Here is a 516,197-nt window from a genome sequence, read left to right as displayed (position 1 = left end):
TGAGGGGGAAGATGAAGAGGAAGGAGATGTAGTGAAGACCAGCTGGGCTAATGGTACAGCATAAACAAAGGCATGGACATATATCCATGCATATTTCCCCAGAGAAACAGAACCAACAGGATATGTAGAGATAATATATTTATTATGGAGATTGGCTCACACGCAATTAAGGAGACTGAGAAATCCCATGATAGGCCATCTGCAAGCTAGAGAACTTGGAAGACCAGTGGTATCAGTCCGTCCAAACCCAAAGGGCTGAGAACCAGGAGCTCTGGTGTGGGAGGCCAGGAGAGATGGATGTCCCAAGTCAAGGTGAAAGGGGGAAATTACCCTTCCTCCACCTCTTTGTTCTATTTGGGCCCTCAGCAGATTGGATTGAATGGCACCCGCCTACATTGGTGAGGGCAGATCTTTACTGGGTCTACTGACTTAATGCTGATCTCTTCCAGAAACACTCTCATGGACACACCCAGAAATACTGTTTTACCAGCTATCTGGGCATCCCTTAGTCTAGTCAAGTTGATACATCAAATTTACCATCACAATAATGATAATGTAATGTGTGTGTGTGTGTGTGTAATTTTATTATTGTTTTTACTGTTTTCTTTTTTTTTTATTAATTTTTTTTTCAACATTTATTTATTTTTGGGACAGAGAGAGACAGAGCATGAACGGGGGAGGAGCAGAGAGAGAGGGAGACACAGAATCGGAAACAGGCTCCAGGCTCTGAGCCATCAGCCCAGAGCCTGACGCGGGGCTCGAACTCACGGACTGCGAGATCGTGACCTGGCTGAAGTCGGACGCTCAACCGACTGCGCCACCCAGGCGCCCCATACTGTTTTCTATTATCTTACAGAGACAAAAGAGAGAAGCCATGCCTTAAAATTTTTGATCAGGATATGTAAGACAAAAATTAAGTTAAAGGCTTCTTCCTGGTTTTGTATTTGATTTGATTTTGTTTTAAAGTCCAGAATCAACATGTGTGGCCCTCTTCCCTTTAGCAGAGTCATTTAATACAGTTTTTGGATACGCAGTAGTCAGCCTGGAGCCTGCTTCCTACTTAAGAGTAAAGGCATTGATTGCTCGGCAGAACTTACGAGAAAATTTTCAGCGTGCAAAGGAAGCTGGGGAAGAGGGAGGAAAGAAGCAAGCAGCCCAATAATATGGCAGAAGGCCAGGCCTGAGCCCAAAAGAGATCTAGGAGAGCTTCACTGTGGTGGGTTGACCCAGGGTTTTTAAAACAGTAATGATCCAATGTTTGGTTTTAAATTGTTTTATTGTTGCTACCTTGAGCTGTGCTGAAGGCTGCTTCTCTTAATCCCACACTGTCAGTAACAAGGGAACAATGTGGGCTGTGGTTAGTCTAGGAGGTCAGTCACCTGGTGAGGAATTAAAGTATGGGTCAGTAAAAGGACAGCCACCTTGCTCATATTATCTTTCTGAGGTCATCATGGTTGGCAGCATTAAATCAAAGGAAGCTAGGGGCACCTGGGTGGCTCAGTCAGTTAAGCGTCCGACTTCAGCTCAGGTCATGATCTCACGGACTGTGAGTTCGAGCCCCGCGTTGGGCTCTGTGCTGACAGCTCAGAGCCTGGAGCCTGCTTGGGATTCTGTGTCTCCCTCTTTCTCTCTCCTCCCCTGCTCATGCTCTGTCTCTCTCTTTTCAAAAATAAATAAACATTAAAAAAACTTTTTTTAAAAATCAAAGGAGGCTATTAGTGGGGGCTTACAGGTGGTGACACATGGGAAAGGGAACAGATCAGGGCCACCCTGAAATGGGGAGGGTGCATATTGGAGTGAAACAAGTTGCAGCATGAACTGACCCAGGGGCAGACAAGAGACAAACTTCCTATTCCCCGAATATCTTAGTGGAAGGTGATACTTGAAAGGGGAGAAACACAGGGTGTATTTCTCTGTATGGGGGGAATGTGATCAGACTGGCTTTGAAAGCAAGTCAAATGACAGGTCTTGGTGTGACAGTTAACGGGGATGCAACACATTCTTTTACAGATTCTGATCAAAAACAGGTGCATGTAGCCAAGTCATGAAAGGGCAACGAAAAATGCAATGGGACAGTAACTGCAAGGGTCCTGCACCTGGATTTCCTCTGCATTTTCTAGATCTTCACTCTTCTGTACCCATCACTTCCTTTCTTTGTGGGATCACGCCCATCCGCAGAGGTAGGCAGCCTCCAAAATGACCTCCAATCCTCCTCCTCCTGGTAGTCACACCCTTGTTTAATCATTGCCCCCCACACTGCCTATAGGGTTAGCTGGATTTAGTGACATGTTTCTAGCATATAGAAAGTGGCAGAGGTAATGGGCCATCCTTTCCAAGATTAGGTTATAGAAAGATTGTGACTTGCTCTTTTAAAGAAAAAATTGGGGGGCGCCTGGGTGGCTCAGTCAGTTAAGCCACCGACTTCGGCTCAGGTCATGATCTCGCGGTCTGTGAGTTCGAGCCCCGCGTTGGGCTCTGTGCTGGCGGCTCAGAGCCTGGAGCCTGTTTCAGATTCTGTGTCTCCCTCTCTCTGTGCCCCGCCCCAACTTGTGCTTTGTTTCTCTCTCTCTCTCTCTCTCAAAAATAAACAAACATTAAAAAATTAAAAAAAAAAAAGAATATCTTTGTCTGGTTTTGGGTTTAGGGTAACTCATGAAATGAGTTAGGAATTATTTCTTCTGTTTATACCTTCTGAGAGATTGTGGAGAATCAGTTTAATTTAGTTACTATAATTATAATTCCTTAAGTGTTTGGTAGAATTCACCAGTGAACCCATTCAGGTATACTGTTCTCTATTTTTTTTAATTTATTTAAAAAAATTTTTTAATGTTTAGTTTTGAGACAAAGAGCGCACGAGTGGGGGAGGGGTCAGAGAGAGGCGGGGGGAGGGGTCAGACTCTGAAGCAGGCTCCAGGCCCCAAGCTGTCAGCACAGAGGCCGACACGGGGCTCAAACTCAAGAACAGTGGGATCATGACCTGAGCTGAAGTTGGTCGCTTAACTGACTGAGCTACCCAGGCGACCCTATTTTTTTAAGTTCATTTATTTATTTTGAGAGAGGCAGTGCAAGTAGGGGAGGGGCAGAGAGAGAGGGAGAGGGAGAGAATCCCAAGCAGGCTCTGCACTGCCAGCATGGAGCCTGATGCGGGGCCAAATCCATGAACTGCAAGATCATGACCTGAGCCAAAGACAGATGCTCAACCGACTGAGCCACTCAGGTGTCCCAGTCCTTTCTATTTTGGAAGGTTATTCATTATTGATTAAATTTCCGTAATAAATAGAGGCCTAATTCAGATTGACTGTTTTTCCTTGCATGCGTTTCGTCAGATTGCGCCTTAAGGAATTGGTCCACTTCATCCAGGTTATCAAGTTTGTTGGCACAGAGTTGTTCAGAGTATTCCTTTCTTCTTTCTTTTAATGTCGAGGAGTTCAATAATGATGTCCCCTCTTCCCATTTTAATAATAATTTATGTGTTTCTTTTTTTCTTAACCTGTTTAGAGTCTTCTCAATTTTATTGATCTTTTAAGAGAACCAGCTTTGGTTTCATTGATTTTCTCCACTGATTTCCTGTTTTCAATTTCACAGATTCTAATTTTTATTTTTTTCATCTGCTTGCTTATAACTGAATCCAACAATGTCTCTGTTTTGTCCTTTTTTTGTGACTTGCTTAGGATGTACTTTATATGACTTAAGAAATCCCTCCCTAAGTTGAGGTTTTAAAGGTATTCCTTACATTGTCTTCTCAAGGTTTCATAGTTTTTGTCTCCTGTATTTAAGTTTTCCATCCACTTGGAATTGATTTTTGTGCATGGTGTGAGGTATGCATCCGATTTCCATTTTCCTATGTGAATAACCAGTACTTCTAGCATCACTTACTGACTTTTTTAAACTTTTTGTATGGAAAAATCATACATGTATATATGCAAAAATATTATAAACCCGAAAATTATAATTTCATGGCCAATCTTGCTACCTTTATATCCCTATCTACTTTCCCCCACCACCAAAATTATCTTGAAGTAAATTCCAAAAATTATGTACTTTTATATATAAACATTTTTTATTCAAAAATACAAGGAATTTTAAAACATAATTGCAACACCAATATCACACTTAAAATAAGAATTCCTTAATAGCAACCCATTAAATAAATCCAGCATTACCCTGATACCCCAAAACAGACAAAGACATTTTAAGAACATAATACTGCAGACCAATATCCCTCATGAATGAAAATCTTCAATAAAACATTAGTAGATCGAGTCCAGAATTAATAAAATGATTATACATCATGACCAAGTGATAGTTCTCCGGGGAATGCAAGACTGGTTCAATATTAGGAAATCAATTAATAAAATCTATCATCTAAACAAACTAATAAAGAAAAGCCACATGGGGTGCCTGGGTGGTTCAGTCGGATAAGCAACTGACTCTTGATTTCCGCTCAGGTCACGATCTCACAGTTCGTGAGTTTGAGCCCCACGTGGGACTCCACACTGATAGTGCCGAGCCTGCTTGGGATTCTCTCCCTCTCTCTCTGTCCCTCCTTGCTCACTTGCGCTCTCTCTCAAAATAAATAAATAAACATTTTTTAAAAAGCCACATGATGAGGGGCACCAGGGTGGCTCAGTCGGTTGAGCGTCCGACTTCGGCTCAGGTCATGATCTTGCGGTCTGGGAGTTCGAGCCCCAAGTCAGGCTCTGTGCTGACAGCTCGGAGCCTGGAGCCTGCTTCGGATTCTGTGTCTCCCTCTCTCTGCCCCTTCCCTGCTTGTGCTTTCTCAAAAATAAACATAAAACATAAATTAAAGAAAAAGCCACAGGATGATATCAATGGATGTAGAAAAAGCATTTGATGAAATTCAACATCTGTCCTTGATAGAAAAAATCTCCTGGATTAGAAACAGAAGGAAACTCTCCTAACATGAGAAGTGGCTTCTATAAACAAAACAAAACAAAACTCCTACAGCTAATATTATACTTAATGTTAAAAGACCGAGTGGTTTCCCCCTTAAGACTGGGAGAAATTAGGAATGAAAGAGGTCCACTTTTACCAATCCTATTTAACACTGTACTAGAAATCCTAGGCAATAAAATAAAGCAAGATAAGTTAAAGGCATATTGGTTTTAAAGATATAAAACTGTCTCTGTGCACAGATGACATTATCTACATTGAGCCCACTCCTTCTGTCCCCAGGGCCCCAGCAATCTACAAAACAAACAAACAAACAAACAAACCCTCCTAGAATAAGTGAATGTAGCAAGGTAAGGGGACACAAGGCCTCTTCCTATATCCTAGCCAGGAACAATTGGAAACTGAAGTTTAAACATTTTACATCGCTATAAGAAAAAAAGAAAAAGAAGTAGTAATTAGGTATAAATCTCACAAAATACATGCAGAGTCTCTATGCCAGAAGAACAAAAACAAAAGGGAAGGGAAGGGAAAGAAGGAAGAAAAAGAGAAAGAAAATCTGAGAAAATCTAAGGAAGAAAATTGAAACAGGTTTAAATCAATGGAGATATATTGTGCTTATGCACTAGAAGCCTCAGTATTGTTAAGGTGTCAGTTCTTCCCCAATCGATCTATATATAGGTTAAATACAACCCAATCAAAACCCAGCAGGATTTTTTTTTATAGATATAGGCAAGTTGATTCTAGAATTTATATAGAAAGGCAAAGGGACCAGAATAGCCAAAGCAATTTTAATGGGGAAAAAAGGAAAAACAAAAACTAAAACTCGAAGAATTCATACTGATTTCAAGACTGACAATAAAGCTATAGTAACCAAGGCAGCGTGGTTTTGGTGAAAGGATAGACACATAGATCAATGGAACATAGTCGTCTGAAACGAATCCTTTGAAAAAATTTTGGACTTATTTTAGTGCCTAATATATGGTTCTCTTTTTATAAACACTCTTATGTGTTTGAAAAGAACTACTTTTAGCTTTGTATTCTACACCAAATTTCGATTAGAAGATGCACATTTTTCACGTTTAAACATCTCTGAAATCAGAATGATCTGGCTCTCAAGGGCATCTCATACTTTCACTGGCGGTGGTTTTTCTTCCTTATGGGTACTTGAGATAATAGGGTGTCTTACTATCAATGGTGGTTTATAATTGATGAAATTCAGTATATTAGGTCAAGCTTTTTAATTGTTCAAGTCAATGTCTTTACTGATTGTTTTCATGTTTGGTTTTTTTGTTTTTTTTGGTATCACTTATGAGAGGGATGTTAAAAACTTACTAAGATTGTGTATTTTTCTTTCTCATTATCTTTCTACATTTTAACATCCTGATCCTGTATTAGTATGTGCCTACAAATTCAGATGTATTTTATCTTCCAGGTGAAGTGAATCTTTTATCATTTCATAGTGACCGTCTTTGTCCCAAGTAATATTTTTTTCTTTAAAGTCTATTTTGTCCAATATAAATGTAGCTGTATCAGTACTTTCCTTTGGCTAGTATTTGACTGGTATAACTTTTTCCATATTTTTCCTTTAAACCTTCTGTATCCTCATATTTTTATTTTTTATTTTAATTTAAAAAATTTTTATTGTTTATTTTGGGGGGGGGGTGTTGTGGAGGGGAAGAAAGAGAAGGAGACACAGAATCTGAAGCAGGCTCCAGGTTCTGAGCTGTCAACACAGAGCCCGACAAGGGGCTCAAACTCACAAACTGTGAGATCATGACCTGAGTGAAGTCGGACACTTAACCGACTGAGCCATCCAGGTGCCCCTATTGTAATTTTTTTAATGTTTGTTTATTTTTGAGGGAGACTGCACGCAAGTGGGGTAAGGGCAGAGGGAGAGGAAGACACAGAATCCGAAGCAGGCTCCAGGCTCTGAGCTGTCAGCACAGCTGTTATTTTGTAAATAACATATAGCTGGATTTTGTTTTCTAATTCAACATGGCAATCTTTAGTATTTAACTAAAACACCCAGTGCATTTACATTTATCGTGATTACTGATGCATAAAGATTTCTACCGTTTTACTTTGTGCAATTTGTCCTGCCTGTTTCTTTTCCCTCCTTTCCTGTTTTCTTTTGGATTGACGAGTGTTTTCCAGTAAGTATAGAATTCTAGATTTTTTTTTTAATGTTTATTATTTTTGAGAGAAAGCACGCACAGAGAGAGGGAGACAGAGACTCTGTGATGATGGCAGACAGCCCAATGCGGGGCTTGAACCCACTAACTGTGAGATCATGACCTGAAGTTGGACAGTCAACTGAGTCACCCAGGCGTCCCTAGATATTGTACTATTATGTACAGTGACATAGAGAAAACCAGAGGGCTCTTTTGTCATTTCCCCAAGTAGTTTGAGCTTGTGAAAGACCATGTTTCTTTTTTTTTTTTTTTTTTTTGGTATCTTCATCAAGCACAATGTTTTGTACAGTTAATTCATAAAAATTGCATTTGATTACTTATGATGGTAAAGAGTAGTGGGCAAAAAAGGAATGTGGCCTTTTTCCTTTTTGAAATTCTGTCTACATCCATTTTTGTTTAGCATTTTGTAAACTTAACCCGAGTGTTACTTGCACAATGTTTCCTTAATTAAAAAAAATTTGGGGGCAGGGGCAAGCATTTTTTTCCCAGATGTGATATTAAATATCTGTTGCCAGTGGAAAAAAATCTTTGATGTTGCTTCTTCCCCCCAAAACAACATATTAAATTACGATAGATAAAGTCCCAAGTTTTCTTTGGTGTTCTTGACCTTTCATTTAGAGAATGGTACATCAGAAAGGTAACATTTATGAACTTCTTTTTTTTTTTTTTCAACGTTTATTTATTTTCGGGACAGAGAGAGACAGAGCATGAACGGGGGAGGGTCAGAGAGAGAGGGAAGCACAGAATCGGAAACAGGCTCCAGGCTCTGAGCCATCAGCCCAGAGCCTGACGCGGGGCTCGAACTCACGGACCGCGAGATTGTGACCTGGCTGAAGTCGGATGCTTAACCGACTGCGCCACCCAGGCGCCCCAATGAACTTCTAAAAGAGACACTATCTTCTAACGTGTTATTTATGGATTCATGTAATAAACATAAAAACGTGAACTAGGGGCGCCTGGCTGGCTCGGTCAGTAGAATCTATGACTCCTAATCTCAGGGTTGTAAGTTTGAGCCCTATGTTGGGTTTAGGGATTACTTTAAAAAATAAAATCTTAAAAAATAAAAAACATGGACTCGAGGGGGGGAAATTGGATTAGGCTTCAGAAAATGATCTGAAGTAAAGATAACTAAAACATTAATATTTATTATGAATAGTAGGTGTATAAGGATTTTGTGTTAAACTTGTGTAGTTTTTTATATAGTTTTAAGTTTGTAAAACTGTGATTTTAAAATGGAGGTTGCCATCTAGTGGACACGTTTAAGTAGAACTTGAAAAATTTTTGTAAAGATACAATGGAACAAAGCTTTTTACATTTCTTCAACAACACAGATACGAAAGAAGGTCCATTCTGGTGGTTAAGACCACAAACTTTGGAGTTGAGCCACACCTAGGTATGAATCCTAGATTTGTTGTACAAGTAGAGACTACTGGGAGTTTTGGTAAATGAGATTAGTGCCCTTTTACTTTTAAAAATTTTTAAGTAAACTCTACACACCCAACACGAAGCTTGAACTCACAACCTTGAGATCAAGAGCTGCATGCTCCTTCTACTGAGCCAGCCAAGCACCCCAAGACTATTTTTTTTCTTCTTTAAAGAAAGTTTTTAATGTTTATTTTTCAGAGACAAAGAACATGAGCAGAGGAAGGGCAGAGAAGAGAGGGAGACACAGAATCTAAAGCAGCCTCCAGGCTCTGAGCTGTCAGCACAGAGCCCGACAAGGGGCTCAAACTCACAAACTGTGAGATCATGACCTGAGTGAAGTCGGACACTTAACCGACTGAGCCACCCAGGAGCCCTTCTTTTTTTTAATGTTTATTTTTGAGAGAGAGACAGAGTGTGAGTGGGGGAGGGGCAGAGAGAGAGGGAGACACAGAATCTGAAGCAGCCTCCAGGTTCTGAGCTGTCAGCACAGAGCCCGATGCGGGGCTCGAACTCCTGAGCTATGAGATCATGATCTGAGCCGAAGTTAGACGCTCAAACAACTGAGCCACCCAAGTGCCCCAAGACTACTATTTTCGACTGAATGGTCAGATATTATTAGGTTTAAGTCTCAGATCCCTAATTATTAATACTCCTATAATCTTAGGCAAGTTAACAAGCTCACAGGATGACACAGATATCTACATTCCACAAGAGTTGTAACACTGCCTCCTTCATCACTTTCCCTAGTAAAGCTTGACATATGAGGCCTTTAATAAATATCTGAATGAATGAATGAATGAATGAATGGCTTTACTTTAATACAGCTTCTGGGTACATTTACTAAGCTTGCTGCACTCAATAGTAGATATTAAAGAAATGGTACTACTGTGTATATTATGTATATAGGAAACTCTGAATTTGTAACAATTTAAGCTTATACATATTTACATAAGTTACCAGTTAAAAACTGTTATATATACTTATGGAAGGCAGCAAACTATATCTGTCAGTTTTAAGGAAAAGGATTCCAATCATGAAATGATAAAGACTTGATCTCTAACACCTGTTTGCTACAAAGAAACTTACACTGACACAAGGGGACAGAGTTATCAGAATGGGTCTTTTAAAAAAAATGTTAGGGACACCTGGGTGGCTCAGTGGATTAAGTGTCGGACTCTTGGTATTGGCTCAGGTCATGATCTCACAGTTCACGGGTCCCATCCTAGCTGACAGTGCGGAGCCTGCTTGGGATTCTCTCTCTCTCCCTCTCTGCCCCTCCCCAACTCATGTGCGGGTACTCTCTCAAATAAACTTGAAAAAAAAAAAAGTTAAATGGCCTAGGCCTCCTCTAAATGACTATCCCTCAAGACTCTTGCCAGGGGTGGCTGGGTGGTGCAGTCGGTTGGTTAAATGACCGACTTTTGATCTTGGCTTAGGTCACGATCTCACAGTTTGTGGGTTGGAGTCTCGCTTTGGGCTGTGAGCTGGCATAGAGCCTGCTTGGGATTCCTGGTCTCCTCAGCCCCTCCCCTGCTCATGTGCATGCACGCTCACTCTCAAAATAAATAAACAAACAATAAATTCTTGCTGAACTCTGCCTAGGATAGGCTTCTGAATTCCACAACCTTGAGGTAAGCGTTCCTTTGTTTTATAGTAAAAACCAGCAGTAGTTATTAAAAATAAAAACCTGGGGCGCCTGGGTGGCTGTCTGTTAAGCATCCAACTTCGGCCCAAGTCATGATCTCACGGTTCATGAGTTTGAGCCCTGCATCGGGCTCTGTGCTGACAGCTTTCTCAGGGCCTGGAGCCTGCTTCGGCTTCTCTTTCTCTCTCTGCCCCTCCCCCATTTGCACTCTGTCTCTCAAAAATAAATAAATGTAAAAAAAATAAAAACCTACTTTGTATAACAAATGTAATTAGAGCTTCATATACTTTGACATTGTTTCACTATAACCTGTGACTTTTCCTTTAAATCAAGCCCTTGGTCAAATTTCACTCACTTTATATAATTTTTACAGCATCTTTTCTGGGAATTTGAACTGCCATTAAAACTATGTAGTTACAAGCCATAAACATTTATTCTTATATCATTTCTATGTCCATGTTTTTTAACTGGAGAAAAACACAGATTTAAACAGTAACTTCAATGTAATAATTGCTAAATGAACCAAAACACGGTTGATCCTTGACCAACACAGGTGTCAAATGCATGGGTCCACATATACATGGATTTTTTTCAGTAACAGTACTGGAAATGTATTTTCTCTTGTGATTTTAGTATTTTCTTGAGCTTTATTCTAAGAATGCAATATATGACACATGGAACATACAAAGTATATGTTGACTGTTAGTGGTAAGGCTGCTTCTGGTCAACAGTAGGTTCGTATTAGTTCTTAGGGAATCAAAAGTTGTACATTGATTTTTTTTTTTTAATTTTTTTTTTCAACGTTTATTTATTTTTGGGACAGAGAGAGACAGAGCATGAACGGGGGGGGGGGGGGGTTGCAGAGAGAGAGGGAGACACAGAATCGGAAACAGGCTCCAGGCTCTGAGCCATCAGCCCAGAGCCTGACGCGGGGCTCGAACTCACGGACCGCGAGATCGTGACCTGGCTGAAGTCGGACGCTTAACCGACTGCGCCACCCAGGCGCCCCTGTACATTGATTTTTGACTGCAACAGAAGTCTATGCCCCTGACCCCTGCATTGCTTAAGGGTCAACTGTAGTTAAGATTTGCAAAGCTCCAACAGATGCCATTCATAGTACAGTAAAATTAAAGGGGTATCTTAATTTATATACTCAAGACTGTTGATGGGCAATAATTATTTCCATAATAAACTGATAATATATGTAAAATAGAAAACTAAGCCAATGAAATAATTTCACTGGCCTATTGAACTTTTAGAGTGTAATTTCAGGTTTGGACTATAATCACTTTTAAAATTTCATAAGCCCCTTCTTGGATTCAAGTTAGAAAAACCTCTTGAGGGACGCCTGGGTGGCTCGATGGGTTAAGTGTTCCACTTCAGCACAGATTGTGATCTCAGTTCATGGGTTCACGTCCCACGTTGGGCTCTGTGCTGACAGCTCAGGGCCTGGAGCCTGCTTCGGATTCTGGCTCCCTCTCTCTCTGCCCCTGTCCCAATTGTGCTCTGTATCTCTCTCTCTCTCTCTCTCTCAAGAATAAATAAACATTGGGGCGCCCGGGTGGCTCAGTTGGTTAAGTACCCAACTTCAGCTCAGATCATGATCTCGCGGTTTGTGAGTCTGAGCCCCACATCAGGTCCTGTGCTGACAGCTCAGAGCCTGGAGCCTGCTTCAGATTCTGTGTCTTTCTCTGCCCCTCCCCTGCTTGCTCTCTCTCTCTTGAAAATAAAAAATAAACCATTAAAAAAAAAAAATTAAAAAACCAACCTCTTGAAAGATAATCTGGTATGCATTTATGGATTCAGCAGTAGCTTGCTCATGCCTGTTACATATTGCTAGCCTAACTTGATTTAGTTGAAAGCAAGGCCCTACACCAGAAGTCTGCAGGTAGTGTTAAGTTTATAAATGTTTGTGGATGTCCACCTGTTAAGGCATTAAAAGCTAAAGGATCTCTATGGCAGCCAAACATTAACAAATACTCTCCTAAAATCTTGTAAAATACCCTATATATAATGTAACCTTTTAAAATACTCTTGGTATAACACACTGACCCCATACCTCCTCATGTTCTTCGGGCCTAATGGGCCTGAGACTCTTGGCTTCATATCAAATAATAAGTGATATAAGTAATCCTACTGGTGATCAAACTTTTTTTTTTCTTTTCATAAACTGCCAAATCAACAGAGTCTCATTTAAAAAATACTGTTAATGGAGTTTACACAAATTTGTCAATTGTGTTGAGATTTCCACATTACAGGTTCCTTAACCATAAACAATTGCAGAACAAAAAAATTAGCTACTTTATTATAATTGGTTCTGACTGAATCAAACACCTAAAGATATCCTGTCTTAAAACAGGCTGTGTAGGGGCACCCAGGTGGCTCAGTCGGTTGAGCATCTGACTCCGGCTCAGGTCAGGATCTTGCAGTTCGTGAGTTTGAGCCCCGCGTCAGGCTCTGTGCTGACAGCTCAGAGCCTGGAGCCTGTTTCAGATTCTGTGTCTCTCTGCCCCTTCCCCACTCATGCTCTCTCAAAAATTAATAAACGTTAAAAAAAAATTTTTTTTTAAACAAGCTGTGTAGACCAGAATTTTAAATTTATCCTCTATTTTAAAACTAGAAAGGTCCTGTAGTTAGTATAATTAACAGAATGGCCATCAGGAAGCTTGCTGTTCACATAACAATATATTTTACATTCAGCAAACTTAATTTTATCAAATATCCTTTAATTTCACAGACAACAATATGACACATATTGTATAAGAAGCGCACAATAGTTCTGCAGTACAATTTCAGAGTGTATACAAACTGGAATACAGAGGTTAAACACTGGGGTACGGATGGCATTCTTGAGCTTTGGATAAACTGCATACAAAACTTGCAATTCAAATATTAGCCAATCTGGAAACTTTACTTCTCATAATATAAAAATGATACTTTTGAGATGCAAAATATTTTTTTTTTTACTAAACTATATAAACATTTAAAATAATTAAAAACTCAACTTTAGAATTTATAAAGATTAGCTATAAAAATATATCGGCAGTCACTTTTCTTAGAAATGTACCATTCACTACATTACAAAATAGTCTCTAACATAAAATTGCCTTAATAACCATACGATTTTAGAATCTGATAAACCTTACATTAAATTGATTATAAAATCCTCTTGGAAAACTTTGGTATGTATCTTCAGAAGATTTTTAAAAAATACTCTAATAAGGGCCTGTAAACATTCCATTCTATTAAAGCACAACAGAATAGGTAATGTATATTCAACTGCATACAGAATATAGAATCAAAAACAATTATATATTTGTAGAAAATCTCCATTCCCAGAGTAACCAAAAAACAAACTATTTAAAAGTATCAAACTTTTAAACAGAAGTTCTCTTTCCATCCTGATAAAAAATGTTACAAAATCACCATACTCCATTCATGTACCTTAAATGCGTTTGAGGACAAAGCCTCAAAAACAGTTAAACCCAAGTCTCAAAACCCCTCTCAAGTCCAAGAAACAAACTTTAAAAAACCCATTTCAATGATCTGACGATAGAACAAGTATACGTAATCAGAACACATAATTTATATATTTAGTTATGTATTAGCTTTTCTATTTGTAATTTAAAATTTATTGGCAGAAATAAAACACTCGCGCGCGCACACACACACACAAGTGAAAAAGGTAAATTTTAGGAAACAGTAAGAAATGCAAACCTACAGGGTAAACTGATTTTAAAAATAATTTACCAAGTTTCATCTTCTCTGGCATTTTTGGGTTATTGTCATTTAGGAAATTCAAATTGGTGTGAGAGCTCACTTCCCTCTTCTTGAGTGGGTTTCATTTTTCCAGGGCTTCCACCTGTGCTAGTGACTTCCTTGAGGTCATTTTCCTCTTTATCTTCTGTCACCAGATCTCTTGCATAAGGTTATCTTTGAGTTGCAAAAGCCTAAATAAAAAGCTTCATTTTTGACCTTTTAATTTATAAAACTCCACTAAAAAGAAAAGAAATCCATCTAATTTTTAGGCAAGTCTGCAAAAATATTTTCTTTCTTAATCAAACACTTTTATGAGAATAAAGATCCTTCAAAGTTTTTAACTCTTCTATTAGAGTTTTATTTTGATTTTCCAAGACTGCAACTCGATTTTCCAGGCATTTCACATATTCTTTCTTCTTTCTGCGACATTCTCGAGCAGCTTCTCTAAATATAGGCATTAAAAACCAATGTTAGAAAAAAAGCTCACATTCTTTAAATGGTAAATGCACCTCAGTAATCCTCCCTGGTCATCTCAACATCTCTACAGAACCAAAATACATAGATCTTAAGTGCAGAATTCAATCTGTTTTGGCAAATGCACATACCTATATAACCCCCACACTTATCAAGACAGAGAACTTCTTTGTTGTCCCAGAAAGTTGCCTCGTGCCCATTCCTGGTCAGTCCTCTCCCCAAACAACTAATGTTCAGATTTTTACCACCACAGATGAAGATTTTCCTATTCTAGAACCTCAAATAACAGAGTCATACAGTGTGCGCCCTTGTGTCTGGTCTCCTTTCACTCAGTATACTTTTGAGGCTCATCGATGTTGCTTCGAGGTGGTTTGTTCCTTACTGTTGCTGACTGTATTCCATTGTGTGACCATCACCATAGTGTATTGATCTATTCCTTGGGGCGGTTTCTCATTTCAGCTGCTATGCATGTTCTTAACACCAGTTTCTTTGTGAGCATATGTCCCAAAACCAAGGAGTGAAATTTATGGGTCCTCTGGCTTTTGACACTGTTTCTTCAATTTTTATTTAAGTTTTAATTACAAACAGTGCTTGATACTCAGTTTTGTAAATGTCCTCTTAGATTATTTCTGTGAAGTCACATACATGTATCACATATGTAGAGAAATATTATTTTGAGTATTTTTTATATTATGTACTGTAGGTATTATCTACAACTTGTTTTTACACTGTTTTATTTTAATAGTGTTTCCAAGTAGGTATAGATCCTTGTCATGTATACTTTATTGTTAATTCATTTTCATCCCTAACTACTAGTGAGATTGAACATCTTTTCAAAAGCCTATTGGTCTTTTGGATCTTTTTTTTTTTTTTTTTAATTTTTTTAATGTACGTTTATTTTTGCGACAGAGACAGAACATGAACGGGGGAGGGTCAGAGAGAGAGGGAGACACAGAATCCGAAGCAGGCTCCAGGCTCTAAGCTATCAGCACAGAGCTCGACAGGGGGCTTGAACTCACGGACCGTGAGATCATGACCTGAGCCGAAGTCGGACGCTTAACCAACTGAGCCACCCAGGTGCCCTGGTCTTTTGGATCTCTTATGTAAACTGCCTATTCATACCCTTTTTCCATTCATACCTTTTCCTGTTTTACGATGAGAAATTATAAAGACAACCTAAGAACTCTGTGTACATTATACATATTAATCCTTTATCTGTTTTTATATTATTTCCTTTTTAAAAGTTTATTTATTTTGAGAGAGGAAGAGAGAGAGAGAGTACGAGCAGGGGAGGGGCAGAGAGAGAGAGGGAGAGAGAGAGGGAGAGAGAGAACCCCAAGCAGGCTCTGAGCTGTCAGCATGGAGCCTGACACGGGACTCAAACCCACAAACCATGAGATCATGACCTGAGCTGAGCTGAAGAGTCAGATGCTTAACCAACCAAGCCACCCAAGCGCTCTGTTTTTATATGTTATTTTCTATCATTTGACTTCTCATATTTTTATATCTTATACCATAAATGCTTCTTTTTTAGTCTTTTTCTTGGCTTAGGTTAAAATTCCATGCACTGTATATTTCTCTCTTAATTTTAAAGATAATTTTATTGCTTAATTTTTCACAATTAAGTCTTTAATCCATTTGGAATTACTTTCGTATGTTATATAAAATAGAGGAGTCTAATTTTCTTACAGATGCGGTGTTAACATTTATTAAATATGACATCCTTTAAAAATTTTTTTTTTTCAACGTTTATTTATTTTTGGGACAGAGAGAGACAGAGCGTGAACGGGGGAGGGGCAGAGAGAGAGGGAGACACAGAATTGGAAACAGGCTCCAGGCTCTGAGCCATCAGCCCAGAGCCTGACGTGGAGCTCGAACTCACGGACCGCGAGATTGTGACCTGGCTGAAGTCGGACGCTTAACCGACTGCGCCACCCAGGCGCCCCTAAATATGCCATCCTTTAGAAGTACTGTACTTAACTAGCATAAAAAGCTATTTCTGGGCTCTATCTTGTTTGCTAATGTTATTGTCTGCTCCTGTGCTGATACCAAAGTTTTGATTACAGTGGCTTTAGAGAGTATGTTTTAATGCCTAATGGAACAAGTAAAGTCTTCCTGTTCTTGACCATTCTAGAACACTTTTTTCTTTCACGTAAATTCTCATCTTATGTTGTCCAATTCCATGGAGATCTAAAGAGGTTCTAGTTTGAATCACATTAAATTTATATGTGTATTTTAGGGGCACCTGGGTGACTCAACTGGTTAAGCATCTGACTCTTGGTTTTGGCTCAGGTCATGATCTCATGGTTTGTGAGTTTGAGCCCCACATTGGGCTCTGTGCTGACAGCGTGCAGCCTGCTTGGGATTCTCTGTCTCCCTCTCTCTCTGCCTCTCCCCTGCTCATTTTCTAGTTTTCTCTCAAAATAAATAAACAACCTTAAATGTGATCTTCCTATTGAGTTTACTAAGGGTTTTATGATTTTTTGCCACCAATGTGAATATTACTTCCCATTATTTTCAAGATGGTAATTCATAGAAAAACTTACTAAATTTCCTTATAAATCACTGTAATTAAAAAAATTTATTATGATATACTATACACACAAAAGACTGTATGTGGTATAATGTTATGAAGCATAATAATAAATAAAATGAACACATGTAAACCCAACACCTGATTTAATAAGAGAACATATGATCTATACTGTTGAAGAAATTTCTGTGCTATTTCCTGATTCCGTACCCCTGCCTCTTGCCCGGAAGCAATTACTAGCTTCAATCTTTTACTTATTTTCATGGTTTCAGTAATATTTATACGTCTCTAGGGGCGCCTGGGTGGCGCAGTCAGTTAAGCGTCCGACTTCAGCCAGGTCACGATCTCGCGGCCCGTGAGTTCGAGCCCCGCGTCAGGCTCTGGGCTGATGGCTCAGAGCCTGGAGCCTGTTTCCGATTCTGTGTCTCTCTCTCTCTCTGCCCCTCCCCCGTTCATGCTCTGTCTCTCTCTGTCCCAAAAATAAATAAACGTTGAAAAAAAAAATTTTTTTTAAAAATAAAAAAATATTTATACGTCTCTAAATTATATATAATTTAGTTTACTTATATTCTAAAACTTATTTTAACGTTTATTTATTTTTGAGACAGAGAGAGACAGAGCATGAACGGGGGAGGGTCAGAGAGAGGGAGACACAGAATCCGAAACAGGCTCCAGGCTCTGAGCTGTCAGCACAGAACCCGACGCAGGGCTCGAACTCATGGCTGTGAGATCATGACCTGAGCCGAAGTCAGCTTGCTTAACCGACTGAGCCACTTTAAAATATGACACTTTATGTATTCTGTTACAACTTGTTTTCACTTAACTTTATTTTCCTAATACTTATTCATGTTACAGTGATCAATCAGTACACATGAACACTATCAGATTGAATAAAGACAACCAAAATTTATGTGTCCATTCTGTTACTATTTAGGTTGTTTCCTGATTTTTGTTGTTGTGAACATTTTTATGCATACTTCCTGCAAAAGTCTCAGTCACATACACAGAGTGAAACAGCTCATAGAGCATATCCAGGTCAACTGTACAAGATAAGGCCAATTAATCCAAAGTGACTGTACCAACTTTCACTGCCATAGGCAGTCTCTGAGTTTCACTGTTTCAAATCCTTGCCACTTCCTGGTTAGACTTTGAAGATTTTTGCCAATTGGGTGGGGATAAATGGTAACTAAATGTGTGGTATTAATTTGCATTTCTTTGATTACTGACTGATAAGGGTAAATAATCTTTCATACGATTATTAACCTCTTGTGTTTTCTGAGAAATGCCTATTCATATATTTTGCCAATTTTTCTTCCATTAGGTTGTACTTAATAACTTAGAAGATATTTTTGTTTTTTTCACACAAATCTTTTTGTTGTTGTTAGATATGTTTCAAATATCTTCTATAGGGTTGGAGCTTGTATTTTCACTCTATAGATGAACAGAAATTATTAATTTTAATGAAGATTCATTAATCTTTTGTGTTAATGTTTGTGGGAGGGGTGTGCATTGTTTTAAGTTATCTTTCCCTAATCCTGAAACCATAAGATTATATATTTTCACTTAAAAGTTTCAAAATTTCATCTTTCACATTTGTGTCTTTAATCTCTCTGCAATGATTTTGTGTATGGTGTGAGGAAGAAATCCAGTATTTTTTCATTTATCAATAATTATCCTAATACCATTTATTGAAGAGTCCCTCCTTCCCCCAATAATCTGTCCTGTGTCCATGGATCAGTTTCTGAGCTATTTCATCGGTCAATTTTTTTTTTTTTCCTCAATGCCACTATCACATTATTTCAATTACCACAGCTTTAAATAAAACTTGATATCTCCTCACCTTATTCTTGTCTGGAATATTTTGGCTGTTCTTGGCCCTTTACTCTTCTATAAATTTTAGTATCAACTTGTCAAGTTCTTCAAACAACCTGTTTAGGTTTTGATTGGAACTGCATTGAATCTATGGATCAATTGGGGGAAAAATAGTCATCTTTATAATACTGAGTTTCCATATCTATGGACATAGTATTTATTTCTCCATTTTATTTAGATCTTCCTTAAGGTCTTTCAAAGACATTGTACAGGGGCGCCTGGGTGGCGCAGTCGGTTAAGCGTCCGACTTCAGCCAGGTCACGATCTCACGGTCCGTGAGTTCGAGCCCTGCGTCCGGCTCTGGGCTGATGGCTCAGAGCCTGGAGCCTGTTTCCGATTCTGTGTCTCCCTCTCTCTCTGCCCCTCCCCCGTTCATGCTCTGTCTCTCTCTGTCCCCAAAATAAATAAACGTTGAAAAAAAAAAAAAAAAGACATTGTACAATATTTTTCATAACTGTCCTGGACATCTTTTGTTGTTAGATTTCTTCTCTGATATTTTGTTGATAACATAAATGGTGTCTTTTAAATAATTATTTACCAAACCATTACTGATGTAAAGAAATATGATTTTTGAATACTGGTGTTATATTTAGCAATGTTATAAATTCATTACTTCTAATAATTTTTCTGTAAGTCCATTTTAAAAAATAGGCAATTATATAAAAAATAGTAGGTAAGGATTTCCTTTCATTTAAATCCTAATACCCTCTGTTCTTGTTTTACTACTAAATGGTTAAAGGTTTCCAGTACAATGCTGGTTATTTTTCAAGCTTTCTAATACTTTGTACATGATTCTCCTGGATATTCTAAGCAGATGAATATTTGCTACGGAGAGCGATTTTATTTTTTCTTTTCCAATTTTTATCATTTTTATAGTCTCTTGATCTTTGATGATTTTCAAGGACACCCTTTTTTTTCTTTAAATCTAGTAGACAGATAACTGAAGGCTTTACAAAAGTTGTTCTGTTGTGTGCTCTTTCTGATGACTCTTGCTCCTGAAAGGTAGTGCAGTATTATCGAATATCTAAGTCTTTGGACTCTGAAACCTGGACCCGTGTGTTTAAATCCTACCTCTACCACTTACTGAGTTTAACCTTGGGCAAAGAAATTAACCTAAGCCTCAGTTTCCTCATCTCAGAAAAACTGGAAATAATATTATATACACCTCAAAGATTTTTGTGAAAATAACATAAAGGCTTGGTACATATGATGATGGAGGCCTAATTCCTTGGACAGTCTGTGACTTTTCAACTTGTATTTGTTAGAACTCAATGTATGGGAGTTTGTTAAAGGCTGTGTTAAGACTGCTTTCTTCCAAAAAGTTGGGGAACTATGGACCCAGACCATTTTTAAATTTCAGCTGACTCTTGAACAACACGGGTCTGAACTGTGTGAGTCTACTTATATGCAGATTTTTTTTTAATATGGTACCATAAATGTATTTTCTCTTCCTTATGATTTTCTTAGTATTTTTTCTCTAGCTTACTTTGTTGTAAGAATACAGTATATATAACTACATATAACATAAAAAGTATGTGTTAATTGGCTGTTTATGTTATCAGTAAGGATTCTAGTCAACTCAGTTTTTGGGGAGTCAAAAATTATAGATTTTCAATTGTAGGGGGGGGTGGGGGTCAGCGCCCCAACGCCTCCATTGTTCAAGGGTCAACTTTGCTTGGGTCTTGACTTCATGAAGAATAACAATCTCTGATCCAGCTCCCCCAGGCTGCACAGACCCCAGGTTTTGCCCCTAGTCCCCTCTGCATACCAAAGCTATACCAATCACAAAGATATGAATTTATTTACAGATTATACAGGGGTTGCTTCAGTGCTTATGAACTTCATGGTCTTGTGCTTCTGATTGATTCCTAACCTCAATAGATATCTCTTACTTCCCTGGAGGCTCATCCAATCATTTAAAAGGGTGGTTTTTATATTTCATCAAGCTTTTAATAATATTACATAGCAAGGTCGTATTATCAGAAAGAGAAGCCTCATTCTAGTAATTCTTAACAAATCTTTTGGGTATCCTAGGTACACAACCATATCATCAACAAAAAAACACGGCTCTTGGGGCGCCTGGGTGGCGCAGTCGGTTAAGCGTCCGACTTCAGCCAGGTCACGATCTCGCGGTCCGTGAGTTCGAGCCCCGCGTCGGGCTCTGGGCTGATGGCTCAGAGCCTGGAGCCTGTTTCCGATTCTGTGTCTCCCTCTCTCTCTGCCCCTCCCCCGTTCATACTCTGTCTCTCTCTGTCCCAAAAATAAATAAATGTTGAAAAAAAAAAATTTTTTTAAAAAAATAAAAAAATTAAAAAAAAAAAAAAAACACGGCTCTTCTTTTCTAGTATTTACATAACTTACTTCAGATCCTTGTCTTATTGCATTTGTTGGAACCTCCAAGACAACAGACAATCCCTGCCATGTCATTAAGTTCATTACAATGATGCTCACTCTTAGTTTTTAGTAAAGAAACATTTTATCTTGAAGTAATTAAATGCATCCTTCTGGTCCTTGTATGATAATTTTTATTGCTCTAGAAAATCATCCTTTTATTCTAATTTTCTAACTTAGAGGAGTTAAAAACAGAATCCTGTAATTTTTTAAATATTTGTTTTATATGTGGGTATCTACCCTTTTTGATTCCTAACATAGTTTTTATTAGTGTCCTTTCTCTTTTTTTTTTCCCCTTAAACTCACTACAGAAGGGTACCCATTATATTCTTTTTCTCAAAGAACTGGTGGTTTTCATGGCTGATGTACATATAGCTGATACAACTATGTTTAAAATACATTAAAAATGAAAGTAAATGTTTCTGGAGGTTAAATCACTGATATATATTCATGGGTAAAATTCATTTTTAGCATTTCTGTGTCCATCAGTTTTTTAGGAATTCTTTCCTCTTCTGTCAATGGCAAGCAGCAAATTATTATTTTCATTTAACTTTTGTCAGCCCAGCAAGAACAAAATATATTGTTTGAAAAGCTCTGCTTAATAGTACTATTCAAAAGACAAAATAAAAATGAAAGAACTCTAGGTCATATATTAAGTAAAGAGATTGAGCAATGGGATCCTTTGGAGATGAACTAGATACAACATAACACTCAGTAAAATAAAGCTCTCTTTTTTTTAAGTAAGCTCTATCTACGGTCAGTGTGGGGCTCAAACTCACAAGCCCAAGATAAAGTTGTGCTCCACCAACTGAGCTAGCCAGGCACCCCAAAACGCTCTCATTTTTAATTCACAATACCAGTTAACACCTGGTTACGTTTTGAGATTTACAGAAATGTTACCCATTCTGGCAGCACAATTTTACCACCTACCTGTTTTTCATCAACCTTATTTCTCTCTTCAGTTGGGGGTCATCTGTCTTAGATGTCTGAGATGTAAGAGTCACAGGAGATGTCATCACCACAGTCTGTGGCAGCGAAGTAGCTGAAGGTGTGGTACGGATCTGATACGTCTGCATATCTCCTGATGCAGCTGTGTGGTCAGAAGAGTGAGTTAATTCGTAAGTGTCTTTGAAAGTACATTGGGATGTTTTCCACAGACACTTAAACGTACTTACTTTGTACAACCACCTGGTTGCTGGGCACAAGTATTTGCTGTCCATCAGAGGTCTGTGCATATTGGAGAATTGTTGTCCCTTGCTGAGTACTGCCTGAATTTGTCATGGTTAATGTCTGAAGTCCCTGTACTCCATCTGTGCCTGGGCTGGCCAGTTGTAAGGCTCCATTTGGGGCAATGGCAACTTTAACCAAAGAGAGAACATAGCTATTGTAAGGCTATACAATACACTAATTGCAAAGGATTGGTGAAAAAAAACCCAGCCACTACTTATTAAAACAGGTCTGACTGCAGTTCCACTTGGTAACTGTTAACTACTTTGGGTGAACTATATGTAAAAGAAATAAAATAAATAAAATGGCATTTCTTTATAAAATTTTATAGTTCAGGTGCACTAATCTTAAATTTAGTCTCAAACTGTAGATTAGTCAAAACACATTATGGGCTCAATGGAGCACTGCATGCTAATTGCTAATGTTGTCACAGCAGTTCTGGAACATTAGGAGAGGGTACCAATGGCTAACTTTTAAAGGAAAAATCAGTAGAAGGAAACATTAACACACTGTGTATTTTTATTCAAAAGAAGCATTAAAAAGATTATAAGCTTAAAAATATTTTTGAATAGATTAAATGGGCCTATGCCTATGGGAAAATTTTTAAGAGGATAAAAGGTTACATAATGAAAATATATATATCTTCATACTTTGTTTCTGAGCTCTGCTGTCTAGGGGTAACCACTATTAAATTGTAACTAAATGTTATTTACTTAAGTGATATTTTAAAAATGTAATCTATTTAAGTTACTTCCTAGTGAAAATCACCAATAAGGTTGTCATGAGAAAGAGGTCACATTACTATGTGCCCCACAGCATTTTTCAATGAGTTATATATATATATATATATATATATTTTAATGTTTATTTATTTTGAGAGTGAGTGAGCAGGGGAGGGGCAGAGGGAGAGAGAGAATCCCATGCAGGCTCCACGCTGTCAGTGCAGAGCAGAAGCCCAGCGCGGGGCTCGATCTCACAAACTGTGAGATCATGACCTGAGCCAGATGCTTAACCAACTGGGCCACCCAGGCGCCCCTCAATGAATTATACTTATGTTAATGCTTTCCTCTCAAACCTTACACGAAACACCCATAAGATATGATCAAATGGAAAACATTTTACCATTATGCAATCCCACGTAGTAAATCCCCTTCAGAATCTAATGCCTCATCTCTGTGCCCTCTTATCAGATTATAATTATGCAACTTTTTTTCTCCTTTTATACTCTGGGTACCAGGAAGCCAAAACACACTTATCTGAATGTATGTTTTAATTGAAAATATTTTTTTTCAGGAGTATATAATTATCTCTCATCCACCACCACACAACAAATATTCTACATACTTTAATTTATATGACTTTAGAAGTAATGACAGTTTAAGATTTTTTAGATGCAGAGATTTGTTTTAAACTTATATTAGCAATTGTTTTCAATCGCCTTCTCTCCAACACACATTATATATATACATATATATAAATGTAAATATATAAGTAAAATAAAAAGTCCTATTCTCTATCCCAATTTACTCTACTGGCCACCCCACACCCTTATTCTGGGGTAACCATTTTCGATGTACAGCCTCTTCCTAATCATTTCCTATGTTCATATAGACTGATACATTAACACACATCAAAATGTGTATCCATACACACATATGTATACATTTTTTAAAATGTTTATTATTTATTTTTGAGAGAGAGACAGAGCGTGAGCACTCAGGCACCCCTAAAAAATTCTTTAAGTAGCATATCAGCACGTTAAAAATTATGACATATTGGGGCGCCTGGGTGGCGCAGTCGGTTAAGCGTCCGACTTCAGCCAGGTCACGATCTCGCGGTCCGTGAGTTCGAGCCCCGCGTCAGGCTCTGGGCTGATGGCTCGGAGCCTGGAGCCTGTTTCCGATTCTGTGTCTCCCTCTCTCTCTGCCCCTCCCCCATTCATGCTCTGTCTCTCTCTGTCCCAAAAATAAATAAACGTTGAAAAAAAAAAATTATGACATATTAATATGGCTTATTATTCTAAAACAATTAAAATTAGGAATTATGAAAACTACATAGAAACTTAGGGAGATATTTCATATGTTATAATTGAAATAAGTACAATTCTTTTTTTTTTTTTTAATGTTTATTTATTCTTGAGAGAGACAGAGACAGAACATGAGCAGAGGAGGGGCAGAGCGAGAGAGGGAGGCAGAATCCCAAGAAGGCTCCAGGCTCTGAGCTGTCAGCACAGAGCCCAATGCGGAGCTCAAACTCGCGTACTGCAAGATCATGACCTGAGCTGAAGTCAGACGCTTATTGACTGAGCCACCCAAGCACCCCGAGAGATACATCTTTTGATGTTAAACATATGTAATAATACAGAATTGTTTTCATTTTTATAACCTATCTTCCTATTTTTAACATGTATATTTATCTGGTTGAATCTGCTCTAAATCTACACTGATACGGTAGCCACTAGTCACATAGGACTATTAAATTAACTGAAAGCAAGATAAGAAATTCAGTTCCTCAGTCTCACGAGCCACATTTCAAGTGCTCAACAGTCACACATGGCTTAGTGGCTACTATACTAGACAATGCAAATATAAAACATTTTCAGCAAGGAAGTTCTATTGGATCATGCTGTCTTAAACACCAGTTTGAATTGTATTTATTTTGGGGTGTCAGTTAAGTGTCCAACTTCAGCTCAGGTCATGACCTCATGGTTCGTGGCTTCAAGCCCCACATCGGGCTCTGTGCTGACAGCTTGGAGCCTGGAGTCTGCCTCAGATTCTGTGTTTCCCTCTCTTTCTGCCCCTCCCCTGCTTGTGCTCTCTCTCTCTCAAAAATAAATAAAAACATTAAAAAAATTTAAAACAAAGAAAAAGAATTTTGAAAACAGTAATGGATGTGTATGGAAAGAAAAATGTTTTGTTTAAAATGAAAGTGAACTTCTCAACTGCCTCTGATCTTTGTTCCCAGGTCTCCTTCCTTGCAACCACTGTTCTCAGTTTCTTATGTGTCCTCATTGAGGTGTTTTTTACATATTCTTTAAATAACTTATTCATGACAAATTTCACCGAAAGCTTACTATGCGCCAGGGCCTCCAGGCCAAGAATACAGCTGTGAACAAGACAAAGTTCTCTCTCTCAGGGAACTTATCTTTGAGATCATAAATAAACTGATCTATAATTATGTATAATCTATAATTAAATATGTACTTTTTAATAATTACATATAAATGCTATGAAAAATGTAAGAAAGCTAACTAAAGAGCACATTTTAATGAAGAGTGGTCTCTTTGAGAAGTGACACTCGAGCAGAAGTAAGGATGTAAAAGCCATCCATATGAGACTCTGGGAGAAGAATGTGCCAGGCAGTGGGGTGACAAGCCCAAATATCCTGAGGCAGAAACAAGCTTCATGTTGGAGAAATTCCAAGAAAGTCAGTGTGGCTAGAATGCCAGCCAGTGGCAGATGAGATTGGAGTTTGGTAAGTGAGGCCAGATCTTGAATGGAACTTAGCCTTATAGGACTTATTCTAGGGGTGATGGAGAGTCACTGGAGCAAAAGTGGTGTGATCTAATGGACATTTGAAATAAACTGCTTTGGCTGCAGTATGGAAAACGAGAGCAAGAATGGAAGCAAAATGACCAAGTGGACGTGCACTGCAGTAATTCAGGCAGGAGTATAAGCCAGGGTAATGGTGGTGATTGGAGGTGTGAGATGTGAGGGGACGGGACACAGATTTTGTGGCAAGAGTCAATTAGACTTGAACGGGAGTTAGGAATGGGAGGGAAAATCCTCTACAAATGGACAGCACAAAGAATTCCATGGGGTGATGAAATTATATCTTGATTGTGGTGGTTAGACAACTCCATGCATCTGTCAAAACTCCAAAGTAAGCATCACTTACAAGCTGTGTGGTAACTTGAGGGACATTATCTTACCTCTCTAAGGCTCAGTTTCCTCATAAATTGATAACTGCCTACCTCACAAAGTTGCTGTAAGGAGTAAATGAGATAATGCTGAAAAGGTATTCTGCATTATTTTGGGCTCAAAATGCTAACCTTCAACTAATTATCGTCACTATTAAAGCATGACAGTCTTTCTATACACCACTTCTTTAGCGTTTGTGTATCCATCATGGAAAAACGTATTCCTATACGTACTGTACTGTCCACTGCTAGTTTGATAGATGGGAGTTGGAACAGACATAGAAGTGACAGCAGAAACTCCAGGGTTTTCTCCGTCTCCTTTTCTGCCCCGTGTATCTTCAGAGGATAGATCTTTCAAAATTTTTCTGTGAAAAATAAAACTCAATTAATGCTGGTAATGAGGACAGCTTTATAAAAACAAACTGCCAAACCTTTTTCAATCTCAGGTTAAAAGTACAATAATCTACTAGACATTTTAACTGTTTTGTCAAGGAGCCACTCAGTTCAGCACAGACTACTGTAATGATGTACTGCAGGCGAGTTATGCTCTAAAGTTTATGGCTCCTGGAAAAGAGACAATGAACAAATACACAGGTACAAGGCCCTTACAGAGGTATGAAATGTCTCTTTCCCTACAAGAGAGATGACTCCATTGTAAGGTATTTTATTAATTAACAAGAACAGCATTCATTTTCTAAATAGTGACCTTTATTTAAAAAGACCCAATCTGGGGCACCTGGGTGGCTCAGTTGGTTGAGTGTCCAACTCTGGCTCAGGTCATGATCTCAAGGTTCATGAATTTGAGCCCTGTGTCGGCCTTGCACTGACAGCTCAGAGCCTGGAGCTTGCTTTGGATTCTGTGTCCTATCTCTGCCCCTCACCCACTCATGCTCGCTTTCTTTCTCAAAAATAAACAAACATTGGGGCGCCTTGGGTGGCTCAGTCGGTTAAGCGGCCAACTTCGGCTCAGGTCATGATCTCACTGTTCGTGAGTTCAAGCCCCTCATCAGGCTCTATGCTGACAGCTCAGAGCCTGAGACCTGCTTCGGACTCTGTGTCTCCTTCTCTCTCTGCCCCTCCCCTGCTCGTACTCTCTCTCTCTCAAAAAAATGAATAAACATAAAAAAAATTAAAAATAAACAAACATTAAAAATAAATAAAAAGACCAAATTTATCTTTCCATCCTTCAACTCTATAGTGAGAAGCCCACAGTTTTAAGAAACCAATAAGAAATAAGAATACTACTATAAAAAGCACACAATACTAGTGATAAGTAAAACTGTTTATTTATGGTTTTAATATTTTTAGGTATCTCTACGCCCAAAGTGAGGCTCGAACTCACAACGCCAAGATCAAGAGTTGCATGCTTCACCGACTGAGCCAGCCAGGCGCCTCAATAAAATTGTTTTAACAGGAAGTAAATATAATCCCACAGGTATCCCTCAGACTTGGTAAAATGGGACTTATGACAGGAATATGGAGATAGAAAAAGATTCCTTTGCTGAAAAGAAAGAACTTCCAAAACACAACTGGGGGCAGAGGGACAATTAAGCATTATTTCTTTCTAGAAGAAAAAGAAAAAAAGAAATCTTAATATTTCTATATTCATTGTAAAAAAAAACCAAAAAACAAAAAATAGTCACAAAGGGGGAAAAAAACCTTATCATTGAAAAGGATCTTTTATGTTATTTATGCCAACCTTCCAGCCTATGCAGGAATGCCCTAGCATTCCTAACAGCCTCTATTTCCGGGAATAAGTCATCTACAACTTCAAAATAGCAAACCATTCAATTATTAAGCCCTTACTTATTTAGACCAAAAGCTGGTTCCACCCAGTGAAGCTAAAGAAATTTAAGCTTAGCCAAAATTCTATATCCATGCCCTACTTTGTAACATTTGACAATTGCTACAGTTCTTTATTTGAGGCCAGATAACTTTAGTTCCTTCAGCTCTTCTTCTATAACACACTGAAAAATGTTTTCCACACTGAAAAAGACTGTCTCCTTACTCTGGACAATCTTCCCACCAAAAGCTAATAAAATTGTAGACTGTATCAACAGATGTTCCACATTGAGAATAAGGCAGGGGCAGTCCTATAGGACTCCATGTTAGGCATTTGGAGAATGGTCACACTGGTTCCTAAACCTGCTTGTATCAGAATTGCCTGGAGAGGTTTACTGAATCCACATTCCCATCTGATACCCCGAACAGCTGAGTGAGTAGGTCAGGACAGAGCTCCAGAATCCCTTTAACAAGATGTCTGTGTGGTCTTATGCAGCCAGCCTAGCATGAGACTGCGGAATGCTGCGCCCAGTTCTTTTTCACTTTTAAGTTATAGAACATTTGGAGTATAAAGAAAAGTACAGAAGGGGCACCTGGGTGGCTCAGTCAGTTAAGCATCCAACTTCGACTCAGGTCATGACCTCATGGCTCGTGGGTTCGAGCCCTGCGTTGGGCTCTGTGCTGACAGCTCAGAGACTGGAGCCTGCTTTGGATTCTGTCTCTCTCTCTCTGTTCCTCCCCCACTCTCTCAAAAGTAAACAAAAAAAATTTTTTTTAAAGTACAGAAATTAAGACACTTATGTGCCAAAGAATCAATAGATGGTAAGGTTTCCTGCTACCTTGCTGAACTCGTTACTTTATTTCAGTGGGTACTTTAAGATTTTCTGTATATGAGATCATGTCGTCTACAAATTGTTTCCTTTCCAATCTGAACGCCTTTTATTTCATTTTCTTGCCTAAATGCCTGAATACAATGTTAGGTAGAAGTCGTGAGAGCAGACATCCACAGCCTTGTTGTGTTCATGATCTTAGGGAGAGAACATTCACTCTTACATCACTAAATATGCTTAGCTATGGGCTTTTATAGATGTACTTTATTAGGCTGAAGAGCACCCCCCTCTTTATTTATTTGAGAGAGTGCATGTGCGCATGAGCAAGTGAGGGTCAGAGAGGAAAAGAGAAAATCCCAAGCAGGCTCTATGCTCAGCACGGAACCTGATGCGGGGCTCGATCCCACTAACTGTGAGATCGTGACCTGAGCTGAAATCAAGAGTCAAACACCCAGGTGCCCCTGAAAAGCTCCCTTCTATTTGTTTGATGAGCATGTTATCAAATGGACTTGTTAAATGCTTTTTCTTGTGTCCGTTGAGATGATCATACATTTTTTTGTTCTTATTCTATAAATATGATGTATTACGTTGATTGATTTTCAGATGTTAAGCCAATTTTGCGTCCCTGGTACGAATCCTACTTTTTCAACATGTGTAACACCTTTTATGTGTCATTGGATTTAGTTTGCTAAAGCTCTTATTTTGCTGTGTGTATATTCATGAGTAATACTGGCTTATAGTTTTATAATCTCAATTAATGAATTGAAGCCATGTCTTCTAAATATTAATTTTTGCTATCATTTGACCTACCAATTATTTGTTTTTTTTTAATGTTTTTTTAAATTCATTTTTGAGAGAGAGAAAGAAGTGAGCAGGAGAGGGGAAGAGAGGGGGGAATCCAAGAATCTGAAGCACACACTGCGCTGACAGCAGACAGCCTGATGCAAGGCTCAAACTCACGAATCGTGAGATCATGACCTGAGCCATAGTCAGATGCTTAACCAACTGAGCCATCCCAGGATCCCTGCTTTCTGTTTTTAAAAAAGTCTTCTGGGGGTGCCTGGGTGGCTCAATCGGTTAGGCGTCTGACTTCGGCTCAGGTCATGATCTCATGGTTCATGAGTTCCGAGGCCCATGTCGGGCTCTGTGCTGACAGCTCAGAGCCTGGAGCCTGCTTCTGATCCTGTGTCTCCCTCTTTCTCTGCCCCTCCCCTACTCGTGCTCTCTATCTCTCAAAAATGAATAAATGTTTAAAAAAATTTTTTTTAAAAGTCTTCTGGGGGTGCCTTGCTGGCTCAATTGGTAGATAGAGCATGCAAAAAAATTTTTTTTAAACGTTTATTTATTGAAAGACAGAGACAGAATGCAAGCAGGGGAGGGCAGAGAGAAAGGGAGACACAGAATCTGAAGCAGGCTCCAGGCTCTGAGCTGTCAAAACAAAGCCTGATGCAGGCTTGAATCCATGAACTGTGAGATCATGACCTGAGCTGAAGTCAGATACTTAACCAACTGAGCCACCCAGGTGCCCCAGAGCATGCAACTCTTGATCCTCAGTCATGAGTTCAAGCCCCATACTGAGAATAGAGCTTACTTAAAAAAATAAATAAAGAAAAAGTCTTCTGTATTCTTTTGGATTTGAAGAGTTTTCAGAACTCCACTTTATCATGTTTGACAAAATCTCTTCATATAATTTAGTAATTGCTCTAAGGAGTTCTAATAGACCTCATCTACTTAGAATCACTGTTTTACCATGTCAAGTGAACCTTAGAAACCTTACCTCCAGAATGAGTCTCTTTATCTCCCCCCTTATGTTATAGTTGTCTTACACATTACATCTGCATTACATCTACATACATTAAAAGCCCCATCAGACAATGCCATATTTTCTTGTCAACCAAACATATTTTAAAGAATTCAACTGGAGAATAGTTCATCATACTTGCCCAGATCTTGCTGTTGCTGTTTCTTCATTCTTAACCTTCCAGATTTCTATGTTAAGAGCTTTCTTAGCAGTTACTTTTTTTTTTATTCTTGAGAGAGAGCACGAGGGAGAGCGAGCGAGCACAAGCAGGGGAGGTGCAGAATGAGAGAGGGACACAGAATCTGAAGCAGGCTCCAGGCTCTGAGCTGTCAGCCCAGAGCCCAACGTGGGGCTCGAACTCACAAGCCATGAGATCATGACCTGAGCCAAAGTCAGACACTTTACCGACTGAGCCACACAGGTGCCCCTCTTAGCAGTTACTTTAGAGCAGGTATGCTGTCAATGACTGCTCTTAGTTTTCCTTCATCTGAAAATATTTATTTCACCTCCCATTTCTGAGGGATATTTTCACTAGATAAAAAATTCTGGATTGACAATTCTTTTCTTTCAGCACTTTAAAATTCTGTGCTTCAGTGCAGAGCCTGCTTGGGATTCCCTCTCTCCCTCTCTCTCTCTGTTCTTCCCCTAATTGTGCATGCACACATGTGCTCTCTCTCTCAAAATAAACCAACTTAAAAAATTTTAAAAGAGGGGCGCCTGGGTGGCACAGTCGGTTAAGCGTCCAACTTCAGCCAGGTCACGATCTCGCGGTCCGTGAGTTCGAACCCCGCGTCGGGCTCTGGGCTGATGGCTCAGAGCCTGGAGCCTGTTTCCGATTCTGTGTCTCCCTCTCTCTCTGCCCCTCCCCCGTTCATGCTCTGTCTCTCTCTGTCCCAAAAATGAATAAACGTTGAAAAAAAAAAATTAAAAAAAAAAAAAAAAAGAAAGAAGAAAAATTTTAAAAGAATGTATTTCATTTCCTTCTAGCCTCGTTTTCGATCAGAAATCTATAGTGATTTACACTGTTCCCTTTAAAATAATGTCATTTTTCTCTGTGCACAAGATTTTTGTCTTTAGTCTTCATCAGTTTGATTATGACTTGTCTGGGGAGAGGGGTTTGTGTTTATCTATGGCTTAGTGTTTGCTGAGCTTTTTGAATCTGTGGGTTTCACCAAATTTGGAAACATTCCAGCTATTATTTCTTTAAATATTTTTTTCTGCAACATACTTCTTCCTCTCCTATGACTCGAATGACACAAATATTAAAACTTTTGGTATTGTCTCACAAGTCTCTGGAAATTAGTGAATTTTTCTAATCTTTAGTTCAGACTGGATAATCTCCAATGAACTATCTTTGAAGCTATCTCATCTTTATTTTCCTATTCAACCCATCCAGTGAGGTTTTATTTGTTACTGTATTTCTCAGCTCTAAAATTTCTACTTAGTTCTCTTTATAGCTTCTACTTTTTGCTAGGAGTTCTTAACTTTCTATTCATTTCAAGAGAATTCACACTTGTTAGGACATTTTAATAGCTCCTTTAAGTTTTTGTCCCATAACTCCAACATCTGTGTCATCTAGGAGATGGCATCTGCTGACAGTCTTCCCATGCCAAGTTAAGATTCTTCTGGGTTCTTTGTATGCCAAGTAATTTGGGACATGGGACATTTTCAATATTATGATACCAGACTCTGGGATCTTGTTTAAATCCTATGGAGAAACTTTGATATTCTTGTTTTAGCAGGCTATCAACCTAGTTGTGTCCAGGCCATTGATTTTGACCAGCATTCAGTGGACTGTGGTTCCAATGTCATCTCAGTTTTCAAAGCTTTTGCAGTGTTACTCAGATCTGGTCCATATGTGCACCAGGTAATTACTGTTCAGTCTGGGACTTGAGCCACTGAATGTCGTATGTGTAGTTCATTCAATTCCCTAGGTCTATATATGCTAGGGAAGCCCATTTTTATTATTTATTTGCTAAAAATTTATAAATGGGTCAATTTTATCAAATACTTTTCCTGCATTTCTGAGTTGATTATATATTGTTTGTATGGATTCTCACTTATCATGGTTTATTTCCTTGTATGTTTGATGATTTTTCACTCTGAATTCATATTTGGTTGATCCTAATTTGGTATAATGCAGAAAGCTTACTTTGGGGGGAGAAGCTTCCTTTCAGATGTTCTAGCCTCCTGCAGGAATCCCAGCTTAATACAAAACTCTCAGGTTCAGAGTCCTTTCCTGCAGTAGACCTAAAGCAATGTGTGCACTTTGGTTTTCAGGCTTGCTTCTGCTTCTCACTCTGGTTTCAGCTCATGTATTTGTATTGTTAAAAAGAAAACCACAGGCCCAAAATGGCATCACTTAGGCCAAATCCCCAACCCAGAGCTTAATACCTAATCTATAAACCTCTTCCAGAAATGTAGTCTTTACTAGTCAGTCAGAGCTTTTCAGATCAGTACCAGTGAGGGCCACACAGGCCCTCTCCTTCTCCCAGAGGAGGACAAGGTCATCTGCATCAAAAGAACCACTGCTCTTCCCACTAAGAGAAAGATACCCTGCTGGAACAATCACTTTTGCTAAAACTTTCTTGCCCCACCCTCCTTCCTTTAAAAACCTTCTGTTTTGGGGGTGCCTGAGTGGCTCAGTTGGTTGAGTGTCTGACTTCAGCTCGGGTCATGATCTCACAGCTTGTGAGTTCGAGCCCCGCGTCGGGCTCTGTACTGACAGCTCGAAGCCTGGAGCCTGCTTCGGATTCTGTGTCTCCCTCTCTCTGCCCCTAACCCACTCGCATTCTGTCTCTGTCTCTCTCAAAAATCAATAAACATTAAAAAAACAAAAACTTCCGTTCTGTATAGCTCCTTGGCTCCCCTCTACTTGCTAGATAGGATCTGCCCAATTCAGGAATTATTTAATAAAGCTACTTAGACCTTCAAATTTACGTGGCTGAATTCTGTTTAACAGATATGGTGGCTTCAGGATCAGAAACGAACTTCTGGCACTATCTGGGGACAATGAAAAACACAGGCACGAGCCCTGCAAACCCTTCAGAGTTCACCATCTTTCTCCCTGTTTCCAAGGGCCATTGGTAAGTCCCTCTCAGTTTTAGCTCTGCTCTTTTTGCATTCAAGCTGCAGATCTGACTTTCCAATAAAGTATTAATGGATCAGGCTAGCCTAATAGGAGGTTCTAAGGAAGCACCAGCCCTTAGCCCTTGGTTCAGACCACACTTCCACCTTGGAATCCTTTCCTAGTTCCAGTCTCCAGTCCCCATTTACTGGAGTATGCTGGTTTAGTCTTATTCATTTCCAGTCCACAGTCTCCCTGAATGGAGTCTGCTGGTTTAGCTCACGTTGGGAATTGCTGGTAGTGCACAAAGACTTCTCTTAACCACTCCGCAGTGACATGTTTTGGTTACTGGTGGTGTGCTGAGGGGCACATGTTTGTCTTGTTTTATGTAAATAAAGGTAATTGCTAGTGGGGATTTCAGAAACCAAAAAGCCACAAAAATTGGTGGGTCCAGGTCAAATCACTTAAAAGCTGTTACAGCACTTACCACCTAACTCAAAGACTTTCAACGTAGTAGAAGCTAGTCAGCGAACAGGTTAGATTGACACTAGGTCACCCACTGATCTCCAGAAAACTTCCGTGCAGTGAAGCACACTGTAAAACAACCCATAAATTCCAACCCCAAAGCAAGTCCCTCTTAGGGATTAGTTTGGCTCTGAGAAACCCAAAAGCCTAGTTAAAACAAGAGATCCTTTAGATCTAGAGTTAGTGTGCCACCTTCTGGCAAACCTGCTTATTTTATGTTTAAGAACTATAGTCCCAGAAGTTAGATACCTAGCAAATTTTTTTTTTTTAACCAAAACAACATGGAATTACGATGGCTGTTATGAGGAATGCTGAATTAGACAAGATCATTCATTTAAGAAGTACACTTGAAAGCAAGGGCTGATTACCTGTTTTAATTGGCAAGAAGAGGCCTCCAAAAGATTTCAAAATCCCAAAATAGTTTCATTAAAAGACTCATGGCAAACAGCTAATGAAAAACAGAAAAATTATCTAAAACAAGACTACACAGAAGACTGATATAATTCCTGCCACTCTCTTCTGTCCTTTGAGTCCTCATCCTAGTGAGCTTCTGTCTGAACTGCCTTTCCACTCTGAAAAGACAATGACCTTTTGAAAGAAGACCACTTGGGGCTACTGGTGATCCTCTTCAGGTATCTCTCATTCCTTACTCTAAGGCTGAACCGAGGGCTGTAGTTAAAGAATTTCTTAAACTAGGGAGGACCCTCAAGAGTTTTTATAAACAGATGATCTCCTGGGCCGAGTTGAGAGAAGGGAAATGAAAATTCATGTCCCTTCCTTTCCAAATCCAAACCCAGTGGATAATGATCCTTTCTCTCCCGGAAATAACTATTTTCTTTTTGCTTCTTGTTACCTCCTAAGAACACGACTTGGCTTTCTGCCTGCCTGGGACAGGAGGCCGTCTCTTCTTTCTTTGGCTGTGTTTGGGAGTAACTCCAGATCTTCTTCTTCTGTTTTTAAAGTAGGCTTCATGCCCAGTGAGGAGCCCAATGCAGGCCTGAATCCACAACCCTGAGATCGAGACCTGAGCTGAGATAGAGTCAGATGCTTAACCAACTGAGGCACCTAGGCACCCCACCTCTAGATATTCTTAAGATAGTACCTTTCACTCCCTCTTTGAGGAGGCATCTTGGGTCCATAAGGTTGCCAGAAATATTTACTGTTTGTCCTGCTGAAACCTAACAAGATATTTGAAAGGACTTAATAACTCTATAATCAGAAATTTGACCAAACTGGATGCTGATATTGAGAGCCTGATAGTTTTTCTTTAAAAAAAAAAAAAAAAGATTTTTTTAATGTTTATTTATTTTTGACAGACACAGCATGAGCGGGGGAGGGGCAGAGTGAGAGGGAGACACAGAATCCAAAGCAGGCTCCAGGCTCTGAGCTGTCAGCACGGAGCCCAACGAGGGGCTGTGAGGTCATGACCTGAGCCGAAGTTGGACGCTCAACCGACTGAGCCACCCAGGCGCCCCATAAACCTGATAGTTTTTCTTAAAAGCCTTCTCCCCTAAGCTAAATGTACCCAGAGAGAAAGAAAACATTCTCCTAGGGGGATGGGTGTCAGTACTTTGGTATCCTTTTGTCAACAACCCAATTCTTTGAGGAATTAAAAAGAGCTGTCCTTGTTTTAAGAATCTAGTATTTATAGGACAAGAGGTATGGTTCCAAGAACAATTCAAAGATCACCAATGTCCAAACCTCCCCTATTTATCTCAAAAGGCTTATAATTGGGGTGCCTGGGTGGCTCAGGCAGCTCTTGATTTCGGCTCCAGTCATGGCCTCATGTTTCAGATCAAACCCCGCGTAGGATTCTGCACTGACAGCACAGAGCCTGCTTGAGATTCTCTCTCAAAATAAACAAACAAAAAAGAAATGTAAAATGTTCAGGGCACCTGACTGGCTCAGTCGGTAAAGCATGTAAGTTTTGATCTTGGTGTTGTGAGTTCAAGCCCTATGTGGGGTATAGAGATTACTTTAAAAAAAAAAAAAAGTATAAATGTTCAATGTTCTATCTGGTCTTCTCTAGGAACTCTTATCTAGTCCATCTCTTTAAAATGCAAATTTAGGGGTGCCTGAGTGGCTCAGTTGGTTGGGTGTCCAACTCTTGGTTTTGGCTCAGGTCATGATCTCATGATTTGTGGGTCTGAGCCCCTGCACTGGGCTCAGTGCTACTGGTGCGGAGCCTGCTTGGGATTCTCTCTCAAAATAAATTTAGAAAAAATAAAATAAAATGCAAATTCAATGGAGGTAATTTTTATCAAGGAAAAAACCAAAGGGGGGAAGGCAGTTTAGAACCTGACTTGCCAAGGGGCGCCTGGCTGGCTCAGTCGGAAGAGCATGTTATTCTTGATCTCATGGTCGTGAGTGGAGCCTCATGTGGTATAGAGAGTACTTAAAAAAATAAATAGAAACTTAAAAAAAAGAATTTGCCTTGCCAAGGTCAAATCCAAATCTGAAGTGTCTTCTCCACAAATATTTGAAAAAGCTTTAGCCATTCAAACAGATAACCTTAACTTATTCCATCTACCAAAAAACAAAAAAAAGAACCCAAACTCAGATCCAACTTTTATAACTAGTTATTTTTTGCACCCATTTCATGGTAATAATTTTAAAACCGCTTCCTCTCTCTCTGCCCCTCCCCCGTTCATGCTGTGTCTCTCTCTGTCCCAAAAATAAATAAATGTTGAAAAAAAAAAAATTAAAAAAAAAAAAAAAAAGGGGCGCCTGGGTGGCGCAGTTGGTTAAGCGTCCGACTTCAGCCAGGTCACGATCTCACGGTCCGTGAGTTCGAGCCCCGCGTCGGGCTCTGGGCTGATGGCTCAGAGCCTGGAGCCTGTTTCCGATTCTGTGTCTCCCTCTCTCTCTGCCCCTCCCCCGTTCATGCTCTGTCTCTCTCTGTCCCAAAAATAAATAAACGTTGAAAAAAAAAAATTTTTAAAACCGAAGCTATAAGGTCTCTACAGTCTGTATGTTCACATGTGTCTATACAGAGGTGTTGTAGTTATTTGGTATTGCTTAAATTAATTTGTAAAAGAGCTCCATTTAGTTGGTTTAAAGGCAAGCATTTGTAAGGACTGGGCATTCTGAAACTCTCAGAAAGAAACTAACAAAATTTTTTTCAAATTCATATATCTGAAAAAATATTTGACATGAAATCTAGTTTAAGACTGATGGTTTAATTAAAACAGACATGGCTTTAGAGTTATCTACATTAAATAGAAAACTTTTATTCTACATAAGTTCATGTTATCTCTTACTCTGTCAACCAAAAAATAATAGCTTAGGATAATGGCTGACTTTGTTAAATGTTGAATGAAGTATTTGTACATAATCTACACATAATTATTAGAGACAAATATATGTATGCAAGATAAAAGTTTATCAATGAACTTTTCAGTGATATTAGGTCTACTTAAACCGTTTTCCCCAATTTGGGGGTGGCAGAATCTAAAACCTTAGTTTTACTGAGATAGATTAAATGATTTAACTAACACTAAACTCATCAAATACCAAAATCATTTCCAAATAAGATAAAATACTGCAACATTAATAACATTTATCACGGAGAATCTAAAAGATATTTAGATATGTTAATGCTATATTGGACAATTTTAAAGGACATGTTTTTGGAAATTCTGATTTGCAAATTTTAAGAACGCTTTAATTTTCAGTAGAAATTAAGGTTTCTAAGGGTTAAGAAGTCTAATTGCTATATGTAATTAAAGCTAGTAAGAATAAAACATCTCCATGTGCCAGGAAAGATGTGTTAAAAAAGGGCATGAGAAATATATATACTTTTTGTTCTAAAATGAGGATGGTTGTCTAAAGAGGAAAAACATAGGACAAATCAGAATGTAGAAAAAACTGTTGTAGTAGGTTTGTGGCAGAGCAATCTCTGAAAAGCAACTATATCATGTGTGATCCAGCTAGTTAAGATTAAAATAATTTTATTTTAAAAAATGAGTTTAAAAAAATTTTTAATGTTTTTATTTATTTTTGAGATAGAGACAGAGACACAGAATCTGGAGCAGCCTCCAGGCTCTGAGCTGTCAGCACAGAGCCCGATGCAGGGCTCAAATTCACAGATGAGATCATGACCTGAGCTGAAGTCGGACGCTTAACCGACTGAGCCACCCGGGCACCCCTAAAAATGAGTTTTAAAATCAAAAGTAAGCTGGTGTAAAATTAGAATTTGTTGTTTTAATAGAGGGAAAAACCAAAGTTCTCTTGGACTTTGGTCTGATTTTGGTAATATTGTGAAAACTCCTTTAAGTTTCAGAATGATCTGTGATCCTGTTTAGGCAAGTGCCTTAGAACCTATATTTGATATTTTTGATGAATGCCCCAAAATTTAGTTCTATTTTTTTAAGGTTTTATTTTTAAGGAATCTCTATATCCAATATGGGGCTCAAAATTATGACCCTGGGATCGAGTCACATGCTCTACCTATGGAGCCAGCCACACCCAAAATTAAGTTCTAAAGTCTTTTTGATTTGGAATATCCCAAAGGATTTGTTACACTTATTTGATATTTGACAATGCTTCCCATGTAGTTTACATAAGTAATTCTAAGCCTTCTTTATATTGTATTTTTAAGACTGTGGCCATGTGTGGGTAAGTTGATTTTGCTTCTGCAAAAATGGCCCCTAAATGCCAGGCTTCTGCTGTCACGATGTCCTTACAACATGGCAAAAGCCTGCTCCAAGACGGGCCTCTAGGTTCTTTCTCACTTTCTGGCAAATCTCATTTTTTGGTTTTAACATTTCTTCACCCATCATGGTATAAGAGGACTCCAATTATAAATAAACATTGGTGTGGAGACTTCTAGAAGATTGCAAAAAGAACTTACCATCAATGTCTAACCTGTCAAATCCATAATCCTGGAAATACTTTTTGTTCCCAGAGGCCTCAAACCTCCTCCCTCTGAACACCCGCAGCTGGACTTCATTCATTTGCCACCTCGTATGGGCTATTAATATTTTCTTGTTAGTGTATGTATGTTTTCTGGATAGACTGAAGTTTGCCAGTGTGAGGGCATTAGTATTGCAGCAGGGGAAAACAAACAAAACCCTTAGAAAACGTGTTTCCCATATTTGGGCTGTACTTTCCACTGAGGCACGCACTTCACTGGGCAAATCATTCAAGCCTTGATAAAGACCTTACAAATATCTCGGAATTATCACTGCCCCATCACCCTTAATCATCAGGCAAGGTGGAGAGAACTAATGAAGTTCTCAACATCTCTAAGCTTGCTGAATTCGGCAAGGTGTTGGCCTAAAGTGCTGCCACTGGCTCTGCTCACTATTTGCAATACATTCCACAGGAGACCGTCACAGGCAGACCACTCACTGTCTACTGGTGTACAACTTTCTGCTGATTCCTTGTTGTCTGTCTCATGCTAGTATAACCAGTTACTAGAAGTCTTTAATGTCTTATTCTAAAGCCTATCATCAACAGGTTAAAGAAGCTTTCCCAGACGGTATCAAAGGATCCTGTTGGTCACAGTCTGGAGACTGGTGACTGGTATTTTGGAAAGGTCATAAAAAAAAAAAAAAAAAAAAAAAAAAAAACCCAGAAACAAACACCCAGCTCTCAAGTCCTGTTAGAAAGTACCTTACCAAGTGCTCCTGACTACTGACACTGCTGCAAAACTAAAAGGTATTAAGCCCTGGGTAAACACCACATGGCTAAAGAAGGCTCCATCTGGTCTTGTACAGACGCTGGAGATCTCTAAATCAAATTGACAAGAGAGAGAAGTAGCTTACAACAAGGTAGACTGTTTCTATCCAAGACGATGGATCATACTTTTACTGCATTATCTGCTAGGATCCTTAGATCCTCTAGCCAAAGTGGTCCTTGATAAGAGACAGACTGTCTTGATTCATCTGTTAGCTGAGAAGGAGTTGTCTGTGCTGTGGCCAACACCACCTACTGCTGTACCAGGATTAATTAACACTTTTGAAAAGTTAAAATTACAAAAGATCACAGAACAATACATTTGGCTTTAAAAAGTTGACTCCTTCCACGAGGTTCTTTCTTTGACTTACTTGATTTTGACTGGCTTAGGCCTTGGAGACCAAGGCTCTAGAGTGCACTTCAAATATTGAGAATTATTTTTATAGGAATCATAATAATCTGTGTGCGTTGTATTCTCTCAAAAGCTTTAAATGCATGTTCATAGCCACTAACCACCAAACAAATGATCTAAGACTGAAACACGAAGAGAATATGAACCTGAAGCTGTGACCTGTGAATATCACAGACATTAAGCACGTGTACATACACGTCTGAGATCACACAAAAGGAACAACAAAAACTGCGAGAACTTTTGAATGGTAACGGAGAGTGGCACTAATGCCTTAAAATTTGATCACATCTCTAAGCTGAACGTCTGATTAAAAGGAAGGAAGTGTTAAAGAGAAAACCACAGCCCTAAATGGCATCACTTAGGTTGAGTCCCCAAACTGGGGGGGTTAGTACTTAATCTAATTGCAGTTTCAACCTTCCCCCAAAAATGTAGTCTTAACTAGTCAGAAAGTTTCAGATCAGCACCAATGAGGTAATTTGTCACATGGGCTTTCTCCATCCCACCAAAGGAAGATGAGAATCTGCAATGATAAGACCTCCTGGCACTCAGGCCTAAGGGAAAGATAACCTTGCCTAGAAAAATTCTTTTACCAATAACTTGTTTGCCCCTCCTTCTTTCCTATATACAAATCTTCCATTTTGTACTTCTCAGAGGGGATGGTGCCCTTTAATAGTCAATTAGACCTTCAAATTTACTCACTTAAATTTTGTTTAACAGTATATATATGGTTTTTATGATTATTGGGGGAATATTTCCTATAAATGCACAATACATTAACAAGTACTTTATCCAGGAACTTTTGTGCTGGTAGAGCCCCCTTGTTCGGAACTTAAACTTTAAAAAAAAAATTTTTTTTTTTTTAACATTTATTCATTTTTGAGAGAGTGCGAGTGAGGGAGGGGCAGAGAGAGAGGGAGACACAGAATCCGAAGCAGGCTCCAGGCTCTCACGACCTGGGAGATTATGACCTGAGCAGAAGTCGGATGCTTAACTGAGCCACCCAGGCACCCTGGAAATTAAACTTTTATTTGCATTCTTTTGGTGACTGCCTCCAATAATCTAAGGTCGTCTAATCAATAACAATATAAGTAATCAATACAGGGATCTAATAAGCCATTCCTTATCTCACATATTTCTGTCTGCTATAATTCTTTGCATTTTGTTTTTAAACTACACAAATTAATCATTACTGTTCTAAAAATCAAAGGTTCTAAAAACTAAAAAATCAATGAATGTCTTAGTTCACCATTCTTTCTTATATTCACATTCTTTCTATTTGGACTCATTTTTCTTCTTCCTGAGGTGTAACCTTTAGTAAATTCTTAAATCAGTTTGAAATGAATTTTATTTCACCATTATTTTGGAGTGATTGTTCCATCGGGTATAAAATTCCAGAGCAATAGTTACTTTCTCTTGTTAAAGATTTTATAGTCCATTGTCTTCTAATATTACCTTCAAAAACCTATTAGCCTAATGGTCATTCTTTTCAAGGTAATTTACCTTTTTTCGTTAGAAGATTTTAAGATCTTACTGTTATCTTTGGTGTTTTCCAGTTATTTATTTAATAAGTTAATCTACAAGTTATTAATTTATTTAATAATTAATCTAGGGGCACCTGGGTGACTCACTTGGCTGAGCATCTGACTTCTGATTTCAGCTCAGGTCATGATCTCAGGTCATGATCTCACAGTTTGTGGGTTAAAGGTCTGCGTTGGGCTCTGCGCTGACAGCATGAAGCCTGCTTGGGATTCTCTCTCTTCTCTTCCCTGCTCACACTCTTTCCTTTCCTTTATCCTTTTCTCCCTCCCTTTCCTCCTACCTTCTAGTTTTGTTCAACAATTATTGAGCATCTACTCTTGTATGATTGCTTTACAGTGCAAAAACTTATTTAAGAGCACAGCCCATGGGCGCCTGGGTGGCTCAGTTAGGTGTGCGACTTCAGCCCACATCATGATCTTGCGGTTTATGAGTTCAAGCCCTGCACTGGGCTCTATGTTGACAGTGCAGAGCCTGAAGCCGGCTTCAGATTCTGTGTCTCTCTCTCTCTCTTCCCCTCCCCTGCTCATGCTCTCTCTCAAAAATAATAAGCATTAAAAAATTTTTAAAAAACACCACAACCTAGGGGCGTCTGGGTGGCTCAGTCAGTTGAGCATCTGACTTCAGCTTAGGTGATGATCTTGCAGTTTGTGAGTTCGAGCCCCGCGTCAGGCTCTGTGCTGACAGCTCAGAGCCTGAAGCCTGCTTCAGATTCTGTGTCTCCTTCTCTCTCTGCCCCTCTCCCACTTGTGCTCTGTTTCTGTCTCTCAAAAATAAATAAATGTAAAAAGAAAAATTAAAAAAAAAACCAGCACAGTCTGTGTATTATTATTTTTTTAGTTATCTCTACAGGCAACATGGGGCTTAAACTCACAACCCTAAGATCAAGAGTTGCATTTTCTTTTGACTGAGCTAACTAGGTACCCCTGGCCCATGTATTATTAATTGGAATCCCAACAGGATGAGATAAATACTGTAACAAGGGTCAGTATAAAGAATGCCACAGAAGAAAGACATAACTTGGTCTTGGGAGTTGGAATAAAGGTAATCAGAAGACTTCTAGGAGAAAATAAGGCTTAAAGTATGTGCAGGAATTATGCAGAATGCAGAAAAATGTGTTTCAGCAAAGGGACAAGACAAAGGCCCAGAGTTAGGAAGCTAAGAAAGGGAACACAAAGCAGTTCAATTCCTAAAATCTATAGTCATGTTGCTTTTAAAGTTAACTATCTAAAAGTAAATATGGAAATCTAGTGCTTTGCCAGAAGGTAAGATTAAATTCCTCTTCAGCACAGCAATTTAGGCCCTTCATAGTCTGGCTCATCTCTCTCTCTTAACATTTCCCATCCTATACGGACACATGCTCCCTCTTTATATAGTTTGCTTTGCACAGCACCATTCCAACTTATTGGTTATAGAACACACACGGGATCCAAAATGCCGAGTACTCACCTGTAAGATGGGCGCCGTGCTAGGATCCCGTGGGCTTTCTGTGAAGAGCCTATACTGTCTGATGAGTCCTGAGACTCCTCACTTTCTGATAAAGATGACACCTGAAAAACAGAACTGGTTTTATGGTGATAAACAATGCAGGTGGAAAACAATTTAATCTTACTTTCAGAAAATATGATCTGTCTCCTGCCAACCAAATTCATTTGTAATTAAATCTAAGGTCTAAAATAAAGGAGCAAATGAAAAAACAAAATTTATTTCAAGAGCCCAAACTAATTACAGGAATGTACAATACAGCATGCTCAGAACAAAGAAGAAAGTCTATCCCTAAATAAAGCAATACTATTTAACTAGAGTTATAAAGGCCAGTCTCTGATTTCCACCCTATTTCTATACTGATAAAAAACTGTGTTTTTTAAATCATTAATCTGATTTGGACTCCAGACATGCTCATTTTGAAGTGCTACTAGATATCCAACTATTATCAAATTATTAGATAATAACATTGCAGAGACTGCTAAATATACAAGCCTTTAAGTCAGGCATGAGGTCTTGGGCTAGACATATAAACTTGGGAGTCACAGCTCTCTAGGTAGTCCATAAAGCCCTAAGACTGGATGGGCTCAATACACAGAGAAGATGACCAAGAAGAAAACCCAGGAACATTCTAACATTAACAGGTTGGGAAGAAGGGGATGAACCAGAAAATAAGACCAAGAATAAGCCACCACTGAGGCAGGAAAAATACCAGGTAAGTGACGTGTCCTAGACAGCTAACAAAAGCAGTGTATCAAAGAGAATGATCAACCATGTTAAGTACTGCTAACAGATGAAATAAAACAAGGACTGAGAACAGACCATTATGTATAGCAAGATGGAGTTCACTGGCAAGGGCAGGTATAAGCACATGCAACTTAGAAAACTGTACTAATTAGGCTTCATCTCACTTCACAAATACCTGTAAAGCACTGAGTGCACAGCATAGAGCAAGGACATATTAAATGGTAACTGTTAATAATAAGTCCTATAAAATTATGTCAACACGATAATAACCACACGCAAGTTTTAAACTATAACAGTATCTTTTTTTTTTAATGTCATTCATTTTTGAGATACAGAGACAGGGCGTGAGTGGGGGAGGGGGGGAGAGAGAGAGGGAGACACAGAATCCGAAGCAGGCTCCAGGCTCTGAGCTGTCAGCACAGAGCCCGACGCAAGGCTAGAACCTACGCACGGTGAACCATAACCTGAGCAAAAGTCGGATTCACCAACTAAACCACCCAGGTGCCCCTACAGTATAATTAAGAAAACAAGTTATTTTCGATTTTTAAAATGTATTAAATTTCCCAATATTTGTCCAAAGTTGCACTATGGATAGATTTTTTTACTTCATCTTTATTTTAATGTTTATTATTTACTTTTGAGAATCAGACAGAGCCTGAGTGGGGGAGGGTTAGAGAGACAAGGAAATACTTCATCTTTATTTTAAAAAATAAAATAACCCAATCAGGTTTCTAGAAAGGACCTAACAAATCAGTGCTTTACATTACTATCTACAGAAAGCCTTCCCCTAATCAGATGTAGATCTTAAATTTCTATAAATCTGTTTTACATTCTATAATCTCCCTCAAAAACAAGTTCTAATGTACAGCTATTTACATTTTATATTAAAATCTGTATCTTTTGGCAGAAAAGAATGATCACAACCCAAAGTAATTAAGAGATATGTCCCTTCCATATTTCCTCAAGCATCATGGATTTCCATTTCTAACCTAAACCCTTAACTGTTTTCACTGTCCCTAAATTTACTCCAAAGTGTCCCACTGAACTCAAGAAATAATTTCTGGAACTAAGAGTTTACTTATATAATTAAGATCAAGTATTTCTATTTAACGACTAGCAACTAAGAGTAAAAACTCACAAATCCATGCAGTTGTCACCTTTCAAATAGAAAAATCACATAAACATGCAGCTCTAGAGCTGACAGCACCACCAGATACTAAATAGTCAGGAGGAAGAAATGAGGGATGACCAGAGGCATTCGGAGACTCACAAGAGCCAGAAGATAAAATGGGGAGAAAGAGTAGAAGGAAAAAGAACCCAGGATCACCTTTTCCTTCCTGCTCCTGTCAGCTGGTAATATGAAGGTACACAGATATAAATAAGAACTTGCCTCTACTATGAGAACGCTCTTATTTGACTTCCACAAAGCATAAAGTAGGTACTTTTTTTTTTTTTTTTTTTTTTTTACTTTGTTGACACTAACACCATCACCCTTGCTTCAGAATTCTCTTTCTCATGAAAGATACCACTGGGACAAAAAGATTCTGTCTCTTAAAGTCCTTCATTTCCAAGCAATAAATTCCCCCCAAATTGCTTTCCTTTTTCACTGGGTAGTCCATACATGAAATTAGAAATTCACAAACTTTTCTATTTGCCTTATTTGTTCTATAGCCTAATTTCTAAGACAACTTTACTATCTTGGTTTATAATATTGTAACTATAGCAACTTCAATTGTGTCCAAAGACTTAGTGTATAAAAGTCCCTCCTCACAACCACTAAGTCTTTGAATTTCTGTACCGTTTGCACGTGTGGTGGGTGAATTACAGAAGACTGAGCTGTCTGGATGACCCCCTGAACCTGTACTTGCTCTCCAGGAAGAGGTATAATTGTCACTGGCGCAGATCCTCTTAATGCCATCTAAGAACAAATAAAAATTCAATTAACATATTATACCTATGCATATAAGATCACTGAGTTCTTAACACTGGAAAACATAGTTCAGAGCTTATTATATTTAACCACATCTAGTAGTATCTTCTATGGGCCAGAGACTGTACTAGGGGGTTGACGTTACAAACTATAACAAACACAATAAGAACTGTAATAGAAGAGGAAAAGCAGAAAATACCGTTGGAGCAAAGAAAGGGTGCTACTTCATCTGGGTCTTGAAGGATAAACAATTCGCTGAAGTTGTATATGGGGGTTGGGGGGGGGTGGTTGGGAGGTATCTGGGGCAGAGAACTGATTGTGCAAAAATGTGGAGGCTGTTTAGAACATGTTATTCTGGGGCGACTGGGTGACTCCACTGGTTAAGCATCCAACTTCGGCTCAGGTCACTATCCCACAGTTTGTGAGTTCGAGCCCTGGGTCGGGCTCTGTGCTGACAGTTCAGAGCCTGGAACCTACTTCAGATTCTGTGTCTCCCTCTTTCTCTGCCCCTCGCTCCCTTGCTTGTGCTCTGTCTCTCAAAAATAAATAAACATTAAAAAAAAAAAATTTAGATGGGTGCCAGGCTGGCTCAGTCAGTTAAGCATCCAACTTTGGCTCTGGGTGGCTCAGTCGGTTAAGCATCTGACTTCAGCTCAGGTCATGATCTCACAGTCCAGGAGCTCGAGCCCTGCACTGGGCTTTGTGCTGAGAGCTCAGAGCCTAGATTCTGCTTCAGATTCTGTGTCTCCCTCTCTTCTCTCTGCCCCTCCCCCGCTTGTGCTTTGTGTCTGTCTGTCTGTCTCTCTCTCTCTAAGTAATAAAGAAACATTTTAAAAAATTGTAACGTTATTCTGAAAAGATCTGGCTGAAAACCAATCCAGAGATCAAGAGTCAAAAAGAGAAATATCAACTTTGTGTGGTGTTTTTAAAGAAAAATCCAAAAAAAAAAAAAAGAAAGAAAAATCAAATATTTAAAAATAAATAATTCAATTATGAGATTATAATTTATTTCTATGGAAATCCGATGGGATGTCATGGAAATACCACAATAAAATGCTAAGCCAAGAAAGGCCCACCCATCAACCTTCAAGGCTCAGCTCAGGTTCTCTCTCTTCCAAGAAGCTATCTAATATTTTCAGTTAACAGTGATCTCTCACCTTCCTGTGGACTACTCTGGTCCATACCATCCATCTTAGAGTTAAATAACAAAATCCAAGGCTGCTTCTCAGGTCTTATAAATCAACTTCCTGACTGCTCCCTTCTTTTTTTGTTTGCATAAAGCCCCAAAACAATGCCTTATTCCCTTTCATTGAAGGTTCTTTTCCCCTTCCCAAGATGGGATTAAATTCCAGCCTCATCATCCCCCAAAATGCGCAGGTCATGAAATTTTGTATATAAAATTTTATCCGGGTACTGAGAACTGCAAACTGCCACACAAATGATTTCCATCAACCTCTCTCATCACACACTGAAAGACATAAACCAAATTCTAGAACTGCTTTTATCAGTTTACGGCCATGTCCCTAGGATGACTCCAGCCCCCTTAAAATGCCTGCCCGAGAAAGCTCAATGCTGCCAAAAAATGTACTGTTTGTTCCAGTTAAAACCTAAGGCCCCTGACCGCACTTTGCTTACAGTGCTTACTTTAGGAAACTTAGAGTTATAAATCCTTTCTCTGATTCTTGAGATATAAATCTTCCATAACCCAGAAATGTCTCCTCTCAAGACCTGGGAGCCATCCCTTTGAAATGTAATCAGCAAGATTAGAGCCCTTGTCTTCCAGTCTCTGTGGGAAAGTAGGAGGGTAACTTTGATAAGCATCAATTAGCAAACACAGACGTCCTAATCACACCGACCAACCTCCCATCCTAACATCTTCGGTACTTGTCCTTTAGCACACCCTGGCATTTAAAAAGTACCTTTTGTTTCAGCAGATTTGAGCTCAATTTTTGCGGCACTCTCTCTTCTCTACTGCCTTCATCTGAATGAAGCATGTCTTGCTACCTTTAACATATGTCTGGCTCTTTCTCTTTGACAGCACCCCATTAGGGGGACACAAAAATTAAAGAGTTAAAATAGGATTCACAAATCTTAAGAGTCCAGCTCTAGAGTTACCATTACACTCAGAGAAAATAAATGAAGGTCGTCTTACGTTTCAGATGCCAACTGAAGCCAACCATTCAACTAATGGGGAAAGCTTGTGGTGCAATTAATTTACATTTCTACAAGATAAAAGCAATCATTCATTCAGGGTTTCTGGCAATCCTTGTGATTTTGTGCAGATTGTGGGTCTGGCAGGTGGAAAAAAGGCACCAGATTTTGTTTCAGGTATTAGTAATCCCTCACCCTTGTTATCACAGTTCTAACCTCACAAAATACTCATTATTCAGGGTCCCAAAGACCAGTGTTTTCCTACTCCCACTCTCAAACTTCATAATCTAAATCCTGAGATCACTCTGAAAAGAGAAAAAGAAGGAGCTGGTCCCCCAATTTTAACATGAGGTTGAAACACAGATGGGGCGCCTGGGTGGCTCAGTCAGTAAGTGTCTGACTCTGGCTCAGGTCACGATTTTGCGGTCTGTGAGTTCAAGCCCCGCATCGGGCTCTGTGCTGACAGCTTAAAGCCTGGAGCCTGTTTCAGATTCTGTGTCTCCCTCTCTCTGACCCTCCCCCATTCATGCTCTGTCTCTCTCTGTCTCAAGAATAAATAAACGTTAAAGTCTTTTAACTCTGAAAGGCACAGAGGCTTTAGAGACAGATAGCCTTGGGCTGATTTTCAGCTAAAGGCACTCACTAACTCTGCAAATTACTTTACCTTTCAGGACCTTAGCTTCCTCCTTTGAAAATGGAACTAATATTATCTTTTTCACAGTTATAATGAAGATTAAATGAGTAATAAGGTAAAAACAAAGGGTGGAGGGAAACAGTGAAGAGAAAGAGCCTACATATATTGTCTCTTATTTGGATCCTGGCTCAATAAACTGTTGACAAATATATATGTGCGGATTGTGAGAAAGATGGCAGAGTGGAAGGCTCCTGAGCTCATGTCACTCCACAGACACATGAAGATAATAGCTCCATCTGCGCAACTAACTGAACATGGCCTAAAGACTGGCAGAATAGACCTTCCGCAGTTAAATCATAGAGAGGAGGCCACCTTGAAAAGGGTAAGAGGAGCAGAGAGGGGGTTGAGAACCAACCCCACTGGGGAGACTAATCACAAATGGGAGAGACCCCACAAGCACTGAGAAGCAAGAGGATCACACCCCAGACCAGGTACCCCATGTGCTGGGGACCACGATGGGAAGAGAAGCCTCTCTAACATCTGGCTTTGAAAACCAGTGGGGCTTAACTTTGGGAGCTTTAAAAATCAGTGTGACTTAACTTAAAGGTACTTTAAAAATCTGGGCTTAACTCCGGGAGAGCTGGAGGGAGATAGGAAACTGTAAAGAGCCAGCATAATAAATAACCCTGCCTGAGACACAGCGTAGAAGCAGCAGTTTGAAAAATGCCTGGGGTACACGTGAAGGAGATAGACTTACTTACTAAAGGGGCAAGACTCTTCCAGAGATTTCTCCAAGAACAAAAGTGAAGGCGAATGACGTGAGCTGGACACTTGCAGGAACCAGTGCTAACTTTACTAGCACCATGTGCCCCACCCCTGTGTTCTCCAGCAAATAGGCCCCATCCACCCACATGCCTCAGGGGGCGTCCCTCAGAAGTAGCTCCCGCCCCACCACACCTTGCAAGCAGCCCCAGCAGAGACTGATGCTACTCCAAAGTGACTCCTGCAGGAGAGAGGGGAAGATGGCTACACATCCAAGTGTGCACGCCGTTTGGGCTGCAAGCCTTTTAGCTGGCCACAGAGGGAGAAAAATCCTGCCCATCAGTGTGCCCCCAACTGTGACAGACTGATGGGAGACATCTACCCTGAATGTTGACCCACCCACCAACCAAAACCCCTCAAGTGGCTGAGCACAGAGAAAGCCCTTTGGTGGGCCCGCAGCTGTGGCAGAGAGACTAACCGCAACCAGCTAGCAGGACTGCTGGCCATGCGCACCTCCTGCCTGTGGAGGCATCAGACCCCTCAACGCTGCAGGGACCAAACCCTGCCCCGTGAGCCCACAACAGGAAAGATGGGTCACTGCAATCAACTGGGTTGAAGGCAAACAGGACTCAGCCACAAAAAAAAGGGTGCACACGGCCCACATACATAGGAGACACCCTTGGAGCACCTGGTTCTAGAGACAAGGGAACATTTTACTACAGGGCACCACAGGATCTCTTCTACACAAGGCCACTACTTTTAAGACCAGGAGACAGAGCAGACCTCTCTAATACATACAAATAATAAACACTGAAGAGTTAGACAAATGAGGAGACAAAGGAATATGTCCCAAAGGACAAAATCAGAGCAAAAGAGCTAAAAGAAACAGGAATAAACAATATGCCAGATAAAGAATTTGAAGTAATCATAAAGACACTCACTGGACTTCACAAAAGAGTTATTTTATTTCATCAGAATAAAGAGAAAGGAATCCCAGCCTAACACTAAAGAAAGCCATCTAACCACAAGGGAAGAGATCAAGAGAAGAAAGTAAAAGAGAAGGACTACAAAAACAACTGGAAAACAAGTAACAAAATACCAATAAATACATACCCATCAATAATTACTTTAATGTAAATGAACTTAATGCCCCAAACCAAAGACACAGTGTGACTGAATGGATTTTAAAAAAGACCCACCTGGGGCACCTGGCTGGCTCAGTGGGTTAAGTATCCGGTTAAGCATCGACTTTGGCTCAGGTCATGATTTCACAGTTCGTGAGTTCAAGCCCCATGTTGGGCTCTGTGCTGACAGCTTGGAGCCTAGAGCCTGCTTTGGAATCTGTGTCTCCCTCTCTCTGCCCATCCCCCACTCACGCTCTGTCTCTCAAAAATAAACATTAAAAAAAATTCAAAATAGGAAGAAAAAAAAAGACCCACCTATTTGGTGCCTACAAGACACTCATTTCAGACCAAAAGACACATGTAGACTGAAAGTGAAGGGCTAGAAAAACATGTACCATGCAAAAGGAAGTGAAAAGAAAAAGGCCAGGATAGCAATACTTATATCACACAAAATAGACTTTAGAACAAAGACTGTAGCAAAAGACAAAGGACACTACATAATGATAAAGGGGAAAAAACCCAACAAGAGGATATAACAACTGTAAATATCTATACACTCAACATAAAAGCAACTAAATACATAAAGCAATTAACAGACATAAACAGAGAAAAAGGACAGTAATATAATTAGTAAGGGACTTCAACACCCCACTTAAATCAATGGATAGATCATCCAGACAGAACAGAAAATCAACAGGGACACTGGTTTTGAATGACACAATAGACCAGATGGACCCAACAGATATATACACAACATTCCATCCAAAACAAGCAGAATACACATTTTTTTTAGTGCACATGCAACATTCTCCAGGACACATCACATTTTAGGACAAAATGAAACTCAATAAATTCGAGAAGACTGAAATCATATCAAGCATCTTTTCAAACACAACTGTATGAAGCTAGAAACCAATTACAAGAAAAAAACACAAAATGAACACAAATTATGTGAAGGCTAAATAACATGCTACCAAACAATAGGTCAACCAAGAAATCAAAGAAGAAAAAAAAAATACAGAGACAAATGAAAATGAAAACACAACAGTCCAAATTCTCTGAGATGCAGCAGAAGTAGTTCTAAGAGGGAAGTACATAGCAAAACAGGCCTACCTCAAGAAAAACAAAAAAAATCTCAAATAAACAACCTAAACTTACACCAGAAAACTAGAAAAAGAACAGAGCCCAAAGCTAGAAAAAGGAAGGAAATACAAAGATTATATCAGAAATAAATGAAATAGAAACTTGAAAAAAAAAAAAATAGAAAAGATCAATGAAACCAGGAACTGATTCTTTGAAAAGATAAAACAAAATTGATAAACCTTTAGCCAGATTCATCAGGAGAAAAAAATACAGGACTCAAAATCAGAGATGAAGAGAAATAACGGACACCACAGAGATTATAAGAGAATTATTAGAAGAGATTATAAGGATTATAAGAGAATATTATGAAAATGTATGTGCCAACAAATCAGACAACCTAGAAAGTGGATAAATTCCTAGAAACATATAATCTTCCAAAATAAAGAGTAACAAATAGAAAATTTGAACAGACTGATTACTAATGATACTGAGTCAGTAATTAAAAAAAACTCCCAACAAACAAAAGTCAAGGACCAACTGTCTTCACAGGTGAATTCTACCCAACATTTAAAGAGTTAACAACTATTCTCCTCAAACTATTCCAAAAAAATAGAAGAGGAAAAGAAGCTTCCAAATTCACTCTATGAGGCCAGCATTATCCTGATACCAAAACCAGACAAACTCTACAAAAAAAGAAAACTACAAGCCAATATCTCTGATGAACATAGATGCAAAAGCCCTCAACAAAACAAAACATTGGCAAACTGAATTCAACGATACATTAAAAGCAATCATTTACCAAAATCAAGCAGGATTTATTCCAGGGATGCAAGGGTGTTCACAATTTGCAAATCAATCAGCATGATACATCACATAATAAGATAAAGGATAAAAGCCATATTATCATCTCAACAGATGCCAAAGAGTATTTGACAAAATACAATAACCATTCATGCTAAAAACTCTTGACAAAGATTTAGAGAGAACATACCTCAACATAATAAAGGCCATGTATGACAAACCTACAGCTAACATCATATTCAATACTGAAAAATAGAGCTTTTCCTCTAAAGACTGGGAACAAGACAAAGATGTCCACTCTCACCACTTTTATTCAATATAGTACTGGGAGTCCTACCCACAGCAATCAGACAAGAAAAATTAATAAAAGGCATTCAAATTGATAAAGAAGAAGTAAAAACAGCACTATTTGCAGATGACATGATACTACATATAGAAAACCCTAAAGACTCCACCAAAAAACTATTAGAACTGATAAAATTCAGTAAAGCTGTAGGATGGAAAATTAATATACAGAAATCTGCTGCATTTCTATACAATAATGATGAAATAGCAGAAAAAGAAAACAATTCCATTTACAATTCTATCAAAAATAATAAAATATTGGGGCACCTGGCTGGCTCAGTCAGTACAGCATGTGACACTTGATCTCAGGGTTGTGGGTGCGAGCCCCATGATGAATGTAGAGATTACTTGAAAACAAAAAAAATCTTTACAACAACAATGGGGCTCCTAGGGTGGCTAAGTCAGTTGAGCGTCTGACTCTTGAGTTCAGCTCAGGTCATGATACCAGGGTCATGGGATCGAGCTCCACATCAGGCTCCTTGCTGAGTGTGGAGCCTGCTTGAGATTCTTTCTCTCTCTCTCTCTGTTCCTCTCCCCAACTCTCTCTCTAAAATAAAAAACAACAACTCTGTACCCATTAAACAATAATTTCCTATCCCTCTCCTCCTAACTCTTTGGCAAGCCCTTGGCAACCACCATTAAAACCACCACCACCTAGGGATAAACTTAACCAAGGAGGTGAAAAACTTGGACTCTGAAAACTATAAAACACTGATAAAAAGAAATTGAAATGACACAAACAAATGGAAAAATATGACATGTTTATTGACTGGAAGAATATTGTTAAAATATTCATACTACCCAAAGCAATTTATAAATTCAATGCAATCCCTATCAAAATACCCACAGCATTTTTCACAGAACTAGAATAAACAATCCTAAAATCTGTATGGAACCACAAAAGACTCCAAACACCCAAAGAGATCCTGAGAAAGAATAACAAAGCTGAAGGAACCCAGATTTCAAAATATATTACAAAGCTATCGTAATCATATATCAACAGAACAAAGAGTCCAAAAATAAACCCACACTTATATGGTCAATTAACCTACTACAAAGGAAGACTATGTAACGGAGAAAAGATAGCCTCTTCAACAAATAGTGCTGAGAAAACTGTATAGCTACGTGCAACAAATTGAAACTGGACCACTTTCTTTTACCACACATAAAAATAAACTCACAATGAATTAAATACCTAAATGTGACATGAAACTAACTATAAAACTCTGGCAATAACATTGGCTTTAGCAACATTTTTCTAGATATGTCTCCTCAGGTAAGGGAAACAAAAGCGAAAATAAACTATTGGAAACATACCAAAATTAAAAACTTTTGCACAGCAAAGGAAATCATTAACACTAATTGATTAGTGGGTTGAAAAGGCAACCCACTGAAATGGAGAAGATATTTGAAAATGATCCCTGATAAGGGATTAATATCCAAAATAAATAAAGAAGTTCTACAATTCAAAACCAAAACCACAAATAACCGGAGTAAAAAAACTGTACATCTGAATAAACATTTTTTTCAAAGATATACAGGTGTCCAACAGACACATTAAAAAATTATCAATATCACTAATAATCAGAGAAATGCAAATCAAAACCACAATGAGATATCATCTTATGCCTGTCAGATGTAGAATCAAGAAGACAAGATATCACAAGTGTTGGTGAGGATGTGAAGAAAAACGAACGTCATGCACTGCTGGCGGGAACATAAATTGGTACAGGAACTATGGGAAACAGTATGGAAGTTCCTTAAAAAATGAAAAGTAAAATACTGTATGATCCAGTAATTCCACTACTGGGTATTTACCCAAAGAAAACAAAGACACTAATTCAAAAAGATATATGTACCTCTATGTTTTTGCAGCATTATTTACAATAGTGAAGGTATGGCAGCAACCCAAGTGTCCACAGACAGATAAAATGGAAAGAAAAGATGTGATATATACACACAATGGAATGGTACTCAGCCATAAAAAAGAATGAGATCTTGACATGTGTGACAGCATGGATGGACCCAGAGGATATTATGCTAAATATAGTAAGTAAAACAGAAAAAGACAGAGATTGTATGATTTCACCTTTATGTAGAATAGAAAAAACAAACAGACTCTAAAATACAGAGAACTGATGGTTGCCAGAGGGGAGGTTGGAGGAGGATGGATTGAAATAGATAAAGGGGATTAAGAGGTAAAAACTTTCAGTTATAAAATAAATAAGTCAAGGGCATGTAAAGTAAGCATAGGTAATATAGTCATTAATATTGTAGTAACATTGTTTGGTGACAAATGGTGACTACACATCACGATAAGCAGTGAGTAATGTATAGTACTACTGAATCAGGAGCACTTGTGGGATCGAGCCTTGTGTCAGCCTCCTTGATGAGCATGCAGCCTGCTTGGGATTCTTGCTCTCTCTCCCTCTGCCCCTCTCCCTGTCTGGTGTACTCTTTTGTTTTCTCTAAAATAAAAATTAAAAAAAAAAAAGAACTACTGAATCAATATGTTGTACATCTGAAACTAATATGACATTGTATGTTAATTTTACTTCAATTAAAAAAAATTTTTTTGGAGAAAGCAAGAGAGTGCACGAGTGGGTGAGAGGGGTGGGGGGGGGAGGGGAGCAGAGAGAGAGAGAGAGAGAGAGAGAGAGAGAGAGAGAAAGAGACCAGAAAGAGAGAGAGGGGGGAGAATCCCAGATGCAGGGCTCAATCCTATGACCCTGGGATCGTGACCTGAGCAGAAATCAAGAGTTGGGACACTCAACCAACTGAGCTACCTAGGCACCCTTAAATTTTTTTAAGTATGTGTGTGCACATACAATAAATAACAATCAGGTAATAAATAACAATCAGGAAAATCTTAAACACTGAATGGATATTTGGCAATATTAAGTAATAATTCCTTTAGGTGTGATGATAGTATTGTGGTTTTGGTTTTTTTAAAGGAGTCCTCATAATTCAGAGAAATGTATTGAACTACTGAAGAAATGATGATATTTAGGATCTGTTTCAATATAATCCATTTGGTTGGTGGGGTAGGTAGGGGGAGGACAAGAAGCCCTGAGTTAATAAATGCTCAAAGTGGGTCATAAGAGCCATGAGAGTTCAACCTAATAACGTCTTATTCTGGGGGCACCTGGGTGGTTCTGTAGGTTAAGTCTCCGACTCAGCTCAGGTCACGATCTTATAGTTCGTGAGTACAAGCCCCACACTGGGCTCGCTGTTGTCAGCACAGAGCCTGTGCTGACAGCTCAGAGCCTGGAGCCTGCTTCAGACTCTGACTCCCTTTCTCTATGCCCCTCCCCTGCTTGTGTTCTGTCTTTTAATATACATACATACATATATACATAAATATCTTATTCTGAATATGTTTTAAATTGTCCATTGTAAGTTTTTTGAAAAGTACCCAGCACAATAGTGACCACAACAGTGGTTGGTCCTATCTAGCTGCAGAGCCCAGTGCTCTTTTCCAAGACACCCTGTGCCTCCTGATGCCAAGCAAAGAGTTTACAACCTCTCACTCTATGTTCTCAGTTTGCTTCCAACATATCAAGTATATTTGTTTTGCTTTTTCATTTCAAGGAAAAAGAAGAAACAAGACTGTTTTGACATTTGAAATTATGATTTGTTAATTACTACAGCATCAACGGTGGCATCTCCTTAAGTCCAGGGTATCTGCTCAGTTCTTAATGGACTGGAGCCATTAATTCAAAATACAAATGAAAAATAAAATGAACCAGATAATTACATCTAAGTTTGTTATTTAATGTAAAGATAATTTAGCCATAACTTTGTGGTTTTAAATTTTTTTCTGTAATTAAGTGTATGCTGTACTTGCTCCAAAATGTCACTCTTCCTAAGTCTCAAAAGATTCAAATGATCTTTGGAAAGTTAGGATTTACACATGGTAAACAGAAGTGACTGGATAAGAATTCACATTCAACTACATGCTTTCAGAATGCCAAATCCATGTATCTCCTATACACCTACCTACTTAATAGTTTTCTTTAAAGTATCTCTTTTGTAGACTCAAATGCACTTAAAAAAAAAAAAACAAAATTTTTTTCACTATAAGTAAAAACTAGTACCATTTGCCATAACTCTATGGGAAATATAAAAATAAATAAAATCAAAACAATGTTGTTACTAAATATTGCATTTTTTAATGTTTATTTTTGACAAAGAGTGCAAGCAGGGGAGGGGCAGAGAGAGGGGAACAGAGGATCTGAAGCAGGCTCTGTGCTGACAGCAGCAAGCCCAATGTGGGGCTTGAACTCAGGAACCACATGATTGTGACCTGAGCTGAAGTTGGATGTTCAACCGACTGGCTCTTGGTTTCGGCTCAGGTCACAATCTCACAGTTTATGAGCTCAAGCCCCAGGTCAGGCTCTGTGCTGACAGCGTGGAGCCTGCTTGGGATTCATTCATTCATTCATTCATTCATTCATTCATTCTCATTCTCTCTCTCTCTGTCTCTCTCTCTCTGTCTCTCTCTCTCTCTTTCTCTCTGCCCCTCCCCTGCTCGTGCTGTCTCTGTTTCTCTCAAAATAAACTTTAAAAAAATGTATATTGTATTTTTAATTTAAAAACCACACAAAACATGGGATCCCAATAGTTCTCCAGTGGAAAAAAATAAATAAAAATAAAAAATAAAATAAAATAAAATAAAAACCACACAAAACAATTCTTAAACACCTACTAAAAAACTCATCATGGTCTACAAAGCCCTGCACAGACTGTCTCCTTCCTCCCTCTCCTGCTTCATCTTAAACATGTTCCCCTAGTTCTGCCCACAGCGGAGCCTGACAGTTCCTTTTACTTCTGCTCCCTCCCAAGGCCTTGGCATAGACATTCCCTCACATGCCTAGAAAGGTCTTCCCTTCATTCCTGTAAGTTAACACCTACTCATCCTTCAGTTTTCAACTCTAGCATCATTTCCTTAGAAAAGCTGTCCTATTCCCCACAAGGTCAAATCCCCTATCATATAGACTCTCATATTATCCTATGTCTTTATGCATGATCTTTTAGGCTTCTCAGTGTTAGTTTTATCTGGGTGAGTATCTGGTCCGTGTGTTGTCTCCTCCACCAGACAGCAAGTGCTCTGAAGATGAGGAACTTGCCTCTTTTTGCTCCATACTGTATTCTCAAGCTAGGGTCTTAACCCAACTGGCACATGTGATGCTGAACAAATTAAGTTTTGCAAATTAATGAAATATTTTCTGATTTTGGACACTATAACTTAGTGAAGTTATTACTATGCTTTCTTCTGGATGTATCTTTGACTTTTCTAACTCGAATTCTACATTTCCTCACTTCAGGGCATTTGACCAATATTTTTATTTCCAGCCAAGAAATGTAAGGGGTGGAACACAGGAGATGATGCTAACCTTCCCATCTTCTTCATGTCAATATGGCCAGAGAGAAATGTTTTCTGTTCTAAGTTTGAATAGGTCATTCTCATTGCTGACAATCCATCTTGTTCCATCCAATGCCCTAACTTTCAAATAAGCAATCTGGTATCTTTGAATTCAACACATTAAAACAAAAATGTGGGTGCCTGGGTGACTCAGTTAAGCGTCTGACCCTTGATTTCAGCTCAGGACATGATCTCACAATTTTTGAGTTTGAGCTCCACATCAGGTTCTGCACATGTGTTCCCCTGCTCATGTGTTCTCTCTCTCAAAATAAATAAATTAAAAAAAAAATAACATAATAAAAATGTTCATCTATGCACCACTTGAAGAGATGTGGAGTCCCACCAGTGGTGGAATGTATACTGTATTTTGAGAAACACTACACTAGAGAATAGGGGTGGGGGTGGTCAGGTAAGCAAACCCAGGCAACACTGTTTTGAATATCAGGACTAAGAGTTTAGATTAAATAGATAACAAGACCCAGTAAGTGTCACCTCTCTGCCAGGCGCTGTGCTACACCTTCAAAATAAAGAAGACAATAGACAGTCACTGCCTTCAGAGCCAATCACAAAGAAACCAATTAAAAAGTTTTAAACATACTGTTTCAGTACACGTATGCCTCAACATATAGCATTTATTTGTTCTCAAAAGCCTGGCTAAAAAGTAAATTTCACACCAAAAAAAAAAAAAAAAAGTATGAGAATGGGGTTGGGTGGAAAGATATATGTGACAAAAGTAAAAGAATAAAATCGTCTAGTTTTCTGTCATCTAGGAAAAAAATGCTGGGAAGACAGAAACAAGGAGAAAGCAGGACAAAAAGGATATATTCTTATATCCTTCTGGTTGAAGGATATAACCTAATTCTCTATGGGTCTCTTGTATTTCTGTATGTCTTCCAAGCAGAGGCAACTTTTGTTCTGGACTCTTTTCAAGGATGTTTGTATGGTGAACATCTTTGAAAGATAAGTTAGCATCTGGACAAGAGAAAGACAAATCTGGACAGATCTGTTTGCTGTCCAGAATAATAAAAGTAATGTCTCCTCTAGGGCAAAGTTTGGACAGGTATGCTAGCAGCTTTCTTTAAAAGTTTGGGGTTTCCTTTTTATTTGAGAGAGAGAGAGAGAGAGAGAGAGAGGGAGGGAGGGAGGGGGGGGAGAGAGAGAGAGAGAGGGAGGGAGGGAGGGAGGGGGGGAGAGAGAGAGAGAGAGAGAGAGAGAGAGAGAGAGAGAGAGAATATATATCTTAAGCAGGCTCCACACACAGCACAGAGCCCAACACAGGGCTTGATTCCCACGACCATGAGATCATGACCTGAACCGAAATCAAGAGCTGGCTGCTTAACTGACTGAGCCACCCAGGTGCTTCAAAAGTCTGGGATTTCTTAAGCCTGAAGTCTCCCCTGAGCAATGATGCAAACTCTACAGTATTCCATGCAACTTGGAGGGCAAGGGGAACTGAGCAAACATGAGACTCATGCTATTTGCTATGCCACGAGTTATAAAAGCCCTTTTATCTGAACCAGAATTCTCATGTCTTCTGCCAGCATCCATGAAACTGAGGCAACCTAGCTTATCAGCTTGCACACAGTGTAAAATGTCAGACCTTTCATATTTCTTGACATTTCTCTGTCCTCTGCTTCACTTATGTTCTGAAGACTATAGATTCTAAATCACCAGGGCAAAATTTTAGGACAAGAACAAATAAAGAGTAAACAGAATTGCTTATTCAAGTCAGAGATGAACTGACTGCTCTCAAAGGAGAAGGGGACATGAAAGGCCAGGGTTTTTTCTATGTAAAGATAGGAGACCCCCTATTAACCTGGGACTTCCAAAGGGCCACACCCTCAAGGTAAGGTAAAAGGAGGAAAGTTGCATGGATATGGGGAACGGAAGGGCTGAAGATGTAACTAGCTCTCCAGCAGACTTATGGCCCATAATAACATTACTTAGGGGAAAAAAGAGCCTCGAGGCACCTGGATGGCTCAGCTGGTTGAGCATCTTGAATTGGACTCATGCCATGATTCCAGGGTTGTGGGATTGAGCCTCACATGCTGTGTGTGGAGACTGCTTAAGATTCTCTCTCTCCCCCTCTGTTCTCTCCTACTCATACACTCTCTCTCTATAAATTAAAATAAAATAAAGGGGGGAAAAAAAGAGCTTCAAATGCTAAAAATGGTTCCCCAGGTACCTGGTAACAGTAAATTCTCTCTGAGAAATTGACTCTCATCCTTGGCCACAAATAATTCTCATAAACAATTTTTTCAAGTTCAACAGATACTAAAGAATAAAAAATAACTAATCATACAAAGTAGCATGAACAAAAAGCAAAAACAAGGGAGAATAGAATCGGACCCAAGTGATTTTGGATACTGACATAATCAGGCACATCTTATAAAATAATTATGCTAACTATGTTTAAAGAAGCAGACTGTTTCAAAATAAGCTTGAAAATATCTTCAGAAAAGAGAAAACTACAGTATATTGGAAAATGAATCAGATATACCACATTAGAATTAAAAGGAGAATTAATGAACTGGATGACAGAAAAGAAGAAATTATATGAACTGCAACAGAGACAGATGCAAAACACATAAAAAGTTAAGAGACATGGAAGATAGAGTGAGAAGGACAAAGAGATGTTCAAAGGCATAAGGTGAAGAGATAACAGCTGAAAATGTTATATAACTAATGACAGACACCAATCCATGGATTCAAGAAGCTTAGTAACTCCCATGTGGAATAAACAAAAAGAGTTCTATACATAAACACAGCACAGTGGAAGCTGCAGAACACCTGAAGATAAAGAGAAGACTATAAAAGCCACCGAAGGGAAAAAAAAAGATTATATTTAAAATAGCAATCGGGGTGCTGGGGTGGCTCAGTCAGTTAAGCGTCCGACTTTGGCTCAGGTCACGATCTTGCAGTTCTTGAGTTTGAGCCCCGTGTTGGGCTCTGTGCTGACAGCTCGGAGCCTGGAGCCTGCTTCAGATTCTGTGTCTCCCTCTCATATGCCCTCTCTCTCTCTCTCAAAAATAAACATTAAAAAAAATTTTTTTAAGAATGATGAAATAGGTATTTTTAACAAAGAAGTCACCACATCAGCAGACTTATATCAAAAGAAATTCTAAAGCAGTAGTTCTCAATAAGGAATAATTCTGACCCCTACGAACATTTGGCAACATCTGGGGACTTTTTGGGTTGTCAAAATGTGGAGTGCTGCTGACATCTAGTGGGCAGAGGCTAGAAATGCTGCTAACAATCACACAATGCACAGTCCCCCACAACAAAGAACTACCCAGCCCCAAACATCTATAGTGCTGAGGTTTTCTAAAGCATATACTTAAGGTTTATTAAAAAAAAAAAAAAAAGGAATTCTCAAATGAAATCTTAAGACATGTATGGTGGAATGAAGAGCAAAGAAAGTGATATGTGGGAAAAAACATACTTTGCATGAAATAATTATGATGTTTTATGGAATTAAAAGACAAAAAAATAAAATTAACTCCTAATAATGGTAATAAGTTAGAAAGAGGATAAATGAAAATAAATGTTCTAAAGTTACTGGATCATCTAAGAAAGAGAAAAGGTATTAACTTTAAACTTTACTAAGTAGGTGTGCTGTAATTAGGACAATCACTAAAAAAATAAAATAAAAAAGTAATAAGTTTATGTGCAGTCCAAATTGATACAAGAATGAGCAAACAAAATGAGAAGAAATGATTCAAAAGACAAGAAGGGGAAGAAAAAGAAACATGGAACATGTGGATCAAAAGCATAAGGTAAGATAGTAGGTCTAAACCTGTATGTTATCAGTAATCATGTTCAATGTACATGGACCAAAAGTTCTCTGTTAAAAGTCTAGAAGACTAACACCCAAAAAACAAATAATCCAGTGAAGAAATGGGCAGAAGACATGAACACTTTTCCAAAGAAGACATCCAGATGGCTAAAAGACACATGAAAGGAGGTGCAACATCACTCACCATCAGAGAAATACAAAACAAAACCACAATGAGACCACCTCACACCAGTCAAAATGGCTAAAATTAAAAACTCAGGAAACAACAGATGTTGGTGAAGATGCAGAGAAAGGAGATCCCTTTTGCACTGCTGGTGGGAATGCAAACTGGTGCTGCCACTTTGGAAAACATTATGGAGGGCCCTCAAAAAATTAGAAAAAGAACTACCCTATGACCCAGCAATTGCACTACTAGGTATTTATCCAAAGGATACAAAAATGCTGATTCGAAGGGGCACATGCACCCCAATGTTTATAACAGCGCTATCGACAATAGCAAAGTATGGAAAGAGCCCAAATGTCCATCAATGGATGAATGAAGAAGATGTGGTATGTGTGTATACGTATATGTATATACACACACACACACACACACACATATATATACATCACACACACGCACACACACTGGAGTATTACTCGGCAATCAAAAAGAATGAAATCTTGTCATCTGCAACTACATGGATGGAACTGGAGAGTATTATGCTAAGCAAAATTAGAGAAAGACAAATATCATATGACTTCATTCATATGAGGAATTTAAGATACAAAACAAATGAACATACGAGAAGGGAAACAAAAATAATATAAAAACAGGGAGGGGGTCAAAACATAAAAGACTCTTAAATATAGAGAACAAACAGGGTTTCTGGAGGGGTTGTGGGAGGGGGGATAGTCTAAATGGGTAAGGGCATTAAGGAATCTACTTCTTAAATCATTGTTGCACCATATGCTAACTTGGATGTAAATTAAACAATAAATAAATTAAAAAATAAAATTAAATAAAAATTAAAATAATATAGAAGCTGTGGTGTATATATATAATAGAATATTACTCAGCAACCAAAGAGAATGAAATCTAGCCATTTCCAACAACATGAATGGAATTAGAATGTATTATGCTAAGTAAAATAAGTCAGAGAAAGACAAATATAGGATTTCACTCATGTGGAATTTAAGAAACAAAACAGATGAACACAGAGGAAGGGAAGGAAAAATAATATAAAAGAGGGAGGCAAACCATAAGACACTCTTAAATACAGAAAACAAACTGAGGGTTGCTGGAGGGGAGGTGCATGGGGGGGATGGGCTAAAAGGATGATAAGCATTAAGGAGGGCACTTATTGGGATGAGTTATACGTAAGTGATGAATCACTGGGTTTTACTCCTAAAACCAGTATTATACTGTATGTTAACTAACTTGAATTAAAAAAAAAAAATCTAAGAGACTACAATGGCATAACTATTCAGCCATAAAAAAAGAATGCAACCTTGCCATCTGCAACAACATGGATAGACCTTCAGGGCATTATACTAAGTAAAATTAAGTCAGAGAAAAACAAATAACCTATGATCTCAGGTATATGTGAAATCTAAAGCAAACAAACAAAAACCTGAACTCAGAGAACAAATTTGTAAGTGCCAGAGTTGGGGGGTGGGAGTAAGTGAAATGGTGAATGTAGTCAAAAGGTACAAACTTCCAGTTATAAAATAAATAAGTCAGGGGCACCTGGGTGGCTTGGTTGGTTAGGCAACCAACTTCGGCTCAGGTCATGATCTCACAGTTTGTGGTTGGAGCCCCGCGTTGGGCTCTGTGCTGACAGCTCAGAGCCTGGAGCCTGCTTCAGATTCTGTGTCTCCCCCTCTCTCTACCCCTCCGCTGCTCATGCTCTGTGTCTGTCTCTCAATATTAAATAAACATTAAAAAAAAATTTTTTTAATAATAAATAAATAAGTCAAAAGGATGTAATGTACAGCATAATGACTACACTTAATAATACCATTTTGCATATTTGAAAGTTGCTAAGAGCACAAATCTTAAAAGTACTCATCACGAGAAAAAAATTGTAACTATTATGGTGATGAATGTTAAGTAGATTTATTGTGACGATCATTTTGCTGAATCATTATGTTGTATACCTAAAACTAACATAACGTTGTATATCAATTATATCTCAAAAACAAAAAACAAAACACCAAACCAAACCAAACCCACAATGAGATACTGCTACATCTCATCCACCAGAAGGTTTCGACTTAAAGAAACAAGAAACTCATGATTCCAATTTGGGCACTTAAGTGGATCAACAGTTCTCATACACTTCTGATGGTGTTATAAACTGCCACAAGATTGTAAAACCATTGGCGACATCTTCTATAACTAAACGTTCACATGCCCTGTGATGAAGCAATTATGTGTAGCATAGACATGTACAAGAACATTCATTAAGGGGAGCCTGGCTGGCTCAGTTGGTTAAGCGTCCGACTTCAGCTCAGGTCATGATCTTGTGGCTCGTGAGTTCAAGTCCTACGTCGGGTTCTGTGTTGACAGCTCAGAGCCTGGACCCTGCTTTGGATTCTGTGTCTCCTTCTCTCTCTGTCCCTCCCCTCTGATGCTCTGTCTCTCTTGCTCTCAAAAATAAATACACATTTAAAAAAAATGTTTAAAACGTTCATGAAGCACAATTCACAATATCTAAAACCGGGGGGTGGGGAGGAGAAGGAGGGGGGAATCCAGGAGACTAGATTAAAAAAAAAAAAAAATCTGGGCGCCTGGGTGGCTCAATCCATTAAGCGTTTGACTTCAGCTCAGGTCATGATCTCACGTTTCGGGAGTTCAAGCCCCATATTAGGCTCTGTGCTGACAGCCTGGAGCCTGCTTCAATTTCTGTGTCTCCCTCTCTCTCTCTGCCCCTTCCCCACTCAAGCACTCTCTCAAAAAAAAAAAAAAAAAAAAAAAACCACTAAAAAGTTTTTTTTTTTAAATCTAGCTATATACCGTTAGCAAGAGATACATTTAAAATATAAAGACACAGGGGCACCTGGGTGGCTCAGTCAGTTAAGTGTCCAACTTCTGCTCAGGTCATGATCTCACAGTTCATGGGTTTGAGCCCTCCATTGGGCTTGTGTGCTGATAGCTCAAAGCCTGGAGCCTGCTTTGGATTCTGTGTCTCCCTCTCTCTTTGCCCCTCCCCCCCTTGTGTGCTCACGCTCTCTCTCAAAATTAAATAAACTTAAAAAACATAAATAAAATATAAGGACAGAGAAAACTGGAAAGTGAAAGCACAGGAAAAAAAGATGCCATTCAAGAAACTACCAAATTAAAGCCAAATACTATGAAATTAGACTTTAAGATAAAAAGCATTTCTAGAAATAAAGAGACAGATAAAAGAGACAATTCTCCTGGAATATAAAATAACTGAAAAACCCACAATCATATAACAACTCCTTATAACACACAATCACAAGAAAATTGAAGGACCACTGGATCAGTCCATAATTATATTGGAGGATTAACACATTTCTCAGTCATAGAACAAGCAGAGTGATAAAGATATAAAAGATTTAAACAATGAAATCAACAACCGGGACGTAATCTATAGACCTCTGCATCCAACAACCACAGAATACACCTTCTTTTTAAGCACACACTAAGCATTTAAAAAAATTTACCATTGATTCTATGAGAGCAAAGTTGTATTGCAGATTAGCTCTTGGTTTATTAATTTGGGGACCAAAATCCTACACTTCTACTACTTCATGGAAAGAGACATTAAAGAATCACAAAATTGCTTCTCAAGTAAAATACTCAAAATTATGGGGCGCCTGGGTGGCTCAGTCGGTTAAATGTCGGACGTCAGCTCAGGTCATGATCTCACGGCTCGTGGGTTCAAGTGCCATGCCAGGCTCTGTGCTGGCAGCTCAGAGCCTGGAGCTGCTTCGGATTCTGCCTCTCTGTCTCTGTCCCTCCCAAGCTCATGCTCTTTCTCTCTCTTCAAAAATAAGTAAACATTAAAAAAACTTTTTTAAATACTCAAAATTATGTCATTATTTAGAAAAATGCACTAAATATGAAAAATTTGAGATCCAAACTCATTATTTTTTTAATAAACTCAGAAAAGTTGGGAGTCTTACCTTAGGACAAAAACTTCCTGCTCACTGTGCCTCTGAATGGTTGCAGGTGATACAATGTACTAAACTTCCTTCTGAAGCACATTGTCCTTAGTCTTATTACCACAAAGCCTCTTTTATCAACAGAACTCTGTGTGTAATCCTGTTTCCTTTGGAAAATCTCATATATAATCTCATACATAATCAAGACCTCTTGGGTTTCCAACATCCAGACATTTTCAGTAAACTCACCAACTCAATCTGAACACATTGCCGTACTGTTTTGCTACTACCACTCTTCAGTTGTAGATTAGAACACTCACTCTGTATTTGGGGGACTATTCATCTATCGTACATGAAGATGAGACCTCTTGTGTTAAATTCCTCCACATATACTGCTTAACTTAAATTATGAACCCGTCTGCTCTATTAGTTCAGACATATTACTGCATGGAATTTGGGGCTGTTATCTAACATTTTTATAGGCCGACTCCAGAATATTATAACCCTACACTGATGTATCTAAATTATCTTAAAATGTCTAATATGGGAAAAATTTTTATTACAGTATATTTACAAATTGTATCTATTCTCACATCCCACTGAAGAAATTAGATATTCCTTATAAATATATTTTCTCATAGTTTCCCAAGCTAAGAATCATTCCATTCAGTAAAATAACTCATTTCACGCTGTCTACAAAACAGATGATTAGAACATCTGAGCTCTCTGTAATTCTTAATCTGTTTTCAAAATGAAAAAATTTTTTCAAGCACCTGTGGAATATTCACCAAGATACCACATCCTAGATAATAAAAAAAAACTTTAACAAATTTAGAAGAATTATAATCACACAGGGTATGTTTTCTGACTATACGGAATCAAACTAGAAATCAGTAACAGAAATAAAACAGAAACATCATTAAACACATGGAAACTAAACAACACACTCCTAACTAAGCAACTGGTCAAAGAGGAAGCCTGAAAAGAAATTTAAAATATACACAGAAGTGAATAAAATTAAAATACAACATACTACAATTGTGGGAAGCATCTACAACAATGCCTAGAGGGAAACAGATAGTATTAAATATTTTCATTAACAAAGAGAAAAGATCTCAAATCAATAATTAAGTTCCAGGGCACCTGACTGGCTTAGTCAGAAGAATGTGAGACTCTTGATCTCACAGTCAGGAGTTCAAGCCCCATGCTGGGTAAAGAGATTATTAAAAAATAACAACAAAACAAATTAAAAAAAAAAAAAAGAATGTAAGTTCCTCACTCAAGAAACTAGGAAAAAAAAAAAAGAAACTAGAAAAAGATAAACTCAAAGGGGGCAGAAGGAAGGGAATAATATAGGAGCAGAAATCAAATTGAAAACAGGAAAATAAAGCAAAATCAATAAAACAAAAAGCTAGTTCTTTAGGCAGAGGATGGGAAGGATAGTCAATAAAATCTATAAACCCCTGGGAAGACTGACAAAGATAAAAAAAGAGAAACACAAATTACCAACACAAGTAAGGAAATAGGGGGACATCATTATAGACCTGTGAAAATTAAAGGAAACCTCACTAAACTGGGGTTGGGTGGCCAAAAGGGAAGCTGTACTCACTCGATGTCAATCACAGGCTGGGACACGGAAAGATGTACACTGCATCATCTCCTACAAGAAACTATCTTTGCATCTCAGCTAATGAGAAACTATCATCACCCTGAACTCATGCTTTTCTCCAATGAACTTTCTTTCGAAAGTTGTTCTTTCGAAACAACCCCCTCCCAACCTCCTTCCCTCTCCATGAAACAACGTTCCTCTCCTGTGTGTTTGTGGGATGTGTCTATAGTTTTGCCATAGCTTGCATGCCCCAAACTGCAATTCTCTGTTATTCCCAAATAAACCCACTTTTGCAGGTAAAATATTGATTTAATTTTTTTTATTTTATTTATTTTTTTATTTTTTTAATGTTTATTTTTGAGACAGAGAGAGACAGAGCATGAACGGGGGAGGGTCAGAGAGAGGGAGACACAGAATCCGAAACAGGCTCCAGGCTCTGAGCTGTCAGCACAGAGCCCGATGCGGGGCTCGAACTCAAGGACTGCGAGATCATGACCTGAGCCGAAGTCGGCCGCCCAACCGACTGAGCCACCCAGGCGCCCCTTGATTTAATTTTTAAGGTTAATTTTTAACCTCATTTGGTGAAGAGAAGTGAAGTCAAAGGAAGAACCCTAGTATCTCTGACGTTTGTAAGCAAACAGGTGCCAGAGAGCTAATAACTGAGCTCACTACTTTCCTGCCCATTCTGGAGTTTGAAGTTTCCCCCTACATTCCAACTCTGCTCTCTACGTTTGGGCTCTCTGGGCTTTATCAAGGACGTACTTTAAGGATCTGCCTTTTCTGAGAATACTTGTTAGGCTTTCACAGTCTGACTCCTTTTTAGCACCAGACTGTTCCTACTGAAGTATGCTAACCCTCAGTCCCTTTCCTTTGAACTGGGCTGTTTATACTGGAATGTGCTGGCCTTTGGTCTGATTTCTTCTGGAATCAGGCTGTTCCTGATGAAAGTGTGCTGTTTAGGAATTTTTGGTTTTTGCTCTAGAAAACAAAACAAAACAAAACAAAAACCCCAAAAAACTAAAAAATGGGATCCTAGTCATCAAAATGCTTTGAGGGCATCCCTACTGGGACCCCGGCCCAATTTTATGCTTATTGTACTTAAAAAAATTTTTTTTAAGTTTTATTTACTTAAGTAATCTCTACACCCAATATGGGGCTAGAACTTACATTCCTGAGATCAAGAGTTGCACACCCTTCCAGATGAGCCAGGCAGGTTCCCCTGATTTTATATTTAAATACTATAATCCTTCCTCATGTACATTTCTAGTAAACATACCAATTTACAAGTAACTTAGAACCTCAAATGGCCATTATGGGGAACTTTCAATCTTTCCAAACTTACTTTTCTCAAATCTGAATTGAACAGCTATGGCTCTAAAATTGTGAAAACTGAGGGGCACCTCGGTGGCTCAGTGGGTTGTGTCCAACTCTTGATTTCAGCTCAGATCATGATCTTGCGGTTTCCTGAGTTGGAGTCCCGTGTCAGGCTCTGAGCTCATGCAGAGCCTGCTTGGGATTCTCCCCTCTCTCCCTTGCTCCCTGCCCCTGCTCCACTCATACTCTCTCTCTCTCTCTCTCTCTCCAAATAAAATTTTAAAATGTTAATAGATAAACAAATAAAACTGTTGAAACTGAAGGGAATGTTTTGATTTATATGTTGAAGCTTCCAACTGTTAACAGGAATCTAAAATTGCCTCTCTACAAATCAGAATTTCTAACTGAGACGAACCATTAAAGACAAAAAGGCCTCTGAGGCCTCTTTTCCCCCTCCCTTGTTTGTGCCTCAGAACTGCAGTAGCTAAAGCTCAGGCCCCACCTCCAGCACCATCCTGACCTCCTCCCCATGACCCCTACTCCTTCATGCTAATCCTTTCACCAAACTTCCTTTTCCCCTTGAATCTCCCTCCACTCCCTCTTCCTTGAAGCCTATCAGAACCTGTCCCTGTTAAAGTTATCTTTTGAGGATCCAAGTAAACCCTAAATTTCTTAGGTTCCCTAGACTAAGGCTGAATTGTGAGTCCCAGTTAAAGAGATTCCTAAAGAGACAAAGGACTACCCCTATAGTTTTGCTAAAGAATTTAACAAAGATATTCAAATTCACAGTTTCTCAGATTTATATCAATTAGTCCACATGCTTGTTGGTGAGGGCCAGGCCAAACACTGGATGAAGCCAGCCTGATGGCAATATCCGGAAGGGGATTTAGAGAAAGAAACTCCTAACTTTGGCAAGACGCTAGAACACATGCTAGAAGTTTCCACTGAGCAACTATAGTAGCTTTTCCTAAGCCTGCTGATTGGAACAAAATTCAGGCTTGTACATAAAAGCCTGATGAACCTATTTATCAGCATTGCAATCAACTCCAAATTGTCTTTAAATTTTTTTTTTTACTTTCCTGAGGTGTCTGGGTGGTGCAGTCAGTTAAGCATCCGACTTCGGCTCAGGTCGTGATCTCGCAGTTGAATTCAAGCCCTGCATTGGGCTCTGTGCTGACAGCTCAGAGCCTGGAGTCTGCTTTGGATCCCTCTCTCTATCTGCCCCTCCCCTGCTCATGCTCTGTCTCTCAAAAATAATAAATAAACATTAGACACATTTTTTTTGACCTTCCTTTAAATGTTGAATCTACCTAGATAGCATTTAACTATGTTTATTAATGGGCTGAACCAGATCTTCCACGATGGGAAAATATATCCACTCCAGATTTAGTTAATTTAGCAAACCAGCTTGCTCATACCCCAGATGAGTCACCTTAAAATAAAGACTGCTAAACTCCTCAAGTTTCAACTCTGGCAAATGAAGGACCCTAACCAAAACCCACCAGTTTCTGCTATTATTGCAAAGGGCCAGCACAATGGAAAAAAGTGTTAAGTGCTTCAGGAGCTTCAGCCCTCCAGCCAGCTTTTCCAATGCCCTCCTAATTCCCAATGACAGAGCTCCAAGAAACTCCCGATCCTCCCACTTAATTGAGTTAGAGAAACCATTCTCCAGATTGAAGAATTCTCTCTGCCCTTACAGACAAGGGAGCTATACTCTTGGTGTTCAACTCCATTGCTATAAAGCAGCTCTGTCTCAGAGTACTACAACAGTTCAAATAGTGGAGTCGCTAATGAACCTCAACAGGTTCCTGTCTTTGAACCTATTCCCTTTTGTTTAGGCCCTTTGAGAGATACCCATCTTTTTTTCTCCCTTTGTTCCTCCACCCCTATTTATCAGGCTGAGATTTCTTAAAAAATATTATGCCAAAATTTCTTTCTCCCAGAGGAGGGAAATAATTCTAGAATTTGACAGCAGTAATCAAGATAGCTAACCAGGGGAATTAAATGACCCTTGACACCTTTTATTTGTTCTGTCTCTGATGGCACTATATTGAGTCTAGGGACACTAGTCATTTGTTCCCACTGCTTTCCTTTTCGTGAGCAGAATCTTCAACTGATATTGGCAGCATCCACAGTGCACCTCCTGTAAATATTCAGATTCCTCAAAACCTCTCCCCAGAATGAATCAATATCCTATAAATAAAGACACCCTTCAAGGCATCAGGCCCGTAACAGAATACAAAGCTCAGGACATCAATATCCTCTGCACTAGTGCCTGTAATACCTCTATTTTTCCTGTGAGAAAACCCAATGGCTAAGGATAGAGGTTTGTCCAGGACCTGTGCGAAATAATCATCATCATCATCATCCCTTGACGCCCTGTTGTTCCTAACTCCCATATGCTACTGACATCCATTCCCACCAAAAGTAAATTGTTCACTGTAATTGATCTAGGTGATGATTTTTTAGTATTCCAGTTGATAAAGAAGTTTGTTTTGTTTTGTTTTTTGCTTTCACTTGGGAAGAACAGGAATACACTGGGACAGCAATGCCCCCAGGGTTATAAAGACAGTCCTTTGACTTTTCACAATCCTTAAAAGCTGATTTGGATGATATGAAGCTCTCTGCAGGCTCTACTTTGTTACAACATGTAGATGATTAGCTTCTCTGCCGCTCTTCTCCAACCACTTCACAGGAGACAGCATCCACTTTTAAAACACCTGGCCATAAAGGGACATAAAGTCTCAAAAAAAATTTTTTTTTTTAAATACAGTTTGCCTAAATTCAGGTTTAGTACATAGGGCACCTGATCTTAGAACAAGAACTACATTTGGATCCAAGGAGGCTCCATGGCATCCTGAACTTTCCAATACCTAAAACTACACACCAATTACAAGGTTTTCTTGGACTGTCTGGCTACTGTTGAAACTGGATTCCAAACTTCTTTTGTATGGCTCAACCTCTACATGCTTTACTAAAAAATTACAAGCCTGATGCTATTATTCAGAAAGATCAGAAGAACATAGTTTCCGAGACTTTAAAGAAAAGCCTAATAAAGCCCCCTGCCCTCAGACATCCTAATTATCAACTTTCCTTTCTCCTCTTGGCATGAGAGAAGGAACTGTCCTTTGAGTAGTCATCCAAAAACATGGGGGCCATCATCAACCCATAGGGTATTATAACCAATAACTGGACCCTGTGGTGGAAGATGTCCTTGTTGCCTCAGAGCCAAGCCATTCCTACCACTTCCTTTTTAGTTAAAGTCACTGAAGAAATAACCCTGGGATACCCTTTAACCATCCTTATGCCCCACAAAGTAGAGGCCCTCCTGAATTCTCTCCTCACTCTCAGCACTTCTCAGTCATCTCACCTCCTGTGACATCCTGCTGCCAATGGCTCCTCATAGAACTCTTTCTGGCTGCAATAACCTTAACCCTGCTGGTCTTCTCCCTTCCTTCCCTGAAGAAATCCCTCATGACTGCTTAACGCTGACAGATCACCTTTCAACTCCCTGTGACAATTTACAGGAAACTCCTCTAACCACTGCAGATTTTTAATGGTTTACTCATGGTTCTTATTTAAAGGGTGAAAATGGTAAATATCATGCCAGATATGCTATTGCAACTCCTTTTGAGACTCAGAGGCAGCACCTTTACCTCTGGTTACTCCATAGGCTGAATTTTACACCCTTACGCAAGGCTGTACCTTAGCCAAAGGTAAAACTGCAAACATTTATACCCATAGTCCATATGCCTTTGGGGTAGCTCATGACTTTGGAATGTTACGGATATGGTGAAGCTTCCTTACCTCCAATGGGGATAAAACTAAAAATGGTTCCTATGTCCACAATTTACCAGATGCCATACTTTTGCCCGCTGCTCTATTATTAAGGTTCCTGGACATTCCAGACTCAACTCTCTGGGTGCCAAAATAAACCACCTTGCTGATATTGCCATGAAAAACACTGCTCTCAAGGAAACCAAAGCCAAACTTTTGTCATGGTCCAAAGGGATGTTCTCCCAAAATATCATTTGGGAAAACTAACAAGAGATACCCAACAATTAGTCCCAGGGAAGGAAAAACAGTATTAGAAATCTAGTAATTGTTGTTTTGATAAAAAGATGCTAGTTTGGACCAAATTAACAATCTGGTCCTACCAAAAATTCTAAATTCCTACTACTGTGCATGCATTAAACTATTGGTCTGCTGGCAAAATGTTATCATTCACAAACCAGTACTGGTGGAGAAATACTAATAAGGCTACAAAAAGTGCCTACCCTCATCTGTCCCGCCTGTCCAAAGTCTAATCGAGAAAAACTCATTCACACAAGTGGATTTCATGTAGCTTCCCCGTCTCATGGATAAATCTCATGATCCAGTTATGGTCTGCATACGTTTTAGCAGACTGAAGCTTTTCCTTGTAGACAGACCAATGCTTTTTCTGTGTCTAAAATTCTGATAGAAAAGATTATCCCTACCTGGAGACCTCTTCTCAAACTTCATAGTCATTGGGAAACCCATTTTTCCAGTCAGGTGCTTCAACAAGTCTGTGCTGTTTGGCCAGTTTTACAACACTTCCATTGTGCATACCAAGGTTAGTCAAATATGTAAGTGGCGCTATTAAGACTCAAAATTTGTAGACTCTCCAAATACCCTGGCCAAAGGTACTGATGTTAGTCTTTCAAATTTCAGATCCGTCCTCTTTGACTCATAGATACTTACTCTGAGATAGTCACAGGATGCTGATACATTTGGCCCCCACCTCCTCTGACCCATGGTTGATAAAAGGAGATATACTCCAATACTGTAAATCCTAATTGCTTCTATTAAAAATAACCATGCTTTGGTAGAGCAATTTTTTCACCATGCACTCCTGGTGACCTTAAGCATCACACCTTGCAACCTGGAGATTTCGTCTACTGAAAAAGACACTTCCAGAAACACTCTCAACCTTGCTAGAAATGGCCTTACCAGTTACTACTAACTACCCTTGTGCCGCCAAACTCTAAGAAACAGACTCCTGGATTCATGTGACACCTCTAAAGAAAGCACCAAACCGTGACTGGACCTGCAAGCCATCTGGTGACCTGAAAAATAAAGATTTCCCTGGAATTGAAGCAGACAACATTGGATGACGAGTCAGCTTTCCCAAGACGTCTGCACGAGGCCTGTATACCTTTTTCTCACTGTTGCTTCTTCTCTTTTGTGGAAAGACAATGAATGCCCTTGTCTGCATTTCCCAAAACCTTGTGAAGGAGGGCAACAACTTCTTTTGATTATGGCCCTTCAGAAACAGCCTCACTGTGATCCCATGACAAACTAATTTTTCACTTCTTCTAAAGAATTAGAAGATTCAGAATCCACAAAAGTCTTTCTTTCACCTGAACTAATAACTGACTCTGGATTCTTACCCAAATTCAAGGTCTCTGAGTTTGCAACCATAACAAACCGTAACATATTTGGTTCCAAACAGTCCTTTCAAGATAACAATGCTGTTTTAAAATGGCTTTGAGGTTTCATTCATCAGCTATTGCTTCATGTTTATACCTGCACTGTATCTTCCCAAATCCACTTGGTTAATTCTTTTAGTGTGTACATTCATAAATTTGACAACTCAGAAGAAATTATCAATTTTTTGAAAACCACAAACTACCAAAATTCAGCCATGAAAAAAACAGTCTGAATAGTCCTGTTAAAAAAAAAGAAAGAAAGAAAAGAAATTCCAGGCCCCGGTTTCACTGGAGAGTTTTATCAAACATTTCAGGAAGGAATGCCAATTTTATATAATCTCTTCCAGAAAAGAGGATGGAATTATTTCCCAACTTGTTTTATGAGGCCCAAGACATTACAAAAAAAGCAAACCACAGACCAGTATCTCATGAATTTAGATGCAAAAACCTCAACAAAGTGTTAGCAAATTGAATCTAGCAATATATAAAAAGAACATAACACCATGCTCCGGGGTGCTCAGTCAGTTAAGAGTCTGACTTTGGCTCAGGTCATGATCAGTTCATGAATTCCAGCCCTGCATAAGGCTCTCTGCTGTCAGCACAGAGCCTGCTTCAGATACTGTCCTCTCTCTCTGCCCCTCCCCTGTTCATTCTCTCTCTCTCCTAACTAAACTACAAAAACAAAAACAAAAAACAAAGCACCATGGCCCAAGTGCTATTTACTTCAGGTATGCAAGGCTGGTTCGACATTTAAAAATCAATCAATGTAATCCACCACATCAACAGGCAAAAGGAGAAAAAAATCATGACTGCATTCCAATCGATGCAGAAAAATCTCATTTCATGAAATTTAATCTCATTTCATGGGGAAAAAAAAAACTCTCAAAAACTAGGAATAGAGCTAACTTCCTCAAACTCACAAAGAGCATTTATAAAAAACCTACAGCTAATATCAGCCTTGATGAAAGAATGAATGCTTTTCCTCTAACACTGGGTACAAAGAAAGGATGTCCATTCTCACTACTCTATTCAACATAGTTCTGGGAGTTCTAAATGGTGCAATAAGGCAAGAAAAAAAGAAGTAAAATGTATGATAATTGGAATAAACTGGAATAACTGGAAAAAAAAGAAATAAAACCATCTCTATTTGCAGATGACTGTGTACATAGAGTATCACAAGGAATATTAAAAACATAACAAGAATAAAAAATCATCACTCCTAAAACTAATGTTACAAGGTATAAAGATCAATAAACCAAAGTCAGTTGCATTTCTATATCCTAACAAGAAACAAGTAAAAATCAACACAATGTAATTTATAATAGCTCCAATGAAAATACGCAATATTATTTACAATTGTTCTAAAAAATACCTAAACACTTAGGTATAAATCTAACAAAACATGTACAGGATCTGTACACTGAAAAAGACAAAATACTATGGAAAAAAGCAAAGGAAATTAAATAATTGGAGAGATTTACTATATTCAAGGATTGGAAGATTCAACCAGATGTCAATTCTCCCCAACTGACATAGACAAGGTTATTGTAAAATTTATACAGAAAGGGAAAGGCCCTAAAACAATTTTGAAAAAGAAGAATAAAATGGAAGTAATCTTTCTTCTTGATGTTAAGGCTTTCTATACAGAGTAATTAAGACAGCATGGTACTGACAGGGGGAGAGCACATAGATCAATGGAACACAACAGAGAACCAGAAACAGACAAATATGCCCAAATAATTTCTGACAGAGGTACAAAAGTAATGCAGTGGTGCTGTAATTGTACATCTGTAAGCAAAAGCAAAAACAACCCTCTCAAATCTACACAAAAATTAACTTAAAATGGATCATGGGTTTAAATGTAAAACATAAATAAAACTAAAAACTTTTAGAAGAAACAAAAAATCTTTGAATTTGGGACTAGAAAGAATTCTTAGACATCAAAAGCACAAACCATAAAAGGAAAACTTGATAAAATGGACCTGGTCAAAATGTAAAACTTTTGGCTCTGTGAAAGACCCTGTTAAATGAATGAAAAAGAAAAATCATTCTTCTACTCTCCCATACGATCCAAGCTGGAAAAATCCAAATAAAACTCACCTAGGTTTCTAAGTTACCCTATTGGAGAATCTTTATTTACCAAAAAGAAAGGAGAATCTTTCTTTAACAAAGAATGTCCAAGATGTTAGATAGAGTATCTCCAAGGTAAGAAAGAATTATCAAAGGCACCGATGCATTTACACACACACACATTCTTAGCTTATCCCTGGATGAACCTTGAGTTAAGTTTTCATGTCAAAAAATATGAATGGTATGGGGGCGCCTGTCTGGCTCAGTCAATAGAGCATGTGACTGACTCTTGGTCTCAGGGTTGTTAAGTTCAAACCCCTCACTGCAGTGTAGAGATAATTTAAAAAATTGAATTTAAAAAATATATGAATGGCATGAAGATCAAGCTGTTTTAAAAAGGTATTTTGTAGCCAAGCCTATTTGTAATTTCTTCCATATCCTCATTCATCCTCATCCTATGCCTGGAGACAACAGACTCTGGAGTTTTAGTGGATATTATGATGCAACTCACAGATCCCTTTTCATTAGTAAAAGACTTATTCCCCAGCTGCTGGAGTACAGCTGCTAGCAGACAGTGTTCAGTTGTCGGCCCTCTTAGGAACTAGCTTGGCTGATGAGTCACCTTGCCTGAGGTCACACACACCCCTTCTCAGGTCGGTCAAGATCCAATGACTGGTGCATGCTGGGATATAAAGGCCTGGCTGCTCCCTTCCCCTAATTCTGAAGAGCTATCTCAGCTTCAAAGCTCTCTCTAGGGGGTCAGTTGAGGCCTTCCGGGAGACTGAATCCCAGTCCCACTTCTCCTCCCGCCCAATCCTGCTTCTTTCTCTTCCTTTACTTTCCACAGGTTGTAATCCCAGGAAGACTCCCTAATAAACCTCCTACACGCTAATCTCCATCGCAGGGTCTGCTTCCCAGGAAACCCAAACCGTGACAGAAGTCAAACTGCTAGAAATGAAATCATGTCTCTAGCCTTACTAGCTGTGTAGAGGTTATAAAGGACAGTAGGTTAACATGAGGTTTAAAGATATTAAAACATGTAAAATGCTTAGAAATGCACCTGGCACACAGTGGACACAATAAATGTTAGCTGTCACTATCATCATTGTTTTCCCCATTCACACCCAGTTAAAATATACAAATTTCTCTACATCATGAGAATTACTGATATTTATGAGCTGGAAAAGACTTTAGAGATCACCAAGTCTGACACTCTTAATTTCCAGATGATGAACATCAAATCTAAATAAGTAACTTAGTGACAAAACCAGAGTTCAGACCAGGTCTTCTGAACGCTTCCATCATTCTTGTTATCAGGCAAGACTGCCTCTCAATCTACATATACTTTGTAATTAAATGAAATTCACCAATTACTAAGTCCCTCCCCTTCACTTTCCTGCCAAAATTGAACCTCAGCTCTCTTCTGAAGAACACTACCTCTCCTATAGCTCTCTCCTTCACTCATACCATAAGCCTACAGATAGGGTGTGTGTTCCCTTTGCTTTTCAGCCACTGTCCCTTCAAAGTCCTCCCCTAAAAGCGTCCAACTTCAAGGCTCATAGCAACAGACCGTCCTTATGGCAGTCACGTCCCCTCATTTCTTTAAGACGTTAGCCTGCAGACCAACCTATTCTTTCTAATACTATTCCTGATATAATCTGTGGTATTCTCAATATGCAACATCCAGTAACCTTCCACACCCAGACCTCTTTTATTCTTCTCCAAAACCCTGTCTTCCACCCTCTTCAGCTACCTGCTCCTGTGGTCATACCCTACAAGGTTTCTAAACAGGCATTTTGGGCAGGACAATTCTTCCATGTGCAGGAATATCCTGTTCTCAAACTCAAGTATCTATCTGAGATATCACCTACTTCCAATTCATTACCTCTACTATTTGGACGCTCAACAATTCTTGGGACTCCACACGAACCTATAATCCATGAGCCTACTACTATTTTTTCCCCTGCTCTTCACCCTATCAAGTACCTACTTCCTTCCTTATACAGCTTAAATTTCATGGCCCAGCATTATAATCACTGTATCACGCACACCATCAATGCCCTTGTCTTTTCCTTCTTCATTGTAGTCCTTAACTAAATATCAACCCTGTTAACTCCCCTACTCTACGTGTGTAACCTGGATGCAAACCATACCTGAACTGGACTGGAGAAAAAATACACAACTGAATTTAACAGTCTCACTTTAAATTCATGATCAAACTTCAAGTGGACTGATGGAATGCCTTGGCTGGTTAGGCGTCTGACTTCAGCTCAGGTCACGATCTCACAGTTTGTGGGTTCAAGCCCTTCATCAGGCTCTGTGCTGACAGCTCAGAGCCTGGAGCCTGCTTCAGATTCTGTGTCTCCCTCTCTCTCTGCCCCTCCCCTACTCGTGCTCTGTCTCTCTCTCTCTCTCTCTCTCTCAAAAATAAACATTAAAAAAAAAAAAAAACAACAACTTAATGATCTCCAGCAATTCTGCTACATATCCGTAGTCCATTTACATTTCTCACTGTCCCAACAGACTACTTCACATGTTCTCCTTGTTTCCTATCTTCTCAAAGCATTTTATTTCACTGAAAAACAAAGAAGTTATCAAAAGAAAACTTTCAGAGTATCTCATCCTCAATCTACCCACCTACTCTATATTTACTTTCTTTCTTACTATGAATGACGTACCTGTGCTCGTATAAAATAAATTTTTCCATCTGTAGACTAAATCTCGTTCCCTCTCCTTAAGGACTTCATCCCAAAATTGACTTCTCTTTCCTGTATCATCAAATTTTCCCCTTCTATTGTATCATTCACATCAGTGTACCAACAGACTGTTGGTATTCCTCCCATCTCAAAAAGTAATAATAAAAGCAAAGCTCCCATGACCTACAAACCTCTCCAGCAACTTTATTTCTTAGCCCTCTTTGCAACAAAACTCCTCAAAGGAGTTGTCTATTCATTTTGTTGTCAATGAGTGTCCAATTCTTTTCTTCTTCTCTTTTTTTTTTAATTTTTTTTTTCAACGTTTATTTATTTTTGGGACAGAGAGACAGAGCATGAACAGGGGAGGGGCAGAGAGAGAGGGAGACACAGAATCGGAAACAGGCTCCAGGCTCTGAGCCATCAGCCCAGAGCCTGACGCGGGGCTCGAACTCACGGACCGTGAGATCGTGACCTGGCTGAAGTTGGACGCTTAACCGACTGCGCCACCCAGGCGCCCCTCTTCTTCTCTTTTTCCATGTTCTCTTGGATCTAATTAGATTTTTACCCCCCCCCCCCCACTGAAATAGTTCTTAAGGCTGTCAATAAATTTCATGTTGCTAAATACAGTCAATTCTTACTATTTGTGGTAGTTACATTCTATAAAGTTGCATGTGCACAGAATTAGCAAATACTGAACCACTGCTCCAGAGGGAGTATGGAGGTAGGTTCCTGCAAGCTCCTGGGCACCTTATTTGCATCAACTGGTCAACATATAACCAGTGTTCCTCTTTAAAGATACCTTTTTAGTATATATAATGTTAATCCATTAACACTGAACCCAAGAACAGCAAAACTACAACTCGTGCTTGAATGAAACTTATTTAACACATATATTTTCTCCATAAGGTATATCACAGCCTCCTTGCACTTAGACGACACCCAGTACAACTCTGGGAGGCCATTTCAAACAGCACAATCACCAACAAAAAGCAAAAAAATGCAAAAAATATGGCACTAACTAGACTACAAAAAGAACTGTTTATAGTATGAGAGCTAAAATAAGACAAAGCACTGGCATCTTGTTCGATGTCAGCTGGAATGGTGTGCATTAAATGACTCCATTTTTTCACCACTCTGGGCATGTATACTAATGACCACAGAAGTCCTGGATTGATTCCAGGGTTACAAATAAATTTTATCAAGTAGGCAAATCTGCAAATACAGAATCCTTGAATAATGAAGACTGACTGTGTAAGGGTTGCTTTTTATTCCTTATTCGACATGCTAGCAGAATTTTACATTAGACCATCGCCTTATTCTTAATTTCCAAGATTCTAATTTCTCTTGATTTTCCTCTTAACCTCACTGGCCAACCTACCCCAGTCAAATCCACTGACCTCATCTATGAGTATACAAGACCCCCAGTAATCTCATCTAGTCTCATGACTTTAATTACACTTATGTTACAAAGATATTGTCCCACAGCTCTTGGATGCTCTGGTCTGTTTTCCCCCTATTTGTTTTCAGTGTGTTTAATTTCTGCTGATCTATCTTTAAGTCCACTGATTCTTTCCTTGGCTATGTTAAATCTGCTAACAAGTAGTCCTAAAATATACTTCATCTATATCAAAATTTAATTTTAGCATTTTCATTTGACCTTCATATACTTTTCATTCCTATGCTGAAATTTACCATTATACATGTTGTCCACCTTTTTTCCACTAGAGCCTTTACTATGTTATTCACTGGTATTTTTTTTTTTTAAGTCTTTTTTTTTTTTTTTTTTTTTTTGAGAGAGCAGGTACACGTGCATGAGCGAGCAGGGGAGTGGTAGAGAGAGGGAGAGAGAGAATCCCAAGCAGCCCCGATTCAGGGCTCAATCCCATGAGCTGAGAGATCATGACCTGAGCCGAAATCAAGAGCCAGATGCTTTAACCAACTAAGCCACCCAGGCGCCCCTATTCATTGGTATTTTTAAATTCACTGTCTGACAGTTCTGGTAACTATGTCATCCTCAGTCTATTGATTATTTTGATTCTTGAACAGTGGATTATTTTTTCTTATTTTTTTGCATGTTTCATAATTTTTGCCTGAATGATGGACATCATGTATAAAACAACACAGACTGAGGAAACAGTATAAAAATGGGTATGGCTAAGTGCGCCCGGGTGGCTCTGTCGGTTAAACAACCAACTTCGGCTCAGGTTATAATCTCACAGTTCTTGAGATGGAGCCCCACACTGGGCTCTGTGCTCTCAGTGCAGACCCTCTGTCTCCCTCTCTCTCTGCCCCCCTCCCTTGCTCACTCGCTCCCTCAAAAATAAACAAACATTTAAAAAATGGGTATGGCTCTTCTTCTCCAACCTGTTAGTTGGGGGGCTGAGGGGAAGGGTTGAGTCATCTATTCAGGAATTGGGCTGGGCTTGGGTTTTGTTGTTAGGATTACCTTAAGTGTACTATCTGCTTCAAATTCCTCTAGTGCCACCTTCTGCTTAGAGTGGGAGCTGGTTTGCCCAGAGTGTTTTCTCAATGTTCTTGCTCCACCCTCAGCTTTAGGTTTTCTCTCCCCAGAGACTCTCTTCCCCAGAGACTCTCTCCACAGTCTTGCCCCTCCCCTGGGCAACTGCTGTTGCTTTTACTTGCTAGCAGGGAACAGGGAAGTTCTCCATTATCCTGGCTCGGTCTCAGGCAAGCCCTGTATCTCTGGGTCTCAGGGGTTGGGCTTTCTCCCAGTAGTAGGAAAACTAAAGGTCTTAAACCCAGAACAGTTTCCTCCCCTTCTCTCAAGGTTTATGGGTTTTTTTTTTTTTTTCCTTTCATTCCTCCTAGCCACAATGGAAAATGGAGTTTATCCCCTTCCCCCAGTGGCTTAAAGCTGTTTTCCACAGGGAGAAAAGGGTCCAGGCAGGCCCGTACCACCTAATAAGCCTTTCTGTGGCCTCCCTTGCTTTCCCCAATTTTTCTCAAGAGAAACCGTTGGGAGGACCTTGGAGAAACACCAACAGCTGGGGGTTATCTACCATGTATCTGCAGCTCTCAAAGATTCTATACTCTCATGCAGCCCACATTTAGGCTTTAGCAATTCATTAAAAACTTAGCTGAATTCTCCTTTCCCCTTGTATGACAGCCCTGTCTTCTTCCTGTGCTCCGTTACAGATTAGCCAGGCCTACACCCCACCTCTGATGGATCAAGAGAGATTATGACTTTGTACATTACAGCTCATTCTTATTTTAAGATGGGAGCAATACTCTTTTCAGCTTTCTGTATCCTAAGTGGAAGCCAGAAATCACTTTGTGAATTTAAATACAATCTATATACCCACAACTCCTAAATTTACATTTCTAGTCTGGACTTCTTCCCTAGACTCTGGACCATATATATCCAACTGCCTACTGGACAAATCTACACAAACTCTAAGGTAACCCCCATGATCCCCACCTCTTAGTATTCATGCCTTTGAATAATCCTTTCCCCTTGAGTGTGGGAGGGACCTGCAACTTGCTTCTAATCAACAGAATAAGGCAATGGGGTATCATTCCCGCGATTACGTTACATTTTATGGCAAAGGAATGGGATATCGTTCCATTGATTATATTATATGGTATCATAAAAGACTCTGTCTTGCTAGCTGACTCATTCTCACCCTCTGACACAGGTAAGGGAAGCAGGCTGCCATGCTGTGAACTGCATGGGGAGGGCCACCTGGCAGCAAATTGCAGATGACCTCTAAGATCTGAGCGTGGCTTCCAGCCAACAAAAAACTGAAGCTCTCAGTCCTACAGCTGCAACAAAATGAATTCTGCCAACAACCCGAGTGAACTTGGAAGTGATTCCTCTCCAGTCTAACCCACAGGTAAGAACCCAGCCCCAGCCAATACCAGAGTATGTAGCTAAGAAGTTTCTGACCTCACAGAAACTGTGAGATAATAAATGCTGTGTTCTTGTGAGCCATTAAACTTGTGATAATTTGTGGGGCGCCTGGGTGGCTCAGTCGGTTGGGTGTCCGACTTCGGCTCAGGTCATGATCTCGCAGTCCGTGAGTTCAAGCCCCGCGTCGGGCTCTGTGCTGACAGCTCAGAGCCTGGAGCCTGTTTCAGATTCTGTGTCTCCCTCTCTCTCTGACCCTCCCCCATTCATGCTCTGTCTCTCTCTCTCAAAAATAAATAAACGTTAAAAAAAATTAAAAAAAAAACAAAACAACTTGTGGTAATTTGTTTTGCAGCACAGAAAACTAATATAGATAGTATCACCAACTTAACATGCCTAAAAGCCAAATTCCTGATTGCCAATATTACCTCCAAAAGAAAAAACATGCTCTAGTGTTGTCCATCTTAATTAAGTGGCAACTCCATTCCTCCAGTTATTCAAGCCCAAAACTACAGGGTCTATCTCAATTTCTTTTTTTTTTTCCTCCAAAATCCACACGTAATCCAAAAGTAAACACTGTTGGTTTCACAAGCAAATTATATCCACAATCTAACTTTATCTCACTACCACCACTGCTACCACTTTGGTTCAAGTCACTATCACCTCTCATGCACATTATTGCAACGGCCTCCTAAGCAGTTTTCCCGCTTCCACTCGACCGAGCAGCCAAAATGGTCCTACTAAAATATCAGTTAGATAACGTTTTTACTCAAAACACTCCAAAGGGTCCTCATCCTACCCAGATTAAAAGCCAAAAGACTTCCAGTGGCATACAAGGCCTACCTTATCTGACACTCCCCTTCCCACTCCAAACCTCTCTGCCTCATCTTGTGTCATTCTCCCCTCGTTCATCTGCCACCACACCAGCCTCCGTGATGTTCCTTAACCGTGCCAAGCACATATCAGTCTCAGCATTTTACAACTGTTAGTCCATGTAACTGAAGAGTTATTTCTACTACTCTTCTCTGACCACTTTATATAAAAAGGCAAATCCACTTGTCCCCACCAGCTCCCTATCCCTCCTACCCTGTTTTATCAGTCTCCACAATACATACTATGAACTGATATCTGTTTTATTGCCTGTCTCCTCAAAATTAGAATGTAATTTCCATAAGAGCAGAGACTTCTGTTCACTGTGATACTACTGTATTAGATACTGTTTCCTTACAATATTCAGAGTCTAATCAAGTAGTCAAGCCACAAGAATTTGAACATAAAGTCAGTCACGTTATTTTTCAAAATCACTACAAAATTACTTAATCACTTGGAAATGTACTTATTCTACAACACTATAAATATGCTTCTAAGGAAACTTGAAAAACATTCACATCTCACCAAAATAACTGAAATACACACGTAAGCCAAGTGAATTTAAACATCTCTGTGGAGGGCGCTATTAACAGAAAGATAACTGAAAGACTCCATAACTGTTTTTCCAGCACCTTCTGGAGTAGATATAATTATTCCACACAGATACAGCCAAATAATATAGAAGGATACATCAAGCTGGAAGGATTAATAACCCTTTAGGGCCCTGGCTCTCAAAGGTTTTGGTCTACAGACCCTTTAACACTCTTAAAAACTGAGGACCTCACAAAATTCTTATTTTATGGGCTTTTAATCTACTAACACTTACACTTAAATTAAAACAAGGGACACCTACAAGACTCAGTCGGTTAAGCATTCAACTCTTGATTTTGGCTCAGGTCATGATCTCACGGTTCATGAGATCGAGCCCACGTTGGGTTCCATGCTGACAGCACAGAGTCTGCTTGGGACTCTCTCTCCCCCTCTCTCTGTCCCTCCCTTGCTGTCTCTCGAAATAAATAAGTAAACAACAGCAAAAAAAAAAAATCAAAAAATTTAAAAATATTTACCAGTTTATTTTAAAATAATATAAATCTATTACACGTTAATATAATGTTTTCATTTCTATAACTAAACTCCACCCCCCTAAATTAGTGAGAGAATGGTATTGTTTTATATTTCTGCAAATTACCTTCATGTTTGAGTTAATAGAAAACGGCTGAACTCTCTTAGCTGCTTCTACCTTAAATATGTTGCCATATGTTGTTTTGGATGAGATACATGAACAAAGTCTGGCCTCACACATACATGTAGTTGGAAAAAGGAAGTCTGTTTTAATAGTCTTTTCAGATAATTGTGGATATTCTTCGATACCACATTAAAACTCAACAGGCTGTTTGCAATGTACACTCTGAACGTTGCACTGCATATTCTGTTAACATTAAAATCCATTAGTCTACCTTGTACTTTGACCAAATCTTATACTCATGCATGATTTTGTACACAAGTTTGCAACTAAAAAGTCTATAACTACTGGAAAACTGTCAAGCTCACAATTGTGAATACAAGTTTTCCAAAATTCTAATTTTTGCTTGAAAATTCAAATCTTATCGCTGACAACAAATAGTTGTTTCCTTGAAATGGATCAGATGCATGGATCAGACAATTTGAAATTTGTAAAATGTCAATTCTATAATATGCATGCCTATCAATTGAAGTTCTCTTACGTATACACGCCTATTTTCCAGTTAAGCAGAAATATTTCCTATCTATCCATAATAAATCTATTGAATTAAAGATGGTTTGCCTCTTAAAACTATTCATCTGTTTCTTTTTTAATTTTTTTTTTTTTCAACGTTTATTTATTTTCGGGACAGAGAGAGACAGAGCATGAACGGGGGAGGGGCAGAGAGAGAGGGAAACACAGAATCGGAAACAGGCTCCAGGCTCTGAGCCATCAGCCCAGAGCCTGACGCGGGGCTCGAACTCACGGACCGCGAGATCGTGACCTGGCTGAAGTCGGACGCTTAACCGACTGCGCCACCCAGGCGCCCCTATTCGTCTGTTTCAAGTTAGCTCAAAGAGCCAGTTAATTTTTCATTTTTCTCACATAGCAACAAAATCAGTCTGAAAAAAATCTAAACAATCATGCCCCACATAAAATGAAATCTACTTCTTCAAGTTTTGAGAAGTATATACACATTAAAACAACACTAAATATACTTCACATGAAAGAAAATAAAACTGAGTGATCTTGACAGGATTTTTAAATCCAATCTACCTTCCTTCCATACATTTCAACGTTTTACAGTTCTTTCTGCTTGGTTCTTTTTATGAAATATTCCTAATTAGCTCAGTATTTTGGTTGGGAAAGGCCTTACCTGTTGAGCAATATGAGAAATATGAGCTCCCTGAACTGCAGAACCAGGTTGCAGTGCTGTCTCTGAAGTGTTACTCTTGTGGGAATCTTCCATAATCAACTATAAGAGGAAAAAAGTCAGTTAAAAGATGCTTCCTAACTTCATTTTCAAGAAATCCTAAGACATTTCTTTCCTAAACATGTACTTTTTCAGAGGAACAGATGAAGCTTTTCTATGCTATGGGCTGAGCTCAATTTATCCAGACTCAATATGTTCTGACGCTCTGTTCTGTGTAGAAATCTAACTATAAGATCTCAAGAAATGGCAAATAAAAAGTGCTATAGAATACGTATAACATACTGCATAGTTGTATAAAAACTGGCAACATGGATGTCTCCATAGAAGAGAATTGGTAGCTATGGAACAGTGATAGTAAAGACTTTACCCTGCATACACTTTTTCATTTTTAAAATTTTGACCCACGTGAACATGTTAAAATTTAATAAATGGCACATATACATGTAAATCATTGTGACTACATTTTCAAATGTTATCCCACTCAAGAAGTATGATAGTCTTCTGGGGTGCCTGGGTGACTCAGTCAAGTGTCTGACTTCAGCTCAAGTCATGATCTCATGGTTCATGGGTTTGAGCCCTGAATCAGGCTCTGTGCTGGCAGCTCAGAGCCTGGAGCCTGCTTTGGATCCTATGTTTTCCTCTCTCTGCCTGCTCACACTCTGTCTCTCTCTCAAAAATTAAATAAACTTTAAAAAAAAAAAAAAAAAAGAAGTATGATAGTCTTCCTATTCACGGACACAAGCATCCTTCTCCAGTCTAGGGAACAGTTTTCTCATTGCACATACACTTCTTTACAGAGAATTCACTGAGTAAAAGCTGAACTAAGTAAGTAACACCATACCTAAGTAGGTTCTAAAGATCTAGATAATCAACTACAGGATATGCAGGCTTGGTAAGAATGAGAATGAATGGGTTATGAGAGATGGGATATGTCAAATGGGAAGAGAACCACTTAGAAAAAGACTGCTGGGGTGCCTGGGTGGCTCAGTTGGTTAAGCATCCAACTCTCGGTTTCAGCTCAGGTTCAGGAGTTTGAGTGCCGCGTCCGGCCCTGTGCTGACAGTGCGGAGTCCACTTGGGATTCTCTCTCACCCTCTCTCTCTCTGCCACTTCCCCACTGTGCTGTCTCTAAGTAAATGAAAACAAAAGTTGTAAACTTCCCCTACGTATAATTTTGTATCTTGTTCCCACTTATCACTAGTATTTTCTAGATTTTAAACTGAAACATATTTAGGGGCGCCTGGGTGGTTCAGTCAGTTGGGCACCTGACTTTGGCTCAGGTCATGATCTCACCATTCGTGGGTTCAAGCCCTGCATCGGCTCTGTGCTGACAGCTCAGAGCCTGGAGCCTGCTTCAGATTTTGTGTCTGCCTCTCTCTCAGCCCCTCCCTTGTTTGCACTCTGTGCCCCTTTCTCTAAAAAATAAAAATATTAATAAAAATTGAAAAGAAAACTGAAACAAATTAAAGGCTACACAATATTCCATCCAGTGAATAGATATGATTCATAATTTTTTACCAAACAAGACAATATTGTGATTGATATCTTTGGTACATAAAGCTTTTCCACAATTAAAATTATTTCTATAGGATACATTCCAAAAAAGAGAACTGCCTGATCAAAGGGTTTGAATATTTAAAGTTTTCTGAAGGAATTACACTCTATCAGAACTACATGAAAAAGCAGATAGGTGAAAAACAATATATTGTTTTACATTTCTTTTAATTCTCTATTAGTTGTGTGAGATATCTGTTCATATTATCTGTCCATCCATCTACCAGATTTTAGTTTTTCTTTTTAGCCTATATTTCTTAATATAAATTTCATTCTATCACGTGGATATAAATATTTTTCCAATGTGATTTAACTACGATTACCTTAAAACTTTTAATTTTGGCAAATTCATCCAATCCTTCCTATGTTGTTTCTTCAACTGCTTTTAAGGTCACATACAGTCCCTTCTTTAGGAAGAGCATAGTGGTTTTTAATCTCCACTGATACAAGCGTATCTCCGCGGACTAAATATACAGACAGCATCAAAAATGGAATGATCTATTTTCTACATACTGCCTCTATTTTTTTAAGCATTTTATTTTTAAGTCATCTCTACACCCAACATGTGGCTCAAATTTACATCCCAAGATCAAAAGTGGTATGCTCTACTGACTGAGCCAGCCAGGCAGCCCTAAAATGCCTTTTTTAACACTCCGTTTCAGAAGACGTAAGTTAGAATGCAGAAAAAAAATGTATAGTGCTAAAGCACTGAAAGAAACTATAAAAGATGTTTAAAAACCTTAAATTACTGGAAATGATACTTTTCTGTTTCACTGTGACTCACTGATTTTTCCTCCATAACAGTATCATTAAGAAACCCTATCTCTAATGGAAACTAACACAATCAACAAAACACACATTTCCTAGTAAAAACCACTACAGTCAGCAAATAAGATTTTGGACAATTATTACAACCACATTTCCTATGGAAAATAAGATAGCCTATTTTCTATAATTTTTTAAAGAGTAATCAACTAAGGGCACCTGGGTGGTTCAGTCAGTTGAGCATCCAACTCTTGGTTTTGGCTCTGGTCATGATCTCATGGTCTCCTGAGTTCAAGCCCCAGGTGGGCTGGGCGCTGGCAGTGAGGAGCCTGTTTGAGATTCTCTCACCCTCACTCTCTGCCCCTCCCCCCACTCACAAGGTCTCTGTCTCTCTCAAAATAAACTTTAAAAAAATTGGGGCGCCTGGGTGGCTCAGTCGGTTAAGCAACCGACCTCGGCTCAGGTCATGATCTCACGGCTTGTGAGTTCGAGCCCCGCATCGGGCTCTTGCTGACAGCTCGGAGCCTGGAGCCTGCTTCGGATTCTGTGTCTCCCCCAGTCTCTACCCCTCCCCTGCTCATGCTCTGTCTCTCTCTCTCAATAATAAATGTTAAAAAAATAAAGATAAAAAAATAAAGAGGAGAGGCGCCTCGGTGGCTCAGTCGCTTGGGTGTCTGACTTCGGCTCAGGTCATGCATGATCTCACAGCTTGTGAATTCGAGCCCCGCATCGGGCTTTGCGCTGACAGCCCAGAGCCTGGAGCCTGCTTCGGATTCTGTGTCTCCCCTCTCTCTGTGCTCCTCCCCCACTCATGCTCGGTCTCTCTCTCCTTCAAAAATAAACATTAAAAAAAAAAACCTTTATTTTTAATAAAAAAAAATAAAGAGGAATCAACTAATCTTTTTTTCCAAAATGAAAACAGCTTTATAGTTCCTCTTATTGTAAACAATATACTATATATGTTTAATGTTAAGAGTATAATCTTTACTCACTTTTGAACTATTATTCCTAAAATTAAGGTTAAGATTAACCATCCGTTAAAAACTGGTTCCTGGGGCGCCTGGGTGGCGCAGTCGGTTAAGTGTCCGACTTCAGCCAGGTCATGATCTCGCGGTCCGTGAGTTCGAGCCCCGCATCGGGCTCTGGGCTGATGGCTCAGAGCCTGGAGCCTGTTTCCGATTCTGTGTCTCCCTTTCTCTGCCCCTCCCCCGTTCATGCTCTGTCTCTCTCTGTCCCAAAAATAAATAAATGTTGAAAAAAAAAATTAAAAAAAAAAACAAACTGGTTCCTCAACACAGAATAAACTGTATGTGTACAAAGGCATTTTCCATGAAAGTAGCCCCCAGCAGCAGATGGATGCTTAACATTAGACAAGGGTAAGTAGGGCAGAATCACAGGGGGGCAGTGAAACACAGTTTCAAAAGTGCCATCAATGGGAATGAATTTGGGGAACTGAAAAGGCAGCAGGCTGTGATCTTGCTGACATATAAAGAACGTAAGAGGGGCACCTGGGTGGCTCAGTCGGTTAAGCGCCCGACTTCAGCTTGGGTCATGATCTCGCAGTTTGTGAGTTCGAGCCCGCGTCGGGCTCTGTGCTGACAGCTCGGAGCCCGGAGCCTGCTTTGGATTCCGTGTCTCCCCTTCTCTCTGGCCCTCCCATGCTCATGCTCTGTCTCTCTCTCTCAATAATAAACGTTTAAAAAAAATGTAAGTAAAAAGCAGGGTACTTTTAAGAAAATTTGCAAAGAAAGGAATATTATACACTAGGCACTAAACTAACAGCTTTTTAAAGTATCATTTCCTGAATGCCCTATTTGAGAGATAAGTAAATTGAGGCTCAAGGAAACTATCATTTACTATGGATCTCATGGTAAGATGTGAATATAAGACCTGAAACCGTAACTATTTAATCCAAAACCCATGGGGTTTTTTTTTTGTTTTTTTTATTCCACACTGCCCCTCTTCCTCTCACATTGTCAATCTGTCCATCTGGCAAACACCTACTCTTTTCAAGTTTCATCTCAAACATTATGTTCCCAACTGCTCCAGGTCCTTTCTTCCTACTTCACTGTGCCCTACGGTTATTTCTAACGAGGTTACTTAACACTGGGAATTCTGTTTATTGGCATGTCTGATTCCCCCAGTCTTAAGGTGCCTAAGGACAGGGCCTGTATCCTGTGAATGCGTGCTCTACCCAGCAGAGACCCTCATGTATGCAGTAAACAATAAACATCAACAAATACAGTTAGTAATCTCATTTGATGAATGAAGAGGGTCTTAGCTTCCTCACCTATAGAGAATATTGAACTATGATAAGCTTGAGGGCAAAAAGGCTCTTGCTCGACATCTCCACAAGTGAATTCATGATCTCCCCTCAAAACTGTTCCTATTAGTCATACTGCATTTCTTTCAGATCTTCAAATGTGTCTGCCTTGCTTTCTCTCACCTTCAGGCTTTCCCACATGCCATTCTCTCTGCCAGAAGACACTCCTTTTCTTCTCTTCATGTGGCCTACTCCTTTGAGTTATTTATTCTTCCAAGCAAACTTTCATTACTCCCTCAGACAAGTCTAGAAGCTCTGGCTACCTCCCCATAGAACATGTTACCCCCTCTGCTCATGGCACTTATCCCAGTACTGTAACGGCCTGTTTCCTGAACAGCACCAGAATGCAAGCTCTAGGGAGCTAAGGACCATATCCTGTCCCAACACAGCACTAATACCTTGCATATTTATTAAAGGTGAATAAATCAATGTCTTTAGTTGGGGTTTATCTAGCTATAGATGAAAATAATGGTTAAAGAAATATATTTAGGGATGCCTGGGTGCCTCAGTAGGCTAAGCATCGGACTCCTGATTTCGGCTCTGCACTGACAGCATGGAGCCAGCTTGGGATCCTCTGTCTCCCTCCCTGTCTCTGCTCCTCCCCTGCTCGCTCGCTCTCTCAAAAATGAATAAACATTAAAAAAAATACATATTCAGACAATTACTTCAACTCAGCTTTAGACTCAGGACAATTCAGACACAAGAAAACATCCTACTTTAGAGTTAAAAATTCATTATAATTAAGTAGGATGATATGGGAAGGAAAAGCATGTTGAGACGGGACTACCACCTACTGGTGACCTAACAGTACTGTGCAGATGTATACATCTGTATACATCGCAGACCAAACAGAACCTCAAAGGATTAACTACAAATCATAGAACAAACACATTCAGCGTTAGGACAACAGTACTGATTCCAGCTGGGACACCGAGGTAACTGCACATTATAAACTCCATCGGAAAAGGAGCATTTTAATGAAACTGCTTATTTCTGCCGGTAATGAAATTCTCAAGACAAAATACATTTTGCAACCTAAACCTAACATACAGACTCTTATCACAGCCCAGGTCAGTCTGACAAAGATGCTTACCAAAACTATGCTGAAAAAGCCTCAGAAGGGTATTCTCAAGGAGTATTACAGCTATCCCCCTGCTTACTGAAAATGTGTGTTCCATCACTTCACTTTTACAAAAAACCCACACTAATACCTGATTTCGCTAACCCAAAGAAATCCGAAGAAAGAGGATTTTCACTTTCAGGGAAAAAGGAGAAAAGCGAAAACACCATTCAGTGTGTGTTTCGCAGCCTTCCCCCAGAACTACACCCAGCATCTCATGTCCGTGGCTTTGAACTCTTGTCTGTGAGCATCCAGACTTCACCTCGATTTACTTTGTTAGTAAGACGTGTCCTAAGGGAGCAGAAAAGCCTGAGAGATTCTTTTCCGGGTCTGGAACCACTAAAAAAAATTTCCGCATACATTCATGGTAATTGCTTCTTCGCTTTAGGACACTTCTCCCTGAAGGACAGGTTTCACAGGAATGCTCTGATAGCTGAGGGAACCGGTACTAGCCCACTGCTCCTCAACAGCTAACCAAATAACCATCATTTAACACGGACAATATAACTTTAGAGCAGATTACGCTGCACGCTCCACCGTGTAGCTGATGCCGGGAGATCTCATGCTTTGTTTTTTGCGATAAAGGAGAAAATCAAAAGGACCGTTTCCTCGCTTTGATCCTGCCTAAAGATAAAAAGAGGAGCTTCTATCACCCCACACCCTCCTTCTCGCTCATCAGCTCCACCTTTCCGCTACCGTTCCGTCTGTGTCATTACTGTACCCCACTCAACTGTAAGCTCCCCGAAGGCAAGGGCGGTTTCTGGAACCCTCCACCGCCAGCGGCTGGGCCTGGCACGCCGAGGGCGCCCGGAGCGCTCTGGGGGATCCCTGGCGGACCTAAACCGGTCCCGGGCAGCTGGGCGGAAAACGCTCGGAGGCCAAGGCCACGCTGCCCTCCGCGCCCCAGTCCTAGACCTGCGACGGAGGGCGCTCGCCTACGGCCGCAGAAGGGCCGCTTCAGAAGCGAAAGCCACCCCCGGCGGGAGGTCTCCGGTTTTATTTTGGTTGAGGGGTGGGGGCCAAAGGGAGACTGACGACTGAAGGGGAAACAGCCGGGCGAGCACGAGAACCGGAAGCGCGCTCGGCGAGGGGACAGCGGGCAGCCCCTCCCCCTTCCGCCGCGCGCCCTCCGCGCCCCTCCCCCACCGCGGCCGCCGCGCGCGACCCCCACCCGGCGCGACACCCGACGCGGCGTCCCCTCCGACGCCTAGTCCCCGCGCCCTGCCGCTGCCCAGGGACACGGGAACGCGTCGCACCCCCGCCCCCTGCTTACCTGTGGCTGCCGCCTCGCCGCTGTCCGGGGCGGGAACTTCCACTCCCCCCTCCCAGGTGGATCCGAAATTCTCTACCCACTTCTCCACGCCCTCACGCGGCGGGGTATGTGCCTCTCCCAGGGATTAGGCGGAGCGGGGAGAATCTGTGTCACTTAACAGCCAACTGTCCTAGGCTACCGTTTCCTCGGCAGTCAGAGCCGCCACTGGCGGCATGATCTACACCAGGCCGGGGGCGGGGTAGGAGAGGGGGGCAAAACTGAGTAATTGAGCGTGGGGGGTGAAGTTAAGGCGGAGTTAAGGCGGTCCCTCCGCGCGGGCCGCCGTCCTACGTCACCGCGTTGCTCACGTGATGCGCCGCCATCTTGTGCCGGGTTTCTTCCGAAAGCCTGGCGCACTTCCGGAAAGTGCTACTCCGGCGATAGTTGCCAAAGGTTTCCCGGAGTCGTTTTTCGCTTCAGGAAGTCTGCCCTCACTCCTCCCTCACCTCTGTTTTCGGAGACCCGCGACAGCTTGCTGGTGTCGGAAGGCCGCTCGGTGCGGGGCCGCTCTCATCGATTCGAAGCGTCGTTCTGAGCTCAGCTGCTGCTTGGTCTGGGTTGGGTGATCGGGTCCCGAACGGTTGTCCTTGGCCTTGATCCACACCTCACCTGTCCGGGTCTTGTAGAGAGAAGTGACTTGACGCGTGGAGGTTTGCCCTCCTCATCTTCTCGTAGTTTACCCGGACTCTTTTTCTTTTCTTTTTTTTTTTTTTTTTAACGTCTATTTTTGAGACAGAGAGAGACAGAACATGAACGGGGGAGGGGCAGAGAGAGAGGGAGACACAGAATCGGAAGCAGGCTCCAGGCTCTGAGCCATCAGCCCAGAGCCCGACGCGGGGCTCGAACTCGCGAACCGCGAGATCGTGACCTGAGCTGAAGTCGGACGCTTAACGGACTGAGCCACCCAGGCGCCCCTCCCCGGACTCTTTTTAACCCCAATTGCGTTGAGCTGCATCCTTTATCCCATACGAAAGAATTTTCTCCAAAGACTGGTTGCACGCGCACACACACGCACCCACGATGCCGGCAGGGTGTTTTGAGCGCCACTTCGCGTGGCACCTGAAACGGATTTACCCCAGCTGTTAGAAGGGAGCGTTGTAAAATGTTACGCCGTCGTTTTAATGCATTACAAAAACCTAAAAATATTCTCAAATGTGTCTCTACCTTTCTGGAGAAGGGATTATGTATTGTTCTGATTTGTCTCTTTATCCGTTTCCTAGCAAAATACTACTTCATGGCTTTATTGTGATAACAGACAACAAATGATACATCTTTTAGTGTGTGCTTGACAAAAGTCCCGGGATGTTCTGGAGTTTTACTAGTTTGAGATCTCCACGACGTAGGAAACTGATTTAGTGGATAGAGCCCGTCCTGGTTTTGACCTTCAAGACTAGCTAATGTGACTTAAAACTCGAGAGTTACTCTGCCAGACACTTCAAAGAGTTCACTAACGTTTCGCTAATGCCTTTCATTCAGCAAACATTGTTGACTACCCATTATAACTTAAAAACAGGTGTCTGCCCTTATTTTAGATTTTTGATTAAGCAAATTACCCAAATCTCTCTAAGCTTATCTTCCTGTTATCAAAATTGGGGAAAATATAATATTCAAGCCTTGTTCCAGAATTGTTCAAAGAATCAAAAGGTCATCTACCATAGAAAAGCAAAGTGTCCTGTAAAAGTAAGGAACCATGAAGAGGTTCTCAGACATCAGCCTTTCCTGATTAACAAAACCCAGCGCCCGTCATTCTTGAATCCAGAATATTAAAGTCTAGAAAGCTGGCTGCAAGTTTACTGTTCTTTTTGTGTTGGCTGTTTCTTCCTTTGAACTCAGAATGCCTAACAAATGCTGATTGGCAAAAGGGTGGATGGACTGAAAAAATGTTACCATAAAAACAAACTAAATTGTACACAAACCTTCAAACTGTGCATGGATGGACTGATCCACTTCAGCTCCTCTTCCACTTGTAAAGCATCTTAAGCTTAGATACTATGTTGTGCAACGTGCCGCTCACAAGTATTTCCACCACACTTGTTTCTCACGGAAGTGCCACCTGCTGTACCTACCACTGCTCTGAACTTTGAGAAATAACTGCAGACGAAAAAAAAAAAAAAAAAGGCTTGGTTACGCCATACACGGTACTGAGTAGTAAGAATTTATAAACCAGATGGACAGGTCTTTGACTTTAGAAGTCAGGAAGTAAAGTGAAATAAAATAACCTAACATTCAAGAGCCAAAGGCAATTGTCCAAAATAAACTGGTCCGGGGCGCCTGGGTGCCTCAGTCAGTTACGCGTCCCACTTCAGCTCAGGTTCATGATCTCACAGTTTGTGAGTTCGAGCCCCACATCCGGCTCTGTGCTGACAGCTCAGAGCCTGGAGCCTGCTTCACATTCTGTGTCTCCTCCCTCTGCCCCTCCCCGGCTTACACTCTGTCTCTCTCTCAAAAAGGAAAATGTTAAAAATTTTTTTTGAATGTTGGGTTGCAGTTTAATTTTTTTTTTTTTTTTTTTTTTTTTTTTTAGTGTTTTTATTTATTTTTGAGACAGAGAGAGACAAGGCATGAGCAGGGGAGGGGCAGAGAGGGAGATACAGAATCCAAAGCAGGCTCTAGGCCCCGAGCTGTCAGCACAGAGCCTGACGCGGGGCTCAAACTCACAGACCATGAGATCGTGACCTGAGCTGAAGTCGCTCGCTCAACCGACTGAGCCACCCAGGCGCCCCATAAAATGTTAAAAATTTTTACATAAACTGGTCAAGCCAGTGGTGGCACCTCTTCGGCTCTTCTGGTGCACTGTTTTCTATTAAGAGGGAGAGATATTATATTATAAGGAGACGGGTTTAGTAATACTACCTGTCCCGTAAAGTTTTGTGGATTAAATGAGTTTAATACATGTAAAATTGGAGCCACTCCGGGCACACAGGAAACACTAAATAAATGTTGGGTATTAATATGGAAAATGCTGCAGTGTAACTATGGAAATTTAGTTAAAAACCATTAAGGGGACACACACCTTGAGAAGCTTCATTGGTTAGCAAAAGGATGGAGCTGGAGTAGAGGACTTGAGAGCCATGAAACAGCGTTTGGAACAATCCACCTCTCAAAAGGCGGAAATTACAAAAGCTAGTAGATGTAGGCTTTATGGTCTAAGCAATGGGCTTGTTTTTGTCTTCTTTTGTGTTTTGTCCTTTTTCAATACTCAAGGCTAAACACACAGGAAAACCTAACCCCCTGTAGGGGGTTGTAGTTCCTACAACCATACTATTTCAGATAAATCAGCCCTGAAACTGTTTGCTGCTTCATGTTAACTGTGCTTGAACTGAACATCTAGAACTAGTCTATGAGCCCTGAGAGTGGTGGACAACTATCCCTCTTACTTTTTATGGAAACTTCTCACAGTCAAATCTATCTTGCCAATAATGGGCACCTGGCCCAAGCTGGCCATCAGAGTCTCCCCTGTGGAATTTGTCTTTGGCCAAAAATTCATTTTTCTCTAGGTAAATGGACCTAACGCTTGGGAGCTCTGTAATGAGCCTCTTCCATCTGTGAACAATGCAGAGCTAAGAGAGCGAACCAGTGGCTTTCTAGGCCCCAGTTCTAGAACTTGCCTGAGATACAGCTGCCTGCCACAGCCCTTAGGTTCCACAAGCCGTCCTTTGTCCTTGAAATGAATAGCACTTTTCTATTTAAGCTAGTTTACTTTGGTTGCTGTTCTTTCTAGAGTCCTATCTAATACACCTGGGTGCAAGAGAAATAATTTCCTTGTGACTTCGTCCCCTTCTCTGCACACCATCACCTTAGTCCACGCTGTCATTACGTCTTGCATTATGTATTGTGATGGCCTCCTGGCTGGTGCCACTAGTAAAAGCTTATAACGGCTAAGAATTGGTTATTGTTGTGTAGTTGGATTGTATAAACAAACTATTCACCTTCAAGATTATTACTAACCAGTTGCAGCAAGTCAGCTTGGAACTGAAGTTCAGCTTATTGGAGGAACCTTCTTTATGTCGGTCACAGCAGCCTGCGTCATGAGCCTTTGTAAGCCCCTTGGTAGTGACACCGAGTGGTGCTATGAGTCATATCTTAACCCCCCCCCCCCTCAGAAAAATGTGTTCACTTGAGAACAAATCCCTGGCCCTTCTAGGATGGAAGAAGCCTAGTGTTATCAACTCCTGAAGAAATAGTGTCCTATTATTTCAGTATTGGTTCGTGTCAACGTTTAGTTGAAGATTCAGAGACAGCAGTAGCTAAATAGGCCTTGGTAAGTGGGAGCCCATACCACTGGGCCCCAATATAGTCTCCACCTCTGCCACTGTGGCTACTCCATACATGTGCCCATTGTGCCGATTCTGACATGCTCAGTGGCTGGCTGACATCAACCGGCCAGGTCACGTATTTGGACGTTCAGTGTCTTGCCCACGTTGGATGCTTTTTAGTGGGCGTTGACATGTGATGCAGAGACCTCTACCCCAGACCTTATTGTATCCAATCTTCCAGTCTTTTTCCTTTCGAGACACCGACCGACTGGCCAGGCCATTTGCCACTGCCCATGAGTCCATTTATATTCTTACATAGTACACAGAATGGGTGATCATTTTAAAATCTGCCCATTAGAGCGCCTGGGTGGCGCAGTCGGTTAAGCGTCCGACTTCAGCCAGGTCACGATCTCGCGGTCCGTGAGTTCGAGCCCCGCGTCAGGCTCTGGGCTGATGGCTCAGAGCCTGGAGCCTGTTTCCGATTCTGTGTCTCCCTCTCTCTCTCTCTGTCCCTCCCCCGTTCATGCTCTGTCTCTCTCTGTCCCAAAAATAAATAAACGTTGAAAAAAAAAAATTAAAAAAAAAAAATCTGCCCATTAGATACATTTCCCTTGCAACAGAATGGCCATCACCCACCCATAGATCAAATTTGTACTCTTCCCCCCAGGCTCCATTACAGCCATAGGTAGGTGCAACTGTAGTGTGAAACGTGGGTTTCTGGGGCGCCTGCTCCTGCAGATGGCTTGTGTCCTCTGATCCTGCTTAGGCTTGATGTCACGTGTGACATTTCCTTCTTATGATGGATTGGTGCTGGGCCCATCTGACTTTATGACTTGCTGTGTCTGACAGAATCCAGTCAGTGATGGACAGTTCCAGACGCGTGGTCACCTGGTGTCCCCTGGGCAAGTTTTCCGTCTCTTATCATGGCCCAGTAGCACACTCCGCTACAACTGGCGTGTTCTTGCTCCAGAGTTTCCACTGGATCTTGCCATCAACTACGCACCATTTCTTTTTCCATGACTGTCGCCTTCACCACCATTGGTCTGCCGTATCATCAGCTCCAAAGCTATATACTTAAAGCTGTCACCTGATATATTGTGCACAGCAGTATTACCAGGGATGGCATGCATGTCTCCACCACCTGAAGAGGCCTAGCCAGGGCCGTGTTTCCTTCTTCGAGAAAGGGCACATAAGATCCATTCATTTGCTGCTGCTGCTACTGCTGTTGTTGTTGTTTTAAGTAAGCTATGCCCAACATGGGACTTGAACTCATGCCCCTGAGATCAAGAAGCGTGTGCTCTATTGACTGAACGAGCCAGGTGCCTCAGTAATTTGTTTCTATGTCAGGAGATACGTCAGCGTGCCCCTGATTGCTAGACCTCTGACTCTTCATAGTTTAATTTCCCATCCTCAGGATCTCCTGCAGTTTACCAAGACCTTCAGTGTACTAATTACATCTTGTTCCATCTGTTTCAGAGTAATGTCATGTAACATAACCCTGGGATAAAACTATACATGTATATTCTTATCCCTTCTAAATGAATGTGAACTCCTTCTGATTCCCCTTTCTAAAAACTTTTAGAACACCAAGGGGCGCCTGGGTGGCTCAGTCGGTTGGGCGTCCGACTTCAGCTCAGCTCATGATCTCACGGTTTGTGAGTTCGAGCCCCGCGTCAGGCTCTGTGTTGACAGCTCGGAGCCTGGATCCTGCTTCCCATTCTGTGTCTCCCTCTCTCTCTGCCCCTCCCCTGCTCATGCTCTGTCTCTCTCTTATCTTTCAATAATGAACAAACGTTAAAAAGGTTTTTTTAACTTTTAAAACACCGAGATATAATTGCCATATAAAATTATATTAGTTTCAGATGTACAACATCATGATGTACAACATCATGATTTGATATGTATGCATTGCAAAACATACATATCACCACAGTAAGTCACAATAGTTAGCATCCATCCTCACGCATAGTTACAATTTTTTTTCCTAGTGAGGAGACTGGACTGGAATAGAAAAGGACATATTGTCAGTCAATGGCTACATACCATGTACCTGAGACCGTATTAATCTGATCTAGCAAAGGTATCAGACTGGGTACAACGGCTACAGTTGAGGCTACTATTTGGTTAAGCTTGCCCTGGTAAACTGCCATCCTCCAGGAATCTGTAGAACCAGACTGGTATACACCAGACCAGGGACCATTACCTCTGAATCCTGACACACTTACAGGTGGCACTCATCTCCCCACTCCCCCCTGAGATGCAACATTAATACCATTATTGATTTATTATCTGGCTGGGTTAGGTCCAGAGGCTTCTCCGTTTCTGGACTTTTGGTTCGATTCCATTGATTGATAGGTCTATCCTTTGGCCGGTACCCTAGCTTCGTAGTAGGTTTTGAGATATGGAAGTGTGAGTACTCCAACTTTGCTCTTTTTCAAAATTGTTTTGACTTTTCTGAATCCCTTGCACTTCCATATGAATTTTAGGATCACCGTATCCCCTTCTGCAAAACAGGCATCTGGGGTTTGGATAGAGATCGTGTTGAATCTCTAGATCAATCTGCGGAGAATTGCCATCCTAACAATTTAAAAATTTCCAATCCATGAACATGGGGATGACTTTCCATTTTAGATCTTCTCTAGTTTCTTTCAATGATTTTGTAGTTTTCAGTATGCAAGTTGATACTTTGATTAAGTTATGATGTATTTTATTCCTTTTGATGTTATGTTAAATAGAATTGGTTTTAAAGTTTTTTAATTTTTTACAGTTGATTTACTTACTTTGAGAAACACAGCACGAGTGGGGGAGGGACACAGAGAGAGGGAGAGACAGAGAATCCCAAGCAGGCTCCACACTGTTAGCATAGAGCCCAACGTGGGGCTGAAACTCACTTACCGTAAGATCATGACCCAAGCCAAAATCAAGAATCCAATGTTTAACCAACTGAGCCACCTGGGCACCCCAAATAGAATTGATTTGTATTTATCTATCTATTTATTTATTTATTTGTTTATTTATGGTTTATTTATTTAGTTTGAGAAAGACAGAGGCAGTGCGAGCAGGGGAGGGGCAGAGAGAGGGGGAAAGACGGAGAATCCCAAGCAGGCTCCAGGCCCTGGGCTGTTAGCACAGAGTCCGACAGGGGGCTTGAACTCACAAAACGGCTGGATCATGACCTGAGACAAAACCAAGAGTCCGATGCTTAACCAACTGAGCCAACTGGGTGCCCCAAATAGAATTGGTATGTGTGTATGTATTTAAAGTTTATTTAGTTTGAGAGAGGCAGAGACAGTGTGAGCAGGGGAGGGGCAGAGAGAGAGGGAGACACAGAATCTGAAGCAGGCTCCAGGCTCTGAGCCGTCAGCACAGAGCCTGATGAGGGGCTCGAACTGACAAAACTGGGAGGTCATGTCCTGGGCCAAAACCAAGATGCCAACACTTAACTGACTGAGCCCCTAGAATTGATTTTTAAATTTCCTTTTTTAGAATGTTCATTACTAGGAAATGGAAATTAAATAGGTATTTTTTTTTATTGATCTCGAATTCTGCAACCTTGCTGAACTCATTTTACAATTTGTACGTGTGTAGGATTTTTTAATGTACAAGTCATTTCATTTGTGACTAGAGATAGCTTTAATTCTTCCTATCCAGTCTGTATGTCTTTTTTTTCTTTTCTTTCTTTCTTTTTTTTTTTTTTTTTTTAGTTTCTGTTTCTCTGCTAGATTCCTTATGTAGGAATTCCTTACCCATTCATTGTGTATACATTTTCCTTTTTTTTTTTTTTTTGCTCAAGATTTTATTTTTAAGTAATGTCTACACCCAGCCTGGGGCTCAAACTTGCAACCCCGAGGTCAAGAGTTGCACGCGCTACCCACTGAGCCTGCCAGGTGACCCTACGTTTCCCTTTAAGTCTTGATATATATGTAATAGCTGATTTAAGCCTTTTGACTGCTAATTACGGTTGGTATCTATTGACTGATTTTCTTAAGTATAGGGCATCCTTTTCGGTTTATTCACCTTTTTAGTAGTTTTATTACTGGAATGAATTATATTGCTTTACAGAGTGATTTTTATTTCAGAAGTCAGTTAATTTGAGAGGACTTAATTTCCAATCTTTTTCCTCTGTCATGGACAACGGCCGAAATTCCTGCCTCTTTCCATTTCTAGCTGCTTTTTTGTTTTCCTCCCCCCACAGCCCCCCCCCCCCCCCCCCCCACCGAACTCTGGATTTTTCTCCATATAATTTAGTTTAGTCATCAGCCAAAGATTTTGACACATCTTATATGCAGATTTGAGGACTCCTACCTTCTGGGGCTCTCTCCCTTCAGATTTCCCACCTAACTACTCTGACTTCCCTGACAACATGGAACTCTATCCTTTTACACCTTAAGCCAGTAGGCAGTGGCTATCAGTCAAGTTCCTTGGAATTATGGCAATGTCCTCAGACAGAAAAATCACAAACACACAAATGTCACCTATTGCATTTCATCTTTCAGAAGTACTCTCCCATTTCTGTCTCCTTGTGGTCATTTCCCAGTGCCTTCTATACATATATGTATAGGTTTTTTTCAAATTTCAAAAATTCCATCTATGGGAGGATTACTCTGACTAAATTATTCCACTATTATGGAGACTCATGCTATTGATTTTTATGTTTACCGTGTATTCAGCAATCTTATAAACTTTGTTTAGGGGCGCCTGGGTGGCTCAGTCGGTTAAGCATCCGACTTCAGCTCAGGTCACGATCTCGCGGTCCGTGAGTTCGAGCCCCGCGTCGGGCTCTGGGCTGATGGCTCAGAGTCTGGAGCCTGCTTCCGATTCTGTGTCTCCCTCTCTCTCTGCCCCTCCCCCATTCATGCTCTCTCTCTCTCTCTCTCTCAAAAAAAAAAAAAAACCAAAACCAAAAAACTCCTCTGTTTATAAATGCGTAGATCCTCTTATATTTTCTACATAGACTAGCGTATCATCTCCAAATGTTTTTTTTTTTTTCCTTTATATCCCATTCATATAGCTCATTTCTTTCTCCCTAATTACGGTAGCCATAATCTCAAGTGCAACGGCTGAGTGGAAAGTGAGCATCCTCATCACAATTTTGCCTTTCATAGTAGTGCTTCTGAAGTGCCATCGGTAAGTATTCTTTTTAACTATAGGTTTCTGATAGATGTTCTATCACTTCAAGAAGTCTCCTATTCCTTGCTTGTTGGATTTTTTTTTCATTAGTCAACGTTGACGTTTATCGTGTTTCCCCTCAATCTATTGAGAGAGATGGTCATAGAGTTTTCACCTTTAAGCTGTTGCTAAGATTTCTTCTATAAATAGGATTTTTCTAATATTGAACTATCCCTGTTCTGACCCTCTTTAAAACCCATCTGTTATTTCTTACGCACTACTGGGTTTCGCTTGCTGGGGTGGAATATTGTTTTTCCAATGCAATTGTCTTCACACGCGTCCACCGAAGTCCCTCCTAACCCACGTGCTTTTTTTGCAGTGTGACTTTGCCTCTCAAGACGTAGAGCCCTCTCCCTTGAATCTGGGCTGGGCAGTGGAATGCAGCCAAAGTGGTGTATGACCTCCAAGAGTGGATGAGAAGTTTACAGCCTAACCTGCTCTTGCCCCTGATGTCTCCTTTGAGAATCCAGCTGCTTGCTCCGAGAATCCCAAGCTAGGAGGAGAGGCTACACTGAAGTAAGTGCTTTGGGCAACAGTCCAGCTGAGCCTAGTCTTCGTTATCAGAGCCTGGGCTTCAGATGTGAGTAAAGATGCCTGGATGATTCCAGTCACCTCCAGACATTGGAGCTTTTGCAGCCAAGCCCAGACATTTTGGAGTTGAGATGTCATTCCTGCTATACTTTGCCCAGTTCCTGATGCATAGAATATATAGGTATGACTGTTTTAGGCCACTAAATTGGACTGGTGTATTACACAGCGACCGAAACAGATTTTATTTATAATTTTCATCTTTTCATGGGTGAGACTGATTTATTTGAAAACTGCCTTAGTCTGGTTTTGGTATCAAGAGGAGTCAGGAAGGCTTTTTCTATGTGAAACAGGAATTCTCTGCCTTGTGAATTTGTTAAAATTCAGATTCTCTTATTCTTGAATGAATTTTCTATAGTTTATAGAAAATTATCCATTTCTTTTTTTTTTTTTCCAAAAGCACTATTTTTTTTTTTTTTTTTTTAATTCATACAGAGTCCTAACCACTTCAGTGGCAGGAGGAGTGGGAGAGGTTCCTTTTTCAATCCAGGGGCCTCCATAATGTTGGTCTGTTGTTACCAAACACACAGGCAAGTGGCGTCATGGATTTGGTAAACTAACTACATACAATGTTTAGTCTCTCTCTGCTAGAGCAACAAGGTGAGTATCAATCTCTGCTTCTGTAAGAATCCTGAATTTAGGATTTTCAACTGTCACCACTCCGACTTCTATTTCTGAAGGTTTGAAATCAATTGATAGAACAGTAGACAGGCGTGTAATTGCAGTTTCCACAGTCTGCTCAAATGTCCAAATTTCTTCTTGACTTTTTTTTCAAGGAAGCTGGTTGATTCAGTTTGTTTAACTCCTGCTGCAGTGGCTTTAAACCCACAGTAGTAACCCGCAGGATCACACTTGTACACCTGAGGGTCTTGTTCTTCATCTATACCAATTAAAATCATACAACAACCAAGAGGCCTCATTTCAGCATTCTGTGTGTAGACCTGAGAAATATCAGCAATTCTTTGGCACAGCGTGTCCACAGGCATCTCATAGCCATACCTGTACTTCCAGTTAGCTGCCTCATAGCGTGCCCTCTGTACCTGGGACCTGCTGTCCGCTGTCATTCCTGTCATCACACAGCCAATGTTTTCAGTGATCTTGAAGAAGTGAGTCACTGTGCTAGGATCCAATAATTTGTCAGGTACTTTCTTCTGTGTGGCAATTACTGCCCGGTCTTTCCCTCTGACAGCTACTGATGTAAGGCCACCCTGGTTAGTAGCCTTAAAAGCATATTCTACTTGGTAGAGCCGGCCCTCGGGTGAAAAAATGGTAATGTGGCGATCAAACCCAGCGCTGGAACCACGGGATATGTTGGCGCACCCGCCATTTCAAGCACTGTCTCTGAGCCCCCCGAAAACGAGCCATTTCATTTAAAATTCAAGTTTACGGCAAAATTATAATAATCCCTTAAGATTAAAAAAAATACGAGTTGTAGTTATATTTTTTGTTTCCTACTAGTTGTGTGTGTGTGTGTGTGTGCGAATATTATCGACATTTTATTAGGTTACTTTTAAGAAATCAAATTCTTGAACCCTATTTCCCTTGTTTTCTATTTATTAATTTGTTTTCCTCCTTATTTCCTTCCATCTTAGAGGGTCTTTTCCTTTGTTTAGTTGAATACAACTTAGTGTTTGTTTCTTAATAAATGGAGTTAATATAAATTTCCCTTAGATCTGCTTCTTAGGAATTCCCATTATTTGCAGATTCCATGTTGTGTTGTCAGCTGTGTCATACTTATTCATAGAAATGATCTCAGAAAGGAGCGTTCACCTTCATAGGTTGAGAACGGAGATTCAGAGAAGTGAATGAGGTCATTAGACCTCTATCAACTTCCTACTATCAGAATCTTGCCTCTACCCTTGTAGTGGGGTGGGAAATGCTTCCTCCCCTCAAAGGCTAATCCTTCTACCCATACTCTGAATCCCTGCCCCTCCTGCTTCCTCAATGGCCTTGCTTTGTCTTATCCCTCATTGCAGTATTTGGAACTTTTCCCTTTCTACTGACTCTTTTTCCCTGATGCAGGAATATTTTATTTCCTCCATCTTTTAAAAAAAAAAAATTTTTTTTTTAACATTTATTTATTTTTGAGACAGAGCATGAACGGGGGAGGGGCAGAGAGAGAGGGAGACACAGAATCGGAAACAGGCTCCAGGCTCTGAGCCATCAGCCCAGAGCCCGACGCGGGGCTCAAACTCACGGACCGCGAGATCGTGACCTGAGCTGAAGTCGGACGCTCAACCGACTGAGCCACCCAGGTGCCTCTCCTCCATCTTTTTTAAAACAGCCTCCCGTGATTCCTACACACCTCTTTGAACTACTGTTCCCTCTTTCCTTCCTGTGGGCAGAAACTTCTGGGGAGAGTAGCCTCCGTTCAGTCACACTTCCCTCCTCTCCTGAACCAGTTTTCTGGCTTCTGCCCCCCACGGCGGCAAGTGAAACTGCGAAGACCAAGGTCACCAGTGACTGCTCCGTTGCCAGACAGAGCACATGCTAGTCAATTCACGTTTTACTCAGCTTCGTTGTAGCTTTTGACATTGCTGACCACTCCCTCTTTAAAACTCTTCCCTACGACTTCTTTGCCCATGTTCTTTCTTGGTTTTGCTATCTCTCCAGAGATTGGCTCTCCCTTCTTCCTCCGCCCGTCTTCGTAGTTGTTGTTTCCCATAGCTGCATTACCGACCCTTTTCTCCCTCCACATGATCTTTCTTGGCAATACCATCCACTTCCCCGGCTTCAACTACCACTTTTAAACGGATGTCTCCCAAATATCTAGTTCATGGTCACAGCTCTCCTGAGGCAGAGACCTCATGTTCAGCTGCCTGTTGGACCTCTCCGCTTGCATGTGCCACAGCACCCTCAAACGAATATGAACAAAATGGAGCACCGTCTTTTTCCCGACATCTATTCCTTCCCTTTTGTTCCCTACCTTGGTAAATGGCCCCACATCTACCTGACTCCCCAAGTCGGAAACCCAGGAGTGGTTTTGGATTCCTCCTTCCTTACCTGAAATACCCAGCAGTTGAAATCTTACCGTCTCCCAAGTTTGCATGTGTTGCCTCTTGTCTCTGTCCCATCACCGCCTTCGTTGAAGTCCTCTGGCTCGATCACCGCAGTTCCCGCAAAGGCCTCCTGACTGGTCTCCCCGCCTTGGGTCTTACCTGGCTTTCCCTACGCACATGAATCCATTTTCTACATGACCACCCACCAGCATAATTTTCTAGGTTGCAAATCTGAGCATGTTATCCCCTTGCTATCAATCCCTCACTGGCGCTCTTTAACTCCCTGGATAAAAGTCCAAAGTTCCTAGCATGATACCCAAGGCCCTTGGTGATCTAGCCTTGGATCAAGCCCCCATGGATAACGATCTGTAACTTTTCCCCCTTCAAACCCTCCATCCTAATAACGAATTGTAGCTCCCAGAGAATGCAATTCTGCCTTTCTGCTTTGTTGTCTTTATCTGGCTGGCTCATCCTTCAAAACTCAGTTCAGGGGTTACCTCCGTCAGCATGTATATTCCTCATTATTCTCCCTCATCATTGGGTTGGGTGCCTGTCCTACCTGTTCCCACTGTCCACCTCTACTCATAACCCTTAATATATTGTACTGTTTTCCTGTATCCCCTCCAAAGCGGGGACTTAATTTTCTCTAACTTTGGTTCTTTTTTTTTTTTTTTTTAATTTTTTTTTTTCAACGTTTATTTATTATTTTTGGGAGAGAGACAGAGCATGAACGGGGGAGGGGCAGAGAGAGAGGGAGACACAGAATCGGAAGCAGGCTCCAGGCTCTGAGCCATCAGCCCAGAGCCCGACGCGGGGCTCGAACTCGCGGACCACGAGATCGTGACCTGGCTGAAGTCGGACGCTTAACCGACTGCGCCACCCAGGCGCCCCCTCTAACTTTGGTTCTTATTGCAGTGCCTTGGGCCTAATGGGTAGGCATTCAATAAATGTATGTTAGGTGAAAGAATGTTCCCAGCTGCCTAAATAGCTTGGATAATCGTTCAAGGACCAGTTTTAGTGTTGGAGAACATGCACAATTTGATGGACTCCTATCAAGTTTCTTGAAACCAAGAAATGAAGAGCAAATGACTTATTGCTTTAGTAAAGGCTGAAATCCAGCCCAATCACACATGAGGAAAAAAAAATACAATTTATGATCCATAGTTTAAAACTAACCAAATGCCACATGGGTAGGAGGAAAACTAAACTTTAATTTTTCCTGAAAAAGGCTTCTTAGTTTTCAAAATGACTCTCTTTTGTTCCTTGATCTGTCTTCCGGTAACAGCAGTGATTTGCAATAACTTTGGATCTCTGTGTTCATTTTCCTTAGACCACTCCAGCTCTCTGTAGGTTTTGCTACCTGAAGTTAAATTTAAGATGTATCAATTCCAATTTATCCATCCTCCCAATGTGTGAAGCATTAAACACAATCAGGCATCAATATTTATTAACACAAGACAAAGGAAACACATTCAATGAGTTAATAGAACACTGTCCAGCCAGATGTTAAATTTAAAAATGTATATCTAGTCTAATTTCAAATAAATAAAAAAACTTTATACATAATTACACAGTACTATAGTTTGAATTTGACACTGGTAAATACCTTGACAGAAAGTAAACAAAACATCATTTAGGACTAAAAAATTATTCTCATATCTTTACACTCTCTTCCTGTGGACAAATAACATGGCCCATCTACATATACCTAAACCGGAAATGTTATTATGAATGATAAAGAAAAGGCCTATTGTGTATCTGGAGTAGTGCAGCTTCTTGCTCCAAATACTCTTGCTTTTACATCAGAGCAGACAACGAAAACAACAACACTAAGGCATAGGTCATGTTGGAGTTTGAGGGTGAGGTGATAACTCCTCATTGCTTTAGTCTAAAAGATTGCTGCGTATTCAAGGAAAGTAATTTATTTGGCCAAGATATTGAGCACCATGCCTGGGGCAGAGACCTTAACAAAAAACCTAAGGCCTCAGGCCCTTTGTTGATTCAACAAAAGCATTAAGCAAGCACTGCTCAGGGACTAAAGACAGGAGAAACACTCGGATTACCAACAGACAGGCAATGGTCCCTAAACAGCCCGAGGCAGCACAACTTCAGGAGGAAAGGACTTGGTGGTTGTGGCGGTCTAGACCGGGGCCCTTTGTGAGGCAGGAAGTAAATAAAGGCTGTGGATTCACACTGATGCCCGCTGGCATGCCGGTCATTCCCAGGGTCTCACTGATGCAGGAGATGACATTTGTGCAGCTCTAAGAATCCCTTGGGCTTAGGAATTTTCCTGAGGCAGCCCCTTCCTGATCTACCTCAATTACTTCTGCTGAGAGGCAGAAAGAGGTTCAAAGGCTTTAAGATGAATGGATTTCTCTTAACTGGAATGGGGCCTTGCTATTAATCTAGTTTTCTTTTTCACAGGCGTAAACACCCAGACAGAATGTGTTCCAGAGTTTTGGCTAGGCTGTTTCTATCAATAATGGCCTTTTGGGTCTGTCCTAAGACCTTCTACCACAAAGGTTCTACTTAATGTGGAAAGAGCACAAGCATTGCGTCTTCAAGAGGGAGTTTTCTTATTCAAGTCTGTAACAGACCAGGCATTAAATCTGCAGATGACCCCACAAACACCTCTAGGCTAATGACTGGACTCTCTTCCCCTTCCAGAGGACACTTCACCACAATTACTAATGAAGTTCCCAAAGACACAGCTCAGCTTTCTTTCTTCCACTAGCATACTCTGGCTTTGAGGGATAGGCAAAAGATCAATAAAGCAGCCACTAGGCAGAGAGCAAAAACCAGAGATAAAGCAGAGGTCTGAGGAAGTACAAATCCAGATAATCAGATCCTAAGTAACTGGGAGTTGACCATACTCTGAGAGGAATGGAGTATCTTATTTGAAAGAATGAGTACAGATCACTTCTGTCCAATATCGTAGCCACTGGCCGCATGTGGCTACTGAGAAAACTGGAAGTATGGGTAGTCCGAATTGAAATGTGCTTAATACACACTGGGTTTCAAAGACTTAATAGGAAACAAAGAAAATAAAATATCTCACTTTTCATACTGATTCCACATGGAGATTATACTATTTTTGATATACCGGGTTACAAAAATAGATTAAAATCAATTTCGCTGGTTTCTTTTACTTTTTAAAACGTGATTACTAGAACATTTAAAATGACAGATGTGGCTCCCATTATAATTCTAGCAGACACCCACAGTTGTATAGTGACAATTTTCACAGCAACCCAAAGGATAATACTCTGCCTATTTTTCTCTTAGAACTTGTGGATTATGGAGATAGAACTCTTTAATCTTCAGAAATCCCCTGCTTTGTTTAGTGAGTTACTGAAAACTACTTTAGGTGAAAATTACTTTCCAAATAAGCGAGCTGTTTTTTTCCGCAAACCGAACCGTAGCTAGTCACTGGGCTTTCTTGTCCCAGCGTAAGTGCTTTTTTTTTGTACATCTTAGAACCTCTTCCGTCATGTGTAAACTAATTTCATCCAAAATGTCAAAAAAGAGATCTGGAACTGGAACATGCCTTGGGGTCTGCCCTCAGTGGAGAAAGAACTGGGAGGAAAAGAGGCTTGTGTAAAAGGGAGGCAAGAAAGTGGCTTTAAGCCACGAGACTGAGGGCAGGCCCTGGGAGTGCCACCATGGTGAAGGGTCTGGGCTTTGCATTATAAACCTTATTTTCAGGGTAATTACAAGTCTTAAAAATTGTTTAAAAACATATTTAGTTTACATGATGTTACAGTGGGGTAAATAATATGTATTATTAAAATAGTCTAAATAAATATTTACACAATAGACCAGAGTGGGTCAAAGAGAACCATTCTGATTTAACAAGTTAACTCTGTTCACTTGGAGCTTCTTTTTTTTTTTTTTTTAAATTCTTAAAAATATTTCTGTAAGAAAAAAATAATAAAATTCAACTATATTCAAATACATGAAGTATCAGACCAAAGAAAGGAAACCGAGCCAGAGGCCGAATTCAGTCCCATGCTCAGTCCACTTGGCCTGGGCACCACAGTTATTTCAAAAGAGTTTCTTGCACACATCAGACTTCCCCTATTTCAGCGTAAGCCTAGCTATCTTGGCAACCCGAATCAGTCAGTTTTGAGATGCGGAGTTATGTCGCCTTTTCGGTTTCACGTGACTGTCGATCCCAGTGCCTTCCCAGCCTGTCATTCTTGTTCCTAAAATCCCTGCCCTCATGAACTGGAAGAACAGAGGACACTTTTCAGTTTTCAGAAAAGAGAAGCTATATGTATAAACTGTAGACGCAGTTGACAATGGGCCTGGAAAAAGAGGAAATCCTAAATTCTTACATCGCCACTCGAAATTTGAAACACAGTTTCAACACTGGGGGCCACAGTGAGTTATTGTGGTTCCTTAGCATAGGGTGGGATCTAATGAAGCTTAGCCTTTTCATTAACATTTTGATTTTTAAACTGAGATTTTCAGCTTGTAGGAACAGGTTGAGTTCTTAAAAGCTTAAGCCGATTCTGGGAACGCAAGCTTTGAAAACAAACAGAGGCAGCTTTAGTTTATAAAACACATCAGCCGACAGAGACATAGTACAATGTGCAGCAAAACCTGTGATCGATTTGCACTTTTTAGTTACCTATTCAATTACACTGCATTAAGAGAACACTGAGATGCTCTCCAAGGAGAAATGTTTCTACTTCAGTTGTTAGGACTATACAAGCCAATGTGTCAGTTTTTTAGCTGAATTGTGTGTGTCTTCTTATTTACATGTTTAAAACACTGGTCAAAATGTTTTCCTGTCAAGAAGTATATATATATATAGAGCAACTCTCATATTCAGTGGGTTATATCTGATTTGCTTATGGGTCAGCGGAAAGTAAGCTGAGTATCCGTGTTAACAAAACCCGCAGAACGTCCAGCTACGGTAAAACAGCAGAATACAGTACAGAGCGGGGAGCTGTGGAACTCCGACTACCCCCTTCGTGTGAATTCATTAAACTCCCTTACAAAATTCTAAAACAGCATTAGATAAAAATACAAGTATTTACAACAGATGAAAAAAATGCAACATGCATGTAATTGCTTTAGTAACGTGCTGCTCACGCTATGTCAAAGCTCATGACTAATGGGCTGTTAACATTTTTTTCATTTGCTACCACACAACTGCCCTTGCCTGTGTGTCCTCTGACTGCGGAATCCCACAGGATGAGATGAAGGGTATAATGTAACCATCTCAGCTTATTTCACATCATTTGAAAGCTTGCTCCTAGCCGCCGGTCTTTGGTCCTTGTGGTTTTTCAGGACGGCCCCCTGCAAGCCCCACAAGGCGGGTTACATGTTATAAGCCACGTAGATGGGGTCTAACTGGTCAGCCAGGAAGCTGTCCCGGAGGTGCATCCTCTGCTTCTCTCCTCTGGAGTTGATGGGGATAACACCTGGGTCCACCACAACCACGACGCCAACGATGAGGTAATGCTCTTCCAGGACCACATTTGTCACTAAAGGAACCAGATCTAGGGCTTCCTGTTCAGAGCCACACAGTTCTACGACCACCACGAGCAAGTTGGTCCACGTGAACACGGCACTGAAATTCCAACGACATTCAGTTAACCTGTCAGTCCACTTACCAGTCATCTTTTATAGTACCTGCCCAAAACCTGTCCCCGTTTCCCTGAGGATTGCCTTCTCTCTTGGATCCAACCAGAAGGCTGGCAGCCATGTCTGTAATATATGGCCTTGCCCCTGTGATCACAGTAGATCAGCTGAGCCATCCACAATCTCTTGGGGGTTTGGAAATGAGATTGGAAGTTGGTCAGCTGGTCACGTGAACTGGCCACACGTGAAAGGTCTGCAGTAGCCAGGTGTCCAAAGAAGCATAGGGAATGGCTCTTCAGGGGGGAGAGAAAGAATGAAGTGGATGCCCACATGGCTCTAGAAAGCAAGAGGACAGTGATTCCTGATGGCCTTCCCTTCCTTTGTTTCTACCTTTCTTGAGACCCAGAGAGACTTTGAGGAACCTCTGAGGTAGCTAGGTATTCTTTCCATTAACTCTCTCTTTTGCTTAAGTTTTTGTCTTTTTGTTTTCTTTTTGCAGAGTTTCTGTTATTTACAACAGAAGAGTTTTGACTAAGATAATATTCTTAGGGCCAACAGGAAGGGAGTGGACCTGTCCTTATCTGAGTTTAAAGTGCCCCATACAGGTGTCTCTTCCATCATGCCATAAAAGTGCCATAAGGTAGAAAGTTGCCTTACATTGAGTGGGACAACTGGGTTAGGCTTGTGATATGCAGTGTTAAATGGCTTTAAAAAACAGATTCCATCATTAAAAAAAGGTACACAGCCTTTGGTTTCATTAAAAGTCAAAGGTCTAAAATTAGAGGTTAATCATGGCACCTCACTTCTCTGTATTATTCTTATAACTCACGGGCATTGTTCAGGTCTGGGGACAGACTCTGAGCAAAGTGAATGAAAATACTGACAAAGAAACATCTAGAAAGCATGAGCAACCATGAAAAGAACTGTGGCAATTTAGCATAGGTAAAAAACAAAAAACAAAAAACAACCAAGGAACGACATACTACATTAAAAATGTGGAAAAGGGCGCCTGGGTGGCTGTCTGTTAAGTGTCTGACTTTGGCTCAGGTTATGATCTCGCTGTGTGGGTTCGAGCCCCACATCGGGCTCTGTGCTGACAGCTCAGAGCTTGGAGCCTGCTTGGGATTCTGTGTCTCCCTCTCTCTCTCTCTCTCTGCCCCTCTCCCGCTCATGCTCTCATGCTCTGCCTCTCTCTCTCTCTCAAAAATAAACACTAAGAAAAAACTAAAAAACCTGAAAAAGAAACTGTAAAGATTCTGTATTATCAAGAATCCAGAATGAAAGCCAGGTAACAACTAAAGAGTTTTAATTTTAAGGAATTTCTAGTTAGTATGAGGCGGGATGATCCTTTATCAGGGAAAATGTGGGGGAAATTCCTACACTGAGAAGGAAGTTGGATGAAATAATAATGATGCTTTTCATCTGCTTATCATTTGACAATTTGTGAGGCACATTCTCATTTGATCTTCACCATAATTAGGAAACAGCAGAGAAAGTATTTTACATGAGAAAAGCTGCCTGGTGGGAGAGCTGGGCCTTCAAGCTGGGTCTTTTGAACTTGCAGTCATGGTTCTTTCCACCTTATCACACCCACTTTCTAGAGGCAGATGACCAGTTCGATCGCTTCCAAAGGTAAGAGTCTATCCGTAGAAAGGACTCAACCCCACGATGGTTCTATGGAGCCTGTCTCAGTGTCTCCACGGCCTCCTCTGCCACAGCAGATGGCACACCAAGACAGGAAAAGAATCGGTCCATTTATTTTCTTACTCCCTTAGGAGTTCTACGTCTGTAGGTGCTATTGGGTACAAAAGGCTGACTACTTAGATCAATTTAATGGACGCTACCGCTGAGGTGGGGAACCTATTCCGTGCAGGGGAATTTACCATTCGGCAATGCTCCTGTGGATCCGGGACACTGAGGTCTCAATATCGATCGGGTGGTATCGTAATCCTCTCAGCTCCAGCGTTTCGTCCAGAGCTCCCACCACATATAATGCATCATGACGCTCTGACAGAAAGAAAAAGAGAAATTTGGTTCATCAGACATAAGGAGTACGATGCAATGGTGGAGTTCAGGGCACAAGGTCAGACGGCCTGCCATGTCCCCTGACTCCACCGCTCACCAGCTGGGTTAACTTTGAGCAAATTACTGGAGTCTCCGGTCCTGTTTCCCCCTCTGTGAGACAGGGAGAACTCTAAATGGCTGCTGCGAGTATTAAATGAGATAGTCCATGTAAGGGAGTTCCCATGATGGCTGGTACATTGTAAGTGCTAAAAAAAAAAATTAGCCATTATTACTATTACTGCTGCTGCTGCTGCTGTTGCTGCTGCTGTTACCACTACTACGTCCCAGGAATTGTGCCCAGTGCTGGGAAGCAAAGTTGACAAAACACAATTCCTGCCCTGAAGACACTTACTGTCTAGTGGGGAAACAGACACACAACAAGTACTCCATTGTGATGTGGTGGGCCCGGTGCGGGCATAAGGTTTGAGGTGAGCAGAGGACACCCCCGCCGGAGCTCAGCTCAAGGCTTCCGAGAAAGAAAAGCCGAAACCAGGCTGAGCTTTTACGGATAAATAGGAATTAGCCAGTGACAGCTGGGAGAGCGGTGGGGTGGGGGTGGAGAAGATTTGAGAGGGTGAAGAAATGAGCACATGTTGTGATCCCCAGACATCTTCAAGGAGTCCAGGTAGAAGGAGCAGGATCACAGAATATGGAGAGACTAGTCCTGGTTATTAATAGGCTTGTAATCCAGCTGGAACTTGGAAGAAATCTTTTTTTTTAAAATTTTATGCACACACTGTAAGGCTACATGGTTTATGTCTATAGAAATTGCATTTTGAAGCAAGAGATGATTTTGCTAAGTCTACTGAATATAATATTTTCAGGAAAAGGTAACATTTCTGAAAAATTGAGCAAAACAAAGTGCTAGAAGCTGTTGGGGAGAGAAGGATGAGGAGGTCCAGCAGGGTTCCCATCATATGAGAAGAGCTCATAAAGACTTTGACTGCTCAAGGTCACAAAGCAAATGGCAGACAGAGGTAGGCTTCAAAGCCAAGGGACCTGGGGAGGGATAACTTCCTCTTGTCCACGAAACTTGGAAGAAACTGTGGCTGCTGGTCTCTATGGACCAGGCACAAGGAGCTTAGGAGAAAGGACTTGGCTCTAATTCAGGCCTGTAAAGTCCAGTGAGTTATTTGTATCAGTTCTTGAAATGCACGACACAGTTAGCGCTGGGCATTTCAACATGGCCATTAATGGCATCAGGAAAAAGAGCTGAAGGCAGGCAGCAGGGACGCCAAGACAATCAACTAAGGAGAGGGTAATGGGGGCTGCCTACACCAGAGCCTTGCCAAGCAGTCTGGTATCTAACGTGAGGTGCCGAAGGGACAGAGCGCTTCAGCAAGACGGCTCCTCCACATCAGGGATCAGGCTCGACTCGTCTGCTCCCAAAATGGGATGTGGGAGTAGAAGAGCTACAAGATGAAACACCTGTCCTAGGAGCTTGTGCAGGGGTAGGATCGGCTCCATAGGGGCCGAGGGTGCACGGTCTGCCAGGGGCACTCGGTCATCATCAGGCATATCTCCACGGCCGTCGGCCATGCTACCCCGTAGTTCAGAGATGCTGACGTGGTACCCTGGCGCCTGCATCCCAGGGACTCTTCAAATGAATATAAATTCATGTATGGGTTTAAGAATGGCAGAAGGGAATAATGAAACACACACACTCCACAACGGAAAGGCAGGCTGAGGAAGGCCAGCGGGAGACACTGGCTGAAACACAAAGCAGGCTGAAGGGCGAAGCGTTGCTGAGGAAGCTACCTCCAGTGGCTGCTGTGAGCTCGGTCCGGCGGACAAAACCAAGGTATCCTGTCCGAGCCCAGAGTGTCTGCGCAGCATCCCCAAAACTGAGGCGAGTGTTGAAATGATCGGCTTGAAGAGTCTCACTATCATAGATGGTGTAATAGCCACTGGCTGTGTGGGGACTGTTCACCCAAATCTACAACAAGAAAAAGGCATAGGTCACATTTCACCAGGAACATAGAACTGTCTCAATTCAATTCTCTTGGGACAGTTTTGTTTTTTTTTTTTTTCAATTCTCACTTTTATGTTAACAACAATAACACCACAACAAGAAAGGCAGCTGACACTTACCAAGTGTTTCCACTGTGCTAAACAGAGAGGTAAGTACTTTATATGCCTCATCCCCATCAATCATGACACACGTGACAATACAGTTACATACTATTATTATTCCTATTTTACAGATGAAAAAATGAGCTAAGGAACTCGCAGAGGATGCAGAAACTACGAGACTCCCATCCAAGCCTGTACACAGGCTGCAGCTACAGCTGCACAGGCCGTGCTCTTAACCACGATGCTACGCTGCCTCCCTGGCTGGCTCGTTTCTCAACCACGTCCAGAGCTCCACAAACGCAGTGGGGATCGTTTCTGCGCTTCTGAAACTCAGGTATAACACCCTCAGGAAAACACTACAGGGTATTTGAATTTACAATGTAAATATAGCAAGAGCTAAAAATGATAACACTAGTATTTCCTGAGAACCCGTTATGTGACAGGCACTGTTCCATGTGCATAACAGATGTAGGTATTCATGTATTTAACTGTCACACAATTTCATTAGGTAAGTGAGATAGGTGCAATTATTATTTATGGATGAGAGAACTGAGGCTCAGAGAGATTAAGTAGCTTGCTCAGTAGTTAGAAGCTGGTAACCGGCAAGCCCAGGCCATCTGGCTCCTGCACCTCCGACACTCCTCCCAGTAAACTACGGGATGCAACATCAGTGCCCCTCAGATATTTGAGGGAAGAAAAATTAAGTCTTTTACAAAATCTTTACAAAAAAGAGTCTTTATACTAATACAAAGATACATTTTAGAACAGAATATAAAATTTTAATGAATTTTAGGGGCACCTAGGTGGCTCAGTTGGTGAAGCATCTGACTTTGGTTTTGGCTCAGGTTATGATCTCACGGTTTGTGAGATGGAGCTCTGCACAAATAGCATGGAGTCTGCTGGGGATTCTCTCCTTCCCTCCCTCTCTCTGCCCCTCCTCCGCTCATGCTCCCTCACTCTCTCTCAAAATAAATAAACTTAAAAAAATTTCCATGAATTAAAAAAATTTAGTATTTGTGGCTCCTTTCAGTTCTACTACTTAATAGGTGAGAACAGATAGGATTTGTTCTATTTGGCAAATAGGATTTGCCATTTTCCTTTTCAGCTAAGGGAATGTCAGTGGAGAAATCTGGGAGTTGTTCTAATCTGGGTGCCTAAATCTTCTCTGCATCCTGGTCTCAACCTCCCTCTTTTTAGTCTCGAGCCTTATGGAGAAAGATGGAAACTCTTTAAAAGACGAAAATTCACAGTGGAGGAAAAGCTAAATTCACAGTTTCACTGACTTCTCGAATATGAACCCTAAAGTCTTTACTGCTGACTTTTCAGAGTAAAGATAAAAATGACACATACCTCTCCAAGGTGAGAGTCTCCTACAGGCCCTTTGGTCTCAGGATTAACAATAACCACTTTCACTCCAGGTAAAATCTGAGAATCAAAGGGAAAACACAAAGACTAAATCAAATCTAGTGATCCCTAGGAAATGCAGTCACCCCCCCACCCCTCTTCTAGTGAGGTGAGGGAGTGCACAAAGACAGGGGCTAATTGATGTGATGCTCCCTGGACTGTCCTCAGTGGAGACTAGAGATACAGTAAGATTCATCCTCAGAAATAAACCAGGGAACCAACCAGTCTACCTTCTCTTCAAAGGGTTGAGAAATTGCGGCCAGAACCATAAGACTAAGGATCTGTACTCATGTGACTGCTCCTTCTCATGATCTATTCTGTTCACTGGTGTGACTGCAGTAAAACCCCTGAAAGCAGAAAGGGCAGCAGGGAGGGACTGTCCAAGAGGCTTGGCTCTGATCTACAGTGAAAGCCAGTTAGAGGAACCTGAAGAATAAGAGAGGACGGTGGCAGCGTAGCAGGAGAATGGATCCTGACCCTGGGATCATGAGAGACATCACACGCTTGGGATCTCCCTCAGGAGAGAAAAGGAAGAACAGGTGTTGGCTGTGAGAATGGCTCACAGCTTCTCTGGTTACCCATATTCTGTCCCTTAAACCTCCTTTTTCATCGTGGGTTTCTAGAGTATGAGGTTAGTTGAGAAGTGCTACAGTGATTATCTGGTCTCATACACCTAAGACCTCAAGGAAGGAAGAGAACAGATAGTTTGCGCGGGTCTGGGCCAGGCACTGTGCAAAAGCTTCTGAGGCTCCCAACCACTAGCTGAGGCAGATGGAGATCTGACAAGATGGTAAGATCAACCCAACTCCACTCCAAAGAGGTTAAATGGAAGAGAGAAACTGGAGTGAGCACCTCATGGGCTTGATCCGCTGCTTGATAGGTTATGCAGGATTCCTTTCTTTCTTTATAATTTCCCCCTCTGCCTTTCAGAATTACTAGAAGGAATTCTGAGGCATCATCGCTATGTCTTCAAAAGGGTGAGAAACTTGATAGCTTAGGCTGATGTCTGATCACCCTTAGTAAACTGTTCAGAACTGCTCCAGACTTAATGCTGTGTCCCTTCAAAATTCCTATGTTGGGTTGCATGTAATCTACCCAGATCCTCAATGTGATGGTATTAGGAGCTGCAGCCTTCCATCATGTGTGATAATACAGCAACAAGACGGCCACCTATCAACCAAAAGTCCCTCACCAGAATTTGATGGTGCCTTGATCCTGGACTTCCCACTCCCCAGAACTGTGAGAAGTTTCTGTTATTTATATGCCACCCAGTCTATGGTATTCTGTGACAGTGGCCCAAATGGACTAAGACAATAACTGTGTCCCTCCTTGAACATTTTAAAGCATCATTCTAATCTAAGAAATCTTATCCCCATAGACACTCACTCTATATATCTGTAATCTCTTCGTCATTTTGATTTCTCTCTCAATTTTAAATACATGTATGTCTTCCCTGATCTTCAACCACACCTCACTACTCCCCCCTATTTTTCTCCTCGTAACATTGACAAAAATAGAGTTGCCTCTTGTTCATCTCTCCACCTTGAATATAACGAACAGTGAATTTCACTAATTTGTCAGGTAAGAATAACACGTCAGTTGGATTAAAAAAAATCCGTGGATGAACACAAGGGAAGGGAAGCAAAAATAATATAAAAACAGGGAGGGGGACAAAACATAGGAGACTCTTAAATATGGAGAACAAACAGAGGGTTGCTGGAGGGGTTGTGGGAGGGGGGATGGGCTAAATGGGTAAGGGGCACTAAGGAACCTACTCCTGAAATCATTGTTGCACTGTATGCTAACTAACTTGGATGTAAATTAAGAAACAAAAAAATCTGTGGAAATTAAGAAAGTTCGAACCTAGAATTCTTCGTATCTATGTACCCATACGAATTTCAAAGTCTTAGTGGAGTTAAAATTATTGAATCATCTCCAGATTTCAATTAAGTTTTTCCCCAAGTACTAATCTATTATATAGCTTCAGTGTTCTTTAAAATGAACCACTTCCCCGGGAGACCACTTTCCAGTGGTTAACAGAACAAATTACCTTTCCAGACTCTGAGAGGAGTAAACTCTGAGGGGCACCCCTTTCCACAAGACGAACCCTGTAGAAGAACAATATTTAATTTATAGATATGTATGTGTATATATATATCTATCTTTAAAAAAATGGCTGTCCTACGTCTACTACAGCTATATATTCTATATACTGCCCTCCTGAGACCTCTATTTTGTCTCTCCTTATGCTAGAACAGTTTCTCAAATTCAGTATTAACATTTTGGGTCAGAGAATGTTCGACTATAATTTTTTGTGAGGGGCTATCTATCTTGTGCATTACAGGATGGTTAGCAACATCCCAGGCCTCTACCCACTAGATGTCAGTAGCAACTCCCTTGTTGTGAACCCAAACCGTCTACATTGTCAAATGTCCTCTGGAGGGCAAAACCTCCCCAGGCTGAGGAACACTGCACTACAGAGATGATCTACCTGTGCAGGCTGGGTCAGGGTCACGGGGACATCAGTGAACACAGCCAAAGTCAGTGGGACCTGGGAAAAATGTCCCAGAGCCCTTTAGGACTCCGTGGGATAGAGCTAAAAGCCTATAAGCTGATGAGGAAGAAGGCTTTTATTCCCGGGGTTTGGATAAAGTGTTGTTTCAAAAACTCTACTCTGCCTCATTTATCTTGTCTGTTCCACCTTTTATTTTTAAACTCCCAGAGGAAAGAGTCTATCCATTTTGGTTCATATCAAATATTACAAAACATTTTTACACAGACAGGAACGAAGTGTTAACATTTAAATATTAACGAACAGCGCAACAACCGTGATAAAACTTTCTCCTTACAAATATACATCTTAATCAGGTATTAATAAAAACTAATTCCTTCCCTCTTCCCAACCCTCCCTGGAAGATACAAACAAAAGGAATGAGGGAAAAGTGCTGGCTTTCTTGAGGCTCAGAATTTTTTATGCCTAGGAGCTCCAATAGAGGGGCGCCTGGGTGGCTCAGTCAGTTGGGTGTCTGACTCTTGGTTTCAGCTCAGGTTATGATCTCACAGTGAGTTTGAGCCCCGCATTGGGTTCTGCGCTGACAGTGTGCAGCCCGCTTAGGATTCTCTCTCATTCTCTCTCTCTCTCTCTCTTGCTCCCCTCCTCTCTTTCCCCCTCTCCCACTTGAGCTGTCTCTGTCTCTCTCAAAATAGATAAGTAAATGAACTTAAAAAAAAAAAGCGCTCAAATAGGGAGTAAACATAATAAATATACTGTACCTGTCATGTCTCAATGATTTCAGATCTACATATACAGTAGTTGGATCAGGCCCTGAGGTTCCCTAAAGAAAAATAAACCAATGTATTGTTCACTTAAAATTTAAATGAATTGATTTCCATATTTCACATTCTCAAATCAAGAAACAGATCATTTAGCCATTTACATGAAAAATCCAAACTCTATTTTGAAAGCTCACCCTCTCTTCAACCAGATGAGGTGGGTTTGCAGTCAAAACCTGAAAGAGGCTCATGGCCTCGTGTTTCTCTCCCTCCCTCCCCTGAGAGAGTAAGCCAGGGGCCCGGTCACAAGGGCTAGAACAGCCCTGAAAGGTTAGCAGGCTGAGGAGGATCCTCATCCCTGGACTCCAGGCAGAGATGACACAGGCCAGCATCATGGGATTCTCAAAACTAACACTGGCCCAAGTGGACAGTGATGGGGCTCCATCATGATCAGGCTACTTGAAAGTCACTTGCCTGTGGTCACAGAAGCCCTGAAAGCACCCACCCCAGTATGCCATCTTCCTTTACTCTCACTCTTGTTCATGCCTATATTTACCATATTAGCCTCCAAGCTACATAAAATCAGACTTAGTTCTTTTGTGTTATTTACCCACCAAGAGTAACATGGCAAAGTTGCCATCTGGCTGGAGAAAAGAATACAGGTTTATTTGTGCTTCCTTTGTTTAAAAAAAAAAAAAAAAAAAAAGGAGGAGACAGAAAAACAGAAGGTAAGGTATTAATAAAACTCAAATAAGACTCAAAAATCTTCTTGATTCATCATCATGTACCATTAAACTACTAGAGTAAACATTTATATTGGTGCTCAATTGCTGGGCATGGCTCCAAGAGTGTGCACCTAGTAACTCATTGATTCATTGATTCTACAGAATGATCCCCGTGAAGAACAATACTATCATCTTCATCCTACAGGTAAGCAAATGAGGCAGAGTGCAATCCGAACGATAAGCTTGCAGTCCCAGAGCAGGTAAGTGTAACTGGGCTCACGCCAGGCTGTCTGGCTTTGAAGCCTCTGCTGTGGGGCACCACACACTTCTCCTCCATTTGTTATCAAGGAAGATTTCATGAAAGTCACCTGTAAACATATCGCTACATTGACTCTTGATCCAAAAGTGGTGCTGACAGCCCGAGGGGACAGACCAATGTCTTTGAAGAGCTTGGAGAAGGACTGCTGGAGGGCAATGCGGGGCCGCTCCTCGGCCACAACCACACACGTTCGGATGCAGGAGAGGTTGATTCCTCTGGTCTGTAAGATGCCAATGGCATAGGAACTCAAGTTAGTAGGATCAAGAAAATAACTGAATAGGTAGGGCCATTGCTCTATCTCTTTGGTCAGGAAAACTCAAGGAACTGTGTCTTCTCACCTCAAGACACCCAGAGAAAAGACAAAAATTTTTAGAAACGCCAAGGCATTCCACTAAAATCACTACCCACTGGTAAATCTGTTCATTCTCTAATTCTTTCTGCTTTTATCTAAGAATCTTAGGTTCTTCAGCAATTCATTTTTATACCTCCCCATTTCTGTGCTTTAGATGTCTATTTCAAAATGGAGAGGTGGTACTGAGAGAAAAAGAAATCTAGCACACTGGAGATCAAATCTTACCTCTCTCTCTCTTTTTTAATGTTTATTTTTGAGAGACAGAGTGTGAACGGGGGAGGGACAGAGAGAGAGGAGACATAGAATCCGAAGCAGGCTCCAGGCTGTCAGCATAGAGCCCGATGCAGGGCTCGAACTCATGAACCATGAAATCATGACTTGAGCCGAAGTCGGATGCTTAACCGCCTGAGCCACCCAGGCGCCCCAAATCTTATCTCTTTTTTTTCCTTCCTAGGGTCATAATTCTTTATTAAATAAAAGTCAGTGTTTTTGAACTCTCTCTTATGCTGGTCAGATGTATCATCCCTGGATACAAACATAAACGAGTTGACCCTTATCTTTGGGGCAGTCTCCAATCTCTAATATTCTGAGGTTGCAAATTCTTTTGGAAAAAGTCCTATTGGAGGTCCCAGTTGTCTTTCACCTTTACATGAAGTCATTTTCACTCGGCTTCCCGACTCGTTTCACCTTCTTCTCCATAAAGGAAGAGTAAGATTCAACTTTGAAAGAGTGCATTACATTAGAAAAGGGAAGAAATAAACTTCCTGAGGTTTACAAAATATTGACTGGCTAGCAAATAACAGGCAGATATGCCTGTTAACCCCAGGTATCATCATGACTGGCCCATTTCTATAAAACCTCCCTGGACTGGCTACTTGGAGTTGCTTCTTACCTTTAGCACCTCCACTTGGTTTCCAAGCCCTTTGGTGCAGAGCTCCATTACTGAATAGGAGCAGAAAGTGTCCCTTATTTTGTATTGGTTGACAGTGGAGAGCCAGAGGAAAAGGTTGTTTTCTAACTCCATAGGAGGAATTAAGATGGACTGGTGACCTGAATAGACACTGCAATGAAAAAAGGCAGCAGCTGACATTATCAATTCATCCTAGATATCTCGATGTTTTAGAACACCATCCACTCAACAAATATTTCCTGAGCAGGAAGGGCAGTGTAGGGTCATATTAGACATAAAGGTTGAAGAGTCAACCTTGTTCCTGTCCACCTCACAAGACACAATAACTAAAATAAAGCAGACTGTGGCATGGACAGTAACTGAGATGTGAAGATCATAAAACAAAGAGCAAGTCATTCAAATCAGGAAAGCTGGGGCAGGGGATGTTTCGCTGAGTAGGCATCACTTGAGCTGGGGCCTAAAGAATGACCAAGAATCTGACAGTGGCTGGAGGAAATGGGGGTGATGGTGAGAACATTCCAGGCAGAGGAACAGCATATGCAAAGGAAAAGAAGCACAGATGTATATGGTGTGTTTAAAGTCATCAGAAATAGCATCCTGGTATGAAATCCTATAGCATAGGATGCATGAGGGAGTGGTGCGAAGTCTGGCCAGAAGGGTTGGGGCCAAACTGTAAAAAAGTATAATTATTGTATGAAGGAGTTGAGACTTTACCCAGCAGGCAGTCGCTGCAGCTTTAAGCTGGGGCAAAATTAGCACCATGGAGAGAGACTGGAGACACAGACACTGATGACAGAGACAGTTACAACAAGTGAGAGATGATGAGGGCTTGAATCCCGACAGTGCAGCCAGGATAAAAAGAAAGGAATGACAGAGTCACATATTATATGTATAATCTACTGCCATGAATCCTCAACTTCTTAAACCTGTGTATAGATCCGAATCCCGAGGAGCCCAAGAATCCTGTATTTATAAAATACAGGAAATTGTGGTTGCTACCTCTGGAGATCTAAGTTAGTAAGTCTGGAGAAGGCCCATTAACTTGCCTTTTTAAAGACCCCTATGTGATTCTTATGTACACATAGGTTTAAGAACAACTGAGCCACAAAGGACTGGACACTTAATTGGAAGTGAGACATACAGTTGAAGACAATGCCCACGTTCCTAGTGGGCATTATCTAGGTGCCCCTAAGGTGAATGGTCCCATCCTAACAAAGATGAGGACACACAAGAACGCCAAGTTGCAGGTGTCTGTGAAGCATTCATGGAGATGTCCACCGGGGAGATGAAAATGCAGGGCTGAGGTACGGTTCCCTGGGAGGAGTGGGGATCTGCTATTCCATAAGACACAATCTGGCCAGGACAGGCATGCCACTTTCCAGCCACACGCTGTCATCCAATCTCATTATATTCCTTCCTGCCAAACCTAGGGGGTGCGTTCTGGCTGTCAAAGCATGACATATTTCACCCAAGTGTCACCCTTCTACTTGGCTCTGCTTCTAAAATGAGGATTACAGGATGGAGCAGAGAGCAAGTAATAAGATCACTGACATACAAAAGTATGAGGCATAAAACTAACAGACAAGAAAGAAAGGGAGTATAAACAAAACTAAATGAACTTTGGAGATCCTATTTAGGTGTACACATTCTGGAAACATCAGCATTTCATTGAAACATTACCAAATTAAGGGAGCAGAAGGAAGGATGAGATGGTTATAGCCCCAAAGACATCCCCACTCAGTCCTTCTTTGCTCTTCCATTCCTACCTGCAGAGACACCAGAGTGCAAAGCCAAGTCCACAGTAAGGGTCAAGGCAGATGGCGATCTGCCGAGAAGAATACAACTCACACTGGAGCTTGACGGCTCTACAAAGAGCATTGACTGCAGAGTGGGACATCTGGAAAGTAGGGAACATGGAACAGGATGGAACTGGCATCCCACAGGCAGAAAAACTCTCTAATGACAGTTTTGAAAAATTTTAATTTCCCCCAAACCCCTCCAAATGATGTACATTTTTCATTGTTTCAAAAAGCCTATCTAAGTCTAACATATTCTTGTTCCTTAGTCAATACCGAGTTCTATGAAATACGAATCTATGGCTTCATACTGGCTTTAACTGTGACTCTTATTATCTATTAGCTTCTAGGCCAGGTTTAGAACACTTCGTAACATAAATTCCTCGGGATAACTTATTCCGGAAGAGCCAGTGCTTTTATTTAAATATAGCAGGGACCTTTGATCCTCCGCCTACTGGTCTCTGGTCTCTGGAGGCCAGTTGGCCTCCACATCTGAAGTCCCTGTGGCAGTGGTCATCTCTATTTTTGCAGCCCTGGCATTTTACCAGCAGCCAGACAGTGAGTGAGTACATATTCAGACTACTTTACCTTCACTCCTGTAAGCATGCCGGTTGTGGACACACTAAAATCAAGATATGCCAACATCTCAGGAGTGGGTGGTTTATACAGCTGAGGTAACCTTTTCCTGGGTAAGTCATCTGCAATGAAAAGAAAAAAAAACTGATGTCAATCAGACCCACTGGAAAGTGAGTATCATTGCTCTTCAACTGGCTTTCTACAGCTCTGCTACGGACAAATACAGCTTCTGGGATCTGCTAAGGCTTTGGCTTCTCGTATTTAACTGAACAGTTCATGTATGTCACTCCTAGAGGTGGGTTGAGGTTGAGGACACCAGTAGGTAATATAAACAAGCAAATCTACATCAGGTAAATGTATTTACTAGAAGGCAAGTGAGGAGTAATGTAACACGGCGGTAGAATACACGAACCAAGAAAGCAGGTCACTGGTGTTCAAATCCCAGCTCTGCCATTTACCACCAACGTGACCTTGGAGTTATTTAACCTCTTTGTGTCTGTTTCTTTATCTCTAAAATGGGAATGATACCTACCCTCATAGCAACTGTTAGGAAGTAAATTCACATAAAGTACTTCTAAAACAACTCAAAAAGCTTTAAAAGCCTTAGTTGTTAATCATGCTGTTTCCAATTTAAAGTTCATTATTTACAGATTAGTACACGCTACATTAATCATGGACTGCTTTAAAAGTTGCGTTTTTTTTCCCCCAAGTTAACATGGTAGATTTTTAAGGGTAACCTAGAATTAGGGAATTATCTTCCTTTGCTCATTTATTTATATACCTCTCCCTTGCTCACAAATTTGCTTTCTACAGCGTGTCAAAACCAAGGATGTCAAGGATGTCAAGGATGTCTCTGGCCCCAACCATACCTCTTTAATGGTTCCTGTGGCTTTCTGGATCAAGAAACAATGGACTCTGACTTTTAAATCTCTGTATCGTTGGACACCCATCTCTAGTCAAACCAAAGACTTTATCTATCACCTTCAGCCCACTTTTGTATAGGGTAGGGTCACTCATGTTCCTAAAGAAACCTTCCTGTTGTCTGTATCAGCCCACAGCTCAAGTCTTCCTAAAATGTGACTGAGTCCAATAACCATAGGAGATCTTTTTGCATCATGAACATCAGCACAGGCCATTTGTGTTATATATTGTATACAACTGTGCTTATGTCCTTAAGTAACAAATGCAAAAAACTCTAGGTCAGCATCTGGCACACAATAACCACAAATACATGCCATTCCTGCATTTAAACCCACATAAATGTTCCTGAGATGGATACCATGTGGTACGTACCAAAAACAGGTAGAGAGGAGACTTCTGGGTAAGAGGCTGGGAATGGAGCCAAATAGACGGGGTTTGAATTTTAGTTCTGCTCTTTAACCTCCCTATACTTCAGTTTTCCTATCTGTACAATAAATGAAACTTACACCTATCTAATAGGGTTGGTGTAAGGATAAAACAAGGTAATGTATGTTAGATGACTGACACATCCAGGGCTCAATAAAAGATGTTATTATGATTATGTGCAAGGTGCTTTACGTAAGTTATGTCATTTAATATCTACAACTCCATGAAGTGGTTATCACGACTCCCACTTGACAGTTCTGCCCAAGTTAGTGGGGATACGCAGAGAGTAACAGAGTATCAGGATTTAAATATCACCCACTCGACTCCAGAGCACACTCTCCTCTTCCCTCTACCGTCATTCTCCAGATATCGCCATGTCTTATCCCCACCTGCTTTTTTAGCACGAATGCCATCTAAAATTCATGCGCTTCATGGTTTTTAAAGCACTTTCATGTTATGTTGCACTGGATATTTTCAACAAATATGTGAGTCAGGTAAGGGTAGGTGGCATTTTAGGAAAGGGTAATCTCAGACAAGGTTATACAGAAAATAAGTACTGAGGCTCGAACTAGAACCAGGCCTTCTGACTCCTAGTCCAATGCTGTTTTAACTGTGTCACACCTGGAAGGCAAGGATCAGATCGTCTCAAGACTTTAAATGGCCTTACATGTGTACAGAGCTATAGTCTGCATAAAAACCTAACCACCGTTTGAGGATGTCAAGAGTAAGAGCGAGACACTTTCTGTCTCAAGAGCTCTTAGCATATTGTGATCTGCATCTTTGAGTCTGGTTGTTGTAGCATCCAGTCCTTTGGGAATGCAAGTGAACCGGACATGAAGTTTTGCCTCTGTCTTAGCAGGTGGAACGTGTTGCAACCTAAGAGTTGTGTAAACATCTTTGGCATGAGAATCTGGGAAATTTCAGGGAGCGAGTGTTCTTGCTCCTTTGACAGTTCTGAGGAAATCTCCCTTTCACCTGTGTCAATGATGGTTGGCCACGTTTTCACGTCCACAGCTGCTGCTGCCTCTCGGGACCTCAATAACCTCATTAAGGTCTGCGTGGTGAGAATGCAGGCTGCTTTGCTGACCTAGAAAACAAATGACAGAAATAAGCACCCAGGAGGCTTAGCCCCCATGTGGCACCATAGATTCTGGCTGCTGCTAAAAGCAACTCACACTGGACTAAAAAGCACACCATACTGGACAGGACAGTATTTGTTTTTCAAAGAACACACAATAGTACAATGGATGGGTGTTTCCCTTACATTTGTCTTCCTGGAAATGTGTAACGCTGAATTGTCTCAGAAGGATGGACTTGTTCACAACAAAAGTTATTGTGTACAACAGTGATTCTCAAATATTTCATTGTTATAATCTCAGCATGGGTCCAAACATCTATTGATTTCATGAACACTATGATAAAGTAAAAATGTGGATTTTGTATGGCTCAGGGAACGAGAGGAGTCAGAGGATCATCTCTGTAGGAGTTCGTGTTTGCTGCAGTCTGGTGAATGGTGAAATTTACCCGACCTAGAACATATCCTGAATTTGAGGGACGCGGAGATGTCACAGAAATGAAGCTCTCCTTCACACCTACACACAGAAATGCAAAGCGACCAACTTCCCCCTAAACTGTCAACAGGAGGAAACTGCCCTCCCTGCTGCTCTGGCCTACTTTGCAGAATGCAAAGAGGGCATTTTGCTGAAGTGAATTTTGTAATAAAATCATCTATGGTGAACATGGCCTTTATACTGCAGGTTTCAGTTGCTGACAGAGCAGCAGTTCTTAGAGAAACAAATGTTACACAAATTAGAATTCTGTCTCTGCTGAAATGCAAATTGCGATATGCAATACAGATTTATGTTACTTCCTTCAATTCTCATAGCCTCTAGAAACTTGTCATCTCCAGGGCAAGATCTGGGTACCTTTTAATACTATACCAAGTGAATTTATAAAACTAACCAAAATAAAAATGATCCATATAAATTTATGGCATATAAAATCACCTTGTGCAGAAAAAATGAGAACATTTTTTAAGAAGGGAGGAAAAAAACCAAGTTTTATGGAGAATTACTAACAACAGCTTCCTCCTTAACGTTCATAACAACACAATTCTGTACCACACCAATGATTACTTTCCACATTCTTTCACTGAAATAATGCTAGTCGTTTTGGTCAGATAAATGAAAAGGAAGGGATTTTCGGGAGACAGATTTGACTTCCCACTTAACAACACTAGAAAATTAGCAACGATCCTTAACTGTCTCTTGATTTTATGAGATGAGGACAAGGCACAATACACTTGGTACTTACATCAACAATCATGCGGACAGTGGGCAACGTGGCAGTAAGGTTCTGAGCGTGAGGAGGCCGGACAGTCACAGGTATGCACCCCGCGTACAGGCAACCATAGAACGCAGCTATTAGCTCGATGCCTGCAAGACAGAGACACTTAGCTGCCCACCATCGCCGAGAAACTAAATTTAAGGCAGATCTTCCAAAACCAGTTTATTAAATCATGTGCCAGATAGCTTCTTTGGATCGTGATTTCACGTGATAACAGCAGAAGAAATCTTTTAAATCAAGGAGGAACTGAATGTGGAGAAGGAAGCATATAAAACAATTTCAAACATACCGAGAAGCTAAGAATAATTAAGAAGAAAGGTAGTCAGAAGTAAAGAAAACTCTTGAAAGACACCTGAGGAAGATATTTTGAAGTCATTCTATTTGATATTACTTAGGAGAAGTAACTACTAAGTGAGTAGTTACTTCGAGTGAGTAGTTACAGGGAGTGCAACTCTGAGGGAGGCAAAATGTGACTCAATTTGAAGACTGAACTACCAGCACATGCAGAGAGGCCTCCTCTGGAAGTGCTCTGGCCCACCACCATGTCATTCACTGGTAGATGGAAGACAATCTCACAGGAACACCAGAGGAGGGATTCTTTCACTAGATGACCTTTTAAGAAAGCTTCGCGTCAGTGTAAATAAAATAGCAGAGTAAGAATCACAGAACAAAATGAACTGAGGGGGACAGAAGACCAGACAAGGCCAGATGTATGAGAGGGGTAGGTGACAGAAGGAGAAAAAAAAAAACGACTCAAATATTTCACCCAACGTTCTGAATATTTACACCAGACTGTTACCAAATAATTCCGAGTACCTCTCACCGTAAGAACATTATTACACTAAATTAGAGCGTGGAATGTGAAAGCAGCAATAACTGAGGAATACTGAACATCAATCGGGATATAAAGAATGCAAAGTCAAAAGAGTTCACACACAATATTCAGGAGCTGGGTGAAATGGTTCCATTCCTGAACACTCCTAGAAACAGAGCACCTCTTTCGAGGGTTTCCAAAAGTCAGAAAGTCTTCACTAATTCATTTGATATTTACCATAGCACCAGGAGCTAGGCTAGACAGTGGAAATACAAGAGCAAATGCAGCAGACACAGCCCAGAAGACCCACGGCACTGCACAGCTCCAGGGGGCGAGGCTTGGTTCTTACGTTGGCCTAGGTGCCTGGGACTCCCGGAGCTGGGAAGTGCACAGCCTACATGCGCACAGACGGCGGCCCTGACTTCCTCAATTCTTCTATTTTGTAGTCTGGTAATGGACCTCGAGTCTAGTTTATCAACCCAACACCTACCAGGTGGATAGAGCAACACCACGTTGTCTCCTGCATTGAGATGCCCCTTATCACCAAGAACTGACGCAATCCTCTCTGCTCGCTTGTGAAGCTGAAGGCAACTGGCTGTGCACACTGTAGTTCCCTTTAAACAGAAGAAAGTATAAGTGGGTCAAAACTCAGGAAACAAAACGGCGACAAGCACAGCCAACTCAACATTATATCGGAAAGGCTTGTGCCTTGGTCGGTTGTCTGTAGCAAGTTATCCATACCAGTGAAAATTCCCTTGGTATTGAACGAAAGAACGTGTGGTATTTTTTCTTTTTCAATGCTTGAAGGTATTTAGGGAATATCAGCATTAACCTAATTCAAACATACGTATTTATAATCGTTTTTTGTTTAAGGTAGCTTCAAAAATACATAGGAATTTTTTATTTAAAGGAGGAAATAAGAGTAGAGGGAAAATAAAGGAAATAAAAGCAGAATGAGGGCGGGAGCGGGGTCAGGACAGTAACTGCTGGCCACGTGGCCATGTGCATTTGTTGTGCATGACACAAATTTGGCTCTGAGTTTTCTAACAGCAAAGATGTAAACAAGACAGGAACAGTGAATCAGAGTCCACTAGCTAATAATAAAGAGGAGCAGATCAGAAGATGGCCAACCATTCCTGATCCTGAGAATAATTCCTCCTGCAGGTCTTCATCAATTCCTTAGTGTCAATTCAAGTTTCACTGAGCTGGGCTTTGGGAACCCCTTTTGTGTGTAAAATAAAACACACGGATATGAAAGCGCGTGAAATATGAATGTGTAGCTTAGTGGAAAATTACAAAGCAAGCCTCTGTGTGAGAACCAGAATGGCATGAAAAAGACCACTGCCAGCAGTGCAAAAGCACCCCCAGGGATCTCCTTGGTCTAGTCCTTCTTTCCTTCCATATACAACCACTACGTTTGACTTTTTCATCTTAATCACTGATTTCCTTCTCTTTATAGGGTCACTACCCATGAAGTATTTGATTTTATATAAATGTAATTGTGCTGTATATACTTTTGTGTTTTGTTTCTCTCTCAAGATTAAGAGTCATCTATGCCCTAGGGAATGGTGTAGTTCACTCATTTTTGTTGCTGCGTGGTATTCCACTGTATAAACATGTAACAATTTATTCACTCATTCTGCTGCTGCTGGATAATATCATTCTCATACATGTCTCCTCAGGCATAAATATGAGTTTTGGCAGGGTGCAGACCTAGAAATGGAATTGCGGGGTCACTGGGTACGCCTATCTTCAACGTCACTACATAAAACCAAATTATTCTCTGCCTATTGTGCTAATACCACCCTATCTTAATTATTGTAACTTTATATCTCAAAAAGTCTCACAAGAAAAACAAGTTTTCCTGAGCTGTTTCTTTTAAAAATAACTTTTAGGGGCGCCTGGGTGGCGCAGTCGGTTAAGCGTCCGACTTCAGCCAGGTCACGATCTCGCGGTCCGTGAGTTCGAGCCCCGCGTCGGGCTCTGGGCTGATGGCTCAGAGCCTGGAGCCTGTTTCCGATTCTGTGTCTCCCTCTCTCTCTGCCCCTCCCCCGTTCATGCTCTGTCTCTCTCTGTCCCAAAAATAAATAAACGTTGAAAAAAAAAAAAATTAAAAAAAAAAAAAATAACTTTTATATTTCAGTAATACAAGGGGTGCCTGGGTGGCTCAGTTGGTTGGGCGTTTGACTTCGGCTCAGGTCATGATCTCACAGCTTGTGAGTTTGAGCCTCGCGTTGGGCTCTGTGCTGACAGCTCGGAGCCTGGAGCCTGCTTTGGATTCTGTGTCTCCCTCTTTCTCTCTGCCCTTCCCTTGCTTGTGCTCTCTCTCTCTCAAAAATAAATAAACTAAAAAAAATTTTTTTAAAAACTTCATTAATATAAAATAGCACATGTTCAATATAGACCATCTGGAAAATATAGACAAGTAAAATATAGGTTAGATATAACCACTACTAACATTTTGGTGTATATTTTCCTGGTTTTTAAAAAATGAGTTAGGTATTATATGTAAATTCACATGCAACATTAACAAAAAAATTTACCATATTATACTATCTGCCAGAAGCTATAGGGTGCATTGGTTAATTAAGAATGTGGGCTCAGAGGCGCCTGGGTGGCTCAGTCGGTTGAGCGTCCGACTTTGGCTCAGGTCATGATCTCACGGTTCGTGAGTTCGAGCCCCGCATCGGGCTCTGTGCTGACGGCTCAGAGCCTGGAGCCTGCTTCGGATTCTGTGTCTCCCTCTCTCTCTGCCCCTCCCCCGTTCATGCTCTGTCTCTGTCTTAAAAATAAATAAATGTTAAAAAAATAAATAAATAAATAAATAAAAAGAATGTGGGCTCAGAAGCCAGTTGGGTTCAAATGAAGAGCTCATTGCCTAGTCCTACCACTTACCAGCACTGTGACCTCAGGGAAGTTATTTTATGTCTCCGGGCCTCAGTGTCCTCAACCTCAAAATGACGAATGAAATATATAGCACCCAGAACAGGGTCTTCAGTAGGTACTTGATTATTTTACTGAAGTTTTTTATAAACTATTTTTGCTACTTATACATCATGAATATTTTCTGTATAATCAAATATTCTTCTATGGCTGCATAGTATTTCATGCCACAATTTTATATGCTACAATTTATTTAGTCAGTTGCCTATTGTTGGACATTAAGGTTTTAACACTAAAATGGATATCCTTTTGGCAAAAGTCAGGGTTAAATTCTTAAGGCCATTTCTTACATCTTACAATATTCTTCTTTTCAGTCCATGGTACAGCAGCAAACTAAACCTTCGATAAAAACGGTTTTCTGGGCATGAGGGAACAATGTGATACGGTTATTAAGCTTTCTGATGGTTTGGGCTAATCCAAGGTAAAATATTAGAATATGCGGAATAAATGGACTAAATATATATCATTTCTCTAACCAAGAAGCAAATTTAAATTTATGCTTTCTAACAAATACCTGGGGTACAGATTTCATGGGGCTATAGCTTCAACTGCAGCCCAGCTTGGAAGTGGAGTGGGTAAGTAAGCAGGATTGACATCTTCTTACTGAAATGAGGACCCTAATGAATCCATGTGATTGGAGGGAAACCCATTTCACACAGAGGCAGAGCAAGCAAATCCCAAAGTTTTCTACCAGAGAGCAATGGTTCTGACGATTTTTAATGACTTTTCATTAAGATGCACAGCATATTCCCCCTCATTAAGTCCTATCACTACATAATCTCTGTACAAACTGTATAAAATATATCAGAATCTAGGGGAGGTCTGGGCAGAAGGGGACACTTTAGATTAAGTCCCCAGGTGATTTCAATAGGCCCTCTAGTCTTCCCCCTATGGTGGCACATAATGTTATATGCCATGGTCACAGTAATTTCAGCCTCTGATCCAGCCATAAAACAAATATCAGCATCATCCCACACAATGCGTAACTTAAAAAATATAATATTCTGATGAACCATCCGTTATAAAGTAGGAGTTAAATGTACTTTTGAATAATTGTCAATTTGTTTTATATCTGTTAGCAATAAATCGTTTAAGTATATAGTAAACATAACCTTGTTTTAGAAAATGTTTCTCTAAAGTCATTTTCTTCCTGGGAGAAGTCAAAAAATTAAGAGTCAAACTGGGTAAAAGAAGGTACGACATAATGCATCCTATATATCTGTAGATCCATGGAGCTGCATTGCTGGCCCAACTGTTCCTATTGGAACTGAACAAAGGCGACTTGACTGTAACACAAGGAGAGCCAGCATTAAATAACACTCCAGGAGGTCTCGTTTCAACCTTGAAGTGATTGCACAATTTATCCTCATATGTCAAAACAAGGAGGAAGCAGTAACTCCTTCCTGAGAGTTGACAATAGAAATTTTCTGATGAAAGAGATCACGAGTGCCTAAGATCCTACCACAATGTTCATCTGATTAGATATGCAATTGAATTTTTAATACCTTGGCATTTAACAGCATGAAGAGTACATGGTCAGGGGTTGCCTGGGCTCGCCACTGTAAAATCTCGGCCAGAAATTGGTGCTGAAGTTGTAAAACAGAAACAAGAATCAGGGTCAGTAATTCTGTGAAAGTTGGATAATGCAGCTTCCATCTACCACCCGTCCTTCATCTGTTTATAAAAATCAACACATCTGAACACTTACCTTCCTCACTAAGTCATTCTCTTCAATTTGCCCAAGATCCCTTCCTGCAGCTTGTGCTATGCGTTTTCCAGCAACCAGATTCCCAACCATCACAGAAGCAGGGCCTACACCTGTAAGAAAAGGCAAAAATCAACTCTCTGGAGATGGTAATTCAAACTACATCTTCCCGAAGTATTTCCAGACTGACCCAAACTACTTCAAATATTCACTCAACAATATAGACTGAGCATTCTTCTAGGCACTGGGAACACAGCTGCAAACAAGACAAACAGCTTGTATTCTAGTGGGGAAAGGCAACCAATAAATACATACACAGATAAATAACGTCAGGTAGTAGGAAGTGTTAGAAAAAAACAGAAGCAGAGACTGGGATTTGCAAGCTTGGAGAGGAGCAGGTGGGCTCCTGTATCTTGGGTATAAGGGAGTTTACTCTCAGGTGACAGTTGGTTCCACTGGTTCCTACTGACAAATAATTTCATCAGCTCCAATCACAGTATGACCCTGTGAGTGGGTTCTTCAGGAATCTCAGAAGTGCTTTATTAAGAGTGAGTAATGACATCCAGATTGTGGGACATTCTGTAAGACAACTGGCCTGGATTCTTCAAAAACTATGTCTTTAAGAGAAAATAAGGCTAGGAACTTCTAAGTTAAAGGGCAGCCTAATTCAATGCATGACCTTGACTGGATACTCAATTTTAAAAAATCTGCTATAATAAACAAGTGAAGAATTCTGGATACAGACTGTGTATTATTAGATGATAGCATTATATTAAGGTTAAATATCTTAATAGGATAATGGCATTGTGGTTGATTAGGAAAACTTTAGGAGAAGTTTTTTTTTTTCCTTTGGAGATGACATTACTGAACTTTTTAGGGGTGTAGTGTCGTGATGTCTGCAATTTATTTTCAAGGAGTTCAGTAAAGCAATGTTTACAACTGTTGACACTAAGGGGGAGTATATAGGTGTCACTGTGGTATTCTTTCAACTTGTCCATAGGTTTGACACTTCCAAATAAAAAGGCAGAACTCTCCCTCTCTTCAAGAAAAAAGTGCTAGGATGCTGTATGCCTTTTTTGATGGTCACTTGAAGACTGTATCGTATTAAACTAGGCAGATGGCTAAAAGATAATAAAACTTATTGCCAGCTAAGTTTTGAGTAATGCTAATGCTACATATGAATTCATATTAAATATCTTTTATTACCCAGATCTGTTGATCCTAAATGTATTGGAACAGCTGGAACAAAATCACTAAACTTATACACTTTAAATAAATATTTGGGGAAGTTTGGATAAAGGATGTTAGGGAATTTTCTGTACTGTTTGGCAACTTTAAGTGGGAAATTATTTCAAAAAGAAAAGTTAAAAAATTTTTTCAAAGCAAATTAAAAAACTCAAGAAGCATAAAGTACTCCAACACTCTGCTGAACAATTTTTGTCCACAAAGTGTCTACCGCAATTTTCAGTAGAACTCCTTCCTACGAAGAAGTGTAACTAGTTACAGATAGATCATATTGGAGATAGCCTTTTATATACACAAGGACTCACAGTGTATCTGACTGTGTTAGCTACCCAAACCTGAAATTAGACTATAAACGTAATAAAGGTGTGCCTTTAAAAAATTTTTTTTTAATGTTTATTTATTTTTGAGAGAGAGAGAGAGAGAGCGGGCGTGCAAGCTGGGGAGGGGCCAAGAGGGAGACACAGAATCTGAAGCAGGCTCCAGGCTCTGAGCTGTCAGCAGAGTTGGACGTGGGGCTCAAACTCACGAACTGTAGATCATTACCTGAGCTGAAGTCGGACCTTAACCGACTGAGCCACCCAGGCACCCCAAGGTGTGCCTTTTTAAAAGTGATTTTTTCAGGGTAATTTAAAACAAAAAAAATAATTCAGCAGCAATTTCTTGAGGTCCTTCTTGTGCATTTCTTAAGTCTAAGGATCACAGAGAGTGAAAAATAACCAACAGCAGTAACATCTAGAAGGCTAATTGCTGACACCTTGCTATACCTGTAAATACACCTTCTGATTTTTTCCACAAAATTATGTATATTTCCTGTGGCAAAGCTGTTAGTCATCAATCCCAACATCTATTCTCCTCTTCTTCCTTAGTAACAGACCCCCCAGCTTTAAGCTGGATAAGTAAATGCCTGGAATTAAGACTACATTCTTTTGTGGGAGACAAAATATATGAGGAAATAATATGTACAATTTCTAGAAAATGTTTAAATTTTCCTTGCCTTTGTTCCCCCCACTTAGCTGGAATGCAAGAATGATGGCGGGAGGTCAGGGGGCCTAACCGGGCCCTGAGGTGATATGCTGGGATGGCTGTGGCAGACTGTTTTATTTTCTTATAATCCTTCCCTTCCTTCCTGTTGTTGCTGTGATTACATAAGAGGAGCACACCTCTCTGCTCCACTGACTCTGGACATGGTCTGACTTGTTTTGGACAATGACATGTTAGGAGACATGACACAAACAGAAGCTTTAAATATGCTTGTATGGTTTGGCTTGCCTTCTTGCTTTTGCCATCTGCCTTGAGAAAAATATGGCCCAGTAGCTACTGGGCCCATGATGAGGAGACACATGGAACAGTTCTGTTCCATCCAAACCTAATGCTTTCATCACACAGGCAGATACCATGCCTCTGGGGGCTTAGGAATAAATTTTTTATGTAGGTTTTATCATTTAATAAAGTTGATTGAAATCTGGCTAGCAAAAGCAATGTTTTAAGCACCTACTGTGCCTCTAGGTGGCAACTTTTAAACATCTACTATGACATAAAGTTTTTGTTAAAAGAATCCTAGATTAAATGCTCTTTAAAATGGGATTTGACAGGGGCACCTGGGTGGCTCAGTTGGTTAAATGTCTGACTTCAGCTCAGGTCATGATTTCGTAGTTTGTGAGTTCAAGCACCAGGCTGGGCTGTGTGTTGACAGCTCAGAGCCTGGAGCCTGTTTCAGATTGTGTGTGTGTCTGTGTCTCTCTCTCTCTCTCTGCCCCTCCCCTGCTCATGCTCGGTCTTTCTCTCTCTGAAAAATAAAACACTAAACAAATTAAAAAAAAACCCAGGATTTGACAATTAAGAGTACACTTATTGTTACGAACACTGAGTAATGTATAGAACTGATGAATCATCATATTGTACACTTCAAACTAATATAACACTGTATGTTAATTGTATTTCAATTAAAAAAAGGTACTTAACACATTAAAAACTACTTAAAAAAATGGGCTTTTACTCCTATGACAAATGAACGTAGGACTTCAGTAAACCAGGATGTGAGGAGCTGTGTGTTCTATGCATCTGCCAGACGCTTGGGAAAGCAACATAGAGGCACTTCTTATACATTTCTTGATAAGTTACGTTCAGAAACTTATTTCCACAAGCAGAAACTGGTAAATACCCATATATACTTTAGCTCCATATCTACTGTTACTAAGATAAGGCTAGCTGATGAGCTGACAATCATATCTAGATAAACAACTGGGACATCATCTTCAGCCACCAGACGACTGAAGTAACCATCGTAGAGCAGAGTACGTTAACATTTTAATAATGGTAGAATCACGTCTAGAATAAAAATGTTCTAGAAAGTAAGTGGCTTACCTTGTATTTTATTATTGTACATCATGTTTACCTTCCAGCAAAAGCTGTCTTACAGAAATATGATTAATTGCCACACTTACCCTTCCCTTCCTAAACTCCCCACTACCTTCTCTCTCCCCAACACATCATCTGGAGCCCAGCATGCTGCTGATGTACACTCTGTTTGTCTATGTGTGCACGCACATGCAAGTGGGTGAGTGGGTGGTGGTGGCGGGTTCTGTAAAGGCCAGATTTTTTGCCTCTTGATTGTTTTCAGGCATTCAGGAAACTAGGATCCTTTTATTAACTTCTCCATTAAAATAAAATAGCATTAAAACCTAATGATTTCATGTTGGGTGAACAGATATTTCAACATGACTGACCACCAATCAATTACTCCTTCCTTTAGCCTCCTACTCAGCCCTTTAACCTCAGAAAGTAGGAATGGATTATTTTCCATATGGCAATTCACACATACTTACTTGCATCTTGAATTCACAGGAATATGGCAAATGCAAAATGCATTATTTATCTTGTGCTTACAATCCACAAAATTTCAAAATTAAGTTATCTTGCTCCCTACAGGTATTATAGGCCTAAATCAGACCCCTAAAGCTTAAAAGGAATACAGGATGACTCTAGGCAAGTGATTCCCAACAAAAAGGCAGTATAACAGTGATTCAGAGTGTGGATTTTAGAGTCACAACTGGTGTGAATCTCAGCTCTGCCATTAACTAGCTACATGTCTTTGAGCACAATTCTTAACTTTTCTGAACTTTATTTTCCACAGCTCGGGGCTAACACTTCAGGATCACGTATGTCCAATGCTTAATCTGTATTTGGCTTTTGCTGAACACTCAATAAATACTAGCTGTTCTTATTATTATCAGAACCTTCTCTTATAGAACTTGTTTTATTCCAGACCCACCAGTGGGATTTTGATCATCTTGACCCCATCCTTTATACATCCAGGGGACATGGAGGCACGCTACTGAGAATTACTCAGAAGAGGAAGCCAGGAATAAAGTCAGAGAAGGCTATTCTGCAGGTTCTCAATCCTCCCTGCTTTTGGTCATCTAATGCTATTCTTGTGTTACTAGTCTTTGTAAAGTCCAAATCTAGAGAAAGAATCACGCTGAAAAAAGTCAGCTTCTTGAAGTTCTAATTTTAATATGATGTTTTCAAAGCTAGTATATTACCTGGTTGCTTTTGCCGGGGTTTTGGCAAATTGGTCACACATGTATGTGGGCACATGAGGATATTGCAAGGATGTAGAGATCCCTCCAGAAAGAGCTGTTTCGTCTGAGATATATGGATCCCTCCGAGTGGAGTTTTTGGCAATGTATTGGCAGGCACCAGAGCGAGACAATAAACTCCCACTTGATGAATGCTATCGATTGCCTAGAAAGATACAAAGAAAAATATTTAGTGAGATTAATTTTACTACATTTGACATCCTCCTAAAATAATCCATTATTCTACTCTAGGATTTTTCCTTTTCTATCCATTCTGGGTCTAGAATCCATTCTAGGTCTAGAATCTGCTAGATTATTAAGATCTCATACACCTGAAGTTACCCAATTCTTTCAGCAATGGCAGCGATCAACAGAAGAGGGGTAAGGTACGATCTAAATGGACAGAAGTGGATACTGATTTGTAAGCCTCAGTATGTTCTCTCTTGGATAATGTCCAACACCTAGAAATTTGTGTTGGTTATGTTATGTTATGTTATGTTATGTTATGTTATGTTATGTTATGTTATGTTATTTAAGAGTTTATTTTTAAGTACTCTCTGCGCTTAACATGGGGCTTGAACTCACAACACTGAGATCAAGAGTTGCGCACCCCTCTGACTAAGCCAGCCGGGCACCCGATTTGATTCTTTTAATATACAACAAAGCTCAGTTCAATAGAGGCAGAGTATTTTTTTTTTAATTTTTTTTAAATGTTTTTATTAATTTTTGAGAGAGACAGAGACAGAGTATGAGCGGGGGAGGGGGCAGAGAGAGAGAGGGAGACACAGAATCTGAAACAGGCTCCAGGCTCTGAGCTGTCAGCACAGAGCCCGACGTGGGGCTCAAACTCACGGACTGTGAGATCATGACCTGAGCTGAAGTCGGACGCTTGCTTAACCGACTGAGCCACCCAGGCGCCCCAGAGGCAGAGTATTTTTATTATGGACATGAGAAGCACTGGAAGTGGGCCCCTGCTTAAGTGGTTCACAAAGTTACCCAGAATCCCATCTGCAAAACAATGGGGTGAGGCTACTACACACTGAACCCCAGAGGCCACTGGCCTCCTCAGTGCACTTCCGCTCCCAGCCATGCACCTGTGCCCTCGCTGAGCATCAGCTGGCTTGCTTCTACACCTTTTACGTTTGTGCTTGTTCCTGTGTTCACATAATTTAACTATTATATCAATTGATAAAACTGAGCATAAAAGGACAGAGAGAATTACGCTTTGGAAAGACTCACTGAAGGTAAGCTCCTAAAAAACTACTGTTGATAGACACAAGTTAATTCTAAAAGATTATGTATTCTAGCCCCTTTGCACATACTTGCATTCTAGTCTAACAAATGAAAACAGAAATCAAAACCATGCAATGTGATGTGGTTTATGGAAGAAGGCTGACTGGAATGCAAACTGGTGTATGCATATTCATGCTACTCTCTATCAAATGAAGGAGGATATGTATGTTTTGGGTTAAAATTTAATACTTGAAGAATTTCTCATTTTTATGATTCTCTGCTTCAACCACCTTTTAAAACGCTCTGGGCGTGGAGCCTGCTTAAGATTCTCCCTCTCCCTCTCCCTCTGCCCCTCTGCGTGCTTGTACACGCTCTTCCTCTCAAAAAAATAATAATGAAACTGACCAACTATTAATACTGGTTCCAAACATACCAGCCAAGAGAACTTTACTGTATCACTCATAAGTCTTTCTGAAAATGAGATACAGCCTCAGAAGAATGGACCAACAGTCATAAAAGACAGACAAGGCCTTTTATTAAAACAACTTAATAGGGCAAAGGAATAAACATGAATATCATATTCCTCAGAGTATCCTACTAATCAACAGAGACAACTGGGAAATAGAAAGTCTGGCAGGGTTCCTACGTCTCTGGGTTTAAGATTATACAGAGAGTTAGCAAATGTTATTACATATAGCCTAGATTCCCCACTGAAAATACACCATCTGGCAAGTTATCTATTGACTACTTTCTTTAAAAGGTGCTGAGTTAAGTATTTTGTTCATATTATACATAGATCTGGAGTTAACCTCTGGGCTCTCTCATCCACCAGAACATACAGCGTCCTTACCTTTCTTGTATAGCTCCAAATGCTCTAGGCTGAGAAGCTATGGAGACTAGGGAAATAATGCCCTTTTATTCCATGACCAAATGAGACCCTGAATGACTTTTACAAGAATTTGGATTAGTAACTTAGCATGTAATTTTGCAATAATTCCTGCATATAATTCCTATACTTGCTTTCCAGGGAAAAGTAAGAAATACCTTGGGCAATTTCCTATCATAGGGAAAAAACATCTAATTCATCACAACATTCTACCATTATGCCTCACAATTTATTCTGAATGAAATAAACATTTTGTTTATTTGAAAACATGAATGATATGAAAAACACTCTCTATGCAAGTCTGATTCTTAGCCATCTTTCAGAGATCAGCCCACCCCTACTCTTCATAGTCTTTTCTGTCCATCCCATCCTCAGTAGATTTTCTTTCTTGTCTTGTCACTACAAACAGCCTACGCTCTGCCAGCTGATAATTCAGAACCACAGACCTCGAGAATAAAAAGAAATCTTAAAAGTTATCTAGCCCTATCACTCATCTCAGGCTTGCATTATTTCTAAAACATGACTACTAACTGGCAGTGAATACATCTAAACGCCCCAAGTAGACAAGTTTATAGATGTTGGGAACACTTAAAATAACATAGAATTTTCTTTGTGAAGGACAGTCCATGTTTTCTTTGGATCATACATTTATCCAACAAATATTTGCTGGGCCTATACAATGCTGATGTGCTAGCATGACTATCAGGAGAGGAGGTTCCAGCCTTCACGGGCCTTTGACCATGGCTGATGCAGCAAACAATAACTGTGGAATGAAAGGGAATGTTACTGAAAATAGTGGGTCTCTCTAAACTCCTTATTGGAGATTACGCTTACGATTATTTTTGATGTTAATAATAATCACTATCGTTATTTACTGAATGCACACAGTATACTTCAAATAATGATCTCATTTAATCCTTCCCACAGCTCCGTAAGATCGTTTTAGCCCCACTTTATGGGTTGAGAAATAAACTCAGTGAGGTTAAGTAACTTGCCTAAAGGTGCATATCTGGTACGGAGAGGTGCTGGGATTCAAAGGCTGTAATTTCAAACTGAGGACTAGGCTCTTTTCATCATTCTACGCCTCCTATCCACTCTCCCCCCGCCGCCCCCAACTACTGGTGACATATCCCTTACATGGAGCCCAGATCTTCTCCTTCTCCAGCTCTCTAACTCCACAGGCAAGTTCCTTCAGAGCAAAAATGACATCTTACGTCTGCTGGGATCCCTGCACACTAGGCACCAGGTTACACACACGTTGTTGACAAGTGGATTGATTTCTGTCAAAGATGTACTGCACACGCGGTCAGTTTAAACTTTCACGGGCAGTGAACACTCAGGAACAAAAAAAGTGAGAGAATTTGCTGAGGCAGGTCAATTCAATTGTTCTTGGCAACCTGAGCAGGAAAATCCTATGTAGTCCGGAGGGAGAAATGGTACCGATTATATTACTTTGCTAATAGTACCCAGAATATCTGAGCAGTTACTGGCAAGAAGAAATACGGTGGCATGACTGGCCCAACAAAGAGGAGGCTTCATCAGTGGCTGCCACCACCTCTGACAACAAAGCCAACCTGCTCCGACAAATAACCCCAGGCGTGCTCACCTGCAGCACACGGCTCATCCACTGGAAACTGTCTTCCTCTGAGGCGTCGGGTCTTTGTTCCGCAACCACCACGATGCGCTCATCATAAAATACAGACACAGAAAACACAGCAATTCTAAGAGAGACAGATCAAACACATCAGGACTCCCTTCACAACCAGTCCTATTTGCTTTGCTCAGTTGGAGTTACAGAGAGGAGTTGTCCCCACCACACTACCCAGAAACGAGTGGTTTCGAAAAGAAAATGCCACAGTCATTACCATCAAAATGAGGACTCAAAAAACATGTACTAGTAAGCACCACCGGCACGAACGTTGGGATGCAGTGGTAAGCAAGACAAAGTCCCTGTCTTCATGGAGCTTGCACGTCAGAGACAGAACAAATAAATATAAAAATAACATCATGTCGTATTACACCAGGAAGAAAGGCAAGGCAGGGCGAGGGGCAGAGCGGTATGCGGGGCGGCTGCGCTCCTGAAGGCGGGGTGGTTGGGGAGCGCCTCCCTGAGGAGTGGACACTGGAGCAGAGACCTGAGTGAAGTGAGGACGCGAGCCATGCGAAGATCTGGAGGAAGAGGTTTCCGGGCAGAAGGAACGGAAAGCGAAAAGGTTCTGAGGTAGGAACGAGCTTGGCAGGTTTGAGGAACAGCAAGAAGGCCAGTGTGCCTGGAGCAGAGTGGTAAGCAGAGAGTGGTGGGGAGAGGTCAGAGCCAGGCCAGGGCAGGCAGGGGGACCTGGCAGGCTGAGGGGAGGGGGATGTTCTGAGTGAGGTCTCCGCTCGAACGTCCCCTTACTAGCGAGGCATTCCCAGACCACCCTAGAGAAACCGGCGAGCGCACTCCCACCCCCAGGGTGTTCTTTCTACGTGGCCCTTATCACCATCTCACATGTTCTCTCTGTCCCTGACTTTGTAGTTACTCTCGGTTTCCTTCAATGAGAACGTGAGCTTCACAAGGGCAGAAACCTGGCCTGTTTTGTTCACTGCCACATGCCACACTCTGAGCATGCATGATAGTGGCACACGGTTGGCACCCAATAAATATTTGTTGAAAGGATGCACGAAAGAATGGGAAGTCACTGGAGAGCTGAATGTGCCAGCACGTGGGACCATCTCCCTCCCTCCCTCCCTCCCTCCCTCCCTTCCTTCCTTCCTTCCTTCCTTCCTTCCACACATATTCATTGAACACCTACCGTGTGCCAGGTGCTGTGCTGAGTGCCGGGGATATAACAGTGACCAAAGACAGAAGGTCGAGTGCCCCACGGAGTTTACATCTCAGAGGAAGCCACGTTATTATAAACACTACACGTTTTAGAACTGGTTCTCTACTGGTTTCATTAGTTTTTCCTACTTCTTAAAAAACTAAAGGGATACCAGGAATGCTTTAAGGATACATATCCATGATTGTAAATAAACTACTGGATAGACATCAACTACTCAAGTATGTACCAAATATCTTTCCTTGTATTAATAAGCAAAGAAAAGAGGGTCTGTAGTTGACTTTATCCATGGAATTTGAAATTAGCACTTAGGTACTATGTCAATCTCTGTGTTAAAACGTTATAACAATTTAGAGATGAGTTATAAGAGAAACAGTTCTCAGATGTAAAATTCCTACAAAGTAGCATCTATCTTAGATGATGGTCTGAATGGCACTACTTCTATATTGATGGAATGTAAGAAGTTCAATGTTTTAGAATTCTCCTCAGTATTCAACAAATAGTAATAATTAAAAACTGAAATACAGGATATGGTTATATCTTATTCCTCTCAATTTCAGCCAAACCCTGCCATGTTGAGATAAATATTTAAAGCCCAATTCCTGCTATGCTTAACCAAAAAAACCCCCAATCACTTACTCTACAGAATACAACTCAAATTACCCTGTAAAGATACATTTAGATTCCACTGCAAGTGCTAACATCTGAATTTTGTACTACTCACCTTCCTCTATAAACAGTCTTTATTGATTCAACAGCCAATCCAGTAGCAACAATGTCATCAGCATTATGTCTTCGACCACTAACCATCAGTAACCCATCCATTTTTCCAACCACGAACACCAAACTGCCCTGAAAGGTAATAAAAATTTACCTTGATTTCCATTATTTAAATAGCAAAACAGGTATTTTACTTTCTGCTTTGAAATATAGTTCATCAAAAATGTAAGAAAACAACACTGTATTTTATGGATTCTAAGAAAGTGTTTCATATCTCAGAGATCAGAGGAGAAATCTATAGCATTTTACAAAAATTACAGTGTATAAGAAAATAATTTGTTTATATTTATTCTTATGGAGGAATTTTATAAAAAAGCAACTAGGATTGGGGCGCCTGGGTGGCTCAGTCGGTTAAGCGTCTGACTTCGGCTCAGGTCATGATCTCACAGTCCGTGAGTTTGAGCCCCGCGTCGGGTTCTATGCTGACAGCTCAGAGCCTGGAGCCTGCTTCGGATTCTGTGTCTCCCTCTCTCTCTGACCTTCCCCCGTTCACACTCTGTCTCTTTCCGTCTCAAAAACAAATAAACATTAAAAAAAAGAAAAAAAAAGAAAGAAGGCAACTAGGATTCCACACAAGCATATTTTATTTTCTCAACCATGATTATGTCGTATTAGTTCATTTGTACCTATTCATGAGATGGATGCAAAGAAAAAAATTGTTAACATATTTAATACTGGAATTAGGAAGAGATGAAAACAGCTGAATGTGAGAACACCTGTTCGAGATTTATAAGGGTAATCCTGTTTCCATCTGGCAAGATTAGAAACAGGCTAATAAAGAAAGGTCTGAGAAACACTATAGGAGTCTCTCCAAGAAGATAACATAGCTGCAGGAAATGTTGCTGTCAACGCCCTAAAGACATCACTGTACAAATAATACTTCTCAAAAATTCTCCGAGACCCATTTGCAATAAATTGACTTTTCCATTCATTACACAAGTCCTAAATTTCCTGGACAATTTATACATATTCAATTATCTAGTAGTCATCTCTATGTGAATGTCACTTAGTGATTTATTGAGCGCAATGTAGTGCCATATGCTGATTGGGTTATGTAAGTAAGATAGAACTTCTAGACTCAAGAAACCACAGGCTAATCTGAGAAGACAGGAAAGAACCAGCCATTTCCAACACAGTCTGAAAAGTGCTATGGTGGACGTAAGTAAAGAGAATGAGACAGACACTGTTCTGTACATTTCTCCATTTCTTTCACTGCAGAATTTTTAGCTGGGCATGGGTGACCAAAATAAAGATTGCATTTCAGCGCCCCCTTGCAGTTAAGTGTGGCCATGGGACTAGTTCAGACCAGTTCAGATAAAAGGTGTTGCACCTGTCAGAATGGCTAACATTTACAACTCAGGCAACAACAGATGTTGGCGAGGATGCAGACAAAGAGGATGTCTTTTGCATTGTTGGTGGGAAGGCAAGCCGGTGCAGCCATTCTGGATAACAGTATGGAGGTTTCTCAAAAAATTAAAAAGAGAACTACCCTATGACCCAGCAATTGCACTACTAGGCATTTATCCAAGGGGTACAGGTGTGCTGTTTCGAAGGAACACATGCACCCCCTTGTTTATAGCAGCACTATCAACAATAGCCAAAGTATGGAAAGAGCCCAAATGTCCATCGATGGATGAATGGATAAAGGAAGTGTGGTATATATATATACAATGGAGTATTACTTGGCAATCAAAAAGAATGAAATCTTGCCATTTGCAACTACGTGGATGGAACTAGAGGGTATTATGCTAAGTGAAATTAGAGAAAGACACATATACGACTTCACTCATATGAGGACTTTAAGATAGGACTAAAGATAGGACTAAAACAGATGAACACAAGGGAAGGGAAAGAAAAATAATATAAGAACAGGGAGGGGGACAAAACATAAGAGACTCATAAATATGAAGAACAAACTAAGGGTTACTGGAGGGGTTGTGGGGGGGGGATGGGCTAAATGGGTAAGGGGCACTAAGGAATCTACTCCTGAAATCATTGTTGCACTATATGCTAACTAATTTGGATGTAAAAAAAAGAAAAAAAAAAAAAGATATGACGTGTTGCTCAGTAGCTTCAGGAAATCTTCCTTAAGAGATGGTGGGATACACTCTTTCCCCTGTCCCGTTTTCTGGAATGCAGATGGGATCCTGTAGCTCCATCTTGGACTTCAGTCGTGGAGAGGTAAGCTTTAAAAAAAATTTTTTTTTTTCAACGTTTATTTATTTTTGGGACAGAGAGAGACAGAGCATGAACGGGGGAGGGGCAGAGAAAGAGGGAGACACAGAATTGGAAACAGGCTCCAGGCTCTGAGCCATCAGCCCAGAGCCCGACGCGGGGCTCGAACTCACGGACCGCGAGATCGTGACCTGGCTGAAGTCGGACGCTTAACCGACTGCGCCACCCAGGCGCCCTGAGAGGTAAGCTTTAAAAGGAGCTAGGTTTTAGAGAATTTTTTGGTGCTGACAGGATTAGTTAAAACAGTAGGTACAGACTTCTCTTTCTAGGATACCAATCGTCTTAGTGGCATGCCCTCACACCCCCTGCCCCCATAAATGGTGGGGAAGAAGTAAAATTAGGTCTTTTCTTCTGTAACTTGAGCTGGTAAGAGGAGATGAAAGAGTAGGGAGGTAAAAGAGAGGTAGATGGAGACATATGGGTTTAACTATGACCAAAAATGTCTGTTACTTATAAAATACAACCCAAACTTCCCACAACATCATGCAAAACCCTTCATAATCTGGCTCTCTGCCTTCTTTGTGGGCTCACAAAACTGTTAACTCTCTGAGAACAGATTTTGTATCTTAATGGTCTCCGTGAACGCAGTGCCTGTGAATACCATTTGCTGGAAAACAAACTGTTAATATTTGAAAAATTTATTATTATACATGGTATAGTGCCGATAATTTGTATGAAAATGCTTTGCACACTATTATGATTTCCCTTTGCTATTTAAAAAATTTTTTAAAAATATTCATTTATTTTTAAGAGAGAGAGCGTGCTGGGGAAGGGCAAATGGAGAGGGAGACAGAGGATTTGAAGTGGGCTCTGCGCTGAGAGAGGAGAGCCCAATATGGGGCTCAAGTTCATGAACCGTGAGATCATGACCTGAGCCAAAGTCAGATGCTTAACCAAATGAGCCTCTCAGGTGTCATTCCCTTTACTATTGAAGGCAACTTTTTTTTAGCGCTCTTCTAACTCAGTGAAACATACAAATCAAATCAAAGAAATGTAGCAAGACTAAATGAAAAGAATTTTTGAAAATAAAAAATATCTCAGCTTAAAGGAGTCAAGTGAATGTAGGCAATGAAAGCAATAAACATTAGGTGAGTTTATGACATTCTTACAGAAACCACTCTGTAACACTCTTTAACACTTCTGAACTAATCTGAATTTGTTCTGTTCTGTGACGAAAACCTTGTAAAGTCTAAATATCTGGATCAGATACACCAAAACAAACATGAATACATCACTTACCGGCCCTACAAACCCCAGTAATCCTGACCGGATGAAGGGCACGTCCCCAACAGGAGAGCCTGCAGAATTGACTGGAATTACCTAAAAGATAGAAAGCAGTGAAAATCTTAGCTTTTTCTTAAAATATGTACTTGATTTTTATTTTATTTTATTTTTTTTATTTTTTATTTTTTTTTAAACGTTTATTTATTTTTTTGAGACAGAGAGAGACAAAGCATGAGTGGGGGAGGGGCAGAGAGAGAGGGAGACAGAATCTGAAACAGGCTCCAGGCTCTGAGCTGTCAGCACAGAGCCCGACGCGGGGCTCGAACTCATGGACCGCGAGATCGTGACCTGAGCCGAAGTCGGCCGCTTAACCGACTGAGCCACCCAGGCGCCCCATGATTTTTATTTTATAAAAAAATTGTTTTGAATGTTTATTTTTTGAGAGAGAGAGAGACACAGAATGAGTGGGGGAAGGATAGAGAGAGAGAGGGAGACACAGAGTCCGAAACAGACTCCAGGCTCTGAGCTGTCAGCACAGAGCCCCACACGGGGCTGAAACCCATGATCCACGAGTCATGACCTGAGCCAAAGTTGGATGTGTAACCAAATAAGCCACCCAGGCGCCCTGCATTTAATTTTTAAAATGTCTTAGAAAAATTATAATAGTAATATACACTTATTGAAAAATTAAAATTATATAAATAATGACTTCAGTATCCCCACCCCTTTAAGAAACATTTACAATCTGCTGTATATCTCTCAGACATTTTTTACATGCATGTATTAATGTAGTAAGAATTTATTAAAAAAAAAAAAGAATCCTATTACATATACTGTTTCACAACCTGCTTTTTCACATACTATACATTTTTCACATAACATATGTATTTAGGATATCTCTGCAAGTTGGTGACAGTTGCTCTAGCTCCCTTTGTTCAACAGTCCTGCAACATATCATCGCATGGGGGACAAGACGGAACAGCCCTTGGAGTCCGATGAAAGTTCAACTTCTGGCTCTGCCACTGACTAGTAAGTTCCTGGACTTCTCGAAGCCTCAGTGTCTTTGGCCATAAAACAGAGCTCCCAATGCCTCTCACAGGTTTAGGGTAAAGATTAAGGGAACGTAAACAGATTTGCAGGCATAAGCACAGTGTTTGGCTCAGAATCGGTACTCAGGAAACTACAAGAATTAGTACTTTTAGAATGTAAGCCATCTTTCCGGTGAGGAAGGCCATCTAATTTTACTGTTATAAATGTGCTTTACTGAATATTGCTGTACGGATCTCGGTGTATTTGTACAAAAGGCATGAGCTCTTTGAAGTTTTTCTCACCAGCAGCTTATTTTTAAAGATACACTTTGCTTCGTTTTGTAGTCATTACTAGGTCTTCTGTCCCAGTGAAAGGTTAACCGCACTGGAAAACTCTCTCAAGATTTAAATAGAAAATCCAGTAAGAAAACACTAGAAACTTCAATTTGCAAAAAAAACCAAAAAAACAAAAAAACAAAAAAACAAAAAAACCCCAAACAAAAGGCAATTGTTTTCTCCTTTTTTGGTTAGGATTTTTATTCTACTTCCCTATCGTTAAATTTATACTGCAGATTTCAGAATCCCTTCATCACTATGGACCTGGCAGTTTGATATTAAAATCTGAGGATTTTGGCTAGGCAGTTGCTCTTATCGGAAAGGCAATGTAATAAAATACTATCGGTGTCTTCAAACACTGCTTGAGGATCTTGTTTATAGTAAGGAAAATGGAATGACGAAAAATTCAGATATTGGAAACATATGTAGTCCAAGCATTTAAAAAGAAGAAGAGTAGGGTGAGATTTTTTTTTTCTTTTAGGGTGACATTTAAATTAGTGAAATGTATGGACAGTGCAAGTAATTAGTCACTTGTGAGAGCAAAGTTACTGGCGGTAAACGCGTGCTTTAAGAGTTTATCAATGCCCACTCTTATTGAGGTGAGTGGATCGCAACTTCTGAAGGAAGGCCAAGAATGTAATAGTATTACTGATGATGCAAGGATGGTCACAACAGACAGACATTTAATAATTTACACCATTCTAGGCTGTGTAAACAGATGATGGACAGCCCAGGAGCTCTTCACCTTTTCCAGTTACCACACTATTCATATAGGTAATACTCTCCTGTCAGGTCTATTACAACATAATTATGTAATGGTATGTGCCAATAATGGTATGGTAGATAGATACGCCCTGCCATACTAGACTGAGAGTCAAGTATTGAAAAAGGAAGCTCAAAGAACTGAAAATTGGCAGTTGGTCATAATATCATGGCCCATAAGATGGACTTTTCTGTTCCCTAAAAGCTACCCTGTGGCAGGTTACTCCCAATTAGGAAATATAGATAATTCCTTATGCCTGTTCTGATTTCCAGCCTCACTAGGCAAACTTTCATTACTGTTAGTCTTTACACTCAGAACTGTCGGCAGGAAAACAATGTGCTGGTTTCACTAGAACATGAGTTATTTGAGGAGCTCCGTTTGTTTTCCTGAGGTACCAAGCATCTAGAATACTGCTGGGACACACAGAAGGTGCTCAGTAAACATGTGTTGAATGAAAGACTGAATAATGGGAGCAACCTGCCCCTGTGACAGGACAGTTTTTCATCAGTAACTTGGTGTTCTGGTTGGCATCAGTCCTCATAGGCTCAGCTAACTTGAGTCTACTCTGGAGAGATGGATCTGCTGTCACTGTACTCTTAAAATTAAATTTTGGGGCTTATGAAACTCAAAGTATGGCATATTCACCAGAGTGAACTTTTATGAGGCCTTTTACTCTTCATTTATGTAACAGATAAACAGTAATTCTTGTGCACCAGGGGTGTTCTAAGCACTTTACAAACATTAACTCGTTGGGGTGCCTGGGTGGCTCAGTCGGTTAAGCATCCGACTTCAGCTCGGGTCATGATCTCGCGGTTTCCGAGTTCGAGCCCCGTGTTGGGCTCTGTGCTGACAGTTTGGAGCCTGGAGCCTGCTTCCGATTCTGTGTCTCCCCTTTCTCTGCCCCTCCCATGCTCATGCTCTGTCTCTCTCTGTGTCTCAATAATAAATGAATGTTAAAAAAAACCAAACAAACATTAACTCATTTAGTCCTCACAACAATGCTATGAGGTATGTACTATGGTTCCTCACATTTTAAAGATAAGGAAATTAAGGCACAGAGAGGTTAAGCAACTCCTCCAAGGTCAGCAAGTAAGTGGCGGACTTAGGATTTGAACTGAGGCAGCCTAGCTCCGGAATACACTTTCTCAGCTGCTATATTGTGCTGTTTCCCATCGGCCAGGTCATTTGACCTAGTGACACCCTGACCTCACTAGATAAGTTCCCCCCTAAATTTAATATCATGTACCTCAAATGTATTTTTTGTCACACCAGCAAGCCCAAAGTACATCATGCCTCCTGTTCTAGAGCTGACACAGATTTCTCCAATTTCATCTGTTTTGCAGAGTTGGGGAGGTCCATCGGGTCTCACAATGCACATCATCCCTAGGGTGCAGAAAATACAGTTAAGAGACAGAGATTCTGGAAAACCTTTGTAAAATAACAGCCTCATCCTTCTGAGCCCAGGAAAGTTTTGCATTTACTGAACGGAATTAAGTAAGAATGCCAAACAAGAATGTCAAAAATAGACCTGATACTACAAAGGTATATCTGAATTCCCATCTTTTAGTCCCGATGATAAACAAGTTATTTTTAAAATTCAGCAAATAAAACTACGATAGATGCAGACCACAGCTTTCCAAGACGGTAACATGTTAAAAATGACTACAGTGTCCGGGGCGCCTGGGTGGCGCAGTCGGTTGGGCGTCCGACTTCAGCCAGGTCACGATCTCACGCTCCGTGAGTTCGAGCCCCGCGTCAGGCTCTGGGCTGATGGCTCAGAGCCTGGAGCCTGTTTCCGATTCTGTGTCTCCCTCTCTCTCTGCCCCTCCCCCGTTCATGCTCTGTCTCTCTCTGTCCCAAAAATAAATAAACGTTGAAAAAAAAAAAAAAAAAATTAAAAAAAAAAAAAAAATGACTACAGTGTCCAAAGAAACAGGTGAAATTAATTTATGCTTGGGCAAATCAAACTCAAACACTCACGGGAGCACTGAGCTCTAACTTTCTGCCAGTCCCAATGTCTTGGCAATTATGGTGAAAACCAGACAACTTTAGTGCAACTCAGTACTTAAGCTTTCCATATGAACAACTGTAATGGAATCATTCATAATGAAATCATACAATACTGCTGGAAAGGAAGTATAATTAGAATCGCTGAACTGTTAGAGACGCTTTGAGAAGTTAAGAGACTAAGAACTAAATTTTTTATTCCTGGTTGTGGATCTCATTTTTATCAGGTTCTACTATCTCTAATGACAAATCTTTTTGAAAAACCAAATGGTGCTCCTAAGGACTCACCACCAGGCATTACATGGCCCACATCCTGGACCGTCAGTGCTGAATTTTTATCTTCAGTATTGACCCGTATTACTCCATAGCTCAATCCATTCATTGAGAGAATAGCTCTTCCTGGCAAAGGGGCCCCTGGAACTCCAGGCCTGAAAACAAAATAAACTCGTCAAATTTGGCAAATTAAATGATATTAACGTAAAAGTATGTACATATAAAAGCAAATTTCCTCTGACTACAACACACACACAAAATCCTCATTTTCTCCGCCAAAAACATGTTAAATTAATCAAATTCACATGTATAAAGCATGGTCCACATTCATTCAGGTGGAAAAAGTAAATTTCAATTTATTATTAAGAATATATTGGCTTGTGTGCACTTTCCACACTTAAGCTGTAACCAAGGACAACCTATTTTGTGGGTTGTTTTTTTTTTTTTTTAGATAATTTATATATTTTGAGAGAGAGAGAGAGAGAGAGAGAGATAGACAGAAAAAGACAGAGGGAAGAAGGGAGAAGCAGATAGAATGGTGGAGACAGAATCCCAAGCAGACACCATGCTGTCAGTACAGAGCCCGACGTGGGGCTTGAACTCATGAACCGTGAGATCATGATCTGAGCCGAGATCAAGAGTCACATGCTTAACTGAACTGACTGAACCACCCAGGCGCCACAAGGACAGCCTATTTCTCGTCTAAGATGCTAACTAAGGAGCCTGAAGAGCAAAACAATGCAGAAAAAGAACTCGTTCACAACTATGAGAGAAGAATTAAAGTATATTTTCAGTTTACCAGTTACCCTTACGGCAAGAGTGGGAAAAATAAATGAGATGCTTCCAACTGCTTTACAAAGTCATTTTCACTTTTAGGCTGATGAAGCAGAAAATTAGTTAGCACCTCTTGTCATCGCCCAGTAAACAGTACACATCTGATTAAAGTTGTAACATACATCAAGAACACTGACATTCTGCACAATACCTGCGGATTGCGACAGTCATGGCTTCAGCAGAAGTAGCACATGGACAGATGGCCTCAGGTTTCAGTCCATGGCTTTGGAATAGACTCAGGAAGGCATCACAGGATGACACAGACCCTAAGGAGTTGGAACAAATCAACGTGAAAGCTAAAATTGTGATTTTCATTACTGTAGAAAATTGGTAAAGAGTGGAGAGCCAACACATTTGCTTTTCATGAGAACTCTCACTGTACCTCCTTAATTCCATACAGATATTTTATTGTGCCTGTGAGATGGTGGATACATTTCAAGGACAAATAAATGCTCAGTCAGCCCATAAAAGGTCACTGACACTATTTAAAGTCACAACTTAGAATAGGGCTGCTCCTACCAAACTGTGCAATCAATAGCAGAGATGTACTGCAGCCATTCTCTTCTATGCAATAATCTCAGATTTGTTTCTAAGGTCAACCCCACATCTGTGTTTATACCATTGTGACTACTGACAGAAATGCACTTACAGCAAAGAGCAGTTTCTTTTTTTTTTTTTTTTAATTTGAGAAAGACAGAGAGAGAGAGAGAGAGAGAGAGAGAGAGAGAGAATGAACAGGGGAAAGGGGCGGAGGGGGAGAGAGAATCATCTTAAGCAGGCTCCATGCTCGGTGCAGAGCCTGATGCAGGGCTCAATCCCATAACCACGGGATCATGCCCTGAGCCGAAATTAAGAGTCAGATGCTTAACTGACTGAGCCACTCAGGCGCCCTGAGAGCATAGTTTCTAACACTTTACCTGATTCTACTGTGTGGAGGCTCAGGTGTTTGTGCTTGGAGGGAAAAGCAGGTAACATGGTAAGATTTCCAAAAGCTTTCCCCAAGTCCTTTGATTTGTTCATAGGGGGAATTTATATAAAGTCCAGACACTTGGGTTACATCAAGTCAACTTCTTATCACTCCTTATAGTCACATGATAGAAAAAGGATATAAATGAGTGAGCAATAAGGGGGGTTTCCGAAAGCTTATAAAATGTGGTATATCTATTCAATGGAGTATTATATGGTAACGAAAAGGAATGAAGTATGAACACATGCTACATTGAGGAATCCTGAAAACATACTAAGTGAAAGAAGCCAATCACAAAAGGCCACATACAGTATATGAAATGTCCAGGGTAGGTAAGTTTGTAGACAAAGAAAGTAGATGAACAGTTGCCTAGGGCTAGGGAACAGAGAGGGAGAAATAAGGAGTGACTATCAATGGTTATGTTTTTTTTTGTTTTGTCTTGTTTTGTTTTGTTTTAATGGGGGGAGGTAATGATGTTCTTAACTTAGTTCATGGTGACAGTTGTATAACTGTGCATATCCTGAAACCACTGAACAGCACACTTATTTCTTTATACATTTCTTCATTTACTAAATGTTTTTTTGACAGAGAGAGCGAGCAAGTGAGAGCACGAGTGGGGGAGGGGCAGAGAGGGAGACAGAGGATCCCAAGCAGGCTCCGTACTTACAGCACAGAGCCCGATATGGGGCTGGAACTCACAAACTGTGAGATCGTGACCTGAGCCGAAGATGGATGCTTAAAAGACCGCGCCACCCAGGAGCCTCTGAACCACACACTTTAAATGGACGAGTTTTATGGTATGTGAATTACATTTCAATACAGATGTAAAAAAATGCTTACGGAAAGGGGGAAAAACCTCAACCTACCAAAGGAAAGGCTATTCCCACACACACACTCTAGAAATACTCACAGGGATTAGCTCCATCAGTTACAATTAACATCCGGAGGGAACTCAAGCTGACATCTCTTTGGTCCCGATGTGCCATCATAGCCCAATGCAAGTCTCGACATTTTACTAAAGCTACTTTGGCTATAAATTCAAAACGGATAAAGTTAACACACACATACATGCTAAAACTGGTGTGCATTTAATACACTATAATAAAAACATTTTTACTTATTTTAGGGATCATGATTTTCACTTAGAGAAAATAAAAAAGGCTTCAAAGAAATTGTGCCAGGTGCTCTGAAGCAGTAGCAACTGACACGGACGCACAATTGTTTTGCTTACTGTGACCTGCAGGCAGGCCACATAGCTCGGCCAAGGAAACTCTGAACACTGACGCACCCAATGAATCTAATTCGGGGTTCAGATTCAAGCAAATTCACCTCGGCTCATAAGAAAGGACATCAAGTGAGATGAAACAGACAACATACCTAATTTGATAGTGATTGAACTCTAAAACCCGTCAAGCCACCAAGGCACAGAATTATGTCTCCAGAAGAGCAATTTGAAAATCCCTGAAATCTCAGTTCAAACAGTCACATAATTAAAGCTCAGATGTTGTGTGCAACTACCTTTGTGGGCATGTACTCTCTGGACCCAAGAGAGCGGGCAAGTCTTCATAACAGAGTAGGGTACACTAATTGTATGCATCTTGTTCATTACATTCTGAAAAAGCAAAGAAAGACAAAAAGTAATCAATACCCAACACATACTCAGCATTTTAAAACTGAACTATCATTAATGGTTTTAGGCACAGAAGTAACATATGCTCTTTGAAAAAAATCTGAAATATTAACTCTAAGGCTGAAGTCTTATTTGCTATCTACCCTTAAACCTGGTTCGTTCCTCTCCTCCTCAGAGATTACCGGTTATGAAACTGGCATGTATCCTCCGGGCCCTTTTGCTGTACAACTCATATATATTTGTCCCCAAAGGAAGATAAAAGTATTTTTAACATTAAATGGCATCATGTCATACATAGATTGGCAGCCTGCTTTTTTTTCACTTAAAATGTTTTAGAGCTAAATCTGTGCACACGAGTATAAGAGATCTACATAATACTTTTTGAGCTGCTGCATACTATTCCACAGTATGACTATAGCACAATTTATTCAGGCATTTCTCTATCATTGACAACGTTTTGCTATTACAAACAGTGTTTCTCAAGGAACATATTTATACTCACTTCCCTGCACACGTGTGCAAGTGTCTGTCTACAGTAGATACAGAAAGTAGTACTGCTGGGTCATAGGATATGTGCTTTTAAAATTCACCAGATACTGCCAAACTGCCCTCCAACCCGCTAAGCACTTTCATCATGCACATGCTCACTACATCCCACAAAGAGCTGGCTATTACAAAGCAAGAAATCAGCGTTTCCCTGATTCTTACAGGAGGATCTGCTCAGACTTCTTAAGTGTTTGGGTAGATAAAGCTGAGTGAGCTGAGTGAGTCATGGAATTTGGTGTCTCTCCTGCCCCCCAAACCGAATATACACAGGACCCCGGTTCCCAAAGAGATCCAGCCCACAGAGTAATTAAGTCTTGGTATTTAGATTGGCCATTCTGATCATCACCTAAGTGGCCCCCCAAAATACAAGACACCACTGTAAACCTCTTTTACCTCCTTCCCCCACGTTTCTAGCTATGGTGACAAATTTTTGGATTTTCAAGGACAAAACGGTGTTAATACTAGTTCTTCTACACGTCCCCATCTTGCTCTTTGTATCACAGGTAGAAAATTCTCTCTAACCCCTCAAAAGGGTGTTTTAACCAATCAAAAGGGCTTCAGAAATGAGCTAGAAATTATGTACACTGAAGGAACAGGCTCTTACTACTTTGAAGTGTGTCCTGGGTGAAAAGGGATCCTCCTCCTCTTCCCCTAGGCTTCATTTGCTACTCTTTCTCAGATTCCTGCAATACGCAAGGAAGTTGGAAGAGACAATCTCTTGAAGGTCCTCTTCAACTTTTGGACCCTTTGTCTCTCTTCCCTCCAAATCAGCACGCTATATACGGTAGTTTTTCCCATTGAAATGTCCCCTCTTTACCTCCACCCACAAGATATCTCCATATGGCTAAATCTTGCCCATTTTTCAAAGTCCAACTCAATTGTCGCTCTTCTATAAAAATGGCCTGATGCTGGAGGTGGGAGGGACTCACCTTTCTCTAACTCCCACAGCATGTTACCTGTTCCTCTATTGTGGAAAGGAGCTGATCTACCTTGTTACTTTACTCTTTAATTGTTGCTTGGAGTCATTCAATATATTTTGCCCAATGGAAAAGTTAGATGTCATTAAGCACAATTACCAGGATCTAAATACATTCATGTAAATCCTTTCTTCAGAAAAGAGAAGAAGTAAATCTCAAATGTACTTTAATCATACATATATAGTCATTTGTAGAAAAGTGGTACTATAATAGTTTTGAGCCGTCATAGCAGATGTTTAAAAAATTTTTGATCCTAAGTTCTCCTACACAGTTATGTGAAGAGTATGTCCAACCACACACTGAAGAAAAAACAGAATTACATTCTCCTTTAAAAAAGTTACCATCTGTATTACAAAATTCTTCTGGAAAATATTATTGATTTTTGGGGGAATTACATTTCAAATAACCACTGGGAGATGCTCTGGTTACACAGCTTACATACCGACCTGAATTATAAGCACAATTTACACTAAAGGCCATAATTCTGAGGAGCTTACCGCAAACATGCCATGCCATAGCCCGGCATCCTTCTTAAAGTCTAAAACATTTACCACTGTCTCCCCTAAGATTGAAAAAATAGGAAAAAGGAAATCATCTTCAGTGTTAAGCAGCAGATGTGTTTCATTTGTCTCTATTAAACAACTGATTTTATACTTCTGAAGAAATCACTAAAAGCTTCTGATTACTTGAGGGTCCCCTCAAACTGGCTAGGGGACCGATCACAGGGGAACAAGGTCACAGAAGAGATAAGGAGTCTGAAACTTACTATGACATAGGCACTGTCTTCCAAGAGGTAATTTTTTTTCCTAATTATACAAGGAACACATGCTTATTTTAGAAACTCTGCATGTTTCAGAAACACATGTAAAAAATTATACTTTCTAAAGAAAGTAAAAAAAGTTGGCGTATATCTATATCTATATATTTATATAGATCTACACATACTTCTAAGCATCCTTATATCTAGACAGATATCTACCATAATAAAACGGGCATACTGCACTGTATCTAATTTGTTTCCACTTAATGATATATTGAAATAATTTCCTTAGATCTTTAATATTCAAGAACAGGAGTCTTAATGCCTCAGGGTATAACCCACTACTTGAGCATATTATAATTTAATCAATCCCCATTTTTTTGGCTTTTGATTGCTTCCATTATATATATGCATTTTACCAGACAAGAATGCTGTTCTATAATGAACATGTATAACTTGCTTCATTTTATGAAAGGAAAATAAAGTACTAAAAAATTTAATATTGCAAAGAACATTCTAAGGCAAAGAGTCACTATACTATATCAACACATCTAAACTTTCACAATACAGAATACATTTTTGTGTTTTAATTTGTGCTTTTTGGTAGCTGGATTTCTTTAACTCCAAATGTACAACTGGTGTCAGCTCTATAAACACAGGGAGATGGAGAGATGTAACATTCTGCAGCTAATAAACACATGGTTTTAATTTGTTTCCTATTTCTGCACTCTAGAAATCATGCTTTACATATTTGGTTTGCCCAGCATTTTAGTTCCTTTAAATTACAGCATACTTGTGAAAAAGAAAAGCAAAAGCAAGCCAAGAATGTGTCCTAAAGCACTTCACTCTGAGTTTGGTCATTAACTGGAATCCAATCTTTGAGCACTCTGCTCATAGTCACATATATCTGAAGCTCACAATGAGGGCAGTCACGAGATGAAGCTGACCTTCAGAATAATTGCAGGCCTGGGACAGAGCTTGGCAGTGAGACAACATCGCAAGGCGGGATACTGTAACTCCCATCACACTCCCTTCTTTGCTTGTTTTATACTAGGAAAAAAAAAATCACAAAAAACAAAAGCATAAGAAACACAATAAAATGGGTTATTTCAAATGACAAACTAGAATTCCAAAATGAAACCCAGATAAGCCATGGTAATGGGCTACATTTAATATGTTTCATATGAATATTTAAGACTATACGGTAGGGCCCCAAACTCTAATCACGCAAAGATAACATTGACAAGTGACAAAACTCAAGAAAGGATGCGCCCCATGTGTGAAAAATTCTTACAAGTTTAATTAGTCATCAGTGTCAAGTGGCTGTTAAAGAAGCTAAACAAACAAGTGACTTGAGCTGCATTAATGGAAGCACCGTATCAAAAACATGGCAAACAGGGCACCGCAGAGTTCTAAGTGGGTAAGGTGTGGTTCCTGTCAGAAGCTCCCAGGTTGGGAGGGGAACACCTAGAGATGGCCTACTCACTCCTATAAATCAATCAACTCTCATTTTGTTTTTTCCTCAATGTTCCATCCAAGTCGCTTTTTACCAAGATCAGCAACTTCTGATTGTTAAATCAAAAGGACACAAGACCTACTTTATTTTATCCGACATTTCTGTAACATGTAACACCTCCTTCCTTGACACTGTCTTCTTCCTTAGCTTTTGTGATATTCCTCTCTCCTATTCACAATCTCTCCATCTCTCTCCCCCTTCCATTCTTCTGCCCATCCCTTAAATGTTGGCATTTCCTGAAAGTTCTGTTCTTCTCTCTCTTTTTACTTTCTTCCATCGGGATACCACATGCGCCTGATGGCTTCCAGTTCTCAACCTCTGACCCAGCCCTCCTTTCAGACATTTAGACTCGTAGAGTCAATTGTTCCCCTTGAATGACCCATAGTCCTATAAAACCCCATGTATCCACCACTGTATTCTTCATCCCCACCCCATGCCCATGAACTCTTCTTGCTGTATTTTCTATCTTGGTAAAGGATGCCACCATCTACCCGTTGCTCAAGTCAGAAACCTGAGAGTCTTTCTTGCCTCCTCCCTCTCCAGAGTCTGTCCCTAAATCCTGTCTCTTTTCCTTCCTTCCTTCCTATCTCTCAATTCCACCCACTCTTCTCTATCCCTATCACCATGAGCTTGGGCGTACCTGGATAACTGTAAAACGTGGACTCTCTGTTTACCTTCTTAATCTAATCAAACCAGATACATCTTTAAATAACATATTTATTCTTATCAAACTCTTCTGACAACCCTTTAATAGCTCCCTATGACTCATAGCGTACTTTAAACTCACTAGCAATGTCCTGTGGGTCATAAGAGGGTCCTAAGTGAAAACTGCAAGTTAATTCAGAATAGCCAAAGTCTAGATGTGGAGGGGAGTCGTTCTATGTGAAGCCAGAGAGTTAAGCAGGGGCCACACAATGAAGCACCCTTCATTTTTTAGGACAAACCGATAAAGAAGTCTGAAAAGGAGTGGTCAGTGAGGCAGGAGAACTGAGGGAGCAGTCAGGGAAGCCAGTGAGCAGTGTTAAGGAGGATGGAGTGATGAACTATGTCCTCAATGAGACATGATGTGGACTGAGGGATGATGGCTACATTTGGTATTTTAATCGCCTGTTTACTTGTCTGTCATCTAAACATACTCCAATCTCTTCCATCTTTCAAAGCAATCCTCCTCGTCTCCAACATTAACACATCACGCCTCAAAGCTACTGCCCACTCTCTTCCCTTTTATAGCCAGTTATCACCACGGGGCTCAAGGCTGAGTGGATTTTTTTTCCCTCAAACTTTTTAAATCTATTGATTGGTTTATCATTTAAAACTTAGCAAACACTTGGTAAGCACTTACTAAGATGTCTCAAGCAGGATGTGGAGTCATCAAGGGCATAGCTTTTAGAGGGAAACAAATGTGAGTATAAGTCCTAGCTCTGTCATTTTTGAGTCATGTGGCCTTCGGTTGGTTACTTGAGTTCATTTAAGTCTTAGTCTCCTTATCTCAAAAGCAGGTTTTCTTTTTTAGTTAGTTAATATACAGTGCAATATTGGTTTCAGGAGTAGAATTCAGTGATTCATCACGTACATACAACGCCCAGTGCTCATATCACAACAAGTGCTGTTTTTAATACCCATCACCCATCTAGTCCATCCCCTCCCCACCTCCTTCTGTCAACACTGTTTGTTCTCTAAGAGTCTCTTGTGGTTTGTTTCCCTCTCTTCTCTTCCCCCCCTTCCCATATGTTCATCTGTTTTGTTTCTTAAGTTCCACATATGAGTGAAATCATATGGTATTTGTCTTTCTCTGACTGGCTTATTTTGCTTAGCACAATACATTCTAGCTCCATCCACGTCATTGTAAATGGTAAGATTTCATTCTTTTTCATGGCTGAGTAAGGTTTATAGCAGCATTACCAACAACAGCCAAACTATGGAGAGAGCCCAAATGTCCATCAACTGATACACGGATAAAGATGTAGTGTGTGTGTATACACACACACACACACACACACACATGCATACACACACACACACAATGGAATATTATTCCCCCATAAAGCAGGTTTAATGTCAGCCCTGACCTCACAGGGTTCGTGTGAGGGCTGACTGAGATAATGCATTGGAAGCGGCTCTTAGCCTGGTGCCTCGTATGCAGAAGGACTTAATCCCTCAAACTGAATGCTAGCAACCACTCCAGATGCTACACTGACCTTCAATACCAAACCCTCTAGCCATTTGTTTTTCCTTGCTCTTTATCTTTCATCTGTTAAATTTGTTCTTTTCAAGTACAGGTATTTTCCTTCCTCAGGTCTCCATTCTTTTGCTTTCCACTCCCCTACCTCACCAAAAGCAGCAGAGAAACATCTCTGTCAGTATACATTTCTTAAACATTTGCACATCTCTAAGTCTTGTGTAACTTTCTTATATGAGAAGGATCACTTTTTTTTTTTTGCTTTCTCTTGATGTGTATTTATGTTAAAAATAATTAGAACAGAAGGCCCACCACAAGCATTTTATAAGCCAAAAGATGGAACTCTAACAAACCAGGAGGCTTTTCTAACATTAAAGCTGCAAAATGTTAGTTTTAACATTAAAGCTGCAAAAGGTTAGTTTTGACTTTTATAAGATAGCAACTGAAGCCACAGGAAGCCACAATGTATTAGTCTCAGGACTTACCTCAATGTATGCTGGTTCTGTACCGGCAGGTGAGATGTGGGGCTGCCAGTCTTTAGGTGGCTTTGAAAGGTACTTGGAATCTGTTACGACCCATTTGAGTCGGGGCCAACCTAAATCAAACCCAAAATGAAAATTGAATTGCCTAAGCCATAAGGGAAGGAGTTCACATTGAACTGGTCGTTTTAAATATCAAGAGACCAAATCAAGGTCATCTTATAATCAGTAACATACTATATTTATTAGTTTTCAGTGATAGATCACCAGACAATTATACCTTCTTTCAAAAGTACAATCGTTCCACATGCTAATTTCCGGCCTTGACATTACCTCAACAATTGGGAGGTCCATTTGGCAATGGAAGTCCACTGAGGTTAGTGGTCTATCCTCTGTCTCTACATGTAGCATTTAGCTTTAGTGAACAGAGTGGTAGCTTTTTCCAACCATCAGCATAAAGGTTAAGGGTGTGGGCTGTGGAATCAGACAGATTTGGGTTCAAATCGCTGCTCTGCCATTTATTAGCTGTGACTTTGGGCAAGTTACTTAACCTCTCTGTGTCTCAGTTTCCTCACCTGTAAAACGGGGATAATAATGGTACCTACTTCATAAGAATGTGAAAATTAAATAAGAAAATATATGTTAAGTAGTTAGCTATTATTAAATTAAGACACTGATCAAACCACTAAGCTTTAACTGTTAACCGATAATTCAAAGTATAAATATTACTAACCTTTAAACTGTACAATTTCTCCATTCTGGGTTTTTGGCAGCCCCTTTAGACAAACTTCACTGGTCAGAGCTAAGGCTATACCACAGCTTCCTAGCAAGAAGCCAATCTGCTGACCTCCGGCATCCTGTGGAGAGAAGGTAATGAGCACGACAGGGGAGTGAGCATGAGCACACCCATGCCCCAAACCTAGCACTTAGCAATGCTCTGGCACTTGTGTGATAACATTCATGGAACCCCACTGCTACCTGGCAGTTGTCAACATCCAATGACAATATGTTCTTCCAAATAATTTCTACAGTACAATGATTTCCTGAGTACAAATCAAGTATTTTATTAATCTGACATCGCTGAGGATGAATTCTACCAGTCAATGTGACCATTTTACTCAAAAGTTAGCAATGCTTCTCTTTTAAATTAATTTCAGGGGTGCCTGGGTGGCTCAGTGGGTTAAGCGTCCGACTTCAGCTCAGGTCATGATCTCACAGTTCATGGGTTTGAACCCTGTGTCAGGCTCTGTGCTGACAGCTCAGAGCCTGGAGCCTGCTTCAGATTCTGTGTCTCCCTCTCTCTCTGCCCCTCCCTGGCTCGCATTCTGTCTCTGTCTCTCTCTCTCTCTCTCAAAAACAAACATTAAAAAAAAAATTTTTTTAAGTTAATTTCAGGCCAGTGAAATAGATGTGAACATGGTTAAGCTGTGTTGACCTAGCCACATCCCCAAATTCAAAAGCAAAGCAACCCAGGTCAGAATAAAATAATGTAAATGGACACCAATGGTCTACATTTACAATGAAAGTGAATGGATGGTTATACCCAAATCCATATACTCTTTATTATTATATTTTAAAGGAGATAATATTTAAGCCTTATGGCTGGGGTGCCTGGGTGGCTTAGTCAGTTAAGTGTCCAACTTCAGCTCAAGTCACGATCTCACAGTTCGTGAGTTTGAGCCCAGCATCAGGCTCTGTGCTGACAGTTCAGAGCCTGGAGCCTGCTTCGGATTCTGTGTCTCCCTCTCTCTCTGCCCCTCCCCTAGTTGTGTGCACTCACTCTCTCTCTCTCTCTCTCTCTCTCTCTCTCTCTCTCTCTCAAAAACTGAACATTAAAAAAAAAAGATATAAGACTTATGGCAAGAGCAGAGAAAACAACAATAGATATAAAGTATTTCCATTAAAATACCACCTTAAAAGTATCATTATGAAACCATACAAACACAGCCAACTCAATAATTTAAGAACAACCTTACGATTTCCTGACTGATCTAAAGATACTATATCCCATCAACCAAAGTTTCAGGGATGTTATCAATTTGTTTTTCATTCCTTTCAGAAAAAAAAAAAATATGTATTTGTAAATCCACAGTATCTACCATATTTGTCTTTATCATGATCTCTCAATAATAAACTATATGAGAAATTTAGGGTCAAACAGCTCACAGAGAAATCATTCGGTTAAACTTGAAAACTTGTTACATATGCTGCATGGGCTGATGTGACATTAAAGTAAAATCTTATCTCCCAGAGTAGTAACAGGCCATCATCACTGTGTCATCCTTCAACCTAAGGAAAACCCTGGGCTGTATGATACAGTTAAAGGAAAACCCTCTATACAAAGTTCCCACCTTGTAAATGTGGATTATCTATAGTCTCTGAAGCAATAGGGGTCTTCTTTATAAACAGTAATTACTGAAAAGTCAGGTATACCCCCATGATTCTTAAGTGATATATATACTATATAAAGTCTATCTTAGTTGAAAATGTATTATTTTCATGAAACTTATAAATAATAATAATTATTTTTCTACAACTCTCATGTTTTTAGAAAGTGAAGCTGAGTACCTAAGGAAACGGTTAGGCTGTTTCTAATGTCATGATGGAATCAATTGATCCAAGAACCCGATGCCCACCATGTCACATCAGGCTACATTCCTCTTAAATTCAGCAATGTTACCTTTCTGGTAAGAGGTACCTCTATAGGCACTGGAATCACTTCTGCCAGGAGACATCCATAAAAAGCCACCATAAACATGACTGGATCATTGTTGGGGTAAACCAGGGCTACCTAAAATGCATAATGACATTCAATAAGAGGAACAAAAACAAATACCTTCAATATCATTCTCTAAGATAAACATATATATATACATACATATATATATATGTATGTATATATATATGTGTGTGTGTGTGTGTGTGTGTATATATATATATATACACACACACACACACATATATATTGCACATATCATGAACACAAACTATTTAATAGCCTAAAGGAAATTAAGTTATTGAGAAAGATGCACAAATCTAAAAAGATCTCTAGCATACCCAGGATTACACTAGACACATTTTAGAAACTGTAATGCAATTCATCATCATGATAAGAAAAAATTTTCACTGAATTCTACTGGTGATTGAGCAATTAACAACTCACCTTAAGTAGTAAGTTAATTACTTGTGAAACCTAAGGCAATTTACTTTAGTGCAGGACTAAATAAAATAAATGTAATGGATCTCTCTAGATAGGCCAGCATATTAGAGAATAAGCCTTACAACTCTCAGAGAACTCACAAGTGTTGACTGACTTGATTGCCACTGTAGGGCCAGCTCAAGGTTTCTCATTCTTTAATGAGTTCACTGCTCACTTAACTTTAATCCTTACTCACTTAACTAACAACGCAAGTACTCTAGCATGAAGGCATTGGTAATAGGTGTAAGTAACACCGGCACAAACCACTATGGATAAAAAGTTAATTCTTCTACAAAAGATAAACAGTGAAGCTTGTGTAATGCGTTCAAAATTGTGATCTCACCTGTAATGTCTGACAGGGATAACTGACCCTTCCCAATTTACTCAAGGAATGCAAAACCCCAGAAGTCATGATCATTGTGAAGCTTGTTACTTGGCTTAGATGTTCATAGATTGACATGTGAAACTTAATTGTGTCACTAGACTGCTGTTTCCCCTTCTTTAACTTTCAAATTCTCTTAACTCACTCCCAAGTTAAGTTCAATTCTGAAGTTGTAAATCCTTCCTAGAGTTCTGAAAAATACGAATTCCAGAAAAGATTTAAGACAACCCATTTCTTTCCTGTACACAAGTAGAAGACACAAAATTACCTTCCTAGGGTTCAGTGAGGACCAGGAAACCCTCATGTATCACAGTTATAAGTAGAAGTCACCCTTTAGGTGCCCTCTGCCACAATACAAAGGTATTTTTAAAAGGCTAGTTCAGGAAGTTCTGGATCATGCGTCTACTCAAAACAGCCCTGCTGTGAGTTGGTGCTTTGTTCTACAAACACCAAATAAAAAGTCATGTTTGACGGTAAGAAGTAATCATATACAGAAAGTCATTGATAGGAAAAAAATCTTCAAAAAGTAAAAATATTTTTTTGTTTCATGTCACCTCCAATTAAAGAAGAAATTAAATGATATCATTTTGTTTCTTCTTAGAATATGGGTCTCCCTCCCTTTCTACATAAAACCACAGAAAATTTTTTGAAAAATTTTATGGGGCAATTTTTAATAAAAAAAGTCAGACTAAACTTTATTGCTATTTTTGTTGTCTGATTATTGAACTATTTATTTCCAGAAAGAGGCTCCTCTTTCTTTTATTAGCACAAGAGTTAACTGATTTAGCAGCTACAGAAAGGGACATGTGAATTTCCTTCATCTACGAATACAAAAATTATCACCTGGTATTCAGCTAACTTTGGTTGGAACCAAACCATTTTCATTTTCTAAGAATAAAAGTTACATAAACTGTGCTGTTGTACGTTAAAAATTCAGAATGTGTGTATTAGAAAACAATAAAACATCACCTCCCTAAAACCAAAAAACCAATTACCCTGTCTCCAGGTTTTAATACAGGTTCATTTTTGGTCCCCAGTTTATTAAGCAGTGTGTAGGCCAACTTTAAACTTCTGCTCCACAACTTTCCTGGAAAAAGAAAAGAATCATATAGAAAAAAACAGGCCTACCTCAGCGAGGAGGCATTCAGTTCATCAGCAGGTTTAATAAGGCAATGGCCACTTCCAAATGACTCATTAGACAAACATCACCCCCCAAGACAAAGTCCCTCCCCCACAAAAAAATGCTTTATATTCACTGGAGTTTACAAAAGCCAGCCCTGTTTCCAAACAAAAGAAAACATCACCAGATGCTCATTCTGGTTTAGATAATATTTCAAATTCTCTTGTGAAGTAATCCAAGTATCTTTAGAAGTAATGTGATGTGGGCTGATCCAACATTTATCTTTTCAATTAAAAAAAATTTTTTTAACATTTATTTATTTTTGAGAGAAACACAGAGAGAGAGGGAGACACAGAATCTGAAGCAGGCTCCGAGCTGTCAGCACAGAGCCTGACATGGGGCTTGAACTCACAGACCACGAGATCATGACCTGAGCTGAAGTCACACTTAACCTACTGAGCCACACAGGCACCCTTAGGCTGGTCACATTTAAAGGAGGGCAACAATTTTTACCACAGGGATGAAAATCAGAAGACTACTTCTGTTCTGAGCTTTTTCTGAAGAATCACTTACATATATGGTATTAGATATTTGAGGTTAACCGCAAAGCAAAAGTATGACTCAAATGATTAAGCATTCCATACCAATGTATTTCAGTGAAAACAGACAAAATGGAAATTAACTAGATGAAACATGTAGATACATTCACAGATGTTAAATAAACATGTAAAGATTTGGCCAGCTAACTGCTTTAAGGTTTAATATACAGCTTCTGAAATGAATGCTAAAAATAATTTTTGGGAGGGAAAAAAGCCTATTCTTCCTCTCTTCCTGCTCCCTCTCTCCAAACACCCTTAGAAATTCTTATCATAGATTATGTAGAAAGTGAAGGACAAGTCATGCCATTTTGAGTAGATAGGTTAGTTTTACATATAACCTATTCAGAGGGGCAGCTAAAATTTAAACTCATGTCAACCTGTCCAATTATTGAAATAAAAACTGTTTTTCCCTAAAATTATTCTGTATCTAGGTCTATGGACAATGTGCTTCACTTCTGAAGGGAAAAAGGAGTATGTATGAATAAACTAGTACAAACTCTCAGAGCCCAGGTCGAATCCATTCTTCTTTTTTATTTTTTTCCAGGAATAGAATTTAATGATTCATCACTTACATTTAACACACCCAGTGCTCATCCCAAAAAGTGCCCTCCTTAATGCCCATAACCCATTTAGCCCATCCCCCACCTAACACCAGGCCAGCAACCCTCAGTCTGTATTTAAGAGTCTCTTACGGTTTGTCTCTTTTTTTTTTATCTTATTTTTGCTTCCCTTTCCCCTATGTTCATCTGTTTTGTTTCTTAAATTCTACATGAGTGAAATCACACAATTATTTGTCTTTCTCTGACTTATTTCGCTTAGCATAATACACTCTAGTTGAATCCATTTGTTTTGTTAGTTAAAAACTGAAAAATAAAGTTATTTTAAGTGAATTCAAGTTACTTTTAAAAGTTATTAAAAAAATTTTTTTTTAATGTTTATTTATTTTTGAGAGAGACAGAGACAGAATGCGAGTGGGTTAGGGGCAGAGAGAGAGGGAGACACAGAAGGAGAAGCAGGCTCCAGGCTCTGAGCTGTCAGCACAGAGCCCAACATGGGGCTCGAATTCACAAGCTGTGAGATCATGGCCTGAGCCAAAGTTGGACGCTGAACTGACTGAGCCACCCAGGCGCCCCCCACTTTTAAAAGTTATTTAAAAAAGAAAAATAAAGGGCTCCTACGGTGGCTTAGTCAGCTAAGAGTCCAGCTTTTGTTGATTTTTGGCTCAGGTCATGATCCCAAAGTCGTGGGATCAAGCCCAAGTTGGGCTCTATGCTGATTGTGGAGCCTGCTTAAGATTCTCTCTCTCTCCCTCTGCCCTTCTCCCTGACTCAACTTCTCTCTCTCTTTCTCTGAAAGAACAAACAAACAAAAAGGATGGGGCACCTGGTTCGTTCAGTCAGTTAAGCGTCCCACTCTTGATTTTGGCTCAGGTCATGATCTCGTGCTTTGTGTGTTGAGGCTGCTTGGGATTCTCTCTCTCTCTCCGTCTCTCTCTGCCCCTCCCCGGCTTATGCTTGCATGTGCTCTCTCTCCCTCCCTCTCTTAAAATAAATAAATAAATAAATAGATAGATAGATAGATAGATAGATAAATAAATAAATAAATAAATAAATAAATAAATGGTCTAATTTTCAATTTTTAGATAAAACTGTCATATTTTTAACATATTTCCAGCCCAAATGTCTTTTCCAAATTGTCTTCTAATATTTAACTCAGCCGTGGATCCACAAAGCCTCTTTCTTCTTTCTGCTCTTTTAAATATTAGCTGCTTTGCAAATATCATTTAGCAAATGAAAATATCTGACAGTAGCTCTACTTAGAACTTAGGATCCTGTTAAAATAACTTACAAGATCTCATGAAACACAATGACCAGCAACTGCTAAATATCAAGATCTATCACTACCTGTGATAATCTGAAGAACTATTAGGAGAAAAGGAAGGAGCTGCGAATCTTGCAAACTTACCATACGTAAGAGTGTAAACTGGTTTCCCCGTCACGTCCAGTGCGGTCAGACACGGGCATTTTGCTTGAGTGGTGCCCCAGCGCTGTAGGGCCGACTCGAGAGCAGGAGGCCAGTTACAGATGACTCCTAATGGCTCCCCCTTCACAGGGGTCATCTGCCGACCCTCAGGCTTGGGCTGGTTGGGGTCTGGCTGAGGTACTGTACCAAAAAACCCCAATGGGTTATAAAAATATTATCTGAAATACATACAGATACCAACTAACACAACTCAGGTCTCTAATCGCAAATATATTTCCCTTTTCTCTTCATCTTTATTTGGTTTAAACTCACTCTGAGAAAAGAAAGGACATCGTTAGAAATAGTAATCCACCACGTGGGCCTTAATTCATCTTCCACATAATTGTGAAATCAATATTTAATACAGTTTATGTAATAAACAAATCCTGACCCTAACAAAGAAAATCACTGAACATACAGAAAAGCACAAAGCATACATTTCTTTTTAGTAATTTTGTAATTTTTACTCAACTTGTTTTAAAATCCTTACAGTTTGTGTCTCAAGTTAGAGAGCCAGGTTCCACTTCACCGGGTTACATTTAATGAAAAAGCATTAAACTGTGAGTCGAAAACCCAAATTTACATTTACATTTTACTAGTAAAACATAATTTCCTTATCTGTAAACTGGGGATAGTAACACTTCTACCACAAGGTCAGTATTAAACTCAAACAGATAATGAGCACAAATGACAATGTTCCATGTCTCCATGCCTTCCACATCTCATCTGGTCAATCCCTTTGCTCCTGGTATACCTGGACTCATCCTTCTTAGGATGTGGCTCAAACGGCACATTTTCTGGGAAGCCGTCCCCAGTCATTCAGCTCCCACCCATGTGGTTGTCAACCCTTATTAAAGCACCAAAGGTCTTTAAGGGCTTCTTTTACTGTGTAAGTTTTTCTCTCCGAGACTGACAATTTCTTGAAGGAAGGCATGGATTTAGTCCTTTTATTGCCTATAGTACCTAATACATAATGGTACTTCTTAATCAATGTTAGTTAAATTGAACTGGATTAGAGGCACCCGGGTGACTCAGTTGGTTAAGCATTTGACTTCAGCTCAAGTCTTGATCTCATGGTTCGTGAGCTTGATCCCCATTCTGGGCTCTGTGCTGACAGTGTGGAGCCTGCATGGGATTCTCTGTCTGTCTGTCTGTCTGTCTCTCTCTCTCTTCCCCCTGCTCACTTGCACTCTCTCTCTCAAAAATAAATGAACTATAAATAAATAAACAAAACTGGATTAGGGGAACAAACGTGCTAGACTATTAACATGGTCATTCCACAGACTGGAGGTAAATAATATTTCATATTTTTTCATATGAATAAAACAAAAGTCCTCTTACTTTTTCTACAACAAATTAATATTATTTCAATAATAAAAAGCAAAAAAATTCTACTTTCATAGCAGAAAAGATAACTGATACATGGAACAAAGTCAAGTATTTATTGAGTGCCAATTATATGCACAGATGTAATAAACACTGAGTGTTCATCATTCTTGGAACAAACATTTATTGTTTCTCTTAATTTTTAAAATTTTATTTATTTTTGAGAGAGAGCGCACGAGCCAGGGAGGACAGATAGAAAAGAAGAAGACACGGAATCTGAAGCAGGCTCCAGGCTCTGAATTGCCAGCACAGAACCCGATGCAGGGCTCAAACCCACGAACAGTGAGATCATGACCTGAGCTGAAGTTGGACACTCAGCCAACCGAGCCACCCAGGCACCCCTAACATTTACTGTTTCTAATCAGTGCTAGGTGCAAGCAGCAGAGTCCCTCATTAGGTATCTGAAGTGCGAGAGGGACCCGTGCACATACCCAGAGCTAAGGCGACTAAACAAGAGCAGTACATGACAGAGACTTTATAGGGAGGGCAGAAGAAGACCACATCACCCAGGCTGGAGGATGGAGTCCTCCATGGGAGCTGAATCTCAAAGGAAGGGTAGGAATTAGCCAGGTGAGTGGGAGATGACAAAAGAGGCATAGAATGAAGAAGAACAGAATAAGCACCAAGTATTAGAAGAGCAAATGAAGTATGAAATTTATTTTATAGCTCAACTTAACAACAGATTTGGGAAACTTACTGAAAATGTCTTGACTTTTTTTCTACTGACATAGAACTAATGAAATAGTTTCACTTCCCAATTTACTGCCCTAGGTAAATTATGTTTCAACTGCCCTTCTAGTTCATATATCCCCAGACTCTAAACCACCAAGATTAAGTAAAAAGATAAACATGGGTGATTCTAAATAGTTTGGTTTTATGGACAGACTGTATATATGGCAGGCATAGTCTTCCGGTCATAAGAGTGTGTACATTATTGCCATCCACTAGGCCTCAACGCAGACCCTGGCGGACACTCTTTCAGACTTCCAAAGATGTATGGATATTTTCCTTTTCCAAAGATAATCATGATTTGAATAAGCAATTGCTGTCTATTTATAATTAGTGGAAAGCTGTTAGTGCTATTCTGTCAATGAAAACTGTTCAAGTGTGATTCGTATTAAACCCTGACCTTCATTTGCCTGGTCAATACACAGTTCCAGAAATACTGAAGAGGCTATTATTGGTGTTAGCACCTTGAATGTCAGTGTATGTAGGAAGATGTCCAGAGTTCAAAGAGTTTGGTGACTCCTACAGAACAGAAAGTCATCTTAACCTCATATGCCAGGTTGCTTGTTGCTTCCAGCTGAATAAAGTGGACTAAGACCAGATCTAGTCTATTAATGTGCCTAGTGCAAGCATCATTAACATGTCCAAAGTGATCAAAGCCTACCATTAGTCTCAGGATATAAAAATGAACTACAAAAGCTACCAGGCTCAGTTCTTTGGACAAAACCTATTGTCATTCAACTTCAAGAATCATCAAATGCCAGCCACCTTCATTTCATCTATGCTCCTTCTCATTTGACACCCAATTCTTCCTATTAAATCCTAAACATCACATGATTTCAGCCATAAATATCTGTCAAATTACTAAATAAATCACTGACTACTGCCACTTCCACTTTCTGCCCTTCTCCCAAATGCTGTATTAGTGGATACATACTTATTGGCTAAACTATTTTCAGGTGCGTGCATTTTAGTACCAGAATATTCCAGGTGCAAACAGTATGAAGGAATGGCTATATTTTCATAAATCTTTGAACTTTTCACCATCTACCACACTGTCCTGTATAAAGCAGACATGTGTGTTGGCTGGTTGATTTAACAAAAAGACTGTATCAAAAAGGACCAGGTAAATGTTTGAGGTCAAATTTGACATGTGTATTCTAGGATAATGCAACATGTAAATACCTAGGGAAAGAAGAGCAGAGAACTATGAATTCTTTCACAAAAATGCTGCCTTGTTCATCCTTAAATCCTACCATACCTTAAATACTATGTAGTAATTGCTTAAGATATATCTGTTGAAGGAATGTATGTTTTTGGTATTATTACTACTACCTTCCACAATTTCTTCAGAGTCATCCACAAAAAATTCCTTTAAGGGAGGCCTTTTGGGTCGTTTGAGAGTGTTGAGAAGCTGCTGGATTTTTGTGGATACTCTGCTACTGACAGGAACACCTGTAAGGGGGGGAAAACAGTAATGAAAATCCACTGATTTTAGGGCTATCTCAGCTTCTCAACTCTTTATGGAATTTTTATTTCTAATGATGTTTGGCCTTTGCCCAGAGTCTTATTCTATTTCAACTGGGCCAAAGACATACAAATATGTACACGACAAGTTTTATGGCAACACGTAACAAATACGGCACTATCATTAACACCCTGCTTCCAGATTTCATCTAGCCCTCCTTTTTTCCATACTGTTTCTTGTTCAGAGCTATCCTCTGACCATGCAGACTGTCTGAACAAGTAACAGCGCTGCCACAGTGCAGGCTGTTGAAAAGAGGGCCCTCCAGAGGACCTGTGCTGGACGGCCAGCTGCAGTGGAGTTCTGTAGCTGCTCTACCGCTCAGGTGCTGCTGTTCAGGATGTGCATTTTTCCAATTTAACTAATATTCCCTATATAGCTCCCTAAAAGAACTCCCTACCATCAGCTGTATCCATAAGGCTGGACCTGTTGGATCCTTTGTGCATGCCTTTGACTATCCCCGAAGGGGGCAGATCAATATTTGCTGGGCGCATTGAGGAAGATGATGATGAAGAAGAGGTAGTTGTAGTGACATCAGGGGGAGCAGAGAGATTCTCTGAGGGAGGAGAAAACAAAATTCAGAATTATATGACATTGGCAATAAAAACAAGAATCTTTAAATCTTTTTGTGGTTGTTTCTTAACAAGGAAAAAACTACAAAAATGGGCTATCAATTCTTGTAAAATAACCTTTGAAATCAAATTCTACTCGTAAGATATAATGAGAGAGTAAGAGTGTAAGCCAGGGCATATCAAAATTATTTTTTCCTTTTTTTCAAAATTATTATTTTCAAGAACTCGAACAGCCTTATTAAGAGCCAATCACATATCCAATGTTCCTCCAAAATGTTCTTTTCTCCACAGAAAGTCTGGTAGAAATTCAGCGTTAATAATCATAATAAAAACTGCGAGTGACTTCAAAATGAAAGCAAAGTGACTGTGGTCATAGTGCTACTGATATTCTAGCCTCGAGCATCTCTTCATGTTTATGTTGGTTTGTCCATAATGTCTCCTCTTCCACCGGAAATGGGGAAGAGTGTCTTGGGAGTGGGTCAGATCCCTCAAGTTCCCAAATGAAGAAAACCAGATAAGGCCTACTTCCAATTTTTATAAAATAACCCACAGGAAACTGATCTACTTGACAGACAAGGTTCTTCCCTTGCTCTAAGCATGATTGCGTCATGTTCTTTTGTTCTGCTTCAGGTAGGGATTCTTAATATCAAGAAACTAAAATGACCTAAGTTGGAAGAGAGCCATTCAATAGGGATGTGTTACATAAGAAAACTTAGAAATACATCTGGGGAAGAAAAGGAAAATTAGAGGAAGTAAAATATATGAGTTACAACAGTAACAACAAGCTACTCTAAACCATAAAAAAGGCAAAATGCATAAGATAAACAATTTCTAAAATCAATTTGGGAGTAAGGTCTCTATGCCCCCAAAGTCTGATGTTACTAAGTTCAATTGTTGTTTTTCCCCCCTAGTTCAATGGTTTTTAAAGTTTTATATATACTAGCACAAGTAGACTACAGCATACCTTTCTGTAGAATAATGTAGTAATAAAGCATTAAAAATATTCATCTTTATTTGACCCCAGCAATTCCACTTATAGGGATATGTCTTAAGGAAATAATCAGACAAATGCACCAAATTCTGTGTTCAAGGATGTTCATTCCAGCAGTTTTTATAATGGCCAAAAATTGGATACTACCCAAATGTCCAAACCAGGGGAATGGCTAAATAAACCAGGACATAGCCATATAACAGCATACTCTGAAACCATAAATAGTATAATTCTGTATTAATGACATAAAAGATTTACCAATTTGTGATACACTGCTAAGAAAAGCAGGTTATGAACACTATGTTTAGTACAATTTCATTTTTTAAAAAGCAAGACCCAAACCCTACATATTCATATGCAAATAAAGTCTAGGAAGATACACATTAGAGTGTTATCTGTGGGAAGTGGGTTTACAGATCTATATCTATATCTATATCTATATCTATATCTATATCTATATATAGATATATATATATTTTATCTGTATCTTCGAATTTTTCTATTAGGAACATGAATTGCTTCTGTTAGAGCAAACATCCAAAAGGCAATAATGTTAGTTAGATAAAATGGTTTTTGTGAATACCTTAACAAAAAACTTTTCATAGAGTAGTGAAGCAATAGAAAAATATAAGGTCAGATGAAATCATCTAGTTAACAAAAACCTAGACAGAGTTAACTGGGTATTAGGACAGTATTTTTAATAAGTGAAGTTGCTTTCTTTTAGACAAATGTGGAAATAAAACCTGACCCGACCATGGCTCTGTTGTGTACTCTCCCGAACAGAAAAGATTGTGAGCATGCTCCTCTGTAGCTGCTTTAAGAGGTTCAGTGAATTACAGGGCAGAGCCAAGCTGCAAGACAAGTCACTGGCTGTTGGCACTTGGCTTTTTAATGTGGGCAATCATACCCTCAAGGTAGCTATGTTCTTTACTAATTACAGGCTTGAATTGCAAATTTTCTAAATTTTTCTTTTCAGAAATCAATTAATAGATTAAAGATCTATATATGTGTATATATATATATATGTGTGTGTGTGTATATATATATACACACACACACACATATATATAGTGTCTATATATATATACTGATATAGAAAGACCACTGATATGAAAATTAAGACACCACAGACACATGATGTTCAAATACATTACTCAGCACAGTATGTATCAACCAATTTAGCAAAAGCAGAGATCTGAGCTATATCTTTACCTGCAGATGTCATAAACCCTTAAAGTGCGCGTGCATGTGCGCGCGCACACACACACACACACACACACACACACACACAGACATAAAGCAGAGCCAAGCGAAAGCTACCCTCCATACAGGAGCACTGGTAGCAGGCAGCAGCTCACAGGGTACCAACACGGTCAGCCTGCACACTCCAGTTGTAGCAATAACACAGCAGCAAGGACCATAAACCCAGTCTTTATGCTAAAGACAAGGAGCTTCACTGATATTAGTGCAGAATTTGCTCAGGTTTCATGTTTTTCTGTTTGAGAAAACACAGGTAACAATCCTAGGAAAATCTAAGATGTTACATATTTTAACACCTTTTAATATGTGGAATATTCTCCAACAGGGATAAACCCACACTAAGACTGGTGTTATATCTTGCGGCTTGAGTATTGCTTATGGAAATAGCTATGGCTTCAGGTGGGCAATACTATGCACCAATAATGCAGATGATACCTATCACTCCAAATGTACTGCTGGTGTTTCCTTCTTTGCCCCATTAACTGTTATGTTCTTTCTAATTTTATTTCTTAGGCCACTCTGAAAAAACTAATACAAATCAGAAACTATTTCCTGGATGCTGGGAGCCAAATGGAACATGACTTGGGCTGCTAGGGTAGATCCAGCTCCTACCTATTCGGGTATTGGCAAATACATCAGCTAGAGACCCACTGGTTCCTTTGACCTCTCCATGGGACAGCGTAGAAGATGCGGATGAAGAAGTGGACGATCCCTGAATTGAACGGTTGATCCAGGACTCAGCATTCTGTAAGCTCTGTTGCAAGGCAGCAGAGAGCGCAGCTTGGCGTCTCAGAGAGCCCTCATCCTCAGAGGCCGAAGACGTGTCTGTGTGGAATTAGAAAAAAAGAAGTTCTCGATCCTGCCTAGAACAGAGACCTTTCAGTTCTTACTCATTGATCAACACATTCAATTTTGATACCAGCAAAATATTCACATTCTCAAGGCAGATTAGTGTGTAAGGGTTCTCAAGAATCTCAAAGAAAGGTCTACAGACCAAAGCCTGAAAACACAAAACAGCCTAAATCTATAGGTAATTTTAAGTTCTTAAAAAATCCCTTTTGGAACATTTAAACTTCATGCTTTTCTGTTCTGAACTGAATCAGGATCTGAATTTTTCTGGCTTATCTATTTATATTCAAGTAATACTGAAGTGGTTATATGGCTCCCTCGACCTCTTAATTAGAGAACCGTGTGATAGGCTGCTATACTGATTTTGACAAGTACTTACTAATTAGTGTCTACTCAACAGGCAATGATCCTAATAGGGTGATATAAAAACTTACTTTTGTTAATAACAGCTTCAGTGTCAAATAGTGGGCTGGGTGCTGGGGGAACTAGAGATGGAATTAGAAACAGTGCTCGGCCTGGAGGCATTCACGGTTTTAGCGGCAAGTGGTCACTCAGCACAGGTAAGCCTCCCAAACGTGACAGGGGACGGCCCCGATCTGTATTGCTTTCCTTAACTCTCCAAGAACTGTGAGAAACTTACTGATACAAATTTACTGTATTTGGCCTGGCTCTGACTTCAGGGAAATAAGGCCTAAATTAGAAAAGCATGTCGAGAAAATAAAAAAGGAAAAGTTCAACCAAATATAGGACAGCCAATGGAAGCAGAAGTCAGGAATTTATTTCAAGGCTCTCAGCTTCAGAGGCATAGAAGTTAAGGGGGCATTTGGTCTGATCTGAGACAAACCCTTCTACATGATTTTGGGGGTTATAATTAATGGCCTATGGATTGGATATCATTTAATTTTTAAAAAAATAAAACATTCTGTGGTTAGTCCTGCTGACCACTCTAACTCAGGTGAAACTGTAAGTCTGCGTTCGACTTCAGTTCAATGAGCCAAAGAGATAACTAACTAACAGGGCTAGAATGCTGCTCAACAATGGAAATTTGAACCACAAAAGACTAAATTAATCTAGAAGTCAGATTCTGCATGTCCAGAGCAAGCAAGGAAGTAAGAGTTAAAATAATGACCACATTCTTGCTTCCTGCTCCGAACCACTTCCAAGTTATCATCTCATATTGAAGGAAGTATGAGGCCCACGACTGATTATTTTCACAATGTACTACATAACTACAGTATGTGCTGGGAACTATGCCAGGTTCTGGGGATTCTGAGATGTATAAGTTCTTGGGAGAGAGTGCCCTCAAACGGCTTACAGTCCAGTACAGGAGACACAATCCTACAGACTATCTCACAAGATTTCAAGAGACGCTGAGAAACGGGGTAAGAAAGGGTTTCACAAGAGGGGCACCAATCCCGGGGGAGGAATTCAAGTATTCCTATGTAAATGGAGCAAAGACTTTGAGGAGTAAGGGGCAAAATATGAGGCTAGAGAGGGAAACAGTGACCAGACCTCAAAGGGATAAACTGATGAGGTTCTTTAAAGGAGAAAGAGATCTAGAATACAAAAGGAGAGTGACTTAAGGAAAATACAGAGAAAGAAAAGTAACACCATCTGTAACCTTTTATTTAAGGAATGAGGTTTGCATAATTCTCAAAAAATATTCCAACATTTCAACTGTACCTTGGGAGGCAGAGATTTCTGTCTTTGTAAACATGATAAAGAAAAGATCAATGGGTGGGCGGTGTGGAACAGGTGTATCTGACCCTAAGAACAAAGTATTTTCAGGGTAATACATCTCAGGACCCTAACAAACTCCACTGGATTTGCAGGCTGTCTTTATTGCATCATTTATTTTAAACTGCATTAAGTCTAAAATCAGAATAACCCAATTTTCAAAAGATAGCAAAACCAGTATTTTCATGATTAGGTTTACGGCAAATTGGTTTCATTGTGTTCTATACTGGATCAATTATGTCACTAGGTGCATTGTTTCAATTCAATGACCTCATTTGCCTGCCAGTCCTCCTCTGTGTTTAGTGACTACAACTGTGGGCGGCTCAGTGTAGTGGAAAAAACATGGCTTGGTGTCTGTCTTCCATTTGAACTCTGGGGTCCACCCCTCATAAGCTATGTGACTTGGGGAATAACATTATCCGCCTGAGAAGGTTTGCTTGTTTATCCATTCGACAAATACTACTAAGCACTACACTAGTTGGTAGGAATAAAATGGTGAACAAGGAAGACATGTCCCTACTCCAATAGGACTTAGAGTCTTACAGTGCAGACACCCAAGGAAGTGAGACCTAAACCTAGGCCAGAAGGGTAAGTAGCTATCGGCTCTAAAGCGTATGGAGGTGGGGGGAGCAAAGAGCCAGGCAGAGGGAACAGCACGTGAGGAAGTGGGGAGGGCACAGAAAACAAGGCACATCCGAGGACCTGAAAGAAACGGGGCTGGCTGCAGCACAGGACGCAACAGCAGTTACTTCCAATTCTGATGGAAGATGAGGCTGGACAAGTAGACAGCACTGGGCTCTTAAGGGTCTTTGTGCTAAATGCACAGGAGACCATAAAATGAGACATTGTCCAGAATACACCCCCAGCAGTGGCAGTGCATAGCAGTTGGCCAATAAGTATTGGTTCCCCTTCTCTTCCTTGAATCATCCATTCTAGGTTAGCTCACAGGCACAAAACTGGCTGTGCAAAGCTTTCAGCAGATCGTGTATCTTAATGCGCAAAACGTAAGCACTGCTCCAAGACGGTATCTTAAAAAACAAAACAAAACAAAAAAAAACCAAGCTCCCTTAAATATTTATATGTTTATTTGGTAGCTTTTTTGGTTTGTTTTGTTAAGTAACTGTCACCCAAGAAATTGCTGTGGATTAGTAGAAATTTTGGCAAGATTAAATTAATGATAATAGAAATATTTTCTCACTGATTCTGCTCCAGTTGAACATGAACTTACAACTCTTATCCATCATAACTAAGGTCCCTTGCTTAAACTCTTGTATCAGATGAATACAACAGGTCCTCTAAAACAGAAAATAATTTTGAAAACACACTTTGCTCTTCAGTTTTTAGTTAGTATGGTTTTAACACAGCACCATTTAAAAAATTTTTTTTTCAACGTTTTTATTTATTTTTGGGACAGAGAGAGACAGAGCATGAACGGGGGAGGGGCAGAGAGAGAGGGAGACACAGGATCGGAAACAGGCTCCAGGCTCTGAGCCGTCAGCCCAGAGCCTGACGCGGGGCTCGAACTCACGGACCGCGAGATCGTGACCTGGCTGAAGTCGGACGCTTAACCGACTGCGCCACCCAGGCGCCCCAACACAGCACCATTTTATACTGATAGGCAGAAGCCTATAAAATCCATTTCTAACCAATTACAAAACATATATAACAATTAGTTTGTTGACTTTAAGGGGAGAAAGGTCCCAAATTTGCTGTCTTTGAGCACTGTAGCACTTTTTGTCATTAGCCATGTGTGCAAATGACATCCCTCTTTTTGGCAGAAAATGCAGATTTTATATCTAAAAATGTTTATTTTAAAAGTTTAAACACCTACCAATTCCACCTACTAGTGGAATAATCTATTCATTCCACTCCTACATATCTACCCAAGAGAAATGAAAGCATATATCTATACAAGGACTTGTTTGTGAATGTTCATAGCAGCTTTATTTTAATAGGAAAAAACTGGAAACTACTTAAATGTCCATCAAGAACTGAAAGGAGAAACAAAAGGTATATCTATAGGACAGAATACTACTCAGCAATAAAAAGGAATGAGCCTCTGCTATACAAAACAACATGGTTGAATCTCAAAATAATTATGTGGAGTGAAATATGACAGACCTCTTCCCTCAAAAAAAAGTACAACAAAGTATGATTCTATTTATACAAAACTGTAGAAAATCCAAACTAATGTCTAATGACAGAAAACAGATCATGGAGATGGAGAGAAGTAGGATTACAAAGGGATTATGAGGAAATTTGGGGGGGCATGATGGATACCGCTCATTTTCTTAATTGTGGTAATGGCTTCATGGTTTTGCTATGAAAACTTAGCAAACTACACATTTTAACTATGTTTATTGTATGTCAATTGTAATTTAATAAAGCTGTCAAAAGAACTCATTGAAAAAGATTCACGGGGGTGAAAATGGTGGCTTGGTGAGAGGATGGTAACATCTCAGTCAGTCTACACAATCTGAGGGGTACTGTGCAAACTGGACAAGTTCTTGGAAAGACAGTGACTGCCATTGGGCTCTGACAGCTGATACCAAAATTAGGCCCAGACATCAGCTTAGAACAGTAGCTAAGTCAAGACCCACCAAAAGAAAGATCTTATCCTAATAACTACTACAAAATATACCACATAAGACAGACCAAGAAATAGGAGCTGCAAAGAACAAATAAAGGAAACAACCACTAGGATGGTTAGTGCATGATATTCTAGAGATCATGGAAAGAATTTTTGTGTATTTTGGGTAAGTAGAGTGGAAAGACATCAGGCAGGAAAATATCATGTTCTCTTGCATTGTTGGGTCAGAGGAATTAAGGACTTCCAGAACCTTCAAGAAAGGCAAGTGGAGTTTCTATGCAGACAAGAAAATAAAAATCTTTAGAGATCCAAGAGGAAGCAACCTAGGAGTAAAAGCATATATGGAAGAGAAGATTAGAAGGTTAGTTCTGGAAGCAGGCCAATCTTGAACCAACCTTGGGCTGCAAATTCTGGGCAGCTTGATATAGCGCTATACCCAACCAGGGTGTCTGATTCACCAGACAAGGGTTAGGGAGACTTTCAGAACTATCTAAGAGATATTTTGGCATCCCACAGTAATGTGTCTGGGTGCACAGAAGCTTGGCTGGGATCAAAAATAACTATGTAAAACCTGACTGCAGGTTCATGAGTTGCCTGACCATTAATGTCCAAACTGGAATCCCTCTGAGAGAAGGGGTACTCACTGTTAATAATTACTCTAGGGTCACTCTACCTATAAGGGATCTCCAAACACTGTTTTTCTAGGTATTTTTCCATGTCTATGAAAAAACAGTTCACAAAATGAATTAATATTACAAATACTGTTGACCCTTGGGGTGCCTGAGCGGGCTCAGTTGGTTAAGCATCCAACTCTTGATTTTAGCTCAGGTTATGATCGCACTGTTGGTCGGGCTCTATGCTTACAGTATGAAGCCTGCTTGGGATTCTCTCCCTCTTTGTCTCTCTGCCCCTCCCCAGCTCATACGCAAATATGGGTGCACGCACAAGCTCTCTCTCTCTCCTAGTAAATAAATAAAAGTTCTTAAAAAACTACCGTTGATTCTTGAACACCACAGGGGTTAGAGGTACTGGCCCCATGCATGGCTGAAAGCCCGTGTATAACTTTTGACTCCCCCCAAACTTAACTTACTGATAATATAATATAAACAACAAACACATATTTTGTATTTTACAAATATCTGTATTCTATTTTTTTAATGTGTATTTATTTTTGAGAGACAGAGCATGAGTGGGGGAGGGGCAGAGACAGAGGGAAACACAGAATCCAAAGCAGGATCCAGGCTCCAAGCTGTTAGCACAGAGCCAGATGCAGGGCTTGAACTCACGAGCTGTGAGATCATGACCTGAGCTGAAGTCAGATGTTTAACTGACTGAGCCACCCGGGTGCCCCTATTATATCTGTATTCTTACAATAAAGTAATCTAAAGAAAAGAAAATATTAAGAAAATCATAAAGAAGAGAAAATATGTTTACAATACTACATTGTAAAAATTCCACATATAAGCTGACCCACGCAGTTCAAATTGTATTGCCCATGGGTCAACTGTGTTTACGTAAAAAAAAGAGATTTTTAAAAACTTATTGCCTATTTGAAAAGTCCGATCAAACATGCAGCAACTGCTAGAGCTCCAGATTTACCACAAAATATTTACTTGACACTATGGTAGAAGGAGAGGCGATATACCAAGTGGTTTAGAGAATGGGCTTTTAAAGTCAGACTCATCTGAATTCCGACCTTAGCTCTGCGACTGAGAGCTCTTGGGCAAATCAGTTCTTAAGGGTCTTAATTCTGCTGTTTGCTGTTGTTGTTCTTTTTCTATTCTCTCTCATGGTGAGTGTTTTCTATTTTTGGACTGTTTACTCACAAAATTCAGTGGATCTTTATCTCTGGAATCCTAAATCCCTGGGTTGACGTTGTATCCTTCCAGAAACTATTTGTGTCTCAAGGTTATCATCAGTCCAAAGACCATTTTTTTAATGTTAGTTCTTACCAGGCAGTATAGGGAAATTCAAACCTAGAACCCACTTGACCCCAAATTCTTAGGGAAGGTCCCAGCTTCTGTTATCCCAAGGCCAGGCACAACTCAAGCTTTCTTAACAACATTTTCTTTTGCTGGCATGCTAATTTTTTCTAGTTCATTTTTCTGCTGAAGCTGTAAGTCCCTCCAGGGATCTCAATTCCAACAACCAACTTATTATTATTATTATTATTTTTTTTTTAATTTTTTTAACGTTTATTTATTTTTGAGACAGAGAGAGACAGAGCATGAACGGGGAAGGGGCAGAGAGAGAGGGAGACACAGAATGGGAAGCAGACTCCAGGCTCTGAGCCATCAGCCCAGAGCCCGACACGGGGCTCGAACTCACGGACTGTGAGATCGTGACCTGAGCTGAAGTTGGACGCTTAACCGACTGAGCCACCCAGGCGCCCCTATTATTATTATTTTTAAGTAAGCTCTAGGCCCAACGTAGGGCTCAAGCTCACAACCCCAAGATCAAGAGTCACACGCTCTACCAACTGAGCCAGCTTACATAGGTCCAAGGTTTTATCTTTTCTATCCTTATGGTAATTAGAATTTATTTAAGCCCCTTCTTTCCTGCCTCCCCGCTCCCCAGGACAGATAAAGCGAGCACCATCTCAGCATTCTGATGTTCAGTGACTGTTTTCTCTCTCTGTCTCTCTCTCTCTCCTGTATGTATTTAAAAGGAAACTGGTTCAGGGGCGCCTGGGTGGCGCAGTCGGTTAAGCGTCCGACTTCAGCCAGGTCACGATCTCGCGGTCCGTGAGTTCGAGCCCCGCGTCGGACTCTGGGCTGATGGCTCAGAGCCTGGAGCCTGTTTCCGATTCTGTGTCTCCCTCTCTCTGCCCCTCCCCCGTTCATGCTCTGTCTCTCTCTGTCCCAAAAATAAATAAACATTGAAAAAAAAATTAAAAAAAAAATAAATAAAAATAAAAGGAAACTGGTTCTAGTCTATCTAGAATTTCTAATGGGAAGTTTTCTTGTCTCTGTTCTAGGAGAGAATTTTCAGATTATCTAACTGACTACACAGCTAACAAAGCTTATACAAGTTATTGAGCTTCTCTAAACCTGTTTTCTCATTTGTAAAATGGGACAGAGGGCAATGGAAAAAAAAGAAAAGAAAAATATGTGCTAAGCACTTAGCTCTTTAACTAGTACACAAGGCTACTCAATAAACGGTAACTATGAAATCAGTTTTACTGGCAAGCTGTAAACTTTACCATTAGCTGTTGAAATAAATTCAGTCTATCAAAGTGGGTTTTTACTGTGCTTTGGCTTAAAGAATATTGAATATTTACTGGTCTCCCAAGTAACTGCAGACCACTGCTCATAACCCACACCAATAGTGAAAGTATGCTATTAACATGATCCAAGTCTATTAATTAGAGCACACTTATAGGGGTCTGATTTGCCAACTCTGTTTATTTTGCACTTCTGAATGAAATTAGAATGTTTGGGGAAAATTCCCCAAGTTGGCAATTCAGATAGGTATTCTCTTTTAATTTAAATTAACTGACTAAAACATGTTTTGGGCTATAAGCTCTCAGAAGGCAACAGTTATTTAATCTGCTTGCAATAATATCCCTGCATTTCTATAGACGACAGTGATGCCCATGAACAGACCTGGGATATTGTTATACTTTTTAAGTTGTAAATTCCTCCTTATCTGACCCTAGGAATTACTACTGCGGTCACTGCCAAGCAGGGCCCTGTGTGGGACAGGCACATAAATTCATTCTACCCAAGCCAGCTGAAATAGCTTACTGTGCTCTGGGGTCATCATGTGGTCTATTTGGTCATCTGAGTACCCTCCGAATGAAGCACAGGGTAAGTCCACAAGGATGCAGAAAAAATTTAGAGGGGAAAACAATATATGCTGCAGTTTTCGCATTTTGTTTATCGGTATGAATGAGAAACAGAATTACACAAAGAATCCCTACAAAGAAAGAGCTGAGGTAATGGCCTCATGACATTAGTAAATGATTTCAGCACATAAAGGGAATTGGATGGCAGTAATTCAAGCAGTCTAAGAGACTGAAAAGGCCACAGGCACTAAAGAACCGTAATTTGCTACCAACTCCGAGAATTTAAATTTTCCAATCCATAAGACAAAAACCAGCGTACATATCAATAAACAAATTTTAGGTTGAGTGACACTTTATTATTTCCAAATGATATGTGAACAAAAGCCAATTATTTCCCATGGCCACTATTTATACCATATTTTCCGTCCTATGTAATACTATGAATAAAGCCAAGATTTATGACATATTTTACTTCTTAAATCCTTTTTATTAAATCCTTCCAAAAATAGCTCTAAAATTTCATCAGTTTAGTAATGCCAACAGTTATGTGTTGGGTGCGCCCCAAAGAGCCTCACTGGCTAGTGCGCTTTCGCAGGTATCCCAGGAACTGGGTTCACACGGGACAGCACGTGCACAGTGACGGCCCTGACTGCAAACTTGCTTTGTGACGTGCATCCTGACCGCTGAGACAGTGCACAAAGGGCAACGTGACTAAATTACTATCAAATCTGAGGTTAATTTTTCCCTGCAAGGTTAGTACAACTTTTCTAGAAAGAGTGCCATGGCAAGGTCATTTGTATAGCTGCCCAGAACTGATTCTTTTAAAACTGCCTATAACCAGCAATAATTAAGGTCCTCCTCCTCCTCCCCAACCCTTAGGGCAGCTTCAGCATTCCTCTAGACTTCAGTGTTTCAGGGGCTCTCAGTGCAAGATAAAGGGAGACAGTGACACAGGATTAAACTTCAGTAGGAAGAGGACACAGCCAAGGATCTAACCAGTGGTTCTCAGGAGCTTGGAGAGAATGGAATCTGAATCCCCTGACTGGGGAACAGCAAATTCCATTCCCTAAAATGAAAAGTGCTGATGGATGCCTTATGATACAGCTCTTGCACATTTCCTCACGCTAGACACAGGCATGTGTGCAGCTGCAGAATGAGAGCATCAGGATCTAGCTCCGTGTGGGGGCCATGTGAGAAATCACTCTGTACGGTGCTCTCAATGTTTCTTCATGATGAGAGAGAATTCCTCTTCTATATGACAACATGCATGTCCCTAGTAGTACATTAAGGTTTCTCATATGCTATTCAGAGATCCCTAGCTCTGGAGATAAACAGATAGGAGACCTTTTCGTTACTCTGATCTGATGAATAAAGGTCTTAGGAGAGAGGATCGTACCTTCATAATCATGAAATTATGAAGACACATAAGGTGATCAGGAACATTATGCCACCTCTGTAAGGCTGCAGTACAACATTAGTGTTCAGAAACAGGCCTGTAGTGAATTCCCAAGGACTATGGTCTCATTCAGTAGTGAATAGCCACGATTTTGTTGCTGGAGTTGGTAATGTCCCCTCGGGCAGTGACTTTTGTAAGGGGATAAAAAAGGTTTCCATTCCTTCCGAGCATTCTCAAGATCCTTTGCTGCACTCTCACATTTAACCCAAGGCCATGAGAGCAGACTATTTACTGTAGAGCTGTATTTCTTTATTACAGCTATGGAGAGGCCTGTTTCTAAGAAGTACGAGTCACGTGCTCCCTACCCTTTGCCATTTATTACAACTGAGCCCTCAGCCGCGCTGCGGCAGCATCTACCCACGAGGAACTGCTCCGGGTCTGAGAGGCCCCTTTGTCTATCAGGACCCAACTGGTGCTATACTACTGTGGAAGGGAAACCAGCCAAGATTTTGAATGAATAGGCTGGTAGTACGCACCATTACAGACACAAAATGTCTTTCACTGCGAAGGTCTGCTAGAGGTATCCTGTGTTACGTTTTGAGAAACACTTGAAGCCACAGAGCTATTTCTCTCTCAAACATATTGACACCACAGATGTAAGGAAAAGAAGCACACACAGTTAATGAGCCCACAGCACACCCAAATGCTCTGAGAAGTTAGCCAAAACCTAGCAGAAAACTATTAATATGAACCCAGACCAGGGACTAGGATCAGTGTAAACAGCTCAACTTGACAGCTGTGAATCAAAGTCAATCATAATGATGTAACCTTCTCCCCAAAGATATGGTAAGTCCTCTAGACCCAATCTACAGGGAAAAATTTTCCCCCAAAGATTTCATTACTAGTAACAGGACAGGAGACACCCAGACACTATATTGAGGCTCCGGGACAGATTTATTATGTTTAGTCTCAGTGGCCTACAGGGAGATCTTGTCTGGGATTTCATCTAAAAAATCTTAAGGCTTTTTGAAACTTTGGGAAAGATTCTGAATAAACAAGACAACTTAAAGTTGTTCCGGTTGCTCCTCAAATAGCAAATTATATAACTCTTCGGGTAGAGAGTCCAAGTCTGGGGAATGAGAAAGGGATGAAGACACTTAGTTCTCTCTGATCTTGTGAACCCATTATAACAAGTGGGTTCTTAAAAATATATAAATGTATACAAAATATATTAACACACACACAAACACACTTATATGTATTTTTTCAGACCCCTTAAACCTTCGCATGACTGCTCTCACTCTGTCTTTAATGACACACAAAATTTTATCCCAAATGCACTTATTCTGTAGAGGCAAAGCTTCTGATTGAGAAGTATAAATTTGTTAAAGAAATTATGACCATGGTCATATTTTAGAGGTCAACGAAAATAGCTATTAAACCACAGAAGGATTTTCTAAGACCCTAAGCTTTGGCCTGTGTTTATTTACGACTACTTGAGTTTGGGGGTTGTATTAAGGAAATGCTGAAATTTCGGAAGGAAAACTTTTTTTTTTTTTTTAAATAGCATTATTGTTAAGGCTTCTTTCTGTATGCATTTATAATGTGACAATCAAAACTTGTGTCTTCAATGTGTATTCTTAGACACCTTGGATGACGAGGAAAAGTGCAGGCTCCTACCTCAGAAAAGATAAAGCAGAACTTATGTCAGGAACATCACAGGAGTAACTGTCAGAGAGGAAGGTTCTAACAAACCTACCAGGAGGTGTGCAGGCATCTGCAGGAGACTGGACGAATGTGGACCGCCTTTTGGTTGGCATAGGCAAAGCCATTTTCTGTTCTTTATGCTTTGCCAGTGCGGCTTGAACTGCTTCTGTATGGATATCTGAAAGATTAAACATTTGCATTTATTAGCTCTTGGTTCTTAAAGTGTTTACTTCTGTGGGCTGAACTATCACTGCCTCAACTGTTGAAAAGGGATGTTTAGGTGATTTTTAGTTACAATTCGTGTTGTAACAATTAAAATAAAAATGAAAAAGAAGAGACAAAAAAAGAAAGAAGTCAAGGATAATTTTACAGAGAAGGAAAATGAAGCCCAGAATGATTATGTGACTGCTTTAAGAGCAAACAAGGGGCTAGTGGAGATAGGCAGGGGTGGGGAAAGGGGAAGGGGTCTAACATGCCCCTGTGCCAGGCAGGGATCCTACCTCTGAATGGAATGAGTGCTGTGCAGGTAGCTAAAAGACACTCACTGTTCTTCAGGAAAAGAAGCTTAGGATTTGTTTAACTGCCTGAAAGTGGTTGAGACCACTCAGTTCTCTACCACAGGATCAGAAGGGCTGAATCTGATCTAGAAAAATATAAGAGCTGATGGTACTTGTTTGCCACTGTGGCCACAAGAGAATTCAGTTCTCCCCTTGAAGTCCAAGAGGAAGGAACCTTAGAGCACCGGGATGGGTCAGTCGGTTAAGTGTCCAACTTCAGCTCAGGTTATGATCTCACGGTTCATGAGTTCGAGCCCTGCACTGGGCTCTCAGCTGTTGGAGCAGATCCCAGTTTGGATCCTCTGTCTCCCTCTCTCTCTGCCCCTGCTCCGCTCACACTCTCCTCTCTCCCTCAAAAATAAATAAAGATTAAAAAAAAAAAGAAGTCTAATGGGGGTCTCAAAATTAACATTTCCCAACAGAACACTTGATTGTCCACTCCCGCCATAAAATGTGCTCTACATTTCTGCAAAAAAAGGATCATACTATTCATAGTCTTTGGTGTTCTCCTTTGAGATTTTTTAAAACTCTTACAAAATCCTATGAAGGTAGATAACTGAAGCAGCTTCCTAGTTCACAAGAATTTCCTCTTCTCAGGGATGGGCCCAGTTGAGGGACAAACTATCCTAGGAGGCCTGTCTGTGCTATGTAAATGTACCTCTTATAACAGCTGGACCTATCAGATCCTTTTATGGGGGTCTGTGTGGAAGAATTTGAAATAAGTCAAGAAAATGCAGGTTCTAGAACTGAGTCACTTTAATGATAATTCCCCAGAGAAAAGGAATGTCCTTAAACTTCAGGGTTGAAACCCTGGAAGCTGTCTCTCCTTTTCTAGGGATTTCTCAACTGTTGCTTCGCTTCTATGACCTACTCTAGCTATTTAAGGTAGCCTGAGCTGGCCTGTTTCATACAACAACAACAAAAAAAAAAACCTTCACTAATATAACCAGAAACATCTTTCTGTGTAAATACAGACCTATAACATAATTTTAAAGGTTGCATAGAATTCCACTGTATGTCTGTGCCATGATTTATTTAAGCAACCTGTTTCCAAAGTTTTGCTACTATTCATAGCAACGATTCACAGCAAAAGAATTCAGTATTTTCACCTTAGTACATACGTCTAATCCTATTTTTGTAGGATTAATTCCAATTGCTGAGGTGTATTTCCTAAGAACAAGCATTTTAATTTTTTTTTTTTTTTTTTGAGCAGGGGGAGCAGCTAGTGCGAGCAGGAGAAGGGCAGAGGGAGAGGGAGAGAGAGAATCTCAAGTAGGCTCCACACCCAGCTCAGAGCCCAACATGGGGATCCATCTCACCCCCACGAGACTGTGACCTGGGCCGAAATTAAGAATCAGACACTTAACCAACTGAGCCGAGACACCCAATGATTTTACTCTTATATAGCTATCATACATTTACCAAAATCAATAAATTAAATATTGATACAAATTATTATGTCACCCACAACCCATATTCCAACTTAGCCTACTATTCCCCAGTAATGCACTTTATAGTTTTTCCTCCTTTGTTCCTGATCTGGGACCTGACCCAGAATCATACATTACGTTTAGTTGTCACAATTCTCTATTATCCTATAATCTGGAACATTTCTTTTTTTTCCAACTTTTTTTTTTTTTTTTTTTTTTTTTTGAGACAGAGAGAGAGCATGAACGGGGGAGGGGCAGAGAGAGAGGGAGACACAGAATCGGAAACAGGCTCCAGGCTCTGAGCCATCAGCCCAGAGCCCGACGCGGGGCTCGAACTCACGGACCGCGAGATCGTGACCTGGCTGAAGTCGGACGCTTAACCGACTGCGCCACCCAGGCGCCCTAATCTGGAACATTTCTTAACCTTTGTCTCTCATTGCCTTGACGTTATTGTACACACTAATTATATTGTAGAATGTCCCTTAATTTTAGTTTGTTGATATTCCTCATAATTAGATTCAGGTTATACATTTTGGTAGGAATACCACAGAAGTAATACGTCTTCTTGAAACATGATGTCAGGAAGTGTCTGCCCTATTACTGGTGATAGTAACTGATTACTTGGTTAAGATGATGTCTACTAAAGTAATTCATTGTAAGGTTATTACTCTTCCCTTAGTGTAATTAACAAATAAATTATGGGTGAATGTTTTTCAGATGATATAAATATTACATACTTCATTGAACTTTTACCTACTGGTTTTAGCATTCATTGATGATTCTTGGCTGAATCAATTATTACCATAATGGCTACAAAACATTGATTTAATAACTCTATCATTCTTTCTGTATTTATTAGTTACTTTTTCTACTATAAGAAAAAGCATCCCTTTCTCTCCCAATTTATTTATATCAATACAGACCTATTGACTCTCATTTTATTCTATGGCTATTGTTACTACCATTACTTATTTTGATGGTCCTAATACCCCAGATTTGACCAATGAGGCCAAATCAAACTGGCTCTTACGTCCTTTTGACATATTCCCATCATTTTGAGCAGTTTTTGTTCTCTGGTATAAGATGTTCCAGGTATGTTCCCTTCTCCAGCACTAGAATTAAACATTTCTCTAAGGAACCCTGACCTCACTTAGTGGAGAATGGTATTTAGAAACCAAGACCTTAAAAGAAGGAGTGCTCAGTGTTATTGGGGTATCAGACGCTCAACCAACTAAGCCACCCAGGTGCCCCTCTTCATTTTTTTTTTAAAGCTGCATAGCACTCCATTATATAAGTTAGTTTACTCAACTATTCTAAGTGTGGGCATTTAAGTGTTTCCAATATTTTACAATTACAAACAATAATACAACAAAGGGTCTTGTGCAAGTAGACTTTTATACTGATGAGAGTATATCTTCAGGGCCAATTCCAACAAGTGAGACTCCTAAGTCAAAAAGTGAATACATTTTAAACTCTGCTGCATCTTGCCAAGTTCCTCTCCAAAGAGTTGTATCATACTGTATTACTATCAGCAATGTGCCTATGTGTCTGTTTCCTCATAGCCTCACCAGCAGAATGTATTATCTTGGTTTTTTGACTATTACCAGTTTGGTAGCTGAGAAATGGTGTCTCAGTATACTTTCAATTTGGACTTCCTTTATTTTATTATTATTTTTTATTTTAAGATTTACTTTATTTTTGGAGAGAGAGAGAGAGAACGTGAAAGCAGGGGAGGGGGCAAAGGGAAGGTGGGGGGGAGAGGGAGAGAGAGAAAGAAAGAGAGAGAATCCCAAGCAGGCTCCACACACTCAGCATGGAGCCTGATGTGGGGCTCAGTTCCATGACCCTGGGATCATGACCTGAGCTGAAATGCAGAGTTGGACACTCAACTGGCTGAGCCACCCAAGCACCCCTGTACTTCTTTTATCATTAATGAGATTAAACATTGGATTTAAGGACCATTTAATATTTGTTGGTAAGTGAAAGTAAATATTCATGTCACTTGATCATTTTTCCACTGGGTTTCTGCATTTATTTTCCCCTAATTTTTAGCCTAAATTTTTAATTTTTCCCCTAGCCCTTTATCTCTGAATGTCAGAAATAGTTTCTTTCAATCTGTCATTTGTCTTTTGACACTGTGGTAGTTTATTGCCACACAGAAGGTTTTTAAAAATTTTTTATGGAGGGGCGCCTGGGTGGCGCAGTCGGTTAAGCGTCCGACTTCAGCCAGGTCACGATCTCGCGGTCCGTGAGTTCGAGCCCCGCATCAGGCTCTGGGCTGATGGCTCAGAGCCTGGAGCCTGTTTCCGATTCTGTGTCTCCCTCTCTCTCTGCCCCTCCCCCGTTCATGCTCTGTCTCTCTCTGTCCCAAAAATAAATAAACGTTGAAAAAAAAAAAAATTAAAAAAAAAAATTTTTTATGGAATATCTCAAATCGATAACCTAATGTTATATTGAAGGAACTTAAAAAAGAACAAACTAAAACCAAAGTTAGTAAAAAGAGGAAATAACAAGGATTATAACAGAAATTAAAAAAATAAATTTGAAAAACAGAAAACAATCAACAAAAATAAAAGTTGGTTTTTTGAAAAGATGAACAAAACTGACAAATCTTTAGCTAGATTAAGAAAAATACAGGGGCTGGGGCGCCTGGGTGGCTCAGTCAGTTAAGCGGCCGACTTCGGCTCAGGTCATGATCTCGCGGTCCGTGAGTTTGAGCCCTGCGTCGGGCTCTGTGCTGACAGCTCAGAGCCTGGAGCCTGTTTCAGATTCTGTGTCTCCCTCTCTCTGACCCTCCCCCATTCATGCTCTGTCTCTCTCTGTCTCAAAAATAAATAAATGTTAAAAAAAAAAAAATTAAAAAAAAAAAAAGAAAAATACAGGGGCACCTGGGTGGCTCAGTCGGCTGGGCATCTGACTTGGGCTCAGGTCATGATCTCCCAGTTCACAGGTTCAAGCCCCGCGTCGGGCTCTGTGCTGACAGCTCAGAGCCTGGAGCCTGCTTCAGATTCTGTGTCTCCCTCTCTCTCTGCCCTCCCCTGCTCATGCTCTCTCTCTCAGAAATAAAGATTTTTAAAAAATTAAAAAAGAAAAATACAGAGTAAAATAACTAAAATAAAAAATGAAAGAGGAAATATTACAACTGATACCATAGAAATAAAAAAGATTATAAGACTACCATGAGACTACTACTATACCACAAATTGGATAACCTAAAAAAATGGATAAATTCCTAGAAACATACAACCTACTAAGATTGAATCATGAAGAAAGAGAAAATCAGAACAGACAAATTACTATTAAGAAGACTGAATCAGTAATAAAAACCTCCCAACAAAGAAAAGCCCAGGTTTCACCGCAGAAATCTATAAAACATTTAAAGAACAGCAACCTTTCTCAAATTCATTCAAAAAACTAAAGAAGAAATACTTCTCATTTAAAAGAAGAAATACAAACTCATTTTTATGAGGCCAGCATTACCCTAAAACCAAAGCTAAACAAAGATACTGCAAAAAACAAAACAAAACAAATCCAAAATAAAACAAAACAACAACCCCCTAAAACTAAGCAACCCACTGAATGGGAGAAGATATTTGCAAATGATATATCCAATAAGGGGTTAACATCCAAAATATATAAAGGACTTACACAACACCAAAAAACAAATAATTCAATTAAAAAGTGAGCAGAGAACTTGAATAGACATTTTTACACAGAAAGCATACAAATGGCCAACAGACATAAAAAGACACGCAGCATCACTAACCACAGGGAAATGAAAATCAAAACCACTTCGAGATCTCACCTTACACCTGTCAGAATGGCTAGGATGAAAAAGACAATACCAAGTTTTGTGAGGATGTAGAGAAAAAGGAACCCTGGTACACTGTCAGTGGGAATGTAAATCGGTGTAGCCACTGTGAAAAACAAGGTAAAAAAATTAAAAATAGAAATACCAAAAAGTCCAGTAATTCCACTATTGGGTATTTACTCAAAGAAAACAAAAACACTAATTCAAAAAGACATATGCACCCTCACGCTTCCTGCAATATTGTGTGTAATAGCCAAGATATAGAAGCAGCTCAAGCGTCCATCGACAGAATGGATAAAGATATGGAATATATATACAGTGGAATATTACTCGGCCATTAAAAATAATAGGACCTTGCCATTTGCGACAACATGGATGAACCTAGAGAGTATCATGCTAAGTAAAATAAGTCAGAGAAAGACAGACCCCATATGATTTCACTTATGTGTGGAATCTGAAAAAAGGAACAAACAAAACTCAAAGAGACTCTTACATGCAGTTAAGAAACTGGTGGTTGCTAGAGGTGAGGCAGGTGGGGGATGGGCAAAATAGATAAAGAGCATTAAGAGGTACAAACCTCCAATTATAAAATAAAGAAGTCACAGAGATGAAAAGTAGAGCATGGGGAAGTCAATAATATCGAAAAAATGTACGGTGATGACACATCATAATGAGCATTGAGTAATGTATAAAATTATTAAACCACTGTTTTGTACACCTGAAACAAATGTAACACTGAATGATAATCACACTGAAATTTTTATTTTTTTTAATTTTTATTTATTTATTTTTTTTCAACGTTTATTTTTGGGACAGAGAGAGACAGAGCATGAACGGGGGAGGGGCAGAGAGAGGGGGAGACACAGAATCGGAAACAGGCTCCAGGCTCTGAGCCATCAGCCCAGAGCCCAACGCGGGGCTCGAACTCACGGACCGCGAGATCATGACCTGGCTGAAGTCGGACGCTTAACCGACTGCGCCACCCAGGCGCCCCTGAAATTTTTAAAATAAATAAAAAATTTAAATGCAGATTTTTTTAAAAGGCAGAAACAGACCCATAAACACGGAGAACAAACTGATGGTGGCAGAGGGGAGGGGAGTAGGGAGATGAGAAAAATGAGTAAAGGAAAGGAGTGCCTGGGTAGCTCGGTCAGTTAAGCATCTGGCTCTTGATTTCAGCTCAGGTCATGATCTCAGGGTTTGTAGGTTCAAGGGCTGCTCTGGGCTCTGTCAGCACAGAGCCTATTTGTGTCTCCCTCTCCCTGCCCCTCCCTCCCTCCCTCTCTCTCTCAAAATAAATAAAGTTAAAAAATTTTTTTAAAGTCGGTAAGGGGGAGTGGGAGATACAGGCTTCTAGTTATGGAATAAGTCACAAAGGTAAAAAGTACAGTACTGGGAATATAGTCAATGGTATTGTCATAGCGATGTATGGTGACAGATGACAGCTGCACTTGCAGTAAGTATAGCATAATGTACAGATTTGTTCAATCACCATGCTGTACATCTGAAACTAATGTAACACTGTATGTCAACTATGCTTCAATTAAAAAAAAAGAAAAGAAAAACACCCCTACACCAATATCCCTGATGAATACAGATGCAAAAATATGGAACAAAATACTATCAACCTGAATTCAACAGTACATGAAAAGGACTATGTACTGGGGTGCCTGGGTGGCTCAGCTGGTTAAGCATCCAACTCTTGGGTTTGGCTCAGGTCATGTTCTCACGGTTTCATGAGTTCGAGCCCAACGCTGGGCTCTCTGCTGACAGTGTGGCGTCTGCTTGGGATTCTCTCTCTCTCTCCCTTTCTCTCTGCCCCTCCCCAACTCGCACCGTCTCTGTCTCTCTCAAAATAAATAAATAAAAACATTTGTATTCATATTTATATTTAGGACTATGTACCATAACCAAATGGGATTTATCCCTGTGTTGCAAGGATGTTCAACATATGAAAATCAACAAATGTAAGACTCTACATTAACACAATGAAGGACAAAAATTATATGACCATCATAGATGCAGAAAAAGCATTTGACAAAACTCAACACACTTGATAAAAACACTCAACGAACTAGGAACAGAAGGACATTCTCTCAAAATAATAAAATTCATAAACGAAAAGCCCACAGCCAGCAACATGGTCAACGGCAAGAGCTGAAAGCTTTTCCTTCTAAGATCAGGAACAAGGTAAAGATGCCTGCTCTCACCACTTCTTTCAGCATAGTACTGGATGTCCTGGTCAGAGTAATTAGGCAAGAAAAAGAAATAAAAGGTATGCAAAGGGAGAGGAAGAAGTAAAATTATTTATGTTTGCAGATGACATGATCTTATACATAGGAAATCCTAAAGATTTTATTCATGTACACAAACTGTTAGAACTGATCGGCAAATTCAACAACTGCAGGATAGAAAATCAGGATACAAAAACCAGTTGTGTTTCTCAACACAAACAATTAACTATCTGAGAAGGAAAGGAAGGAAATAATCTCATTTATAGTAGCATAAAAAATAATAAAAATTTTAAAATCAACACAACCAAGCAGGCAAAAGACTTGTATACCATGAAAACCGCTGCAGGATATTAAAGAAGAAACAAATGGAAAAACATTCCATGTTCATGGACTGGAAGATTTAATATTGTTAAAATATAAGTGATCTACAAATTTAATGCTATACCTGTAACAATCCACTGGCACTTTTGAAGAAATAGAAAAAAAATCCTAAAATGTATACGGAATCTCAAAGAACTCAGAATAGCCAAAACAATTTTAAGAAAGAAGAATAAAGCTGGAAGCCTCATATTTCCTGATCTCAAAATATATATATTTCCTGAAAGCCAGAGTAACCAAGATAGTATAATGTTGGCATAAAGAGAGACATATAGACCAATGCAATAAAATAGCTCAGAAATTAACCCTTGTGTATATGGTTAAATGGTCTTTGACAAGGGTGCCAAGACTGTTCAGTTAGGAATGACAGTCTCTTCAACAAATGTTGCCAGGAAACTGAAATATCTGCATATAAAAGAATGAAGTTGGACATTTATCTTATACCATATACCATATAAACTAACTAAAGGGGTGCCTGGGTGGCTCAGTCCGCTGAGCGTCCGACTTCGGCTCAGGTCATGATCTCGTGGTTTGAGTTTGAGCCCCGCGTCGGGCTCTGTGCTGACAGCTCAGGGCCTGGAGCCTGCTTCGGATTTTGTGTCTCCCTCTCTCTCTGCCCCTCCCCTGCTCACGCTCTGTCTCTCCCTCTCTCTCAAAAATAAATAAATGTAAAAAAAAATTAACTAAAAATAAATCAAAAACTTAAACATAAGATATGAAACTATAGAACTCTTAGAAGAAAACATAAAAGGAAAGCTTCATAACTCTGGAGCGGGTTAATCATTTCTTGGATATGACACTATAAGCACAAGCAAGAAAAGCAAAAATAGGTGGGACTCCATCAAACTAAAAAGCTTCTGCACAACAAAGGAAACAACAGAGTGAAAAGGCAACCTATGGAATGGGAGAAAATATTTGCAAACCATGTATTGGATAAGGCACTAATGTCCAGAATATTTAAAGAATACTTACAACTCAATAACAACAAGTAACCCAATTTTAAAATGGCCAAGGGACTCGAACAGACATTTCTCCAAACAAGATAAACAAATGGACAACAATCATATGAAAAGATGCTCAACATCACTAATCATCAGGGAAATGCAAGTCAAAGCCACAATGGCATATCTCTTCATACCAATCAGGATAGCCACTGAAAGGGGGCCTGGGTGGCTCAGTCAGTTAGGTGTCCGACTCCTGATTTCGGCTCAGGTCATGATCTCAAGCTCCATGTCAGGTTTTGTGCTAATAGCAAAGAGCCTGCTTGGGGTTCTCTCTCTCCTTCTCTCTCTGCCCCTTGCCTGCTCATGCTTTTTCTCTCTTTCAAAAATAAATAAATAAACTTAAAAAAAAAAAAAAAGGATAGTTACTGGAAAGAAAACAAATCAAAAGGGGGGGGGGGAGAAAAAGAAAGGAAAGTGTTGGTGAGGACATGGAGAAATTAGGATCCTTGCACACTGTTGGTGGGACTGTGAAATGGTGCAGCTGTTATGGAAAACAGTAAGGAAGGTTTCTCAAAAAACTGAAAATAAAACTATCATATGATCTAGCAATCCCACTTCTGGGTATATATCCAAAAGAACTGAAAGCAGGGTCTCAAAGAGATATTTGCACACAAATGTTCAATGCAGCATTATGCACAATAGCCATAACATGGAAGCAACCTTAATGCCCATGAATGGATGAATGTATAAAGAAAATGTGTTATATATATACAATGGACTATTATTCAACCTTAAAAAAGAAGGGTATCTTCTCATATGCTACAACATGGATGAATCTTGAGGACATTAGGTTAAGTGAATAAAACAATCACAAAAAACCAAAATCTGCTTACAAGAGATATCTAAAGTACTCAAATTCTTAGATATAGTAAGACTAGGGGGAGAGGGAAACAGAGTTGTGAGTTGTCACTGTTTCAGTCATGCAAGATCAAAGAGTTCTAAAGAGCTGTTGTGTACCAATATGCATATAGTTAATATGGAAATGTACACTTAAAAATTTTGAAGGCGGGGCACCTGGGTGGCTCAGTTGGTTAAGTATCCAACTCTTGATTTTGGCTAAGGTCATGATCTCATGGTTTGTGAGATGGTGCCCTGAGTCAGGCTTTGTGCTGACAGTGTGGAGCCTGCTTGGGATTCTCTCTCTCTACCTCTCCCCTGCTCGCTTCCTTGTTCCTGCTCGCTCTCTCTCTCTCTCTCTCCAAATAAATAAACATTAAAAAAAAATTTTAAGAGGGTATATATATGTGTTTTTTACTGCAGTAAAAACATTTTGTATGTAGTCTTTCATCACATCTGGATTTTGAGTTCCAGCTGTTTTCCCATAAGACTTTCTCTAAGCCCACGTTACTGAAAAATTCACTGGTGTTTTCTTTTAGTACTTACCTTTTTTTTTTTTTTTTTTTTTTTTTTTTTTTAAATCTAGATCTCTGATCCATTTGAAGTTTTTCCTGGCATATGGTATGAGATATGGATTTACTTTATATTTTTCCCTGTGTCCTAGCACCATCTATTAAAAAGTACATTTCTGTCCCAATGATTTGCAATGCTATCTTTATTATACACTAAATCCCAGATGTACTTTGTTCTATTTCTATACTTGTTATTCTAAAGTTTATTTATTTTGAGAGACAGAGAGAGAGAGAAAGAGAAAGGTGGGGGGGGGGGGGGAGGGCGGAGACAGAGGATCCAAAATGGGCTCTGTGCTAACAGCAAAGAACCCAATGCAGGGCTCAAACTCACAAATCATGAGATCATGACTTGAGCCATAGTCAGACGCTTAACCTACTGAGCCACCCCGGTGCCCCTCTGCACTTGTTATTCTATTCCAATGTTATTCTATTCCAATGGTCTGCCTGCCACTTTGTCTGCCATACCACACTGTTTTAATTATAGAGTCTTTAGAGTGAATATGTTTTAATATCTAGTAGGTATAGTCACTCTTCATAGGTTTTCTTTCTCAGTGTTTTCCTACCTATTCTTACATGTTTATTTTTCCAAATGAACTTCAAAAACATGTTTTCTGGCTCCATAAATAAATTTAATAATGTTGTTGGGACTGGATTGAATTTATAAACTAATTTAGGGAGTCCTGCCATCTTTGTGATGTTGAATTATCAAAGAACAAGGAATGCTTTTCCATTTATCATGTCTATGTTGTGTCTTTCAGAGTCTTAAAGTTTCCTTTGTAAAGGCTTTATACATTTCTTAAGTTTTTCCTAAATATGTCTTATCTTTTCTATTGCTTTTGTAAATGAGGTTTGCTCTACTATATCTTTTAATTGGTTATTGCTCGCATATATGAAGGCTACTGATTTCTGAACTAGTTTTATATCTGGCTACCTGACTGAATTATTGTATTAGATTAATTTTGTTATTGACTTTCTTGGGTTTTCTTTCTTTTTTTTTTTAATGTTTATTTATTTTTGAGAGAGAGAGAGAGAGAGAGAGAGAGAGAGAGAGACAGAGCACAAGCGGGGGAGGGGCAGAGAGAGAGGGAGACGCAGAATCTGAAGCAGGCTCCAGGCTCCAAGCTGTCAGCACAGAGCCTGACATGGGGCTCAAACTCACAAACCGCAAGATCATAACCTGAGTCAAAGTCGGAAGCTTAACTGACTGAGCCACCCAGACACCCCCACTCTCTTGGATTTTCTAAATAAACATCGTATCAAGTACAAATACAGTTTTACTTTTTCTTTTCTAATTCTTACACCTCTAGTTGATTTGCCTTGTCTACTCATATTAACACCTCTAGTGCAATTTAAATGTTAGCATCCTTAGAATTTAAAAAAAAAAAAAAAAAAAAAAAAAAAACGGGGCGCCTGGGTGGCGCAGTCGGTTAAGCGTCCGACTTCAGCCAGGTCACGATCTCGCGGTCCGTGAGTTCGAGCCCCGCGTCGGGCTCTGGGCTGATGGCTCAGAGCCTGGAGCCTGCTTCCGATTCTGTGTCTCCCTCTCTCTCTGACCCTCCCCCGTTCATGCTCTGTCTCTCTCTGTCTCAAAAATAAATAAAAACATTAAAAAAAATTTAAAAAAAAAAAAAAAAAAAAACCCCAAAAACTCCTGTAAATAAATTAAAAAAAAAAAAAAGAACAGCTCAATTTTAAAAAATAAGTTGAGGCACTGGACAGGTAGGTTATAGAAGAAGAATAAAAGGTCAATTAACATATTCAAAAAGGGGCGCCTGGGTAATTCAATTGGTTGAACGTCCGACTCTTCATTTCTGCTCAGGTCATGATCTCAGGGTTGTGGGATGGAGCCCCATGTTGGGCTCCACGCTGAGCATGAGGTTTGCTTAAGATTCTCTCTCTTTCCCTCTGTCCCTCTCTCACTCGCACACTCTCTCTAAAAAATAAAAAAGCCATATTAAAAAAATTCAATCTCATTTGTAACACTTCCATCAACAAGGTATGAGAGGGTATGAGAGTGTCCATTTCCCTACATCTATGGACAACACTGAACTCTTTTTTTCATCTTTTCCCAAGAGGTAATTAGAAAGTGTTATTTTACAGTTTTAAAGTAGCTATTCTTATTCTTGGCTCGTTTTTATGAAGTGGTTATGACATGATGCAAAAGTAGCATAGATGGGCTTTACATATCAGGGGCAGAACAAACACGAAGTGCCCTTACCTATTTAGATAGATGGATGGATGGATGACCAGATGGCCAGACAGACTAGCAGATATGGACAGACTGAACAGACTAGCAGATATGGACAGACTGAAAGGCAGATGCTTAGACAGGTTCAATCATTAAGTAGAGAAGCACAGTTCAAAGAGTTACCTGCAAGCCATCAAGTAGTCATGCCGTTTTCACCAATTTCTAAAGCAGCAACCACTTTAACGTTTTTAATTATGACAGAGACAGCAACTATTAAATTCTGGAACATTAGGGTATCACATTAATTTTGGCACTATACTGTGTGCCTAGTGGAGAGGGAAAAGGCAATTTTAATTTAATTTAAATTTAAATAAAATTTCATGTGCATTTCACATTCCCTTGTACAGATTATGTTTCTTTTTTTTTAATTTTTTTTTTAATGTTTATTTATTTTTGAGACACAGACAGAGCATGAGTGGGAGAGGGGCAGAGAGAGAGGGAGACACAGAATCCGAAACAGGCTCCAGGCTCCGAGCTGGCAGCACAGAGCCTGACGCAGGGCTTGAACTCACAAAGCGCGAGATCATGACCTGAGCCAAAGTCGGATGCTTAACCGACTGAGCCACCTAGGTGCCCCAGACTACGTTTCTTTAACCTGGAATATCTATATAGCAAGCAGCTATTCACCCTTCAAACTGGTCCAGACTTCAACACCTCCATGAAGCCTGCCCTTAACAGTGCCAGTTCCCAGGCTCCTTCCCCTGTCATCCCCTCTTTTTTTCTGCCTCTACCTTTTATAAAGGATACCTGTGTTTAAGAAAAGATTCTTGGGTTTCTGTCTGTGCTTCTCTAGAATCTAAACTGTGCTCAACTCACAGGTCTACAATAAATTCTTGATGAACTGAACTAAACTCAATTTACTTTCCTTGGCACAAGGAAGAGTATTAATATGGAAATAAAATAGTCTTGGTATACCAGTGGCAGCCCCCTTAGCAAATGCCACCATGTCAGAAATCAGATATAAATTTTTTTTAATGTTTGTTTATTTCTGAGGGAGAGCAAGTGGGGAAGGGGCAGAGAGAGAGAGAGAGAGAGATAGAGAGAGAGAGAGAGAGAGAGAGAGAGAGAGAGAGAGAGAGAGAAAGAGACCGAGGATCTGAAGCGGGCTCTGTGCTGACAGCAGAGAGCCCAATGAGGGGCTCGAACTCACAGACCATGAGATCATGACCTGAGCTGAAGTCAGAAGCATGACTGAGCCACCCAGGCGCCCCAGAGATCAGATTTAGACAGAGAAAGAAAGTTCTCAATTAGGGTAACATAGGGAGTTATTGTTGCATTTAGCTCCCATTACTAAGTCAGAAGAATCCATACTTAGAGTAAAAATCATTAAGAACAATAACTGATTTATTGCTTTAAATCATTTATCCAGGGCTATCATTTTTAAAACTATCTTTCCCAAACCTCCATTTATAAAATAATTAAGTCATGGGAATATATGTACAGCATGGTAACTGTAGCTAATATATTGTACATTTGAAAAGTTGCTAAGAGAATGAATCTTAAAAGTCCTCACCACCACAACGAAAAATTCTGTATAGCTACGCATGGTGGTGGATGTTGACTAGACTCGCTGTGGTGATCATTTCACGGTATCAAATCACTGTGTTGTACACCTGACCTAATATAATATTATATGTCAATCATACCTCAATAAAAGGAAAAAAACTGCTTTTTTGTTTAAAAATAATATGAATACATTTTACATTATATGTATTTTGCATTTTACCACAATAAAAAAACCCTTAGTATACATATTAGAAAAAATTAATATACATATTGGAAAAAGATATAAGCACATATAATGTTGGAGTGAAATTTTTTCTGAGATCCACTGCGTCTCAAAACTAATCCCACCTCAACAGTTTGCTACCTATTCTTCCAGGTTTCTGTATCTGTGTTCTTAATATATGTAATGTTGTTATTCATATTTCTAAAAATCAGGTCATGCATTACATACTATCTTGCATTTATTAAAAATATATTTTGCACATCTCTCCATATCTGCACAAAAAAATCTACCTCTCTTTCACAGGATTTTAAAATCCACTTTCATAGAATTCCTTTGTGTGGACATGCTGTAACTTATTTAACCACCGTATTATTATGAACGCTATTACAACAAATGTCTGCGTATATGTCTTTGTGCACATTTGTAGGTGTTTGTGTAAAATAAATTCCTAGAGGTGGAATCTCCAGGAAAAAAGGTATTAATATTCAAAGTTTTAAAGATATTGCCAAACTGTTGTGCTGTTACCTTTAAGACCACAGTACCAACTTATTAATGGCTCCGAAATAATTTTATACTGCATTTATATTATTGTTTTAGTGTCCCTGAGGTTTACTTAGTTGAATCAAGATTGCCATATCTTATTGAATCTATGATGCCATCTTATATAAAACATATCCTGATTTCAGACATGTTAAAATGTGAAAAGTGTTCTTCTTATATTAGATGAAATCATGGTTCTTAGCTGTCCCAGAAAACAAATGATTAACTGCTTATACTGAGAAAAAGCACTTCCTCAACAAGAGCAAATCAAATGCTCAGACTTATTAATTAAAAATACTACATTTCCAGGGCACCTGGGCGGCTCAGTCAGTTAAGCATTCGACTTCAGTTCAGGACAGGATCTCGCAGTTCATGAGTTCGGTCCCCACGTTGGGGTCTCTGCTGTCAGCACAGAGCCTGGAGCATGTATCCCATTCTGTGTCTCCCTCTCTCTTTGCCCCTTCCCCACTTGTGCTTTGTCTCTTCTTCCTCTCTCAAAAATAAAAAAAACATTAAAAAAATTTTTTTAAATACTACACTTCCAAAAGTATTTTGCTAAAACTAGGGAATTCTTCACAACAATCAAGCTTTACAAGGCCCATGACATTTGGATAATTAATAACTACAAAGCATGTTCTTCTCTGCCGTAAGGTTTCTGTCAGCAGAACACAAAACAAATCAAACCACCCATCTATTTTTCTAACATGGTAAGCCCTGGCCCATATACTGGTGTCAAAACAAGAAGTCCACAGTTACTACATTAGCAAAGCCTCTTATTGATAAGAACAGGCAACTCTTTTAACTGGATTTGACTCATTTACCACCATACAATTCATCTTGATCTTTGATAAGAAGTCACTTCCAAAGTTCAGTCCCCAGACACAGCTGACTTTGGATATCTCTACCAGAAGCACATGTGAAAGCTGGGTATCATTTTCCAGCACTAACGTTTGAGCTGAAAAGGCGATACAAATACTCTAAAGTCCTTTTTTGTTGTTGTTTTGTTTGAGGTAGCTAATTACTCAAAAACCGAGCGTTAAAGGAGTTGTCAGAATTACTTACCATACTATCACTTTCCATCTCAGGCATCAACTGTGTATTTTCTACACTTGTGACCATAACACACGTGTAGAAATTGTATCATGCCTTGATGTGCAGGAAGAAAAGGTACTAGTAAATGTATTGGAAATGTCAGAACCTCTTGGCTAAGCACAAAGAATGGAATCGGATCATATCTGACTGTGCATAAATATAAGCTCTTTATACCATGTCTGCAACATGAAATACTAAGTCTACTTAGATTTGATTAACATTAGTTGAAATGTCATAGGTATTAATAAGCCTCCACCAAATAAGAAAGGATTTTCTAGTTACACTTAATAACACCATTAAATCCTTTCGGTGTACCTCTCAGTTTACTGTGAATGCTTGTCATTTTACTAAACACACCCTCTATTCTTATGCCACTTTTGCATGTGACATGTAAACGTAACCGTTCCTAAAGATGGAGTGACAAAGAGGTGAAGTTCGACTCCCAACAATTTCTACAACTTATTTGCTCTACTTCTGCTGCTGCTGTTGATTCCTTCTTATTCATTAGAAGCCGCAATTTGCTGAGTTTTCCTTTGCAATTTAGTTAATTCCTAATGTAATGAAAAATGTGTTTTTTACCCAAAATCGATGCTTGCATGCCTCCACTTTCATGTTCCCCTCATGATAGTACTGTGGTACTCTCATATCTTTCAATATCTTCAGGGTTTTAAATGGCCTTTTCTTCCCTATTTTACCTCCTCTCTGGTCTTCTTGCTACTACCTTAAAAAAAAAGTCCCTGCGAGACAAATATCCCAAACCTGACTCTTAAACCCTCTTCAAGATCTCTGCACCAAACTAAGAGACACAGTTGGCTAACCAACATTTGGTTCACAGACTACGCTTTCCCACATTTGGGGTAAATCTGAAAGAATTGGTACAAGAGAGCAAGGGGCTAGAGATCACAGTTAGGTTTTAGTTGATTGAGGTCAAAATGTTACAGTAAAGGTCACTATAGCCTTTCTCTGTATGTGATCAGCCTGGATATAGGATGTAGAGAATCATCTTTTTGGTTCCTTACTAATTCTTTTATTATATGCTGTAAAAACAAACAAACAAGGGGGGGAACCCCCACAAAACTCTCAGAAGTCCAGAGATGAGAGTTTAGAGGCCGAAACCCTTCTGGACTGGTCAGAACCCACTGCTGCTGAACCGGGGCCCCAGAGTCAAAAGTGCCCAGGAAATCAGGCTTGGGTCCTGGCAACAAAGAGGAGCTCCTGAGATGTTCTTCTATATCCCGTTGTACCTCCCTCTAATCCACTCTTTAACGAACAACTACTTTTATTCTTTCTTTTCTCCAAAATATCTGTTTAGCTCTTACGTATGTTTGGCCCTGTGCCAGGCACTGGGATACAGTAATGGTAGAGCACTTGGTCTGTAGATGGAGCAAACTACTAGAACAAATACAAATGTAACCGCTCCGCTGAAACCCTCTAATGGTATTCAAGATTCCTTAAGATCTCATCCCTGGTCATCTTTCTAGCCTCATCTCCCACCTACTTCCGGGTTCTTGCATTCTACGTTCCATAATGAACACCTTTCAGGTCTACTATCTGATGCTATTTCCCTCAGTCTGTCTGCTGTGACACAGTTTAGATGTCTCACTCTCTGAGAAAGCCTCCTCTGATCGATCAAGACCAGGTTAGGTATAAGGGAAAATTCTGGGGTGGCACGTAACCTCTTTTTTTTTCTTAAGAGAGAGGGTGCTCTTGAGCAGGGGAGAGGGGCAGAGGAAGGGAGAGAATTCCAAGCAGCCTCCAAGCTCAGTGAGTAGCCTAACGTGGGGCTTGATCCCACAACCCTGGGATCATGACCTGAGCTGATATCAAGAGTCGGATGCTCAACCGACTGAGCCACCCAGGGGCCCCTAACCTCTACTTTTATTTTTTTTTATGTAACACTTCTCATTCCTTCCTTTCAGTATATAAAAATAGCTATCTAATAAAATCAGCTCCCAAAATGTCTGACACAGGTCGGCAACCATGTCCTTTTCCTTATTTTCTCTAAATCAGTTTCTGAAAGGATATGATATACACCCTGCTTTTTTTTTTATTTCTTAATTTATTTGTTTTTGAGAGAGAGCATGCATGCTCATGAGCAGGGGACAGGGGCAGAAGGAGAGAGACAGAGGATCCCAGGCAGGCTCCACACTGAAGACAATGAGGGGCTTGATCCATGACCAACCCTGGGATCATGACGTGAGCCGAAATCAAGAGTTGGACACTTAACTGACTGAGCCACCCAGGTGCCCCTCACCCTGTTTTCTAATTCAAGAAAAGGTTAAAAGGTTAGCTGGTACAGGAGTCAAAAATCTGAAGAAAGTAAAAGAACACTGCAATTAGTTTGGTGACTTAATTCCACTACTTCTTTAAAAAAAATTTTTTTTTAAGTGTCTATTTATTTTTGAGAGAGAGAGACAGAGCATGAGCAGGGAAAAGGCAGAGAGAGAGAGGGAGACACAGAATCTGAAGCAGACTCCAGGCTGTGAGTGCAGAGCCCAATGTGGTGCTCGAACTCGTGAGCCGTGACTCATGACCTGAGCTGAAGTTGGATGCTGAACCAAGCCACCCAGGCACCCCAATTCTGTTACTTCTGAAGACAGTAAATGTGTTGCAGAGATTGTCTTAGCACAGTGGACAGTAGGTGGGCATGGGACGGGCTTGCCATGCCACCGGTCCTCCTGAGTGTCTTATGATTTGTTTCTCTGCTCATCGGTCCTGGCCATGATATTGCAGGGGCATGTTCCCACTGCCGGCCACAGCATGTTGCCTTTTCCCATCTCATGGGTACCTTTTGGGTCAGAAGAAATAAAGTTTAAGAGTTTACTAATTTGAAATTTCATTGTGAGTTTCTGTTCCAGTTCCATTAGTAAGAAGACTGATCCATAGCTCCGGCAAACACAGAGGCCACTTCCAACAGAGTCCACTGAGCTCTCCCAGTACCACCTCACGTGACCCTAGCCCTCTACTTTCTTATTTAGGTACTCATGTTGCCTTTGTACTTGTCTGGCTCCCCTTCTGACCTTGAGTGCAGAAATGTCATATTTGGGGCTGTAGCCCCAACAAATATTGAGTATCTATCACACCTGGCACATAATAGATAATGACTGATGAATGAATTAATATAGACTTGCTTGGCCCTTCAAGGGAAACAAAGAAACAAACATTGAAAGCTTTCAGGATACAGAGTTCATACTACAGTCACTAAAAACTATTCTGCTGGTAAATTTCAGTTCTTTCTCACCTGATCGGTATCGTTCATCCCTGGCTCCCCCAGATCGAGTTCGGTGGTACTTAGAAGGAGCAGAAGTTTGAGCTGCGGATGGAGCAGGTGTCTGGTTTCTATGTTCTTTCTGTACTGCTGACTCAGTTTCTAAAAAAGGAAATTTGGAATATGGTTATCTGATAACAATAGTAGCTAAAGTTTTCTGAGCACTTTATGGCATTCTCACAACACTCTGAGGCAGGTACTATTACCCCATTAGAGAGCTTCACTATACATACCTAAAAAGACATCCAGGCTAAAAAATATAATCTTAGAGTCATAATTGTCAACAGATGATAGGAGAGAAATAGCAAAATAGGAGAGAAAGTGAAAAGGCCACTCCAGAAGAATTTTTTTTTAATGTTTATTATTTTCTGAGAGAGAGCTTGAGCAGGGGAGGGGCAGAGAGAAAAGGAGACACAGAATCCAAAGCAGGCTCCAGGCTCTGAGATGTCAGCACAGAGCCTGATGTGGGGCTCGAACTTGTGAACAGTGAAATCATGACCTGAGCCAAAACTGGACAGTTAACTGACTGAGCCACCCAGGCACCCCCAAAGAGTTTAAGAATTGAGGGTGTGGGGGGGATGGAGGGGTGTATATGACCCCCTAATCCTGCATAAAGGTACAAAGAATAGCTTGGGGACCTTTAGCCTCTTCACTATAAGTTACTCCAAATAAACATGTCATTTAAGCAAAACTATAGTGCTTATTATGCAAACATAGCTTTTTCAGTCAACCTGTTTCAACTAGAATCACCACTGAACTTGCCCCTTTCCAGTACCTGGCCTAACCCCATTCTCTGTCCTATCAACATTCACTGTCTTATCAAGAATATGGGGAAGTGGGAAATAAACAGGTAAAATAATCAGAAGAGAAACACTTTAAGTTCAGTCCCACAAACCACGAGCTGAAACCAAGAGTTGGACGCTTAACCAACTGAGCCACCCAGGTGCACCTCATATACTGTTTTTAAGAAGGCAAGAAGAATATATTTTAGAATGCTCTCCACTAAAGTGCTTTTATGGATCTAGAAATGTTTATTTTTGATGGTTCCTGGCAGCTGAAATTTTTAATATAAAATATATTAACAGAATGTCTGGGGGCACCTGGGTGGCTCAGTCAGTTAAGCATCTGACTTAGGTCATGATCTCGTGGGGTTCATGAGTTCGAGCCCCGCATCGGGCTCTGTGCTGACAGCTCAGAGCCTGAAGCCTGCTTCAGATTCTGTGTCTCCCTCTCTCTGCTTCACCCCTGCTTGCACTTTGTCTCTCTCTGTATCTCAAAAATGTATAAATGTTAAAAAATTTTTTTGAAATGTAATGCCTGGGATTGTAAACTGAAGTTTTAAATCAACCTAAATTCTTTTTGATAATCCATTTCACAGAAGAGCTATACTGAGTTCTTAGTATTTTCACACCTTGCTTCATCTCTTAGTATATAAAGAATCAACAAACTATAGCCCATGTCTGTTTATAAGCAGTTTTATCAGAACATAGCCATGCCCATCTGTTTACACACTGCCTTGTAGATGCTTTCACACTGTAAATGTATACGGAGTAACTAGATAGAGACTGATGGTCCTCAAAGTGTAAAATATCTACTATCTGGCCCTTTATAGAAAAAGCTTACCAACTCCCAGTCTATAATAACAGCTAACATTTAAAGGTTTGTTTTTGCTAGGCACTGTGCATTCAGAAGTTTTCATATGTTATTTACTCCTCACAACAATCCTACAAAGTCAGCAGTAACACTTTCAACTTATTATAGAAAAGGAATCAGAGACATGGATTATTTTATGCAGCCACACAGAGGCAGGGAATGGCAAGAGGCAGAATTCAAACCCAGATCTGTCTAACTCCACTGGTTCTCAATCAGAAAAGATTATGGGGAAGGAAGGAAGGAAGGAAGGAAGGAAGGAAGGAAGGAAGGAAAGGGAAAGGTTATGAAAATTCTCCCAAGACTGTTAGGAGGAAAGCAATCAGAATTAATAATGTAGTTTAGGAACATCTGAATGCTTCAGGAGGTATAGTCAGCAGCTAGATAATAGTTCTTTAAAAAAAAAAAAAATCACTTGCCAACCATAAGAGACGCTTAAATACAGAGAACAAACTGAGGGTTGCTGGCAGGGTTTTGGGTGGGGGGATGGGTTAAATGGATGATGGGCATTAATGAGGGCACTTGTTGGATGAGCACTGGGTGTTATATGTAAGTGATGAATCACTAAATTCTACTCCTGAAATCATTATTATACTATATGTTAACTCGGATTCAAATTAAAAAAAAAATCACTTGCTTTCACGTACATGATTCTGCAAAAAGTCCCTCCAAATTAAGTTTTCAGCCATTCATCAGAGAAATAATTTAAAACATAGTCCAATTAACTTTAAATAGAGAACAAAAAAGATAAAAGGGCTATTCTTATTTGCGTTGTCACATGATCTATAGAGAAAGGATATCAGATTAGTACCCATGAGCTACTTTGCCTGTAAGTATTCACAGAGAAATTGGTTTGACTTATAGAGTACTAAGTTTAAAACACTAGCTTTGTATTACTTTGGGGGGTAAGGTGTCACAGTAAATATATATTTGAATTACCCATCATGGATTATTTTTTAAATTAAATAAATAGATCTTCTAGGACTGACCAAACCACCCTGCTCTGAAACACAGGGCTTCTGAATTAGACAGCTAATGATCCAAAAGATGAAAAGAATGAGCACGGATTCTCATTTCACAAAGTATGGACCAAAGGTTTATGTATTTTTTTATCATCCTCTCCTGCTTTTACTTTGTATTTTTCAATGTAATTAGGAGAAAGAAGATAAGATAGGTTAAAAATAAAAATTGTTTCAAAAAAAATGACAGAGCAGTGATAGGGGAACAAGGAATTGATACATTTGAGGAAAAATTAAAGAGAATGAACATTTCCACTCAGGATTATCTAGGTGTTATCAGAGATCAAATCACAAGGAAATGTAACAAAAATACAGACATCTGATGAAACTGACAGTCAGATGACATTTAGCAAGCGATCTACTGAGCTGGTACAAAAAACAAAACAAGCAAAAAAAATAAAACAAAACAAAACCAAAAAACCCCACACAAAACAGGCCTCACAACACTCTATTCACCAAGCAACATTACTATGATGCTCTGCACTGTTTATCTCAGTTCTTTCAGGAATTTAGTCATCCAAGCAGACCAGGTCCTTTTTGGGTCTAAAAGCAAGACAATCATTTTGTTGTAGCTTGTCAGAAATGGAACCAGAAGGTCAATTTGCAGTTTCAGTAAATGCCTGACAAGTTTATTCAGTGAGCATTCCTCAAGTGCCCACAAAGCGCAATGCCGCAAAAACATGGATTTCTGACAGAACCTTGGCTCAAATGTGCAATATACCTGGCTTCAAGTTCAAGAGAAGTTATTAAAAAAAAAAAAAGAAAGAAAGAAAAGAAAAAAACAAATAAAATGAATTCTTTTTTAAAAAAAATTTTTTTTAACGTTTTTTATTTATTTTTGAGACAGAGAGAGACAGAGCATGAACGGGGAAGGGGCAGAGAGAGAGGGAGACACAGAATTGGAAGCAGGCTCCAGGCTCCGAGCCATCAGCCCAGAGCCCGAAGCGAGGCTCGAACTCACGGACCGCGAGATCGTGACCTGAGCCAAAGTCGGACGCTCAACCAACTGAGCCACCCAGGCGCCCCCAAATAAAATGAATTCTTAGGAACTGAATTTCTTTAAGTATAACAGGGGAGCTTAATAATGAAACTGTAAATAGTCCTTTTTTTTTTTTTCCTTAGGTAATCTCTACATCCAATGTGGGGCTCAAACTCACCACCCTGAGATTAAGAGTAGCATGCTCTTCTGAGCCAGGCAGGCGCCCCTGTAGATAATCCTTTTGATTGTAAATAATCACCCTCCAATCTGTATGAATTTTATAAAGTTGTATTCCCATGTACTGGAACTTGTTTTTTAAAATATAATATTTATAAATATATTTTACACGTGCATTGAAAAAACTGGAAGCAAATACAGTAAAATGTTAACAGCAATGATCTCTAGGGGATGAGTTTCTGAATGTTTTATATATTTTTCTATAGGGTTTACTGGGATGCTATAATTTAGAAAACTCACCTTTTTCAGAATATAAAAATAATATATGTTCATTATAGAACATCAAGAAAATAGTTAAGTATAAAGAAGAAAATTAAAATCATATGGGGATCTTCTTAATTCAAAGATCATACCCCATTGAATAGATTCTGACCAAAATAAGTTAAAATTAATATTCAGTTTTCAGCTTTTTAGATAAATTATGACTCTACCAGCAGGATTTTCCAATCTTTTAATTGGAAAATCATGTCTCCTTTCCCAAAAGTAACTGACAAGTCAATACATATTTGGGAGAGGGAGGACACTATGTCCTGGCTGGATTAAAATAATTTTGGAAGTCTATTCCCACCTTAGCTTACTTGCCAGGGCAACAATTTGTCATGGAAGGGATACGGAACAATGTACCTCAGGTCTCCTCAAAGTGAAGGGGGGGGGGGGGCGGTCAGGGAACATGGGAGCACAGCAGGGCATTATTTGACAACATGTCCAATGTCAGTGGGGCAGGCAAGATGCTGCTTAAAGGTGAATCATTCCCTGGCCAGGGTTTCACACTCCAACAGATCTCAGGAATTACCTGGGGCCTGAAGATAGAGATTTCTAGATTTTGAATAAGATGTGCACAGTTTCACTATCACAGTAAGAAACCAAAAGCAAAGATAGAATGCATTACATGTATCAACATAATAAGTATTACACATCACAAAAAAATTAAAAATATGCTGACTGCAGACATGTGAGATAGTCTAAATGAAATCATGTCAAGTGATAAAAGAACACAAAATACTATGCCCATAATGTGATTACAAGTGTGTATGTAAAAACTACTTATATACGCTTATAAGGATCAAATAGGATCCCAGAAGTAGCTTGAATGAGGCACTCTGTAGTTCTTTACCATTTCATTCTTTTGTTAACAGAGTTAGGTATAAATCAAAGTAATTAAAAAAAACAGTAAATACAGATAAGTGAGGGAACAAGAGCCGTGGACCTCACAAATCAAGTCTTTGTCAAAATTCCTAAATTCAAGTATGAAACATACTTGACATTCAAAGAAAAAGATTACTCTCTAATTACTACACAATGACTATCAGTTTGAGGGTTCCTGATATTTTGGTCAGTTGTACAGCATATCCACTAGGGGTCGCCATTATGTTTAAACAGTGATGATTTAGATTTAATAAATTTCAGAAAAACCACAGATTTTAATTTCTTCTACAACACAAAGCCTTCCTTCTCAATGATCAACACATAATTTATTGTTCTTTGGCAAAGAAAGTCTTCCATGATGCCACTGTTTGAACAGAGTCACTAACAGTGATAACTTGAAAAAGAAGGCATGCAAAATTTCCATTCAGAAAGATGGAAGAAAGCCAATCTCAGCTTCTTATCTTTCAACTCTGCCTATGATTTAACAGATATTCTCACCTGTAAGAGTAACATAGTAGAGCACGATGTGCTCTGAGAACCAAATAACATAATAATGCTACTTTTTAGAGTAAACAGAGCATGTTCACTCTTGGTGCTGGTGTTCAGAGAAGAAATTAAATACGTGATCACCAATTCATGTATATTTTTTACACTGTGGTATGTACTGAGAAGGAAAAAAACCTTTGGGCTGTCTAACCCCAAAGCATGGGCAATTTAGTTTGTATTACAGTTTCAGGGAAGGTCTGTTAAGAGGAGACAGTGATGTAGGCTTTCGGTACGCAGAGAGAAGAAAAAGACACTTTCTACAAAAGCATGGTATTTGCAGAAGGCCAGTGAGGGAGAAAAACCTTGACAAGAGTAAGAAAGACTGATAGGCACAGTGAAAGAGATGCAGCAATACAAAATGAGGCTGGAAGAAAAGCTGGGTCAGGTCACACTCTTTGAAGGGATTTAAACGGGAAATGATAGCATAACAATGATAATAACGTTTCTACAGCTCTTTAAACTTTTATAACACCATCTCATTTTAGCTTCACAATAACATTATCTGATAGACACCATTAAGGAAGCAGAACACCCATCACAGATTAAATTCATTTTTCTATACTGAGAGAATGCCAATAATCACCTTGAATCACTTGGGAAATCTTCCCTTTAGAGCAAAAGTACCCTCAGCCTGCCTTACAAGGATGAGTGATAAACCTCACTGCATGGGGAAAGGGAGGAAAGAATGAGTGTTTGCATCTGGAGTCTGGAAAAGGGGTCACCTGCCTGATTCCTAGGGGTGGATTCTTGGAGATAGGGGGGTTAGGGGTTCTGGGTCTGTGAAGTGGCAGGTGTCTGAAAAGATTCTGCCCCAGAGCTTCCTGGGCCACCTGGCACGAAGAAAACGGTTGAGCACGGAGCTGAAAGAGCACAATACCAAGAGCTCTGTCCTGAGAGATCAGCTGGGGGTTCTTGGCTGAGCTGAGCAGAGACAAGCTCCTCCACCGAAGCATGCTTAGCAGTGGGTCAGTATCACTGGTCACAAGGTGAGGACCAGTGTTTAAAAGAACCCCATGAGGCGCTGAAAAGCAGCAGCAGACTATGTATGGGCTCTTCCCTTTGGAGGGTGGAAGCGGTCCTGACTACCTCTCCTGTGCTAGCCACCTCCCGCGGGGTCCTTGAACAATTCAGAGAAGCCCCCAGACGAAGACAGTGGACTTCCTTCCGATAAGGGACGGGGGAACAGATATGACTGCAATGTGTGTCCACTCCAGACTCTAATACTATCAAACCTAGCAAATGAAACAGCAGCACTGGGACTGGAATAAAAAATTCCAAGTTCTTTCCATTAGGATGTGACCCTCATTCGGGAAGGAACTTTTAAATCAAAATGGCACAGGTAAAATAGATCCCACCCGTGCCCCTCCACACCCACACCCACACCCACAAAGAGGCATGCTGCCTACTTAATATTTATATAGTTGGAAATGTTCTGTAGCATTCCAAAATGCCCTTTCTGATTTCAATAGGTGATTTAAAAAAAAAAAATTTTTTTTTAACGTTTATCTATTTTTGAGACAGAGAGAGACAGAGCATGAACAGGGGAGGGGCAGAGAGAGAGGGAGACACAGAATCTGAAACAGGCTCCAGGCTCTGAGCGGTCAGCACAGAGCCCGACGTGGGGCTCGAACTCACAGACCGTGAGATCATGACCTGAGCCGAAGTCAGATGCTTAACCGACCAAGCCACCCCGGCGCCCCTCAATAGGTGGTTTTAAGTTCACGTCCTTTTGAATTTTCATAGTACGTTGTTTAGAACTCCCTTACAATGCTAATTTTACTGTATCTTTTATAAGCCTCATTTGTATACCTGTCTTATCTCTCCTACTACAGCATAAATAACTCGAGGTCACAGTCTGGTCTTAATTCATTTTGTATCTCCTGCAGTAATTGGCTCTGGGTCTCATAGTGTAGGTACCCCAAATTTTGGCTGAAATAAATAATTAAGATCTTATATGTCTCTTCAGCTCCACCAGTGATAGCGAGTGGCTGGGAAAAACAGACAAAAATGGAAAGATACCAATTTTTTTAAAGCACGTGATTAAATGTTAATCTGAGAAGCCTGCTTATTTGTGTATCTCTAAGCTATACAAGTGTTATGCAAAAAAAAAAAAAAAAAAAAAAGTGCCTTTCACAATTTTCATGCTTATGCAAGGTCATTAAGAAACTTAAAGAGAGAAAAATAGGGTCACAGACTATCCTCAAGAGGGGTTATCAGAGGCTTCAGAGCAACAGCACAATACCAGGTTTTCTTTGGCTTCATTTTAACTTGCTCATATACACAATCTCAAAGGCAGGGCTGAACAGAGAAGGCGATCGGTGATGCGAGCGGCGTGGAGCCGTGGGCAAACGCAGCAAGGTATACAGACAGGAGAACTGGTGAGCAAATATCCTCTAGCAAAATAAGCAGTGATCACAAAAGAAATCCAAGTTTGGGGAAAACCTCAGGGTCACGTCTTACCAGGACAAGCTAGAGAAAGTCAACACATAACCGAATTCATAAACTGATAGGTCTTATCCCCAAAAGGGCAGTAGGTGAGGGACCGGGGAAAAAATGATGTGCAAACCTAGACCAGGAGGGGACATGGAAAAGGTGAGATTCTATTCTAAAGCCAAGAGACAAACACAATTAAATGAAGTGACAGACAGTGGGACAAATGCTAAGGATGAAGAAGGAAAACACATACACAAAGGTCGCAAACAATCTGAAATACAGGAAGACAGAATGGACTGTTTACATCAATGGCATCAAAAATAGAAGCTGTAGTGATGCCCTAAAGCAAGAAACGCGGGCCCCAAAGAAGATGCTACTACTGAGCTTCAAGGGCAATTTTATTTTTTTTTTTTAATTTTTTTTTTTTCAATGTTTATTTATTTTTGGGACAGAGAGAGACAGAGCATGAACAGGGGAGGGGCAGAGAGAGAGGGAGACACAGAATCGGAAACAGGCTCCAGGCTCTGAGCCATCAGCCCAGAGCCCGACGCGGGGCTCGAACTCACGGACCGCAAGATCGTGACCTGGCTGAAGTCGGACGCTTAACCGACTGCGCCACCCAGGCGCCCCAAGGGCAATTTTAAAGAGGAGAGGGCAGACCCACCTGAAGGAGGGAGGCCTCCCAGTTTGAACACGTGAATCAGACTGTTTTGGAGACCGTATGATCAGCTTGCTGGTGAACACTGAAAACGAAGTACTAAGGTCTTTGAGAGATCTTTTAGTTTGATAGAAATTACCTTTGTCCAAATTTTGAATAATGCTTACATAAAAATGTTAGGATAAAGAATCCTGAGGGGCATCTGGGGGACTCAGTTGGTTGGGTGTCCAGCGTCTGACTCCTGATTTTGGCTCCGGTCATGATCCCAGGGTCATGGGATAGAGCCCCGTATCAGGCTCCATGGAGCGTGGAGCCTGCTTAGGATTCTCTCCCTCCCTCCCTCTGCCCCTCTCCCCTGCTTGCGTATGCTCTCTCTAGAATAAAAAAATAAATAGAAATAAAAAAAGAACTCTGATTAAAGATGGCAGACTGAACACTTCTATCTATCCCTACTCCTTCCCAAAACGCCACCAGAACGATGATGAAGACCTGCAGCAGAACAAGATAACAGTTCAGATCCATGCAGGAAGAGAGACAGCACCAAGAGCTGTCTCTGCAAAAGTAATAATAAAACCAATGGATAATTCTAAGAAAAAGAAAAAAAAAAAAAAAGAGCCCATAATCCTAGTAAAGCAAATGGCTTAGCTGTGAATATTTATGGGATGACAATAATCTGAGCACTGAATTTCCTCAGCTGCTGCTAAGGTGCTTGGGCTTCCGAGGAAGCTAAGGCCAGGCTGGGGTGAAGCCCTCACTTCATCGGGCGACTATCCACTCAGCACTCACCCGCGCCATTGCCTCCGTCTTGGACCCTGCCTGCATCTGCTTGGCCCTCATCCTACAAGATGATGAGGTGACTGTCACAAAGAAGATCAATGCCTTCATTAAAGCAGCCGGCGTAAATGCCGAACCTTTCGGGCTGGGTTTGTTCGCAAAGGCCCTGGCCAATGTCAACATGGAGAGCCTCATCTGCAACGTAGGGGCTGGTGGACCTGCACCAGCAGGAGGTCCTGCTCCCCGTACCAGCTGAGGAGTAGAAAGCGGAAGCAAAGAAAGAAGAATCAAAGGAGTCTGATGATGACATCAGTTTTGGTCTTTTTGACTAAACCTCTTCTGTAACCTGTTCAGTAAAAAACTGAACTCCTTAAAAAAAAATGTAAGCACTGAATGCCAGTTTAACAACAACAGTAATATATTATGCATACTGCTCAGAATGAGTTTGAGATGGGAGATGTGAAGGAAGGGGTAAAGGGGAAAAGGGAGTGTGTGGTGTCTATGTAGTTGAGAGACTAATATGTAAGAGAGGAAGATTCTGATCTTTTATAGTAGGAAATAAATAATGCCTCAAATTGAAAAAAAAAAGTCAAGAAATAGTGATAAAAATGTTACTTAGAAACACAGAGGTAAAATCAGAAGAAAGAGTTAAACGAGTTGAAAGAATCTAGGGAAGAAGACACTGCCCATTTTTGTTGTTAGAAACCTTGTAGTCCTATTTGACTATTTAAAATAGATTCATTAATTTCATTTAAAAATAAAAATTAATTAAAGAGAAATGCCAAATCTCACATGAAAACCAAAATCCTCTGCACAGTCTCCTGGAGCTGGAGCAGGTCTAAATTAAAAGATTTACTGAGGGCGGAGACAAGCTGACAGGATCATCACTCTCATCAGTACAGTAAACCATTTCTTTCATTCCTTGACAACTTTCATCTTCACAGATGTTTACTAAAAGAGATACTGGAAATTCTAAATGCCCTTTCTGTTCAGTTCCACAAACATTTCTAGAACATATACTATATGTCAGGCCCTAATACTAGAAACTGAGGACATGAAGAATAAAATAATGAAAAAAGAATTTTCCTGATTTTAAAGACTTTAAGAGTCTAGCAGGAGAGTAAGACACATGAATAAACCATAGTCAATGGGACAGTCAGAGAGAACTTTTTAAAAACGCAGCTCAGATAAAGGAAGTGGGAACTGTTTTTGATAGGGCTGGTCCAGGAGGCTTCTCTGTGGAAATCCTAGTTGAACAAACCGAGTAGAGTGAGGGAGTAAGCCAGGACAGGGGAGGTCCCAAGCAGACTCATCAGCCTTGTCCGATGCTGTCTCCTGGTGTCTCCATAGTACTTGGAACCCTAGATGCGCTTAGTAAATACGTGCTGTCCTAAGGTTCTGTCTCTGTATCATTAAACTCTTTTCTATGAAAGCTGGCTGAAGTATCAGTTACTTATATCCAAAGTATTTTGACTTAAAGAAGAGACCCAGGATCAGTCCAGGGAAATTGCTTCTCCTTACATAAAATCTTCCATTTTCCTACAATTCTAAGAGTGGCCAAGAGTGACTAATTTACAGAGGAGTTAGAGCACCCGTGGTTTCAAATGTCAATTCTTTGGACCATGCCAAAAGAGTTAATTTCTGGCCCTTTCTCCCTGGACATCTGCTAACTGAGGTGTGGGAGAAGCTCTATATCCAGGCCCAGTAGTTTCCATACTAAAAGATGTGCTATCTATGGGCCATTCATTGCAGAGAGGCTATGGCTCAGAATGAGTAGATATGAACCTGCCAAAGCTTCATTTCTCCCATGACTTTCAATGTGAGAGATTCTTGAGTCTCTGAGTACGATGTGAACCTTTATCAAGATACCTATTTTTCAGATAACATGGCTCTTCATTTATCAGATAAAAATCTGGTTTTTGCTTAACTACAGAAACCACAATCATTTCCAATGTTGGGAGATTTAAGTAATGTGACACATCAGATTTTTGTCATATACTGACTTTAGAACCTGACCCCTATGATACCACTGAACTATACCATGCTTATTATTAACCCATATTGTCCTTACTCAAATTTCCACTATTTAATTTCTTTCCTTTTCTTTTTAAAACAATTATTTATTTATTTATTTATTTATTTATTTTTAATTTTTTTAACGTTTATTTATTTTTGAGACAGAGAGAGACAGAGCATGAACGGGGGAGGGTCTGAGAGAGAGGGAGACACAGAATCGGAAACAGGCTCCAGGCTCTGAGCTGTCAGCACAGAGCCCGACGCGGGGCTCGAACTCACGGACCGCGAGATCATGACCTGAGCTGAAGTCGGAGGCTTAACCGACTGAGCCACCCAGGTGCCCCAAACAATTATTTATTTTTGAGAGAGTGCAAGTGGGGGAGAGGCAGAGAGAGGGAGACAGAGGATTCCAAGCAGGCTCTGCACTAACAGGCTGATGGCAGCAAGCCCAATGTGGGGCTCAAACTCATGGACCGCAAGACAATGACCTGAGCTGAAGTCAGACACTCAACTGACTGAGCCACCCATGTGCCCCTCCACTATTTATTTGTTTGTTTGTTTATTTATATTTTTTAACGTTTTTTAAAAATTTATTTTCGAGAGAGAGAGAGACAGACAGAGCATGAGCATGGGAGGGGCAGAGAGAGAGGGAGACACAGAATCCAAAGCAGGCTCCAGGCTCCGAGCTGTCAGCACAGAGCCCAACACGGGGCTTGAACTCAGACTGTGAGATCATGATCTGAGCCGAAGTCGGACGCTCAACCGACTGAGCCACCCAGGTGCCCCCGCCCCTCCTCTATTTAATTTGTAAGTATTTTCCTCAACCTGTGTTCTCTTGCACATTTTTCCATTCTCCTGCTATGTTGTCAAATTTTTTAAATCTTATTTCAAAGATTTATTTAACATTTGAATAAAGAAATCTAAAATATACATAAATAAGGGAATCCAAGATAATTTCAACTCCAAATAAATTCCACACAGAAAATCATTCGCTAAATTTTTAGATAAACAAAAGAGATTAGTGAAGAATACCACTTTTATACACTACACTCAAGTAGCTACCTTCACAATGAAGCTTCTTACCATTAAATTAATGAGATCTCACAAGGTAACAAAGAGTTCAGAAGATGTTATCCTTCCAAAAGGAAGATTTAGGAAATTCTTAGAGAAAATATTAAAATAAATTTTATTTCATTTAATTCTATATGAGACATTAATATAATTTAGTAAGTTTAAAACATGCATTTCAATGCTGTTAAAAGAAATCAAACTAAAGCTTTCTGCAAAATCTACAAAGATATCTGCGGTAAATACTCCAAGGGGTAATCTCTTCTTTTGCTACAGAACCTGTATGATATAGATTATCCAGTCCTACATACAATCCCATTTTGGGACAGACATGAATAGATTCAAGATCACAGGTGGGCCAAGTGATAAACACAAATGCAGAGAATTCCCCACTAAGAAACCCTCCCTAAAGTATGTAACTACTACTGGATGGACTGTAGGAAGAAGGAGATTAAAATGAGAGGAAGGAGTGAGATGTATGAAGAAACAGCAGGCAAAGAATAAAGTACTGTTAGCTACATAAGACAGTAACTGATAATTGAGGGGGTCTGTAAACAAGGTGGTACTAAAACATAAGATCAAGAGTAACCATAGTTGGTAGTGAAGCATTTTTAAAGTACTTGTGTTGTCTGGGAGGAGACTTAAGATGTCTAATAACTCTAGACAGCTTAGACTGTTTAAAAAACCTTAGGATAAAAAACACTACAGGGACAATGACAGTTACTCATAATAAAAGGAACAATTCACAAAGAAGACATAGTAATTCTTACTTCATGTGTACCTAGTAACAGAGCTTTTTTTTTTTTACTTTATAAACTTATTTATATTTTAATCATTTTATTTTTTTCATCATGATGAGTGTACTGTTTAATTCACATCCCTTATTTCCCCAATTCCTCCACCTACATCCCCTTTGGAAACCATCAGTTTGTCCCTATAGGTAAGAGTCTGTTTCTTGGTTTCTGTGTGTCTTTTTTTCTTTGCTCATTTGTCTCTTAAATTCTACATACGAGTGAAATCATACGGCATTTGTCTTTCTCTGACTGACTTATTTCACTTAGCATTATACTCTCTAGCTCCATCCATGTTGTTGCAAATGGCAAGATTTCATTCTTTTTTATGACTGAATAATATTCCTGTGTGTGTGTGTGTGCGCGCGCGCGTGCGCATGCATGTGTGTATCACATTTTCCTTATCTGTACATCTACCAATGGACACTTGGACTGCTTCCATAATTTGGCTATTGTAAAAAATGCTGCTATAAACATAGGGGTGCATATATCCCTTTGAAATAGTGTTTTTGTATTTTCGGGGTAAATACCCAGGAGTGTTGTTGCTAGATCATAGGGTAGTTCTATTTTTTATTTTCCATCCTGTTTTCCACAATGGCTGCACCAATCTGCATTCCCACCAACAGTGCAAGAGGGTTCCTTTATGTCTACATCCTCGTCAACACTTGTTGTTTCTTGTGGTTTTGATTTTAGCCATTCTAATAAGTGTGAGGTGATATCTCATTATAGTTTTGATTTGCACTTCCCTAATCATCAGTGATATTGAGCATTTTTCATGTGTCTGTTGGCCATCTGGATGTCTTCTTTGGATCGCTTCTCCACCTTTTGGCTAAGATCAAGTGTGGATGTCTTCTTTGGAAAAATGTCTGTTCGTGTCTTCTGCCCATTTCTTTAAAAATTTTTAAAAATGTTTTATTATTTATTTTTGAGAGAGAGAGACAGAGTCTGAGTGGGGGAGGGGCAGACAGAGAGAGGGAGACATAGAATCCGAAGCAGCTCCAGGCTCTGAGCTGTCAGTACAGAGCCTGATGCAGGGCTCGAACTCATGAACCGCAAGATCATGACCTGAGCCAAAGTCAGACACTTAACCAACTGAGCCACCCAAGCACCCCTCTTCTCCCCATTTTTAACTGGATTATTTGGTTTTTGGGGATTGACTTGTATCAGTTCTTTATACATTTTGGAGACTAACCCTTTATCGGATATGTCATTTTCAAGTATCTTCTCCCATTCAGTACGTTACCTTTTAGTTTTGTTGATTATTTCCTTCACCATGAAGAAACTTTTTATTTTGATGTAGTCTTAATAGTTTATTTTTGCTTTTATTTCCCTTGCTGCAGGAGACATATCTAGAAAAATGTTGCTATCGCTGACGTCAGAGAGATTACTGCCTGTGCTCTCTTCAATGATTTTTATGGTTTCAGGTCTCAAATTTAGGCCTTTAATCCATATTGAGTTTATTTTTGTATAAGGCGGTCCAATTTCATTCTTTTGCATGTTGCTGTCCAGTTTTCTCAACACCATTTGTTGAAGAGACTATCTTTTCCCATTGTATATTCAGTTCTCATTCATTGAAGATTAATTTCCCATATAATTGTGGGTTTACTTCTGGTTTTTTTGCTCTATTCCACTGATCTATGTATCTATTTTTATGCCAGTACCAAACTGTTTTAATTACTACTGCTTCGTAATATAACATGAAATCTGAATTGTGATACCTCCACAGTTTTTTCTTTCTCAAGATTGCTTTGGCTAGTCGAAGTTTTTTATGGTTCCATACAAATTTTAGGATTGTTTGTTCTAGTTGTGTGAAAACTGCTGTTGGCATTTTTGATAGGGATTGCTTTTTAAGCCATTTAAAAAATATTTAAAAAATATTAATTCTGGGGCACCTGGGTGGCTCAGTAAGTTGAGCGTCTGACTCTTGATTTCAGCTCAGGTCCTGATCTCATGGTTTTGTGGTTTTGAGCCCTGCGCTGGGCTCTGCACTGATGGCACGGAGCCTGCTCAGGATTCCCTCTCTCCATCTCTCTCTCTACCCCTCCCCCACTTGAATTCTCTTTCCCTCTCTCAAAATAAATAAAGTTAAACAAATTAAAAAATATATAAAAATAAAAAAATATATTAATTCTTCCAACCCATGAGCATGATTCCATGCTCTTTTCATTTCTTTGTGTCATCCTGAATTTCTTTGCTCAGTGTTTTACAGTTTTCAGAGTACAGGTCTTTTATCTCTTTGGTTAAGTTTACTCCTAGATATTTTATTGGTTTTGGTACAACTGCAAATGGGACTGTTTTCTTAATTTCACTTTCTGTCGCTTCATTATTAGCGTATAGAAATGCAACAGATTTCTACACATTGATCTTGTATCTTGTAAGTTTACTGAACTCATTTATCAGTCCTAGTAATTTTTTGGTGGAGTCTTCAGGGTTTCTACAGAGAGTCTCCTGCCATCTGTAGGTAGTGAGAGTTTTATTTCTTCCTTACCAATCTGGATTCCTTTTATTTCTTTATGTTGCCTAATTGCTGTGGCTGGGACATCCAGTAATATGTTGAATAAAAGTGGTGAGAGTGGACATCCTTGTCTTGTTCTTAGTACTGTTGCTTTAAAACATATAAAGCAAAACTTGACAGAACTACAAGGAAAATTGACAAACACACAGTCATGGTACAGATGTTTCAATATAGTTCTATTAGAAATGATAGATCAAACTGTCAGGAAGTTACTAAGAATAGAAAAGATCTGAAAAATGCAATTAATTCTTTGAATTAATGGGCCAGAACCATCCATTTAACAAATAAAATACAAATAGAAGAGTTACAGAGATTTGCTAAATACTAGCCAGGTCGTAACAAATAACGAAGATTTGATTTTGTATAAGCATGCTTTGTGACCACAGTGAAATTACAAAATAACTTAGGAAACAAGGCAGAAAAATCTAACGCATCCAACTCAGGAAATGCAGAAAGAGTACAAAAGAGTAAACGAAAAGTACAAGGAAGGAAATACATATGGAAGCCTAAAATAATAGACAACTCTTTCTGCCCACGGGTTCTGTCCCCATGCTTTAATAAAACCACCTTTTAGCACCGGGAAAAAAAAAAAAAAAAGAGGAAGCCAAAAATAATAAACCAGAAAATAAAGACATACTTAAAAAGTTTCAACAAAACCAAAAGCTTATTCTTTGCAAAGACAAACTTTTTTTAAAAATATTTTTTAACGTTTATTTATTTTTGAGAGAGAGACAGAGACAGAGACAGAGACAGAGCATGAACAGGAGAAGGGCAGAGAGAGAGAGGGAGACACAGAATCTGAAGCGGGCTCTAGGCTCTGAGCTGTCAGCACAGAGCCCGACACAGGGCTCAAACTCAAGAACCGCAAGATTGTGACCTGAGCCCAAGTCAGACGCTTAACTGACTGAGCCACCCGGGCACCCCTGGGAAGACTCATCAAAAGAAAAAAGAGATCCAAGTAAATAATGTAAACAAACAGAGGCTTTAAAAATAAAGAGAACATTGTGGACAACTTAATAAATTTGAAAATATAAACAAAATAGATGATTTCCTAGAAAAAAATTAAACTTGCCAAAAATGAAGAAACAGAAAAGTGATAGAACTTGGTGACAGACAAGAGATGAGGAATTAAGGAGATGCTGAGGAGGATTTCTAAGTCTCTAACTTGTTGGGCTTTCAGATGTGAGTCTGATTTACTCAGAAGAAGAAAACAAGAAGAGAAGCCTAAGAGCCGGTTGGATGTCACTGTGGTTGGATTCTTGTTTTTATTTTTTGCTGTGTGTGTGTGTGTGTACATGTATGAAAGGGTTGGTTGTGGTGGTAGGGATGGTGTGTGTACGTCATCGATTTGACGGATATGTTGAAATGGAGGTTCCTTTAAGCTATATAAATGGAGACGTTAAGTATGTAGTTGGATCTATGAGAAACTTAGGAGAGATATGAGTTTAAGATACATATTTTGGAGTTACTTGTATTTAAATGGTAATTAAAGCCACAGGTATGGCTGAAATACTCGAGGGAGACAGAGTGCTGGTTCTCAAAGTGTGGTATCCGGACCAGCAACTTCAACACCACCTGGGAATTCAACAGAAACGCAAATTCGCGGGCCCCATCCTGGACTTACTGAATCAGAAACCCTGAGAGTGGGGTCCTCCAGTCTGTGTACTGACAAGCCCTCTAGCGACTGTGATGCAGGCTGCAGTCTATGAGCCACGGACATCGAGTGAGACATCAAGAAGGCTTGGGCCCTTCCCTTGAAAATCCCAACATTTAACAGAGGAGGACGAGCCGTCAAGGATGACTAGGAGCACCAGCAAGAGGAGAGTAAGAAAATGAAGAGAAGTTTCAAAAGGAGTGTTTCGAGAGGTAGAGTGGTAACTTCCTCTGTGATGTCACTTAAACTGGTTCTAGCAGGGACTGGAACAGGCTGAGAACTGAAGAGTTGAGAAAACTGAGACAGTAAGTACAGACAGCTCGGAGCAGTTTGATCACAAAGGGGAAGCAGAGAGGGAGTAAATGGAAGAGGCTGACAAGGGAGGATTTTTTTTTTTTTTTTTTTTTAGCAGAACAGTAGCAAGCATGATGGACTGCTGAGGGAAGAATCTGGTTGAGAGGGAGAGAGCGCGTTTACAAGCGAGCCGGCAACTAGAGGCCATGACTAGGGCACACCAAGGGGGCGGGGCAGCAGGAGCATCTTATACTTACCGACTTTAGAACTGCTGGACAGGGTGATAATAAAAAGTAGAACAATTTTTTGTTGGCTTTACTACTGCTTTCTAAGTTTTTACAGATACTGCACACCTTATTGCCCATACCAGGGGCAGCCCACTCCCACTGCCTTGTCCTTGGTGTCAGGGGATGATAATATAAGGTCTCTGAGAAAGGAAGAGGGAGGGGATCCAAGGCACAGGCGGAAGTCCTGGCCTTAGATAAGAGGAACAGATTACCTTTCTAACCAGAAGGAAGGAGGTAAACATGATGGGCACAGATGTGGCAAGTCTGAAGTCTGAGAGCAGGAAGCCGAAGGAGCTATCATCAAATGGCTTCTATTTTCCGCACGAGATCATCTGCAAGACCCTTCCTACTGTGAAACGGCTATGTTCCATTCTCTTGGCCTACCGCAATTAAATGTCTGATTCGTACTCACTGAACCACCTTCTATTTGTGATCTGGTTCCCCATGTAGGCCTACCCAAGGTGCAAGAATGTGCTGACCACACAGGCTTGAGTATGTCTCAGTGGTTTCTCATAATAAACCGATAAACTGGTTTTTGAACATAATCTGGTTTCTATGTAGCCTGACTACAGATAACAGATCATAGTCCTTTTTTTATATTGATCCTATTTCTTATTGACTTACCTTCTCAGGATCCGACTGCTTTTTCACAAAGTGACTAACGTAAATCTCTGGCCCTACAGGGGCATGGGCCAGATCCACATTTAAGCAGCCTCTGTCATGCCCGGCTCAGCAAAAGCTGGCTTTTCATTAGTTGTCACTGGACCCACTTCTACCTCTTCTCTCTCAATTCCTTTTGACATCTGTCTGTTCATTAAGATATTGCTGTCACTGCACTGACCTACTACTTTTGCAGGGGGAAATTTCCAAGAATAATACAGGAAATAAAACAAGAGTGAAATATATTGGAACATCACCATTATTCATTTTCTTGTTCTATTAATCATTCAGTACTTACAGACCATATACCCTGTGCAAGGCTTACTATTAGAACTATGGGGAATACAAAGTCCACAAGGTATTTACAACCCAGAAATAAAAGCAATTAGCTCCACAAAGAGCAGGCTTGAGGAAATAGGACTTTGACTACAGGGGAGGAATTAGAAATAAAGAAAAAATTCCTCATAGTAAAAGTGATTAAAGTAGAAACAGGATATCAAAGGAAATCCTCAAATCTGAGTAACTTGAAAAAAAATATGATGACTTAGAGACAGACAGCCTTGCCTACAGGCAAAGGTTACAGCAAGCCCTTTGGAATTAAGCACACAATGACTCAGGACTGTTTGACATAGAAAGAACCCACCAGTGTCTTTGCAGAAGGAAGAAGTGAATTAATAGACAAGTTTATTAGGGCTCTTACCCCCAAATCCTCAGGTACTAATCCTTGAGTTGCCCTGCAGTACTCAATCTGTCTGTTCATCCTTCTTATCTTTGCTGCCCTTGCTCCTCTCCACCACAGTTTGTGCTCCGGCATAAATAAGATGCAGCTTTTCCATGACCTGGAATTTTCTACCATTGAATCATGTCAGCTGTGCACATACACACTATCACCCAAGCTCTGTGTAAGTGATTTGATGACTTAGGTATTTTAAAAGTGCCTCGCACACAGCAGATGCTCAATTAAGATTCATTTCCTCCTTTCTTTCCTTCCGTTTTTTTTTTCTCTCCCCTGGTAAGGAAGGGAGGGAAAAAACAGGAACCAACAAAATACAGATCTCCTGTAAGATAGCATTCTTTGGTGTAAAAATACTGAAGAGATTTAAACCACTTCTCATTGCCTACCTTGTGTCTGTGGGATGTAGGGAGACAGGAGTTTTGACCTTTTCTTTTCGTATCCCTTCTGTGTGATGTCCCCTAAAATAGCAAGAAACAGAAATAGGTTATGCATTATTCTTACTCTGCGGTTGTTCACTGTAAAAATAAAATTAATTACAGAGTGTTATAGAATTACCACATAGAGAGTAGGAAAAAAAAATGGATAGTTCTTTGCCAAGGATTTTGCTATGTGTGATTTCCCACAGTCTTGGAGCCGACTCCTTGTGGAAAATTGTAGGGCTTGTCTCCACACCAAGCCAGCATAGCAATATGCTGCATACCATGTCAGAGATTCCCGAGTTCCTAGGCACCCCTCGTTTCCTTGGTATTTAAGATAGACCAAAATGGAATGCTGCAAGGCTGGCAGACAAATGATCTCTCCCAAGTTTCAGTCTGACCACATGAATGCCACTGGCATGGGAGGTACTCTATGGAACCACGCAAAATCAAGAGTCTAGTTCAGGGGAGGAGTCAAGGTTCAGACACTGGGGTGGGATACCTGAAACGCCTCTCTGCATCTTAGTAGCCATGCTTGAACCAGGGCTGGAATTCTCATATCCCCTCCCCTTGATTCACTGGTTTGTATTATTTATGTACATGTTATGTCCTTTTCACAAGGTTGAATTAAAAAGTATACTTGAAGCACACAAAAATTACACATGCAACAAGTGCAGTAAGGATAAACTGATTAATAGAGGAAAAAATGTGTGGTTCAAGTGCCAAGAAATATGCTAGGTATTAAAGAAAGAGTAGCAGATGAATGGGTAGAGAGCAGGGTTAAAAGGAACAGGAAACACAGGAGAACAAAAGTTAATCAAGGGAGAATGAGTAATTCAAAGCTGGGGGAATAAATATATGTTGTGAGGTGACACGGTGGAGCATTGTTTTCTAAAAAAGAACTTTCAGGGGCGCCTGGGTGGCTCAGTCGGTTAAGCGTCTGACTTTTGATTTTGGCTCAGGTCATGATCTCACGGTTGGTCGTGAGACCTGCGCTGGGCTCTGTGTGGAACCTGCTTGGGATTCTCTCTCTCCCTCTCCCCCACCCATGAACCTGTGCACTCTCTCTTAAAAAAATAAAAAATAAAAAATTTTTAAAAGAATATTTTAATTAAAAAAAAGTTTAAAGTGAAAATTTAGCATAAAAAGTAAGTTGCACATGAACACTTACAACATTGATGGACACAGATTCGAAACCACGAGTGGTGAATGTCATTTGCCTTTCACCTCAGCACAGGACTGATGGAGTCGATGGTGGGCAGGTAGCAGGGCTCACTGAGGGGCGTAAGCAGGGGAGTGACACAGGCTACACGGTGCAGCAAGTTAGTTCACTCTTCCTGAGGAGAGTGAGATCAAGGGCAGAAGCCAGAGAGACTACCTGTTACCCTTATGCTACTACCTACAGTGATCTGGGCAAGTTAGGAGTAGCTTAAAGACAGTGGTATAAGGGATGAAAAGAAGTGAATAAATTAAGAGAGATATTAGGGAGAAAGACTGGACTGGATGGATATGGGTGAGAAGGTTTCTGGCAGATGGTAGTGCTATTCCATGACAGAGAAATACAGCAAGAAATGCAAGTTTGGCGGGCTAAAGAAAACCGGAGTTGAGCTTAGGAGAGGCCCATCAAACACACAAAAGGACATGTCCAACCAGCAACTGGATATGTGGATCTAGAACTCAGGAAAGAGGAGACAGTTTTGGAACAATCAGGATATAGCTGAAAAATAAACTATTACCATCTTTTCGGAGTAATGTGGCAATTTCTATCAAAATTTTGATTCAGCACCTGCCTTTTTAGAATTTATACAATGACAATATGCACACAGGTGACAAAAATCAAATAAGAATATTACCTGACTCATTCTTTATAATGAAAACACTGGAATGAATCTGGATGCTTACATCATAGACCATCTATACCAGTGGCTTTCAACTGGGAATGATTTTGTTCCCCAGGGGAGAATTGACAACGTCTAGAGATATTTTTGTCACAACCAGAGGGAAGGGATGCTACTGGCATTTAAGGGATAGAGGCCAGGGATGCTGCCAAGTGTCCTGCAACGCACAGGACAGTCCCACAATGAAGAATTAGCCAGTCCAAAATGTCAATAGTGTTAAGGATAAGAAACCCTGGTCTACATAATACTAGGCCGGTATTCCAAATGCACTGGCACAGGAAGAGATCTAAAATACAGAAAGGGTAAAAACGCAAGTTGCAGAACAGTGAGTATAATAGGATCTAATTTTGTAAAAAATAGCAATAGGTATGTTTGCATATATATAGAAAATAGTCTGGAAGGCTATACATACATTAAATAAATGTTTACCCTTTGGGGAACGGGAATATGAGGGGTTTCACTGATTTTACATACTTTAACAAAGTTTGATTTAAAAAAAACAAGACCGAATGATTTGCATAATCTCAAAAATATTTTTTTCATTAACCACGAATGGTTCTATAAATACGTATTTGTAAACACAATAAGATGGTCACAGTGTGTGTGTATATATATATATATATGTGTATATATATATATACACACACACACACACACACACACATATATATATATATATATATATATATAACAGGGAAAAAGCAAGATAGTAAACAGTTAACACAGTATATTCAATTTTTTGAATAATAATATTTTTACACATACAAATGTATACATAAAGAAAGTCTGGAGTTTTATGCACCAAAATATTAACAGTGGTTAGCCACGGCTTGCAAAGTTATGACTGATTTTAGCTTCTTGTCCTTTTTGCTTATCTGTATTTTCTTACTTTTCTATAATGAACATCCACTATTTCAAGAAACAATAAATATTCAAAAGTACAATCACAAATACTTATTAGACTATACAAGTTTAATCACAATGGCCCTTCATCTCTGGTCTTCTAGGGAAATAAGGGAAACCCATAGTGCATTTTTTGGAAATAAAAACCAAACCTTGTCAATTAGCAAAGCGAAGGGTTTAGGTAATCTCCAACAATACACACAACTAACAGAGATGTGGGAGCCTACCAAGGAAAAAGAGGAAATCAAGTCTTTTATTGCAAAAGAAACAATGGAGCATTCTCCTGCCCCATTTCCCCCTCACAAGCTTCCCTACCTCCACTGTACATACACATCGCACTCCCTGAAGGGCACAAAGACCACTTCTGCTGGCTCAGAACACATCTGATAAAGTAAAAAGCCTTTATAAGCTTTCTTCAGGGTTTAGAGTCTCAATCATTCACTGTCAGTAACTGATTGTGGGAAGGACTGGTAGACTTGGGATCTTGGACATTCATCAACGACTAACCATCTTGAGTTTTGAAAAAAGTCAATCAATGGGAGTCTAATTCAGTCATGACAACCAGCTCCATTAGATCCAGAAATGAACAAAGACATTAAGGAGACCCAGAAGATGAACTGTGATGAGAATGTGAGGACTGTGGTGATGAGCCTTTAAAATGCCCTCCCCCTTTTCTATGACCACAAGACCCTGCTCAAAAGCCACCTCCTCTGTGACACCTGCTGCAACTTCTAAGTCACTTCTTCCTGGTGCCCCTTCAACTCTGCACACACTTCACTGATAGCACTTAGCACATCGCTGGCATTTTAATTGTTTACACATCTGTGTTCCTACTAGACTGTGCACTTGAGGGCAGGGATTGTGTCGTGTTCATCTCTGTAGCCCGCCCACAGCCTGGCACAACAGACACTTGCTGAATGAATGACTGAATGAATTAGTAAGGTGGAGGCAGTGAGAGAATAACAAATCAAAGAGATGTGTGTACTTGGGTGGAAAACTGGAAGTGGGAGAAACAGCAGTCTTTACGTCAGCAGGAGCTGAAAGGCCCAGGGAGAGAAATCTAGTGAACCAAGTTTTTTGAAACTTGGCAGTTAGACTTCAGAGGTGACCAGAAAAGCAGCACTCGGCCTGCCTGAAGAGAGGAATACATAAAATCACCAGGCACTAAAAAAAAAAAGTACATAAAATCACTGGGCATGAAAAACTGAAGGAACTCCACGAGATACTGATGGATCCCTTAGCCAGACGAGGGCAAGACCCGACTGAAGGAATTCAGTTAGCACACATAACTGAGTCTGTTAGTCTACACTTCTGTCATTGCCCACCTTCAGCCTGCCATTCTCACCACCAGTAGTTAACCAGTGTTTGCTGCGCCAAAGCAACATTTTCCAAACACCCAGTTTTTGAGAATCACCTGAAGGACTTGTAAAAATACAAATTCCTGGGCTCCTCCCATGAAGATTCCAACTCACTAAGTCTCGATTAAGACACAGATACTTGCAATTCTAACGAGTGCCTTCCGATGAGTCTTTAAAAAATCAAGCAGGTCTGGAAATCACTGCACTGAAGAATCACGTCTAGAGCGTGCTGGGCGGTTCTGCTGACTGAATGTGAGGAGGGGACAGGAGAAGAGAGGAAGAATGTTGTCTTGGTGGTAACAGAACCTCAGGGGAGAGCAGGAACCTCGGGAGCTCGAAGACACTCAGTCACACCATAGGCATTCTTACTCAGGACAGATTTTCTGCCATCTGGCATATAAAACAAAAAGGAGTGCCGTAACTATACCTGTATAAAATTTGCATTAAAACGGCACAGATCTAAGTTAAACCTGTCGTTCAAGTTTTTTGAGAGCTAAACAAATAAAGAGAGGATTAGCTTTCCCTTGCCACCAGGGTAATGTTATTTCTCCACCCACATAGGCACACAGAAGAGCAGCCACTTGCAGGGATTCACAGCCCCCCGGCAGGCGTGGAGGCACGCAGCCTGTAAGAAGATGCAGGGACCCACATGACTCAGGACTGCCCAGTTGCTCTGGCACGGTCACAGCTACGATATTGAATAGCTGACACCAGACAAATGGAAAGATACATACGTGAGGCAGAAACTAAGGGAAATACATTCCCAATTTCTCTCCTCGCCTAGCTGGGATCAACGAAAGCAGCTTGGCACAGGCAGCCCAGGAATCATCTTTAAGCAGAGTGAGGAGGGGGCTGGCAAAAGGTGTGTGAGAGCCACTAGCCACACAAGCCTCTTGAAGGTCAGCAGTGAGAGGAGGAGGAGTCCTACAAACGGGTCGAGCCGTTTGAATGTATATTTGCACTGGTGAGGTGGTTTAGTGCTGTGGTTGGCACTTCAGAGTTTGTGTCAGACAGAACTACATCTGGAGCACGGCCTTACCATGTCCTGGCTTTTTGGCTCTAGACGGGTTTTACTTGACCCCTTGATAAATCTCGGTGTCCATGTGTGTAAAATGGTTAACTGTCTTGCAGTTTTTATGGTGGTTCAGACTACCTGGTATGGGGTCTGGGCTATATAACAAACTTTTACCGAAAGCCTACTGAAGCCTACTACTGGCCAGGTGGGGATCGGGGCCAGCAGCTATGTTGCAAAGAGAGAAGAGGAAGGCAAGCAACAGTGCTAAGAGTCCATAATTGAGTGCTGTGGGAGAGATGCACATCAGACACAGTATGGAACCCAGAGGAAGCATCATGATCTCTGCCCGGGTAGGGAAAGGAAAGCTTTAACAGAGCAGGTGACATTCTGGGTGGGGTGTGGCCTTTCATTCTAATATCAGAAATATGACATAAACTCCTAATGATGCAGCCACCTAGTGGTTTGCCCTGCGGCTGACTGCTCTGTATGGATATGACCCTGTTTGATGGTTCCTGCACGATTTAACCTGCCAGAGAGAAGCAGAACAATGCTCGGTAATTTTCAGAGATGACTTTGTACGCACCCTGAGCAAAACAAACACGGGGTTTGGGAACTTCTGGAGGGTCACCAAATGGTATGTATGTAGAATCTTGATGGACAGAGAGCAAGGGTTACAGTTTCAGCCATAAACTCTTTCTACTCCAACGGAAATAAAAAGGTAGGTGCCACCACAGCCCTGCCTTAAACTCATACCGATTCAGTCAGAGGTGGCAGTGGCTTGGGGGACTTTGGGAGGTCACGAAAACTTTTTTGAGCACCGAATGGATGATATCCAGAGTGTCAAACAAAGAGGAAAAAAAGAGTATCTATGTCTTCAAGAAGTTCCGGTCTAATGGGACGCCTGGGTGGCTCAGGCAGTTGAGCCTCCGATTCTTGAGTTTGTTCACCTCAGGCCATGATTACACAGTTTGTGAGACTGAGCCCCATGTCTGGCTCTGCACTGACAGCGTGGAGCCTGCTTGGGATTCTCTCTCTCTCCTCTCTTTCCGTTGCTCTCTGTCTCTCAAAAATATATGAACTTTAAAAAAAAGTTCCCAATTTAAACAAATAATTACAATAAAAGTGGCAAGCGCTACGCTAAAGATCACGTAAAAGATTCTATGGAAACAGAAAAGAGTGGTGATAAAGAATAATAATAACACTCTAAGAATAAGTAAATAACAACAATACTCATCGAGGGCCTACTATGTAGGCTCTCTGTCCCGAGAGCCTCGCAACATCCCTTATAAAGTGATATTTTTATCAGTCCCACATAATAGGTGAGGTTACCGAGCCACAAAAAGTTTCAGCTACTTGTCACAGTCATACCCAGTAGGCGCTGTAATCAGGATCTGAACCCAGGCAGTCCTGCCTCCAGGGCCCCTCCTCTTAAATACTACCCTATCATCATTTTTCAGAGAGAAGCTCCAACTTTAGCCTCGGAAAGACTGGGAAGACTTCACAGTCTCTTAGGCTGGGTCCTGAAGGAGGACTGTCAGGACTGTTCTCAAACCCACAGCTGCGGAAGACAGTACCATACCTGGAGCAACAGAAGGACAGAAAAGCTGTGAACGCAATCTCTGAGGAACAGACGTTGGCCCTACAGTGGCTCCTCCGGGCCCTGCTGCCTCGGGGGATTCCACCGTCCAGGCCTCCACAGGGACTCTTCAGACACCTGGTTGAAATGGGCTGACGTTTATCTCACGGGGCATCAATTTACTTCTTTCTTAACTAAATGCCACTATATAATACAACCAGCATTCTAACTTTTCATAATATTCTGACAGCAATTTGTCTGAGTTGCCTAAAACTCCCCTTCAATAAACAGAAAAGACATCTTTACTACAGAACAAGAAACAGAGGTGAAAAGGTAAATGTCTGGCTTAAAGATACAGAGCTAGACAAGCTCTGGGTCTCTGGCCTTTTCTTATTGTTCTTTGTCCATTGTTTACTTGTAGGTGGCCCCCAAATCAGATGCAATAAGAGTATAAAACTAATCTATTGTTCATAAAATGAATAACATGAGATAAACAATTTTTCTGACTCACTCCAAAATATAGATGACTTTCCAGAAGGCATTAAAAATCCACCCCCATCCCCCATGTCCCACCCCCCAAGCAGAACCCTGCATGAATTGTGTCTTTTAATTATCTTTTAAATGAGACAGCCAACTGTGGAAACCCTGTCCAACTGCAGTTAAAAAACAATCAGCAAAAAGTCATTATACATCATTACTAAGTATTCAGCTAACAGAAAATGTGGCCTTTTTTTGTTGTTTAGGAGTAATTAGGAGGGAAAGAAATGAAAAACTAAGAAGAAAAACTTTGAGAGTCATCACCTTCTAATCTACAGCTGTAGCTAATAACCTATTCTATCCTCTACATGTAAATCTTAGGCCAGGAAGGTGGTACATATTGGCTATGGCTGGAGATGGGGACTAGGACGGGGCTATAGCCATTTATACATAAGGAATGGAAGTAGACACATAGAAAAGAGCCAGAAATATAGCTGAGAATGTGATGGAGGCAGATCTTAGCAAAATTTTAAAAGGCAGAGGGTTTGGATGCTATCCAGGAGACGCTGGCTACAAGACAAAGAACAATTTTTATTAATTTTTATCATGTTCGCCTTAAAACAATTCTATTCAGTGAATTACATATACCTGTCACCCATCCTCCAAATATCCCCCCCCTCCGCTTCCAGAGGTAATATATAAAGGCTCACAACAAATATACATTTTTCCCCCCCAAAGCACTGTTTTTATGTACACAGAGTCCTAACCACTTCAGAGGCAGGAGGAGTGGGAGAGGTTCATGGCCACACAGAACAATGGCCTCACCCCTTAAACCAGCCATGGGGTTTTTTGGCCTTTGTCTTTCCCCAGTTTTCTTGCTATATCTGAATTGAAAGTGGCCAACAGGATTCTAGAGAATTAAAAACCTTGAATTATTTTTTAAAAACTCCTTGTAGGGGCGCCTGGGTGGCACAGTCGGTTAAGCGCCCGACTTCAGCCAGGTCACGATCTCGCGGTCCGTGAGTTCGAGCCCCGCGTCAGGCTCTGGGCTGATGGCTCAGAGCCTGGAGCCTGTTTCCGATTCTGTGTCTCCCTCTCTCTCTGCCCCTCCCCCGTTCATGCTCTGTCTCTCTCTGTCCCCCAAAAAATAAATAAACGTTGAAAAAAAAGATAAAAAAATAAAAAAATAAAAACTCCTTGTAGTTTCTTTCTACACATATGTAGAATTAATCTTATGTTGAGAGAAGGGTGAAAGCTACAATATACCCAGTTTAGCCAGAAAGAAATCTGTTAAAATACTTCAATCTGTTGAAAGAAGATGAGAATTTTTATTTTAATCTAATTTTTCTTTTGGAAAAAAAAAAATCAGTGGTTCTAAAAGTCTTCCACTGGCAGCCTACAAAAGCTATAGTTTTATCTTCTTTTAACTCAAACTTGCTAATCTTACAAAAGATTTTCAAGGAAATTAACTTCAGGACGTTCAAATTTCCATTCTCAGTAGACGTCCTCTCACCTCATTTAGGACAATAACTAGACATTTTCCATGTCAAGAACTTGAGAATAAGCCCAGATTGCTTTCTTCCAAAGCGCAAATCATAGAATTGTTTTGGCTGCACAGTTCTGTTTTCTAGGTCAAATATACATGACTTCTTACAGATGGTATTTCACCTACGGCATCAAGCAAGTTCAAACAAATAAAAAGCAACAGAGTAAAGCACTTGAAACACACTGAGAAACTGAACTCTAAGCCTGACTACATCAGCAGGCAGCTGCCTCAATTAATCCATCTAATGCAAAAGGTATGTTCATTTGTCCATTAGAAAAACTATGTCTGCAAATAAGAAATTTGCTATACAAATGCCCTGAATGTCTAAACAGAGCAGGAGGAATCCCTGAGATGGTTGAGTAGGTAGAAAAAGCGTGGGTTCTAGCATGAGGCGGGTCTGGGTTTGGACCCTGAGTCTTCCGATTTCCTGGCTCCATGACAAGTTACTGAACAAGTCGGCCTCAGTTTCATAATAGGTAAAACTGGAATAACTCCTAGCTTTAGTGCTTATGATGAGTCTTAAATGAGAATAAACGCAAAAGTCCCTGGCACATAAGCACACATTCAACTAGTTTTAGCTGACACCACTCCAGCCCTAGCCCCACCCTTAAGTCCCAACAATAGCTTTATCCTTAAAAGGGTTATCTAGAAAATTCTGGTTTAGTAGGTTCTCTTTAACAACAACAGCAACAACAACAACAACAGAGGAGAGAGTGAATTAAGTATCCCTCTAAAGACACATCAGGGTACTAGATCTTTAGCAATAAGAGCCAACAAAATGAGTTACTTTGGGTGCTAACAGTCTGAAAGAAGGAAAGCTGACATCAAAGAGGAAGTACAAATATCTAAACCAGAAATGAGGAGAGATTAGTTTAAACGAATATATGTAAATTTGTGTAAATAAAATAGTGCCACTGTGCACACAACAGGATTATAAGCATCTAACTATGGGTGCTGTGATGATTTAGGGCTAAACCTGCAAATGCCTAGGAAAAAAATCCTAGAAAAAGTGAGGGGGAGTGATTTTCTTTATCATTTCTTTACCTTCCTTTTATCTTTATTTTTCCTCAGAAAAACCAGATAACTGTTTCTTTTGAGAACAGCTAGGTATATTCAGTTGCTCTGCCTTTCCACCGGTCTCCACCAGCATCATTTTTTAAAACTCGGCATAAGTAATAACATCGACACCAAATAGGTCATGCGCCAAGCATTCCTTATCAATGGTATAGAAAAAAATAACACCCGCTCAAAACCTAAGTATGTCATCTTGCAAATGCAGAAATAAAGCGAAAATTTTAAAAAAAGATGAAGAATTTTGTTGGTAGCCGATTCATACTGGAAACCAAAGATACACAGGGAAAAACAGAAGTACGGAACCACTGCTAGTACGCAGATCACAAAATAAGCAGCTCGTGTGGGGTCAGCGGAAAGGGCTTTCCCAGTGAGGCAGAAAACAGATTATCTGTATGCGTTTGGCACAGATTTAGGATCTCAGATTCCAGGCGTCAGGAGATATGTTCTCTTCCCTATTTGCTCCAAACCAGCTCTTTGGGTCCTGGGCAAGCCACTATACTCCTCTGGGCCTCGCTTTCCTCATGTGTAGGAAGGAAGATCCAGTGAGCATTAAATCTAAGGCTGCTAATGTGTGATGAATGCCACTTGCCTGGCATGTGTAGCAAGTCAAAACCGAAGAAAGATATCCAGTAGCCATATGATAGATGAGCTCCAGGATAGATATATAGATTTTCAGCATCAGCGTAGGAGGTGGTAAGTGAGGGCCTGAGTGTGAATGATATCATCAGAAGGAATGCAGTGTGAGAGGAGAAGGCAGCCAGAAAAGGAATCTGGGAGAAAACTAACATTTGAAGAATGAGCAGAGGAAAGAAGGAGAAAATAATGTACTGTCACAGATGTAAAATAAGGATAGAAAAATACCTACTGCATTTGACGGCTAGATCAACAGTGGTCCAGACAAGAATAGCTTTAACAGAACAGTGAAAGAAGACAGAATATTGCATAGTACTGAAGAATGGATAAGAGGTGAAGTGAGAGTAACAGATTTTTTTCTTTCAGCATGTTTTGTTATAAAGTGAATGAGATATGGGGAAGTCTACGAGAGGCTACAAAGTCAAGGAGAGTGAGTCTTTGACTCGACCAACAAATACTAAGGGCTTCCTACCTGCAAAGCACTACTTCAGGGGTAGGAGACAGAAGAGAACAGACATGGTCCCCAAATTTAGCCATGGTAATGAAGTTCATAGTCTCTTCGAGCACAGAGAGACATCCAAAACCAATCATATAATTAGTGACAAGTGGGATAAGGGCTACAAAGAAGTTGTCCAGGGGGGCTGAGAGACCCCCGATTAAGAGACTGTGGCAGGCACACTGCTCAATGCCACTGCAGGCAGGTTCCAATCCCGGACCCGACCTAGCCTGGGCAGCTGGGGAAGTGACATTTAAGCTGAGACCTAAAAAAACCAGTTATGTCTAAATATTTTGAAAATGAAACAGGAGCTGGGGGCGGGAGGGCTGTGGACCTGCACTGGTATGCTAAGCATATCCACCCCTCCCCCCCCCCCCCAGACGATGAATGGGGTGGGTCTGGGCAGGAGCACAGCTGAAAGCCAGGGCAGTGCAGCAAGTGGGGTGATATGAGGTTCTGGAGACAGCGGGAGCCCAGATCCTGCAGGGCCCTCAATACCATTCCAAGAATTTGGGATTTTACTACAAATGAGAGAGAAAGCCATCAAAGGCTTTTAAGCAGGGGAGGAAGGTGATCAAATAGAGCGAAGGAACAAGGTATCTGATAAAGACTAAAATTCCTGAAAAGATTAGAAGGAATAAGATCCAGAGCTGGGGCCTGGGTTCCCTCATGAGTTAGCTCCAGGGCTTCTGAACCTATGCTGGGAATGTGGTATGTGTCCTCCATCTGTGAGCGCTTTACGGGCGTGGAGATGTTTATCCTCAGCCCCTGGGCCAGCCAGGCAGAGCTTACAGGAGCTGGAAACCTGGGGCAGTCACCTCAAGTAGGCAAACAGACTTCTTATCCTGTTGTATTGAACAAATATCATCAGTTTCTGTGTTTGTCAAGATGTATGAAAGACCGGGGGTGCCTAGGAGGCTCAGTTGGTTAAATGTCCGACTCTTGATTTCAGCTCAGGTCATGGTCTCCTCACGGTTCGTGAGTTCGAGCCCTGCGTGCGGCTCCGCACCGACAGCCCTGAGCCTGCTTGGGATTCTTTCCCTTTCTCTCTGCCCCTCCCCCGCGTGCACTCTCTCTCCCTTTCTCTCTCTCTCAAATAAATAAATTTTTTAAAAAAGATGCATTAAAGACTGGAAGTATGGTCAGACTTTAGTATCTCTTCCTCTAAGAAAGGAAATAAGGGTGAATAAGTAAGTGCAGCTGTTGGGGGACTATAGGGAACAGGGCAGAAGGCAACAGGGCTCTGGTCTGATGATCTATAAATTTCTTTCTGGGGAGGAACCACAGTAAAAGTTTTCACCCATTTCCCCCTCTGAATTCATTTAGTATTTATCTCATGCCAGGTACCATTCATCTAAAGCATTAACGTGAGTATTGACTCATTTAATCTTCAAAACAATCCCATGCGGTAGTATTATTATTAGTCCCAGATTTGTCCCAGTTTTCAGGTAACAGAGTGAGGCACAGGCAGATTAAGTGACCTGCACGAGGACACACACTGGGAGATCTAGCTTCAAACCAGTCAGTCTGGCTCCAGTGTGCAAGCTCCGAAACCACCACTGAAAGCTGCCTCTCTAAGGTACTTTGCTGAGAGGGATGGAGAGCTGGAGGAGAGTAAAGACACTGAGTTGCCACCAGACGAAAGGGAGGCAACATGCTCTGAAGCTGATACAGACTACAGTCTGGGCTCTGCCAGTTAGTTGTTAGCCAGCCGTGTCTGAAAAAGCTAGTTAACCTCTCTAAGCTTCAATTACCTCAACTGTAAAACAAAGATAATAGAACCTAACTCGATGTTATAAGGATTAAAAAGATAACATAAGCAAAGTTCTTGGTTCCTGGCACAGAGTAATAAGCACTCAAGGACACCTGCTACTCTAATGGCAGAGGGAATTAATGAAAGAAATGGAGAGTGTGCCAGGCACTGCTGAGGGTCCAGGGAGACAAGAACAGAACTTCTAGCGGCACTAATTTCCAGTTTTGTGATTTTCCCTAGCGGGAAAAATTTCACTGCGGGAAGGCTGCTGCTGCTTTGAATAATTTAGAGCTGGGGTTTACTAGGAAAGGAGGATGGAAGGAAGGAAGGAAGGAAGGAAGGAAGGAAGGAAGGAAGGAAGGAAGGAAGGAAGGAAGGAAGGATGATGGGATCCAGGCTAGCAAGTATTTATTCATCAATAACCAACCAACCAGCAATAAATACTTGGTGAATAAATGATGTGCAGTACTATCAACCTAACTTCTGTAACTTTTTAAAGCTTCTAGGGGAAATACAGTCAGGATCCATCTTGGGTTGACTGATCACATCACCCTCAGGAAGAAATGACAGGATTCCAAATGGAGAAAGCTGAAAGGAATTGGGAAAGGGAGGTCTGGAGGGTATACAAAGGTTCCCTGCCAGGCCAGTTCTCCTTTCCTGCTTCCCACACCTGCTTTTCTCTTCTCACTTTGAACCTATTAAAAACAAAACAACAAAAAAACTATTAAAGACAAAAATCATGAAAAGGTGATAAAGAACAGAGAAGACTGAAGATCATTTTATGTTTTAGAAGAAACACTAAAAATTGAAAATTTCCTAGGCCTCATAAAGGTCCAGGGGAGGAGCAGAGACAGTCAGCGAAGGGATTATTATTGGTGTGGGGAGCAGCTTTGGGGGACCTGGTGGAAGTTGTGGAGCGGGGGGGGGGGGGGGGGGGGGTCAGGTCTCTTGGAAGAGAGATCAAAGGGATGGATTACTAAGGGAAGAGGCAGAGGGAGGCAGAGGGAGAGGAAAAGCAGAAAACCATCAGAAGCAGTAGTGGAGAAAAGGGAGTTCCTAAATCCAACAGGGTCCACCCTGGATCAAACATTCATAAAAGACAGATGTTGCCAGATGTTGCCACCAGTTCCTCTTTTACCATGGCAAAATTTAAAATAACTAACTGGTGGTCACTATTTTTAAAGATGAAACAAAAACAACCCACACCCCTCAATGCAGTCTCAGGAAAAGAATAAATGCTCAATGTTAATAATCCTCGGGAATAGAGAGGCTCCCTGAGCAAGGGTAGGAAAACAAGCAAAAAGAACAAAAATGAACTTGCAGCCACATAATATGCAAAAGAAAGCTGTCGAGGCATTTCGGTAGTCCAAGAGCTGATGTTCTTAGCAGGGGAAAAAAGTAGAGTGAAAGAATGAAATATGATGAACTGCTTAGAGATTTTTATAAATGACTTGTAATTTCATAAACACCTATCCACCAACGTTTAGGAGATGTAACTTTCGATTTGGCTGATAAAGTATGGTGTGTGTGTGTGTGTGTGTGTGTGTGTGTGTGTGTGTGTGTGTGTCTATTGTTCCCCTAGAGATATTTAAACCTCCAATATCATTACCAAAAAATCCACCTCTTTCCTGTAGTTTCACTTGAAGCAAAAAAAAAAAAAAAAAAAAAAAAGAAAAGAAAAAAACAATAACAAATTCCTTCCTAAAATAGCAAAGACAACAATGAGAGGAATAATACTTCAGAGTTTGAACAGATATTTCCTGTACTTCACTCAATGTACTAATCACAATCAAAATTAGGAATTAAAGGGAAAAAAACACCACGACTGCCACATACCCCCAATGACAACAAAAAACCAAGTATAGCATTCTTTGGCTACACTTGCCCCTCAAACAGCAAGACACCACCTCACGTCTGAATATAGTATTACAAACGAGTAAGCCCTGAATGCTGTCAATATATCAAATGTGAATATTAAGCAGGATAAACACTTCTCATAATGACAGTGGGGGCAGTCATAAGAAAAACCATTATTCCACAGTAAGTGCTAGAAATAATCAACTGTTGGATTTGTTCAATTATAGTATAGCTATATACTCAGACTTTTTAAACACTTTATTAAAATTCTTGCATTACAAATACTGTCATTATGAATTTGAAATAATATTTCCTTATTCCCTTTCCCATTTGAAATGAGTTTTTGTAATACAGTTTTTTCAGAATGTAATTAGGATGTTTTCACAGAACATGAAAGATGAGGAAACATCAGTATAAAAAGCCAAGTATAAAAGGAAAAAAAGCCAAGCATAAGCAATCTGTGTGCCAAGGGATTTAAGGAAAGACAAGTGCCCCCATCATCTCTTCTTTTGTCTTTCACAATAGAATTTTTAGCTGGGCAAAACAACCACTGGATAAAGACCACATTTCCCAGTCCTCTCACAGCTAGGTGTGGTCAAATAACTAAGTTCTGGCCAATGTGGTACAGACAGAAAAAATGTGTTAGAACACATCCTCCCCTTTTCTCTCTTCCTGATGGCCGAACTGGGGTTTTGGCAATCAGCCATCTCTCAGGCCCTGCGCTGACAGACAAATCCAAGGGTGGTGAAGGAATAAGACAGAAAGAGCCTGAAGCCCAAGACTTCATGAAACAGAGTTGCCTGCCATGCTAGTGCAGACTATTACATGCCAGAGAAATCAATTTCTATCTTGTTTAATACCTGTTATTCGGGACCTCTGTTACATACAGTCAAACCCATAATCCAACAAATACCTAATAAATGAGCTGATTTCCACTCAGTGGCAGCAAGTAACTGCTGCTACTTGATGTCCTCACCAGAACTATAAACCAGGGTTACTAAAACTTTTAAAAGTTAACTCTCATATAGGTGAAATATACTCTCACAAACTTTTCAACGTTAATCCCCTTGATAAATCTTTCTTCACACCATCTTACATCATGAGATTTTGATCTAAGCTGAATTCTTACAAAGTAAATCTGGTTTACTTACTTGAAACCAGAATACTGCAAAACAAGCCTTAAACTAATGTAAAATTATCTAAGTACATACACTAAGAGTCTTGAACTGGGTTCAGCCATACATTGTGCCAGTGTTAATTCTTCTGATATTATTTCCATGAAAGGCTTTAACACAATTAAAATGGCATTTCTGCATTGTATTGTGTTTATTTTTATTCTTGAAGTTGAAACAGCAGCCACTTGATACGCTAAGAGTTCCCCATCAAAATGTTATCTAAATAAACTATCAGTTAAAAATAGAAAAAAGTCTGTGTGAACACAATTCCAATTACTAATTTGCCAATTGTTGAAGAACTACAGCCTGGAAATAAGCAAGCTGTATGAGGAATGATGCTTTTCCTCTGTTTTCAAACTAAAAGCTTGCTGTACCAGAGCTATTCCAGGAAATTCTCCAAGCTTCAACCAGAGAAACTCTGCTTTTACCGATTACCCTAAATCATGCTTTAGTATAAGACTGTGTTTGAACAAAGACCTTCACCTCGGTCAAAAAATTTTAAAACTACTGAATATATAGCTGATAGTTGTAGAGAACAGCCTTCGTTTCAGTAGTTGAAAAGCAATGCTGTCAGGTAAAGGAAAGGAAGAAAGATAGATCATTGGGGGGCACCCTTACTGGGTAGGTCAGCAGAGCATGCGACTCTTGATCTCAGGGTTGTGAGTTCAAGCCCCACGATGGGCACAGAGTTTACTTTAAAACAAAAAACAGAAAGGAGAGATCACTGGAAAGAACTGTTTTGATGAAAAGAAGTAGTGATATTATCTTTAAATTTTATTATTTTTTTACATTTAAAAATGTCTGGATCTTCTTATCTGTGTGATCCTCTAGAAGTCAGATCTAGATTCTAAGCCTGGCTCATCACTTACCAGCTTTGTCTCTTTGAACAAGTTACTTAAGGTTGTGGGTCCTTGTTTTTTTCATCTGTAAAATGAGGAAAGCCACACTATCTCACAGGACTGTTAACAAGATTAAGTGAGATAATGTAAGCAAAGCTCCTAGCAGAATGTTTAATCCAGAGTAGACAATAATTGTTAGTTTCCCTCTCCACCCACTCTGCTCTTACCATCAACCATCAAAGTCTCAAAATGAATTACAAATGAAAGGGTTCTAGTGTGGGTTGAATACCTTTTTGCAATGGGTGATATTTATGTTGTAGACTGGCTAAACACTTCTCTGAAGAAAAACATGCATTCACACAAAAATCTGTACATGCATGTTTGTAGCAGCATCATTTATAACCAAAAAATAGAAAAAAAGCCCAACGTTCATCAGCTGATGAGTGGATAAACAAAATGTGATATATCCAAACAATGTTAACACTTTTAACCATAAACAGAAAGGAAGCACTGCTACCTGCTGCTATACCATGGATAAACCTTGAAAGCAATATTCGATGTCAACAAAGCCATTCACAGAAGACCATATTTTGCATGATTCAATTTATGTGAAATGTCCAGAAGAGGGGGAGAATGGGAAGTGACTGCTAATGGGTATGGGTTGTTTTTTTTTTTTGGGGGGGGGGGTGATGAATATGTTCTAAAATTAGATTGTAATAATGGTGGCTGCACAACACTGTGAACTTACTAAAAAATACTGAATTGTATACTTAAATGGGTAAGGGAGCTATATCTTGATAAAGCTCTAAAAAAACCAAAACACTTAGAATATGCTAATTCAAAAAGATATATGCACCCCTATGTTTACTGCAGCATTATTTACAATAGTCAAGACACGGACGCCATCTAAGTATCCACTGATAAATGAATGGATAAAGAAGATACGGTGCATATACACAATAGAGTATTACTCAGCCATAAAAAAGAATGAGACCTTGCCCTTTGCAACAACATAGATGCACCTAGAGGAGATTATGCTAAGTGAATTAAGTCAGGGTTACCTGGGTGGCTCAGTTGGTTAAGCATCCAGTTAAGCATGTGCCTTCGGCTCAGGTCTTGATCTCACTGTTTGTGAGTTCAAGCCCAGTATCGGGTGAGCCCTGCTTCTCTCTCTCTCTCCCCCTCTCTCTGCCCCTTGCACTTGCACCCTCTCTGTGTAAAAAAAAAAATGTAAAAATTAAAAAACAAAATGAAGTAAGAGAAGTCAGAGAATGAAGTCGGAGAAAGACAAATGCCATATGATTTAACTTATATGTGGAATCCAAAAAACAAAACAAATGAACAAACACACAAGCAGAAACAGACCCAGGAGTATAGAGAACAAAGTGAGGTTGCCAGAGGGGAGGGAAGGATGGGCAAAATGGGTGAAAGGCCATGGGAGGTATACAGGCTTTCAGTTATCGAACAAATAAGTCACAGGATGAAAGGTATAGCATAGGAAATACAGTCAATTGTATAATAATAGCATTGTATGGTGATAGATGGTAGCTATACTTGTGAACGCAGCATAATGTATAGAGCTGTTGAATCTCTATGTTGTATACCTAAAACTAATGTAACATTGCATGTCAACTATACAATTAAAAATTAAATAGGGGAGCCTGGCTGGCTCAGTTGGTGGAACATGCAACTCTGGATCTCAGGGTTGTAGGTTCAAGCCCCATGTTGGGCATAGACATTACTTAAAAAATAAAATCTTTAACAAACAAAAATAAAGGCTGGATACAAACAACAAACAACAACAACAACAACAACAAATTACACTGCATCTAAAATTTAATAAGCCAAATCACAGCTATTCAAAATATACTAGTCATCTGGAAAATACATTGTGGGCATGTGTATTTAAATTTCTAGGTCACGTATAGGAACTTTTAGCAGTCTGCCATGTTATTTATTTCTATTCATTACATTTCATGGATGCCTTATCTAGTTTTCATCTAAAACTGTATCAGCTTTGTATCCTACTTGGGAGAACTGAGAAGAGCCGCTCAATTTTCTGTACAGCTTAATTCTCTTGTGGAATGCTGATATATACTCTTTTCAAACAAACTGAATCCTTTGAGACTGACCACACATGAGAACATAAAGCAAGTTACAAAATTTTCAAAGAACTGGTATCATACAGACCGCTTCATCTGTCAACAATGTAACCAAGTTATAAATCAGTAAAAGATAACTTTTTTTAAGCCCAGCCATAAAAAATGGACTTTTGCTGTGCCATTTTGAGTTCATAGTATACTATCACTTGAAGTTATTAGCATGTAAGAAAATGGGCTGAGGTTGGATATATGTTTGCTTACTGCCAACAGGTTTCCTCGCTATGTTTAATACATTTGTTTCTCAAAAAAAAAAAAATATGTATATAATCAATCATATTTAGAAGCATTAGAGAATTTGCCATTTGAAGGATTCATGGAGTAAATCTATCTGTATTATAATTATTGCCTAATTCATCCGTAGCTAATTCTTTCTTTCAAAAGCTTATTCTGTATTTAGCAGAGTGTTCACTGTACTATCATTATCTAGGAGAGTACAACCCATCAGGAGCTTGCATGAGATGCAAAACAATGCACAGAAAGGAATTCGGTTCTCTGGTCAGTGCCAAGGTCAACATTTCCCCCAGTGTTCTAATTCAGCAAGCCAAGGACTGGAACCAGTCCATGGCTTTATCATCATTGGGGATTTATCCTTGAGCAGTTCCTGAGAAAAGGCCTCCACTGGGTCCTATCCCGGCAGAAAAATGGGGCCAGGCTTTAATCACCCAAGGGGACCAAATAGCTTTAAACTCTGAAATAACGCCAATTACCTTCCTCATGGTTAAAATGGCGTACCCAGTTATAACTCTTCCTTCTCCTTTACAGGCTCAATGTCACTGACCGATGTGAGCCTTTTGAAAAAGACTCAGTTCCCAACTACTGTACTTGCTTCTTATTAGACCAGGCAGTCGTCAGACAGAGACAAAGCTACGCATCCATTTCCTGCACTGTGATATTCTCTCTTCCCAATTCCTGCATTCTGCCCGGGCCTCTTTTCCAACCTGGACATATCTTCTGGATACTACATGCTTTGCTAATTTATAAAAAGGCATGACTTTGTCTTTTCCCCTTTATATCTATATCACTTGTTTATTTGCTTGAAAAAAAGTCATTTTAAATATTGAATTCAATACTGGATTTTAACTACATACCAATTATACTGCTGAGATATGTATGTATTAAATTATATAAACTTTGGTACTACCATACCATGTGAGTCTGCAAAGTCCTGCTCTATTCCTGCCTCTTTTCTTCCAACTCATAGATTCCTAAGAGGGGGGAAAAGCGGGAACTACTTCAGTAAATTAATATAAAAGCTTCAAGTTGGAAATAAATGAACCTGCTCAAGGCTGACAAGGGGGATTTCCAGAACTCCAAGAGCTCCTCTGTGATCCAGTCCCTTGTGACTAATAACAAGAGTGAGAAAATTTTTGCTCTCTGATCTCAGGATCAGAATGTTCAATTATATAATCGAAGCAATAACTGTGGCAAACCAGGATAGGACTGAGCAGAGAACACGGTGAAGACGGTGCCTAGCATCAAAATTATATGCAAACAGATTTGTGTTCTTTATCGACTGGCATGAGACAGGGTAAGATTTAAGTGCCAGTATAAAAACAACAGGTTAAATACAGAGCAAGATGTAGTAAGAATGCACAGAACCATTAAGAAGGCCAACAAAAACAGCCTACAGAAGCAAGTGTTCATTGAACTGGCTAAGAGGTAAAAACTCAGTATATAAAATCATAGAATATTTTACATAAAAAATAAAAAAGCAAACATCCTTTTAATGAAAAGGTTCTCTCTGATGAGCCTGCCCGACACGTTGTACTGTCCACATAACCATACATAAGCATGCACATACACATGTGTTAATCTCTCATTCAGCCAGTGTTGATGGCATGCTGGGAGTCAGGCACTGGTCTAGGCACTTGGGGAGTGCCAGGGCAGACAAAGATTCCCTCGTGGTGCTTCCATGTGAGGAAGAGACAGACAATAACCCATAAAGATAAGAGGTAGATAAATGACATTGAGTGTTAGTGGAAAGTGCTATGGAAAAAGGAGAGATTAGAAAAAGGAGCACAGTGGGGTGCCTGGGTGGCTCAGTCTGTTGGGCGTCCAACTTCAGCTCAGGTCATGATCTTGAGGCTTATGAGTTCGAGCCCTGTGTCAGGCTCTGTGCTGACAGCTTGGAGCCTGAAGCCTGCTTCAGATTCTGTGTCTCCCTCTCTCTGCTCCTTCCCCAGCTCACACTCTGTGTGTGTGTCTCTCTCTCTCAAAAATAAACATTAAAAAAAATTTTTTTTTTTTTTTAAGAGAAAGGAGCGCAGCATATACAGAGGATTCAGATGGAGGAGGCAGGCTGTAGTATGCAATAGGGCAAACAGAACTCATTTGAAAATGTGAGATCTGAGCAAAAGCTGAAAGAGTTAGCCACACAGACATCTTGGGAAGAGCTTTCCAGTAGACACCTTCCAGGAAGAGGAATCAGCTACACAAATCAATGAATTGAGAAATAGAAACATGTTTTAAACTTTAATACTAGAAGCAAATATCAGCCTTCTCCCAAACACTTGCTCATCTTTGGAAAATAATTGTCTGAGGCGGTTAAAGAAGATAAATAGGAGTGCCTGGATTTTATGGAAACATTTTTAAAAGCAAGCCTCCAATTTAAAATCTAATCAATTAAAACGGTTATCTGGGGGCGCCTGGGTGGCTCCGCTGGTTGAGCGTCCAACTTCAGCTCAGGTCATGATCTCATGGTTCATAAATCCGAGCCCCACGTCGGGCTCTGTTGCTGACAGCTCAGAGCCTGGAGCCTGCTTCGAAATCTGTGTGTCCCCCTCTCTCTCTGCCCCTCCCCCACTCACACTCTGTCTCTCTCAAAAATAAATAAACATAAAAAATTTTTTGTTGGGGTGCCTGGGTGGCTCAGTCGGTTAAGCGTCCGACTTCAGCTCAGGTCATGATCTCGCGGTCCGTGAGTTCAAGCCCCGCGTCGGGCTCTGGGTTGATGGCTCAGAGCCTGGAGCCTGCTTCCGATTCTGTGTCTCCCTCTCTCTCTGCCCCTCTCCCGTTCATGCTCTGTCTCTCTCTGTCTCAAAAATAAATAAACGTTAAAAAAAATTAAAAAAAAAATTTTTTTTTTTTTTTGTTAAAAAAAAAATGGTTATCTGAACAGATAAGTGAATGTTCTCCTGAGCTACCCAACGGGGAGGGGGTGGTGGAGTGAGCCCGTGGACAGCTAATGCTAGGCCAGGCTCCCAGGGCCCTGCCTCCCTGCTTCTCTGTCAGGCCTGCTCCATGTGGCTACCAGGGAGATATCATCATATGTTTCTTTCCCCACGCAGGAAGCACATCCAGTTTAGAACTGCTAACAGGGAGATTTGTTTTCTCTTTTGTCAAGTGTTATTTACACCCACATTTATACACACTGTAACAGTGGCTTTTCTGTGGAGAACAGCAACCAACTTATTCCGGTATTAATACTGCTAGTAATCAAAACAGTAAATTCTAAGAAATATTTTGGCTTCATCAAATACTAGCTAGTAGAGGCCACAGGGCGGTTTTGGAAATCACTTGAAACATCGAAAGATGTCTAAATTAACTGTCCTGGTCATATGTACAAGGCAGAGGGGTGGAAATGTATTTAATTCAAACAAATATGCTTCTGGAATTTACTTGTCTCCCACCTGGAGTGAATAAATGTCAACTACTAACCATCAAGAAAATAGCTCTTTCTGGTTCCATAAACTGACACCATCTCACAGCCATCTGAGGTGGCGTACTAATTAAAAACAAAGTTTCCCAATATTTCAATTTTTTTTTCCTGTTCAGTTGAGCTGCAGGAAATGGAAGCAGTTGAATGTGAATGTAAATACGGATGTCCTTACAGAACTGCTGTCATAAATTACACGACCAGGAAAAGAGCAAAACAATACAAAAGATCATAATCTCAAAATCTCCTACTGCCATCACAGAAAACAGGTAATTTTTATAGAAATGGTGTTGATGATAACACTTAAACTAATAAATAACAACCAGTGACTCTAATCTCCCTCGGCAAAGGCTATAATTACACCCTGTCAAGCTTTCTATGTTATGTTATATGGATACCTGATTATATGAAGAAATAATAAAATCAGAACATCCCCTCAGGCAAAAACAATTGTGCAATGTCCAAGAGTCTAAAATGTTTGTATGTTTTGACCCAATAGGTCTTCTAGGAATCTATCCAAAAGAAAGACAAAAATTTGTCCACTCGATGCTCTTTTGATAGTGACAAACTGCGAAAAATCCAAAGTTCAACAACTGGGAACAGTTTAAAATTTATTTTGGAATATTATGTATCTAGCAAAGAAGACATTTACTAAGAATTCCTGTAGCAAAAACAAACTATCTTTGTTTAGGAAAATATCTTTTTGAATATACAAGGTCGATAATGTAAATGATATAAAATGATCTGGTTGGTGATCTGGTTCCATTCCTAACTAGCTCTGTGACTTTAAGCAAGTCATTTCCAGCCATCTGTTAGTGCCCTCACCTGTAAAGTAGGGATATGAATATCCAACATATCTACCTCACATATGTGAGGACCAAAGCAAAGTAATAAGTCTAAAAACCTTTTGAAAGATGTTAGTGAAGGATCATCATCATCAAAGCTGCTTTTGAAGGAATGAGTAAAAAAGAAAAAGGAGGTATGGTACTTTATATTCTTGCTAGACAAAGGAGAAAAAGAAAACAGACTGTCTTATAAAATTACCCATTTACAGATGACCAGAGAGATGCAGCAGTGGCATTCATGAAGAATCTGGAGCTGTATAAGGATACATTTTAGAGCCACGTGCGAAGTAGTTAAAAAGCCAGGAAAAATAATATGTTCCAAAAGTCTCTAAGGAGGGGAGGTTGGAGGATGGATAAAGGAGGAGGGTAGTGTGTGTGAGGGACCCGAGGCAGGCCAACAAAAGGACTCCTGTTAAGATTCTCCTTAAGGGTGTAAGTCCAGGGCTAAAACTACATAACAAAATTATGTACAAGAAGAATATGTCATGTGATGCAGGTTGTATCTACTGTTCTCAAGACACTGTCATTACCGTTACCTAAATTAGGTAGATTACCCAGTTTTTATAAATTGGGATTCTTAGTTTGCCCTTACTTTAAGATTTTTTTTTTTTTTCAACGTTTATTTATTTTTGGGACAGAGAGAGACAGAGCATGAACGGGGGAGGGGCAGAGAGAGAGGGAGACACAGAATCAGAAACAGGCTCCAGGCTCTGAGCCATCAGCCCAGAGCCCGACGCGGGGCTCGAACTCACGGACCGCGAGATGGTGACCTGGCTGAAGTCGGACGCTTAACCGACTGCGCCACCCAGGTGCCCCAGTTTGCCCTTACTTTAAAGAAAAAAAGAAAAAGTCCTCTGCTCATTAATGAAGAAAAAGGTAGGTGTGGATAACGTGATGGTATTAAAGAAAAGAAAATAAGTCAAACTCATAATTAGAAATTACTGAAGTTATTTCTGAATCTTACATCAGTCAGTCACATGGCTGCTTTGGACCCAACCTGACGGAATTAAGTGTGACCACATTCTGCAAGAGTGCTCACTTCGTGCCAGTGGGATAAAGAAAACTCCAAAGGGCTGAAAACAACCAAGTCAGTAAGCAAAACCATCAAAAGAACTTTACTGTTGAGTTTGCAACCTTCTTCCTTAAATGTGAGCATTCACTTTAATACAACATATACTTTATATTCACAAAGACTGAAAAGAGAATTATACAAGAGAAGCGGTAAAATATTATTAAAGCTCCTAATTATTAGCACAATGGACAAATTAAGAATATCACTTATATGAAACATCATAATGCTGACAAGGAATATTGAGTATAATAAGAGGCTTTTTAAACAACTGTGTTTAAGTTAAAATAATTTTGGGGACACCTGAGTGGTTCAGTCGGTTAAGCATCTGACTTGATTTAGGCTCAGGTCATGATCTCAGAGTCGTGGGATAGAGCCCTGCATTGGTCTCTGCGCTGACAGTGTGGAGCCTGCTTGGGATTCTCTCTCTGTCTCTCTCCCTGTCTCTCTCTCTGTCTCTCTCTCTCCCTCTGTTCCTTTCCTGCTTGTGCCCTCTCTCTCAAAATAAATAAATAAACTTTAAAACAATAATAATAATTTTTTAAGTGATTTAAGTTTTGTGGTCATATAAATGATGGATTTCCCAATTCCAATTTGCACTATGCAGCCCTTAAAAGAATGAAGTAAATCTGTATATGCTGAAATGGAAAGTTCTCTAAGATACACTGAGTAAAAAAAGTGCAGGAGAGTTTGTAGAGTGGAGCCCCTCCTGTATAAAGAGTGTATCTCTGCATGCCTGTGCTAGCAGGATTCACAGAAGGCCAGAGAAACACTTGAGCTTGAAACCACCTATATAACAAAAAACTAATATAGATAATTTTTAAAAGGAATTAGTGGAAATTTTTACTGATCTTATGTACATATCTGACTACATCTCAGATAAATATTACCTATTCTGTCATAAAAAGTAAAAATAACCAAGCTTCAAATAAATAAAACTGAGCAAGTGATAGCTATTTTTAAAAACACGCAAATCAGATTTAACTACATACCTTTTGGTTATCGACCTCCTCAGTTACTGAATCCTCAGTCTATTTTAATTCCAACTGAAAGCTGTCTTTTTTAGGATTATCCAAACCAGGTCAACTGGTCTTGGACACGTGTCAAATGGGAAGTACAGGCTGGCCTGGAACTTCCACAGTCATTAGGACTAGATGAGCAAGAAAAGCTCTAAGATTCAATAGCCCCAGACCAGCTATGCATAGTAATGACCATCCTCCAGCTATCCACATACATTGCTTTTGTTAACGTATTTTACCAGGAGGCAAAACTTTTAGACACAATCCTACTCATACAGTCAAAACTTTTATCTGTAAGACCCTCTTGTAATTTTTCACTTTTACTTATGATTATTTTATATTTCTAAAACAATTCTGTTTCTGCCACAGGCCTCTTTTAAATGCAAAGTTATATAAAGGACGGATAAATAAGATGGAATCCTTCTTATGTGAACCCAAGTCTTAAACCCATGGAGCTCTCAGGCTGGAATACTCTGTGTGAAAAGTGCTATAAAATTATTCAGTTTTGGGGCGCCTGGGTGGCGCAGTCGGTTAAGCGTCCGACTTCAGCCAGGTCACGATCTCGCGGTCCGTGAGTTCGAGCCCCGCGTCGGGCTCTGGGCTGATGGCTCAGAGCCTGGAGCCTGTTTCCGATTCTGTGTCTCCCTCTCTCTCTGCCCCTCCCCCGTTCATGCTCTGTCTCTCTCTGTCCCAAAAATAAATAAACGTTGAAAAAAAAAAATTAAAAAATAAAATAAAATAAAATAATTCAGTTTTACTGAACATTGTAAATACATAAAACAGAACAGGAAAGAAGCTATGTTCCAGAAGCTGAAATAGAGTTAGGAGATTATAAAGGCACAAAGAAATCCTACTCTTTGAGGGTAGAAGAGGGACAGCTAAACGTACAAGAGGAGAAGGTAGGTGCCCTTCAATATATTCCCAGGAGGCCAAGTGTGAGACAACTCATTTAACTCATTTCTCATACATTTTTACTTTCATTCAGCTGGAGATTTTTCTTCTGTGACTAAATGACTTATAATGTCAATCAATGCGCATCCTTTTGGTTAATACATTCAACTGTCACAAGTAAGAGAAAACCATACTTGAGCAACACGGATGCAGTACCTCCTAAATGACTACATTAAGTATAATCTTTGTGTACCTAGAGCTTTCTGTTAATAAAACCTTACTGGTTTACTCTCCGGGTCTAAATATATTCACCAATACACAAAGGGACAGGAAACCTACCAGCTATCTGCACCACTAGCTTGCTAACACGCATTATCGGAGTCGACATAGTTTTGCTCTCATTACAGGCAACAGCTGCCAAAGTATTATTCCTTTTAGACCTTGAACCTGAGCTCCAGGATAATTTATATGGCCAATTTAACCTAATGGTACTATGAAAACAATGTTTTCGACATACCGTGTTATTCAGAGAAGAAAATGTCAAAGCAAACCAAGAGAATTATATTACAGCTAAAATCTAAAAGGTGGATCACAGATCCTAAGACAGGACTTTTACAACTTGTCATTCAAGACGCAGCAAGGCTAACGCGGTTATTTTGCATTGTTAAAATAAACCAGATAATCTTATCTAAAAACCAGTCAGGGAAAATAAAAACAGCAAAACATTTAAATTTATAGAAGACCAAGACAGATAAGCAAAACATACTTTATCATACAGCAAACTATATCTTTAAATATGTTACATCTGAACTAGGCTACACTTTTAAAATACATTATTTCAATATTTCTGGTGACCTTATCCTATTTGACAGTTAATGTTGAATTCCAGATTAATAATTTGATCATAAAGCTAGTTCACACTTAGCATAAAGGGTTATACTGATTAAGTATATAACTCTTAATCTATGTCACATGATGAGATAAGACATACCAAGCTCAATACCATGGGGCTCAATACCATGACCCTGGGATCATGCCCTGAGCCAAAATCAAGAGTCGGATGCTCAACTGCCTGAGCCACCCACCCAGGCACCCCCATATTTCGTCACCTTTAAAATCACTTGATTAAATGAAGTGATTGCTAAATGTCTTATTAATTTAAAATTGTGATATTAATCCTGCCGGTTACTTTAAGATGGCTGATTTTCCTTAGCAAGTAATTGCCATAGTGTGTTATTTGCCGTTTTGAAAAACAAAATAGGTAAGAGAGTGCTGCTCTCTCTCGGGTGGTCAGGAACAGCCTTACTGAAGAGGTGACATTTGAGCTGAAACCGATGAGAGGAGCCAGTTTATGAGCAAATCTAGAGAAGGTGTGTCTCAGGCATAGGAGATGATTGGCTCAAGGCTCCTGAAACTTAGTGTATTTGAGCCACGGCAAGGAGTGTGAGGCGGGTGGGTCAGGAGGAGAGAGAGGGCGGAGATGGGGTCAGTAGATTTGCATAAACGGGCCAGATACCGCTGGCTCTTGTGAATCAGTGAGAGGATTCTTTGTGTTACTGAAATTTTAACAATTGAGTGATTTAGGATCATCAAGAAGAATTAGGGGCGCCTGCTTGGCTCAGTCAGTTCCCCTCAGGTCATGATCTCACGATTCATGGGTTTGAGCCCTGCGATGGGCTGTGTGCTGACTGCTCAGAGCCTGGGGTCTGCTTCACATTCTGTGTCTCCCTCTCTCTCTGCTCCTCCCCTGTTTGTGCTCTCTCTCTCTCTCAGAAAAAAAAAAAAAAAAAAAAGAGAAAAAGAAAAGGAAAAAGAAAAAAAGAATAAACATTAAAAAAATTGTAATTAAAAAAAAACTTCGAAGGGGTCAAAAGGAGAAACTTGAATATTACAGTGGAAATATATGCTGATTGGAGCTAATTATCTTCCAGGATCCTTAAGCTGCTTTCTCTTTTCTGTCTTCTCAGTAACATTTACAGTGTGGTTTTCTTCTCTCTTCAAAGTTGCCACTTGTGGCCCCCACTGAAGAATGATTGAGGGTTCATAGTTGTGGGCCAAGGAGTAAATCATTGTAATTGTTACAGCACCAGCTCCTGGAGGGTCATTACTATGATCATCATTTCCAGTGAAAGCATTTTTTTTTTTTTAAAAAAAACAGGATTTTAGACTTTATTATAAAAATATACATTGATCAAATTTCGATGTTATAAAATTTTAGCCTTTTTATGGACCACATGGGAATCTTCTTCTACAAGTTAGGTATACCATCTTTTCAAAGAGTAGGAATTAAATAATTTGTCTCACTTCTCCATGTACTTTGAAGGCCAAGAAGCTGGGTCATAAATCTAATACCCAGTTGTTGAGTCTGAAATTCTAAGTTCTTATTATATTGATTTTTTTCTTTTTGTTTATCCATCTGGTAGGGTTATTTTAATTCTTTTTCTTTGGTAGGCAACTAAATTTCAGTCTGAGCTAAACTTGAATTTGGCACTTCACCTCTAACCTTTCTCATTGTTTTCTACACTTGTTGAAATTAAAACCCATACACTAAGTAGAATTTATGTGTAGCTCTAGACTAATGTCCTGGTGTAAGACCAGAGCTGAAGTCTTCTAGAGATATAAAACATGTTGACTGTGTGTTAAACACACAGCAGCAGCTCATTAAAGATATGTCCCAACCTTACTAATGATTCCACTCATTTTGCATATGACAAAGAGCCCATTAGAGATTAATGAATCACCTAAGGCCACAAATGGAGATGATGTGTGGGCATTATCGGGAAATCAGTAGTTCTTGTTGGGAACACACCTCTTTGTTTCATTTCAGGTATGAGATGTTAGAACCCAACCAACCCTTCTCTACTGTCTCAGTAATTTGAGCCCAGAACCAAATGTCATTCTGAATTTGACTCGGAACCATGACTTCTTTTGCTCTTTTGTCTTTGATCTGATACCCACACCTATAAGGATAGGTTTTACTTCAGGGGATTTTGTGTGAATTAGTTTCTAGGTATACTTTTTAATAGATGAGGTCTCTAGAAGAATGTTGAGGCCAAATTTAGAACTTCAGCAGAGTTTTAAAAATTTTTATGAAGTAAAATCAATATATATTAATGTGTAGCTTGGTATGTCTTATCTCATCATGTGACATAGATTAAGAGTTATATACCTAGGGGCGCCTGGGTGGCGCAGTCGGTTAAGCGTCCGACTTCAGCCAGGTCACGATCTCGCAGTCCGTGAGTTCGAGCCCCGCATCGGGCTCTGGGCTGATGGCTCAGAGCCTGGAGCCTGTTTCTGATTCTGTGTCTCCCTCTCTCTCTGCCCCTCCCCCGTTCATGCTCTGTCTCTCTCTGTCCCAAAAATAAATAAACGTTGAAAAAAAAAAATTAAAAAAAAAAAAAAAGAAAAAGAGTTATATACCTAATCAGTATAACCCTTTATGCTAAGTGTGAACTAGCTTAATGATCAAATTATCAATCTGGAATTCAACATTAACTGTCAAATAGGATAAGGTCACCAGAAATATTGAAATAATGTATTTTAAAAGTGTAGCCTAGTTCAGATGTAACATATTTAAAGATATAGTTTGCTGTATGATAAAGTATGTTTTGCTTGTCTGTCTTGGTCTTCTATAAATTTAAATGTTTTGCTGTTTTTATTTTCCCTGACTGGTTTTTAGATAAGATTATCTGGTTTATTTTAACAATGCAAAATAACTTAACCGCGTTAGCCCTGGTATGATTTTCTCTCTGTCCCCTCTGTCGCTCTCCTCCACTTACCCTCTTCCTTAAAAACAAACAAAAAAAACACCCCAATAATAATAATAAAAGTAAAGATGAGGAAATATAAGCTCTGAACATTAAGAGATTTTTCCCTCATGCTTTTACCTCACTAGACCCCACTGCCACTCTCCAAACTTGTAACGTTCTATAAAAACGGGCAAAAACCTGATCAGACAGTAGGGGCTATAAACATAGAACCCAGCAGCTGGGTTAAGATAGAATTAGAGTGAACATGGTCTTGTCATGGGTGCCTGTTCACCCAGTAAAGGGAAACAACCTGGGGGATAGAAAGATATGTTGTTCAGATAGCAATCCCTAAAAAAGTCCTTCTGACCGTCAGTGAAATGACTATGAAGGAAATAACTACTGTACATGCATTTAAAAAAGGTGCTGGGAAGCTCTGAATCTTGTGTAAATACGGGGCAGCAGCAGTACTAACAAAACAATCTCCACAGCTGTTTCACCAATACATTACTTCAAGGCAGGTTTTCTTGGTGAGCAGTATCTGAACATTTAAGTGTAACTTTCCTCACATCTGTAGGTATTCTACAGCTACCAAAACACATCCAAGCCTATAGATTACATTTTTTTAATTTTTTTTTTTTAACGTTTTTTTTTTTATTTATTTTTGAGACAGAGAGAGACAGAGCATGAACGGGGGAGGGGCAGAGAGAGAGGGAGACACAGAACTGGAAGCAGGCTCCAGGCTCTGAGCCATCAGCCCAGAGCCCTACGCGGGGCTCGAACTCACGGACCGTGAGATCGTGACCTGAGCCGAAGTCGGCCGCCCAACCGACTGAGCCACCCAGGCGCCCCTAGATTACATTTTTATAAAAGCAAACAAGGGGCACCTGGATGGCTCAGTCCCTTAAAGCATCCGACTTCAGCTCAGGGCATGATCTCGTAGTTCATGAGTTCGAGCCCCGCGTTGGGCTCTGTTCTGACAGCTCACAGCCTGAAGCTTGCTCCAGATTCTGGGTCTCCCTCTCTCTCTCTGCCCCTCCTCTGCTCACGCTGTCTCTCTCAAAAATAAATAAACATTTTTTTAAAGGATTAAAAAAAACCAACCCTATATAACGGCAAAAGATTTCAAGAGACAATTTTCTTTAAAATTTCTTTCCTACATAGAGTTTTCAAACACAACTAGGATAGGGTTTCAAGTATAACACTGCTTGTCTTTTTATTCTCTGAGGCCCCAACACAGAAATGGAGGCAGATCACCTGCATATCTGACAAGTAAAGGGAAAACTGAAAAGAATCAGGAAGAGGAGACGAGAAAAGCATGGGTGACATACAATGTATAATGCAGATTTTCAGAATGAATTGTAAAAGGTTAAAATGTAAGATCTCAAAGCACAGGAGACACTAAGGGGAGGAAGAAAAAAACCGAAAAAATAGTGAGACAAGGACAAAAATAGTAAGACAGTCCTGGCAAATTCCTAGGCTATCACAGTCTGCTGTAAGTCATTTCTATGCATCTCTATGAATTATAATGATGATGTTAGTTTTATTTCAGACAAAATTTAACAAACTGCCTCATGAAAAATCTTCTCTCTCCATCAGACACCTCCACAGCCTCTAACAGGGCAGGTATCCAAAAGAGGGAGTGGCAGAAAAGTAACCGCATTAATCAGTCATCACATAAATACTTGAATAAGGTCCAGATAGCAAGTGAAAGGCAATGTGAAGGGGGTCTAAAGGCTGGGCAGAGTCAATAACAGATATATACAGAATCCAAGAGGACAAGGGAATACTTGTATCAAATCATCACAGTTGTATACCCTAAAAAAATAAATGAATAAGAGGACAAGGGAAAGGGTAAGAGAAGAGACAAGGGGCTCCTGACTTTGTATTGAGCTCCAATTTTATCTAGAAGCTTCATATATGCTTCCAGCTGGAGTGCAGAAAGTCATCTGCCTAAGGTGCACAGATGTAAAAACAAATGGCTGCACCTGAGAGAGACACCTAAGAGCAGGCCAGTGTAAGTTTTAATTCATGTGTTCTAGTTATTTTTATGTGTTTATTTATTTTTGAAGGAAGGAGAGACAGAGCGTGAGTGGGGGAAGGGCAGAGAGAGAGAGAGACACACACACACACACACACAGAATCTGAAACAGGTTTCAGGCTCTGAGCTATCAGCACAGAGTCCGACACGGGGCTTGAACTCACAAACCTCGAGATCATGACCTGAGCTGAAGTCGGTCGCTTAACCGACTGAGCCACCCAGGCACCTTTCTACTTATTTCACCCATGGTTCAAAATTCAAAGATACAAAAAAGATATACACACAATGAAAATATCATTCTCCTGTTTTCCAGTCTAGTGCTTTCCTGAGAATCTGTCTAAAGACACATATACAAGCAAATCACATTTTTGCGCAGGCAAATTTTGATCTAGATATTTGTAGTGACATTTTTTCCCACTAGCCTTCCTTTTAACCAAACTCACTGGTGTCATACATCACAACTTTCCTAAGAAGCTGGCTTCTTTAAGATACTAAAAATGTCTCAAGAGAAGTGGCAAAGTAGAAGTGCTGTAATGGAATGTGAAGTCTGGGCTCCCGCCTCAGCTCTGTGCAAGCTTGGGAAAGTCCCACTACCCCTCTGACGTTCTCCCTTATCTCCGTGTCCAGGCCACCGTCAGCTCCTGCCCGGACTTGCCCCAGTTCCCCTGTCTCTTCCAAGTAATGAACTCTCTTGCTTTTTCCAAGCCATTTTACTCAAGACCATAGCTGAAATAATTTTTTAAATGCAAATCTTGTTTTTATGTGCATGCTCAACTCCTTTACAATTTTTTTTTTTTTTCCATTTTGGTGAAACTGGGAACAGGGTACATGATCATCCAAGTGAGATCAGCAGAGCCTTGATAGAGATCACTTCCTGAGTCGGAGCTCCTCACTAAACACATGAAAAGACAGAAGCCCCCGCAGACACAAGTAAGAGGGCCACATCTAGAACGCACAGGTTCACAGAATGCCACCATTATGAGAACTTAAAGGCCATTCATTCATTTACTCATAAATGTTGACTGAAGGCTGGGCACTGTGCTGGGTGTCAGGAACTGCACTGAACAGACAGATAAGATCCCTGACCTTATAAAGCTTATATTTCCAGATGCATTTCAGGAAAAGAAGCACATCCCCAAGGTAATTACAAAGGCACCGTTTTTGTGGGTCTAGATTATCGCAGTCAACTTCCGTTTAGTCTCTCTGTGTCTTCTCTTGGCCTCTGCCCTATTTTCCACACACCAGAAAGAGTGAGTTTTTTAAAATGTGAATCAGATTACGCCTCTACTTTGTTCAAACGTTCTCACAGTCAGAATAAAAACCAAATTCCTTATCATGGCCCGTGAGGTCCCGAGATCTGGCTTTGCTCCCTCTGCTCTTTCTCATTCACTCCACTCTGGCTTCATACCTACCGGCCAGTCTAAGGCACCCCACTCGCTCTTCCTCTGCGACTCACTTGCTGTTTCTTCTGTCTAGAACACTCTTCCCCCAAGCCTTCAAAGAATTCTCTCTCACTTCATTGAAATCACTGTTGAAATGTCTCCTCCTCTGGCCACTGTCTAGAATAGCATCCCTTACTTCAAAACCCTCTCTGCTTCTTTTATCTACACGGCAGAGATCACAGTCGGAATAGGATATATTTGCAGTCTTTCTGTTTCCCCGCTGTATGTGAGCTTCCTGAGTGCGTCTACCTTGTTCACTATCTCCCCAGTGCCTAGAACAGTGTCAGAGACAGAGTAGGCACTTACTAAATATTTGCTGGAAAAAAAAACAGATGATATGACAAAGAACAGACTGAGGTGGGGTTAAGTGGACACTTTGGGAAGAGTGATCAGAAAAGGGCTCTCAGAAGAGGTAACATTTAAACTACATCCTGGGGCACCTGGGTGGTTCAGTCGGTTGAGAGTCTGACTTTGGCCTGGGTCATGATCTCGCCCTTCCAGAGTTCAAGCCCCACTCGAGCTCTGTGCTGACAGCTCAGAGCCTGAAGCCTGTTTCAGATTCTGTGTCTCCCTCTCTCTCTCTGCCACTACCCCACTGGTGCTCTGTCTCTCTCTCTCAAAAATAAATAAACATTAAAAAAATTTTTTTTAATTTAACCTGCATCCCGAAGAATAATAAAGACAAGAGCCAGTCCATGTGGAGGAACAGCAAGTGACCAGGCCCTGGGGCGTGGAAGATCCTGGTGTGAAAGGGCACAAGTGTAGCCACTGCATAATGAGGAAGAAAGAAAAGCAGTAGATAAGGCTGGAAGCAGGTGGCAGGACCTTGACTGCTATAGTAATAGAATAAAATGGGAATCAGTAATGTATTCTACACGAAATGCCATCATTTAGCACTAGGCAAGGAGTTACATGATATGGTTAAACGTTTTTAATAGAGCACTCTACCTGCTGCAAGCAGAATCGTGTATAGGAGACAAAAATGGAAACATAAAGACCAATTAGGAAACTCAAGTAGTTATCAGCTGAGAAATGATAGTGATTTAGCTGTGGAAGTGCAGACAGAGAGAAGTGAAAATATTTGAGACAGGTATTCAGGAAGAATTGATAAGCCATGCTAACAGCTGAATGGGGACAGGGAAGGATTTAAAATGATTCCCAGGGGGCGCCTGGGTGGCTCAGTCAGTTAAGCGTCTTACTCTTGATTTCGGCTCAGGTCATGATGTCACAGTTTGTGGGACTGGGCTCTGCGTCAGGCTCCACACTGTTCGGGATCCTTTTTCTCCCCCCTCTCTCTGCCCCTCCCCTGCTCGTGCTCGCTCTCTCTCTCTCTCTCTCTCTAAGATAAAGAAATAAACTTAAAAAAAAAATGATTCCCAAGATTCTGAGTTGAGCAACTGGGTGTATGTATAAGGGTCCACTTACTAAAATTAAAAAGAACTGGGGGGGGGGGGGCAGAACTCTCTTGTGCGCCCATAAAGTCTGAATTGTTGGTTACTGATCTCCAGGTAGAACTTAGAGGACAGCTCTGTGCTACAGATACATATAGGAGTCATCAGCATAAAGATGAAATTCAAAGCCATGGGAATGGGTGAAATCACCCAGGGAGGGTGTGCAAATAAAGAGAAGCAAGCCCCAAAACTGAGCTTGGAGGCACGCCAGCATCTGGAGGTCAGGCAAAGCAAGGGGAGGCAGTAAAAGAGAACAAGAAGGGCTGGTCTGTGAGACAGAACGAAAATGATGAGATTCCATCACAGAGAACCTTGGTGCTCCTAGCAAGAATGGTTTCAATGAAGTCGTGAGGAAGGGAAGCCAGAGTTGAGTGGTCTAAAAGAGTGAATGGAAGATAAGAAGAGAAAAGAAAGAAAAGAAAAGAAAAGAAAAGAAAAGAAAAGAAAAGAAAAGAAAAGAAAAGAAAAGAAAGGAAAAGAAAAGAAAAAGAAAAGTTCTGCTGTGAAAGGGAGAAAAATGTGTCACTGACTATAGAGAGAAGTTGACTTCACAAGGGATGATTTTTTTTTAAAGATGGAGTTCACCAGAGCACATCTGTATATGAACAGGAATGCTCCAGCAGAAAAAGAGAGCCTGAAGGAGAAGAGATTTGGCGGCGGTGGGGGGCGGTCACAGAAGTGGCATGGTCCTTGTGAAGGAGATGGGATGCTCAGCACAAAGGGACTGAAGCAGTGGCTGGGGGCCAGATGAAGTGAATATGTGCTCCACTATAACCAACCAGAGGGATATGAGAGTAGAGTAGCCCCTGCTACCCCAAAACTTATAGATGTGGTGGAGGGAAGGTGAGGGTATCCCTCTGGACAGATCTATTTTCTCAGAGAAGCATGAAACAAAGCCTCAGCTGAGAGAACAGAAGTCTGTGAGGTCTGAGGAAAAGGTACAAAACAGTCCTGAGAATGCAAATAATCAGCTGGGCTTTTTGGCAGTGATGGGCCTGTTGGAGGCTTGGGCTTATGTCTACGTGGAACTCTAGCAACACTTTCTGCACACAGTAAATATTTCCTTCCACCAACTTTATTATGTAGATTTATATCAAGAATTAGATTTGTGGTATCATCTTTGGAAATCACTGATCTACTACAAGTAAATGTTCCTCCCTCCACACACATACACACAATAGAATAACATGGGCTCTCTACACGTTCCCAGAATTTGATTTAGTCATCTGATTATCAGCACCTTTAAAAAGAAACCAGACAACAAACCAAACAGAAAGAAAAAAAAAATTATATGATCGGGGAAATGTGACCACAGACTGAATATATTATATATTTCTGGATGACATTATAGACTGATGCCTAAGATATGCTTTATAATAAAGGGTGGCATGGAGGAGATAGTGAAAGTGAGTGAAGAGTATTATGAAATTAGTCATGTGTTGGTAATTATTGATATTGGGTGATGGGTACACAGAGATTCCTTACACTAGTCTACTTACTCTGGTATATGTTAGAAAATCTCCATTAAAAAAAGGTAAAAACAATAATAATGTAATTATGCTTCGAATATAAATATTCCACAGTTTCATAAATTTCTAGTTTGCTTCCTTAACAACTAATCAGGAAAAGAAGCTAATGAGTCTTGCAAACAAAATGTGCTTCATTTCCAAAGTTCCTACCCTTTTCGTTTGTCTTTTTTAGGGATCAAGCCGACCCCACTGTGCCATGTACCTTAGTGTATGAGGCCTGCCCGGGGCCAATGCAGCCTGAGATGAGGAGGGTAACCATGACCTGACTCGAAAACTCAGCTGCAGGCTCTCACACTAGGCTCTGCCTTGATCACTATTAAAGGTGGCATTTTAGGGACACCCAGGTGGCTCAGTCGGTTAAGCGTCTAACTGGCTCAGGCCATGATCTCACAGCTCATGGATTCAGGCCCCGTTTCAGGCTTTGTGGTGATAGCTCAGAGCCTGGAGCCTGCTTTGGAATCTGTGTCTCTGTCCCTCCCCTACTCACACTCTGTCTCTCTTTTTCTCAAAAATAAATAAACATTAAAAAAAATTTTTTTTAAGATGGCATTTTAGTCATAAGAAAAGAAAAAAGTAAAATAACGGTCATTGTCTTTTCTTTCCTGCCTCAACAATGTTCTAATCTCCACAGTGCACAGACTCACTGTAATAGACAACCTTATCTTCATTGATTTCCCTTTTAGCCAACCACAAGTAAAGTAAGGACTGGGTCCAGAGCATGCTTAACAGCAGGAATGGAGTGAATAGTCCTGTGCTTCTCCACTGGGCAGTCCCCACTGCTTTGGTCGGGGTTATTTATACCAGAAATAGCTTTTATGGACAATTATCATTGTAATGAATGTGGGTAGCAAATGGAGGTTATGGAAGAGAAATCAGCAGGTAAAGCATATTTCTTTTATTCTACTGGCATTCTCCTCCATCCCTCCCACATCTCCTTTCACCCCACCCTCTTCTAAAACCAAACTTGTGGCAAATAAGATGAACTGGATGCCATAAGGCTGGAAAGAACCAAAATCCTATTGGACACCACTGCTCTAGTTCAGCCTTGCCAATCTGAGGGTTACCTGACTGGTTTTACTGACAGAACTGGTTGCCCAGGAGGGTGTGCATTATCACTGAGAGCCACTAAGAACATTTTCTTTGCAGTGGCAGTCTTAGACGTTTTTTAGCTTATAAATACATATCTATTTCAGTGATTCCCAAATCTGGCTAATTAGAGGAATTTCTAGAGGCCTTTCCCTAAGACTCAGCTGGGGCCCCAAAATCTGTATTTTTAAAAGTCATCAGGCAGTTCACTCACTCAGGTTTAGAAACTGATGATGCGTTATGACCTAAGGTAAAAAAGTAAGTCACAGTCAAAAGAGTAACTTACCTCTAAAATCTAATGTTTTAGATTTTAGATAATTTTAGATAATTAATAATTTTAGATAATCTAAAATTATTCCGAACAGAATCAAAGTATTTTCTCCAAAATATAACCACAATTCTAGATCACATATAAAGTAAAACCAAACTGTTCACTCAGCAAAACACATTAATAAAGAGGTAACAAATTACAAAGCTGAATCTTTTACTACCAGTATCAACACTTTGGACTAGACACTTCTATGTTAATAGAGGCTATGCTACACATTGTAGGATGCTTCTATCATCTGAACATAAATCCTATGAAAATTTCATTGTAATAGCATAATGAGTGATTTTGTTGAAATTAAGGCAAGCCCTGATTTTTTCTCCACTAGATGCTGATCACATCCACCCAAGTTGTGACAACCAAAAATGTCTCTAGACATGGCCAAATGTCCCATGGGGGACAAAATCACCCCAATCCAGAACTACTGGACTAAAACTTGGTTGAAAGGAGAAGAAAGGTTCAAGTAGATTGGGGGCGAAGATACAAAAAATAAAACTGTCTTCAAAATGTAAAGCAATAGCAAGAGGAGCATTGTTCATAGCAATTTATTTTCGTTAAAAACAAAACTAAAGGAAATGGACTTAAATTACAAAAGGGAGCATCTAGAGTACTCAAAAGGAAAACTTCTTAACTCCTAAGGTTTATTACAGCCAGGAAATTGGAGGCCCTTTCCTGGAGATAATTAGAACGAGAAGACTATGATATGACTCAAAAGGTGTGGGGCTAGAGTGTGTGGGTCTGAGAGACCAATGGAGGAGCCTGAGAATCTCTCCTGCCCTAGAGCCTGAAAGACTCCTTCAGAAGGAAAGCATTGACTCATAGTTAATATCTCCCTGTGGACTCAGGTCCATGTGATGTGACCAATTCCTGAATGCACACACAGCAAGCCAACAAGGCTAGCAGGTTTGTGGCCCTTCCCTGTTGCTTTTGTCCCTCAAGGCCAAGGTGAGGGAGGCTGTGAAGTGGTCTTCTCCTTGGTTCCCAGGGTCATTCCCAGCATTTGCCTAGTACCTGTCAGAGGCTGCCGGCTGGGAGTAGAGATTTGACCAGTAACGATATTCAACCCAGATTAGTGACCTACAAGGTATAGCAGAAAGAAAAGAAGAGAAAAGAAGAGAGAAGAGAAGAGAAGAGAAGAGAAGAGAAGAGAAGAGAAGAGAAGAGAAGAGAAGAGAAAAGAAGAGAAGAGAAAAGAAAAGAAAAGAAAAAGGAGGACGAGGAGAAATAATAATAATTAGAGAAAGGAGAAAGAACTAAGTCGAGTAAGAAAGTACTTTACTGTAAATCAGCAATTCCCCAACATGTCTATGGGTTTCTGGAGGTCCCGCAAGAACTTACGGAGGTCCACAAAGAAAAAATATTTGAATAATGATATAGGACATTATTTGCCTTTTTTATTGTGGAAAAGGCTATTTGGAATTTTACCTCTCATTCTTTATCCATAACAATAGATTTCAAACTTCACACTCTTAAATTATTTGCACTGATGGTGTAACAGTAATGTGAGTAAAACTGCTGGAACCTTAGCATAAATCAAGATGGTAGCAACCTAGGCTACGTACTCACAGTGGAAGTTATTGATTTCATTACATCTTGACGCCTAAGGCCACATCTTTTTAATATTCTGTGTTGTCTCAAGGAAAAGCACTTGCATAAATGAGTTATGAGCTGAACTGGTTGCCTTTTTATTTAACACCATTTCTATTTGAAGGAATAAATGATGGACAAACTGTAGGTATTCAGATTTGAATATCTGGCAGATATTTTCTTTAAAATGAAGGAAGTGAGCCTGTTACTGGCAGCACTGATGACAATGATAAATTTTAGTGATTTCAAGCAAAACTCAAAATTTTGGAAAACTTGACCTTGACAGCTTCTCAATACTTAGCATTTTTTCCTTATGACATTGGAGGTGATATTAACAAATATAAATTTTGGTATTTGTATACTGAAATGTGTGATAATTTAGAAGATGTACACAACTCAGTGATTCAATATTTTCCAAATGACCAATGCATGATGTTAAAAAAAAAAATCATACATGATTTTTTAAAGAGTTCCATTCAAAGTACAAGACAGGTAGAAGGATTTTAGCATAACATTACTATGAAATATTAATCTACATGGTTTCATATTCCATATTAAAACTAACCTTTAATAAGCTACCACTTGACGGGTGCCGGGGTGGCTCAGTTGAGCATCCAACTCGTGATTTCGGCTCAGGTCATAATCTCGTGGTTCATGGGTTCGAGCACTGCATGGGGCTCCACACAGTGTGGAACCCACCTGGGATTCTCTCTATCTCCCTCTATCACTACCCCTCCCCTGCTTGCTTACTCTCTCTCAAAAATAAATGAATAAACTTTAAAAAGTAAATAAACTACCACTTGAGTTTGGGTATAGTATCAAAGAAGAATATCCACAGTTACATAAGAAGTCTATTAAAATATTCCTGACTTTTCCAACTGAGGCCAAATTTTCTTCATGTACTTCCACAAAACAATTTATCATAATAGACTAAATGAAGAAGCAGAAATGGGAATCTAGACATTAGGGTCACAAGAATGTAAAACAGTGCTTTTCTTCTCATTAAAATTTTTTTGTTTTGGAAAATACAATTTCTCATAAAAATATATTACTTGTGATAACATAAAATAGATGTATTATTGGGTATTTTTAAGTTTATTTATTTTGAGAGAGAGAGAGGTGGGGGGGGGGGGGAGCGCACACGCCGGGGAGGGGCAGAGGAGAGAGAATCCTAAGCAGGCTTCGCGCTGTCAGCACAGAGCCTGACTCGGGGCTCAAACAAACCACGAGATCATGGTTTAACTGACTGAGGCACCCAGGTGTCCCTTATTATTGATGTTTTAAATAAATTAAATATTTAAAAAATATTTGTTTCAATTCTAATATGATAATGATAGATACAATACACATAACAGCTCTTTGAGCCTAAATAATTTAAGAGCACGAAGTTTGAAAAACATTCTTGCACATAAAGAACAAGAGGTAAAAATTTTAAGTAGTTTTTGAAGAAACCGAAGTGATATACAAATAGGAGACTGCTTCATCTTTTAAGTTATGAAAATTCAGCAACAAAAAGAACTACTGATACTCAGAACAACCAAGATGAATCTCTAGAGCATTATGCTGAATGAACAAAAAATCCAATCTTACAAGTTTACATACTCTAATTCAACTTATATATTCTTGAAATGACAAAACTACAGAAATGTAAAATAGGTAAGTGGTTGCTGTAGGGGAGGGTGAAGCTAATCTGGGTGGAGAAGCAGGTGTGGCTATAAAAGGACAACAGGAAGAATCCTTGTGGTGATAGAAATGTTCTATATCATGTCTATCAATGTGAATATCCCAGCTGTGATATTGTATTATGGTTCTGAAATATGTTACTATTGGAAAAACTAAATAAAAGATAGCTGGGATCTTCCTGTATTATTTCTTCATAATCACATGTGAATCTATAATAATCTCAAAAAATTTAAATTTAGTATTCAAAGTTAAGAAACAGAGAAATCAATAGAATGTAGCATGATTATACCAAAAATCTAGAATATACATATATACATGTATAGACTATATACATATATATATAATTTTTTTTTGGAGAGAGAGAGGGGGTGCCAGTTACAGAGGGGGCAAAAGGAGAAAGAGAGAAAGAGAGTGAGAGTGAGAGAGAGAGAGAGAGAGAGAGAAAGGGGGGGAGGGAGGGAGGAAGGAAGGAAGAATCCCAAGCAGGCTCCACACTCAGAGCAGAGTCCAACAAGGGGCTCAATCCCACAATCCCTGGGATCATGACCTGAGCTGAAATCAAGAGTCAGATGCTCAACCAACTGAGCCACCCAGGTGTCCCCATACCTAGAAGCTATTAATCCTGCCTACTAAAGTCAAACTGATTAATGATACCTTTAGACTACTAATATTTTTCGTATCTTAGGAATAAAAATTATTCTTCAAAGCACTCATCATAAGTATTAATTCATTACAGTTCCTACAACAGGACAGGCACTGCTAGGAAAAGAGAATATAAAATTGAATAGGACACAGAACCTTCCTGCAAGGTGTGCATAGTGGAGTACGGATGATTGAATGGCAAATGAGTTCTCAGAATGCAATCTGCAGAGGTACAAACAAGGCTGAATGGGGCATAACTGCATAGGAGACAGGTGGCCTTAATGGAAACGGTGACAACTGAGCAGAATTCTAAAGGGTGAAGAGGCTGTGCCAGGCAGAAAAGAGGGGAGAAAAGGGCAAAATACAATGCAGGATTTTAAACAAGAGGGGACATGATTAGCTTTGTATAAAGAAATCTGACAACAGTACAGGAGGAAGAGACAAGTGAGCAGGCTACCAAGTTAGTCCAAGTGAAAAACAGCACAGGCAAGATTGAGGGGGACAGTGGGGATAGAGAGAAGGAAACAATTAAAAGTGATATTTTGGAGGGAGAAATGATAGGACAGGGTTGGCCAAACTTTTTCTGTAAAGGATTAGACAGTAAATACTTAGGCTTTGCAGGTCACATAGGGGCTCTTTGATTGTTTAAAATAACTGCTTAAAAACATACGTGGCTCACAAGTCTCTGCCTGGATTTGACCCAGCAGCCACAGTTAGCTGACCCCTGACCTGAGAGATAAGCAATAAAGAGGGAGGAAGAGCTGGAGGTGACATGCAGGTTTCTAGCCTAACCTAGTGGACAGGCTGAGGTGCCGCTCACAAAAACCGTGAACACACAAAAAAGGGCAAGAGTTTCCTAGCTGCTGTTGAGAGAGCTGGTGGAAGAGATAAGTTTATTCTTAGATGAAACTGTGAAACAAAGTGTCAGATAGACTAATATGGAGTTCAGAGCAGGGTATGGAGTTAGATCTGGGCAGGAGAGAGATTTGGAAATCATCAAGATACAAAACAGTTAAAACCATGTAAGTGGCTGATGGCAAAGTGAAAAGAAAATTGTCTATAATTGTGGGAAACACTGGGGCGGGGTGGGGGGGCGTGGTGAGAAAAAGGGTCTGTGAAGAAAATTAACAGAGAAGAGACAGGGAGGCAGGTGTATTTTAAAATGCTAAAGGACAACGCAAAACCAAGTTGTGGACCTTATTGCCCAGGAAAGAATGCTAAATCACAGATGTTCCAGAAAGGCATCAAGAAGTGCCTATGGACACACAATTCTCATGATTCTGGTAAACAAACATTTGCTATAATGTCCAAGAGGCCAACTGCTTTCAAGGTCTGTTTCCCAAAACAAAGGTTTACTCTCCGGCCTACTTAGGCTCCCATTTCCTACCCTAGTACCAGGAGATTCTTTGTGTAAACCACGCATGGGAGAAGGAACCAAGTGCTAGAGGGGACATTTATTCCTCACATCCGAAGTCTTCCATGAATGCAAGCCCCTCAGCTGTAACAGCTCTGGCATTTCTTTGCCACTTAGATGATTCTACCCTGGGGAGGGAAGCCATTGATCTGGCTGGTAAATCTGGGGAAAAGAAACAGTTCGGTTGTGCCCTTCTTCCTCACTTGTGGGAGATGGGGTGGGTGGAGGGCTGTATACCACACATGCCTTCAATTAATCACCGCTGTGACCAGGGAGTAGGACTGCCTAATTTTGGAATTCAGTTAGCAAGCCAATTTAGCTCTCATGCTAAGAAAAACACATCTCCAAAATGCCCTTCAAAGTACTTACATATAATTCATAAATATTTATCTCTGGTCACTTTAAAAATACTTGAGAAGACAAATCATTTGAATAAGTGAATTTAGTGACTTCACGAAAAATACCACCCACACTATCATTCAGTGCACCGTGCAGTTTTTGGTCTGAAGAAGGGAAAATACACATTCTGAAGAACAAGGAAATGTAATCAAAATCAGACTAACCATTTTTAAAGACTGCCTCCCACCTGGGTCCTGTTCGTCTGAACCATGAAAATCATGGGGCTCCATTAGAAAAACAAAATTGCCCTGAAATAGTACCTCAAGTGATTAGAGCGACAACGGGTTTTTCCGCCAATCACTGTAGATGCTGTCCAGAGCTCAAGACACATCTCTACTGTTTCCAACACCTACTGTACATTAAGGAAAAGGTTACACAGATTGTGCTGTAATCACCATATGGAATGAGTCTGAGTCAACACCACACGGTAGGTAGCTGCAGAGCGGGAAGGCCAGGAAGAAATGGACTTACAGCAGGATGGCAGGTGGACTGACTAGAGGAGAGTGTTGTACTAAATCTGTAAGTTACTTGAAAGGTATTCAATCTTACTTGTCTCTTTACACCCCGAAGCACCCCAGCACAGAGCTTTACATAGTAAACGTTCAAGCAGAATGGAACTGGGTGTTGTGGCTGATAAAGCCGGAATTCTGGCTTCTGGATAAATAGCTGTATTTGAAGATTTTTTGTGAAATTTACAAATTCACAAAAAATTCTGTGAAATTTTCTGGATTATGTGCTAATAGTGAGGGTTAGATTTAGGGGGGAAGCCTAAAAAGATACTTAAATGTTTACTTCTGCCCAAATGAAAGCAGGGAACACCCTATGTGGCTTTATTTATTAGAGTTCACATGCAGAATGGCTCATGTCTAATCAGTTTTGGGGTGCCAAGAGTGCTCTTTGTTTCAACATCACACTCTAGCCAAGCTGCTGACACTGGGCATATTCTCAAACTCTCAACTGTCTCCTAGAGCTGCTCAGATCTGATTTAATACTATCAATGAAGAGTCACAGCACGAGAGGGACTGGATCAAGATGCTTTATGAAAAGCAGCCACTTCTATAAATGTTAATTTACAGAAGGAGGCACAAAATGTTTCCTGTTGTTTCATTTAATACCGGCAGCATGAAGGAGAAAAAGCCACCAACATTTTAAGCAAACTAATTTTTCAGACTTTTCAGCTTACAGAATTGATAGATTAGAGCTCTGCTTTTCACTATCTGGGAAATGGCAAAGACGGATAATGGAAAAGAGGAGATTCAGAAACAGTGTAGTGAATTGGAAGGTCCTTCAAAACAGAGCCTGTGTTTTGTTCATTTTCCTATCCATCAGAGGGTCTAGGAGTAGGGCTCTGACCACAGTGTTCAGTAAATGTTTGCCGAATCAAACTGCTGCAAAAGCATTCTCAGCACACCACCAATCCAGCTGGCCACAAATTTAGCAACCCTTAACTCTCTCCTTAGCAAATGCTTTCAGTTCTACTTAAAGGCAAAAATATTCTTCTAGAAAACATATCTTAACTCCATCATACATAAATGAAGAAATATATAAATATATAAATGAAGAAAAAAAAACCCAAATCTCCTTTGTGTGTTTTTTTAAAGGAGTCATATACTACTCAGCAAAGTTTGAGGTAACTATGTTCTTATTCTGGGAATAATATTTGTATATCAGCATGTGATGGACATCCTTGCTTTGAAGAGAAAAGGAAGATAAATAAGGATGAGAAAGTAGAATAATAGATCCAAGTTTGTGTGTGTGTGTGTGTGTGTGTGTGTGTGTGTGTGTGTGTGTGTGTTTTAAGTTTTGCTTTGCTGGTACAGACTGGACGAAGACAAATGAGAAATATGTTGTGTTAAAAAGGAAAGGGCAACCTAAGCAAAGCAGTATAACGAGCTCTGTTGTAAGGGACTCAAAAGAACAAACATCTGAAACGCTGTCATACAGCTGCACCCATAAATGTCTTTTCCTAAAGGACTAGTTACACTAAAGGTTAAACTGGAAAGACAGATGCATCTTTTAAATAAACTCCCAGTCCTAGATGTGTGTTAAAATCTTATTAATCATTAAAAAGCCAAGGGTCACAGAGAATTTGACTCCCATCTACCTACAGCCAAGTCATTCTTCAAGAGGCGGCCAACAATAATGCATTCTCTGTGTGGGGCTTTTCCTGGCAATCCTATCCTTTACCAACTCCTCCCCTACGTCACCGTGGCATTTTCTTTTCATATCTCCATTATCACTTACCTTAGCATATAATTTTAATTTCCTTTCTATTAGAAATCAGTTCCTGATTAGATGAGGAGCACTTTGCGGACAGGAACTGGGTCATAGTCATTTTGCTATCCCCGGTGTCTACTAAACAGGAAGCAGTCAGTAAAAGTTTTGTTGAGGGAATGAAGCCAAAACTTCTGAGAATATTGTTTTACAAATTTAAAACTGCTCAAGAAAGTATTTGTTCATGCATGATATATCCACACATTGTCTGCCTATATCTTTACACCTTAGAATGCCAGCAACAGCCTTGTGCACCACAATGTCTGCACTGAGAAGGTAATTAATAATTAATTAGAATCTGAAGATGTTAATTAGATCTAATAATTAATTAGATCTGAAGATGTTAAATCACATCTAAAGGAAAATTAGAGAACATTCTCATTTTCAGTCAGGACTTAGAAAATGTTGTAGAGTTCATTTTCAGGAGCCGTAAAGGAATCATGACAGCAAATATCCAGTCAAACTACTGAATTTCTCACAAAGGAGTCAGATAACTTCATTCATAGAAATGAACACTTTGGGGGTGCCTGGGTGGCTCAGTCGGTTGAGCGGCCGACTTCGGCTCAGGTCATGATCTCGCGGTCCGTGAGTTCAAGCCCCGCATCAGGCTCTGTGCTGACAGCTTGGAGCCTGGGCTTGTTTCGGATTCTGTGTCTCCCTCTCTCTGACCCTCCCCTGTTCATGCTCTGTCTCTCTCTGTCTCAAAAATAAATAAACGTTAAAAAAAAAAAAAAAAAAAAAAGAAAGAAATGAACACTTTGTACAACAAATTGCAAAAGATTTCTAAATTTAAAAACTAGCGGCAGGTATCACCAGAGAAGCTCAACTGTTACTCCTTGGATGTTAGATAATTTTTAAACTTATTAGTTTCATAATAAATACAAAAACATGGCAAAACAAAATCTTTTAAAAGACCAGTATTTATCTGGTATTTATGTAACTCTTAAAAATAATAGTTCACGTAAAGGTGGAGTATAGTTTTATAAAAGAGATGAATCTCAAGCCACTATTTGGTGAAAGATAGTATGTACTGAGAACTCAAAAAAAAAAAAAGAAAGTCTGACAGTCTACATTGAGGCTAAGCAATCTTTAATTACCATGTATAAAGGGTTTAAGAGCTTCGTTCTTCCCTTAAAAGTCTCACCTTCTACCCACTAGAAATTGGTGTGACAGAACAGCAGGCCAAGAGAAGGGGTCCAACTGTTCAGATGGTGGAATACATATGCACATTCTATTCCACCTTCAAATGTCTGGTAGGTTAATAGGATGTTACCAACCAGATAACACGGCCTTGGTTTTTAGTAACAGAATGCCATTTAACAAGTCACAATGAAACAAAATTCTCCTCCAAAAGTCCAATATACACTAAAGATATACTTCTACATTATAGAGTGTGGGGAGAATGATGCAGAATTTCCTCTAGGTGACATGTTTAGTAACTCTCCTTACTATCACAGTAGTTAACACACTCCTTAGATAAAACTACAATAAGGACTCAACATTTAGCTGACTCTGGGAGAGAGAAAAACACATGATCACATTCACTGAAAACCAAACTGTCTACATCACTAGACTTTTCCCCTTGACTAATAAATAAGGGAAAAAGCCTTATGAGACACTGGCAATCTTCATTTATCTATATAATTCAAGATTTATTAAAGATCCAGTGAAAGTATAATTACAGATCTAACATTCTTTTATTCCTTTTGTTAATGAAGTATGACTACTTTTAGTGAAAACACATACATTTATAGCATACCATGTGTGTTATGGGCTGAATTGTGTTCTCCCACAAAATTCACATATTGAAGACCTAACCCCTAATACCTCACAGAATGTGCATTTGCAATACAGGGTCTTCAAAGAGGTATGTAAATGAAAATGAGGCTCTTAGGGTGGGCCCTAAGCCAATCAAACTCGTTTTCTTATTAGAAGAGAAAGTCTGGACACACAAGAGACACCAGGAATACCCCTACACAGAGAAAAGACCATGTAAAGATGCAATGAGAAGGCACACTATGCAAGAAGCCAAGGAGAGAGACCTTAGAAGAAACCATACTTGCTGACACTTTGACTTTGGACTTCTAGCCTCCAGAACCGTGGGAAAATAAATTTCTGTTGTTTAAGCCAGGCTGTAGTATTTGTTATGGCAGCCCGGCATACTAATACACACGGTAAAAAAGATACCTTCCACGTGATCCAGAGGTGGTATGGCAAAGATGGCTAGCTGCCCCGCAGAGATTCATGTTTTCCTTCACAACTGGTGCTGGAAAGCAGGTGACAAATGCAGACTACATTTTCTGCCTCTTTCGTACCTAGATTCATTCTCACCAACTCAATACGACCACTCTGGGATGACATTATGACAGTGGGTATGCTTGGGGTGCCTGGCTGGCTCAGCTGACTGGCTCAGTTGCTCAAGCAACTCTTGATCTCAAGGTCAGGAGTTCAAGACCCACAATGGGTATGGAGCCTATTTAAAATAAAATAAAAATGAAATAAAATATCTCTTAACAAAAAAATTTGGTATGCTTTTGTCATTCTTTCTCGTTATGTCACCCTCTCCCTTTCCCAGTTTCCTGTAGGACACCTGAAAGTCATGTATGAACAATGGAAAAGCCTTCATTATTCTGGGTCTCTGGAAGACTCCCCTGAACAGTTTCCTACACTGCCTGTCCAACAACAAGAATGTCCATTCTCGACTTTATTATACATCTGAGATTTTAGATATGCCTGTGAAAGCAGCAAGCATGATCTTATTTTAATACGGATAGTATTTAAACTTGAGATTTTACTTTCTTCAAATTTCACAACAGAGAGTTAACTGTAGATTGATTCATGTAAAACTGCCATTTTTGTAAGTCAAACATTACCAGTTTCATATGATTTGACCTAATATGTTTAATCTGCAGAAAGGTGGATCAGGTACTAACTGCATCCACAGCTCCCTACTCAAAGACCCCCACAAGGTTTAACACATTCATGGATGCTAACAGCTCAGTATCTACCCAGACCAAGAGGCAATTACATGGAAAATTTCTATTGAGTACTGGCTAATTTCTCTGCTTCCACAAATCCAAGTCCTTAACTAGTTGTTCTGTTATTTGATGCTCCTCAGCACTAAAATTAACAAATTATACTCTATCAAACATGCCAAGTTGGAATAAGCCCACTACAGCCTATGGCTCCCACTGACTACAACTAAAAGATCTGAAATAAATATTAACAGAAACTCACCTGAGGACTGTGAAAAATAAAGAAATAGCAGACAAATAAATGAAGGAAGTCAAAACTTGAATTATATAGTACTGGTGAGTTTCCTGCCCCCCCCCTTCTTTTTTTAACTCCTTCATAGCTCAGATTTGACCCAAGAATGGCTTTGTCCAGGTGGCCCAATCCACAAAACGTCACTACAGATCCACACATTAAAAATATGTGGAAGAAACTTCCTGAAACTGAGAGAAACTTCCTTATTCTGCCCAGAGGACTGGAAAAAACAGTCAAAGCAAGCCAGAGTACAAAATAAGTTTCCCTTTTTTTTTCTCTCTCTCTCCTTTTTCCTTCTCCTGGCCCTGCATGAGGTCAGGTCCAGTCACAAAATTACATACATACAGAGACCCCTGGGAGTGTAAGAATGTGGGAGGTATATCAAGCAAGAGAAAACTTGAAAGAGGATCCCAATTCTATATATGAACAGATCCAAGTCTCAGGCTAAGTCCCAAGTTTGTAAGTGTGAAACAAATCAAAGAAGGAAAGCAAAGGCTCTGAGCCTGAATTACAACATAAGGCACTGCCCAAGTCTAACTGGTACACAGGCAGAGTAGTTCCAAACAGCACAGCAAATGCAAGGAACTGAAATGACACTGGGTGGTGTTACCACCCACAGAAGGTAAAACCAAACCTCCTGAGATCTGAAACTAATCAAGTTGACTACCTGTTAAAACAAAAAAAAAATCTCAACATTCTCAGAGGGTTTTTAGCAGGACCCAAAGTCTCATAACATAATATTCAATATGTCCAGGACACAATCCAAAATTACTCAACATGCAAATAACCAAGAAAATATAACCAATTATTGGGAGAAAAAACAATCAATAGATACTAAAACTAAAATTAAACAGATACTCAAAGTATTGAAGAACTGAAAGCAGTTATTATAATATGCTCCATGAAGTAAGCACTCTAGAAAGGTAGATGGTGTCCAGAGAAATAGAAACTATAAAAAAGAACAAATAGATCATGATATTATTCTGTAGTTTGATTGTGGTGGTAGTTACATGACACTACACCTGTGATAAAATTGTACAAAACCACACACACACATGCTTGCACAGGCATGCGTGTGTGTGCATGCACACACACACATGTGAAAGTGTAAGTGGAAAAATCTGAATAAGCTCTGTGGATTGTACCAATGTCAATTTCTTGGTATTGATAACATACTATAGTTATACAAGATTCTAACATAAGGACAAGTTGAGGGAAAAGTGCCTGGGACTTTTCTGTACATTTCTCTGTAACTTCCTGTAAGTCCATAATTATTTCAAAATATATAGTGTTTTTATTTTTTTTTAAGTTTATTTATTTATTTTGAGAAAGACAAAGACAGCACAAGTGGGGAAGGGGCAGAGAGAGAGAGAGAGAAAGAATCCAAAGGGCTCAAACCCAAGAAATCATGAGATCATTATGTGAACTGAAACCAAGAGTCGGACACTTAACTGACTGAACCACCCAGGTGCCCCTATAGTGTTTTTAAAAGAACTACATGGAAATTTTACAATAGAAAAGTAAACTATGTCAAATAAAAAGGTCACAGAATAGGCTGAATAGCAGAACTGAGACAACAGAAGAGAAATCCAGTAAAGATAAAAAACAGATCAACAGAATGATTCAATCTGAAAAAGAGGAAGAAAAAAGAAAAAGTTTAAGAGCCTCAGAAGACCTATGAAACACTATGAAAAGGCCTAATATCCATGTCATTAAAACCACAGAAGGAGAGAAAAAAACTGGATGAAGAAGAAAAAGTAGTTGAAACAATAATGGCTATAAACTCCTCAAATCTGAAAGATACAAATTTATAGACTGAAGAGAACCACAAACAGGATAAACTTAAAGAAAACCACAGCCAGACACGTTGTAATCAAAATGCTAAAAACCAAAAATTATTTTAAAAATCTCAAAAGTAGCCAGGAAAAAATGTCTTATTACACATAGGGGAACAATAGTTAAAATGAATGCAGATTTCTCATCGGAAACTATGCAAGCCAGAAGACAATGGAACTGGATTTTGAAAGTACTGTCAATCCAGAATTCTAAATTCACTGAAGATATTCTTCAGGAGTGAAGATGAAACAAATATGAGGGGAGGCCAAAAGAATTTGTCAACAGCAGGTGGAACTTTCTGTACCATTTTCACAATTTTTCTATAAATCTAAACTTATTCTAAAATAAAAATTATATTCTTAAAAAAAGAGATGAGGGGCGCCTGGGTGGCGCAGTCGGTTAAGCGTCCGACTTCAGCCAGGTCACGATCTCGCGGTCCGTGAGTTCGAGCCCCGCGTCGGGCTCTGGGCTGATGGCTCAGAGCCTGGAGCCTGTTTCCGATTCTGTGTCTCCCTCTCTCTCTGCCCCTCCCCCGTTCATGCTCTGTCTCTCTCTGTCCCAAAAATAAATAAACGTTGGAAAAAAAGAAAAAAAAAAAAAAAAAAAAAAAAGAGATGAAATGAATAAATTTCTGGAAAAATATAAAATGCCAAAGATGGCACAAGAAAAGCTGTGAACTTAAATTACTAAACATTAAAAGGATCTGAAAGAGGTAAATCAATTTTGAAAAACACCTTTATTTTTCCATTCAAATTATAAAATATTTGCCAAATCTCTCAAGGAAAAAAAAAAAAAAAACATGGAATTTAACTGAGACAACACTGACTCTATAAGATTAATTTGAGGAAGAATACATCTTTTCAATTTATGTATGCTATGACTTTTTAAGACAGCCCAAAGCAGAGTAATAAAAACAGGTGGTACTGATGTGAGAATAAGTAAATGCACCCAATAATAAAACAAACTAAAACTTGTAGCCTTGGAAATATAGAAACATGATATATAAAATATAAGAACAGTGGTACCACAAATTAGTTCATGAGGTTAGGTAAAGAGTCTCACTATGTGGAGAAAAACAAAATTGGGTTACTATTCTAAGCCATATAGAACAATGGACTCAGATAAATTAAAGACCCAGTGTGAAACACTGAATTATAAAACACGTAATTAAAAATGCAGAATATCATTATATTTAATAAGACCTAGAAAGCCATAATGTAAAATATTATAGACCTATTACATCACACTTAGCTTCCATTCAACAAGAAACACCACTGGAAAAATTAATGTATGACAGACCAGGAAAAGACAAATACCAGGCTAATGTTCTAAACTAGACAAAAGACTTCTGTAAATCAACCAGGAAAAGGCAGGAACCCTAATTAAAGAAACAGGCAAAAGATAAGAACAGGTAATTCACTGAAGAGGCATTGTAAATGGCCCTCGTGGTAAACAAAGAGATCCTGCAATTTGTTAGTAACTGGAAATGCAAATTAAAACATTAAGATACCATTTTAGCTCTATCAGATAGGCAAAAATTATTAAGATGGCTAAAGCTAAGTGCTGGCAGGAAGGTAAGAGAAACAGGATCCTTTTGCACACACTGAGGAACAGCCCAAATCTGGCAGCACTTCATCAAAGTACTGCAATCTACTCTTGTGCATATGTCCAGAGAAATTCTCTCCCAGAACTGTAAGAGAATGAGTGCGAGGCTGTGTATCCCACTATCTGTGGTAACCCGAGTGTCCAACACTGAGAGAACAAATCATTTCACAAAAGAGTAAATGGCAGTTAAAAACAAAGAACTAGATATATACACAGAAATAAAGACAGTCCTTAAATAGGTCTTAAACAGTGGGGGCAGGGGAAGTGGATGGGGATAAGAACCAGAACAAAAACTATATAGCACAGTACCATTTAGGTAGATTTAACAACATACACCAAAAAAAAAGATTTAATTAATTAATTAATTAATAATAAAATAAAAATTAAAAAACCTACTACATATTTACAAAAATACATATAAATACAGGATATAAACCAACCCCATTGGAACAGTTAACTATGGGAAACGGGGAACAAAAGTAGAAAGCGGAAGTAAAAGAGAAATTAATTAAAAAAATTTTTTTAATGTTTAGTTTTGAGAGAGACAGGCACACAGAGTGTGTGGGGGAGGGGGAGGGAGAGGTGGGGAGACATAGAATCCGAAGCAGGTTCCAGGCTCCAAGCCATCAGCACAGAGCCCGACATGGGGCTCAAACCCACAAACCGCGAGTTCACGACCTGAGCTGAAGTCGGATGCTTAGCCGACTGAGCCACCCAGGCCCCCCTAATTAATTAATTTTAAAAGTGAGGGGAGAGGACTCGCACAGACTTGCTGATGGTGGACCATGAACTGAGATAGATGATTAATTCAATCTGTGTCACCTAAGGAGTGAAAAATAAACTCACCCCATGTCATGTCAATATTTCAAGACTTCACAATCAAAGAAGTTAATAAGGTACATAAAACAGCTTTTAAAAAAATAAAAGAAGTGGAAAAGAAGTGGAAGAAATTACATCTCAACAAAACATAAGCATGTGTTGAAACCAAACAACCAGCAGCTCCCAAACAAATGAACTGAATGAAAATTGATGCACTGGTCTTCTGCTGGTTCCACAAGTAAATCGAACTGTGGTTTTTAATCTTAAATTGTTTGACAAACATTCTTTGTGGCAACTAATTCAACTGAAATGCTGATCTTACAAGGTAGTTAAAATGGATCTGGTGGTCCATAAGAATTAAAATTATTCCCTTGGCACCAACATGACTAAGTATTTCGCTTACATTTCAATATTGATTTATAATCAGTTAGTTCTCCCCACCCCACAATAACCATAAAGTTGTACTAATGAATCATATTTAAGTGACAAATTAATTTGACCATAAAAAAAATCTGAGGATATTTTAAAAGAAAATTAACTTCATAACTTCCTCTCTCTTTTTTTTAACGTTCATTTATTTCTGAGAGATACAGACTGCGAGCAGGGGAAGGGCAGAGAGAGAGGGAGACACAGAATCCAAAGCAGGCTAGAGGTTCCGAGCTATCAACACAGAGACGCACACGGGACTGGAACTCACGAACCAGCCCTCACGAACTGTGAGATCATGACCTGAGCTGAAGTCGGATGCTTAACTGACTGAGCCACCCAGGCGCCCCCTTCATACCTTTCAAATATATATATTTGAAATATATTGCTGAAATATATTGCTGAAAATCAGGGATGGGGAAGCCCTGCTCTGTGCTTTTAAGCACTTGCTCCAACCCTGTGTGCAGAAGAGACCTAAATGATAACTTCCTTCCTAACCTTATCACCATAAACACTCCCTCATGATGCCCCATAATCTTTTGTATTCTGTAATGAGGTATAACCATTATTTAAGACTTGCTTTGAAATCTGGAAGAACAGCTTGTAACACTTTCCCCTCCTCCACCCACCCTTTATTTGAAAGCTTGTTCCTGGCAGTCAAGGTCAGTGAGATAACTAAAACAATTCACGTATCACTTGGGAAAGTGATTCCAAATACTTGAATTATGATACTATATTATTTATTCTCTTTAATTCAATCAAGTAGCGCTTGATGGTCCTAGCAATACAGAGATAAAAAAAAACATGTTCCATTACTACTAGATTAAGAACTCAAAGAAAAACAGACAAAAGAGATCGAAGAATATTATGTTAAGTCAATTAATTTCCCTATTTATGTGATAAAACAAATTTTTACATATAAAAATTACTTTATAGACAACTTCTTGGGAATGTAATTTCCATAAATCAAGGTATTCCATCATCTTAGAGGCAATGTTTTACAGCTGCACTAATTTAATTCACTCTACTCTGAGGAGTTCCACAGACACTATCTGTAGAAAGAATTTGTAGCTCTCTTTAACAAAAAAACAATTTAACTACGTCAAAGTTACAATGATAGCAATCTGAGATAGCAATAATAAATAAAGGTCTTTGTATAAAAGCACTAGAAAATGTCCACAGAAGAGTCTTCCGCCTTTTAACATGTCTAGAAATACTATGACAAACTGCAGAAACATAAAAACAACTTTGTCAGCTTTCATTAAAAACCTGAAAAGTCTCTGATTTAAAATAATGGCTCTGAAGGGCACCTGGGTGGCTCAGCCAGTAGAGCATCCGACTCTTGCTTTCAGGTCATGATCTCATGGTTTTGCAGGTTCGAGTCCTGCATCAGTCTCTGCGCTGGCAGCACAGAGGCTGATTGGCTTTCTCTCTCTCTCTCCTTCTCCCTCTGCCCCTCCCCTGCTCATGCTTTCTCTCCCTTTCTCTCTCAAAATAAATAAATAAACATTTAAAAAATAAAAAATAAAATGATGGCTCCTAAGCATAGTAAATGAAGGATAACAACAAAAATAAAATCTCAAATATTCACCATTATTTTTTTTTTATTTTTTATAATATATGAAATTTATTGTCCAAATTGGTTTCCATAAAACACCCAGTGCTCATCCCAAAAGGTGCCCTCCTCAATACCCATCACCCACCCTCTCCTCCCTCCCACCCCCCATCAACCCTCAGTTTGTTCTCAGTTTTTAACAGTCTCTTATGCTTTGGCTCTCTCCCACTCTAACCTCTTTTTTTTTTTTTTTTTTTTTTTTTCCTTTTTTCCTCCCCCTCCCCCACGGGTTCCTGTTACGTTTCTCAGGGTCCACATAAGAGTGAAACCATATGGTATCTGTCTTTCTCTGTATGGCTTATTTCACTTAGCATCACACTCTCCAGTTCCATCCACGTTGCTACAAAAGGCCATATTTCATTTTTTCTCATTGCCACGTAGTATTCCATTGTGTATATAAACCACAATTTCTTTATCCATTCATCAGTTGATGGACATTTAGGCTCTTTCCATAATTTGGCTATTGTTGAGAGTGCTGCTGTGAACATTGGGGTACAAGTGCCCCTATGCATCAGTACTCCTGTATCCCTTGGATAAATTCCCAGCAGTGCTATTGCTGGGTCATAGGGTAGGTCTATTTTTAATTTTCTGAGGAACCTCCACACTGTTTTCCAGAGCGGCTGCACCAATTTGCATTCCCACCAACAGTGCAAGAGGGTTCCCGTTTCTCCACATCCTCGCCAGCATCTATAGTCTCCTGATTTGTTCATTTTGGCCACTCTGACTGGCGTGAGGTGATACCTGAGTGTGGTTTTGATTTGTATTTCCCTGATAAGGAGCGACGCTGAACATCTTTTCATGTGCCTGTTGGCCATCCGGATGTCTTCTTTAGAGAAGTGTCTATTCATGTTTTCTGCCCATTTCTTCACTGGGTTATTTGTTTTTCGGGTGTGGAGTTTGGTGAGCTCTTTATAGATTCTGGATACTAGCCCTTTGTCCGATATGTCATTTGCAAATATCTTTTCCCATTCCGTTGGTTGCCTTTTAGTTTTGTTGGTTGTTTCCTTTGCTGTGCAGAAGCTTTTTATCTTCATAAGGTCCCAGTAATTCACTTTTGCTTTTAATTCCCTTGCCTTTGGGGATGTGTCGAGTAAGAGATTGCTACGGCTGAGGTCAGAGAGGTCTTTTCCTGCTTTCTCCTCTAAGGTTTTGATGGTTTCCTGTCTCACATTCAGGTCCTTTATCCATTTTGAGTTTATTTTTGTGAATGGTGTGAGAAAGTGGTCTAGTTTCAACCTTCTGCATGTTGCTGTCCAGTTCTCCCAGCACCATTTGTTAAAGAGGCTGTCTTTTTTCCATTGGATGTTCTTTCCTGCTTTGTCAAAGATGAGTTGACCATACGTTTGTGGGTCTAGTTCTGGGGTTTCTATTCTATTCCATTGGTCTATGTGTCTGTTTTTGTGCCAATACCATGCTGTCTTGATGATGACAGCTTTGTAGTAGAGGCTAAAGTCTGGGATTGTGATGCCTCCTGCTTTGGTCTTCTTCTTCAAAATTCCTTTGGCTATTCGGGGCCTTTTGTGGTTCCATATGAATTTTAGGATTGCTTGTTCTAGTTTCGAGAAGAATGCTGGTGCAATTTTGATTGGGATTGCATTGAATGTGTAGATAGCTTTGGGTAGTATTGACATTTTGACAATATTTATTTTTCCAATCCATGAGCAGGGAATGTCTTTCCATTTCTTTAAATCTTCTTCAATTTCCTTCGTAAGCTTTCTATAGTTTTCAGCATACAGATCCTTTACATCTTTGGTTAGATTTATTCCTAGGTATTTTATGCTTCTTGGTGCAATTGTGAATGGGATCAGTTTCTTTATTTGTCTTTCTGTTGCTTCATTGTTAGTGTATAAGAATGCAACTGATTTCTGTACATTGATTTTGTATCCTGCAACTTTGCTGAATTCATGTATCAATTCTAGCAGACTTTTGGTGGAGTCTATCGGATTTTCCATGTATAATATCATGTCATCTGCAAAGAGCGAAAGCTTGACTTCATCTTTGCCAATTTTGATGCCTTTGATTTCCTTTTGTTGTCTGATTGCTGATGCTAGAACTTCCAGCACTATGTTAAACAACAGCGGTGAGAGTGGGCATCCCTGTCGTGTTCCTGATCTCAGGGAAAAAGCTCTCAGTTTTTCCCCGTTGAGGATGATGTTAGCTGTGGGCTTTTCATAAATGGCTTTTATGATCTTTAAGTATGTTCCTTCTATCCCGACTTTCTCAAGGGTTTTTATTAAGAAAGGGTGCTGGATTTTGTCAAAGGCCTTTTCTGCATCGATTGACAGGATCATATGGTTCTTCTCTTTTTTTTTGTTAATGTGATGGATCACGTTGATTGATTTGCGAATGTTGAACCAGCCCTGCATCCCAGGAATGAATCCCACTTGATCATGGTGAATAATTCTTTTTATATGCCGTTGAATTCGATTTGCTAGTATCTTATTGAGAATTTTTGCATCCGTATTCATCAGGGATATTGGCCGGTAGTTCTCTTTTTTTACTGGGTCTCTATCTAGTTTAGGAATCAAAGTAATACTGGCTTCATAGAATGAGTCTGGAAGTTTTCCTTCCCTTTCTATTTCTTGGAATAGCTTGAGAAGGATAGGTATTATCTCTGCTTTAAACGTCTGGTAGAACTCCCCTGGGAAGCCATCTGGTCCTGGAGTCTTATTTGTTGGGAGATTTTTAATAACCGATTCAATTTCTTCGCTGGTTATGGGTCTGTTCAAACTTTCTATTTCCTCCTGGTTGAGTTTTGGAAGAGTGTGGGTGTTCAGGAATTTGTCCATTTCTTCCAGGTTGTCCAATTTGTTGGCATATAATTTTTCATAGTATTCCCTGATAATTGTTTGTATCTCTGAGGGATTGGTTGTAATAATTCCATTTTCATTCATGATTTTATCTATTTGGGTCATCTCCCTTTTCTTTTTGAGAAGCCTGGCTAGAGGTTTGTCAATTTTGTTTATTTTTTCAAAAAACCAACTCTTGGTTTCGTTGATCTGCTCTACAGTTTTTTTAGACTCTATATTGTTTATTTCTGCTCTGATCTTTATTATTTCTCTTCTTCTGCTGGGTTTAGGCTGCCTTTGCTGTTCTGCTTCCATTTCCTTTAGGTGTGCTGTTAGATTTTGTATTTGGGATTTTTCTTGTTTCTTGAGATAGGCCTGGATTGCAATGTATTTTCCTCTCAGGACTGCCTTCGCTGCGTCCCAAAGCGTTTGGATTGTTGTATTTTCATTTTCGTTTGTTTCCATATATTTTTTTATTTCTTCTCTAATTGCCTGGTTGACCCACTCATTCGTTAGTAGGATGCTCTTTAACCTCCATGCTTTTGGAGGTTTTCCAGACTTTTTTCTGTGGTTGATTTCAAGCTTCATAGCATTGTGGTCTGAAAGTATGCATGGTATAATTTCAATTCTGGTAAACTTATGGAGGGCTGTTTTGTGACCCAGTATGTGATCTATCTTGGAGAATGTTCCATGTGCACTCGAGAAGAAAGTATATTCTGTTGCTTTGGGATGCAGAGTTCTAAATATATCTGTCAAGTCCATCTGATCCAATGTCTCATTCAGGGCCCTTGTTTCTTTATTGACCGTGTGTCTAGATGATCTATCCATTTCTGTAAGTGGGGTGTTAAAGTCCCCTGCAATTACCACATTCTTATCAATAAGGTTGCTTATGTTTATGAGTAGTTGTTTTATATATTTGGGGGCTCCGGTATTCGGCGCATAGACATTTATAATTGTTAGCTCTTCCTGATGGATAGACCCTGTAACTATTATATAATGTCCTTCTTCATCTCTTGTTACAGCCTTTAATTTAAAGTCTAGTTTGTCTGATATAAGTATGGCTACTCCAGCTTTCTTTTGGCTTCCAGTAGCATGATAAATAGTTCTCCATCCCCTCACTCTCAATCTAAAGGTGTCCTCAGGTCTAAAATGAGTCTCTTGTAGACAGCAAATAGATGGGTCTTCTTTTTTTATCCATTCTGATACCCTATGTCTTTTGGTTGGCGCATTTAATCCATTTACATTCAGTGTTATTATAGAAAGATATGGGTTTAGAGTCATTGTGATGTCTGTATATTTTATGCTTGTAGTGATGTCTCTGGTATTTTGTCTCACAGGGTCCCCCTTAGGATCTCTTGTAGGGCTGGTTTAGTGGTGACAAATTCCTTCAGTTTTTGTTTGTTTGGGAAGACCTTTATCTCTCCTTCTATTCTAAATGACAGACTTGCTGGATAAAGGATTCTCGGCTGCATATTTTTTCTGTTTAGCACACTGAAAATCTCGTGCCAATTCTTTCTGGCCTGCCAAGTTTCAAAAGAGAGATCAGTCACGAGTCTTATAGGTCTCCCTTTATATGTGAGGGCACGTTTACCCCTTGCTGCTTTCAGAATTTTCTCTTTATCCTTGTATTTTGCCAGTTTCACTATGATATGTCGTGCAGAAGATCGATTCAGGTTCCGTCTGAAGGGAGTTCTCTGTGCCTCTTGGATTTCAATGGCTTTTTCCTTCCCCAGTTCAGGGAAGTTCTCAGCTATTATTTCTTCAAGTACCCCTTCAGCACCTTTCCCTCTCTCTTCCTCCTCTGGGATACCAATTATGCGTATATTATTTCTTTTTAGTGTATCACTTAGTTCTCTAATTTTCCCCTCATACTCCTGGATTTTTTTATCTCTCTTTCTCTCAGCTTCCTCTTTTTCCATAACTTTATCTTCTAGTTCACCTATTCTCTCCTCTGCCTCTTCAATCCGAGCTGTGGTGGTCTCCATTTTGTTTTGCATTTCATTTAAAGCGTTTTTCAGCTCCTCATGACTGTTCCTTAGTCCCTTGATCTCTGTAGCAAGGGATTCTCTGCTGTCCTGTATACTGTTTTCAAGCCCGGCGATTAATTTTATGACTATTATTCTAAATTCACTTTCTGTTATATTATTTAAATCCTTTTTGATCAGCTCATTAGCTGTTGTTATTTCCTGGAGATTCTTCTGAGGGGAATTCTTCCGCTTGGTCATTTTGGATAGTCCCTGGCGTGGTGAGGACCTGCAGGGCACTTCCCCTGTGCTGTGGTGTATAACTGGAGTTGGTGGGCGGGGCCGCACTCCGACCTGATGTCTGCCCCCGGCCCACCGCTGGGGCCACAGTCCGACTGGTGTGTACCTTCTCTTCCCCTCTCCTAGGGGCGGGATTCACTGTGGGGGCGTGGCCCGTTTGGGCTACTTGCACACTGCCAGGCTTGTGATGCTGGGGATCTGGGGTATTAGCTGGGGTGGGTAGGCAAGGTGCACAGGGGCAGGAGGGGCAGGCTTAGGTCGCTTCTCCTTAGGTGATCCACTTCAGGAGGGGCCCTGTGGCAGCGGGAGGGAGTCAGATCCGCTGCCGGAGGTTTGGCTCCGCAGAAGCAGAGAGTTGGGTGTTTGCGCGGAGCGAGGAAGTTCCCTGGCAGGAACTGGTTCTCTTTGGGATTTTGGCTGGGGGATGGGCGGGGGAGATGGCGCTGGCGAGCACCTTTGTTCCCCACCAAACTGAGCTCTGTCGTCCGGGGGCTCAGCAGCTCTCCCTCCCTTTGTCCTCCAGCCTTCCCGCTTTCTGAGCAGAGCTGTTAACTTATGACCTCCCAGACGCTAAGTCGCGCTTGCTGTCGGAACACAGTCCGTCAGGCCCCTCCGCTTTTGCAGGCCAGACTCCGGGGCTCTGCTTGGCCGGCGAGCTGCCCCTCCGCCCCGGCTCCCTCCCGCCAGTCCGTGGAGCGCGCACCGCCTCACCGCCTTTCCTACCCTCTTCCGTGGGCCTCTCGTCTGCGCTTGGCTCCGGCGACTCCGTTCTGCTAATCCTCTGGCGGTTTTCTGGGTTATTTAGGCAGGTGTAGGTGGAATCTAATTGATCAGCAGGACGCGCGGTGAGCCCAGCGTCCTCCTACGCCGCCATCTTCCTGGAATCCTCTCAAATATTCACCATTATTAATCACCTTGGCTAAGAGAAAGGAAAAGGATGTGGGGGTCTAACTTTTCTTAAACAATCTATATTGAGTAAATAGGGAGGGAAAGGCTGATGTTTTAAATATAATTTACTGTCAATCTAATTCACATGGGAGTTAGAGGAAGGTGCTCTTACACAGGTTGCTATTTTCTGTTTTTTATCCTATGGAATAGTTTGGAAATACTGAGCCATAAAAATGTTAAAACAGTTTATTTGCGAGACAACTGCCTAAGCATTTAATGTGCTACTGTTTAATGTGAATCTCAAAAAGAAGAAACTAAACCACTGAATCTTTTAGAGATGTAATACCCAACTAAAATTAATAGTCTTTAGAACTTAATCTGAGAAAGACCATTTCAGACTGCAAACTCTCTGAGGGTAGAGAACAAGATTTTTCTTTTTTACTCTTCACCCGGTCTTTGTGCTTGTACACAAAGAATGACAGTTAACTTGGTGTGCTATACCTTTTCCTTTCTACAAGGCCAAAGAATACATTTTAGATTTCTTTGCACTGCATCCCCACACCCATGGACAAAACATCTAAGATACTCTGTAAGTGATAAAGATCTAGGGACCAGTAAATCTAACAATTATTTTAAAGCACCATTATTGATTAGTACAATTGTTGGGATAAAGCTGAAATAACATCCAAGAAAACATTTACCATCAACCTTGTAAACTGCATTACACCACCTTCCTCTTCTATGTTAAGATTAAGGAGAGGAAAGAAAAGGAAAAATGAAATGTTATCCAAAAACCTAAATGATTCCTTCAGTGGAAGAATAGTTAATAAGAAGTCTGTCCTGTGGGAAGGTGGGAACGTGGGGGGAGAGGAGGGGATCACCTAATCACCCATGTTCTGAGTTTGGAACTAAATCAACCTGAGTATAAGATACTGAGTATGGATAAAATCACACAGAAGTTCGATCTGCCTTGACAGTATGCTCTCCTTGCCCTCAGCTGTGCCTGGTGTTATCCATTCTAGAGAGGCTCTATTTTACTCCTTTTAGAAAATAAATCTGGGGCACCTGGGTGGCTCAGTCGGCTGAGCATCTGACTTTGGCTCAGGTCATGATCTCATAGTTCATGAGTTCGAGCCCCACCTCAAGTGAGCTCGAGCCTCATGTTGGGTGAGCTCAAGCCCCAATTCTAGTGAACACGAGCCCTGCTTCAGGTGAGCCCTGCTTCTCTCCGCACCCTGACCGTCGTGGGACTCTCTCTGTCCTTGCTCACTTGCGCCCTCTCTAGAAGGAAAGGAAAGAAAAAAGGAAGGAAGGAAGAAAGGGAAGGAGAGAAAGAAAGAAGGAAAGAAAGAAGGAAAGAAAGAAAGAAAGAAAGAAAGAAAGAAAGAAAGAAAGAAAGAAAGAAAGAAAGAAAGAAAGAAAGAAAGAAAGAAAGAAAGAAAGAAAAAGAAAGAAAGATCTGTAGTCTCTGATAGGGTGAGGAAAGGGCATTCTCTTGGCTACATGGAGGAAGGGAGAAAGGGTCTGGGAGTCTAACTTTTCTTAAACAGACTTTCAACAAATCTTCCTACGTGTAACCTACTTTCCCCCACTTCCAGGGGGAACTGGTCCAGCCCATTCCTGAGCCTGTTGGATTTTCATACTGTAAATCGTTCTGTTCCCTCACTGCCACTTAGGTTCAGCTTTCTTGGGTCTGCTGAGTCAGTTACCATCCACCTGTTCTCCAGTTTCCAAAATTTTGTTGCTGTCGCCTTTTCTAGGGTTTTGTTTTGTCCTTGTGAGTTAATGCTTACTGTTTTTTTCTTTACTGTCATTTAGTGAGGGATGGGAAAGAACAAAGGCTGTAAGTTCCTAAACTGTTCTTGAGATACTCCTCACTGGCAGAAAACACATTCGGAGATTTTCTTTTCTTTTCTTTTCTTTTCTTTCTTTTCTTTTCTTTTCTTTTCTTTTCTTTTCCTTTCTTTTCTTTTCTTTTCTTTTCTTTTCTTTCTTTCCTTCTTTTTTCTTTCTTTCTTTTAATGTTTACTTTTATTTGTGTAAGAGAGAGAGAGAAAGAGACAGAAGACAGAAAACATTCAGAAATACAGTGCTGCTACTAAGCACAACCTCAAGCAAACCACTTCACCTCTCAGGACCTCAATTTCCATATCTATAAAAAATGTTAGAACAGAGAATTCCTAAGGTTCTTTTTAATTCTAGTAGTGTATGATTCTCAATCATTACCCTCGGCAGGAGCACAGAAACTTAAATCACCTTGATGTCTTCAGTCAGCACTGCTCTATCCAAAACTATTCACTTCTTTGTATTATTTGTATTACCCCTAAGGACACTGATCAAAACAATGCAATATCTAAAAAGTCTCTGAGCGAGACTGAGTTCATTTATAGAATAGAACTCCATAAGCCTTCAAATTTGTGACAATTTACACTGGATTGTGTTGATGTTAACCTTTTACTAGCTACACCACTACCATTTATATATTCGGCTTTCCTGGTTCTTGAAGAAATGGTTAGCTAAACAAATCAGTAGTACCAATTACATGGCAGAGGGGCAAGCTCACCCTTACGAGAAAAAAACAAGAATGCTAGAATCCACATACAAAGAATCACAAAGCTTATATAACCTAAATTCCTTCAGGGCTAAGCAGTCTGTGCTCACAAAAGCGGTCACATTAATGGTAACAAGATTTTTGCTGTCTCTTACCCACCATGAGCTCCAGCAGATCCCTCAGGGAGAATATCTCCTCCAGAGCAGGCCATTACCCATAGTTCAGCAGGTGTCAGCCACCATCACGCACTCCTTGCAGATGCTTCTGCCTGGGAGGGCCTTGCCACTGTTCTGAGAACACCAGTGTCCCTATAAAAATGCTACAGCCGACACTTCCGATCTGCCAGACTACGAAGACAGAGCAAGGATGGCTTCCACCCAAAAGGAGAGAGATCACCCAAGCCACAGCCATGTTCCCTGGGGATCTACGCAGTCCCACTGGTGGCCACACACCACACACAAGAAATCAGCTCCAAAACCTCAGCCTGGACCATCTGCAGAAAGCAAGAAGGGGCAGGGCACACAACTTACATGTCACTCTGCTCAATCTATCTCATTTCCTTCTCAGAGTCCTATAAAGTAGGAAGAAATCAGCACCCCCATTTTATAGGCAAAAGATCAAGATTTAGCCATTCAGAAAGTCTCAAAATATCTAATGTCATCTACGGCAATAAACTCAGCCCTCCTGACATAATGTTTCCTCTCTCGCTCACAATGTTTAGTCTACTTAAAAAAGCAATACCTGTCTTCCCTGTAGGGAAGAAGACATATTCGTAGATGAGTAATTTGTAAAAGATGAGAAGTCAAAGAGACATTACACAGCATAAAGGATAGCAAGAATGAAAGAGAAGCAAAGTTAGGACATGTGTTAAGTCAACAAAGATTTAATTTCTAAAGATGTGTGTGTGGTTTTTGCTGTTGTTCAGAACAGTTTCTTGAGTAACTAATGAAACAGGCTAGAACCTACCCTTTGATCAGTGGATATATTGGAAAGCAGGGAAACTGACAAGAAGCAAAGGCAGAGAAGCCTTATTACTCTGCTTAGTAGAGGAACCTAGAAATAAAGAACATGAGATACCACAGAAGTGTGGGGTAAAAGGAAACAAGATGTAAAAGGTCCAATAAGCTGGAAAAAAAATAAGTATTACAGATGACTGGGGTTGGAACAAGATGAGGTAAAAGTTAGAAGTCAGAAGCAAAGTAGATAAAAGTAGAGTAGAAGACGAGCTCACGAGGAAGAGAAGAGCTGAAGGGAGTTCCAGGAGCTTCCAGTCAGAGACGGTAGAATGTACACACAGCTTCTGCTTTCTCTTTCCTCATTAAAGAGCAGGAAAGGGGGAAAAAAAAATAAGTATTAACCCACAAAGACAAAAAATTACTACAAGACAGCAGCAACAAAATTCTGATATTTGGAAAGCGGGTGGATGACTTGGCAGACAGACCCAAGAAAGCTGAATCTAGGTGGCAATGGGGGAGCTGGGTGATTTACACTATGAAAATCCAAAAGGTTCGGGAATGGATCAGTTCCCCCCTGGAAATGGGGGGAAAGTCAGTTACAAACAGGAAGATTTGTTGAATGTCTGTTTAAGAAAAGTTAGACTCCCCGATCCTTTCTCCCTTCCTCCATGTAGCCAAGAGAATGCCCTCTCCTCACCCTACTAGAGACTACAGATTTATTCTCTAAAGAGGGTAAAATAGAAAAAAAGAGAGAGAGAGTAAAATAGAGCATCTCTAGAATGGGTAATACCAGGCACAGCTGAGGGTAAAACTCTATACTGAAAAAAATAAGAGACATGTAGAGATGTCTTTCAGACATGCACTCAGCCAAAGTGAGGGAGTAAACCCAAAAAGGTAAAGATACAGGACCCAGAAAACAGAAAATGCAACTGATGACACAAAAGCAATCTACTGTTGTGCCACAGACCCAGAGATCAAACCATCTAAACCAGAGAGGGTCTGGGGCACCTGGCTGGCTCAGTCAGTAGAGCATGTGACTCTTCATCTCAGGGTTGTGAGTTCGAGCCCCATGCTGAGCGTAGAGTTTACTTAAAAATATATTTTAAAAAATTAAATGAACCCAAGTGGGTCAGAAGACTCGAGGATGGACTTTGTTCAAGAAAGCAAGACTGACAGAACACTTAATGTGAATGACCACACAGAGGGAGACTCATGCAACTGAGACAGTATGAAGACATACCAATGATAAATATACAGAAAATTAGTAAACTAAAAACCTAACAACTCCAAAAAAACCCCCAAAATTTAAGCAGGAAAGAAATAATCATGGTATACTACATAATTGAGCTGTGAATAGCATCTACATTATCTTAATAGTGTAAACAATGAATATTGGTCTAACATTTAATCCAAATTATGCCATGACTATATGGAGAGAAAAGTGGTATGGAAAGTATAGGTGGATGGCAAAGATGGGAAGCCAATACATAATAAAAATCAAGAAGTAATGTATGCACGTTATTTAAAGACATAAAGGTAAAACCTAAAAGAATTCATTAAAAGAGGTTCTCTCTGCAGAAAGAAACTGGGTGGAAAGGGTGGTGAAATCTTATAAAATTATTTAACTCTTTGTGGGGCTCCTGGGTGGCTCAGTTGGTTAAGCATCCAACTTCCACTCAGGTCATGATCTCACAGCTCATGGGTTCAAGCCCACATTAGGCTCTGTGCTGACAGCTCAGAGCCTGGAGCCTGCTTTGGATTCTGTGTCTCCCTCTCTCTCTGCCTGTCCTCCTCTCATGCTCTGTCTCTCTCAAAAAATAAACATTAAAAATAAATAAATAAACAAATAAATAAAATATGTGCATGTGGGGGGTGCCTAGATAGCTTAGTCCATTAAGCGTCTGACTCTTGACTTAGGCTCAGGTCATGATCTCACAGTGTGTGAGTTCGAGTCCTGCGTGAGGCTCTGCACTGCCAGAGCAGAGCCTGCTTGATATTCTCGAGATCTCTCCCTCTCTCTGCCCCTCCCCCACTGGTGCTAGTGCACGTGTGCTCTCTCAAAACAAATAAATAAACTTAAAAAAAAAATGTGCGTGTAAAACTTCAATACAAAATTTCAGTAAAAAAAATTAAGAATAAAGGAAAACAAAAATGGCCAAAGTCCTCTTTTAAGGAAAATCTTAAAAGTACTTAGTATTGGCTGTAGAATAACATTCTCATTTATAGGAAACAAATAACGCCATTAGATATATAATTTAGTCCTACATTACCACACCCTGGCAATGATTCTCAAACTGATCTGCAATATACGGATTGTCCCTTCGGGACTGCTTAGAACATGTATTCAATCAATGAATACTGAGTATTTATAGTAAGTACCAGGCACTGTGCTAGGTGGTCAGTGGTCAGCAAAACAGTTAAATCTTTGCCTTCATGATACTGCAGTACAGTGGGAGAAAGAGATTTAATCAAGTGATCACACAAATAAAATGACAATTTGCAAAACAGCTCTGGTGAGAGGGAGTCAAGAACACTCAATGGAGACAGGACAGAATCTTCAACAAATGGTGCCAGAAAAACTGGATATCTGCATGAGAAAAAACTAAGTTGGACCCTTATCTTACAACACATGCAAAATTTAATTTAAAATAGATTAAAGTCCTAAACATAAGATCTGAAACTATAAAACTCTTAGAAGAAAACATGGGAAAAGTTTTATGACATCAGAATGGGCAATAATTTCTTGCCTCTGACACCAAAAGCACAAGAAACAAAAGCAAAAATAGATAAAGGGAACTACATTAAACTTAAAAACTGTGCATCAAAGGACACAAGAGTAAAAAGGCAACCTACAGAATAGGAGAAAATATTTACAAATCTCCATTTGAGACAACATGGATAGACCTTGAGGGCATTATGTTTAATGAAGTAAGCCAGACAGAGAAAAACAAATACTGAAAAACATCACTTACAAAATAAAACAAGTCTTACAGACTTATAGACAAAACAACTTCTAGAAACAGAGAGTAAGAAAGTGGTTGCCAGGGCTGATGGGTGGGGGAAACAGGGAAAGGTTAGTGAAAAGGTACAAACTTTCAGCTCTAAGATGAATAAGGTCTGAGTATCTAATGTACCATATGGTGACTACAGTTGATAACACTGCATCGTCGACTTGAAATTAGCTAAGAGTATGGAACTTAAATGTTCCCACATATGTGAATAAAAATATGTGACGTGATGTGTTAATTAACTAGCTAAGGTGAATCGTGTCACAATGTATATATATATCAAATCACCATGATGCACACTTTAAATATCCTATAATTTGATGTTAATTATATCAATAAAGATGATATTTGAAAAATATTTACAAACCATGTATCTGATAAGGAGTTAATATCCAGAATATATAAACAACCCCTACAATTCACACACAAAAAAATCTATAAATCAAAAAATGGACAGAGGACTTGAATAGACATTTCTCTAAAAATGATATATACATAGCCAACAAGCATATGAAAAGATACTCAACATCACCAGTCATCAGGGAAATGCAAATAAAAAACAATGAGATATCACCTCACACACATTACAATGGCTACTATCAAACAAACAAACAAACAAACAAACAGAAAATAACAAGTGCTGGCAAGGATGTGGAGTCTAATACAGCAATCCCATTTCTGGGTATATATTTTAAAGAACTGAAAGCAGAGTCTAGAAGAAATGTTCGCACACCATGTTCACAGCAGCATTATTCACAATAACCAAAAGGTAGAAACAACCTAAGTATCTACTAAGGCATGGATGGATAAATAAGATTTGGTATATGCATAAATGGAATATTATTCAGCCTTTAAGAGGGAAAGAAATCCTGTCACATGCTACAACATGGATGAACTTTGAGGACATTATGCTAAGTGAAATAAGCCAATTACAAAAAGACAAATACTATAGGATTCCACTTACATGACCTATTTGTAGGAGTCACATTCATAGAGACAGAAAGCAGAATAGTGGTTAGGAGGAGCTGGTAACTCCCTACCAGGGGGAGGGAGAAAAGGGCAACTGCAAGATGGGTACAGAGTTTCAGATTTGCAAGATAAAAAAGTTCTAGGGATCTGCTTCACAACAATGTGAATATACTGACCACCACTGAACTGTTCACTTAAAAATGGTTAAGACACAGGGCGCCTGGGTGGCTCAGTCAGTTGAGCGTCCAACTTCAGCTCAGGTCATGATCTCACAGTCTATGAGTTCGAGCCCTGCGTCGGGCTCTGTGCTGACAGCTCAGAGCCTGGAGCCTGCTTCAGATTCTATATCTCCCTCTCTCTCTGCCCTTCCCACCCCCCACACCCTGTCTCTCTCAGTCTCTGAAAAATGAATAAACTTAAAAAAAAATTTTTTTAACGGTTAAGACAGTAAATGTTATGCTATGTGTTTTCTACCAGACATACACACAAAATTGTAAGAAGGAAAAAGCCTAAGTGAAGAAACAAGCAAACAAGAGGCAGATGAGTGGGAAGAGAGGCATAATGAACAACACAGGCCCTCTGGGGCATATGAATCAATTCAATGCAAACATTTATGGCTGCTCACAAGGCACTACCCTATGTTCTCTGGGGGTTACAAAGAATGAGATTTGCAGCCCTGCCTTATGAAATGACAGTCTATGAAGAAGATTTACTCAGCACTGAACTACAATACCAAGTAGTATAGGGTCCCAAGTAGTATAGACGTAAGGGCTGTACAAGAATTGAGAAGGCAGATTTTAATTCCCAAAGTGAGGATAGAAAAAACACCTGTATAAAAACAGGAAGAGGTCTATCACATGCCAGGCAATGTTTCAATGCTGGAGACAGAGAAGATGCCACTGCTGCCCACAATGAGCTCACAGTCCAGAGCTCAAAGTCTAATGGAAGAAGCAGAAAGGTAACAGAAAAAAAGCGCGGGAAGTGCTTCCAGAGAACTGAGAAAAGGAACTAACATGTGGCATCTGAAAGGCACCTAGAAGCCAGCCTGAGGAGTGAAAGATAAGAAAAGGAGCCACTTAAATTTTGACGTAAAAAATTACAATGGCAAAAGGTGTATATTACGTAAAAGAACAGAGACGTAAAAACACACGGCTTATTCCAGTGTAACTGTAGGGCTAAAGAAGACAGGCAGGACACGGGAAATCAATTCCAAAGAAACAATTAAGAAAAGATACAGCGCTTAAAACTGCAACACGCTTTGTTTATTATAAAGTTGAAAAACAGGGGCACCTGGGTGGCTCAATCAGTTAAGCGTCTGAGGTCGGCTTAAGTCATGATCTCGCAATTTGTGGGTTCAAGCCCTGAACTGGGCTCTGGGTTGACAGCTCAGGGCCTGGAGCCTGCTTTGGATTCTCTGTCTCCCTCTCTCTCTGCCCCTCCCCTACTCGCACTCCAGCTCTCTGGCTCTCTTTCTCTCAAAAATAAATAAAAATTTAAAAATAAATAAATGAATAAAAGTAAAAAAGAGAAATAGCCTAAATGTCCAAGAATGAGGAAAAGGTTAAATATGCAATGTTACAAACATACTATGAAATAGCATGCAATTATTAAAAGTTATTTTGTAAGAAAAATTACTGATGTCCTTTTAATAGAATATAGACACACTCTTTCAGGATTATCTGATTCTGCAGAAGTCTGGGCCTATCACCATCACTACCTGAGCTTTTTTTAAATGAAAATTCATAATGATGCAAATGAATTTTGTCCAGAGGAAATGTTATCACTACTACTTACCTGGCTCTCCCCCACCCTTAAAAAAACACCAGCTTTACATCTACTACTAAGTTCATTTCAGCATTCCTGACTGCCTATACATGTATCTGCTGTTTGGATTCTCTTTTGAATAGGCTGTAAAAATTCTTTGACATGTGTTCATTTATTTTTTTTTTAATATTCATTTATTTTCAGAGAGAGAGAGAGAGAGAGAGAGAGAGCAGGGGAGGGGCAGAGAGAGAGAGAGAGACAGAGAATCCAAAGCAGGCTCTGCACTGTCAGCACAGAGCCCGACGTGGGGCTCAAACTCACAAACTGCGAGATCATAACCTGCGAGATCATAACCTGAGCTGAAATCAAGAGTCGGACACTTAACCAACTGAGCCACCCAAGCACCCCTGTGTTCATTTATTTATTTTTTTAAGAATACACACACACACACACACACACACACACACACACACACACACATTCTCTTTAGGAATATATACCAAAAAATTAAAAATGGTTATCTCAGGGGCGCCTGGGTGGCGCAGTCGGTTAAGCATCCGACTTCAGCCAGGTCACGATCTCGCGGTCCGTGAGTTCGAGCCCCGCGTCAGGCTCTGGGCTGATGGCTCAGAGCCTGGAGCCTGTTTCCGATTCTGTGTCTCCCTCTCTCTCTGCCCCTCCCCCGTTCATGCTCTGTCTCTCTCTGTCCCAAAAATAAATAAACGTTGAAAAAAAAAAAAAATGGTTATCTCTGTGGTACATGTGTAATTTTTCATATTGCTTCTGCTTACCTACGATCTTTTTACTTTTTCTATACTGTGTACGCATTGCACAATGTGGGGAAAATTAAGAAAAAATTTTATTCAAATTCAAAGTAAATTAATCGATGTCAGAAGTATCAGAAACTGCTAAAGCACAGCAATCAGAGGCCAGTCAGTACAGAGATGAACAGTCTAATGCCCAAGGACAACATAGTAACATAGCACACAGGGCACTAAACACTCAAAATAACGAACACAATGTTATTAATAAACAGTTGAATTGTGCTCTGTTTAAGAAATTAGAGAAATATGCCATGCAGTTTTGGTTGACTTCCATCAACCATGACTCAAATTTAAATGGCTTTTGCTCTTAAAATGCACGATGGCATCGGTCACGTAGGAAATTCTTTTGAGTCAACTGAGTCAACTACTCTGACTGATTTAACATGTGACTGACACTTTAAAAGAAAAAGGCTAAAGTAAAAGTCAGTAAAAGAAAGTCACAAAAGACCACATATTATTATGATTTCATTTATATGAAAAATCTAGAATAAGCAAATCCACAGAGACAGAAAGTAATTTAGTGGTTGCCTACAGTTGTGGGAGAGGGAAATGGGGAGTGATTTTTAATGGGTTTGGGGTTTCTTTATGGGACGATGAAAATATTCTAAAATTAGTGGTGATCATTCCATAACTCTGAAAATGTAGCAAATATCACTAAATTGTACACTTAGTTTAAAAGTGTGAATTTTATGGCATGTGAATTATATCTCAATGCAGATGTTATTTAAAAAAAAAACAAAAAAGAGGTAAAGGAAAGGAAAATGCAAAAGTTGACCCCAAAAGAAATTTGATCAGTGTTTAATCCTCGTGTGTAAATGAAAATAACATTACCTACTTTGCAGGGCTTTTGCAGAATATATGTAAAGCACTTAGCACAGTGCTTGGCATAAAGCAGATAATCAAATATACACACTATGTAAACTGCTTTTGACTACAGACTTCAAAAGAAGTAAATGACAGTCTAGTCCTCAAAATGCTTCATGTCTTAAAAACACTATTGATAAAACTTAAATTTGTAGCTAAATGCAATCCCTAGAAAAATAACAATTTGTCACTTGCTTTGAGACGGCTGTAGGCAGCACTTGTTGCTGGCCTACATTACTAACTGCACAGAAGCTGGCCAATATGCTGCCTGCAGATTAACAGCTACCACAAGCACTGATTGACAAATCACTCCCTTCCAGCTGAAACAGCACTGTTTAAAATCTGGTTCTACCAGGCCTATTCATTTCCTTCTGTTCAAGATAATTTTTCAATAACGTAAAAATGAATCATGATGGATGGAAAAGCCTGGTAGGTTGTTACCCATTCCCCTCAGGAACTCGGGAATATGGGAAACTTTTATAGAGCTATTAATATACCAATGGTTATAAATAATATCTTAGAGGCTAATTGTTCTTTTAAACTGGGTGTCTCTCATTAAACATTCATAGTCAAGATTCTGAGTAGTTCAATTTCTCAATTCAGTTGTGAATGCCATGGTCTCAAGAAAAAGAATGAAAAAAAAAAAAACAAAACAAAACAATGAAGAAACTGTCCAAATCTGCAAGAAGCTTCAAGTCTCAAAAAGTAAGCTGATCCCATGAGTTTGTTGTTATTAACTCTAAATTTAAAACCCATGAGTTCTCATAGAAATTTTAAGAACTTAATGTTATCCATTAACATACAAAACTAATCAGGCCTAAGAAACTAAAATTCATAGTTTCCAGGCATCTTATTTTCCTTCACTAGCGTAAAGAAAATGGCCGCTATTCTGCAGGCAGGGGACTGAAGAAGGAAAACAGAAGCCTAGCTAAGTTGCAAACTGAATAGTCCCTAGAATCTAAATTGCCAATGACACTGAAGGGAAGTTCAAGAAAATTTCCAAACCTGGTAAAACCAGATACATTGATTCTTAAATTTGGAGCAGGACTTTTCCTTCATTATGTAAAGAGTTTAAATTTCTATACCTGAAAAAGAACAAGTCATTAAGTATTCTTTTTTCTTCCTTTTTTTTTTTTTTTTAAAGAGAAAGAGAGCACACGCAAGCACGCTAGAGAGTGGGATAGGAACAGAAGGAGAGGAAGAGAGAATTTTAAGCAGACTCCTTGTTGGGACTGGAGCCCCATGCAGGGCTTGATCTCACGACTGACCATGAGATCATGACCTAAATCAAAATCAAGAGTTGGCCGCTTAACTGACTGAGCCACCCAGGCGCCCCATTAAATTCTTTAAAAATCATTCAGATAAAACAAAATTAGGAACTCACAGACATAAACTACACATTTCCATGTGTCAAGAAGATCATTATAAGATAAATTTAAATAGGCTATCAATGTCCTCTGAAATATAATATTTAGAAATCATAACAACTAACCACACATGTGTTTTAACAGCTAACAGCCCCGACTCTTATCCCTGACTTGGCCACTGTAAGGGAGTTGCAATTCATTGTCCAAACCTGGAGCAGTTGTAATGAGAGTTTCACTGCTCTGGAGTATTTTCTTTGTTCAGTTTCAAAGGTCATGCAGTTGGCTAATTACCATAAAATTTAAACTTTAACTCAAAGACATGAACAAGCTGTAACCTGCATTGAAGAAACTCTAACGCATACCACTGCAAAGGTAGAAATCTCTCTGTACATTTCCAGAACAAATCCTGTCACTTCTTGAAGAACTTAACTATTACTGTATACTGTGATATGCAAAAAATACTTCTTTGTGTTTTGCACTTTAAATAAATGCCAATACGAAGCATTTGTGTTTAATTGAATATCCAACTATACTCAATCTGTAAGTGTGTTTGTGCATTGTATGTATATGTAAATATATACATGGGTATGCACACACAATTTTAAAGGACATCTTTGTTAAATTAAAAATTAACGTAGAGGCACCTGGGCGGCTCAGTCAGTTGAGCATCCAACTCTTGATTTCAGCTCAGGTCAGCATCTCACGGTTCGGTTCGTGAGGTCGAGCGAGCCCCATGCTGGACTTTGCCATGACAGCGTGGAGCCTGCCTGGGATTCTCTCTCTCCGCCCTTCCCTTGCTCTAGCACGCGTGCAAACGCACAAGTGCGCTTGCTCTCTCAAAAAGAAATAAACTTAAAAAAAATTAAAGTAGCTTACTTGGATCTATACTTTCTGTTATTGTTTTTTCTTAAGATTGTTTTATTTGAAAAATGAGAGAAAAGTACACACAAAAACTGCAAAAGTCACCTATAATTCTCACTTTTTTTCAAAGTACATCCAGTAAATGAAAGTTCCTTACTCTGCCTCTCTAAACCCAATTCCAGAGGAAACCACGACTAAAATTCATGTGTTTTCTCCTATGCTTATATAAAATTTTATACATACTCATTTTAAACAAAAATGAAATCATGCTATACACAGTGTCACAGCCTGATTAGTTTCACTTAACAGTATTTCATAAACATTTTTTAGCTCAACACGTATACAGCTCTAACTCATTTTTTACTTTATTTTTTAACGTTTATTTATTTTTGAGAGAGCACAAGCAGGGGAGGGGCAGAGAGAGGGAGACAGAGAACTCCAAGTGGACTCTGCACTGACAGCAGAGACCCTGATGTGGGGCTCAAACTCAGGAAGATCAAACTCAGGAAGATCGAACTCAGTGAGATCATGACCTGAGCTCAAGTTGAGCCACCCAAGTGCCCTTCTAGCTCATTTTTAAAAATGGATGAACAGTAAAGATAATGTCACTGTTTTTCTGCTGACAAGAGCTTAGGATATTTCCCACTTTTCCTCTTACAAATAATGCTTCGATTAACATCTCACTGCATATATTTTTACTGTTCATGCTACTGTTATTGTGAGAGATTCCTAGATGTGCAACTGTGGTATCCCAGGTTATACAAAATTAACCCTGCTGTTACTGCCAAATGATCTAAAAAAGATGGTACCAATTAATACTGACACTAAGTATTTTTAAATTACTCTTGGCTAGTTCTGTACGGTCATCATTCAATTACACAAGGAAAACTATTACCTCTCAGAAATCTTTCATTCTTTTCAGCCAGATTTTAACTACCAGTTGAATCAATAAAGTTAAACATGTAAGTTTGTCACTTTTATAAAAAGGATACCCTCCTCCCCCCTAAAAAAAGAGTGAAATTCACTGTTTAGAAAGTGATGTTCACTAAAGCCAAATAGCTTTATATTTTTTTTGAATATTTATAGATAGATAGATAAAATGGTACAGCTACTTAGAGTTACTATATGATCTAGCAATTTCACTCCTAGGTATATTCCCAAGAGAACTGAAAATATATGTTTATACATAAAGTTGTAGGTGAATGTTCACAGCAGCACTGTTCATAACAGCCAAAAAGGAGAAACAACCCAAACATTCATCAACAGATGAATGGATAAACAGAATATGTTATATCCATATAATGGAGTATTATTCAGCCAAAAAAGGAATGAAGTATCATACATGCTACAACGAAGATGAATACTGAAAAAATATTATATTAAGTGAAAGAAGTCAGACGCAAAAGGCCACATATTGTATGATTTCATTTATATGAAACATCCAGAATACGCAAATTCACAGACAGAATATAATTAGTAGTTTCCAGGGGCTGGATGATGGGATGAATGGGGAGTGACCACTAATAGGTTAGGGTTTCTTTTTAGAGTGATAAAAATGTTCTGGAATTTGAAAGTGGTGATGGTTGCATGACTTTGTAATCTATTAAAGACCACTGATTTGTACACTTTTTAAAAAAGATTTTTATTATTTTAAGTAATCTCTACACCCTAGATGGGGCTTGAATTCATAACCCCAAGATCAATGGTCACATGCCCTGCTAACTGAGCCAGCCAGGCACCCGTGATTTGTACACTATAAAAGAGTGCATTTTATGGTATGTGAGTTTGATTTTTAAAAATTGAGAAACGAAAATAAATAAATAAATTAATTAAATAAATAAATAAATAAATAAAAATAAAAAGTGAGGGACCAAAACAAAACAAAAAACATTTAGCAGGCTTGGGGAACTAAAAGTAGTTTGTTATGATCACTTTGAAATTCACCTCATCATTTCTCCCCCAGAACACTACAATTCTCTCAGTGGCCTTTGAGCTGAATTAGGCTTACCACGCACAAAACTTTGTCTTTCAAAATTTATCAAGTCACTCCTCGGCTTAAAATTTTTTAGGGGCTCTCACTGACTACAGAATGAAATACAAATTCATTAAAATAGTTCTTTAGATTCATCTGAGGCCATTCCCTTCTACTTCCCCAATGCTGAAGCCAAATCTAAGACCTGCAGTTCTATGAACTGCCAACCTCTCTTCGGTCTCTGTGCCTCCTCGGCCCTCCTTATCTTGTCCTTCTGGCTAACCCTGATCACCTTCAGGTTCTTGGTTTCAGCATCACTTTCTATGAAAGGTAAAATCTGATACTAGTGGCGGAAGACTTAGTTGATCTGCAAAATTCATCCTCCCCTTATCCTAAGTTAGAGACTCCACCCCATTTTAACTAAGCACATGGGTAGGTATGGAGTCATATATCTAAGTTCTAACCAATGTAATGGAAGCACAAGTTCCCACGGACCTTCCTTAAAAGGTAGCTGTACGCCTCGTCTTCTTCACTGCTTTGACCATCCTGCAGCCTGAGGGAAGAAGCTGCGACCTCAGACCATGAGTCTGGGACCACACACACGGCGGAGAGACAACACGGATACTCTATCGTCATGAAATAGCACACCAGCCCTAATCCACACAACCAAACATTTAGAGAAGAGGGAACAGACTTCTATCTCACTTAAACCACTGTTAATTTGGGTTTTCTATCTCAGCTGAAGCTAACTCTATTACAGAATTTCTTCCCTGTGTTCCCTTGACTCCTTTGGGAAACTCTCACAAAGGCACCAATGATAAGCACTGCCGCTGGTTTTTTGTTTTTGTTTGCTGTCTCCCTCTAGTCTAGACTGTGAGTTCCCAAAGAGGGTGCTACAAATTTATGCAATATTGCCAGCTGAGCACAGTATCTGGCATACTGTCTTGGCACATTAATAGGTGTTCAAAAGGCATTTACTGACTTTAATTACATCGGTGACCAAGTACCAAGTTATTAACCTCAGCTATCTTGCCCCTTTTTTTTTTCTTTTCAAAGTCCAAATATGAAAGGAATTCCTTTTCTGAACACAGCTCTCAGTATTTCTCCCAAATGTCAGGCCCAAATCTCAAGCCACTTCTTTCTTCCTTTTTGAACACTGTTAGTTGAACATAAATGTACTTTTACAAAATTATAGTGTTCTCAGCATCTCTTCCACGTCAGCAACGCTAAAGATTAGAAATAAGATCATCACTGACTCAAAAACCTGTATGAAGTATCTACTATGTGTCAGGCACCATGCAAGCAGCTAAGAATATTAATTAGGCATTCCTGGCTCTCATGCTCTGTTCAGTTTAGTGCTTCACTTTGAGGACCCACCCCCAGCCAAGCAAGAAACATTAAACTGTGCTATAAGGGGACTTGTTGTTAGAAGAACTCCATGTCTGTGAGATTTGATTCAAACCAGTTTAACATGTCTGTACCTTGACCCTTTTCTGTTCTCTATCTTTGCCTCTCCAGCCTCCTATCTGCCCCAGTCCTTCCAGTCTGATGTCTAAGTAGCTTTTCCTGCTTTGCCCCTCCCAATTTATTTCCTGGTCTATTTCCTATCTCCCTAGTCCTTTCATGGAAACTGTTTTTATACAGCCTTCTTGATAACTGTGTTCTGATTTGGTTCTGCCCACTCTTCTTGAATACTATCTCAGGAGGCAAAGACAGTATGCTAGGTTTCCTATCAGTCTCTCCCCCACAGACAATACCAACCCTTTAGGGGCTGTGGTGTAATGGAAAGACCGCTGGCTTAAGAGCCAGAGAAGCATAGACAAGTACGGCCTTAAGAAAACTATTTACCCTCTTGAGCTTCTGTTTCCACCAATAGAAAAGGGGGATTCCATCTTATTAGATCACAAGGATTAGAGAAAATTCATGTAAAGGGCCAAGGGCAATGCCTAACATAGATTTTCAGTCATCATGACTTACTTCAATACAAAGGGATGTGTTATAATGGATCTGAAATCTTGTAATCAAGTATAACAATATTAATTTTAAAAACTTAATTTAGGGGCACCTGGGTGGCTCCGTCTGTTAAGCGTCCGACATTGCCTCAGGTCATGATCTTGCAGTTCGTGAGTTTGAGCCCCACATCGGGCTCTGTGCTGACAGCTCAGAGCCTAGAGCCTGCTTAGGATTCTGAATCTCCCTCTCTCTCTGCCCTCCCCTGCTCACGGTCTGTCTCTGTCTCGCAATAATAAATAAATGTTAAAAAAATAAAAATTAAAAAAAACCTAGTTTGTAATTCCACAATGTTTACTGAGCACTAATTCAATCGAAGTTGTGCTAGGTACCAGAATTCTTAGGTAGAAACAAGAAGTGCCTGTCCTCCAAAGGTTTACATGCAGATAAGGAAGAAAAAAAAAAAAAAAAAAGATAATGAGGCAAGGAACCAAGGAGGGGTAAGAACAAAGGTTTAAAACAGAAGAACATAAAACACTTGAGATACAGATTAAACGCATCCAGGGAAGTGAAGGAGGCAGGAGGCAGGAGGCAGAACGTAGGGAGTATGGAAAGTAGGAGAGTGGCAACAGTGAGCATAGGAGAGTCGTGCTGTGAAATTGAAGGAGTAGGCCAATGCGCACTTCCTCCTGTTCAAATCATCAGAACCACAAACCGGCCTATGCTCATTAAAGGTTCTTATGTTCCCTACTAGTCCCCTACCTCACCCTCCCCCAAATCCCAAGGCTATATGAAAGGAACAATCCAAATGACAGCCCTACCTTAGTTTAAAGCTAGGTTCTCTTTTCTGCTTATTATGGATTTTTGATAAAAAATACAATTGCTGAGAAGTCTGTTTTGCTTGCTGTTTGCTATGAGCATTGTGAGACCTTTCCTGGATGTAACCCGCTGTGTAGTAGAATGGGTTGTAAACCTTCCTAAATGAATGTAGTCTGATATGTAATGAAATGAGTAATTGTAGTAATTGTACACAAACTAACTGGCGTCCTTCGCTTCTGTAATCTTGCTTGCTTAACACATTCCTCCCCTTCCCCCTTCTTCTCCTCCCACCACAAGTAACGGACAAAGCCTTCTCGCCGAAGGACAGACCAAGGACGCCCAATCTGAAAATAACAAATGTCCTTACTTTAGAATTTACCAATCCGGACCCTCACTCACCTATGCTGTTTGTCCCTGTCTATAAAAACCCTATACCAACTCTGATCGAGGCCTCTTAGCGTCACCGGTAACGAGTGCGCAGAGGTCCAGGTTCGAACCTGCAATAAACGCCCCTTGCCGCTTGGCTTTGACTCACGACTCTGGTGGTCTTTTGTGGGAGGTTTAGGAACTTCGGGCATTACATATAAACTATCCACACATGAAATACAATGTCCAAACAGCACGCCTAGGGAACAGAAGTCAGGCCCAACAGCCAAAACAGTACTGTAATCACCCAATTCAAACAAACCATTAAAAAAAGAGAGAGAAAAGGGGTGCCTGGGTGGCCAGTGGGTTAAGCGGCTGACTCTTGATTTCGGCTCAAGTCATGATCCCAGGGTCATGGGATCAAGCCCTGCCTTTGGGCTCTGTGCTGAGCGTGGAGCCTGCTTGGAATATTCTCTCTCTCACTCTCTCGCACGCTCTCTCTCCCTCTCTCCTCCCTCTCCGCCCCTCTTCCCCACTCACACTCTCTCTAAAATTAAAAAAAAAAAAAAAAAAAAAAAAATTTAAAGAGAGAAAAAAATCAATGAGCCAATTGGAGGAATTCTGAACACATGCCCCAGTATTTGAGGAAATGAAGGTGTTTTTTAGGTGCTAATGGTATTAAGGTTTTTGTTTGTATTTTAAAGATTCTTTTGTTTTTATTTCCAAGATTTTTTTGTTTTTATTTTTTAGAGCTACATACTGAAGCATTTACAGATGAAATGATATACCTGCAATTTGCTTTAAAATAGTAAGGGGGTGGGGGAGAAGATGGCAGGAATGTATGAAATAAGACTGGTCATAAGCTCATAATTGTTAAGCTGGGTGATGGGTACACAGGGATTCGTCATACTAATCTCTCCACTCTTGTTAATGTTTGAGATATTCCATAATAAAAAGTGCTTTAAAAAAAAAAAAAAGCACTAGACAATCTATAACAGTAGAGAAGAGAATGATACTCATGAAGTTTCTTCCTTCCTTTCGTTCATTTAAAGATCTATGGAAGAAGAAGTATTTAAAAACTTAACTAGTCCTCAGTTCCCTTCTTACGAGATATTAAAAATACATCTTGGGGCGCCTGGGTGGCGCAGTCGGTTAAGCGTCCGACTTCAGCCAGGTCACGATCTCGCGGTCCGTGAGTTCGAGCCCCGCGTCGGGCTCTGGGCTGATGGCTCAGAGCCTGGAGCCTGTTTCCGATTCTGTGTCTCCCTCTCTCTCTGCCCCTCCCCCGTTCATGCTCTGTCTCTCTCTGTCCCAAAAATAAATAAACGTTGAAAAAAAAAAAAAAAAGATTTTAAAAAAATACATCTTATTTTCTTTTTGGAACCTCAAATCATGGCAAGGATAGAGATGAATTCTTAACCAGGAGGCAGTGCCTATGTGTTACTTCTCTACCCTTAAAGAAGATAATTAATTCTGGGATCCCCACACTGTTCTCCAAAGGAATCAAAGGATGATTTGCCACAAAAAATTATGGCAGTGTTCTTGAGGGAGATAAATTTCTTAGCAAAGAAAGTTCTTTTAAAACACTGTGCAAGTAATTTTTTTTTTTTTTTAAGCGCACATGGTTGGGCTGTATAGGATGAACTCCTGGTGTCCACGGCCAAATGCTGACGGGAAGAGCCTGCAAAGAACAAAAACTCAGACAACAGGAGAGGCAACTTGAAACCCAGATATGACTTTGAACCCAAAAGAAGAAATGTGGGATAAAACAATTTTTGAATATATAAAATTTTAACTCTCTGAAATCACCAATATCTATTTTATTCTCATTCCCTTAAAAACCCTGTTTCCTGAAATCATGTGTAAATTCAGTTTGTCCTTACAAATAAATGTTTTTAATCTTTATTTTTAACCTTTACTTCCTAATAATAGTAAATATTTACTGAGATCTCACTATGGGCCAGATACTTACCATTAATTACCACATTTAATCCTCACAAAACCCTCATGAGACACGTTCCCTATTATCCCCATTCCAAAGATAAGGAAATTAAAGCTTAATTAAGGAGGCTAAATAACATACCTAAGTTGCCAAATCAGTAAATTCAAGAGCTAGAATTCCAATTTAACACAGAACCTGAGTTCCTAGCCACTAAATCATACTACCTTTCTATTTTTTTTGCCTTTGGTACCTACATTTTTAACTTTTGGCTTGCAGCTCTCATTTTATTCTAACTCTGTAGAAAAATAAAGCCAACTTTTACTTGTTTATATAATCCCTATTTTTCAAATGGGCAGATTAAAATGTATTGAGATCCTAAACTACTGTGTGCAACTTAAGCATTAAGTTATCTGTGCAATACTTCATATAAAAATTACTGGGGCACCTGGTTGGCTCAGTTGGTAGAGCATGCAACTCTTGACCTCAGGGGTTGTGAGTTTGAGCTCCACGCTGTATTTTTTAAAAATAAAATCTTAAAACACAATTACTCTACTAAGGCAGTATTATCAGGGATTGAGCTTTTAGTAGTCTATCAGGGTTAGAGAAAATTTTTTACTGATCCATCCATGTGCTCCACTGGTTCCTCTTGCAGCCAAGGGCCCATATTTACTTGTAAGACAGCGAGCACCTCCGGAGACGCTAACCATCGCCATGATGCTGGGCAGAGCTAACTACACCACAACTTCTGATTTCATTCTCCTTGTATGCACTACCCTCCAAGGGAGTGCCCTGGATATGTAAGTGTGTACATTTTTACCAAAATAACATTGTCAATTCCTTAAAGGGCACTATGTGAGAAAGAGATACCAGTAAGAAAGTAAAAAGTCAAGCCACAGAAAAAATATATTTGCAATGCATACAACCAAAGAACTCATATTCAGGACAGATAAAGAATGCCTACAAATCAATAAGAGGGGCGCCTGGGTGGCTCAGTCGGTTAAGCGTCCGACTTCAGCTCAGGTCACGATCTCGCGGTCCGTGAGTTCGAGCCCCGCGTTGGACTCTGGGCTGATGGCTCGGAGCCTGGAGCCTGCTTCCAATTCTGTGTCTCCCTCTCTCTCTGCCCCTCCCCCGTTCATGTTCTGTCTCTCTCTGTCTCAAAAATAAATTTTAAAAAGTCAAAAAAAAAAATTAAAAAAAAAAAAAACAAATCAATAAGAAATAGGCAAACACAATTTAAAAATTGCCAAAACACTTCAACAAACGACTTTACAAAAGAGGACATCCAAAAGGTAAATGAGCATATGAAAAGGTATTCAATATCATTAGACATCAAGGAAACACAAATTAAAATCACTAGGAAATTCTACTACTACTACATATTTACTAGATGGCTAAAAGTAAGAAATAACAATACTAAGTGTCGATGACTATAGGAGCAAACTGAACTCTCATATTGTTGATGGGAATGCAAGTTGGTATAAACACTTTGGAAAACTGTATGATAAAAAATCTGTTAAAACGGAACATACACATTCCTACAGTCAAGCAATTCCTCTACTGGACATATATCCACATATACATATAAATGACATATATATATAAAATTCATAAGGGCCCAAACTGGAAACAAATTAAATGCCCATGAACAACAGAATGAATAATAAGTTGTGGTACAGTCATATAATTAAATATTGTACAAAATGAAAAAGAATTAACTATTCTAATAAGTAACAACATGGATGAAATTCACTGATACAATGTTGAATAGAAGTCAGACATAAAAGAGAACATACGTAGGAGTCTATTTATGTGAAATTCAAAAACCAATCAAATTCAATTGGCAAACTGTGAACTGGCAAAACGAATCAGTGATGACAGAAGTCACAGTAGTGATGAACTTCGGGAATCTAATAACTGGGAAGGGGCATGACTTCCTGGATGCTGGTAATTAATGCTTTCTTGGGGCACCTAGGTGGCTCAGTGGGTTAAGTATCAACTCTTTTTTTTTTTTTTAATGTTTATTTACTTTTTAGAGACAGACAGACAGACAGAACACAAGCAGGGAGGGGCAGAGAGAGAGGGAGACACAGAATCCAAAGCAGGCTCTAGGCTCCAAGCTGTCAGCACAGAGCCTGATGTGGGGCTTGAACTCACAAACCATGAGATCATGACCTGAGCTCAAGTTGGATGCTCAACCGACTGAGCCACCCAGGCACCCAAGCATTGACTCTTGATCTTGGCTCAGGTCATAATCTCACAGTTCATGGGTTCTAGCCCCACATTGGTCTCTGCACTAACAGCACATGCTGACAGAATGGAGCCTGCTTTGGATTCTCTCTCTCTGCTTCTCCCCTGCTGATGCGCTCGCTCGCTCTCTCTCTCTCTCTCTCTCTCTCTCAAAATAAATAAATAAACTTTTAAAAAATGCTCTCTTTCTTGATCTAGGTGGTAGTTTCAGGGGTGTGTTCATTTTGTAAAAAGTCACTACAAATTTCCTAAGCTATATGTTTATTATTTGGACTGTTTTACATGTAAGTTACACGTCTATTAAAAAATTTACTTTAGGGCACCTGGGTGCCTCAGTTGGTTCAGCATCTGACTTCAGCTCAAGTCATGATCTCACAGCTCCTGAGTTTGAGCCCCGCATCGGGCTCTGTGCTGACAGCTCAGAGCCTGGAGCCTGCTTCAGATTCTGTCTCCATCTCTCTCTGCCCCTCCCCAGCTCGTGCTCGGTCTCTCTCTCTCAAATATAAATAAACATTTAAAAAAAAATTTTTTTTAAGTTTACTTTAAAAAGTTTAATGTAGAAAAATTTAAAGGTAACTACACTTCCAATGGTAGGTGAATGTTCAAATATTATGTTATATCCAAACCAATGAAACATTACTAAGTGCTTTTAAAGAACAATGAAATAGGAAATGTTCAAAATAAAAACTGCTATAACTGGGGCGCCTGGGTGACTCAGTTGGTTAAGTGACTGATTTCAGCTCAGGTCATGATCTTGCAGTTTGTGAGTTCGTGCCCCACGTTGGGATCTGAGCTGACAGCTCAGAGCCTGGAGCCCATTTCGGATTCTGTGTTTCCCACTCTCTCGGCCCCTCCCCTGTTCACATTCTGTCTCTCTTTCCTTCAAAAATAAATAAACATTAAAAAAAATTTTTTTTTAAGTTGATATAACTGAATTTACTGTATTACCTCAATTTTCTTATTTTTATTTTTAAAAATTCCATTATAATAATTAATGTACAGTGTTTGTATTACCTCCGTTTTTAAAAAGATCTAGAGGGGCGCCTGGGTGGCGCAGTCGGTTAAGCGTCCGACTTCAGCCAGGTCACGATCTCGCGGTCCGTGAGTTCGAGCCCCGCGTCGGGCTCTGGGCTGATGGCTCAGAGCCTGGAGCCTGTTTCCGATTCTGTGTCTCCCTCTCTCTCTGCCCCTCCCCCGTTCATGCTCTGTCTCTCTCTGTCCCAAAAATAAATAAACGTTGAAAAAAAAAATTAAAAAAAATAAAATAAAATAAAATAAAAAATAAAAAGATCTAGATAGGGGCGCCTGGGTGGCGCAGTCGGTTAAGCGTCCGACTTCAGCCAGGTCACGATCTCGCGGTCCGTGAGTTCGAGCCCCGCGTCGGGCTCTGGGCTGATGGCTCGGGGCCTGGAGCCTGTTTCCGATTCTGTGTCTCCCTCTCTCTCTGCCCCTCCCCCGTTCATGCTCTGTCTCTCTCTGTCCCAAAAATAAATAAACGTTGAAAAAAAAAAATTTTTAAAAAGATCTAGATAGAAAAGTGACAAAAAAGTTTACTTAAGTAGCGTTAGTATTTATACTTGGGTGTTAGGTATAAGGAAATATTCACTTTCTTCTTCAGTTTCCTTTTTATTTTTTTTTTTAACAACATGAATTGTTTTTATAATGAGGTGAAAGCTATTTTAAAAACATTAACAACTTGCCACAAATACTACAATTACTTTAACCTTAATGAATCTGCCTATGAAAATCTATCTTGGTGGAGGACCTAGGGCACTGAAACCACTGAACTAGAACCAACAATACAAGAAACAACTAGAAATTTGTTTTGGTTATGTTTCATTTTCTTTGTATGGTCAAAGTGGGAAACAGTGTAATCATCAGTCTGATTAAAGCTTTGTAATTGTTCTAGCACCTGTTTAACTTTGCTGATGAACAACACACATGTGACACGCTAAAATCCAGACAGGATTTAACAAGTGAGGTATATCAAACACAGGCCTTGTTATTGTCAAGGTTTCTAGGTGTGGTCGCAGCTCAAGTATAATAAGATCATTTACATCTTTCTGAGTCAGTCACCCACTCTCCTGTCTGTGTCTCTTCTTCCACATCAGACGTGGGCAGGAATATACATAGCACAGATCTGAGCAAAATGAGTAGATTTTAGGAAAGTGGTAACTCAGAAATATCAAATCTTTTCCTTTCATAAGGGAAAATGAAGAGAAGAAAAACTATACTGCAACACACATCTACAGCGATGAAAAAAACTTAAGTTTTGGAACACATTTATGAATTCTAAGACAGCTGCAGCCTTTCACCATTCTATTTATGAGATTTTCTTGCTTGCCCTATTTGTATGTGTGCATGCACGCACATGTGTGTGTACTTCCTCACCAAACAAGTTAGAAAGTAGAAGACATTAGATTCCAGAAAGTTCCAACCTAGAAAGGTCAGATAGCCTACAATCACACATACCCCTCAAGTTTATGGAATTCTGGCAGAAATCTAGTCCAAAACCTAAGGGAATATGAAATACTACAGTAAACCACAACAGAAGAGTAACATTTTCCATTTGTATTTCTCCTAGTCTGCCTCCCTCTGTTCTCTAAACAGAAGTTGTTTGTGACCATGGATTAAAAACAAGTCCCCTTCCAACTGTTAAGTACAGCAGTTCAGTTCTCATACTGCTGTGATGCAAATTTCAAACCAGAATTACAACTATTACTAACACATTAAGCACTCTCAGGGGTTTTGAGTATCATTCAAACCAAGTCCTGTGGATCCCTTTCACTTACTAACATGTCTTAAAAGTAGTAACAAAAATGCTGAATACAACATTTTGAGTCATTTTCTCCACCAGACTCTCTAAATTTTGTTTGGGATGGGGCTAATCAAAAAATAACATTAGGGGCGCCTGGGTGGCTCAGTCGGTTAAGCGTCTGACTTCGGCTCAGGTCATGAACTTGTGGATCGTGAGTTCGAGCCCCGCGTTGGGCTCTGTGCTGACAGCTCAGAGCCTGGAGCCTGCTTCAGATCCTGTGTCTCCCTCTCTCTCTGTTGTGTCTTGCTTGCACACTCTCTCTCTCTCAAAGAAAAATAAATAAATAAAGATCAAAAAAATTAAAAAAAAAAAAAAAAAAGAACATTACATACTGTATGGGAAAAACTAACATTGCTCTACAATACATTCACAAATATTTTTAAGTCAGCCAGGACCACAATACACCTTCTAATAAGGCTTTCCCACAGTAGGGCACAGAAAGATCACAAGTATTTCATTTGGTGACATATAAAAAGGAGACAATACAAAAATTAAGTATTCACATTTTAGTCAATATGGACATTAACTGGGTTGTTGCATCAACTCCAATTTTTACTTTCTGATCTCTTGAGCCATACACTAAGTCTGAGCTATTATCAAGAAACTTTCTTCATCCACCCCAACTCTGAAACTTGACTTTCCTGAACCGAGACTGGCATCATAGCCAAATTTTTCCCGAGTCTGTTCAGTACATGTTGCTGCAAAGAGATGGTGCAAGAAACTTATGGAATCCCTCCAAAATCCAAGGTATACATTCATTCATAAACCCAACTGAGGAAAACTGCTTGCGCTTTCTTGTATTCAAACCAGTTCCATTATCCAAATTTACTTATAATGGTGATCACCAGAAAAGTATCGACCAACTCCCATAATATTTCAAGGATGCCTGCCTTAGAGACAGAACTCCAGAGGCCCATGACTGCTTATCCGAGGGGGTGCGTCTTTAAATGAAGGCCCACACAAAATGGTTCCACAGAGTTTAGAGGCATTTAAAATGGATTTCCTCTATGTCTGAGGCCAAGTTTATTAGATCTATTATCGACCAATCAAAACTTCCTGAGCTCTGTGATCAGTTGCTTTGAATGCCTCTATTTGCTCAATCACCTTCAGCCGAGTCAGTGAGGTATAGAAAAATTGTTACCCCAAGCAAGCCTATGTAATTTAGGCAGAGTATCAAAGCTTATTATCAAAAGCATAGGTATGCCTTAGTCTGAAGAAACTGAGGCTCTAAAAACAAAACCCCAAAACTTTATAATCCATAAGCGAATTGACCTATAATAAAACTCTTAAATCTTTTCAACACTTTAAAATTATTCTATTTGCTTAGATAGCAAAAGGTTTTTTGGTTTTTTTTTTTTATTACACTTTAGTTAGTTAACATAAGGTGTAATACTGGTTTCAGGAGTAGAATTCAGTGATTCATCACTTACACACAACACCCAGTGCTCATCACAAGTGCCCTCCTTAGTACCCATTGCCCATCTAGCCCATCCCCCATCCCCACCCACCTCCTTCCATCAACCCTCAGTGTGTCCTCTATCCTTAAGAGTGTCTATCCTTAAGAGTCTCTTGTTTCCCTCTTCTCTCCCCTGCCTTCCCATATGTTCATCTGTTTTGATGAAACATGAAACTCCTATGATTTCACATATGAGTGAAGTCATATGGTATTTGTCTTTCTCCAATTGACTTATTTGGCTTAACATAATACATTCTAATTCCATTCATGTCTTTGCAAATGGCAAGATTTCATTCTTTTTGATGGCTAAGATAGCAAAAGTTTTTGATGGATCTCCTTTATTGGGAATAATGCTGGCAAAGGCAATTTGAGTGACTGACAGCAGATGAATAAGAAAATAACAGAAAACAAGTTTTAAAAGTTACAAACTTGACAGAAACACTTATAATTCAAGCCTGGAGGTAGTTACAAATAGACTTATTTGATACAAAAGCACTGCCAAAGATTCTACAAAATCAGTAAGCTTGCAAAAATCATACTTAACACATGAAAGTTGCACTGATTCTTTCCACATTTACTAATGCAAATTTCTCTTATTAAGCCATACCCTTTTCTGTATTTTCCAAAGGAAAAGAGTGTAGATGTTAATTTTTTTTTTTTTTAATTCCAGAACATAAAACCAAGGGCATTTAAGGAACTACGGAAAATACAAAGAAGTTTATTAAAGAATTTTTAATCCCTCACAATTTCCTATCCAAAGATTGTGTTCTATTTCATTCTAGAGTCATATACACATATGTTTAAATATAGAAGACATATATAAGCATATTCATAGCAATGATGTTTGCAATAGCAAAATAGTGGAAACACTATTCCAAAATAGTGGAAACACTAAAATATCTGCCAAGTGGTGAATAGACTAACAAGTTGAGATGAATTCATGCAATGGAATGCTAGAGCAGCAGGAAAACAAAAAGAAGTACAATAACTTGCATCAGCAGGAATCAATCTCATAAACAATGCTAAGCAAAAAAAAAAAAAAAAAAAAAGCATGATTCCACTAGAAGAGTTCAGAAACTTACAAAACTAAATATTTTGTTGGGATATATACAAACTATAAAGGAAAATTAGGTAACGAGTAACCAAATTCAGAATGATGGTTACATTTGAGGGCGAGGGAGAATAATCAGTCCACAGGGCCCTCAAGGGTCTATTAAGATTTTAGTTGCTAAACTAGATCATGGATAATTTACTACTCTCACTTAAAGAGTGTTTCACATAATATATACTCTTTTGTACGTGATATTCCACAAGAAAAATTCAAATAATAAGACCAATTTAACTCCAGAAGAAAACCATGCCAACTACCTATACTAATTAATCAACCTAGCCATTCACATTAATCATGAACAATGATGACATTTGAGGAAATGTTTCCCTACGAAATGGAAAAAATGGGCCAAGATGGACCACTGGGAGAACTTGCCCCCAAAAGAAACATGAAATATTTCTGGAATTAGGAGAGAACTTTTAAAGGGGCTCAGTCGGTTGAGCGTCCGACTTCAGCTCAGGTCATGATCTCACGGTTCGTGGGCTGGAGCCCCACGTCAGGTTCTGTGCTGACAGCTCAGGGCCTGGAGCCTGCTTTGAATTCTGTGTCTCCCTCTCTCTCTGCCCCTCCCCTCCTCACACTCTGTCTCTCTCTCAAAAATAAATAAAGATTAAAAAAAATTTTTTTTTAAAAAGAAGAGAACTTTTAAAAAGGTCTACACAGAGTGGGGCACCTGGGTGGCTCAGTCGGTTGAGTGTCCAACTTCGGCTCAGGTCATGATCTTGTGGTTCATGGTTTCCAGCCCACACCGGGCTCTGTGCTGACAGCTAAGGGCCTGGAGCCTGCTTTGGATCCTGTATCTCCCTCTCTCTTTGCCCCTCCCCTGTTTGCACTCTGTCTCTCTCAAAAATAAATAAACATTAAAAAAATTTTTTTTTAATCTACACAGATTCAAGAGGCTATCATGTGCAAAAAAAAAAAAAAAAAAAAGAATAAACTGCTGTTAAAAGAGAGGAAATTTTAAAAAGAGAGAAAACACAAAATACTTTAAAAACAAGACACATGGAAGGAAAGAAGTAATAAAACAAAGTCCCTCTGAGCTGTAGAAAGACAGCCAATAAAAACAGATTGAAAGAAGTCTACCAAGTGCCAAACAGGATGAAGAAGACATGCACCTAGACACATCCTAATGAATTTCACAACTCCAAGGACAAAAGGCAAATCTGAAAAGCCTCCATGATATAAAAATAGGTTACATTCAGAGAAATGACAATCAACGGGAGGTAACGACATTAGGCAAGGACTTAAAGTTTAACACTCATGCACCCCGTACTAAAAATAACTATTCCAAAATTCTTTAAAAAATAAGGAAAATGACAACTTAAAGTATGAGAAACAATAGGCTGAGTAAGACCTAGACAGAGCATAGAAAGCTAAAAAGAAATTAAAGGAGGATTCAGTAGATCTTGTTGTTTGCACCATTCTCTTTGAGGCAGGGGTTTGATGATAAAGCATCCTATTTCCTTCTCCACATGCCCAACAGCACTTCTAGGTTCTAAAGTAATATTTATTTAATAATAATATTGCAAAAGTGGTATTTGTGGGGTATAAACCCTTAGGCTTAATGTGTATACACAGCACAAAGACTACTTCTTGTTACACAAAACAATATAAACATTATTTACCTTGACAATGTAAGAACAATAGTATAACTGAAAAAATTCAGGAGGAAAAGAATACAGGAATGGATAAATTTCTCATTGTAAGTTGACTTAACATATTATTGAAAATTATACTGTTACCCACCAGAACTGAGAAAAAGTGATTTCATTTGGGAAGCAGGACTGGGAGAGGGAGGAAACTATTTTTCCATTTCACAGAGTTTTTCAACAATTCCCATGCCATTCTTTTTTAAATTAAAAGGAGGGGTGGGGAGCATAGCATTCTTACAAGTATTCTCATACCTTTTTTTCCCCTCAATAACCCTTAAATAAGATAATCTTTTTTCCTGCTTCAAACACATACAGGCAAAAACAGTAACACAGGAATGCTCAGTGATCAACAACATGGGACAGTCTGAGCTGTGAAGTCAAGGACGATAGCACAGTGTTGAAGCCCACCCCTCCTCAGAGCACGTTCCCATCTTTACAACCTGCCTTCTGCTTTTCTCTGGACCAGGGGGCCACTGACATTCACACTAATGACTTGTATGACATCCTGATATCATAGTTCCACACAAACATCACGCAACCGTGTCCACTCCAAATCCATGCTGACCACACTGGCTCCGGCCTCACGGGTTCTGGCTCTGCTTTCATTGTTTCATTAATTGTTCTCAAACTTTCCCACAGCTCTAATTCTTTTCACATTTCTCAAAACTCCATGCTTCCGTCTTTCTGAAGAATCTTTTCCCATTAATCCCACACCAATTTCCCAGCCCCAATCAGTTTTTACAACCAAACCCTCCTACAGTCTTGGGAGAGGTGCCCCTCCCACCACTGCAGCAGGACGGCAGCCCCACAATCCTGCTGATCTCAAGCTCACCTTCCACCCTCAGGGATCTAGTCTGTGTCCAAACCCCCCTAGCCAACTCAATCTTTTCTTAGCCTCCTTTCTTAGCCTCCCCAGGCCTATAAAGATTCCTCAGTAACCTCTATTATTAAAAAATAATAACAAAGTAAAATAAGTCTTCCTTTGAATCTGCCCTTGTTCTCTCAACCCTTTTTCCCAATTTCAAAATGAGAAGCCTACACTCATAGTTTCTATGTCCTCATCACTTTTTAATCTAGCCTCTGATTCAGCCACAGGACCAGAACTGACTAATCCAACCATCTGCGTTCCCTCATCTAATTCTCCTAACCTCTCTACAGCTTTAACACTGTTAAGTCTTTACCTCCATAAAAGCATGGTACCGCACACCCCAGCCCATCTCCTACTTCTGTCATCATTCCTGGCACTCTGGAGGACTCTTCTTTATCCTGGAGTTTCCTAAATATGGGCAGCATTCCCCATTACCTTCATTTTTTACTTTCCCTTTCAAAGATCTGATTCACCCTGATGAGCCTCCTGTAGATGATGCCCAAATCCTTCAACTGCCCCAGGACATAAGTCATCACTGCTAACTGCCTACTGAGTAGTCTGCCTGAATGTTCTGACAGTGCCACAGATTCAATCTTGTCCAAGATTACACCACCTTCTTTCCAAACTGGCACCTCAGCTGTCTCTATATGTAACACCATCATTCCCCTGGTCACCCAAACCAAAATCTGGGCTTTTTTTTTTTTTTTTTTTTTTGAGAGAGCGAGCGAGCACCAGCTAGGGAGAGGGGCAGAGAGAGGGAGGGAGAGAGAGACAGAGAGAGAGACAGAGAGAGAGAGAGAGAGAATATCCCAAGCAGACTCCATACGCAGTGCAGAGCCGAACACAGGGCTTGATCCCACAACCCTGAGATCACAACCTGAACCAAAATCAACAGTCAGGAGCTCAACCGATGGAGCCACCTGGGCTTCTCTGGGCCATCTTTGACTCTACTGCTGCCTATTTCCTGACATCTCACCATCTTTCTTCTCCTCAATGTTTTATAAGAAAAGTAAAGATGAATAGGACGTGGTTTCCAGCCTCTGGGAAGGACAGAGAGAAATGTAAGCAAACAACTATAAAGTAATCTGATAAGCGGTACAGATGAAAAATGCACAGGATGCTGAGGTTGGAGAGGAGGGGAGGGCAAAGGGGAGAGGAGATGCACTAAAGGGGGAATTCAACAAGCTGTAAATTATAAGACTCAGAACTAAAGTCCTGTCCCTTAATCCTCAATAGACCAAAACAACAACAGCACACATCCTGAATAGTTAAGTGTGTGCCTTACTTTGAGAAAACTCAACATAAGTTTTGACTGACTGACTACATATCAGGCAGTGATGATTCCCACTATATACAGGTTTCTTTAAATAATAACTATCCTGAGGAATTTAAAATAGGATTTCCTTTTATATATTTTCATAAACATACAGGTCATCACAGGAATGAAAAGCTGCAAAGACCTAGGTTCTCTCATCTAGCCACTTCATCTCCCAGAGGCTAAGAGAGGTCACAGCTTGTAAATAGCAGAAATGGGACCTGAACCCAGTGATCTTTTCCAAGTTACCTCACTCACTGCCTCTGATGTGTCTCTCACCTCAGAATGCTTTCCCAGTTGATTCCCAGAAAAGCCAACAGAAATGAGAATCTGGTAAAAGGGTCCAGACGTCTGGTCTCTTTCAGAATTCTTGAGTGTTGTCTCTGAGACACACACACACACACACACACACACACACACACACACACACACACACACTAAACTCAGGAAAATAGGGATCTGGCTACAACTTAGCTGTCCATGAAAATGAGAAATGGGTTCTCAGCTTGTTGATGCCAAACTGACTAGATAACTCTCCTTCCCTTGGTTCTCATCAAGAATGCCAATAAAGTTAATTTTCTTCCTCCAAATAAAGGCCTACCTGGAGTTCTAACTATTCAACTAATGGCTAAAAAGCTTAGAATGTGGGGGAGAGAGGTGGGGACACAGAGGGTTTTCCCCCACCACCCATCAAATCTTGGATGGCTTCAAAAAAATGAATTCTAAGTATTGAGCTAATTGTGATACCAAGTCATAATTAGCATAGCTTAGTCAGCCTCTGATTTCACCTTATGTCAAAGAAAAGAAAAAAAGCTACTTCTCTCCACCTCCAAAAAGTGACAGGTGCTCTTCACATTATGAACTTGTTTTCCCTGATAGGGCAGTTAAGTAAGTGATTACAATTTGCAACTTGCTCTAAGCAAAACACCTTTTACTCTTAGAATCTGATCCCCTTCTGAAAGATCCTGTGTTCACTTTACAGGGAACATGTTTTAACAAGTGAGAAATGCAAAAACAGAAGCAGCCAGACTCAAGGCCAACTCTAGCCTGCCTTGTACAGCTTCACTGTCAGAGGTCAATTTGTAATAATGGCTCATAAGGTTAATAGCAAAAGAAAAGAAAAAAATCAGCTTGTTTGGGTTATTTAAATTCAACAGAAATCTAGAAGACCATAAAACCCATCCTGACTGCTGTATTTTCCCTGTCAGAAATTCCTGAGAAATATGTAGTCTTGAACTTGATGAGATCAAAAAGAGAGACTTCTCAACAAGTGAGAATTTATTACTAAACTGTTAATTGAAACAAAATGGACACTTTAATATTCTTTAATTCTAGATAAAACCTGATGAGGTGAACAAATATGGTCATGTCTTGTTCCTTATGACTCACTGAGATACTGTCACATCCTCTTTCTACTACCTCTGCTTCTAAACAGACCAATCATTTTAGATAACAGGTTGTCAAAAGTTGGGAAAGCAGTTTCCTGTGAAATGAATCAGAAATAAATCACTGGAAAACCAGCCTGGTTAGAACCAGAGGACTTGTTAACAAAGAGTTACTCTACCTGACTCAAGGCTCAAGTTTCTCTTCACTGTATCTCAAAGTGGGAAAAGTGAGCCTCATGCACCGCCTTTCCTTTGACTTCCTTAGGGAGTCCAAGGACAATCTCGTGCTGTTTGTGGGTCTCAACAAGCTGGGGTTCTCACTGGTATGTATATTCCCTTCTCTTAGCTCTCAGCCACTCCCTACATTTATGTCGGAGACTGGAGACCTCTTGTCTCACCTACTCTTACTCATGCTCCCTGGCGCAGCCCTACCTCACCTACCCTTTATGTCACTGACCACAACCTCGTGTGTGCCTACAATTACGTATCCAGGACTTTCCACATAAGCATAGCTGCTTGAGTGGGAGTGGCTTTTTTGTATGACCTCACAAAGCGTTTTCCAAGGATATATACATGATACTCATTCTTATTTTTAACTCAGAGAATACTCATAAGACCATCAGGAGAGAACTCCCCCAACTTCCTCCTCCACCACCTATAAATATCTGCCCCTGTTCCCGTCCTTTCTTCCTTTCCTTCTGTGGCTTCAGGAGTCACTCCTGTATCCTGGATAACCACTCCAGCAGCGCTTGGGATCTCACTTTCCTGACTCACGGAGACCACGTTCCATCATGTCCTTTCTACTCTACACCTTCAACCTCTCCTCTCCAAAACCTCTACCCTTGCCCCCACAAAGCAGCATGCTCAAGTCTCTCCCTTCTTAACATAATTCATTAATACAGCCACCACATATTTATTGAGCGCCTACTGGGTGCCAGGAGCTCTTTTCCACCTCAAGCTAAAGGGGTGAATAAAAGGAAATTCCTCTCCTCACGCAACTTTGCTTTCTCGTATGCAGAGAGATAAACGTATAAGCATTGTAGTTACTATTCTTTCTCTCCTTCACCTCACGCAGCCGAGCTTGAAAGAGCAGTATACACTGCCTGCCTCTACTTCCACTTCCTCTTCCACCTTGGATTCCTTATTGCACCTACTCCCAACAGGTGAGCAGTCCCCTGCCACAACACAATTAAAACAGCTCAGGGAAAAGTCATCACCAATGACTTCCTCCACTTGTAAATTTCAAGGGCATTTCTCAGTCCACTCTTGGTTAAATTCTCAGCAGCAACAGGCACTTCTTGCAATTCCCTGTTACTCTGTTCTTCTCCCACTTTGGTCGTGCATACCTCCCTGGCCACTCTTTCTCAGATTCCTTTTCTTCAGCTTCCTCTTTAAACGGTGGTACTTCCAGAGCTCTACATTTAATCTCTTCTCATTCAGTGTGCTCCCCTTGGACCACCTCGGTCATGCCCATGGCTTCCATGGTCAGTGATGACCACTCAGGAATACTGAATGTGGATCTTCAGGACAGGCTTTTCTAAAGAGTTACACACACACGGCCAACCACCTGCTTCTCCACCTGCATGGCCCAAAGACCTCTCAATAACACTGAATTTATCTCTTCCCGTAGGCAAAACTGTTCTTCTTCCTCTATTCCCTGTACTAGGAAATTGTGCCATCATCCTCTCAAGATGCTAAGCCAGAAAACTTAGAGTCAACCCCGGTTCTGCTATCATATCATAGGCCCTCCTCTTCTACACTAGTTGCATCAATTCTGCCTCCTCAAATACCTCTTTTTGTTCCCTCTTCCCTAATCCTACTGCAGAGACCACTAGCTCATTTCAGTGGCCTCATTACAAGTTCCCCTGTCCTAAGAGGGCATCTTTTGGGATGAGCACTGGGTGTTGTACGGAAACCAATTTGACGATAAATTTCATATATTAAAAAGAAAAAGAAAAAAAGAAGTTCCCCTGTCCTGTCTTGTCCTCCTGCTCTGTTCTTATCTATTCAGGGCTATTCTTCATTATATTCAATGGGAGTGGTGCCCCTTGGTTGTATGACCCGGAAGGCTGAAATCACCCTCCTCTGGGGCAATCTTTACCAAATACAGAGGTCAACCACTCCTACTTACAATTCTGCAATGATTGCACATCACCTATATGGATGGATCAACTCTTTCACCTGAAGAAAAGTGATGGGGGATGGAGGGCTAGAAGAGGCACAAGGCACAGCCTGAAGAAGCCAGCCAGGAAAATATGTTATTTAAAAATTTTTTAATATAAAATTATATTTTGTCTTTAATTTTTGATTCTGCATAATATATTCATGTTTTAATACAACCACAATTTCCCCCAAATCCAATTAAATGTCTACTCCAAGAAGACGTATCGTGCGTATCCTATAGCTTTGCATACCTCCTGGCACATCCACACAAACTCCGCTGAGAAGCAAGGACCCACACGACAAAATTTAAGACTCTAAGGCCCACCCCTGCCATGCTCTCAACCCTGCTCACCTGTCCAGGCCCACTGGACTACTGAGCTTACCTTTATGCTCTAGCAGTTACTAAATCATCAGAATTCCTCAAACATGCTACAATGATGCACAAATCCATGCTTTTCTCCAAACCTAAAGTATCCTTCTCCCTTGTCTGTGTGCCCACCGAACTCCTATTCAACTGTCAACTCTGAGACCGTGCAATACTACTACAGGCGCTCCTTCCCAAAATGCTCCAGGTACACTAACGCCCCTTGCATAAGCACCTTCAGTGCTTATACGTGCATTCTTTAGGTGGTTTATGAGGCAATAAAGATGCTGCTCACAACATCTTATCTCTACAAATAACTACCAAAAAACTGTCATGTCCCATCCTCCTGATAACAGTCAAATTTACTGAAAGTTGTTTTGTTTTTGAAATTCTTCTATTTCCTCTCATTCATTGATTAGCCCATTATAATTGGGCTTCAGATTCCCACATCACTGCATTAAAATCACTCTCACCAAATTCATAAACCACCTGGTGGCTAAATCCAACAAATCCATCATATCCTTATCATTCTTGTGTTTGCAACATTTAATCATTTCCTCTTTTGTCTTTCTGACCTCAAACTCTCCTGATTTTCCTTCTCCAGCTTTCTTGCTAAACCCCCAGCCACTTCCTCCTACTTGACTTCACAGGTTTTCATTTCCTCTGCCCATGTCAGCATTTCTTAGGGGTCTGTCTGAAATACTCCTCTCTGTTCATGACACACGCTCTTTCCTGGGTGAACTCATCTATTCTCATGGCTTTAACTATCATCCTGTTTTAGATAAAGCTAGACACCAAATTTGGGTTCATACACCCGATTCCGATAGTCTTCACTGATCACCACTTCTGCAAGGATAGCAGTTTTGGAATATATAAAGTTAACAGCAGCATAGTGGCATAAAAGACAGTGCTAACCAGGTGCCACGCACTGTTCTAGTAACAGGTAAATATTTTTTATGTATTAACTGATTTTGTTCCCACATAAATCCTATAAAGTAAACACTATTATTATCCACATTTTACAGGTAAGGAAACTGAGACAACTGAAACTGAGTACAAGAAAAAGAAAAAGAAAGAAGCCCCACCACTAATGAATAACTCTTTCTTTGAACAATTATAAGGAAAACTTAGAAGGTGATCAAATCAAATTCAGGATTCTGAAGAATTTACTTCTTCTGACAATGGTGATCTTCTGCTAATTAACAACAATCACCTTAGTCATGTTTTTTCAACACGGTAATCATTTTAATCATGTTTCTTTCAGTCTTTACTGAAATAAGATAATCTTAATTATTAAGATGTTTCACAAGCTCTATTTCTCAACCACAAAGATAAACTAGAAGCTCATGACAGAATAATAAATAAATGGAATATTTGAGATTTTACTGTATTTATGCAATGTGCCAACTTACGTTAGTGTTTGAACAATATCTTGGACACAGATATTCAAATAGGCACCTGAGAAAAAACTGGTAGGACCCAGGATAAAAGTGTTATGTGTGTACAGCTGGACATACTATGGGTGGCTCATGAGTGTCCTCAGAGTCTAGCTGGCACACGCTAGGTTAAACTGACCAAAGGCCTGATCTAGTTCAACAAACCTAATATTTACCACACGGCTAAATATTTCACTCCCCTGGTTTTCCAACATTTTGCCAAAGATATAATGTGGCCAAGAAAAGATGTACGAAAAACAGGCATATGAAATATTTAGCTTTTCTCAACCAGGACCAACCAGTTAAACCAAAATGAAGGTTGCTGACAATATCTGGTCTACAGAAAAACCCACCCAATTAGCTTACACCTCAGATCAGATCATGTGGGTAATACATTTGGTTAAAGTAAAACAAAAAGAGAATCAACTTTGCATGGGCAAAATACAGTGAAACAGAAGGGGTGTGCGTCCCCTGCATGCAGGGAGCGAGGTGCTCAGTGGTGTGGCTCGAGCGGTCGTGAAGCACTGTACCAGGTGTGGGACTGGATCTTCTGTAATAAACACCAGCTGAACTGAATGCGCAAAGTAGCCAGGTAGGCTGATGAAATGGAAAGTTGTGACACATCATCCACTATAAAAGTCATATGGAAAATCAGAGGGCACAAACAGGTGAGGAAACAAAGGAAAAACAAATTCACTTCAGAAACTAACCAGAAAATGCTAGGAACACCATGAGCCCCTGAGTTCCAGTCCTGACCAGTTCCCACAGGGGCTCCCTTTCTTTCCTGCCAGAGGCCTTGGGGCCAGAGCCCACACTTCTTTACTCTGTAAAGCTACACCATCTAAGGAATCCCGTTGGAATCTTCTGCCTGCAAAATCCATCTGTTCACTGAACAAGTGTCTACTGAGAGTCTTCTATTCTAGACCGTGGACATCCAGCAGGGAAACAAGACAGCAAGGTCCCCTAGAGAACTAACATTTTACTAGGGGAGCATCAGATAATAAATAAATACAGGAACAAGATCATTTCAAATGACGGTATGCATTAATCAGAAAATTTAAAACAGAAAAAGAAAGCAACAAGAGAGATGTGATGGAGAGAAATGGGAGGAGTTACTTATTTGAACCTGGCAGTCAGGGAAGGCATCTCTGAGAAGGTAACTTTTGAGCTGAGACAGAAAGGAGGCAGAGTTGTTGGCCAAGCACAGATCTTGGAGAGGAGCGTTCCAAGCAGAAGCAAAGCAAAAAACAAGGCTTTGAAGTGGGGACAAGCATGGTGAGTTCAAGGAAGGGGAAAAGAGACTCACTGCCCTTGGGTTTTTGCTCAAATGCCATCTTAGGATCCCTGACCACCCTATTTTAAATTGTACCCACTGACTCAGCCCCCGTATTCTGTATCCCTCTTCATGATTGATCTCCTTTGAAATTTTTACCATCTGACAAGCAAAATAGATTACTTACTAATTTTTGTCTATTCCTACAGAATGTAAGCCCCCTAAGGGCAGGGATTTTTGTTATTGTAACCACGGCTCTGTTGCCTGTACTTGTGTGGCACATAGTAGGCCACAATAAATAGCAGCTAAATAAATAAAAGGGAAAGGGAAAGAGAACAGGGGGAGGGAGGAAAGAGTAAAAAACAGAACAGAGAGAAGGAAGAGAAGAGGAAGGAGAGAAGTCAGCCAATGTGGCTGAAGCACAGTGGATGAGATCAACAGATGAGGGGTTGGGACTGTGTAGGCCTTAGAGACCATAGAATGGAGTCTGAATTTTATTTTAATGCAAAAAGAAGCCATCGAAGGGTCTTATGGCAGAAAAGCAACATGATCAAACCTGTGGTTTAAAAAGCTCACTGTAGGGGCGCCTGGGTGGCGAGGTCGCTTGAGCAGCCAACTCTTGATTTCGGCTTGGGTCATGATCTCACGGTTCGTGGGATGGAGCCCCGCATGGGGCTCTGTGCTGACAGCACGGAGCCTCTTGGGATTCTCTGTCTCCCTCTCTTCTCTGCCCCTCCCCAACTTGTATGCGCACTCTCTCTGTGTCTCTCAAAATAAATAAATAAACTTTAAAAAAAAACTAAATAAACAAAAAGCTCTCTGTAGCTGCTATGTGGAAATCAGTGACAGAGAAGACAGCAAGGATACTAGGAAGGAGCTAGCCAAGCCAGAGATGAACAGGCCAGGCAATGATTAGCAGTGAACGGTGTTAGAGAGAAACAGACTAAGGATACTTTTCAAGGTGGTACCAAAAAAAGTAAGGCGCCTGGGTGGCTCAGTCAATCAAGTGTCCAACTTCGGCTCAGGTCATGGTCTTACAGTTCGTGGGTTCCAGCCCCATGTCAGACTCTGTGCTGACAGCTCAGAGCCTGGAGCCTGCTTTGGATTCTGTGTCTCACTCTCTACTGCCCCTCCCCCACTCACACTCTGTCTCTCCCTCTCTCTCAAAAATGAAAAATGAAAAAATGAAAAAAATAAAAAATGAAAAAAACTACAGAGGAACTAGATATGGAGAGTTGGACTGAAAGAAAAAGAAGAATCAAGGGTATGTCAACTTTCAATTTATTGCTTCTCAGCTCCCAATCTACCCTTCATTGCCTGTTCTGTGAAAATTAAGATGGACCCTTTAAATAATTTTCTTTTGCCTGATGCCTGAACGTTAAGCTAGTCTGTAGCTGGTCTACAGACACTGCAAGAGGAAAGGTCTTTTGTTTCTGGTTCCAGTGTGCTCCTCTTGGCAGCATAAATAGAACATCAAGAAGTTCAGTACTTCTGGGGCTCCTGGGTGGCTCAGTCAGTAGAGAATCTGACTTCGGCTCAGGTTATGATCTCACAGTTCCTGAGTTTGAGCCCCATGTCAGGCTCTGTGCTGACACCATGGAGCCTGGAGCCTGCCTCGAGTTCTGTGCCTCCCTCTCTCTCTGCCCCTCTCCTGCTCATGCCTCTCTCTCTAAGATAAATAAACATTTAAAAATCATTTTTTAAAGAAGTTCAGTATTTCTGAGGTCCTATGGAGTCCCAGCCAGCTTATTTTAAGATCTTTGCTAATCTGAGAATTTGAGAAGTGGTCTAAGCTCATGAAACTTTCATGTTTTTAGAATTATTTTTCCTACATATACAAGGACTTGGGCACTTTATTCTGTTCATTTGTCTTTATTCAAATGCTAATACCATCCTGCTTAGAGCATAGTGATTTTAGACTCTGCTTTAGTACATGGTAAAGCAAGGACCACCTCACTATTTTGTTTCTAAATTTGCTTGGCTATTCCAAAACATTTATTCTACTATATGCACACTGAGATCATTATCTAATTCCCCACTACCCAAAGAACTCTCCACTGAAGCTGTAATGAATTTCTGTTAATTTTATATATATTTAGTCCTCCCATCTGGGAATATGTTATATATTTACATTTTTTCAGATCTTGCTTTTACATCCTTGAGAGTTTATAATTTTCTTCACATGGATCCTGTGCCTTTTTTGTGATATTTACCCTGAAGTATTTGAAAAAAATTTTAATACTATTACAGAGCCTTTTTCTCCTCACCAAGGCAGTTCATTCCCATACTTACCCCTGCCAACATCCCAACGATAGCAAAGAATGCTATTACACCCCACCCATCCCCATACTACCCTGATCCACAATGTCTGAGTTTTGCTGAAATCAGACTATTTTTTTTAATGTTTATTTATTTATTTTGAAAGAGAGAGAGAGCACTGCATGCAGTGTGGACATGTAGCGTGAGCAGGAAAGGAGCAGAGAGAGAGGGTGAGAGAGAATCCCAAGCAGGCTCCACACTCAGCACAGAGCTCGATGAGGGGCTCCATCCCACGACCATGAGACCATGACCTGAGTTGAAATCAAGAATCAGATGCTTAACTGACGGAGCCATCCAGGCACCCCTAGTCTATTTCATTCAGACAACCAGGTTTTCTGCTGTAATAGGTCTCTTCTGTTTCAAAAATTCTTACTTAGCATTTATATTACACATTCTTTGTCACTTGCTATGAATGTAATTATATAAATATAACATATATACCCTTATGTCAAAGTCCATTATCCATCACTGTTCCCTTTCTTCCTCCAATCTTGGGGTCTCTGTTTCACATTATCTGTTTCATTAGGGTACACTGCTTAGATTGGAGCCTGTGGGTGATACAATCTCTGAATCTTTGCACACTCACAGAGCTTTCTTCTCCCAAAAGGGTACATATCTATTCTGCACACAGGATTCTTGGAGTAGAGACCTCTTTTCTCAATAGTTTGTGGATGTTTCTCACACCATCATCAAAGTTGCAGTATTGCAAATGAGAACAGTCTGTTTTCTTGTTGTTGCTGTTTTAACTTCATCTTTCTATCTAGGAGCTCATAGGATGTCTTTTTCTTTATCAGTGAATTCAGGAATTCTATCAGGAGATGCCTAGGTTTATGCCATCCCTCATCAGTCTTGCCTGGAACACAGCACACTCATTCAAATCTGCAGTCTTTTTCAATTTGCAATCTTTTCTCAGCTCAGGGCATTTTTCTTCTATTACTTATTTCTCCTTCTAAAATTTTATAGTATGCATTTTAGGTTTCCTGGATCTAGTCTCTGAGTCCTCTGCCTTCTTAAGTTCCCACTCTAACTCTTGGCGTTCTTGTTCTAAGCTCTCAAATTTAAACTGGGTTTATAAAAAGAGGGCAGTAGAGATGTGCTAAAGCTGCCATCTTCCCAGAATCATTTCAAATGGGACCCTTTTAAATGCTATGTCATCATTCAAGCAGAAAACAAAAATGCTTCTACGTGCTTAAAAAACAATTATTTAAATTAACATATTAATATTGTCTAAGCCCAAACAGCTATTTGTTGGGAAGTTACTAGATTGAAAGCTCCCTGAAAGAAGGCAATTTGCCTTCCTTGCATCTCTCATCCTTTCAATAGGTCTTATAAATAAATGGGTTCAGGGGGGCGCCTGGGTGGCGCAGTCGGTTAAGCGTCCGACTTCAGCCAGGTCACGATCTCGCGGTCCGGGAGTTCGAGCCCCGCGTCGGGCTCTGGGCTGATGGCTCAGAGCCTGGAGCCTGTTTCCGATTCTGTGTCTCCCTCTCTCTCTGCCCCTCCCCCGTTCATGCTCTGTCTCTCTCTGTCCCAAAAATAAATAAACGTTGAAAAAAAAAATTAAAAAAAATAAAAATAAAAATAAATGTGTTCAGCACACCTTTCCTGATATATTGATATGCTGAGCACTTTATATGAGTTTCAAAAGGTAGAAGACCTTGCCATTACACTCACAAAAGTCCAAATGAGGGGGCAAAATAATTGAAACAAATAATAGTGGTCAGTTAGGTGTTAAACTCTGTTACCGCATACAATGGTCTAAAAATAGAAGAGATTAATACGAACTAAAGCAGTCAGCTGGCTTCATGACCAAGGGAACATTAGCCAGACCCTAGAATATGGGGAAATTTTAATAGGAAAGAAGGCAGTCCTGACAAAGAAAGGAGTCACTGCAAAGGCAGAAAGAAAAGAATGAGCCGGTCAGGAAAAAGGGTGAGGAAACCAGTCTGACTATAATAGAAGAGTCCGGTGGAGACTAGTAAAAAATAAGAATAGACAAGGAGGCTGATGACAGGGTCTAGACTCATTCACTGGCTGAATAAGTATTGAAAAGCACTTATGCTGAAGGATGTCACATGCTGTCCTCAAACAGCTTACAAAGGGAGGTGAGAATATGTATGCAAATAACTTCTATGTTTGAGCTCATCTGAAAAATAGCTATAATACAGGGGTAATGTTAGCAATCAGAGCTTAGAGAACCAACAAATGAGGAAGGTGGTTTTTTGAACAGGAAGTTCATCTTCCAGTACTTCCCTTGGTCCTTGAAAAAAAACAAGCAAAGAACTATGGGAGAAAAATTCATACCAATGCTTTTTCTACATGTTTAATTTAAAAATGAAAGTTTCTCCAGACCAGAGAAAAATCCAATAAAGAATGGCAACTCTTTAAAATTTTCAGACAGAAAAAAAAATTTTGTAACTACGTATGGTGATGAAAATTATTATAGTTATTATGATCATTTTACAATATACACAAATATCCAAGTGTTTGCTGTACACCTGAAACTAATATAATGTTGTATGTGAAACCTTACCTCAATTAAAAAAAATGTAAGACAGCCTGTTTGTCTCAGTCACAGATTTACTAAACAAAAAACTATCAGAAGTTTCTACCTAGTAATTCCTGAGGGGTTGATTTTTTTAAAAGGAGATTCAGGGACAAGACTGGTCAGCACTGTAACGCAAGCATGCCTGACCTGAGTTAAAACCCACAAGTTCCAGGCTATGAGTAACTTGAAACAACAGAATCCAAGGTTCTTCAGAAAAAAAAGGAGACAGAGAGAAGAAAGAAAAACCCTACGATGCTTTAATTCATCCACGAAAGCAATAATGCTCTAAAAATAAAGAGATATTACAGCACTATTCCTTCACAAAACAAGAAATAATTCCAAGAAAATAATCAATTGAAGTACATGTCATTTACAGGGGCGCCTGGGTGGCTCAGTCCATTAAGCATCCAACTCTTGATTTCGGCTCAGGTCATGATCTCAAGGTCATGGGATCAAGCCCCGAGTTGCACTCTGCACTGGGCATGGGGCCTGCCTAAGATTCTCTCTCCCTCTCTCTCTGCCCCTCCACTGTGCATGCACATGCTCTCTCTCAAAAATAAATAAATAAATAAATAAATAAATAAATAAATAAATAAATAAATAAAGTACATGTCACAGAAGTACCTGCATTAACTTCCACGTTGACTTTAAATTTGAACATTAAATACCCTAAGAAAAAAACAAAACACTAAAAACACTTTCTGAACAAGAATGTAACCACAATCCTCTCTACAGTCTAGAAGCTCAAGATCAGTGCAAACCAAGGACCTTTCAAAGACAACAGACCCGTGGATCTTCATTTAGGACTGTCCTGTGTAGCATCCAAAATATTTTCCTCTTGCATTTCCCCCTTTCAGCTTCTCATCATCATCATCTCAATTCAAGGAAGAAAAATTAATTTCACATCTCTTCTCTGAAAACAGGACAGAACAGGGGCGCCTGGGTGGCTCAATCGGTTGAGCATCTGACCCTTGATTTCGGCTCAGGTCATGATCTCACGGTTCATGAGATCGAGCCCCGTGTCAGGCTCCGTGCTGGCAGCATGGAGCCTGCTTAGGATTCTCTCTCTTTCTCTCTCTCAAAATAAATAAATAAACATTAAAAAAAAAAAAAGAAAAAGAAAATAGGACAGAACATTCCCATTCTTTCCTCTCCAGGCAGCCCCACCTCCAAAACTCCACAGACAGAAGCTGCATCCTAAGAAAACTAGAGCCCAATAGTTAGGATGGAAAAGAATTTTGCTGAAATGATTTGAAACATGATTCAGGGAGACAGAGGCAGATGGCAGTGTGGAAACCCATGGAGTTTGGAGCCAAGCAGACTTGGGTTCCCATCCCAGCACACTGTACTCTCAGGCTTCACGTTCTTTAACAAGTCTCTACAAAATGGAAATCACACACCTATCTTCAGCAGTTTTAGATTAGAAGCACATTTCTAAGACCTGCCTGAGATCACACAATAAATGGCAAACACAAGACCTAACCCAATTCTATATAACCATTAAGTCCACTGTTTGGTTTTTAAAAAAAAATTTTTTTTAACGTTTATTTATTTTTGAGACAGAGAGAGACAGAGCATGAACGGGGGAAGGTCGGAGAGAGGGGGACACAGAACCTGAAACAGGCTCCAGGCTCCGAGCTGTCAGCATAGAGCCTGACGCGGGGCTCGAACCCACGGACCGTGAGATCATGACCTGAGCCGAAGCCGGCTGCTTAACCGACTGAGCCACCCAGGCGCCCCTGTTTGGTTTTTTTAAACGTTTATTTATTTTTATTTATTTTTTTTTTTTTAAATTTTTTTTTTCAACGTTTATTTATTTTTGGGACAGAGAGAGACAGAGCATGAACGGGGGAGGGGCAGAGAGAGGGAGACACAGAATCGGAAACAGGCTCCAGGCTCTGAGCCATCAGCCCAGAGCCTGACGCGGGGCTCGAACTCACGGACCGCGAGATCGTGACCTGGCTGAAGTCGGACGCTCAACCGACTGCGCCACCCAGGCGCCCCAAACGTTTATTTATTTTTGAGAGTGAGAGAGACTGAGCATGAGCAGGGGAAGGGCAGAGAGAGAGGGAGACAGAACCAAATGCAGGCTCCAGGCTCTGAGCTGTCAGCACAGAGCCCAACATGGAGCTCGAACTCACAAACTGTGAGATCATGACCTAGCCGAAGGCGGACACTCAATCGACTGAACCACCCAGGTGCCCCGTTAAATCCACTGTTCTGATCTCTTTGCCATTTGTTTCAGAATGATACTGTCACTGGTAGTGAGAAAGGGAAAGATCAGGTTATGGGACCAGGTCCGGTACACACTGCATTCCTCTCCATTTCAGGTGCTTTTTAAAAGCTAGCTCAGTTCTCTCATTATGGTAAGAAGAGCTATTTATTCAGCAGCTACTTACCGGCCAGCTAGGGTATATAAAGAGCTAAGCACAGGGCCTGTTACATAATAAGCACTCGATAATTGATGGCTACTTACACAGAGATCTTAACTTCTTAAGAGAGCTTAAGAAAAGCTGGCTTCTTATAAGAAATTGAGTGGAAAAGAAGTAAACCAGGCATAAAAGGGGGAAGAACATGCCAGAGTGGGCATTTCTCAGAGAAAGTGAACGTGTACAAAGGCATGGAAATGAAAAAACCCAGTGCATTCAGGGTAGCTCAAGTAGCTAGGTATGCATGGCTAGAGAGGGGAGAAAATCACGAAAGGCGCAGGAAATGAGGCTACAAAGGCAAGCAGATCTTGGTACACAAAGGATGCTTGGATTTTATCCCGTGGGTGGGTCATGGGTCAAACCAATGAAAAATCTTAAACAGGGACAAGGACATGATTAGATCTGTGTTTCAGAATGATCATTCCATCACAGAATAGAGAAAGACGGACTGGAGGGAGAAGGGTCTGGAGGCAGGTGGATGACTTACGAGACTACTATAACAATCTCAGCAAGAGGTGATAAGAGCCTGAACAAAGACCAAAACGAGGTCAATGGAGGGGAGGAACAAGAACTGACAGGATTTAGTGATCCATTAGAAGTTAAGGATGACCCTCAAATTTTTGACCCAAGGAAATGGACATTCTGAAGCAGGGTTTTGTGAAGTAGGCTGAAATAAGGAGAACAGTTGCGGACTCACTAAGTTACAGCTGTCTGGGGGAACCAGTGGGATGTTGGAGCAGAGTGCTTGAAGTCAGGCCTAGAGATACAGACCAGAGAGCCATCTCACAGCCAAGAGAGCTAAAGCCCTGGGCATGGATGAGATTACTCAGCAAGTTTATGTGAAGTGAGATGAAGGCTAATGACTGATAGCAGGAACACCCATATCAGACGGATAAGAGAAACAGAAGCTCAAGAGACAGCATAAGAAGGAACAGTTAGGGAGCCGGAAGGAAATGATGCCGTAAAAGGTAAGGACGGAGAGAGTTTTATAAAAATAACTGTTCACCATATTGAATGCTGCAGGGAAAGATACTGTGTCCAGTGGGTACTTTTCAGTCTGAAATTAGAAGTCATCGGTGCCCGTGGAGACTGTTGTTTCAGAGGCTTGATAAGCAGAAGCAATGGATGAAGGAACGAGCAAAGGAAACAAAGAAAGGAGAGGAAGTGTAAGCCACACCTTCTAGGAGCTATGAGAGGGAGAGAATGCATGCACATAAGAGTAAACAGTTCCAATACACGACTGTGGGAAGCTGCTTTTTTTAAACTGGGAGAAATTTCAGCATATTTATAGGCTGAAGGGAAGGAACTGAGAACCAAGTGTTAAGTGAGAGGCTGAAGATGAGAGAGAGACAAAGACAAAAAAGACTATGAATGAAGACTATGAATGAACAGATCAATCAATGGAGTAAGATGCCAAGATCACAGAGAAGCGATGGGACTGAGAATACAGTCAGAGGGATACACCGTAGAACAGGAAAGGGGATATTTCTTCCTCTGAGAAAAGAAGGAAAGGGGATAAGGGTGGGAACTGATATAGATAAGGCTTTGAGTATTGAGGAGGGAAGTGGAGGGAGTTTGGCTTTCCTCACAAGCTAATAAGAATGGTTCTTTTTTTTTTTTTTAAGTTTATTTATTCATTTTGAGAGTGGGGAGGGGCAGAGAGAGAGGGAGAGAGAATCCCAAGCATGCTCTGGAGCCTGCCCTGGGCTCAACCTCATGAACCACAAGATCATGACCTGAGCTGAAATCAAGAGTCAGATGCTTAACTGACTGAGCCACCCAGATGCCCCAATAAGAACAGTTCTTAACTCCGCTTCATAGCCCTCTTTAAGATACTGATGAAAACTATAAACTCTGCTCCCCAGAAAGATACGCATAAGCACTCATGTTCAAAATTCTACACATGATTTCAGCATTTCCAGGTCCACTGAAGCCAACTCATGAATCCAAAGAAATTGGCAATGGAATTCCAAAGAAATGGCCTTCAGAAGTGATCTTGTTCATGGACAAGCATCCACACGGGAAAGCAAACTGCTCATTATAAACACAAATATATGGGGTGCCTGTATGGCTCAGTTGGTTAAGCATCTGACTTTTGGCTCAGGTCATGATCTTGCAGCTCATGAGTTCAAGCCCTGCGTTGAGCTCTGTGCTGACAGCTCAGAGCCTGGAGCCTGCTTTCAGATTCTGTGTCTCCCGCCTCTCTCTCTTCCCCTCCCCCACTCGCACTCTGTGTGTGTGTGTGTGTGTGTGTGTGTGTGTGTGTGTGTCTCAAAAATAAAGAAACATTAAACATTTTTTTAAAAAACACAAAAACATGAAAAACTCTCACTTACGCCTCTAGGCTATGATCAATCACGAAAAGAGAGGGCACTACTTGATGTATACAACAGCACTACGTTGGACTCTAGGAATAGGGGATATAGGAGACCATCCTTGCTTTTAGGAAACTTAGAATTTAAAGAAATGAGAGGCAAAAGCCTTGGATTTAGCAATGACTTTAGATAAAAGCAGTATCTTTAAAAAACAAAGGATCAATCTAGAGCTGAAGGGAGACAAAAATCAGACTCTAAAGATAGATGACCAGACAAGGTTGGTGGTAAGCACAACTCAAAAAAAAAGAGGACCAAGAAAACTTTTGAAGGAGGAACTGAAAGATTTTGTTCACTAAAGACAAACGGAGGACTAAGAAAAGGAAGAGACAAAAACTATTTGAGGGCTCTGAGACCCACATGTGCCTTTTCATAGCTGTTAGATGCTTGAGTCTCAGCAACCACGCTTAAATTTCAAAGCCATTTGCCAGAACCTACAGGCTTGGAAATGTACACACGCCAGATGTCTGTATGAAACAAACCAGCTACTCTTTTTTGCCCCAGTCAACTGTCTGCAGTGACCCAACATGTGTTGAACTAAGGGGTAGAGGGTGCCGACAGGAGCAACTGATGGTGGAGTGAGGTCTTACTTTAAAAAAATACGTGTACAAATTGATTCCAGTCATCACTTCCTACAGAACCATATTCTGCTAAGTAACACAAGATATTAAAAACAGCCACTCACTATGCATCCATTCACTATCAGAAACAATAAAGATTACACATACCAAGTGACCACTGAATGCCACACACTATAGTCAGCTCATTTTAAACCTTACAACTCCAATGAGATTGTCATTCCTTTAAGAACTGGAAACACTAAAATGAGGGAGGGGACAAAGTCTGTCCAAGGTCACAGAGCTAGTAAATGAAGGCCAGGAATTGGACCCAGGCCCAACAGATGCCAAAATCTGTGCTTCTCAAATGATTACGCAACCCTGCCTCAGACCAAAGTCAAACCCCCAAGACAGGGACTTTATGTCTCACTTCAAATCAAATTGAAGTGAGCCAAAATTTACAAGAAACAGTTGTAATAGAAAGAAATAGTTGGGAAGCTGTTTAAAGAAGTTTAAGATATGAATTACCTCTGGAGGAGCTTACAGTGGGGTGAAATGAAAAACAATCGAAATATATTAGAAAATATATTGGGCAAGCAAGCAGGAAGGAGCTCTTCAAAGAGCATTCCTGAGAGAGGACCATGGAGAAGTGTACTAATCATGATACAAATATAGTGTGAGGGCCCGTTCTAGCTGATCATCCGAACTTTCACCCCTGAGGTGCTAATCCTTACACAGGTGCTAAGCAGCCACCAGGGGTTGGGCTGAAAGTGAAGGGTTGACGATTTCTCTCATTCAAAACTCCAGCCCGATGCTATGGGGCTGTCAAACAAGAACAATTTTTCAAAAAACACATCAGAACGAGGGTGTCCAAACAAGCACTCTCCTTTACAGTAGGTGACTCATTCTACCAACCAATTTGTCACCTGTCTTCTGGAACTGCCCTCAAAACCAGTTTCCATCATTCTACTTTTTTGACAGTCACAACTCAAGTCAGTTTACAATCGCTCTAATTTTTTCGATCACACCTAGTTTGGACTCCAAAAGAATAGGGCTGCCTGGGTGTCTCAGTCAGTTAAGCACCTGACTTTGGCTCAGGTCATGATCTTGTGGTTCGTGGGTTTGAGCCCCATGTCAGGCTCTTTGCTGACAGCTCCGAGCCTGGAGCTGCTTCAGATTCTGTGTCTCCCTCTCTCTCTGCTCCTCCCCCACTTGCATGCGCGCGCGCGCTCTCTCTCTCTCTGAAATAAACGTTAAAAAAAAAAAAAAAAAAAAAAGATCCAAAATGGACTCCAAAAGAACATCACCAGTTTTTCTCTACTTGATTCCAAGTAACCTATAAAATGAAGCTCCACCCTCAAAGAAAATGTGTCACCATGAGGATTTTCAAAGGAATGTGCCACAGGCTCTGACTGCAATTCCTAAAGATGAGTTCCAGCGTAAGATGAATGTAGCCCACCAAAAACATATACATGCAAGTTTTGGGGAAACCACTTAGATAATGCCCAGTTTGTGTTATTTAAAAATCCACACCCCTGTTTTCCTTAATATTCCGAGCATTAGGTAGGACAACGGCTTAGATGTAATTTTCTGATAAACGGACATCCTATGAATTCACAACTGTGCTACGTATTTTGGGGAAAGTGGACTACTTTCCCAATTGTAGATAAAGCAGGAGGGACTCCCCAGTTTCCTGGTCCCTTAATTTTACTTGCCCACTTGTGAAATATGATCTCTAGCCAGCATCGTCCCCTTTCCCTCTTCCACTCCCCCACTGCTTCCCCACTCCTAAAGAGGATTCCCTTCAACTCCTAGCAAGGGGCCCTCTCTTATCCCTCCACCTTCAAGGTGGGCCCTATACCATGCTTTAAGGACTCCAGAGATAAGTGATGGAATAGGAGAAGGGAGGATGTGACTGAATTTGTTGTGTTTGTGCTCAGAGAAGTGTTCAAGTCACAAAAGGCAGGAGTCCTTCCTGTGTTATTTTGTCTTGAATACTTTCCCAACTGTCATCTTTGGACACTGAAAGACTTCAGCTCCTCTGACAAGCCACAGAAGTATGGGATTTATGTCCCTCTTCCCTTCATACTTACGACTGAACTGCACGGGCAAGATGACAACCGTCTCGACACACAATCCCATCTTATATTTATAGTTCTCTGCTGTTTCTTTTTCACAACGACAAAGCAGATAGCTTCCTCTTTTCTTAGAAGGCAGCCTCTGCACAAAACTCTATCGTGGTCTCATATACTGTTTGGTTGGTATTTAAGTGACATCCCTACCAGATTCAGGGCTCTTTAAAAGCTGACACAGAGCCCTGCTCACCTCTGTATCCGTAGCACATAGTAGGCACAAAATAAATGTCTGTTGAAGCAAATAAGTGAATGACAGACTAGGAAGAGATTTCAGAAAGAGAATCAAGGGGACTACTTAGAACTGTGGCACACAACTGTTACATAGCATTTCCTTAGAGTAAAAATGAGAGGTAACAGCGTGTGCCCTAACAGTAAAGATATTTAAATCATCCGATGGTAACAGATGCCATAATTACATGGCAGCTTAGGATAATGGCGCTTATTACGTGAGCAACTTTAGCCAAAACACTTAACCTCTTAACCTTTCGAAGTTTTCCCTTCTGTGAAAACAGAAAAGAAGGAAGGAAGGAAAAGAAAAGGTAAGAGAGGTGGTAATAACATCTATCTATTCTACCTAATCACCAAGTTGCAGCAAAGCCCAGATGACATAATGCACAGGATCATTATACAGTGTATTTTGTATGACAGGTTTCAACAAATAAATCTCATCATTAGTGTTACTTTAGATGCATACACTCGAGTAAAACATGTGAATAAAGTTCAGACAACAGAGTTCATTGTCAAACATGTAATAGATATGGCAGGAACAAGAATATATGTGGATCATGAAGAAAATACCCAGCATGGGAATACCTGTAGAAACCTCCTACCTATTCAATTCATCTCCAGAGAAGCTCATGATTATTTGTAACTTCAACTTTAAGTGATTCTCGAGGAGCTTTCTCCGCTAAGTCCACGGTGACCTGCCTGAAGCACCAGACACAGCCCTGGGCTCTGCAACGCGCTCTGCGGCAAACAGCCCACAGAGGCACAAACCTGCATTTCGGCCCAGAGTTGGCAGAGCTATGACCAAAGCCTGCAGCCGAAAATACAGACAAGCACAAAGAAATTTCTTTCACAGTATACAGCTCAGGCTATCACTATAATTAGGACCAACTATGGCCCAAACGTTTAAAAAAAAGAATAAAATCACGGAATAAGTTCCCCCAAACCAGCAACACATGACAAACACACAGTTAAAAGCACATTTTTTTCGAAAGGAAAAAAGAAAAAAAAAAAAGAAAAAAAAAACTTTTGTCAGAGCAGCAGCTGTAGAGAAAATGTACAATAAACAAACAGGCAGGATTCATTCAAAATATACTACAGACATCACAAATATATCCCATGCTATAAGATCTGGGGGATAGTGGGTTGTTTTCACTTCACTTGAATCCCTAAAAATGTCTACCTATTTCTCTAGTCAAGCGTCCTCTGTACTGTATTTTTAAGCAAGAGAAAAAGACAGATGGCCAAGATGCTGATACTGCAGGCCCAAGATTTTTCAACTGTATTTTTCCCAGTTGTCCATTGCTAAAAGAGATACAGGACAACGTAGTACAAATCTACACGAAACTAACTCAAACTAAGTATATGTCAACCAAAGCAATCCTGCATCAGAAAGTAAACCAGGAACTTGTCCTGACATTCAGTTTATAGGAGTCTGACACCTTTCTAAACCAGAGAAAGGTGAGCTAATCAGTGTTAGTCCTAGAAACAGTTCCTCAGAATCATTTCTAGAAACATTCAGAGAAGTAAACAATAATCAGCTGGAAGCCGATATACCAAGAATAAGGAGCTTCCAGGATTTCCCTCTGTGTAAAAGCAATCAACTCCTATTTTTAATCTCATTCTGACACAAACAACCAGCCAAAGCACTCCCTTTTCTGGCTAATCAAATATAGCTGATCTGTTACTATGAAGTTAACTGTTTTAAAAGTCAGATTTGAATGGAAATCATTACAGATTTAATGACAATATTTTAGTATAGGAGAAGAATGAGGTTATCTTGAGAGGCAGAACCGATGGTAAGGCTCTAAATACGTCACAGAAACCAACTCATCCACCACCACTGATTCTGGGGATGGGCAAAAAACACCTTCCTATCTGATTAATTGAAAAATAATATGTTGGCAATTAAGTGCAAATGAAAACAGCACCTCCCTATATATTGGGAAAACCTAACAGGGTTATTAAAAATTAATTATTTCCTTGTATGCCCAACAGGATTTGCAACGTTCAAAATCCACTTCTGGGTTTTCATTGTAAAGGACTGGGGGGGGGGGGGGGGGGGGGGGGGGGGGGGGGGGGGGAGGGGGCTGGGGGAGAGAATGTCTTGGTAAGTAAACAAAAAGTCCGAACTCTCCTGGGAACTTGTCACATTCTTCTCTTCCAAATCCACAGTATTTAATCCACTTGAAAAACGCCAGCAAAGAGGGCCTTTGGCAAGGAACTCAGTAAGAATATGCAACTCTGAGAACACCACCACAGTACTGACATCAAGCTTGTAGAAAATGCTGCTTTTGTCTCAGAGTCAGCCCCTGATAAAAACAGGAACTTTATGGAGAACTGATCACAACTGCACAAGAAGCCTGATCACATGCCCACAACAGAGCAACGTTTCTCTCATTGTTGTCCAAGGGACTTCTCTAATAACAGTGGCTCGATTTACTCCATTCTTTTAATTCTCAAAATAAATCCAACCCTCCTTGCACCGACCCATTGTCAGAAGAAAGAGGATGCCGGCCAGGATCTGCATGTAACCGGTAGTCACCCTCCTTCTCTCTTCAAAGACTCCAAAAGGTGATCAGATGCGGAAAATTCACCCCGAATACAGGCACCAGGAAAAAAACCCTTATGACAAAGGTGGTGTGAAAACAAGCACAGTGGGTCTCTCTCTGGGTTAATGCCACTGCTTCCAACCTCCCTAGGACACTCAGTGGCCCACCCTGCTCCTAGCTCACTCCTGTCACTGGGGAGGCATCTCGCATTGTTAAAGAAGGAGGAAGAAGAAATGCTGCGGATTTCCCATGTATCTTTCTCTTTTTCTGGAAGGGGGAGGGGAGCTGAAACAGGCATGGGGCCCTCCCCTCGAAAAGGGTAGAGGACAGGCGAAAGCTGTCAGCCACCCTGCTCTCAGCCTCAGCCTCACCCCCACCCCCACCGTGCCCAGACGCCCGGGCAGAAGCGGGAGGGCGCAGCTTTGTCTCGGGTTTTGAGGGGCAGGGAGTGCAGAAACAGCCCGGGCCCGGGGAGGACTTCTCCCCGAAGCCCCTGCTTAACCCCTACCCAGAGAACACAATGAACGCCTCAGGAAACCCACTTCATGGGGTGCGAGAGCAGGGAAGACTACCCTTCGGAGCACGGGCCAGATTTCCGGCACCCTCCTCCCATCTCGCCCGCACGGCCAGCAGGGCGCGCGGCGGGGACCTGCTCTCCCTGTCGCCGCGATCCGCAGCGGCGCCCGGGCGCTCGCTCCCCCCGCCCGGCTCCTACCCTCCGAGAGCTCCAGCTCCAGCTCCGCCAGTTGCGCCCGCACTTCGGGCGGCAGCGCCGCCACCGCGGCCGGCGCGGGCTCTAGGCCTCGCTCCGCCATCCGGGCTCCGCCAGCCACACTCCGGAAGACAAGAGAGGGGGCCGAAGGAGGGACGGACTGACGCGGGCCCACACCCGGGCTACAGGATCCGGCTCCGGCCGCCGAGCTCCGCCGCTGCCGCCGCCGCCGCCGCCGCCATGAGCAAAAGTCACGTGAGCGCGGTGGCCCCGCCCCCGGGCCGAGGACGCACCGCCTCCGCAGCCAGGCGTCGCTGAGGACTCGCGGGCTTATGGCGCCCTCTACTGGGAATCTCCTAAAACGACGAGTCCAAGCCCGCCACCCGGAGCTCTCCTAGGCGAAAGGAGCTCGAGGTGTTGATGTCAGCGTGGACGGGCGTAGCGTTTACCTTTTACGAGCTCATAAGCAAGTTTTCAGAGGACCCAAGCCTCACCTTTTCCACTTCTCTTAGTAGTGTATGCCTTTGTCTTGTCCTCTCCTCCATTTTCCCCTGATTGACATCTACCCATTTTTGAGGACCAGAACTCAGGCCGCTTTTTTTTTTTTGACCGACAAATGATTTTTTTTTTTTTTTTGTAATTGTATCACCGGCCTTTTCTTTCACTGGGACTTCCCAGTCCCACTTCCCGGGAGCTCTCTGTTTCTTTCAGTTCTAGCATTTAAGGCAATGGATGGAGAATCTCCTTCCTTCTACCTAGAAATTCTAACTACTTGTAAGTGGGGAACTTAATCTTTTTATACTCTTCAATGTTTGACTTAATAGATATTCCAAAAATATTAATATTTAATTCAATGTAAGGAGGATCCAAACATTTGTGTATTTTTACCAGGAAATACTGGAGCAGATTAAATAGTCATTCATTCATGTTCTATCATAGTATTATACATATATTTTTTATGCCAAAGTTCCCCTTCACAATTTGAGAGATTTCAGCCCCTTTTGTACTGATCCAGCATTGGTCTTTTGAGAGGAAAGGCCACAACATCTATTCAGTAGGAGTTTCTAGACAGTATTGTACCATTTATGGGCTGAAAGGAAAATTATTTTTTAGTTGAGAAAAGAATTTAAGCTTGAAAAAAGAAATCTGACATCATGGTTGATTGAGGAGTAGATGGAAATTTCCTTTTAACTGCAACAATGTAAGGAGAATCTTAGGAATATATATGTGTGTCCTCTGGTTTAGGTAGGCCTGTTGAGAATTTTTTTAGGTCTACAAATTGGTTGACATTCCTCCCATCAAAAAGTGAGGTCCAGGTTCGCTCCCCTGAATCTGAAAGGGCTTCTGACAGCTTTGACCAATAGAATATGGCACAAGTGATACTATGTAAATTCTGAAGTTAGGTTCTAGAAGGCCATGCAGCTTCCCCTGGTTCTCTTGGAATTCTCCCTCTCCAGAGAACCCCTCTGAAGATCCTCCCTCCCAGGGTGCTCTGAGAACTCAGTAGCCATGCAGGCAGCTGTCCACATGGAAAACCACATGAGGTGCTCTGCCCAACCTCCCCAGCTCAGCCCAGCCTTATCATCATCCTAGCCCAACATGAAGAAGCCTGCAGATGACTCCAGCCCCTAGACATTTGAGTCTTCCCAGCTGAAGTCCCAAACAATGTGGAGCAAAGACAGCTCATGCCTGTCACGCCCTGTCCAAATTTCCTGCGAACATAATAAAATGGTTATCCTATTATGCCTCTAAGCTCGGGGTGGTTTGTTATACAATAGAATACCACAAGAAAGATCTTAGCAGGTGTTCTTGTTTACCCTCCCAATAGCCCTTACCCCCTCTTTCCTTGTCACTAGACCACACCAACCCTATTGAGGCTGAATATGCTACACACACACTTTTCTGCCCTCCTTGGCGTGTGTGTGATCCCCTGGGGGAACTAGTGGAGGGGGAACATCTGTGGATGATCTCCCTTCTTGATGAGACAGATACATGCACAAGGAGAAAATTCACTTCCTTCCTGTCTTTGGGTGTTGTCCACTTTAGGGTGCCAGCAGTCATCCTGCAACCGTAAGAGGAAAGCTAAGAGGAGCACAGAGACATCACCTAGAACTTGACAGAATTGGTCTGCTAAAATAACGAATTCTGGAACCACCTATATTAGGCTTCTCCTTACATGAGAAAATAGGTTTAAGCCTGTTTTAGTTTCATAGTCTGCTGTTTACAGCCAAAAGCTTCCCATGTGATGCTCAATTTACTACCTAAAAATGGAGTATTATGGGACGCCTGGGTGGTTCAGTAGGTTAAGCATCTGACTCTTGGTTTCTGTGCAGATTGTGATCGCAGGGTGGTGAGATCAAGCCCCTCATCAGGCTCCATGCTGGGTGTGGAGTCTGCTTACGTTTCTCTTTCTCCCTTGCTCCCCCACCGCCCCACTCACACTCACTCTGTCTCTCTCCAAAAAAAAAAAAAATAAAATAAAATAAAAATAAAAATAAAACAAAAAATGGAGTATTACAAGTGAGCAAAATGTGAAATGATTGAGTGCGGTTGCAAAACATCCAGTAAACTATTATGCCACCACATGTAGATTGGGGCTGTTTTGCGGCGGAAATAACTGGAAAATTCAAGATTTGGGGAGTAAGTTGGTGTGGCTTTCAGTAAATTCATACAAAAGAAAAATCGTCTGAAGACGTCCCAGTGGAGGACAGGTGGGTAAGTTTGTCTTTTCTAAGAAGCTTTTCTGACTGCAACCGAAATTGACATGGATGACAGGGTGGAGCTTTGCTGGCTTGGGAAAGCCAAGATCTCTCAAGTTAAGACTAGGATAAACAGAAGAAAGAACATGGGAGATTTATCAGGTGACAAAATTGAAAAGATTGTGGCTGCTGATGTCTGAAGAACCTCAAGACCTTTCATTAAACAGTCTTTGTCAGATGGAGGTAAATTTAGTAGTGAGTACAATAAGCCTAGCAGGAAAGATTACATTAAAGATGGGATTCCTGGGGCTGCAGGGTGGCTCAGTTGGTTAAGCATCCAACTCTTGATTTGAGCTCAAGTCATGATCTGATGGGTTGTGGGATCCATCCCACGTAGGGCTCTGTGCTGACAGCGCTGAGCCTGCTTGGGAATCTCTCTCCCCCTCTCTCTCTCTGTATCTCTCTCTCTCTCTGTATCTCTCAGTCTCTCAAAATAAATAAATAGGGGCGCCTGCATGGCTCAGTCAGCTGAGTGATTTTGGCTCAGGTCATGATCTCATGGTTCATGAGTTCGAGCCCCACATCTGCTGTCACAGAGCCTGCTTCAGATCCTCTGTCCCCCTCTCTCACTGCCCCTCCCCTGCTCAAGCTTTTCCTCTCTCAAAAATAAATAAATGTTTAAATAAATAAACTAAAATAAACTTTTTTAAAGGTGATATTCCTCCCTCTGAGGTCATTAATTTCAAATTGTCTCAAGGTCCTTTAAAGTAAAGGAGAAGAGGATATTTGCTGAGTATAGAGACAAGAGCTATGGGGCTGAAATTCTCAGGTTTATGGAATGATCAGTGCTGTCCAAAGAGACACACAATGTGAGCCACATGTATAATGTTAAATTTTACTACATTAAAAAGTAAAAAGAAACAGCATATCTCAATCCAGACTAGCTACATTTCAAGTGTTCTATGGCTAGTGGCTACCTGGTTGGACAGGGCAGGTCTAGATATTTACTTGCTTTATTAGCACATGGAATTGACTGGATTAAACAGTCCAGAACGCCACTAAGTTTTTGTACCATACGTATTGCCAAAGATATTCCAAACTTGGCTTTAGCTGCCACTAATTATTCAACACTATAAGCAATCTCGAAACTTCCAACTCCTGCCAACAGAAAAATGGCTGCCAGAGTTCTGCCCCTAAGGACATATACCCAATGCCCATATTAGGTATGCCCATGAAGGACAGTGGATAACTAAGACACTTCCAGAGATCAGAACCAGAGGCTGCCAGACTAGCTAACACATTCACTCCATTTACCAGGGTTGGGCATCCTCACTAGTCCTGTCAGGCAACATGGTAGATTGTTTGCAATCTACCCCCTGTTTTTTAAAAAAAAAAAATTTTTTTTAATTTATTTTTGACAGAGAGAGAGACAGAGCATGAGCAGGGGAGGGGCAGAGAGAGACGGAAACACAGAATCTGAAGCAGGCTCCAGGCTCTGAGCTGTCAGCACAGAGCCTGACACAGGGCTCAAACTGGTGAACTGCAAGATCATGACCTGAGCCGGTCAACCGCTTAACTGACTGAGCCACTCAGGTGCCCCTGAAATAACCCCTTCCCCTCACTGTACTCGCTATCCTTAGGTAAATCCCTCCTATTCATTGGGTTTAATCATATGACTTGCTTTGGCTAATGGCCAAATAAGCACGACCCAGAGACTTGGCAAGTGCTTGTGCATTTGTCTTTCTGCTTTTGAGACCTCTGCCTTGTGAATGAGCAGGAGCTAAACTACTAGATGAGGAGAGACATGGCCCAACTACCCCCACTGCTCTAGCTAGGTAAAAAACCCACCCTGCCGAGGTGTAAGAGTGAGGCCATAGACTGCCAGTTGATCACAGATCCCAGCTCAAATGGCCAATGCATGTGCACAAAAAATGGTTGCCATTTTAAGCTGCTAAGTTTTGTTCATTTGTTACATAGCAAAAACTAATAAAAACAGGTATGATATGTACTCAGGGACAGTGTCTGCTAAATATTCCCCTTTCTGAATGGGAATATCATTGTACTTACAATCCGTTGTCTGGCATTGTCTTACTCAGTAGTTCTCAAACTTTAGCATACATCAGAATCACATGGAAAGCTTATGAAACACAAATTGTGACTTCCAACCCAAGTCTCTGGGTCATGATTCCATAGGTTTGGGATATGGCCCAACGATTTACATTCCTAACAAGTCCCACGATGACACTGCTATTGCTGATGGGAGGACCATGTTTGCTAGACCATTGGTCTATGGCATGTGTTGGAAACACTTAACTTACAACTCCAGGTTGCTGGTCCATGAGGCATCATCCCCAGATATGAAGGAGAAAATTGCGTGGTCCCAGAGGTCTGGACTTGGAGCTGGAGGAAGTAGCTGTGGGGTTGTCTCCCGTTGAGGGACGAAATGAAATTTCGTGTGAGCGAATTATATACATTTTTGGTCTAATGTGTCATTCAAAAACACAGTTTTCTGACTGATTTTCTGCCTGGATGATATATCCATGGATGTAAGTGGGGTGTTCATATCCCCTGCTATTACTGTATAACCATCAATTTCTCTACGTCCATTAATATTTGCTCTATGTATTTAGGTGCTTCAATGTTGGGTGCATAGATATTTACAATTGTTATAGCCTCTTGTTGGATTGAATCGTACACATTCATAATTATGTGTAAATGGACTAAAAGTTTGCCACAAATGAGTGGGCTGCAACAGAGGCTGGGAGCTGTCTACCCAAAGTTCATTTCCCCTCCTTTCTACTTTGTGCGGAGAGCCCATCTACCATCACAGAGGCTGAAATTGCCAGATACTCAGCCTTCCTTGCTGCTAGGTTATTATATTACCCTATCCTGGTCAAGGGGCCCAGATGGAAGTCAGCTAGGGGTCAGGGAACAGAATTCTGGGAAACATATTACACCCTGATAAACAGAGAACATCTGAGGAGAATCCTGAGAACCTGCTAGGTTCTTGGATAATTATACCCTCAGAAGAGAGTGGCAGTGGTAAGGCTGGCAAACAAAAGGTCAGAACAGAGGGACAGCCACCGAGTCCTGAAGATGGTGGCAGAAAGCAGCAACCTGGAATGACTTGTGATCCACCTGTTGGGAACACCCAAAGGTGCCTGAGTCGGGTAAAGAACAGGAAAAGAATCCTGTCAGGGAGTCTCTCACCTGGGGGAAGAAGCAATACATTTTTTGCATTTAGGTTAATAGGTTCTTACTTGTACCCCTAAACTGAATACTGGGAAAATTTAGGTTACATAAAACCTACCTATAATTGAAACTATATAATAAAGTCCTATAGAAACTGGAAGATATTCCACAAAGGAACGAGTTCTGGGAGATGAACCAACATCTCATGATCAACTTGGAAGTTCTTTTTAATGTTTATTTATTTTTGAGAGAGACAGAGACAGAATGTGAGTGGGTTAGGGGCAGAGAGAGAGGGAGACACAGAATCCGAAGCAGGCTCCAGGCCCTGAGCTGTCAGCACAGAGCCCGATGCGGGGCTCGAACTCACGAGCTGTGAGATCATGACCAGAGCCGAAGTCAGACACTCAACCGACTGAGCCACCCAGACACCGCAGAGATTTTTATGTTCTTAAGTCCGTATGAAACCACTGGAAAAACAGCAGAAATGTACAGTAAACTCTTTTCAACTAAGGAGGGTTTAGAAAAGTATCAGGAAGAAGGGTCTCTTCCTGTGTTGTGACATGTTACTGGCGCAGGCTGAGGTGTGCTTCAAAAGGAAAGGCATCTTTCCTCACTCTGATCTTAAGTGAAATCCTGGCAGGCAGAGAATAAAATAGAATAAACTAGTTGAGCCTTTTAAACTCTAATAGTCAATTACTTTGCATGACTCATCCCCATTATGCCATAGCTGTCGTAACCACAGTCATAGACCCAGAGTAAGGACTAGAATACTGTCATAGATGAGACCAACCTGTTTAAATTTTTCTATTTCTAGTGCTATCCATCATGTAGTGTGTGTATAACAAGGGGTAAAAACAACAATAACAACAAGTCTATTTGGATGAAGATACCCTGTAGGAAATGATATAAAGGCAAACAGTAACCTATACAAAATTATGTAGAAATTTATTAATTTAATTCCAGATAATTTAACTCCTCCCTTCTATAAGGTAGAGCTTAACTCCTCCCCACCTGAGTGTGGGCCATAGCTGATGACTTGATTCCAAAGCGTAGAGTATGGGGGCATCTGGGTGGCTCATTTGGTTAAGCATCTGACTTCGGCTCAGGTCATGATCTCGCAGTTCATGGGTTCAAGCCCTGCGTCGGGCTCTGTGCTGGCAGCTTGGAGGCTGGAGCCTGCTTCGGATTCTGTGTCTCCCTCTCTCTCTCTGTGCCCCTCCTCCGCTTGCGCTCTCCATCTCTATCAAAAATAAGTAAATAAATATTAAAAAAAAAAAAGAGTAGGGGCGCCTGGGTGGCGCAGTGGGTTAAGCGTCCGACTTCAGCCAGGTCACGATCTCGCGGTCCGTGAGTTCGAGCCCCGCGTCGGGCTCTGGGCTGATGGCTCAGAGCCTGGAGCCTGTTTCCGATTCTGTGTCTCCCTCTCTCTCTGCCCCTCCCCCGTTCATGCTCTGTCTCTCTCTGTCCCAAAAATAAATAAACGTTGAAAAAAAAAATTAAAAAAAAAAAAAAGAGTAGACTGTGGAAAGAAGAAACTTGACAAACACTACCTCAGCCAGGTGATCTACATCAGCATCATCAATAATAAGTCGTGTTGTTAGTATGAACCCTTGATATGATGGGATAAAAATTACATTTCACTTTGGCGGTCTTTTTCCCCAAGACTCCTAACTCTAGCCTAATAATGAGAAAAACCCAAATCAACATTCTATGACATTCTATAGAGTGTCTGACCAATCTTCCTCAACACTGTCAACGTTATCAAAAATAAAACACAACAAAAAATCTGAGGAAATGTCACAGTCCAGAAGAGCATAAGAAGACATGACAATGACAAATAATGTAGCATTTGGATGGGATACTGGAACATAACAAGGACACTAGAGAAAAACTAATGAAATCTAACTAAACCGTGGAGTTTAATTAATAGTATGTACCAAAGCTGGTTCCTTAGTTGTAACATATATACCATAGTAATGTAAGATGTTATCGATTGTGGAAACCAGCCTAAGAGGACCTACGAACTCTGTACTATCCTTGCAATCTTCAGTAAATTTAAAACTCTTCTAAAAATGTTCACTTAAAATAAAGGACCAGCAGGAAAATTATAAAATATTCCCAATATACAGTTAGGTATAAAGAGTAATATAACACGTGGCTACCTACTAATACTGCCTTAAGAAATATTAACATTTACCACGTCTTGCTTTTTACAAGAAATACATGATGAAGAATTTGAGTCCTTGTGAACCCGTTCATCTCCTGCAAGATTTTATACTTTTGCTACATATGTATGTTGTAAATAATATAGCTCTACAAATGTATATTATCTTCTGTATATTTATGAGCACGGTATCATACTGTACACATCTTTCTGTAGCTACATGTAGTTCTAGATGATTCATTTTAACTGCTGATTGATATGCTATTGTCAGAATATGTTATAATTTATTCTTATTGGACACTTATGATTTAGGGGTTTGTTTTGTTTTGTTTTTGTCTTTTGCATTCAAAGTTGCAAGAATATTCTTGTGTATATCTTTTTGAGTACATATTTGAGAATTTGTTATATATACCTTGGTCTTTGCATTTGATCACCTTGACCTATACTACCTATTGGAAAGTCAAATGGCTATCCAAAGTTGTAGCAGCTAATACTCCCATAGAAATGTATCAGAGTTCCTATTAAAACATTTTTTTTAATGTTTATTTATTTTTGAGAGAGAGAGACTGAGCATGAGTAGGGGAGGGGCAGAGAGAGAGGGAGACACAGAATCCGAGGCAGGCTCCAGGCTTCCAACTGTCAGTACAGAGCCTGATGCGAGGCTCGAACTCCAGAACTACAAGATATGACCTGAGCTAAGTTGGACGTTTAACCGACTGAGCCATCCAGATGCCCCTGAGAGTTCCTATTTTTTAAATTTAGATTCCATATATAATTGAAGTCACATGGCATTTGTCTTTCTCAGTCTGCCTTATTTCGTTTAGCCTAATACCCTCTACATGCATGCATGTTGTTGCAAATGGTAAGATCTCATGCTTTTTTACGGTTGCATAATAGTCATTGTATAGATAGATAGACGATAGATGATAGATGTCACATATTCCTTATCCATTCATCTATTGATGGGCGCTTGGGTTGCTTCCATTTCTTAGCTACTATGAATAATGAAGCAAGAAACATAAGGGTGCGTATATCTTTTTAAATTGATGTTTTCATTTTCCTTGGGTAAATAGCCACTAGTGGAATTACTGGCTCATATGGTATTTTTATTTTTAATTTTCTCAGGAACTTCTGTACTGTTTTCCACAGTGGTTGCACCAGTTTGCATTCCCATCAACAGTGCACAAGGTTTCCTTTTCTCTATATGCTCCCCCCCCCCCCCCCCCGCCCCGCAACACTTACTTCTTGTCATTTTGATGCTAGCCATTCTGACTGGTGTGAGGTGATATCTCATTGTGGTTTTGATTTACATTTCTGATGATTAGTGATGTTAAGTATCTTCTCATGTATTAGTTGGCCGTCTGTATGTCTTTGAAAAACTGTCTATTCAGGTCCTCTGCCCATTTTTTAATTGGGTGGTTTGGCTTGGGGGCATTGAGTTTCATAAGTTCTTTATCTACTTAGGATATTAATCTCTTTTTTGGATATATCATTTACAAATATCTTCCTCCATTTACTAGATTGCCTTTTTGCTTTGTTGATGATTTTCTTTGTTGTGAAAAAGCTTTTTATTTTGGTGTAGTCCAAATAGTTTAATTTTGTTTTTGTTTCCCTTGCCATAAATATATTAAGGGTGATGTCCAAGAGATGACTGCCTATGTTTTCTTTTAGGAGTTTTATGGTTTTGGGTCTCACATTTAGATCTTTAATCCATTTGAGTTTGTTGTTATGGTTTTTAGTTTATTATATTGTTTTTAGTTAAGCATTTTGAAATTTATAATTAAGTGCATATGAATTCTTGATGTGTCTTTTTGATGGACTCTTACAGCAAATTATGCCACTTTTTTACTAGACTATTCCTTGTATTGTCATATAATATACTTTATTTCTAATGTTCTTTTCACTTTCTTTTTGTCCTAATATTATTATACCAGCCCTTTTAAAATTAGTATTTACTGTAATATATTTTTTCATTACTTTATTTTTCAACCTTTCTCCCTTTCTCCGTGTGGTTGTTTAACAAATTAGATGTATTTATATTTAATATGATTACTGACATATTAAGACCTATTTCTTCCTTTTTATTGAAGGCTTTGTTTATAAATCTTTGTCTTTTCTTCCTATTGTTGAATTAATAAAGTATTGAATACTTCTTTATTCTGCTGGTTTGGGAGGTACAGATAGTATTATTATTTTTGCAACTATTTTGAAAGTTCTAACAATAAAAATTTTCTCTTGGGGTGCGTGGGTGACTGAGTTGGTTGAGCGTCCAACTCTTCATTTCAGCTCAGGTCATGATCACGTGGTTCCTAGGATCGAGCCCCACGTCCAGCTCCACACTGACAGTGCAAGGCCTGCTTGGGATTCTCTCTTCCTTTCTCTCTGCCCCTCTCTCACTTGCACGTGCACACTTTCTCTCTCTCAAAATAAACAAATAAACTTAAAAAAAAATTTATCCTGAACAGAGCATCCAAATTATCTTTAACTATTAATCTCCATCCTTATTATTTTGATCTAGAATTTTAATTTTAGTTTTATTTAAATGCCAACATTTAAAAAGCATTGGGGCGCCTGGGTGGCTCGGTCGGTTAAGCGTCCAACTTCAGCTCAGGTCATGATCTCACGGCCCGTGGGTTCGAGCCCCGCGTCAGGCTCTGTGCTGACAGCTCAGAGCCTGGAGCCTGTTTCCGATTCTGTGTCTCCCTCTCTCTCTGACCCTCCCCCGTTCATGCTCTGTCTCTCTCTGTCTCAAAAATAAATAAACGTTAAAAAGCATAATCAGGGGTGCCTGGGTGGCTCAGTCAGTTAAGCCTCCCACTTCCTCTCAGGTCATGATCTCACGGTTAGTGAGTTCGAGCCCCACGTCAGGCTCTGTGCTGACAGCTCAGAGCCTGGAGCCTGCTTCAGGTTCTGTGTCTCCCTCTTTCTCTGCCCCTCCCCCCGCTTGTACTGTTTCTCTCTCTCTAAAATAAATAAACGTTTAAAAAAATTAAAACTAAAAATAAAAATAAAAAGCATAATCAAGTTAACTTTTGTTGATGTTTTATCATTGTGCTTAACATTATTTCTTGTATCTCATGTCTCCCCCCTGGGCTTGCTCTTGCTGATGTACATCCTTAATACTTTCTTCAGAGAAGGTATATAGAAAATAAATTCCCTTGATCTTTAGTGTCTGAAGGTTTATGTATTTATTTTTATTTAATTTTTTTTTTACTTTTTGAGAGAGAGAGAGAGACAGAGAGACAGAGAGACAGAGCATGAGTGAGGGAGGGGCAGTGAGAGAGGGACACAGAATCCAAAGCAGGTTCCAGGCTCTGAGCTGTCAGCACAGAGCCCGACACGGGACTCGAACTCACAAGCCGTGAGATCATGACCTGAGCTGGAGTCGGATGCCCAACGAACTGAGCCACCCAGGTGCCCCATTTTTATTTTATTTTAATTAATTAATTTATTTATTTATTATTTATTTATTTATTTATTTTGCCTTACTCCTCAAAGATAGCTTACTTGGGTATAAAATTCTAGGTTCAGTATCATTTTTCATTGGCATTTTGAGACTTCATCGTCCTGTGGCAGATATAGTTGTTGGTAAGAAATCTGCTATCAGACTGGTATTCCTATTCAGGTATTCCTATCCCTACCTGTTTTACACTGAATATTTCCTATTCAGAAAAGAGGTAATCCGTTTTCTCTCTGTAAACTTTTAAGATTTTCTCTTTATCCCTAATGTTTTATAGTTTCACTACAAAGTGGCTAGGTATCTATTTATCTCATCCTTGCATAGCTGTTCAGAATGTATTAAGATTCATTGTTTTCTTCAATGCTCAGTGAGAACTGTTATTTTCTCCTCAAAAGTTGTTTCTTTGGCATGCTGGGTGGCTCATTTGGTTAAGCATTTGACTCTTGATTTTTTGAGGTCATGACTTCAGTCATAGGATTGAGCCCTGTGTCAGGCTCAATGCCAAGTGTGGAGCCTGCTTAGGATTCTCTCTCCCCCTCTCCCTCTGCCCCTCCCCTGCTTGCACTGTGCTCTCTCTCTTTCAAAAAAAAACCAAAAGTTGTTTCTTTGCCATTTACTTCCACTGATTCTTCTGGAAATTATTCTAGGTATATTCAAAGTACTTGCACCATAATAATATTGAAGATATGGCCAGTGTAATCATCAAGGTTACTAAGCTTTCGTAAGTGGCTTGATTCAATTCCTTTTCTCAAGTCTGTGACATTTTTTTTTTTTTTTTGCCATTGAACAGTTTTAATATAATGTTTACAAGACTATAATTTCATAGCATTTTGTCTTGTTATATGTCCTCAGTTTCTTGAATTACTGATATATCTGCTAAAGTAGTTATTTCCCTAGATGCACGGCTATGTTTTCATTTTTATTATTTTTTTTTATTTGAGCATAGGTGAAACATAATGTTACATTTCAGCACATATACAGTTTCAGGTGATTCAACTAGTTTAAACATTATGCTATGCTCACAAGTGTCTCTACCATCTGTCACCATACGACACTATTATAATACTGTTGACTATCCTCCCTATGCTATACCTTTTATTTCCATGACTTTTTTTTTTGATTCCACATATAAATGAAATCGTATGATGTTTGTCTTTCTCTGTCTGACTTATTTCACTTGGCAGAATAATTTAGGTCCATCCTTATTGTTTCATATGGCAATATGGCTGTGTAACATCCCATTCATGAATATAGATATATTCATATATACCACATCTTCTTTATCCGTTCATGTATTGATGGGCACTTGGGTTACTTCTATACCTTGGCTATTGTAAATAATGCAGCAATGAACATAGGGGTGCCTATATCTTTTGCATTAGTGTGTTTGGGATTTTTTTGGGGGGGGAGTAAATACCCAGTAGTTGAATTATTGGATCATATATTTCTATTATTCTGTTTTCCTCAGTGGTTGTACCAGTTTACCTTCCCACCAACAGTGCATGAGGACTCCCTTTTCTCCACATCCTTGCCAGCATTTCTTTCCAATTCTTCGCACTCACGGCTTCAATGAAGACTTCTCTTCATGTGGCAGCAGCTTTTTTTTTTTTTTTAAACAATTGTTCATATCTGGGAGACTGACTACAGTGTTCACTCGAAAGCAATGAGACTTGTCCTTCATTCCTCCTTCATGCAAAACAATTTTAGTTCCCATTATCCTGCTGGATCCAAACTCATTGCCTATTATGTCTGTTCTTCGCCCATAAGTCCCACAAGACAAAAGTTTTGGCTCTATGCTCACTGCTTTATGTTTTTGTTACATTTAAAGTTCACAGACTAGGGGCACCTGGGTGGCTAGGTCGGTTAAGCATCCGACTTCAGCTCAGGTCATGATCTCGCAGTTCGTGGGTTCAAGCCCTGAGTCCGGCTCTGTGCTGAAAACTCAAAGTCTGGAGCCTGCTTTAGATTCTGTGTCTCCCTTGCTTTCTGCCCCTCCCCCACCCATTCTCGGAGTCTCTCTCTCTCTCTCAAAAATAAATAAACATCGGGGCGCCTGGGTGGCGCAGTCGGTTGGGCGTCCGACTTCAGCCAGGTCACGATCTCGCGGCCCAGGAGTTCGAGCCCCACGTCAGGCTCTGGGCTGATGGCTCAGAGCCTGGAGCCTGTTTCCGATTCTGTGTCTCCCTCTCTCTCTGCCCCTCCCCCGTTCATGCTCTGTCTCTCTCTGTCCCAAAAATAAATAAAAACGTTGAAAAAAAAATTTTTTTTAAATAAATAAACATCAAAAAAAAAATTAAGTTCACAGACCATAAATAAATTACCAAGAAAATAAATAGATGCAAGTGTAGCCTATAGATAAGAGATTCTTTTTTAGGTTTTAATTTTCATCACCAGTGCTCATCATGGCTAGTGCACTGCTTAATCCCCATAACCCACTTAACCCTTTTCCTTAACCCCCTCCCCTCTTGTAAACATCAGTTTGTTCTCTACAATTAAGAGTCTGTTTCTCGATTGGTCTTTCTCTCTTTTCCCCTCCTTTGCTCATTTGTTTCTTAAATTCCACATATGAGTGAAATCATAGTCTTTGTCTTTACTTATTTAGCTTATTATTATACTCTCTAGCTCCATCCATGTCATTGCAAATAGCAAGATTTCATTTTTTTGTGGCTGAATAATATTCCACTGTTTATATACACCACAAATTTCTCATCCATGCATCAATAGATGGACCTTTGGGCTGCTTCTATATCTTGGCTATTGTAAATAATGCTTCTATAAACATAGGAGTTCATGTATCCCTTTGAATTAGTGTTTTTGTATTCTTTGGGTAAATACCCAGTAGTATGATTGTTGGCTCATAGGGTAGTTCTATTTTATTTTTATTTTTATTTATTTTTTTAAACTTAAAAAAAATTTGTTTTTTAATTTTTGAGAGACAGAATTAGCATGGGAGTGTCAGAGAGAGAGGAAGACAGAGGACTGGAAGTGGGCTCAGCACTGACAGTGGAGAGCCCAATGTGGGGCTCGAACTCACAAACTGCAAAATCATGACCTGAGCCGAAGTCAGACACTTAACGGGAAGAGTCACCCAGGTGCCCCAGGGTCGTTCTATTTTTAACTTTTTGAGGAACCTGCATATTGTTTCCCACAGTGATTGCACCAGTTTGCATCCCCACCAACAGTGCAAAACAGTTCATTTTTCTCCACATCATCACCAACACTTGTTGTTTCTTGAATTGTTGATTTTAGCCATTCCGACAGGTATGAGGTGATATCTCATTGTAGGGGGTGGGGGTTTGTGTTTTGTTTTGTTTTTTTTCATTGTACTTTTGATTTGCATTTCTCTGATGGTAAGTGATGATGAACATCTTTTCATGTGTCTCTTGGCCATCTGGATGTCTTCTTTGGAGAAAATGTCTGTTCATGTCTACTGCTCATTTTTAATTGGATTATTTGGGCTTTGGGTTTTATAAGTTCTTTATATTTTGGATACTAACCCTTTATCAGGCATGTCATGTGTAAATATCTTCTCCCATTCAGTAGGTCACCTTTTAGTTTTGTTCATTGTTTCCTTTGCTGTTCAGCAGCTTTTTCTTTTGATGTAGTCCCAGTAGTTTATTTTTGCTTTTGTTTCTCTTGCCTCAGGAGACATATCTGGGAAAAAGTTGCTATGGCTGAGGTCAAAGAAGTTACTACCCATGTTCTCTTCTGGGATTTTTATGGTTTCAGGTCTCACATTTAGGTCTTTAATCCATATTGAGCTCATTTTTGTGGATGGTGTAAGAAAGCAGTCCAGTTTCTTTCTTTTGCATGTTGGTGTCCAATTTTCTCAACATCATTTGTTGAAAAGACTGTCTTTCTCCATTGGATATTCTTCCATGCTTTGTCTAAGACTAATTGACCATTTGAGGGTTTATTTCTAAATTTTCTATTCTGTTTCATTGACCTATGGGTCTATTTTAGTGCCAGCCATACTGTTTCGATTAATATAGATTTGTAATATAACTTGAAGTCCGGAATTGTGATGCCTCCACCTTTGCTTTTCTTTTCCAAGATTGCTTTGGCTATTCAGGGCCTTTTGTGGTTCCACACAAATTTGAGGATTGTTTGATCTAGTTCTGTGGAAAATGCTGTTGGCATTTTGATAGGGATTGCATTAAATGTGTAGATTGTTTTGCAGAGTATAGACATTTTAACAATATTTGTTCTTCCAGTCCATGAGCATGGAATTTCTTCCCATGTGTTTTGTCCTCTTCAATTTTCTTTCATCAATGTTTTATAGTTTTCAGAGTACAGGTCTTTCACCTCTTTGGTTAGGTTTATTCCTAGGTACCTTATTATTTTTGGTGCAATTGAAAATGGAATTTTCTTAATTTCTCTTTCTGCTGCTTTATTATGGGTGTATAGAAATACAACAGATGTCTGTAGATTGATTTTGTATCCTGCAACTTTATTGAATTCGTTTATCAGGTCTAGCAGTCTTTTGGTGGAGTCTTTCAGGTTTTCTATACATAATATCATGCCATCTGCAAATAGAGTTTTACTTCTTCCTTACCGATTTGGATGCCTTTTCTTTCTTTCTGTTGTCTGATTGCTAAGGCTAGGATTTCCAATACGATGTTGAATAAAAGTGGCAAGAGTGGACATCCTTGTCTTCTTCCCGACCTTAGGGGAAAGGCTCTGAGTTTTCCCCATTGAGGATGATGTAAGCTGTGGGTCTTTCATATATGGCCTTTATGATGTTGAAGTGTTTCTTCTATCCCTACTTTCTTAAGGGTTTTACAATAATGGCCTTTATTTTGTTGAGGTATGTTCCCTCTAAACCTACTTTGAGTGTTTTTATCATGAATGGATATTGTACTTTGTCAAATGCTTTTCTACATCTATTGAGATGATCATATGGTTCTTATCCTTTCTCTTATTGATGTGATGTATCACATTGATTGATTTGGAAATATTGAACCACCCTTGTAACCCAGGATTAAACCCCACTCGATCATAGTGAATGATTTTTTAATGTGTTATGTTCTGTTTGCTAATGTTTCATTGAGGATTTTTGCATCTATGCTCACCAGAGATATTGACGTGTACTGGCTAAGATCATAACAGAAGTTGGGCGATGAGAATAGGCAGGTTGTTTATACTCTTCCACTTTTGTGTATATTTAAAAATTTCCAATATCCAAACATTTTTAAGTACAGAGAAACATTTCTTATTTCTGCATAAGGCCATCGCTTTGTAATTTTATCTAATATTGCTGTCTATGTATAAGAAAGAATACTTCAAAATATGAACATGCAGAACAATGTTTACTAAAAGTCTCATAACTATAATAGCTGAAAAATTAGAAATATTGTCTACAGGGGCGCCTGGGTGGCGCAGTCGGTTAAGCGTCCGACTTCAGCCAGGTCACGATCTCGCGGTCCGTGAGTTCGAGCCCCGCGTTGGGCTCTGGGCTGATGGCTCAGAGCCTGGAGCCTGTTTCCGATTCTGTGTCTCCCTCTCTCTCTGCCCCTCCCCCGTTCATGCTCTGTCTCTCTCTGTCCCAAAAATAAATAAACGTTGAAAAAAAAATTAAAAAAAAAAAAAAAGAAATATTGTCTACCTAGAAGTCCAACAGAATTGACTAAAGTACCATCATTCATTCATTAATTGATTCACTCAAACATATTGAATTAATATAACACGTTAGGCACTGTGTAGGTGCTAGGGATACGGTGTTTGAAATAAGCCCATCCTCTCATAGAGTTTAAAATTAAGGTCAACATGTAAAAATAAATAACTTTCCTGTTCTAGAGCAATAGTGAATTGAAAGAAAATCCATTCAGTTACAGCAAAAGATAAGTAGGCATGAACCTAATAAGAAATGCACAAGCTTAATGAACAACACTATAAAAGCTAACTGAATGTTCTAAAAGAAGACCTAAGTAGAGGCACCTGGGTGGTTCTGTCAGTTAGTTAAGCATCCAACTTCAGCTCAGGTCATATTCTAAGGTTCATGAGCTTGAGCCCTGCATTGGGCTCTCTGCTCTCAGCACAGAGCCCACTTCAGATCCTGTCTCCCTCTCTCTCTGCCCCTCTCCCACTCTCTCTCAAAAATAAACGTTTAAAATAAACAAACAAAAAATAAAGAAGACCTAAATGGAAAAAAAAAAAAAAGATATAAATACTCCAAAAATTAATCTCTAAAAATCCGTGCAATTTTTATCAAAATCCTATTCCAATTTTCTAAATTGTAACTTGAGAAGCTAATGCTAAATAGAAGATAAAAGGCTCAAGGGAAGTCAAGAAAAATTAAAAATAAAAAATTTAAAAGAAGGATGTTCTTGAAGAGATCAAAGCATGCTATAAAGCTATAAGCCTCAACACCAAAAAGTTACTTTCCCCAAAATTTCCTGTAAGTGCAATATAATATCCATAGAAACCCCAACAGAATTTTAAAACAAAATTTGTTAGGTGACTGTAAAATTCATGTTAAAGAAAAAAATCACAAGAATAGCCAGAGATTTTAACAAAATCAACCATGGGAGCAGTTTGCCCTTTTACAGCAAAATATACTGAAAGGCTATAGGAGTTAAAATGGGGTGTTATTAATGCAGGAATAAGATAAAAGAAATTTGATAAATACTGAAGAAACAGACATTCATAACTGGGAATTTGCTTTATGATAAAGGTGGCATCTCAAATAAGGGAAAAAAAGATCATGTATTCAGCAAATGGTTTTTGAACCAAAGGCTATTCAGAGAAAATAGGTTAAACACTTTCATAATGCACCAAAATAAACTGAATGTATTTAAAGCTAAAATTTAAGGGGCGTCTGGGTGGCTCAGTCAGTTAAGCATCTGACTCTTGATTTTGGTTCAGGTCACAGTCTCAAGGTTGTGAGATTGAGCCCCACATCAGGGTCCATCCATGCGGAGCATGGAGCCTGCTTGGGATTCTCTCTCTGCCCATTAACTGCTCATTCTCTCCCTCTCTCCCTCAAAATAAACAAACATTTAAAAAGTTAAAGCTAAAATTTAAAAAGCAAAATTATTAAGTATTAGAAGAAAATAGAAAAAAATATTTAATAACTTCAAGATAAGGAAGGCTTTTTTAAGCAAGTCATATAGGAAACGGTTGATAGTTAGGGCCTCAAAACCAATTAAAAGTACAAGAGACAATGCAGAAGTTAAAAATCTTAAAAAATACTGGTAAGAATCTATTTCCAATATATTTAACAATGAAATATCCAGAACATGAAAAAGAGTCATGCCAGTAAACAAAAAATGACAACCTAATGGAAAAATAAGTAACAAATAATAATAAATGGCTAATAAACATGAAAAAAATTAAAACTCATCATAAATCAAGAAAATCTAATTTTAGCAGTAACAGATAAGAGATACTTAAATGATACGTGGATGCTAGTATCATGTCTCTCGATTTCTGGAAATCATAAGCTAAGAGACCATAAAAGTGCAGAACTCTTGAGGGTGATCTGTCCTGTTGTGTAAAAGATTTGCTATGTGGATACCACGGAGGAGAATTCGTTCCCTATCTGGAAGTTGCTGCAAGGGCCCTATAAATCTGCAACAGCTACTGTTCAATCTTTCCTGTCACATGGAGAAAGCTCACTTGAGAAGCCAATACACAGCTAGTAGACTGGGCATGGGAGAAAAGGGTAGGGGAAAAAAGAGGGAAGAAGGGAGAGATGGAGAGATAGGGGCTAGAGTAAGATTATGTAGTTGGATCCAGCTCCACCACTGGACATTTAAAATAGGCAATTGGCTTCCCTCTACCTACTTTCCAACCTGTTTTCAACCCTGGATTATCCAGGCTTCCATTCATAGTCTATTCAATCAGTTTGGTAATTGTTACCAGTAACTGCCCAATTTTCACATCCAATGGAATCTTCAGTCATCTCACTTATGTGGCATTTATCTTGAACACTCTACATTTTCTGTTCTAATTTCTTTAACATCCCTTCTGCTACTTTTTCTTTTATATTTTTAAAAATTGTTTTTATTTGAAAAGTTTTTTTAAGCTGATTTTGAGAGAAGGGGGGGGGGAGAGAGAGAGAGAGAGAGAGAGAGAGAGAGAGAGAGAGAATCCCAGGCAGGCTCTGCACTGTCAGTGCAGAGTCCAATGTGGGGCTTGAACTCACAAACCATGAGATCGTGACCTGAGCTGAAGCCGGATGCTTAACTGACTGAGCCACCCAGGTGCCCCTTGAAAACATATTTAAGTGTAAAGAATTATACCTGTTTACCCATCTCACCACCTATTTCTGCTTCAGAACTTTGAAGACATAGATACATGTGAAGGCCTATACATGCATCCCTAATGTTCTATCTGATTCCCCTCATCTGATTCCTCAAAGATGGGGAATCACCCTCCTGATTCCCCAAAGATGGTTACTTAAAAGGTATGCACCGGGGCGCCTGGGTGGCGCAGTCGGTTAAGCGTCTGACTTCAGCCAGGTCACGATCTCGCGATCCGTGAGTTCGAGCCCCGCGTCAGGCTCTGGGCTGATGGCTCGGAGCCCGGAGCCTGTTTCCGATTCTGTGTCTCCCTCTCTCTCTGCCCCTCCCCCATTCATGCTCTGTCTCTCTCTGTCCCAAAAATAAATAAACGTTGAAAAAAAAATTAAATAAAAAAAAAAAAAGGTATGCACCATCTTGCAGCTTGTATCATTTCCAAACATATTAGCACATTTTTATAACTTTTAATAGATGTACCCATAATATATAGTAATCTTAAGACTATTAAAAAAGGTATCAAACTCTATATGCCAATCTAACTTGCTTTTTTGACACATAAGAGCTGTTCCTGTTCATTCATTTTAAATGATGTACAGTATACCATCATTAAGACATACTATAGTTGATTGGACATATATCGATGGACATTGTTTTTAGCATCTCATTGTTTGGAAAAAAATAAAAAAGCTGCAACATTCTTGTAGTGTCCATGAATAAAGTCCAGTAGTTCCCCCAGGGTATATAATCCAGAAGTGGAATCATGATTTTGCAAGGTGTGCTTGTCACTTTCTCTAAATATAGCCAAATTGCTCTCCAAAATGGTTTTATCAATTTATACTCTTGTAACAGTACATAAAACTGATTTTTCCTCATTTTTGCCAAAACATGGGGATTATACACACACACGTGCCAACTTCGACATTTTTTCAGGGTTCTATACTTAGCCCTCTTCTCATTCTTTAACTTACTTCTGATCTTAAGTCACTCATGACTTGTCAGGTTACTTACCAAACATGTCTTATAGGCATCCTAAAAATTTCCCCACATTCTCACATCCAACCAGACAACACAGATCCTGTTCATTCTACTTCCTTAAAAGCATGTATATCTGGGGCGCCTGGGTGGCTCAGTCGGTTGAGCGTCCGACTTCAGCCAGGTCACGATCTTGCGGTCCGTGAGTTCGAGCCCCGCGTCAGGCTCTGGGCTGATGGCTCAGAGCCTGGAGCCTGTTTCCGATTCTGTGTCTCCCTCTCTCTCCCTCCCCCGTTCATGCTCTGTCTCTCTCTGTCCCAAAAATAAATAAACGTTGAAAAAAAAAATTAAAAAAAAAAAAAAAAAGCATGCATATCTGACCCTTTCTCTCCATCTGATTAGTTTCCTATTGCTGCTGTAGCAAATTACCACTAATTTAGTGGTTTAGAATACATTTATTCTTTTATAGTTCTGGAGGTCAGAAATCTGAGTTTTATGGGGCAAAACAAAGTGTTGCCTGGGCTGGTTCCTTCTGGGGGATCCAGGAGAGAATCTTTTCCTTGCGCCTCTTCCAACTTCTGGAAGCTGCCGGCATTTCTTGGCTCTTGGATGCATCACTTTACTCTTCCATCATCACATCTACTGACTCTGATTCTAGTCTCCCTCTTATGATTATTTTTGTGATTATATTGAGCTCACCTGGATAATCCAGGATAATCACCCCATTTCAAGGTCGTTAATCACAGCTGCAAAATCCCTTTTGCTATATGAAGTAACTTTCAGAGGTTCTGGCGATTAGGATGTGGACATCTTTGTCCTAATCTATCACACTATCTTAATGGCTGTTCCCTTAATTCCAAACATCCTGCTCACCTGGACAACCCAATCCCAAACTATTTACATACACACCAGAATTGTGTTCTCAACTTCAAATCTAACCATAACCCTCTGCTTTCTTGTGGTTCTCATTCCCTGCAGAATAAAGTGAAAACTCATTTTCTTAGCATACAATGATTGGTTATGATTTATCTACAAATGAAATTCTTCAGCTTTTCTCTTGCCACACGCTACTGAAATCTATGCTCCATCCATTCCAAACTATTATGGTGAATTTGCCTTTTTCACTTGCACTATTTGCCGGTATGCTTCCCATCCCTTTACCTACCTAGCCAACACATACTGATCAAGAGTAAGCTTGGAAGTTAATGCTTTCCCCTCCCGGGAGGACTGATCATTTCCTGTGTATTCCTAATCCTATCAACCCTCATACAAACTAAGAACACCCTTGATAGTTTTTATCCCATAGTTTTAAGGAAATTCACAATCCTTTAACAGTAACTGTTAAACTGTGCAAAAAATTTCTGGGCATATAACTGAAATTTAAACTTGGGAGACATATATATTTAGATTAATATTTTCCAAAAGGCACAATTAAAATATAAAGGGCATGGTTACATATGTATTATTTTAGTCATAAGGCTCCTGGCACATCCATTCATTTTAAATACAACACAAAGCCTACATAATTGAGTACACCAATTTGGTTATTAGTCCACTAAAAAGCGTACACAATTACACTGTGTCCTGATATGATAAAGAAATTTAAATTATACACCCCATCTCTTGCCCAAATAAACTACTAACCTACTGACTTAAGGCCCTAAGGCTTTGCTAATGTACAACTTTGTAAACCTATTATTACTGGAAACATTTTACTAACTGATATTATCTTCATTAAGCTAACTGTTCATTATCAAATTAAAGCTGTTTAAAGGGCAATGCTACTAAGTAGCATTTTACTACATAAAAAAGCTCATCTTAACAATTGAAGAATAAACTGTGGCAGGATGGCTATGAAATACTTTAGTGTTTTCTTAGTACTATATTCAATAAATGTTTAAAAAGGGGGGGTGGATACGGACACCTGGGTGATTGGTTGGGCATCCAGCTCCTGGTTTCAAAAGGCTCAGGTCATCTCACAGTTTGTGAGTTCAAGCCCCACATTGGGCTCTGTGCTGACAGTGTGGATGGAGCCTGTTTGGGATTCTCTCTACCCAACCCCCCCTCTCTGCCCCTCCCTACACTCTGCAGGCACTCTTTCCAAATAAACAAACTTAAAAAAGAAATGTTGGGTTTTCACATTTTTACAATAATCAGCTGTTTTAGAGCCAGAGATTCTCTCAGCTTTTCCATCTTTGCCTTTTTCTTCCATTATTGCCTTAACATAGTTTTAAAGACAGAGAGATTAAAAGATTCATTTAAATTCTCCAGTGAACTTTCCCTTTAAAAAGCCCCCCAAATCATTTAGCTCTATCTAGAGTTTGATACAAAGCAAAGGTGTGGTGAAGAGCTAAAGATAAACTAAAGGTTTTCTCTTAGAAATAAAAAGTATGAAAGCCTAGAATCTACATACTCAGGTCAGGCTATAATCTGCCTCATGAAAGCAAAATCCTTAAACCTCACATTGCCCTTGGTTCTACCCCCCCCCCCCCCCCCCCCCATCAACATCTGCTTCTGACAGTAAAAGAATGTAAGAAAACCCTAGGATCATAAAGCTGAATCTTCTCTCTTCCCTCACTTTGCAGAAGAAATTTCACACAGCCGATACCCCACTCCCCCAAACCAAACCAACCCCACCCCCCAAAAAAGAGCTGAGACCAAAATAATGATGGAACTAGAGAGTGGGCAACATATAAAATTAGGGAAAAATAAACACAAGCAGTCATTAGACATAAACCACCTGGAGAAAAGGAAACCAGTTCTGCTTTTAAATAATTTTATTTTTTCTAATTTTGTGTTACTTTAATTTCCCGTAGCACCTTGGCAATGTTGAAAACAAAAATACAAATACAAGGATGTACTCATTTTAACATAGTATGCATGAGCATGTGTCACACCATCTTTTTTTTGGGGGGGGGGGGTTGGGGGGAGGGAGCAGTTTGGACAACAGGAACAAACCTAAGCAATGGACAAAACAGAAGCCGGATAACTGGTTCTGATCCCCGACCCTGAACATTTGACAGGGGTCACTCAAAAGACATGTAAATCAGGCAAAAAAAACCAAAACAAAAAAACCCCAACTTGATATAGATGTTTCCTTATATATACTGATCAGTGTTTTGTGCTGAAAAACTGAAAATAAAACCATTTTATTTTATACACAGCCTGTTGACATAGGAGTCGTACTTTTTTAGGAACAGTCTACTCAACAATTCATAAAAAGTTGCTACTTTTTAAAATAAACTTTAAATTATTTAATAATCAGACGATTCTGAAAGAAAGAGAATTTACTCTCAACTTGAAAACAAATTCTCTTTCAACTTCTTAAAATGTCCTCATTCAATTAATTAAAAACTGAAATGTCTATGTATCTTCTTGGAAGCTCAGACTAGCTAAGTTAGCATATACCAAAAAAGCCTAAAGTTAAATTAATGACCATCAAATCGTAAGGAAATATAAAAAGTTGGGAAAAAACCTCATCATATAACTAAGAATTTATAAAAATCCTCAAAAGGAACACACTGTCCTCTTTGCATTTTATCTTTTCTGTAAAAACAAACAAAATGGGTATGTTATTTTAAAACAGGGTTAATGTACATGCCCAACACAAAATATCAGGAGACCTAACCCCAGTGCTGTTCAACTGTGTCAAAGTAAAACCAGTGGATATTTAAGCCAAGAGACTAAATATTAAGGCTGTAACTAATAAAGCTCAAGAAAGTGTTCAGTAACTTGTAAATACTATTTTCTGCTCCAGCAGATGCTAACACTCCATTATTATTAAGCCTTTTGCAAAGCCAACCTGGTTATTTAAAATGGAATGTGAAACAATATTCAAGCTACCTTAATTTTAGGAACTGAAAATAAAAATCGCATGTCATTTGATCACATGCAAATCGAGCACATAACAACAATAAACCCTTATCACTGAAAGATCTTATCTTCTTCCAAAATCCAGTTGAATAAAGTTATAGATGGATCACTCTTTTGGATGCCAGTGTCTATATTTGCAAAACTGATAGAGACAGGCAGGCCCTAGAGATGATTAAAACCTCAATTATCAGCATAGGAAAGAGAGACAGGTTTGCAATATCTCCGTATACCTTCTCTATGAAGTGCAAAGCGATGAACTTGTGTGACTCTTATTCTCTTCATGCAGTAAGAACTATGACAGAAAACCACTGTACTATGCACTCAATATCATCTGTATATACTTTTAGCCTTCAACAGCCCAAGGAAGTGTTAAGTCAGAAGGATGAAGAGAAAAAACTGACATTTAAATTCCTCCTTCTAAAGAACCAAATAAATAATTGAACTACAATAAATGCCCAACCCGCATCAGTTACAGAGAACTGCTGGAAAAAACCCCAAACAAGTTCACACAACTCATAGGCATCATTTAGATACAAACCTTAAATTTGCTGTAATAAAATAAATGCTAAATACTGTGAATATATATATATATCATACACACACACACACACTCACACACTCTCTCTCTCTCTTCCGTATACATCCCACCAAACTGGGAACTATTAGCTGTAATGAGGCAAATTAAATTAAAAACACTATTTTATAAGAAATTTAAAAACAATTATGTCTTTAAATTTCTACTTTCAATAGCATTTTGGGGGGAAAAAAGCAAGAACACAGTTGCTTTCTTCAAGAAGAAGACTCTTCCTTTGTTTCAGTTAGAACATTTAGTTTTGGGAAGCTGGGTGGACTAACAGTAAGTCACATAGCATACAAGCGTATTTCTGTGACACATTGTAAGAAAAGTAAAGTTTCATTTTAAGTGCAATAATTAAGTTTATAATCCTTACCAAGTGATTTTTATAAAATGTTTATTCTCTTAAATCCAAGGCATTCACAGAGTGTTAACACTTTAAATGTTTATCATTTCCACCAACTGCAGCATTATCTAAGTAAACCAAAATAAGCACTTTTATCATAGATGTAGTCAATGATTATTAATACTTTTTTTTTTTCAAGGACCTAAACTTCCCCCAAATTTCAGCACAGGTAGTTTTATTGTATGTTTCATTCTAGTATATGATTTTAAAAAATAGTGTGTAGAAATGAATAGTTTCAAACTGCTTAAATATATTATATACCATGTTATCAATTCACCAAATCAAAAGCAACTGCCAAGCTGAATAATAAGTTACAAAGAAATGATAATTCTGGCTTGTACAGAAATGTGCAGTGTTTAGTTACCTACTAATACAAATCTCCAAAGCTTAACTTAGAGCTGGAAGATGAGTTTCACAGTAATGTAATTTTAACCTCCATTTACATTCATTTTAATATATTACTAAGATGTTTACTCTATGTCACAATGGTGCTTTCCAGTGTTCACAATTTACAGTTTCAATTTGTACATATGTAATTCACTAACATAAGGGACAGTTATTACCATTACAAACTATCCCTAAAAAGAAAACAAAACCCCACCTTACATAGAACTCTAAAAATGATCTGACTTAAAACAGATTAATGCAACATGGTTTTAATATTTTAGCCATTTTCTAAACACCAGCATGTAAACTTGCCTACTTAATATGACAGCTACAACTTTATTCACTGAGAAAGTATGTATTAATTTTCTTCAACTATCTTTCTCATCTTAACTCAAAAATCTCATGACTTGCTGGTTCTGTTTCTGTGAATTTCAAACTGTATTTCTTTTTTTTTTGAGAAAGGGAAGGAAGAAGATGATAAAATATAATGTAAACAGAAAAAAGTTGCCCCCAAATTAAGTTTAAAAAAAATTTTTTTGACTTCTACACTATTTAATACTTTAAGGATCAGTTACAATGTTTCATCTTTAACACACGAATAAATTACTGCAGGGTCAGTCTGACCTACCATTCTGGGATCTAAAATTCTAAACACGTGAACAGAAGAATAAACTACTTCAATGTTCAATTCGGAAATTTAAAACAGTTATATGATTTGACTAGACTGGTCAAGGCAGTTAGAAACATACAATTCTGTAGAATGGTGGTTATTTTGCTTTTGGGGGTGGGTAGTCAAAGAACAGAGAATAACAAATGAAGTAACAAAAAAACCTGTTTCCTATGGCGGGGGGGGGGGGGGGGGGGCAGGAAATCACAAAGCAGTTTAAACCTCTGAAGTCCATTTGACCTATCCACTCAGATCTAAAACAAATTTTTGATTTTCTGAATAACCCCCATTCTTTCCTTGAGTATCAAGCTGACTGATAGTCACATCTCTAAGTACAATCAGAGTTTAACAGCTTGTTCAGACTGAATTTCAAAATGGAAAAAAAAATCTACTCCAGTATTACATTCAGTTTGCAAATCATTTACTAACATGACAACAGATTTGGCTTCAATCACCCTTGCACACACTCACACCAAAACAGGCACTCCAGCCACTGATCTGCTTTGCAACACAAGGCCATATAGGCAGAGATGGCATTCTCCAAGCCAAACTTTAAATAGATTAAAAAAAGTAATTTCTAATTTTACAGAAATGCTTCTTCAAAAAATATTTTCTCTCACTCCCTCATCTCCTATACTGAAGGATGTGTAATATGTTTTTTTCCCCAAGCTAAATCTGAACCCTCAAAATTGATTCTAGGCAGAAGATCTCTGCAAATTAAAATCAAAAACAAAAATAGAAAAATTATATTTTTATATATGTATACATATATATATATATATATTTATACTGATTGGAATCCTCCAGCATTTTAAAATCACTTTAGAGATGAATTTTGGGATTCTACTGCTCACAACTCCAAAATCCACAATGATTTAAGGACATAGACTTTTCTCCTGCTTCCTTCCTGGCTACCCCTTCCCCTCCAGAACAGTTCAATACAGCCACGGCTCAAGTTTTAATGGGAAGAGAGAGAAGTTTCTGAATAGTCTGTTTGTTTGTTTTACTTTGGTGATCTGGGTGGCACGTATTGCTCTTTGCCATTACGTCGAGTCACTCCCTGAGGTATAGCCCTATGGCCAAACTGGCGTCTCTGTTCCCTGATTTTTCCAGCTGCTCCCCTGGGAATGGTATTGCCTCGGAAACCAGAATATTCCTTACTAGCCCTTGCTTCTGGCTTCTCATGTGATTTCTCAATGGACTTCTCAGGAGCTCCATTCTCTTCATTTTTGGTGGGAGACACTACATTGGAGCGAAGTTCTCGTAGTGGCTGCACAAGAACTGGAGATGGTTCTTTAGGGGGCTTCTGGCACACTTCAGCATAACTTAGCTTTCGGGGTTCCTTTGAAGTGAAGATAAGAAACAAACTTATGGTACACATTCTCTAAATAATAAGCTACAAAAAGGACAGTGTGAGGGGCACCTGGGTGGCTCCGTCAGTTGAGCGTCCAACTTCAGCTCAGGTCATGATCTCACAGTTGGGGAGTTCGAGCCCTGCATCGGCTCTGTTATGACAGCTCGGAGCCTGGAGTCTTGTTTCGGATTCTGTGTTTCCCTCTCTCTCTGCCCTTCCCCTGCTCATGTTCTGTCTCTCTCTCAAAAATAAACATTAAAAAAAAAAAAAAAAAAAAAAAAGGATAATGTGACCCATAAGAAAATCAGTAAGTTATTTATTTATTTATTTATTGGTAATGTTTATTTATTTATGAGAGGGTGTGTCAGGGGAGGGGCAGAGACAGATGGAGACAGAGAATCCCAAGCAGGCTCCACACTGTCAGCACAGAGCCCAATGCAGGGCTCAAACTCACAAACTGTGAGATCATGACCTGAGCTGGATGCTTAACCCACTGAACCACCCAGGCACCCCAGTAAGTCATCTTCTAGGGAAGGGCAATAGGCAATCTCATACACATTGCTATTAAAGTGTATTGGAACAATCTTAAAACAAAAACACAATAACTTCGCTGAAAATAATAAAATGCTTTGGTAATTTATGTAACAATAACTTCACTTGAGGAATTTATCTGAATTCCTCATCTGAAGGATGTTCATGTCAGCATTGTTTACGGTGATGAAAAAAACTGGAAACAACCCTAAATGTCTAATAAGGAAGGACAGATTAAGTTAATAATGTACATTCATGTGATGAAATGAAATGATTCTATTCTGTCCTCCCTGGCTACAAAGAACCCTAAGATGGATTCCACGAGAATCTTAACAGCATCTGGGAACCAATAATGTATTAATAGAGGACTGGTTAAGTCTTAATTACTTCATCGGAAAAAAATGGACAATAGGGGTGTTATGAGAATGGGATAAAGCATGTAAAAAGTCTTTAGCACTGGTCTTGGCATAGAGCAGGCTATTCAGTAATTGGTAGCTGCCATTCTATTATTATTAAATAACAAAATAAACTGTTCTTAGCCTAGAGAAAAGGAACTATAACCAAACTGCAATTAGTTATATCAATGAATGAAAAGATTATACATAAATTCTGTGTTTTTCTCCTTGCTTTTCTGTATTTCCCTAATTATAAAAACAATTTCTGGAAACTAAGTAAAAATAGGAGTGGCCCTCATAAGACTTGTTAATAAGCATTATAAAAAAAGAATTTCAAGGGGCTCAAAGCCTCTTTACACTAGCCCAAAAACAATACACTCATCATAATCTGAGTAAGAAAGAAGCTTCACTTAACTATAGGATGGTCAGAAAAAAGCCATTAAAAAAACCCAGAATGAATAGTGACTTCCTCACTATCTCCCAAAGGCTAAAATTTCCTGTTTCTTCACAGTGATTTTAAATTCCTTTAGCTTCATTTGAGGCAGGCAGCCTCAATTTGGGCTATTTCCAATGACTCTACTCTAGCAAAGACTTATGCGGGAAACAAACAAAAAAAATCTCATTATTTAACCTATTGTTTTTTTCTCACATACCAAACTCATCAAGTTACCTGTAGGGCCATAGCTACAGCTGCATTTATGTTACTATTACATGGTGAAGCACTATTTGTCCTTGATGGCTTTGCAGTACTCGGGGAAGAAACTGGTATAGTTGTCTGGTTGAGAACATCCTTCTGAACAGTGGAATCCTCCATTGGATCCTTTACTTGCTGAGTTGTGCTAAGGAAAAGAGAGCTTGATATTAGACTTAATACAGCACACAAAAACACCTAAGCAAACGATCAGAAGAAAAAGTAATCTCAATGTGGAAGATCTTCTATACTGAAACTGTACCTTAGTGCAGGAAGCTCAGCGGTACATGGAGGACTGGTACTCATACTGAGTTGCTGGGCAGAGGTGCAGTCTGTCTGTTCATCCTCTGCAGGCACTGGGCAACTAACTCTCAACTCTTCGTTATCCTTAAAGTAAAATCATATTTCAAAATTGATTTATATCGACACTTCTTCAATGAAGATATACAAGTGGCCAATAAGCACATGAAAAGATGCTCAACTACCATCAGTTATTAGGGAAATGCAAATCAAAACCACAATGAGAAACCAACCATTTCACACTCACTAGGATGGCTATAATCAGTAAGACACACAATAACAAATGTTAGTGATGATATGGAGATAATTGGAACTCTCGTACACTGAGGGTGACAATGTACAATGGTGCGGTCATTTTGGAAAACAGTCTCACAGTTCCTCAAAAAGCTAAACATAGAGTTACCATGTGACCCAGCAGAATATATGTAAGAGAAAATACATGTCTACACAAAAACTTAATACATAAATGTTCATAGTAGCATTATTAGGTTTGGGTACAAACCTGAAAGCTCATCAACTGGTGAATGGATAAACAAATTGAGGTCTATCCATATAATGGAACATTACAGTGCAACGAAAGGAAGTACGTACTAGTACACACTACCACAATGGATGAACCTTGAGGACATTATGCTATGTGAAATAAGCCAGTCACAAAAAGACAAATATTATATGATTCCACTTATATGAGATATCCTCGAGTAGTCACATTCATACTAAGTAGAATGGTGGTTGACAGGGGCTGAGCAAAGGGGACAGAAGTGGGTAATGGGAATTGCTGTGTAAGGGTACAGTATTTTATTTATTATCTACTTCTTTCAAATGTTTTTATTTTTAAGTAATCTCTACACCCAACATAGGGCTTGATCTCACAATCCAGAGACCAAGAGTAGTACACTCTACCAACTGTCCCAGCCAGACACCCCTACAGCATTTTATATTTACAAGATGAAGAGTCCTGGGGGCATGTGGGTGGCTCAGTTGGTTAAGCCTCTGGCTTTGGCTCAGGTTATGATCTCACAGCTCGAGAGTTCGAGCCCCATTCGGGCTCTGTGCTGACAGCTCAGAGCCTGAAGCCTGCTTCTGATTCTGTGTCTCCCTCTACCCCTGCCCCTCCCCTGCTCATGCTCTGTCTCTCTCTCAAAAATAAACAAACATTAAAAAAAAAAAAAAAAAAAAAAAAGATGAAGAGTCCTAGAGATTAGAAGTACAACAATGCAAATGTACTTAACACAATTGAACAGTACACACTAAACAATGCTGAAGATGGTAAATTTTATATTTTATGTATTTTACTACAATTACAAAGAAGAACAGTAAGCCCTAGAAATTAAAATCGATTGATGCAATACAAATTTCAGCAGGTTTAAAGGTAACATTCAGAAAAACTTTGTAGAAAATATAGACAAGTACAAAAATAAATATTAGGAAAGCCAAAACAACAAAAATTAGAGATTCAACCTACAAGGTGCAATATCAAATTAAAAGTTCAAGAAAGAGAAAAAAGAAAGGTGAAGAATTTATCAAAGACACAACACAGGGTGCTTGGGTGGCTCAGTGAGTTGAGTGTTCAACTTTGGCTCAGGGCATGATCTTGTGGTGCATGGGTTTGAGACCCTCATCGGGCTTGCTACTGTCAGCACACAGCCTGCTTCGGATCCTCCGTATCCCCCCCTTCTCTCTCTACTCCTCCCCTGTTCATACTCTGTCTCAAAAATAAACAAACATGAAAAAAATACATAAATACAGGAAAATTTTCTAGAAGGTAAGGACAAGTTTCCAGATTGAAAGGGTTTCCCAAGTATCCACAGCAATGAATTAAAAAAAAAAAAAAAAAGAGCCACAACAGGTTGCCTGGGTGGCTCAATCAGTTGAGCATTTTGACTTTTATTTTGGCTTAGGTCATCTTCTCGTAGTTCGTGAAATTGAGCCCCATGTTGGGCTTTGCACTGACAGAGTGGAACCTGGCTGGGATTCTCTATCCCTCTCTCTGCCCCTCCCCTGCTCACGCATACGGGTGGGTGCATGCTCTCTCCCTCAAAAAGAAAAAAAAAAGGAGCCATAGCAAGATACACCTTCATAAAATTACATAGAACAGAAGGGTTAAATAAAAGATCCTAAAACCTCTAGAGAGGGAAAAAAGAGGTTACAGAATTATCAGGAATCAGAATGATAGATTTCTGAAAAGAATCTCTGGAAGACAGATCATTTCCTAAGCAAGATATAAAAAGAACAAACCATAAAATAAGATTAAGAACTTGTTTTCACTTACAAATACTAAAGACTGAAAACCATAGGTAGAAAACATACATAACTGACAAAGGATTAGTATACAAAATAAATTTTTTAAATTCCATGAATCTGCAAGATAAGAGATAACCCAACAGATAAAGTACCAAATACTTGACTCTGCAAAAGAAGAAACTCAAACGGCCAATAAAATATGAAAAATTAAATTTTAAAAGATGCCCTACCACTCAGCAATTCCACTACGTAATACCCTTAAAATAGGGTCATGTATGGTTTGAACATTCATAGCATAATTGCTTATAATGTCAGACAGAAAGACAGCTCAAGTGTCCAACAGCAGAATAATGACATTCTTACAACAGAATACAACAATGCAAAATGAACTAGTCATCTGTATCAGCAGTGATGAATTTCACACAACAGAAGAATACATACAATTCCATTTATATTGTGTTCAAAACAGGCACAACGAACAGTATACTGTATATTAGGGGTTGACAAACCAAGGCTCACTGGCCAAATCTAGTTTATGACTTTTGTTGGTACGGCCTATGAACTAAGTGTGGTTTTTAAGTTTTTAGCATGCGGCCCACAAAGCCTAAAATATTTACTGTCTGGCCCAGCTCTACAGAAAAAATTTCCCAACCTGGAGTGGTAAAACTATAAAGAAAAGCAAGAAAATTATTATTGCAAAGTCAGGATGTTTATCTCTGATGGGGAGGAAGGGAAGGAATAGGAAGAATTATAAATAAAGGGGGAGACAGATGGCACTGCTAAGATGTTGATGTTTAATGTCCACAATTGTGGGTTGGGATTACAAGGGGAGGCACACTTTATTATTCTTCTTCTTTAAAAATATGTGTGTGTGAATCACACCTCAACAAATCTGAGAAGCCATCAACTGTAAAATGCACTATTATTTTATGGATTACTAAGAAAAAAACAATGCCACTTAAACTACAATAACTTTTAATTATATGGCAGCCTGATTTTCAAAGGTGGAAAACATGAAAAAAATGTCTATCTCAAGACTGATTAAATAACTACAATATTGCACATTATTTTTTAAAAGGGAAGACAAAAAAATACGTTCAAAATTCCACGGGAAAATGATTTCTAATACAGACCTCTACACAAATAAGCTACTGATCAAATATGAGAACAGAAAAACATTTTCAGAATGCAAGATCTCAAGAAACATACTAAAACCCATTTATTCAGGAAGCTCAGGAAGATGTGACCCACCATAATACAGGAAAGTAAAACAAGATTAAGAAAAAGAGAGGATGCAACAAAAGAGACTAAGGAAAATTCCCAGGATGATGATGGCAAAAGAAAGCCCTAGCTACAGGATTGTGCATTGTGCGGCCAGCCACTGAGAGTACAAGGAGAAATAATAGCAATTTTCTGAACTGAAGTTCAGTTATGAAAAAAATATGTAATATTGAGATGTGACTTACAAATGATGGCATATCCTAATATAAGTGGCAATGCTTTTACTTTCTTAGTGACACTAAAATAACGGGGCATCTTTACAATGGATGGTATCCCAGATATGACGCAGTACAATATACAGGGAAGATGAAGAAAAGTATGTTGGTTTAAGAGAACTAAATCCTCAGCTTCTAGAATAGGAAGTTAATAGACGTTGAAAATTGGAATGTCAAGAAACAGCAGTATACTGGAATGCCTGGCTGGTTGTGAGGGGAGCATGTGATTCTTAATCTTGGGGTCATGAATTCTAGCCCCACACTGGGTGTAGAAATTACTTAAAAAGAAGAAGGAAAAGAGATATCAGTATAACCATGTTATATGGGGAAAACAATAGAAGAAAAAGCTAGAGTTGAAGTGGTTGCAGGGAACTACTATCTATTTTTCATTATAAGCCTAGATATACTATGTACGTGCACACTATGAGATAAAAATGAAAACTGAATTAAGAAGAAAAAGGGAAGAAAATGAGAAATCTGTGTGGTGTAAGGATTTTACCCTAGGAAGAGGTCTATACTCAAAAATATTTTAGGATGGGGCAGCCCAATCTTTTGACATCAACTCTCCACTATTGGAAAGCCTGAGTTTAGCAAACTAACTTAGGATCCCTTTACATCATTGGCTAATTACAGGCACTTCAGCGCAAACACCACTTTCCACCAGCTTGCATCAATTAGTTCTACCAAGCTGAACTGATACAAAGACATGCAAAAATGAAGCAACATTTTATTGGCCTGTGCAGCTTTATCATAAATCTTTTAATAATACTCAACGTGTGCTGAAAATCCCATGAATAAAAACTGCCAGAAATACATATTAGGTGCAAATAAAATTTTAAATAATAACTCTGGAAACAAAGGCTGACTATGGTCCCATAAGGTAAAAGACCGATGCTTCAGTGTTTACCTTTTCTTTGTAGACACCTTTAACAACATCAGACATCCTACTCTCCAAAACAAGTTCACCTGGAGTTCTTGATGAACTTCCAGGTAAAGGAGGAAAATTTGAGGCTAATAAATCAAACTTTGGCGTTGGAGCCTTTGCTTCAGCTGATGAAGACTGGGGTCTCTAAAAGACACAAATCATAAAACAGGTCACATGCCAATCTCATTCTCTAATCCTGTACCACAGAAGCTAAAAGCTGCAAGGAAACAAAACTCTAAAGCACAGAACTGTTCGTTCTCCTATAAATTCTTGGCTTCTCATTTCAGTTGAGCTCTCGTTTTTCTTTATCAATCCTACTTACCTTTAGTCAACTCCCTCTCTTGTTTCTCTTGCAAACTCTGCTACACTCCATAAGCCTTTTTTTTTTTTTTAAGTTTATGTATTTTGAGAGAGTGTGTGTGCACGCGTGGGGGAAGGGCAGAGAGAGAGAATCCCAAGCAGGCTCCATGCTATCAGCACAGAACCCAACATGGGGCTAGATCTCACAACCGTGAGATCATGACCTGAACCAAAACCGAGTAGGATGCTTAACCAACTTAGCTACCCAGGCACCCCACGCTCCATAAGCCTTTTAACCAATCTCTGCTATTTGCTTTCTAAATTTGCGGTAACTTCCTTAAAAACAAAAACCTATTTACCTATAGTCTCAAGAGAGAACAATAATATCCTTTCTTGAAAATCTGATCCTGCCCTTCCACCCACCACCCTATATACCCTATGGCAAGACTCTCACTTGTACTTCCTCTACTTTCTATTTCCTCACCTTTGTACTCATCACCACTAAGATTGCTTTGACAAATCATCAAAGTCTTCCACAATGCAAAAGCTGACAGATTCTCCCCCCCACCCAAACCTCATGTAGCACCTGGCATGGTAAATATTCTTTCCTTTGGGACCTCCTTCATTCCTCCCTTAGTTTCTGTGATACCTCTTCCTCCCAAATCTCAGATCTCACAATCATGTGTTTGTCTCTCTCTACCCACGCCTTTTGACGCTCTTAGTTTCTATGTGGTTACTATTCTTTTCACTTCCATACTCTCCCTGTGGGATAGCAATTATACATGGCTTCAGCTACTACCTATATGCAAACAATCTTTCAAAAATTTTTTTCTCAAATTTTTTTTGACTTTAGTTAACATAACCTATTGGTTTAAGGAGTAGAATTCAGTGAGCCTTACAACAATCTTTTTCACTTTGGGGGACTTTCTGGCTACACACCACTGAAAACTTACCAAAACTCATTGAATTGTACGTACACTTTCAGTATTTTCAACCTAGACCTTTACCTGAAACCTAAACATCCATTTGTCTACCAGCCATTTCTACTCAGATTTTGGATACTTCAAAGAGCAAAATAAATAATCTCATTCTTTTTTTTTTTTTTTTTAAATAATCTCATTCTTTAGCACAAAGCTACTATGTTCTCAAAGTTCTATTCTTGACCATTCCTCTATTTAAATCACTCTCTCTGCAGAGTCCTTTGAATGATTTCATCTACTCTTATGATCTCAATTACTTTGTGTAAGCTTACAAATCGTAAATTTTATCTCTAGCTAAAACCTCCTTCCTGCACACAAAGGCACCTCCACTCTGCCTGTCCTACTGGAGAACATGTTTGTCTCCTTTTTCTTCACCCCAAACTTCAGTCCTCAATGTGGGTATTTTCAACATATTAAATGGACTTTGAAACTAATCTCCCTCTCCTCCATTGTTTAGGGTCATCTGAGGATTCATGTGGACTGCTGCAAGTTGTTGCCATTCATGGCTGTTCATGGTATACAGAAAGCTACAACAAAAAACAGTACTGTTTTAAAAGTGTACTCGGGGCGCCTGGGTGGCGCAGTCGGTTAAGCGCCCGACTTCAGCCAGGTCACGATCTCGCGGTCCGTGAGTTCGAGCCCCGCATCGGGCTCTGGGCTGATGGCTCGGAGCCTGGAGCCTGTTTCCGATTCTGTGTCTCCCTCTCTCTCTGCCCCTCCCCCGTTCATGCTCTGTCTCTCTCTGTCCCAAAAATAAATAAACGTTGAAAAAAAAAAAAAAAAAAATTAAAAAAAAAAAAGTGTACAGTTTGCCCTAAGGACTATTCTGTGTTACAATGCAATACATTTTCTTCTTTGAAAATACTTATCTTTTCACTACTTATATATACGTAATATGCTTGTACATATATTACATGTACCCTATAAACTATATATATAAAATTCACTACTACACATTTAAAATAAGCATCGTACCACAAATTTATGATTTATCTGTAAACTCTAGGCAGGGTTTTCTTGAAATCTCTGTGTGTTCCTATATCATTCCGATTCCTCAACTTCTGCTCCCAGTTAAGAAATGGCAAACATTTCCCATGAACAAATCATAAAAAAATTAAAACATGATTAATTTAAAGCTAGGTAAGTCAAAATTCAAATAAAAACATGTCTAGGGGTGCCTGGTGGCTCTGGTGGTTAAGTGTCTGACTCTTGGTTTTGACTCAGGTCATGATCTCACGGTTGTGGGATCGAGCCCTGCGTCAGGCTCCGTACTAGGCATGGAGTCTGCTCTCTCTCCCACTCCCTCTGCTCCTCCGTTGCTCAGGCTCTCTCTCTCAAAAAACAACAAAAAAAACATGTCTACAACTATAAAAACTTTTCAGATCTGTAAGTAGTTTAGAAGATTAGTGGATAGAAGAATAAGCAGAAGGTAGAAAATTGCCCCCAAGTGACAATAAACAGTTTAAGTTTCCAACACCATCCAGAGACCTTTAAAAGTGAAGGATGTACTTTATCAAAAAAAAAAGTTGGCAAAAAATCATATATTTGTAGGGCTATCGATAAATAAAACTTTTTTTTCAGTTTCTGTCCGAGTGAAAATTGGCACAACCACTACAGAGAGCTGTAAGTTGGCAGCAACTAACTGAATTGTGACCTAGAAATCTCTAGAAAGGGATTATCCTTCATATGTTATTGAACACACAGGAAATGATGGCTGTAAACTACTTAAATGTCCATTAATAAACTAATAAAGTTTCCACTGATTATTTTCATTTTTTGATTTTTAAACCATGTGAATATATTAGGGATTCAAGTAGTTTTTAAAACACATGAGCAACATAGACCAAATCCCTAGCTATACATGTGCTTTAAGGTCAGGGAGTGGCAGTCATAGTAGGTATTTTAGGGTCAAAGCACAGGTTCTATTTACCTTTGCCTAATACTATATTCAAAAAAACAAAAACCTGGAAAGGAAAGACAGACCACAAGCCAATGCCATAGTAAATCAGAAAAGAAAAAATAAATGAACAAATGTACAAACGTAAAAAAGAAAAAAATACTCACTGGGACTCTCTCATCTTCTCGTCGTCTTCGACCTCTGAAAAGAGTTCTCCTTTTAGCAACGACAAAAAAAGGTGGGGATGATGGGAGGGGCAACTCATACGTTTTGTCAAATATATATATATATATATATTCTACTGAAGATGGGTGAACTTTTAGTTTAAGTAATTCTTTCTGTATCTCCACTATTATGAAGAGATGAATATATATTCTTCTGAATGGATCCTAAACTAATCTACCAAAAACTTCATCTACTACCACCAACACGACTAAATAAGATGGGCCCATTTTTATTAGGTAGTGCTCCTTCCACACCAGAAGCATATCATTATTCAGTTTTTTTGGTTTCATTCAGGCAGACTGGGCAATAATGTATAACCCCATTCCCACAGTTTAGAATTTGTAAGAAATTAAAACTAGAATGCAGATAGGATCTTATCTTTCTAAGCTATTCTTTCTTCAGTGAACCATACAGAACTTCAGAGTAACTTTATAAAACCTCTGACTCAGAGCTATATTCTATATGGGCACTATAAATTTCGTAATATTTATGAAAAACCATTAACCCGTATTATGTGAACACTGTATTCATTTAACATAAACATACACCAATAGTTAAAACAAAAAAAATCACTAGATCATGTTCTTCAAATACTCATATTATGAGCAAAGAATTTTCATATACCATATCCGTATTTATTCCGTATTTCCTTACCTGCCCCTACCATAGTCCCCATTCTGTTCCATCTGTAAAGGGGGAGTTTCTTTTGGAAGATAGCTTTGCTCCTGATGCCCTGTTACTGTAGGGTTATGCCGTTCAGTTGGAAAGTTCCTTGAACCAGATCTGTTTAACTGTCCATCCCCCAATGATACAGAGCCCTCTGTTGAGGGCTCTGAACCACTCGATGACCTAAACTGAGGCTTCACACTATAAGAAACATAAGATCACATACATGAGAGGATAAATCAAAACAGAAAATCTTTCCTCTTAATGGTAAAAACTCTGATAGGCTAAGTTAAAAACTGCCTTCTACTGTATTCTGATTTTCTATAAATTAAACATAGAAGTGTCACATTATAAAAATGTAAACTTATGTCCCAGATGTATTATTTTTCAAAGGCAAAGAATTTTTACATTTAAAAAAAGTTGTTTGGAGAGATCTGGGTTAAGATCCAAAGTTCTTCAAAATATAGGTACTTCTACCTCAATACTCAAAATACAAGTAGGATTTTACCTAATTTAACACCAGCTGCAGTCGTGACACATATAAATCAGTCAGGCTTTAAGCTCATTGGTAAGTCTATGCCATACATTCTCAATGGGGCAGCATCACCCCAAGTGGGAGTAAAAAAGGTTCTGGGATGGGGAGAGGGACAAAAGGAAAAAACAAAAAACCTCATCTTACTCTTTTTATACATAAAGTATAGATATTCATACATTACATAAATACATATACAATAATCTCCAGCACTAAATTTTCATAGGGAAAAATTAGGGGGTGAAAAAAATCTAAAAAGGCTCTTTAGGGGAGTGCCAATGAAAACATGAGAGAAAGTGCAATGTATTAAAATTCTAGCTTCTTAATAAGTTCATTGCTCAAAGATCCTTATGGGCGGGAGGGCGGGGAACGGGACAACAGCTAGGAAATATAATGCAAGTAATAGCCTAGCGTGATTTCATGAATTAGGTAGGGAATTTGGTAAAAACAAACAAAAACCTAAATAACTGTGAACAAAAGTAGCTTTTATCTTGGGTGATGGGTATAAGCACCCAAATCTCCTAATAATTTGTAAGAGGATAAAGCTAGGGGTTGGGTAAAGGAGAGGCTACAGTTTAATCAAGAGCAAAAACACCTAAAGTAAGCCCAGGCAACTGAGGATCTTGGCTCAATAGATTTTACAAGGAAGTATGAGATTTATATTCGGCCCCTTACTTGTAGTTTATATATTCAATTTTTACAGTCTATTTTCATAGTTATAAATTTCTATTAATAATACACTGTCGATTCCTGGTTCTCTGAATAGAGATTTAAAATCTCAAAATAATTATAAACCCAGCAATTAAGCATTAATTCCAACAACATCTCTAGTTATCCTACCTTATTCTTTACAGAAAATAAAAAATTAGATTACTATTAAACTTAAATGTAAAAATCAGGCTACAAAGTTAGGCTGTTTCATGTAAGATGTTACTTTTCAAAATAATTACTTTATGTCAAAATAGATTTTTAAAAAATTTTTATTTATTTTTTTAAAGTAATCTCTACACCCAACATGGGGCTCAAACAATCAACCCTGAGACCCAGAGTCACATGCTCTACCGAGTCAGCCAGGCAATCCTCAAAATAGATTTTTAACAGCAATGAAAATGATAGTATGTCAAGAAACACAAAGTAATTTTCAAAATATTTATATTATCCATCGTATCTAAAAATGACCTCATGAGGTAGATATGCCGTTTATGTATCTGTTCAGAAACTATTATTCACCTAAATTTGCTCACTGTATTTCAGTATAACTAACAGATTAGTTATTAGGTTTACACAGCCCTCAGATCTCATAATCTTACCCTTCACCGAGAGGGACTTACAATCTCAGTCTAGGCAAAAGATAAAAAGAAAGATAAAAGAAGTAAGTGATAAAAGACGGAAAGGAAGAAGTGATGTGATAGAAAGACAAAGAATGAAAGGTAGAAAAATGCCCAGACTTCTGAAAGTTAGTCCTAGTCTCTCCAAGTAGGTCTAGTGATCATCACTGGGCCGTTACAAGGGTCATATAATAAACTGCAAAGGGGCTTTCTAAAAGTTACTTTCTCTTTGATAACTTTAAACAAACACAGTGGTCTTGTGTCGGTCAAAAAGTTCTTTTAGTTTCATCTGTAATATCTGCATTTTATAAGAAGAAAGTATTTGTGTATAATTTTTGTAACTAAAAATTAACAACCTGTACTGGTCACAGGTATGAAAAGGAATTGTACGTGAATGGTTTTGAAAAACAAGCAAAACCTGTCCTGTACCTTTAAAAGCAGAGGCACATATCCTTACAAGCAAGGATAACTAGACTGTCATTCTTGGCTTTCTTATCGTAATTTCACCCTTTTTATCAAGAAAGCACAGCAAACAAAAATAAGTGATGGTAAAGGAACACCATGAACCTATTTAATACATTTTTTAGTTAAAAATATGCAAACCACCAGTACTTTTAGCTAATACTGAAATACTGCTTTTAGTCTACAAGAAAGATGTCTATTCTACTTCACTGTCTATAGCAAAATTCACTCCTTAAAAAAAAAAAAGTGAAATCAATAGATAACCTATTTCTACAAAGCTACCATTTCTAATCAGGAGAAATCTGTATTTTCTAACAAGTGAAGTTGTAAGCTGTTATTTGTTCTACTTTATTTTTAAGAAAAACTTTACCGTCTACGGCCATACCACCCTGAACGCGCCTCATCTCGTCTGATCTCGGAAGCTAAGCAGGGTCGGGCCTGGTTAGTACTTGGATGGGAGAAAAACTTTACCAACTTAACAGAGGAAAGGAAATGTTCTAATCTCAAGTCTGCTGATAATAACCAGCCAATGTAACCCTAGCAAGATTTTTGTCTTCTTCAGCTTTCACTTTCTTCATCTGTAAAATGAGTTAAAACTATATCATAACAAAGGTCTTCCCAGATTTAAACATCATTATCTCTATGTGTTCATGGAAATTAGTCGTTTTGAAAGCAGGATTGGGATTAAAGGACAATGTGTGAGGCTCCCTGTACTTTTTCTACTCATATGTCCTAGCAATACTTGAATTTTGCGTGTGTTACTTTATTACCAAACCAAAAACCATCTTTAAGAGCACAATAATCCTTTGAATTATAAAGAACCATCCACCCTTGTTAACAGAAAGAGATCTCATTTGAAACTTCATAAAGCAGTAAGAATAGGTATATGTAGTAAAGTTTTCCTAATGCTCGTAAACGATCTTCAAATGCTTTAACCAATTGTCAGTGAGTACAAACTGTGTGAGTACAAAAAACTGATTATGAGAGGATGATACATTATGAATGCTTCCAGAAACCACTAAGAAGAACACTTAATACTGTGAGTCTTCTTTCTCAGTGAAGCATGTTCCAGGAAAACCTTACAAAAAAGAATTAAGTTCCTAGAAGTCATTTTAGAAGAACATACCCCATGTGGTCTCCTTGCCAAAAAGAACCAACTGGGAGAATGAGATCTAGCAAGAGAAAATCCCTGAAAAGAAATAATTAAAAAAACAAAAACCCAAACCTAGGAGGCTCACAAAATAAGCAAACAAGGAACAATAAATAAGAAACTATTAAATAATCAAAGCCACCATAGAAGCCCATTTTTCTTTGGTTACTCATACTCTATCAAAAATCATAATATATACCAAATTATTGAGATTATCAGTTGACATTTATACAAAAATAATTAACACTTAAGAGACTTATTAATCTTTTATATGATAGCAAATAGTTTCCAGAGTTCTCAATAATTTATCTAGAACACTTTTTAAAGTGTAGGCTTTACATAAGAGACTCTTCAAAACTGAGAACAAACTAAGGGTTGATGGGGGGTGGGAGGGTGGGGAGAGTAGGTGATGGGCACTGAAGAGGGCATCTTTTGGGATGAGCATTGGGTGTTGTATGGAAACCAATTTGACAATAAATTTCATATATTAAAAAAAATAAATAAATAAAGTTTAGGCTTTAAAGTCAAATTGCCTGGGCTCAAATTTTGGCTCTGCCAATTACTAGCCACACGCTCATAGACATGATATTTAACCCTTTTGTTTCAATGTCCTCATCTTAAATAGACATAATAACTGTATATATCTTATCGGGTTATGAAAACTGTGATAAAATATGTAAAGCCCTTAAGACAAAGCCTTAGACACTAAATGTTCAAAAATGTTAGCTGCTGCTATAGTTCATGGAAATCATTTCAAAAGTAAATTCTTAAAAATCTTAAGTAACTAATTTTCCCAACATTTAACACTCAAATCAGCTAATATTTCTATCCTCAAAAAACCCATTCTCCAAAATGTTACATATTAAACTACTAATTAGACTACTAATTTAGACACCAGATTTTGCTACTATCATAAAATAATTTTCTATTATCTTTATTACTTAAAAAAATCAGTATGTATCATTTACAATCCCAGTTCCAAGTCTTTTTTTATACAAATTATCAACTCTTGAGATCAAAGTGTATTTATTAATTCTAGAGTAAAATTGTTTAAGCTTTTGGTTAAAAAGTCTGTAAATAGCATTGCAATTAACACAGTATTCTTTAAATTCCACTATGATTTTCATCTTACCGATTTTTTTGGAATGGTCGAGCCATATTCACAGCAGCAGCATTTGTTTTATAAGATCCTGGTGCATTAAAGCCATTCACAAAACTACCATTGGGAAAAGGAGCCTAAAAGAAAATTTGATGTTTAAAACCAATTAATGTAAAGGGCAAAATATAGTGTAAAGGCTGTAAGAAACTCCTGATGAACTAACAACTTAGCATCAATTTTTCTTTTTCTTTCTTTCTTTTTTTTGTTGCTTTACAGTGTGTGTGTGCATGAGTAGGGGAGGGGGGTAGAGGGAGAAAGGAAGAAAATGGAGAAAGGGAGAGAGAGAGACAGAGACAGACAGACAGAGAGGCAGAGAAAGAGAGAGAGAGAGAGAGAGAGAGAGAGAGAGAGAGAGAGAGAGAGAGAGAGAGAGAGAGAGAGAATGAATCCCAAGCAGGCTGTGCCACCCAATGAACCCCGCCTTTTTTTTTTTTTTTTTTTTTTTTTAAGATTTTTCATTTTTAAGTAATCTCTGCACCCAGAGTGCGGCTTGAAGTCACGACCTTGAAATCAAGAGTTGCATGCTCTACGGAACAAGCTAGGCAGGCACCCCTTCAATTTCTTTTATAAGGCAAAAACATTTGTAAGCATTTTACCTATTTGCTTTTTGCAATACTCCAAGTATTACTTGATTTACAGAAAAAGGAATCATTAGGCTATTACTTAATAAAGTACATTTTTCTCTGAAAAAGTTTACCAAAACTAAAAGCATTTTAAACTACTCAGGATTGACCCAGTCTCTTATTTTAATTCACTCAGCAAACAGGAACAAATAGCTTAACCCTTAGTCACGTGCGTATATTTGGTATAGGGGATTAGATATCATTATCACTACTTAAAAGTCAGAAAATAACCAATATCAACACAAAACAAAAAATAAACTACTCTAGCTGATTTCTTCAAATTTCAGCTTAAGTGAAAAATTTTATGATTCTGTAAGGATTTCACTTACCAGTGGCGTTTCAAAGTAAGGTGCAGGATTTGGTGACCAAGACTGAGGCACAATACTGTAGACCGAGTACTGTTGGTGAGGATTATATACAGGCTGCATAAAAACTGGTGAGGCATACTGTGCTTGAGTTTGAATGGGCTGACTATACATACTAGAATCCATTAATCGATAACCATTCTTTGCAAAAAATGTATTGATGGCTTTTATCCTTGCCTAGAAGAGGAACATATTATAATAAAGTGTATATTCTCACAAATATATTTAATTACTTTTTAAACATATTTTACACAACTATGTTATTTCTGACTACTGTAGAGTCAGCAGAGCAAAAGGAAATGATTGATAGCTTTAAATTACTTTAAAAACTTTTGCATGGCAAATACAACAATGAACAAGGTAAAGCTACAAAAGTCAAAATATCAAAATAGTAAAACTAACTGCAAATTATCACAGATAAAGGGGCTAATATATTTCTAACATACAAATTCTAATAAGATAAAAAATGTTAGAGAAATGAACAGAGTTTACAGAAAAAAGGAAGGCAAATGGCTCTTAAACATATGAAAAGATGCTAAACCTTACTTGTAAGAGAAATGCAATTAAAATGGAATTAACATTTCTCACTTATAGGATTGGCAAAAATCCAAAAATTTGACAACATACTGTTGATAAGATTGTGGCAAAATAGGCACTCTGATACACTGATGATGGACACGCAAAATAGCACAACACTCATAAAGGAAAATTTAGCAGTTATCTTCTGAAGTCATATATGCATTCTCCATATTCTCACCCATCCCACTTCTAGGAATCTTTTCCAAATATACACTGAACAAAAAGAAGTTTAAAAAAGGATATACATGGCTGTTCAAAAACACTAACTATAATAGGGATGGAGAAAAAGAACTATCTTCAATACACACACACATGCACAAAACAACAGAACAATCAGTCCATCGATGGCTGAATACACCAGAGTACATCCACACAACTGAGTATCAAACAGAAATAAAAAGAACTAATGAATTGCTCTAAATATTATTATGGAGTGAATTCAAGAATATACTATTGTTTAAAAAAAAAAAAAAAAAAAAAAGGTAGGGGTGCCTGGGTGGCTCAGTCGGTTAGGTGGCTGACTTCGGCTCAGGTCATGATCTTGTGGTCCGTGAGTTCTAGCCCCGCGTCGGGCTCTGTGCTGATAGCTTAGAGCCTGGAGCCTGCTTCATATTCTATGTCTTCCTCTCTCTGACCCTCCCCTGTTCATGCTCTGTGTCTCCCTGTCTCAAAAATAAATAAACGTTTAAAAAAAAAAAAAAAAGGTAAAGCAAGGAGGATAAAGGAGTATGTATAGTAAGCTACTGTTTAGCTAAGTCACATAGGAATATAAAGATATACTTGCATACATACATATATATGTGTGAATATGTATTTAATATACCATGTTTTAGATATTTTACTTTTAAACCATGCACACATTGAAAATAAATCAATTATAAAAATAAATAAATAATATTCAGTAGCATCCAGCAAAATTAACTTAAATGTGCATTCAATTAATAATACAACACACAGAAATCCTAAGTGACTTTCAGCCATAACAAAACCAACTGTTAGCCTCAGGAATAAACTACAAGGCAAAGTATAGCAAAAAAAATTCTTAATTTATTGTCAGATTTATATTGCTTTTGGTATTGGTATTCTGATACTTTTGTGTGTGACTATGGGATACAAAAAAATCAGTAATTATACTGGAGTCAAAGAGATCTGAGATTTTCACATGGGAGAAAGGAGACACAAATTTAAGACTAAAGAAGTAAAAAACCATATATCCTGAATTTAAATCAAAAGCATCAGTATAAACTCACACTTTTGTTAAAAAAAAAAAAGTAACAATCCATATTTCATATTTCTGTCCAATGAAAAAGCTTTTAAACAATGACCATACCAGTAACCACAAGAACTCCTTGTGCCTAGCCAGTAGGCTAAAAATTATCACCTCCCCATAAAAATAAAGTGGGGACTCTGAAGACTTGACCTGACCCCAGGCCTTTGACATCAAATATACAAGAAAAAGCAAGCAAACCACTGAAAATTACTAGGACCATGACAAAAGGACTGAGAAGTTAACTCAAAGAGGCCACAATTCATCGATAAGGACAACAAACACATCAAGTATGTTTAAATACTCAACAACAAAAAACACCCGAATGGTCAGTTTTGAAGGTTCATTATTTTCTAAAACTGGCTAAGAAAAACTAGAACCAAGCATTTCTCATGTGTTCCATATATGAGTTGTACACCTCACGATAATGAAGATAATGGAAAGCTTCTCTTTATAGAAGTGCTTCAACTAACAAATGGAAAAAAGAAAAAAGAAAGCCTAAAAATAGCACCTCTTTGCAGCTTTAATTTATAGATTTAGTCAATGATCAGTGGCATCCGGCATAGGAGACAGACACAAAAACATACAGGCTTTTTGTTCTCTCTCTGCTGCTCCCAAGTCAAGCCAAATTTTGATCAAGCCTCTAAATCTGGCTATCAATTTGCATGAAGTACAGGGACAGAGAATCATGTTTAACTACATTAAAAAATCTAACTAGCCAATTCAAAAAGGGGCAGAGGACTTCAACAGACACTTATCCAAAGACAATATACAAATGGTCAATAAACACATGAAAGGATGTTCACTACCACTAATCATTAGGGATATGCAAATCAAAACTACAATGAAATACCACCTCACATTAAGATGGTTACTATTTAAAAAAAAAAAAAAAAAAAGAAACAAACAGAAAAGAACAAGTGTTGGAGAGGATGTGGTGAAATTTGAACTTTTGTGCACTGTTGGTAGGAATGTAAAATGGTACAGCTGCTGTGGAAACCAGTATAGAGATACCTCGAAGAATTAAAAACAATCACTATATGACTCAGCAATTCTACTTGTGGGTATTTCCCAAAATAACTGAAAACAGGGTCTCAAAGAGATACCTGTATACCCCTGTTCATAGCAGCATTATTCACAATAGCTAAAATGCAAAAGCAATCCACGTGTCCATCAACAGATTACGGTATAAGTAAAATGTGGTATATACATTCAGCAGAATGTTATTCGGCTTTAAAAAGGAAGGAAATTTTGCAATATGCTACATGGATAAACCTTGAAAACATTTTGCTGAGTGAAATAAACCAGTCAAAAAGAAACAAATACTGTATGATTTCATTTATATAAATTAGAGTAGTCAAAAATCATACGTTTAAGGTATAATAGTGGTTTTCAGGAGCTGGATGGAGGGGAGAATGGGGAGTTGTTATTATTTAATAGGTACAGAATGTGAGTTTTACAAGATGAAAAGAATTATGAGAAAGGATGGTGGTGAATGTGTTTAATACAACTGCACTGTATAAAGACGGTAAATGTTACGTATGTGTATTTTAACACAATAAAATGTAACTAGCAAAATGTATGAGGAACTCTGTAAAACCAATTAACATGGTTATTTCAACAACACACTTCCAAAAGAAAAGATAAGTAAGTAAGTAGAGGATGAAACTATAGATTTAAAAAGAGAAAAAAAATGAGAATCAGGAAAATATGAACAGCAACTGATGTTCAAGAAGCTAATGTTCATTTTTTTTTAAAGTGTAATGATATTGTAAGTATAATTTTTAAAAAATCCCTACCTTTCAGAGCTACTAATACTAGTTTATTTACGGTTAAAATTAAGTTTCCAATTTGCTTCAAAATAATTGGGGGCATGGAAAAATAGGTGGGAATGGATGAAGCAAGAATGGCAATGCTCTACAAATTGTTACAACTGGCTAATGGGATCTCAGTGATTGATTTTACTGTTTTCTCCACTTTTATATGTTTGCAATTTCCTGTACTAAATTTAAAAAAAGGTGAGGGGAGAAACAAATACTCTAAAACTTAGTAAAATAAATCAGACCACTTGTTTACATATTGCCTGTGTTTTGTGCCTCAATGGCAGAGTTGAATAGTTACAGCAGACTTCATGACTGGCAAAACCTACACTGTCTACTATCTGGTCCTATAAAGAAAAAGTTTGCTGACGTTTGCAATAGAGCTAAAACAGATGTGAGAGAATTAGATTAGGAATCATAAGCCTCACCAACTTGTTGGAAATTATCAAGTGAAATAATGCATATTTAAGCAAAACTGCAATTTTAATAAATGAATGAAAGGTATGTTTTATGATCCTTATAGATGCAGGCCAGGAAATCCCCTCTCCCAAAATTGCAACCAAACAATAAGAAATCAATAATGGCCAATCTTGAAAAAACTGTAAAATATCAAATTGATTTTAGTATGCCCTAAAAAAATTTATAGCTACTGCTTTTACTAAAGTAATATCATACACTGTAGTTTACTTAAATCTTAAAATATCTGATAAGAAACTAAAACCAAGTGAATAACATTTTTTTAATGTGGTCCATTATTAAAACGGTAGCCCAGGGGCAACCTGGGTGGCTTAGTCAGTTAAGCATCTGACTCTTGATTTTGGCTCAGGTCATGATCTCATAGTTTGTGAGTTCAAACCCTGCATGGGCTCTGTGTTGACAATGCAGAGCCTGCTTGGGATTCTCTCTGCCCCTCTCCTGCTTGAGCTCTTTCTCTCTCAAAATAGATAAACAAACATGAAAGAAAGCAAGAAAGAAGAGAAAGAAAAGAAAAAAGAAAATGGCAGCCCAAAGAAACAGACTCCAAGATAACCTAGGAAACAGTAGACTAAGATTTTAACCCAGCCATTAGGAATATGTATGGGTTAAAAGGAAACTGTGTTCTTAAAGAATTGAAGAAAAGGGAAATCTTAGCAGAAACATATATATGTATATATATATGTTTACACACACACACACACACACACTCGGCTGAAATTATATATATATATATATAGATTAAAAAAATATATATATATGTGTGTGTGCATGTGCATGTGTATATTTATTTAAGTAGGCTTCATGCGCAGCATGGAGCCCAATGTGGGGCTTCAACTCACAACCCTGAGATCAAGACCTGAGCTGTGATCAAGAGTCAAATGCCTAACTGACTCAGCCACCCATGTACCCCATGATCTTATAATGCTAGAACCAATAAACACACATTTAAAAAAGAACCCTCTTACTTTGCAACACACAAAAGAAACTTGAAGTAGATCATAAAACCTAAATGTGAGTAATGAAAGCATAGTACTTCTAAAATCATAAAAGAAAATATTCATGACCCAAAAGACACTGATTTCAGACAAGAAAAAAAAAAAGAAAAAGAAAAGAAAAGTGAGATAAAAAAAGACCTTATTAAAATTAAAGGCTTCTAAAAAATTTTTTTTGCACTTCTGCTCTTTGGCCAATTAATTTCTGACAAAGGAGGCAAGAATATACAATGGGGAAAAGATGGTCTCTTCAATAAATGGTGTTGGGAAAACTAACAACTACATGCAAAAGCATGAAACTGGTCCACTTTTTACATCATATACAAAAATAAACCAAAAAATGGTTTAAGACCAGAAACCATAAAACTCCTAGGAGAAAAGCATAGGCAGTAAGCTCTCTGACACCAGAATTAGCAATACTCTTATAGATGTGTCTCCTCAGGCAAGGGAAAACAAAAGCAAAAAATAAACAAATGGGACTACATCAAACTAGAAAGTTTTTGCACAGCAAAGGAAATTGTCAACCAAATGAAAAGATAATATACTGAATAGGAGAAGATATCTGCAAATAATAAAATAAGGGCTTAATATCCAAAATATTATCCAACTATATATCCAAAATATATCCAAAATACACAACTCAGTATCAAAAAACCCCAAATAATCCAATTAAAAATGGGCAGAGAACCTGAATAGACATTTTTCTAGAGAAGACATATATATGGCCAAAAGCCACATGAAAGGATGCTCAACATCACTATCAGGTAAGTGCAAATCAAAATCACAAAGAGGTACCTCCTTACTCCTGTTACAAGGCTCTATTAAAACAAAACAAGAAATTATAAATGTTGGTGAGGATACAGAAAAAAGGGCACCCTCTGTGCACTGATTTCTGGGTAGTTATCCAAAGAAAACAAAAACGTTAATTTGAAAAGACATTTGTGCCCCTATGTCCACTGTAGCCCTATTTACAATAGCCAATATATGAAAGCAACTTAAGTGTCCACTGATAGATGAATGGATAAAGACGATGTGGTATACAGGCACACAGGAATATTATTCAGCTATAAAAAAGAACAAAATCTTGCTATCTGCCATAACATTGACATTATGCTAAGTGAAATAAGTCAGACAGGGAGAGACAAATACTGGGTGATTTCACTTATATGCAGCTATCTAAAAAACAAAACAAAACAAAACAGAAACAAACACATATACAGAGAAAAGTCTGGTGGTTGCCCAGGGGTAACAGAATAGAGGGATGGATGAAATAGGGGAAAACAATTAAAAGGTACAAATTTCTAGTTACAAAATAAATAAATAAATAAATAGGTCATGGGAATGTAGTAAGTATATAGTTAATAATATTGTAACAACTTCGTATGGGGACAGATATTAGCTAAATTTCTCATGGTGATCACTTCATATGTATAGAAGTGTTGAATCACTACGTTCAGACACCCGAAACTAATATAATATTGTACATCAAGTACATTTCAATTAAAATGACAACAACAACAAATTCCAAAACTTCTGTTCTTCAAATATACGCTATTAAGAAAACAAGAAGGCGGGGTGCCTGGGTGGCGCAGTCGGTTAAGCCTCCGACTTCAGCCAGGTCACGATCTCGCGGTCCGTGAGTTCGAGCCCCGCGTCAGGCTCTGGGCTGATGGCTCAGAGCCTGGAGCCTGTTTCCGGTTCTGTGTCTCCCTCTCTCTCTGCCCCTCCCCCGTTCATGCTCTGTCTCTCTTTGTCCCAAAAATAAATAAACGTTGGAAAAAAAAAAATTAAAAAAAAAAGAAAACAAGAAGGCAAGTCACAAGCTAGGGGAAATAGATTTGCAACACACACATACATAACTGACAAAGAACTTATATTCAAAATATATAAAGGACTCTTTCTTCTCATTCAATACTAAGATCAACAATCAATTTTTTTTTAAATAAAGAGAAGATTGAAAAAGTGACTAGATAATCAAATTGCAGTACATTCCTACTACTTGGCAATAAAAAAAGAATGAACTATCAATACATGCAACAATGTGGTTGTTAGGAGAGGCTACTGATCTTTCCTAAGTGAGCAGCTACTATTTGCACTAATCCCATTCCTCAATGGCTTGTGTTCCTGGAGTGGCTGGCTGGTGCAAGGCAGGTAGTAGACTCTGTCCTCCAAAAATACAGGGTGTTATTGTGGTTTGGTAGATCCCTGAGGATTCAGTGCTGATGCCTGCCTTAGTTTCATTCCTCTTTGCAGCAGCAGATTCCCTTGGCAATATCTATCAGAATACTTCAGTAATACCAGGAATGGGAGGATCATATTTCAGTGTTAATATTGTAGAATACTCAGAATATCTAGTTCTCAAAAAAGAATTAAAAAACAAAAACACAGGAAACCTATGGTCCATTCACAGGAAGAAAAAAAGAATTCGATAGAAACAATCCTAAGGAAGCCCAGACATTGGAATTACTGGCCAAAGATGCTAAATCAACTTATGTATTTTTAAAAAATATTTTTCTATTTATTTTTTATATTTTTAATATTTATTGTTGAGAGAGAGGGAGAGAGCAAGCGAGCGAGCGAGCGCTGGGGAGGGCAGAGAGAAAGGGAGACATAGAGTCTGAAGCAGGCTCCAGGCTCTGAGCTGTCCATACAGAGCCCGACACGGGGCTCGAACTCACAAACCATGAGAATGATGACCTGAGTGGAAGTTGGACGCTTAACTGACTTGAGCACCCAGGCACTCCAAATCAACTATCTTAAAAGTGTTCAATGAGCTAATGGAAACCATGAACAAACCTAAGAGTATCAGGAAAAAGATGTTATGAACAAAACAATTTGAAGGAAATCAGTAGGCCTATCCTACAAGAAATGCTAATGGGAGTTATTCAGGGTGAGATAAAGATATTAGAGAGTAACTCAAAGCTATAAGAAGAAATAAAGAACACTGGTAAGGATAATTACACAGGCAAATACAAAAGAAAATATTATTATACTTCTGGTATAGAATTCCTCTTTTTTATCAGATTTAAAAGAAAACGAATACAACAGAGTTTATATAGAGCAGAATATTTGTACACTACTGAAACTAAGTTGATATTATTCAAATGAGGTGGTTATAAATTTAATTTTAACTTCTAAGAAAACCATGGATTTCTTAGAGGAAAACCGCGTCAGGCTCTGTGCTGACAGCGCGGAGCCTGGAGCCTGCTTCAGATTCTGTGCCTCCCTCTTTCTCTGCCCCAACCCACTTGCATTCTGTCTCTCTCAAAAATAAATAAACATTAAAAAAAATTATAAAAAACATTATACTAAGGGAATTAAGCCAAATACAGAGACTGATATTGCATGATTCCACTTATATGCTATATCTAAAATAGGAATCATAAAGACAGAGACTAGAAGAAAGGTTACTAAAGTGTAGAAGAATGGGCAGTTATTGTTTCATAGAGTTTATGTTTGGAATGATGCAGAAGCTAGATAAATACTGGTGATGGTTGCACAGCAATGTGAATGTATTAAATGCCACTAAGTTGTGTACTTAAAAATGGTAAATTATATATATGTATATTCCACACACAAGAAACTTCCAAACAAAGCTTAAGAAATAATGTTCATTACAACATTATTTGTAAACAAGAGAAACAAGTTAATGCTTGTCCACGGAGAAAAATGGATAGGATAATTAAATTGTGATATACATGAACAATACTGGATGTATACTTGAAACAACAGTGAATGAAAAGATTTTAAAGATCTATTAAGTGAAAAGAGCAGCTGAGTGTCTACTGTACATTCTTATTCACGTAAAGAAAGAAAGAGGTCGTCTGGGTGGCTCAGTAGGTTAACTGAGGTAGGCAGACTTCAGCTCATGTCATGATCTCATGGTTTGTGGGTTTGAGCCCCACGTCAGGCTCTGTGCTGACAGCTCAGAACCTGGAGCCTGCTTCAGATTCTGTGTCTCCCTCTCTCTCTGCCCTTCCCCTGCTTGCGCTCTGTCTCTCTCTCTCTAAAATAAACATTTAAAAAAAAAAAAAGAAAGAAAATTCCTAGATGGACACAGAAAAAAACTCTTATCACCTCTGGGGGAAACAACTAGAAGAATCTGGTAAAGAGAATTTGAATTAATTAATTAATCAATCAATCATTAATTATTTAATATTGTTAGACTTTCTTATGCAAGTATTTTTACTCTTTAAATTCTGAAAAACATATAAAGGAACATATAAACATATACTCCATATGACATTCTATAATATATATATACATATCATCTTTATGAAACCCAGATAAAACTTAATATTCTCAGTCTTAAAGTCAATTAAAACAGGATGAAACACTGCCTCCTAATGAAATTATCAAAGGTGGACAAACATTCTTCCCTTAATCCCTTTGTCCTCCAAGATCACTGCTTATGAATCACAGGATTTCCAAAATGAAAACCATGTACACTTCAAAGAAACAAACCAGGACCTTAGAGGTAACTTGACATGCCTAAGATCAAAGAGTATGTGGCTGAAAGCAGCATCAAGGGTTGGAATACAGGATTTCTGGCTCCTGCACCTGTCTTTCTGGGTGCCAGGTCATTTGGTTTTAATGAATGCTACAAAAATTAACGTGAATCTCCTAGCAAGAACTAGGCTATATGCTATGTGATGACTAATTAAAGGAACTATAGACAAAACCCAAAACAGCAGATAAATATCACTACTTATATATAATTTTAACACTATATCTAAGATCTCAGAAAATGTAATCAGCTGTAAGAAACGGGAGGTATAGGGGCGCCTGGGTGGCTCAGTCAGTTAGGCATCCGACTGATGCTCAGGTCATGATCTCACGGTTCGGGAGTTTGAACCCCATGTCAGGCTCTGTGCGGACAGCTCAGAGCCTGGAGCCTACTTCAGATTGTTTGTCTCCCTCTCTCTCTGCCCCTGCCCTGCTCGTGCTCTATCTCTGTCACTCAACAATAAATAAATGTTAAAAAAAAAAAATAAATGAATAAGTAAAAAAGAAAGAAATGAGAGGTATAAGGAATAATCAAAATAGTGATTATTTGTAGATGATATCCTCTCTCAGACACATGATCTCCATTAGATATGATAAAGGAATTCAGCAAGGTTCCTGCAGACAGTAACAATTAAAAAAAATTTTTTTAAAGTTTACTTTGAGAGAGAGCGAGTGAGTGAGCATGCAAGGCTGAGTAGGGAAGGGGCAGAGAGAGAGAGGAAGAGACAGAATCCGAAGCAGGCTCCATGCTGTCAATGCAGAGCTCAAACCCACCAACCTTTAGATCATGACCTGAGCTGAAATCAAAAGCTGGACGTTTAACTGACTAAGCCACTCAAGCGCTCCAGGCAGTGACATTTTAAAAAAAGTCACTAAGATACCATGGAGAGGGGGAAAGCAACAAAAATTACTTTAAGGAAGTAATTACAAAATACAATAGACCCGAGTTAACAGAAAAATGTACCATAATAATGTTACCACAATATTGAATACTGCAGGGTAAAACTGCCAACTGTTCCCAGTAAATGAAACACAATCCCATTAATTCCAATATAGTTTTTCTTTGGTTGGTTATTAGTATTAGTCAAACACTCTATTGATTTTTTTTTTTTTTCAACGTTTATTTATTTTTGGGACAGAGAGAGACAGAGCATGAACGGGGGAGGGGCAGAGAGAGAGGGAGACACAGAATCGGAAACAGGCTCCAGGCTCTGAGCCATCAGCCCAGAGCCCGACGCGGGGCTCGAACTCACGGACCGCGAGATCGTGACCTGGCTGAAGTCGGACGCTTAACCGACTGCGCCACCCAGGCGCCCCAAACACTCTAAAATTCATATGGAAAACTAAGGCTTTAAGAGTAACCAAGACAATCTTAAAAAAATAATAATAATGAATAAGGGAGGCTTTGCATAAGGGCATAAGGATATTCTAAAACTATAGTAATTAAAACAGTGATGTTGGTTCAATAAAGAAAAGACTAATAGACAATGTAAAGCAGAGCTGATAGATTCAACATTACACACAAGTTGTGGAAGGAAAAGACCACTGAACAAATATATGTTGAGACAACTGCCTTTCCATACGTGGAAAAAAATTAAATTCCTATTGTATCCTGTACAGCAAATTAATTCCAGATGTATTAGACCTAAATCTGACATATAAAACTTTAAAGCTATTAGAAGACCTAGAAGAGTATCTCTATAGCCTCAAGTAGGAAAGGAAGATAACAGGGAGAAGCAGAGGAAACAGAATGACAAATAGCAGACATCTTTATCTCTAATATGGAAAGTAGTAATACTAGCTACCACACACCAATAATGAGATTTAAATAAGTCCTTAGAATAGTGCCTGACATATAATCTCTTAATAAATGTAAGCCTCTCTCATCCTGGTTCTTCCACTTACCAGGTGCGTGAAACTGGGTAGGTAACTTCTCACACCTCACTTTTCCTTGCCATAAAATGGAGAAAACAAGAGTACCTGCCTCATTAAGTTCTTGTAAGAATTAAATGACTCTATACAAATAAAGTGCTTAGAACAGAAACTGATACACATTAAGAGCTCACTAAGAGTTAAAGACAATGTACTGCAATCCCAAATAATAATAAGAATATTACATAGAGAATGAGTACCATCTCAAAGTAAGGGCATGCTTAGGATTCTGTTTTAGATGGTAGCTATAGTAGCAACTGGAGAATGGAAAAGTAGGGGGAAAGCTGAAGGCATAACATTTAAAAGGCTAAACAATGTTTCAAGCCTAAACAATGGCAGTAATGATTGAAAGAAGTTTTGAAGGTAGATTTCATGGGATCTGAGAAAAGATTAGACCTGTAAAGACAGTGGACAAGTGCCATCAATGACAGATCCCAAGGACAAATGTTAATGTGGTGATGCAGTTAATTTTGAGATGAGGATGACAGTATTGAGAATGTTTTCCATCTTTACTAAAAAATCATTCCTGCTTCTCATTTTGAGAGTTGAGATGATCTGCCACGTTAGCAATCAGCATCTAACTAAAACTTTATGCTGTCTGAAGTTACATCTTTGGAAAGAATTGCTATCCTATCAACTAATTTTCTAGCACATCATAGGAGACAGAAATTTCTTTAAAATCATTACGGGTTTAATAAAACATCCATCTGTGTTTTTTAAATTCTCAGACAAGCAACAAAAACTTTTTGGCTTTACACGAGCCTCTATTTACAAAATGTTTCTTACCATGATTGGCTTGCCCTGAAATGTTTTAACTTCTTCTCTTAAGTATTTAAAAGCCTGTTAACAAAGCAGAAAGGAACTTTCATTAGTATTCAAACATTTTCTTAAAGCCATCTTTATTCTATCAAAAGTATGGTACTAGCAACTATCTCCAAAATAAACAATAAAAAATTCTAAAGTCAATTTCATTATCCAGGTGATAAGGAATGAAAAAAATAATTAACACATCAGCTAACATTCACATTTACTGTAGACTGGCTACTATGGATTACTACAAAAAAAAAAAAAAAAGGCACAATGTTCAAAATAGATCCAAAATACCACTACATACACATTTATTTTTTTTTTAATTTTTTTTTTCAACGTTTATTTATTTTTGGGACAGAGAGAGACAGAGCATGAACGGGGGAGGGGCAGAGAGAGAGGGAGACACAGAATCGGAAACAGGCTCCAGGCTCTGAGCCATCAGCCCAGAGCCCGACGCGGGGCTCGAACTCACGGACCGCGAGATCGTGACCTGGCTGAAGTCAGACGCTTAACCGACTGAGCCACCCAGGCGCCCCAGATGAAGAATTTTAAAAAAAGAAAAAGTCAGTGGGGCATCTGGCTGGCTCAGTTGGTGGTGCATGCAACTCTTGATCTAACATGAGCTGGAACCCCAAGCTGGGTGTAGTGTTTACTTAAAACTCAATCAATCAATCAGTGAGTGGTTTTAAAATGCTATCAGATATATTTTTGGTTTTTTGTTTCAGTGGAATAGTACTTCCCTTTAAGTTGGACACGACAAGTAAGAGCAGTATCATTAATGTCAAAATTTCAAGAATCATAATGGAAGTTGCAGATTTACTGGCCTAGTATGTACACACTGGAACTACTGAGTACATGGTTCCCAATCCCCATGTTAATTTTAAAATTGTGTGTTAATCTTTTTGATAGGAAACAAACTGCTCTTAAATTGAAAAAGCTTTAGAAAAATGATCAAAAAGGAAACCAATTAATAAGCACAACCACAAAGGTGAACAAGGTACTTAATAGCCTTTACAAATATTACTGTGAGCACATATTTTCTCAATTAAAACATACTACTACTTCTTTTACCACCAGGACTTCAAATCAGAAGAAAAGTTTTCTTCTTACCTGTTGTGCATCGGTATCTGACTGGAAAGTGATATACCAGTTGCTATTGTGTGCAAACTCACAGCTTATCACCTTGGGGCAGTTTTCATTTTTGAACAAGGCTTTAACTTCCTAAAAAAGAAAAACTTTAGTTAACTCTAAAAAGTATATCAACAATAGTCATTTTTTCCCCTTCATGTCTTCTGGTCCTTTCTGTTTCTTTTTATTAACTGTCATGCCTTCTGCCCATTCTTTTACTGAGAGTAGATTATCTTCTGACACAAAAATATGCATACTTAAAGCATACATTCTGTATATGATTTAGAGATAGAATCTTACCTTAAAATCAGCAAAACTGCCACAAAAAATTAAAAATATAGATACCCTACCCAGAAATTGCACTATTTATCCAAAGGATACAAAAACGCTCATTCGAAGGAACACATGCACCTCAATGTTTACAGCGGCACTATCAACAATAGCCAAATTATGGAGAGAGCCCAAATGTCCATCCACTGACGAATGAATAAAGATGTGGTAAATATATACAATGGAATATTACTTGGTTACCAAAAAGAGTAAAATCTTGCCATATGCAACAACGTGGATAGAACTAGAATGTATTATGCTAGGTAAAGTCAGTCAGAGAAAGACAAGTATATGATTTCGTTTGTACGTGAAATTTAAGAAACAAAACAGATGAACATAGGGGGAGGGAAGAAAAAATAAGATAAAAACAGAGAAGGAGGCAAACTATAAGAGACTCTTAAATACAGAGAACTGGGGGTTGCTGGAGAGGTGTTGGGTGGGGGGATGGGCTAAACAGGGGATGGGCATTAAGGAGGGTACTTGTCGGGATGAGCACTGGGTGTTATATATAAGTGATGAATCACTGAATTCTACTCAAACCATTGTTAGAGAATATGTTAACTAACCTGGATTTAAATTAAAAAATAAAAATAATCTAAGCAAAACAAGCATTTTACTCTTAGTGGCAAGCTAAACTTTCCCTAACAGTAAAATCTCTCTAGACTTCCATTTAAAAAAAAAAAAAAAAAAGTATATCCTCCATTAACATTTTCTAGGTGCTCAGTGTTTATTTTCATGCATTCTCAATTAAATCCAGATGCTCTATCTGTATCAGTCACAGACATGAACTCTGTGCAAAGATATCTTCACCTTTCCTTAACTGAATCTGAAATTTCAGTGACTGAAAACTAAAACAAATATATGGATTTCAAAAAAGATGATTACCAAAACTCAGAACTGTGTTAACAATTAACAGCTTGAAAGAAGTTTATAAAAAGAAAAGAAAGAAGACAACTGGAAGTCAACATTAAGTAACTCTTGAGTTATAGAGGGAAAGGGAACATCTACTGAAATACCATGCTCAGTAAGACACAGATTTATCCTGAAAACAACCCTGTGTTAAAGATTTTTATCATCTCTATTGTACAGTTGAGGAAATGGTAGCTCAAACTGTTTAACCTACACACATTATCATAAAGAAGAATTCAATCCCAGATTTGTATGCTTCCAAACTCCATTTGGTCTAATAGCTACTGGAGTTCAAGGAGAAATTCAGTAGTAACCAATAACTCCCAAACAGAAAGAATTGGGGACAGGTTAAAATGCCCTGCTAAATAACAAAATATCACGAGAAATCAATTTTTAAAAAGGTAATTACTATGCTGATGGGACAATAAACATAGTAACAGTGAAGTCTAACCTGTCTCCTAACTCCCTCAAATTTTTACTACACTGAATTAAAAAAAAAAAAAAAAAAGTCTCTACTTATGATGAAATTTTCTTGGGCCAATACTACTCAAAAACAAGTTAAGTGTGCAACCAACTGAGTTTTGTGACATTTGTGAAAGCGGTGAAATACTACCAAGTTCAGTTAGTAAAATTCTCATCCAGTCCATAATTTACATTTTTGTAAAACTGCCTATGGAACTATTAGACTGCCACCCACTGATGTCTATCTTCAAAATTCATAATCTCCAAATATTTCTAATCCCCTTCAATGCATAAAAAATTGATTCGTTTATTTAAATATCAATAAAATTTCTTTATATCCAGCCTTTATTATTCTTTAGGAAGAGTTAAGTTCATAAATTTACTTTCCCAAGTATAAAAACAGCAGTCTGGGTCACAAGTAGCAAAAAAAAAAAAAAAAAAAAAATTTGTTCTACCTGAGAGGAACCTTTAAGGTCACCACCCCAAATCCCTCATTTTAATCTGAATTTTCATGATTATTGACCAGGCTGACTTTCTCTATTTTAGTCATCTTCACTTCCTTTACTTTCTTTTTTTTTTAATGAATATTATGTCGCTGCCTTTTTCCTTTTACTATTTTTTGTATGTGTGATTTATGTATTCAGAATATAAATTACAGTAACTATAAAAAATGATAATAATGGCTAATATTAGATTTGTTGCACATGCCAAGTACTGCTCTGAGCTCTCTATATACTAACCCAATTCTCACAACAATCCAAGGTCATAGGGTTAGCAAGTAAAAAGCTGAAATATATGAGCCTGTACTCTACAGCCAAGCTGCCTCAAATCCAGGCAGCTTGGCTCTAGAGTACACAGGCTCATATATTCTGCATTGTTTCTAAATAATGCAAATATTCTTCCCATTCTGCAATTTTCCTTTCAATTTGTTATTTTTGACATATAGTTCATACTTTTAAATAGAAGTTCTGGTGCTCGCTTTGGCAGCACATATACTAAATAGAAGTTCTATCTAGTGACAGTTTCTTTTCTAATTTCACTGTTTCTAAATTTAGGAAATCTTCATTCTGGAGAATTAATAGTGAATGGAATGACTCTGGGCAAAAAGATTAACTACTAATATGCGAAATTTGTTAGGTGGCAAGAATCTAAAACTGTTTTAAATGGCCAGTAAATACCACATAACAGTTACTAATTAATTCTCCCCATCTCTAACTTATTAACTTGGCAATTTAGTGTGTAGCTCTGTGGTTTAGTGGTTTTGAAACAGGGGCTCTGAAATCAGAGTGAGATCAAATCAGATACTCATTTAAAGAGCCCACATGTCCTTAGGCAACTTATTTCACCATACTAAGGCTCAGTTACTTTATCTATAAAACAGAGATAACAAAACCTTAGGCTTTAAGTAACCATAAAGTACACTGCACAGCACGTGGTAAAACCTAATTATTAAATAAATGTTATTATACATACATTACTATTTTATTAAAGGGTCTATTTCTGGATATACTGTTTCATTCAAAACTTATTTTATTATTGTACCTATTTTATTATTATACTACACCATCTTTACAGTTACAACTTTGTTTTATGTTTGCTGGCTACTCCGATTAGTCTTGACTCCTATTTTTCTTCATTCCTAAATTTATTCTTTCAGATGAATCAAGTTCCCAAAAGAGCCTATTTATATTTTAACTTTGAAAATATACCATTCTTCCAGTGTTTCAGAATTTACAAAACAAAAATTTACCGTATACACAGTGATTGATATGAGGCCAATGACTTATACTTTGCTTGTTTACCTCCTCCACTTTAAACAGTTAAAGAACACTTAGCTTTAACAATGCTTAATAATACCTCTATAGGTGTTGTTTCAGGAATCTCTCTAAGAATCACAATACAACGCTTATGACTCGGTCTCACTTTCTCGCCCTTCTCATCAACTTGTACCATGGGAGAAGCTGCAATTTAAAAAAATATTTCATTCAAAAATGACAAGAAGAGATATTAAGAATGTCATTAAAAACTATTTATTTCTATTTCCAAGTGAATAAATTAACAGAGGTTAAGAAATTATGTTGTAGAACCAAAGATTACAGTTAACAAAGATTACAAAAAACACTGTCAAGTGTTATTCTTTCAACAAATACAGAGTACCTACTTTGTGTATTGGCACTGCATTGGGGTTGAAAAACTTTCAGGAGCATACAATACATATCTACACGGTAATTACCCTGTGTACAGTTACCAAATTCTGTACTTGTGGAGATAATGAAATCAGTGTATTTACATTCCACTCTTGTAATCAGATTATAGTACTGCATTCTGATGTGAAGAAATTCTTCTTAAAATCTAAGAAGCACTTAAACCAAGAATTATACTCAAATAATTCTAACTTTTCCTTGATGTTAACGTATTTATTCTTACATACTATTACAGACACTTAGAAGCCATCTCTGAGATGCTGATTTTGGGGAAATATTTAATGAAGATAATACCACATAGCCCAAACTTTTATTTGTAGTCTCTTCAGAGAGATAATATGCCATATTTCTCTGAACAGGTAAACAGTCAGTATAAAACAGAACAGGGAAGAAATGTTGGGTGGAAGTACTAGGTTCCCTTAGAGGTGGAGGATTCTGCTGGTCTCTTAGCTGACTTTCTTCGGATGAGAAGACTGGCTCATCTTAAGAAACCACTGCACAAACCAATCAGAGATTTCATAAATGTATTTAGCCCTCTGAGAATGGAAATCCTTTATTCCGATATAAGTCTACTATTGGACTTGGTATATTTAACTTTTAAACATTTTTAACAATATATTTCATATAAAAGTGAAGACCTGCCTTTATTCAGGCAAGTAGTTAAAACTTTGGTAAGAGAGGTTACCAAGAAACACTGATAGAAGACACAAACACTATTAAAAATGCTTATAACCAGGGGCGCCTGTGTGGCTCAGTTGGTTAGGCGACCGACTTCGGCTCAGGTCATGATCTCACAGTTTGTGAGTTCAAGCCCTGAGTCGAGCTCTGTATTGACAGCTCAGAGCCTGGAGCCTGCTTCAGATTCTGTGTCTCCCCCTCTCTCTACTCCTCCCCTGCTCATGCTCCGTGTCTCTCAATAATAAATAAATGTTAAAAAAAAAATTAAAAATAAATAAAAATAAAAATGCTTAGAACCTGAAATTCTTTATTAAACTTTAGAGTACTATTTATCAAACTATAATTTTTAGTTTAGTTTAGCAATTCTTTTAACAGCCTGTGAAATCAATTTAGGAAAAAAAAGGGGTTAACTACAAGCATTTAGTATTAATCTGCATAATTAACATTTCAGTTGCGTATGGGTATGTGGTATGTGTACTGGGCTCTAATGTAAAATGTACTACTTGGGTTCAAAAGTTTGAAACAGATTGTTTAGAAGGTGTGACAATGATACAAATAACTTTCTGATAGCCCAGAAAAGTGAGATATAATTGCTTACATAGAAAACCTTGGATTGCAAGTAACTTGTTCTGCAAGTGTTCCACAAGGCAAGTAAACATTTCTAATAAATTTTAACTTGATAAACAAGCAACGCCTTGCAATACAAGTAGTACGTGACGCCAAATGTCACATGATCACAACTGAGGCAATAGTTCTTGAAATTCGCTTTTATATACAAGTGCTTTGGATTACAAACATGGTTCTGGAATGAATTATGCTCGCAAACCAACATGTAAGTGGGTATTAAGACAAACAACCAAGGTATAGAAATGATATAGAAGCTAAATACCAAGTCAGTAAAAATAAATTATTGGAACAGAATAACAAAAAATAAAGAGTTAACAATTCCCTGCCTGATGAGCAGGGCTTACTGTATGGAATTGTCAAATCATGATGCTGTATACCTGAAACTAATATAACATTGTATGTCAATTACAATTAAAAAAAATAAAAATAAATGGCAAATGGGCGCCTTGGTGGCTCAGTCGGTTAAGTGTCCAAATCTTGGTTTTGGCTCAGGTCATGATCTCACAGTTTGAGTTTGAGGGGCATCTGGGTGGCTCATTTGGCTAAGGGTCCGACTTCGGCTCAGGTCATGATCTCGTGGTTTGTGGGTTTAAGCCACATCAGGCTCTGTGCAGACAGCTCAGAGCCTGGCGCCTGCTTCAGATTCTGTGTCTCCCTCTCTCTCAGCCCCTCCCCACTCTCTCACTTTCTGTCAAAAAAATAAAATAAAAAACGTTAGAAAAAAAAAGAATAGTTCATGAATTTGAGCCCCATGTCGGCCTCTGCACTGACGGTGTGGAGCCTGCTTGGGATTCTTTGTCTCCCTCTCTCTGTGCCTTTCCCGGCTTATACACTTTTTATTTCAAAAATAAACAAACATTGGGGCGCCTGGGTGGCGCAGTCGGTTAAGTGTCCGACTTCAGCCAGGTCACGATCTTGCGGTCCGTGAGTTCGAGCCCCGCGTCGGGCTCTGGGCTGATGGCTCAGAGCCTGGAGCCTGCTTCCGATTCTGTGTCTCCCTCTCTCTCTGCCCCTCCCCTGTTCATGCTCTGTCTCTCTCTGTCCCAAAAATGTTGAAAAAAAAAAAAAATAATAATAAACATTAAAAGAAATAAACACTAAAAAATTAAAAAAAAATAAAATAAAATAAACAAACATTAAAATAAATAAAGTAAGTAAATAAATGGCAAACAAACACAAAGCCAAAAAACCCTGCATAACCAGAAATCAAAAGAATATTCAGCCTTTTGACTTTAAAAATTAAGCTAAAAGGTATGATTTACATACATCTCAGCACTTCAAGAATTAGATCAGGGTCTGTGGTCAGCTTTTTTATTTCTTCCATGTTGGCAACTGTCCAAATTGGGATGAACTGATCACTGTCCATTTGAGATATCAGGTAAAGATCCTTTGATAAATTTTCTCTGAAAGAAATAAACAGAAGAGTCCTATAAAACAATTCTTAAAAGGCACCTGAAGAGGTGCCTTATTCATTTTTGTCACTTAGTCTAGGAAAACAAAATCATGCCATCAGAAACAATACAGTGAACTATAAAAACACATAATATACAACAGATACTCTAACAACTTTCAGAAAGTTTCTGAATCCCCAAATACATCAGGCCAATAGTTCTGAAAAAGTTTTGAACTTTATAGAATTATATTGATATGGAAAGAGGCTTAATATTAAATTGAAAACTATGTTACAAAATATTACATACAGTGTAGTTCCATCTTATAAACACTTTATCACTGATGTTAGAATATTCATATGAGAAAAATTATAGCTTCAACCATGGGTTGGACTGTAAAGGATTTAAAATTTCTAAATGTTTCCATTTTTTATTTTTGATTTTTTAATTTAAATTTCAGTAATAAATTTAAAACTAAAACATTTAAAAGATTCTTTAAAATACATTTAAAAAGATATAAACACTCCTATCTTAGACATAAAACCTTATGTAACAAAATGAAATAAAATCAAACTCATGCTGTCTTCTTCACATCAGATCTTTGAAGTAGTTTGGTTATAAATAGAAGTCTCTACTTAAAAGCCACCTTTTCTCAATGACCCTATTTAAAACAGAAATCATCCAAGCACTCGATTCTCCTTCCCTTACTTACAGTGCTCTAATTTTCTTCCATAGCACTTATCACTTAACATACTTCTACGCTGTTTATTTATTATGGTTTATTATGTTTGTCTACTCCAGCCAGAATACAGATTCCATGAAGGATCTCTGTCATTCAAAATGGTTTTTTTTTGTTTTTTTGTTTTTTTAAAGATTTTATTTTTAAGCAACCTCTACACCCAATACAGGGCTAGAACTCACAACCCAAGATCGAGTCACATGTCTACTGATCACCAGCCAGGTGCTCCCAAAATGTATTTCAATGCTCTACTGCCTGGCAAAGAGTAGGATCAAACGCCTTTATCTTCAAGTTTTATTAAAATAAAGTAGTAATTACTACTACTGGTTAACAGGTTATGTGGGGGGCAAAAAAGAATAGAGAAGATATCAGTAAAGGTTAAACTCACTTTAGCATAAAAGGAGAAACACAGTAATAGCACCTTCATCAAGATATTCTTTAAGAACTTAAAAATAAGACAACTATAAACAGAATATTTATACAACTAAGATGTTGTATCCTAAATCAATTCTGAACTTCAGCATGTCTGTTCTTAATAAATCTTGTGTCAAACTCTTAAAGAAACTCTATCTTGTCAAAAGTCAAATTAATAGATATAAATCCCATATATGATTTGACTACTCATGAGTAATACCCAATATGTATTAATAACAATTCTGCTGAGCTACAAATGTCAATCGCACAGCTGGTTTGAATGGTATCAGAGTTCTGAGTAGGACGTGGTAGATCATGCCAAGCCAGAGCTCCTACTGCAACAACTAAAAGACTAGCTAAATTATAAAACTATGCTTTTGGAGATAAAAGAGAGAAGCTACAATGACAAAATGATATTCCAGAAAGATGTTCTTTCGTTCCTGAGGGAATTTGCAGATCTGGGACCAGGGGGAAAGCAGCAGAGCTTTAGGCAGTTGCACAGCACTGGCACTATGAATTGGAAACTAAAGGAGCTCCTAACATGCAGCAGATTTCCCTCCATATGATGTTTTCGAGTTCTAAGGAGGAAGATGGGAGACTGGGAGCCCGGCTGAAAAGGCACTGTAATATCTCTGTGGTTTTGTGCAAGTTCCAGTGGAAGGAGGAAACTTGCATTAAACAAGACAGGTCTCCCCCATAAGACATTTGCCAGGTTTGGAAGCTTACGGGATAAGAGACTAAAGAGCTACTCAAACCTCTCAAGAACAGACTGAATCTTCCTTGGTGTTTTAGGACTGAAGGTAACAGGAAAAGGACAACTTTTGAATCAAAAGGCTGAAAAGGTTGTGCCTAAGGAACAGAGATAAATCAGAGGTAGACGGAGTCTAATTAAAGTGGCTGAGAGACACCTAGGTGTCAGCTGGACATCTGACTCTTGATTTCAGCTCAGATCAAGATCTCATGGTCGTCGAGATGGAGCCCCACAGTGCACTCTGTGCTGACAAGGTGGAGCTTGCTTGGGATTCTCTGCCCCTCTCTCTCTGTCCCTCTTCTGCTTGTGCAATATATTTAAAAAAAAAAAAAAAAGTGGCTGCTCAGCACTAACCTAGCTCAACTCCTGACTGGATTGAAGCTATCAATCTGCTTCTGCCTACCTGAAGAAAAACTCAAGTCTTGTGTAGAGGGGAAAATTACATGACTTACAACTCCTAGCTTTTTTAATATGTAATGTCCAGTATATAATCAAAATTTATAAGACATGCAAAAAGGCAGGAAATTATGACAGGGAAGCATGAGAAAAACTCAGAAATATAAGCAGATACACACTATCCAGTTAGTAGGCGAAGATGTTTAAATAACTATTACAGGGGCGCCTGGGTGGCTCAGTCGGTTAAGCAGCCGACTTCGGCTCAGGTCACGATCTCACAGTTTGTGAGTTCGAGCCCCTTGTTGGGCTCTGTGTTGACAGCTCAGAGCCTGGAGCCGGCTTTAGATTCTATGTCTCCTTCTCCCTCTGCCCCTCCCCAACTTGTGCTCTGTCTCTCTATGTCTCTCAAAAAACAAATAAATGTTAAATAAATAAATAAATAAATAAATAAATATTACAAGTATATTACAGAAAATGAATTGTAAGCACAAATGACTAGAGAAAAGACAGAAGGCTCTTGCTTTTATTCTTTTATCCTGTACTAGACTATAAAGGCAAAGAATAAAAAGGAGGGGAAAAGAAAGGAGCTATTTAGGATAAAGAATCAATTAAACGTGAGTCAAGAATATAAAAAAGTCTATGATAAAATCCAGGTTTCTAGCTTGAAAAACTGGTTTACTTGGTCCTACCTCTCACGATATACAGGATAAATAGAAAACATTACATTTGCATGCATATCCAAACTTCTCTGTTTATTCTGAAAGGGGCAGTTTTACATACTAAAGTTTTATGACATCTAAGCTGTAGATATACCTACATAATTATCTGTAAATAAGACATCTTGAAACATCTGCCTGAAAGAACTCCTTATCTAATAGAAGGTACTGGTAACATAAATTCTATGCCCATCCACCTATCTTGCTAAAAGTAACTCTATGATCAAAGGTTACAAGAGCCAACTACTAAAAAATATAAATTAAGAGATAACCCACTTTTTTGAGAACCCTAAACCTGAATATGTTCATAGGAAAAGTATCTAATATCCTATCCAAAAGTAATCCAATCCAGTAATTTAATTATCTTCCTACTAAGACTAGATCCTTTTTGCATATCCAATTAGAGATTACATCTTTAAACCTAGTTAAGAAATATATTAGAGAATAATACCAAAATACATCACTGAAGGGAATTAAAACCACCATTCTTCCACTCTATTTCATGGGTATTTAACATCTACTAACCGAACAATGCAAAAAGTGAGAAATATCAATTAAAAAAAAAAAATGAATACTATACCGGGAGAAACAGAATTCTAATTGTTTCTTCAGACATTCTTTTAGGTCTTCTGTAGAAATTGCTGAACTGCTTTCTCCTGAAGGTAGAAAACAGAGGAAAAAAGTTAATATCAAATTACCGTAGGTGGTAAATACTACAAATTGTTGTACTCAGAATAAGTCACAAAGTATGTACAAATTAAAATTCATGACAAAACTATTATTTTTAAAGTTCAGTTAGCACAAAGTCTAATTTCTTTCCACCTATCTATTCTTTCTTTAGATAAATTTCAGATCAGTTTAAAAATTATTTTATCAAGAAATGAACAAAGCACCATGAATACTAAAAATACTTGGCTTTCTGTAAAATACTACCCTAAATACTTTTAAAATGTGATAACTACTTATTCCTTTAATGAAAGCTCAAAGAACAAAAGTAACAGTAATCTAAATTTGAAGGAACTAGATAAATAAATTGGGATATATGTATATATTTCTCCACATCTGTATTATTGATACTAAATCTGATGTTATTTATACTTCTTAAACTTCTCTTAATACTCTTTTCTTTTCATTCCTTAATTTTAGAGCACTTTATCTTCCTAGGAATATTTAAAACACTCAAACATCCAAAGTTTCAGATCAACTCTCTAACAGCCTTCTATGATTATATTATTTAAACCCAGAACAAGACTTTTCTTTCCCCTCCAGGACTCAAGCCTGGAAAACCATCACTCTTTCATTAGAATCTTACACAAAACATTACACACTCAAAGCATGTAATTTGTCCTCTTCTTAAAAAGCATTAGTGATTAGGCTAATTTCCTTTAAATGTATAGACAACAGAATGTGCATAAAGATAAATAAATTCTGTGCATGATTTTACCACTACCTTGTCTTATTACTCAAAATTCAAAGTAGTATTAGATATTAGATTAACGTCATTAAAGATAGAATATAAGGGGCACTTGGGTGGCTCAGTCAGTTAAGCGTCCGACACTTCATCTCTGCTCAGGTCATGATCTCACAGTTCCTTATTTCGAGCCCCACATCAGGCTCCACAATGAAAGCCTGAGGCCTGCTTGGGATTCTCTCTCTCCCTCTCTCTCTGCTCCTCCCCTGCTCATACTCTGTATCTCTCGCAAAAGTAAATAAGACATTAAAAAAAAATTTTTTAAAAAGCATTCTATTTCCATGTATATGCAATCTTTCTAATACAAAATCCAACCACCCAAGTGTGCTAAATAAGCAAGAACTTCATTTAACTTTTCAATGTCATTACAGCAAACTTATTAAAATACCAACTGGTTGCCACATTACTTAAACCAACTCTATGTTTAAAGTACCCAGTGGTTAAGTATATTATGACCACAAGTAGGGAGGAGAACCTACCACCTTAAATTATTATATGGAAATGCCACCCATGCTACTTCAGGAATCAACTTACAAGCTGACAAAACTTAGAAATCTAGTCCAAATGTTTACAATAAATAAGGAAATTGAGGACAAAGGTTTGTACACCTTGACTGAAGTCAAAGAACTAAGCAGCAATAGAAGAGAGTATTCCCTATTACATGTATTTTCCAAAGAGATCCTTTAAGTCAGAAAGATTAAGTTAGGTAGTTGGGGTCTATGGTCCATTTTTAGTTTCTTTTAAATCTCATCCATTTTAAATTTAGGCAACTACTAACCCATGCTAGTTTTATAAATGTGAAAAAATGTTTCACAAGTTGAATTGCAGAAGAACCATGTTTTTAATACTGTGATTTTCTCAAAATTAATCCCTGCAATTTCACATCTATAAATGCATTTCACACTGACAGAAGTAATGGGAAAATTGACAGAACTTGCACTGATCCCAACTAATAGATCAAGAAACTTGGGACTCTGAAAAATTATAATTGAGGTCTATTTTCATTATATTGACTATTTTTCCCTTTTATCTTTAATTTCACACTCTCCTAAACAGGATCTTTTCTCTAAACATTCTTTTGAATTACAAGTTTCAGGACACCTGGGTGGCTCAGCTGCTTAAGCGTGACTTCCCCTCAGGTCATGATCTCACAGCTTCTGAGTTCAAGCTTCACTTCGGACTCTGCGCTGACAGCTCAGAGCCTGGAGCTTGCTTCTGATCGTGTCTCCCTCTCTCTCTGCCCCTCCCCAGTTCATGCTCTGTGTCTCTCTCCTCAAAAAAACAAACTTTAAAAAATAAATAAATTACAATCTTCATGTTTGCCCTTTTGAAAACAGTATTTATAAAAATCATCTAACATTTTATTACCATACAGTTCTTTTCAAATAAAGCAGATTGATCCATGCCATAGGTTTATTAGAACAATAATAAAGAAACTGTAAGGGGAAAAAACACTAGTTTACCAAATGCTCATTTTACCAATACAAGCATAAAGTTTACCAGGAACGTCATATATTTGGTAACTCAGATCTTCTGGCCCTAAAATCATTCCATCAGTTGATTCTTCAATGCCTATAGTATTTCTGGTGGTTTCACAAGATGAATACATTACTTCGTATTCCTTACACATATCATCTGAAAGCTCTGTATTACCTGTATTAAAAAATATATAATGAAAGTAAATAGAAATTCAATAAATCCTATCTTTAGGAACTCTGGGCACTATGTCTTTTATAGTAAGATTTTAAAGAATTCTACCAGTTGGGCAATGTCCATATGGTTTTAGTAAGAATTCTCTTCCCAAGGGAAGTAAGTTTTGACCCTTATGGATAAGCTAAAATGATTAACAATAGTTTAAACTCATATAGCACTATTTATGTATCAGAGAGCTACATGCACTTAATTCATTTAATTCTCAGAAAATCCTATGCCAAAAGTAATTATTATTACTATTTTACAGATGAAGGAAACAAGCACAGAGAAGTCATTTACCCAAGGTCAAACAGTGAGTAAATAGCATTGCCAATGATGGTATATCAAAATTAATTTATAAATACCATATTATAAGTGGGTTAAATGCTAGACCCAAAGACACAGCTACTATTTGAAACTAGTGATAACCCATTCATACTAAAAATAAGAACTGTGTACAAACTGCCTATTAAACATTTATAAATATATTTAATCAAATAATCAAAAGATGTACCCCAAAGTTCTATAAACTGGTTTGACCATATATTTAACCAAAATATGATTTGTTCTGATGAAATATTTAGGACTTACCCTCAGGATGAGACCCTGATGTTGCTGCTGTTTCATGCCAAGAGCTTTCAGTTCCATGAGTTACTGGAGTGGCATCAGTATTTCCAGAAGGAATTTCTTGCCATACTTTGGCATTAGGATTTAAACCGGTTCCTTTAGATGTTACCTGCTAAATAATCAAAAGATCTATTTGTAAATTTTAAAAGTCAGTGTATTAAAATTACAATTTTAGATAATGGACTTGTCTATTTTTAATCTTTATTTTTGAGAGAAAGACAAGAGTGTGGGTGGGGGAGGGGCAGAGAGAGAGGGAGACACAGAATCTGAAGCAGGCTCCAGGCTCTGAGCTGTCAGCACAGAGCCCGATGCGGGGCTCAAACTCAAGAACTATGAGATCATGACCTGAGCCGAAGTCAGATGCTTAACCGACTGAGCCACACAGTCACCTCTTTAATGGACTTTTCTATTAGTTAAATGTGAAGGAAACCCCAATCATATTAAGTAATTTAATAATAAATATTAATTAATACTTTAAAGTATTGGGCTCAACTTGACAATAAATCTTTTTAAGTAGATGGACTTGAATGTGTACGTATAAAATTTAGCTACCTATACAATAAAAAATATATCTCTATAAACAATTAATACAGAAATGCTGCTTTACCTCAATCTACTTGCATTTGTCATAAAATTTATTCAAACTATTCACCTATCTTTGGCTTATTTTTATGTATTTAGAGCAAATATTTTACGTATCTAGAATGATTTTCCGAAGTATATAATTCTTATTGCCATCTACACTGTGATAGAGACCTTTGACTCTAAACAATTCTAACATTTGGAAATTTTTCCCACGTCAAAAACAGCAATGTGGGGTGTCTGGCTGGCTGAGTCAGTAGAGCATGCAATTCTTGATCCTGAAGTTGTGTGTTTGAGCCTGCACATTGGGTGCAGACATTACTTAAAATCTTGGGGCTGTGAGTGGCTCAGTTGGTTAACTGTCAGACTCTTGATTTTGCCTCAGGTCAAGATCTCACATTTCATGACAAAATTGCAACAACAAAAAACTAAAAATAGGGGAGCCTGGGTGGTTCAGTGAGTTGAGTGTCCAACTTTGACTTGGATCATGATCTCTCAGTTTGTGAGTTTGAGCCCCGCATTGGACTCTTTGCTATCAGCACGGAGCCTGCTTTGGATCTTCTCCCCTTCCCCCCTTTCTGCCCCTTCTTCGCTCATGCTCTTTCTCAAAAATAATGATTAAAAAAAAAAAAGACTAAGAAAATTCTAGAAAAGATATACATATATGCACACAAGTAGGAAAATAAAGTACCACTTAACACCTATTAGATTAGCAAAGTACTTAAAAATAATTCCCACATTAGCATAAAATTTGCAAACTCATTCTTTACTGGAGACTATATAAGACTATATAAAATGGTGCACTCATATTCTATTAGCATTATTTGTAAGAGCCAACAAACAGAAATAACCCAGTCAAAAAAACCAGGAACAAGGGAAATTATGATACACTTTCTAGGTAAAGTATTGCACAGCCATTCAAAATTATAAAGATACACGACCATATTTTATAAAATCTAAAGGGGTACTACTAAATCAAAGAAAAAATTGCTGTATATTAAAACTGTGACATCAAATACTATTAAGATGTATCCCATTTGCCAGAGAAGTTTACAGTGTGCAATAATGTGCATCTTAGGGTTGACCAAATATGAAAATGTCAAAATGAAAAATGCATTCACAAAATGAAGTGAAAAAAACCCATAACCACCACAATAACAAAAGCAAACATGTTAAGCAATTCTGGAGGAATTAGTACTTACATCAGTGTCTCCCTTTTACAGATAACCTATTAAATGAGAAATCATATATCCAACTAAAGACATACAGAGACTAAGTATGAAGTTAATATTAACAACAAATGATTACAACTCACAGATTATTACAACTGCAAAAAGTGCATAAACATAGATGTGGGCTAGAGAGGAACACAATCTGCTACAATACTCTGATCAAGGTTTTTTTTTCCCTTATAAAGCATTCCATTAAAATATTACCTTAAATTTGAATCATAAAAAATATAAAACTTAAAAAACATTTTTTCAAATCAGAGCATAAATGTTATAGTGCCTAGTACATTAACATCAAAGACTATTTTACACGTCTTGTGCCTGTATGTATATATGTAATATATCCCATTATTTTTTATACCAGTCAATATTTATTAAATTTACATAGGGCGCCTGGGTGGCGCAGTCGGTTAAGCGTCCGACTTCAGCCAGGTCACGATCTCGCGGTCTGTGAGTTCGAGCCCCGCGTCAGGCTCTGGGCTGATGGCTCAGAGCCTGGAGCCTGTTTCCGATTCTGTGTCTCCCTCTCTCTCTGCCCCTCCCCCGTTCATGCTCTGTCTCTCTCTGTCCCAAAAATAAATAAACGTTGAAAAAAAAAAAAATTTAAAAAAAAAAATTTACATAAATGCTGATGAAAATCTTTGAACATCATTCTTTCCTTCTCCACCAAAGACATTATTCAGAAAAAAAAAATTTTTTTGTAGTAAACTCTTTAAGTTGTGGTTTCCCTGAAAATATTTTCTTAAATGTTTATTTATTTTTGAGGGGGGCAGGAGGGAGAAGGGGCAGAGAGCTTCGGAGACAGAATGTGAAGCAGGCTCGAGGCTCTGAGCTGCCAGCACAGAGCCCAACACAGGGCTTAAACCCATGAACCACAATATCATGACCTGAACCAAAGTCGATGTCCAACAGAATTGAGCCACCCAGGCACCCCTCCCTGAAAATATTTTTACCCTCTACCTCTGCTATAGAAAGCTTTTTTTTTTTTTTTTTTTTTTTGTATAAAGAATTCTTACTAGGTACACATTCCCTTTCAGGTTATTAAAGATATCCCCACTGCCTTCTGTTTTGTACTGTTACTGATCAGAAACCAGCTATTAGTCTAGCTATCATTCCTAATCTCTCTTTGCTCAATTATTGTCAGTGGTGATTTGCAGTTTTACAATCATCAGTCTAAGTGTGAAATTCTTTATTTAATCTACTTAGGATTCACTGTGCTCTTTTGAAATTTGATGTATCAATTCTGTAAAATTCCCAGGTATAGCTCTTCAAACTTTGCCTCTTCACCAACTAACTGCTCTATTACTTCCTTCTGGAATGCCAATAAAATATCTTGTACTTTCTCATACTATGTTCCACCTCTCTGTGTATCAATCTCTTTCCTATTTTCCATTTCCTTGTCTTTCAAGAAATTACATCCTGAGCGATTTATGATATTTCTTCCATTTCATCAATTCTCTCTTCATCTACTTCTAAAATGAACTTAACTTTTCCAATAAGTTTATAAGTTCTTTTTATAATTTTTATTTCTTGAAGTTCTTTTTGGTTCTTTTATCAAATCTATCTGATGTTTTGTTTCTTGATCATCTTTTCAGTATCTTCCTTCCTTTAAGCATATTATTCTAATTTTATAGTCTGAACTTGATAAATTCACTATCTGCAATCTTTGAGGGTTTGATTTTGTGATCTGTTGTTTCTGCTAAACCATGCTCATTATGACTTAAGTGCTTTATGATTTTATATTGTATGCCCATTTTCCTTGGAACTTTATTTGTGGGAATTTTGAACATTATGTTTAAAATATGCTCTTTAGGGGCGCCTGGGTGGCTCAGTCGGTTGAGCGTCCGCCTTTAACTCAGGTCAAGGTCTCACAGCTCTTGAGTTCAAGCCCCATGTCGGATCTGTGCTGACAGCTCAGAGCCTGGAGCCTGAGTCAGATTCTGTCTCCCTCTCTCTGCCCCTCCCCCGCTCATGCTCTCTCAAAAATAAACAAACATAAAAAAAATTTTTTTAATATGCTCTTTAGGAGAGGACTTGTTTTCCCTCTGCTAGATGACTGCACAGTTTATAAAACTACCAATCTGGTATTCCTTTAATTTTCAACATGATTTTTTGGGTAACAACTTGTGTGAATTTTAGCTCTACTTTGCAAAAAGAACATCTGTGGTTAGAATTACTAGGGAATACCTCTGCCTCACCAATCCAGAGTCACAGCTAAACCTGACAAGTTTCCTTTTCTCTGGGAAAGCTCACTCTCCCCCCGCCCTCCCCCTCCCCCCCCCTTTTTTTTTTCCATGTGTCCTGTCTCTAAGCACTGCCAATTAAAACCAAAGCTCTGGGCCAGTAAGAACCAACAGATGCATTAAGAGTAGCTCTACATTTATGATCTGCTTACCTCTTTGGATGAGTACTTTTTAATTATTTTTGGTCTGAAGACTTCATTTGCTTTCTTGCCAACTTAAAGCACTGCTTTAAAAAAAAAAAAACTTTTTTAGGGGTGCCTGGGTGGCTCAGTCAGTTAAGTGTCCAACTCTTTTTTTTTAATTTTTTATTATTATGTTTATTTTGAGAGAGAGAGGGAGAGAGAGTGACAGAGTGCGAGTGGGGGAGGGGCAGAGAGAGAGGGAGACACAGAATCCCAAGCAAGCCTCCAGGCTTTGAGCTGTCAGCACAGAGCCCAAAGCAAGGCTTGAACCTAGGAGCGTGAGATCATGACCTGAGTCAAAGACGCTCAACCGACTAAGCCACCCAGGCGCCCCAAGTGTCCAACTCTTGATTTCAACTCAGGTCATGACTGAGCCCCTGATTGGGCTCTGTGCTCATAGGGCGGAGCCTGCTTAGGAGTCTCTCTCTAGCTCTCTGCCCTTCCCCCACTCGCACACTTGTACTCTTTCTCAAAATACACAAACTTAGAAAAAAAAACAACTCAAAAAAATATTTCAACCAATATTGTCAGTTTTTTCCAGAACATCTAGTTTATAATATTTCTTAAATTAAAAAAAAAAAAAAAGTATCAATATTGTCTTCATGAAGCTAAATTGAGTCATTCCAACACCCGAAAGACAAGTGTGGTATAACAACAAAAAAAATTAACTTTATTCTGCCATCCAGTAATTATGCAATTACTGGCCCCAGTTTCTTCATTTTATTCACTTATTTATTTTTTAATTTTTTTAAATGTTTGTTTATTTTTGAGAGAGAGTGAGAGAGACAGAGCATGAGTGGGCCAGGGGCAGAGAGAGAGAAGGGGAGACACAGAATCCAAAACAGGCTCCAGGCTCTGAGCTGTCAGCACAGAGCCTGACATGGGGCTCGAACGCACACACCACAAGATCATGACCTGAACTGAAGTTGGACGCTTAACTGACTGAGCCATCCAGGAGTCCCTCCAGCTTCCTCATTTTTAAAGACATAATGCCTACTGTACCATAACTCCTTATAGTTTCTACAAATCTTGGGCACCTGACTTCATTTCTTTGGTCATTACTTCTTCTTTCCCTCTTATTATTTGCACACACCTCTATTTTGCTAACCACAATAATAGTTTATTTACATATGTGTTCTAAAGCTAAGCACTGGGCTCGAGAAAGGGAAAAACTAGGTCTTCCTGTTCCAGGGAAAATGTACAAAGGACAAACAGGAATAGTTAACTGCAAGGTATCATTTTTACCTATTGAACTACTTAATGTCATTTTGACAAGTATAAAAGGAAGCAAACAGTTCATTGCTGTAATTCATACAGTTTTTGTAAGAGTTAGCAATGTTTATCAAAAGCCTTAAAAATATACATTCTTTTAAAAATAGAATTACCATATGATCCAGTAATTTCACTATTGGGTCTTTACCCAAAGAAAATGAAAACACTATTTTGAAAGATGTATGCACTCCTAGGTTTACTGCATCGCTATCTGCAATAAATTTTTTAAGCTACCTTGTCTGTGATAGTTATAGTAGCTCAAATGGACTAAGACACCAACCACAGAGGATCTGTTCAATAACTGTAGTCCAGCCATATAAAGACTATCCCAGAGCCTTAAAATCATATTGTATGTAAAACTGGTGAAATATGAGTAAGTTCTGTGGACTGTAACAATACCAATTTGCTGGCCATTTATATAGTTATGGCAAGGTGTTACTATTCGGAGAAACTGAGCATAAGAGTACATGAGACCACCCTGTATGGTTTTTGGGCAACTTGTGAGTCCATAATTATTCCAAAATAAAATTTTTATAAATGGGGGGAAATATCGTAGAAGGCAGTGAAAATGTTCACAGAAACTTAGAATAAAAAACAAGCTGCTACCTTATGAAAGAAACTTCGAATTTTGTGAAATAATGCACAAGCACAGAAAACACTAGAGAGACTAAAAGTCAATGTTATAAGTGGTTATCTCTGAGCAGTAGCATTTTTATTCTCATTTTTGTGCTTTTCTGGATTTTCCTACAATTAACATCTACTACTTTTACAATCAATAAATAGATAATGAAACGTCTAACATCCAAAATAAAAGACACATCAACTGGGAAAATCATCCTAGGCAAGTGACATAAAAGACTACTGTCTTCAAAGAAAGTAAGAAAAGTATAAACAAGCAAAAAGACAATTCACAGCTAATAAACATGGAAGAACATTCAATCACACTAGTCACTGAAGATATGCAAAATGAATCAATTATTTCATTTTAATCCAAATGGTGAATTTTTATAAATTAGGATGCCCGATGCTGACAAAGATACAGTAAACTGGGCAACAGTAAAAACTGTCCTAACACTGTTGGGAAGCAATTTGTCAATACTGATACAAAAAACTTTTAAAATGTTCACTCTTTGACCTACTGCAGTGAATTTTAACCTAAAGGCTTTATATACAAGAGTGCCCTATATAGAATTACTCCACATAAAGAAAAATTGGAGGGGCGCCTGGGTGGCTCAGCCGGTTAAGCGTCCAACTTCAGCTCAGGTCACGATCTCACAGTCCGTGAGTTCGAGCCCCGCGTCAGGCTCTGGGCTGATGGCTCAGAGCCTGGAGCCTGCTTCCAGTTCTGTGTCTCCCTCTCTCTCTGCCCCTCCCCCGTTCATGCTCTGTCTCAAAAATAAATAAACGTTAAAAAAAAAATTTTTTTTTTTAAAAGAAAAGAAAAATTGGAAACTGAAAACGTCCAACAAAAGAAGTTGTTGTGTTTTTCTAGGATAAAGTTTTTAAAACACAGTAATGAATCTGACAAGGCAGGTAACTGCAACGACGACTTATTTTCTCATTTTAATTCTTGATAACCATGTTTGGTTAACTTTGTCTAAAGAATTCCATCAAAGTCCTTTTCTTCCACAGAACCAGAAGTAAGCCCCTGAGCTACACAGTCACATAAAACATCTATCAAAGGATATAAACTGTACAAATGCACTTGGAAACTATCTGCCAAAATCACCACAAAAACATCCAAATCGTCAGTCCATAAAACTGACAGAAAAATCACCACCTCTATTTCTAAGCAATACATGTCATCACCAAATAAGCCAAAAGTGGTCTTCATTATTGGTCCATTTTATGCCATTTTATTTATCCTATGTGGGTGGGAAGAGATAAAAATGAAGGGAAAAATGAGAGACATCAAGTTCATGGCAAAAATGATACCTTCCGCTCATATAAGCAGTTTTAAGGTAACAGAACAGGAGTCCGAAACAGTCATCATGAATGTGGTAAAATCATGTCTTTGGTCATACATAACCATTTGTTTCACTTGCCTATTTACTATCAGAAAATAGAAATTCCATGTCACTTAACCCTACAAATACTGAAAAATAAAGTATATAAACTGATTAAATTTGCTTCAAGCAAATCAATCATCCAGGTTTAATTTTATCTCCAATATTGAGAAGACCATTAAATTACAAGTACTTAAAAAAAAAAAAAAAAAAGACACAAAACACCTGTAATTTCATCCAATACAAACTTCAGGGTCCTACTAGAAGATGCTTAGGGGTATTTCATGGAAAATAAAAATGGAAAATTAAACTGGAAATTTTTCACCCATTCTGACAGAGAAGAACAACAACTAACATTTATGGAACACTCAATTTATCTTCATTAACAACTTCAGTTAAATATTTTCATCATACACATTTTGCAGATAAGAAAAAAGGTATTTTACCTAAAGGTAATCTGCCCAGGGGCACCTGGGTGGCTCAGTCGGTTTCGCGTCCGACTTCGGCTCAGGTCATGATCTCGCGGTTTGTGGGTTCGGGCCCCGCGTCGCATTGGGCTCTGTGCTGACAGCTCGGAGCCTGCAGCCTGCTTTGGATTCTGTGTCTCCCTCTCTCTCTGCCCCTTCCCTGCTCATACTCTGCCTCTCTCTGTCTCTCAAAAATAAATAAATGTTAAAAAAAACATTTTTTTTTTTTAAGTAATCTGCCCAACGTTGAAGCGAATAAAGCACAGGCAGGATTTCACCTCAGCAGTAGGGAGAGTCTGCCAATACATTTTTACAGTGGCTCTTAGCCACTACACTACAGTTAGTTACCTCAGAGAAAACTTTTAGTTATATACTACCTAAGGAATATAATAGACCTCCTCACCAAGCCAAATGATCCCTGGTTTAGTTCTGCCTAGACTAGCTAATAACCCAGAAAATATGGATACACCACCAGTTTAATAGGGTTCTGAGGGCAGAAGTCAATGCAGCTCTGCACTAATTTCTACCTCAGGATCAAGGTAATTTTCTATCCTAGGGCCACAGTTAATTTTCAGTAAAAAAAAAAAAAAAGTAATATTTATGGCAGTTTATGCAATAAAATTTACCCTCTATCACAAAGCACTTTTCTTTACCTGAATTATTTTGTCAGCAAGCTCCACAATGGTGGTGACTTTGTGTAAGGTAAAGCAGTCAACTGCTCTCTAGCACCTTGAACAATGATTAGCACACAGGAGGCCAACAAATAACATTTGCTGAATGAATCGATGGATGAACAAATGCTGAACGAGTGTTTCTCAAATTCTGTGCATAAGAATCTAGGGATCTTGCATTTTATAATGCACTTTTTTTTACATAATTTAAATAGTACTAGACATACTGAGCCATTTTACTTCAAATTGTCATCTGATCAAGCCAATGGTTAACTACACAAATGAAATTTTAAAAATCCCCCAACTTCAAATATCAATATTAAATATCGAAATAACCCTTTTCAGGGGCACCTCGGTAGCTCAAGTCAGTTAACAGTCTGACTTCAGCTCAGGTCATGATCTCACAGTTCGTGGGTTCAAGCCCTGCGTGGGGCTCTGTGCTGACAGCTCAGAGCCCGGAGCCTGCTTGGGATTCTGTGTCTCCCTCTCTTTCTGCCTCTTCCCCCACTTGTGCTCTCTCTAGCTCTCTCTCAAAAATAAATAAACATTAAAATTTTTTTTAATTAAAAATAAAAAATAATCCTTTTCAAAAACGTGTAAAGTCAGCAGTCTGTTATTTTCAAATGAAAACCACCAGAAAACTGAAATGAGAGCTACTTTTCATAAGTGTATATGAAAGCAACAGCTCATGTGTAATGTTTAGTATATACCAGATACTACTCTAAGTACTTTACATTAACTGTCAATCTTAATAACCTTATGTGATATGTTAACATTATACTCATATATTAGTACTATCCTCAATTTATACGTAAGAAAACGGATAAACAGAGGTGAAACAACCTGCTTAAGGTCATACAACTAGAAAGGGGCAGAGCCTGAACAGCAGCCTGTCCCCAGTGTACTGTTCTTAACCACTTGTTTATGCAACCTTGTAGATAATATCTTATTATTAATGACTGCCCTATTTTTTCCTTTGCTTAGCTCAAAAGGCTAGAATAATCCTGTATTTCTCTTACCTTAACAGCAAATTTTTGTAAATCCTACAAATTTACATTTCTCATAGCCAATTCAACAACAAATATTTTAGTACCAACTTATGTGCACTGTGGTAGTGATATGGGGAGGAAACTGCCAATAAGCACACAGTGAATTCCTTGTCTCTTCTGAAAAATTAAAAGTTATCATACAAATCAGGACGTTTTTGAGAATGAAACAGGGTGGGACATTTGTTCCAGAAAACAGGTGTACGTTATAGCTACTTAGGGCAAAATGGGAGATGTGATCACACTACCTATTTTATAGTTTCCAAAACTAACAGGATGAAATACTGGCCAACTATGTACAACACAAACCCTGGATTACTCCTGACTTTTCTGCTTTGACACAGAAAATGCTTTTCTCTTGCCTCAGTAATATATAAACCAAACCAAACCTAACTCCTCATCCTCAGAGTCTGGCTTTAAGTCTACAGTTCATATCCTACCTCTAGTAATATTGACCTAAAGTACCCCCCTCTGTCTTTGGTTTAGGTAGAGCCACTCATTTATAAATAAAGAGATATTTCCTGAACTAAAGTTTGGCTTAAAAATGTGGCTCTGTTACAACTTAACAGACAAGAAAAGAGACATGAGTATATGATATTCAAAAGTTTCTTTTCCTTACATTTACCTATACTTGTACATTAGAAAAAAATTTCTAAAAGAGGAAATACAAATCACCTATTTGCATTTTATCATTTGTATTCCTTTAAATTTTGCATATAAATGAATCTGCATTTTAACATACTGCAAACCTCATTCTTGTTTTAAGACTTTTACCTGCCCAATTAAAAGTATACTCTTAAACCATAAAAAATTTAAAATAAGATAATTACTCTGTTTGGCTTACCCAGAATCAGGGTAAATTAGTAACAAGGCTCGAATTAGAACTCAAAAAGGTATCTCTGTTTTTTTTTTTTTTGAAGGTATATATCTCTTTTTTCTTTTAATGTTTATTTACTTCTGACAGACAGACAGAGCCTGAGCAGGGGAGGAGCAGAGAGAGAGACAGAGACAGAGACAGAGAGAGAGAGAGAGAAGACGTAGGGCTTGAACTCATGAACTGCGAGATCATGACCTGAATCAAAGTCAAGACGCTCATCCAACTGAGCCACCCCAGGTGGCTGTATTATACACCCTGGTATCTCTTAAATCAATTTTTGCAGTTACCAGTGCCATTATCATGTAGTTTTAATAAATTTTCCAAAAATGTTCAACAAATCAAGCACAAATTTCAGTAATTTTGGAAGCCTACATTTACATACTGGACGATTTACATCACAATAGAATAGCTATGATGATCAAATGATAGTTGTGGGTCAAGCCCATCTCTAGACTGTGTTACAAGGCTTAATACATAAACACCATAAACATCATGAACTACCTGACTTTGTCTGAAAAGATTATTATTCCCAAATTACAAATAGGAACTTGAGGTTCCCACAAGTTGTCACTTGTCTAAGGTCATATAACTAACATTTGAACCTAGGATTCCAAAACCCTCACAGAAAAATCACTGGGCATAATACAAAAGTTTACAATGTTTTCAAGCCTAGAAACCACCCTCAAGAATTAAACGTTAAAGAAAACAAAATTTAAGCAAAACACGAATACAGAAACAATAAAATAAAATACTATGAACACCTTCAGAGCTAAAGAGTCAGTTTCCATGTTCAGTTAAGGATCTTCAAAGAGGAGGTTAAAAATCTTTTTTTATGACTTCACAATGATAGCTGAACTAGAGTTTCTCAACCTCCTCCACTTTCCGCTCCTCTGCAGTAAAGACTCAGACCCCATTTCAACTACAGGGTCAAACTCTTTTTTTTTTTTTTTTTTTTTAAATTTATTTGAGAGAGAGACAGAGTGAGTGAGTGAGAGAGAGAGAGAGAGAGAGTGTGAGTGTGTGTATGTGTACACGAGAGAAGAAGGGGCACAGAGAGAAGGAGAGAGAGAGAATACCAAGTAGGCTCTGCCCTGTCAACACAGGGCCCGACTCGGGACTCGAACTCACTCATGAGCCATGAAATGAAATCATGACCTGAACTGAAATCAAGAGTCAGATGCTTAACTGACTGAGCCACCCAGGCACCCCCAAAATCTTTTAAGCTCCCAGGTAGAAGAACAAAATCACAGATTTGAAAAACGTTCACATCTAGAATTAAGGATCAATTCCATTAGCTGGGAAGTAATATGGAACTGCCTGAAAGCCCAAACAAACCCACACTGATACAAAATAGTTGAATATCAATATCCCTAGCTTCTAGTTTTTCAGAAAACTGTGAACCAGTTCATTGTAATTTAAAGCACCATAAGGTACTTTTACATCTTTATGTTCATTTCTAAGCATTTTATTCTACTTTTCACATTTCAACAATTCCTACTTCATTTTCAGTCCATTGCATCTGAAAATATTTCTACTTGACAATATTTTTATTCGTGTTTAAATTCTGCATCTACCTCCAATAAATATTCCAAAACCAAGTTGTTCAAAAACCACTATTCACTTATTTATAACTTCTCTTGGCAATCATTTCAAAACTTGTTTAGGCACTTTCTTCTTCTGAGTCATTTTTTAAAAAACCATTTTCAGTCATCTAATAACTTTTAATAAACAAATTTAAATTAACAGGAAAAAACAGTACTGTATCTGGGGTGAAAGGCACAACATTATGGGGGGCCTGAGTGGCACAGTCAGTTAAGTGTCCGACCTCTCTCTTCCCCTCCCTGCTCACTCGCCTGTGTGCTCTCTCTCTCTCTCTCAAAAATAAACATTAAAAAAAAAAAAAGAAAGGCACATTATGATTACCAGAAAACAAATGAAAATTACCTAGGTAAATTATCCCACTTATCTCAAATTCTAAGGTTAACCGAAAATTTAAAATATTACCTAAAAAAAGAAAAAAACTTTAGGAATCAGATAAATTATTTTTAAAATTATGTAAGAGCTGGAGAAAGAGGGAAATGGGCAGTTATTGTTTAATGTGTACAGTTTCAGTTTTGTAAGATGAATTCTGGATGTGGATGGTGATGGCTGCACAACAATGTAAATGTACTTAGCAACCCAGAACTACACATACACTTAACAATGGTTATGATAATTCGATTTTCTGTATTTTATATTTCACTTATTTTTTAAAGTTTATTTATTTTGGGAAACAGAGCATGCAAGAGGGAGAGGCAGAAAGAGAAGGGGAGAGAGAATCCCAAGTGGAACTGTGAGATATGACCTGAGCCAAAACCAAGAGCTTGGAAGCTTAACTGACTGAGCCACCAGGCGCCCTATGTTATCTGTATTTTATTTTTTCATTTTTTATATTTTTTATGTTTTATCTATCTTTGAGAAAGAGACAGAGCGTGAGTGGGGGAGGGGCAGAGAGCGAAGGCAACACAGAATCTGAAGCATGCTCCAGGCTCTGATCTGTCAGCAGAGCCTGACGCATGGCCCGAACTCACGAACCGCAAGATCATGACCTGAGCCAAAGTTGGACACTTAACTGACTGAGCCATCCAGGCCCCCCTCATTTTGTTGTTGACAAAATTTTTAAATGTTTATTTATGAGTTATCCAAACATTTTTACCTCTTCTCAGAAAGCCAGACACTGTATCTGTCTCCTTCAGAACAGAGAAAAAAAACCAATAAACTACTTAAGTCAATACAGCCCTTTGCAAGACTAAGTTTAAAAAAAGTTACATCTAAGTGCTACTTAAAATAGGATTCCCTGTCTGCCTATAGATTTCTATTGCAGTGTAGCTAGATTCTAATTCTAGCTTCAATATTCACTAACTGTATAATCCTGAGCAAGTTTCTTATATTCTCTGTGCCTTAGTTTATCTCTAAAATGGAGACAACAATTCTACCTACCTCACAGGCAGGTTTGAACAAATGTATACATGCAAAAACAGTTAATAGGTCTGACACACAGTAAGCACAACAAAGGTGTACACCACTATTATTATAGTGGTACTATCGTTACTATTATCTATCACATTTATTTTCCAGTTATAAATTAGTTAAGCTAGGGTCTTTCAAGAAGAATGCACACAAAATTTTGAACACAACTGCAAAGGACTCCCGATTCCAGATTAGAGAAGTCCCACCAGAGATGATCCATAAGCAACCTGGTTTATAGTAAAGTGGTTCTTAACCTCTCTTGGGCCATGGACCTCTTTGGTTGTCCAGTGAACCTACAGATCTCTTCTCAGAATATGTTTTTTAAGTTTTAAAATGCACAGAATCACAAAACAAACCAATTATGTTACAGTTACCAAAATATTTTAAAGTTTCTACTTTAGTAATAAATGTGCTTCTTTACTGATGCATTAAATAACAAGATTAAAAAACATTTTTTTACTGTTTATTTTTGAGAGAGACAGAGAGAGAGAGGGAGGGAGGGAGGGGGAGGGAGAGAGAGAAAAAGCACCAGCGGGGGAGGGGCAGAGACAGAGGAAGAGACAGAATGAAGCAGGCTCCAGGCTGAGCTGTCAGCACAGAGCTCAACATGGGGCACGAACTCATGGAACTGTGAGATCATGACCTGAGCTGAAGTCGGGACACCCAACGGACTCAGCCACCCAGGCACCCCTAAATAACAAGATTCTTAAACATACAGTAACAAGGACTAATGAACAGTATTTCAAGATACATGCAAAAACTGCAATATATGAAAATATTTCTTGTAGCATCCATTGAAATTTCCATTATTTTCAATTCTAGATTTTAATTAGAAGCTAGTGAAAACAAACAGGCAATTTTTTTTTCCTCGGCGAAGTTCACTGACTTCCTTAAGTTTATCTAAGGACCCAGATTAAGGATCCCTGGCTGAGGGGAAAGTGCAAAAAATAAGTTCTGGAGTCAGAGACTTGTGTTCTAGATGCCAGACTTCAGACTTTAGCCCCCACATAATTTGCCCCCCACCTGAATGACCTTAGACATCAAACTGAGCTTTGGTTCACTCAGAATAATTTCTAAATCTTACAGGTTATTCCTATAGTTATAAGGATCAAACATGAGTAAACACACAAAATGACCAGTGTGTTGTTTTTTTTAATTTTAATACCATATGTTCAGCCCCAAATGTTTAGTGACATTGTTTTCAATAACGCATAGGAGAAAAATTAAAAACCACATACTGATTCACAAAGAAAATGATTAATGGAAATATTAATTTCATGTAACAGTTTAATAAGAGACAGGATTTGACATTAGAATGACCTGTATCTAAATCCTAAATCCACTACTTTACTTCTACGTTATTAACCTCTCCACCTCAGCTTTGTTTGTTTTTAATATTTATTTATTTTTGAGAGACAGAGTGCAAGCAGGGGAGGGGCAGAGAGAGAGGGAGACACAGAATCCAAAGCAGGCTCCACGCTCCGAGCTGTCAGCACAGAGCCTGACGTGGGACTCGAACCTACAAAGCGTGGGATCATGACCTGGGCTGAAGTTGGACGCTTAACCCACTGGGCCACCCAGGCGCCCCTCCGCCTCAGTTTTCTCATCTGTAAAACGCTGCAGTTGTTTTGAGAAAGGAGAGGAGCTAGCTTAAACACTCAATAAACGGAGCTCTTATTAAAGATCACATTTTAACAAAGCCAAAGGAATCAATTTGAAACTCAAAAGTTTATTTTGGAATTCATGTTCATGTAAGTAAAACTTCACATTCACTTGCCCAGCAGAACACATACACACTTAAAACCTAAAGCATTTGCATGGCAAAACGCTAATACAAACTGGCACTGTTTACAATCATATTGATTTCTTATCCTGCAAAACAAAAAAACAAAAAACAAACAAAAACCCAAAAGCAAAAAAAAAACCCCAAAAAACAACCTACAATGAGGATAAAAAACGGTAAACAGAATGGGTTCAGTAATTTCAAGTCTTTTCATGATTTACTTGGAATATTCCAATGAATGTCTGTTACCAATGCTGGACATACTGTAAGGTAGCTGTCTCTTTAAAACCCAATGTAAAGATCTCAAATTTATCAGCTACACATTGTCAGATTTAAAACAAAAAAAAAAATTAAACCATGTATTTTACTTTATGCCTGAATACTACGGAGTAAGATCCATCCCTCCCTCCGGAAAAAAACCTGCCACAGACTGGCCCGGCTTCTCGATCAATTATACAACCTGTAAATTCCTTCCCTCATTGAAAAGATTCTTTTTATGGGCATAGTTAACAAGTGCCAAGTTGCGAAGTTGCAGCTTTGCTGGTTTGACGTTTTCACAATGCAAGAACAATATGATCTGGAATCTACTCAAAGCATTAGCCAGGCAGTCAGCTGATGCTCACTGCACACAAGAGAAAGACAGAAATAAGAGAAATTAAACCTCGTATTTGTGGAAGGCAGGTATCCACCACCTTCAAAACCAAAATAGGCCAGCAGCAGACGTTCCAGTTAAAATAAAAGTAGTTCCATTGTTAAACAACATATAAAAACCGGCTTTCCCCAGACTAGGCTGTTCTCATTCTTGGAATTTTCCTTGTATAAGGGCTTTTATCCGTTCATAAAACCAACCCCTCATCACGGAGCCACCGCCTGAGTAACTTTTACAAAAGGTCAAAGCGGTGCCTTTCAAGGCTTCCAAAGCCTATCGGCGTCTCCTCCGTTCACAGTAATTCGCTTTCCACCCACAGAACGTTCCAGAGACTTAGGGACGGGGACCAAACAAAATTTGGTGGGGGGTGCTAAGAAGAAGCTTTCAACTTTCTCTTCAACATACTTATACAGAATTTCACCTTCCTCCCTCCGCGGCCCCACATGTTGCTTGCTTCCCTCCCAGAGGGCCCCGCGAGACCTCGCTTCCCCCCCCCCCCCACCCACGCGCCCACCTGATTACCCTTTTCTCCGTAGACTCCGCCCCCGCCCTCCCCCCCCCCCCCCCCGGCCTGTTTGCCTCCTCTCGGAGGTCCATATGGGACATTTCCCCCTTCCTCAGACCCTCACGCCACACCAGACAAGCCTCGATTCTCCACCTTCAGTTCTCTCCCACTACGGCCCTCACTTCCCACAGCTTCCTAAAGTGTTGCGAGAGCGCAGAGGGGAGCCGCAGGCCTGCACGGCCCAGGTGCTGTGTCAGCCTATCTGCCGGTTCCGCGGCGTGTACGGCCTGGAAAGTCACATGGCGGTGGGACCGGCCGGCGCCTCCACACTCCTGCTCTCCTCACAGCTGGGCGACATTACCAAGTCCACTCACCTCCACGAAGAGCAACATGTCTTCCTCCGCTCGGCCCAATCGTTCTCGCTGCCGCGACTCCAACGGGCTTACAGGCCCGAGCCCCAATCGCTAGGATAAGGACACTCGCCTGGCCCCTCCACCCGGCAGTGGACCCGGCTCCTCCCCCGCCGTCAGCCGCTGCGGCCCGACCCGCCCAGTCCCACCTCCCTTGAAAGAGCAACTGTTTCCGGTTCTAGAAAACAATTGCTTCCGGGAGAAGAGACACCCCCCTCGGCGCGCTCAACTTTTGCGCTACCTTTTCCAGCAGCAGGATGGGATGTACTATCATCAGGCCTGGGGGGAGGAGGGAAGCGATCAGAGGAAGACGCCATTCTGTACCACGGGGGTGTGAAAAAATCCTACGCATTTTATCCCCCGACAAAGGGACGGGTACTACCGCTATAACAATTTCGCAGTCTTCGTAGTTCAAAATCTAGATCTGATAAAAAGGCAAGTTTGTGTGAGGGGTATTGGACAGACGCCCAATCCTTCCGAAAGGTGGTGGCTCTCGCAGAAACAAAGTCGAGAAGAAAAAAAAGCAAGCAGATCTAATAGTAAATATGTTAATAGCCGCTGCTGTATATTAAAAGCTTACTATGTGCCTGGCTTTATCCTAGGTATCTTATGTGAATTAATCTTTAAAAAGATCTTATGCAATAGGTTTTATCCCCCCTTTTTTACGCTTGAAGGAACCCTCTAGGAGGGCGGGTTTCCCCTAGACACACCTTTAAAGAACTTTGCCCTTTACTTAACATCAGGTATCCACATCTATGCTACTTAATAACACTTAGTATGGATAGCCTCTTCATTGATGTTCTGTCATGTTAAATGAAGTACAATAAAAACAAAATTTAAAAAATCATCTTTATACTTTTCTGTTAGATGATCCAAAATCCTTTTTATCTTGAGCAATACCTAATAAGCTTTAGCCCTCCCTATCAGTCCTACTTCTTTTTCCTAGTTCAGACACTTACTTTTGAAATAATTATGTGTTGATTTTTTTCCACTGATTTTTTCCAGTCTATTATTTCACAAATCTTTCTAAATTAAAGGTTTCATTTTCACCAAACTGCTGTTACTTGCTTTCAAGACCTTACCATTCTGATCCCATGTAATCTCCCTTACTTTATCTCAAATGAATCTTCTCCCTTTTTCACTTAGATGCCAAATTAATTCCTCCATCAAACTCCTGATACTTGTATCCCATCCTCTCCCTAATCTGATCCACAGTAAACTCAACATTACCTCATCTCAATAAAATCAGTCTCCTCACCTTTCCCCTGAAGGACAAACCCAACACTCACCTCCAAAGCCATGGCTCAAGGTGTCTTCACTATCTGGAATGTCTTCATTTGTCAATCACCTTCTCTGTCCATAGGGCTTTCCCAAAGACACTGCTCCCTTTCTTCTTCATGTCCCTTATTAGTGCTCAAATATTCTATCTTAAATTTGTTTCTTTTCTTCTTCTTTTTTTTTTTGTTGTTTTGTTTTGTTTTCTTTTTTAGTTTCTTCACAGGTACCCTATCATTTTTCTTCACAGTCTGAGATAATAGTGGCTACATAGTAGTATCTTTCAACAAATGTTTGCCAAATTGAAAGGGAAGAAGAGAGGTTTTAAACTTTGCTTTAAAAAGCCTTCATTTCCAGTTGCTGATGAAGTCCATGCTGCATAAAAAATATGAGAGAGGGAGAGAGCACAATAATCCTAAATTAGTTTAGTTGACATGCATGCAGGCTGCGTTGTGAATGCCTGCTGGGGTAAGTAAGCAACGTAAAAAAAGTCACAAGAAATAAAAGTTACTTAAGGATCTCAAAATCAAATATAATCAATGAAGTACTTAGATTGGTAATTTCAAGAAATGCTGGATAATCATGGATATTTTAATTTTTTTTTTCAACGTTTATTTATTTTTGGGACAGAGAGAGACAGAGCATGAACGGGGGAGGGGCAGAGAGAGAGGGAGACACAGAATCGGAAACAGGCTCCAGGCTCTGAGCCATCAGCCCAGAGCCTGACGCGGGGCTCGAACTCATGGACCGCGAGATCGTGACCTGGCTGAAGTCGGACGCCTAACCGACTGCGCCACCCAGGCGCCCCAATCATGGATATTTTAATCAAACTTCACATTTATTAAAAATTCTTAATTGTACTCCTTTCAGAAAACATTATTAATTTTGTTGAATGGACATAATTGTGATTATGAAAAAGGAGGGAGTAATTTTTATGATGGGGCAGTCTAACAATAAAAGAAAGTGTTCTGGGGCTTAGAAAAATTTCCATGGAAATTGAATCTAAAACTATAAGAAATATCCAAACTTTAGAAAATTTCTGCAGAGAAACTGAGGAAGAATATGTCAAGTGTTAAAAAAAACACACACAAAACTAAAACACAGCATCTTGTTTTGAGAAGTTCACCAGCTAAGGGACAGAGACAAAAATAGTTACATTTCAATGAGATAAGTACTATAATAGAAAATTTACAAAGTGTTTTGGGAACACAGAGGAGGGGATAACTTAGCAGGATATTAGAAGGGAAAATATTTAATTTGCTGTATATTGATTGATTTCTTAAAAGACAACTATTTTGTGATCCCCTGCTTCCCATTTTCTGAAGGACTGAAACACATATTTAAATTTACAAGTTTATACCAAGAACTCAACATAGGAAGTTCCTGTAGAGAAATTAACTTATACATTCATAATTTGTAGAAAATCTTAATGATATTAGATAGTTAATGAATACCTATACCTAGTTACATAATAAAACTATATAAACAGAGACTACACACAAATACCTCAAATTCATGACTGTCATTACTTCTGAAAAGTGGCAGAGGGGAAGCAAGGAGTCTATGGAGAACACCAAAAGGGACTCCAACTTTAGCTCCAATGCTTAATTTTATTTAAAAATTTCGGAAGCAAGTATTACAAAAAGTTAATATTTGTTCATTCTACGTGATAGGCACGTGGCTATTTGTTATATTACTTTCTGTACTGTTTCATATTTTTTAAATTTAAAAAAAAAAAGCTACACAGCCAACAAAACCACCCTCTCCTTTAATTGCTCCAGGGTCCTAAATCCTTTCACCTCCTCCACAATCAAAGGAGCTGCCCAGAGCTGCCCAGAGCACCCCTCTCTCAGTTACAAAGCAGCATCCAGCGTTCCCTTCAATTTCTCCAGCCAACTATGGAATTTCAAAATCTTCAGTCAAGTTCCTGGAAAAAATGAGTAACTAGGCAGTGCAAAGAGTGGGATCTTTATCCAAACAATATCTTCCAAATTACAGATCTAGGACAAGTTGAGGGGCAGCTGAAGAAGTTGTAGCACACCTAATCAATTACAGGCTTAAAAATTCTTAAGCAAAATCTCAGGAAGAGAGAAGAATCAGGAGTTGCATTTGACATACTGGATCTTGAATTCTAACACCCAGATTTTAAGCTTATTTAAGCAGGACTGTATCTTCTATTTCTTCTAGCGTTCCTGTTGTCTATTCTTTCCTACCCTCCCACCCCCCTTCACCCTTCTCCAATCACAGCATATAGAATGCCTACTTCTCTGCATACAGTAAGCACTCTTGAAATGTTTGAGTTATTGAAGACACAATGGATCTATTATGACATCACCAGGACTGGAATACCATGGTTAACAACCAATTAGTGACAGGGTAGACCACAAACTCTGGGAGCAGGAAAGACCTCTTCCAGCTTCCTCGTGGATATTATCATTTGCCTATACTCGGTGAAGAGAAGAAATAAAAGAAAATCACTCAACTTTTCAATATAGTTATCAAAATGCAAAGTGGGATAGACACTGAATCTGAATCAGACAAAGAAGTAGTGGATTCCACCATCACGTCCATAAAAGCCCTTTATAAATCAGAGGTCCCTAAGCTGGAGATCCCACTGGCAGTGCAGAATGTCATCTCTAGAATTGAGCACGCACAGCTTTGTCGAGCCAGAGAGGTAGGTAGTAAATGAGAAGTTTACAGATTACAACCTTCTTTTTTAATGATCAATGATAAGCTACATTTTTTTTTGGAACTCATTTTATTTTCATGATCTTTGTGTTTGAGGTAACTATGATTTCAGATGACAATTTCACCTGACTCTGTGGATTACAAGCTCCAATTTTATGTTAATCTCTTTAACTTTCCTATCAGAATTAATCAAACCTTTTAAGAATTAAATCACACATGCGATTGAGTGATTGGGGTAGAAAGAAAAATTAAAATCTACAGCTAATATTAGTATCTAATTTCAGTCAGTAGTTTTAATTTGTTCTCATCTGAGTTTTTGTCAAATAGCTGTTAACAAGAAGAAACAGCTTGGTTTGAATTCCAGTTCCTTTAATTTCCCCCGAACGCCTCATGGAAGGGGATTTTGTTGGCCAAGAGAAATCCAAGGACAATGAACGAAAAGCTTAAATAGTATAACAATCCAATAAACCCCAAATAATTAAGGCTATACTGCATTTTAGTCTGTCAAACAGAATACAACAAAACCAATCAGATTAAAAGAAATTAATTCAGGGAAGTTTTTTCCTATGTTTAAGGAGTGCTAAATTTTTGTACTTTCTCATTCTCCGCATAAACTTACTCCTGTTCCAACTCTCCACAACAAAGAACAATAACCTGATATTTGCTTTTAACAACTTTACTGAAATATAATTGACACATAATAAATTGTATATTTTTTAAGTATAAAAGTTTTGATATACATAAAAACCTGTGAAACCTTCATCACAATCAACATAATGAACTTACCCATCACTCCTGAAAAGTTTCTTCACACTCCATTAAAATTCCTCCCACACACCCTTCCCCACCCCCACCCCAATCTCTAGGCAACTGACAATCTGCTTTCTTTACTATAGATTATTTTGTATTTTAAAATAATTTTATGAGAGTGGAATCATACAGCATCCACTTTCTTCTGTCTCCTTTCTTTTAGCATAATTATTTTGAGATTCATCCACATTCTAATTGATATGAATAGTTCATTCTTTTTTTTTTTTTTAAGGTTTAAAAAACCTGTTAGTGCAGAGCCCAATGCGGATCTTGATGCAGGGTTTGATCTCACGAACCATGAGATCTTGACCTGAGCCAAAATCAAGAGTCAGACCCTTAACTGACTGAGCCACCCAGGTGCCCTAATAGTTCATTCTTTTTATTGCTGAGCATTTCTCCATGGCATGGACATTTGGGTTGCTTTGGACTTGGGGTTGTTACAACTGAAACTGCTATGAATGTTTGTTTACTTTTTCATGACTTATTTTGTAGACCTATGCTTTCATTTCTTTGGAGTAAATATTTAGGTTGGAATGGCTGGGTCACGTGGTATGTAAATGTTCGATTTTATCTTTTTTTTTTTTTTTTTAAGAAGTCACAGGTCACAATTTGGCTAGTGAAGGAAACACTTCTTTTTCTTTTTTAATTTTTTGTTAACGTTTATTTATTTTTGAGACAGAGAGAGACAGAGCATGAACAGGGGAGGGGCAGAGAGAGAGGGAGACACAGAATCTGAAATAGGCTCCAGGCTCTGAGCTGTCAGCACAGAGACCGACACGGGGCTCGAACTCACAGACCGCGAGATCATGACCTGAGCCAAAGTCGGACGCTGAACCGACTGAGCCACCCAGGCGCCCATAAATGTTCGATTTTAAAATAAACTACCAAACTGTTAAAAAGTGGTTATATATCTGTTGGCTGTCTGGATGTCTCCTTTGGAAAAATGTCTATTCATGTCTTCTGACCGTTTTTAAACTGGTTTATTTGTTTTTTGGGTATTGAGTTTTAGAAGTTCTTTTTTTGGTTTGTTTTTAATGTTTATTTATTTTTTGAGGAAGAGAGAGAGACAGTGTGAGTGGGAAAGAGCCAGAGAGAGAGGCACAGAATCTGAAGCAGGCTCCAGGCTCTGAGCTGTTAGAATGGAGTCCGACGCGGGGCTCTAACCCACAAACTACGAGATCATGACCTGAGCCAAAGTCCAACGCTTAACTGACTGAGCTACCCAGGCGCCCCGAGTTTTATAAGTTCTTTATACATTTTGGATACTAACCCTTTATCAGACATGTCATTTGCAAATGTCTTCTCCCATTCTGTAGGTTGCCTTTTAGTTTTGTTGATTGTTTCTTATGCAGTGCAGAAGCCTTTTATTTTGATAAAGTCCCAATAGTTTTGTTTGTTTGTTTGTTTGTTTGTTTTTGTTTTTGTTTTTTGCTTTTGTTTCCCTTGCCTCAGGAGACATATCTAGTAAGAAGTTGCTGTGGCTGATGTCAAAGCAATTACTGCCTATGTTCTCCTTTAGGATTTTGATGTTTCCTGTCTCATATTTAGGTCTTTAATCCATTCTGAATTTATTTTTGCATGTGGTGTAAGAAAGTGTTTCAGTTTCAGGAGTGCCTAGGTGGCTTAGTCAGTTAAGCCTATGACTGTTGATTGAGCTTCAGACTCTTGATTTCGGCTCAGGTCATGATCTCACGGTTTGTGGGTTCATGTCCTGCTTCGGGCTTTGTGCTGACAATGCAGAGACTGCTTGAGATTCTCTTCCTCCATTTCTCTGTGCCCCTCCCCTGCTAGCTCTCTCTCTTTCAAAAATAAATAAATAAAAACATTATTAAAATGTTTTTAAAAGAAAGTGGTCCAGTTTCATTCTTTTGCATGTTGCTGACCAATTTCCCAATACCATTTGTTGAAGAGACTATCTTTTTTCCATTAGATATTCTTTCCTGCTTTGTTGAAGATAAATTGACCATATAGTTGTGGGTTCACTTCTGTTTTTTCTATTCTGTTCCACTGAACTACGTGTCTATTTTTGTGCCAGTACCATCATCAGGGAAATACAAATCAAAACTACAGTGAGATATCACCAGTCAGAATGGCTACAATTAACAACACAGGAAACAACAGGTGTTGGTGAGGAGGTGGAGAAAGGGGAACCTTCTTACACTGTTGGTGGGAATGCATACTGGTGTAGCCACTCTGGAAAACAGTATGGAGATTCCTCAAAAAGTTAAAAATAGAAACTACTCTATGACCCAGCAATTGTACTACTAGGTATTTACCTAGGTGATAAGGATTAAGATGTTTTGTGGAAGTGTGGAACGACTATATTGTACACCCGAAAATGATATTACACTGTATGTTAACTACCTGGAATTTAAATAAAAACTATTAAAAAGTAGTTATACTATTTTATATTCCCACAAGCAGTATATGAGTTTTCAATTATTCCACATCTTTATCAACACTTCATGTTTTCAGTCTTTTTAATTTTAATCATTCCAGGGGCACCTGGGGGGCTCAGTCAGTTAAGTGTCTGACTTCGGCTCAGGTCATGATCTCACAGTTCATGAGTTCGAGCCCCACATCAGGCACTGTGCTGACAGATAGCTCAGAGCCTGGAGACTGCTTCAGATTCTGTGTCTCCCTCTCTCTCTGCCCCTCACACTCTGTGTCTCTCTCAAAAATAAATAAACATTAAAAAAAATTAAAATAATAGATTCCACTCTCTGAAGGTTTGGAGAGTCTAGATCTTTAATTTTAACCATTCCAAAAGGTATATAATAGTATCTCATTATGGTTTTAATTTGCATTTTTGTAATGACTAGTGATTTTGAGCAACTTTCCATGAGTTTATTTGCACTCACTATGTCTTCTCTAGCAGTTCAAATATTTTGACCATATTTTAAAAGTTTATTGGTCTATGTTCTCATTATTGAGATTTGAGTATTTTTATGTCTTCTGATTACAACTTTTATCAGATAGGTGGTTTGCAAATATTTTTTCCAATTCTGTGACTTGTCTTTTTTTCTACTAATTGTGTCTTTCAAAGAACAAAATTCCTTATTCCAATATAGCAATGTTTTCTTTCTTCCAAAGCAAACTTGGCTAACTCAAGGTCACAAACATTTTCTCCTATGTATTCTTCTAGGAGTTATACTTATAGATTTTACATTTACGTCTATGGCTCAACGTGTCTTTTTTTTTTTGGCAAGTGTAAAAATTTTATTTCATAGTTGTCTTTAAAACCACAAAGACACTATGCTCTTCATATAAAAACATTAGTACAAATAATTATACTTTCCAGAAAATAATTGTATAGACACTCTCAAAGAAAAATGCACACCATTACATAGTTTCAGAGAAGTTGCTTGGAAAAAACTCACATCTGGACTGATTCCTAAAACATACCATAAGACCCTGCATATTTTGATGCAAAGTATAGATTATTGTCATCAGTACATGATCCTGAATTCTTACACATTTGATAACACGCATAAGGACTGGTTTATGACTTAATGTTCCATTGGTTCATCAGCCTTTTCTGCAGGTTCATCAACAGGTTGAGCAGGCTGTGCCTCTGTCTGTGGTCTTTCTTCAAGACCTTCCAGGAATGGAGATACATCATCATCATCATAAATCGTAAACTCCAAGTCTTTACTAAAAATTCCAATGGACACATTCTTTGTAGTTAAGTCCTGTTCTGCAGTGTCTCTTATAAGGCACGCAGACCATGTTTAACCAGTTCATTCAAATTGCACTCCATAAACCCAGACATATGTCTCACCAAGTAAGTACGAGCTCATTGAAAACAAGCTCCAATGGACATAGCTCTACAGTCGAAATAGTTAGCAGATAGACAAGTTTGGAAAATGTGAGGGCCCATATTCATAACCAACAATAAGCAGTCCAACACCATATGGTCTCTGGCCATATCGTTGCGTTGGTATTTGGGTCTTGCTTTCAATTAGAGATACAAGATGAGATGCAGGAAGAGGTCTGTCAAATACAAATCTGGAATCCAAACACTCCTGGTGCATAAAATTACATAACAGTCTAGCATCAGCAGTAAGTCCCACAACTGAGATACCAATATGGTTGTCAATATGGAGAATTTTTTCTGATGAGCTGCAGGCTCTGACTATGCTGTCTTCAATGCAACAAACACTATGTGTTGTTTTTTTGTTTTTTCTTCAGATCAACTGTGGCTGAACCTTGTTTGACTGCTTCCATTGCATATTCAATTTGATGATTCCTGCCCTGAGGGCTCCAAACAGTCACATCATTGTCCTACTGGTTGTGAAACATGGTTTTGGCTCTGGGCTTGGCTATATGGTTCAATTTATCTTACTTTGTAAATGATATCAGATATTGATTGAGGTGTCAAAAACAAACAAACAAACAAACAAAACAAAAACAAAACAGGGGCTCTTGGGTGGCTCAGGCAGTTGAGCCTCTGACTTTGGCTCAGGTCATGATCTCGTAGTCTGATTTCAAGCCCCACATTGTTGGGCTCTGTGCTCCCCACTTAGAGCCTGGAGCCTACTTCAGATTCTGTGTCTCCCTTTCTCTCTGCCCCTCCCCCACTCATACTCTGTCTCTCTCAAAAATAAACATTAAAAAGCATTATTCTAGATTCATTTGTTGAAAAGACTATCCTATCTCCATTGCATTGCACTGCACCTTTATTGAAAATCAATTGACCATGTATGTGTGAGTTTATGGATTCTCTAGTCTGTTCTCTTGATCTATTTATATATATATTTTTAATTTTTTAATGTTTATTTATTTATTTTTGAGAGAGAGAGAAAGCGCAAGTAGGGAAGGGGCAGACAGAGAGGGAGACACAGAATCTGAAGCAGGCTCCGGGCTCTGAGCTGTAGGTACAGAGCCCGGCCGGGCTGGGGGCTCGAACTCAGGAACGGTGAGATCATGACCCGAGGCAAAGTCGGCGCTCAACTGACTGAGCCACCCAGGAGCCCCTATCTTTATTCTAATACTGCAGTGTCTTTTTTGATTACTGAGGTTTTTTGTTTTTTGTTTTTTGTTTTAATTTTTTTTTTCCAACGTTTATTTATTTTTGGGATACGTTTATTTATTTTTGGGATAGAGAGAGACAGAGCATGAACGGGGAGGGGCAGAGAGAGAGGGAGACACAGAATCGGAAACAGGCTCCAGGCTCTGAGCCATCAGCCCAGAGCCCGACGCGGGGCTCGAACTCACGGACCGCGAGATCGTGACCTGGCTGAAGTCGGACGCTTAACCGACTGCGCCACCCAGGCGCCCCCTGAGGTTTTATAATCATTCTTGAAATCATGTATTTTTAGTTCTCCAATTTTGTTCTTTTTCAATTATGCCCAACTTGTTTGCTCACATCTTCCTTCTATCCCCATTTCCTCTTCTTGGGCTTCTTTTTCTGGAGGGACACACTCAAACATTCATAACCTAAAAACTGTCTTTATCCATACTACTTTCTCCCTTTTCATTTCCATGCAAAATTTAGAATCAGTCTGTCAAATTCTACTCGGGGGGAAAAAAAGCCTGCTGGTGTCTTGATTGGGATTGTATTGAATTTATAGATCAATTAGGGGAGAATTGAGAACTTAATATTGAGTCCTTTGAGCTGTGGACACAGAATATCTCTGTATTTATTTAGGTCTAATTTTTCTCCTAAGTGCTAGACCTTGCAAATCTTTTGTTAGTCCCTAAGTATGTCACATTTTTTTATACTATATTGTGAATAGTATTGTTTTTTTATTTCCATTCTCAATTGTTCACAATTAATATGTACAAATAAAATACATTTTTGTATGTGCATCTTGTATAATAAAACCCAGTTACTAGTCTTCATAGATTTTCTTCATATATTCCTTGGGGTTTCTACATAGACAACCCTATCATATGCTAATAGAGGCAGTTTGATTCCTCCTTTTATGTCTGTGTGCATTTAACTTTGCTTTTTTTTTTTTTTTTTTTAATTTGAGAGAGACAGAGGACCCCAAGCAGGCTCCATGCTGACAGCTCAGAGCCTGATGCAGGGCTCAAACTCACAAACCATGAGATCATGGTTAACTGACTGAGCCACCCAGTGGTGGCTTTAAACTGTTTTTTGGGGGGGAGGGGAAAAATAAATAAGCTTTTTTATTTTTTTTAACTTACTGAGTAGGCAAGGAACTACAGTATAAAGTTGAATAGAAGTGATGAGACATCCTTGTTTTCTTGATGTTAAGGGAAAGAATTCAGTCTTCCTCATTCACTATGATTGTAGCAGTATATTTTTTTATGGTGCTCTTTATCAAGTTGGAGAAATTCTCTTCTCAGTTTTCTGAGGTTTTTTTGTTTGTTTGGTTGTGGGGTTTTTTTGTTTTTTTTTTTTTTTAAGAGAGAGAGAGTGCACAAGAGAGATAGAATCTTAAGCAGACTCCAAGTCTAGCAAGGAGCCTCACACAGGTCTCCAACATGAAGCTTGATCTCACAACCCTGATGAAATCATGACCCCGACATCATGACCTGAGCCTAGATCAAGAGCCAGATGCTTAACTGTGCTATCCTGGCGCCCCAGCCAAGATTTTTAATTAGGAATAGATACTCGGATTTATCAAAAGGTTTTACTGCATCTATTGGGATTATCATGTGATTTCTTTTTTGTCTTTTTGAATCTGTTAAAATAGTGAATTACATTGATTTATGACTGATAAACCAACCTCACATTTTGTGGATAAATTCCATTCACTCATAATGTAGTATTCTTTGTATTATCTTGCATTCAGTCTGCTAACATTTGTTAATTTTTGTGTCTATGTTTACAAAACATGTTGGTTTGTAGTTTTCTTTCTTTTTTTTTTTTTTTTTAAGTAAGCTTCATGTCCAGCATGCAGTCCAACATGGGGCTTAACTCATGACCCTAAAATCCCTGAGATCAAGACCTAAGCTGAGATCAAAAGTCAGATGCTTAACAACTGAGTCACCCAGGTGCCCTGTAGTTTTCTTTTAATACTTTGGTTTTGGCATCAGACTAATATTAGCTTTATAAACTCAAGTAAAATATTTTTAATTTTCCTTAAGACTTTGTTGAGAATTGGCATTTCCTTTTATATTTGGTAGGATCCACTAAGTGTTTGGGTGGGGTAAGGAGAAATAATCAGTGGAAACATATAGACTTGTGGTTTAATTCATGGGAAAGTTTTAAACTATAAATTCAATTTAAAAAATTGCAGGGCTATTCAGTTTATCTATCTTCTTGAGTGAGCTTTCACAGTTTGCGTCTTGCAAGTAATTTGTCCATTTTATCTTAGGTAATTTTATTGGCCTAAAATTGTTCACAATAATCCCTTATTAACCCTTTATTATCTGTAGAATCTGTAATATTGTCACTTTTCATTTCTGGTATTAGTAATTTTCTTCTCTGTCTCTCTCTCTCTCTCTCTCTCATCAGTCTGGCTAGAGGTTTATCAATTTTATTGCTATTTTCAAAGAACCAATTTTTGGCTTCACAGATTTTCTCTAATTCTGTTTTTTTTTTTTTTTAACGTTTATTTATTATTTATTGAGAGACAGAGAGACACAAAGCGTGAGCAGGAGAGGGGTAGAGAGAGAGGGAGACACAGAATCCGAAGCGGGCTCCAGGCTCCGAGCTGTCAGCACAGAGCCCGACGTGGGGCTCGAACTCACAAGCTGTGAGATCATGACCTGAGCCGAAGTCGGTCACCTAACCAATTGAACCACCCAGGCGCCCCTCTAATTCTGTTTTCTATTTTACTGATTCCCACACTGATCTTTATTATTTTATTTACACTATTTACTTTGGATATAATATACTCTTTTTTCCCAGTTTCTTAAGGTGGAAGCTGAGGTCATTGATTTGAGAACTTTTTTCTTTTGTAAGAAGTGGTATATCTCCCTTTGCAATGCAAATGAAAATGTTGCATTTTCATTTTCATTTAGTTTTATACACTTTCCAATTTTCCTTTTGATTTTATTCCTCGACCCATAGGTTATTTAGAACAGTGTTTATTTTCCAAATATTTTGAGATTTTTGTCTCTTACATATCTCTAATTTAATTTCATTGGCATCAGTGAACTTATCCCATATGATCTGAATCCTTGTAAATTTCTTGAAATTTGTTTTAAGGCCCAGAATATGGTCTAAATTGGTAAATGTTATGTATGCATTGAATACAATTTGTATTCTTTCGTTGAGCGGTGTACCCTATAAACAATGATTACATCAAATTGGCTGATAGTACTGTACAAGTCTTCCATTATATCTTCTCAACTTCATCGATTATCAAGACAGAGGTATAGAAATATTTAATTATAATTGTGAATTCATCTAGTTCTTCTGATAGTTCTATCAAAGTTTTTCATGTACTTTGAAGCTCTGTTTTATATGCTAAATGTACGGAATTACTATGCCCTCTCAATGAATTGGCCATATTACCACCATGAAATGACCGTATTTATTTCTAGTAATATACTTTTCTCTGTAATCTATTTTTGTTTGTTATTAATATAGCCACTCTAGCTTTCTTTTGATGAGTGTTACCTTCTTTGGAAGGCAGCTATGCTCACCACTATACCACCAACGCTGAGTGTTACCTTCTTTGTATTTTCTCTATTTTACATTAAACATGTTTGGGTTATTATATTTAAAGTGAGTTTCTTATAGGAAGGCATATAATTGGGTTTCTTTTTAAAAAAATTCTTTTAAATGTTTTATTTATTTTTGAGAGAGAGAGACAGAGCGTAAGCAGAAGAGAGGCAGAGAGAGGAGACACAGAATCCAAAGCAGGCTCCAGGCTCTGAGCTGTCAGCACAGGGCCCAACATGGGGCTCAAACCCATGAGCTGTGAGATCGTGATCTGAACTGAAGTCAGACGCTTAAATGACTGAGCCCCCAGGCGCCCCTGGGTTTCTTTTTAAATCCAACCTCACAGTCTCTGCCTTCTCATAGGATGTTTAGACCATTTGTATTTAATGTAATTATTAATATGAGTAAGTTTAAAATTACTATCTTGCTATTTGTTTTCTGTTTGTTCCATCTGTTTTCTTATTTCATTTTATTTTTTCTGATCTTTTTTTAGATTAAGTATACTATAATATTATTATTCCATTTTATTTCCTTTATTGACTTCTTAGCTATAACACTGTTTCACCTTTGAAGTGGTTGCTTTAGGGTTTGTAGTATACACCATTTACCTTCAAATGGTAACCTACCACTTTTGAATAGCGTATGAGCCTTACAACAATATTCTACCATTTTCTCTCTCCTGGCCTTTGTGGTATTCATATCATACTTCCACATATGTTATAAATATTTATTTACCTTTCAATTATTGTTTTAAAAAGGCAATTACCCATTTTTCAATTTTTTTATTGTGGTACAATTTACATAACATAAAATTTATTATTTTAACTATTTTTAATCATACAATTCAGTGGCATTAAGTAATTTACAGTATTGTATAAGCATCAATACTATTTTCAGAAATTTTAATCATCCCAAACAGAAACTCTGACCCATTAAACAATAACCACCTATTACCCCAAACCTTGGCTACCAGCATCCTATTTTCTGTCTCTATGAATTTGCCTCCTCTAGATACCTTATATAAGTGGATTCATAAAGTATTTGTTCTTTTGTGCCTGGTGTATTTCACTTAGCATGTCTTCAATGTTCATTTAGGTTGTAGTATGTATCAGAATTGCCTTTCTTTTGAAGGCTAACTAATATTCCATTGTATGTATGTATCATATTTTGTTCATCCATTTATTCATCAGTGGACATTTTCATTGCTTTCACCTTTCTGCTATTGTGAATAAGGCTGCTATAAACATATAGTATAATATATCTGTTCAAGTCCCTGCTTTAAATCCTTTTTATACCTAGGAATGGAATTTCTGGCTCATATAGTATTTCAATTTTTTTCAATGTTTATTTATTTAGTTTGAGAGAGACAGTGCATGCACGCACAAGCAGAACAGGGATAGAGAGAGACGGAGAGAAAGAATTCCAAGTAGTCTCCATGCTCTCAGCACAAAGCCTGATACCGGGCTCAATTTCACAACTGTGAGATCATGACCTGAGCTGAAATCAAGAGTCAGACACTTAACCGACTGAGCCATCCAGACACCCCTGGTAATTCTATTTTTAATTTTTTGAGGAACTGCCATATTTTTTTCTGTAGTGGCTGCAAGATTTTACACTCCCATCAGCAGTGCACAAGGGTTCCAATTTCTCCACATTTTCACCAACACTTGTTATTTTTTTTCCCTTTCTGATAATAGCCATCTTAATGGGTGTGAAGTATCTCATTGTGGCTTTGATTTGCATTTCCCGAATGATTAGTGATGTTAAGCATCTTTTCATGTGCTTGTTGGCCACGTATATATACTCTTTGGAGAAATATCTATTCAAGTCCTTTGCCCATTTTGGAACTGGGTTTGTTCTTGTTGAGTTCTAGGAAGTCTTTATATATGCTGGATATTAACCACTTATCAGATATATAATTTGCAAATATTTTCCTGTGTTGATAGTTGTGATAGTTAATTTTATGTGTCCACTGGACTAGGCCACAGGGTACATAGACATTTAGCCAAATATTATTCTGAGTAAGTCCATGAAGATGTCTCTGGATGACATTAACACTCAAATCAGACTGAATTAAGCAGAATGTCTTCTCTAATGTGATTGGATCTCATCCAGTCAATTAAAAACCTGAATAGAACAAAAAGGGAGCTCGACCTCCCTGCCTTCCTTGAGCTGGGGCATCAGTTTTTTCCTGCCTTCAGACTTGAACTGAAACATAGCATTTTTGAGCCTTGAGCCTGCTGGCTTTTGGACTGGAACTACACCATAGACAATCTTAGCTCTCCAGCTTGGCAACTGAAAATCGTGAGATTTCTTAGCCTCCATAATCATGCGAATCAATTTTTTATAATCTCTTTATATATATTTATTTATCTATATGTGTACATATATATTCCAGTGTTCATTTCTCTGGAGAATGCTACTACTACTAATACAGAGTCTGGTATAGAGAAAGCAGTTCTGAAGGAATAGAATCTTAAGGATAAGTTTTCTGAATTGGGTTTAGGGTTTCTGGAATTGGCTTTCTAATCTGATTAGATTTAAAGATGTGAATGACTCCATTTCCAGTATTAAAGAGAGCACTGATAGTCCTTAACTTGGTCTGTCAATTAAGGTATGTAAAATATTGCTATTGGATACTCCTAGTTAATAGCTTTTAAGAAGCAAGAATCTGGGTGACTGTGTATATGATACTTTCAGACATTTTTGGCAAACTAACAAATATAATGAGATTGGTTGCTTGCTCCTAATGTCCCTGGATAAAGTGGGGGAAAGAAAAGGATGAGCTCAGGGATACAAATTTCTAGCTGAAGCATGACATGAATGACCCGAAAGCTTCTTTGTGTGTCCTGAAGGAGACCCTTATCTCCTATAGCTGCATGGCTGAGATTGCTTAAAATTAAACCAAGAATCTCATTCTCTGACTGGATGAATTGTAATGCAAGTTGAATTCCCAGCCTTGCAGGATGTCTACTGTTAAAGTGAAGACGTTGATTAGGAAGGAACAGGACTGTGAAAATTGGAATGGGGATGTGTGGGAAGGCCCTGATAAACTTTGGGACATTAAGCCTCTAAATTCTGATGACTGTGCTTCACCAGGGGAACCACTTTTCCACCCTCCATAGGAGCAGCCTCTTCATATCCATGGGAGTGGCCTCTTTGCCCATAGTAGTAGTGGCCTCTCCACTCCTGTTTGAAGGGATTAACCCTTAATTGTCTGAAGACACTGTAATGACCTCTTTGAGGCAGGTGCCATGCAAGATAACACTGAGTTTTTTCCAGGAACCACACTCACCACATCTTTTTGTTTCTAGACTTATAACTATACTCAAATGCAGCAGGACACTAAAGATGAGGTTCAAAGTGTGATCCATGAGGACATGTACTACACTCCAAAGAATGACTTGAGTTTTCTCATGTTTACAGATGGAGACCCAGGGAATATGTATAGGAATGGGTATTAAGAGTATGGGATATGGGATATTAAGAGTATGGGAGGAACATAAAGTTGGGTCAGGCTGAATTTATTGATATGGGTTCATTAAGCAGAGAAATAGTATTTAATATTACAGCTTGGGGAATTAGAAAAGGTTCTAACTGGTTGATTGGTTGGTTGGTTGGTGAGTTGGCTGAAATGTGGACCAGAAGTTTGCCCACAGTGAGAAAGAAATACCAGACTTGCCCTGGTTTAATGTAGAGGAAAGAATTCAAAGGCTTAGGGAGACTGGAATGTTACAGCAGATTTGTCACTTAGAACCTACTGAACCACTCCAGAGAAGTTCAAAAGATATACCTTTTACTGTGACTGTGAGAAATGAATTTATGAGAGGCCTGGGAATCCTTGGGAAGCTCTGTGATTGCCTTTCTAGTCCAGACCTTACAGTGGGAAACACAGTCACTGAATTGGGAAACCTAAGTACAATGGGAGTAATTGAATCCTGAGGTGACAGGGGCCAAGTTGTGGTACTCAACCACCAAAGGCGGTTGTGGTTACTGTAATGGACAGCAGAGTCAAAGCATCAGTCAAAATGGCCTTATAAAGAACTATAACATTGGCTAGTTGATTACGATGTTCCTAGAAGTGAAATAGATAAGAAGCTTACTAAATTCTCATTTGAACTGTGTAACAGTAACTAGGTCAAGTGAACAAAAGTCTAAACTGAATCATAAAAAGAGTCATGGCCCCTCAATCAGTTCCCAGACTTGAGCCACTTTACAGACCCAGAACCCTTTGAATAAAGACAAGGCTGGGTCCTTTGAGGAATGACTATGGTACACTGCCAAAAATTTATGGTGAACCCATCGTGTGATTATTTCACCAGATCTGAAATGCATAGATGGAATGGACATAATCAGCAGCTGGCATTATCCCCACATTTATTCCCTGATCTGTGGAATAAAGGCTATTATGGTGGGAAATGCCAAGTGGAAGCCACTAGAACTTCCTTTACTTAAGAAAATAGTAAACCCAAACCAATACTGCATCTCTAAAGGAATTGTAGAGATAAGTTCCCCCCATCAAGGAAAGATGCAAGAGTGGAGATTCCCATCACTTCTTCATTCAACTTGCCTATTTAGCCTGTGCAGAAGACAGAGGGATCTTGGAGACTAAAAGTGGATTATTGTAAAATTAATTAACCAGATAGTGACTCCAATTGCAGCTGTGTGCCAGATGTGGTTTCATTGCTTGAGCAAATTAACACATCCTCTGGTAGGTGGTATGCAGCTACTGATATGACAAATTCATACCTGTCAATAAAGACAACCAGAAACAGATTGCTTTCAGGTGGCAAGGCCAGCAATACACATTCACTGGCCTACCTCAGGGACAGATCAAGTCTCCAGTCTGGTAGATTCCATCAATGAAGCCATCTGGCATAGAGGTTTTTTTGTTGGGAAGTTTTTTATTACCAATTTGTTTCCCTTTATAGTTATGTCTTTTCAGATTTTATATTTCTTTGCAATTCAGTCTTTATATGTTTTGTGTTTCTAGGAATTGTTCCATTTTATCTAGGTTATCCAATTGGGTGGTATACAATTGTTCATAGTACCCTCTCATAATCCTGTTTATTTCTGTAGAATCAGTAGTAATGTTCCCATGTTGGTTTCTGATTTTAGTAATTTAAGTCTTCTCTGTTTTTCTTAGCCAATCTAGCTAAAGATTTATCATTGTTGTTGATTTCTTTTTTTTTTTTGAAAGAAGCAACTGTCGTTTTATTGATTTTCTCTACTCTTTTATTTAAAAATTTTTAATTATTATGTTTATTTATTTTGAGAGAGAGAGCGAGACAGAGTGTGAGTGGGGGAGGGGCAGAGAGAAAGGGAGACACAGAATCCGATGCAAGGCTCCAGGCTCTGAGCTGTCAGCACAGAGCCCTACGTGGGGCTCGAACCCATGAGTGTGAGATCATGACCTGAGTTGAAGTTGGACGCTCAACCAAGCGAGCCACCCAGGCGCCCCTCTACTCTTTTATTTATGTCTGCTCTACTGTTTATAAATTTCTTCCATCTGCTAGCTTCAGATTTAGTTTATTCTTCTTCTAGTTCCTTATCATGTAAAATTAGGTAATTGACTTGAGATCTATTTTTCATATAAACTTCCTAGAGTTTTTTCCTCTAAATGTCCCTTTTAGCACTGCTTTTGCCACATGCTATAAGTTTTGGTATGTTGTGTTTTCATTTTCATCCATACGTATTTTCTAATGTCCCTTGCGATTTCATCTTTGACCCATTTATTGCTTAAGAATATGTCAATTTCCATGTATGTGAATTTTCTAGTTTTTCTTCTGTGATTGGTTTCTAACTTTATCTCATTGTGTCTGTAAAAAATAATGCTTCATGTGATATATTTTTTAATATATTGATATTTGTTTTGTGGCCTAACGTATGGTCTCTCCTGAAGAATGTCCCACATGCACTTGAAAAAACTGTGTATTCTATTGAAGTGTTCTGTATACATCTGTTATATCTAGATGGTTTACTGTGTTGTTTTAGTTCTTTATTTCCTAACTTATCTTCTGTCTAGTTGTTCTGTTACTGAAAGCCACTTATTGAAGTCTCCCCCCTATTATAGAACTATTTCTGTCTTCAATTCTGTCAATTTTCACTTCTTAAATTTTGAGAGTATGTTATCAGGTGCATAAATGTTTATAACTGTTTCTTCTTGCCGTATTGGACCTTTTATTATTACCTCTTGTAATCTTTTCTGATTTAAAATCTATTTGTGGGGTGTCTGGGTGATTCAGTTGGTCAGTTAAGTGGCTGACTCTTGATTTCAGCTCAGGTCATGACCTCACAGTTGTGAGATCAATCCCCACGTGGGGCTCCATGCTGGGCATGAAGCCTGCTTGAGATTCTCTCTCCCTCTCCCTTTGCCCCTCCCCAACTTGCAAGCTTTCATTCTCTCTTTCTCTAAAATAATAATAAATAAATAAAAATTTTAAAAATAAAATGAGTCTCTTATAGGGTGCCTGGCTGGCTCAGTTGGTAGAGCATGTGACTCTCGATCTTGGGTTTGTATGTTTGAGCCCCTTGGTGGGTACAGAGAGTACTTAAAAATAAAATAAAATCTTTTATTTTTTTTCAGTTCAGGATGGTTCATTAGACATCATTTAGATAATAACCAGAATAGCTCCTTTGAGAAGTAGGGAAATATTTGAGTCCTGAAGACTTTAGTCATAAACAAGATTGTTAAGGTATAGAGGAGTCTCTAGTTAACCAGCACGCTGTTCCCATTTCTTCAGCTTGACTGCATATATAAGAGCTCATTACAGTAATTCACTTTTCAACAGGAAAGATTGAAGTGATGATAGACTCAGACACTAACTAAACATAGGTCCCTGCTTCAAATAGCAGCCTTCATTGACAGTGAAACCATTTTCCCCAGTGCTTGGTGGAGCTTCCTACATTAGCAGTATAATGAAATAGAGCATTCTTGCCCAGGAAACCTCTGCCCAATACAATTCCATGCATCTTGAAAAGCCAAAGATGATCTAATTTTTGACACAAAAGCTCATCAATGATTTTGCAGATGGAAACTGATTCAGGGAGATGAAATGATCTGTCAGAGGTCTCCTGATATTTCTGCTACACATGGTTTTGAATGCCTATACCTTTCTTGTTTTTCTCCCATTGAATTTCAAAGGTTCAGTTTCCCGCCTTTTAAGGATCTTAAGAAACTAAAACCAGCAGAAAGCTTCAAATCTCCTTTTAAAAACAGATTTGAGATTGTAAAAGCAGCAATGAGAGTGAAAGCTTTCCTCTATCAATGTTTCTTCATTTCTTTGTTCATTCATTTACCAGATGTGTATCTATTTTATAAACATTTCCAAACAAGCACTTCAGTATTGGATCTTCCCACTACAGAAAGTGCCTACCTCTGTGTTGGGACTTGAAGATCACCCAGTCCTGAGTGGCAATCCAGCAATTAAGGGGAAAATTCCTTATAATAATGTTTTAATAAGAAAAAGAAAACCCTGAGAAGTGTCTTGAAATATAAGAAACAAGTCTCCCTGGTTTGGAGCAACATGGCAAATATATTTCATTGCAGTTATGTCTCCAAAACCAGATGAAGATAAATAGTGCCAGTTCTCGACAAAATTGTGAGTTCTATCTTTGTCAGGCTTGATATCCTCTTCATGTACCCTTTTAATCCTTCAGCTGTCTTCTCTTATACTTCAAGCCTCCAACGCTTTCCTATTATTCTCCCCTACCTTCTCTGCCATTCTGATTGTCTCCTGAATATCCATTCCTCTTCTTTGTATAGCAGCCTTGTTACATGAGTGACAAAGATACATCTCCAGCTTCAGGAGGACCCTAATTGCTACAGCTAAACCTAATCAGCTTCAAGAGGACCTTAAACTAGCTAACATCACTGAATATTGAGCATGAAGAACAAGTTGTGGTGGTTGAGGGCTTTTTTTTTTTTTTTTTCATTTTTAAAAATTTACATCTAAATTAGTTAGCAAATAGTGCAACAATGATTTCAGGAGTAGATCCCTTAGTGCCCCTTTCCCAGTTAGCCCATCCCCATCCCACAACCCCTCCAGTAACCCTCTGTTTGTTCTCCATATTTATAAGTCTCTTTTGTTTTGTCCCCCTCCCTGTTTTTATATTATTTTTGTTTCCCTTCCCTTATGTTCGTCTGTTTTGTCTCTTAAAGTCCTCATATGAGTGAAGTCATATGATTTTTGTCTTTCTCTGACTGGCTAATTTCACTTAGCATAATACCCTCCAGTTCCATCCACGTAATTGCAAATGGAAAGATTTCATTCTTTTTGATTGCTGAGTAATACGTCTTTAACCATTCATCCATCGATAGACATTTGGCCTCTTTCCATACTTTGGCTATTGTTGATAGTGCTGCTATAAACATGGGGGTGCATGTGTCCCTTAGAAACAGCACACCTGTATCCCGTGGATAAATGCCTAGTAGTGCAATTGCTGGGTCGTAGGGTAGTTCTATTTTTAGTTTTTTGAGGAAACTCCATACTGTTTTCCAGAGTGGCTGCACTAGCTTGCATTCCCAAAAATAAAATCTTTAAAAATAAATAAAATGAGTCTCTTATAGGTAGCATATAGTTGAATCATAGTTTAAAAAAAATCTATTCTGCTAGGGGTGCCTGGGTGGCTCAGTCAGTTAAATGTCTGACTTTGGCTCAGGTCATGATCTCACAGTTTGTGAGTTCAAGCCCCACATCGGGCTCTGTGCTGTCGGTTCAGAGCCTGGAGCCTGCTTCAGATTCTGTGCCTCCTTCTCCCTCCACCCCTCTCCCACTCACTCTCTGTCTCTCAAAAAATGAATAAACATTAAAAAATTTTTTTAAATTTTTTTTTTCAACGTTTATTTATTTTTGGGACAGAGAGAGACAGAGCATGAACGGGGGAGGGGCAGAGAGAGAGAGAGGGAGACACAGAATCGGAAACAGGCTCCAGGCTCCGAGCCATCAGCCCAGAGCCCGACGCGGGCTCGAACTCACGGACCGCGAGATCGTGACCTGGCTGAAGTCGGACGCTTAACCGACTGCGCCACCCAGGCGCCCCAATCACTAGCTTTTGATAAGATGGTTTAATTCATAAAATTTAAAGTAATTACTGATAAGGAGGAACTAAATTTTTGCCATTTTGTTACTTATTTTCTCTTTGCATTATAGCTTTCCCCTTTATTTTTTACATTACTGTCATCTTTTGTGTGTGTGTGTATGTGTGTGTGTGTGTGTATTTTAAAGAAATGTTTTGATACCTTTCTTATTTCCTTTTGTGTATATTCTATACTTATTTTCTTTTTGGTTACCAAGGGGATTACAAATAATTTTGTAAATTTACACAATCTTAGTTTGAATTTATACTAGCTTAACTTTAATCACATACAACAACTCTGCTGCTCTGTCCCCACTCCTTTCAGTTACTGAGGTCACAAATTACATCTGTATATAATGTACCCCCAAACAGACTAACAATTGTTTTTTATGCATTTGTGTTTTAATTTAGGAAATGGGGGCACCTGGCTGGCTCAGTTGGTTAAACATGCGACTTCAGTTCAGGTCATGATCTCACTGTTTGTGTCAGGCTCTGGGCTGACAGCTCAGAGCCTGGAGCCTGCTTTGAATTCTCTGTCTACCTCTCTCTCTGCCCCTCCCCAGCTCATGCTCTGTCTCTCAAAAATAAAAATAAACATTAAAAATTAAAAAAAAATAAATAATGTAGAAAATAAGAAATGGAGTTATAAACCAAAATTACGATTCTGTTAGCTTTTATAATTGCCTATGTATTTGACTTTATCAGGATCTTTATTTCCCCTCCACAGAGTTTTGAATACTTTCATTTCAACCTGACTCTTCTTAGCATATCTTATGGGACAGGTCTAGTGGTAATGTACTTTCTCAGCTTTTGTTTGTCTGGTAATGTCTTAATTTCTTCCTTATTTTTGAAGGACACTTTTGCCAGATATAGAATTCTTGATTTACATTTTTTTTTCTCTCAGCACTTTGAATACATCAACCCATTGACTTGGGGCCTCCAAGGCTTCTGATGAAAATTCTGCTAATAATCTTCATGGGGATCCTTGTATGTGATAGTTGTGTCTCTACTGCTACTTTGAACATTCTTTCTTTGGCTTTTGATAGTTGGTTATTATTTGTCGCAGCATGGGTCTCTTTGAGTTTAGCATACTTGGGATTCATTGAGCTTCTAGATTTGTACTTTCATGTATTTCCTTAAGTTTGGGAAGTTTTCAGCCAGTAATTCTTTAAATAATCTGTCACTTTCTCTTGTCTCCTTTGTGGACTCCTCCAATGTATATATTGCTTTCTTTATGGTGTTCCACAGGTCCCTTAGGTTCTGTTCACTTTACCTTTCTGTTCCTCAGACTCCATCATTTAAACTGTCTTATCTTCAAGTTAGCTTATTCTTCTGTGTGCTTAAATCTGATTTTTAATCCTTTTAGTGGAATTTTCTTTTCTTTCTTTCTTTTGTTTTCTTTTTTGTTTGTTTGTTTTGTTTTTGGAAGTTTCAGATATACTTCTCAGCTCCAGAATTTCATTTTGGATCTTTTTTAGGTTTTTTAAAAATATCTTTATTGCTACTCCTGTTGTGTTCATACATAATTTTCCTGACCTTGTCCATGTCTTCCTTTAACTCTTTAAGTATCTTTAAGACAGTTGTTTTATTTTATTTTATTTAAAATTTTTATTTTATTTTAAATTTTTATTTATTTTATTTTATTATTTTATTAAAGTTTTTGTCTAGGAAGACTGCAATTTGGTCTTCCTTGTTGATGGTTTTTACAACGTTTTTTCCCTTTGAATAGAACTTGCTTTCCTATTTCTCTGTGTCTCTTGTGATTTTGTTGTTGTTGAAAATTGGACATTTGAATGTTATAATATGGTAAGTCTGAAAATGAAAATATCCTTCTCCACTACCTCCAGGGGTTTTTTTGTTTTGTTTTGTTTTGTTTTGTTTGTTTGTTTTAATCTCTATGTGCCAGGCATCAGCCTGCATCTTTTTTTGGGCATGCATAATGATTTTCTAAATTCCCCCAAACATATAATTGCTTTTGGATTTCCTACTCTTTAAATGTCTGGCTCCCAAAGGGGCAAAAAAGAAACTGAAAGGAAAAGAGCAGAAGCTATATCTTTAAACCCCTTGAAAGGTGCTTCACTCAGTGGAGATTCCAACAATGCTAGCCTGGCTTTGTATCTGCACCTCCCTGATCTGAAACAATAATTCACAATCAGAACAAAGATCTCTTACAAGAGAAGACACTTATTGCCTACTCTAGCTCTTGTAAGGTGCTCTAGGAACGTTTCCTATAACAGGGGTGGAAGGTGGGGAATGGATACCGGCTATAGTTCTAAAGGCTGAAATTACACTTTACTGGTCAAGCCTTCCCTTAAAAGTTGTAAAGCATTGAATAAACCCCAGAATCCCAAATTAGTTAAATCAGATAGACTCTGCCAATACAGTTGTTTAGTTGGAGAGATGGATTCCTGTGCTTCCTCCTCAGCTATCTTCCCTGATGTCACTCCTTTTGCCTGATATTTTTTTATTGTATGTCAGATATTGTGAACTTTATCTTGCTAGATGCTGGGCATTTTTCTAATCCGATAAATATTTTCAAACTTTTAGGACACATTTATGTAGCAGTAGTTTGATCCTTTTGTTCATTGTTAGATGAGACTATAGGAGCATTTAGTCTACAGCTTATTTTGCTCCCACTATGAGGCAAAAGCCTGTCTGAATACTCCATAAGATGTCCTATGATCTAAGCTTTTTAGTCAATCTGGGAACAGAATATACTTCTCCTCCCTGTGTGAGTTCTGGGGTTTATAATCATTTTAGGTGGACTTCTTTTAGTTGTCTTATATAAGAGGATAAATCTTGTCCATGTAACTTCATCTAGAAAGGAAGCATTGGTTGAACTCTTATTTTAAAAACTTTAAAAATTATAATAAACATAAGTGAAAACTCACAGTTGAAAATACTGCATGAGGGGCACCTGGGTAGCTCAGTTGGTTGAGCGCCTGACTTTGGTTCAGGTCATGGTCTCCTAGTTCAAGATTAGAGCCCCACATCGGACTTGCTGCTGTCAGCCTGTCAGTGCAGAGCCAGGTTCAGATCCTCTGTCCCCCTCTCTCTGCCCCTCCCTGCTTGTGCTCTCCCAATAAATAAATAAATAAATAAATGTACTACATGAATTATCACAAAATATACAAATCCCAGAAATATATATATATGTATATACATATATATATACATATATATATATATATGTATATATATACACACATATATGTATATATTATCTGCACCACATAAACCTCCCCATTTTCCCAAAGGACAATTATCTTCATCTTTAACATTGTAGGTTGATTTTTCCCGATAAATGGAATCATGCAGTATATATTCTTTAATGTCTGGTTTCTTTTGCTTAATATTATGTTCAGGAGATTCTTTGTATGGAACTATAGTTCATTAATTTTTGTTACTATCGTTCCATTTTATGATTTTATCCATTCTACTGTTGTTCTCTACCAGAAATAATATCACTATAAACATTTCTGTGAATATCTTTTGGTACACATATGCATGCATTTCATCTATGAATGGAATTGCTGGTCAATCAAGTATGCATTGATTTAATTGTAGTAAATAATGCAAAATAATTTTTTCTCTAATCTTTTTTATTTCATAAAAATTTTAGACTTAAAGAAAAGCCACAAAACAGTATAGATTTTCCATATATTTTCAGATCAGTTTCCCCTAATGTTAACATATTACATAGCCATAGTACACTATCAGAATCAGGAAATTAAAATTTATACAATACTATTAACTGAAGATCTCATTTGATTTTATCAGTTTTCTCATTAATGTGTTTTTCTGTCCCAGGATCCTAGCCAGGGTCTCATAGAGCACCTACTTTCTCCCTAGTCTTCTGTGGTCTGTATCATTTCCTTGGTTGTTCATTGTTTTCAAGATCTTGGTATTTTCAAAGAATGTAACTTTTTAAAATGTCTCTTACTTTTGGTTTCTCTAATATTTTTCATGATGGGATTGGGATTATGCATTTTGGGGGCAAAAATACCCCATAAATGATCTTCATCCTTAGTACATCATATTACAGGGGTCTGCATTATGACTTATGTTGACCTTGATCACTTGGTTAAAATGATTTGTTTACTGTAAAGTTACTATTTTTCCCTGTGTAGTTAATAAATACCTTGGGGAAGATACTTTGAGACTATGCACATTCTGTGTCTTCTCCAACTTTTGTCCACTGAATTTTGGAATTCATTGATAGATATTGTCTGCAACAATTATTACTGTGATGTTACCTAAGGGTAATTTTCTTTTCCCTCTTCCACATTTATTAATTGGAACTCTGTGCCAGCAAGAACTACCTCTTCCATTTATTTATTCACTAATATTGATAGAGACTCAGATATTTATTTTATCCTGTAGGTTATAATTTATTACTATTATTATTATTGTTATTGTTATTGCTTCAATTGTTCCAGATTTGGCCATTAGGAGCTCCTTCAGGTTGACTCTTGTGTTCTTTCTTTCTTTTTCTTTTTCTTTTTTTTTAAAGACACATTTATGCAGCGTTATGATCAGACTTTTAATTTAACAATCAACAGCATGGGTGCAAAAAAAAAAATCTATGTTAAAACCCTTTGTTGGAATGCTTTACACTTTCCACAGAACAGAAACTAAAATAACCTGTTATACAAGTAGTCACAAATACAGTCCTCAAGTTTTTTGCCCATACACATGAGTATTGTATAAAATGTGTCTTCTTTGTAGCAGCTAGGCCCTGCCACCCCTGTGCTTGGCTGAGTTCACAAAACTGTTGGAACCTGTAGCTTCCCTGTCACTTCTCTGACTCTTCTCTCCTGCTAAGCTTTGTTTCCTGGTAGTAATTAAAACCTAAAACTGTCTGACTTCGGCTCAGGTCATGATCTCACGGTTTGTGAGTTCGAGCCCTGCATCGGGCTCTGTGCTGACAGTCTGGAGTCTGCTTCAGATTCTGTGTCCCCCCCTCCCTCTACTCCTCTCCTGCTCATTCTCTGTCTCTCAAAGAATAAACATTAAAAATATTTTTTTAGGGGCGCCTGGGTGGCTCAATCGGTTAAGCAGCCGACTTCGGCTCAGGTCACGATCTCGCGGTCCGTGAGTTCGAGCCCCGTGTCGGGCTCTGTGCTGACAGCTCAGAGCCTGGAGCCTGTTTCAGATTCTGTGTCTCCCTCTCTCTGACCCTCCCCTGTTCATGCTCTGTCTCTCCCTGTCTCAAAAATAAATAAACGTTAAAAAAAATTAAAAAAATAAATAAAAATATTTTTTTAAACCTCTGCCACTGCCATAGCTGCTGCTGCTGCAACCACCATAGCCACGCTGGATTTGTGGTTTGGCAAAGTACTGGCCTCCACCACCACAGGGGCCAGAGCTCCGGCCCCCCCAAATTGCCTCCTTTCATGGGTCTAAAGTTTGAAGGTTGGCCGTTGTAACTGTCAAAATCATTACAGCTTCTACCACCTCCAAAGTTGCTTCCATCATTACCAAATCCGTGACAGCCATCCCCACTGCCACTGTATCCATTGCCACCTCGACTGCCACCAAAGCCACCTTGCCCACTGCAGTTTCCTCCACGACCAAAGTTGTCATTCCCGCCAAAACCACCTCCATGACGATCACCGAAGTTTCCAGAACCACGTCGACCTCTTTGGCTGGACGAAGCACTGGCCATCTCTTGCTGAGATACGGCTCTTCTGACTTCACAGTCGTGGCCGTTCACAGTCTGGTATTTTCAAATGACAATCTTGTCCTCAGAGTCACGGTCATCAAACGTCACACAAGCAAAGCCTGCTTTCTGCCACCGCCTCGGTCGGTCATGATTTCAATGACTTCAGTTTTCCCCTACTGTTCAAAATAATCTCTCAGGTGATGTTGTTCAATGTCTTCTTTAATGCCACCGACCAAAATCTTTTTCACGGTTAAGTGCGCACCAGGTCTCTAAGAATCTTCTCTCGAGACAGCCCTCTTTGGTTCCACAACTCTCCCATCCACCTGGTGTGGCCTTGCATTCACGGTTGCGTCCACCTCCTCCACAGTGGCATAGGTGACAAACCCAAAGCCTCTGGAGCACTTGGTGTTTAGATCTCTCATTACCACACAGTCAGTGAGTGTTCCCCACTGCTCAAAATGGCTCTTCAGACTCTTATCAGTTGTTTCAAAGCTCAAACATCCGATAAAAAAGCTTCTGCAGCCATTCAGGCTCTTTAGTAGATTCTGACTTAGACGTGACAGCTGTGGGAGGGGAGACTTTAATGATGCTTACTCAGCAGTGTCCACAGGCAGAAAGGAATAATCTGATGAACAGATCTCGACTCCTGTGTTCTTTCAACAAGTGGCTATCTATCTATCTATCTATCTATCTCTCTGGAACCACAAGATGTTCCAGTATCATCTTATACATTCCCTGTCCAGCCCTGAAATCAATGATTTTTCCAAAAACTCTTGTTCCTTTTATTGGAGACTGATGTTTAGAAACCAAGATTTGGGGCTAGGTGTGTTCATTATTACTGGAGTGTTGTTTCTTCTAGGCCCTCTTACCAAAGAGAGCTAGAAAGTATATGTATATGTATATGTATATGTATATGTATATGTATATGTATATGTATATATATGTATTAGCCTATGTAGATATATACATCTATATTTATCTTTGTGTATATTTAAAACATGATTTAATACAGATAGTTCAGGTTCCAATCCTATACCATAGGGTTCATTTTTAGTCTTTTCCTATTCCTTATTTGTAACTTCTTTCATAAGAGTGAGAAACCCTGTTCTTACTATCTACAATACATTTATTCATTCATTCATTTCTAATGTACCCATAGAGTAGTTTCAGAGTTGCTAACTCATTTCCATGCAAGAAATACATTTACTGACTAGTATAGCATTTATGAACCATTCTTTGTATTTAACCTTAAATTATTATTTTTTTCCCAAGGGTACTAGCTAGTTTTTTTTCTTCCCGACGTGGTTATATTATTCATTTGTATAGAATTAACTTCAGTTGTTAGTGTTTGTATCCATTTCTTGTCACCCTATATACTGGTTGGTTTCAAAAGTTTATTTATTATGTGAATGGTTTGTAAAACATTACTATGGTGGTAAAAGTCAGATTATATAAAAAGATATACTGAGAGAGAGATTGCTGGGAAGATAGCAGAGTAGGAGGACCCTATTCACCTTGTCCCATGTATACAACTACATAACACTCACATCAGAACCCAGAAAACAACCTGAAGACTGGCAGATCAAACTCCACAACTAAATGTAGAGAAGAGGCCACACTGAAGAGGGTAGGAAGGGTGGAGACACAGTGAGGGAGCTAAAGGGATTCACTGGACTCTCCCCTGGAGGGAGGGACCTGTGGGCATGGAGTAGGGAAAGAAACCTGCTATTACACCAGAGAGACTGATTCTCCATAACGTTTGGCTTTGAAAACCAGAGGGGCCAAATTTCATGAATTCTTCCAACCAGCAGAACTTAAAGCCTAGAATTTTATTTGTATCTCATCTCATCTCATCTCATCTCATCTCATCTCATCTCATCATCTTATCCGTGCTTCAGGGACACAAGCCAAAGCCTAGAATTTAAAAAATCAGTGGGCTCACTCTGGGAGAGCCAGGAAGGCCAGAGGAAACTGAGTCCTTACACTTAATGCCATAGAGCAACAAATAACCCATGGAGAAACAGCACAGAAGCAGAAGTTTGAAAGATGCCTGGGGTGTATGGGAAAGAGATTTGTTTACTAATCTCAGAGCATGTACTGGAGGGGCAGGTTCATTGGGAGACTTCTCCAGGAACAAAGGACCTGGCAGGCACATTTCCCTCTCTTTATCCCAGTATAAACACATGGCCACTGCAAGAACCAGCACTACCCCAACATTCACTTCCTAACTTGCTTACACCATGCCCCACCCCTCACCAGGCTTTGGGGATCTGCCCCCTCCAGCCGGGCTTGTCTCAGTACTGGTGCTGTAGGTCCCCTCCCCCAGAAGACCAGCACAAACCTTGCCAAAACTGCATCTCCTGAAACTGAGCTTTGTGGAATCGTGATCCTGGCAGCAGCTGTGGTAAGTCCCCTCTCTGGGACCACAGGCCATAATTTCTCAGACATCAGCCATAGAACATTTTTTTTAGATATAGCTCCTGAAGGAAAGGAAATAAAAGCAAAAATAAGCTATTGGGATTACATCAAAATAAAGAGCTTGTGTACAGCAAAGGAAACAACCAACAAAACTAAAAGACAGTGTACTGAATGGGAGAAGATATTTGCATTGCAAATGACCTATCCAGTAAAAGGTTAGTATCCAAAATATATAAAGAACTGATACAACTCAACACCCCAAACCCAAATAATCCAATTAACAAATGGGCAGCAGACATGAACAGACATTTCTCTAAACAAGACATCCAGGGGCGCCTGGGTGGCTCAGTCAGTTAAGCGTCCGACTTCGGCTCAGGTCACAATCTCACGGTCCAGTGAGTTCGAGCCCCTCGTCGGGCTCTGGGCTGATGGCTCAGAGCCTGGAGCCTGCTTCCGATTCTGTGTCCCTCTCTCTCTGCCCCTCCCCCATTCATGCTCTGTCTCTTTCTGTCTCAAAAATAAATTAAAAAAAAAAAAGTTGGGGCGCCTGGGTGGCGCAGTCGGTTAAGCGCCCAACTTCAGCCAGGTCCCGATCTCGCGGTCCGTGAGTTCGAGCCCCACGTCGGGCTCTGGGCTGATGGCTCAGAGCCTGGAGCCTGTTTCCGATTCTGTGTCTCCCTCTCTCTCCGCCCCTCCCCCGTTCATGCTCTGTCTCTCTCTGTCCCAAAAATAAATAAACGTTGAAAAAAAAAAAATTAAAAAAAAAAAAAGTTAAAAAAAAAAGACATCCAGATGTCCAACAGACACATGAAAAGATGCTCAACATCACCCTTCACCACAGATATGCAAATCAAAACTACAGTGAGATACCACCTCATACCGGTGATAATGGCTAAAATAAAAAACACAAGAAACAACAAGTGTTGGTGAGAATATGAAGAAAAGGAATGCTCCTGCACTGTTGGTGGCAATGCAAACTGGTGCAGTGATTGTGGAAAAGAATATGGAGGTTCCTCAAAAAATTAAAAATAGAACTACCCTATGATCTAATAATTGCACTACTAGGTATTTACCTAAAGAAAATGAAAACACCAATTCAAAAAATATATACACCCCTATGTTTATAGCAGCATTATTTATAATGCCAAATTATGGAAGCACCCCAAATATCCATTGATACATGAATGGATAAAGAAGATGTGGCATATATATACAATGGAATATTTTTTTTATTGTTTTTAATGTTTATTTATTATTGAGAGACAGAGAGAGACAGAGCATGAGCATGGGAGGGGCAGAGAGAGCGGGGAGACACAGAATCCAAAGCACAGAGCCCAATGCGGGGCTCGAACTCACAAACCACGAGATCATGACCTGAGCCGAGGTGAGACGTTTAACCGACTGAGCCACTCAGGCACCCCTACAATGGAATATTATTATTCAGCCATTAAAACTATGGAATCTTGCCATTTACAACAACATGGGTGGAGCTTAAGAGTATAGTGCTAAGCAAAATAAATCAGTCAGAGAAAGACAAATACCATATGGTTTCACTCATAAGTGGAATTTAAGAAACAAACGAGAAAGGAGCTATCAAAAAAGAAAAAAAAGAGAGAGAAACCAAGAAACAGGCTCTTAGCTATGGAAAACAAACTGATGGTTACCAGAGGGGAAGTGGGGGGGGGGGGGGTAAAATAAGCTATGAGAATTAAGGAGTGTACTTGTGATGAGTACTGGGTGATGAATGGAATTGTTCAATGACTATATTGTATACCTGAAACTATTATAATACTGTGTGTTAACTATACTGGAATTTAAAACAAATTTTTTTTTCTTTTTCTCATTTTTTTTTTTTTAACGTTTATTTATTTTTGAGACAGAGAGAGACAGAGCATGAGCGGGGGAGGGTCAGAGAGAGGGAGACACAGAACCTGAAACAGGCTCCAGGCTCTGTCTGAGCTGTCAGCACAGAGCCCGAAACGGGGCTTGAACTCACGGACCATGAGATCATGACCTGAGCCGAAGTCGGCCGCTTAACCGACTGAGCCACCCAGGTGCCCCTAAAACAAAATATTTTTAAAAATTTCCTAAAAACCACTATGTGAAAAGTAAGAAGATAGAGGTGAAATTAATAAATTTTATTCCAAATAGTATCATTTCCACATTTAATCAATATAAAAATTATTAATGAGATATATATTGTTTTCATTATTGGGTCTTTTTTTTTTTTTTCAACGTTTATTTATTTTTGGGACAGAGAGAGACAGAGCATGAACGGGGGAGGGTCAGAGAGAGAGGGAGACACAGAATCGGAAACAGGCTCCAGGCTCTCAGCTATCAGCCCAGAGCCCAACGCGGGGCTGGAACTCACGGACCACGAGATCATGACCTGGCTGAAGTCGGACGCTTAACCGACTGCACCACCCAGGCGCCCCTCGTTATTGGGTCTTTGAAATCCAGCCTGTATTTTGCTCTTACAAATTGCATGGTAAATTTTCATTAGAAATATTTGATCTATATTTAGATTTATAAAATTTATATTTGAAGCAGTAGATTCACATATCAAGTTCTTTCAAAGGTAAAATTTTTCCAATAAATGAATTGTTAGTTTTTAAATTTGGATTAGTTTATTTTAATTTAAAATGTATTTCCTGTCACACTTGCCTGTTACAGTTGCTCAGTAGCCACATGTAGCTGGTGGCTACCATAGTGGATACTGTTGCATCCACAGGACTCCTGAAACAGAATGCTACGGGCAGCAGTGACAGTCACAACAAAGTTTATTGCAATGAGAGGCAAGGCCAACCGATCGGGACTGACACTCTTGACCAGAGTGGGGTCTCGAACAGCCGGGGTACAGAGTTTTTATAGGTGACCACATCATCTTATCATCACCTGGGAACAGAACAAAGAAATAGTTCCCAGATGGGGGTGGAAACAGTTCAGACGTGCCCTTGCCCCAATCCAATCAAACACTAATCCAGTTGATTTTCCTTGAACTTTTGTTCCCTTGATTGATAGGACAAGGCTGTTATCTCTTAATCTACAGTGTTAAAACAAAGCTGCTATTTCTTAAGGCTACAGGTTAGCCCTACACTACAATTTAACCCTTACAGATACCACAGCTCTAGAAAAACTCTTGCATATATGCACCAGGAAGAAAGTTTCCATCATCATTTGTAAAATCAAAACACTGGTAACAAACAAATACAGAATGAACAAACGAATAAATAAATTATAGCATATTTACACAACAAAATATTAAATAGCTGTCAGTGGAAGTAAGTTCACTATAGATACACACTTCACCGTGGGTAAACTAGAAAACACAATGTTGAGGGAAAAAAGTAAGTTACACGAGTATATAGAGAATGATTCAGGAACAGGCAAAACCACACCATCCATTGTCTAGGGATATGCGCATATGTATCTGCTGCAGGGGAGGCAAAACTTCACCTCTATCCATGTTAAGTTTTCAGCCAGGGCTCTTGAAAAGACAGATTAACAAAAGATAAACAGTTCATTAGCACGTGTAGTGTATACAGAAGAAATGTATGTATGTATGTATGTATGTATACAGCATACAGAAGAAATTGAAACAAAGAGTAACTCAAAGCAGTTTATAGTAACATCTTCAACAAAGAATAGTAAATCTGTGGCTAGATGACAGGACAAAGGAGAGCAATGGTGGTGAACTGTGGGAAGGTTATTATGCACCAGATTATTTTGATGCTAATAAATCTGTCTTCAGTAGAAAGAGTTTTATCCTGCCTTTAGGCAGAAATGAAGTAGCGTAGAGGGAGATTTTCCTGCATTTGTTGCTTCTTCATTGCCTTTGGCTCAATAGTTTTTACATCAAAGAGGCATATTTTGGGGTGACGTGTTCTGGTTTCTCTCTGCTAAAACAAATTTCTGTCAAACAGGTGGTATAAAACAACAGACCTTTATTCTCTCACAGTTCTAGAGATCAGATGACCCAGACACTGAGTCTGGTCACTGTGACTGAAACCAAGATGTCAGCGAGGTTGCGTTCTCTATGGACTCTTCCTCGGGGAGAATTCATCCCTTGCTCCTTCCAGCTTCTGGTGGCTGCCAGCATTCTTTGGCTGTGGCCACATCACTCCAATCTTCAAGGCCAGCAACTTCAAATTTCTCTCTGCCTCATTTTCACATTGAACCTTCTCTGTAGGTTCAGTGATCTTGACCTCTACCTCCCTCTTACAAGGACACTTGTGATAGTAATAGGGCTCATTGAGATAATTCAAAAACAATCTCTTCACCTCAAGATGATTAATTTAATCACATCTTCAAAGAATTCTCTAAACTTGCACCAATGGGTCAACAAGGCTTAGGGCAGAAAGCCACCACAGGGTGAAAGCGTCCAGGGCTAGACATTAAGTAAAACAAAGCATAGGGTGCTGCAGGGAGAAAGCGCCCAAGGTTAGCTAGTGAGATGAGTAATTTATCTTTAAAGCTGTATGCTCCATCAATATTAAACTTTAAAGATAACAGCTAATTAGTTGTATCACCTACAGGAAAACACTTTCCATCTGGCTCCAGTATATCATTGTGCTTTGATCTCAACTTCAAATGCCAATTGCCCCCCAAACCCTTTGCTTCTTACACACACAGGTTAATGGTCACTATCTGATTGTTTCCTTCTGCACATTCACCACGTATGTAAAATCTTGAGAGCTCAATAAAAACAGAGACAAAACTCCTGTTCGGGGCTCTTGTCTCCTCCCAGACATTAGCCTCTCTCATTTTCATTTCTGCATCTGCTGTCTTGCTGGACAAGAGAGAACTCCAGATTGAAAGTCTGCAACACCTTTTTCAATACGAAGTAACATTTACACATTCCAGGGACTATGACCTGATACCTTTGGGGGAAGGTCATCATTAAATCTGTTATAGTAGTAAAAGTACAGAGAACAAAATTCAGGATAGTAGTTATCTCCTGGCATTGGGAAAGGGATATAGCTGCTATGGGGGGCACAGGAGCCTTTAAAGACATTGTTTCTTCAGCTGGACAATGGGTACACAAATGTTCATTTTGCTTTTGCTATTATTACCTGCATCTCAGGTTCTGTTCTACCCCACTCTAGATTAGATGGTCAAATTATGGTGATTTCTCTGCCCACCCTCTCATTCTGACTCTTCTGCCTCTGTGGCACATAGTAACTACTTAATAATTTGTAGCATTTATAGTGTTTATCATGTTACCTATGGTAAAAGTTTATCTATAGATTATCTCATTTAATCCCCATGAAAATCCAATATGGATAGGTATTGTTCTTAATTCTATTTCAAATATGACAAAAATGAGATTTTTGAGGCTTGCTTTTTTAATTGGAGGATTTTTTAAAATTAAGGTAAAATTCATGTGCTATAAAATTTACCCTTTTGATGTCTTGTTCTGGGAGTTTTGGCAAAGGCATACAGATGTGTGACCATCACTAAAATCCAGACTTAAAATAGTTCCATCTTCTCAAAATATTCCTCTTTGCCCTTTTGTAGTCTACCCCTCCCCAAGCCCCAGCCCCTGGCAGCTGTTAGTTTTCTGTCCCTATAGTTTTCCCTTTCCTGAATGCCATATAAATCAAATCACCCTATGTAGTCATTTGACTCCATTTTTTTTTTTTCTTTTTTTTCCAACGTTTATTTATTTTTGGGACAGAGAGAGACAGAGCATGAACGGGGAGGGGCAGAGAGAGAGGGAGACACAGAATCGGAAACAGGCTCCAGGCTCTGAGCCATCAGCCCAGAGCCTGACGCGGGGCTCGAACTCACGGACCGCGAGATCGTGACCTGGCTGAAGTCGGACGCTTAACCGACTGCGCCACCCAGGGGCCCCTTGACTCCATTTTAGCATAAAGTATTCATTCAGCAATTGGAGGATATTTTGGCTGTTTCCAGTTTGGAGAAATTATGAATAAAATCACTACAAACATTCATGTATTCGTTCTTGTATAAACACAACTTTTCATTTATCCTGAGTAAATACCTAGGAATGGTATTGCTAGGTCATATGGAACCATACATTTATAAGAAATTGCCAAACTGTTATCTGAGGTAGCTTTACTACTTTGCATTTCCACCAGCAATGTATGAGAGTTCCAGTTGCTCTATATCCTTGCCTGTGCTTGGTATCGTCATTGTTTATTTAGATCTTTGATTTCTTTCATCAATGTTTTTCATTTTCTTTTCTTTTCATTATTATTTGTTTAATGTTTTTCATTTTTCAATGTACAGATCTTGCACTCATTTTGTTAAATGTTTACCTCCATATTTCATGTTTTTAAGTGTATTGGAAATGACAGTTTGATTACATTTCAACTTCCAATTTATTGCTACTTTATAGTAATACAAGTTTTGATTTTTGTATACTGGTCTCCTATCCTGTGAACATGTTAATGGTAGGTTTTTTGTAGAGTTTTTACATAGACAATATTTTTGTCTGCAAATAGAAACCATTTTACTTCTCCCTTTCCAAATTTTATTCTTTTATTTCCTTTTCTTACCTTATTGTGATGGGTAGGACCTTCATAAAATATTGAATAAAAGTGATTAGAGCAGAATCCTTAGAGCACTTTAGACTTCCACCGTTAAGTATGATGTTAGCTGTAAATTTTTCATAAATTCTCTTTATCATTGTGTGTATATATCCTATTTTGTTTATCCATTCATTAATCAATGGACACTAGGGTTGTTTCCACCTCACTGCTCTTATGAGTAATGTTGCTATGAACGTAGGAGTCCAAACATTTGCTCAAGTCCCTGCTTTTAATCCTTTTTTTATCCTTTTTAAAAATATTTAATTAATTTGTTGAAATTTAAGTTAGTTAACATACAGTGTAGTCTTGGCTTCAGGAGTAGAATGCAGTGATTCATCACTTACATACAACACCCAGTGCTCATCCCAGCAAGTGCCCTCCTTAATGTCCACCCCCCATTTAGCCCAACTCCCCACTCACCTCCCCTCCAGCAACCCTCAGTTTGTCTCTGTATTTAGGAGTCTCTTATGGCTTGCCTCCTTCTCTGTCTTTATCTTATTTTTCCTTCCCTTTCCCTATGTTCGTCTGTTTCGTTTCTTAAATTCCACATATGAGTGAAATCATATGGTATTTGTCTTTCTCTGACTTATTTTGCTTAGTATAATACACTCTAGTTCCATCCACATTGTTGCAAATGGCAAGATTTCATTCCTTTTGATTGCTGAGTAATATTCCATTGTATATATATACCACATCTTCTTTACGCATTCAGCAGTCGATAGATATTTGGGCTCTTTCCATAATTTGGCTATTGTTGATCGTGCTGCTATAAATATTGGGATGCATGTGTCCTCTCGAATTAGCATTTTTGTATACTTTGGATGAATAACTAGTAGTGCAATACAACCCAGCAATTGCTTTAAATTCTTTATATACCCAGGAGTGGTGTTGCTCGGTCATATGGTAATTTTATTTTTAATTTTTTGAGGAACCACCATAGTGTTTTCCATAGTAGCTACACCATATTATATTCCCACCCACAGTGCACATGGGTTCCAATTTTCTATATCCTCACCAACATTTGTTATTTTCTATTTGGGTTGTGAAGTAATATCTCATTGTAATTTTGATTTGCGTTTCCTTAGTGATTATGATGTTGAGCTTCTTTTCATATGCTTGCCAGCCATTTGTTTATCTTTTTTGAATGTCTATTTAAATCCTTTGCCCATTTTCATATTGGGTTATTATTTTTTTAATATTGAGTTGTAGAAGTTCCTTAAGTAATATGAATATTAACTCTTTATCAGAGATGTGACTTGCAAATATTTTCTTTGACTTTTCAATCTGTTGTGTCCTTTGATCCATAAAAGTTTTACATTTAATTTAGTCTAATATGTCTATTTTTACTTTTGTTGCCTATGGTTTTGGTGTCAAATCCAAGAACATTGCCAAATCCAATATCGTTAAATTTTCCCTCTATGTTTTCTTCTGTTTTACAACTTTAGGTCTTATGCTTAGGTTTTTTATCCACTTTGAGTTAGTTTTTGTATATTCTTTAAGGTAATGATCCAACTTCATTCTTTTGCATGGATCTCCAGTTTTCCCAGCACCATTTGTTGAAAGACTGCTTTTTTTTTTTTTTTCACCATTGAATGGTCTTGGCATCTATCAAAAATCACCCAACCATAGGGGCACCTGGGTGGCTCAGTCTCTTGAGCATCCGACTTTGGCTCAGGTCATGATCTCACAGGTTGTGAGTTTGAGCCCCGCATTGGGCTCTGTGCTGATGGCTCAGAGCCTGGATCCTGCTTCCAGTTCTGTGTCTCCCTCTCTCTCTGCCCCTTCCCCACTTGTACTCTGTCTCTCTCTCTCAAAAATAAGCATTCAAAAAAATTAAAAAAAAAAAAATCATTGACCATATATGCAAAAGTTTATTTCGGGGCTCTCTATTCTATTCCCTTGGTCTATATATATATATGTCTTTATACCAGTACACTGTTCTAATTACCATTGCTTTTGTACTAGGATTTAAAGATGAGAAGTGTGTGGGGCGCCTGGGTGGCATTGGTCATGATCTCATGGTTCATGAGTTTGAGCTCTGCATTGGTTTGGCTTAGGTCATGATCTCATGGTTCATGAGTTTGAGCTCTGCATTGGGCTCCTCACTGGCAGTGCAGAGCCTGCTTGGGATTCTCTCTCTCTCTCTCTCTCTCTCTCTCTCTTTGCACCCCCCTCAGAATAAATAAATAAACTTTTTAAAAAATGAGAAGTGTGTGCTGTCCAATTTATTCTTCTTTCTCAAGACCATTTTGGGTATTCAGGGTACCTTGAGACTCCATATGAATTTTGGAATGGATTTTTCTATTTCTGCAAAAAATATCATGGGAATTTTGATACAGTTTGCATTAAATCTGTAGATTAGTTTTAGTGGTATTGATGTCTTCACAATATTAAGTCTTCCAATACATGAACATGGAATGTCTTTCTATTTATTTGTGTTTTCTTTCATTTCTTTTGGTAACATTTTGTAGTGAAAATTACAAATGTACAAGTTTTCCACCTCCTTAATTTATTCCTAGGGTTTTATTCTTTTGATACTATTATAAATGGATTTCTTAATTTCCTTTTCAGATTGTTCATTGTTGGTGTATAATGACACAATTGATTTTTGTGTGTTATTTCATATCCACAACTTTGGCTGAATACATTTGCTGGTTCTAACAGTTTTTTCATGTGTGGAATCTTTAGGATTTTCTACATATAAGATCATATCACCTGAAAATAGAGACAATTTTATTCCCTCCTTTCCAGTTTGGATATCTTTTATTATTTCTTTTTCTTGCCTAATTGCTTTGGCTAAAACTTACAGTAATATGCTGAGTAGAAGTGGTGAAAGTGGGCATTCTTGCCTTGTTCCTGACTTTAAGGGAAAACATTTCAGTCTTTCACTATTGACAATATTATCTCTGGAATTTCATATATGGTCTTTATCATGTTCAGGAAATTTCTTCTTATTCCTAGTTTTTTGTATGTTTTTATCATGAAAAGGTGTTGAATTTTGTCAAATGCTTTTTCTGAATCAATTGAAATGAACATGTGGGGGTTTTCCTAGTGTTCTGTTAATTTGGTATATTTCGTTGATTGGCTTTCATATATTGAAACATTCTTGCATTCCAGGAATAAATCCCACTTAGTCATAATGTATAATCCTTTTAATGTGCTGTTGAATTCTGTTTGAGAGTATTCTGTTGAAGATTTTTGCATCAATATTCATCACGGATGTTGGTCTATAGTTCCCTGTCTTTTTCCTTTCTTTCTTGTGGTGTCTTTATCTGACCTTGGTATCAGGGTAATGCTGGCCTCAAAAAATGAGTTAGGAGGTGCTACTGCCTCTTTAGTTTTTCTGGAATAATTGATAAAGATTTGGTATTCTTTCTTCTTTGACCACTATGGTATGTGCTAGCTTATAGTGTTATTTTTCATCACTTGGCTTATCAAACTTTGTCTCCACTCTCGTGTGTTCCTGACTTAAATTTTTGCTGCAATTGCACTTTTCTTTCTTTCTTTCTTTCTTTCTTTCTTTCTTTCTTTCTTTCTTTCTTTCTTTCTTTCTTTCTTTCTTTCTTTCTTCCTTTGAGCTGACAGCTCAGAGCCTGGAGCCTGCTTCAGATTCTGTGTGTCTCTCCCTGTCTCTGCCCCTCCCCCACTCATGCTCTGTCTCTCAAAAATGAATAAACGTTAAAAAATAAAATATTTTAGCATCCCTTTTATTCCTGAGGTGAAATTCATAGATATAATATCTATACTCATACTTTAAATAATTAATATAAATAAATGTGAGGGCAAATAAAAGGAAAGTAATTTCTAATAACGGGCATTTCAGTGTGTAAATTCTAGGCCAACTTCACCAGAAGACATAAGAAGTAGACAGAGGCTTGTACCTATATGTAGAATTAAAATAAATGTGAAAGCGGGGCGCCTGGGTGGCGCAGTCGGTTAAGCGTCCGACTTCAGCCAGGTCACGATCTCGCGGTCCGGGAGTTCGAGCCCCGCGTCAGGCTCTGGGCTGATGGCTCAGAGCCTGGAGCCTGTTTCCAATTCTGTGTCTCCCTCTCTCTCTCTGCCCCTCCCCCATTCATGCTCTGTCTCTCTCTGTCCCAAAAATAAATAAATGTTGAAAAAATAAATAAATAAAATAAAATAAATGTGAAAGCTATGAATATAGGTCGATACAAAAGCAGGTTTATCGTACTGATATTATATAACTATTAACATTAGTGCATTGCTGTTGGTACTATGGTACCAACAGAATGGTAAAATTTATTGGAGAAATTCTAAAGAACATCTTTCCTTTGATTTACATAATATTTGCATTCCTGGAAACTTCAGTATATAATTAAACTAGGCAAAAAATACTTTGTTTATATTTTAACAGGAGTAAATTTCTAGGCTCAAATAATTATAAACAGATGTTTTTCTTTTTACCTACGTGAATGTCTCATAGGACAGTCAAAATCTATGCAGGATTGGGCCAGTTCTTCATTGTGTGGACTGTCCACCATAAAATGAGCTAGCATTCCTTAGTACCTTTCACTGATATCAATAAATCCTTCCTCCCAATCACTGTTGCAACCAAAAATGATTCCCCAAATTCCCAAAGACACATATGAGGTAGTAATTTACTCTCCTATTGAAAATATTGGTATACAGTTATAAGCAAAATAAATTTGCTGATAGATTCTTGAGAAGGTGAAGTAATGAAATATAAGTGTTGAGGAATATCTGATACCTGCTTTCCACGGGTGAGGGCTAGGTAAAGAAAAAACAAAAAAGGAACTTCCTTTTACTTACTTGTTTACGGCAGTCATTTATAAAACATTTTCACATATGTCATACATCTCACATCAACTGTAAATTTAGTATCTCCACCATTTTTTAAAGTTTTTTATTTTCATTCCAGTATAGTTAATATACAATGTATTAGTTTCTGGTGTATAATATAGTAATTCAACTATTCTATACGTTACTCAGTGCACATCATGATAAGTGTACTCTTTAATCCCCATCACCTATTTCACCCATCTCACCACCCACCTCCTCTATGGTAACCATCAGTTTGTTCTCTAAAGCGAAGAGTCTTGATATGTCTCTCTCTTTTTTTCCCTTTGTTTGTTTTGTTTCTTAAATTCCGCATAGGAGTGAAATCATATGGTATTTGTCTTTGACTTATTTCACTTAGCATTATACTTTCTAGCTCCATCCATGTCATTGCAAATGGCATGATTCCATTCTTTTTAAGGCTAATATTCCATTGTGTATATATGCCACATCTTCTTTATCCATTCATCTATCAATGGACATTTGGGGTGCTTCCATAATTTGGCATTATAAATAATGCTGCTATAAACATAGGGGTGTATATAATTTTTGAATTGATGTTTTCATTTTCTTTAGATAAATACCTAGTAGTGCAATTATTAGATCATAGGGTAGTTCTATTTTTAATTTTTTGAGGAACCTCCATATTCTTTTCCACAATGGCTGCACCAGTTTGCATTGCCACCAACAGTGCAGGAGCATTCCTTTTCTTCATATTCTCACCAACACTTGTTTCTTGTGTTTTTTATTTTAGCCATTATCATCGGTATGAGGTGGTATCTCACTGTAGTTTTGATTTGCATATCTGTGGTGAAGGGTGATGTTGAGCATCTTTTCATGTGTCTGTTGGCCATCTGGATGTCTTGTTTAGAGAAATGTCTGTTCATGTCTGCTGCCCATTTGTTAATTGGATTATTTGGGTTTTGGGTGTTGAGTTGTATCAGTTCTTTATATATTTTGGATACTAACCTTTTACTGGATAGGTCATTTGCAATGCAAATATCTTCTCTCATTCAGTACACTGTCTTAGTTTTGTTGGTTGTTTCCTTTGCTGTACACAAGCTCTTTATTTTGATGTAATCCCAATAGCTTATCTTTGCTTTTATTTCCTTTGCTTCAGGAGCTGTATCTAGAAAAATGTTCTATGGCTGATGTCAGAGAAATTATGGCCTGTGTTCTCTTCTAAAATTTTTATGGTTTCACATTTAGGTCTTTAATCCATTTTGAGCTTATTTTTGTCTATGATGTAAGAAAGTAGTCCAAGATCATTCATTTGTATGTAGCTGTTCAGTTTTCCCAACACCATTTGTTGAAGAGACTGTCTTTTTCCCATTGCATATTCTCGCCTCTTTTGTCAAAGATTAATTGACCTTATAATTGTGGGTTTGTTTCTGGGCTTTCTACACTGTTCCATTGATCTATGTGTCTATTTTTGTGCCAGTACCATACTCTTTTGATTACTACAGCTTTGTGGTATAGCTTGAAATCTTGAATTGTGATACCTGCAGTTTTGCTTTTTTTTTTTTTTTTTTTTTTTTTTCATGATTGCTTTGGGTATTCAGGGCTTTTTGTGGTTCCACATAAATTTTATAATTTTTTCTTCTAGTTCTATGAAAAATGCTCTTGATATTTTGATAAGGATTGCATTAAATGTGTAGATTGCTTTGGGTAGTTCATACATTTTAACAATATTTGTTCTTCCAACCCATGAGCAGGGAATGTCTTTCCGTTTCTTTGTGTCATCTTCAATTTCTTTCATCAATATTTTATAGTTTTCAGAGTACAGGTTTTTCACCTCTTTAGATAAGTTTATTCCTAGGTATTTTATTATTTTTGGTGCAATCATAAATGGGACTGTTTCCTTAATTTCTCTGTCTGCTACTTCATTATTAGTGTATAGGAATGCTACTGATTTCTAGGTATTGATTTTGTATCCTACAACTTTACTGAATTTATTACTGGTAATAGTTTTTTGTTGTTGTTTTGTTTTGTTGTTTGAGTCCTTAGGGTTTTCTTTTTTTTTTTTTTTAAGTTTATTCAGTTATTATTTCTGAAAGAGAGAGAGAGAGGGAGAGAGAGCAAGCACAAGTGGGGGTTGGGCAGAGAGAGAGGGAAACAGAATTGAAACAGGCTCCAGGCTCTGAACTGTCAGCACAGAACCCAATGCAGGGTTTGAAGTCACAAACCAGGAGATCATGACCTGAGCTGAAGTCAGATGCTCAACTGACTGAGCCACCCAGGCACCCCCTTAGGGTTTTCTATATATAGTATCATGTCATATGCAAATAGTGATAGTTTAATTTCGTCCTTACCTATATAGATGCCTCATTTCTTTTTCTTCTCTGATTGCTGAGGCTAGTACTTCCAGTATTATGTTCAATAAAAGTGGTGAGAGTGGACATATTTGTCTTGTTCCTGATCTTACAGGAAAAACTTACAGTTTTTCACTATTGAATATAATGTTCACTATGGGCTTTTCATATACATCCTTTATCATATTGAGGTATGTTCCCTCTGAACTTTGTTGAGACGTGCCTGGGTGGCTCAGTTGGTTAAGTGTCCAACCCTTGGTTTCGGCTCAGGTCATGATCTCACAGCTTCATGGGTTTGAGCCCTGCATTAGACTCTGTGCTGACAGTGTGGAGTCTGCTTAGGATTCTCTGTCTCCCTCTCTCTGCCCCTCCTTTACTCATGCTGTCTCTGTCTCTCTCAAAATAAATAAACTTAAAAAAAATAAACCCACTTTGCTGAGAATTATGAACAGATGTTTGATTTGTCAATAAACTGAGTATTAATATATTCCCCCTTCTTATTCTTATAGGACATTAATATGCAGCTGGCTGACATACTGCTCAATGTGCAGCGAATAATCAATCGCTACACTGTTGATGAGAATGTGCACTCCGGAAGGAAAATCTCCCTTCCAGAACATAAGAAATGGAGAATAAATTTCCTGGATAAAATAGTTACTTATGCTAAGAACAGTGAAATTAGAGAAAAGACTCTTTTGCACATCCTGGTCTGGTTGGAAGAATGGAGTAAGTTTGAAGTGGTTCAAAGGAAACCATGAAGTTAATGAAAAAGAGAACAGGATCTATAAGTAAATTTTAAAGGGTTAATCAGACTACCTTTAAAAGAAGACTAAGGAGGTTATTCAGAGAATTATTGCCCACTGTTTCAGTAAGAATAAAGTAAGCACTATGTAGTCTTGCTTACTTAGTGCCAGCTATTCTGGGCTCCTTGCTTCTCTTCAAGCATGCCAGTATGCCTCTGCCCAGTGTCTTTATGCTTACTATTCCTTTGCCTGGAACACTGTCCACAAGTAGCCATGTGGCTCATTTTCTGCTTATATCTCACTTTAAAATGATGTGTTCTCTGACCATCTCCATTCCCTACTCCCTGGCACTGTCCATTCCTCTTTATTTTTTATTTTTGTCTGTAGCATTTCTTATGATCTGCCATACTATATAATTAATGTTTATATTTTTGTGTTTTGTGTGTCTCCTTTCACTAGAATGCAAGCAGTATGAAGTCAGAGAACTTGTTTTATTCAGTGTTGTATCCTCAACATCTAGAACAATACATGACAAAGGAGACATTTGGTTGAATGAAAGAATGAATAAGCTAAGAATACAAAAAGAATAATTTCATTAAGTTGCAAGAAATCTCATATAATGAAGGTTTTAAAATACTAGACAACTTATGAAAGGAGTTGAGGTTTAGTTCCTCAATATTAAAACACATGTTCACATTTTAGTTACCAGAGTATTTTCATGTCCAAGATTTACTGTTCAGCTTTCTATTCCAAGCCTCATCCTTCTTCATTTCTTCATAGAGAAAAGCCTCAGAAGAGCAATAAATGTGAGACACCTATATTCTTCAATACTATAGTATGAAGTAGTTAGCCAATATTATAAGCCTATATGATTATAATCATTTTTCTGCACAAAAATAATTTTTTTTTGCTCTCTTCAAGATGCCATTTTGTCTGAGATGACTGCAATCGATATTGAGGAACACCATCACTGGATAGCAAAAATGGAGTTTTTACCAGAAATGTACAAAGCTATTGAGAGCAATGTCAAGACACTGAGTAGAATTAGTGTATCTTTATTTGAAGAAAAGAAGAGACAAAAGAAAAAAATGAGTAAGGGTGCTTTAAGACATTGGAAACAGATTTGACTTTTTCTAAAAAATGGCTTTATTAAAGTAAAAGTTACATACCATAAAACTCACATATGTTAAATGTAAAATTCAATGACTTTTAGTAAATTTAGAGTTGTGTAGCTATCACCACAATATTTTATTTTATTTTATTTTATTTTATTTTATTTTATTTTATTTTATTTTATGTTACTTATTTTTTAAAGTAGGTTCCATACCCAGCATGGGGCTTGAAGTCATGACCCAGAGATCAAGAGTCTCATGCTCTACTGACTGAGCCAGCCAGCCACCACCACTGCCCCCCTCCCCACAATTCAATTTTAGAACATTTCCTTCATCCCAAAAAAGATCCCTCAGGCCCTTTTGCAGTCAATCCTCACTCCCACCCCCACACACACACACATTTGTGTATGTTCCAAACACACAACATTTGTGTATGTTCCAAACATACACAAATCTATTTTCTGTCTCAATAAGTTTCCCATTTTTGGACATTTCATAAGATGGAATCATATTATATGTAGTCTTTTATATGTGGTTTCTTTTACTTAAATAATGGTTTTGAGGTTCAGCCATGTTATAGGATGTATCAGTAGTTTCTTCCTTTCTATGACCAATTGTATATCATTTTTTGCATATACCACATTTTGTTTACCTACTCACCAGTTCATGGACATTCAGATTATTTTGACATTTGACTTTTATGAATAATGCTGCTATAAACCCAGATGTATAAGTCTTTGTGTGGATGTAGTTTTCATTTCTTTTGGGTAGATACCCAGGAGTAGAATTTCTGGGTCATTTACCTATTGCTGGTAAGTTTATGCTTATCTTTTAAAGAAATTGTTAACTTATTGCCCAAATGACAGCACTATTTTACGTTCCCATCAGCGATGTATTAAGGTTCCACTTTCTCCACATCCTCAACACTTTTTATGGACTTCTTTAGGATCGCTTTTCCAAGAGGTGTGAAGTGGTATCCCATTGTGGTTTTATTTTTTTTTTTTAATGTTTATTTATTTTTGAGAGAGAGAGAGCATGAGTGGGTGAGGTGCAGAGAGAGAGGAGGACAGAGGATCCAAAGCTCCACACTGACAGTAGAGAGCCTGATGCAGGGCTAGAACTCACAAACTGTGAGATCATGCGCTGAGCTGAAGTCCACCTCTCAACCAACTGAGCCACCCAAGCACTACTCCCCTTCCCCATTGTGGTTTTAAATTGTATTTCCCTAAAGACTGATGATGTTGAGCATCTATCCAGGTGCTTATTAGTCATTCTTATATTTATTTTGCTGAAATGACTATTCAAATGCTTACCCATTTCTATTATTGAGTTTTAAGAGTCCTTTATGTATTCTGAATCAAGTCTTGAAATGTGATTCTCAGGGATGCCTGAATGGCTCAGTTGGTTAAGTGTCTGACTTCAGCTCATGTCATGATCTTGTGCTTCATGAGTTCAAGCTCAGAGCCTGGAGCCTGCTTCAGATTCTGTGTCTCCCTCTCTGTCTGCCCCTCGCCTGCTTGTGAGCACGCGCGCTCTCTCTCTCTCTCTCAGAAATAAACAAACATTAAAAAAAAGGGGGACACCTCAGTGGCTCTGTCATTTAAACGTCTGACCTGGGCTCAGGTCATGATCTCCTGGTTTATGAGTTGGAGCCCCATGTTGGGCTCTGTGCTGATAGCTCAGAGCCTGAAGCCTGCTTCAGATTATGTGTCTCCCTCTCTCTCTGCCTCTCCCTGACTCACACTCTATCTCTCTCTGTCTCTCTCAAAAATAAAGAAACATTAAAAAAAAAAAAAAGAAAGAAACGTGATTTTCAAACATTTTCTCTTAATCTTTGGTTTGACTTTTCATTTTCTTAATGGGGCATTTGAAGGCCAATGGTTTTTGGTTTTGATGAAGTCAAATCAATTTGTCAATATTTTCTTTTGTGGTTCATGGTTTTAGTGTCGTATTAAAAACTTGTATGGGGGGGCGGTGCTTGGCTGGCTCAGGCAGAGGAGCATGTGACTTTTGATCTCAGGGTCATGAGTTTGGGCCCTTCATTGGGTATAGAGATTACTAAAAATAAATAAATAAATAAATAAATAAATAAATAAATAAATAAATAACTTAAAACAAAAACAAAAGCTTGTATTGGTCAGTGTTCAACCAGAGAAGCAGAACCAGTAGGAAATTATCTGTTATCTGTATATCTATGTATCTACCCCATGGGAAGTATTTTGTGGAACATACTTTGTATTCTTTCAATCCTTTTACATTTATTGTGACTTGCTTTATAGCCTACCATATGGTCTATCCTGGAGAATGTTCTGTGTGTGTTAGAAAAGATATATTTTGCTTTTGTTGGGTGGAGTGTTCTACAGTTGGTTTATATTGTTGTTTTAGTCTTCTGTATATATCCTTACTGATTTTCTGTCTAGTTGTTCTATTATTAAGAGTGGGATATCGAACTTCCCAACTACTATTACTGAGTTAGCTATTTCTCTCTTTAATTCTGTCTGGTTTTGCTTCCTATATTTCAAGGCTCTGTTATTAGGTGCATATATGTTCATATTGTGATAGCTTACTGATGAACTGATCTTTTTATCATTATAAAATGTCCCTCATTGTATCTAGAACCATTTTTTTTGGTCTTAAAGTCTATTTTGTTTGATATTAGTCTATTCTCTCCAGCTCCCCTGTGGTTACTGTGCAAGATTGAATCTAAGATATGTTGCTTATCATTGGATCGTGTTGGCTTTTAAATATATATACACACACAAAAAATACACAAATACACATAAAATTGGGCAATCTTTCACTTTTGAGTATTTAATTCTTTCATATTTAATGTAATTATTGATATGATTGGATTTATATGTGTTGTGTTGCTGCTTATTTTCCATGTCTCATCTCTTTGTTCTCCTGTTCTTCTTTTACCACTTTTTGTGTTAAACAAATATTTTCTAGTGTACCATTTTAATTCCATTTTCCCTCTATATTTTTGGAGTAATTTCCTTAGTAGCTCTTTAGGGATTGCAGTACACATTTTAAATTATCACAACCTGGGGCGCCTGTGTGGCTCAGTTGGTTAAGCATTGGACTCTTGATTTTGGCTCAGGTCATGATCTCACCATTGGTGAGTTTGAGCCCCATGTCGAGCTCTGCACTGACAGTGTGGAGTCTACTTGGGATTCTCCCTCTCCCTTTCTCTCTGTCGCTCCCCCATTCACTTTCTCTCTCTCTCTCTCTTTCTCTCTCTCAAGATAAATACACCTAAAAAAATTATCACAATTTGTTTCAGATTAGTGCTAACTTAATACAAGCAAAATATAGAATTTTTGCTCCATTAGCTCCATTCTCTTCCCCTCCTTTGGATTTTGCCATATATATTACATTTTTATGTATCATAAGCCCAACAACATAGTTCATAATTATTGTTTTATATGATTGTCTTTTTAATCAGTTAAGAGAGGAAAAGAAAGCATATTTTTACCTACATATACTTGTGCTCTTTATTTCTTTGTGTGAATTTGAGCTATCCTCTGGTATCATTTCCTTTCAACCTGAAGGACTTCTTTGTCTTTCTTATAAGGCTGGTCTACTAGCAGCAAATTCTTTCCGTTTTGCTCATCTAGAATGTCTTTATTTCACTTTCATTTTTTAATAGACTTTATTTTTTTAAGGTAGTTTTAGATTTACAAAAAAAGTGAGAAAATAATACAGAGAATTTCATATTTCTCCATAGTTTCCCCTATTACTAATATATTACACTAGTATGATACATTTGTTATAATTAACAAACCAATATTGACACATTATTAACGAAAGTCCATAATTTATGGACTCTAGTCATAATTCCTTGTTTTTACCTAATGTCCTTTTTTGTTTCAGGATTCCATCCAGGGTACCTAATTACATTTAATTGTCATGTCTTCTTAGGCTTTCTTGGCTGTGACAATTTCACAGACTTCTCCTTCTGTTTGATGTTCCTGACACATGTGAGGAGCACCAGTCAGATATATTATAAGATGCTCCCCTATGGGAATTTGTCTGGTGTTTTTCTCACATTTACTCTGGGGTTATGGATTTTGAGGAGAAAGATCACAGAGGTAAAGTACCATTGTCATCATACAATTTCAAGGGTACGTACTATCAAATGACTCAATGTTGACCTTGACCACGTGGCTAAAGTAGTGCTTGTCAGGTTTCTCCACTGTAAAGTTACTCTTTTTCCTCATTTTCCATACTTTGGTTTTTAAAATAAGTCTATATGTGCCGCCCATACTTAAGGAAAAGAGAGTTGTGCTCCCTTTCTTTTAGGATGAATATCTACATAAATTATTTGAAGTTCTTATGTACTATAATTTGTCTCTTCTTCCTCATTTATTAATTTATTCAATTATTTATCTCAAAATGAACTCAGTTTTTTTTGGACTTTGAGTTATAATCCAATACTACTTTATTTACTTGCTTAAGTTGTTCTAGTTTTGGCCGTTGGGACCTCTTTCAGTTGGTTCCTGTGCCCCTTAAACATGACCTCATCGATGTGGCTTTTTCTTTTTTCTTTCTTTATTTTTATTATTATTAAATAAAATTTTTTAAATGTTTATTTATATTTGAGAGAAAGAGAAAGACAGTGCATGAACAGGGCAGTGCAGAGAGAGAGAAAGACAGAAACAGAATCCAAAGCAGGCTCCAGACTCTTAGCTGTTAGCACAGGGCCAGACGCAGGGCTTGAACTCACAAGCTGTGAGATCATGACCTGAGCCGAAGTCAGACGCTCAACCAACTGAGCCACCCAGGTGCCCCTTTCTTTTTTATTTTTTTAGCACTTCCCTACTTTCTGGCACTACAAGATGGTTCAGGTTCATCTTGAATATATCCTGCTCCAGTCTTATAATCTGTCATTTCTTCAAGGATTTCTGGTTACTTTTAGTAGAGAATAGTATTAAAAAGCAAGGTCTGGTTGCTAGGTGTGTTCATTGCTACTGGGCTGTCATTTCTGTTCAGTCCTCTCATTTGACAGAACAAAACATAACACACACACACACACACACACACACACACACATATATATATGTGTGTGTGTGTGTGTGTGTGTAGAGCCAATGCAGTTACACATATCTATTAATATGTATATATATTATCATCTGTAACTACTTTAAACTAAACATAAGTTTATAGTGATTTCTCTAATTTTAATTCATTATCACACATAGACCATTCCAGTTTCTTCCCCTTGCTTATCTATAAATTATGACAAACAATAAGAAACTTGCTCCTACCATCTACTTCACTTAATTGCTTGATTCCAGTATACATGCATAGCGGTATCAGAATTATTAACCCATACCCTAGTGGGAAATAACTTATCAACTAGAGTACAGCACTTTGTCTTCAGTCTTACAGACTCCATTCATTTCCGGTTACTTATAGGTCAGCACTCCCTGCATCCTCTCATTCCTTTCAGTGAGGTTGTGCCATACATTTCTTATATTGTTAGATTGTCATATCACAGTCTACATTCCTTCCTGGGATCCCCTGACCTCTTAAAAGGGTATTTAAAAATTTTGTATACATTAAGTTTCACTCTTTGTGCTATAGAGTTCTACTGGGTTTGACAAATGTATATTGTCATGTATCCACCCTTATAGTATCATACAGAATAGTTTTTCCACCCTAAAAATGCCCTGTGGTTCACTTATGTATTCTTCCCCTCTTTCCCCAAGTCCCTGGTACTGATAATTTTTTATGTCTCCATAGTTTTTTTTTTTTAATTTTTTTTTTAACGTTTACTTATTTCTGTGACAGAGAGAGACAGAGCATGAACAAGGGAGGGTCAGAGAGAGAGGGAGACACAGAATGTGAAACAGGCTCCAGGCTCTGAGCTGTCAGCATAGAGCCCGATGCCGGGCTCAAACTCACGGGCTGTGAGATCATGACCTGAGCCGAAGTCGGACCCTTAACTGACTGAGCCACCCAGGTGCCCCTATGTCTCCATAGTTTTGGTTTTCCAAGGATGTCATATAATTGGAATCATGTAGTATGTAGCTTTTTCAGACTGGCTTCTGTCACTTAGCAATATACATTTAAGGTTCCTCCCTATCTTTTTGTGGCCTAATAGCTTATTTCTTTTTACTGCTGAATAATATTCCATTGTACAGATGCACCACAGCTTGTTTATGTGGTTGCTTCCAGGTTTTGGTGACTAAGAATAAAACTGCCATACACACACACACACACACACACACACACACACACACATACTCTTTCTCATGGACATAAGTTTTCGAATTAATTATGTAAAAACCTAGGAGCATGATGGCTAGATCATTTGATAAGATTACATTACTTTGTAAGTAACTTTGTAAGAAACTGCCAAACTGTCTTTCCAAGTAGATGTACCATTTCTCATTCCCACCATTTTTCAACAGGAGTTCTTGTCACTCCCTGTACTTGTTAGCAATTGGCATTATTGGTTTTTTGGATTTAGCCATTTTCAGAAATGTGTAACATATTTCATTGTTGTAATTTGCAATTCTTTTTTTTTCAAGTTTTTACTTAAATTCTAGTTAGTTAACATGTAATATAAATTGGTTTCAGAAGTAGAATTTAGTGATTCATCTCTTACATGTAACACCCAGTGCTTATCACAAGTGCCCTCCTTAACCCATCACCTATTTAGACTACTCCTTACACAGTGCCCCTCCCCTCAGTTTGTTCTCTATAGTTAATAGTCTCTTATGGTTTGTCTTCCTCCTTTTTTTTTTTTTTTTTGGTTTTCTCTTTCTCCTATGTTCATCTGTTTTGTTTCTTAAATTCCACATGAATGAAATCATATGGTATTTGTCTTTCTCTGACTTATTTCACTTAGCATAATACACTCTAGCTCCATCAATATTGTTGCAAATGACAAGATTTCATTCTTTTTTTTTTCGGCTGAGTAATATTCCATTGTATATATGTCGCACATCTTCTTTATCCACTCATCAGTCAATGGACAATTGGGCTCTTTCCATAATTTAGTTATTACTGATAATGTTGCTATAAATATTGGGGTGCATGTGTCCCTTCGAATCAGTATTTTTGTATCCTTTGGGTAAATATCTAGTAGTGCAATTGCTGGGTTGTAAGGTAGTTCTATTTTTAACTTTCTAAGGAATCTCCATAGTGCTTTCCAGAGTGGCTACAACAGTTTCCAATTCTCTAATGACAGATGACACTGAACATCTTATCATATCCTTAGTTGCCATCTGTATGTCTTATTTCTTGCCTTCATTAAAAAGAAAAATAACAGGTTACATCCTTTGATTACTTTGAAAATAGTTATTTCATGGAATGGATCTGATAGAAATTCTGTAATACATTTACAGAAGTGTTGAAAACACATGGATATATGAGTGTTCACTGCAAGCCACATTTACAGGAGTGTTATTTCAGTGAATAATGTAATATATTTAGAGAACTGTTTAAAAACACATGCAATAAGGATGATTACAAGAGCTGTATGTGCATACTACTTTGAGAAGAGTGTTATTTCAAGGAATGGATGTAATAGAAATTCTGTAATCCATTTAGAGAAGTCTTTAAAGACACTTAGAATGAGGGTGGTTATGAGAGTTGCATGTGCATGGTACTTTGGGAAGAGTGTTATTTCAGGGAATGGATGTTTTACCTTCATTTTTTGAAGGATAGTTTTCCTGGATATAGAATTCTTGGTTAGCAGTATTATTCTTTCACCACTTTGAATAGTCATCCCACTGTGTTTGGGCCTCTTGTTTCTAATCAGTGGTAAGCTGTTAAATTTACTATGGCTCCCTTATGCTTTGATTTTTTAGTCTCCTTTGATTGTGATAAGCCATTTTTATCTTTTTACTTTAAAGATTCTTTGTCTGGCTTTCAACAATTGACTATGATGTATCTAGGTATGGATCTTTTTGTATTTATCTTAGAGTTCAATGATCTTCTTGAATGTGTAGATTAATGTTTTTCATCAAATTTGGGATGATTTGGCCATTATTATTTCCTCAATATTTTTTTAAAAAGTTTATTTATTTTTGTAAGTGTTTTTAATGTTTATCTATTTATTTTTGAGACAGAAAGAGAGCAAGTCAGGGAGGGGCAACGAGAGGGGGGTAGAGAGAGAGCATCCCAAGGAGGGTCTGTGCTGTTAGCACAGAGCCAGATGCAGGACTTGAACTCATGAACCATGAGATCATGACCTGAGCTGAAATCATGACTTGGACTCTTAACCAACTGAACCATCCAGGCACCCCCAAAACTGGACATTTTAGATGACATATTATAGCAACTTTAGAGTCTGACTTCCCCTATAACCTCCAGGGTTTCTTTTTGCTCCTTTTTTCCTTTGCTTTTTAGTGATTTGTCTGGATTAATGCAGTAAAGTCTGTCTCCCCAACAGTGTGTGGCTGCTGACACCTTTGCTCAGTTATTTTTTTTCCCTCATTTTTGTTTATATTTTAAAGCTTGAATTCCTAGGGGTCACCTTTGAGTCAGCATAACTTAGTGGTCAATAACTGGCCAATCATTAAGTGATCCAGATTGATCCAGTAAGGCTTCTATTCTTTGCTAATGGATCTGTGTGTGAGTTAAGGAAGTATTGTTTTAGACAACGTCCCTAGGCATGTGTTTTTTCCCTGCTTTATTCCAGATCAAATCAGCCCCCTCAGGCAGTAGAGCTTCAAGGCTTGACTCACTCTTGTAGAAGTACCAGGTAACATGGCTTGGGGGAGTTGGAAACAGAAGAAGCTCCAGGCTAAAACATCACAGACTTCCAGTTCTTACTGAAGTTTAGTAATTTTTCTTGAAAAAAATGCTTACCATTTTGTTGTATGCTTGCAGTCAATTTCCAAAGTCCTAAAATCATTGGTTTGGGCAGTTTTGTCAAGTTTTATCATTGCTTTTATGGGAAAAAATTTTGCCGAGTTTCTCATTCAGCCATTCTGGAAATCCCTTCAAATGTTTGACTTTTTTCTGCTCTTTTGTGACTCTTCTGAAAGAACCAAGACTAACTGTGATTCAGAAAAGTGAGAAAAGAAGGACAGGAACCTAAGAAAGAAAATGGAAAGCACCAAGCATAATCAAAGCCAAAGGAAAGTTTTGGCTTATGTTATATCTAATCCCAAACTTATAACTGAAGGTAAGCTGAGATCATAACTAAAGACTAAAGACTAAATTTTGGAAGCAAAATTCTAGGTAATTGTGGGAAAAAATAATACTATTTACTTTGGAGGTAAAGGTTTTTTTTTTTGTTGTTGTTGTTGTTTTTTTTTTTCAACGTTTATTTATTTTTGGGACAGAGAGAGACAGAGCATGAACGGGGGAGGGGCAGAGAGAGAGGGAGACACAGAATCGGAAACAGGCTCCAGGCTCCGAGCCATCAGCCCAGAGCCTGACGCGGGGCTCGAACTCACGGACTGCGAGATCGTAACCTGGCTGAAGTCGGACGCTTAACCGACTGCGCCACCCAGGCGCCCCTGTTGTTTTTTTTTTAAGATTTTATTTTTAGGGGCACCCATGTGGCTTAGTCAGTTGAGCATCTGACCCTTGATTTCAGCTCAGGTCATGATCTCACAGTTGTGACACTGAGCCTTGCATTGGGCTCCATGCTGAGTGTGGAGCCTGCTTAAGATATTCTCTCTCTCTCTCTCTCAAAAAAATAAATAAATAAATAAATAAATAAATAAAATTAAATTAAAATAAAATCTTTTTTTTTTCTTTTTCTTCTTAAGTAATCTCTACACCCAACGTGGGGCTCAAACTCACAACCTTGAGATCAAGAGTCATATGCTCTATAGACTGAGCCAGTCAGGTGCCCCATTGGAGCCAAAACTTTCTGATGAATCTTTATCCTATACCTATCCATAATATGCTAAATTCCTAGGCTTTAGCATAGATAGAGCACCACACAGAAGAAGAAATGCAATCTCATTATTTTATGTTTTGTGGTTTTTTTCCTCCAGCATCTAGAGGTACTCTATGGAAATCTTGGAAAGAAAGGGTTATAAAGCGACCTGCAACAGCTCATGCTTTAAGACCAGATCAGATGATTAGTGATGAATTTGCAACAAATACAAAGGTTTCAGAAATCCAAGATATGCTACAGGAACTCATAAACACTGCAATGTTCAATAAATTGGAAAACAATGCTATTAAATATATATCATCAACAATAGTAAACCTTTCTAAAGCTTTGAATACACTAAATGATGAAGTAAAAGTTTTTACCCTCCAAAGTGCTAATATGTATATAAATGAGACAAGTGAAAAAGAAAAAGAGCTCTCTCTGAAAATAATACGAGATCTCAGTGAACAAAATGAAATACTTCAGCAGAAACTTCAAGATGCAGAAGAAAAATATGAACGATTTATTCGGTCCCAAGGTATTGCAGAGCAACAACTACCTACAGCATTACCCACATCAACCTTGAAAGCGTTGCCTGAGCTTTCTCCACAATCATCCATTGCCATTAGCAAAACTGACATAGAAGACAGTATGGAAAATATTTTGGCTAAAGAATTTGAAAACATTATAGACGAGGCCCAAACACAAGAGACCAAAGCCTCGGGGATCCAGTGGGACTCAGCATTTTCATATACAGCCCCAGCTGAAATGACCCCAGATTTAATTGAACAGCAATACCCTTTACCTGAAAAAAAACAAAAAAAGTCTTCTGAAGGTATCACTGAAGATAAGGTGTCACTGAAGAAAGATGATGACCAGTATCAATCACAGAAGAAAAAGGAAATTAAAGGCTCAACTATGGATGAGACCTCTGGATCACATCTGAGTGATGATAAAGGTAAACAGAAAGAGACCAAACTTGATCATGACTTGGAGCTACAGGCACTGGAAAAGAATAGAAAAGAAATGAAATCCTTTTCTGAAGCCAAACCAAAGTCATTCGCAGAATCAAAAAGTCGCTATGTCCCTACTGATTACCCTTCTACTGACACAAAAAGACAAAGTGGCAAAAGTGGAACAAGTAGTATGTGGGAAAGACTCAGGAAGGTCAAACCTGAATATTCACATGACAAAAGCCAGATTTCTTCAGAGAATAAAGAAGAACCCACCACTGAGTCAATGGACAAAGAGAGCAAAAGTGAGATGAGTAGCCAAGCAGAGCAATTCAAATTGACTGAACTTGGTTATTCCTCTGAGAAAATGAAAACAAAAGGGAAGAAACGTCAGATCTCTCCAAGAACCACCACAAGCAAAGAGGGAAAAACTGAGGATATCATAGTCTTAGCCAAGAAATTCAAGTCTCCTGAACTTGTTAAATCACAATCTAGGGTAGCAAAAGAGACTTCAGAATCTACCAGAGTTCTAGAAAGCCCAGATGGCAAAAGTGAAGAGAGTAACCTAGAAGAATTTCAAAAAGCTATAATGGCTTTCCTAAATGAGAAAATTGATAACATAGGAAAGCCTTTGGATAAAAAGGCTGTGCCAAAAGAGGAGTTATTATTAAAAACAGCAGAGGTCGAAAAATTAGAAATCATAAAGGCAAAAATGGAGGAATACTTCCAAACTGTGGCTGAAACTGTGGCAAAAATCTTGAGAGAATACAAAGATATAAAAAATGCAGGACAAGTTGGAGAGAAACCTATGAAACGAAAAAAGGAAGTCTCATTTATGCCAGGATTGCATTTTCAGAAGCCAATTAGTGCAAAGGCTGAAATTAGCACCTTACTCTCATCTAAGAGCATGGACCCATTAATTGACAATTTAATACAAATGATCTTGACTGAAATAGAAGGTGAAAGAGATGCTCCAGTAGCCTCAACAGTAGGGAGAGACCACAAGGAAAAGGAAAAACAGAGGTGGGATGAATATTTGCAAGAAGGTCAAGAAAAAGTATTTGGTGAGGGTCTCAAACACCATTTGCAAGAGCAAGGGAGTTTCTGGAAGAAGAGCCATGAGCTGATAAGTAAAAAATTGGAGAAGGAAGAGTCATGGCTCCAAATGAAGGAGAGAAAGCAACGGCAACAGAAGCAGAAATGGTGGCAGGAAGAGGAAGCATGGAAGGAACAACAAAAACAGACTGAGCAAGATGACCAGCAAATGCAAAGAAAAGAGAAAGGATATCAGAAGCCAAAACAGCAGCAGCTGGAGGCTTGGAATCAAGAAATGGAAGAACAATTGGTACCCCTGGAGGAGGAGGAGGAGGAGGAACAGATGAGGCCAGTTCAGAAGGAACTGAGACACCCGAAGCTAGAAATAAATAGGGAGAAAGAAGAGAAGCAGAAGCCAAGGAGAAACATAGAAGACCATGGAAGGCAGAAGCAGAAAAAGACAAAGGATCAGAGGAAAATCAATGAGAAAAGTTCTGACACACTAGAAAAGATGTTCAGCCAAACTTCAGTGACAGTGTCTCCCAAATGGAAGGGCATACCGAAAGTAGCATCCCAGTTACACCAAAGAAAAGCGTTCCATGGACATCTGAAGACATTAGAAAATTTTGCTGATGGAAAGCACCCTATACCAATCACTCCTTCTCCATCGACACAATCGCCATCACCTGGGGCCTTTCCAATTTCTGGACAGTCTCCCACAAAGACCCTCACTCTAACTCCTCAACAGGCCCAGGAACTGGAGATCACTATCACCCCTCAAAAGACCAAAGAACTAGGCATCACTGTGGCCCCAGAACAGGCCCAGGCACTGGGGATCAGTCTTACCCCTGAGCAGGCCCAGGAAATGAGCATCAATGACACTCTTCAAAAGGCATTGGGGATCACTGTCACTGCTCAACAGGCTCAGGCACTTGGGATCCCTCTCACTCCTGAGCAGGCCCAGGCCCAGGGGATCACTCTCACCCCTCAGCAGGCACAGGCCTTGGGAATCACTCTCACCCCTGAGCAGGCCCAGGCACTCAGGACCACTGTCACTCCTCAGCAAGCCAAGGCACAAGGGATCACTCTCACCCCTCAGCAGGAACAGGCACTGGGGATCACTTTTATACCTGAGCAGACCCAGGAACTGGGGTTCACCTTCACTGATAAGCAGGCACAGGCACATGGGATCACTCTCACCCCCAAGCAGGCCCAGGAATTGGAGATCACCCTCACTTATGAGCAGGCCCAGGCACTGGGGACCACTGTTATTCCTCAGCAATCTCAGTCACAGGGGATCACGCTCACCCCCGAGAAGGCCCATGAACTGGGGTTCACCTTCACCGAGGAGCAGACCCTGGCACAGGGTATCACACTCACCCCTGAGGGGGTCAAGGCACCGGGCATTACTGTCACCCCTGACCAAGTACAGGAAATGGGGATCACTGTCACCCCTCAGCAGGCACAGGCACTGGAGATCATGGTCACTCCTGAGCAGTCACAGGCACAGGGCATCATTCTCACTTCTGAACAGGCCCAGACACAGGGGATCACTCTTACCCCTGAGCAGACACAGGCAGGGGGGATCACTCTAACATCTCAGCAGGCCCAAGCACTGGGAATCACTCTGAGCCCTGAACAGGCCCAGACCCAGGGGATCACTCTCACCCTTGAGCAGGCCCAGGCACTGGGGATCACTCTGACCCCTCAGCAGGCACAGGAAGGGGGGATCACTCTCATCCCTCAGCAGGCCCAGGCAATCACTCTGACCCCTCAGCAGGCCCAGGCACTGGGGATCACTCTCACCCCTGAGCAGGCACAGGCAGGGGGGATCACTCTCACCCCTGAAAAGGCCCAGGCACAGGGGATCTCTCTCACCCCTGAGCAGGCCCAGGCACTGGGGATCACTCTGACCCCTCAGCAGGCACAGGCACGGGGGATCACTCTCACCCCTCAGCAGGCCCAGGCACAGGGGATCACTCTGACCCCTGAGCAGGCCCAGGCAAAAGGGATCACTCTCACCCCCGAAAAGGCCCAGGCAGGGGGGATCACTCTCACCCCTCAGCAGGCACAGGCACTGGGGATCACTCTGACCCCTGAGCAGGCCCAGGCACAAGGGATCCCTCTGACCTCTCAGCGGGCCCAGGCACAAGGGATCACTCTGACCCCTGAACAGGCCCAGGCACTGGGGATCTCTCTCACCCCTGAGCAGACCCAGGCACAGTGGGTCACTATGACCCCTGAGCAGACCCAGGCACAGGGGATCACTCTCACCCCTGAAAAGGCCCAGGCACTGGGGAATACTCTGACCCCTCAGCAGGTACAGGCAGGGGGGATCACTCTCACCCCTCAGCAGGCCCAGGCAATCAATCTGACCCCTCAGCAGGCCCAGGCACAGGGGATCACTCTCACCCCTGAAAAGGCCCAGGCACAGGGGATCAGTCTCACCCCTGAGCAGGCCCAGGCACAGGGGATCACTCTCACCCCTGAAAAGGCCCAGGCACAGGGGATCTCTCTCACCCCTGAGCAGGCCCAGGCACAGGGGATCACTCTCATCCCTGAGCAGGCCCAGGCACAGGGGGTCACTATGACCCTGGAGCACACCCAGGCACGGGGGATCCCTCTCATCCCTGAGCAGGCCCAGGCCCAGGCAATCACTCTGACCCCTCAGCAGACCCAAGCACTGGGGATCACTCTGACTCCTCAGCAGGCCCAGGCACAGAAGATCACTCTGACCCCTCAGCAGGCCCAGGCACAGGGGATCTCTCTCACCCCTCAGCAGGCACAGGCACGGGGGATCACTCTCACCCCTCAGCAGGCCCAGGCAATCAATCTGACCCCTCAGCAGGCCCAGGCACAGGGGATCACTCTCACCCCTGAGCAGGCCCAGGTACTGGGGCTCACTCTGACCCCTCAGCAGGCACAGGCAGGGGGGATCACTCTGACCCCTCAGCAGGCCCAGGCACAGGGCATCACTCTCACCCCTGAGCAGGCCCAGGCACAAGGGATCACTCTGACCCCTCAGCAGGCCCAGGCATGGGGGATCACTCTCACCCCTCAGCAGACCCAGGCACAGGGGATCACTGTGACCCCTGAGCAGGCAGAGGCACTGGGGATCACTCTCACCCCTGAGCAGGCACAGGCACTGGGGATCACTCTGACCCCTCAGCAGGCACAAGCAGGGGGGATCACTCTCATCCCTCAGCAGGCCCAGGCAATCACTCTGACCCCTCAGCAGGCCCAGGCACTGGGGATCACTCTCACCCCTGAAAAGGCCCAGGCACAGGGGATCTCTCTCACCCCTGAGCAGGCCCAGGCACTGGGGATCACTCTGACCCCTCAGCAGGCACAGGCACGGGGGATCACTCTCACCCCTCAGCAGGCCCAGGCAATCAATCTGACCCCTCAGCAGGCCCAGGCACAGGGGATCACTCTCACCCCTGAGCAGGCCCAGGTACTGGGGCTCACTCTGACCCCTCAGCAGGCACAGGCACAGGGCACCACTCTCACCCCTGAGCAGGCCCAGGCACAAGGGATCACTCTGACCCCTCAGCAGGCCCAGGCATGGGGGATCACTCTCACCCCTCAGCAGACCCAGGCACAGGGGATCACTGTGACCCCTGAGCAGGCAGAGGCACTGGGGATCACTCTCACCCCTGAGCAGTTCAAGGCATTGCTGGTCACCCTCAGCCCTGAGAAATGCCAGGGCTTGGGTTTCATACACACCCTTGAGAAAGTTCATGCATGGGAGTCTCCTCTCACTGCATCACAGGCCCAGAAATTGGGCGTCCCTATCACTCCAGAAAATGCCTGGGTCTCAGCTGTCACTCTTACCCCTGAACAGACCCAGGCTTTGGGTGCCCCTCTCTCCTTAGAACAGGCTCAAGCATTAGGTATTTCTCTCTCTCCAGAACACTTCTGGGAATCAGATAAATCAGACAAATCCCATGTCTTAGGATTTCCCCTTACCTTTGAGCAAGTCCAGCCTTTGGGAGCTCCCTTCATTCCAGGACAATCCCATCCCATGGGGGTAGATGACCTAAAATCAAGAGCACCTCTCATTAATGAACAGCTCTTACCACTTGGGGTCCATCCTCTTTTAGAACATACCCTGAAAGTTGGGATTGTGCCTGTTACTGATAAATCTGTCACACCAAGTGCTCCTCACATTTCTAAGAAGTTACCCACATTGGATCCTTCCAGTCTTAGATCACTTCAAAAATTGAAGGCTTCTGTCCTTCCTAGGCAATCCCCAGCATCTGCTGCTATTGCTGAGAAATCCTCTGCATTGGAGGTCTCTCCTATTCCTTTGCAGATATCACAGTCTCCTCTCTCCCAAGTCCCTGGTAAATCACTAGGAGTGAGAATTCGTTCTGAGCCTGGGAAACTCCTTGCACCACAGACTTTTCCTTCCTCTAAACAGACCCTGTTTCCTAAAGGTCAATCCACCTCTGTTGAGTTTGTAGCACCAGAGGTCCCACTGACTCCTGAGAAATTTCCCATAGCTGAGACCCTGCCAACTTCAGGGCAGCCTCTTACACTGGAGACCCTTCTCGGCCCTCAGCAGTTCTTTTCTTCTTGGGGCTCTAGGACTCCTCAGCTACCTTTGATATCAGAAGCCCCTCTGGCCTCCAGGCAGCCCCTTATATCTGGAGTCCCACTCACCTCTGCACAGATTCCTGATTTCTTGGCTCCTGTTTCTCCTAGGAAGCCTTTGGTTCCTGGAACCTCTTCCATCCATGGGGAGCTCCTGGAACCTAGACCCTTAACACTCTCTGAGCAGCCCCAGGCATTCCAGCCCACTGCTACCTGTGAACAATCTCACTATCTACAAGCCCCTTCTCCCCTTGGGCAGCATCAAGCTTCCACACTGTGGATCCCTCCCACCCCTGGGCATCTTCCAAAATTATGGACCTCTCCAACTCCTGGAAAGCCCATGAAAGATTTGTCCTCTTCTGTCTCCAAGAAAAGTAAGGAAAGATTGGCAATTATTTCTTCTCTGAAACCTAATTCAGCATTTGTTCATCCCAGTGCTACTGATTTCAAGGTAACTCAAGCCCCTTTCACCACTAAGAAGTTCCAAATATCAGAGGTGTCTGACACTTTGGAAGAAATCCCAATATGCCATGATCCTATTGCCATGGAACAATTTAGAACATTTCAGTCCTATCTCACCAATTACAGGACACCAGTATCACAAACCCCTTACATTCCGACTCTCATGAAGCCTGTAACATCACTACCCTCTCTTACGACTAAACTACCCAAAACATCACAGATCTCATCTTCTGAATGGGACCAGAAATCCAAGTTCTCCCCTATAGACAAGTCCTGGATACTGACTTCAGTTTCAGGTACCAAGAAACCCAAGATGCTAGTGCCCCCTTCCACTCCCCAAGAGCTCAAAGAGCAGAGATATTTTGTTGATGTAGAGGCTCAGAGAAAGAACCTGATACTCTTAAATCAGGCCACAAAAGTTTCTGGACTTCCTTCACAACTACACACGACAGCTAGGAATCTCATAATTGAGACACTTCATACGGACACAGTTCGGCTGGGATACTTATTCCACAAGTACATTGCTTACAGGCTGATCCAGCGTGCAAGGTAGATGTAATATTGAAGGTTCAGTTTTCTGATTTAGTCCTGATTTCAAATATCCTCCCTTCATTGCTCTATAAGTATATACATGTTTGTCGGATTAGATGTTCTAAAATATTCTCTTTTTTTAATTTTTAATGTTTATTTACATTTGAGAGAGAGAGACAGAGTGTGAGCAGGTGAGGGGCAGAGAGAGAGGGAGACACAGAATCGGACGGAGGCTTCAGGCTCCAAGCTGTCAGCACAGAGCCCGACGAGGGGCTCAAACTCACAAACTGTGAGATCATGACCTGAGTGAAGTCGGACACTTAACCGACTGAGCCACCCAGGAGCCCTTCTCTCTTTTTTTTAATGCTTATTTTTGAGAGAGAGACAGAGCGTGAGTGGGGGAGGGGCAGAGAGAGAGAGACACAGAATCTGAAGCAGGCTCTAGGCTTTGAGCTGTCAGCATAGAGCCTGACACGGGGCTCAAACTCACAAACTGTGAGATCATGACCTGAGCCAAAGTCAGATGCTTAACCAAATGAGCCACCCAGGTACCCCTAAAACATTCTCTTACAGAAGGTCTGTGGAATGAAGCCTATTTAAGATAGCAAAAGGAGATATATCTTTTTGGGAATAAAAAATGTTATATGATCTATTTCATCCATTTATATCTCTAGCAGAGATGCTCAGATATATTTTGTGGATCATGATTGATCTCCAAAATATCAACTTCAAAAGCTTAAAAATGCTTTTAGTTTTTCTAAATTTCTTTCACCTTCTTGAGTTCACCAGAAGATGTATGATTCTTAAAATGGGAGATGGCAGGTTATATACAAGGTGTTGCCATGGTAACCTTGCTGCTGAAGCAACTTGGAGGAAACAGGTCCTGGTCCTGATTTTTTAAAATTGCAAAAAAAAAAAAAAAAAAAAAAAGGATTACAAATATAGGGGTGCCAGCCAACTGGTGGCTCAGGCAGTTGAGCATCTGACTCTTGATTTCAGTTCAGGTCCAGGTCATAATCTCATGGTAGTGAGATCAAGCCCTGTGTGGGGCTCTGCACTGAGCATGGAGCCTGCTTAAGATTCTCTCTCTCCTTCTCCCTCTGCCCCTCCTGTGCTTGCACTTGCATGTGTTCTCTCTCTCAAAAACAAACAAATAAAAATAAAAATTGAAAATATCAGAAATAGGTCAGGGGAAGCGACAATTGTCCTGCTATCCTTAGCACTTATGTTTGAGATTACCAACGTATTAATTTGGGGATATCTTTCACCTGAAATTACAAGAGGTCACACTAAAACCTATACTAGAAAGGGTTATCATTAATTACAGGAACAACTTATGCCATTTATTTAGCAAACACTTATTAATGCCTACTATGCACCAAGTATTGTATTAGGTGCTAAGGATACAGTAGTGAATAAAGCAGACAAAGTACCCTGTTCTCATGAAATTTATACTTTTAAGGATGGAATTGATTTGAGACTAAGGATTGGAACAGCAGGATAAAAGAGACTTATTCAAGATATAATCAGAACTTTTCATTTCAAAGCATAAGTAATCAGATTTGTTGACAAATATTTTACTCTGTACCTGTCTTTGGCGTTCTCTTTCCAGACTGAATAATCCTAGACCTTTTTTTTTTCCCCCAGCAAAATAAAAAAAAATATTTAATACACAAAAAATAACAACAGAATCAACAGGTATAAAAGGCGTTACACGGTACAAAACCCAAAAAGATACAGAGCTATTCACTTACTGGTGCTTAAAATGACTAGACAAGGACACATGAAAATGTCTCCTTTCCTCACTTAGGGAGCTATACTATTCAAAAAGTTATTTTAAAATGCATTTTTTTTTTTGCTCCACTTTATGAAACCACACTTACTACTCATGTTGATTATGCCCACCCAATCGAGTAGTTATTTGGAAAATTGCATGTTTTCTATACGAAAGTGCATTTTGTGCCACCTTGTCAAGTGCAAATAGAAAATTTCTGTACGTCAAGACCATAGCAGGGCAGTTGTATCTACTACCCAAATTCACACACACTTCTCTCAGATCCTAGAGATGGAACTCTTTTCTAGCCAAGAGCTTCATATCAAGGAAAGGATATATAAGCTAGAAGTGTGGGTAAAAGGAAGAAACATAGGCCCTGCTAGGCAGGCATAGAGTGAAGTTTATGCTCAGCTTCCAGGACATGTGAATATTACTGGACTTTTTTAAAATTTATTTTTATTACTTTTTTTAATCTTTGTGTTTGGATTCTGCTTTTTGCCTTATAGAAAACTTTGATTTTTATATGTTCATATCATTATTTTTGTTTGTTTCATGTTTTTATTTTTATTTAAATTCTAGTTAGTTAATATGTAGTGTAATACTAGTTTCAGGAGTAGAATCTAGTGACCTATCACTTACATGTAACACCGAGTGCTCATTACAACAAGTGTCTTCCTTAGTGCCCATCACCCATTTAGCCCATCCCCCCCACCTGCCTTCCTTCCAGCAACCCTCAGTTTGTTCTCTAGAGTTAAGAGTCTTTTTTATGGTTTGCTTCTCTCTTTTTCCCCTCTGTGTTCATCTGTTTTGATCCTTAAATTCCATATATGAATGAAATCATATGGTATTTATCTCTGATGGGCTTATTTCACTTAGCATAATATACTTTAGCTCCATCCACATAGTTGCAAATGGCAAGATTTCATTTTTAATGGCTGAGTAATATTCCATTGTATATATGTCCCAGATAATCTTTTTAAAAAAAAATTTTTATGTTTATTTTTTTTGAGAGGGGGGAGGGGCAGAGAGAGCAGGAGACATAGAATCTAAAGCAGGCTCCAGGCTCTGATCTGTCAGCACAGAGCCCAATGTGGGGCTCGAATCCATGCCACTGAGATCATGACCTGAGCTGATGTTGGATGCTCAACCAACTGAGCCACCCGGGCATCCCTAAACTATTTTTGAGCAAAGAACACTTTGTAGAACCTCTGTAATTGAAGATTCCATAATTAAATGCTAAAATATAGTTTTAGAGTTGTATTAGCACAAGATCAACGTAATATATCTGAGAAGCAAGAATGGAGAGGATGTAAAATTAGACCAGATGATGATAATAAGACATTTCATTTCCATACATATTGAGGAAAGTCCTCAAAGGTACTAAATATTATGGTGACCTGTCAGGATTTATCATTTAACTCATCAACATTTCTGAACATAGCAACCACTATTTGCTAGGGACTGTGTTAGGCCTAGGGGACTGAGGGTGGCAGGATATAAAGGTGGACAAGCCATATCCCTGCCTTGAGGACATTCAAAGTCAACTCAAAGAGACACCCACACAAACAGGTGATTATATGTGGAAAGAACAATGATGGTACATGTACAAAGTATACAGAAGAGGACTGAAGACAGGAGAGTTAGGTAAAACTGCTAGACATCCAGACCTTTGAAGGCAGAGAGTCTAGCAGAGCCCAGGAAGGAAGGAAGTAAAAGCAGTGCATGTACACGTGTGTGTGTATGTGTGTGTGTGTGTGTGTGTGTGTGTAAACCACTTTGTCGCCGGTAGAATACAAAGAATAAGCAGGATATGGCAAGAGAGAAGACTAGCAAAGATAGGCTAGGTCAAAAAGAATCCTAAATGGCATGCTAAAGAACTTGTATTTTATTTTGTATGTGATAGAGGATAATTGAAACATTCCTAACAAGGGAAGTAAAATGCCACTAATATGGAAGATGGATTTAAGGCAAGTAAAACTTCGTGCAGAGGCATAAATTAGGGCCAGATGGCATCCACCCAAAAGTTTTGAAGGAGTATAAGGGTATGTAATCAAATAACCAAAGGTACAGTATTTCCTGTTGTCTGGAAGGGATTCTATGCTAGGGTGATATTTCAACACTAACTCCCATCAAGGAAGGGCATCCATGCCAGGCAATCTGGTGGAATCTGTAATAAAAGGAGAATCACTGCACTCTTGAAAAAGTGAAAACTGATAGACTAAAGGAAATATAAGTTTTGTAGGGAAATCAAACTTGTTTAATCTAGAATTCTTTGAGGAAACATTACATGGACAATGAGAAACTAAATAAACGATTTAAAGCTAGTTATATACATACACAAGAGGTTATAAAGCATCTACAAAGAAGAGAAACTTTAGATACATTATTGCATTTAACTTGCAGACGAGGAATCATTCAGGAAGTTCATCCTATTTGCCAAAGTTACACAGCTAGTAAGTAGTAGAGCTACTACATATGAATGCAAAAAGCTCATTTCCAAAGTCCTGTAAGTCTAAAGTACTATACTATACAGTATGGTGTAGTATAGAATGCTGCCTTGAAGTAGGAAACTATAATGATTTTATATCCAAATTTTAATCATGCTTTCTCTTAAACACAGACTTTGAAGTCGGGAACACCTTGGCTCAAATTTCCAGTTTTGAATCTCTCTGAGACTCAACTGTGCTGTTTGTAAAATGGATGTGATAATATTTACTTCGAAGAATGGTTGCAAAGATTAACTGAAATAATGTATTTTATTTTATTTTTTAATAATGTATTTTAAATAATGAAACATTTAAATGTAAATTTTAAAACATAAATACAATTTCTTTTTTTTTTAATTTTTTTTTTAACATTTATTTATTTTTGAGACAGAGAGAGACAGAGCATGAACGGGGGAGGGTCAGAGAGAGGGAGACACAGAATCTGAAACAGGCTCCAGGCTCTGAGCCGGCAGCACAGAGCCCGACGTGGGGCTCGAACTCACGGACTGTGAGATCATGACCTGAGCAAAGTCGGGCGCTCAACCAACTGAGCCACCCAGGCACCCCCATAAATACAATTTCTAACACAATGATCTACACATAGTGGATGCTCAGTAAGTGTAAAGCACCTTCCCTTGGATTGTGATGCTATATCAAATACTGTAAAAAATATTCCTTAGGAGGGAGGCGAGATTTTATCAATACAAGTGGAATTTTCTAAGAGAGTGGGAACAAAAGGTAAGATTTGAATGGCCATGATTCTAGAGAGGGCATTTTAAATAATTAGATACTTCAGCAGTTACTAGTAGACTCAGTGTTTACATTAATAAAATTAATTATCTTTAAAAAGCCATGAACAGGGGCGCCTGGGTGGCTCAGTCGGTTAAGCGTCCGACTTCAGCTCAGGTAACGATCTCGCGGTCCATGAGGTCGAGCCCCGCATCGGGCTCTGGGCTGATGGCTCAGAGCCTGGAGCCTGCTTCCGATTCTGTGTCTCCCTCTCTCTCTGCCCCTCCCCCGTTCATGCTCTGTCTCTCTCTGTCCCAAAAATAAATAAACGTAAAAAAAAAAAAAAAAAAAAAAAAGCCATGAACAATAGGGGAGCCTGGGTGGCTCAGTCGGTTAGGCTTCTAACTTTTACTCAGGTCATGATCTCACGTTCATGAGTTTGAGCCCCATGTCGGGCTCTGGGCTGACAGCTCACAGCCTGGAGCCTGCTTCAGATTCTGTGTCTCCCTTCCTCTCTGCTCTTCCCCCACTCACGCTCTCTCTTTACCTCAAAAATAAATAAACGTGAAAAAAATTTTTACAAATCCATGAAAAATAATTTCTCTAAGCTTGAAATGAAACTATGAACTTTCTGAAGTTTCCAAGAACTCATTACTGAATTATGATTTTAATATGAAGTTTAAATGTGATTTCAATAAGGAAGAATTATGGAGAAAATCTAAAAGACTGTGTGAATAGACAGAAAAAATAGTAGGAAAGATCTGGTGTGAAAACTAAGGTTTATTGGAGAGATATAATGCATAGCATAGTGATTACAGTCAACAATATTGTATTATAAACTTAAAGCTGCTCAAAAACCAAATCTTGATTGCTCTCCCCACCCCCCCCCCCAAAAAAAAGATACTTATGGGATGTGATAGAGGTGTTAGCTAAGGTTACAGTGGTAATCATATTGCAATATAAATGTATCAAATCAACACACTGTCCACCTTAAACTTACACAATGTTATGTCATTTGCATCTCTTATATATACAACATATAACCATTATATATATATATATGGGAACAATGTTATTTGTAGGAATGGATATGGTAGGCATTCTGTAATGCATGTAGAGAAATGATTAAAAACATGTGTAATAAGGATGGTTATAGGAGCAAAAAAAAATAAGATATGAAAAAAATAAGGCTATTGGAAAATAATTAAAATTAACCAATTAATATGGAGTTAGCACATTTAAGTATTAAATAATCCCTATATACAGTACGTTCTGAGTTACTAATTATAGCCCACAAGAGACCTAAGAGTTATTCTGTGTGTGTGTGTGTGTGTGTGTGTGTGTGTAAAATACATATATTCAGAAGAATATCTGCAATGGGTTATCAGTGCCTACCCTCCTCACCCCACCCCCCAAAATCCAAACTTCTTAACGTGCCTTTTATGATCTTTCAGAAGCCAGCAATTTCAGTATTGTCCTCCACTGTATCCTTTCACAGATCTATGGTCCAAAAGTCTCGGAATACTCACCACTCCCAAAATATAAGTCATTTTCTTGCCTTTGTTTATAGTATTCCCTCGATTCCTCCTCCTCTTTCCCTAAACTTTAGTGACAAAGATTTACCTGAGAATTTGTTTAAAATACTGATCCTGAATCCTACAAGATTTTGATTCAAGAGGTCTAGGAAAGCACCCTGGAATCTACATTTTCAATAAGCACCACCACCACCCCATCACCCTGCCCAGATGATCAGTTCAGGTGATCAAGGTCCACATTTTGAGAAATATTGGTATCGTGGAAAGAGAAAAGATCTGGGTTTGCTTCCCCAATCTATTAATTATGTAACTTCGAAAAATTACTTAACTTTGCTCAGATTGCTTTTCCTCTCCTATAGAACAGAGATGGCAAAACACTATCTGTTTAAGAGACACAAACTTGGTGGTATGCATTATAGTAAAGACAGAGTATATTTTTATGACTATTCCTCAAGATCCTAGGTAACAACTTCCTATGAGGTCTTCTTTATTCCTCTTGTTAGTATGAATTACGCTTTCCTTTGTGCTCAAATAGCATGTTTATAAATAAATAAATAAATAAATAAATAAATAAATAAATAAATAAATAAATAAATAGATAAATAAATAACATTTTAGAGAGCGTGCAAGTGGGGAGAGGGGCAGAGAGAGAAGCTTAAACAGACTCCACAGATGGAGACTGATGCAGGGCTTGATCCCACCCACAACCCTGGGATCATAACCTGAGCTGGAATCAAGAGTCAGACACTCAACCGACTGAGCCACCCAGGTGCCCCAGCATTTTTATATTTCTGTTTAGCCTTATTTCATTCTATTTGACACAGTTAATTTATTAGTCTCCTATTCTGGCTTGTAAGTGCTTTAAAGGCAAGGACACTGTCTTTCTCATAACTGTATCGAGTACCTTCTATAGGTCTTATCAGTACTAAAGTTTTAACATAATAATAAACAACACTACTGTAACACTAAAAAACTCCAGAGTTAATGGAAACTTGACCATCATATAGATTTTTTGGAAAGTTTAGTCATGTAACGAGCCAGATTAAGGTCTCATTAAGCATGCCTCTCACCCCTATCACATCCATCTCTACTTACTACTGATGAGAACTGAAAGTAACTAGGTTCAGGTTTGCTTAAATTAGAATCAGTAGTTATACCAATCTCACTCTTGTTATTTTTTTTTTTTTTCAAGAAACAACCTAATCAGGCGATTACAAGTGATCAAAAACACCGGGAAAGGTTATGAAACCCGGAACCTCTACATAATGCTGAGCAGAATTGATGAGTACCAGAAAAAGGTGATGCAGGTCTGGACCAACAAGCAGAAGTCTTTAGAGCAGAAACGGAATCAGTGCCTGAGGAAAATGATATTCCTATTTAGCCAGGTATCTTGTTTTCTATTCCTTCTCCCAGCGTGTTGTAAGAAAAATGAAAGTGGTAAGCTTTGAAAATAACATTTACCTGGAGATACTGTGTATATTAGTTTCCTAGAGCCGCTGTAACAAGTTACCACAAACTTGATGCCTTAAGACAACAGAAATATATCCTCTCCGTTCTGGAGGAGAGTTTGTGGAATCAAGATGTTGGCACGGCTGGTTCCTTCTGGAGAAATTTGTTCCGTGCCTCTCTCCTAGACTCTGATAGCTGTCAACAACCCTTGGCATTCCTTGGCTTGTAGCTGCATAGATCCAGTCTCTGCCTCTGCCTTCTCATGGCCTTCTTCCCAATGTGTCCTATACCTTCTTTTCTGTCTCTTATAACACCATGTATCATTGGATATAGGACCCACCTGATTAATCCAGGATGATCTCATCTTGAGGTCATTAATTACATCTGTAAAGACCCTTTTTCCAAATAAGGTCACATTCACAGATTCTGGGTGAATATATCTTTTGAGGGGTTTACCATTCAAGCCAGCACACCATGAACTCAGTGAAAACTCTTAAATTGACAACAGGGATGCTGACTGGACTCCCTACATGGGAAAAGATTAGAATTGGAGAGACTTCTAGAAATGCTCAACTCCTTCCTAGTCAACCCACATCTACCAGTCTGTAGATATAAAACCTCTTAAGTCACCACTCTCCAACAGATTCATGATGGTTACTTTTCTCCTCAAAACTATCAGAAAGCAAATTTTAATAGCATGAGTCAATAAAGGAGATAAGAGTTTACTGAACTTGCTTACATAGCACCACACACAGAATCTGATCCTGTTAAACTCTGGCAAACACTCATTATGTCCCAGAGCCCCTCTGAGATAACCATTAGTATGCTTTTGGGGGTGACAGTGGCCTTCCAGAAAGTTACAGGGCTGAGGTTAGAATTATTTGTTCTGGGACTACATGCTCAAAATGGAGTTCTGGAACATTCTTGGAGTTCTAGGACTATTTTATATCTATATATCTTTTTCTTTCACTAAATTCATTTATAAAATTACTTGCTACTTTTTTTTTTTGATTTTTTAATCTTTATTTTTGAGAGAGAGACATAGTGTGAGCAGGGGAGGAGCAGAGAGAGAGGGAGACACAGAATCCGAAGCAGGCTCCAGGCTCTGAGCTGTCAGCACAGAGCCCAACACGGGTCTTGAACTCACCAGCTGCGAGATCATGACCTGAGCCAAAGTCAGATGCTCAACCGACCGAGCCACCCAGGCGCCCCATATATTTTTTTTAATGTTTATTTATTTATTTATTTTTTTTTTTTTAATTTTTTTTTCAACGTTTATTTATTTTTGGGACAGAGAGAGACAGAGCATGAACGGGGGAGGGGCAGAGAGAGAGGGAGACACAGAATTGGAAACAGGCTCCAGGCTCTGAGCCATCAGCCCAGAGCCCGACGCGGGGCTCGAACTCACGGAGCGCGAGATCGTGACCTGGCTGAAGTCGGACGCTTAACCGACTGCGCCACCCAGGCGCCCCTATGTTTATTTATTTTTGAAGGAGAGAGACAGAATGCAAGCGGGGGAGGGACACACACACACACACACACACACACACACACACACACACAATCCGAAACAGACTCTAGGCTCCGAGCTGTCAGCACAGATCCTGATGTGGGGCTTGAACCCATGAGCCGTGAGATCATGACCTGAGCTGACATCGGACACTTAACCAACTGAGTCACCCCGGTGCCCCAAATTACTTGCTACTTTAAAAGATACAGATTTCTCATCATAGCCTGATCCAAATTAGACATAACTTTCCAGGACAGCTACTTTTTAAATATCAAAGCTCTTCGATTTAAAAAAAAAAAAAAAAAAAAGGATGGGGCGCCTGGGTGGCTCAGTCGGTTGGGCAGCCAACTTCGGCTCAGGTCGTGATCTCACAGAATGTGAGTTCGAGCCCTGCGTCGGGCTCTGTGCTGACAGCTCAGAGCCTGGAGCCTGCTTCAGATTCTGTGTCTCCCTCTCTCTCTGACCCTCCCCTGTTCATGCTCTGTCTCTCCCTGTCTCAAAAATTTAAAAAAAAAAAAAAAAGTTAAAAAAAATTAAAAAACAAAAAGGATATTTTGGACAATTTTTGGTTTAAAAAACATGGGCAATGTAGATGGAATAAAGCAAAATGAGCTGGCGGTGTCAAGAAGTGTCTAATAGCAATCACAACATCTAGAGCGCTTCAGAGGATGAATAAGGGTCTGTGATCAGGGAATGCAGGATCTAGATGATGAGGTGATTATTAAGGCAGAAGAAGGGAGAGGGAAAAGCAAAAGGGAGAAGAGGGTACAAGTGAATAAATGCCTTACAACGCTCAAGAGTTTGGTTCTGCTAACAGATCATGCAGGTTCAAATCAGCCTCACCACATATTAGCTACGAGACTTTGGGCAAGATCTAAAATTTTCTGAGCTTCAGATCTCTATGTGTAAGACAAAGGTAACAACAGTAGCCACCACCACATAAGGTTGTTGTAAATGCCAAATGAGTTAATATATAAAAAGCATGTGACATTCAGTAAGTATTCAGTAGGTGTTATCATTAGCTTTGCATACCGCTTCACAATATATGGGGTGCTGCCATAATGCATATTATCTTATACAACACTCACAGCAACCCTGTGTCATTATCCTTGTTTTAGAAATAGGGAGAAAGAGGTTAGATAAAATTAGCAACTAACCCAAACTCACAAAGCTAGGAAATTGGAGGGGTAGGACTATAGCTTATGCAGGCTTTTATATAACATAGGTGCCTCCTCTGCAATTTTGTGTTGGAGGTGAAGGTGTGTTTAGGAGGAAGGGAGAAAGAGGATGGAGGAAATGGATTTGTAAATCCATGGAAAAGAAGAGTCACCGTTTAGCTAGGGCCAGCTCAGATCTTCCTAAAGACTCTTATCTTTTCTCCCCATGGTTTCCTTTTCTGATTTATTTATTTTTAGCTTCAACAGACGTATAGATTGAATCTTAGTCAACCTATCCCTTGCATCATCAACAAAAAGCAGATACCTGCCTCTACCAAATCTGTTCAACAATCATTCCTAGAGCTGCTAATAGAAGAAGACAGAAAGTCTGACACATTGAAGAAATTTCGGTATGTGGTAGGAAAGACTGGCATTAAACCTTCTTTGGACGACATGTGGGACCTCTTGCTTTTTTTTTTTTTTTTTTTTCCTGTCCAAGAGCTTCTCCTTCCCCTCAATTATGATGTGGTGCAGTGGAGAGTCTAAGGTAGTATTACTTTTCTTAGCTAATTTAACAAGAGGCTTACTTACATATATTTCTACTTAAATATTTAACATCTAATTTTGAGTTCCTTTTTTTAAAAACTGATGCTGGTCTGCTCCTTGCCTGCTCTTTTCCAGGGGTGATGTGGGTCCAGTTTTCTTTTTAGTGACTCCCCTTCATAACAATTTCAAGACTGGGGCTCTCTTGCCCCTACAGGTGACATGACAATAATGGTCCTGGAGGGAGACAGACTGATGGCATCCCTTCCTTATAATGTTTGGGTGCCTCATCTCACATGCATGGGCTTACTCCAAAGATTCAACTAGGAGTTTAATTTTCCATGTCATTAATTGTGAATGCTAAAGACTTTAACTAAATCATCGGATGAAGCAGAACTTTTTGAATAAAGTGTTCGAATTCTTTTCCCATACTTTTGAACTTATATCTAACTGAATCATAACTAGTGTCAATAGATTTTTTCAGATGAAAGGTTAATTTCATTAATCATATGAGGACATACATTTATAGATTTGTGGAACATTTGTTAATTTGTGATATTCTACTTGAATGTGAATTGTTTTATTTTTGCCCACTTAATTCAGTTCAACTTTAAATTTAAATTAAATTAATAAAGCTGGTCTTGCTAAAAAATGAAGCTTATTCTTTTTTTTTTTTCCAAAAAAATTTTTTTAACGTTTATTTTTGAGACAGAGAGAGGGAGAGCATGAACAGGGGAGGGTCAGAGAAAGAGGGAGGCTTATTCTTTATTATGAAACAAATTATTTTAACACAGAATGAAGAAACTTAGGTTACTTTTTTCCTGTTTTCCTTTTTTTTTTTTTTTTTTTGAGAGAGAGAGAGAGAGAGAAGGTAAGAGCTTTGGGAAGGAAGGGGGAAAATGTTGATGGGAAAAAAATAGTCTCAATATGGTTTACATATTCTATGAAGCTAAGAAGGTAGTTTTAAAATAGATCACTAGGTGAAGTCATGGAAATGGAAATGCAGCTTTTGGTGAAGAAAAAAAAAGCTATTTTAGCAAATTCTGCTGTTTTAATCTCTCTCTCAAGTCAAAGTGGGCGTAACTAATGTTCTTCAGTGCCAGAGAGGGCATCATAGGACAAGGTGGTGGTGAAGAGAAAAGGGGAGAATAAGAGTCATACATTTTGATTGAATATGGAGCTCAGGAGAGTTTGGTGCTTCCAGTTAATGCCCTCTGGTTCTTTAGACAAGAAGACCAAATGGAAGCCATCTGGAATGCTGATCTGTCGACTTCAAGCTACCCAGTAACAGAGAAGACATCAATACATTCACTCTGGGCCCAGCTGGGTGGGTACCCGGATATTCCTATGCTACTCCAGTTAGATGTTCAATCTACCTTCAGGAAATCTCTTGGATCCATTAAATCACAGTAAGTTAAGGACTGGGAGAACTCTGGTAATTGGGCCTTTGGTCATATACCTTCTGTTTCCCTACCTTGACCTTACCTTATAGCACCAGGGAATCACCAAAAGTAGGTGCTTGGTGTAAAGTTAGACATTACCTTTTCCAGGATGCTGTATTAACAGAAGTATACAGTATGTAACCATTTGAATCTTTTTTCACTTAGCATAACTCCTATGAAATTCATCCATGTTTTTATGTGTATTATTAATTCATTCCTTTTTATTTACTGACTAGTATTATTCCATTATATGGCTGTACCACATTTTTTAATTCATTCATCAGGTGAAAGACATTTGCGTTGTTTCCAGTTTGGAGCCATTATAAATAAAACTGCTATAAAAATTCATATACAGGTTTTGGGGTGAATGTAAGTTTCTACTTCTCTTAGATAAATACCCAGGAGTGGGGTTGATGGGTTAGATAAGCATATGTTTAACTTTTATAAGAAATTGCCAAGCTTTTTTCCAAAGTGACTTTTCATCTCTGTATTTATTCAGTGGGGCTAGTTTTGTCCTGCCTCTGGATGAAAACCTAGATGGTTCTGTGACATTTCCGATAACTTTTCAGTACTATGTTTATCTGGTTAGTAAAATGTCCAGAACCATGTACAAGTAAAACTTGGATTTTATTTTAAAGTTGAGGTTTCTCCTCTCTTCCAGCTAAGACTATTTATTACAACTTAGAGTCAGAGAAGGAGGATATGAACAGCTGCTTTTTTCTGCCCTACTGCTTCTCACTTTCCCAGCTTGCTACTATGGGACCCTTTAGGAATTAGAGGTCTTGGAAGGAAGAAGAGAGGGGGTAAATGGAAAGTTCTTACTATCACTGTTGCATTTTCTAACATCAGTGCTTCCTGGATGTGGCAGATTTTTAAAGCTGACTCATGAGGTACTTTGATTAGTTCCTTGGAGATCACCATCACTGGAGATCTCTTATCTGCAGATTTCTTGATCTTGTCAAATATAGTTTTATCCCAACTGGTTGTTTACATCTGTGATACTTCCAGCTTCTCTCTGCTGAGATGTGTTTGCATATTTAGGCATCCCTTGCAGACAGAACCCATGACAGCCCTATGCCATCTTTCTTGGGTATACATATGCATAGATGTGGCCCACATCTAGTCTACTGGAAACAGTGGGCCTTTCTTTGTCCAAGTAAACTCTGAGGTTGAAGGCTTATCCCAATGCAGCAGCAGCCTCTTCTTTGCTATTAGTACAGCTAGCCAATCAATCACTGCCTTAGCTTTTTTTTAGGTATTGAATCAGGCCCCATTCTATTGGGCCTCCAAAATGCTGTGATAAGTTCTTGGAGTGGAGAATGGGTAGGCATGGTCTCAAAATCCTCTTCTCCTTGACCATTTCATACTTTGAGTATGAGTTAGAAGATTAAGAGTCAGTTTAATTAATATTCAACTTTATCCAGTCAACCTGAATTTAATCTGACAACTTTTCCATTGTGCTTTGTCAAAACTTTCACTTTGATATTCTACCACATACAAAATATGTATTAGGAGTCTCTAACTTGTTTAGTTAGATGCCTGAAAACATTCAGAGTAAGAGGTGCTGAAAACAGTGAAAAAAATCAAGACATTATAGGAAATAGGAGAACTGAAGTCTTGGATTTTTGCTATTTTTCACTAAAAATAGAAATATAGACAATATACACTTTAAGATATCTTAAGTTAGTAATAATGGGCACTATATGATCAGTTACTACTTGCCATGCTCCCTTTTTTTCCTCACTAGAATCTCTTCAAGGTCTTCCTCCCCCAAAAGGATTATATTTATTTTACTTTGTGAAAATTAAAGTACAAACCAAGAGAATTTCTTTCCCTCTGGTTTTAGTTATTTCTACCACTCCTTAGAGCTCAATTTAAACAATTATTCTTTCTGATCTGTCTTCTCTAATTCCTCCTATGTGCTCCCATAGCATCTTATAATTAAATAGTATCCTAGCACTTACCATTCTATATTGTGCCTCATTATTTTCTTCCCCTGATTTCAGACATGTTTTGGAGAAATTAGCTGCCTTTGTGCTGAACTGCCACTACCTTTGCTCTGCCTGCTTTCTTTTCAAAAATATTTATGGACTACTTGGGGCGCCTGGGTGGCGCAGTCGGTTAAGCGTCCGACTTCAGCCAGGTCACGATCTCGCGGTCCGTGAGTTCGAGCCCCGCGTCAGGCTCTGGGCTGACGGCTCAGAGCCTGGAGCCTGCTTCCGATTCTGTGTCTCCCTCTCTCTCTGCCCCTCCCCCATTCATGCTCTGTCTCTCTCTGTCCCAAAAATAAATAAACGTTGAAAAAAAAAAATTAAAAAAAAAAAATTTATGGACTACTTACTACGTGCCAGGTACTATACCTAGGCACCGAGATACAATATGTGGGAAGGGCTCAAGAGATCATAGATGACAGGAAGAAGGAACAATTTGTGCAAAATCTAGGGTCAATACCATATTGCTTCTTTTTGCTTTATCTCCTTAAAAAAAACAGCAACAAAAACTAAACTAAACTAAATAATATTTCCCCCTACTCCTCAGTTCCCTTTCTTCCTATTTCCAACAGTGGTGACTAGAACTAAGATTTTTTTCTTTTCCTGTCTGGATGTGCTATGTGATGCTTGGAGCTACTGCAATCTTTGGCAACCCTGAGGTGATAACCACAAGATAAAAAGACAATACACCAGGAATTACAGAGAAGGAAAATAAATAAAACCCTGTCCCTGATGACATCTAATTGCTAGAACAACCCTGAGTATACGTGCCTCTGGGCTTTTGTTAAGTGAGCCTTTGTTTGGTCAAGGATTCTGTTGCTTATAGTCATGTGAGTTTGAAAAGAATGTGTAACCTGCTATTGTTGGATAAAGTAGTCTAGAGATATCAATTATATCCATTTGATTAATGGTGCTGTTGAGTTCAACTATAACCTTAATAATTTTCTGCCTGCTGTATCTGTCTGTCCACTTCTGATAGAGGAATGTTAAAGTCTCCAACTACAACAGAGGATTCACCTGTTTCTCCTTGCAGTTCTATCAGTTTTTGCCTCATGTAGTTTGATGCTCTGTTGTTAGGCAAAACAGTAAGGATTATTATGTCATCTTGACATATTGACCCCTTTATCATTATAAAATACCCTTCTTTATCCCTGATAGCTTTCCCTGCTTTAAAGTCTAGTCTGTCTTAAATTAATATAACTACTCCTTTCTTTTGATTAGTGTTATCATGGCATTTTTTCCCTTCCATTTACTTTTAACCTACATATCTTAATATTTAAAGTCAGTTTTTTATAGACAACATATATTTGGGTCTTGTGTTTGGATCCACTCTGATAATCTCTGTCTTTTAATTGGCATATTTAGATCATTAACGTTTAAGATGGTTATTGATATAGTTGCATTAATATCTACCATATTTGTTACTGTTTTCTATTTATTGCCCTTGTTCTTTAGTCTTTCATACTTTATCTGCACTTTGTAGTTTTGAGATTTTATAATTCCATTTTATCTCCTTTCTTCATTTAAACTTTTTTCATTACTTTTTCAAGTTGCTGCCCTAGACTTTGCACTATACATTTACAACAAACCCATGCCTACTTTCAAATAACATTATACTGCAAGTGCCTTATAATAACAAAATATTCCTAATTCTTCTCCCACTCCATCCCTTGTATCATTTCTGTCATCCATTTAATCTATACATTAGCATGCATATATCATTGAATACATTGTTATTATTACTATTTTGCACAATTTATTATCTGTTAGACCAGTTAAGAAAAATGAAACCTTTTGTTTTTTTTTATTATTTTTTTTTTAATTTTTTTTTTTTAACGTTTATTTATTTTTGGGACAGAGAGAGACAGAGCATGAACGGGGGAGGGGCAGAGAGAGAGGGAGACACAGAATCGGAAACAGGCTCCAGGCTCTGAGCCATCAGCCCAGAGCCCGACGCGGGGCTCGAACTCACGGACCACGAGATCGTGACCTGGCTGAAGTCGGACGCTTAACCGACTGCGCCACCCAGGCGCCCCTAAAACCTTTTATTTTTATTTATTGCTTCTCAAATGCTCTTCCTATCTTTATGTAGATCCAAATTTCTGATTTATATCATGTTCCTTTTTTCTGAAGAATGTCCTTCAACACTTCTTGCAAGGCAGATCTACTGGCTATAAAATTCTCTCAGTTTTTGTCTGAGAAAGTCTGTATTTTTTTCTTCACTTAAAAATTTTTGCAGGGTACAGAATTCTAAGTAGGTAGTTTTTCTCTAAACACTTAATTTTTTTTTAATGTTTATTTTTGAGAGAGAGAGAGACAAGTGCAAGCAGGGGAGGGACAGAGAGGGAGGGAGACACAGAATCCAAAGTAGGCTCCAGGCTCTCAACTGTCAGCACAAGAGCACAACGTGGGGCTTGAACCCATGAACCATGAGATCATGACCTGAGCCCAAGTCAGACTTTTAACTGACTGAGCCATCCAGGCACCACTCTCTCAACACTTTAAACATTATATACTCCTTTCTCTTGCTTGCATGGTTTCTGAGAAGTTGGATGTACTTTTTATCTTTGCTCCTCTGTAGGTAAGGTGTTTTTTCCTTCTGATTTCTTTCAAGACTTTTACCTTAAGTATGATATGCCTAAGTGTGACTTTTGGGGCATTTATCCTACTTGGTATTATCTGAGTTTCCTAGTTCTGTGATTTGGTGTCTGACATCCATTTGGAGAAATGTTCCATCATTATTGCTTCAAATATTGCTTCTGTTCTTTTCTATCTTTTTCTGGTATACCCATTATATGTATGTTACACCTTTTGCAGTTGTCCTCCAGTTCTTGGATATTCTGTTTTCTTCAGTCTTTTTCTTCTTTGTTTTTCAGTTTTGGAAGTTTCTTTTTTTTTTTTTTTAATGTTTTTATTTATTTATTTTTTTTGAGGGAGAGACAGAGTGAGTGGGGAGGGGCAGAGAGAGAGAGAGAGAGAGAGAGAGACACAGAATCTGAAGCAGGCTCCAGGCTCTGAGCTGTCAGCACAGAGCCTGATGTGGGGCTCAAACTCATTAGCCATGAGATCATGACTTGAGTTGAAGTTGGATGTTCAATCGAATGAGCCACCCAGGTGCCCAGTTTTGGAAGTTTCTATTGGCATATCCTGAAACTCAGAGATTCTTTTCTCAGCCATATCCAGTATACTAATAAGGCCATCAAAGATATTCTTCATTTCTGTTAGTGTTTTTGATCTCCAGCATTTCTTTCTGTTTTTTTCTTAGAATAGCCATCTCTCTGCTTACAGTATCTGTCTATTCCTGCATGTTGTATACTTTTTCCATCAAAGTACTTAGCATATTAATTATCCTCATTTTAAATTCCAAGTGTAATAATTCTAATACCTCTACCATATCTGACTCTGAATCTGATGCTTGTTCAGTCTCTCCTGTGTTTTTTGCCTTTTAGTATGCATTGTAATTTTTGTTAAAATTCAGACATGATGTACTAGGTGAAAGGAACTCTGGCAAATAAATAAGACTTTAATGGTGTGATATAAAGTATGGAAGAATGGGAAACATTGTATAGTCCTGTGATTAGGTCTTAGTCTTTTGAAAAGTCTATGCCTCTTGTCTGTGAACTTCACCAGTGCTTCTTAATATCCTTCACTCCCACCTTTGGTGTCACAGGATGGATAGAGGGAACTGGAATTGGGTATTTCTCTTCTCTCACAAAGAAGGCTAGAGTTGACTGGAGTTGGGTATTTTCCTTCCTCCAAATAGGTTAGGTCCTGATGAAACCCTACGCTTTGGTTAGGCTTCGGTAAAATAGTCTCTCTCAAGGGCAGACCTTGTTAAGGAGAACAAGATGCTCTGGTATATTTCAAAATGGTTACTTTACCCATCCCCCTGAGAGAAACATCAGGAAACTTTTCTCCAATCTTCACTGTGAGGACATGGTAGTTTCTGGAGGTCCCTTTTACTGGGTCCTCCTGGAGATTTTAACTCTCAGACTTGCCCATACTGAGCTTCCAGCAATTCATCAATGAAAGTTCAAGTTTTTTACCAGGCACTGGATCCTGCAGAAGTGTCTGCTCATGGGTTTTGGCTCCAGTAAGTTGTGATTCTCTGTATTGCCTGTCCCTCCAATTTGCAGGGCAATGGTTTTCCCTGTGACCTCATTTCTCTGAATGTAGGTTGTTAGGATGGAATAGCAACTTCTTGCATGTATTCTTCAACAAATTCCAATGCACTTACTTTTTGGTTGCAAAAATGGGCTCATACTTGACATGTTTTTTTAAATCTGTTTAGTGTTTCACTTAACAATACATCTTTAAATTTTTTCTATGTCAGTATAGACTTACATCATCATTTTTATTGATTGCATGATGCTCATTGTATAGTTCCATCACAATTTATTGAACTGTCTGCCTACTGATGGAAGTTTGAATATTCTTCAACATTACAAACAATGGTGCAGCAAATATCCTCACATAAGTTTGCATAGTTGTATGATTATTTCCCCATAAAAATGTCATTAAAATAATATTAATTTTCTTCCAATTACAAAAGTAAAGCATGATTATCATAGAAAATTTGGAAAAGAGCAAGAAGTCCATGCCCAGAAATAACCATTGTCAACACTTAAGTTCTAACTTTAGGTGTAAGAAGACTGTCTAATAAGTAATAAGCTATTGCCAAGCTCTGCTCTTCCTGGGAGACATTCTGCCTTGTCAAGGTGACTTTTATAAATATAGATTACATATCAATTTTACTAGTTTAACTTTGGGAGTTCTGGAGGCACTCTTATTTTCCCTATGAATCATCTATATTCCTATAAATGTATTTAAAAGCAATTTGTAATGAGATTAATTTTCTTGTCTTGTTTCCAGGTTTAAGAAGATTCCCAAGTGACTGTAAAATTAAATACAAGCATGTTGAAAGTAAATTTCAAAGTTACAGTAGAATTCCTGTTTTGCTTTCTTTCATGTACATGCATTGCTTTACCTATTCTGTGCTTTTACATTCTGCCTATAGTTCTCTAGGTTAAACATCTTTATTTCCAGACTATTAACATGACCACTCAAGAAAGAATATCCTCTGCTCTAGATTACTGGAAACACAAAGCTTCAACAAACACTGTGGTAGGCTGTCATAAAAGGGACATAATATGGCCCCTCACATGATGGCAAAGTAGCAGTCTACCTCCCAGAACCTAAACCCAAAGATGCCTCAGAAATAAGAAATGAATGGATATAAAAGAAGAAGAAGAAGGAGAAGAAGAAGAAGAAGAAGAAGAAGAAGAAGAAGAAGAAGAAGAAGGAAGAGGAGGAGGAGGAGGAGGAGGAGGAGGAGGAGGAGGAGGAGGAAGAGGAGAAAACCAGCAGAAACCCCTGGAGAGTGAAAAGGTGATTATGATCTGGTAAAGAAGGGAAATAGTAGCCTGGGACAGAGGAAAGCCAGGCTTCCAACGTGGGGAGTGGATTTGTGGAGAAATTTTGAATTGGGCTCTTTTCTACTCCCCCTCCCAACACTGCCCATACTTACATCATTGCCTTCCCTAGAAGATTCATAGGGAAACACTATGTAGGGTTTAAAAAAAAAAAAAAAAAGGCAAATGCTGGCTTAACCAACAAACATCAACAGGTTTCTCCTACCCACCCCCCACCCCCAACCCATAGGCCTTCTTCCCATCCAGAGGACTAAATAATACATTCTTAGAAAAGAATGAAGCCTAGGGTAAGA

At 39.3% G+C, this 516,197-nt stretch overlaps 5 protein-coding genes and 2 pseudogenes across 27 annotated transcripts; 2 read left to right on the top strand and 5 right to left on the bottom strand.

Annotated features, from left to right (window-relative positions):
* Nucleotides 1-12,881: 12,881 nt before the first annotated feature.
* ATF1 (activating transcription factor 1) lies at nucleotides 12,882-94,535 on the bottom strand. Of its 8 annotated transcripts, XR_006709170.1 has the most exons (9): nucleotides 93,727-94,014; nucleotides 86,635-86,733; nucleotides 46,014-46,133; nucleotides 43,433-43,533; nucleotides 26,586-26,716; nucleotides 22,381-22,563; nucleotides 22,136-22,295; nucleotides 18,783-18,902; nucleotides 14,278-14,379 (listed from the first exon to the last, which is right to left on the bottom strand). XR_006709170.1 is itself a non-coding variant. In XM_045465129.1 (8 exons), the coding sequence occupies exons 2-8, from the start codon at nucleotides 86,725-86,727 to the stop codon at nucleotides 14,235-14,237; spliced, it is 933 nt and encodes a 310-aa protein (XP_045321085.1). In that variant the 5' UTR covers nucleotides 86,728-86,733; nucleotides 93,727-94,535; the 3' UTR covers nucleotides 12,882-14,234. The 8 variants fall into 8 exon arrangements, 7 of the variants coding, with proteins under 7 accessions (XP_045321085.1, XP_045321084.1, XP_045321086.1 ...); XM_045465129.1 differs by lacking the exon at nucleotides 18,783-18,902 and having other exon boundaries at nucleotides 12,882-14,379; nucleotides 93,727-94,535; XM_045465128.1 differs by lacking the exons at nucleotides 18,783-18,902; nucleotides 93,727-94,014 and adding an exon at nucleotides 93,185-93,483 and having other exon boundaries at nucleotides 12,882-14,379.
* A 9,668-nt stretch (nucleotides 94,536-104,203) lies between these two features.
* LOC123591825 (proteasome subunit alpha type-6-like) lies at nucleotides 104,204-105,106 on the bottom strand (the record flags this gene model as incomplete). Its single annotated transcript, XM_045466477.1, is given in 2 exon segments — nucleotides 104,204-104,530; nucleotides 104,533-105,106. Coding segments are annotated over 2 exon segments (753 nt in total), but the record flags the coding sequence as incomplete, so codon positions are not given.
* A 3,101-nt stretch (nucleotides 105,107-108,207) lies between these two features.
* DIP2B (disco interacting protein 2 homolog B) lies at nucleotides 108,208-344,519 on the bottom strand. Of its 7 annotated transcripts, none has more exons than XM_045465121.1 (38): nucleotides 344,270-344,519; nucleotides 228,712-228,783; nucleotides 208,836-208,964; nucleotides 189,215-189,340; nucleotides 177,709-177,921; nucleotides 174,674-174,829; nucleotides 174,084-174,203; nucleotides 170,580-170,777; nucleotides 167,891-167,982; nucleotides 165,995-166,105; nucleotides 164,048-164,171; nucleotides 163,321-163,430; nucleotides 160,088-160,190; nucleotides 158,878-158,942; nucleotides 156,746-156,839; nucleotides 156,138-156,257; nucleotides 154,412-154,526; nucleotides 153,442-153,581; nucleotides 152,393-152,529; nucleotides 149,035-149,115; nucleotides 145,505-145,632; nucleotides 143,565-143,679; nucleotides 139,804-140,005; nucleotides 135,020-135,129; nucleotides 134,817-134,897; nucleotides 130,859-130,982; nucleotides 129,522-129,643; nucleotides 128,184-128,295; nucleotides 125,874-125,983; nucleotides 125,256-125,386; nucleotides 123,472-123,640; nucleotides 122,277-122,447; nucleotides 121,184-121,245; nucleotides 119,961-120,018; nucleotides 117,857-117,931; nucleotides 116,192-116,369; nucleotides 114,253-114,376; nucleotides 108,208-112,358 (listed from the first exon to the last, which is right to left on the bottom strand). In XM_045465121.1, the coding sequence occupies exons 1-38, from the start codon at nucleotides 344,367-344,369 to the stop codon at nucleotides 112,106-112,108; spliced, it is 4,731 nt and encodes a 1,576-aa protein (XP_045321077.1). In that variant the 5' UTR covers nucleotides 344,370-344,519; the 3' UTR covers nucleotides 108,208-112,105. The 7 variants fall into 7 exon arrangements, with proteins under 7 accessions (XP_045321077.1, XP_045321076.1, XP_045321079.1 ...); XM_045465120.1 differs by having other exon boundaries at nucleotides 174,081-174,203; nucleotides 344,270-344,516; XM_045465123.1 differs by having other exon boundaries at nucleotides 166,013-166,105; nucleotides 174,081-174,203; nucleotides 344,270-344,516.
* On the top strand, nucleotides 216,761-218,636 carry LOC123591002 (annotated as a pseudogene).
* Nucleotides 344,520-369,823: 25,304 nt separating the features above from the next.
* Nucleotides 369,824-435,879, bottom strand: LARP4 (La ribonucleoprotein 4). 10 transcript variants are annotated; one of them, XM_045466592.1, is made up of 17 exons: nucleotides 435,769-435,879; nucleotides 433,665-434,025; nucleotides 415,409-415,556; nucleotides 414,605-414,778; nucleotides 412,235-412,310; nucleotides 408,514-408,650; nucleotides 405,596-405,699; nucleotides 402,020-402,130; nucleotides 400,886-400,939; nucleotides 388,491-388,703; nucleotides 387,512-387,615; nucleotides 382,896-383,108; nucleotides 382,184-382,232; nucleotides 378,822-378,983; nucleotides 374,137-374,261; nucleotides 373,854-374,022; nucleotides 369,824-372,245 (listed from the first exon to the last, which is right to left on the bottom strand). In XM_045466592.1, exons 2-17 carry the CDS (start codon nucleotides 433,674-433,676, stop codon nucleotides 371,907-371,909), a joined length of 2,190 nt encoding a protein of 729 aa, XP_045322548.1. In that variant the 5' UTR covers nucleotides 433,677-434,025; nucleotides 435,769-435,879; the 3' UTR covers nucleotides 369,824-371,906. The 10 variants fall into 10 exon arrangements, with proteins under 10 accessions (XP_045322548.1, XP_045322546.1, XP_045322550.1 ...); XM_045466590.1 differs by having other exon boundaries at nucleotides 435,692-435,831; XM_045466594.1 differs by lacking the exons at nucleotides 433,665-434,025; nucleotides 435,769-435,879 and adding an exon at nucleotides 432,340-432,517 and having other exon boundaries at nucleotides 414,626-414,778.
* On the top strand, nucleotides 434,107-515,419 carry FAM186A (family with sequence similarity 186 member A). The gene is made up of 10 exons (XM_045466476.1): nucleotides 434,107-434,118; nucleotides 436,121-436,324; nucleotides 477,087-477,303; nucleotides 478,242-478,412; nucleotides 488,398-492,485; nucleotides 492,876-495,874; nucleotides 503,573-503,765; nucleotides 506,755-506,906; nucleotides 508,266-508,448; nucleotides 515,345-515,419. The coding sequence occupies exons 1-10, from the start codon at nucleotides 434,107-434,109 to the stop codon at nucleotides 515,364-515,366; spliced, it is 8,241 nt and encodes a 2,746-aa protein (XP_045322432.1). The 3' UTR covers nucleotides 515,367-515,419.
* On the bottom strand, nucleotides 440,625-441,450 carry LOC123590692 (annotated as a pseudogene).
* Nucleotides 515,420-516,197: the final 778 nt, after the last annotated feature.

This window comes from Leopardus geoffroyi, chromosome B4 (assembly GCF_018350155.1).
Source record: "Leopardus geoffroyi isolate Oge1 chromosome B4, O.geoffroyi_Oge1_pat1.0, whole genome shotgun sequence".
NCBI lineage: Eukaryota > Metazoa > Chordata > Mammalia > Carnivora > Felidae > Leopardus > Leopardus geoffroyi.
Note: the sequence above shows the minus strand (reverse complement) of the source record. Positions and strands in the feature narration are given on the sequence as shown.

What these genes read in the sequence shown, in the direction of transcription:
- LARP4 (XM_045466588.1), bottom strand. An exon ending in CTTACTTTGAAACGCCACTG is followed by an intron (nt 387,616 to 388,490) that starts GTAAGTGAAATC and finishes ATTTTCTTTTAG; the next exon opens with GCTCCTTTTCCCAATGGTAG. An exon ending in GGGGACTATGGTAGGGGCAG is followed by an intron (nt 382,233 to 382,895) that starts GTAAGGAAATAC and finishes CGTTGCTAAAAG; the next exon opens with GAGAACTCTTTTCAGAGGTC.
- DIP2B (XM_045465120.1), bottom strand. Translation starts at nt 344,369, where the DNA reads ATGGCGGAGCGAGGCCTAGAGCCCGCGCCGGCCGCGGTGGCGGCGCTG. An exon ending in AGAAATTGTACAGTTTAAAG is followed by an intron (nt 163,431 to 164,047) that starts GTTAGTAATATT and finishes GGTTTGATTTAG; the next exon opens with GTTGGCCCCGACTCAAATGG. An exon ending in TCCTCTCAGAGTCTGGAAAG is followed by an intron (nt 117,932 to 119,960) that starts GTAATTTGTTCT and finishes TTTGATTCTCAG; the next exon opens with ATTTTACCTGGAGTGAAAGT.
- FAM186A (XM_045466476.1), top strand. An exon ending in AGGCTGATCCAGCGTGCAAG is followed by an intron (nt 495,875 to 503,572) that starts GTAGATGTAATA and finishes TTTTTTTTCAAG; the next exon opens with AAACAACCTAATCAGGCGAT. An exon ending in TGATATTCCTATTTAGCCAG is followed by an intron (nt 503,766 to 506,754) that starts GTATCTTGTTTT and finishes ATTTATTTTTAG; the next exon opens with CTTCAACAGACGTATAGATT.
- ATF1 (XM_045465129.1), bottom strand. Translation starts at nt 86,727, where the DNA reads ATGGAAGATTCCCACAAGAGTAACACTTCAGAGACAGCACTGCAACCT. An exon ending in TTTCTCATATTGCTCAACAG is followed by an intron (nt 46,134 to 86,634) that starts GTAAGGCCTTTC and finishes ATTTGTTCTTAG; the next exon opens with ATGGCATTAAGAGGATCTGC. An exon ending in ATAAGGTTGATGAAAAACAG is followed by an intron (nt 14,380 to 22,135) that starts GTAGGTGGTAAA and finishes GCCTATATTTAG; the next exon opens with AGAAGCTGCTCGAGAATGTC.